The 563527-nt window shown below is 35.5% G+C and overlaps 8 protein-coding genes, 3 non-coding genes and 1 pseudogene across 26 annotated transcripts in view; 5 read left to right on the top strand and 7 right to left on the bottom strand.

The window, feature by feature from the left end:
• Positions 1-4122: 4122 nt before the first annotated feature.
• Positions 4123-150318, bottom strand: TTC27 (tetratricopeptide repeat domain 27). 2 transcript variants are annotated; one of them, XM_006197260.3, is made up of 20 exons: positions 149991-150318; positions 148638-148815; positions 146500-146629; positions 143409-143549; positions 139266-139368; positions 127425-127589; positions 125446-125579; positions 118594-118706; positions 114352-114418; positions 92837-92950; positions 79256-79351; positions 76225-76347; positions 56971-57198; positions 38839-38937; positions 35295-35347; positions 29896-30061; positions 13487-13684; positions 12079-12190; positions 8625-8725; positions 4123-4363 (listed from the first exon to the last, which is right to left on the bottom strand). In XM_006197260.3, exons 1-20 carry the CDS (start codon positions 150088-150090, stop codon positions 4241-4243), a joined length of 2544 nt encoding a protein of 847 aa, XP_006197322.1. In that variant the 5' UTR covers positions 150091-150318; the 3' UTR covers positions 4123-4240. The 2 variants fall into 2 exon arrangements, with proteins under 2 accessions (XP_006197322.1, XP_072794037.1); XM_072937936.1 differs by lacking the exon at positions 38839-38937 and having other exon boundaries at positions 149991-150288.
• Positions 104955-105027, bottom strand: TRNAA-AGC (transfer RNA alanine (anticodon AGC)). Its single transcript has one exon. It is a non-coding gene; the product is annotated as a tRNA-Ala (tRNA).
• Positions 150319-156300: 5982 nt separating the features above from the next.
• On the bottom strand, positions 156301-349919 carry BIRC6 (baculoviral IAP repeat containing 6). Of its 4 annotated transcripts, none has more exons than XM_015242776.3 (74): positions 349572-349919; positions 329800-329981; positions 328379-328516; positions 322083-322276; positions 319773-319884; positions 318067-318149; positions 317183-317405; positions 316940-317100; positions 313418-313476; positions 308243-309637; positions 302728-302877; positions 300246-300471; positions 298471-298631; positions 297298-297387; positions 296686-296817; positions 294436-294614; positions 293282-293415; positions 292773-292934; positions 292551-292682; positions 291882-291979; positions 290298-290445; positions 289406-289539; positions 284780-284914; positions 276634-276821; positions 275524-275847; positions 275181-275280; positions 272984-273198; positions 272589-272797; positions 271910-272256; positions 271103-271322; positions 270369-270502; positions 269503-269640; positions 268027-268154; positions 265909-266040; positions 264887-265102; positions 264110-264293; positions 263324-263479; positions 261801-261934; positions 261016-261169; positions 258714-258830; positions 256890-257044; positions 256273-256399; positions 253856-253966; positions 252248-252381; positions 249011-249138; positions 242852-243414; positions 241720-241895; positions 240661-240757; positions 240318-240512; positions 239219-239419; positions 236733-237012; positions 235608-235864; positions 235238-235346; positions 232554-232775; positions 230756-231536; positions 229223-229366; positions 228493-228622; positions 223475-223606; positions 222027-222194; positions 220836-221009; positions 219391-219584; positions 214024-214324; positions 211973-212190; positions 208473-208637; positions 207425-207593; positions 190436-190646; positions 175791-175936; positions 175025-175135; positions 172467-172684; positions 170699-170860; positions 167218-167295; positions 164503-164691; positions 160950-161084; positions 156301-157446 (listed from the first exon to the last, which is right to left on the bottom strand). In XM_015242776.3, exons 1-74 carry the CDS (start codon positions 349894-349896, stop codon positions 157267-157269), a joined length of 14610 nt encoding a protein of 4869 aa, XP_015098262.2. In that variant the 5' UTR covers positions 349897-349919; the 3' UTR covers positions 156301-157266. The 4 variants fall into 4 exon arrangements, with proteins under 4 accessions (XP_015098262.2, XP_031540799.1, XP_031540796.1 ...); XM_031684939.2 differs by having other exon boundaries at positions 284768-284914; XM_031684936.2 differs by having other exon boundaries at positions 297298-297429.
• On the top strand, positions 160198-160272 carry TRNAN-GUU (transfer RNA asparagine (anticodon GUU)). Its single transcript has one exon. It is a non-coding gene; the product is annotated as a tRNA-Asn (tRNA).
• On the top strand, positions 251876-252167 carry LOC116283500 (small ribosomal subunit protein uS14-like; annotated as a pseudogene).
• A 5718-nt stretch (positions 349920-355637) lies between the features above and the next one.
• Positions 355638-355740, bottom strand: LOC116283535 (U6 spliceosomal RNA). Its single transcript, XR_004193169.1, has one exon. It is a non-coding gene; the product is annotated as a U6 spliceosomal RNA (small nuclear RNA).
• A 24776-nt stretch (positions 355741-380516) lies between these two features.
• YIPF4 (Yip1 domain family member 4) lies at positions 380517-405422 on the bottom strand. Its single transcript, XM_006197258.3, has 6 exons — positions 405099-405422; positions 392980-393133; positions 391162-391333; positions 388636-388713; positions 385122-385235; positions 380517-381620 (listed from the first exon to the last, which is right to left on the bottom strand). The coding sequence occupies exons 1-6, from the start codon at positions 405175-405177 to the stop codon at positions 381483-381485; spliced, it is 735 nt and encodes a 244-aa protein (XP_006197320.1). The 5' UTR covers positions 405178-405422; the 3' UTR covers positions 380517-381482.
• Positions 405423-409037: 3615 nt separating this feature from the next.
• NLRC4 (NLR family CARD domain containing 4) lies at positions 409038-441128 on the top strand. Its single transcript, XM_072937944.1, is given in 12 exon segments — positions 409038-409169; positions 409554-409694; positions 416631-416746; positions 419733-419993; positions 421538-423532; positions 426991-427011; positions 427014-427082; positions 428961-429131; positions 430966-431058; positions 431704-431730; positions 431733-431867; positions 440793-441128. Coding segments are annotated over 10 exon segments (3066 nt in total). The 5' UTR covers positions 409038-409169; positions 409554-409694; positions 416631-416745; the 3' UTR covers positions 441086-441128.
• A 3206-nt stretch (positions 441129-444334) lies between these two features.
• On the bottom strand, positions 444335-477853 carry SLC30A6 (solute carrier family 30 member 6). 2 transcript variants are annotated; one of them, XM_006197255.3, is made up of 14 exons: positions 477781-477853; positions 473536-473622; positions 467793-467877; positions 466422-466464; positions 465307-465372; positions 460705-460785; positions 460188-460223; positions 459369-459463; positions 457091-457139; positions 456658-456777; positions 454218-454320; positions 453251-453298; positions 452117-452185; positions 444335-445279 (listed from the first exon to the last, which is right to left on the bottom strand). In XM_006197255.3, the coding sequence occupies exons 1-14, from the start codon at positions 477781-477783 to the stop codon at positions 444776-444778; spliced, it is 1389 nt and encodes a 462-aa protein (XP_006197317.1). In that variant the 5' UTR covers positions 477784-477853; the 3' UTR covers positions 444335-444775. The 2 variants fall into 2 exon arrangements, with proteins under 2 accessions (XP_006197317.1, XP_072794046.1); XM_072937945.1 differs by lacking the exon at positions 460705-460785.
• Positions 477854-484195: 6342 nt separating this feature from the next.
• On the bottom strand, positions 484196-532231 carry SPAST (spastin). 4 transcript variants are annotated; one of them, XM_006197253.3, is made up of 17 exons: positions 531513-532231; positions 518798-518884; positions 516985-517068; positions 511470-511565; positions 506907-507094; positions 506084-506217; positions 505695-505788; positions 500062-500136; positions 499181-499252; positions 497757-497832; positions 497444-497535; positions 497213-497292; positions 494718-494760; positions 493692-493771; positions 492244-492314; positions 490869-490909; positions 484196-485593 (listed from the first exon to the last, which is right to left on the bottom strand). In XM_006197253.3, the coding sequence occupies exons 1-17, from the start codon at positions 531925-531927 to the stop codon at positions 485471-485473; spliced, it is 1851 nt and encodes a 616-aa protein (XP_006197315.1). In that variant the 5' UTR covers positions 531928-532231; the 3' UTR covers positions 484196-485470. The 4 variants fall into 4 exon arrangements, with proteins under 4 accessions (XP_006197315.1, XP_015098202.1, XP_031540789.1 ...); XM_015242716.3 differs by having other exon boundaries at positions 518798-518881; positions 531513-532181; XM_031684929.2 differs by lacking the exon at positions 511470-511565 and having other exon boundaries at positions 518798-518881; positions 531513-532183.
• A 7467-nt stretch (positions 532232-539698) lies between these two features.
• Positions 539699-550777, top strand: DPY30 (dpy-30 histone methyltransferase complex regulatory subunit). Of its 3 annotated transcripts, none has more exons than XM_006197252.4 (5): positions 541917-542012; positions 542251-542323; positions 542407-542454; positions 547895-548037; positions 550428-550777. In XM_006197252.4, the coding sequence occupies exons 2-5, from the start codon at positions 542288-542290 to the stop codon at positions 550498-550500; spliced, it is 300 nt and encodes a 99-aa protein (XP_006197314.1). In that variant the 5' UTR covers positions 541917-542012; positions 542251-542287; the 3' UTR covers positions 550501-550777. The 3 variants fall into 3 exon arrangements, 2 of the variants coding, with proteins under 2 accessions (XP_006197314.1, XP_015098239.1); XM_015242753.3 differs by lacking the exon at positions 541917-542012 and adding an exon at positions 542013-542151; XR_012059127.1 differs by lacking the exons at positions 541917-542012; positions 542407-542454; positions 547895-548037; positions 550428-550777 and adding exons at positions 539699-539839; positions 541630-541848; positions 542052-542151.
• Positions 550778-557561: 6784 nt separating this feature from the next.
• Positions 557562-563527, top strand: part of MEMO1 (mediator of cell motility 1) — a 105385-nt gene continuing 99419 nt past the window's right edge. Inside the window, exons 1-2 of one of the 6 annotated variants that reach the window (XM_072937953.1) lie at positions 557562-558144; positions 558589-558666. In XM_072937953.1, the coding sequence (XP_072794054.1) occupies positions 557868-558144; positions 558589-558666 (355 nt within the window). In that variant the 5' untranslated portion in view covers positions 557562-557867. Of the gene's footprint in view, positions 558145-558330; positions 558667-563527 lie in introns of those variants that run through there. The other 5 variants (XM_072937948.1, XM_072937947.1, XM_072937950.1 and 2 more) reach the window with 5 other exon arrangements.

Raw genomic sequence — 563527 nt, forward strand, 5'->3', positions numbered from 1 at the left:
ATGTTTATTTGAGCCCTCAGTCTGGAAAAAGTTAGCAATGCAAAGGGTTAGCTCCTTAACAACATTAATATGATTTACCTCCCCGCCCCCCTTCCTGGCAATAATACCACAAAAAAGATTCCAAAATGGCTGACACTTACTGTTCAGAAGACCACTTTCCTACTATCCACCTCTGCCTCACAGTCCTTGGCAGGAGTCCCTTTTCGTAGATCACAATGTTGGCACAGGGCCAAGAGATGGTGTGGTTGACTCATAGGTCACTGTGGTTTATAAGAAGTCAGCATAATAAAAAGGGAGGTAGATCTGACATCACTGGCAAGGGAAGAATTTGAGTGTTGTACCAAGTGAGCTAATTACAGCCAGCTCTGACAGCACGGGAGGAGAGAAGGCCTTGCTGAACAAGGCCAAGCCCAGGGAAGGAGAGGTCCACAGAGAAGCCCAACTACTCTACTAAGAGTTTGCAAATCTCCTCAGAATTGACATTAACTTGTTATTTATCCCCAAGTCAAAGGGAAAAAACAAAATCTGCTCAAGTGAACTCCTTATTAACCACATTCTTAACCAGGGTGAAGAAGTAGGTGCTTTATAATAAAGTCATGAGAACACATACACAAACGCACACACAACTGGTTTCTAAATTGGCTTCGTTGAGAGCTGTATATCCTTAGGAAAAAGTACCTCTTTGTCCACCAAGCAACTGCAATTTAAAAAAATAAGAAAAGAAAAAAGTGTCAAGATAAGCTCAGCTTTTATAGTCCATGTGGTGAAAACCTAATGCAGCTACAATTATTATTAGACCTTGGTCTGTGAAAGACTCTGTAAGAGTTAAAAGCAAGCCAGCGCTACCTTCAGCCCATAAGGGATTACTCTTTTATTAGCATAGTCTTGGGATTAGTGGAAATGTCTATCTAATGAATGCAGCTACTATATTTGAGCACATGCCTGAATAAGCTTGTTGATTGAAACCTATCTATTTATAAGCACTTCTGCATGTTGTGAAAAATTCATCTGTATCACCACAGCATGGCGCCCACCATTTGAATAAAGGCTCTTTGCCATTTCACTATAGAGCCTGTTGAATGAACAGGGAGAAAGGAAGTGTGCTGCATCCACCTAACAGGTTTTATTCCTCACTCTTGGCCAGTAAAGTAGTTACCTTATCTAAACAGTGATTTAGGTTAATGTGGATGTTATACAAACAGAAATGGGGGAAAAAGAATACTTTTCATCAGACTCACCCAGGGTTTTAACCTAGCAGACTTACCATAATTTGGAGAAATGGTCACAAATAGCCCAAACTGGCCAGACCTCTGCTTACGTCACAGTCTGGAAAGTAGGTGGATTTACAACACATACTCGGTATCACTTCTTTACGTTTCTGCTTATGAAAGCACACTAGGAGATGTCCAGCAGAAATAAGCACAGCATGAAGAGAAAAAATAGCCTTGATACATAATTAAATACATCAATGCTTTCAATGTTAGGGGTCCTCATTACTGTACGGAGGCTCCATTGGAGGTAAGGCCAAGCTCTCCACCCCTACGTGGGAACCTCAAAGTCCATTCCGGGATTCTGCAGTTCTGAACCTCACCACTCTACTCACCACTCCTCAACACACACCCCATGGCTCTGTTTCCCAGACTCAGTGCCAACTCTCTAAGCTTCCTGAACTTTGGGTTTGGGTGTAAAGAAGAGATTTCTTATTCCACTGGGGTTTATTTTAACTCCTCTGCAGTTAAGGTCCCTGTTTACTATACTGCTTCTTTGGAAAAAGGCAAAGACTTCATAAAAATTTTAAGACAAAATTATCCTAAATCATCTTAACAGATCATAGACAATTGTTAACTGAGACCTCACAGAACTTCTCTCCTTGAAAAACTTTATAAACAATGACAGGCAAACTTCCCAGGTGTCCGACTGTTAGGAAGAGAAGATTGAAATCAGCTCACCATTGGAAGCTTTTTCTAGTCCCCACATAGCAAGGAGAAGCAATGCAGGCTTTAGCAGTCTTTGAATTCTCACTGTTTCTCTTTCTGGAGCTTGGGAACGTTAGCTTCCTGGTGACACCACAACCCTACCTGGTGCTTGGTGAGAGCCCAGCAGCTTGCAGCAATTAGTAGTAGTATTCACGCTCTGGGAATTCAATAAAGATTAGAGGATACCATCTTTTATATTTTTCTAGTTGACAAAGCAAAAAAGTAATTCTGAAAACAAATGTATTAATACTAAAAAACCATAGTTGAAATTTATAAAAGATAAGGCATTTGGAAATAGCAAATATTTAAATCATAATATAGCAATACGAAGCACCAAAGACTCTACGGGAAATGAAACGTAGCTGTTTAACAGATACTGTGTTACTGCCTCTGCAGCTGGGTAAAAGTGCTTTGAGAGATACTAAGAATTTGATGGGAGGTACTATTATCACAACACTCCTTCTACAGATGAAAGAATCAAGCACTAGAGTGTTAAGTACTAAGTGTTAGGAGGTGGTAGAGACGAGGTTTTGACAAAACCCAAGCTTTTCCTACTTTACTGTAGTACCTCCCCACACACTTCCTTCAGTTATGTTAAACATTCACCAAAGTAAGATTACACAATGTAACTAATAGGTCTAGACATTTAAAAGACTGCCTCTAATAGCTCTTTTGTGAGATCATTTCAAGAAAACAGAGGTGTAGGGCAGCTTCCTGGAGACTTTGGTCCAGTATAGCATTTGAGAACAGGACTGGAAGGGAATAATCCTTTTGTGACTTGGTTTGTGACAACTCATAGTCACCAGTGCCCTTCTACCTTGAGCCCAAAGGAAAACAAACTGAGAATTTGAAATTTCTAAAACTTGGAAATTTTTCTTCAATCTTCTACTCGATTCCTGAAATCTTTTCTCTTTTCAGTATTTGTTTGTTATCTACTGGGGTTCACAACTAGGTACTGATAAAAGAGTTAATCTTAAAACTTCGTTCCCTCCCTCCCTCCATCCATCCATCCATCCATCCATCCATCCCATCCATCCATCTACCTACCCACCTATTCCCCAATGGCTTCCATAAAAGATATCAGTGGACATTTAATGTTAACTCATGCTATGATATCATTTTATTGGTCTTTCTCATAGTTACTGTCTCTGTAAGAGAAACTGCTAAGACATACATCAACTGTTTTTTAAAGGCTAGTATGACACTAGAAAAGAGAAGCAGGTGGTTGAGGAAAAGAGGCACTGGCAGGCATTCATAACCAAAATTCACTGATGAAAAATTTTTAAAAAATTTTTAAATGTTCAGAATACTTACATTTGTGGATTATGTATTTTTAAATTCCCAAAGGCAGTAGAAACTCACAAAGCAGCAAGGAATAGGATTATTCACATTTTATAAATAAGAACATGGAAAACAGCAAGGGTCAAATGACTTATACATGGGATCCAACATTCAGCAACCCAAGCCAAGACCAAATTCCTTACTATGACTTTTGTAGTAAGATTATTAAGCTCAGCTGCTGCCTTCAATATTTGTTTCCAGACATTACTAAGAAAACATTTTACTTTGGCATTTTTGTAATATGGCACCATTTATAGCTGTCTTCACTCAGAGCAACCTTATTAAACAACCATCTTTAAGGGCTGGCAGTATATACAATGTGGAGGGTCAGCCTGGTTCCTAGTGGCTAATGGCTCAGTCAAAATTTGAGTTGTATCAGTTTTTTCATGCATTTTCTTATTTAGAAGTTAGACCATACCCACGGTTCTAATTCAGCTAAGCCTGTATCTTTCTAATGCAAATACAAAATCTCAAGAAGTGTAAAGGTTTCCATCACTGAATGTGCTCTTTTATCACTTTTTGGATAATACATCAGCCAACCAAAGGATTCCACAAACTTGTAGTGTACGATTTTTTTTTCCTGTTTAGACTTTTTCCAAAGAATGATCTAATTCATTTTAGGCTGAGAGAGAATAAACCCCATGCTGAAAAGTATAACTTGTTTTGCGCTTTGTGCTAAAATATTTCAAAAATAATAAAAATAGTGAATTCAACTGTAATTAGCCTAAAGAAAGAGGGAAGGAACGTTTTATCTAACATATTTCAGAAAGTTCAAACATTTGGAAAAATCACAATAGCAAGAACGTTAGCCATAAAAGAGGAATTTATTTAAAAAAAAATCAATATGTTGTGTTTCAGATACACAGGTATAAGAGAAATTTCAGAAGGTGAAGCACCTTTTCCAGAAACTGTCCCCAGGATGGTCAATACTGATTGCGAAACTGGTTGCTTAGGTCTTGAAGCTCTGTTACTAAGGCATCCATAGCTGCTGTTTCATCAGCTAACTCCTGGGAAACTTTTCCACTTACCATATCTGTAAAAAGTTGCTGCGACATAAAGAATAAAGCAGAACTATCAAAACAAAGAAAATCCCTTTAAAATAATATACAGAATATAGAATTAAAATTCCCTTTGCATAATAATACCACAACATTATAGTAGCAACTGGTGTTTGTTCTGTTCACCATCCTGGAAATGTATAAGCTGCAACAATCAAACATGCCTGAACTTGTAAATTCAAATGAGCTCTGTTCTTCAGAATGGTTGCCCTGAATACTGATTATTCGTTTCAATGTCATAAGATGGTTTTTAGATAAACAGACGTTGTTCATCCAAACAAACCAAATCTATCTGTTGTATATATAAGCAAAACAAATATCCCGATTCATATAAATCATATCCTTTATGCTAATTATTTGAAAATTAATTATGGCTTAGGACTCAGGTCACAAAGATTATCAATTTTCAGTAAAAGCAAAAAAGCTCAGCAAAATAAAATAAAAGCACCCTCCAAAAAGGGAACCCTCCTACACTGTTGGTGGGAATGTAATTTAGTGCAGCCATTATTGAAAACAGTACGGAGATTCCTCAAAAAAAACTAAAAATAGACTTACCATACGATCCAGCAATCCCACTCCTGGTCATATATCCAGAGGGAACTTTAATTTGAAAAGATACATGCACCCCAAGTTCATAGCAGCATTATTTACAATAGCCAAGACATGGAAGCAACCTAAATGTCCACTGACAGATGACTGGATAAAGAAGTTGTGGAATATTTATACAATGGAATACTATTCAGCCACAAAAAAGACTAAAATAATGCCATCTGCAGCAACATGGATGGACCTGCAGATCATCATTCTAAGCGAAATAAGCCAGAGAGAGAAAGAAAAATACCATATGCTATCACTTATATGAGGAATCTAAAAAAAAGACAAATGAACTTATTTACAAAATAGAAATAGACTCACAGACATAGAAAACAAACTTCTGGTTACCGGTGGGTGGGAAGGGGAGGGAAGGAATAAATTTGAGATTTGCAGACACTAACTATATACTATATATAAAACTAGAAACTGTATGACTAGATACTATGTACAAAACAGATAAACAACTAGTTTAAGCTATATAGGACAGGGAACTATATGCAATATCTTGTAGTAACCTATAATGAAAAAGAACATGAAAATGAATATATATATGTATATGTATAACTGAACTACTATGCTGTACACCAGAAACTGACACAATATTGTAAACTGACTATACTTCAATAACATTTTTTTTAATTTAAAAAAAAAGCTCCCTCCTTCTGTAAAAGGAATTGCTGGGGGGGGCATATTGCAAAACACTTCTATAATGCCACCATGGCTGAAACATTCTGGAATGCCACTCTAAGAACTGCCTGCCAAGCCAGAATAGGCGCCCAAGAAAATCAGCTTCAGGATGGCGTGTGTGTGTGTGTGTGTGTGTGTGTATTAATCAAAACTGTAATTTACTCAGCTTACCATATCTTTTTCATCAGACCTGACTAGATGATTTGTTCACAAAAATCAAATTCACCATTGAAATATGACTATATACTACCACAGATGATACTGACAGATCTTCTAAAGAGGGAACCTGGAAGATGTTTTGGAGATGGCATCATGACTGGGCTAAGGTTAGAGTTTCTCATAGTGATTCATGGAGCAAAAAATAGTCACCTGAGTGCTGAACTTCAAAAACATCTTGTAAAGCATTGTCACGTGGCTGTGTAGCCACACGGCTGTGTAGCCACACCTTGCACAGCGTTTCACACAGATTGACATACCAACTGCTGCGATGTGATCAGTAGAGAAAACACCTTTGAGGAAAGTAACCTGGACTCACACAGCATGTTTTATTTTTAGTAAGAATTACGGGGCTGGGGGGGAGGGAGAGTACAGCTTGGTGGTAGAGTGCATATATAGCATGCATGAGGTCCTGGGTTCAACTCTCAGTACCTCCGTTAAAATAAATAATAAATAAGTAAATAAAAACCTAATTACCACCCCGACACACACACACAGAAGAGAATTACAGTGATTGCAAATCATCATAAATCTGTATCACTTGCTATAAGGTAAGGAGGAAGCAGAGAGAAACTGAGGCTTAGAAAGATGGAATAACTTGCTGAGGCTCACATAGGGTGTGAGTGGTAAATCTGTTCCATCTGCAATCCCCCATGCATTGCCCTCATGCCTCCCCTGCAGCAAATCTGTACAATGACAGGGTGCTGAGGGCCGAGCAGTCACTCTGTCCTGGCCAAGCATGGACGGCATGACTTTAGGTGAGTCTCTAGGTTCTACGTAGGAGTTTGTTTCCACGAGGTCCTGGGCCAGCCAAGAAAAAATGAGCAATTCATGCAAACCAAGCCTGCTATTTAACAGTTATCTTCATTCATTTTCACTTTTAAAGTGTTGTAAAAAAGTGTTCTTTTGGAATGCAGTTCTGTTCAGCAAACCCAATTTGTTCAGAAAGTAGAACAGGTATATGATTTACTACAAAATCAGAGATTCCGAAATATTACATGCAAAAAGGTGCTTTCAAAAGAGGTGTTGAGAAGCAATTTTTCCCATTTTTGGATAATCCAGTTGAGATATAATGAGAACAAAATGTACACACAGATGATGTTCTGAGGCCTCATTTTCAACGTTGGGGACTCTCCCACAATATGAAAGGATGGACAGTATAGGTAAGACTATTTAAGTCATATAAGTATAGGTTCACGTAAAATTAATACATTACAAGAAAAAGCTTTGTCCAGAGATAGGGAAACTTGCAGAGTACATCCTGAAGAAATAAACCATTATGGGTAGGTTAGTGATCTCACCAAAACTAGGAAACTAAGCTCCCAACTTGGGAAGGAGAATCACTGAAAAAGTTTACTACACTGACTTTCTTTGAGAGAGCTCTTGCAGCTTTCTGAGAGACACGTAATTCTGAAGTTGTACTGCCCAGATGGGAGGAAATATAGTTCCCCTAGGTAAATTAAAGAAATCTGGTTCCAGCATGCAGATTAATAAGGACAGAAAAATGAGTTAATAATCTAAAGAGGCAAAAATGATTCTCTGATCTGAAAACATCAGGCATTAACAAAAAATGCACACTCTGGGAAGGCTTTCACACATGTCCGGAAGCCACCTTCGCATGCCACACACTTGCTCTCAGAAGTGACTTAAAATTAGTTTGCAACCCAAGTGAAGGCAAGTAAAGATTAGAAAATAAAGTATAAACTGTGCTAGAAGTTATAGTCTTCTAAATTCTGCTTGCAGAGGTATACTCGAAACCCGGCTGCATGGTAGAGTGAGCTGGGAAATTTACCACAGATTTCTCAGGCTCCGTCCCAGACCTGATCTGTCACAGGTAGAGACCTGGAGTCCAGTCTTCAAAAAAGCTTACTTGGTGATTGTCGGTTGTCCCAATCCTAGCACTGGTTCACAGGCTGGTATTTGTAAACTCACAGAATATATTTTAGATGTTAAGCCAGAGTCACCCATTTTTGTCAAATCTATATACCACCTCCTTAATATTTGTCTCTAAATCAATTTTTTTATTTAAATAAAAGTCTTTTTTAAAGGAAATACTAGAACACTACTCTAAATGGAAAATAAGCAATAACGTTCATGAAATTGTAGGTTTGATGTACTAGTTCTACTTTTTCTGATATGCACTGAAATAAATATATATTAAAATCATATGGTTATGGGGGAAAGGGGTTGAGGAGGGATAAATTGGGAATTTGGGATTTGTGGATACTAATTACTATATATAAAATAGATAAACAACAAGGTCCTACTGTATAGCACAAGGAACTGTATTTAATACCTTGTAATAGTCTATAGTGAAAAAGGACGTGAAGAGGAAGACATACGTATGTGTATGTAACTGAATCTGCTGTACACCAGAAATCAACACAACATTGTAAATTGACTATATTTCAATTAAAAAAAAAAATCAAACGTTTACCCAAGAGCTGCCAGTGGTATCTAAGGCACACTTTGGGAAAAGTGATAATACTGTTTTAATTTAACTTAAAGAGAGCATTAAGAGTTGGATTATAAATATTAATTTCAAAGACTCCTAAGTCACTCATGTGTAGGGTGGTTTAGCCACTGGGTCAATGATACCCTCACCAGGACAACAAATCACCTGGGGGCGGATATCTAAAATACAACATGAGCCTAAAATCACCCCTCAAGTAAAAGAATTAAGAGTAGCTGACTGATACCAAAGACATTTTACTCCTATGACAATTTTAATTAATTCCCATTTCACTCTCACCTTTGCTTTAGATAACAAGCCCCGTAAACTGAGTCGAACTGAAGAAAGCACTTGTACAGCCTCTTGGGGATTGGATTTGTTTTTACTGCATTTTATAGCCACTGAAAGACAAATATGGGGAAAACATCTGTTAAAAATGGATAATGATAATTTACAGGGACAAAAATGAACTAATTAGGCTTTCATGGTAACAAACTTCAGAAATATTTCTACAGGGAAAATTTTCATTTGGTATATGGGACATAATTTATGTGCAAGAAGGATCATTTATTGCTAAAAGGAGAATTTTGAGGAAAATGGTGATTTTTGGTGAGTGACAGCTTGTTGGGAAGAGACTCTGAAGACACACATGCACGTGCACGCACACACACACAAAGCTAATGAAATTAGGCGAAGAGACACTAGGCCTAATTGAACACAAGAGAGCAAAAACAGATGCGGCATGTCTTAACATGGCTTCCCTCAGACTGAGTCTCCAATGAGGACTCTCGATTGCCAATGACACCAGCCAAGGAAGTGACATGCCAGATATTTACAGCTCAATTCTTACTGCATTTTCACACTCAGGGTTTACATCACCATTTCTGGAAGAAGGGAAATCTACAACCTAGGTGCCTGCCTTTAGGGAACATGACCACCACCAGACTCTAGGGTCATGAGCCACATTTGGCATCCATTAGGAAGGAGTGGGGGAGACGTCAGTCACTCGTTCCCAACAACTCTGCCTCCAGCATTCTGGGGAGCTCATTTTCCTAAAACTTGGAATTATGAAGAGGTATAACCCTCCCTAGCAGAAGGCCCAGCCTGCTAATGCTTTTTAAGAACAAGTGAAGAACTTTGTAAAAACATAATGCCTCATATTTCTCCCCTGATTTGTTCTTGTTTTTGTTGTTCTAAATTACGCTCACTACAAGCAGACCAATAACCAGATCCTATTTTTAAACTACACCAAACAGCGCAAAAACTGAAGTCTACTTAGTACCCTGTATCTTAGAACAGGGATCGAAAACACACTTCTTTTTGAATGTAAACTCTAATCTGTTGGTGGAGGTTGCTTGTGCCTGGCAAAATAGTTTTGTCAGTCCTTAACATCATCCACGGCTGGTGAGAACTCTGTTTGACATTCCTATTCCAAAGTAATAATTAGACCTTGAAAGGACACATGGTGATCAACAATGTTACACTCATTTTCAGAGGGCACGGGTAACCTGGAGATAGAGAGGATTACGATGTCTGTGTCCCTTAACAGAGGAAGGTAGTGACTAGCACAGCTGTGGTGCTGGGGCTACTTAGTCCCTAGTAACACGTCAGAAACAGCCGTGAGTCTGCTTTCACTCCTTCATCGTCAGAGAAAAACAAAAAAACAAACAAAAAAAATAGAGCAAACAGACAAACACACGCTCTATGAGTCCTATTCCTCAATCCCATTTCCAAAAGGCATTAGAGAGAGACAGAGAGAACCTGCTGTTTCAAATCATCAGGAAATCCAAGACAGACATGCTTCCTCCAGGCAGACTGTAGTTAAAATGCACAACTGTTATTTTAAAAGTTTCCGGATGGCAAAGAAAGAAAGAACTTTTGCCCACTCTTTCCCAGAAAATAGAAGAGCAGAGACTGTAAATGCATACCCTCCAGACAGAACGATGGGTACACAATGACAACACTGATAGAGAAGGCTCTCCAACACTATGTGGAGACTGCAGTGTCTTACCAAGCTTTCTGAAGCACATGGTTACTCTTAAAAATAGCAACCCAATAGGGAATCAATCATGCAAGATTTTTTTTTAATGTTATATTTCCTTTTCCAGAATTGGGCGAGGCAGAGAAAAGTGATGGGGAGAAAGACAAAAAAGAGAACAGAAATAACAGAGAAACTCAGCTCTTTCTTCGACACAGCACTGGAATACAAAAGCAACACAGAAAAGGTTAAGATTCATCTTCCTCAATCTAAAATATCACTAGAAAGGAAAGGAAAGCATCCACTCAAATATGCTTAAAATGTTGTAGCAGCACGAACACATAATTCATTAAAGTCGAAGGGAAACTTAAAAGAACGGACACTTGTTTTTCTCCAAGTATTGCCCAGATGAGGGGAAAAACAGTACCCAAAATAGTTTAAAACCAACTTTAAGATGCAAAATGAAGATTTGTCCTAGAGTACTTCTTTAGCCTGCATATTTATATTTGACAGGCTTAACTGTCACTTAGTGATTACAGAAAATACCTTGTCTTTGACTGTTACAGAGCCTGCTGTTCACAGAAATGTTTAGGGTTGGCAAGTTGAAGTAGATCAGATAAATTCTTCAAAGTTAAATTGCACCCTGCTATGACTGTGTACATAATATACCTTAGCACGGGTTTCCCCGCACAGAGCACTATATCCACAAAGACCAAAGGCATCCAGACTGAACTCCACCTGAGCCCACCTACCACGGGGTCAGCACAATCCCAGCCATCCTAGACCATCCCTCCCGGTCTATCAGCCATTATCTCAACCTTTTCTACACGAAATTTCAGCTCTACAGAGTTTAACCTCAGCCTTGGCTGTTGAGGGGGAGGTAGCCCAGGAAACTGGATATCTATATCCTTTTGTCAATGATATCAAAGCCCATTTCTAAATTGTCTGAATATTCTGTGACTTCTTTTGAGGGACTTCTTGTCCCTCGCTGGCTCGCTATTTGCTGTAACTATTAGTTGCAGGACTTAGAGGTGGACTTTAGGATAGGTTCACAGTCCTTGTGATTCCGTTCTTGACAGTGTGGCTTCATTACTTTCTTTGCATTGCCTTCTCAGGGCATCACACACCCACATTCAAACATAAATATAAAAATGCATTACTACCTTTCACTAGTGTACTTTTCATTAATGCTGATAATTAAAAGCTGCCTTTATCTGGAATATATTTACCCAGCAGCATACAACTTTATATGTAAGGTCATCCCTCCCCTCAAATATTGCCCACTAAATTTCCCAAAGATATGGATTAGATTGTATTTTTAAAAATTTCCCTTGTACATGCCATAGCTCTTATGTATATTGCTATGTACCCCAGAAATCTATGTATTTTTATGGATAAATATTTTCATTTAAAAAGGAAGAACATGAGTCAAGAGAAGTTAAGATTGTCTTACTACTACATCATTAGTGCAAACAGACTCTGTGTGAAGTGAAGGTCAGATACAGCTGTAAAGGTATTTCATCTCTCTAAAGCTTCTAACATCTGTCACTTGTTCAAACAGCATTTAAGCCTCTATCCTATTTCTTCTTATTGCTCCAAAGTGCCTATTACATATCAGTTGGTCTATAAATGTTTGCTGAATTAAATACAACAATTTCAATAGGATGAAATAATCAGAAGTTACTTGGAATAGAACTTTGCTTCTGACTAATACTTTTTCTTATCAGTAAAAATCCATTAAAATATGCTAGGGATATCAAACATCACATCAAATACCATGTGCAAGTCCTAAGGCTCTCTGAACCACTTCCTTAAATGACGTGATATCTTTCTCCCAGCCACTGCACTGTGTGTCACACTTGTACGCCTTAGAGAGATACTGGAACGCCTGAGGAAAGAAAAAGAACAACATTCAGAATCATGAGAAGAATCCACGTTTCAGACTCTGTTTCCTGGGAGTCATATGGAACCAACTCCAACTTGAAAAGCCAGCCTCTGTGATACGCAGCCCAGTCCCTGATACTCCCCTCCAAGGGGCAAAGCCAACAGCAGTGAGAAAGTAAAAGAAATCAAGTGGATGGATCTGGACAGAGACACTTCCCCCCAATAGAAAAACAGAAACGCTTGGTTTGGAAATCTGTAAGAATTGTACATATTTCCTGAGTACTTGTAGCCATCAGTCTAAAGACCAGTTTAGAGAACCAGGTGTGAACTTGGTGAAAACTCTGAAATTACTGGGAGGTATGTAAACTCACAGACGTTTAAGACACTCTCTTTCACAACCCTGTCCTTGTGGATTCCTGGGGGACAAGTCACGGGTCAGAGAACTCAGAGTACCCTTAATTCCTCATATGCAAGAGACTACGTAATTCAATAAGCAATGGAAGGACAGAAAGTAGGAGCGTGCGCACGCATGCACGTGAGTATGTGTCCTGTTGCGCTGACAGGGCATTGGTGGAAGCCAGCTGGGTGGACTGAGGGCGGAGAGAACAGCTAAGAATCCCACAGATTAGCTGTACTGTGGCTAATTCCAAACTCACACAAGAAGTACATTTGATTTGTTGTGGGTGTTTCAGAAAGAACACAAACAGTGAGCATTCCAACCTTGGAAAGTCTGGAGGCGCCTTTAAGCTCTAAGATAAGAGGCATAACTTGAAGGTAACGGGTCTTCCACCACGCTTGTGAGAAAGGGGCAGGGCAACCTTTGTAAAATATTTTATGTTTAGATTTTAAAAGCTCTTCTCCTATATTCTTATCTAGCTCCCTTTTCTTTTTCCCCTTCAGAGTCCCCATGTCGGATTTAAACGCTCCTTTGTCCTTGTACCCTGCCTACCTTAGTCTTCAGCAAGGAGCCTGCAGAAAGGGGTGCAGGGAATAACAAGAACCAGCTGTTCGCTGCAGCTCTGGATGGAGAGTGGGTTAAAGAGACCCTTTTGTGAAAAACAGAGAACAGCTATATAGGAAAAATTCATAGAAAGAAAAAAAGATGAATGCTTACAAATCTTAGCCTGTCCACAATTCAGAGAGCTTATGTTAAACACTCTGAATCACAACTGAAAACTTGAGCGTATTAATCTTATCTTTCAGATTATTACAGTCTTCCACCAACCATCAAGAGAGCAAATCCACTACACATAGGTTCAAACACAAGGCAGGAGCCCCGGAGGGCTGAGGAGGGACTTACCTTTTCATTTTCATCAGGCTTGTCACTCTGCCCATTTCCATACACTTGGGCGTACAGCCTCCAGATCTCTCCATCATTCGTCACTCTTGAAGTTACTCTGCCAAGTAACTCCTGCAGCTTTCCTTTGAGGCTGGTTGCGACATCTCCACTACGGTCAGTCATCCCATCCATCACTGCCCTGACCAGAATTTTAAGGACCTTAAAAAATGCACAGAAGAAACTAGTAAGCTAGAAACAACCAAACAATATCAAAAAAACAAAGGGCTGCCCTCACCATCATCAAGGATGATGACTGAAAACCTTGTCAGGCCTGTAAGAATATCGCCCTTCCACTTTCTAAAAACAACACACCAGCCGGGCCATCCTGAACCAGTCTGGAATCGCATGCTGACCACCTCTCCTGGTGTCCCTTTTCCGACTCCTTGGAACGCTCTTCTTCCGCAGGGCCCTACGCCCCATGCTCCTCTCCTCTCACTCTAAGTGCTCTCTCTGACTGATCTGATCCACACCTGCAGCTGCAAAAACACCATCACCAAGTCTACCCAGTACTGTCGGCGCAGCTCCAGCCCTACTCCTCTCCAGAGCCCCAGGGTCGTGCACCTTAATACCTTCCCGGCATGTCCCATCAATACCTCACACTCCATCTATCCAAGAGAGAAACATGGATCCCAGATCCCTCTTCCTCCTGTAGTCTCAGGGCCAGTGACTTGAGTGTCAACCCAGATTCTCCACTCCCTGGGTTCAGCTACGTGTAACTGACTTGATTCAACATTCCCAGTGAGTCTTGAACCCAGCTCTCTCTTTTAGGTCGGGCTGTTATTTTCCACCAGGACAGCAGGGATAACACTCTAATTCTGCTTAAAGAGATCTTGGCCCTTCCTGTTGAGTGACAAACTGCTAATGTATGTGTTGTAGGCATGCAGGATTCCCAGAAAGTACCTTCTGTCCTTCCAACTACCCCAGCCGCTCACCATTTGGCAACCTCTTGGCCATCGTGCTTTCATTAGTCTTTACACATTCTACCCCAGATGCTTTGAATGCTGATAGATGAATTACGTTGAGCCTCACTTCGAGTTACAGTGTTATGACAAGGTACATCTGTCATATCTATATTAGGCTGTGTATCTCAAGGCTTCCTGGAAGCACAGAAAGTGCATCATCAATCATCCACTCTTGGGATGGGAGGACAGCAAAGACACCAGGATCCACCTAAGAACTAGCTCGAAGACAGTGTGCTAAGACCTTGCTACTCGGTAGGGCCCATGGACCGACAATACTGGTATCACCCACGAGCTTGCTGTAAATGCAGAATCCTGGATGGAGGTGTTGATCCAACTTAGACTGAGATTCTGCATTCCCAACAAGCTCCCAGGTGATGCTGATGTTGATGGTCCACAGACCTCATTTTGAGTGGCAAGGTTCCAAGAGACAGGGCGCCACACCTTTATTCTTATTCTGAACTTCAGGGAGGGGACCGCATTTCATCACCTTCTGCACCAGTATCTAACATCGTGCCTGGAACACAGACTGACGCAATAAATACCCATGCCTGAAACAAAGACTGAATGAACACACCTCTTTCAGAAAGTGTTGCTGAGAGAAATGCAACCAGTGTGACACCTTGCTCTGTCTCCCCATAGAGTATCCTGATCCAGGCCTGAGATGCAGCCAAGGAACTGAGGCTCCTCTGGCCCGTGAACACTTTTGAGAATGTGAACTCAGACCCATGGTCCTAATTACACACAGGGATAAAAATGAGTAGGAGAACATTCAATTGTGCTTTTTTCTTTTTTGATGGACAAGGTAAATTATCCCTGCCTGTAAATTCATATTACAATCCAACATGTATAGTTTTAAATCTGAAAGTCACAATGCAGGAGAAACGGTATGAATGTGCACTACCTGTTTTGAGTAATCATTCTATAAACATTTCAAGGATTAACATGCTTTGAAAGAGTGGTCTATTGAAAGAGTTACTAACATGTACAGATGAAGCATACTAAATTGGTAAAATTCTTTGCTTTTTCTGGGATCTCACGGTTGGCCCAACATCCTAACCCCTCACTTTACCCTAGATGCATAGTCACAGGGGATGAGAAATCTTTTGGCCTTCTTGCCAATAAAAATGGAGAGCTGCAGTGCTGATGTTTGATAGGGGAAAAGCTAGTGAAGTGTGTGCGTGTGTGTGTGTGTGTGTGTGTACTGGGGGGTGTATACAGGGAACAGCAGAAGGGTAGGAGGTAGAGTGCTTGTGTGTTGGGGTGGGGGGCAGGGTAGAGTGAAGGGAACTGTATGTGTGGCAGACACCAAAGTCCTCTACCATAAGATCTTGAACAGGAGGGAAGGCAGGAACAAACTGGTGTTTATACTCCCTATTTGACATTCAGTGGTGATGGGTCTGGGCCTAAGAAGAGTTTTACATGGAGAAATAGATAACAGAAGTTATTCATGGCCATGGCAGGTACTGCCTAAAGGGAAGGGAACATGCTGGGTAAGGGTCAGGCTGAGGACTGTCCTAAGGAACACAACATTTAAGAGGAAGGAAGCTGAACAGAGTTCTAAGCACTAGGAAAAGGTGGCAGGAAGTGATGTAACAGAAATCAGAGAAGGAGAAAAGCAAGGAGAGTCCATCTACAAAAGATCAGGACTGGAAGATTCTGCTGGATTTGGCAAGTACAAGGGTGAGTGACTGTAGCTAGGGCTAAAGCCAGAACAAGGAGGGCAGGAGAGATCATGATTTTCAACAAAGAGACCCACAAAGAGAATCACATGAAAACCATGAAAAGTATTAACATCATAAAAAATAAAAACCAAAAGATATCCCTCAATCACAGTATCCTGTAATACCCATTATAAACATAACTTGCATAGGCATAGAGTGTTAACAGAAAATATTCACTTAACCAGAAATTGTAATATAAATATATTGGGAAGATAAGAAAGTGGAAATGCTGGTATATGAGGATTAAGTACTTATCCACCTAACAGGAAGCCAACAGATAATATCTAAAATTTGTTTAATAAAAAATAGCCATATATAATTATTGTTATGAAATATGGAAGTGTGCAAATGACAAAAGAAATATTAAAGGCTCTCTCCCCATTGGGGAGAAGGGTCTTGAGGAGGGGGTTGTGGTGAAGCAGGAAATTGCTATATTTTGTCATAAGCTTTATATTACGACTAACTTGTAAAATCTATATGTTACATGTTATTTTAATCACACAAAAATTTAACTTAAAAATAGAGAAAAAGAATAAATACATTCAAAGACTAGCAAAGAGGAAACAAAAAAATGACAGCATGCATGAATATTCACTTACTAGATTTTAAAATTCTGTCTTTGGTGTGTGTGGGCAGAGGGGATGGGGGCAGGACTAAAAGTGGACTGTGAGGGCTTTGAAAGCCTGGTAAAGTTCTGCCTCACACTCTAACGGCGGGTCACACAGGTGTGTTCCCATCATGAAAATTGATGTTTACTTATGACCTGTGTACTTTTCTATATGTACGCTGTATTTTTTTAATTTTTAAATATTTTTAAACATTTTTTATTGCTTTATAATCATTTTACAATGTTGTGTCAAATTCCAGTGTAGAGCACAATTTTTCAGTCATACATGAACATATATATATTCATTGTCACATTTTTTTCTCTGTAAGCTACCATAAGATTCTGTGTATATTTCCCTGTGCTATACAGTATAATCTTGTTTATCTATTCTACAATTTTGAAATCCTGTCTATCCCTTCCCACTCCCTGCCCCCTTGGCAACCACAAGTTTGTAGTCTATGTCTGTGAGTCTGTTTCTGTTTTGTATTTATGCTTTGTTTGTTTGTTTTTGTTTTTTGGTTTTTTTTAGATTCCACATATGAGCAATCTCATATGGTATTTTTCTTTCTCTTTCTGGCTTACTTCACTTAGAATGACATTCTCCAGGAACATCCATGTTGCTGCAAATGGTGTCATGTTGACAGTTTTTATGGCTGAATAGTATTCCATTGTATTACTATACCACAGCTTCTTTATCCAGTCATCTGTTGATGGACATTTAGGCTGTCTCCATGTTTTGGCTATTGTAAATAGTGCTGCTATGAACATTGGGTGTCATTTTGAAGTAGGGTTCCTTCTGGATATATGCCCAGGAGTGGGATTCCTGGGTCATATGGTAAGTCTATTCCTAGGCTTTTGAGGAATCTCCATACTGTTTTCCACAGTGGCTGCACCAAACTGCATTCCCACCGGCAGTGTAGGAGGGTTCCCCTTTCTCCACAGCCTCTCCAGCATTTGTCATTTGTGGGCTTTTGAATGATGGTCATTCTGACTGGTGTGAGGTGATACCTCATTGTAGTTTTGATTTGCATTTCTCTGATAATTAGTGATATTGAGCATTTTTTCATGTGCCTATTGATCATTTGTATGTCTTCCTTGGAGAATTGCTGTATTTTAATAAAAGTTAATTAAAAAGGTATTTTCTGCAATTAATAAAGCCCCATAAACTGAAGGAAAAAAATAAGAGTTATTAACATTAACAAATGGAGCTAATATATAATCTTAAAAGTGGGTGTAAGAGTGGTAAAATTATTTTTAAAACTATTATAGTAATGTTATAATTTACTGGTTAATAGCACCATTTTCCTCCCTCTGACTAGTAAGTGAGAAAAATCACACTCTAGTTATTCAGACTGACTACCAAAACAATAACTTTTACCATACTTTTAATCCTTCTTTAGAAAATAGATATTCGTAACTTAAAAAGAGCAAAGGGTGTTGTGGTAGGATTTCTTTGATAAAATCAATCACCAAGAATTACGATTTTCTCCTGGATAGTCTATGAAGTTTACCTACATTATACTTCTTCGCATCATCAAAAGTGAAAAAAAATTTTTTTAAACAGGTAAATGTTTTTATCTACTGTAAATTGGGTAAAAATACGATTACTGAACCCATTAGTAAGTTAAAACTATAAATTACTAAGTATTTAATAAGTGGCTGAACGGTAGATATTGAAGTTTAAGAATTCAGAGGTGAACAATTCTTGGGGAAACAGGATCCAAGATACGGCCACTTGGATTGGTTGCTCATATGGAATAAGATTAAGGACAAAGAACTTTAAGCCCAGTGCAAAACCAAGTCCATCTACCTAAAACCTTTAAGTCTCTCTATCTAAAACCAAGTATTCAAGAACAGTTAGATCTAGAATGGAGAGGAAGATGCATATAGCCAGTTGCTGAAGTCCACCATGTATATGGGGGAGCGGCTAGGAAGCTGGTAAATAGCAGTAATGAGGTCAGATCAGATCTTCCATCTGCTACATCACAGAACTGTTCTATCAAGGAGTCAACATACATTTAAAGAGCTTCAAAACTATAAAGCAACATAAACCTATAAACTACTATGCTTATCACTGACCCTCAACTTCTTTACTCTGTCAGAAGGGGACATTGTTGGCTACTCATTATGTGCCCCAGTATTTCCTTATGCTTTAAAACATACCTAAAGAAAAACAAAATCTACCACGTGGTAGCAGCCTCTGATATGTCCCTACCACCTCTGCTGTGAGTACTCACTACATGCTAAGCTCCATGCTAAGCACGTGTCCAACATGATTTCATGGAGTTCTCACTGTAACCCTAGGAAGCAGGTACTTTATTATCCCTCACTTTACAGATAAATTGAAACACAAGTGGCAAAATGAATGTCTCAAGGGCATAGGGCAAGTGAGCTGTGGAGCTGGTGTTTGAACACCAGTGATTTTTGGACTCCTGAGCTTCGAAGAGGATGAAGGGAAGACAACAATGACGGCAGGTAACACTCATATACACAGCCCTTCCTACGGGCTCTATGAACACAGTCCTCCTACCAGTCCCAGGAGGAATGTGCTCTTGCCATTTGCAGTCTGCAGGTGGAGAAAAACTGGAGCACAGAGAAGTTAAGTAACTTGTCCAAGGTCACATACCTAGGGAAGGGGGAGTTGGATTTGAACCTGCAGCTCGGGTCCAGGATCGTGCTCTCCAGCATTTGCTACATTAAATTATAAAGCACAGCTCCTTACTCCTCTGTTGTTCCTTCCTTTCTAATAATTCTTTCACATTAGAAAGATCTGCTCTTTTGTGAAATATGTATGCCAGTAACTTTGATCATTTCATTACAGTTTCTTTGCCAAATCTTGAATCAACTGAGATAAGACAGGTTTCTGTAGGTTGTGTGTGTGTGTGTGTGTGTGTATTTTTAAAAAATCTTTGTTATTTTGTTCCACTAAATATACATGTGGCTATTATTCTGAATTTTACTTTTTTTATTAGTGAATTTAAATCTCTTTCCAAGTGTTTGTTGAGTAAATATAGTTCCTTTTTAAGACATTTAAATTTTTTCTTAATTCAGTGGAGCTCATTTTTGTCCAACGTGAAAACAGTTTTACTGTTCATCTTCATGATGGAGATTACACAGGCCACAGGCTGACGCACTAACACATTGCTTGCCTCTTCCCAACACCAACTTTGCACAATGCTTGAAAAAAGAGAAAGTTGATGAATCTGAGAAAGTAACAGCAAACACGTGGGAAATCCTGGGGAGACAGAGACTGGTTAGGTCCTGGTCTGGTGCAGAAGAGCAGCCCAGGGTAGAACAGTACAAGGAGCAGAGGTTCGCAGGTGGGCTGAGAAAAGCTTTTCGGTTGTGCTTGCTATCTTCTACACATTACTCCACGTGCCACTTGCCAACAGCGTGGAAAGACTGAAACACAGCAGTGCCAGCCAAGAGCTGTGCAGGCACAGCAGGGCAGGGGCCTAGCCGGGGTGGGAAGCAGAGAGCAACAGGCCCCAGAGCCCCCCAGCTGCTGAGGGTGGACGATGACTCAGGAAGACAGTGCCTGGAGAGCTAAGGGAGCTGTCCTGAGGAGCCAGGACACTAGGTGGTGGTGGGAGCAGGCAGTGGCCAAGTGTTTCCAAGAGGAGAGTTCCCCTCATGGTCCAAACTCACCAGGAGGGGCACAAGTTGGTCCTGGGCTTGCTTTATCCCCCCGACCAAGCACATTACCCATCAAAGAGCCAATATCCCCAGAGGAGTACGAGTCAACAGGGACAAATTAAGACATCTGAAAAGTGCAACCATAATGAAATAAACAAATCGAAGAATCTATGTGAAAAGAGTTAAAGGGATTCTTTCAACTTGTTTTCGTAATACATATTCTCAGGAAGATGAGAGGGGAAAACCAAAGGAATGCTGACATCCCCGGGGTAGCAGTATAAATGGGGAAGAAAAACAGTGTGAGGACTGAGCCAGCAGTCGCTCTCACAGGGAAGGAAAGGTGAGATTGATCCTGCAAAGGACACGAGGAAGCTGGAACTGGTAGCAGAAGAAGTGTGAAATTCTGGAAGCCAACAGAAGAACGAGCTTCAAGATGGAAGGAGAGACCAACTGTGTGAAGTGTGACAGAATGAGAAACCCAAGACTGACAGCTGTCCCCTGGATGTGGCAACTCAGACCTTGACAACAGCACGTTCAGCAGACTGGCAGAGAAAAGCTTAAGGACTTGGGTTCCAAACAGGACGGGAGGAGCAGAAGTGGAGACCCTGTGGGAAGAGGAGTGGGCCCTAGAGAACACGGAGAATCAGGGTGGGCACGGGGAGGGGGGGTGAGTGTGCACACGTTATTTATGCACAGTTTGGAAACACTGAGAACTTTCAAAAATTAGAGAAATGATACATGCACACTTATACAGGTAAATTTGAATCCATGGTGATTGTAAGGAAAGGCCCACTTGCCTCTTTTATCTGATAACTAGTTGTACCACTCCACTCCCAAGATCACTCTGTCTAGTCTGTGGTTTCTTCCTTGGGGTTCTGGATACCCTTGTGGATCTAATGAGAGTTATGAACCCTCTGCCATGAAGAGGTACATAACCACATACACAAATTTTTCTCATGATATTTCAGGTAATCTCACAATCTTCTGAAGCCCAATACTAGATTCTTCTTAAATCCTAATTCATCCATCATGGTCTTATCTCTAAGGATTCCGGTCTTATCTCTCAGTACCGCATATGACTAAGTGCCTCCTTTGAAAAGCTTTATTAGTTTTCTATCAACTCCCTCCCTATTCTTACTATCTCTTCTGTTACTTCCAGATGTTCAAATCTCTGGTATTCTTTGTTAAAGGCACGACCTTCACGTGATGAGCCGAGGTCTCTCCGGCCCTCTCTCAGGAGTACCTCTGCCCATGTCTTTACTTCCACCAAAGCTACCAGTGAGGTGTGTGTTGGATACACTTCCTCACCTTTACCGACCCCACTGTTCTCAAAGCCACCACCTTCTCCCTGAAAAGAAGCGTGATGGTTGTGGTAGATTGAATAATGTCCTCTCAAGTTCATTTCCAAACAGAGCCTCAGAATATGACCTTATTTAAAAACAGGGTCTTGGCAGAAAATATTAGTTAAGCCGGAGTCATACTAGATTAGGACGGGCCCTAAATCCCATGATTAATCTCTTGCAAGAAAAGGCGGTAAGACACAGAGACACAGGGAAGGAGGAGAAGCAGGTGAAGAGGGAGGCAGGGACGGCCAGGGCCCCTAGAGGCTGGACAGGGCAAGGAAGGAGTCTTCCTGGGCACTTTTATAGGGATGGCCCATGCAACACCTTGACTTTAAGACTTCTAGCTTCCAGAACTTGAAGAGAATAGATCTCTGTTGTTTGAAGACACCAAGTTTGTAGTAATTTGCTCTAGTGGCCCCAGGAAACAAATCTAGTCTGATGTGGAAAGACCAAGGCAACACTGAGAACATGGAGATAGACGTTCCCCAGGGGCACTTCCCTGGCTTTACTAACCCTCTTCCAGTTTTGGCTGTCACATCACAGCCTGTCCCTGCTCAGATGGTGACATCCAGCCCCCACTCACTGGTCAGACGTCACCCTTTCCTCATACATAGAGGTTTCCAATTCAAATCTCTCCAGCTTTTCCTTTATGGAGTTTGGTTTTTGTGTCATGATTAAAAATGTTTTCTCTACCCTCAAGCTTATAAAAATATTCACCATACTTTCTTTTAAGTGCTTCCATGGTTCTACTTTTTCAGTAATAGTGACGATGACGATGATGGTGGCAGCTACACTGAAACAGCACTTGTATGTGCCAGGTTCCACGCCCTGCCCTTCATGTGCATAACTTCCATGACAATCCTTAATGCCATTCCTGTTTTATGAAGCTGAAGAACGAAGTGGTTAGTAACTTGCCACAGATCATACAGCTAGTGATCGGCAAAGGGAACCTGAAAGCCCTGGCTGTCTAACCCAAGAATCTCTGCTCTTACCTATAGCGTAATCCTGCTTCCCAAGGCATTTCAATTTAAGTATCTTATCCTTTAGCATTTATTTTGGTCTAAGGAGTGAAGCAGAACTTTCATTTTGAGCCCCAAGTGCTTGGCCAACTATTTCAATACATATTGGATATTTTATTTTTATTCCACAGATTTAAAATGCCATCCTTATCATGAACTGAATTCTCATACTTACTTGAGTCTGTTTCTGAATCCTCTATCCTGTCCCATTTCATTCCTGTAGCAGATGTTAACTCTTTATATAATAAGGTTATTATTAGCTTTTTATCTTTACTATTTGTTACAAATATCCTGTCACATATTTTTTTCAAGAAATCATAAAAATTCTTTCAGGTTTTCTTTTCTTGCTTTAAAGTGCAGGAAATTTGGTAAGTACCCACTTGTATTCCTAATTGTTCTAGGAGACGAAAAAATATTTAGCATATATTTAGGCCACTTGGAATTCATTTGGTGTATCATAAAATAATCGAAGTATATATTCTGAGCCTGGATGTTTAGAGGGATCTCATTCTAATCAGTGTAAACAGCCCTGCAGTCCCTTACACGCTACCTAAACCAGTGCCACACCACCGACTCCCTGTAATGACTCTGGAATTCCTGACCCACATTAATTCATGTTGGTGATGTAGCACTTTTGTTTCATTCTCTTTCCTAAGCATTTTCTCACTTCCATCATGGACCATTCTTGAGAGATGCGGCAAGCAGAGCGTACTGAGAGGAACAACCATCAGCCCCTGAAGAGAGCAGACGAGTGCTCATGTGGAAGAGCAGTGATTTACTACAAACGCCAGAGAAGCTCCACAAAGAGAAAAGCGTGACCATCCTCCTCCCCAGCGCTACCCTTGAAGTCCTGGGCCAAATCCCGCCAAAATCTTGGCTGAAAGCACAAGGCGTTGGCCCTTTGAATCCTGGAGGTCTCGAAAGCAGGAAGGAATAGGATTGCCCCAGGTCCAGTTACACAAACTTCCAGGAGGGCTGGAGGCCAGGAATGAAGCCATTTCCCGCCTCCCTGGCTTGGCTAACTTCCTGCCCTCCTTGGAGCGCCCTAAAGAACTTGCTCTGTTTCCTGGTCTGATAACCCTAACCCTTGGCTTCCCAAACCTCAATTATTACAGAGGGGTAGGCGGTTTAACATTGTCTTTTTTCACTCCTTCAGCAGAAAAGAAAAAAAAAATCTTGTCGTGTGGAGAAGGCATGTATGAGCTTTAGGTGAAAAAGGCCAGACTTCAGACTTGGCTTCACCACTTGTTAGCTGTGAAACGTCAGCTTTCTTAGTTTCCCGGCTGAGCCCCAGCCACTTCAGCAGTCAAATGGAGACGGTATCTGTTTTACAGATATATAATTTGTATAAAATAGACCCTTCCCCTCCGTTCTCTTCTCTCAGGTGATCTCAGCCACTACTCGCTCCAGGACTTCAATCCGCTTGGCAACCTGCCCTGCCGCACATCAACACCACCTCCCTCCTTCCCGAGCAGAAATCCACACAAAGAACAACATCCATAGAAAAGAATACATCGTGTATGGTTCTATTTATACGACACTCTAGAGAAAGCAAAATTCAACTGTGGTGACAGAAATCCAAACGCAGTTGCCTGGTTGAGGGGAAAGGGTGGTGGTTCAATTGACTGGAAAGGGGTATAATGGAACCTTCTGTGGTGATGAAAATGTTCCATCTCTGTTCTGGGAAGTGGTTACACAAGAATACATAATGGTCAAAACACATCAAACTCACACTTAAGATCTGTGCATTTTATTATACGTAACTTATACCCCAAGTTGAGAAAAAACCTTTGTTAGATATAGTTCACAGGCACATTAATATGATGGGGAAATGTGCTTTTTAATAAATCTTGCCACAGACTTCAAGGCATCACACACACATACAAGACAGGCATGCCTAAATGTGACTCCTGTCTTCAGTTCCTACTAGCTCCATGGCTGGCCAAGTTCTATAACCTCTTTTGGTCTCATATTCATACACTGTAAAATGAGGAATATTTGGTGCTCACCTCAAATACTGTAAGCCCTATAAAAGATAACCCATGTTAAATGCCAAGAACATAGTGTGCACTCAATATATGTTAATCCCCTTCCCTTCTTCCATTTATAAATAGCAAATGGGGTGTAATAACACAATATATAGATTCTTTTCCCAAAATGATTACCAAGTTATCAAAGAAGAAGAAAGAAGAGGTGGAAGGGGAGTGGGAAGGGAGAGGGATAAGAACAAAAAAAGAAAAAGAAAAAAGTAAGAAAAGAGACAAGAAAAAAGAAAATAAAAAATAGAATTTATCTTGAAAAAGAAGCATAAATATATCCAAGGTGTTGTCAATAAAGATATTCATGGCATTATTAACAATAGTAGAAAACTAGAAAATTGAACAGGGACTAATTACACAGAAACATGAAAATCAGTTTTATGACAGATTAATAAAATATATATATAATCCAGACATGAATATAAAAATCTATTATAAAAAAGCATTCTTGAATTATACTAATCTATGCAATAGTCAAAATTAGGACAGAGAAAAGGCAGGAAAAGATAAACGTAGTATATTCATTCATTCTCTAATTACAAATAGTAAGAAAAACAAAAACAATAATTTATAGTTAATTTACCCCATGTCTGTATTAAAATGAGTATGAATTTTCATATTTACAAATACACACAATAGAAAAAAATTTAAATGGCAGTAATCACATCCATAATGAAGTAGAAAAAGAATAGATAAAAAGAGAATTTTAAAGCAAATTAAAATAGAATGAGGTCAGGTAGTGTCAAACATAAGAATATCAGAGTTTTTCTGACAGACACCTGTTGCCAAACTTGCAGAGTCAAATTAAGTAAAATTTTTTTAGCCAAGATAAAAATATTGCAGACAATCTATCAATTGTCTCAGTCCACGCTGACTAGTGGTAAGAAAACATGACGACAGTCACAAGTGTGCCACAAAGCTAAATATGACTGAGCCCGCACTGGCCATCAAGGCCTTCCTTCAGGGAGGACTTAACCGCTATGGGGCGATTCCACCCACACCTGCCAGACACTTCAGGACCCTTCCAGAGAGAGCTATTAACAGTGTCTTTTATAAACTCACGAATTATCTCACTGTGGCTAATTCTCCATCTGACTACGAGAAAGTTCTTTATTATAAGGTGCTAAAAATGATCACTTGACCTCAGCAAGTCACGGGTTATCCGTCCTTATGTTCTCAGTAATATTTCCTCAAATCCAAATATAAAAATTAAGCAAACAGTCATAATGTCTGACACCTTTATAGCACTTTATGCTTACTGAAGTGCGTGGTTAGTCTATAAGCAGTATTCTTCCTAACAGGAATGGTTCTTAGGGCTCCCGTGGTGACAGGGGTGCTGCGGGAGGGAAGTCCAAATGCCACACTTGATTGTTTCTAAAAGTACTGGACTTTTATAGATACTAATTTCAAACTTATTGAAATATTCATGCTCAGATGAAATCCTTTTGTACAAAAGGAGGTTTGTTTCACTATCTGAGTTTGAGGAACAAAAGAAAAGATACAGGAAAAAAATTAAAATATTAGCTGCCCATGAATTTAAACTAAATCCTAATAATTTTCTCTAGGTAGGAAATGATTAAATTTTCACTTAAGTTCAGAATGATATAAGTTAAATACTCTGCTTAAGCAGATACAAGACTAGAAAATTTTCAATGAGAATAAGAACATGATTTTGCTAAGTGAAAACTTATGCTTAGATTTGCTGGAAAGAGTGAGAAACTGAAAGTGATCACTAAAATATGTTTGGAAAATCTATTTAAGATAAAAATTAAATGAAAGCAACTCCATTTATGCTGGGAGAAATTTGTTTATTTGCTTGTTCTTTAACTTTTTTTTCCTTTTCTGAAAAATGCTCATTTCTACGCTTTCAGAACTGAGGCTGGATAAACTGGAAAAAAATATACTCTCATGCTACAAGATCATTCTTTACATTCATTAAGCTTCGCTTCGTTTTTACTTCTTCATTAAAACCTTAAGAAAAATACATTTTTACTTAAAAATTGTTAAATTATATTCACTGAGAATTGCCTACAATTCTCAGGAATAAATGTCATTAATTTGAGTTCCTTTACTGTTTCTTAGGGAAGGCTCCTAGAAGATTTTTAAGCATATGTTCTTATAATGCTCTTATAATTCCAATGAATTTGATTTGGTAGACAGCATGCCAAGTCAACAACTGAAAGTCTTATCTTTAGAATCAACTAACTATACTCAGGTTATTTTTGCCAGAGTATCTCCCTGATATTTACAACTGTGCCTACCAATATATTAACTCTACATGTCACCTCTCTCCCCATATGTTTACAGATACTTATACACAGTAGTATTATTCTAAACATTTGCAAGAAATTTTTTCATCCTGAGAGAGAATAAGACATCTGGGGTGGGTGGCAGGGGTGGTAAAATTATTATTTTTTTTTAACATTTTTTACTGATTTATAATCATTTTACAATGTTGTGTCAAATTAGGGGTAGTAAAATTCTCCAATACATTTCCAGCTATTGGAAGTGCAGGAGATTGGAAAGATCGAGGCTGAACTTATTTTATCCTGAATCATCATTTTCAGTAAAGCAACTGTTTCATTTGTGTCTTGTCTTTCTTTTGGAATAAGTGCCTCTCAGACATGAGTTAGCAAGACGATTCGGCATACCTGATATACCCGTCTAAGTCAACTAAAATCAGCAACATCTTGATGACTTCGTAACTCTTTATGATGTAGAGGTAACAGCTTTTCAAAACAGCCTGTGAACAGTTATCTTCTTTCATATTATTAATTTCATCAAAAATAAGGGGGGAAGATGGATACACACATTCTGGAGTGAGACATAACTTATGATAGCATAAGTCTATCCCACAGAGCTGTGGTGACAATTAACTTAGCTAATATGTGTCAACTGCTCAGCACAGTATCTGGCACATAGCAAGCTCTCACTAAATGTTAGTTATTATTTGACCTGTTCTATGTGTCTTGGGAAGCACAAGAGAATAAAAGAGATAAAACAGAAATGTCTTCTTCCTTCAATGCCTCTGTACTAGACCCAACCAAAGTCTACCTCTGATGGAAGGCCAGGGGCCCAGACCCCACCCTTAGGAGTCCTTATATAAACCCAACTCCTGCAGGTACCAAGCATAAAAGGATGATCAGGGTTTCCTCAGGATACCAAGAGCCAGCCTGGTTAGCCAACTGTTACTAATCTTTAGCAGCTATGAAGGATTGCTATGGGTCAAAATATAGATTTAGAAGGGAAACCCCACTCACATCAGAAAGAAAAGATCAGCTAGGAAGTGGAGACAGACGACAGAAGACTAATGGGATGGGACTGACCGAGTAAGCCAACCCTAATACAACGTAGGAAGAGCTGAGGCGGCGGCAGCAGCCCCAGCAGCACAGGAAGCAGATGGACGGCCTGGAGCATCACCTGTTCCGGTCTCATCAGGCAGGACCTTTCTGGTCCATGTGCAGCTTACTCAGCCTCATCTCCAGATCTCCTCTAAGGTCCCCTCTTGCTCTGACAGTTTGTATTTCTAAAGAAGGCTGGAGTGAGTGAGGGGTGCTGGATTTGAGTGTTTTATGCATATTTTCTTCAATGTGAAAGGGGAAAAAAAAGAATTTATTTCAAGTGTAAAATGGAATATACTACCAATGGAAATTATTTACATTCTCCTTGAGATTTTAGAACAGGCTTCATGAGGTTTTCTTTGTAAAGAAGGGTCTTCTAAAAAATAACAGTTGAGGTAAACAAGAGGCAGGCAGTTTGGAATCTCTGCCTTTCCTCAGTGGTTCAGCAACATACTGAGGTCTGTTCAGAGCCCCATCAGTGCCCTTTGCCAAGGGGCTAAGCGCAGAAGAGAAAGAACCGTCACAGTGGTGAGCAGGACAAGTACTGGACTGCCAGGGCACTGTGCAAACAGATTTGCCAGGGTTCCTATCCGCTCTAGGATACAAAATGCTGCTGCGCCTCCATTCACGTTTTAATATTCACATTTTAGCTGATCTTTAGTTTATAAAATTCAAGTCCCTTCTCTCTATAATGGATGGTCAATGTACAACAGTTAGAAAGGACACACACACACACACACAACCCAGAAAAATAAAAGGAATTGAACGGGTCAACAAACATAGCTCCTGTAAGTAGATATATGGTTCTACTGGAGGCCACCGATCTTTAAGTGAATTGCCCAGAACCTGAGCTTTAAAGCAATTTAAGACAATTATACAACTGGATATGCAAGAACATGCATAAAGGTCAAGGGCTGGGGCTGAAAACACACGCCTAGATGGGGTAAATTTTGAAACAGCTGGAATACACATATAATAAGTCATAACAGTAGTGAGGTATTATCATATGTTAGATGTTATTTCTGTTTTTTCATAATCCCAAATTCACCACTGCAAATAAAGTATTACATTTTTGAGCCCCCTGACATTGTATAAGCTCTTGTTTCATACATTCTCTTCAACCACAGTTAAACCCACAAGGTCTTTGCACTTAATCCTATTGAATGACAAAAATAGAGGGTTCAAGTCTCCCATGGTTTCTGAAAAGATATAGTATTTTTGTACTGTGTTAAGAGTCAATCAGGCCGAACTTCATCTCAAGATGAAGGCTATCTCATTAAACAGTGCAAAGAAAATGTTAGTCTTCACTCTGTATCATTCAAGCAATCTGAAAGTATGCAGTAAATGATTGTTCAATGACTGAATAAAGGAGTATGGGATTTAATCCAGCTATTACATTGAGAATCAAACTAATAAACAACATGAGCATCTTTCTATTTAGTTTCTGCAAGCTAACTACACATGTGTAAATCATATATCAGATTTTCATAACTGAGTCACAGTAATATTCAGTCTATGATTACATAAACATATTTGAGATTGGAATGCCAGAATTAATATGCAATTAAAAATATTTGACTCTTTTTATATATTACATATGTTTAACAAAATTTTCCTGTGTATAGTCAAGGAAACAATTTATATCATATAATCAAGTATTAGTATCAACTCAAACTGAAATAACAAAATATGAATATCCTACCTGAACATCTTTGTATTTGTCTCGTAAGTCCAAGAGCCGATGATAAGCTTTAATGGCTTCTGAAAATTCGCCAACGTCAGTGCTAGTGAGAAGGTAGTTTTCCCAGATCTGCCAATGTTCATAGTTGCACTTAAGGGCTTCTTGTAAAGTTCTAAATGCTTTTACTCTATTGAAGATCAAATTTGAAAGAAAACAATAATGAACAATCATGGCTAAACAAACAATAGCTAAATGTGTAAAATGTTAACGTGGACTTCCTGTCAGTCCTTAATCACTCACGTTAGTAAATAGAATCAGAAGTCTATACAACCCCAAACCACCTCAAAGTTCCCTAACAGGAAATGGTAAACAAAAACGGAGAAATGAAACAAGAACAGGGAGATATGAATGAAAACCAACTGGAAATTCATGAATTAAAAGAAACAAACAAACAAACCAAAAAATCTCAACAGGTGACAAAAACTAGATTACACACAGTCAAAGAAAGAGTATGATGAACTGGAAGACAAGAGTGAGCAATTCACACAAAATTCAGATTAAAAAAAAAAAAAGAGTAGTCAAGAGACAGAGGAAAGAATGAGAAGTAAAGTTCAAACACACATTTGATAGACATTCCAGAGTAAACAAACGCAGAAAATGGCAGAACGTTACGTTTGAAAGAGATAATAGTTGAGCATTTTCCAGAACTGAATGAACATCTAAATTCTATGATCAAAAGTATATTTTGTGTACCAAGCATTACATGAAACCTAGACACAGTATATGAAATTGCAGAACATAAAGATTATTCTAAAACCTACGAAAGAATGACAATTAGAGAACAGCAGATATTTCATTAGCAGCAAAAGATGGCAGGGGACAACATAATACTACCTTTGAAGTGTTAAGGGAGATAACTGGCAGCCCCAAATTTTATAATCAACAAAATTTACAGTATAATCTTGTTTATCTATTCTACATTTTAAAATCCCAGTCTGTCCCTTCCCACTCCCTGCCCCCTGGGCAACCTCAAGTTTATATTCTACGTCTATGAGTCTGTTTCTGTTTTGTATTTATGTTTTGTTTATTTTAGACTCCACATATGAGCGATCTCATATGGTATTTTTCTTTCTCTTTCTGGCTTACTTCACTTAGAATGACATTCTCCAGGAACATCCATGTTGCTGCAAATGGTGTTATGTTGTCGGTTTTTATGGCTGAATAGTATTCCATTGTATAAATATACCACATCTTCTTTATCCAGTGTTCTGTTTATCGACATTTAGGCTGTTTCCATGTCTTGGCTATTGTAAATAGTGCTGCTATGAACATGGGGTGCAGGTGTCATTCTGAAGTAGTGTTCCTTCTGGATATATGCCCAGGAATGGGATTCCTGGGTCAATGCTAAGTCTATTCCTAGCCTTTTGAGGAATCTCCATACTGTTTACCATAGCAAAAAAAATGTGACAAGGAATATATATATATATAACTGAAAAATTGTGCTCTACACTGGAATTTGACACAACATTGCAAAATGACTATAACTCAATAAAAAATATAAACAAAAATAAAAACAAAATTTACCACTCTAGAGTAAATGCAAAATCAAAATATTTAAGATGTACGAAGACTAGGAAAGTTTACCACCTACTGACCCTAACTTAAATGAACTATTAAAAGATCTCCTATTGCAAAAATAAAAGGGACTTCAAAGAGAAGAAAAGAGATACAAAAAATGATCAATGGTGAGAATAGAAATTGATGAAGTGTGTCAGTAAATTTAAATAATTATTGACAACAAAAAATATTATGAGTTGTGTTTTAAAAAGGTAAAACTAAAAGTATATAGACCATATTCCCTGCAATTAAATAAGAAATCAATAGTAAGTAGACAGTTTAAAAAATACGTTTGCAAATTTAAAAATGCACTCCTGAAAAAAAAAAAAAAGAAAAATGCACAGTCAGGGAGCAGGGGAGAAACTCATTAAAAAGTACAAAATATTTAGAATTTAATGAAAGCACCATATATCACCATCTGCAGGATACAGGTGAAACAGTATTTAGAGAGAAATTTATGATTTTATATGTATTGACTATAATATATGAAGGATGGAAAATAAATGAGTTAAAACATTCAACTTAATTTGGTAGAAGAAAACCAAATAAACCTAGAAAAGAAAAAAAGACTAGAGATATGAAATAAACATATAAAGAAAGAATAGAAAGGATCAAGAAAACCAAAAGACAGACAAATGTCTAACTAAATTCCATTTAGAATTTATAAAAATAGCACAAATAAGATTAGTAATTTTTTAAAAATCCTAAGAGAATACCATGAACATATTATGTAAAATGAGTTAAAACCAGAAAAGTCAAATAAATCAATAAAAATTAAAACCAGGCTAGGCAGATAAGGCTTACCAAACCATCACAGAATCCTTGCCTTATCCAAGCCACTTAAGAAAATAGAAAAGACTATTAAAAACTTGATAGTGACAAGGATATCAATATAACTTCAAGTAGCCTATTCTCAAAGTTAAACATCTCAGCCACCAAAAAGATTCTTAATGCTTTACTCTACTGGTTGGACAAACACTATAGCTCCCTTATAGATCATAAATGTTTGACTGGACAATTACAGTAACCTCTTTCAAAGGTATGCTATCAATCTCCCTTTCTAGTAGCCATTTTGAATTTGCTAACTTCAGACTACAAGGTCTACCTCCCTTTCCCTGCTGAGCCTCAGTGTTTCATCAAGACCCTTCTTCTCTACTGACTTCCAGGCAAATTTTAGAGGGGCTGGTGAGGGTTCTTCTGGCTGACATAGGCCATTGCTCTGAGAGTCACCCCTTAAGCACTTAAAATAAGTGTGCCTGTATCATCAGTAACTTTCCCCACAAGTCACTGAACACACAAGTCATTTACTCAATCTCTAATACTCCTACAGTACCAATCAAAACAACTTCACAATTAAGTCCTTTCAGTCTTTTCATAACAACCAACTGACTGCAGTTTAGGTTTTTACTCTCCATGTTAAACAATTTACCTAAAGTTGTCATGGAGTGTACTGATTCCTTTATCCTTTGGCCCACCCTCGTTTATAGTTATAAATGAAAGTACCCTTGCTTTAACACTTTTTCAAATTCAGCCATAAGTTGCTTCTATGGGATTTTTTTTCCCTTCTTTTTTCCTTTCTCTACCCCACTCCCTATGTCCACCTCACATGTGACAGCAACTGCCTTCGATGTGGTGGACTGAGGGTCCCGAGGTCTCCCATCCATACGGGAGTGAGGAGGAAGTTATCCCATCTGAAAGGAACTCAGCAGGCAGCGATCCACGCTGGGAGGAGTACCCTTTTTCTGTATGTCCTCCCATCCTCCAATCACAATTTCCTGGCCAAAAAATTTTTGCAATAAAATTCTTTTTCAGAAAGTATGACTTCTTTATAAGGAGCTTCAATTCTGGATTCACTTATCAAGCCCACAACAGTTGTGATACTGCACCATGACAGTTATATAGGAAGATGGAAAATCTTCCCTAGGGACTCGTAGGGACATGATGCCTAAAGAAATCAGACAAAACAGCAAAAAAAGCTGTTCAGTGAAGAACCTGGTGATAGCAGAGGGGGAGACAAGATAGTTTAAAGGGTCATTTTAAGCCACAGATAGATTCTTTTGAGAGGAGCAGTAATAACTGCCCCTGAAGTAAAATCTCATGAGTCAAAAATGAGCTATGTCCGGAGCAGCAAAGAAAGCAAAGAGTAAAAAGGCAAGAATAAAGAATGATTTACCTCTGACTTTATAACCTCACTTTTACACAAAAACCTATTCATGGAGCTTCAGGAAGATTAAAAAAAAGCGTCAAAAAGAAGCTGGGGAACAATGTGCAAGAACCACTGAGAGAAAGCAACTAGAATTCTTCAGATTAATGGGCTGGAGGACAATGCAGAGTATCAAGTGCCTTGCTACATACAAAATCATCAGGGTTACAAGAAAACCCAATGAGTTCATTCCACAAGTATGTCAGGGATTTCCCCTGCCTTTAGATTTAAACCAAAAAGGTCTCTACTGAGTTTTAACACAATCAGTCCTAATCACGAACACAACATTATTTTCCAAAGAGAGTGACAGAACAAACAGTGCTTTATTTATATAGACTGTCATCCAAGAGGAACAGAAGCATTTCATGATCTCGACGTAATGTGGATTTAGTATCTTCAGAAATACTTGTGAATCCACAAAGAATAATTAAATTAAGTTTGAAAATAAAGCCAAATAAAAATGGAAATATAACCACCCTTTAATTCATTTCTTCAAAATTGAGGCAACAGCCACCCTTCCCTTTCCTTAGCTTTCTGGCCGGTCAGTAAGCCCAGTTGGTTGTCCCCTTAATAAACTGGCATCCATCTGCCCCTTCTTCTTCCAGTCTCGTTATCTCCTGCCTGGATTGTTACAACAGCTGTCTCCTAACTGGTTTCCCAGCCTCCAGTTTCCTCTCTCGTCTGCCACCAAATAAATCTTCCTAAAAAGCTTCTTTCTTTATGAAATTACCCTACTGAAATCTCTGGCTTCCTATTACCAGCAGCATAGTCTCAACTAGTTAGTCAGATGATCAGAACACGCTGCCATTTGACCCCAACCGACCTTTCCAACCTCATCTCTCCCGGTGAATCTCACCAGAGTCTCAAGCTGGACTGTTCTACTTCCTGCCTCCTGAAGTGTGGCATTCGTGCCTGTCACTCTGCACTTGGTCCCACTCCTCTTGCTGAAAGACTTTTCTCTCTCCCCTCTACCCATTCTTCAAATTTTAGCTTGAATCCATCCTTCTCTCAGAAGCATTTCTGACCGAGCATCATACACCTTCTCTCTTCTGAGATCCTCACAGGACTACGTGAGTGGCTCAGAATAAGGGTTCTATGAATATCACCTGCTACTATCATAGCCCTCTCTGTATTTCTCACTTGACATTTACTACATACCACTTATATTATTAGTCAATTTTTCAGAATAATATGGTATAATATCTTATTTTCTAAACCCATACACCCTGAAGACATTGGTTCACTCTTATATTTCTCAGTAATGTCCAGTGCATGGTAAGCAATCAATAATAAGAATTTATCAGTTGAGCTGACTGGCTAAAGGCATGCTTGCTTTTATCATGCAATGAAATTTAGGATACAAAACCTCAGTCTCAAAGATTACAAATAATATTTCTTATTTTATTACATATTAAATGTTTTTAAGAAATAAACTACATTTAGAATTCAGATGGCTATATTAAGTCATTCTAACTCAAAGATATGGGCAGGCGAGGGAAAAAGATAAAGCATAAGGCACAATGTTTCAGTGTTCAGTTGAAGAAAATCTCATTCATTTATTTTGGAAGCAAAGTTCTTCATATTTTTCTGAGGTACTTACTTTTGTTTTAATCGGATATAGGAAGTTGATAAATTGTTCCAAGCTTCAGCATTCTGAAATGATAGAGAACCCATTTATAGATTGCTCTCATTTAGGGATAATAATTGTTACAACCAAAAACATAATATATTTTCCTAGTCTAAGATGTGCTCTTTACAATCACGATTTTCAAAAAAGTATATTTAAAAGTATACGAGAAAATTAAATAAACTTAACATTTATAATTTAGAACAAAAACAAAACAACAAAATGATATAACTATTATATCATAACTTGGAATTTAGTTAAGATTTTATTTCCAAATTTAGAGTTAACAAAACAGCTGGACAATTTACAATGTAATATATACAATGTACAGATTTATTACAAATTCAAAGCATGAGTTTCTATCCTAAAAGGCTTTCCTTTTTTACCGTCATCTTTCATCAGATAGGAGAATAAAGGAGTATGTGTTTTCCAGTGTTATGCCTAAGTATTTCATCAATCAAACATATTTTTCTACCTATTCTTCTATGTAATGACAGAAATAAATTAAAACCTCTGTATAAATGTTGAGTCTCAAAAGAAAGATATAAATTATGTATGTTCCTCTTTGTTCCACCTTTTATAAAATATAGAGTATATAGTTCTCAAATACCATACATATGATTTTAAAATTAAACAGCAATGGACCCCTGCTTACAGACATAGCACAGTTAGTACCAGGCCAGCTATATCACCACAGAAAGTTACAAACGGAACAAAAGTTAGGCAACAACTGTTTTTGAGACGCTGGACAACGGGAAGCACAGGATTGTGAGCCTTGAGAGAAGGGCTGTTGAGATGTCTCGTCAAGCAACCTACACGTTTATCAGGAGGCACAGAATGGCAGAAACCAAACACAGCATTGCAAGTCTTAATGAGACGAAGGGAAAAAGAGCAGCGTTTAGGGCTTCGATTTGCAGGACAAAAAATCAGGGATGAGAAATTTTGCAGAGAATAAGCTCAGGAATCTCAATAAGCATCTCCCTGAGTCCCTGGCTGATTAGTAAGCTGTACATGTACAGGGCAAGACTTCTTACGGACAGGCGGAGAACAACGACCAGAGAGCTGTGAGCTGAATGGAGAGTCTAGAGGTCACACAGCGCTGGCAGTTATTCAAGTTCCAACCAACCAGAGTGGAGAATTCTCATTGATCACCTATGGGATTAAGTTCAGACCTCAAAAGGTTATACCTTAAGGGAAGGGTGACTGCAACTCTAGAATAAGGACAACTCCAGACCCACCCTAAGCTTAAAATCAAGCTGATCCACAAATGAATTAACCAAATATCAAAATAAAACTCTACCTTCCTCAAGGGAAGACAACAAAACCGAAAAACTCAACAACATAGCATCCACAAGTGTAGGATATAATAATTAAAAAAAAAAGTTGGTAGACAGGCAAACAAGCAAGAAAATTCACCCACAATCAAAGTAAAAATTGGTTAATAGAAACAGATAGAAATTAAAGAGATGTTGGAATAACCACACAAAAACTTCAAAACAGTTGTTATAAATATAATCAAAGATTTGAAGAAAACATGAAGATACTAAGGGAACAATGAGCAATCTCTTAAAAGAAACATGGAAACTGTAACAAGAACCAAATAAAAATCCTTGAACTGAAAAAATACATTACCTGAAATGATGTTTAGGTTTTTTTAAATTGAGATGTAATTGAGATATAATACTGTGTTAGTTTTAGGTGTACTATGCAATGATTTGATGTATCTGTATGTGGTGAAGTGACTACCACAATAAGTTTACTGAATATCCACCACCACACAGAGTCTGATTAAGTCTGAATAGGCTTAACAGCAGATCTGACACAAGCGTAAGAGCTAAAACAATAGAACCTTCAGAGGAAAAGATAAGGCAATCTTCATAACCTTGGATTTGGAAATAGATTCTTCAGTATGAAACCGAAAGGACAAGCAACAGCAGAAAAAATAGATAAGCTGGACCTTATAAAAACTAAAAACTTTCGTACCTCAAAACACACTCTCAAGAAAGTGAAAAACGACTTACAGAATGAAAGAAAATATCTGCAAATCATATGTCTGCTATAGGACTCGTATCAAGGATATATAAAGAATTTTTACAACTCAAACATAAAAAGACAAATAACCCAAATGGGCAAAGGATGTCAATACACATTCCTCCAAAGATGACATAAAATGACCAACAAGCACATGGAAAGATGCTCCGCATCACTAGCCATGAAGGAAATTCAAATTGAAGCCACAATGAAATATCCCACCTACTAGGATGGCTATAATCAAGACGATAATAACAAGTGTTGACAAAGATGCTGAGAAACTGGAACTTTCACACACTGTTAGTGGGAATGTAAAACGATGCTTTAGAAAACAGTCTGGCAGTTTCTCAAAATTTTGAACACAGAACTAACACACGACCCAGTTAACTCTACTACTAGGTATATACCCAAGAGAAATAGAGACATATGTCCACACAAAAACTTGTTAATGATTGTTCAAAGAGCATAATTCATAATAGCCAAAAAGTGGAAACAATTCAAATGCCCATCAAATGATGAATGGATTGATAACACGTGATATGCCCATATAATGGAATATCATTGGAAGATAATATTGATACATGCAACAACATGGAGGAACCATGAAAAAATTAAGAAGCCAGTTACAAAAGACCACATATTGTATGATTCCATTTACAGAAAATGTCCCGAATAGGCAAATCTATAGAGACATAATGTACATCAGTGGTTTCCTGGGGCTGGGGGTCAGGGGTCAGGGTGGAAGGGGTTTGGGAGAAATGAGAAGTGACTGCTAATGGGTATAAGAATTTTTTTTACGATAATAAAAACATTCTAAAATTGATTATGGTGATGGTTGTACAATTCTGAATATACTAAAAAAATCAATGGATTGTACACTTTAAATGGTATGTAAATTATTTACCACCTCAGTAAAGCTGTTAAATATTTAAAGACTGTAAACTAAAAGAACTTTCTAAAAACGCAGTTAACAGAGGCAGTACATGTTAGTGAACAGCAAAGTATATGTGACACTTTGCTATATATACTTCAGCAAAGTATATTGTTAGCTAAAAAACTGTTTGATCAAAATTATTTTCTAAGCAAAACCATTAATAACTTAGCTACTATAAGAAGAAATTAATTTCTAGATTTATAAATCAAATACCTTAAGGTGTGACCATCTATCAATGTATACTTTCCTCCAAAACTAAAGGAACTGGTATTTATTTTCTTGGACATAGAATAATAGGAAGTTTGCCTCTTTTTTGCTTTCTTTTCTCTCTCTCTCTATTGTGATAAGAACGTTTAACATGAAATTGCCTTCTTTATAAATTTTTAGGTGCACGATACAGTACTGTTAACTGTAGACACCATGTTGTACATCCCTCTTGCATAACTGAAATTACATACTCGTAGAAATTGCTGCTCTGAACTACAGTGCAACTCAAATAACTCAGAGACTGCCAAGGAGCTGTGATGAGGAAAGAAGAGCAAACAAACTTACGTCGGGTTCTAGAGTCACACAACGCTGAAACGCCCTCGCTGAACCTCCGTAGTCTTCCAAGGCCAAACAGGCGCAGCCAAGAGAAAACCACACTCCGAGCTGCAGAGACCGAAAGGAAGAGGCGCTCAAACGCAAAGGACGTTTACAGGCTGGAATCTGAAAATAACTTAAGAGACTATCAACCAACACAGCTCTATAAGAAGAATGCGAGAAAACAAAATCAAAAAACAAAACCCGTTAGTACAATGAAGAAACATAAAATGTCCTTTATATAAAAATGCTGAATTATTGTTTTAAAAAATTTATGCAGGGTTATGTAACAAATACTCTACATTTTATATTAGTTCTCACATAGGAACCTTAGCAATGGAGGTGGCATTTTTCCATATAATTTGCAAAGCTAATGTAACCCTGAAAACATGTACAATATCACTGCACATCTTTTGCTGAGAAAGACCATTCTTGGTGTTGAACAACTCCGGGAAAGCAACGGAGAGCTCTGTTGATAAATCTCGATATTATAAATGGGGGATTCATCTAACATTTTTACTGAGCATCAACTATGTAAAAAGTATACAAAGTATCAGCAAGTTCATAGCTGATGAATGTATTACAGACTTGAGAAGAAAAATGTTTGCTTCCATCTTCAAGTTAGACCACAAGTCCTTATGCAGTTTAACCAAGAGCCAAACTGCCCTAGCACGTATCTGCTTAGGCGTGTCTGAAAAAATTTAGAAGTGGGCTCAGAATCTGGACTACCAAACAGTCATTCAAAGGGGAAAGCCTGACTTAAGTCAGTAAGATTTGTAAACACAGAAATTTAGAAAACAGGTAAATTAGGAAGTGGCTATTGAAATTCAGAAGAATTCTTTACACCACCAGGTTTCCTTAAAATTCAATAGACTCTATCAAAAGGAAGATAAAACCGATAAAAATTCAATGAAATTAGTCAGAAATGCAGCCATTACAGCTTTGCTTTCCTTTCAGATTTAGTCAGTAAGGCCAGCAGCAGAATGCAGTCCACTTTCTTACTTTCTTTGACTCCCAGGACAAAGGCAGTGAGCCAACAGATAGATTTGGTTGAGCCCTTTAGAGTGAGAAAGAAGCGAGGTGCTCTGTTATCTTGTCCAGAGCCTTCTACAGAGGCAGAGCAGGGGGCTGCCCTTACTGTCCCACCATTCCTATAAAGCTTGTTCCATATGGATAATTGAGGCCTGAAAGTTCTTTAAGTAGGTAAAGATTTTCAGACGATAATTAGAGATAAGGCTTAGAAGGTAAACATCTTAGGGCAATTTAACACTTTGCCTTGAATTCACAAGAGGCTATAGTAACTGCTCTCAGGAACCTCTATGGAGAAGAGGTTTGGTTAGGGGGATAGGCAATGGCTGAAAACAGGGTGGGTGCTTTGGTGGGAGCTGGGAGAAGAAGGGGTGCTAGGTAGAAATTAAGTTAGAAGTTCACTTCTCGGAATCAAGGGGCTCTAGCAACTTAAAAATCAGTTCATTACACTTAGCTTTTGTCTGGTTATTTATAGAATCAAATGAAAAGAGTTTCAATGCCCAAAAGCACACTCACCAAATGTGATTCATTCTGAGAGGGCCTAAAATCAGATGCTAACTTATATAACAATACATGAAACAAGCTGTCTGACTTCTTTTTTTTTAAGTGCTTTGTTTTATTTATTATTGTATTATTTAATTATTTTATTTTGGTAGGGGGAAGTAACTAGGTCTATTTATTTTAAGAGGAAGTAGTGGGGATTGAACCCAGAACCTCATGCATGCTAAGCAAGCACTCTACCACTTGAGCTATACCCTCCCCTCTAAGGTATCTTACTTCTAACCAAGTTGAGAGTTTCAAAATCTGTGTATTATATTTCACCATTTATAAGGAGCACTTTTTTTTCACCATTCAACATCTCTGAAATAGATGCATCTTAATAACCAATAGTTTGTCACAGTTTTATTGGCAACATTTTATTTTCTGTTACAAGGTGGCACATAAAATAAATGTGCCTCTTACAATTGATGGCATCTTATACCCAATGAATTATGGCAGCAAGTTTACTTGGAATGAGGGATACTTCATTCTGGGACTAACTTAAAAAAAATGAGAATTGTCTGCAAAGTTCTCAAAATGCATGTGCCCTGCATGCTTCCTGCATCAGCAAAGAACAAACTTCCCACAAAACTATTTCATGTGTGTTGTTATTAAAAAAGTGAGTGTAAATTCAAGATATAAAAAACTTTATTTTTCAATCCACCTGAAAAGACATAGGTTACCAATGTCTGAAATTAGCAGTTATCTTACAGCTCTAAAACAAGTTGGTGATGAGATTACTATTTAAGTTTTTTAAACAAGCCAGTGTTATATACCCAAGGTCTTAAAACTTAAATAAATTTAACAAGAATCAGGCAGATGTTAATTTACTATATAGTATTATGGTTCTCTTCTTTTTACTCTTGCTCATTTGTGTAGTTGTTTTAATAGTGTGTATCTGAAAAAAATTCTAAGATCATTAACTGCTGGTAGGTTTTCATCTACAGATAACATGTAATTATGACGGGAGATGACTTCTACACACATCCTAGTCTTTGAAATCATGAAATGGCTTAAAAAAAAACAGCTCTAGATCTTCTAATTGCTGGTGGATAACCCACTAAACCATCAATAATACATTCATACAATAATACTCAGTTGAGGTTCTTGTAATTTCAGGGACTAAGGAGAATACTTGGTATACGTGTTTTCTTGTTTTCATTTTAAACTATTACTTAACCTATATTACCAACACTGACTGGCACCTTGATTTAGAATGGTCATGGTTTTAAGAACAGAACATCATAAAAGAAAAAATTCAAAAGAAATAAAAAAAAAAAACCCAAACACTTCTCACTTCTCACATGATTTCCCCCAACTGAAGTTGTACATGGTTGGGTACCAAAGGTCTCTATCTTCTAGCCCAATGCTAGCAGACATAAACAGAATGCTAGCCTCATGACATTTTCTAGTAGCCACATTGAAAAAGTAAAAAGAAATGGGTGAAATTAATTTTAATAACATATTTGACTCTACATATCCAAAATATCATTTCAACATGTTATCAACATACAAAATTATTGAGATAGTTTACATTCTTTTTTTTTTTTCATACAAAGTCTTTGAAACTTGATGTATATCTGACACTACAGCACATCTCAGTTTGGACCAGCCGCATTTCAAGAGCTCAACTGTCCCACATGGCCCGTGGCCACCAGACGGGGCCGCATAGTTCTACACTATTTCTCCTAAACACTGACATAGACCCTGGCATACCTGCAACCCTCCTTTCCTTCTCCATTAAAAAAACTAGCTCCTCTGGCCGAGCCTCCCTCAGGCTCCCATGTCTCAAGCACTACAGTCACCCCCGTTCCTCCTCATGCAATAGCAGCCAGGATGCTCAGCACTCAGTGGGCACCTGCTCTGTGCGCCAAGCACTGGTAAGGTGAGCTTTCCACACACTACCTCCTCTGTTCCTCACAACAGCCTTACAAGGTAGTAAATATTACCCTCATTAAAGATGTGACCCTGCACCACTGAGTCAGCCAGTGACAGAGGTGAGGTTCAAGGCCCAGTCAGCATGATTCCAGAGCCCGGGTCCTCCCCATGTGGCCACACTGCCGCCCAGTCCGCCCTTCTGCCCACACACAGCCATGATTTATGGCAGTGCCATCCCTGTCACCAGTAAAGGTTGGGGGCGGGGGAGTCCAGGGAACATGTGCAGAGAAAACCCAGGAGAACAATTTTTGAATAACTAAGGCATTAGCTACTCCCCGCACCCAACTCTCCTGATTAGGCAAGGGCACAAGATGAAGCAGAAGAACGGACGGCCACATTTAGCTGGACGAGAAAGCTGAAGGCAAACTTCCCACCAAGGGACTGGGAGGAGTGGAGGAAGACAGTCCTCTGGCAGGGAGGCTCTGGCTGAGGTGTCTGTGGAGCGTATTTCCAGGGCAAACCGAAGGCAGGCCAGCTGCAGGCAGGGCAGAGGTCTTGAGAAGCTGACAGCCAGCTTCTTTCTCTGAGGAAACCAAGACAACACAGAAGCAGGCCAGCTACTTACTTTGAATGTGATAATACAGGTACTGAAAAAAAGGTTTAAAATTATTTAAAAAATAATTATCAAAAAGCCAGAATGGTTGAGAACATGACCTTTCTTTGAATTTCTCTCACAAAGTCCCTAGAGAAACAGTGGAATAGAGGGGAAATAGAGATGACTGGGATTCAAGAGGCTCAGAGGACCTGTGTGACTTGGCCATGTCACTTAACCTCGGAGTCTCCATTTCCCAGTTGTTAAACGGGGGTGGATTAAGCAAAAACTCCAAGGCTCCTTCAGACCCCAGACTGAGAACCTGGAGGTGACATGGTTGAAAGATACATCAGTGCCATCTAGTGGCAAAACAAGTACACTGATGATGCAAATAAAATATTTAGAATCAGTAGGTTTGAGGAACCAGGAGGAAATCAATTCAATTAGAGGCCTTAGAAATCAACTGAAAAGAGGCTGGGAAAAAAAATGAGACCTAGACAGGAAATGATATGCCTAAAGCCACAAAATGGTTCCTGGTTCCTGGCGTGCAATGAAGAGAGCGACTGTGACACTTATTAAAACTTAACAATCAAACATGAAAATGAATATACGTATAAATGGATGACTGGGACATTATATATACCAGAAACTGACTCATTGTAACTGATTATACTTCAATTAAAAATTTTTTCAATAACCCAATAATCAAAATAGAAATTGAATGGTTTGCTCTTCCGAGGTCCACCAGACAACGGGCATGGGTTACTTCACGACTGCACAGTTAAGTTTTACAAGGAGGGGTACTTGAAGCACATCTGTCGTAGTTGTTATTCGCTTATGTACTACAATTTCCTTCCTTAAACTGTGGGCCTCCTACTCAAATTCCCCTCCCCCTCACGGTTTCTGTAGAATGAATGAATAATCAGTAGCTTCATTCTTTTTCACTAATTTTCCTATAGGACTGACTGACTTTTTCTGATGTCCCATATAATAAAGTGTCAAGTGTTACACTCGAATCCTGAAGCCAAGCTATTGTCTCCATTTTCTCTTTTCCACATCCCTGACTCATTCCCACAACCCCAAATGCAGATAAGTAGTTGAATGTGGCTTCATTAAACAGCAAATGACCGAAGCCAAATCCAAGAAAGATATCAACGTTGTTTGGTAGTAGCTTTTCCTAAACTGACACTCAGTTTTCATATTTAAAAAAATATATACACCACCAACTCTTTCGTAATCAAATTTCTCATTTGCCAAATACTAAGTTCTCTTCCCCAAGGAAACACAAGTCTTAACATGTCAGCTTCTCTCACTCTCTCAAAGTTCCCTCTATTTCAGTGTCTTCCTTTAAACTAAATTTCAATAAATAGGAACAATTAAATTTCATACATACTTTTTTCTTTTACTAAATAGGCTATTAATTGTTTAGTTCCCTCCTCTAATTCCTGTCCTAGATTTGGATACCACTGATTCTTGTGCTTGCTCTCTTTCCAGAGAATTGACAATACGAGGTAACACAGGTGTTCACGGATCATCTGCAGGAGACTCTCCTGTTAGATGCATCTCCCTATTTTTTGGCCATGAATGGGGTAACAGTGATTTTCTACCACACTGCAACGGCAGGATAGAAAAATCTACGACAGCTGAGAACTTCCTACGGGCCAGGAAATACGCTAGACACTTTATACACATTGGCTCTGATTTTCCCAGCAGCAAATTGAGGCAGGGATGATATCTCCACTTTACCAAAGAGGAAGCTGAAGTGATTTACTTTGGGATTTTACCAGGATTCAGAGGCAGGTCTATGGCAGCCAAGCTTTGCCCCCCACTCCCTCCGCCCCAGCTACAGCCCAGATGTTATCGTGGGGCTCGTATTTCTTGGCAGTGATGCAAGTCAGACCTTCAGAGTTTCATTTTTTATTGCTTACCAATATGAGAGAGGAAGAACAAAAAGGAATCTCTTTTTTCTCTACATATTATTCGCATATGTTCATCCTATCTCTTCACTGGAATGTAAGCTCCAATCTCTTTGAATCTCTCCACCACAATAACACAAGGACACAAAAGAAACTCTGTCCGTTTCAAATAAAAACATTTTTTCTTTCAAAAGTTGAAAGGAAAGAGAAAGTTAACCCCTACAAATCAAGGAAGAGCACAAGCTCTCAGGATAATGAACAATTCTAGCAGAGCATTACACCACAGAAGTCTGGTCTTACATGCAGCATAGCTGGAAAGGGCTGCCTTGCTTCCTCCCAAACTCCCTGGTCTTGCAGAGACTCCCTCACCGTCACGTGCTGGAATGTCGCAAAACATCAAAGTTATAACTTCATTTTGCTCCTGATGAGAAAGCCCTGCTGGTTCTTTATTAAAGGCAGAAAAACCTTCAAACCTCCCAGTCTTGTATTCAAGGCTTTCCATAACTTCTACCTTGATCTCAGCCACGTGGCCAGTCCCTCCTAACATCAGACAACATCCTCCAGAGGCAAAACAGCAGAGGTTAAGAGTAGATGCTATAGAACTAGAAAGCCCAAGTTCACATAGCAGCTCCACCCATCACATAAGCTGTGGGGTCTGGTGTAAATTAATTATCCCTCTGTTTCCTCATCTGTGAAATGAGGGGACAAAATGGTAAATACGTCAGGGATTGTGTTGAGGATTCAAAAGATATGAAAAATGCTTAGAATAGTACTGGGCACCTAGTAAATCCTCAATGTTAGCTGCTAGTATTATTATTATAACTGAATGTAAAAATAAAAAATCAAAAGCTACAGTTACCAAGAAATCTTTGTTCGCTACATTTTTTGCATCTGCTAGTCTCCTTTCCTGAAACATGTTTTCTTAATTTTTGCCTCCTATTCAATTTCCAAGTGTTTCTCCTAGTTCATAACGTCTCCATCAAGCCTTCCCACATCCCAGTCCCAGTGCCATCACTAGGCCCCCAAAGCCTGGTGTCTGCTGACTCTACCCCCAGTCACAGGCAGTTATTCTGCCTCTTCTCTCCATTTGGCCCATATAAACCACAGCAGGGCAAGAGGCTTTTGTAGCACATCCCCCCGCCGATACCTCAAAATGGTTTATAAAGAGTTTATTTACACTTATATTCTAGCTCAGACCACAGAACATGCTTAACAGAAAATGCTATTATACTATTAATGCTCTCACCTTCTTTCCTGTCTCGTTAGAAACATGATTCCTGTGTCCAGACCTAACACTTTCATTCCTTGTCCTCATTCCACTCTTCCCTAGAAAGACAGGCCCCAGTTATCATCCCCCTTCTCTTTACATCACTCAATCTCTCTGTCATCCGTGGGGTTCAACCATGTAAAGGTTCCCAGTAACTTAAAAGTTTTACTGGACTCTTCTGCCCCTTGGGACAATACTCTACATTTTGACTCTCATTTCTTTGCTCAATGAAGAGTCTATAAATGTTACGTCCATTTCCTCATCGGCCACACACTCTTCAGCCTCCTGAAGCTTTGAAGGTCATTAGTGAGCTCCAAATCCAACGAACTTGTCTTCACCCTCCTTAGACGGCATCACTACCTGTCATATTCCTGATATTTGTTCTTCCTATAAGTTTCCATGAATCCTCTCTTTGGGGGTCCTTCTATCTCTCCTGTCAAGACTCTGGCATATTTTATTTGAAGCATATTTCACTGGTGCTATTTCTTCTGCCTTCCTCCAACTGCTAGAGATGTCCAAAGTTCAAGATTTTGCCTGTGTTCTCTTTCAATATAGTCTTCTGTAAAGAATTCGTTCACTTGCATGGCTCCACCTTACTTCCATGGAAAAGCCCCAATCTGCAAGCTCAGTTCTTGACCACACTACAGGGCTTCAGGCCGCTATGCCCAGTGGACCATGAGCCACCTCTACTTAGAGCAAAGTCTTCATATTCAACACTCAAAATCACATCATCTTCCCCTACCAAAGATATTTTCCCTTCCTCCCAAATTCTCTACACCTATCAATAGGGGCATTTCCTTTTAAATCAGACAACTGAGAAAACTGGCATGCTCTTGGATTCCCAACTCTGCCTCAGTCCTGCCAATCTAGTGAATAAGTCCCAGAAAATTTTCCTTAATAGTGAGCTTCACCCTGTTTTATCTTTTCATCCGCACTACTAAAGCCACTGATCGGTCACTCATCCATGACATTCATGCCTTATTTAAACTTCCTAGAATGCCACTTTTGTCATATCACTCTTTTATTTAAAACCACAACAGACTTCCACATCTCTGGGTTAGCTAATCCTGAGGAAGGGCACGTAAGGGCCTTCCCAAGCTAGTTCTATTCACATCACTGTCCAGGGGGAACGGTCTGCTCTCTGCTGATAGGCTGACATGGTCTAATTCACCCCCACATCCAGGGCTGGTTCACAGCAGGATCTTGATAATGCTCAGTTAGGCCACCACATAATGTACCGTTCAAACTGCAATACTTTTTAAAGTGAAACAAGGCATTAAAAAATAATTAAAATCACATGACTTTCAAAAGATCTTATTTGTTGGCCAACAAATTGTTACTCGACAAATTGGTTTTACTATATCAGGGGATCTATAAGATGGTTCTACTAGAAAACCATTTTCAAAAGTAAAATTATTTACTGAAAAATAAAAATTTATTAAAGAAAATTTAAATGCTGATTATCTGACCATTTAAAAATAACAAAAGGAACATTAAACAAGCTATATATTGTGACTTTGCATATTTCCATAATATATTACAGAATTAAAATTAATTTTTCTTAGTAGATATTCATATACTTTAGTCAGCTCCTTAGTCATAGCTAATACTATGTCATCGATACTTTTCTGATAAATTTTGTTTCAATATCTTAGTACTTTAAATTTTTCATAAAATTGTCTGCTGTCTATTTCAAAGTTGTTCTTTAGTGTTGTCAAATTTATTGTTAATACATTGAAAATTGTTAAAACTCTTCTCTGCAGATCATAATGATTTTAGTTGAGAAAACATTCTTTCTAAATGTACTTAGGAAAAATTTAAAACAGAACCACCATATGATCCAGCAATCCCACTGCTGAGTGTATAGCTGAAGGAAATTAAATCACTACCTCGAAGAGATACCTGCACCCTCATGTCCACTGCAGCATTCATTATTCACAACAGCCAAGACACGTAAACAAACTGCCAAGAGATGAATGAATAAAAGAGTTGCGTGTGTGTGTGTGCCCACACACAATGGAATATTACTCAGCCATAAAAAAGAAGAAAATCTTGCCTTTGCAACAACATGGATGAACTTTGAGGGCATTATGCTAAGTGAAATAAGCCAGACAGAGAAAGACAAATACCATATGTTCTCCCTTATATGTGGAATCTTAAAAAGCCAAACTCATAAAAACAGAAGAATGGTGGTTGCTAGGAGTTTTGAGGGTTGGGGGGAACAGGGGAGATGTTGGTCAAAGCATACAAACTTTCAGTTATAAGATGAGTCAGTTCTAAAGATCTGATGTACAGCATGGTGACTATAGGTAACAATAATGTGTTATATACTTCAAGGTTCCTAAGAGAGTAAATCTTAAATGTTATCATCACACACATATACACACAAAGGTAATTATGTGAGGTGACAGAGGTGTCAACTAATGCTGTGGTAATCATCCACAATATATACATGCATCAAATCTCATCATGTTGTATACCCTAAACTTACACACTGTTACATGTCAATTATTTCTCAGTAAAGCTGGGGGAAATTTTTTTTAATGTGCTGAGATGACTGGTAAGCTCAGAGCAACTTCTGCTAAAGAGGATAGTCTTAATTCTAGTTTTGTTAATTTGAAGTTTATAAATATTTTTCTTAAGTATTGACTTTGGCCTCCATTTAGAGTACCTTTCTTCAACAAATATTTTTAATAGGACAAAATTCATCAAATAAGTTTTCTCTATCAATGATTCTTTTCTACAGATACATACTAAAACATTTAAAAATGAAATAATATATTGTATTTGTTTCAAAATAATATGGGGCATGGGGAAGGGTATAGCTCAAGTGGTAGAGCACCTGGCATGCATGAGCTCCTGGGTTCAATCCCCAGTACCTCCATTTAAAAAATACAAAAACCTAATAGTAAATAAATAAACAGACCTCTCCCCCTCCAAAAAAAAATTAATAAAGAATAATAATATGGGATAGAATGGGATATACGGATGAAACAAGATCCGTCATGAATTAGTCATGAGTTAATAACTATTAAAGTTAGTTGGTTGATGGGCACATGGGAGGGGACTCATTATTCTGGCCTCTCTGCTATTTGTATTTTGTGTAACTGAAAATGTCATAATAAAAAACGTTACAAAGAAAAGATTCCTCCTAGGCAGATGTTACAGATTGAATTGTATCCCCCTTACAATTCATATGTTAAAGCCCAAAGCCTCCAGTGTGAGCATATTTGGAGACAGGGCATGAAGGAGATAATTATGGTTAAATGAAATCATAATGGTGGGGCTCTAGCCCAATAGGGCTGGTGTCCTTTTAAGAAGAAGGAAAAACACCAGAGGTCTCTCTGCATGTGCACAGAGAAAAGGCCATGTGAGGAAACAGTGAGAAGGCAGCCCTTTAAAAGCCAGAAAGAGACTTCACCAGAAACCAAGCCTGAAGGCACCTTGATCTTGAACTTCTGCCTTCCAGAACTGTGAAAAAAATAAATGTCTTCAGTGGTTTAAACCACCCAGTTTGTAGTATTTTGTTATGGCTGCCCTTAGCAGACTAATATAGTAGAGATGGTCAAAAGAGAGATTATATATTTTAGAAGCAAATCCTGTGTACATCATCTGAACTCTCATTATTTCCTCTTCAAGATACATTTCAATGTCTTCCTGTTTAAAAGTTTGCTTTCAATAATTATAATTTGCTAAAAGCTTTAAAAGCTGACGTTTTCTTGAACTCCATTAACTAAATACATGAAAGATTTCCAATTGATTTTGAACACAATGAAGTCAAAACACAGACTCCTTAAAAAAAAAAAAGGTTCCTATCATTGTAGGATACCTAAATTGATAGATAAATTCTTCAAAAACTTAAAACATTTTTAAAGTCCCCTATCTGATGGGTAGCTAAAAGAGAAAGTATATACTGCCATACTAGAGGAATTTAATTCACAAGAATTTTGTAGTTCAATTACTCAAACAGTGAATATGAAAATATTGTAAATGACAACAGCTAGTTTTTATTCCCAATGGTAGAAGCTTGTTTGGACCATTATGCCTACCACTGTAACCAGTTCCAAGTGCATTTCTGCTCGACAGGTTTTCTTAATTCAGGAAGAGCATTCATGTTTACCACGTTGCCACACTCCACCGTAACTTGTATCCTTATTGTCACCACTAAAGGAAATACTTAAATCTCCAATATTTAACTTTTTAACTGAAATAACTATAGCATTCAGAACAATGCCAGATATTTCACCTTTGATAGAAAGAATTTCCAAAAATTTTATTTTGAGTCCACCAATTGGGTGAAAAAAATTAAAACCATTATGAGAACCAAATTAATGAGTTTTCTATTTGAAGCACCTGATGTTACTGATATAAAACTGGCAAATTCAACTGTTAATGAACGGCTTCTGCTAAAAGGGCTAGCACATTAACAGCTATGACCTCACTTTTCATACATGCACAAGAAAATTTGGCATCAACTAATTTTCTAAATGAACTTCGCTCGTTTTCCTTTGCTCTAGATAAAAAGTCCAGCCTCACAGAATGACATGAAAATGCACCTCCTACAGCTGCGTACTAAATTGTCATCTTTGGACATGCTTTCTATTAAAAAAACAACAACCAACTTTTGACGTATACGCTAATATTTCTTCAGAAGACTTGGGTCTTCTGGTTTTCATGTGACCAGTGATATGACTGCAGTCCCTGGGGTGGAATGTAAATATCCACTACATTTTGTGCCAGTTATACAGTCATTAACTCTCTTGACAAGTGAAAACTGACTTAATTGTTCACTAAAACATTTTTTTTATTTGTTTGCTTTTTGGAGATGATTATGGCCAAAAGGGTTTATTATAAACTACATAAATGTTACCAAGCAGTATATAACATAGGAATAGTGGTATATTTAGACCATCCAGTAAGTGACCAAAACCTCGCAGAAAGAGAATTCAGACTATTCTCCATGTGCTTTTATTTCTGGCAGGATTGCTCTGCCTGTGCTCCCCAGACATCTAGCCTACAGTTCCCCACATTTCCCACTAATCCTGCCAACTGGTAGCCAAGCAACGTCACACACCTCACAGGCCACAACTTGGTACACACGTCTGAAATATACCAAAGGGCTTATTGAGACACTGGCTCAAACATTTCTCCTACCGCCACCCAAGATGTGAAGGTGGTGGCAGTCCTCGACCACTCAGAGCAAGCACAGTTGGTCTTCTCAGCAAGCATCCTGCACACTGTCCTTGACGGGGCAATGTGAGTTAAGGTGCAACTGGACAGGGCTGGGGGCAAAGAGGCTCCTACTGGTCATCTTTCAGATCTGAGCACGTTGTACAGTAGGAGCTCCATCCACTACACACGTGCTGAGCACAACACCAGATGAGGCTATGGCCAGAGATGGAAGAACAAAGTGGTTCTTTGGGAAAAGCCATTCCAAATTCTTCTAATGTAACTATTAATAACAGCACTTCATTTAAAAATTAAAAATCTGGGACAAACGCTAAAGTGGACAGGTTACCAGGATAAAAGGCATAAACTGGGATGGCCACTGATGCTTAGTGAATCCTCAAATCCTCACCCTTCTTCATGCTCTTCACCCACCTGTGAAGCCAGCTCCCCTCTCAATCATCGACCTACTTCCCACCAGTCAGTGAACAGCTGAGCTAAGCCCTGTCGCATCTCTGGCCCCGTCAGTCCACAGGACCACGCACCTCCTCTCAACTGCTACAGCCCTTCCGCCAATCCGTGTCTCTGCACAGATACACTGCCAGTAATATTGTATAACCTCACCAAGGTGAGCGGCCAGTTAACTGAGGAAGAACATTTAGGAAAATTTAAAAATTTTAAAGGGAGAAAATTGACAAAAGAAAAGGAATGCCGTATGTATGTTGAAGGAGGGGTGGAAAATGATAGGAAGTGGCATTTTCCTTTTTTAGGGCTGCACATACTAGCTTGATAGCTGAGTGATTTCTTTGTTCTTACTTTTTGCAAAAAAGTAGGGGGCAATGAGAATAACAACTACCTAAGGGCTTATGGTTTAATTGTGGCTTGAAGTCTGTGAAATCCTGCTTGGAAGGTTTGGTGGCCGCTTCCACTCACTTTCTTCAGCTTCCAACGGTCCACAAACCCTAGAAGTCTAAGGCTGAATTTTAGTAGTTTCAGAAGTTACTCGGGAAAATGGTATAGGTAGGTGTAAGCGAATGACAGCTGGCAAGCTCAAGAGCACGAATGCAAATGGTACACACGTCTTCCGGTTCTCTAAGGATGCACCATAGACAGCGCATTTCGTTTTGTAGACCATCCGTGATAGAAACCCAAACTCTCCTATTTACCAGTTTTATTTCAGGAAGCCATTACAATGCACAAAAGCCATTCAAGTATCACTCTCATTTTGCCTGTTGTTAATAAACCCAACTGCTTGGATACGTCTGAAAAGGGGAGACAGAATTTTTTTGGTGGGGGAAGGTTGGTTGGTTGGTTATTTAGTAAATTAGTTATCGGAGGTACTGGGGATTGAACCTAAGCATGCACTCTACCACTGAACTATATACCCTCCCCACCAAACCTTTAAAATTCTATGTTTCTGTTTTCCTTTCATTTGAGGACTTAGAGGAGACAATAGCATGTCAGAGCTCTCCTTCTTCGGGGACAGTTCAAACGTGGATCGCAAGTTGTAAGTCTACGGTGTGCACATTTGCATCTCCTAGTAATTCTGTACAACTGCGGCATCATGTGCCTGCATATTCTGGCCTGGCTTACAGCCTGCCTGAATTGGATCCACATGACAAACTGCAAAATATCCTCACATAACATCTGTTTCTACTGTGATGCTGCTTCAAGCAATTGTCATTTCTTTGTCTTGCTAAGTAATTAATTCAAAATTATACGAGACCCCCAAGCCCTGTCAAGCCCTCCCTTATAAATTCCCTCACATCCATCCCTTCTTTCCTACTGCTCCACCCACACTGACAACTGTCCCGCTAGACCACTGCTACAGTCTCCTAGGACTGTCTACGTCTAGCATCTCCCATGGCCACAGTGTTGCCAAAACAACGTTCCTAATTCACCTCCATGCATACCACATCCCTTCCCTGAAACAAAGCCAAACACATATCAACCCTTCAATGGCTCCCAGTCTGCCAAATAAAAAACCCAAAGAGTTCAGCCTCACACTTGAGACCTTCCATAATCTGGCTGCAGTCTAGCTTTCCCATTGGGACTGGTCTATTCTCTTCCACTCTGAAAAACCAGCCTGTTCACTAGCGCTGTTTCCCCAGTGCACACGTGCACACATGCCCCTTCCCTTTCTATTTCCAGGGCTGGGCTCATACTGTTCACCTGCCTGAATGCCCTCACCACTCCCCTTGCCTTGGCTGATTTAGGTACTATGTATGCTTCAAAGCCAAATTCACCATCTTCTCTTCATTGTCTACCAAAGGCAAAAATGGTCTCCTTGGCCTCTGTAAAACTAGTGAGTTACAAATCACTCGCTGGGTATTTCTTTGATGCCTCACACTGTTGGCAGTGTGGTCTCTGCCCGTTTCACTAGACTGTAGCAGTGGGTACAAGCCAGGCCACCCAGCGACCTGCTGCTATTGCTTCCTCCTCTGGTTCAGCGCGATGTGCACAGCAGACAATTCATATATACTTGACTGAATAACTGGTTGAAGATATGCATTCACTCATTCAACAATTATTTATTAAAGACCCAATATGTGCTAGGGACTGTTACAGGCACTAGAAAAATGTAGATGAACCACACAGATAAAAACTTCTGCCTTCTCCTCCTAGTGGAGGAGAAACAGATTTTTTTTTAAAGTTAGCTATATAAAATAATAGAAGGTGTAAGTGCTATGGAGAAAAATAAAGGAGGGAAGGAAAACAAGGAGTGTAAGGTAGGGGTGGAAAGTGATCATTAAACAGAATGAACACGAAGGCCTCTCTGAGAAAGCGACATTTGGGCACAGACACGAATGAGGTAATGGAGCGAGTCAGGCAGGTATCTGGAAGAAGAACATTCCAGGCAGAGGAACAGCAAGTACTAAAACCCTGAGGCAGAAACATGCCAGGATGGTCAGGGAAGAACAAGGAGGCTCATGTGGGGTGAGTGAGGAGGAAGGTGGGAGGAGGATGGGAAAGAAGCACAGGAGCTAGGCTTGAGGGAGCCCTGGGAGCCAGGAAGGGGCACTGACGATGAGCCGGAGTGACACATCTGACTGGCGTTCGAAAGGATCAATCTAGATGTTCACTGAGACCAGGCAGAAGGATAGAGGCAGGAAGACCAGTAAGGAGGTAATATACGAACTAGGTGAGAGATGATGGGGGTGTGACCAGAATGGTGGCAGGTGGTAAGCAGCTATCTGGTTCTGGATATATTTTGAAGGCAGATGTAGGGTTTGCTGACGGAGTCAATGTGGGGTATGAGGCAAAGAGGAATCAAGGATGACTCCAAGGCCAGATGGGCCGCCACTTACAGGGATGAGGATGACCTTGGGGGCAAAAGCTCTTAGGAGGGGGAGAACAGTGTGTCAGATACTAGAACGTTAAGTTTGAATAACAAATGGGGAAAGTGAGGAAGCAGTGAGCTGCAGTAGTCTAGAGTTCAGGGGAGCAGACAGGACTGAAAATAAACTCTTGGGAGTTGTCAGCATGTAGCTAGTACTTGAAGCTAGGGGACTAGATGAAGTCAAGGGAGTAAGTGTAGACAGAGTTCAAGGCCAAGGAATAACCCCTGGGAACCAGTAAAAAGACTGAGAAGAAGCAGCCAGTGAGGCACAAGGAAAACGTTAAGGCTGGACATTAAGAAGAGACTGTGTTCTGGAGAAAACTACTCACATCTGTGAGACAGCCGGCGCTGGTTTAACTTAGACCACGGAGACTGACCAAGGGAATTCATTTTCCCCACTCCTAGGGCTGCGGTGGTTGGGTGAACTTTAAGCAGAGGCTACTAAGATAAGCAAGGATATGATACAGCTTTCCATAAAAGTATAATTTTAATAATAGAAAACTGAGTTCTATTTTCTACCAAAAAAGTCTAGTGATAATCAAGTTAGTACAGGGCTTCTCAGCCTTGACACTATCAACATTTTAGCCCAGATAATTCTTTACGGTGCAGGGCTGTGCTGTGCATCATGAGATGTTTAGCAGCATCCCTGGTCTCCACCCATTAGATGTCGGCAGTACACCCCTTCACTTCCCCACCATTGCCAAACGACACAGGGACAAAATTGTCCCCAGTTGAGGACCCATGAGTTAGAGCAAGCTGTCAACAAAAACCAATTCTAAGTCTATGTTAAGCATCCTTGCTGCCAAATGTAACTGTTAGCGTCTGCTGATTTTCCGTACTCCCACCTGCCCTCCTCTCTTCTCCAGGCGTCTCACCAGCCAGCTGATTTGGAAGGTTCTCATTGTATTTACTACATAGAGTGAGGAAATTAAGCAACTAGCTCCATCTGTCATAAAAAAAGTACTTCTGATTTTCTTTCAATGTAAAAATATGCCCCAAGACTACCAGTTCAAAAACGACCATTTCTGTACACCCTTGTTCACCACGGCACTTCTCACTTCTCACCCAGTGTCCAGCCACAAATGGATAAACACACTGGTATATGCACACACTGGAATATTACTCAGACTTAAAAGAAAGAAAATTCTGACATATACAACATGGATGAACCTGTGGACATTACACGAAGTGAAATATGTCAGTCACAAAAGGACAAGTAGTGGATGATTCCACCCACAGGAGGTACTTAGAGTAGCCAAATTCAGAGGCAGAAAGCAGAGTGGTTGTCGGGGACTAGACTTGGGGGTGGAGAACAGGGAGCTGTTGTTTAATGGGCACAGGGTTTCAGTTTTGCAGGATGCAAAAAGCTGTTGAGATGCGGGTGGCAATGGCTACACAACAAAGTGAAGGTAATTAACACTACTGAACTACACAGTGAGAAATGGCTAGGATGAAAAATTTTATGTTAAGTGATTTTCACCACATTAAAAAAACAGAGTGCAGATTCTGGAGTCAGACTGTCTGGGTTCAAATACCCGTAAAGTGCTCAATGAGGTACCTGGCTCATAGTAAGTGCTCAGTAAACATTAGTGGCTGATTATAAATCAGTATTATACATAGAGTTACACCAAGTCAGGGTGTATGTTTGTCAGGAGCATGGTTGACAGTTATGTGTGACTTTGGTGATTAGGAAAGCAGTTATAGAGAAAGTTTGGTTTAAAAAAATGACCATTTCTGGGAATAAAATCACTTTACTAACTGCATATCATTAAATACAAAGTAAGCTGATCTCTTTCCCCTCAAAATTAGGTCCACTCCTGTGGATTTAGCTTGTTACTTACTTATTTTAAAGATGCAGTTTCCTTTTGTATTATCTTTTCAAACCTTTAAAAATTTTTTAAATATTTAAAAATATTTGTGCATATGTAAATACAGACTTTTTTCCCTTAAAATGATCAACTACCATTCTATATATTACCCTGTTTATACAGAAGTTCTTCTTTCCGTATTGACTTCAGCAATTGCTTGCAGAGCCCCATACTGTCTGTAATTTTGACTTTCATTCACTTCCTTCCTAGCACATCTACTCAAACTGGGACCTAGTTTTAATAGCTGTATTTGCGTTAAGGACATTTAATCGAAATAACAAAATGAAATAGAAAAATGACTAACAGAAGCACAAAAGAAAGCGACTAAGAGAAAACCAGCCTGTCTACTCTCAGTGACAAGCAAGAAATTATCAGAGACGAGGGTCTCAGCTCGGAGATGAGCTCACCAGTCATGAGGACAGAAAATGGGTATGCATTCAGTAAGAATCGAAATCCCAGAAAAACAGCAATGCTGAGAGCAGATGGGGCTTTGTGAATTGTCCAACCTGCATAGGATTGATCTTCACTGAGCGTTCGAAGCACTCCACGCACTCTTTAAACTCCTTGCTTCGCAGATGGAGGAGGCCTTTGGAGCGCTGGGCGCGGGCACTGCGGTGCTGAGACAACTCCCAGGCCCGGTCATAGTAAGAGTGGTCTCGAAGGACGTCTCCCAGCAGGCAGTACAGACTTGGCGTTTCTTTTTTCTCCAGCTCTTTCCAAAGGATTTCTTCTGCCTAGAAACAACAACAGAAATAACTAAACTGCTGAATAGTGACGAACGGCTACTCTGTAGCACACAGACGTCTTCTATCCCACATGATCCAAAATTTTATTTTCAAAGTTTGAGATGCCCTCCTCCTTTCATGCATCGAGGACACAGGCTGAAAAAGAGAGGAACAACAGAAGATAAATACGGTACAGGTAACAGAGGAACAAGAAGTAAGAGGCTTTGCTGGCCTCTGGAATCTTCAAGGAGAGGCACTGAGGAGAAGCTGACTGCATGATACCTGCGGGACTCCGCTCCCCGTTTCCCTGCGTCCCACTCCAGTTGTCACGACTGGGACCATTTGTTAGAGCAAACATCTAATTCATCTCCACCCAGTGGTAATGAAAAGTATGTCTTCCCTTTCTAAAAATGGGATGCTTGGGGAGTCTATGACTGCTGAAAAATTTATAAAAGGAAGAGGATACAATTTACTAGATATTGCTAAACCCCTACCTCTTATCTGAACTAATTTCACCTCACAGATAAAACCTGCCAGCATGAGACCTATCTGCCTCCAGACAGTCCGTTCACTTTGGAAGTTAAAGCCCATCCTCAACACACGGCTTGGGTATTCTTCTCATGTATCTACAATTTGGATTCACCTTGTCACCCAAGCTAATTCTGTACTTGTCACAAGTACTACCCCACTTCTCCCGACCCATGTCCACTCCCCCAACCCCAACTTCAGATCAACTTCAACAGAGAACAAGCAGCATGGTGTTCCTTACACACATACATCTTCACATAACAGCAGTGGGGTCACCAAAGATGCCGAGAAAGTCACGGCCACAGTTGATGTCGACATCCAGGAAGCGATCCTTCGATAGCTAAGATGTTCAGACCTAGACTCCGTAACTTATGTAGCTCACAATCTTAAAGTCTGTATATTTGATTTTCTTTAGACTTGACATATAATTATAATTTTTGAGAAATCTTTTAAAGGCTGTGCTTCTAAAAAGTGTCTTCAGATGCTGGCTCATTTGCATTTCTGATATGGTATGTGTTATGTAGGTCTTTTAGGCCTAGTCTGAAAATGAAACCAGGATTTATAAAAAGGATTCTAAGGGAAAACAGTTCCAAGTCCTAAATAGCCAAAATAAACATGAATTTTTCAAATATAACCTATGTAATTCCTTTATTCACAGAAAATACAATAGCCATTAATGTATCTCATATAATTCTATATTCAATATATTATTTTTCAATAAAGATATTTCAATATATTTTATACTAAATGTATTTATTTTTACATATATATGTATATATATTCAATCAAATTGTGTGTAACAAACTGTAGCCACAGGAGGATTTTTGCTGAAATGACCTTACAGTTTAGTTGAAGACATTCTCTTGTCAGCACAGCACTGAAACTTGGTATCCACCTTCTCCCATTTCTGCTTTAAACTGCTAGAGTGGATTCTGTGGTCTGCAATCAAATAATGACCATTACAGTAACTGGGCACAGAAGTGACTGCAGGCAGTACACTCCTGCAAAAAAATGAAAATTTGTGATTGGTTATCTCATCTGGTTGGATCTGAAGACAATGAGGATACAATGATCACAAGAGGGTTTAACACCAGTAGTCCATGGTATCCAGTGATAAAAGAAGCTCTTCAATGACGACCTGCAGTACCTTGGAATGAAGCACCTATCTAACGTAAGGCTTTTGTGCTCTGAGTGACAGGACACTGCGAGAGAACACAAGACTGTGAGGTAGGTCAGCTGCTTTTAGTTCACTAGGCAGCACACGTACGTACACACACCTACACCCACACACACCCACAAGACACTTAGTGCTTTAAATCCTCGAGGTGAGAGAACTAGGGAATTTCTGTAAGTGTCTAAAACATTTCCTTTTTCCTTGTAGCTGCAAAGCTGGTGCAGCCAAAAATCAGATACAGAGACCGCCCTTGCAGGACTGCTGAATTACGATATAGGATAAATTCAGTTTTACTAGTTCTGTGTGAAAGTTAGGGCATTTGATTGTGTTAATCAAACATGCTTTAGTCATTCATTTTATTTCCTCTATTGCCTTTCAGCTATATACTGTTTTAGTAAATTTTCATGATTGCTCTAGGGCTGTGCATCTTCAATTTCTCTAAGTTCATTCAGAGTTAACATTGCTATCACCTCACGCTTCTCACGTCGTAAGTGGCCTTCCCAAATATCTGTTCCACAGAAACAAAGAGCGATAAACAAATTATTGCTGTTGTTTTAAGCCATCAAGTTTTGATGCGGTTTGTTACATACCAGTAACAACCACAATGGTTGTTTAAAGCAAGAGGATTGCTGTAGTACCAGTTACTTCATGATGGCCCAGAGAAGAGGGCATTGATTATAAAAGAGCAAAACTCAAGAATTTAACACTTGGATGATTCAGACAACAGAAAGTCCCAAAACTTTACTGAGTTTCCTATGTCAGTAGAGACTAGTGCCACCTTGCTTAAGGACACAGTGAAGACTGCATCTCAGTGCAAAAAAATTCCACTTCTCATACTTGACCCTTCCACCCTTCACTGCCTCTAGTGATATAAATAGATTTTACACACATAAAGAACTGCAAGATATTGCTGCTTTCTAGAGACCTTGGGACCATGTGTTAAAAGAGATTCTAAGGCCATAGACAAAGAGGATCATAATTTTAAATCAGCTGAATTCAGATACTTACCAGAAAATTTTGATTCACAGTACTAACTCAAGCAGCTGGGGATGGTTTTAAACTATCTGCTTAACTGTTTGACTAAAACCTGGACTCAAACATGGCCAAAACTGAAGTTGAGATGCTAGAAATTTCTTGGTGTTAACGTGGAAGAAAGAATGCAACAACTTTGAAGAAAAGTCTCTTGTTAATTTATCATTTGCAACCTATCTGTGAATACAGAGGTGGATGACACATATCCAGCAAAAGCAGAGCCCTCAGGGAGTGCTACTTCGGAAGAAAGAGCCATAGTGAAAGCCTCTGAAGCTGCTTATCCTCATTAAAAGAGAAAACCCTAAGCAACACTGCTTATCTGTGTAAACCACAGACATGTGTGCCACTGTCAAAAAGTTGCGAGATACTGCAAAGTGTGTGTTTGTGTTTGTGTGAGTGTTTGTGTGTGCATGGGCAGTTTAACCTACCCATTTAAACTGAGCAGAACACAGATGGGTCCCGGAAAACGTCATAGATTATGTAAACTCAGTGTAATGGTGCTCTAATTGCAGCTACTGTTCCAGACACGATCTCTTTACTGGACTAAATCATCACAGCCCCTGACCTCTGCTACGCAGGTACTGATGCAGCAAGTATGTTCTTCTGCACCCAGTCACCAGACAACATCAGTTGCAGTGGCCTTTCAGAAGCACAGAGAGAAGTTCACTTTCCTTATCTTGCCTCAGAAGTACATGGACTTTATGGTATAATTTAGTCTGCAAGGACCTTGATTATCTCACCATCCCATTAACTGCACCAGTCTTGATGGCATCATGCTAATAAAACTCAAGAAACTAAAATAAAAAATCGTGTGCCAACGTCAATCAGAAACCAACTGGAGATAATACACTCTTGACACTGTAACTTGTTATTAGAAAAATGTTCAATTTACAAAAATTCATTTGCCATATTATCTCTAAGGAACTCATCTATTAAATAAAACAAGATATGCAAAATACATGCTTATATATTTCTCATTATTTTTGTCCTTCTATGTCCTAAGAATGCTTCAATATCAAACCATTTTTTGAAGAAACTTTAAGTTTCCCCCAAATCAGAAACTCTTCTTACCTATGTAACACGACCTATGAAATACTCTGGACTTAACAGTAGTTTGACACTTCCCAAATAAGTAAACCCTCAAGTAAAAGGGCTAAACCACTGCACAGTCATATTATGGATTATGCCACACTAACTTGCTTAAGCTGGGAACCATGTTTCCTAAAATCCCTTTCCCTTCTGATTTCATGTTAGAGTTGGCCAGAAGGGAAACTCGCTAAGGATTTGAAAGGCAGAAGTAAAGTAACAAACATTCTTTACTCTTGGAAGGCTATCACGGTTGAACATGGCATCAAACAGATGCAGAGATGTCCTTGCTCTATGCACCCGGCTCGCCTTTCCACTTGCTGGCCCTGCCAACCAATAGCAACCCCAGGCTCTCCATCAGACACTTGACTGTGGACCCACAGAGCTGGCAGCTCCATAGATACAAGAGCTTTCCACAGACCTCTCCTCAAGTTCCTTCTTTATCCTCCCATTTCAAAGGCTCGAAGTACTTGGCTCCTCAGATTCCTTTAAGTAAGTTCTGACTTTTCCACTTGAGCCAAAGCTTCAAGTGGATCGGTAAATGATTCTTTCCCTGATCTCCTTACTCCCTCTTCCACATCTTCATTCCCTAACTCTACCCACATCTGTATAAGATCGAATGCCTTTGGCAAACTTCTTATTCCCCAAAATATTCAAAGTGGCTCTGCTTTCATAAACAAAACCTGTATGATGCAATCTTTTTTCATTTTTGCCTTTTAAACTCCTTGTGTGTCCTGTCATCTGATAGTGATTTACAGATTAATTTTTATCCAGCACATTGTTAAGTGCATTATCTCATTTAATCTCTCTAATAATTCTGAGAGGTAGATACTAATACGCTCATTTTAAGACAAATAAATACAAATTTAGATTCCTTGATCAACTGGTCAGCGCAAAACCAAAAGACACTAAGTTGAAAAACAGGACCCTGATTTCAGGTTCAATACTCTTCCTATTTCTATAGATGGACATTAGCCAACAGGGTGGTATAAGGACCTTTGAAATTCCCTGCACCATAAAAGCAACAAGAAAACTTGCACTAAGCGTTAGAATAAACTTTTTCAGAACTCTGGAAATTAATCAAAGGTCTGAAGTAATACAGGGAGTGTTTGTTCAAGAAAATGATTAAATCTTGGTTAAAAAAACAGCAAGCTTTGTGTCATTTTAACATATACCATTCCTATTCCCTCTTCAACACTGCAGCAGCCTTGAAAACCAACAGCATGTTATCATGGTGAAAATTAGCAGCCAAGCAGGCACCAGAGGGAAAATATGTTTGGAGCTCCTCCTCTGTTCCCAGAAAATGGTCTGGTGGGTCCCTGGAAGAGCCCACTTGCAAAGCTGTCTTTATTTAACCCAACTCTGAACTTGTCCAGTGAAAAGCCTTTGTCAAAAACAATTAGAGATAATTGATTGATTTTGCAGCTGCCTGAGGTGGTAAATAACAGCTGGGGCAAACAATAGGCTAAACAAAATGCTTAAAAACAAAATAAGGGAATGAGATATATAACTAAGGGCTTTGAAAAACTCCAACATATTGGTGGGAATCTAGAAGTCCATGCGTGTGTAGGGCTGTGCACATGTTCAGGAAAGACTTGAGAAGGCCCTATGCTCTCACCTCAGGCTGACCTTGAGGCTTTGCCCAAGCAGTTAGTGAATGTTAAGAGTTGTCAACTGCCTGGCTGAGTGTTGAAGCGTGTCCCAACATACACACACCCAGAGCCTACCAACAAAGACTAGGAGCTTGCTGATTTTGGCATTAAGGAATTTTCTGTCCAATCATTAGCTGATCATTAAGCTAACCAACCTGAGACTGCACAAAGAAACAAGAAAGTATGGCTCTTACATGATTTAAAAAAAAGGCAATGAATAGAAACCGTCCCTGAGGATGCCCCGGTGATGGATTTTACAGACACTTAAAATCTGCTATTTTAAATAATCCCTAGCACAAGGACTAAGAAAGTAACTCAAAAAAAAAAAAGTAAAAGAAATGCCAAGGGAATTAACATGGTACATTAGAAAATACCCATTTAGCCAAAAAGAAGGCAGTAATGGGGAAATAAAAAAAAATAAGACATACAGAAAACAAATAACAAAATGGCCAATATACATCCTACATTAAATACTTTGATCAAAGGCAGAGATTGGCAGAAAAGTTTTTTTTTAATGATTCAACTAAATGCTGTCTATAAGAGACATACTTAAGATTCAGATACAAAAATAGGATGAACATTTTTTTTAAAAAACGAAGAAGACACATCATGTAACAGTAACCAAAAGAGAGCTAGAGTGGCTATACAAATGTCTGAGAAAATACACCTTAAGACAAAATTGTTAATAGAACAAAGAAAGGCATATTTTAATGATAAACATTCACTCCATCAAGAAGATACAATAGTTATTAGTGTTTATTCACCTAACAACAGAGCCCCAAATTACATGAAGCAAAAACTGACAGATCTGAAGGAAGAAATACACAATTCAACAGTAATACTTGGAGACGTCAATATCCAACTTTCAATACTGAAAAGAACAACTATACGGAAGACAGACATAGAAGACTTGTGCAATACTATAAACCAGCTAGACCCAACAGACATTTAAAGAACGTTCTGTCCAGCAACAGTGGAATGAATACACATTCTTCACAAGTGCACACAGAACATTCTCCAGGATATACTATGTGTTAGGCCATAAAACCTCAATAAATTTCAAAGTGTTAAAATCACACAAAATATATTCTCCAACCACAATGGGACAAAATTAGAAATCACTAACAAAAAGAAATTTGGGGAATTCACAAATATATGGAAATTAAACAACACACTGCTAAATAATCAATACATCAAAAAAGAAATCACAGGAATATTAAAAATACTTTGAGATAAATGAAAACAAATATATAATAGGCCAAAACTTATGGGATGCAGTGAAAGCAGTGCTTAAGGGGAAATTTATCATTATAAATGCGTATATGGAAAAAGAAAAAAAGATCTCAAATTGATCATCTGATCTTCCACTATAAGAAACTAGAAAAAGAAGAGTAAACTAAATTCAAAGCAGCAGAAAGAACAAAATAATAAAAGTTAGGGTGTAAACAAATAAAATAGGGAATAGAAAAACAAAAGAGAAAATAAACAACCCAAAAGTTGGTTAGATTTAAATTAGTAGAATCAGAAATGAAAGAAGAGAAATTACTACCAAACATACAGAAATAAAAAGGTTTATAAGGGGAACACTCTACTCCACAAGTACTCTACACTAAAAATAGCACCCAAGACTCAAAAAATCAAATCACATCCTTAAAGCACCTACATGATCAAAAAACACCAGTCTACAAATATTTATTCTACTTCTAACTGTACTATATTATAGGCCATGAAGGTTCACCAGAGTCCAAAGACATATGACACAAACATTGTGTTTACAACCTTTGCAAATAAGACAAAATATACAAAGAAAAGATTAAACCTTTAATGAAAAAGAATATGAAAATGAATATATGTATGTATATGCATGACTGGGACATTGTGCTGTACATCAGAAATTGACACATTATAACTGACTGTATTTTAATAAAAAAAAAAGAAAGATTAAATAAATAGTAAGCAGGAAGACCTCCATCACATTTGGAAATGCTAAGGTACTGATGATTTCAAATACTTTCTCTATCAACTCATACCTACCTGAACTCTTGTGAGAATGAGGAACATAGAGAGTGGATGGGATGCAACTTACTACTAGACAGTATCAATTCTGGGTATTTTATCCACTGGAAGATGAGTTTGGAGGGGCAGAGCGGGGCAGCCTCATAAAGAAGGTGAGAAACACTAGCGCAGTGACCCTGCTTAGTATAAACTGGCCTCTTCTTTCGCAAATTCCTATCCCACATTTTTCTTAGATAAGTCAACTCTTTCTCCTTGACAGCTTACACCTCTTTGTCCTGCCAGCAGATTTATCTTTCCCAAGGGCAGTGTTTGCAGGCAATATATTTCCTTTCTTCAGTTAGTCACACTGCATTCCTCAGTCTTCTTCATTCTCTCCAAAATGTTCTGTTTTCTCTTCCCTCCTCCAGTTACCCATTCAATTGATATAATTTATTACCAAATAAAGAACTACAAAAAATGTGCCCAGTGAACAAAAATAAAGCACAAAGGCTTCTAATATAATTTTGCAATATCAAAATGTGGGTGGCCAGAAATCTTCACAGAAAGCAAAAAGCTTTGGTATTTCTGGCTACGGGTTGCTACTTCCCTACTGGAAAACACAGATGTACATTCTTATGTGATACAAGAAATTTGTCATCTTAACATCTATTAAGTAGGATAAAAATACATTCCCAACCATGCAAAAGCATACTTAAATGGATAAATGGCTGCAACGGACCTGAGGTGCACTGTGAACCCCTGCAATCCCTGAAGACCATTTCCCTACCCAAGCACAGAGACATATCTCATGTACCTATTTTATTTTTCAGTTCCGCACAACTAATTATTGTTCTTAATACAACTCTACAACAATGACAATGCATAGCAAATCTCAGTATAAAATTAAGTCTGCCAAGACTTATAAAAAACCTTATGAATTATGGCTGGACTCCTTACTTTATCAGGAAGGCCTGCACTGCTTGAAGCAAAGGTCACACACTCAAATACCCAGAGATTTGTGCCAATTACTGAGAATGAATGAAGCAGGCTGGTGAGGGAGCATACAAAGGAAGGAGCCACTCCTCAATTCCAGCCAGTCAGTACAATAATGTGGGAATTTGGCCCAGTGTTTATACAACGTTTGATTCTTTAAGAGAAGCCAAGAAATCCAGATTTTTAGATGAATTTGCCTGACAATGCTTACTCTAATTTTTTTCAAAACACTATGTAAGCCAAATAAAATACCTCTTGCAACTTCAGACTGAAAACATTAAACTCCCCCCCTATAGTGGACATCAACTGCTCTTTTTCCTGCTCAGCATCCATTCTCTGATCTTCTGATAACAGAACTCTTCTTCCCTGAGAGGAAGCTGTTCCCTGTGGTACAGGTAGGACTTGTCAGAGGTGAGGGCACATGCCTCAGGCTGTTCAGTCTTTGTGGAACCTTTCTGTTAGAGCCATGGAACTCACGATACTTTTCCACCGGGATTACTAAACTTGAGCTTCCTGTGGCCATCCTGTCTGGCTCTTGGAGAGAGTGACAAAGTCAGATGACCTCATCTCAGCCCTGGATATGGCTGTAATGACAGGTCTACTAGAATTTTCAGTTGTATGAACCAATAAATTCCATTTTTTGACTAATTATACATGTTGGTTCTCTTACAACTGAAAGAGTCCTAATACACCCCTAGAAAATTGTGTTGTGTGATTCGTTCTCTAGACTACGACTGTAAGAAGATCTGTGCAGATGTAGGTGCCTTTAGTCAGAAAGTCAAATGGTAGTTCCACCACTTACTAAATGCATGACCATGAGTAAGTTAACTAGAATTTCGAGAGTCTGCTCTTCACTTGTACATTAGCTGGGAGAATTAGATGTGAAACGTACCTAGCATTTTGTCAGGCACACAGTAAGCCCTAAACTAATGTTTGTGTTCTTTCTCAACTCCCTCCACTTGAAAACCAGATTAGAAAGTAAGATGCTTGAGGTTTCACTACTGGGAAGAAGGAAGGGAACTTGAAACAGCTTCTAGAAACACTAAATTTTTCTATAAATAATCACGTTAGTCAACTGTGTACAGTTTCTTCAAAGACAGAAGAACTGCTGTTGCCAACTGTTAAGCAGGCAATTATGTAACTGACGCCAACAGGACTGGAGGAAGTGAGGTCAAAGGGAAAAACTACTGATACCACAAGGTTAAAAGTTAAATTTTTCCACATAAGGCTAATTTCAACCAAATCTCAGTTTTTTAGGAAAATGTGTAGAGTCATTAGGAGGAGGCCCTAGAGATCTCAGAGAAAGAATCTGTACAAAATACAAACTGAGTGGACCATTGCTTTATAGAAGGACAGCAGAGACAGAAATATTTAGCTGTAAACATAATGGCCAAACAGAATATGGAATCTGTACACACTTGCATGTTAGCATCTGTCATACTATACTAAAACGTCCTGCTCAGGCATATGCACTGTCAGACTATAAGCTCCTTGGAGGTAACTTTTTTCTTATACTCCTCCTTGGAATACAATTATCCAGTACAAGGTAGATACTCTATAAATGTTGGATGAATTCAAATGAAACTAACACTAAAGTCACAAAGGGCTACTGGTGTTTTCTAAGGGTCTTCAGAGTCAAAATTGAGACATAAAAGATTCTTCTGTTCGAGAACAAAGGGAGAATGCCCTGGGGACATGTTCTGGGCTGACATCAATATTGAGTATGACTGAATCTCCCAACAAATTTGTCCTAGCAAACAGAGAGGTCACACAGCAGAATGTGAACTTCACAGGGCCTCTTATCCAAGCAATCACACCTAAGAAGTAACTCTAAACCCTAAAGGACTGAAAATACCAAGCAGCAAAACTGATGGCCTGAAAGGAGATTCTGCGCAACTGAGTGATGAACCTTTGGACCAAATGCTCCACTGTTGAGAAGTGACTGAGAACTGGAGAGATACGCAAGCAAAAAAGTTAACATACTGAAAAATATGCCATATTGGGACTCAGCAACATTTATGATGCTATGTTTTTCTGCAAGTTGCTATTTTAGAAATTTAACATTTGAGGGAGGGACAACTCTACCCTAAGCACACTAGGATTCCAGGATGTATCGTGTTAGAGACAAGGCCCTGGGTTTTGGATAAAGAATCTGGGTGAAAGTTCAAACGTTTAAGGAAAATTATTCATACTTGAGTCAGAAGGAATTATCAGAACAAACTGCCCTTCTTGGCTATGATTTGTGCCTCAATTTTGTGAATGAGCGGAAGGAATTAAAAATTCTACCATGCGATAAGAGAGGCCCTCACTCAGTTGGTCAGTACACAGCATTGAGGAATTGGCAGGCCAACAACTACAGGAAGCTCTCCTGGCAAAGGATGGAGGTGGAGAAATGAGCTCTAGACCCAGACTTGGTCTCACTACAACAAGTGCCTTTGAGGACTACAGGAATGATAGAGCTAGGCTTGGCAACCAGAGGTTTCCTCCAAGGGGAAAAAAAAAAGGGCAGGCTAAGAATTTAAGGTCATACTTCTAGTCAGACACCTGTCCCAACAATACCTGTCAGACAATAGCTTTAGGTTTTAAAAAAAGCACTTGTGTACATGCGTGTGTTGCAAGTGCAACTCAAACAACCTTGGACATAGTCTAATTCAGTCTTCTTACCTGAAGCACAGAGGAAAACGGATTCTAATTTCACTGTTGGAGAGACTGGTTCTCAAAGACAAGGAGTTCGACCACTGGAAAGGTGTCCTTGATGCAGTGAACAAAGACGACGGAGCAGAACCAAGAGAGCCCCAAAGAACCTTCTACCCTTAGGGCTGCCACAAATAATCCTTCCAGCAGAAAAGCAGCTCACTCCAAGCCCAAGTTCTTGTTCCATGAGCCGCAACTGAGAGGTGAATAGTACAAAACACTTCATGTTCCCCCAGTTACTTACCCTCTTCTTCACTGGGGTGAGGCCTCATCCTGCTCACTCTCTCTCTGAGTCAAGTGTTTACTACCATGCTTTTTACATGTGTGACAACACCACACTGTGGGCTTGATTTTTCAAAGGGTACCTGCCAACAACATACATACTCCAGGTCCAAGATAAAACAGAGTAATTAAAAACAGGCTTTGTTATCCAATTAGCTGATCACCTCCTATTTGTATTACCCAGTTATAGAGTATTTTCAGTTGTTTTGCTGATTTTTCTCATTCAAGTGAGCACAACAGGTTTTAACTTACAAACTGACTATCAAATTTTGAGGGATTAACGACATCCTGGATGGGAGGCAGGTGTTGGGGAGGGAGGTGTGGGCTCTAGAAGAAAGGTCTGAGCTCAGATCCCCAAATCTGCCACTTGCTAAGGCTTATCAGTAAGGCGGCAAAAACAACTCATACTTTGTAGGTTGTTACAAATATTAATGACAATGACAAAATAATTCTACAAAGAATGTAGTATATAAGAAGCTCTCAAAAATTGCATTACATAATAACAGCACGTTCACAGTGTCTTAGCATCTACTGAGCAAAACCAAAAATTCCCAAAGGCTCTTATTTCTATTCCTAAAGTTAGAAAGTTGAAATGGGAGGAGGGAGATCTTGTACTTTGTTTTTGGGGAGAAAACATATGGCAGTAACTATTTTGTGAACTCCTACTAGTCATTCACTCAGCAAATATATTTGAGTTCTCCCTATAGGCAGGCCTGTGCTAGGTGCTGGGGAGACAGCTGTAAATAATATAGACACAAGTCTGATTCTTTAGCAGCTTACAGTTTAGCCAGTGAGCTAAGCCAGCACATGGAGGATGAGAGTAGTGTTGGGTGTTATAGGAGCACATGGGAAAACATCACCAAATCTGGGAGGCAGGTTTCAGGGAAAGCTCACTGTAGGAAGCAACTGCCAAGGAGAATTCTGAAGAATAAGTAGGAATTACCTGAAGGGGTTCAAGTTCTAGACAGGCAATAGTATGTGCAAAGGTCCTGAGGTCAAACAACACTGCAAAGTCGAGACTTACAAGTAGTAGTTCAGTCCCGCTAGAACCTTGGGCACAACCTGGATGAGTGAGTACAAATGGGGACGAAGCAGAGATAAAAGAGTAGGGAGACAAAACAGTCAGCAACACAAGTAGGAGTCAGAACACCAAGTGGTCTGTAAATCATTCAGGCTAAAGAGCTCCAACTTAATCCTGGAGACACAGCAAAGTTACTGAAGAGTGAGAATGAAATGATCAGACTTATCTTTCAGGAAGCCTCTGCTGACTGTAGTGTGAGAAAAAGAACACGTGGGGAATCTCTTAAATCATATAAAGAAACTGTCTTGGAAGAAAAAACCCCAAAACCTCCATAACCCAAACCAAATGCTAAAAGAATCTCAAAAAATCTCATTTGTTTTAGAAATAAAAGATATACTTGCAATTTAAAGGAACACTTTTCAAAAGCCCAATGGCTACAATGATCTGCAAATGTAGCCTATGAAAAGATAAGGCTATGGATCTCAGGTTAGCTCTTTGTTTCCTAGAAGCAAAAGAAAGTAAGAGATATCCCAACCCTAATCTCTCCAGTCCCTTCACCCCTCAGCCCTCCAGGCAGCATATGCACGCTCAGTCTTTGTCTTTCATTTAAGGACCCACTTTGCTCAACAAAATAAGAATTTTGTTATAGAACAGGCTTGGAGAAGCTGCAGTAAGTGTGCCAGATAGCTTTAAAAAATTAAACGCTAATAGATGAGAACCAGTTCTGACCGCAAGGTGGAGCAAAATTAATCTTAGCTATTTTGCCAATGGTCATTAAATAACGACGATTTCTGTAGGTAATTTCCAAATGAGAAAGTCTGAGATCCTACGATCGGGGTGCAAACAAAAGCACCAGAGTGCAACAATTAGAATTAGATACTTTACCAAATTTGCCTTTTAAAAATAAATTACGCCATTAAGCACTAAATGCAAGGATTAAAATTTCACAAATTTCCAGTTAAATCCAAAAGTGGTGACAACTACTGGCACATGACCAAATACTACAAGAATCTCAGCTGTTTTAGAAATAAAACATTTGCTGCCAACTTGAAGCAAAACCTTTTTAGGGTTATGAGTAAACTGATCTGCAAATATAGCATTAGAAGAACAGGTAAGAAAAGTCTTTTCTGAGGCAAATAAAACGCTAAAATCAATCTTTAAAATCAAGATTTTGAGGGACGTTTGGCCGTAACTCACAAAAGGCTTGAGACAAAGTAAATGACCAAAAATTCCTAAAAATTAAAATATATACATTTTGTAGAATAATTTAAAACATAGGAATTTATCACTATTACAAGACATTTATTACAAGGTCATATGCAAATTAAAAAAATAATAGCACCACAACCACTTTGGGAGATACAGTCAAATCTATTCTCTGAAAAGAACGGACTTGTTTCATTTTTTTCTTCTATAATTAGAGAAAATCTCTACTTTCCATACTTTCTGAAAGTAAGTAAGTTTAATATTTCAAAACATGCTTTGGGGATCTGCGATACACCAACTTCTTAATTATTAAAAACATCACTATTTCAAAAACTGCCATATTTTTATATACAGTTATTATTTATTTGTTCACTGACCAATGTGAGGAATGATGCAATGGGAACTGCATCAGACTGGGAGTCAAGATACCATTCATTCACCCATTCATTTCTTGACTACCACTTGTGTGACAGGCAATGGGCATTAAAAATATATTTAAGTCCCTGAAGAAACATTATACTGTATTTCATCAAATCTGAGATGCCATCAAGTTTAAGACTAACTCTTAACTAATAAAGAAAAAATGCTTTCGATTAAATTATGACATAATGCCTTGAATGAATCACATCAGCCTCTCACTGCTTTGACATTTTTAAAATATACTCAGAAAAATTTGGTAATTTTTCCTGCCTTCAATACATTGCTTGACATTTTAAAGGGCAACCTTTTTTTTTCTCACACATCTCAGTACAAAGCACAGCTTCATTTACTTTGGGGTGTCTTTTCTTTCTTGGCTCCTGTCTAGCACTTAGTTTTTAAAGAAAAGTAAGTGGAATTGAGATGATTTCTCTAATGGCATATGCTTATTTCACGAATACTAAATTCATATCCCTCGAGTTGGTTTTTGTCCTTTATTGTGTGTTCAATACCTTTTTGTTTCAATGTCAAATCATAATGGAATCTTTTTGAAGATATTTTAAATGGCAATTAAGCCCAACATATGTAGAGCTGACACTGTGTACATTGTGCAATTGAAATGACAACACTAAATATAGCTGCAACTAAGCTTGTACAAGCACAAGCAGCTACAACCTGGCCAAATGGCCACCTGACTGACAGCAACTGACAGATGCCATCCAACGACAAGATACATTCCAATTCAAAGATGTTAAAATGTGAAAAAGATGCATGTCTCAGAATCAGACTGGTAACAGCAGCAAACACTCACGCAGCACTATGAGGAAAGCATCATGCTAGGTCCTTCACATACATCATGCCATGAAAACCTGTCAGGTAGGTAGGCTAGGCTAGGTGCCTCCAGATGAGGAAACTGAGGCTTTGCGGGGGGTTGTTTGAGTAACTGGCCCCAATATCACAAAGCTGGCATGTGCCAAGGCTGGCACTGGAATCCAGGCAGACTTGGCTACACTTTTACCCACTATGCCACACAGCCTCCGTGTCAATAAACGATAACCAGCTTTGTGACCTGGCACAAACCATTTGAGACTCCTTTCCTTATCTGGGAAAGAAAGGGAGCTGGAATGGATGATTATGGAGCCCTCTCCCAGGATGGAAATATTATAATTCTATAATTTTCTATAGTAAAATTTTATTCCTATGCTGGTTTCTCTTTAAGCCAATACAATTCAAAGACCTTCACTGCCATTAGTGATTAGTGAAAGAAATATAATTTCTACTATCAGTCTAAAATACACATACTTAGGAAGGTATTAAGAAATAGATACCCATGTACCACTATTTCTCTTTTTCAGGGTGATGGCAAAAGGTGGACTGTAGATACAAATACTCCTATTTGTGGGGGTCTTTTTTTTAACATTTTTTATTGATTTATAATCATTTTACAATGTTGTGTCAAATTCCAGTGTTCAGCACAATTTTTCAGTCATTCATGGACATATACACACTCATTGTCACATTTTTTTCCCTGTGAGTTATCATAACATTTTGTGTATATTTCCCTGTGCTATACAGTGTAATCTTGTTTATCTATTCTACAATTTTGAAATCCCAGTCTATCCCTTCCCACCCTCCACCCCCCTGGTAACCACAAGTCTGTATTCTCTGTCTGTGAGTCTATTTCTTTCCTGTATTTACACTTTGTTTTTGTTTGTTTGTTTGTTTTTGTTTTTTAGATTCCACATATGAGCAATCTCATATGGTATTTTTCTTTCTCTTTCTGGCTTACTTCACTTAGAATGACATTCTCCAGGAGCATCCATGTTGCTGCAAATGGCATTATGGTGTCGGTTTTTATGACTGAGTAGTATTCCATTGTATAAATATACCACATCTTCTTTATCCAGTCACCTGTTGATGGACATTTAGGCTGTTTCCATGTTTTGGCTATTGTAAATAGTGCTGCTATGAACATTGGGGTGCAGGTGTCATCCTGAAGTAGGGTTCCTTCTGGATACAAGCCCAGGAGTGGGATTCCTGGGTCATATGGTAAGTCTATTCCTAGTCTTTTGAGGAATCTCCACACTGTTTTCCACAGTGGCTGCACCAAACTGCATTCCCACCAGCAGTATAGGAGGGTTCCCCTTTCTCCACAGCCTCTCCAGCATTTGTCATTTGTGGATTTTTGAATGATGGCCATTCTGACTGGTGTGAGGTGATACCTCATTGTAGTTTTCATTTGCATTTCTCTGATAATTAGTGATATTGAGCATTTTTTCATGTGCTTTTTGATCATTTGTATGTCTTCCTTGGAGAATTGCTTGTTTAGGTCTTCTCCCCATTTTTGGATTGGGTTGTTTATTTTTTTCTTATTGAGTTGTATGAGCTGCTTATATATTTTGGAGATCAAGCCTTTGTCGGTTTCACTTGCAAAAATTTTCTCCCATTCCGTAGGTTTTCTTCTTGTTTTACTTCTGGTTTCCTTTGCTGTGCAGAAGCTTGTAAGTTTCATTAGGTCCCATTTGTTTATTCTTGCTTTTATTTCTTCTAGGAGAAAATTTTTGAAATGTATGTCAGATAATGTTTTGCCTATGTTTTCCTCTAGGAGGTTTATTGTATCTTGTCTTATGTTTAAGTCTTTAATCCATTTTGAGTTGATTTTTGTATATGGTGTAAGGGAGTGTTCTAGCTTCATTGTTTTACATGCTGCTGTCCAGTTTTCCCAACACCATTTGCTGAAGAGACTGTCTTTATTCCATTGTATATTCTTGCCTCCTTTGTCGAAGATGAGTTGACCAAAAGTTTGTGGGTTCATTTCTGGGCTCTCTCTTCTGTTCCATTGGTCCATATGTCTGTTTTGGTACCAATACCATGCTGTCTTGATGACTGTAGCTCTGTAGTATTGTCTGAAGTCTGGGAGAGTTATTCCTCCAGCCTCTTTCTTTCTCTTCAGTAATGCTTTGGCAATTCTAGGTCTTTGATGGTTCCATATAAATTTTATTATGATTTGTTCTAGTTCTGTGAAATATGTCCTGGGTAATTGGATAGGGATTGCATTAAATCTGTAGATTGCCTTGGGCAGTGTGACCATTTTAACAATATTGATTCTTCCAGTCCAAGAGCATGGAATATCTTTCCATTTTTTAAAGTCTTCTTTAATTTCCTTCATCAATGGTTTATAGTTTTCTGTGTATAATTCTTTCACCTCCTTGGTTAGATTTATTCCCAGGTACTTTGGGTGCTATTTTAAAAGGGATTGTTTCTTTACTTTCTTTTTCTGTTGATTTATCGTTAGTGTAAAGAAATGCAACTGATTTTTGAATGTTAATTTTGTAACCTGCTACCTTGCTGAATTCTTCAATCAGCTCTAGTAGCTTTTGTGTGGACCTTTTAGGGTTTTCAATGTATAGTAACATGTCATCAGCATATAATGACACTTTTACCTCTTCTTTTCCAATTTGGATCCCTTTTATTTCTTTCTCTTGCCTAATTGCTGTGGCTAGGACTTCCAGGACTATGTTGATTAGGAGTGGTGATAGTGGGCATCCTTGTCTTGTCCCAGATTTTAGTGGGAAGCTTTTGAGTTTTTCACTGTTGAGTACTATGCTGGCTGTAGGTTTGTCATATATAGCTTTTATTATGTTGAGATATGTTCCCTCTATACCCACTTTGGCAAGAGTTTTTATCATAAATGGGTGTTGAATTTTATCAAATGCTTTTTCTGCATCGATTGAGATGATCATGTAGTTTTTGTCCTTTCTCTTGTTGATGTGATGTATTACATTGATTGACCTGCGTATGTTGAACCAGCCTTGTGTCCCTGGGATGAACCCCACTTGGTCATGATGTATAATCTTTTTTATGTGTTGTTGGATTCTATTTGCTAAAATTTTGGTGAGGATTTTGGCATCTATGTTCATCAGTGACATTGGCCTTTAATTCTCTTTTTTTGTAGTGTCTTTGCTTGGTTTTGGTATCAGGGAGATGGTGGCTTCATAGAATGAGTTTGGGAGTATTCCCTCCTTTTGAATCATCTGGAAGATTTTGAGAAGGACTGGTATGAGTTCTTCTTTGTATGTTTGGTAGAATTCCCCGGTGAAGCCATTCGGTCCTGGACTTTTATTTGTAGGGAGGTTTCTGATTGCTATTTCTATTTCCTTTCTAGTGATCGGATTGTTCAAGTGTTCAGTTTCTTCTTGATTCAGTTTTGGTGGACCTATTTGTGGGTTTTATTCTGCTTGTGTACTATACTTGTGATAGAAATTTAGCCATTTAAAATTTTACTCCAAAATTAACATCTAATTTCAATGTGTCCATTTAACAGATACACACAATGCATAATCCCTCATTATTTAAAAAATTCTGTTCATTTATGAGTGGAAAAACATCCGATTAATAGATGCAAATATTGCAACACTTTTCCTCTTGACCTAATTTAAGGGTAGAATTAAATATATATTACACACTTGACAACTCTTCTGCCCTGAGGGGAGAGGCATTGTCATTATACACACTTTGAATTTTCTACAGGCAGATCCAGCTGCTCTTCCTCATAGGTAACCTTCCTTCAGACCCACAGCCTCTGATCATGAGGTAACCCAGTAATGCTGAAAATAATTCCTAACAGTTCACTCAGAAGCTCTCCTACAAGAGGAGAGTTAATAAAGGAAAGAGATCACAGTGTCTTTAAGGATTTTATTATTCATTCTAAACATCAAATAATGTATCAATTTTGGGCTTGCTTTTGTCTTTAATATACACATACCCATGCAGACACATAAAATAGTCTGCTGCAATTGAAATCAGAGAAAACATTGAAAAGATTTCTGGAGAAAAGGTGAAAAAAGGAATATAAGTGAACTGTTGGTAAAAATAGGTTTTAAAAACAAAACATATGAGAAGATGCTCAAAGATGGAAGGTTCTTCCCAGTATAAAGAATTTTACTATTACTTACCTTCCCATGCTGCCCGGCTCTTTCATAACAAATGACAACATCTTCCCACATTTCTAGTTTCTCAAATATTTGAAGGGCTGAACTGGTGCATCCCAACTCAAAGAGCAGACTTGCAAGTTGGCGCTAGAAAATAAAGTTAAAATAATGAACACTTCTGTATGCAAAGACAGATAGCCCTGTTTCACTTGCAGATATATCCAATCTGCCGTCTCAAGGGTCTGCTAATTGTAATAAATACATAATTTATATAATTCAACCTCAATTTCTATAATTCAATTAGGAAATTGCAATGATTCAATACTTTAGCAAGCTTCTTTAAAGGAGGTGAGTAATTAAAAAAATAAAATAGCAATTGTTTCAAAACATTCAATATATCCATTTTTTCCCCAAGAACTGAGAACTTAAAAAGCAAAATCTATACTTCTTATTCCCTAGAGATTCTATATATGATCTCTGTTGTAAAGCTGAGATCCAATAAATCAATTTTTTAAACTCTAGTTAAAATGGCTATTAACAAAAAGATAAGAGGTGCTGCTGAGGATGTGGGGGAAAGGGGACTCTTGCGCACTGTTGGTGGGAATGTAAAGTGTTGTAGCCACTACAGAAAACAGAGGTTCCTCAAGAAACTGAAAACAGAACCACCCCATGATCCAGCAATCCCACTTCTGGGTATATAGCTGAGGAAAACAAAACACTAATTTACTTTAAGCACATTCTAAAAAACCTAGCTATCTAATTTTCCAGTCCTTGGCAGATAAAAGGGCACAAATTTTGTGGCAAGGTGAGTGAAGGTTAAACATACTCAAAATTAAATCTATTGTAGTTTATAAGTGGTCCATCCTGCAGGCATAGAAAACAGTATTAGAAAGGTTAAAAAATTAGGTGAGACTCGTAAATAAGGTATGGTTTCAAAATTCAATACATATTTAAGAGTTAAGAAGCTAATGGACATGGAAAATGCAGGACTAACAAAATTAGAAAGTAAAATGAAATACATCTGAAAATTATAAGCTAATATATTATCAAAATAAACAAAAGGGATGGTCCAGTTCTTCTGCATTCCATGAAATACAGGCGAATTTGGCTATTTTAGAATATGTGATTGGACATTTTCAAAAACTGAACACAGCATGTGGGAGCTGGAATAAGTCTTGGTGCTCAAGTAGTAAGTAGTTTAATCTTTTCTTTCAACAAATGAAGAAAGTTACGGCACCTAAGCTGATATGGCTAGCTAAAGGCAAATTCTCCTTTTACAATAAACCATGCTGTTATTTCTTGATCTTTAAAAATAGTACAAAAAGATATGGTTACTCCCTAAAAAGAAAGAAAAAATGATTTAATTTCTTAATGAAAGAGAATGTTTTTCTAACTGCCCAAAGATCCTAAAATCCACAGCCTCCTAAGCAGATAAAATAAACACTTAGCCTAAATTATGTTTCAACAGTGTTTAATTTTCCTAATGATTCTGTTCAGAAACTGAGTAACAGCTACACCCTCAATAGACATTTTTTGTCTTAATAAGAGCTCAAAGCCTGAAATCTTTGTATACCACAAACCACAAAGTACAAAGCACTTAACAAATTTCACAGGTCAGGGTCAAAAACATGCCGAAAAGCTCCAGTTGTTAACACCTTCTTGATGAAGAAGCTACTCCTTTTGAGATGATATAACAATGCTTTTTATGTGTCTATGTGTTACTGAGCCCCCCTTCAATAGATAAAGTGAACCCCAATGTGTAATAAACCCCCTTGTTTATCTTGTGCTTAAAAATACAGCCTACTCTACCAAAGGGGAAAGGAGGGGGGATAAATTAGAAGTTTGGGATTAACAGATACACACTACTGTATATAAAACAGGTAAACAACAAGAGTCCACTGTATAGCACAGGGAATTACATTCAATATCTTGTAATAACCTACAATGGAAAAGAATCTGAAAAAAACATATATATGTATACGATACTATACACCTGAAACTAACAAAACATTGTAAATCAACTACACTTCAATAAAAACAAACAGAATATAACCTATTCTAAGAAATCTTATGATGGAGATTCGTTATATAGTGGGTTGGCATTTGTAGTTCTAAGTCACTACGTATGTGTATAATCCACCAGAGAGGATTGGAAGCTGGTTAAAATGACAACAGTTACCAAATCATCTAGAAATTTCTGGCTGGTACCTTTTGATTCCACTTAGCTTTTCTCTGCTATAACTTCCACATCTGTACAATGGGGATATTTCACAAAGTTGTTGCAATAAAATAAGACAATGCATGTGAAGGCAGAACAAAATGTGTGCCTCATAATAAATGTGCAGTAAAAGTTGGTTGTTATTACCTGGTACAATTACAACGCAATGAAGGGATAGGAAAGGAGGTAAACTACACAAAAAGTTGAAAAACTAGAGATGTAGTTTATGAACAGCTGTGTGATCAACATTGGAAAAGTGTGGTTAATTGCAATAGGCCTCAATTTTCTTGTCTGTAGAATTAAGGAGCTGGACCAGGTGTCCCAGTCGCCACAGAGGCTAACAGTTTTATAGAACAGGGGAACCACGCCTATAACACAGGAGAACCACAGGGCAGGAGCTAAACTAGCTATTCCTACATCCTTAGAAAGAGAAGCGTACTTAAGGATACCTCACAATATTGCGTATCAAATAAATGCTTTCTTTTACTTTTTGTAAACAAGTTGCTTAAAAGATTCATTCTTTAGCATAAAGTCCCTTTTAAAGGGATTTTAAATATAAAAAGTTATTTGAAAAATGGAAACTTTTGTGGTTCTCCAATCATTTAGTTTCAAGGATTCTATTTAATCTAGTTTAAAATTTAAAAAAAGTTTTAGAAGTCTAATATAACTTCACTCAAAATAGCAATTTGAAGTAACTGGCAATCCCCAGCTAGATACTTTTATTCTTTTCACTGAAATATTTGAAAACTCAAACACAAATTGAAAGTCATTCTTTTCTAATGCTTTTTCTTTCACATGTGAAGTATTCTCCATACCCAATGACGACAACAAAAATACCTGAATGGCCCAGTGAGGTGGTACTCGGCAGCAATAGAAAACCTTCAGGCGTTCCAGCACAGACGTGGTCTTATCTTCAAATTGGTCTGCAAGAGCCTTAAAAGTACATACATAATCAGAATCTACCTGTGTAATAACTTTTTAATATAAATAAGATTCTTAGTGTGAAAGTTATCCAAATAGACACATAAAGAAAGAACACAAGTCACTTTGATAAGGTGATGGGATGTGTGAATGCTTTCTGAATTTCTTTAAATGTTAAAAGAAAAAAAAACTTTAAAATTAATCAACATTTATGTAAACCTGTACATTTCTCTCAGGAAAACAGTTTCTTATATTGAGATTTCCTATAATAGTTCTTTCAAAGAACCAACCTTATTAATCAACCTTTTCACTTTTTCTAAGAAAAACTATTCTTCAGCATACCTATGTCACAACCATGTCACTTTGACAATGGCACTTTCTAATATCGAAGAAAATTATATGAAGAACTTCATTTAGGACTATTTTCTCAGGAATAAAGTGAAATCAAAGGGTGTGTATAGCTCATCACAGGGCGAGTTTTCTTACTGTTCAGCAAGAGAGCTAGCTCCAGGGCAGGACACTCATTCATGCGAGACCACCCTTAAGGAGCAGTGAACAGCTTCAGCCCTGCACTCCCCCTGCTGTGCTGACATACCTGCACTTTGTGGAATAACTGTGCTCTCAAAAGCTACGTCAGGAAGGAGGCCAATGAGACTAAGATGGCTGACTCTTGAGAAAAAGTACTGGGGCCAAATGCAAAGCCAAAGGCTGGCACTATCCAGTGGTCACATGATGAGTCAACACAAGACCTCACAGACTCAGCATCGAAGTGAATGCAGACACTCTGGAGTCCCAGGCAAACATACGGGCGGCAGTCTCACCACCATGATCATCTTCACCTGCCTCTTCACTTGTCATTCAGTTTTCGGTAAGTATATATATTTTTTCTGTTATATACTGAGACCTCTCAACTGTGAATTGTCATGACTCTGTAAAATGCAGCACTCAGATGTTCTTTTTTTGCCGACTGGCCTTCACGGGGTTGTCTTATGAGGATTAGCTGGTAACAATATGTCTGTTACGTAGGAGGTTATGTAGGAGAGCGTCCATGTATTTGAGAAGGACGAAGCACTGCATTAGCAGCTTACTTTCCAAAACTTCAGGATACCTGCCACTGCCACTAAGTTTGAGATTTTTTTCCAGTTTTTACAATATTAACTTTTAAAATTGAAAATTAAAAAAAAAGTTATAGGGAGTGAGTCCAAACTTCCTCTTAAGAAAGAAAAGGACAAGAATCTAACAGATCCTAATCAAAGTAAAAAGAGACCGGTTTCTGAGCAAGGAAACTGTACCTCAATTGGAGGGAGCAGGTTGGGAAGTTCTCTGTATTATACTAGGTGGGAGATATATTTGTTAGCCTAAGCATATCCTGCAAGAATGAGAAAACACTCATTACATCACTTCTTTGACAATCCAAGATGTTATTCAATCAAATCAGTCAGAACGAATCGAGTCATAACCAGACTCCTGAACCATCTTAGGTCAAAATATTTTTAAAGCTCTCTGGCCTTACTTCAGAGAAACTTAATAGCAAAAAGGTTGCATGCTTCTGCCCAAAGCTATTTAGTTGTAGGAGAGACAGAAGAGAAGAAAAACTTCTGGCTGGGTACATATGGTTATAATACATAAATAAAAGGTTCACTGAATTACTTCATCAAAAGCGGGGAAATTTTCTCTTTTTATCAAATTTTTTCCTTTCTTTGGAAAGAAAAAAATAAATAATGCCTATTTAATAATTAAAAGCCAAAAGCAACAATGCTTACTTTTATGAAGTCCTAGTTACATGCAATACATTTGCGTTTCAAACAAAACTCATGTTGTTTGCTGTAGTTACTGCATCTAGCTAAAACATTAAGCAGTGCTCAGGAAATAGTTCCTGATTTAGTAATAAACAGATTTAGTATGTATTTCAGAGCCTCTCAGGTACTTTGAGATGATCTCAGAGTGTCTCTGATACTTTCAGATACTCAACAAAATGGCAAAGGTCACTGGAGAGAGAGCAGAGAACCAACATTTACTTGAACTTGATACCACAAATGAGCCCCTGTAATAGTCACACTTCAGAAGAACTTGATTAGGCTATGTGTATGATAAAGATTGAAAACAGAATTCTAACTTATTTTCACTCCTGCACAGAATATACTTCTTCCTACTTTAAGTATGACAACCATCTAAAGAAGATTTACCTACCAATAAAACAAAGAACATTAAATTAATTTGCCTATTTCCTCTACTGGATTCAAAGCACTCTCTTATTTGTTAACTCAAATACAGAGACATATTTACAGTTCATCTCTTAGGTTTTTCAGAACAGGATTATTTCTAGCGACTCATTCTGAAATAATTCCATTATATTAAAACAAAACAAAACTGGAGTCCTTTACAGGAAAGAGAATGCTGGCAAGCGAAGTGGCTGGCATTCTGCTTTAGGTCTGCCTCCAACAAGCAAGTCATTTAATAAGAACAAGGGCACTCATCTATGAAATGATTTTCTAAATGATCTTTTGTACTTCCAACACTCTCTGAGTATATGGCTTTATCAAAAGAGTATTTATTTCAAGCATTTGAGGAGGTGGTTAGTTTCAGGCACTATTAGCTGAACACAAGTATCAGGTTTGTTCCTTAGGGGCGAACTGTACCCAAGTGGCCTGAAAGACAATATTTAAAGTACTAGGAGCATGGGACTGAATGAATGTGAAGCCTGAGTTACCACTGTGTCCATTTCTGTGAATGAACATGGACAGAAACAGTGAGCTCGCAGAGAATCTGGTACTTTGCAACCTTTCACACACTCCCAGAAATTTAAGTAAATGATCTCTAAAGCAGTGCCATTTTCTTTCCAGTTTCTAAATTTCATGAATTTCACACCTGAAAGCACTTGATCATAAGTTAAAACTGGTACTAGAAGGTGGTCTTTAAGGAAAGACGGTAACATCAAAACAGAGAGAGAGGTTAAGCGATCCTAAACCAATCTTTAAGAATTGAAAGCAAACAGCGTGATCTGGGAGGGTGTGATGGAAGAGCTGAGGATAAATAGGAAGGATGCTGAGTAGAGAGTGAGGAAGAGTTTAGGCTCAGTCAAGAGAGTGGGGAGAGCAGAGTCACAGCAAATCTGGGCGTAACTGCTGGGACACATCAAAGGCGACTTCATGATGTACAGACCACTGTGGTACGAAACTGTTTCTAAGTTTTAAGGTTCCCTTTTAACATCTTTTTTCTTCCCACCACCTCAAAGCATTTATACTTTGAGTGTCCTTTGAGAAAATATGCTGTGCGTATGGGTTCCCTAACCCTGCACAATAACAACTCTCTAGCCTTCCAGGAGCCACAGTACCAGAGGTCAGGGGACATCTCCATGGAATGGGGGATAAAAGAATAAAACCCCAGAAAACAGCGATGGGCCCTCTCTTTTCAATGCTCTGTTTTCAGTAGAGAAAGAACTTCCCTAAAAGACTAGAGAAAAATCAAGACTACATTTTAAACTTAGCACATAGAGAATGATTTAGTACAGAAGGACCATTCTGTACAAGGTCTGGGATGATTTAGACCATTTATGTGCTCATATCTAAAAATACGGAATACGTATCTTCAAAAGAACAGAGCTAGTCCCTCAGGACTGACACTTTCACTGAAGGCTATTTATTCTTGCTTGTGTGATTATCAAAGTATTTATCAGAAGAGCCAAGTAGACATTAGCTGATAATCTAAAAGGTCTGACTGATCATATGCCAAATCACCTTGCCTTTTTTGTGCAATCTGTGTGCATGTGTGTAGGGGGGTAGGATTTATTATAAAAAATATGTACTTAATCAAATATATCCAACAGTGGGGCTGAACAGCTCTCTCTGACAGGAGTCTGTAGTCATTCAGCTGTGACACAAACAGCGCTCAAGCTAACTGCCACCTCAAACTCCCAAGTCCAAGAAAACTGCCAATAGAAACAAGGGGAATGAGAATTAAAACCTATTAACACACCTGCTAAGGATCAACACCACCATTAAACCTATCATTAACCCAGTTTTTACCTCATGTATAGGGAACTGCAGCTCAGAGAGATTAAAAAAAAAAAAAAACTTGCCCAAACTTTAAAGCTATGAAATAGGTGAGCCTGTCTGATTCCAAACACCAAGCTGACAGCTTTATTAAAACCTTACCTCCTAAGTGGAAATTATCAGATCTGTGATAATAAAAAGCAGCTTCTCATGGGAAAAATACTGAGAACTTGAATCAACTGGGTTTCCCCCACCTAAATTTCATAATACGAGGCAGGATGTGGCCTGTCTGAGAAGAGCTTCAGTGATTGCTTCCTGTGCCAGATACAGAAGACTTTCAGTGTTGGCTGGTAGGAACTGGGTGTACTCATGGGGGCTGGGAGAGCCTAGATGTCTTTTTCATGATTTCAGACTGAAGAGATGAACATAAAGACGAAGTCCTCAAGGAAGCCCAGACAAGGATCTTGGAGCGTTCCTTTTAGTCAGACCTGAGCAGTTCTTAAACTTTTTGGTTTCACGACCTCTTTAAACCCTTATGAATTACTGAGGGACTCCACAGAGCTTCTCTTTATGGGTGCTCTAATCTATCAATACTCATCAGACTAGAAATTAAAACTGAGTACATTTTAAATATTTATTCACCCACTCTAAAATAAAATAACAAATCTTATTATATTCATACACATAATGGTTTTTATGAAAAATAACTAGATCCCCCCCCCCCAAAAGGTCTTGAAAGATGGGCAACATCTTACATGTTTGCAACTCTCTTTACTGTCTGGCTTAATAGAGGACAGCTGGATTCTCAGGCTTGCTTCTGTAGTCAGTCTGCTGCCATATGATGTTTTGGTTTAAGTTTTTGATAAAAATTTGGCCTCATACAGATAGGTAGTTGGAAAAGGGAGAAGTATGTTAATAGCTTTTTCAGCTAATTGTGCGTACCATTCTTTGATACCACACCAAAATTCAACATGTGGTGGCTCCTTAGAGTTCCTGCAAAGTGGAATTTGAAATCCTATCAATGAATGTTTCCCTGTTACATTAAATAACTGTTACAGTAAAATTCATTAGCCTAAAAAAACAAATAAACCCACACTCACTGATCTGTCTTGAACTCTGAATGGATCTTTTACCCATGCTTGATTTTTTTTTAACATCATGCATCAGTCATTTGGAAAATGTGCAGATTTCCAAATGTTAATATATTTCATATAATATTAAAAATTATATGCATTAATATCACAACCTCCTAAGAAAACTCTCATCCCGTACTGGAAGTATTGGGAAGCAGTCACGTTCCTAGTGTTCCTAGATACAAGTTTTCCAGAAGTCTCATTTTTTTCTTGGAAGCTCAAAATTTTATCATTGGTAACAAATAGTAATAATTAGTTTCCTAGAAGTGATGAGTTCATTCATGTCTGAAAGAATGTCTGCCAAATACCCAAGTCTGAATACCCATAGTTTGTCAGTATTTCTTTCAAGTAAAAAGAGTGTTCCCTGGGAGAAGCAGCCGGCTCAGCTTTTTCTTGCGAACCCACTGTGCTTTAGCGCGCAGCCCGAGTGTTCTGCAAGTACTTCCCAGTTGATTACACAGAATATTAAAAATGCACTTAATAATATTTACTGCTTTATCAAACACATTCATAAACAAAATTGTCTTTCTCTCTTTTTCAGCTACAAACTCGTGGCAGCAAAGCACAGGATGGCTCCTAGCACGGCGTGCTGTCCCGATCTTGATTTGGGTGAAGGGACCGACAGTTTGGCCGCCCCCTGCTTCTGCCAATTCAGTGTCAACACAGTGACAGGTAAACAGTATCTCAGTATTGCTGTGAAGATGGTCGTGACCTGAGGACACTCTGAAAGGCCTGGGGAGCCTCAGGGCTCCACAACCACCCTTGGAGAACGGCTGCCTGGGAATCAGCAGATGCAGAAGCCCTCGGGCCTTCTCCCGACCCCACCCACGTCCCCTACCCACGTCCAGCTTTCTCCCAAAACTTCTCCAGGGGACATTGCTTACTATTTAAGGAGAAGTTCTTTTTTATTATCTTGCCTTAAAAGATTAGAAATGAGAACACAAGTCAGTCTGTTTGCAATCTGCAAGCAGCCTAAGAGTGCAAAGAATAACAAATACTTATTATTAAAACCTTAGGGAATGTTTCGAATTCCTAGTATTAGCATTCCTAAAAAAGTTAAAGTAGTTAAGTCTACTGATAATTACACCTACTTTCCTGAGCAGTCTGTCAGATGCAAAGCACCTGTTCCTCAGAGAGCTCAATTCCAACCGCCCCAGCCCAGGCCCTCAGTAACACCTCCGAGGTTCCTTCTGGCCCCCAGCCCCTGTTACATCCCAGCGCTGGCCTCCAGGCCTTGGTAAATGCCCTTTTTGCCTCTGTTCTGTGCTTACTTGGGTGTGAGACAGGAAAACATCTGGAGCTACTGAAGATTAACAGCCTACCTCTCTTCCAAAAGGGCCCATAATCACCACCCTCACTGGACCCCGAATTTCTGAGGGCTGGGCTGAAAAGTGGCATTTTAACAAGCACCTTGGAAGTGGTTCATATGTTCAGGCAAGTTTGGGAAGTGCTGCATAAGACTACTAAGATGTACTCAGGGTGCTGTCCCAGGGAAAACCGATGTGTAGTTCCATCAACATAATCTGACTCTAAAAGACCTTCAGAGTGCCCTGACGGGGATCTGACTGAAGCCAGCATTTAGGGCCTTAAGAAGTGTGCTCTAAGTGGGAGTACTTTCTTCCGTCCCACTGGGAAGTTCCTCAGGTAGTACCTAGGTTTCTCTGTTCTGTAACTTTCTAGGTTTTTTCCTAAATTTTTCACTATCAGTGATAAAGTTTATTTTATGCTGTTTATCACTTCTCCCTCTCTTTTACCTCGCCTGTCTATGAACTAATTATTGCCCATTTTTCTCCTACAAATCTATTATCTTGGAATTCACATCCTGGTTCACCCATCAGCCTCCCTGGGTAGCCCCCCTCCTGGCTTTAGCAGAAGCCAGCTTCACGCACCCTCGAGCACGTTCTTTCCCACACAGGACTGCATCCTGATATTGTGTGCACTCCGTTTCCCCTCCTTTCACCTAAATTGTAGGCCCTGAGATGCTGAGTTCTGCAACCAAGCCTTTCTCACAAAAGCCTCTGTTCACTTCTTCCTGCCTACGCGGGTTCAACCCCTTTCCTCCAGATGATGCCAAGTCTTACACTGGTATCTGCCTTCTCATAGCTTCCTTAGAAGACTACAGCATGGTGATTCAAAGCATGGCCTTCGAAATCCAAGGCAGACCTGGTTTGAATTCTGGCCCAGCTCTAAGGCCTTGCGTAAGTCACTTAGATTTTCTGTGCTTCAGTTTCTTCATCAGTAAAAACATAAATAGTGCCTGCTTCCTAGGATTATTCAGCACCTGGCATACAGTGTTCAGTAAACGGTAGTGACTACACAATTCTGAATAAACAATAGTAGCTATAATTATTCCAAAAAATAAAAGCACAGCTACAGTCACAGGAGCGAGTTCTAGTATATTTTTTCAGTAACTTTCAAATGCTGCGTGTGGTCATTAAGGCAGGTGGAGTGCAGAGCTAGAATGGAAGGCATTGTTTCCACCTCTCAGATACCTGAAAAGCTCAAGGGCAGGACTCGGCATACTGAGCAGGAAACACTGTAACTATTGCAATGTTTTCAGATTTTCTAGGTAGTAAAGATTGCTTTTGCCGAGTTATGAAGGACTGGGCAGTTTTATTTGCTCGTACCTAGTCTTCCCCTCCTTTAAAGTGGGGATAATAATAACAGTCGACATTAACTGAGGATTTACTACACACCAGGCACTATTTCAAGCATTTCACAAATATTAACCCATTTAATCCCTCAATATCCAAATGAGGTGGGCATTACTGCTCTCTCCATTCTCCAGGTAAGGGAAGTGAAGCACAAGAGGGTAAGGGCTTTAACCTCGGCCATGGTACGTGATCTCTCTTCCTCTTGGATTGTGAGGTCTATGGACAATGAAATCTGGTGCTTTTCTGACAACAGACATTCTGATACTGAGGCAGGCAGAGAAAAACAGAGACACGAGAACAAGGATGAGAAAAGAGGGAAAGAGAAAGACCTGGCGGTCTGTTTGAGCCCCGAGCCCAGCTATCTCTGATCAGAAACCCCTAGTCTTTCTGGTTACAAGAACCAACAAAGTTCCCTTTTAACAGCCAATTTGAATTGGGTTTCTGTCCCTTAGAACTAAAAGATTCCTTATTGAGACCCGTGCTTAAATAGTACTGAAGTACAAGTATAAAGAGTCTCAAAAAGCTCTAATCTTCAATCTGTCCATTACAAGCATCTTGTATTTAGGAAAAGGATATTTAGAATAAGTATAAAAATGAAACACATTTTCTCAAAGTTTAAAGCCATACCCCCCTCACTGTGCAAGCCAAATGTGACCCAGGTCAGCCTGAATTAGCAGACCACGTGCTCCAGGCCACCGCCTGTTCTCCATCAGTGGCTCCATAATGGCAGCCAGATACTCTCCACTCACACAAATGGCCACCCATCAAGGTCAGTACCAAGCCTGCCAAGTACAACAACACATGTGGATGAACTTTTATGAAGAAGATACGTGAAAACACAGTACAGCACAAGCATATTCCAAGACACTAAAACATGGGGGAGAAATCTGCAACGCAGAACAAATGACCACCTTGTAATACAGAGGCAAAGCTTTGTTTGCTATGTTGAGAAATAGAGTGAACATATTTCCAGTTACTTAAGCAGTTAATTCATGGACTCCAGCCTCTTATCACTTCTTCTAAGGATTTCAAAGCAGACTAATTTATGCATGTAATTCATCATTTTTTAAGGAAACCCTGTAAGAAAACACTGACATTCCTTTATCTCATTTCCGTTAAACAAATACACCCAATCAAACTGTGAATTACTACCCCCTGGGACCTCTACATTACCCTCAGTGTGGTCATAGCAACTGCTCTGTTCCTGTTAGCTTTGGCACTGGGCTGAAGATTTGGACTGGAATGATTTTAGAAAGGCTGGTCTCTATAGCTCGCAGGTTACTGAAGGGCCAGATGAAAATGTAATCTTTAATTTACCTACTCTCAATTATTCCTGCTAATTAGCAGGAAATTCAAAATTGAGGTTATTTTTTCAAATTCAACATTCAGCAAACATATACGGAGTATTCTAGCTGTAAAGATTGATGGGTTTCCCAGTAAAGTATAATTTAGTAAATACTAAAATACAGTATCAAGAACAGATGCTCTAAAAATACTTATTTAAAAGCTGTGAAATCTCAATTAGCTTCCACAGTTAAGAAACTCAAGTTGCAGTATGAACAGTCTCCAGTGACAGGAAACTGCTACAATCTCAAATTTCCAATTCAATGCAACGTCCCCCCAGAAATTCAAGGGTGAAGGGGATTCCTGCTGCACAATCATCTTCAGCGGCACGACGACCTGATGGGCAGGCCTTCACAATTTAAAAGAATAGGTGTACGAGATAACTGGGTAATTAAAATTCATTAGCAAAATCCTTTTAATAATGAACATAAAATAATCTAACATTAATCTTCAATGACTGAACTGCATTTATCTAACACTAATATGAACGTTACAGACAATGATGACATTGGTTTGCACAATTTATTTTTCGTTTGAACATAAGATAGTTCCTTTGAATTTACGTGGTTTTAATTAATTTGCTTCATATTTGGATTATATGTATAATACACTGCTTTTACCATACTAAAGAAGAAAAAGATGTGATCTTATGATAAAGAAAATGTTAATTATTTGGATTTGGATCAGATGTGGCGTGGTGGGGTGGGGGAGAAGCTGAATGATGAAAGATGGGTACTTTATACTCCACTGGTAAAAAGCAGGGTATAAATACTGGAGAATATAATTTCATGTTAATTCAAGCTGCTTCTGAATTCTAAACTAACCAATATTTCCATAAATGTTATTTTCTTCATCATAGCCCTGAACCATCAACATAGCCCTGAACATGCAATAATTAAAGAAATTTTAGCCTAGAATAATTCCCATGAGGGAGTGTGTTTTTAATGAACTGTCCTCCACTTGGAGTTCCTTCCTCTTCTGTGGATCTTACAACTTCGATTTTCTGGGTTTTTTTTTACCTTTATGGATGACACAACGTTCTCTTTTTAAGTTTGCACATCTCACCCAGAAATCCCTGCCCAATCTGCCATCTTTTGAACCTGTCATTGCATCCTTCGATGTAACTGCCCATCACTGGGTAAGTTAAAATTCAGACTCTGTCATTAAGCAGCCAGGCAAACTGGGGCAGTTCATATGACTTCATCATACCTGCATGTCTTCAACTTGCAATGTGACAAGATTAAGCTTCTCACTAAGAACTCCTTCTAGCTTATTTTTCCTTCGGCTTTAACATTTTACCATTTTATCACGTTGTACAGCTGAGGAAGGGAACAGATATCCACAGAAACTAAAACAATTTTTTGAAAACACTGTTTTACGTATACATGTATTTTTAAGATCATTTTTCTCTTATTCTTCAGGGATACAAGAACTTCAACAAACTCAGTAATATCAAACTCTGAATCAGAGGAATTGGCAAAAACTCTGAATCAGAGGAACTGGCAAAACTTCAGATTATGAGGTAAATGGCTCAACAAGTGACAGAAAATTAGACAAATCTTGCATTTATCTTGTCTCATGACCTGACTAATTTCCAAATTCTGTGGGTTGGGGAGTGAAAGATTTTCTGATTTTCCCTGTAGAGGCAGAAATAACAACTCCCTCACTGTGTCCTATAGGTAGGGAGCTAACTCACTCTCTTCCTAATGCAACACTTGGACAACAAGATGAAGAGACCCTGGATATGGGAAGGCCAGGACAGGGAGTATGGTGACTAGGCACTTTCTTATATTCATTTTCCCCAGGCAAAGCACATCCTTGTTATTTGACATCTAAAAGCGTCCTCTGCACAATTCGGAGAATCATGCAGGTTTCAAATTGAAAATATATTTTACACACCTATGAACAAGTTTACTTTGACACTTTTTAAGTTAAATTTGCCACTACAAAAGAAAAATGAAAGATGACTTGGCTATTTTATATGCCAAAATTAACAGAAGACATGAGTGCAAAGCGTGAAGTGAAAGACCATGTATTAACTAAGTATATCCAAGGCCCATAGAGACTAAGAATTCAATAAATGTTTGCTAACAGGAAGTTAGTAGCACTGATATTCATAGTAACTTGGTAACCCTCTTACTGGTTTGCTGAACTAAACTTACACAGAGAAATTCTAGAATTACCATGTTGCTTTTTTTTTTTTAACATTTTTTTATTGAGTTATAGTCAGTTTACAATGTATCAATTTCCAGTGTAGAGCACTATTTTTCAGTTATACATGAACACACATATATTCATTGTCACATTCTTTTTCACTGTGAGCTACCACAAGATCTTGTATATATTTCCCTGTGCTATACAGTATAATCTTGTTTATCTATTGTATATATACCTTTCAGTATCTACAAATTTCGAACTCCCTGTCTGTCCCTTCCCACCCCCTCCCCCTTGGCAACCACAAGTTTGTATTCTATGTCTATGAGTCTATTTCTTGGATTTTTTTAAACAAAAATTTCACTTAATTCAGATAAACATCTGCTTTAACCTGCCAACTAATAGATTTTTAAAGCAGGTAGGCTATTTCCAAAAAAAAAAAAAAAAAAAAACATGTTAAATGCTCTTAAAGACTGATTTTTAAAGTGCTCATATTGTTTGGTTTCCTAACTTTTCTCAGTCTTTGAAAAATAATCACTGTAAACATTTTTTTCTTAAGACATTTAAATTTAAGCAGCCACACGGAAAAGTTTTATGACTTTTACTATGTTACTAGTTCACACTGTTCTATCTCTTTAGCTCCTGTGTCCTTCTGACTTGTCCCCTAACCTTTTGAAGCACTACCTTACTTTCTCGCGCTACACAAGATATTCCAGGCTCATCTTGTATTTTCCCTGCTTCCACTGCCCCAGTCCTAAAATGAGCCATCTATCCAAGGAGCCCTGGTTCCCATTATTGAAGAATGGTATTTAGAAATCAAGATCTGGACACTAGGTGTGTTCGCTGCTACTGAGGTGCCACTGCTCTAGACTCCATCAGTGGTCAGAGTTAGGAAAGATACGGAACCTATGGAATAATCTTTGTGTTTCCAGAAGCATCAATCAAGTGCACTAAGCTTAGTGAGGTGTCCATTAGAAGCATTTTTAGAAATAGAAATTAACAAAATATTCTTCATTAGTTAAAAAAAACACTTTGGAATAGAGATTATTAATTTCAGTTCATTAGTGAATATTTCTGCATTAGGCTGAATTTTATTTCCTTATACAATCTCTCTGTGAAACTGCATATCTTTTTTTTTTTACTAACTCTTATATTCGCTCTCTGAATACTCACTATAAACCTATACTGTAAGTACTATTATTATCACCCTCTTTTACAGATGATAAAAATTAAAATTAGAGATGTGATGCTGTAATATAATAAAAAATAAATAAGCTCTAGGTCCCAGCACAGAGCTTCTAAAACTCTCGTAACGTCCTGAGTGGTAGGGGTTAGAAAAGATGCTGGCTGTTCATTTGTATGCTTTATAATATCCTTTATAATAAAGCAGTAATAGTCATTGTTTCCTTGAGTTCTGTGAGCCATTCTAGCAAATTATCAAATCTGAACTCAAAAGGAGGTTGTGAGAACCCCTGATTTATAGCCAGTAGGTCAGAAGTAGCAGATCTGAGATAGGAATCTGAAATGGAGGACAGTCCTATGGGACTGAGCCTTAACCTGTGGGGTCTGCACTAATTCCATGTAGTGTCAGAATGGAATTAAATTATAGGACACCCAGTTGATGTCCACAAGGAAGTGAAGAAATGCTTGGTGTGAGAGACCAACAAGTCTGCTGTTGAAAACTGTTGAATAGAGGAACAGTTTCCTTTAGAGAAGTTAAATACTATGAATCTTATGGTTACCTGGGAAAGGGGATGGTAAGGGATAAATCTGGGAGTTTGAGATTTGCAAATGTTAGCTACTATATATAAAAATAGATTAAAAAAACAAGCTTCTTCTGTATGGCACAAGGAACTATATTCAACATTTTATAAAAATATTTAATGAAAAAGAATATGAAAATGAATATATGTATGTATATGCATGACTGGACACCATGCTGTATACCAGAAATAGACACATTGTAACTGACTGTACTTCAATTTAATAAATAAATAAAACATCTCAAATAAAAAACAAACCACAAACAAAATGCTATGGTCACAGAGCTAAGTGAAACTGCTGGGTTTTAGAGCCAAGCAAACTCTAGAACTACTCTAAAATAATAAAATGATTGCATGAAAGGAAAGCTGTTTCATTATTTCATATCCATAACAAACACGTATGATATTAACAGCAATAAAGAGTTAGAATAACAACAATTGCCACATTAACTCTCACCTGTGTCTGCCTCATTGCCCGTTCCACTCGGCGTGTGCTTCCTCTCTCAAGTTTTGTCCGGAGGATCAAGGCTGATGTCTGAATGGCCCAGAACTTTGGTTGCGAAAGCAAACACTGATGGAAGAAAAAAAAAAAAAAGACCACAGAAAGAATGGATGAGCTGGGTAACCCCACCCTGAATACAACAAGATTAATTTTGCCAAAAATATCAAGAATATGGCTAGATGCAGATTTGAAAATCTTCTCAATGAAAAATAATAGAACATGACATGTGCTTTCAAATATTTTTATGAAGAATGTGTTCATTTGAGCAAAATCATTATTTAACCTAGTTGCCCTGTTCTATTGAAAAAATTCCTTAAAAAATGAATCAATCTTTCCAGATAATCAAAACAATAAGCAGAATATATATCATACCATAAATTAATAAATCTTTTATCTGAGTTATTAAAAAATTGAGAAAATAAATTACATAAAAACAAATGCCACCTTTCTCAAAGTTGAAATAAATTTTTAAAAATCATCCAAACTCACAAATGAAAACAAATAATTAGAAATCTGGTACCTCTTCACTTAAAAAATTTCCTAATGTGTTGATGCAGATGCAAATCAAACTTTAAGGATTCTAAAATTTTAAGAATGTTTTCTAGTCTTGGTTAGGTTAGGGCGTCTCCAATTTTAGTTAAAATGCTTCCCTAGATGGGGTATCTAAAGAGAGACTGGCCTATGAGAAAACTCTGAATATGCACATACTGAATCCTAACCTGAGAGAAAGCTGTAACTGCCATCAGTTCAGAGAATGTAGCAGAAACCACTGCATATGACCCAGATGTAGTGAGGGGAAAGTGACACTTGCAGGTGAGCAAAAACTGGGGCAAAATGTATTATGATACAATGGGGACTGCTTAACGCACACAAGTTAAGCTCTTTGCTGATGACAGGGAACCCAATATTGTCCCTAGGTGATCATTCACAATAACTTCCAGTAAAGAGTGCTTCAAAGAAAGACAAAAGGCTTATTTGTCTGAAAACTGGTCACATCCTTGATTATTTGCTTATTTTTAAAAGTCAAGTGTAAAAAATATCCTAGTTAACTGGAGTCCAATTAATCATTCAAAACCTAGCTGTGCATTAGAAGCACTTTAGAAGATTTTAGTATTTTAAAAGTAAATCATGAAAAGGAATACATATATGACTGAAACATTATGCTGTACACCAGAAATTGACACATTGTAAATTGACTCTACTCCTATTAAAAAAATAAAAAATAAAGAAAAATTTTAAGTAAATAACATCTCAGAGCAGGATCTGAGCATCGGTGGTTTTTAAAACACTCCCCAGGTAATTCCTAAGTACAGCCAAATTTAAGAACTACTAGGCTAAGCTAATAGAAGCATTTGTCTTTGGTAAATTCATTTTAACTCCACATGCTCACTGACAGTCAGCAAGTCCTTCAGTGGAGTGCACACTGCATCACAGTCCCTACAGATCCTTACTGTATCATGCCCAGCTCACTTCCACTGTCTGTATTACCTAGCTGGCCCCTGTGGGTATTTGAATTTTCAACTGCAAATCTAAGCCAACTCTTTTACAATAAAGCACTAGCAGGTTAGATCACTTGCTCAACGTCACACCTTCATTAGTAGCCAAAGCTGACCGTAATAGTTGGTCTCTTGATCCCCAAAATGACATCTTTTTCTTTCTTTCTATCTTTTTGGAAATTGCACTGGGACACATGAGCTTCAACTACTTTCTTTTTTTTCCCTTTTTTATTGAAATGGAGTTGATGTACATTAAGTTAGTTTCAGGTGTACTATATAATGATTTGATACTTGCATACACTATGAAGTGACCACCACAAGCCTAGTAACCATCTTTTCCCAAAGTCACTACAATATTATTGACCATATTGACCATATTCCTTACACATGACTTATTTATTCTATACCTGCAGGTTTACAATTGTTAATCTCTTCATCTGTTTTGCCCACCCCACCTCACTTCTGGCAACCAGTGTATTAAAACCATGGTATGAGAACTGTACAGAGAGGCTCCCGCAAGTCTTCCTGCAGCATCACCAAGTAATCCAGCAGTACGTGGTGACCCTGGAGAGCCTGCTCTTCACTGCTGAATTAGACCCTCACATCCTGGCTGTGATCCAGCAGTTCCGGGCCCTGTAGGCCTAAGGATCATTTTTTGTCCCCACTTCATGTCAAGATTTTCTTTAAATTCTCAAAATAAAATTTTCTGTAAAAGGCTTTTTTTTTCTTCTCTGTATCTATGAGTCTGTTTTCATTTTGTTTTGTTTGCTTGTTCTGTTTTTTGGACTCACCATATAAGTAAGATCATGTGGTCCTTCTCTTTCTGACTTATTCCACTTGGCAAAATACCCCCTAGATCCATCCATGTTGCAAATGGCAAGATTTCATTTTTTATGGCTACATAACAACATCTTCATATTTTTTTTTAACACTTTCTCCAAGGAATAGATGACAGTACCCAGGAAACACTGGCAGAGTAATGTAAGAAGAGGACTCCGTAAAGAGCTTCAGGAAACTGCTAGATTAAAGGAAGTGGAAGAAGAGGGGTAAACAAAGAATACACAAATAAGGGAGAAGGAAAATCAGAGGAATAAATTCTTGCTGCACTGTGTTAATTAATTCATTCATTCATTCTCTTGAGCACCTACTCTGTACAAGGAGTGTGCACAAGGCCCCAGGGACAAAGTAGCAGCAAGACAAACAAGGTCCTGCCCTCAGAGAACTTACACACTAAAGCAATGACTATTAAGTAATCTTAACTCTTCTATAACTAAGTTTGCAAATTAAAATATTTTTATCTCCTTGAAGTACAGTTTACAAGATTAATGCATATCCTTATCTTGTTAGTTTCCATTAACTTAAATCTACAAAAAGGATGAATTTATCAACATAAGTAAGTATATATAGCACTATAAAGATATACATGATGAAACTGAAGACATTAAAAAGCTAATTCTTAAATTGTGTGACATTGTGGGTGGAAGATTTTATTATAAAATGCGATCTCAAGAATTTTCAAAAGGAAGGAAGAATTTTCTTCATTAAGTGAAGTTGCACACTGATTCTGCTACTTATGGTGGGTTGCATCACTGCCTTTTTTCTCTTCAGTGTGTTAAAGGGACTGTCTCTGTAACCTCGTGACGGCATGGAAGCACACTGAAGAAATGGCTCTGGGGAAAATCTCCAAGTCAGCCCAAGCCTGATCAGAATCTCAGCTCCACCAAGTGAGGTGATTAGCTATGTCACCTTGGGAAGGTACCTGACCTCAGAGGATCTCTCTTCCCTCCTCTCTATAGTAGGAACAGTAATTCCCATCACCCATAGAGTTGTGAGGATTAAATATGCATGGAGAGTCAACACTGAAAAAGCCTCTGAGAGCACCTGCTGAACAGCACACGCGGTCCCCTGCAGGACTTCTCCTCCTACAACACTTCCTCACACCCTTATTGGAAACGCTCCCTGGCCCGCAAGTGGGCACAGGGGGCAGCACTAGCCATCACCTACCCTCAGCTACCTGGGCATAGAGCGTTCTAAACTAAAGGAGTTTGAGAAAACAGCACAAGCAGGAAGATCACTCTGACCTTCCCCCACTTCTCTTCCCTGAAAGTCATAAAACCGTCACGTGAGAGGTGCCCTCCCTACATCCGGAGGAAAGGAGCATCCCTTCCTCTGAAGACAAAGGGACACTGACCAGAATCCCAACAAGCAAATCTTACTAAGTTTCTCCCAGTTTACTGCACTTTCCTTTGACCTGCCATATTCCTCCATGACTGCCCACACTTCATCACACCTAGCACAAAAATACTCAGCTTTAACTGTTTCTTCAGTCTTCATTTCCTTATGAGATCCCATGTCACACAAAACCTATATTAAATAAATTTGGGTGCTTTTCTCTTGTTAATCTGTCTTTGTCAGTTGAACTTTCAGACCCAGCCAGGGACCCTAATAGGGTCGAGGAAAACTTTTCCCTCCCCCACAGCTCCCAACCACATGGTCACTCTACCAGTAACGGTCACGGTACACAGATCAGCACAGACCAGGCCTGTCAGCTAAAGCTTGGCTTTAAAGGGTTTGAATGCCAAAGCAGGGATTTTCCTAGGAAAAACTACCAGTAAGACTGTTTTCTACGCTGGCATGAGAACAAGAGTTTGCCTGAGACTTTTATGTGAGGGTCAAGCAAAACAGTCTCATGAAACACTGAAAGTAAAATGCAATCTGAAAAACAGACATTTGAAAAGCTTTACAGAAGGAACTGACTGGATAATGATATCACTGAAGAATGCATTTATCTTATATTTATTTGGTTGGGAGATATGCAGACTTGGGAAAGTCTTTCTAAAAGGAGGGAACTGCAGATAGACTGGGTTTAATATATGTTACAAAACACTGCTGCCCACGAGGTCAGAATCCGTCATACTGGGACATCAGGTAAGGAAAAAGAAAGTTAAACAGGACATATGTGCTGTAACGCTCTACTGACTTATGAAGAAAATTCTGTTTTTATAAAATTTCCAGTCTCGTGGTTGAGCAAGCACACCCAGTGGAGAGAGCCCCACGGGAACTACGAAGCCCAGCTGGTGAGGACTCAGGCTCCACTCTGTGCAGACGGTGAGCGGAGCTGATCCAGTCTCCAGCGTGTCCCCAAACGAGGGTCACTGCTCTCGCCTCCAGTCAATTTAGGACGTGAGAATGACCACCCACCGCCTTCTGCTGGCTCTGTCACAGTCTTCTGACTCCACCTCTACCCAGCGACTGTCACTGCATCAAGTTCGGATCCCTCAGGGCAGAGGCCCTAGCTGTTTGGTCTGCCAGTGCCTTCTGTGTGGCCTGGCACACTGCAGGGGCTCAGAGAGATAAAGAAAGAGACAGAGAAAGGGCCTTTTCTTTGTCCTCTTTTACAGAGGGGCAGAGGTGTACAAAAACATTTCTTCTGAAATAGAAACGCAAATTCATAGTGACTAACATGTATGAAAATCACATGATAGGTTTTTTTCCCTGGCGTTCCCTGGATAGAATTGGGAACATGCTCTCCCAAGGGCACAACACTGTAAATAACAACTAGGTATCATGAAATGATACTTTCATTACTGTCATCCAGGCACACTTTGGTGAGGCAGCTCAGAAGCTTCATCACTGCTTGACAGCATTTTTTCTTTACAACAAAATGCTCCAAATGACAAAGAACATAAGCTCATAAGCTTTTTGAAAATAAGTCATTCGTAAATTGTGACACACAAAACATTTTTAAATAAGAGGCCTGGCAAAGAGGGAAAAACGTACTGAAAACAAAAAGAACTGGGTTCTAGACCAGGATCTCTGCCCATGAGCTGCATAACCCTTGGGAAAGGTCTTGACCATCTTTAGGCCTCTTTTTCCTTGTCTACATACTGTTGAGATTTGATCTGATGGTCTCTAAGGTTTCTTTCAGCTATAAAAAATTTTTTTAATAAGATCCATTTTTTAACATCAAATAATAGTAAGGTTTTAAATAATTCATTAACTTTGTAAAAATCTCAAATTAATGTGAATCTTTCCAAAACCAACTTGGGTTCCTCTATCTTCCCAGCTATTATCTATATGCCCTTAAATAAGTGGATAAATAACTTCTCTAGGAGTAAGACATCTTATCTATAAAAAGAAAAAAGTTGGACTAAAAGATGACCAAAACTTATCCCACCTCCAAAATTCTGCAATAATGAAGGGAAAATAATGACATGAATTCCTGAGTTCATCTTTGGTTATATTTTTAATTAACATTATTTGATTATAATTCTTATAGACTTCATAGTCACCAAAACACCCTGCAAACAGGTAATTTAAAGTCAACTAAAGTTCTTTACTGGTCAATAAAAGTATAAGAGAGAAAAGTACTTAAGGACATATAAATTTCTCAGGTGCTAAAAACTAGTAAAATAAGGGAAGGTATTGACAATTACCAAATTTTGCCTCAGATCAGAATAGTGAGATGTCTCACATAGAAGAGGTTTTAAATAGGCACTGAGTTTCTGCTTTGATAAGAGGCAATAAGTGAATATATAGTACCTAAACATAAACTGATATAATCTTTTACTAGCCTAGAATTCTAGCTACCAGTTATAAATGTGAGCAAAACCCAAAATATATCAGAGACTGGTAAATTGTGAAATTTTGTTGACTGTTCTATGTCCATGGCAGATACTTTTTGGTATCTCCGTACGGAACAAGTAAAAAAAGCAAGGACTCATATATGTGCATTTCAATGTTCATAGTAGCATTACGTATAATAACTAAAAGGCAGAAACAACCCAAAGAAAAAAAATTCATTGAAGGATAAATGGATAAACAAAATGTGGTATATAAATACAATGGAATACTACTCAGCCCTAAAAAGGAAGGAGGTTCTGATATACGCTACAACACGGATGAACCTTGAAGACATTATCCTAAGGGAAATAAGGCAATTATAAAAGGACAAGTATTTTATTCCACATACATAAGGTACTTAAAATAGTGAAATGCATAGACACAGAAAGTAGAATGGTGGTTGCCAGAGGCTAAGGGAGAGGCGAGAAAGGAGAGTTAGAGTTTAAGGGATACAGAGGTTCAGTTTGGGATGATTAAAAAAAAGTCCTGGAGATGGACAGTGGTGATGACTGTATGACAACATGAATGTCCTTAGTGCCACTGAACTATATACTTAAAAAATGTTACAATGGTAAGTTTATGTTATGAATATTCTATGACAATAAAAAAGCAAATATTTTACAAAATCATTACTTACAAAGTCCTTAAAAAGACAGCAATCTTACACTCATGTTCAGTGTCACTAAAGACTTAGAAAACATAAGATAAAAATACAACTATGCTCAAACTAGTATTTCATTGCCTTTTTTTAAGCCACTCACAAAATAATATTTTGAATGCATATTCAACATCTTCCAAAGTTCAGAATTTGTCTCCCAAAAGGTGGGTTATTTTAGTACAGAAAAGGTTCTGCTATGTCTCTACATATAATTAAATTACAGTGAACACTATTTTTAATCATCTCATCTTCTATTTACCCCTAAAGAACACACTTTTATGAAGATATAAAATATTGGATGTTGCTAATTCTTAAAACCTATAATTTGCTTCCAACAATTCACTCATTTCTCTGAAATGCTCTATAAATTTCTGAATATTTTTATCTAAAACTGGCCTGAAATAACAGAAATTACTAAAAAGCTGGTAACAGGAGAGTTAGCTTCTTGTTCTAAGGGAAATACAATGACTAGTCCAGAACTAACCAGGATTTATTCACCCCCTAGAGGAGCAAGCTGCCACCTTTCTCAAGGCACACAGTCTGCCAACTCCCTTAAAAGGTAAATCACCCAAAACACAAATTAAGCTGTGACCACTCTACCTAAGCCTTATGGCACCCCTCTACCTGCCAGGGCTTAGCAGTCACACATAAAAAGGTACTGATGTTAATTATCTTAAAATCTAAAATGCCTGATACAAGCTAGCTATGTGTCCTGGCAAACAGCAGCTGTACACAGCAATAAGCTTTTCTCTTGCATAAATATTCAGCTTATTAGAATTCTTCCAAAATAACATAAACCAATTGGTGTCCCACTATATTTAAACCATGTCCTCACAACCCCATCCTGATATTTGGTGAAATGTTCAGACAGCATTAACTTGAAAATAGCTGGTTGCCCATTATTACAGTGTACTGTTCTATCTCACTTGTACAAGAGAACTCTTTACACCATAATTGTAACATTTATTTGTCTTCATTAAGATAAACAAAAACATACAGAATTACCTAGATACGTAGCAAGTCTGCTGTGAGAATAAGCTGTGATTGACGCTTTTATGCTTTTTGCAAGAAACTCACTTTTTTCCTATAAAAATGAGTAGGTCACCCTGCATCTTATTGCTCTCTATCATTGACAGGCTCAAAGAAATAAATCAGTCTTCCTAAGCAAAGCACTAATGTAGATAATAAATTTAGAATTTCATAGTTTATCTTCACCTGGACTATATGGAAGATACATGCAAACACTTAAATGAACTTAATACATCCATACAAGAAACTGGACTAAAGATGGAGGGTACAGCTCAGTGGGAGAGTACATGCCTAACATGCACAAGGTCCTGGGTTCAAGCCCCAGCACCTCCATTAAATAGATGAATAACTCTAACTACCTCCCCCTCAAAAAAATTAATTAAAAAAATTTTTTTAAAGAAACTGGACTAAATTTATTAATAGTCAGAAAGAAATTATTTTTGTATAGGAAATTCTAATTTGGCTTAAATGTGCTGAGAAAAGGTACTCTATTAATATTCATTTTCTTAAAGATACTGGTCTTTCAGAACATTGAAAGAATGACCATTGCAACTCATCTGACCATGAACATCAATGTCTTATGTGACTCTTTCCATGAATTTTCAGTTCTACATGGCAAAGAAATAGCTACTAGGTACAATTTTTCTTTTTATTAAACCATTATCTACATATAGAAACGTATACAATAAATTTTTACAAACTGAACAGACCCTTGTAATCAGCACCCAGGTCGAGAAACATTACTAGCATCCCTGTGTCCCTCTTGTTCTCTGTTTTGGTCATTTCCCTGACCCTCTACCAAGGGTAACCACTATCCTGACTTCTAACACCATTGGTCAGTCGGCATGTAATCACAGAATACTCTTGTATCTGGCTTCTTTTGCTCAACATTATGTTTGAAAGATTCATCCCCACAGTTGCATATAGTTGTAGAATGTTCATTTTACTGAATAATATTTCATTGTAATATACAACTTATTTAACCATTACACTGTTAAGGCATTGAGGTAGCTTCTAATCTAGGGCTATTATAAATGTGCTGTGAACATTCTAGACGTGCTATCAGAATCATGCACATTCTAGGACAGGTTCTTTAGGTGAACACGTACAAGTATTTCTGCTGGACATATACTGAGGAGTGAAAGTGTTAAGTCACAGAGTATTTAGCGTCCCTGGATCCTACCAATCTTCTAAAAGGTTACTCCACTTTACACTCATTAGAAACACTGGAGAGTTCTCGTTGCCTCGTATCCTTGCAACACCCAATATTGTCTATTTTTTTCATTTTAGCCATTCTGGTGGGTATTTAGTAGTATTCCATTATGGTTTTAATTTGCAATTCACTAACAACTTTGCATTTCTCTAATAACTAATAAAGTTGAGGACCTTTTAATATGTTAATGACCATTTTAATGCCACTATTAAGTACGTACTGGAGTCCTTTGGCTGTTGTTTTCTACTGGGTTGTCAAAATTTTTCTTGATACTTTGTTAAGTATTCTTTATATTTCCTGGACACACGTCTTTTGTCTTTTTGTTGGAGGAGGGTAATATATTATTATTCTTACCTGACAAGTACAACACACACTTGCGTTTGCAAGGTCTGGTCTAAGTGCTTAACAAGTATTAATAGTATCTTTTGATTTTCAAAAGCTTATATTAATAATAATCCAGTTTACCATTTTCTGTTTTATGGTTAGAGCTTGTCCTTTTTGACTGTCCTATTAAGCTCTCAAAGATGATCATGTATATTTTTCCTCTGAAAGTCTTAACTTTGCATTTCACTTCCATATATTCAATCTGGAATTGATTTTTGTATCTAGTATGATATAGGGGTTAAGACAGCTTTTTCCCCATATGGATATAAATCACCTAGTGCTATTTATTGAAAACCCCCCCCTTTCCCCATTGCACTGCAATGCCAACTTTGACCTAAGTCAGATGAACTGTGTATGCATGGCTGTGTTTCTGGACTATCTGTTCCACTGGTTAGTTTCTGTTTCCTCATGTCAAAATGTCTTAATTCAGTGTTTCTCAAACTTTAAAGCATATAAGAATAACCTAGAGAGACTGTTAAAACACACACTCCTTGGCCCCAACCCTGGAGATTCTGATTCAACAGGGTTTGAAGTAGAGCCAGAGAAATTCCATTTCTAACGAGCTCCCAGGTGATGCTGATGCTGCCAGTCCAAGGACCACAATATGGTAAGCTCTTTCGCAACTGATAGTTTTATAATAAGTCTTGGTATCTGCCAATGTAAGTACTGCAATCCTGTTCTTCATGACTGCCTTAGCTATTTCTAGCCTTCTGCATTTCCATATGAATTTTAAAGACACCTTGAGTTCTACAAAACCAAAAAAACAACAGCAGCAACAATAAAAACAAAAATAACAAAAATCAAGGTGCTGGGATTTTGTTAGGGATTGCACTGATAATGTAGGTTAATTTGAGGAGACTTGAAATTTTAAAATACTGGGTCCTCCATGAACATAGTGTGCCCCTCTATTTTGGTCTTCCCTAATTTCTCTTAATAATGTTTTGCAGACTTTAGTATGGAGGGGCTGTTAAGTCCTTTGATAGATTTACTCCTAGGAATCTGATGTTTTTTAACATGATTACAGGTGCTATTTTTCCCCCTCTTTTTAATTTTTAAAATTATGGTATGATACATATAACATTAAATGTACCATCTTGACCATTTTTAAGTGTACAGTTCAGTTATGTTAAGCACATTTACACTGTTGTGCAACCAAACTCTAGAACTCTTCTCATTTTGCAACTGAAACTCTATCCCATTAAACAACGATTCCCCATCATCCCTACCCCACCCCCCTGCAACCATCAAGCTACTTTCTGTTTCTATGACTTGGGCTACTATACCTCATATAAGTGGAATCATGCAGTTGCAAATGCTATCTTTTTAAAGTCCATTTATTTTTACCTGGAGTCTATTAACTAAAGCAATTTGATGAAACATCAGCTCACTAAATTGAGTACTGGCTAAAACTCCAGTTAAAGAACAGACACTTGAGAAATTTAGTGCTGTTGGTGGGAATGTAGTTTGGTACAGCCATTATGGAAAACAGTATGGAAATTCCTCAAAAAACTAAAATTAGACTTACCATATGATCCAGCAATACCACTCCTGGGCATACATCTGAAAGAAACTAACTTGAAATGTACCCCAGTGTTTATAGCAGCAGTATTTACAATAGCCAAGACATGGAAACAACCTAAATGTCCATCGATGGATGAATGGATAAAGAAGCTGTGGTATATGTTGTATGTATATATATATGTACACATACACATGCACGCACACGCACACTAGAATACTACTCAGCCATAACACAGATTAAATAATGCCATTTGCAGCAACATGGATGGACCCGGAGATCATCATTCTATGTGAAGTAAGCCAGAAAGAGAAAGGATAATACCATGATATTCATCTGTGGAATCTTAAAAAAAAAAAAAAAAAGAAAGGCACAAATGAACTTATCTATAAAACAGAAAGAGACTCACAGATAAAGTAAACAAACTTACAGTTACCGGGGGAAAGGGGGTGGGAAGGGATAAATTGGGAGTTCAAGATTTGCAAATACTAACTACTATATATAAAATAGATAAATAACCTATAATGAAAAGTATGAAAACAAATATACATATGTGTATGTATGACTGAAACATTATGCTGTACACCAGAAACTGATATGTTGTAGACTGACTATATTTCAATTAAAAAGAGAAAAAAGAAAAAATTAGTGTGTTCAACTAGCAGTACTTTGAGAATCAGGACCATGCCAAGGAAAACTGTGCCACTTGCAATCATATATTTGTACGTGAGATGGAATTTCCACCACTTTCACACACCAGGGCAAAGGCCAGAAACCACCTAAAAGTGAGTGGTAACATTTGTGTGTCTCTTTTAAGAAGAGTTCTCTCATTTCTCAAATCTCATTGAGCAAAACTCTAAAAGGTGACTCAATGAGTCAGCAGGCTTTGACAAGTGTATAATTTTTCATACACACATCAATATTTTTACTGTGGTTGTGGAAGTTGAAATCAACTCTTATTTACAGTTAGAATGTTTTTTAAGGTAAAGAATCAATCCACTGCAGCAGTTTTTGATAAGGAATGTTAAGATACCTTGAGAGCAAAAGGGAGACAGCTCTGTATGCCTTGGTGGGAGTTTCCCCCGTGGTTTTTTTTTCAGGTTTTTTTTTTTGGGGGGTGGGTAATTACGCTTATTTACTTTTTTTTTTAGTGGAGGTACTGGGGATTGAACCCAGGACCTTGTGCATGCTAGGCACACACTCTACCACTGAGTTATACCCTCCCCAAGTTTCCCTCTTTAAGATATACCACCTGAGCAGCTGCGTGGGGTCAGACTGAAAAGGGGCTGTAATAAAACAAAACCTGAGGAAACGCCATTAATTGCTTGCTATGAAAAAGTCAGTGAATACCACTTTAACTCACACTAAAAAGTAAATTTGAATATTATGACACACTATATAGAGAGGCATGTCTTTATTTAGTTAACAGTTTCCCAGCATATGCAACACTGCCCTCATTCCCAGGAAAGTGGCAAAGAAAATTCTGTAACAACATCAAAGAGGATCCAGGGTGTTATTTCTATTAAAAACAAATTTCCCTTCATACTTATCACTGTACATTTCAAATCCTCTTCTTCCAGAGGTCACTGGGACCCTTTATATGACAGACATGCAGTCTGTGCCTTTGAGAATGAAGGAGCTTTCAGATAGTGGCTTTTTCCACACATTAATCAAAGCAACTCAGAGCTCTCCTGCCGGAGCATAATTGTTTGGCTACACTGAAGCCAAATCAAATGATGCCCACCCAGGTCAGGCTGACCTTATGAAAGCAAGGAACAAAGAAATACTATAAAAAGCAAAACCATTCCCTCTTCTTAACAAGCTATTTAAAAGAGCGTTCATTGTTAACATCAGTACCAAATGACAGTAAGTTTAAATTCCAAATGTGGTCTATAAACTACTCGCAGTAGAAGTGGCAGTCTAAATTCCCTGTCCTTGCTCCGTAGACCATTTAAAATCTGTCTCAAAACTAGTTTTCCCCCAAGTCTTACTATTGCCCTAAACAAACATTGCAACACAGCCAGATGAACCCAGTGCAGCTCACACTCGGCCATCTCCCTGCCTCTGCTCACGATATCGCTCCATCTAGATCCCATCTATCTTTCAAGGCCCGACTAGTCCTCCCTTAGTGAACAAAGCCTTCTTTGACTGCTCTGTTCTAAATGTTTTCTTCTTTTCTAAGCAGTTAGGAGATTTATTTATCTGTGCTATTAATTTGTAGTTTAAATTGCCTGGTATTGTTAATTACATTTCCATAAGCTTATCTGATCTTCGGTAAGTTAAAAATTCCATGAAGGCAAGTCATGTTTTATACCTCGATTTCTTCTACAATATCTAGTCACGTGCTTGGCAAATCCTGAGATTCTGGATCTCCTGCTATTACAACACTCTCAAAGCTCTTTCCCCTACGCTGCAAATTTTCATATAGAAAGCAGACATCAGAGAGCTCAAGCTGATGGTCATTTAATTGTGTCAAAAAAGAAAGATCTTCTGCTTTCTGGAGATGCCAGTTCATCAGTACGACCAGATGTAACTTTAACACGGAAAAGCAGACCTATTTCAAACATATACCTTGTTTTCGAACTAAAATTTTCATCCTTTAACACCCTGTTAATTCGTAACGTCAAAAAGCCTAAGACTTTTAGCTTTAATGATGGCCAAAAGCAGAAGCACAAGGCTATGAGTTTGAACAAAACTCCTTAATACCAAGTGTATTACCATCTTAGCTCTAAGCCCCATATATCTCTCCTATCTGGGGACGGTAAGCCCCACTAAGGAGCTTTTCTTTCTGAAAGTTTTTTTTCCTTTATCTCATATTAATGCCGTCCATCATCATCGATTCTGCTTCTCACCAGCCTAATGAACATCAACAAGATTCACTTTATTTACTTTATTTTTGGGGGTGGGGCGGTAATTAGGTTTATTTATTTATTTTTAATGCAGGTGCTGGGGACTGAACTCAGGGCCTTCTGCATGCTGAGCATGCACTCTACCACTTGAGCATACCCTCCCCCCAAGTAAGATTCACTTTAAAAGTAAAATGTACGTAATGATGTACTGCTTATTCCTTAAAATGGTTTAATAAATAACATTTAAATGATCTTGCTATTGCCCAAAATAGTCTTCAAGTTTTATTTTTTGATATACATGGAAGATTAAAAGTAACTAAAATGTAACTTATAAAGTATAATATAAACACCTGTGAATCTGGGACTGCTTTTTAAACTTAGCTCTACATTTATAAAACTCATCCACGTTATTTATAGCTGTAGTTCTTTTATTTTCACTTCACTATTTCACACTTGTGATAGGATACCACAATTTATCCTTCCTTCTGTCAACAAACATTTAGGTTGTTTATAGTTTTTTTGCCATTACAAACACTGCAGTTATTAAATGCATGTCCACTGATGAAGATGACGAGTTTTTTTAGGTATACTTTCAGGACTGGAATTTCTAGAACACCTCCTATACACACCGTTGGGTGTTTCCTGACATCTCTCTGATGTGGATAAGCATAGATTACATCTTTTTAAATTCTGCTTTTTAATTTCAAGTTATTTCTAGAAGTTACTTTTTTCCCTCTCAAACCATAAACGTCTACTAACTAACAGAAGTTGTCTGGCTATCTTTGTGATTACATCCTTTACTTCTTTAAACATTTCACACATAGCTGTTCTACATTATGAATGAGAAAACTATAATTTGTCCTTTCAACTGCTGTTTGTGGACTTTCAGCCACGGTGGCTTGCCTTCTCTTCCATTTGTTGATCTTTAATTGTGAGCTCACTGCTCAATTTTAATTTGGGATCGATGTTTTCCTCTAGAGACTGGTTTCTGTCACCACAGCCAAGCAACACTATAAATTCAAGATCACTTCAGACTTGCTTGAGGGGCTTAGCTCAGTGAAATGATCTGAATGTACTATTACTTCAGGCAACTCCATCCCGCACAGCTGCCGGCCAAGGCCTCAGCTCAGGCCTCTCACTGCAGGTCCCGACTCAAGCTGCTGACTTCTCTGTGCGCATCTATGCATATACGTATGCACTTAAGTCAGGTCTGTGGACTCTTGAGATACCTCCTCTACCTCTTGTGAGAACAGCAGTGTCTTAACACTGTGAAAACCTCTGCTCTCTGGTCCACGAGTCCCCCTTTTTCCTCTTATTTCAAGCCATGTTTTTAAGTTTATTTCATAACTCTTCCCTGTTTCCTTTGCTACAAAAGACAATATGGGGTAAGATGAGATTGAAACCCAGTAAAAGACACAAGGAGATTGAAGTTGAGAGGTAGCCTGAGTGGGGTCCAGGGAGCCTGCTTCTATCTTCAACCCAAAGTAACAGTGGTTATCTCGCCACAAGACGATGGGCTTTGCTCATTTTCTGTGTAGTTTTATGTTAAGATGGATATGCTGCAATTCATCCTTTACTTGTGGATGAACATTTGAATCCAGTTTTAAGCTATGATGGATTAAACAGCTATGAACATTTCTATACAAGTCTTTGTGGAGCCATATACTTTCATTTCTCATAAATACCTGCAGGTGGAATTGATGATTAACTGTATGATAAAATGCCAAACTGTGTTCCAAAGCGGTCGTGCCATTTTATGTCACATTACATTCACAATGTATGAGAATTCCAACTACCCTGTACAGTAATGTATCTTTTAAGTGTATACTGCTATATTATTGTGGTTTTAACTGGCATTTGCCCCATAACTAGTGATATTAACCATCCTTCATGCTCTTAATGGTCATTCACACATCCCAGGGTCATCAGGTAGTCAGGTTTTTGTGTGTACTTTGTCCACAGCCTGTAATTTCCATCTGCAGAAGGATGGTTCCAAAGAGCTTACTTAGCAATCACAGAAGCAGAAATACTCCAAAAAAACTTTAAAATTGGCTTGTCAATTTCTGCAAAAAAAAAAAAAAAAGGGGGGGGGGGAGGGTGTGCTTCTCCTGAACTCTGACTGCTACTGGATTTAATTTATAGCTCAGTTTTGGAAGAACTTTGTCAATTCAACAATATTAAGCCTTCTAATCCATGAACATGGTGAGTCTGTCCATTTATTTAGATCTTCTTCAACTTCTCCCAGAAATATGTCATTTTTAGTGTACAGGTCTTACACGTCAGTTAAATTTATCACTAAACATTTGATGTTTTATGCTATTGTAAGTGGTTTTAAAATTACTTTCCCAATTATTCATTGCTAGTATATATAAACACAACTGACTTTTTAAATATTGACCTTAGATTCTCAGACCTTGCTTTTAGAGTTTCCTAAGTATAGAATTGTGTTGTCTATGCATAATGATAATTTTACATATTTCTTTCCAATCTGCATACCTTTTGAATCTTCTTCATATCTTATTGCACTAGCTGGGATTTCTAGTTCAATGAAAAACAGAAGTTCCATTTTCCTGACCTTAGGGGAAAAAACTGTTTTTCATCAATACTGATTTTAACCCTGAATTCTTCATAAATACTCTTTATCAGGATGACATTCCCTTCTATTCCTGGTTTACTAAGTCTTTATAATGAAAGGGTATTGAATTTTTTCAAATGCTGAAATAAATATAATGTGATAATCATTCAGCTTTTCTCCTTTACTATATTAATAAGATGAATAACACTGATTGTTTAATGTTAAACCAATTTTGTATTCCTGAGATGAACACTATTTGATCATGACTTATTATCCTTTTAATACACTTCTATTTCATGTATTTTGTCCAGTTTTGTAGTTGTTTACAATGAGAGTTCAAATCCAGAACCAGTTACTCCCATATGGCTGGAAATACACCCACAAGTAAGCATTAACTTTAAGCCATGGTAAACTGCGAGGAAAGTCTAGCAGTTACCAAAGTAGGTGATGGTAAGAAAAAAGCCGTGTAAGATCCCACAAATCCTATTTCTCATTTTTTTCTCTGTCTGTTCTTGAAATAAGATATATACACGTGACCTAGTCCAACTCCAGTCAGAAAATATTTATTAAGCCTCTACTTAATAACAATTAACCCACAAACTGAAATAAAACATACTCAACTCCTGCTTCTTTAAAAGTTTCCAAGTTATAACCAAAGAGACAGCTACAAGGTTCGTTACCAATGAATGCCTGTTAAATTAAAATGCATGAGTAACATTTGGAGAGACACGTATTCAAACCTAAAAGAAAATCAAAATCCTGCATTATACTGCTTAATATAGACATGTCATCATGCAATGCTAAGACAAATATCAGAAGTATCATTGCTTTCTTGAAAGTTACATTGCCTATCTTAAGAAAATCAAAACTAGTAAGTCAGGGGAGGGTATAGCTCAGTGGTAGAGTCCGTGCTTAGTATGCACAAGGGTCCTGGGTTCAATCCCCAGTACCTCCATATAAATAAATAAACAAACAAACAAATTACCTCCTCCCCCCCCAAAAAATAAATAATTATGCCTTAGAAGAAAAAATATAGTATTATTTTAATCTGTAAAAATGGTTAGCAAACTATTTCAAGTGCACAGATACGTATGCATTAAATAGCTTTAAAATTAATAGCAGAAAGAGAAAATACATATAATATAATGAATAACTTCCAAAGGTCTTTTTCCTTTTTTCATTTACAGAGACCTTGGGGCTTCAGGCAGACAGAAGGCAGGCTGCCAGTGTCAATTCACACTTAAGCAGAACTTTTGCCAATGAAAACTGAAACACCTGTATGAATTAACTAAATTGTTCCCATTTTCAACAATGAAAGGAAATTAAAAGCATTACTGAATGTCACTGACTTGGCTCATCTGAAAGGAAATAACGTAGATAACACAGCTAATTTTAAATTATCAGCCGATACAACATAAATGGCTCTCTAAAACAGTATTAGTCATTTTTGCTATGACTCATTCAGGTTTCCTGAAATGTGAGGATAGACTATCGCAGGAACAGCATGACATAATGACAATGTTAAAAAAAAAAAGTATTCCTTTTAGGACAATCTTCTGACATTGCTGAATCAAAACATTTTCCCAACATACCTCACATATATTTCAACAAGCTACACCAACCTGAAAACACTGGCAAGAATCCTTCCAAAAAAGAGAGTTCACCATTGTTTTAGTAAACTTTAGGACAGCTGAACAAACGTGAAGGAAATTCAGGACCGATAAGCCATTCATTTGTTAATTCAGTAAGTATTTATCAAATGTCCAATAACTGTGGTTCCTATCCCTCCAAGTGCTCACAATACTCTGGTAGGTGTGGTAAGATTTCGACTGTACTTGCTCTTCTATTAACAGAGGAAGAACCTCACAGCTTCAACAGTACAGAAATCGAGACCCTGGCCACCACGCTGCAGCCAGAGCAGGGAAATGGATGCCCAGCGAGGAAGGAGATGCTGCTGCTTTCCTGGCTACTCCCTTCTCTCCCACATCGACAGCCAAAAACAGGTCTTATCCAATTAGGAATTCCTATTCCTTGTAAATAGTAATGCTCCCCTACACCCTAGTGACCAGATAACCTGACTCACCACTGAATGCCACGGGTGCACCAGTCTCTACCTACTCCGAAATATTTTCATCTACATTCTGTAATTTGATCCTGAAAACAAATCTTCAGTGCCAAGGGAGGGATACACCATTCCTTCCCTCATTTTACAGAAGATGTATTTTAAACAGGAGGTTATCCTTACCACCTGGTAAGATACACCGGTAGTACACTGGGGAATAGTACTCCCCAAATTTCAGAACTAAGTCCTGCTCCGGGTTCTAGTGTACTTCAGTCATTCCCATATTCTGCACAGGTTTCTTGAGCAACAACTGTGAGCACAGTACTGGTGCACTGTAGTAGGCCTTAGAGAAAACCCAGAGAAGAACAGAGACCAGACTTTAAAACTGGGAGTTTATAGTCTTATGGGAAAGATAAGACATATACATAAATAATCACAATAAGCCCAAATTTGATACTTGTTAAAAGAAAGTTCAGAAGCAGGTAGTACCTAAAAGTGGTCCCCCTTGCCTCAACTGCTCCTTTGGAGTCAGACACGTTATAAATAAAAGATATTTATGTACAAGATATATCATTATATAGGATAGAAACTTCAGTGAAATTCTTCATTGAAACCAGGGGTCACTTCTAATGCACCTTATTACCCATTTCAGAATCACGCACAAAGAAGGGTTAAGAGGAAGGACTGATAAGGGCTGATTTGGGTTTTTCTGCTGTATTCTGTATGCTTCCTTTAGGATTAAAAAAAGGAATGGATGGTGCACAGCCCAAAGGATGCATGTGGCTCCGAAAAGCCCTCCTCTCACTTGTAAGTTCCTTGCCTTACTTCTTACCAATTAAAGATTTACTTGGGATTAGAAGTAGAAGAGTGAGGCCTGGCACTAGGAAGCACTGTCACCGAACAGCTTTCCTGCAAAAAGAGATCAGTCCGCAGGCCAGTTCTGCTTTGGAAGAGCTGGAGGAGGAGAGCAGGAGAATTATGTATGAGAAAGGCCCGGGGCGGTGGAGGGGGGGTACAAAACCCGAGTTCACGAGCTTCACTGCAGCTAGGCGGGATGAGTGACCTACCAGCAGAGGTTACCTGAGTTAATTATTTCACAAGTACCTCACTGTACAGAGGAGTAAGAACAGGAAAAGAAATTTTTTAAAAAATCAGAAAAGAAGTAAGGTTAAGGAAAGGAATAAACATATCCCACCCAGAAGAAACAATTTTTTAAAAAATAACTGCTTAAAGAGTATTTTAATGTGTTTTCAGGATGACTGCAGAGAACGCAAACACAATAAACTCCTCACGAGGCCCATCCCAAGAAGATGTAACAGCTGACCATCCTCCCCATGAGAGGCCTGCAGGAACACCTCCTGTCATACACTGCATCCTGTTGCCGCAGTCATCAGAAGAAACCCAAGCATCCTGGTCATCATTTATCATACAGATTCTAGGTGACTGTCCCCAACCAGCTCTGCACTTCCCTGCACTGACTCCAGCTCCCCACCGTTCCAGACCCTCTGTGCCCTTTCCTGTGTCTCATGTCGGGAAGACCCATGTTCAACACCACCTCCACTGAGATCTTCCCCCTACCATCTTGCCAAAAACAGCCATGCCCAACCCATTCTCACCCCCTTACACTATTCTCCTGAGCACGTCTATTAAATATCCATTTCTTTGTCTATTGTGAATTTCCCCCACAAGAATGCAAGTTGATGTAAAATCCAAGAGGGAAAAGACTGTTTACTGCTGTATCTCCAACAACCAGCACAGTGCCTGGTGCATGCTAAGCACTCAACCAACATCAGCTGAATGAATAAGTAGGATGTACATAATAATTTTTTAAGTATATCTTTTAAAAAATGCTTAACACTTTACTTGTCAAATTCCTTATAGCACAGGTAACAAATAATTAGGGACATTCTACACAGTTACCGAAACACACGTATGCTATAACGCAAAACAGCAGATTTCTAAGGGTACTGAAGTGGGAAAATGAAACAGGCAACCAAGGACTTAAGAGATTAGCATCCAACCAGTTCCAAAACTGTATGTAGAAAACAGTAATTTGCAAAGTTGATTATTACACTACAAAGTAAGCAAGCTTTTCTTTCTACCAGATAAGAGTACTTTGTTCTTGCCTTATCTGAAAAATACCAAAAGAAGAAAACACCAGAATTCTAACTTGATTCCTAACTACGGTAATAAAAATGCCTTTGAGAAGATGATATATCTTAAGCAACTTGTGTTCATTAAAGACATGTCTTATCTTCTTGTTATCCCTTAAGCTAAAAAGATACTGACTGACCCCTTGCTTTGTGAGTTTTCTCTTCTCCAAAAGCCTTCTTTGATTGGGAATCCTCAAACATCTGTTACTCTGTCTTTCCTTTACACTCCAACTGTGGTTTTCATCTATCAACTTTATTTTCCTTTATTTTCCCATTCCTTCTGTATTTCTCTGTAGTGAGGTGACTACCCAGCTATTCCACTGAAACCATCCCAGAGATCAGCAGAGCATTCCCTGAACCATCACCACTGCCCTCCTCCTGACCGCTCACCATTGTGGAAATCTGACAAGCAGCCCACGCTCTCAACACTGCCTCTGATTCTATCACCCATGCTCTCCCAGGTCTGCTCCTCCCTCTCTGACGTCCTCTTCCTTATCTCATCGGTGTAGCATTATCCTCAATTTCAGAAGAAAGAGGTACACACTCTACTGGGTTTGGAGTGAAGATTCAAACTCTTGATCTGTCACTTCATTTATTCTTTCAACAAGTATTTATTTAGTGCCTGTTATGCGCAACACATTGGACCGGTACCTGGGATCAATGAACAAGAAATATTTGCTCACTGCCCTCAAATTCAAGCAAGTACAAAGCAAAATGCTTGTATCTAAATAAGCAGCAAGATATATGCAGCCTGGAAACTAAAATGATGAGTTTTATTTTTTTTTCTCTTTAATTTCCTTAGGTGGCAGTGTTTCAACATGAGCAATCTGAGGCAAGAACACAGCAGAAGCAAAATAACTTACAAGGAAAAAAAAGAAATGAAACGGAAAGGAAAAAGACATTACTCACTGATGTAAATGCCAGCAGCTCCTCTTCAGTTAACTTATGCACTGGGTTATTCTTTTGGAAATTTGTGCTTTAAATTAAAAGAAAAAAAAGCAAATTAATCCCAGAATGCATGTTGTAATGAATGAAGTATGATTTTTAAAAAGTATAATTTTTAAAATTTAAAAAATTTTATATATTTTGAAAGCACATATTTCAATATTAATGTACCATATACAAATGTAGAGATGAGAGTGCCAAAGATAAACACAAAAAAGTAATAAAATGCTAACAAATAAGCTGTGGCTGGTGCACTAATGTCAATGTAACTTCTTTTATAAGGAAAAATGAAATCCAATCTGTGCTACTCCACAAAGAAAATAAAAAGAATTACTATGGCACTGACTCCTATTTATTAAATTTAAACAAAGAAAATTTACTATAACCATGTAACAGGCAAAGATTAAGAGGTTGTCACAGAGGCAGAACAATGGAAATTCGTAGATCCTGCTGATTCAAGTATGACTTGGCCAAATCATTTTGTATAAGAACCACACGCTAACCGATTGCACAACTGGAGCTTCTTGGTCGAATCATTTTGGAAAACAACTGAGCACTGTTTTGTAAAGTGAGCGTGCACATATCCTAACTTCAGTAATCCCAGCCTAGTACGGAGGCCAGAGAAATTCTTAAACAGGTGTACCAGAAGTATACACAAATACCCATAGTAATATGGTGTATAATAGGAAAAACCTGTTAATAATTCAAATGTCCAAAAAAGAAAGTAATAAACTGTAAAGTATTCACCCAATGAAAAGCTATACTGCAAAGTAAACTGCTCCTACGTATAACAACGTGGATGAAACACAACAGTGAAAGAAGAAAGCAAATCACAGAAGACTACATATTGTAAGACAGCATTTTTTATAAAGCTCAAAAAGAAACAAGATGAAGCAACTGACTTAAAGGCATAAAAGACATGTGAGTAAACATATTTTCTCAAAAGCCAAGAAAATGGCAAAACGCAAAACTCGGGACAGTGATTACATTTTAAAGAGAGGCAAGAGGACAGATGGGAAAGAAGCACAGACTGAGCTCATGGTATCTGCAATCTTCTAGGTCTTAAGTTGGGTGGGGGGTTCATTTTATTATTACGCTATGTAACTTACATTTATATGTTACACTAATTATTTTGTATGTAAATATTCCTCATATTAAGAATGAAAAGAAAGTACCACCTCACAAAATAGTACCATGTCCTTGAAATTTTCAATGTTGTTGGAGGATTTTATAATAAGCATAAAATGTTCACATAATAATGGTTAAATGAACATATTTTTACTGTTGGTAAAAAAAAAGAGTGGAAGGGAAGAATTATGAAATCATTTTATGTTGTACACCTGAAATTAATACAATGCTATATCTCAATTTTATCTCAATTAAAAACACATACATACACACAATGCATGCACATACATACTTAGACATTACTGGTTTGACTACACAAAGGAATTATGTATCAATTGGCAAGATGAGCCAATTAACCCCTAAGGTCCTTTCAGTTCTAAGACATGATTCCGATAAGTGAACAAAGTAAATAGATAAGTAGAATAAAAGTCACTCTACAATAAGAACCTCATCCAAAATAGATCAACATTCAACTCTCACATACAAAATTCCAATCCTAACTTCACTGCATAAAGTATATAAAGTGAAATGCTACAGGCTCATTACAAATAATTATGATACAGTAACTCTAACAGGCCACCACAATTCACCATGATTTACTGACTTAGGCTTAGCAGGTATTCCTCTGCAATCTGAAAGTCAGACTGTTCATTCAAAAGGAATTACCATCCCCACTCCAGTTGTCTGAATTACTGAAGGATCACTGTACTTTAAGAAATTCCTCCCCACAATTACTTTACATAAAAGCAATCAGGTATACTGATATATGAGACATGGGACAAGTTCTAGCATGGGGTCTTCAGGTAAAATCAAACTCAAGCAGGAGGCCAGTGAAGAGCAAGAATGAAAGAAAAGGAGCATGAAGCTAGCCCCATGGTCTGGCCAATCCATGATCTGTAAGAATTCACCCTATGTCTCCTTTCCAAACAACCCAGCTTCCCACAATGTCCAAGTCTCCTCTTCATAGGGGCTAATAACCATGGAGATCAGACAGAGATCAGGCAGTATCACAAAACCACTGTTTACAACCCACATAGTAACTCAGTGCACGCGGATCATCAATTCATTGATGTTTTAATCCAGAGGTTTACAAATTGCAGCAGATGCTCCAAGATTCAGAATATAATCAAGTAGTTTCTACCAAACAATGAAGATTTAAATTGCCCATGAAATACATTCAACACTTTTTAACTGTTCTATGTATTGAGATACTACCAAGATCATATTTGGGGACAAAAATAGTATTTGAAGACAAGCATTTTCTAGGTTTTTAGTCCTCTCTCAACTATGAAGTCTAACTGAATATAGCTAAACTTCAACTGAGAGAATGACTAGGAAAACATATATTTGGTTTGATTTAGTTTTCTGATGAGTTGACAATGATGAATTTGCCAAATTATTTTAAGAAATAGCATAAAGGAAAACAGAATTTGAGTCAGTAAAATCTGGATTCAAGCCCTAATTGCTGCACTATAATTCTGAGTGAGTCATTTAGTCATTTGAACCCTGATTTCCCACCTGAAAAGTGACAAAAACAAGAACTTCTAAGATTGTTAGAACATTAATGAGGGCTAATGTGAAAGCACGTGGTATAATTCTGAGCACATAATATTGCTTGCAACTGGTTGCTGTTTATATCATTTACATACTAAGTATCATGAACGAAACAAGTAATTTTTCAGAAGTAAGCATAAATTCTGTCACTGGAATCAAATAATGTGATAGGACAAATGAGCTGGATTTAGAAACAGAATTCTATATGTGTGATCCTTTTTAATCTAACAAAAGAGGACTGTAGAAGCGAATTTAACTTTTGTATAAATAAAAGACTACTGTTAGTGTAAGGAAGATAAAAGCCTATGAGGTGAACACAAAAAGATAAATTCTACTGAGTTAGAAGACAATTTTTTAATAAATGTTCCCTTTCTTAAATTGCTTATTCCTAATTTAACCAGTCTCAATACTGTAACTTTGTGAAACATCCTATTTTGAAAATTGCTAAATCTCCAGATGGGAAATGGGATTTTACGTATTCTAAAAGAACCATGTTAATTAATTACAAAGGTAAAAAGAATAACTTTACATTGGAGAAGCCTGTGTAATCATGTGATCAAAGTTAACATCAACAGTAGTGGAACAAATCTTAATTGTGTTCTACCTGCTGGGAGGCAATAAGAACCACAAAACCTTACTTGTCTGATACCCCTGCTAATGATGTCGAATGTGAATCTAATTATATATATATATTTACATATTCTTTTTATCAGACAAACTCAAACTGAGAGAAACTATACCGAATAACTGGCTTATAAATTTCAAAAGTGTCAAGATCATGAAAGTCAAGCAAAAATGAAGAACTATTCTAGATTGACAGAAACTGAAGCTATATGACAACTAAACGTGACACATATGTTCTAGACTGGATCCTGTGCTATAAAGGAAATTATTGGGACAACTGGCAAAACTTGAAGGAGGTCTGAATATTAAATGATCGCAAAGTGTGGAAGTTAATTTCCTAATTTTGATAGCTGTATTATGGCTATGTACAAAAATTTCTTGTTTGTTGAAAATACACACTATTCAAGGGTGATAGAGTATCATATTGGCAGATTATTCTCGAAAGTTCTTCGCAATGCCTTGCTCTTGCAACTGTTTTCCAAATTTGAAACTATTTCAAAATTGAAAAATAAAACAAAATAAAATGAAAAACTATTTCTACCACACACAAGGTTCTACTGTATTAAAAAATAATTCTATCATTTGAATGTAAATATCCTTAAAGGCCAAAACAGTCACCAATCCTAAATATTTCATTGAGTCTATTCCTAGCTAAGGCTAACCAAAAAAATTTTGTTTATGAGGGAAAAGAGAAGAATAATATACCAACTTACAAGGGATTTCTGAGATTCTTAATTTCGAATCCTTTAATTGGTTGCACAACTATTCTTGATCTTCATAAGCCATTATGAGATTCCCTATTCATCCAGAACTCTCAGGACCTGCTTGAGCAAGGATTTTCACAACACAAGACAACCAGTATGCAAGGAGTTCAAAGCAGCCAAGTAAGTCATTACTTACCAGACTCCAAGGATAACAGCAAGCTCTTCAGCACACAGGTCGGGCATCTGAAACTGTTCGCTATCTGCTAACTTTATCTCATTTAGAACAGTATCATCACTGAGCTCAAGATTCTGGTGGAATATCAAAGAAAATATTCAAAACAAAAATTAAATTTGATTCATTTAACAGACTATATGCAACAGATTGCTAGGAAGGATAACTTATCTTTCTGTTTAAGATTTTACAATGTCTATATATGGTTCATAGGCTGCTTCTTGTGAAACACGTATCTGTGGACAATTTGCTGTGCAGAAATGGAGAACATGCCATCTATACCTCAGGAATGCACTGACAACATCAATATCAGGGAATATCAGCTATCACTGGGGAGGGTATAGCTCAGTGGTAGAGTGCATGCCTATCATGCACGAGGTCTTGGGTTCAGTCACCAGTACTTCCATCAAAAAAATAAATAAGTAAACCTAATTACCTCCCCCTGCAATAAATTAAAATAAGTAAATAATAAATACATAAATAAATAAAATAATAGGGAATATCAGCTATCATTGATTGAGCCTAGTATGCAAAAGTCCCTTTTACTGATGCATCAGGATTCAAAACAAATCGTTCTACTCTGCTTTTAAATCTTAATCCAAAACCTCAATTCCCAACTCCATTTCTCATCAAGATCTAGAATAGGCAAAACAATGAAAAAAGAATAAAACCTGAAGACTTAGAGAACTTGATAAAGTACTTAATTTCAAGAATTACTACAAAGCCAAGACAGTGTGCTACTGGCAACAAAGACAGACATCTAGATGAAAGAAACAGAAAGTAGTCCAAATTTTAAACCCATATTATATGGTCAGTTGATTTCAACAAGGCGCCTAGCTGCTTCAACAGAGGAAAGTCTTTTCAATAAATGGTGTTAGAACAACTGGATATCCATTTGGGGGAAAAGTGGCCCTCCACCCTTATCTCATACTGTACACAAAAATTAAATCAAAATTGATCACAGACCTTAATGTGGAAGCGAATACTAAAAAACTTCCAGGAAAAAAATCATAGGAGAAAAAGCTTTGCAACTTTGGGATAGGCAGACTATCCTTAATCAGGACACCAAAAACCTGAACCATCAAAGAAAAACTTAATACAGTGGACTTCATCAAATTAAAAACTTCTGCTCTTTGAAGACATCATTAAGGAAATGAAAAGCCAACCTCTAAACTCAGAGAACATGTTCACAAAACAAAGATCTGAAAAAAGGTTTGTATTCAGAATATGGAATTACAACTTAATAATGAGAAGATAAACAACACAATATAAAAATGGACAAAAGATATGTACAGACACTTCATAAAAGAATGGCCAATAAGCACAGAAAAAGATTCTCAAAACAGTAGTTAACAGGGAAATACCAATTAAAATTAGAATTAACTAGTACACACACTTTAGATAAAATTTAAAAGACTGATAATAGTAAATATTGACAAGGATCTGGAACAATTAGAACTTTAATATATTTCTGGGTAAAATGCAAAATGGTACAACCACAGAAAACAGATTGCTAGTTTCTTACAATAGCTATCAGTTCCACTCCTAAATAGTTACCCATGAGAAACAAAGACATGTATGTAAGTGTTCACAGCAGTTTTATCTGTAACAGCCCCAAACTGGAAACAATCTAAATGTCTGTCAACAGGTAAACAGATTAAAAAGAAAAATTATGCTATCTCCATTTAATGGAATTCTAATCAGCAAGAAAAAGGAAGGACTGACACATGCAACCACATAGATATATCTCAAAAACAACATGCTGAGCAAAAGAGGCCAGATACAGAAGAGTACATACTGTATGGTTCCATTCACATGAAATTCTAGAAAAGGCAAACTATCTATAGTCACAGAAAGCAGATCACTGACTGTTTAGGACCAGAAGGGGTGGGGGATTAATTGCAAAGGGTAGGATGGAACTTTCTAGGGTAAGGAAATGTATCCTGATTGTAATGGTTGGGTGTATGTATTTGCCAAACTCATCAAATTGTATGATTAAAATGGGTCAATTTTTCTGTGTATAAGTTACATCTCAATAAAATAGACTTAAAAAAATGACTCATCAAAAACAGTAAAATCACAATGAGATACACGACACATACACTCACAAGAATAGCGAAAAATTTTTAAACTGATCACACCAAGCACTGGCAATGATGTAGAGCAATTGTGCTCTCATATATTGAGGGTGGAAATGTAAAATGGTACAACCACTTTGGGAAACAGTTGGCAGTTTCTCAACAAGCTAAAATCACACTTACCACACAGCCTAACCATTCCATTCCTTGGCATTTACCCATGATAATTAAAAACATAAGCCGCGTGAAGACTTACACATAAGTGTTCCAAGCAACTTTATTTATAATAGCCAAAAACTCTAAATGGCTCAATGGTCTACCAACAGACAAATTGTGTCTACCAAACAACACACTGTGGCTTATCCATACAACGAAATAATACTCAGCAATAAACAGGAGCTAACTGTTAGAATCAAAATATAGATGAATCTCAAAACACTATGCTAAGTGAAAGAACACAGACACAGAAGAGTGATACTATATGATTCCATTTACTTAAAATTCTAGAAAAAACAGCTGTAATCTGTGACAGAAAGCAGACCAGTGGGAGGGAAAGTGACCGACTGCAAAGTAGTATGAGTGGACTTTTTGACATAATGGAAATGCTTCTATATTTTTATAACAGTGGTGGTTACATGAACCTATTTGTGAAAACACTTAAAATAGGTAATTTTATTTTATGTAAATTATTCCTCAATAACCTTGATCTAAGTTTTTTTTCTCTTATTCAATAAAAGTAGCTAAAACTAGGAAGACTTTGGATGGAGGTGGGCAGAGCCTCCCAGCCTTCCCCTTCAGAAGGCTAGAAACTGTCTATGGCTAAGAGGACAACCTCTTAACTGATAATCTCCTAACTGCTAAGCAGTTAACCTGCCCAAATCATAGTCTAAAGGAACAACTCCCCTTGTCCATCCTCAGATTCATCCTAACTGGAGACCTAGCTCTATCTATAAGGTTTTGAGAAGAGTACAGCAACCTCCAAAAACTTCGGATGGCAGGAACACAGAACTTTAGGCTCAGGATCCACTGAAAAAGTGCCTCTTCCTCCCTGACCAGCACAACTTCAAACAGCAGGGCTAGCAGGTACACAGCGCACCCTGGTGGCCAACTTTTTTCTAAACAGGCCTTTCATAATTTTAAATTAGAGCTACATGGTATATAATTTTAAATCATCTAATAGCCACACTTTAAAAAGCAAAATAATAATAATAATAATAATAATAATAATAATAATAATAATAATAATAATAATAATAATAATAAAATAATTTAACCTAATACATCAAGAATATTATCGTTGTAACACGTATCAATATAAAATTATTAATTAAGATACTATACATTCGTTTTTTCGTACAGAGTTCATGAAATCCTGTCCATACTGGACAGTTCAGCTGTAAAGGATCCAAAACTCTCACCTTTTCACATCCTGATGGGGGAGTGTATCGACCTGCCTACTAATATCCAATGTTTAATAACACATTTGCAAAGCACTTTTACAGATCTAATCTGATCCTCTAAGAATGTGTGATGTGGGAAAGGCAAATGAGGAAACAGAATATAGTAACTTTCCCAGGTTGTCACCCAGGCTAGACAATAAAGATGTGACAGGGACCCAAGTGTCATAGCCTGGGAATCCCTCCTCTCCCCCACAGAAGACCTGAGACAGGTCAGCATTATCAACAAGGTACTATTTACTTGTCAGATACAAACTGGTGATCAAAACAGGTTTGATCTCCATTCAAGAGTCTCTACATTCCATAAGTTTAAAAGGGAATAATCACCAGTGGTATTAAATGTTTACTAAACACTAATGCTGAAATATTTATGAAATTTTCTCTGAGTTTCAGATTTTTCTTAATTTGGAATGTTCTAATAAGTTACTTAGCATTTTTATCAACACATAGGAAAAACTGTACCAATCTTTCCCTCTTGACTTTTATTAAAATAAAAAACTATTGTGATAAAAAAAGGTGCTCTATGTTCCTATTCAGCTCTTTTTGAAATTAAAATGTCTGCTGCAGTATCTACTTACCTATCTGTTCTACAAGCCCCAAACTGCTGTTCTACTTTCGTTCCATTCCAACCTCCTAACATTCTACTGAATCAAGAAATTAGCTACAGTCCTTCTCACCTCGTCTAGCAATGCCTGTGATATTGTTATCATGTATCCATCATAGATCTGTTTCTCCTTTTAGTGTTGCCCTTGCTGTGTAATAAATACTGTACCTAGACCATCAAATGAAAGCCTGAAACTACACAAGCGTGGACTTTTGGACAGACTTAGATTTTGCACTTAACTTTTTACAATCTTACAGTAGAGACCAGTCACATAAGACACACATCTGGATTGTCTTATGTTACTGAATTTTTCTTGTCTAAATATCCTTGACATTTCAGTTGTCAAAAATGAAAACTGGTATTTCAGATCTGTTTTCTGAAATTTTTTAAGCTAAAATCACATGCAAGAATTGACTTTGAAGCTACTTATTTTGACACTCTTTAGGTCTTAGGTCTATATAAAAGCAGCAAACCAACGAGCACTGCATTTGGGATATTTAGTTTTATCTTTAGTTAAACACCACCCAGTTGTATTCTTTACACCATCTAATGTATGATACACTAAGGTAGAATGTATAATTTTGCAATCTTTATTTCCCTTTGCATTCACTTTAAGCATCTTAATAAATTGCTGTATTGTGCTTAAGGTAGAAAGAAGAAAAAGAAAAAAGAAAATGAGCACATAATTTATTTCCAATTGGTGGGACACACCACATTCAGCTTTTAATGTATGTTTCTTATCAGTGATGCTGATCAGGTGTTTGTGTTTTCTGTGACTATACAATTTTAATTTACTCTCCCTCCTCACACCACGTCCCCATGATCAAACAATAAAGAACAGAGACTGTGCCTTTGGCACGTTGGGGTTGCTCATAATTGTTGGCTTATTAAATCCTGAAGTCTAATAGCCTTAGGCTGTGTAATTCCTCATTAATAACAGATTAAAAATCTAGGAAGGCCCAAAGGGAAACATGTTCCTCACTGGCAATAAAATTACTGTATTTCCTCAACTCTAAGATATACATTTCCACATTGTATCACTTCTAATCAGGATATATTTCATAATCACTGTAATTGGTATAATAGTGTTCCTTTTCTCCTAAAGAGTAGTTATTAAACAGATGGTGTGTTTTATAATCTAATAGAATCTTTGACATAAGGAAATATGGTATGTAACTAACCAAGCAAATCAATCTTCCATCCCTGAGTACCTACCCATACTTACATCACACAATTTATACTTTCCACCTTGAATTAATGAAGATCATAAGATTATTTGAATGTATTTTATTTCAAATATGAGAGATGACATAATTTCTGTATTAAACTGTACATCATTTTTATACAGTCCCTGTAATATCATCGTATCCTGTTTATGAGCACAGGAGATAGTTTTCAGTAGGAGAAAAAAAAAACAATTAACAACAATGAATTACTGAATTAAATGCTTGGACTCCAGGAATAAATCTCTTTTCATTGATGCTGTTCTATGGCCTAAAAACCAGGCTTCTGACAGTTAATCTAAGACGTAGGGAGGGACTTGGATTACATCAAAAGCTGAAGGAGGAGGTCTGGTGCCTATAAGGAAGAAATGGAGGAGGGAAGCAGGTATCAACAGTTCCCTGACCTGCATCAACACGGCAGCACGAATGCTCGTTCAGCTATGGCTCTCCAACTTCAGGAGGTACAGGCTGTGCCTTAAGCAGTCTTATCCCTGAGTTTCTCCACCTTTCCTTCCATCCTTCCTTCCTTCTCCTCCTAGAATCAATAGCTGCCCCCTTCCCCTGTCCCCCTGAAGTGATCACAAAAGCAAACAACAGAGAACCTGGAAAGAGCCCAGGAAGTACATAATACCTCATCACAGGCCTCCTCCGGACTCCCTACTGCCGCTGCTCTTTTTCCCCATCTCCCCAGCCCCGGCCCTTGGCGCTATGCTCAGTACAGAACAGAATGCTGCTGTTCTATGCACCACATAAATTTGTTTGCAGGCTTTGGAATGAAGAGCAGCAAAACATGGGCTTTAAGGGGAGTAACCTCAACCAAAGAACCAGCAAAAATGCTGGTTTGGGGTCTCTGGGATAAGAAACTATAAATGCTAATTGCCTCCATGAAAGTGGATGGAAAGGCCTATGGGTAGGTAAATTGACCAAGAGCCATAAATTTAAGCTACAAGAAAATGTATTAGTCAAGCCAAGAAAACATACTAAGGCAGCAACTAGCCTAGTAATGACAGTAACTAAAGGCAGACCAGAAAACTGGTAAGAAAAAAAAAAAAGGAATTCTGATCATCTGTTTACATATTTTGAAGAAGCCCAAGAAATTTCAAGTCTCTTAATGTTCAAAAATATCAACAGAAGGCAAAAAAAATGGTAGCTGCTAGAAAAATTAATCTCTACTCAGTCTGCCTTTTGGATTTTTTTCCAAGGCCATAATACGCAACATTATTAATTCATACTTACTGAAGTCTAGAAAAACAACATTTTATTTCTATTTAAGGGTAAAAACAGTTTAAACATGGGTTCTGTTTGGGGGTTTTTCTTTGCCCCCAGCCACCTTGTAAAAGCTCAGGAAGGGTCCAAAGAAGCCTCTTCCCACCCCATCCAACGTTTCTATGAAACTCACCCATGGAAACCGTTAGATCTGCATACTAATTTAAATAACCTATGATCCTACTCACCTTGGTTAAATGTTCCTGAGGAGTGGGTGCTGGACTGAATTCACAATTTGAAAAGACATCTCCTTCCCTTCTTACATCTAGAATAAGTTGTGCCACATAATTTTCCTGGAAACGTGTCCTTTTTCCCAAAGCACCTGAAAACATATATATTAAATTATATCTATTAACTTGTCAATCAGATCTACTGTACAATCATAAAGAGTAGCATTTTCAGAGTGCTTTAGAATTTATAAGGTGTTTTTCCCATTTCAAGTAAAAGAATGAAGCCCAGTGATGACTTTAAAGTGCCTTTTTATAAAATTACAGAGCCAGTAAACTATAGGGCCAGCACTCAAACCCGGGACTTCTGCCACTAGATCCCACTAGAAATATTATCATCTCCGTGTAACAGACAAACAAATGTAAGTTCTGAAGGGTAGTCACTTGCTCAAGATCACAAGTTTTCAGTGTCAGAGCCAGAGTTTACAGTCAGGGACTTTAGGTTCTAAATCCCACAGTCTTTCTATTACACTATCTAGCTCCACATAAGACCAACTTTTTTTTTTCATTTTGTATCTGAAAGAACTTGCAGAACGGCATTAAGTGAAGCAAGAGCTCTGACATCTATTCTCTGGTGAGAGATTACAAAGACCCTTGATTACAAAGACCAGTCTAAGGAGTCTGGATTTTATCCTGCAGTGAGTCTGGCTCTACGTAATACAGCAACCTTTTAAACATGCTGTACCAAAAATAGCTATTGAGATGGTCTAACACAGCTTACTTTTTTCTAGTAAGGCTACAGCTGAATGGAAAAAAATACTAATCTGATTTTCATTTTATATTTGTGAGCACACCTATATTTTTAACTTGGACAAAAAACAGGAAGAACTAGCTAGTAAATACACCAACAGCTAAAGCTGACTATACAGGGTACTATGCTATTAGTTTTTTAACTTATCAAAAAAAAAAAAAGTCTCTTAAGACCAAAACATTTAAAAACATCATCTCTGAAACTAACCTCACAATTTATAGTACATATCACTATATGCTCAAATATAAGACTCCAATTCACACATGGCCATTGTTCCAAAAGTTGTACGTTGGATATTTAATAATTTTCCCCACACAAATAATGTAATAAAAGGTGGCCAAGATCCCAGATGAGGTCACAAAGCATAATTATCTCATAATATAGCTGAAGGACTTTACTGACAGGACTAGCTCAATAAGCAGAGTTTGGGGACTAAGAACGAGCCTTAGAGATCACTGAGGCCTAGCCTCCGGAGGGTCAGTGACAAACAGCATCAATCACTTCAACAGTCACAGAGCCCAGGTTCAACAGGTACAAGTGGTGTGACCAGTTGACGATGTCTGACTTTCATTAACGTCTTCAATGTTGAATGCCAATTATATTGTGAGACTAGGGACAGAGCAATACATTAAAAGAAAACCAATGCTTCTTATTTGATATTCAGAAGAAACACAGATTTTAGGAAAAATTCTGTAATTTATTTATTCTTCCAAAAAATATTTATTGAGTGCCTACTGTCTGCCAGATAGTGTTCTAAGACAATAAAGAAACATCGAAACAAAATGGTTCAAAATTTCTGTTCTTAAGGAATACAAAAAAGACAGGATGGAAGCCATAGTGGGTATTTACAAGAAAGGGCAATGTAGAGAGGCCAGACTAAACTTGAGAATCAGGAGGGGCCTTGGGAGGCCCACATCCACAACCAAATGGGCAAAGTTCATTTGTGTACTGCCATATATTACTAACATGTGTCTTACGGAATTAGAAAATAAATGGGCATCTTCAGGAAGAAAGAAAATACAAAATTTCATTTTTGTTCTAAAACTATGAACTCTAAAAATAAAAATTTCAAATCCATTTTTGTAAAGCAGAGAACATAGAAAATCAAATACAGCCAAACTGCCAATATACATATTAGTTTTACCATAAAAATAAGTCAATTATTTACAAAAGGTAAAAAAAATCTTACCTGCCAAATCAATTTGTAATCGGCTGATGTCTTTAGCAATATCGAACTGATCTTTAGCTTTTTTATATTCATAATAATATAAAAATACATATGCACATTCCAGATGGAACTGAATAGCCAAATATCGACCTGAATCATCTACAAACAGATTCTCTAGTTTCATCACTGCAAGACAAAAGATGAAACATTAAAATCTCTGATAATAATAATAAGTATATATATATATGTATGTATGTTCATGTATAACTGAAAAATTGTGCTCTACACTGGAATTTGACACAACATTGTAAAATGACTATAACTCAATAAAAAATGTTTAAAAAAAAGAATAAAAATGTATTAATAAGTAAAATGTTGGGTCCATAATACGTGAAGTGTATATACTACACAGTTCCTGCTCTTACAGAATTTCAAATCTGGAAGATAAGGAACACATATAACAATAGTATACAGCAAGCATTCTCTGAGCACTTATATGTTCCACGCTTGAAGCTAAGGGTATTACATACATTATCTCCTTTATTCCACACAATCCTAGGAGATATGATTCATGACCCTGCTGTTTCTTATTTTAGAGTTCTTCTCTTAATCATGATATAAAAAAATATGGTAACACAAGGTGATAAGACAATGTACCAAATGAATCCGCAAAGATTTAAACAATATGAAAATCTAATGGAGAGGAGATCTATTTACAGTTTTCCACATAAAGAATGTCGAAATTCTCCCTTAAAAGAAGAAACAGATATATATCCATATATATCTAAGACAATATGAGTATCAAATAGAGAATGAGTAAGTATTGGTTTAGCAGTCAGATTCTAATTTATTTCTCTAAATACCTGAGATGAAAAGATGGGAGGGTAACAGCCTAGTAACATGGTAACTGAAATGAGATGACTGTCAATACTAATTACATATACAAAAGGGGTTACTTGGCATTCACCAAGGAGGTATCCAGCAGGTCACTTCATCCATCCCTCCATAACATCCCTGCCAAACTATTCCTCACAAATGATGCCAGTGACAAGGTCAGTATTTCCTAAAGCAGTTCACAAGAATGAAAGCATAATGAATGAAGGGATGATACACTTACACTGTTCAAAGATTGAGAATCAGTTTTCTATCATTTAAGCTGAAAGGGAAGTGATATTGACTGCACGCCTCCTCTGCTTAGCACTGGGGGTTTTACATGTTGTGTTAATTCTCACAGGGCTGATATTAACCCCATTTAATTCACTAGAAAACTGAGCTTGGACAGCTTATTGACTAGTCACCTCAGTTTGACTAGTTATATGGCAAAGCCAGAATTTGAATTCAAACTTGTTGGGAAAAGGGGAGGAGGGAGTTGGCAGAGGAAGGACAAAGGTGTTGAGACGATGTTACAAAACCTAATCTACTTTATCACCTCATAATCTGAGAGAAACCTATAGCTACGAAACAGACATTCTTTGTCTCACTGTGAACTGAAATTAAAATGAAAGAAAGAGAACGTTTTTCTATATACTACCAGGCTTTAATGAAGAGACTAAATCAATATGTACATATCTTACTTCAAAAGGCAGATGGGCATCCAAATGTGAACTTCTCACTGTGAAAATCCTTCCACAGATTTCCTCCATGCAAACCAAACTCAAGAAAAGCTGGATCTGATGATACTCAATACTATCAGTGAGCACTTCTTCTTTTTAGAGTTTCTTTTCTTCTGTCTGCCCATTTTTCCTGAGTATCTAGCCATCACTTGCAGAAATATAACCTCCTATGATCTTAGCACAATTCGCAAGTGACAATGACAGTAATCTTCTCTAAAGGTTCTGGATGCAAACATATATTAAGGGATGTGATGCTGGGCCAAGGTTTTTTAACATCCTCTCTCAAATATCACAAAATGGTCATTTCTGTATTTAAGGAGATCTGCTATGTTGTGATTGCTCATAAAGGTCTAAAGAAGACTGTCAAATTTAAACTGTTCTGATAACATGTAAGTCACATAAATGCCCAAGGCCAGATGTCTGTATCTCTCTTCCCTTCTACCTACCACTTACCTACCTACCGCACATATATGTAAGTATACGTGTGTGTGTGTGAATCTGTGTGTGAATATATACTTATACACACACACACATATTAGTACAATTAGTTTTGATCTTGTACTTCAGTGCTTTTTCTGCATTTCTTATGTGTTCAAGGTCAAAGATTGTCAGAAAAGTCAGGAGATAGATACTAATTTTTTTTTTTAAGAATTAGTTTAATCTTTAGATTCTAACAGCATGACTGATTACTCTCTCAACAACACTTTTAAGAAGTTGGATTTAAAATTTTTAATATATTTTTGGGTTAATGATTGTGCAGGAAACAAAATAAGGAATACTCAAAGAGCAAAAACTAAAGGAAAACTACAACCTTAGGAATTAAGCACATATTCTGCCGTATTCTGCCCTGAAGCTACCTACCAAACCCTTGGGGACCTTAAAATCCTATTCTGATGGCTGCAAGGAGCACTGAAGACAAAAGATGAGGCCTGGACCCTAAAATCTGAAGTACAGGATTGCTCAATTTCTTAAATATATAGGATATTCATGAACAAAACTGATCAAATATGCCCTAGCTAAAGCCATTTAGCTGATTTCCATGGCTCTTCAGATAACAACAAAATTCCTAAGCACGCCCTCTCATGTCCTACCCAGTCCTGGACCTCCATCTCCCACACTGTCCTCTCTGCTCCAATCACAATGACCTTACTTCAGATTCTCAGACCATCTCGCTCATGCCACACAGCCTTTAATGGTTCACATAGGCACTTTCTTCTGGCATCAAAGTCTCCAAAGTCAGCTGTGTATCAAGACTAACTTGTTGCTCACTTACAAGATACTGCTTATCTTCACTTATTATAGGCCCCAAATCCCTTATCTGCAACACTGAGATCAAATAAATCCCTGCAAACCTAAAGTGTATTTGCAGTTTTTTTTAGGGGTAAAAGATCTGAACTGACCTCATTTGGCAGCAAAATTTGACATGAACGGTTGGGTAGAACTAGCCCTCCAGAAGGTAGCAAAGGATAGAGGAAATAAGAGTGCAAGTAAGATAAGGAATATAAGCTTTTGCTGCTTAGGGGAACCTGGGGCTCCTGTTCGCTTCAGCTAATTTTTAAAGCCTACCTTCTAGGATTAAAATATGGCAGAAGATTGAAAATAGTCCAAAGGTCTCACATCTATCAACAGAAGACCAGGTGAATAAACTATAAAACACTCATATACTGGAATACTAGACAGTTGTTAAAGCAAAATGATCTTCAGGATATATTAAGTAAAGCAAAGTGTCAGTGTGTGCATATATCTCTGTGTATATTATATTTTGTAAATGTTAAAAAAAAAAAGGAAAGGAGAAAACCAAAAGGCAAAAACACTAGAAAAATAAACCAAGAATTAATAAAACCATTAGCTAATAAAGGGAAAGAGAGAGAAGAGAGTAAAAGGGAAACAGAGATGGATGGAAAACTTCTTGAACAGCCCTTGTTACAGAGTTTTGGCTCTGGAATCATGTAATTGCTTTATATATTCCAAAAATAAATCAAGAAGAAAAAAGCAATACCTAAAAATTGAAAACTAATGGAAAAATAAAATTCTAACTATATAACAAGTTACTGACAAGGGAAAGAATTATTTCAATTGTCTTTAAAACATTTTGACTTAGAGCACAGTACACATCCTTAATGTAATATATTCTAAGGGCAAATAGAGCAGGAAAGAAAGAACAGAGCTTTATTCAATTGTCTTATTATAAGTAGGAATGCTGGCATTGTTTTGAAACTTTTATATACACAATAAAGCAAGTAAGTAATTATGTTTATACTGTTAGGAATAAGATTTTCAGTTTAAGAAAATAAGGAGATATATATATGAAATTAAAGATACTGACACACTGAAAGGTTAAATTTTAATTGGAGCTCCTTGATCAAGGTCAGGGACTTGGCAAGCAGTTTGCTGGATCCTGGTCTAAATGGGGATTCAACCAGCATGTTTGCCAGGAGCAAAGCCTCCAAAAGGGCCTCAGTGGAGTGCACGCCTAAGTTGGAGACATGAGTTATGCTTTCCCCAAACCAGAACTAGTGACTTGACCAAAGACTCAGCCAGCATGTTTGCAAGATCCAGGGCTCACTCAGGGGGTTTGCTGAGGCTGGGGATCAGTCAGAGACTAGAGCATGTTTGCTGGGGCTGGGGTCTGACTCAACAGGTGTGCTCAACAGGGCCAGGGATTTAACCAATAGATTCAGGTCAATGATGAAGTCCTGTGCTCTGTCAGGTCAGGGCCAAGGGAGCAGACTGCACGGTAGAGGCTAGAGTTGAAGAGACAGTCTGCATGGCTGGGAGATTGATTACACACAGGAAGACTGTACAAGTTCTTATAATGAGGTTAATGGGGAGCTTGATTTTTCACTGTCAAAGAAGGGAGTTACAAATTTGGAAGAGAGAAGACTAAAATAAACCCTGTGATACTGAACTGGAATTGGAAATGATGTAAATCCATGGTTTTTAATACATACAGAAATAGACACAGACGTACACAAGTACTTATATATACACATATTCATACTTTCTAGCTATGTCTGTTGAAAGACTTTAAAAGGAACCAGAGCTCCTTGGAGTAATTACTGATTCCAGGGCTGGAGCAAGTAAACACAAAATGAGGCTAAAACATCTTCTTATGTCAGAAAATAAAGTGCTCAAAGATATGTGGAAAGAGCACAGAAGCCAATTTGAACAAACTCCCACTGGCCAAATCTGGGATAATCTGATCATCAATATAATTAGAGTAACAAATAATAATCTACTGAATGAATTAGGAATCTGTGAGCTCATACTAATATCAATTTATAAATGCATAATTTTAAAGTTTAGTGTGGAATAGGAGATTTACACAGTCTCTATGTACATCACCATAAAACACTAATTAATTATAAAAAATAAAAATCAAAAACTGGAAGCAACCCAAATTTCCATCAACAGATGAATGGACAAACTGGTATTTCCATATGATGGAACACTACTCAGCAATCAAAAGGAATGAACTATTGTTATATGTCACAATATGGATGAGTCAAAATAATTATGCTGAGTGAAAGAAGCCAGGTCCCCTGCCAAAAAAAACCCCAAAAAAGACAGAGAGAGAGAGTAGACTGTATGAATCCATTTTTATAAAATTCTAGGAAATGGAAATTTATATATAGTGACAGAAGGCAAACCAGTGCTGGCCTGAAGAGGCCACAAGGAAGCTTTTGAGGGCAAAGTATATGTTCATTATTTCAACTGTGATGGTTTCATGGGTGTAAACATACACCCAAGCTTTACAAATTGGACTTTGTAAGTATGGTTAGTTTAGTGTATGTTAATTATATCTCAATAAAAAAAGTTGTTTTTGAAATAAAAATACAAATAAAGAGAAAATGGATAACTCTGTAGTAAAGAAGACTCACAAAAACCACCTTAATCAAGTGACCAAAGTATCACCAGTAATGGGATAAATTGAAATCATATGCCATCTGCTAGGATGCAATGAGAAAGATACAGCATGACTTCTGTGACAGTCCTGGATTGAAAGAGACTAAACCTAACACTTGATTCTGGACTGGATCATTTTGCTATAAAGGACATTTTGGGGATGACTGGCAAATCTTGAATGGCAGTAATTAAATGTGAGTAATGTTATCAATGTTAATTTCCTAACATTGATGGTTATATAGGAAAATGTCTTCGTAGGAAAAACACCCTAAAATATGCAAGAGTGATGGGGCATCAAGTCAGCAACTTATTCTTAAATGATTTCAGAAAGAGAAAAAGTCCTTTGTACCATATTTGCAATTTTTCTAAAGGTTTATGTTTTTTAAAAAAACAGTCCAAAATATTAGCAATTAAAGAAAAACAACTAAGAACATACCATGCCTTTCCTACGAAATTAAAATTTAATGCTATCACATAGCCCTGGTTGATGAGAATGAGTTCTTGTTTACAAAAGAATTCTCGGGGAAAAAACAAAAAGAAGAAATGACTGAATTATAAAATCACTAGATAAGTACTTAAGGTTAATAGACAGATTGCACTCTCAGAGCCAAATGCAGCCCAGTCGCCTAGGTAAAATGCCAACCAAATGGCAACTTCATAAGACCCTGAACAGTTGGATGGAGGGTGTCCATCATAAGCCATGAAGACCAGGGAGACACACACACAGACAGGAAAGGGCCGGCCAACTCTAACTCACTTCCTCTAAAAAAAAATCCTCTTCTCCCTGAACTCCATCTTCCCAAGCTCGTTTCCTAATGTTGCCCCCTCTGATTTTTCCATCCTTTTCCTGCCTCTTTCCCCATTTCAACTATTTCTTCCATCTTATAATTTTAATCAGAATCTACTGAGTTATTATGTATCTCTGGAATTGTGCTAGGTCCTACAGAAAAGTTCAAGCCCTACTCTTCCCTAAAAAGGAGATGGGGGAGAAGCAGCAGGGAGAGAAGACACATGTGGCCAGGGGCTGCTACACTGGACAGCACAACTCTAGCTAGCAGTTGCAAGTGACAGAATAGAAGGTTTTTTTAATTACCAAAAGGAAGTAATTTGTAACCGACCTAAACAATGGAATGGGCTCCCTCTCAAAGTAATCTCAAGAAAGCCCAAGGAAAGAGGAGATAACTTTTCTGGACACAATTTTCCAACAGACTCCAGCATTAGGATGAGTGGGAAGCTGGCCTACAAAGAATCACATTATTTTACACCTGGAAAGGATTCAAAGATCATCTTTACACAGAAGGAAACCTTGATTGGAAGTCAGACAAGTTCCCTAAAGTCATGCAGGGTGTCAGAGGCAGAGCAGAGACTGAAAGTCAGATCTTAAAACACTATGTTCTGTTACCTATCTTGATTGGGACAATTTCACAAGTGTATACATATGTAAAATGTCACCAATTGTACACTTTAAATATGAGTCTTACTGCAGGTTAACTACACTTCAAAAAAGCACACAGACCCACTACTATACTTCCCTATGCCAAGTTTTCAGTTCTATCTCATAGAGTTGTTGTAAGGAATAAACTAGTTAACATATTTAAAGACTTAGAACAGTGCTTGGTATAGAGTAAGCACTCCTGAAATGTAAACCGCATTATCACTATTAAGATGTTAGGATTCTGCCCTAATGATCAGTTTGGAGAAATGTAATGAAAAGAAGACTGAGCAGGATTTGGGGTCAGAAACTCCAGATCATAGTTCTTGTTCTTGGACAATCTCTTTGAGTCTCAATTCTCTGTAAAATAAGTGAGTTAGCTGCACAAGATAATCTCTAAAGGGGCTTTCCAAACTAAAGATTTCAGACATGGACTAGGATCAGAGTTGTAGGAATGGAAAAGAAGGATGCATATAGAACCCTTAGGGAAGAATTGATAAGATTTAAGAACTGGCTAGATATGCAGAATGATGGAAAACTATGAACACAAAGGTTTGAGCTTTGGATAACTCAAGTTTAAATAAAAAAAGCATGTTGACCCAACAGACATTTACTTATTATTTTAATAAATTAGTAGGTTCTACATGGAAATGAATATTCATGACCTTCTGGACCAAAATGTCAAAGAGTACATTTAAAATGTATGATAAAACCAAAATCTCTTCTCATGAGGTTTTTTTAATGCTATATTAAAGTGAAATCCCTATAGATTCATATGGATAACTATAATAAGTATATTTAGTATATTTAATGACATTGATTCCAAAGTATTGAATTGATTTAAAAAAATCAATGCATACATCAGTCACCAAGAAACTATCTCTTGAAGAACTATTTCAATGTGGAAACCATCTAAGCCTAGAGTCACAGAGCTGCCTGTAGATGTTACAGTGGAATCTCGGACAAAGCATTTTAACCTGTTTTCTCTTAAACAGTGACTTCTTCATAAGCCCATCTTCAAATATCAAAACCTCAGTATTACATCTCATGCACTAAATGGAACATGTTTTCAGTACCAGATGCCACAATAAATGACTGTATGTCCTTAACCAGTCTTCAGAGAATCATGGTTTCATTAGTATGATATTCAAGAGTGCTTTAAAGTGCACTGAGGAGCAGACTTTTCAAGATTCTAATTCACTCTTTTCATAGATGTGATCAGTCCACCAAAGTTATGCTGACATTCTGATGGGCTCTATTCCACTACACTGCACTGATGTAACATTCCTGGACGAAAACATAAAGATCACAGTTGCTTATGTTTCGTAGACTGAAAAAAAAATCTTGCCAACTTTTTGATGATCCTTCAAGGGCAACATTTCAAATATAATATTCTTCTCTGGATAGTGAGCAATATTTCAGTTGTAACTGACTGCCTGGTCAACATTTGGGTCAAATCCCAGAACATTTTTAAAAATAAAATTGTTTATGAAATGTTGCAGTTTAAGGCTATCTGCAGACTTATTTAGACATAGCCAGAATGGACCAATTTATGACTAGATAAAATGAAAAATGTCGTTAATTAGCCTAGAACAGCAACATAAAAAATTCTTAGTTGCAAGGCATAGCAAATGATATGCTGAAATACACTGCAGAAAAGAACTGAGACCACTTGGGGAATGAGTCACATTTTCCAGATATCCTAGTTAACCATTTCTGTTTAGGAACTAAATTCTACCTCTTGGAATTCTCTCTAAAACACGTCATATGGTTCCTATCTCTTAAAATTGTACATAAAGAAGGGGTTTTTTTCTTTTCTTAATACTTAAGGGTCATCATTATGAATACTAGTCACTGAGATGTGGTAAAGGTGTAGCCATAAATGTAGATTTATGTAATATAGGATAAAGAGAAGAAATATGGCTTTGCCTAAAGCAATTGCATCAACCTTGATTTCCTTTACAAAAAAAGAAAGAAAAACTCCCAATGACACCTTGTTTTTGGTTCATTTACCAATTTTCTCTAAGAGTATAATGAAACATAGAAAACAATATAATATGCTACATAGCATAACGTAATGACCTTTTTACAAAGTTAAATAGTGGGCTGAATCCTGATGCCATCTCCTTGCAAATGCTTTCACTATATTCTGGAAAAATCAACTTATTTTCCCATTAATATCAGTAACATTCAACTCATTCCTGGCTTTTAAAATTTCACCCAGTTTTGATTTGCAGACACACACTACTATATATAAAACAGATAAACAACAAGGTCCTACTGTACAGCACAGGGAACTATACTCAATAGCATGTAGTAACCGATAATGAAAAAGTATATAGATATATGTGTGTATAACTGAATCACCACGCTGTACACCAGAGACTAACACAACATTGTAAATGGGCTGTATTTCAATTAAAAAATCAAATGAAATAAGTAATGGTAAAACACACACACACACACACACACACACACACACACACACACACACAAACTTGACCCAGTTTCATGAACTAGTAGCTTATCCCAACTCCTCCTTCTCCCTTGCACTGTTTGTTTATGGAATGTATCTCACTTCATTTTAAAAATATGAGATGGCATGAATGGGGGAAGATTTAGTCTACACATTTTTCATGTTACTAAAAATAGAAAGTAGACAATGATGTCTGCTAAATTGGGCATCAGGTCTTAATTTTCTCCAAGTCTCACCTCATATTTCACTTTGAAGAGAACTCCACACCTAGGCGATGCCATTATGAGAAGATTCAAGGTCTCATATGGTATCTGGGTAGGATTAATTTTTTCATAACTTCTGCAATATTTCGCTTTTTGAAAAACTCTTGTATAGAAGTTAACTCTGATAAAAACTGCTATCGAGATCAAGGCTAAATAAAGGGAGTTCTGCAACTTCTCCCTTAAAAAGTGAATGTAGAAAAGGCTCAATAAATGTTGGCTATCACTATTCAACAAATATGTAATATTTATTATTTTCTAGGCACTTTGCTAAGCAGAAACAAGTGAAAAGTCAGCCCTCAAGGAGCTCAAAACCTAGAGAGTTGCTACAGTCCTAATGAAAATATAGGAAAATACAGATGGTTCAATAGCCTAAATATGCTCATAAAAGTCTTTTGTAATCCAAAAAGCATTAAGCTAAAGACTTTTGCAGGAAAAAGAAATATTGCTTTTTGGGGGAGGGTCTAGCTCAGTGGTGGAGCACATGCTTAGCATGCACTAGGTCCTGGGTTCAATCCCCAGTACCTCCATTAAAAAACACATATATACATATATGTAGTTTTTCAGTTCTGTTACTTCATTGTATCATTGTAGATGTACTGAAATATCACTGCATAGAAAAGCAAACTAACATTTAATAAAGCAATCTGCTACCATATGTCAGATTTAAATCTCATAGCAGAACAAATATTCTTTTACATATACAAGGTTTAAGCTCACAACATATATATATATATTTATGTACAAATCTGATCTAATAAACCCTTGCTTGTTCCACAGCCATACATTATCTAAAATCCTGAACAAATATAAACTAAGTCCAGGTATAAACAACAGAAATGAATCAATTATACTGACTGAATAATATTTTCCTTACTTATTCATTTTAAATCATGCATAGATGTTCATTTTATCTAAGATTAACATGTGTATATGTATTTCTGTCTTAGATCAAAATAAAACTTGAGAAACTAGTTTCTAGCTTAGTAATATATTACTGCACAAATTAATGTCCTGTCTAGTGTATTGTGACCTAGCTTGTTACTATACAGATGTATCTTCAAAGGAAACAGACTCTAGAAACGTACAGGAGCTTCAAGTACACACCCCTCCCCACACACACACACACCCCCACACACGAGCTACCTTACACCTTCATGCGTGTGCTTCCTCAATCAAGCGCAGATCACTGCTTCTCCACCCACAGTGATGCTAACCACCCCCCAACCCTATACACACATGTGCACACATATACACAATGACTCCATACTCCCACCATGTGAAAGCAACACAGCCTTTGGAAACAGGTACACCTAACATCAGATCCCTTCTCTGAAACTCAGAAGTTCATTTCCAAATCTAAGTTCATTTGTGTTCTGTATTCCTTCACTGCAAAAGAACTTGTTTTTGTTTTGTTTGGCAACTTTTCCCAGAAATAGTCATTCTGAAATCCCAGGGAAATCGAAGTATCCAAGCTTTCTTCCCTTTCTCAAAATGCTTCCCTAAAAAACATAAGGGGTATCTGCAGCAAAGGCATTTTACATGGGTGTGTGGTTTATGATTATTTGGCAAATTTTACTTTTATATTCTAGGCACAATTCTATATGTACATTATATATTACAGTAAAAAATAAAACAAAATGCAAACATGCCTCTCTACCCAATGTCCTCCTCAGTAAAATGTATTTTCTACCAAAAGTTAAAAAAAATCTGAATCCTTTCTTCATGTACTCAATAGGGTATAAGATAATTTCCTATTCTGCATGTAACAATTTACTCCAGTTCAAATTAGTTACGAATTTGTTTTAATAAAGGGAGTTTACATTTGTTTCTAATGAGGCTTCTTGTATTCAAGAACAGAGAAAATACTTAAATACCTTCAAGTAATCTGTGATAAAATCATGGTGACCTGCATAGAACAAATCACTCTTTTTAAGTAGGTAATATAAATAACAGTGATTGCCTTTTTAAAAATTTAAAGACAAAAAAGAAATCCTATAATCTGACATCCTAATCATTTGTGATATTCCAAATCCAGAAAGAATGGAGAAAAAAAGAAACCACCTCAAACAAAAAGTTACAATCAGCTGTCAAGGAATAAATTTAAAAGGAATGTCTCAGCTAAGAAAATAGAAAGGCGCTACATGATCGCAGCAAACAAAACCTGCTACATACCCTGACCAACACAGTCTTCCGCAAGGGCAAAAAGCTTAGGAGAACGTTCCTCAAGCAACTGCTGGTGAATATTCACACATCTCAAAGTCCACCACGGCAAGCTCTAGAAAAGAAAAATACCCAGCTGAAATAAAAGGACCTTTGGGAAAAAAAATTTTACATTAATTCAAATCAATTTTTAGAATTCTTTTTTACACTTGTGAGATCAAATTTTTTCTTCAATAAACTTACCTATCAATGCTATGACATCAGAAATAAAATCCAAGGTCACTGCTTGTGTCTTCCCCAGGAATAACACCTCTCCTCTGTCCTTTCAAAGCCTTTATTTGTAGCCAGCTGGGATTCCTGATACCATTTTGAACTTAACATTTCCTCCTCTCAGATGTTGATGCAATCATCCCACTCTGCTGTGGCACTCTACCAGCACCATAATCCAACACCAACAATTCCAGGAGGCCTCTCACAAGAAACTCCTGTGGGATGTTTTTTTCCCTCTTCTCACCTTCCAGCACTTTCTCTGTACCTCCCCTTTGCAAACACATTTCATCGTATTCGTGTATGTCATCCCTAGCCTGCAATGTTGTCTGCCATCCATCCGACAAGATGAGAAACCCAGTCTTACTCATCTCTGTATCCTCGAAGCAATGCATGTTGTGCAAACTACAAGGTAAGAAATATCTCACATTCAGATATTGCCTACACTGGGAAGATCTTGTCCACACCCCCTTCCATGAAGCCTTCTCCCACCAGGAGGGCACACACTGGTCTCTCACTTTTCTGAACTTGTACACTGTGCCTAGAAGTTAGCACCACACCAGAGAGCTCTTGGTTTTCAGGTGTGTCACTACCTGGTCCGTATATTTCTGAGGGTAGAGACTGCATTTTATACATTGTTTTAACTACTGCACAGACTGAGAACACAATAGCTTTTTCTCTGATGTTTATTCTTACTTATCAACACATCCTTATTTAAAAAAATAATAAACCCAACAACAACGACAACAGGCCAATACAGAAGGATACACCTTGAAGATACAAGTCTCTTCTGCCTCAGCACCATCCTCCTTCCCCAGAAAAATCCAAGACAGAGGTTGGTATTCTTCTGGATCTTCGTCCATGCACATGCATGTGTGTGTGCAAGTAATAGTACTGAATATTTTTGATAGGCTCATTAAAGTACAAAGTATGATCATGCATTAAATCACCTAAATTAATTACAACTAAGTTACTTTGAATTCTATTACACGAAGGTATGAGAAATTAATTGTCCTGTTTTTTACAAAAGCAATACCCACTAATAGGAGATCATGCTTAATCATCAAAAGCATTTTCTTTTCTTTTTCACTTGAACTTAATTTCTCCATCTGATTAAGGGGTAAAATTGCCTGCCTCCCTTCTAAACTGCTACACAACGATGCAATCACAAGTGAATTTTGACTCTATGACAAAAGCCTTTCTAATTATTAACGCTGTTTCCTCAGTCTATGTAAGGAAAGGTAGAATTATCTAATAGAAAGATGTTTTGCATCATTTTAATTTAATTCTCTGAGGCGTTGCCTCATTTTCATTCTTTTCCTATCACTCGGCTAATGAAGTCAGTCTACATTTCAATTAGCTGTCCCCTATCTGCTGTCAGCAGTGAGTGAGTCAGAGTTGGCAGCATACTCTTCCCTTTTCTAGACATGGGAATTTAGACAGAGCCGGTCAGAGAGACTACCCTTTTAAGAGAACATACACAGAAGATGCTCAACTCTTAAAAACCAGACCTATAAACTAACTCCTAACCCCAAATCTTCTACGGGAGAAGGGCAAGTGTGACACAGATAAAGAAAGCTCAGTCTATTTTCTACTAGAAAATAAAAGTGCCTTGTTCTATTCGCCAAGAATTGCTTAATAGAAAATTTGAGGCATTAATAAAAAAGGAACTTGAAGCCTTGCTTTAGACAGTTCCTAGATTCTGTCTCCTGATTACAGCACTTAATACAGAACGCTCCGATTGAGAAGTCACACAAGTCAGTAACCTCCCAGAAGGCAGGGAGCTTAATGTACTCAAAAGAAACTCAATAAATGTTTGCCGAGTTATTCCACTATATAAGTAGGGAAACTGATATTCAGAGAAATTCACTAGCCTAAGGTGACACAGTTGGTAAGTGGCTAAGCCAGACAAATTCTGGCCTGATTCCAAAGCCAAGACTATTTTCATTCAACATTTACATTATTACCAATACTAGTCTATACACTTCACAGGTTAGGGGGTAGGGGACAATCATCTTCCTGATACATTCCTTAGGAGTCAGTCTATTCAAAATTAATTTAAAAGGTTAAGATTAACTTGGATAAGTGTGTGACACTTCTTTATCATTTTATTCTCATTTATCAAAGAAGTCTTTTTTTTCTTACTTAATTTTATTTTTTTCAAAGAAGTCACTTTTAATCATCATCATATTGAGAATGATATATTAAAGACCCAAAGGGAAAAAAAAAAGTAACGTTTCAACTGAAAGACAAGGTTTCAGCACAGAACGATCTCTGCATGCTGATGTAGAACAAGAAAATAGGATTTTAAGCAGATGTCGAAAGTTCTTAAGCATCTGCCAAGAAATTCAGGTAACTAATTTCTCCAACCCTACCAGGTATCACATCCACATCCAGTATTTAACATGTTTATTTGTTCTCCTGAGCTGTTGCTAGTACATGTACCTTTTCCCAAATGATGCTTAACGTACTTGCTGATGAAAGTTTTCCACGAACAAAACTTCAGACTGTATCGCTAACTCATTAATGACCATCAGTCTCACTAGAAAGAAAATAATCCATTTGGCAGCCTCATGCCTTGGTGATACTTTCTTAGAGACAAGTACTACTCAGTCTATAAGATTATTTAACTCAGATCAATTTGGAAAACATTTTTTCACTGAAGCTAACATCACTAAAAAAAAAATCAAGGATAAGGCCTTCTACCTGCTAGGATATATTGAAACCGATCCATTAAAAACACTTCTGGTACAACTGATTCCAAGCCCTCTGGCTCTCAGGAGAGTTGCCAAAAGAGGTATGATTCCCTTCTTACCTCTTCTGTGTCTAAACATACTGCTTAGGAAAGTAAGCCTTTATACGGTACAGATCAAGGCCAGTTTGCCCACAGAAATACTGTGTTCCTTAAACTTTTTCAGCTAACACTTGTAAATTAGGAGAGTTCACAAAACATTTAGATTCACTATTTCTGGAAATTTGAGGTCTTCAGGCCCAAGCTGCAGCCGTCAGAACAGGAGTCAGACAGCTACAGCCTGTGGGCCAAATCCAGCATGCCACCTGTCTACCTACAGCCTGAGAACCAAGAGTGGTGCTTACATTTTAAATCACTGCAAAACAAACAAATAAACAAACAAACAAACGGAAAATATTTTGTGGCATGTGAAAAGTATATGAAATGTAAATTTCGGTGTCCCTAAATAAAGCTTCATTGGTACACAGGCACACCCATTCATTTACATTCCACCCTCAGCTGCTCTCACAGTACAAGGCAGAGTTGAACAGTTAATTGCACAGAGCCTGCACACTGCACAGCCGACAATCTTCACTAATCCTCAAAGACTTTCCTTGCATCTCTCTTGTGGTTTCTGTCCCCTCCCACTGCGTACTAGCTTCTGTGAGTATGGGTGCTTTTCTCACTAATTTATATGGGCCCTAAAGACACCATATGACAGATATGCTCTTCTAAATCCAAACCACATCATGAAACAAAGTAGGATGTGAGCCAAGAAACAGTAACTAAGATGCACAGCAAGTGCTTTATTTCTGGCTATTACTCAGCATCCCTACAGGAATTTCATAAAAGACTCTGAAGGATGTTTTTAAACCTATGTGTATTATTCAGAGAATGAACATTTACACATGTGCACACATACATACAACACATATACAATCCTATTAAAGAGGCTTGGTGTCTCATTTTATATTAGATGAATCTCTGGAGGAGTGACAGTTTTTGCTTATTTTCATCAGATTTTAAAATTAAATATCTAAAGAAGACTTAGAAAACAAATATACCAAGACACTGTCAGCATCACATCTAAAGTTTGAGGCTAATCAGCACAAGAGACACACCTGAGTATGAATCTCCTGCTCCTTTTCTTCCCTTACCTGAATAGCTGTCAGTTTATGTCTTACAGTTACTAGGATAATTCGTGCTAACAACAGCAGTATGGGCTTCGAGGTCAGGCTGTAGATCGATTCACCATCTAGAACGAGCAGACTCAGAACAACTGCATCCAGTCCTCTGACCTGGAAAAAAAATTTGAAGCTAAAATGATATAACTTAACAAAATATTAATTTTTATGTATCTTACAAGATACATACTTTCCAGTTAATCAGCTTTGAAACAGGCACTGGCCTGTTACAGAGCAACTGGCACTGGACCAACACAGCATCATGAATGCTCTTAGCAATCTACAATTCCAGCCTGCCCTGACACATGGCCACCCATCCGCTCGCACTTTAGAGGAGCAGGGTAATCAAGAAAGCACTACTACTGAAGAGGCATGATGACTTCATAGATTTACATACAACAGAAAGTAATCAAAGTGATCACTTTGAGATGAGAAATATGACTACCTGTTTTAGCACAAATTTAGATTATTATCTTCTGAATGAAATCCCTGAAGATAAACAAATGATTTAACAGGACAACAAGTAACAAATTATACAAAGAGATTGTCCATGATATACTACTTGAGTAGCATTATCTCTGAAGATCAAAGCCAGGGGTTGGTTACTAAACCTCCTACTCTTCAACTCTAAGTTCTCTGGAAACAGCATCAGTAAGGCAAATAATAAATAAATGAGTGAATGCATGAATCAACAAATAAATAAATTTTTCTTCCTAGAGTTAACTTGCATCATCATCATTAAAAAATTAAATAGTTTTCTATCTCCTGCTTAGACAAAGCAGCCTCTGCCTAACGCTGTGCTGACTTCTAAATGTGCTTCCAGAGGTTTTGGGAAATGGCTCATTTCTAAAGAGGACTGATTAATTAAATTAAAACAGACAAAACAAAGGTTATATCTCCCTGAGGGAACAATTCCCCAGTCAAGAGAGCACAGACATATAAAAATATCTATCAGAACAGTGAAAAAAAAAGTCACTGGAAGCTTGAGATAAATTTAATGCAAAAAACCAGATTACTAGGAGATCAACTTTTGTGTGTAAGAGGTGACCTACTCAGACATGGACCCTCAGTGCTATTGTGCTGAGGCTGGTTAGCACCAGAGGCCGGAAAACTGCTAAAAGTGCCAATGCCGCAAGTCAGAGGCAGGGAAAATTAATTCGGCTTCGGTGCCTATACTCCATGACCATAAAGTATATTCACAAATATCTGTGCTTCACAAGAACTAAGAAACATAAATCAGCACAGGAGAATGACAGCTAGAAAATTCTGATGTGCCACTCCCTAGTTTAAAAACTTCAACTCCCTGTATCTTCCATATTCTCAGATTACTGGCAAAGCATATAAATTGAATAATCATCTCAAAAACAACCTGATATTACTCAGGAGAGCTGAACATGCATACACCCTAGAGCACAGCAACTCCACTCTCAGATACACGCACCACAGCAAAGCTTCCCCGTGCTGGGAAGGGTTTACAAGGGTGTCAAAATAATGATCCCCTCAGTCCTTGGGGTGCCCAACTACAGCCTGGGCACCAGAAGAAACAGCCTTCTCCACTTAGCGTACTACACCAAACAAACAGTACCCTTCTTAAGTAGGATGTGCTTGGAACTCTTGCAAGTGACTCCCATAGGATGCGTTCCCAACAGCATTGTACATAGTATATTGCAAAAAATGGAAATAACTCATCTGGCCATCAAGAGTAAAATGGATACATAAATTGTGGTATATTCATACAGTTGGAATACTATACAAGAGTAAAAAATGAGTAATTGTATAACTGCAAAAATATACCACTGAGCAAAAGCAAGTCACAGAAGAGACCAGCTCAAAGGCTCTCCCCAGTCCAGGCCCCCGATGGCCACTGTGATTGCAGAGGGACTAAACATCAGGGGAACGGCAGTCAGGAAGCCCTGCTCTACAACACTGATGTCGGAAGCCAGGGAACTGATTTAGCTGACCAGGGAAAGCCTAATCCTAAAAATGTAATGGGAAAGTACATCTCCAGGTAAGTGATGCATATGTTTTTAAGTGCCAAAATCTTAGGGATTTTATTTTAACCACTGTGGATGAAAATTTCTGTAAAATACAGATTAAATTCCCTTCTTAGACATAAGATACGGAAGAGCTTTTAACCTTTCAATAATGATTTAGGGCCAGCATTATGAATCTCAGTTTTTCTCTTACAATATAACATCATGACTCAGTAAACTGACATGCACAGAAGTAACTGTTACGGCTTCAGATTATGGCTGCCTCTGTGCTTCTATTTCTACCCACCAGTAATTGACTCTTATCTCTAACAACTCATTCTCTGTTCATTTGCTACTTCTAATTCTGAGAAACCTGGGAAGAGTAAACATGTGCCTTTAGCTGCATAAGCTCTGAGTGCTAAGGGGCCCTTTTTTCCAGGCTGAGTGACTGGTAGTTATGCTCCAGTTCTCTGGGGTGTCCGGGTAAACCAGTTACCATACCTCATTTTAGTAGCACGTCATACTCACCAGGCCCTGTGGATATGTTCTCAAACACTCTGGAGGAATTCAAACTGCACACTCTACTGATGACCTACCAATGCAGGTCAATAGTGTATCTTCACATACAGATAATAAGTCATTATTACCATGGAGCAACTCTGCACCAGACACTTTAAGGATATACAAATAAGTGTATTTGTTATATAAAGGAAACTGTCCCTGGGAATTGTTAAACACAGCAGCAAAACTTTCCCGAAACAAAATCAAACAGGTCTCCAGATTGGCTGCTTTGCCACAGCAGATCTTTATGTAACTGTGGTAACACATGCGGCTGCCTGCACTTTCACAAAAAGAGCAGCGATCAGAGCTCCACAGAGTGCAGACTGTCTGAAGAGGGGTCTGAGACCGACAATGGAACTTTTGGAGTTATGTGAAAATCTGATCCATGAATAAGCATTCTTAGTAGGTGTGATACAAGCTATAATGTCATGTTTCTTCCCTACCTACTATTAACTCCCATTTATAGAGAATTGTTCTTAAAGAATAAACAACACAATAATACCTATATTTGACATTTCCAAGAAGCATACCTCACTGAAGTGCTGGAACAAAACAGGTGGCAAAAAATCCTGAGGGTGTAAATCAAGAGGAGGTCCCGTCCAGTTACTCTGAACGAAAAGTTGCAAACTGCTCACACCAAGTAGGAATATCAGCTGTTGTCTGCATATAACAATAGTTAAAGAAAATTTAAGAAAGAACAGTTGAAGAAATAACCATGAAACACTAGCACCGTGTAACCACAAACATACTACTATTTCATTTCCATTTTATTAAAAAAAATGTAAGATATCCACCAACATTTATTGAGATTATCTCAGAGGATTACAAAAAAAATTCTGAAACCTACACAATTTAGGTCTGCAATGTCCAGTATTATCACCATGAACTACATACAGCTCTTATAAATTTAAATTAATTACAGTTAAATAAAATTCCAAATTCAGTCCCTCAGTCACACTGTCCACATTTCAAGTGCTCAACAGCCGAATGTGGTTATATAAAGTTGTTTTCAAATATTTTACTGATCGTGTACTACCAACTGGTAGAACAAAAAATATCCTAGAAGTTTCACTTGAACCTATTTTTTTTTTTCCAGTCCTACTTTGGCTTAAGATAGGAATGGGTAAGCTCATTCTGTAATGGTAGAGATCATAAATATTTTAGGCTTTGCAGGTCACATGTGTTTCGGTTTTTACAATCCTTTAAAAATGGAAGCATCACTCTTAGGCATTTTGGTCTTGACCCACCAGCCATAATTTGCTGACTCCTGGATTAAGACAAAAACAGGGAGGGATTCAACTCTAACAAATAATAGCCAGAGAACATAGACCTTCATGCTGAAGAAAAATGAAAAGCCGTCATCCCCTTCTCCCCATACCCACTAGGCCCTGCCTCAAAGGAAAGATTCTTTAAGGAAAAAAAATCGAACCTACAAGCCTATGGCAGCCAGAACATAACACTCTGGGTACAGCACAACTGAGGGCGGAACAAAGGATGAGCAGCAAACAGGTGAAAAAAGAGCCTGTTTGTAGTCAGAAGTTAGGCAACTTGGGGAAACGGGTGTGCGGAAGACCTTAAAGCCTTCATATAAGCGTCATAACTAAAACTCAAAATCCTTAAGGTGAACAGAGAATCCAGTTTAATTTCAAATACCTCAAAAGGAGGCAACTGAAATGTCTTTTCTCAGCTCTATGTGACAAGCTGGAATTCTGGTCTACTAGTAAGTAATGCATTTGTGTGTACGTGTGTGTTTTCACATGTACCACACAAAGCTAATGGCTATGATACTGCACACCCATCTGACAACAAAATAATAATCAAGAACGACATTGGAGGAATGTAAACTACTAGTAAACCAGAAAAACGAAAATGAACGATACTAATTTTTAAAGTAAAATAAAATGTCTATAGTAACATTCTTTTGTGGACTCCTTAGGGATACAGATTTTGTCTTATTTATCTTCACAACCTCAACACCTAGCCCAATACTTGACTGGTTGAAGAACTAAATGAAGCCATTCCCTAGAAATAATGGTAAAACAAAACTGCATGTGTTTTAAAGATAACAAAACTTGACGTGGTTGCCACAGATGGTAGAGGGAAAAAAAGATATATTAACAAACTTACAACAGTAAAATATAAGCCACTAAAAACTTAGATTACACTGCTGGTAACAATCTGTTATACTTAATCCTATAAAATTACATAAACGTCAATGGAAGAAGGTAACCCAAAGGTTCCATAATAAAAACATTAAAGATAACAATTCAAAACATAGTAAGAGTAGTTACGATTGTCACTCAGCAATCTAGAAATAGCAAAATGGCTAGTGCACACTCTCAAGTTAAAAGGAAATAAGGTCTGAAGTTTTGCCGATGACTAAAATCCATCAGACCTAACCATTTGGGAGTTTAGGTGGTTAACGGCTACCACCCAGTCATATGCCAGTGTTATATATGAAACTCATATCCTACAACACTTTACCTTTTTATTCTGGATGGTCCCCTGGAGAGAAGCTCTTACACAGATTATTCCGTCCATCATGAATACTGACTAAACCTAAAGCCAGGTTTTGAACAACTGCAAAAATCAGTGCCTTACACTCTCAAGGCACTATTAAATGAATTCAGGATCTGTTTCTCTATGAAAATTTCATATAAAATTCTACCTTTTGGTTTTGTCCAAATCTGTTGAGTAATCCAGAAATGTTACTATCTGCTTCTCTAGGTAGTTGTCAATCTTTTCTTCAGTTACCGTTGTTGAATTGAAAATATTTTGAGTCAATGAATTTAAGAATATGGCCTCACAGTTCCCTTCTAGAAGCAATTGCAGGAAAGATCCACTCTCTGTAATATAAAAACATTAAGCCAATAATCCAAAGAACAATTATTTTCATACTGTTAAGGGTGACACTATTATTATTTTAGTATGCCAAAAAATGTATATAATTAGAACCCTTTCTATACATTAATCACAAAACACTGAGCAAATTCCCAACATTATACACACACCATTTCTCCTGAAATCTGGAGCTCATCCATACCATGAGCAGCAAGGCAGATATTAGACCCAAAAATAATACTCATTAGCAAGTATCATCATCCTTCTGCAGGGAATTCAAAGGATTCCTACTGACAACAGAAAAGTTTCCTTAGTCAGAACGTTTCCTTTCACAATCTGGCTCCTCCTACTGCCACTGTACACCCTGATGAAAAGCTGGTTCACTTACTCTTCCACTGATATCCCAAAACACATGCCTGCCTCCACACTTTTACACTTGTGATTTCTCATGGGGAACTCTTCCACTTGTCAGTCTTACTCTTTAATCAAAAATCAGATCAAGATGGACTTTTTCCATAAGACTTTTCCAGACCCAGACTTTAGAAATTACCTCTCTCCCAAAGCACCTACTGTGTATACATACAAACATGGGTACGCGTGTGTGTACCCATATACACATATACAGGGCACTTATATACTGTCCTCAATTGTTATTTCTCTTATATGTTCAACCCAAATCCCACAACCAGATGTGCCTATACCCCACTAGTAAATAAATGTGCCTTTTAATTCTTTATTTCTCCGGTACATGTGCTTTGTTACAAGATTACATCTTTGCTGCCCCGTTTCAGCTTCTGTGCTTACCAGCTTTGTGGCCTTGAATAAATTACTTAACCAATCTGTACTTAAATGTCTTCATCTGCAAAATGAGAATAAAAGTAGTGTCTACCTTACATGTCTATTATAAAAATTAAATGACTGAATAAATGTTAAAGGAGTAGAAAAATGTTATTATTACTGAACTCGGGAGATGAGAAGTTTGGGGTAAAGACATGCAGAGAGCCTTAGGACCACGGCCCCCATGTCAAGGATGCAATAACTCAAAGCCTTAAGGAATCAGCTAGATTTTGGTAAGAAAAAAATAAAACCAGGAGGGATGAAAACTCAGCCGCCGACACCCCTTCTCCACACAGTCCCCACGCTGGCTTAAGTTCCTCCCTGGCAGGTGAACCCCTCTCACCCGAACCGGCGACTCCCTCCTGCTTCCACTGCTGCCGGTCAGTCTCAGTAGAGAAGCCCCTCAGAACTGCCAGCTCCGGGGTCCACAACACCCCAGACATCGCTGCAGCCAAAACAGGTTCCTACAAGGGTCACGCAGGCGTCAATAAAAAACAGTGAAAGGAGGAGTCTCCAATGACGCCGTAGACTAGTGGCGACAGTTCCTGTGAGTACAGCAACAGCCCTAGAACCCCATGTGAGGACACCGGCAGAAGAAGGCGGCCATGACGGCAACGCGGGGAACCCTGGGAAACACACGCACACTCTCTGGCGCCGCTTCCGCCTAGGAGCCCAACCCGAGTCTTTGGCACTGAGCATGCCCAATGGGGATGCCCCGCCCCGAGCGGGGAATGGGCAGTGTTTGGAGGGCGGGGCTAACTCGCCCCAGGCGCGCTGCGGGGAGAGGCAGCAACAGTGGAGGGCGTGGAGTCCTCCTTTACCGCCCCGGCGGGGAGACTGGTTAAAATGCTGCTCAAAGCCACAGTCTTGCCTCAACCGTGGTTTAAGTTGAAAGTCCGTGGCTTTGAGTCCTAAAACTTTTTTGGGTCAGAACTCTCTCGACTACTGATGAATGCCTTAGTCCTCCCCGCAAAAGCACGTGGGCCTTTACTGCCAACATTGGGGTACCATTTCAGGGAATTGGAGACCCCGTGGAGTCCGCGAACCCCAGGTTAAGAATCTGGTCAGCAGAGAAGACTTTTTTATTCTTGAATGAATTGAAGAGTAAGAAAGTATCTGGTTTTGACGCTGCCACTACATAAATCAGGAGTGGGTGGGACATCTGGCCCGGCTGCTGGTGCAGAGCAGCTTTTGGAGGCTAGACTGAGCGCTGCAAAAACCTGCCGGCCCTGCGAGGCTGCTGCCCAGCACAAAACTGCGCCTTATTCGCATGTCCTTTAATCTTCGTGGCCCCATACCTAGGCCGAAACCGAGCTCTGAGAGCCGGCCTTGGTGGGGCCTGCACTGGTGAGTATGCCTGCCATACATGATCCAGTAGAAAGCTGCAGGGTGACGCTGACCACACGGGACTCAAAAGGAATCAAGTGCTGTTCTGGCAGAGCCTCCTCCAGGACCAGCTCCAAGGCAGGAAGCTGAATAATTCTTAATTCACTTTTTTCCGTAGCATCCAGAGCCCCTCCAGACTTTGGAAAAGGTGCTCAGCTCACCTCAGCCGCTGCCAGCGGATGCCAAAGGGAGCCAGACTCGAGCTGGAAGGGAAAAACAGATGCTCTGGAATGTTTTCTCACTGAGAAGTAATTGAAAAGTATTTGTGCAGAGAACAGTATTTGATCCGTGGGTCTATATGGTTTTTCAAGCAGAAAATCCAGCGCTGTGGAAACTATTTAGACAGTTGTTAAAGATCAACAGTTGCAGAAACACACTGACCACTACACCAAGTTCCTCATTTGTGTGTAGAGCCCCAATGACCCACAGGGTGAACTTGGATCTTTCACTTTAATTCAAGGTTCATATGTTTTAAATGTGATTTTCGATACCATGATACTAATTAAATCTTCTAATTTCCCTTGAAGCAACATGGACTTAAGTAATAAAAGGGAAAGAAAAAATATAATCTCAATTTTTAAAAATATTGAGTGGAAACTGAGTTGGTGGGTGAGATATGTCCACTTTAGGATCAGTGTAGAGCCTGGCCTGGAAGGTGTGGGGAACCTGGATTGTACTATTTATGAGTCTTTTTATCTTGTGCTGGTCAGATTTCTCAGGGACTCTTTAAAAATCTCCTACCTGGATGGTGTCTGGTTGCCAGAATTCCAGAGCCAAGTGGAGCAAGAAGCCAGGAGTCTCAGAATTCAGGACTCAGTCTGTGTATTGGACCCTCTCCAGACCACCACAGAGGCGGTGGTGGGGAAGCAGTGGTTCTGGATGCCAACTGCCTGACTCAGCTCTGCAGCAGTCTTCTTCATTCTAGCCCCTCCTCCTTCCACCCCATAATCTTCAGTCCCAGAGGCATCTCCTGCTCCCAGTTCTTGAGTCTCTCAGGGATTCTTCAGCAGAGATAAAAGTTGGTCTTAGCTTTCCCATTACATTTTTAGGATTGGGCTTTCCCTGGTCAGCTAAATCAGTTCCCTGGCTTCCAACATAAATGTTGTGGAAGCCATGTGGCTTAACTTCTAGTGGAAATAAAATTTTAAATGGCCCCTGTGTTCAGGAATTATTGAATGTAATACTTTTACCTGATACTTCAGCTATGATTAAGATCCTGGGGCATTGTAAACTTGACTGTCTGGAAGCCAGGGAGAATCATCCTGCCCATAATTCTGAAAGGAATGTTGCCCTTAAAGAGGCCAACAGCACCAAATCTCTGTCATGGTTCAAAGAGATATTTCTCCAAATGGTAACTTAGAAAAACTGGCTAGAGAAACCCAACAGTTAGCCTCAAAAAAGGAAAAACAAGATTGGAAATTCAACAACTGTTGGTTTGATAAAAAGAGAAGCTCTGGTTTGGACCAAATAACTCAAATCCTACAGGAGACTAAAATCCCCACTCCCCACCATTGTGCATGCATTAAACAATTAGTCTACTAACAAAATGATAGCCTTCATGAATCAGTATTGGTGATAATTAAGAAGGCCACAAAAACCGCCTACCTCACTTGTCCCAAGTATAACCCAGGGAAGACTGCTGGTTCTGCTCCCAGACATTTTAAACTGCTTACTGGACCATTTGAGGTCTGGCAAATAGGTTTCATACAACTTCCTCTGCCTAATGAAAATAAATATGGTTTGGTCCTGGTCTGTATGTTTTCATACTGGACCAAATCTTTCCCTTGCAGGCAGGCTACTGCCTCTTCTTTGGCTAAAGTCTTTTGAAAAAGATTATCTGGGAAATTCTTCAAGCTTCATAGTGATCAAGAGACTCATTTTACTGGCCAAGTGCTTCAGCAAGTCTATGCTTCTCGGCCGGTTTTACAACACTTTCACCATGCTTACCACTCTCAATCCTCTGGTTTAGTGAAACACATTAACAGCATTGTTAAGACTCAACTGGCAAAATTTGTAGAGGTCCTCCAAATACCTTGAGCTAAGGCATTGCCATAGGTCCTTCTATCACAAAGGAAAAGATCAATAGATGATTTTGTAATAATTTGAAACTTCTATGAGAAAAATTAAAAATTAAAAGGCCATCTGGAAAAAATACAAATATGATAAAAAATCAACATTCTACCATACAAATAGTTCATTTATATTAAGACATCCTAAGATAATACACAAAAAATGGGGAAAAGGCATGAACCGATCATTGGCAAATACAAATGGCTAATAAATACAATGTTGAAAAAATCCACACTAAAGCATATTTGATGATGATAGGTAAAAATTCCAGATTAAAAGAGTGTAATAGTCAATGCTGGCCAGGGAATGGGAACTTTAATTGAAACTGGAAGTATGAATCAGTAAAACCTCTTTGGAAAGCAACTGGTCATTAAAAATATCAAACCCTTTGACCTAATAATTCTAGGCTTCACCATAAGGAAATAAAAGGTATAGACCATGTTCATTATAGCATTATTTATAATTAGCAAAACAGAAATAACCTAAATGTCCAATAGTAAGGGATTAGTTAAGTACATCCACATTATGCAGCCATTTTCTTTTTTTCTCCCCTCCCCTGGCCACCCCACCACTCTCCCCCCACCATTAATTTTCTTTAATGATAAAAAAGTACATAATGTATTGTTTAAAAGTTGGTAAAATTGTACATACAATATACTAATTGTATAGAAAAGAGAATTATAGAAAATAGACTAGAAGGAAAGATATCAGAAAATTGTTTAATTTCACACTTCATATTTTTTCAGTATTTCCCCAATTTTCCATAATGAAAACATTAAATTAGAAATATTGTAAGGCAAAAACCGCCCCCTACAAACTCAGTATTACTGAAACCAAGGGAACCTGAGGCCCTGCCATGTTCTGACCATTTTGCCCAAGACTGAAGCACCAGTGCAGCAGTTTGGGCCAGTCTTGCACCCTTGCTGCCTGTTCCAGCTCTGAGTATCCAGAGTCACTAAGGTCTGCACTGGGTCTACTCCCACTTCTAGGCAGATCCAGCAGGCATGTTTGATTCCATATTGGAATCTTTTGGTCTAACCTGTCTCATCACCTTCTAAGATTTGAAGCTTGTTTTAGCAAATGATACTGTTCCAGCATCTATGCATGAACATAGCAGAGTATTAACGCTTAATTGTGGAAAACTATCTAACACGGCAACAAATGCAAGTAGAAATTTGTCTACTAATCAGCTTTGCTTTAAGGAATAAATAACCAGTTAGTAATGCCTCACTAGGAACCAACCCTCAGTTGAGTTGTTCAGCACAGGGCTGCTCAAGCCACAGTCCACAGGCTGCGACAAGTCGGCAGTGGGCTAAGTAGAAAGAGTAAGTGATGGCATGGTGTTGCAACATCTTCATTGTATTATATGAAGTACTGGTCTCTAACGGAAAAACCTTGGCCCTTCACCACAGTTTAACACAATAAGTAGAATGTCTCACCTCACCCATCCTACCCTAAATAAACCAAATTATAGGACACCAAAGGAAAAAAAACATTTACAGTAACTTCTACATTCGTCTGACTTTAGAGATACTGGTCTTAATGCTAGAATGGTATCTAAGCTGTTTATTTCCATACTTCTCTTTAAGGTAACAACTTCATAGTTAGTTTTATGAACTGACCGATTGGCTTTCCCAGTTTCTGCACACTCTCAGATCTAGGCCATCCTATGACTGCTGGCCTTTGCTCCAGTCTTCTCCAAGGCCTTCACACTCACCCTCTCTCCTGGCTCTTCAGCCTGAAAACATGTTGAAGTTATACCAAAAAAAAATATACATTTCCCCAAGTTCTGTTGATTTTCCCTTCCTCTCCACCCCTTTCATTGCCCTAGTTTATGACCACCACCTGGACTCTAGCATGGGCTCTCAGATGAGCTCCTTGCCACTGAAAAGTTGGCAGAACGATTTTCCTGAAACAGGACTGGACCAGGTTGCTCCTCTAATTAAAGCTACTGGAGAGCTCTCCATCACTATGGGATGTCAGAGCTCCTCAACAGGACAGACAAGCTCTTCCATGACCCAATCTCTCCAACCTCTCCAGCATCACAGCCTACATCCCACCCACCAGCTGTTCCCATTTTGCCTCTTAAAACTCAATAGTATCAAACATGGTGCCATTAATTCAAGTTCTTCTTTTGCTCTCTTGAGTCTGGAATAACTTCTTTCCGCCTGGCTAACTTATTTATCCTCATCCTTCAAGACTCAGGATCCTTCCTTTAGGAAGCTCTTCCTGACCATGGCACCTCAGTGCCCATCAACATTTTGCCTGAGATGTCCCTCCTCAATGCTCTCAGTAGTACCCTGTCAATAACAGAATCAGAGAACTTACCATATTGCACTGACATTATGTTTTCATGCCTGTCACTCAACCCCCAAGTGCAGGAACTTGGGTGGACATAGCACAAAGTGAGCGCTCAAATGTTTGCTGGCACAAAGTCAAGATTTCAGATGGAAACAAATTAGACTAAAGTCTCAAATTTTAGATCTTAGACTTTGGTTTTTAAAAAAACATGAATTAGACCTTACAGTACTGCTTTTATAAAGCTTTCTGAGGACTAATGATGTGGAATGGGGAAAATGATCCTACCTTACTGTAATGACTAAAAATAAAATCCAAAAATGGAGGCAAACAATACATTTAAACAGAAGCTTGTATCATCTATCCCTGACAGGACACTGACAGACCAAAAAATAAAAAACCAAAAAGCCTAGAGGATTGATGACTGTGCCTTTTGCTTCTTATTGCTGATAATTTTACACTGAAATATAAGCTAGCATATATGTGAGTGATATTTGACTCTTCTTTCTCACAAACTGAACTTCATTTTGTCATGCTTGGGGTAATTCACCAGCCACTAGACCTAACGTTATGTGTTTAAGAATCTCTGATTTCCTGGTCACACACTTATCTCCTTTAAGGAGCTCTGTACCTTGTTGAGAAGGTATCATGGTCCCTATTTCCCCTTTTCCTTCAGAGGACAACTCACTGTCAGAATACAGCTTCTCTTTCTGGTCAGCTCCAGATTAAGGTTCCCACATGCCAGTTTATTTTATACAAATTCTGCCAAGAATCAAGCTTTTCCTTTGTGATAATTGGTCTTGAAAAAACATCCTTTCCTTTCCCACACGTAGGTCATGGAAGTGTTCAATTCTTTGTAGAAATAGCATTTCACACCTTTTAGAAACAAGACATACTAATACACCTAAGTCTTTATTTATTTGGCTCTAGGAAGAATTTGCATGAAAATGAGCCTATATGGCAGGTACAGAATGTACTGTAACAGCACCAGAGAGGTACATCCTCTCTGCTCTACAGAGCCTCAATGTTTAATACATACATGTGATGTTAGTAATAAAACCAGAGAGTCCAGGAAAAAAGGAGCCCTTTAGGAAAAATTCAGTTTAGCGTGACTTTTCGAATTGACCATTCCTTTTCATATGCTTAAATTCAAATAATGGATACATTCACAGGCCCAAATATTGGCATAGAATAAAATCATGTTCATTTATTTTTCTGCATCTTAGAATTAGAAGGCATAAAATTAAATATGTTGAATGTAATAAATTCATTCATACAAGTGCAAGTCTCCAGCTATAATGCATTTTATGGCAGATTTATCATTTAAAAAATGTACCAGTAAATCAAAAAAGAGGGATTATGTCCATTTAACTTTTATTGAAGTGTATGTAGGAGTTCTTCAGAAATCAAATGTGAGCATGAAGATATGGCCAAACATAAAATCTATCAAATTCAGTGAAAAGTTGCTGACTTTAAATAGTAGTTGTAAGAATGACCAATATATATTCTTTGTTAACAACCCCTCACTCTACAGTAAAAAAAAAATAATAATAAACATTCAGTAAACATTCTTTCCTAAGGTAGTTTCCCTTATATATCAGTGATTTATCCATTTCTTTGTATACACAAATTTGTTGAACATACCAATCAGTGGTTCTCACAATTGAAAAATAAAAGCACAAAAAAGTTTACACTCTTGTACAGGTAAATAAAAGATCACCTTGAATTAAACTGGATCTCCTTAAGGGCGTAGTATAGTTTCAGTTTCATTACCTATTACATAATTAGTTTCTTACATACAAATATTGACATATTTGGCTTGTGCTTCAAAGCCTTTGTGTCTATGCAGTCCATGTCAACGCAGCTCATAATTTGAAGTCACTGGGGAGTTCTTTACTGCTGCTGGGCTTGACCTGATCATGCATTAGAGTCTCCTCAGCACCGGCTGTGGCACTGCACATCTCTGAGGCATCGTCGGCATCAGGGTCCAATCCTTCGGGACAGGGAAGTTTCAGCAGCTCTTCCCGGAGCTGAGCAGTGTGACGCTATGCAGGGGAAAACGAGTGACGTTAAAACTGCAAACTCCGGGATTCCAGCACAACATCACTGGAGGGAGGAGTTGAATTTAAAACAAAGCCCAAAGTATTAGGCCTACAGATATTAATTGAGGACCTCCCTTATGCTAGCTACTGTAACATGCAGTGAACAAAACTAGCAAAAATCTCTAACCTCAAAATAACTGATGTTGTTGATAAGCCCAGAGTACTGAGTAGCATGCACATTGCCTACCCATGGCCCAACCCCTGTAACAGAAACAGCATTACTAATGGCTTACAGGACACCAGTCATATGCTATATATACTCTCTTAAATTAAAGAGAATAACCTCTTGACTTATAATACATGGAGCTCTGACTAAGTATTTCTGAGAGAAAGACAAGTCCCTAAATATTTAAAATAAAACCACTGCTATTTTAGAGAATGAAAACAGTATTTATCAGGCCCTATGTAGAATGTCTGCAAAGTGTTTCATACTCATTATCTCACAAAATGCTTGGAATACACTTTACAAATACTTTCTCATCAGAATTTTTAAAAATGTAAGCAGATGAAAAAGAAGATCTAGAGTGATTACATAACTGTGTATTACCCCATACTGACACTTCGGGAAGGATGTAGAGGCGTTAATAGAGAGTGGTTGGTTACAAACATCGTTTTAGTTTACAATTTTCTAGTGGGAGAGAAATGATCTCAAATCTTACACCAAGGGCTCTGAAAATTAGTTGTGTCGATAGCTAACTTTGAAAATTAACCAGCAATTACAGAACAAGGCACTGCATTCAACAATGTAAAAGCAATGAGTAAAATATGGAAGATACAGCTGGATACAGAGTCGACTGAACTATGCCATTTTACCTAAGAGACTTGATCATCTGTGGATTTTGGTATCTGTCGGGGGTCCTGGAACTAATCGCTTATGTATATGGAAGACCAACTACATGATCTTTGACCTTGCAGAGGCTAAATTTTGGTTGGATGTGTAAGACATATAAACAAGATAAGACAGCTACACATTTGCAGCCATTTGTAAGCTTTCAATGTATATTTACATGTTGGCAACTCAAAAATTCTCTAGCCCAAATTTCTATTCCACTGTGGATAACAGGAGAAAACACTAACTAGGGAAGAAGGAAAAATCTGACGACTATAAGGGCCCCTAGCTGAGGTGGGAATACTATGCCTTTATTGTGGCATGAAATTGAACAACTGCATACTTTTCTCAAGTAGTACTCAGCAGCAAAAGTATATTTGAAATGATAAAACACTGGATTGATGCAGAGATAGAGATTTCCAAATCAGGGTAACGTAGAAACAACATAGTATAAGAATTTGACATATAAGCAAGACACTGACTGAAATAACAAAGACAAAGAAGCTGGACTTTAGCCACTGAGGTTTTGTGTAAGGAAAAGACATATCTTAACACACATTTGGGAAGGTTCAATCTGGTTATGTGCTATAAAAATAACTGGAAGGGGAAGAACCAGACGCAAGGAAGACTGAGCTATGGGAACTAAATAGGATAATGGGGAGGGGGAAATCCCTTATGAAGGCAGCTCTGATAGGGCCAACTACTGACCAAATAGGTAAATTAGATAAAGGGGGAGTTAAATAATATCTGAAGATTTTAAGACAGAGAAAAATTGTTTAAAATTAAGTAAATACAGAAAGTTAAGAAAACTTGACTAGAAGAAAGATAAGTTCTAATTTTAGATCTTCAATGAAGTAATGACATGTAAAATGCCAGTAATATGATTTGAAGAAAGCTAAAAGCAGACAACAGCTTAAAAAGCACTTTTAAAGAGTAAATGGACAATGTCAGGGGTATAGATACAATGACAGAGAAGGAGAATAAAATAGTCCTGAGAGCCAAACAGTAAGCCTTCAGGTACACAATCATTCAGAAAAAGGGGAAAGAAAAACATGCTGAAAGAATTAAGTGTGAGATAAAGAAGAGCCAACACAGCCTAGAGATGCACAGTCAGCAGAAAAGACATCAGACCAGTGTTATGAAGGTTTTTAAAAGGTTGGCATTACAAGAGATTATACTGAAATCACCTAGTTGAAAAGTCAAGGCAGGCTCCCACGAAGTGAAATTTAAGCTGAAAAGTGAACAGAAGTGAGCCAGTAGAGCAGGAAAAAAGCAGAGTGAGAAGTAAGCATTTATAAAAGCCTGGAAGGGAGAGAGGTGCGTGGAGAGGTGAGCCAGGGTCACTGGCTCTGAGAACTGGAGAGTGGGTAACTTCAGTAGAATGGAAGTTAAACTGCAAGATGTTAATTACTGAGAGGGTGGTTTAAAAAGGGAAGCAAAAGTGTTAACAGCTCTAGTTTGATAGTAAAAGAGAAATATTTTTATAACAACAGGGACAAAATAAAACTAGCTTAGGAGGATACAAATGTTATGGAGAAAAATAATTTTTTTAAAAGGTTTTTATAAGGGAAATTTTCAAATAAATACAGAAGAGGGAGGAATATAAAATAAGCTCCCATGAATCTATCACCTAGCTTCAAAATTTATCAATTCATAGCCAGTCTTATTTCATCTATATCCCCACCACTTCTCTCATTTTATTTTGAAGCAAACTCCAGGCATCATATGGGTTTTCATTCATTAACATTTCTGTATGTAACCGGAAAAATAACAGACATTAAAAAAATTTAATGAAAAAGAACTAGTAAATCCTTATCATCATCATCTAATCATTTTAAGTGAAGATACTTTTAAAGTTAGAAGGAGGAGGGTATATAGCTCAGTGGTAGAACGCATGCCTGTTGTGTACGAGGTCCTGGGTTCAATCCCCAGTGCCTCCATTAAGGTGAAAGAAAGGAAGAAAGAATGAATGAGTGAATGAATGAATGAATGAATAAAAGAGCTTAAAACAAAGTTAGAAGGAAGAGAGCCAGCAGAAAGAGAAAACTGAACATCACTGGTGGAGGATAAAAGGAACAGAGCTGAGTAAAGGCAGATAAGCCAAGGCAGGCAAAAAAGGGTGGCTGTTGAAGGTATGATTCCTGCATACAAAAAAATCTCCAAAACCATCATGTTCTACATTTCCATTCTGTGAATGCCCAAGACAACTGCTTGCCTCTCCCAGACAGGTCTGTCTCACAGACACTCCCACCAATCAGCGGTTGGAGGCTCTGCAACTACCATCCCCCTCATCACTCCAACAATAAAATTCTGGAAGGGAAGAGGCCCAGGGAAAAGCCGAAGGAATAAAAAGTCATTCATGGAGCATATTTTGTTGCCATCATCTTCAAACAACTCTATGAAACTCTGTTGGCTCTGTCCCTATACTCATTTCTAATTTTAGAAACTGTCAATTCATTGTCAAAAGCAATGTAACTTTTCTATAGGCTTTTGGGTAACATCTGAACTTAAAATAATAAATTTAATGTTTCTTTCTGGTGGCCATGGTTCTGTCAGTGAATACACAAATCTTGTTTTAAAGCCACCGACAAGGCCCCTGTTAGGGAGGGTCACTCACCTTGAGAGCTGCTGCGTGGTGAGACATGGTTCTGCCTACCCGCTTATCACTGCTGTACTGCTGGATGTCCGCAATCCACTCCTCACACTGGGCCATGATTTCAACTCTTTTCAAGTAAAAATGTTTATGTATAACCTTAAGAATAAAACAAGCAAGAGAACAAAATGTGTTCAGGTCAGAATTTAAAAGACAAAGTATGTGACATTCCAAAGAAATGAAATTTAAAAGACACTAATTTTTTTCTCTCCATAAAACTCAATGTGGTGAACTCTACACTAGTAACAAGGAAGAATAAGGATTATGACATCATGTCATGTGTTGAAATACCCAGTTCCATAGGAGAAAATGATGCCCAATCCCACTTAGACATTTCAAAAGTTAATCCTATCCAGAGTGTGCAAGACACACAGAATATAACAGAGTCAGAAGGTGAACGTAAATAAATGAATAACCAGGAGAAAAGTATTGTTTGATGATAGAAAAACTGTCAATTTCTATCTTTAAAATAGAACTCAAAGAATACCTAGATGAGTAAAGAGATTCTAAACGTCACAGGCATTTGCACAGAAATCAGAATAGAGCCCTAAAATAGGCACTATTATTATTTTCTTTATTTGTCTTCTGGTTAATTTATGAACAAGATTTTATCCTATGAAGTTATTTTCCTTGTGATAAATGTGTTTCACATTTCAGATTTTTAAAATTATCTCTGAAACACTGATAAACTTTCTGAGTAAGTAGTAAGAGTCTATTTTTGACAATTTAAGCTAGAAAACAGATCAATTTGGAAATATTCTTCTGTATTTGGGTAAGCTACTTAGTATATTGCCCAATGAACTTATCTCCCCTAAAGAAAAGGCAAAAATACCCACAAAGGAAAAATCATGAGGAAAACCTGAGAATGGAGGTAAAATGTCAACAAGTTATTGAGTTACCAGAAGGATACTCTTTAAAAAAAGACAAAACAACAACTATAAAAAACCAAAAACAAATCCCAAAGAATACAGAGTAGCAAGTCACAACCAATTGGGAAAATGAGAAAAGCACTGATAGACAAGGGGTACTCCCTTTAATGTGAACTAGGTCTACAAGATGAGAAAGGATTATTGTTTCAAATTATACTTATTTACTTTTTATAAAAGTTATGCACCCCACTCTGAGTCCTGTGTTAAATTTATTCTTCTTCCAGAAGGAAGAAAAAAATTAAAGCATGAACCAACAAGTTATATTGACTGGTGTATACATTTACACAATTTTTTCAATACATTTAAAAAATGAAGTTTAACATACACAGAAAAGTGCCTAAATTGTATCTGTACAATTGACTGTGTTTTCCCACAGTGAACACACCAAAATAACCTCTACTCAGATAAGAAACATAACGTCACCAAGCACACCAGAGGCCTCGCTGCCACTTGTATATTTCTCACCATTAACCCTCCATTAATCCAAAAGTATAACTATACTGACTTCCTTAAGTATAAGTTAGTTTCACTCATTTTTGAACTTTCTATAAATGGAATCATATGGAATGTATTCCTTGTGCCTGGCTTCTTATGCTCTGTATTATGTTTATGATGTTTGTCAATGTTAATGTGTGAAGGCATTTACTCATCTACGTTGCTGTATTCCATTTTATGAATATCCCTTAATTTGTCCATTTATTTTCTTGATGGGCAATTGGACTGTTTCCGTTTTTTGGAAATTATGAATAATGCTATAAACGTTTTCTGCACCCAGTATGTATGTAATTACTACTGAGCATATACCAAGGAGTGGAACTGCTGGTCATAAAGCATGTACTTAGTTTATTACTTGCCAAAGGGTTTTCCAAAGAGGCTGTGCCTATTCATATTCCCACCAGGAAGTAAATCAGAGCTCCAGTTGCGCCACATCCTAACTTCTGGTATCAAAAGCCTTTAAACTCTCAAATATGATGAATAGGTAGACAAGAGGCAGACAATGTAGAGTTTTGCATGTTAGGGTAAGGACTCTGAATTTTCTTCTTCATTTAATGGGAAGTCATTGGAGTGAGATGATCTGATTATGTGGGGAGAATCATTGAAGAAGGGCAAAAGTGGAAGCAGGGAAACCAGTTAGGAAACTACTTCAACAATTTAGGCAATAGGTCATGGTGGCTTGAAACAGGCTGGCCAGGGTAAAGATGTTTCTTTATTACCAAATTTTGATTATGTTTTGAAGGGTGAAGCTGAATTTGTCAACAGATTGAATGTGGTATGTGAGAAAAAAAACAGGTGGTCAGGGTTTTGGACTTAGACGATGGTGCTTTTACTGAGAGAAGAAAGGAAGGAAGAATCAAGAGTGCAGTTTGACAGTGCTATGCTTGAGGTGGCTATGATACATTCTAGCAGACTTGTCAAGTATTCATACATCTATCTGGATTCATTATTTGAGTCTTCAGGTCATTGAATAAATTAATTTATGATACAAACAGGAGGAATATAAGTTTTTCAAGGGCAGGAACTGAGTTTCATTTATCCTTGAGTTCTGAGTACCTTACTGCAGTCTCTGGTAACAGCTGGTATTCAATACAGTTGCAAAATGAATTACTTAATATAAATAACCCAGGTTTGAAAAGGTACAAAATATTGTGATAAAGAGTGCACAAAAAAATACACATTTGTATTTCCAATAATATTAGGAAAAGTAATTTCCCATAGCCTTGAATGCAAGCCTCTGGAAAATATCCAACTTTGTTACTCAAAGTGCAAGTTCATTTAGTTAGTTTATAACAGAAGGAAAAAACGCTGTGTCTACATTCCTTCAGAGTATATTCACCGATGCTACCTCTTGAGGAAGACTTCAGGAATGATGTTACATGGCAGTCATACATACCATATTAAAGATCAATTTTTTGTCAGATAAATACGCCAATTTTTCCTCTAAAATGTTGAGTTTCTAGCACAACCTAAGGAACTGATGATCAAGAGAAACAATTAGGAAAGAAAATTGTTTCACAAGAAAGTTAAAATAAGATGTGATGAAGGAATTTGTTATGACAGGTGAAAAATACAACCATATTTTAGGCAGACTAAGGAGAGAGAGCTAAGCACAGGGAAGAGTCACACTGCAGGATGTGGTAAAATAAAAGCACTTAACAGTATCAAGGGAGGTTTCAGAAACTAAACCCAACTTTTTCAAAAAGAAAATGAAATGTCTTTTCTTTAATGTTCACACCCAGATATTAATATAAGGGCAAAGTTTCTATTTGCAAGACGACCAGAAAGTATCTTAACCTCTAATAAAAAGAATTACTTTTATAATAACATAACAAGCACATACAGTATGATAGCAGAATGGTAGCTGTAAAAAATAAGGAATAAAATTGTTGCAAAAGAAAGTCAGATGCCTTCTAGGAAGTAAATGATTTAAAAATTCATCTGTATTCTATTATTACTGATTTTTTATGATTAAAAACGATAATAAAGTTTAATACACCACAGATACGCTAAAATAAAGGCAAGCACAATACGAACAAACTATATTCTGTAACATCTTTAATAAACTATTTCAGTAAGTTCATTAAATATACCTCTTTAAAACACGGTGAAGGGTTTCTGATTTGTTCTAGCATTGCCCACTTAACCGTTGCTTGTCGAATGTTCCCATCATATTCTCGAGAACTCTGTGTGCCACTGGGAGTGCCTCTGGACCGTTCATATCCTGGTTCATTAAAATAAGGCTCAGCTACTAATATAAGGGACTGAACAGACACCAACACCTGAGGAACAAATAAAAAAATAGTTATAATGGGACATTTTTACTTCTAGAGAGTGAATACCTTGCTTTATCAACCAGGAGTCCCTTTTAAATGTGCTTCCACATATTTTTATCACCAAAAAAATCTGTTAATAATTATGACATTGAAATACTTTATTATTATTTAATAATGAATAATAAATGTTATTTATTATTAAAGCGAAAAAGTAAAATAGGCATAGTAGAATCTTATTGCTAGCTAATATACCAATATAACTAGCTAATAGGGCATCTTTGGAGGCAGGAAAACGTTAGATACATCTGCCCATTTCAGAAACGAAAAAGAATTAGCAGTAGTTGTATTCTCATTAGAAAGATGATCAAATAATATCAAGTGTATGCATCTTAGAAGTCAAGATATACATTTTCCTAGGAAATTTTTTAAATGAGAACTTGAACCTGAAACATAAGACCTAAGAACAGATAAGGTTAAATATAATCAGAAGTAACACGTTACTGAGGCAATGGTCAAGTGTATAAAAGAAAGTGTTTAAACCTGTATAATTCTGAGGCAAAGATCTCATAATTTTTAAACTTCCTGAAACTAAATATATCACTGAAGGAAAGGAATTTTCCTTAGCTACATACTTTCCCCTAACTCAAACCTGACTCTTCTGAAATAACACTCCAGGATCTATTTATTAGTTCCTTTCCTCTTCCCTTTTAAATAATCTTCCTCTTAATTCTTCCCTATGGAAATACGGCCCTGAGGGGGAGCTAAGCAGTTTTTAAGATGGATACCTAGTAACCTACAGAGCTGGAATTTGTCATTTACCATTATGTTTGTTTGCTCTTCATTTTTGTCCCCTCTTTGGTTTCCCCCAACTCATAAGGCAGCTCCTTTACTGAACACAGTTCTGAGTAGTTTGCTGGGGGTTGTACCAGCTCTGCCAATGACCCTGGCATGAAATCTGGGACTTGTGAAGACCACTAATGAAGTCCCCGCATTCCTTCCATAGCCTCCTGACTCATACACACTGGCTGGCTGCAAGCTGAGCCCACATGGGCAGTATAGCATCTTGGCTTCAGAAGCCTGGTTCTGCCACTGACTAGCATGTGGCCTTGGGCAAATGTCCTAACTGCTCTAGACTCAGCTTCCTCATCTGTACAATGGAGTCAATATATCCATAATGTCTTATGATTGTCATGAGGATTAAATGAAAATGCATGTGAATAAAGAGTATATAACGTAGGGATTCAGGAAAAAAAAACAATCTTCCTCTTAAGCGAGTAGGGTATATCCTGATTTTCTACAAAAGCAGAAAAAGAAATTAAATTAAAAACTTAACCACAAATTAGTAACACAGGATTCAGTTACTTATTTAGCCTCACATCCTTTGACACAAAATACTGTTTTATAAATCTCAGGCAGTGGTAGGTTCAAACTTATGAATTACTTCAGACTCACATGGTGCATTTGGTTTAAAACAGTTGAACCAAATAAAATGAAGAATAGATGCTTTGTATACAGAACAAAGAAAACTACATTTGAGAAATGACTTGGAGCCCTAGCTACTTTGCATGAATCATGTAACCTCTTTTTTTCTTGATCTCCATACTAACAAAAAGGAAAAACTTATAGCACTATTTCTTTAATTCATGAGGGTGCTGCAAGGTCTTTTCATATACTCTAAGAAAGTCACATCCTAAAGAATGATTTTTCATATTTTCTTTTACCTAATTCTAAATAATAATGTAGGAAAAGAATCCTTTCAGGGTAGGTCAACTTTAACAGGCTTACCCAGGGGTAATTTATGGTGATCTTTTTAAAGTAAACACTGTAAATGTGAGTTTACACTATTATGCAGCAACAGTGTCTTGTTTCTGTTTCTTCAGTGAACAAATAAGTTAACTCATTATTAATATACTTACTAGTCCACCTCTTCACTGGGATTCTGAAGTATTAATATAAAGCATCAGCAAAAAAATTTGATGGGATAGTATACATATTTTATGTGGAAATTAACTTATAAAATTCAAGACTACGTAATGTGAGTGTCAAATGCTCTGCGAAATAAGAACTACAAATCCCAAGTTTTATGAATGCCAGGAAAATATTTCTAAGCCTCAGATGAATCCCATTACTAACTAGATTATAGAAGAACCGTATCATGTGTGGAGAGATATGTAATACTAATAGTGTGTTAAATTCTACTCAGCTGAGTTTGAGCCCTATAGTGACTGGGAGATGGGAGAGGGTAATCTGCCTTGTCTAATATTATTGTACCAGAGAGTACTTTAAGGGCGAGTTAGGGATTTATTAAAAGCCAATTCTGACAAAAAGAAATTTTTGTTTTGTGCCCTAACTTAACATTCTAAATTCCAAATCTGATGCTCACCTATAATTTATTTAATATGTACTTCCTATCAATCTAGCTTTTATTTTTTATGGTTTATTATGTTTATTCTTGGTCACTAAAAACTTTTTTTTCTTAAACATAGATGGTTCTTTATTTTCTAAGTAAAACTGTCAGAGAAATTTGTTTACTTGCAAAAAGCTTGAGGTCTGAGGATTCCACTTCTCTTCTGGTCTTCCATGCCATGTATTTAAGATGCTTAAACAAACCTGAGGAAGAAGGGGAAGAAGTATACACAGAATTGAAAGAAGTGGTTTTTAAAAGTAAACTACCACAACTAGAAATAAAATTTAAATACTATTATGTCAAAGTCGCTCAGTTTTACATCCCCAAACAAAACCCTAAGGGTTGGTCTGTTAAAACAAATTGGCATCTTCAAATATGATCTAAATCTGTGTGGCATTACAATTTCTTCATAATGAAAAATGAATTTGCAGCTACTACACATTAATAATAGTAACACTTTTAATGAAAAATAACTTTTTCAAACCAAAAAAAATAATTTGGTGAGGAAAAGTGGTACTATTTTACATTTAAGAAAATCTCTTTTGAAATTTTATAAATTTTGAAAATACGATATAGCTTAACAAAAGAGATCTTGATTTCATATCTGCCTCTACATTCAATTTGTTGTAATATATTGTTCCGGTTGAAATATATGAATAAAATCTGGCCTCACACAAACATTAAGCTGAAAAGGGTCACAGATGCCCTGAAAGGGTCCTGAGGATCACCAGAGTCTCTCAGAACAAATTTTAAGACACATTAGATAGTTATTCACTCAGACAGCAAGAATGAACTTAAAGCATCTTCCAAACACAGGTTAACAGTCACTATAGGAATAAGAGAACCAGGGACATTTTATCTGTCCTTGTAAACTAACAATGTCATGTAATGGGTAACATATGAAAAACAAGCAGTCCTTAAAAAGCAGGGAAGTCCATTTCCTTGATATTCTTTTAATGCTCTGTGAAAAACATAATGCAAAATATGTCAATTTGTTAAATAGATAAATTTATTATTAATTTTAGAAGACTTGCATCTGAACAGCTTTGCGAACTATCTATTTAAAGTACTGACAGACATACCAGCCCACCTGATTTTTCTAGTATCTCTGTGACTACCAATGGCAGGGGTCTTATTCCTTCTCTCTTTTGAATAAAGCCTATCAACATGGCTATTTTGTCCTCTCTGCTCAGATATAAAAGACCTGTCCTTTGTTCCCTCAAAGGAAGTAAGGTCTACCTCTGGTGAAATCTGCAATAAACCCAGAAAATGAATTCCAATTTTGTGATCTGAGCTTATGATAAAGACAAAATGATAATCTGTAAGCACAAATCTGACGCAGGCTGTACCTTTTAAAAATAAAAAATCTTAGGCCATCTTTTTTCTTTTATTTATTCTATTTATTTATTTATTATTCACTTTCTTATTTTTTCAATAAAGGTTATTACAAAATATTGACTATAGTTCCCTGTGCTCTACAGAAGAAAACTGTTTTCTATCTCTTTTTATATACAGTGGTTAAAATATGCAAATCTCAAACTCTCAAATTTATCCTTTCCCATCCCCTTTACCCCGTACTACAGTGCTGTTTACTATGTCTTCTAGTCTGTTTCTGTTTTGTAGATGAGTTCATTAGTGTCCTCTTCTCTTTTTTAAGATTCCACATATATGTGGTATCATACGGTTTTTTTTTTTATTTCTTTTTTTTTTCCAATTGAAGTATATAGTCAGTTGCAGTATGTCAATTTCTGGTGTACAGCATAATGTCCCAATCATGCATCTTTCTGGCTTACTTCATTTAGAATGATGATCTTCGGGTCCATCCATGTGGCTGCAAATGGTATTATTTTATTCTTTTTTTTTATCACTTAGTAGTATTCCATTGTCCAAATATACCACAACTTCTTTATCTAGTCATCTGTCGATGGACATTTAGGTTGCTTCCATGTCTTGGCTACTGTATACAGTGCTGCTATCAACACTGGGGTGCATGCATCTTTTCAAAGGAAGAGTTTTCTCCAGATATATGCCCAGGAGTGAGACTGCTGGATCATAGGGTAAGTTTATTTTTAGTTTTTTGAGGAATCTCCATACTGTTTTCCATAATGGCTGCACCAAACTATATTCCCACCAGCAGTGTGGAAGGGTTCCCTTTTCTCCACAGCCTCTCCAGCATTTATTGCTTGTGGACTTTTTAATGGTAGACATTCTGACTGGTGTGCAGTCATACCTCACTGTACTTTTGATTTGTGTTTCTCTGTTAATTAGTGATATTGAGCATTTTTTCATGTGCCTGTTGGTCATTTGTATGTTTTCTTTGGAGAATTGCTTGTTTAGGTGTTCTGCCCATTTGTGGACTGGGTTTTTTCTTGTTGTTGTTGTTATTAAGTTGTATGAACTGTTTACATATTCTGGAAATTAAGCTTCCATCATTCACATCATTTTCAAGTATTTTGCTTATGGTTTCCTTAGCTGTGCAAAAGCTTGTAAGTTTACTTAGGTCCTGTTTGTTTATTATTACTTTTATTTTTACTGCCTGGGTAGACTGCCTAAGGAGAACATTGCTAAGATTTATGTCAGAAAATGTCTTGCCTATGTTTTTCTATAGGAGGTTTATAGTGTCTTATCTTATATTTAAGTCTTTAAGCCATTTTGAGTTTATTTTTGTGTATGGAATGTATCGCACTGATTTAAATGCGGCTGTGCAGTTTTCCCCACACTACTTGCTGAAGAGACTGTCTTTTCTCCATTGTATATTCTTGCCTCCTTTGTTGAAGATTACTTGACCATAGGCCTACGAGTTTATTTCTGGGCTCTCTATTCTGTTCCACTGATCCATATGACTGTTTTTGTGAACTTGGGCCATCTTTAATGAACCAGATCAACTTAAAGTATCTGTTATTCTCACATGATCAAAGAAGTGTCTGTTTATGAAGTCTGGAAATTTCTTTTGAGTGTCAAGTGATTTTTAACACTGAATACACTCAGCAGGGAATTTACTGTTGAAAGTTCATCAAACTGTCCAAAATTACTCTGAAAAGTGATGATTATTCTTTTAAGTCTAATTTTGAAAGGTTTATTGTCATATGAAATGATTTTTATTCTACCTCTCTGTCAACTTTTTTTGAGGGGCTAGGAATGCATCTATTTATAAAAAATATTAAAACACTTTAACACAAATTAAACTTTTAAAATAAGTTCACAATGGTATGTATCATGGAAAACATGGATAGTATCTTCAGGCACTTGTGAAAAGATAACTGGAATTGGAGATGTTTGAAGTAAAGAAAAGTGAGAGGCACAGACAGACAATTTGGCTCTGTTTTCTGGGTGGAGATGGCTCTCAATTGGCCAAGGAATATGTGAGTAAGTTATTCCCTCAAAATAACATCTTAAGAGTACTTCTTAACACTGTTCTGTTTCTGCCCTTTTTGATTCCTTCGCTCTCATTCCTCAAGCTGATCTTTGCATATAGGGAAAAGAAACATGAAAAAACTCATGTACTCTTGAAAAGAAGATAACTAAAACAAAATTTCTATTCAAATTACAAAGAACCTTTGGTTACAATACTTCAGCATTAGAAATAAAAGACTGCAATTACATTACCTTGCCATCATTATAAAGGTTTGGATTGAATCGCACACTATGACCACCAGTTGTCTCTAGATTCACAAGAGGGGGCGAACTGGGATAATCTTGAGGAAAATATACATCAAACTCAAAGCAGCCATTTGCGTAAGGAGTATCCGCTGGACCAGTTATCAGAACCTAGTATGCATATACAAACAGAAAAGCCTATGTTACTATTCCTAAACACCGCTACTCAGAAAAACAATTCAACGTGAAATGAGAACAATCTTCTTACATCCTGTATACATCTCTACCAGAAGCTGTTAAATATGAAGTTAAAAATTAAACACACACAGGACTAGGAAATGGTTTTAGGTTAAGATTTAAAGTGACTTGCTTTTGGTAAAAATGGTCTTTTGAAAGAGAGATGCCTGACTGGCGGCAGGAAAGCTTACTTTAACAGCATTTACCTTTTAACATATTAAGTTACTTCCTCCTAAGAGCTTTCCTGCACAATCTCAACCATATTTTCAACAATTTTAAATTCCTGGTACATTCATTATCATATCTCAAAGGTATGAGAGTAATTTTCTGCTTTAAATCTTCAGATAAGTTAATGTTTTAAGAAATAGATTACTTTTAACGATTTTTTTCTGGGAAAATGAAACAAGCAAACAGGAAAAAAAGTTCTCATCTAACAACTTACTATAGAAAAGGTTATGAGAACAGTAGGTGTTTCCCTTAGGGTTATTGGTAGTCTAAAAAAATAGCACAGAACCCAACAGTCTGAGTAACTGTCAGAATTACTTAAGGAATTTTGTTTTAGTCAATCAACAGACAATAAGCACACAAGGCACAAGGCAGCAAAGCCTCTGGTCCTGAAGAGTTACGTGTGGAGGCACGTGGTACTAGATAGAGCCTCAGTCGATGACAACTTTGCTTTGTATTTTGGGGCTCCAACGTGGAATCCTTCATATTAGGTACAGCATAGTGCTTAGCAGACACAAAATCACAAGTCTGAACTTATGTGGTCCATTTAGTGATAAAAGACTTTCCTAGGCAATCATCTAATAATTGGCTCTTTAGTAAGAGTCTGGTCAAATAGGCAAGGCCTATGAAATTTCCTCTGAAAAATTATCCAAAAAAGCAAAGAAACAAAAAACTGCCGTCAAATCAATGGGTCAATAATTTTGGCTGTGTAGCTAAGGAAGACAGACTATTGAATCTATGAAGTGAATCATGTAAAGTTCCTCCCTCCCCAGGTGTCAAATCTTTAAAATATTTCTTGATGCAGCAATCTCTTGGAATTTAAAGCCAGATTACCACAGTGTTAAAACATAAAGGTACAGATTGTTTATTTATTGTACTACTATTACTTAATTCATAGAGCATATGGATTTTGAAATACATAAATTTCCTAGGGGAAAAAAAAGAAAAATTTTGAAAACTGATAGTATAAAACATGAGAGAAGAATCCTGGATTATAAGGAAGAAATCTTATAAATTTTTTTATATTGACCAGCATTAAATCCTTTGATACTATGTTTTAAAATTATGATAGGCTGCATACAACCTTTGTTTAGGAAAGGTCTTTTGGTATTTTCTTCTAAATCTTTATTCTGAATGGTATTCTTATCCACATACTCTCAACTAACATTAGAAAAGGATTCCTTAAACTGATATGCAAAATGGTCAACGGAATTTTTATTAAATTTATTAAAATTCATGCTATTTCTAGTGCTTTGTATGAATATTTGAATAATAGGATTAGCCAGCAAAACAGGAAAAAGGTTGTTTTCTCTACCTTCATGATGTCAAGTCGCTCCTCATCACAGCGTACAAACACGCTAGAGGACGATGAAAGAGGCAGTGAGGTTGACAGTGTCACAGCTTCCTGGGCAAGGCGGCGGGCTCTGGCAGCACTGTTAGCATCATTTGCATTTTTCACCTGAGACATGTAGTGGTAGTTTACTTTAAAACCCAACTTCCCATCTTCATCTTCAGAAACCATCTCAAATGTATCTAACAGAAGAAAAAGAAAAGAAAAAAACATACTGAAGAAAAAAAAAGAACCAGAATGGAGCACAGCTGTTATAATAACAAAAATCACACATAAATCACAGCCCTTCCTCCACCCACAATGGAGAGGACTGCAACGTGGAAGAAGAGCTGTGTTTATGTAGTACCAACCTATAGATACTGACACTGCTAGATGGATGGAATATGTCACAGATGCAGAAGAAGAAATGATTTTTAATTTACAGTTTGGACAAGCAGATAGGTTATATTATATCAAGTATTTAAATAACAATGCAAAGTAGTAGATAACTTATTCTTAAAATGAGTAGAATACAATATTTTTGCCAAAATAATTACAGAATATGAAATACCAAAAAGTATTTCATTATATTTCATTTTTAAGAAGAGAGGAAGTCTTCATAAATTTGCACTAATTTGGAATCAGAAATCAGAAATGACAGGCTGAAATTTACTTTTCCATTACTTTAAAAATTTAAATTACTAGGATAAAAGATTATCAGGGCAATCTAAGTACTTTGACAGAATATAAGTAATGGGCTAATTCTTAACCATTTACCTAGGCATGTTTGGAAGGACTTAAGAGTTACTTTTATAAAAGCTACGTCCAAATATAATAGAAAGAAAAAGTGGATTTGAATTATACCAATGGATTAAAACAAAGATATTTAAACAACTTGTACCACTAAATTAAAATCACCTATTAGAGCAAATAGAAAAGAAACAATGGTACTTTTGATCTTGTGCTCGTGTAATTCTTAATATATGGAAAAACATTAACACTACATTATAATTATCATTAATGCAGTAAATTTTACCAATAGCTAAGTGCACTTACTTAGGCTAGGCTGTTTGGGTTAAATAATAAATAGGAATATATATCTACCTTCAGGAAGCTTATAATCTAGAAAAAAGGGGAAGACCTATAACAGTGTCATGGATCTATGCACTACAAATATACTGGGTCTCAGAAGACTACTGACTAGTTTCTATCAGTAAACTTATAAACTGGAGTAATTTCACTCACCCAACTCTGCTGTCTTTCAAAAGCTTAATACAGGGGTAAATTTCCTTTGAGTTTTATAAACAGCAATCCACCAGACACAAACATGAGCTTATTTCCATGCCTGGAGGAAGTTTTTAAATCTTTTATTTATAAGAGAACAGGGTCCTCTAATGCCAAAATTTTACTGAAATATTCAAAGATAATGGCTAGTCTGTGAAACATAAATCGTGTTTGACTCAGCAATTCCTCTTCTATTAACTTGTCCTAAGGAAATAATCCTGGATATGTACAAATATTTATATGCAATGATGGTCACTGAGATGCTGAAGATGTTACTTAAAAATGAAAACAACCTAAATGTCTAATTATTGTTTAAACAAATGACAGTACATTATATGAGAATATTAGGCAGTCAATAAAGTTGCAGAAGAATTGTCATATTAGAAACTACTAGATATATAAGGTAGAAAATGGAGTTTACTAAAGAACTCAACAGAAAGCTTGTATTTTTCCTAGATTATTTAAAAAGCCAAGGGATAGCAAAACTCAATTACTTTTAAAGTCACATCCAACTTGTTGAGTTTAAGATTTTAAGTGCTGTAAGAGAAGCCTCCTGGCTGGCTAACGTTCATCTGGTTTATGACTTTGACTGTATGAAAAAATCTATGCTTTTTTGACTCCTACTTTAACATAGTCAACGTCCTTTGGGATAGTTCTCAAGCATAGAAAAGAGGCACATGCAATAATAGTTAATAATGGTCATCAAAATTCGGAATTCTAGTGTTTACTTGCTGACTAACACCTTATGAGTGGTGCTGGTATGATCTTTTAATCAGTCCTTACTTGTCAAGAGTTTTAGAATAGAAAAGGCTACAAGTGAACTACATGTAACTACATTTTCCAAAGGTAAATCTCAGAATTCTAAAATGGTAAGAGTAACAGACTTGAGTGTAAAGTCCCAGGTCTTGGCTTCCTTCAGACCAGGATATACAGAAATGGAGAGTTAAAGAAAGAAAAGATTTTCTTCTTTCTGCCTGTCAGATATTTGGCTTTGTTTTTCCCCCCCCTAGATTTATACTGAATCATGATTTCTAAACATTAACTATAAATAGAGATAGAAATTCAGAGATAGATGATAAAACTTTTCATGTGGGTGTGTATATATATACACACATACATTTATATGTATATAGAGAATATGAATAATTCATGGTAAAAGCAAGTTTTAAATTCTTTAATTTTACTAGCCACATTTCAATAATACTATTAAACAATGTGAAATGAAATCGGAAGAAATGAAGATTACAATTTCAACTTACCAAACTGCAATTTCTTCATAACAGCCACATATTTTTCTTCAAGTGATTTCAATACTGATAAAGGTTTGGGTTTCATAGCCACCTTCTTTGAATATTCACCTAGTTTTTTTTCTGTTATTTAATATTTCAAGATAAATAACATAAGTATACATTTTAGAAGAGTAAAACAAACAAAACTATTAACTTCTAGAGTTCAAATTTTTAATTCCAAAAAATTACCAAACTCTTCAATTATCTTCCTATTGTACTATCTTAAAATTAAAAGATTTCTATTTCATAAAAATAACTAACAGAGCTAAAAATCTTATTAAATTTAAAGCTTAAATTCTTAAAATGCTAATTAACATCCATTCAGGCGAAAACAGCAGAAATGAACAACAGATGATGTAGAAGGCTTTATGTCTTCCATTGCTAATACATGAAAATGCCAATTTTAACTAAATTCTTACACAGTCTTACTGTGCTATTTTCTATCTAATAAAATTTCATTTTTCAATTTCATGACTTTAATGGAAAGAAAAGAAATTTTTGGTGCATGCTGTCGGCTGACTAAATTTAGTCTTAGTAATCATACAAAGTAGAGATTAATATTTTAAAATTAGAGACTATTCATAATTAGCTTGAAAACTTGACACAGAGCAGAATCTTTACGTAAATAACTTGCTTGAAAAAAATTAACATAGAGGGATGAGAAGGCAGTTTTCAGTAAGTAAATGAAACATCTTTGTATCAAAAGAAAAGGAGCATAAAGGAAATAGTGTTATACCTTGATTTGCTTGCCGCAAACTGGTAGTGGCAGCATAAACGATCTCAGCAGTCTTCTGAATGTCTGGCACCAAAAGAGTAAGTCCTTCTGGTTCTTGATCAGATGCATCTGGTTTTACTCCTGTTTTAATATTTTCCCTTTTAGATCTGAAAAAGTTTTTTCAATATGAAAAGAAATGCAAGGAAAATTAAGATTTTAAGTTTCGAAAAATAAATACTTTCGTAAGTCAGTAACAGTGGTTAAAAATTAGTATGATAGTGTGCATTTTTTTTTGACATACACACGATATATACCAAAAGTAGTTTAAGTTAGATGCATTGTTGCTTGTGAAGCCAGGGATAATGCCTACAACAATAAACTGAGTTTTGGGTAGGTTTTTTCTTCATATGCAAAAGTAGACAAGAGATAAACACTATAGAAATGTCATACTGTAAAAAAAGCCAGATACCTGGTATGTCCTTGGATCCACACCTTTAAAAACACACTTATAGTTTAAGTACCTAACAGTAGAGAAATCACTTCTATATGTAAAAGTGACAGCTGTCTATCCCCTGCCTTCTAAGACCTAGGGATCAAAGATCCACAGGTAGTTTTTAATTTTAATATTGTATGTATTTCACTCAAAATATTTTAATTTACAAGGGAAAAAAAAAGAAATATTCCAGAGTAAAGTGCAGATTCACTACTTAATACAATGTACTTCTATACACCGAACCTTAACTTAAACACTAAGTTTTAGGGCATAATCATTTTAAAGATATTCTTCTGTCATTCCCTATTCAGGGTCTAAAATATACTCAGACATATCAAACTGTGTTTCAGTGTATAAGGCATGAGAATGTTTAACTTTTCTAGATGAATGTGGTACTTCTACTGTATTTGTAATTTTATTACAAGATAATAAAAGTAACTAAGTATCAGAATCCTTTTTTCTATTTCAACTCTCAGCACATTTTCTTCATATAATAATTATACTACTGCTTAGATACTAAAAATCTACATCTTTGTTAATTCATTAAATAGACAATTTAAAACAAACTGAAACCACACATAAATAAAGGTGTTTAAAATGTTTACGCTAAGGTATAATCTAAACTATTTATCTTTTTTTTTCTAGTTTGTACATCTACTAACAAAAAGTCTGGGCTATTATATTAAAATAGTATTTCACAAAGTGGGCATGGAGCCTTAGAGAACTATAAAAAGACTAAAAAAAGGTAGAATGTCCTTAACAAAATAATACTATTATGTCCAAATAAACTGTTCTGTCTCACAAAGACAAATATCTGCTCAGAAGCAATTCAATGCTTAACTTTGGGTAGACCCAAGAGGTAAATTAAGAAGAGCCACTCAGGGGGATAACAAGGGTAAATGGTTTTAGTGTTATGCATGGCTTCTGAATGTGTTTCAATGTGTGAAAAACTAGTACCTACAGATATTTTTATAAAGTATATACTACCTCACCAGGCAAGATGATTTAACTTAGGAGCCAGCATGTGTCCCTGGGTTACTGCCTTTTCTCCTATGCTCCCTTATCTTCCCTGAGGTACACAGAAGTCCCAGAGAACACATGGCTAACTTTCCTTTGCTACTCAGGAACCACTTGGTAGATATTATACTGTATATATCATTTTAGTTATCAACTTCTATGTGTGAACGTGTAAATGAACATACTTTATATATGTAAGTAAGGAGAATATAGGGAATGAATGTTTTAAGACTTAAATAAACATTTCGCTGCTAGAATCAAATAAGATATTGCATCTTTTATAACTATAAAAAAAGTTGAGACTATAGTTTAATGGTGAGTCTGACAATTTTTTAAATAAAGATATGATTCTGCTAGATAAGCTCAAACAGGTTTTCAACTTCTGCATTAACCAGTAGCTATTCACAAATCAGTGTCAAACACTTACAATCAAGAAAAGTGCATAAGCTGATTGACGGTACACCATATGAATTTATAAGGACTCTCCCCAACTGTAAATGATTCTCTTTCGGGGGCTTAAAAAAATTCTTAAGTAATAGGGCCACTGAACCATAAAAGGAAAACAATGGTTAAGTACTTTGAGAAAACAAAAGAGTTATGGTTACAGCTACAATAAAATAAAGATTGTTTCCTAAATCTATTATCAGTCAGTTGATCCCTTATACTCTCAATAAAGATTTCACTTAAAGAAATACATCTTGCCAAGCAGAGAAGGAAGATAACAGGAGTGAAGCTCATTTTTCCAGAATCACGGTATTTTCTCCTTGAAGAAACAAGAACCTCTGGCATGGAGAGTAAATTGCATCAATGCAATTTAGAGCAAGTTACCCTCAGAAAACTACTGATTCTACATTTCAAGCCCTATTCATGAATACCAATATCCTAATTTCAGTTTTTAAAAGATGATTAGTAGGAGAAATCTCTATTATTAAAATAGTGGAATTAGTTAAGATGAAAAAAATTTTATTTTGACTTCAAAATCTTAAAAATATTTAAAAATAGTGCAAAAATCCACAGGAGGTTTAAAAATATTATTTTTTACACCAAATGCATAAAAGATATGGTCATATATATCTCACACTGAAGACAATGTTTGAATCATAAAGCAGACTTAATTAGACCTTTACACCAGGTTCTAATGAGACATCTTCAGGTGGATAGTATTTGTGACAAAAACAAACAGGAGAAAAAGGAATAATCTCCAAAAGAGATTAATTCAAATATATGAAGAACACACACTACCTGCCTAATGATGACTATAACTAGTCATTGTCTGACATTAAACTACAGCCAATAGTCTCTTTTCTATAAAAATTGCAGGTTACTGTAAACCCATATGTAGGCCCAGCTCATGAAAAAAGGCCATACCTTAGCTCACATCCTGAAGTCTGTGTGAAAAGCTATTTGAGTTCAAGGCACCTAGCTGGAAGTAGGTCTCTGAGACTGACAATGGATCCAACATGGTAAAAGCAATCAGCGACGGCCGCTACCATGGTATCCGCTGCTTTGTGCATACGTTGAATCTGGTTGTGATCACTGCCCTGAAGAAATACGAGGAATCAACTGAAGTTTCTACTATTGCACAGAATTATCTGCAAACATTTTCCACTATGCTGTGAATTCCAACTAAACAGCTAATAAATTAAGCAAATTTTGGCTCTGTGACATATAATCTGAACTAGGATGTGAGCAGAATGGGCAAATCTTTCTTGTGTAAACAAAAAGAGAAAAACCCGTAATTCAAAATTCAGTTATACTGAATTGCCTCTGCTAATACTATCACCCAAATTAGGTTGATATTTGTAAGGCTAACTACAAAATATCAGAACTATGTTCTTTTATAACCTATAAACTGAAAATAGCTCAATGTAGCTATTTCTTGGTTGAACATTACAAAAGACCACATCAATCCCCTGAACTTCTAATTCTAAAGTGAAAACTATCACACCGTTGAAATAAATATTTAAAACACAGTGAGATGTTGAAGAAGTAATCAGGAGACCACAATGTTGAAACGTCCCGATTCAGAAATAATAAGAATTAGCATTTTAGAGAAAGATTCTAAAACTCTAAGAGAATGAAACGTCTACATTAACCTATAAAACAATGTGTCATACCATACTCCACAGTTCTAGAGCTCTTTGCCAGGAATTACAGTTCAAAAAAATTAAAAGTAAGTAGAAAGATTTTTTTAAAATATTACTGTGGAGAATTATTTGCTTCTAATGTCTACAGAAAACATGAAAATTCTTGAAATGCATCACTACACAGGGCGAAGACCTTTATAAGATGAGTGATTTCCATGATTACTTTAAAGCTTAGTTTTTAACTCTAGATTCTTTTTTTTTAATTTAAACTCTTTCCAAAAGGAAGTATGAATTTTAGTTTTTAGTATAATTTACGTGAAAGTTGAAAATAAAATCTTCTTTGTCTTGGGAAGCAAAGATAAGCAATATGAGAGAATGGAATATTCAAAACAGCGGTCTGAGAAGCCTTTGAAAATAAGAAAAATCTCGATTTCTAGATTAGATAAAAATATAACAATTTTTAGGTCAGATTAAATATTACAGGATAAATAAAGGTGCTGTGTGCTGTTGTGGAATGGGTTGCCAAAAGTAATATGCTTCACCAAGAGCCACTTCAGCTGAGGCAAAGAAGAGATACTAAAATAAAGGTTGGTATTGCTGTCTCCATCACCAAGTAAAAAGTTGATCGACCACTGAACTTGGTCAAGGTCATCAAAAAAAGAAACTTAAAAAAGTATATATGGCTACAATAAATGCTTCTTGGCTAAGAAATTAGGTCTTTTTCATTTCATACATTTGAGAGGCAGAGGTAAAAAGAAGACATAGGAAATGTTTTTCCAATGAAAACAAAATGAGGAGAACTGAAACTGAAACCTACAGGAACGTTAAAGGAGTTAAAATAAGAAAGTTTGACACAAAATATGTCTTTTAAGAAGTAGATCAACTAAACTTATTGCTTAGTTAGATAAAAAGGAATTGGGTAATTTCTACAAGAGAATTCAGTTATTTTATAATATGAACTTCGCACTAGAAGACACTTTGAGATAGTTAAGGGAAACGGCAATCAAGGATGCTTACTTTAACACTGTTAGAGAGAAGTTCAAAGTCAAAGAACACCTTACACTTAACGTAGCCATTTGTGTCATGTCCTCATTGGCAATTAAGATTATTCGATTGACGGTAAGTCCCTCTTTCAAAATTTTGGTGGAATTATCAAATACTAAATATACAAAACACGATTATTTGCCTACTGGAGTCCAGAAGGCGAAGTCTGCACAGAAGATTAAGGACAAAATATCTGCCTTTGCTCCTATTCCAAGGAAGCTATGAAGTGTCACACTTAATCAAAAGTGAAACCAAACTACCATGGCTATACTTTGACTTCATGTTGAGATAAAACAGGTTGGAATGGCCAGCAGACGAATTTCACCAAGAATGGTATTTAAAAGCTAAAGGGGGTAGGGGAGGGTGTAGCTCAATGGTAGAGCACATGCTTAGCATGCAACGAGGTCCTGGGTTCAAGCCCCAGTATCTCCATTAAAAAATAGTAACAATAATAACAAATAAATAAATAGACCTAATGACTCCCCAAAATAAGTAAGTAAGTAAGTAAGTAAATAAATAAATAAATAAAAGCTGAAGGGGTCACATCTTCTCACTGTGATTATTTTGTGGGAAGAAAATGAACTTTCACATTAGATAATTATATTCCAATTCAAGCAGAAAATATATATATATAAAAGTTTAAAGTATTATGTTACCTATGCCACAAATCCCTTTACTAATAGAGATAACAGAGATGCTTTTGAGTTCTTTCTTTAAGAATCTAAAATAAATTGTTCATCAATAACTGGTCATAAGTAGGGGGGAGTGTTTTTGCTTATTATTTAAATATCTAATATTGCTATACACACTCTTGAAAAGAAAAAATAATTTTATTTCCAACACACTGCCTCAATCTCTGCAAGCAGATACCAGATCAGCTTGAAAACACAGTAGAAGAAAAATACACATCAAAAAGTAAGATATTTTCAGAGGAATGCTTTTTATTAATTCTTTTGAGCAAGGAAAACATCAAATGGGTAAAGCTGACGTATTCTTCAATTGAGTGATAATTATATAAGTGCTACCAGCTCACATTCTACAGTTTAACTTACTTAGTGTAATAATCCAGTAATTATTTCTTAGGCACAACTTGAATGTTGTGCATATCTAATGAAACATGCTGCCTTTTAACATCTTATCATAGTGCTAACTTAAAAATTCTTCAGGGGAATTAAAAAAGATGAGCAAAAGAAAACATCAGAAAAATTCTGCAGAATCTTCATTATTGTATATACTTTATCAGAAGCAAATCTTTCAATTAAAAAATTTTACTTGTCAACATTTAAAATATTTTGAATGTATCCTAGATTTCCAAAGGCAGATAAGAGAAAAGTACACCTCCCCAACTTCTAATTATTCACTGATGCATAAATTGAATTGTTCTTTGGATGGTTAACTTGATAAATACACTTGATTGGGACATTAGATTTTAGATCTTATAGCTCTGCCACTAACCATCAGAGAACCTGGAAAAGATCACAGTATTTCTGGACTTTGTTTTCCTCGTTTATAAAAAGGTGGTTCTGAACTATCTGAACTCTAAAGAGAATCTCTTACAGTTTTAAAAACCAACTGATAACATGGGACAGGTTACTTACTGTGATATGCCCAGAAAGGTAAGATTATAAACTAAATCTTACTATGCAAGAGACTTCAAATTCAGCAATTAAGATTGCTTGAGGTTTTGTCAGAGATAAAAATAGTGGGAACTGTTCTGAAACTTTAAGCTCATCTAATGTAATCTGATAAGAAACAAATAATCATTTTATATTGGTATGTTATGCTACTGAGGTAGAAGTATTAAGTCAATTTTTAATTTGTATGAGTTTTTGTTTGTTCATCACTTAAATAATAGAATAAGCAGCATTTTGGCACTTTAAGTGTTTTTCAGGAACCAGCTAAGGCTCAAGTCTAGCCTTTACACAAGCATGAAACCTAAGTGATCACTGAACAATTCTGAGCAATGGTGTATAAAAATAGAAGTATCTGGGCTTTGGGTCAATTAACTTGTTTTTCTTCATAAATATTGTTTGTGATAATGAACATCACAGGCGTCAGGGGACTGGGGAGCTAAATCTAAGATTTATTAACTATTAGTAAGTTTTTAAATGTTAAACTCTAAGCAATAGTTTCATTCTTTGGCAAACAAGAATATTTTCTTGTCTACCACACAGAGCAGGAAAAACTAGTAAGACACCTGAGAACTTTTGAAATTGTGTATCTGACATAAAAGTTAGGTTATATCATTACTTCCATGTATTTTTAATATAAATCTATACGCTATTATATATTTATTGTAAGTTACTCACAATTTAAAGCAGTCTGGCTTACTCTCCAGACACAAAAAGAGAAATCAATAAAAGCATAGAGGCTGGAACATAAACACTATACAAATCAAAATTATTCAAATTGGCAAAACAAAAGGAATTCAGGAAATACTTCAGTCTTCTATCTGCCTAAGTCATTATTCTGACAGTTACAAAAATTCATTTTCACCAGATTTTTATTTCTCATAATCAGTATAAAATTAAGTGGTAGTGACCTTGGACTAATGCATCAGTAAAAATCTCATCACAGGCTGTCTCTGGTATGTATCTAACACTGACTGCTTATACCTTTAAACACCCTTTACCTCCTACTTTTCATATCATGCTCTCATTCTGGCATGCGTTCCCTCTCTACCCCTCTTTTGGCCTCTCGGCAACTATTTCTTCCACAGCTTGTAGATCTAAAAATTAAAACTACTAAACACAAATTATAAAACTAAAGAAAAAAATCAGATATTAAGACTTTTTGGGTTAAATTATTTTTAATTTGGATAAAATTTTTTCTGTTAGGAAAGAAAGAAAAGTGTTAATACTGCTACACTGAGGGCACCTGAAAAATAAAACATTTATGGTAACAGAAGTTTTCAAACACTAGGCATTGAGTGAATTCTACTTATCCTTTGTGGATAAATGTTAAACTATTTGTTCTTCCTAAGTGCCTATTACAGCAGGAGACAGGCAAAAGAAATAAGAACATTCAATTATCTTGGAATTCCTTTGATTCTTCTATTGAAGTGATTACTAAAGTGGCTTTTTAAATAATTTCTCTGAAATAAAGTAAATGAACTACTTAATATTATTGAGGCAAACAAAGTTAAACAGAACCAATACTTCAGTCAACCATTTCTCCATTTTTGTTCAAATTACAAAAATTTTCAATTGAACAATAAAAAAATACAAAATTTCCTTATGATGGCATCCTGAAATGTTCCAATTCTGTTTAGATTTTAAGCAATAGATGATGACAGAAAATGGCCTTAAGTGATAAATACATTTAACCTTATAGATACAGTTAAGGTATGTTTTTAAAATGGCGTAAAACCAGTATAGGTTTTTGCTACAAAACATATCATATATATTTAGAAAAAATTAATTTCTGAAAAAAATCCTCATAATTAATTACCTTTAATCTTGGCTGTTTCAGAAAAAAGTTGGAAAGTGTTGAATGTAAAAATTATCTATTTTTAAGTAATACTCTTTGGCCTAGTCCTCTGTGCTACCTAAAGGAATGTTATTCCTGATTTATCTTAACATAAATGCTTACTAATACTCAGCCAACAGCAGTATCAATCAGTTCACTTATGTTAACCATTAGATTTAAATTCACTCTCAGCAGTTACTACAAATTGTGAATCTTGAAAGGACTTATCAGAAGAAGTGGTAGATAATAAAAATACAGAATCAGGAGTAAAAGAATATTAAAATAGTATTATCTTTAGGAAATTCTTAATGCAATTTGTACAGTAAATATTTAACGGCTTTTTAAAGGCAGCCTAAATCATAATAAATCACTCCTAGTTGTCACCCTGCCATATCAACAGTTAATCTGGCCAAGAAAGCAGATGATAAATGAGAAGTATATTCATTCCTTGAATACTGCTCTGGTTTACACTAATACCAATCCCAGCAGAGTACTGTAATTATCAGTCACCAAACTAATCCTCGCCCATAAGAGATAATCATTCTGTTAAGGTATAATTATAATTGAAGAAATCTGAAACATGCCTTAGAGTCTATTATTTCAAAAGTTAAAATTCAGGGTCACTGTCTCTCTTGCCTTCTGAGAAGGCCTGCACTCTGTCTATGGAGTGTGTATCTACTTTTACTTTAAACACCCTGCACCTCTTAGCTTCTCTCCCTCTCACCTTTCTGAGATGGCCCATATTCTGCCTACACAGTATGTATCTCCTAAGCCTTTTCCCATTTTTCCCTTCTGAGTGAGATGGACCCCACTCTCTGTGAAGTGTGTCTCTCTCTTAATAAACTTGCTTTCACTTTAAGAAAAAAAGATAAAATTCAGAGGCTACTTTTCAGATATCTATATGTCTACTGATATATACATGCATATATAATTATATTTCATGTATTATTATATATACCAGCAAAAACTCTTAATTATAGAACTGACAGGCATAAAAGGAATTCCCATTGTGTTGTGCCACTGTGCCAACTCAAGTTCCTCCTCTAAGCAGTCATTCTTACTGAAGCCTTTGGATGTGTAAAAAGTTTGGTATTATGGCTGCAATATTGATTCTACCAAGTCATCTCCTCAGCATATTGCCTAAAAGGGGGTATGGTGTAGAAGGCAACCCAACTAATACATCGTCAATCCATCCTTCACCCAAGAGTTACCTGAGTTATCCTTTATTAAAATACAATGCCCCCTTGAAAGGCAAAAGGGTCATTTCCTTCTTTATATAAGTCTGTCTTGAAAAGGGCAAAATTCTGGAACAGTAGGACACACCTAGTTATAAGGTGCTTTGCTGGACAGGGATCAAAAGAGGACACTAGGTATCTTGCAGAGCAGGGAAGTGAAAAGTAAAAAGGAAGAGAAGAATGTTAAGGTAAAAACCAGCTACTTTTTGTAAAACTCTTAAGGTGAGGATGAGAACCAAAACACCACTCTAAACTGTGGCCACATTTAAAAACAAAAGCTAGGTTATTTATGGCAAATGACACTGGTTCTTCTGATATGGTAATAATTTGAAATTTCCTCTTTACATAAAATGTTTGGTTAAAAAAAAATCTAAACAGAGATTCTAACAATAGCATAGGTGGTATAAGATTTGAAAGTCCTTCCTCTTAAGAATCTCATGCCAAGACTCTGCACTCTGACAAAGAATTTCTACCAAGAAAAATTTCCTTCAGTTTTCAACCATGAAAATGGTTTGACTTATCTGATCAGATTAATAAAAATCCTCTTATTACCTGAGGACTCTTTTTAGAGTTAGATGAATTCTAAAATAACAGACAAAAAGCTCCAGAAAAATTATATCTAAAGCCTACTTACCATCATATAAAATTTTCCACATCTATAATTCTACCTGGATGACAGCTTTAAGGAAATAGCAGAAGAATGTATGACTGTGCATGTAGTCTCACCCTGCCATTCCTGAACCTTAACATTAAGAGACTTTAGATTCTCTACTAATGATTCTGAGCCTCTGTCAAGCCAATAAATGGTTGTTTCCTGTCTAACTGGGTCACTTAAATAACCTGGTAAGATCAGTACTGGAAAACTTCCACGTGGGATTACAGACTTCAGATTCTTATATGTTAACAAAAGAAACCATGCTCCCAGAACCATTCACCCAATAGTACTTGCAGTTTATTGAAGGAGATTCCTAGGAATAAATCTGCAGTCGCCAATATTAATACATAGGCAGAATAATGTAGTTAATAAATAATTTAAAGCCTCAGTTATATTATTGATTTTTTAAAGTCAAACATCTAGAACATAGAAAGTATTTCTACTCATGAACTAACTTTCCAGTAAATCCATAATATTAGTGCAAGAATGTTAATGGACACAAATCCTCAGTCCCCACAAATGGCAGAATGGGGAGAGGATACAAATAGCTCGAATGTCAAGATGGAAAGGATGAAAATCTCTTCCATGGCAGTTTAGTCTGCTAACTTCCATCCCAACTCTTCAGCTATACTGCAAGATAATCTTTTTTACAATGCAAATCTAATTAGAGCCCTGCTGAACTCCTTCTAATAGCTCTTCACTATATTTAAGAGCAAGGAACTATGAAGTTCTTCGAGCACTTGCTTTCTTCTCTAGCCTCATTTCCCACCTCTATCTCCTACCCACAGGATACCCAGGCATACCAGACTTCTTTAGATTTCCCTGAATATGTGATGCTTTCTTCCACTACTAACATTATTTTCGCAGCCTGGTATACCAGCCCCCATCCCTCTTCATTTAGTCAATTTCTACTTATTCTCTGGGCTTCCAAATCTGGGTTGATCCTCCAGTAATGTCTTACACTTCCAATACACCAGGTACTGTGTTATTAAAACTGTCTAGTTACTGTTTCCCCATTTATGTCAGTCCCTTCGAAAAAAGACCTTTCTTTGTTATGCTCTCATGAACATTCTATAAATATCTGTTAAATGAACAAATCAGTGATGTTCTTGTGACCAGGCCAGATCTTATCTATCGAAATATAATCACAATTTTCTAAAGCACAAATTAGATAAAAGCAAAGTAAACAATCTGCCTTTTCAGCTTAATGATATTTTTCTATTTCCTGTTATAGAAGATTTCAGACTTGGGGGGAAGAGTCAGCTAACCTATACAGTCTCCATCATTTTTTGAATTCTGAGATCAAAACTAGTTGGGTTTAGGCGTTGTCTTCAAGAGAGGATAATCTCAATTAGGTTATTCCTACTAGTAAAAAGTAAACTACCTTTTTGTACTTGGGCAAAACATTTTATCCTTCCTTTCATCCACAAAAGATAGAATTTTTAAGTATAGCATATACAGAAGAAATAACTTAAATGAAAAATCATTATATGTAATAATAATTATCATCTAAAGACTGCAAATTACAGAGAACCTATTTTTCTTTATCTAAGATGACCAAAGAGTACTATGTTAAAATTTCATTTGAACGGAAAAAAAATTACATGCCTTTTGTATGTGCTTGGTTTAAAAAAAGTACAAGTGAGAAATAAAGAAAAAAAACAAAGTAATACAATAAGATATATAAACATAATTAGTAAACTAATATTCGCTCTGTCTCACCAGAAAGAAGGAAAGAAAGAAAGCAGAAAGCAAGAAAGCAAGCCAGCCAGCCAGCCAGCCAGCCAGCCAGCAAGCCCCCAGGGCCTTCTATTTCTTACTGAGAAAAAAAAAGACAGAAATAATGTAAAAATGTTTTGAGCTGTGGTACACCTACACAGTAATTTTAAAGCCGTAACTCCAAAGCTTGATGAAGCACTAAAACATAACCTAAAAGTGATATATAAACAGAATGTATTTGCCTTGACCATTCTCTTCGTAGAGTATCCTGGGTTTTTGATTTTTTGGGGGGATGAGGCAGACAGGTAGTGGGGTGGGGAGGAGGCGGAAGCTCTGCACTTTGACACTGTTAAAACTGAATTTAGGCCAACTTCTGTGGGTAAAGACTTTATAAGAAATTGGACTATACTCTTCACTTTATTCTAATGAAAATATGAAAAGAAATACATCTTAAGTTTTAAAAGGCTGGAAAAGAAAAGATTTTACCTTCTCTCTGTGAAGTGGAAAGTGAATTCTCAAGATGCCAAACTTTCAAATGAAAGCAGAGGTGTTATAACATATATGTTTCTCTGGCTTCTTTTTTTAATAGAGGCTATAGATATCATGAGGGATCTCAACCATGATGCATATTTAGACCCTAATACAAAATTCTCTACAAGTGTTTCGTTTTTTTAAATTGAAGTTAAGTATAGTCAGTTTACAATGTTGTGTCATTTCTGGTTCTATGAGCATTTCCTGATCAGTAAAATAGTTTTTTAAAATAGTTACTGCACAGGGTCACTGTAAAGATAAAATAACAAATGAAATGAGCTCTGTGCATTGTCAATATGATCTTTACATGCATGTTTTACTGGTACAGAACTTAGAAGTCTGAAGTGTCATTTTTTCTTTACTGAAAGAAGGAAAGAATTTGAAGAATATTTTTTTCCAGGTAACCAACTAGAAACATAAAGAGCTCCAGTTAAACAAAATTTGGTTATCCTCTAACTGCAATGAAGTTTCTGTAGTGAATCACTCATTAACTAATCCATTTCATGCAGAAGTTTACTTAAAAAAAATTTTACTACATGCTATGTGAAAAGAAAATACATTAAATTAATAAAAGCAATGAAAAAGGTACTCTAGGTGTACAAATTCCAATTACTGCAATAAGCATCTTCTATAATTACCTTAGCACTCAGTATATAATTTCATTTTTGCAGGATCCAATAGAAATTATGGGATAAGGAAATACATAGTTTAAAGAAAGTTATTCTTACTTTAATGGTTTTATTCTCACATTTATAACAACACAAATTTATAATATTTTTAACCAAAGCAATAATAATTACATTCCAAATCTTTGCACAATTTTTCAACTAAGAAATAAAATACTACTGGAAAAACCACTCAAGGTTTCATAAATTCTTAATTTTTAGTTGTAAATGAGTATAATACATCTTAAAACAGAGAAATATAAGATACAGAAACACAAGAGTAAATTGCCCCTAAAAATACACAAGGGCAATTTCAAAGCTCTGTTTAATCTGCATTATTAATCGCTTTGTCAAAAAATATATGTTTATTGTGCAGGAGTAAGGAACACAGAAGGTCAGGGCAGAGAATAGGAAGTTCAATTAGACACGTCTTAATCAGACATTAACTCAATTAGAAAATCAGGTCTTCAGTTCAATTATGATACCACACTCTTTTTATACAATTATGTTAAAGCTGCTTAGGTTACTAGTTAGAAAGACTTTTGCCACAAAGGATGGGACCAAATATAATATTATTTTCTTCTCTACAACAGAAGTCTCACACTATCAAAGAAAATATACCTTTACATTTTCCTTCCCTAGCAAGAGTATGACCCTATAGCTTTTTATATTGCTACCAAGTGGCTCTTCTTTGATCTCTTAATTTGTGATTCTTACTGCCTGTCAGCGAGCCACTAGTTTTTAAAGTGATAATGATAGTACAATAAGCTAACAGAGTCATGATAATCTGACAAGTTGGTTTCTCTCAGAAAAATAAGGACTGCCAAACACCGTTTCTCTAATGACCAATTCTCTGCCATCATTTGATGTATATTGCATTTCCCAAATTTTAGGTTCTTAAAAAATAAGTGAGAACAGGTAGAACAAATATACTGCAAAGATGGTAAAGAAGATTAATTCAATCAAAAAGACCACTGACAAAGGAATATACTTCCTCCAGCCTAATACTGATGTTTATAGAAGCATCATCTTTAAGTAAAACTGACACCACTGAATGGACTGTGCTAAGAGATTGGAAAAAGTTACCAGGAAAATGTTATTTAAAAAAGAGTTCTTGATTACAAAACTCACCATCTGACTTCTAGTGAGGTATAAACTTAAACTTAAATCAGATTCATTTAAAAACTCAATTTCCCAAGAAGATAAATACACTTTATTATAACTCTAACAAATACTGAATCCTCTGACTTCTAAAATCCATTAATCCCACAGTTCTACTTCTATGAATCTACTCTGCAGAGACTTCTACAAGTTCTGAAAGATGTATGTCTGAGGTTATTATAAATCAGAAATAACTCAAATGTCCACTAATAGATGGTTAAGTAAAATACAACATCTATACACAATGCATACTCAGAAGTATTAAGAATATCAGCAATATGAACTTACTGACAGTGAAGATATTGTTGATCTCAATATTGAATAAAACTAGGTTCTATCTGTGTAATTGGTACAGCGTGAAAGCATTTAAGAAAAACTATATCTATAGCTGTAAGATCACATAGGGAGCTGTCTGATAAGCCACTGTGAATAAACATTTCTGACTGTAGGATTTGGTAGGTACTTTTTCTCTGTAGTTTTATTTATTATCTGTGCATATGTGTGTTTAATTAGCATGTATCATTTTAAAAAACCACAAAGCTATTAAAAAAAGATCGTTACAGGTCAAGAGAAATGAACAAAGTCTAGTACCTTAAACGGTTGGTGTAGGTATCAACACAGGTCTTCATTTTGGCTAATAATGTACCAACAGAAGTTTGACACTCTGACTGTTCTTCTTCCTCTTCACCATTCTCTGTCGAAAGAGGCAACAATAGGGGCACCATGCACGTACAGGAAGCAATGGCCCGGAGCAATTCCAGCAGAGCTCGATACAGTGGCACATGCCTTGCCATGTCGAGAACTATACAAAGGAAGGGGGAAAAGCATAAAATGAGCACATGCGCAATATGAAAGTAAATCCACAGCAGTGAATCTTCTACTTGGATATTAATATTATTAATTGGTTAGTTGGTAAATGGGCTAATGTTAATGTTAGTGAAGGACCAACATGAAAAGTGTATAGGCACTTTCAGGGAACAAAAAAATGAGTAAGGCATAGAATTGGGGTGATAACAAGAAATGTAATTAAGTACCATTTAGGTATATCACACATAAAAATGGTTAAGTAGTCCAGATAATCCACTATGGCAGTAAATATATGTATCAGTATGATGTAAAAATATATTTTAAAAATTAAATTGAAATGAAGCCATTGTGTCTCAGGTAAAACAAAATATGACCACAGTTTATCAGAAGTATAATTCAACAAATCAACTTGTTAGGAAAAAAAAGTTGACAATGCTATCTTTCAATTATCAGCTATAAGTCAAATGAATTTTCTTTCTTAATACATGTTACATGCATCTAAAAATGGATATCCTACTCTAAGAACATGTATTGCTTCTAAAGCTTTTATAAGTTGCTTTGTTAGGTTTCGTGGCTTTCACCCAACTGGAATTTACTTTTGTGAATTATGTGAAATAAGGACCTAATACCTGGACAGCACAGACACAGAACATTTCCACCACAGCAAAAAATTCTCATGGACAGTGCCATCAAGAGATAACTCCTTATACACACAAACCACAGGAAGTATGTGGGTACTGGCTCTAACCAAACATATGAGTCTTTCTCTAGGGATTGGAGGTGTCACAGAGCCACCGTAGCTATACTTAAAAGAAACAATCTCTAGACTATATTCAGAACAGTATAAATATTTTATTTCAAGTTTATTTCAAAACAAGGGATACACACATGTACTAGGTATACTTGCATAGACATAGAATATTAAGAATATTTACCATAAACTAGTAAAGGTAGTTTCAAGTAGAAAAAGGACCAGGGTTGGTGGGACAATGTTAGAGTGAATTAATTCTCATCATGTACCTGTTTGAACTGTTCTGCAATGGTTTATCAGAGTACAGGCATGCCATAAATATTTTATTGACAATATAAGATAATTCAGTAATTACTAGATCACAGTAAGTTGATAACACATAGATGATTTAAAGAACTTAAGATAAAGGCACATACACAAAAGGAATTAAGCTATGATCTTATGCGAGTTGGAAAAAGCAACAAATGATATGTTATCATATATTCTTTCTAGTTAAAATCTTGTTTTCGGAAAGGGGGGTTACTTATTTATTTATTTTTAGAGAAGGTACTGGTGATTGAACCCAAGATCTCGTGTATGCCAAGCATGTGCTCTACCATTTGAGCTTTACCATCCCTCCTCTAGTTAAAATCTTAAAAACTATTCTGACCTCTGTAAAAAAGGAAATTACTTAATTTTTTTTAACATTTTTATTGAGTTACACTCATTTTACAATGTTGTGTCAATTTCCAATGTAGAGCACAATTTTTCAGTTATACATGAACATACATATATTCATTGTCACAGTTTTTTTTGCTGTGAGCTACCACAAGATCTTGTATGTATTTCCCTGTGCTGTACAGTATAAACTTGTTTATCTATTCTACATATGCCTGTCAGGATCTACAAATTTCGAACTCCCAGTCTGTCCCTTCCCACTCCCCTCCCCCTTGATACAATAAACCTTCTAGAAGAAAACATAGGCAAAACATTATCTCACATACATCTCAAAAATATTCTCCTAGGGCAGTCTACCCAATAGAAATAAAAGCAGAATACACAAATGGGACCTAATTAAAATTACAAGCTTCTGCCCAGCAAAGGAAACCATACGTAAAACAAAACGACAACCTACGGAATGGGAGAAAATTTTTGCAAATGAAACTGACAAAGGCTTGATCTCCAGAATATATAAGCAGCTCATACGACTCAATACAAAACAAACAACTCCATCCAAAAATAGGCCGAAGACCTAAACAAGCAATTCTCCAAGGAAGAAATGCAAATGATCAATAGGCACATGAAAAAATGCTCAATATCACTAATTATCAGAGAAATGCAAATCAAAACTACAAGGAGGTAGGTATCACCTCACACCAGTCAGAATGGCCATCATTCAAAAGTCCACAAATGACAAATGCTGGAGAGATTGTGGAGAAAAGGGAACCCTCCTACACTGCTGATGGGAATGCAGTTTGGTGCAGCCACTGTGGAAAACAGTATGCAGATTCCTCAAAAGACTAGGAATAGACTTACCATATGACCCAGGAATCCCACTCCTGGGCATATATCCAGAAGGAACCCTACTTCAAAATGACACCTGCACCCCAATGTTCATAGCAGCACTATTTACAATGGCGAAGATATGGAAACAGCCTAAATGTCCATCAACAGATGATTGGATAAAGAAGATGTGGTCTATTTATACAATGGAATACTATTTAGCCGTAAAAACCGACAACATAACACCATTTGCAGCAACATGGATGTCCCTAGAGAATGTCATTCTAAGTGAAGTAAGCCAGAAAGAGAAAGAAAAATACCATATGAGATTGCTCATATGTGGAATCTTAAAAAAAAAAAAAAAAAGAACATTAAATACAAAACAAAAACAGACTCATAGACATAGAATACAAACTTGTGGTTGCCAAGGGGTTAGGGGTAGGAAGGGACAGACTCGGATTTCAAAATTTGTAGATACTGACAGGTATATGCAGAATAGATAAACAAGATTATACTGTATAGCACAGGGAAATATATACAAGATCTTGTGCTAGCTCACAGTGAAAAAAAAAGTGACAATAAATATATGTATGTTCACGTGTAACTGAAAAATTGTGCTCTACACTGGAAATTGACACAACATTGTAAAATGATTATAACTCAATAAAAAAATGTAAAAAAAAAAAAAAACCAGCCAAACCAAAAACCCTACATCAATCATGATATTTAATGGTGAAAAGACTGAACACTTTTCTCCTAAACTGACAACTTCTGTAAGAACTAGATAGTGGAATTTAAAAATTGTTTTAAAGAAACAAAGTCATATAAATTGGAAAGAATAAATAAAATTGTCTTTAATGTTCATGACATGATTATCTATCTGTACAGAAATATCAAGGAATCCAGTACAACTGCTAAATGAGTTTCACAATGTAGGACATCAAGTGAATAAATAAAAATCAAGTGTACTTTTTATGTTATTAACAGTAAGAAAATGAAATTTTAAAAACAGTATCATTTACAATAGCATAAAAAATACAACTGGGATAAATATGATAAGTTCAAAACACTTAAAATAGAAACACTGCTGACAGACATTAAAGGAAATCTAAACAAACAGATACATAATGCCCATATATTAGAAGATCCAATATTGTTAATAAGCTAACTCTCTCTAAATTAATGAATACATTGAATGTAATTTCAATCAAGTTCCAAATGGGCTTTTTGTTGGGAGTAGAAACTGACAAGATGACTCTAATATGTAATGGAAATACAAAGGACCTAGAGAGTCAAAACAATTACAGCTGAATTTTATTTGCCATAAAATTACAAATTTTACAATTAATGCATCTTAAGAGTAAGTCAACTTTATACATATTAACTAGTCAAATGTTTGCCTTTTTGAAACTATCTAATAGGACAAAGGAACAAGAAAAAGAAACAAACAAAAAAAATCTACAATGATACTTTGACTAATAAAATCCCTGGGAGCAGAAATCAATGGGTAAAAACAGAACAAAAATACTTCATCAATCATGAAAAGTCTGTTTAGCTTAACAGCTATGACTGACAAAAATATGTGCAGAATTTCTCTTCATTCTAGCCCACACATAAATTACAAGGGCTTAAATGTACAAATGTTGATGCCCCAACAGTCGTTCACTCTTCTCTCCATTTCTGCTAGAAATAGCTATTCTGTTTAAGTCCCATATATTTTCATAATTTCATCTTCTTCCATTACCAATCTGTCTGTTCACATTTCTATATACACTCATAGTTACTAATGTTACTGATCACTACTCCTGGATGGTGGTACATGAGGTAATTTTATGTTAAAATTTATTTTTACTTTCTCCTTTGTGCTTTTAGGCATTGCTTAAGTTACTTATGGGGTGCATAAAATGATGTCCTAGGTTAGATTTGCTTTAAAATAACCTACTATGTGTATATATGTTTTGTGTTTGGAAAAAACTGGGTGACCAAGGATAGAAATGAAAAGCATGGCCATAAGTTTATCAGATGAAGCTGGTGATGGAGCTCAAAGGGGGTTCATTATTTTCATTATACTACCAACACTAGTTTTACATATTTCATACTTGTCCATAATAAAAGATTTTATTAAATGTCATGGTCACAAAAGATAAAGTCTGAGGAATGTCACAGAATGAAGGACACAGAAAAGGTTACTAATGATACTAAGTGATACTAGATTAAATTCTGAACAAAAAGCAATTTTTTCTTTGCTATAGAGGACAGAATTAGGACAACAGATGAAATATGAATGGTGTCTGTGAATTAATTAGATGGTTATATTCTATCAATAGTTAATTTTTCTGATTTTGATTACTGTATGTGGTTGTATAGTAGACTGCCTTTGTGTTTTAGGAAATAAACCCTAATACATTAAAAACAATGTGATCACTACTAGTTTATCAATTGAAACATGTACCATACTAATGCAAGATGTGAGTAATGGGATACTATGAATGAAAGAGAGGCAGGGTATATCTAAAAATATTTTTAAAATTAGTCTATTAACTAATTTTAAAATATTAGTGTATTAGTTTAAAAATAGACTATAAAAATATGTTATTTTAGATAAGAATATACGTAAATCCAAAACATGTTGGTTTTTAAAAAATAATTAAATGATTATGAAGTTACCAAGGACAAGAAAAACTACAAAATGAGAAGCTACCTCTCCATTATAAGAATAAAGCTGAGGATAACTTATCATGCTAAAATTCAGTACAGAAGGTGGGGGCGGGGGGAGAACAAGACAAACATGTAGGGTTGATAATTTTAAAATTTAAAATCTGGGGGAAAAAGTTAAAATCTGGAAATAAATGGGCACAGAGAGAATAAGACATCTCTTCTAAAATAAATGAAACATGGTACTTCTTTTCATTCTACTGATATTTATTTTATTCAACTAAGTTAGCAGTGAGAAGATTACTTCAGATTCCAACTGGGAATCTTTTTTTTTTCCTTCAATTTCTGGTATACAGCATAATGTTTCAGTCACACGTATACATACATATGCTCATTTTCATAGTAAGTTACTATAAGATATTGAATATAGTGCCCTGTGCCAACTGAGAATCTTAAATTATGGAAAGAGAAGATATTCTCCTCATATCAGGGAGGGATGGAAGCAAAAGCTGTGGAGACAGGGTAAGAAGCAATGGACAAAAGGTTGAGAATAGTAAAATCAGTGTGAGACATAAAATTGTGGGTTTGATTTACAAAGAATTTTAAATAAATTTCATTACTATTATCATTTCTTACAACATGCATTTTAAACTTAAAATATGAAGTTTTTGTATATTTGTATTTTTCTTGACAACGATCAGTTACATAAACAAGTTCACTCATTTTAATGTCAAAATCTACCCAGATGTTAACGCATTTGGCAATCTATGCTTATGTCTGGAAACTGGAACATGGTTATTTATACCCAATTTTATTTATTCGTTTTTTTTTTAAAAAGACTTATTTCTGAATATTCCCAGAGAGGGAATCTGGGAAACTACGGGAAGAGCTAATTTATGCTCTCTTTTTAAGATACGCACTTTTAAACTAACATGTATGTGTGGTCAGTAAACAAAAGGAGTCAATAAGTGCTAAAAAACTCTTAATGAAATACAAATGAGTACAAAACACAACAAGTGTTTCATTCCTGAGTTCCCTGATTCTATTTTTTGCTATGCAGAGCTTCACCATAAAACTGTTAAGTGTCTTTTCCTAAAGCACACTTCATTGTTACTACAGGATTAAATGTGACCAGCCTGACAAAGAAGAACGGAGGCACAACACTGTTACGCAACGCCACGTCTGCAAGGGTGGCTTGCAGCAACTTCTTCACTCAGTGAGTGCCAAGTGCGTGTTCAATGTTACTGCTTGCCACCAAGCAAGCAAAGTCACTATCCTTCGGATCCTCAGATGTGCCTATCTGCTGAAATACGCTTGAAAATACCTTGGAGTTATCATCACCAACTACAGATACAGGTGTGTGACACTACTATACTTATTCCAGTAAGAGAAATTATCAAATTTGAAAATAGTAACTAGTACTAGGTAAAAGAATAAAGTTCTCATTTTTCTGTATTTGAAACATTTTAGTGGGGAAAAGGATATTCAAATGGCTGAAAAGAAACAGAATAATTAACAGGTTGATCTGACAGGAAATTTATAAGAAATAATCATAAACGTTAGCCATTTTGTTCCTGAAACACACAATTCAGCATGTATAAAAACTAAAAATAATTCTATAACAAAAATAGAACACGATTATTATTTGGCTTATTACTGACAGAAGCTGAAGAATCAATTTTTAGCAAACAGTTACAGAGAAATTTACCATGGATTACTATGGAAAAGACCCACCCTTCTGGAGAATTGAAAATATTTGCCATCTTTGATAAGAAGTTTGTCCAGGTTTTTAAACTTCTTTTTCTCTGACTGTAAACAGAAGTTCTCCATGAAGAGAAAAGATTCATTCATAACTACTGTGGACTAAAGCAGGATATCTGATAATATTTTATTCCTGATGCAATGTAGGGTAAGGAACACTTCTCTTTTACTTATTTTAAAACTCAGACATTTATAGTAAATATTTTATACTAACTATAAATGGAGTATACCCTTTAAAATTGTGAATCACTATATTATACACCTGCAGTTTATATAATATTATACATCAACTATACTAAAAAAAAAACCTCACATATTTAGTAACAATTATTTTAGGCTAAAATATGTGGTGATTATACATACATATCAGGCATAAACTGCAGTTCACATTAAATATGTCGGCTTAGTTAAATATATATAAAACATTTAAAAATATATTTATAACTACTATAGAACCAAAATGGATAAATGGCAGAATATAATGTGTCTTTTTATTATATTTTCTATTATTCTATCCAATTGTTAAAATTAGAATATCTGAAGTTCTACTAAAATGCATTCATTTTCTATCATTTTCTACCACCTGAACAGACTAAAATAGAACTGCACACTGAAAAATTATGCAACAAAACAAGTATAGTAGTTTATTCACTATTTCTCTATACAATTCAAAGATAACCTTTCCTAGGATTTGCTTCACAATTAATTTTCTTTCTCTCTAGACCAAGAGATTTTCTGGGAAAATGGGTACTCCTGTCATCATCATAGCAGGAGATGTAAAGAAGCAAGAAGAGAAAGAAGAAAAAAAAGAATCTGTCTTGACCATGTTAGGCATCATTGGCATAATACTTAACCTCTTGGTAATTGTTTTTGTGTATATCTATATCACACTCTGATGGTCTCTTTCATGGGGCTGCATTCAGGACAAATAACAGCTCTAACAAAAATGATTTCTAAGACACCCCTTTAAAAGAGTATTTCCAAAAGATTATGACTAACATTCCAGGGTAAGCGCCTGGCTCTAAGGGTGGCATGCAGGGTAAGTGCCTTACTCTAGGCACAGAAATGAATATATGGACAATAAAGATATCTTGCCAAAAAACATAGAAGATCTGGTAATAGAAAGAAGACACAAAAGCAACAATGCCACAGACATTTTTCTTAAAGTACATACTGAATACGTATTATTTATATTCAAATTGCTTGCAGATTTATTTTTACTTTAAGTCTCTACTAATCTACCTAATATAGGAAAGGGAAATTTTTTCAGTATGGGAAAGATGACTAACAAAATGTATAGGAAAATAAAGTTTAGTCAGTATTAATAAATGCTGAATATTTTCAAAAGCATAATCTTCTTTCGGATCTATATTGGATATCAGAAGAAATGCATGCCTTATAATGATTTTTTTTGGCAGTTAAACAATTGTGACTACAAGATTACATAGAAAATAAAAACTACATAGAAAAAGTATCTTTTTTTTTCTGATATTCTTCAGCATGTTTTGACTTTATTTCTCTGATGAACTCCAGTAATACAAAATGAGAAATACTCATCTAAAGTATAAAAACTCAGCTCAATCTAGTAAAGTACTATTTGTTTATGGAATGGCTATATGAGTGGACTAAAAAACTAATGTGAAAATTTTATAAATAAATTATTCAAAGATTTAATTTTCAATTACAGAATTTATCCATCCTTATTTTGTATAACTTGAAATATAAAATCATCCTATATTTCATGGAAATATCACATGGAAACAAAGCAATCAGAGATCCTTAAATTATTTATCTGTAAACTATAAATCCTTTCAAGTAATCAAACACTAAAACAATCCATAATTATTTGCAATCAATATCCCTAAAAGTTGCATGTTAAGTGTACATATCTTAAAAGATAATCATGTAATAAATATATTTTGCCTGGTAGACTAATTTATTCAAAAAACAGCTCAATTTTTTAGTACTGATCTAATAATTTGACTTTTATACTTATCCTTCCTAACTTTAAAATATATTTTCTTCTCTAGCAGATCAACAGTTGTAGATATTGTACTTAAAACAATATACAGCTTTTTTAAGCTGAAATAAACATTGGTTATAGTAAAGTGAGAGAAATTTTTTCACCTAGAATCTTAAATTCTCTCTAAAATGTAACTCAATAAATAAACCAAGAACTATTCTTTGATACTATATATTTAAAAATAAAACACAGCTCTGCAATTAAGATTCTTGCAAATGAGATTATTAAAAGGGTATCTTAAGTGAGCACATATCATCAAGAACATTTGTACATTATAATATGCAATCAGTAATAATTCCATCACATGCAAGTGCTGTAAGGAAAACGTCAGTGAGTTTTACACAAATACTTTGATAAAAATAACTTCTATATGTAATGATTCATATATAATATTTCATTTCCTTTCATTTTTCCATTATTTTACTTATTGAATTCATACTTCTCAACCAAGCCTTAGCCAATAAATTGTTTTGGAGATTCATGTCAACCTTAGAATATGTTAAACTTTGGCTACAGTTGACAATTAAGCCAGCCAGTAGGACCAAATAATGAAATACATGAAAACCCCATCAAAAGATCAAAGATTTTTGGAAGAATATCAAAGTATGAATGTTTTTTTACACAAGCCAAGATGAATTTGCTCTATTCAGCAGGAAGGGGATTCTATTGGGGGTGGGAAATATATACATACACACACACACGTATCTTTTATAGTTTCTCATGTAGACTTAATTCAATGATTGTTTTAGCCAATTCCTTTTTTATGCCATTAATTTACCATATAAGCATCTAGTTTGCATAATATTTAACAATGTCATGGCAATATAACTGGCATAAATAAATTTGGAAATAAATGTAACTAACTCTTAGGCTTACAATTTAATTAATGGGAAAAGAAATATTTATATGGCACAAGTCAAGTTGTTTATAGATAGAGAGTTATAGTTCATTTGGCAGGTTGGCTAGGTAGAATTTTAATAAGAAGTTTTATACTGTAATCAGACTACAACGTGAGAAGTGGAAATATAAGCATCAGGTATACTGGTAACTAATGGAAAGGGAAGGACCACTCTACTTTGGGTAATCAAAGAAGGTGCGTTAAGTGTTGCATATATTCTACCCTTACAAATCTGTATAAATCAAATCAATTGGAAACCCATCTAAATTTTAATCTAAGCAACCTCTCTTTTCCTTGTAAAGTTTACCCGTATAACTATTTAAGAGACAGAGTAATGTATTCTAAACCAAAAATATTTCTACCTAGGATATTTTGACAGCTATGAGAATTCTAGTTAAAAGGATCTAGTATTTGTTGATGAGCACTTATGTGTGCCAGATACTCTGAGTGGCCACTAACATGCTCAAAATTTTGGTACTCTGTACTCTTTTACCAAGAATGAAATGGCAGGCAGTATCTCATTTTTGAATCATAAATAGAAGTAAAATATATTAAATATAGGCAAGTGTTTCAGATTTTATCTGTACTCCTCATATAATTTTTAAGAAAACTGGGACCATGTCATAACACAATTGGGGATTAAAAAATCAAGTGACATGCAACTCTATTTAGCAGAAGAACCTTGTAAAACTTTCACCCATTTCTGGCAGACTATTTATTACAACAGTGCAAAGAAATGACAATATAACTCAAAAGTTTCAAATGAACTATTACCAAGAAAACTATAAATAAGGATATAAAGTTAAGAACTACGTGTTATGACAGCTCAATAATTTCAATTTATTTGTTTCTGAGGCAATGTGTATCAACAGAACAAGCAAAAGAACTGCTTTCATAAATGATGACAAAATTACATATTTTCCATTGATATAGCACTGTATTTTTGTGTTACAACACTAATACAATTTCTAAGCCCTTAGAGGACAACAGGCACTCTTGAATTTCTTGTGCTGAGGTCTGGAAAGATAGCTATAGTTCCAACTGTACGTTTACTCTGAAGTAACTTTAGAAATAATTTCTGGATTTAAAGAGTATGGTCATACTTAAGACACTGGCCATAATGATAAAATTAACTTTATTCTCTCATAAAATTTTACTTAAATGCTGACTTTCTGAGGAATATAACCTAAGATCAAAGAACTTTAAACCCACAAAATCCAGTGTGAGGAAAATCAGATGGTATAACAATCTTGCAATAGTGGGTTCTGTCACATTACAGATAGTTATGGAACTACCAAACAAATACTATGAAAATGAAGAAATTTAATACTAATATAAGCCATCATTTAGCTAAGGTAAAGCCAAATTAGTTGATACTTTATAATGTTCCCAATAGAAAAGTTCTATGCCTGTTTCTGTCTCATTTCTACCTTCCTCTAACATATCACGTTTATTCATTTCTCTTTTCCACACTCAAAAAACCTATTTATATCTTTCTTTAAAATTTGAAAATATGTGTTTAGCAATGGTCATACTACTGCTAAACTTGGGCACTGAATAAATTTCTCTGGATTTCATTTGTTTCTTCCTAATCTGACACTATGAAACCAGTATGAAAAAGGTAAAGACTTTATTACATTTTGATAAAGGATTTTTAGCATGCTCCACTAAATTAATGGCAAGTAATTTAATGTGCTCAGTGGTACTATTTTCTGAAAACAGGAACACAGCACTTCCCAAAATTGGAGTGAGATGAGAGGGAGGGACTTTAAATTAATATTTTACTGGTTAATTCTCACATTTATGTAATTTTACAAAGCATTTACAGCAATGAAATGAGATCTCCATCGAGTGGCCAGCAAGGAAACTGAAGGCTTATGCAATAGCATACATGTAACTGACAGCTGCTTCAGGAAAAATACTTGTTCACAAAGCAGAACAAAAACATGGCTATGACAAATGGAAGTCAGAATGTTACAAGAGAGAAATTAAAACGAACACATCCTTTATACAAGGATTTTCCTATCTATCTAAGAAATCTCTCATGAAAATAACCACTTTCTCTCTTCAAGGGTTTTTATCATTCCTTTTGAGAATGATACTAGAGATAAAACGGCCTAATACAAACATACAGTTCACTTATTTGTTTCAGTCACTTACTTTGAAGCTGTGGCTTCAAACTTACTGATTTACAATTTTTCTAACAAATCTCTTATAGACTTAGTTTACTGAATTAAATTTCTTTGAAGAAAAATCCAAGTTATTTTAAAATTACAGTTTGTTACATATAGTTGGCCAACACAGAGTTATGCTGCTGAGCACTGTCTGCCTCACATCTCACTCAGTGGCTACATGTGTTGTATACACCTTTGTTTTGGTGGCGGGGGGTGTTCCTAAAGAGCAATTAAGAGGTCAAAGCAACCCCTCAAAGGCTAAGAGGGAATGTAAAGTGCTATCTCTTGAGAAAATAAAAATCTTAGATCATGTGAAAAGTGGCAAGTTGCCTGCCAAAGTGGGCTTACTGGTAAGGCTGATAAGAATAAATCGAACATTTGCACAATAAAGCAGAAAGAAGCTGAAATTTGTGGAAGTGTTAATGCTGCCCCTACAATGGCAAAAATGATCTCTCTGGTTCCTGATACACTGCCTGCAAAGATGGAGAAAGCATCAAGCATGTGACTAGAGGACACATCACAAAAGCATAACCTTGTTGATGGCAAGACCATGTGTGAAAAAGCACTTAGCCTCTTTGAGCACTGCCGTGAGGGGTTTGAGGAAAGTGAGAGGGACTCTAAGGCTGTAAAGGATGGCTAGTTAGCTATGAAAAGAGCAGAGCTTCAAGAACTTAAAGATCACAGGAGAATCAGCATCAGCTGATGCTGACACAGCATCAGCATCCCCAGAGGGCTTAAGAAACTCAATAGAAAGGCCACATATCAGAGCAAGTCTTCAATTGTGATTTAAAAAAAAAAAAAAAGCTTCTTCTGGAAGAAGATGCTGAACCGTACATACAGCCAAGAGTACCAAGCAGGCCGTGGGGCTCAAGGCCTAGAAAGAGATTCCCTTACTACGGTGCTGTGCGGCAACACAGCAGGTCACATGATCAAGCTGGGCCTCATCTGTGAAGCAAACAATCCCGAGGATCTTAAAGACAAAACCAATAATTGCCTGGCTGTGTGTTGGCAACACAAGAAGGTTTGAGTGACAGCCATCTTGTTGTTGAGATGGTTTCGTTAGGGCTTCATTCCTAAGTAAAGAAACACCTCAAAAAGAAGGGGCTGCCAATAAAGGTCCTCATAACTGACAATGCTCCCAGCCATCCCCAATGTCTCTGCTTCACCAAGGAGAATGGAAGTGAGGTTCCTGCCTCCTAACACTACGTCACTGCTACAGCCACTTAATCAAGGCATCATTAAGTGCACTGAAGTGACCTACACCCACCTCACCTTCAGGAGGATTCCTGCTGTCCTTGATGTTAACCCTGATTGGAACATCATGGACTTACGGAAAAGCTTCACAAATGTAGATGCTGCAGATGCCCTAAAAGCCCAAGACAGTCAGTGCATGTTGGAAGCCATATGGAGTGAGCTTGTGACTGATTCCCCACTATTGATGCAGAAGTCAGGAATATCTTGAATGTTGCAAATGAGGTTGATGGAGAAGGCTTCTCTAACATGATTTGAGAACGACAACAGGAAACACATAGAAGAGCATAAAGAAAGCTTAACCAACAAGGAACTCAAAGATCTGCTGACATCCTTGACAGATGATGATGCAGAAGATCCAGAGGAGGCACAGCTATCAGTTTGGACACTTGAAACTTTGCAGCAGTTTTTGAAAAGGTGGAAGTGTTAAAGGATACGATCCTTGAGTACATCCTTCAGTGGAAGGATGCCTCTGTGTCACCTGAGGGATAACAACATGCCTACAACCACTGTAAGATTTGTTTGATGATGCAAAGGAAATAAGAAACAGCTTCCTATAGCAATGTTTCAACTAAAGCATCTGCAAACGTGAATCCTTGATCTTCAACACTTGAAGATCCCCAGCTCTCAGACTCTACAGATTAAGACTTTACTATTATTGGGCCTCCTCCAAAGTGTGAGCGTCTGCAATTGGAACTGGTTTTCCTACATAGATGACCCCTCTGATGTCCTGTCAGAAGTTTCAAGTTAGCCTGTTGTCTCACCACTTACCTACAATGCCACACATCTTGTCATCTCACCACATCGGCAATGTAGGCACCATATAGCCATCACCACCATAATCCCCATACGAGGGTTATCAAGAGAGAAGAACCAGGGTTTTGGTGATTGTTAACACAGTATGTGTGTGAGAGAGAAAGAGAATAAAGTTATATTTTCTCTGTTTACAATTATATTTTCCATATGTATTTGTATTTTAAATATTCTGTGTTTTATTCTTTGTATTTCTCTTTCATTAAATGAAAGCAATCTGTAAGTGCTAAAGCAAAGAAAATGGTACACCGTGCTGGCATGTGCTATGTAGTTAGTCCTATGATGATGGCTGCTCATGTACTGAAGACGTACAGACATTTTTTTCTTGTCATTATTCCCTAAACAATACAGCATAACAACTATTTACATAACATTTACATTGTACTAGGTATTATAAGTAATCTAGAGTTGATTTAGAGTACGCAAGAGGGTGTGCACAGGTTATATGCAAATACTACATACACCATTTTTTGTACTCAACTTGAGCAACTGAAGGTTTTGGTACTGGCAGAGGGTCCTGGAACCAATCTCCCAAGGAGATTACTATATAGCTCTCAAAAGAGCTTATTACATTAGGTTTGTGTTTTTGTATATAATCTGCTAGCAATGTAAGCAAAACATCTCTTAAATATAATGTCTCACATGAAAATATTAGCACTGCTCTCACAGTTAAAAACCAACTTGCTGGATAGTCTATAAAACAGTCTATTCTGTAAAAATGTCAATATCATGTAAGGCAAAGAAAAGCTGAGAACTGTTCTAGATTAAAGGAGAACAAAGATGATAATTAAGTGAAGTAAAAGATTCTAGACTGGAGGCTTTACCTTATCCCAACACCCTTCCCCTACATGGCCAAAACTAATATTCTACAGACCAATGACAAAATTGGAAAGTGAACTTTAGACTAATTTTCTAAAATAAGAATTTTACTAAGTTCAAGGAAGACTCTGACTAGGTAATTTGTTCAGATTTAAAATGTTTTAAAAATTAACATATTCGCTAATATAGTATTAAGCTACATTTTCTGTATATATAATTTGTATCTAGAATATTCTAAATGGGCTTAACTACTGTACCTCGCTTCTCACAAACTATGCATCAGAATATATCTGAAACCACAGAAAAATTTTCTCTGATCATTGAAGACATCATTTAAGAGGTATGCTGCCAGTTATCTGACTAAGTCAATTACTTTATATTAATTTATCTTAATTTAAAATCTTATTTCAAAATAATTTTTGTAACCACATTTGAATATAAATGTATCGGTTATAATTATACCACTGGACAATGTATCAGATTCAAGCATATAAACCTAAACCTTGGGCAAAGAAATTTCTTTATTCTAGGAAAACAGTCACAAAGGAAAGGTAAACTCTGGTCTGTCACATTAAATTGTAAAATAGTTTCAAGATGCAATATCTAAGCCTGTGCAATACATATAGTTACCAGAATCACAGCTTATTTATTAACATACACACTCACCAGAAAGTGTACCTACTTCAATAGATTATTTTAAATGATAAAAGTAAGTAATATCAGATTTCCTTTTTGACCCTGAGCCATAAAGATAAAAGCTCAGTGCTGCACAAAGATTGAATTTCAAAACAAGACAGAAATTTAAAAATATTTGAGAGGTCATATAGTTTGAAAGTAAAAGGATTAAGAATATTTTAATAATGTGGAAGGAGAAAAAGAGAAATCTTATCTTATTCTGTGCAATTTTTCTATACAATTTAATATTAAATCTCGGTACTGATCAGAAATATTTAAGTGTTTACAGCTCCAAATATTTTACTTAATCAAGAAATATATTGCATATTTAACATCCAATTTTTAAAAAGACAAATCTGATGTATTAAACAGGTCAGTCTAAAAGAAATCAATTTAAATAATGTAACATCTCAACATTTTTGTGAAGAAATTTGAGGTAGGCTGGGAAATGGTGTGTCTTAAAGCACAATAATCTCCATATAAAGGAGAAATACAGGGGTAGTAATCCCTTTTCAAATACAAGTATGTACTCCATCCATCCAACGTGAATTTAAATTGCTACCAAGCATCAAAACAGAATACTTCAAGATTCACTGCTATTGCTTTCCTGAGTCTTCCTTAATAATCTACTTAAATGTGTATCTATTTTCATGAATAAGAATATGAATCAAAGCAGAGTTAAGAAGAACAGATAGTTTAAATTTACAAAGTGGATAAATAAAAAAGCTAAAGGTCCCAGCTAAAAGGAGTAGATGTTAACTGCTCGTTTTTCTTGGCAATACCTGTATGTCACTGGGTGTCTAAATAAGACATAAACTTTCTATTCTTTTTTAGGAAAAGAATATACATTTCTTGGAAGATAATTCCACAACTAAAGAAATAATAAACAAGCTTCAATCAATAATCACTTGAATATTGGCAAAATAAGTACCTCTGGTACATTTATTATTGAATTTATAAAATCTAATACCCTTATTGTCAAGTACCTATGGACTTGAAAAATTTATCTTTCCACCTTTTTTTGAATTACTACTGCCTGAAATTCCAGTGTTTGAGAAAAATATTAAAAATACAAAGAAATTCAATTAACCATATTCAGATAAGAATACTGTCATGAAGCTGCTAGCCTCTGCCCTATCATTTTCAGTTTCAAATAAAAGAAAAAAATGTACTTTCATGGTGAAAACAAAGCAATAATAACAACTTTAATTCTATGTAATAGAACACATGACTACACAGTAACAAATGAGAGGCCCTCCCAAAACAACTAAATATTTCCAGAATAATTTTTAAGAAATAAATACATTAAACTCATACCTACAAATATATATAGGTGTACGTATATATATATGAAGAATAATACCAAATATTTCAATTGAACCACATCATTTAAACTGATGATGATAAAATAAGTAAACAAAAGTATTCATCCATTAAGATATTTTAGAGGAATAGTTGCAATGTGATTTACCTGAATCATTTCGTAGATACGATGACATGGCTGGGATGAGACAGGACTGACTGAGAAGCTCTAGAAGGACAGAAGGGAGGGCATTACTGTTCTGTCCTCTACTCTCGTGAGACGACTGAGTTTCTCCATTTATAGCACCACTCGCAGGATTTATATAACTTGCAAGAACCTAAAAATAAAATTTGCTGGATTTAAATTGGATTTTAGCTTCACATATTTTAAAAGCCCATAGTTCATGTTACATATTCAATTTGAATACCAAGAGTATGTATTTTCAACTCAATCAATGCCTCATACTACGTGTTTTAAAAATAAGATATTTTTTCTTCAGATTTTCAAGAAGATGTGTTCTGCATAATCATGCACAGTACATGACTAGATATATAGAAGTAATCCACCTAAGAACGGGAACTTAAAAGCTTAGTAACTCTGAGATTGTTTCTTTTATTGAATAGACTCAGTTTATAGTTTCAGGGTGATGAAATCTTAGAATTTTATACTAGAACTAGGCTATCATTCTAGAATTGTAAAATATAATGCTCAAAGACCTGACCAAAACTCAAAAAAAAAAAAAAGGCAACTAATTTCAATTAGTTGATGCAAGAACTAAAGCTAATCTTTAAGAACTTCCTCTTCTCATTTATGTGGTATTAAGGACTTTCTATATTAGTTCACCTTGCCTGATTCTAGAAACTTAATTGAACAATGTGAGAAACAAAGATACAAACAGATAATTTTCTTCAAAGAAAGAGTCCATATAGAGCCCTTGTGAAGTTGACCAGAAGAAGACAGAGATGGTATATTTTTCAGTTACTGAATAATTTCATCCTTGTCACTTCCCTCTCAGTGAAGAAACTAATTGAGAGGGAAGAATTTGGAGTTACAAGCAGGCAAGAGTAGTCTTAAATGCACTGAGAGCAGGGAGCACAATGGGCTTTATAAAAGTAGCTAAGGATGAGTCAGGCAGTCAACAATACTTAAAAATTAATACAAATACAAAAAAATTATTTAACTATTATCACTGACAATATCAACTGTATAAACATACCTGCAAAAGACAAGTAACATGCTCCTCTTCCAGCCTCTGTTTAGTTAAGGCTTGCTCTACATCCCATCCAGAAGCTGTAGAGCCTGTTCCAAAGCCAGTCCCTTTAGCCCAATAGAGCTGCTGTTCTTCTGTTGATGTAGCGTTATGAGAGCTTGATACCTGTGGCTTACAATAAAAAATGAAAATTTATTACTATTTGGTTTTATCCTCAAAAATACCAGTAGGATTTCAACTATTTAGCTGCTACAGAAAACAGATGGAGATTCCTTTAAAAATTAAACAAAAAACTACAATGTGACCCAGCAATTCCATTCCTAGGTATATATCCAAAGAAATAAAAACTGATACTCAAATACAGGTATACTCATATTCATAGGAAGACCACTCACAACAGCCAAAAGGTCAGCCCAAAAGCCCATTAAATGGCTAAATGGATAAATAAATTGTAGTAAATACATACAATGGAATATTATTCAGCCATAAGAAGTAATGAAGTACTGACTGGATGAACCTCAAAAACATTATGCTAAGTCAAATAAGACAGACAAAAGGTAACACAGTATGTGATTCTATTTATACGAAATATCCAGAATAGGTAAATTATATATAGAGACAGAATGCTGACTGGTAGTTGTCAACAGTTAGGGGAAGGGGAAAATGGGGAACAAATGCTTATATTTAAGTATAAATAAATGAAATTTTAAAGTATTTATCAGGAATAGATGGGGTAAACCATCTTAGGCTGTAAAGAGTCAATGACTCAAAATGGAAAGGAACAGAAACAGTGAAAAGAATAGAAATATGAGCCAGATCTTTTAGGATGAATCTATAATGATGTCATATGTTTTCAATCACAGCAAGATTCCTTCTATGTCTAGAAATAATTCTCAACTTCTTTCTTGTTCAGAATGTGATGTGCAGGTAAATTTCTTTTGGGAATAGAGAACATACTAAAAACATGAATGCTGTACAGACAGAAAAAAATGAGAACCACTGGTTTATTAATGTAACCTCAAACTCTGCAAAGGTCAATTCTTACCATGATTTCTATGGACTATAAAATTAATTCTGTAACAAGAATCCTCCTTTAATGAACTGTCATTAAATTAACGTACTATGTACCCTCAAAACATTGATATTTAAGTATTAATTTAATGGGTAATTTGCAAACATTTTAATGGAAATATTTTCTAAGGAATAGTATTATATACAAATAATACTTTCATAAATTGATTTGAAATAGAGTTTTATCAATCTATGACTGAGGAATTCCATCTTTCAGTTTATAAGATAAACTGCTACAGAAATCATGAAAATTTCATTACCACATATCTGACAGTAGAATAATTAAGGTTATTGACAAAAACAGCTATTTATTTAAAAAAATTTTTAAATATGAAGTATAACATATTTACAGAAAGGACACAAAACAAATACATAAAGCTTAATGAACTGCAAATAATTTATTTAACCATGCGGGTCAAGAATTAAATTATTGTATGCAAGAAACTGCCCTCCTCACACCCTCATTCCTCTACAAAGCTAACTATAATCCTGATTTTCATACTCATTATTTCCTTCCTTCCTTCCTTTTCTTTGTAATTTCACCACCTAAACATGAAACTGTAGTCACTATATTTATTTTAATTTTTGTACATCATATAAATGGAATCATGATGTATATATTCTTTTATGTCTAGCATTTTAGTTGTGCTTGTAAAATCCATTAGTCCTATTATCTGTAGTTGGCTGTAGCTGTTTACTTTCATTACCTTATAGTATTCCATTACTAGTAGACTGCAACTTATTTACCCACTCTGTTGCTCTTACATTATTTATTTACTCATCCTATTGTCTTTATATTACTACAAATGATGAGAAAACATTTGGTATTATTATTTTTGAAGTATTACACATTCTGATGGATGTGTCCTTAGTGTATTAAAAGTTTTCAGTTGTACTTTTCTGGTAACTAAATCAACAGATCACCTTTGTACATTTATTGGATATTTAGGCAGCCTCTTCTGGTGAAGTGCCCACTCTAGCTTTTCATCTAGTATTTTTCTATTTCATTGTTTGCTTTTTCCTTTTGGAATTTCTGAAGCTCTGTAAATATTCTGGATAACTGATAAGTTCAGATATACACAAATATAGTCTCCCATTCTGTGGCTTCCCCTTTCACTCTCTTAAATAGTGTTGTTAATGAAAATAAGTTCTTGATTTTAATGTAGTTGCTGTTTTCCACTTTTTCCCCATATGGGCTAGTGCTTTCTTTATATCTTGTTCAAGAAATCTTTGTCTATTCTGAGATCATAAAGGTATCTATCTTTTTTGGTAAAACGGTATTGGTATATTTTGTACACATTATATACATTTAGATTTATTATCCAGTTAGAATTTTGCATATAGAATACAGTAGGGTCTAAAGATTCATTTTTGTTCCATATGGCTATTTAACTGACCCTACCACCATTAACTGACAAGACTATACTTACTCCATTATGCTGTAGTCACTGTTGTCATATTACCAGATAACCATGTATATGTGGACTTGAGTCTCTTTTGTTTGCTGGGCTTCTCTCTATCCTTGTACAAATACCATAGCTTAATAGTAAGTTTCAATATGTTGAGAATGCTATATATATTGTTCTTTTTGAAAGTGCCTTGGCTATCCTTGACTCTTTTGAGTTTCTGAATAGATTTTGCAATAGACTTGTCAATTTCCTTCAAAATAAACCCAGGATTCCATCAAATTAAAGGAACAGTTTGGGAAGAAATATTAATGAACTGTTGTGTTTTCTACTCCATGAGAGGTAAACATGGACAGAGACTTCAGTTTATTGAATTTATTTTAGTAAGTGTCTTTTAAGAAATTTTTATGTATTTTACGAAGAGGTCTTGAACATATTTTTCAGATTTATCATAGATATTTTCCATTTTTTGATGCTATTCTAAAAGACATCTTTAAAAAGCTCATTTTGTTTGTTGCTGGTATACAGAAATAACTTAATTTTTATATATTAAACCTGCATATCATATTCTCATTAAACTCACTTAAGCCATTAGTTATTTTTGGAATTTCTATAAACACAATCAAATTATCTCAAAATGATCAGAGTTAATTTTTCTCTCTTTCTTTTTTCCTTGTCTTACTGTACTGGCTAGAACCTACCATTCAATAGTATGATTCTCTAAAGTTCAAGAAAGGAAGGGAAAAGGGATTAGAGTATAAATTCAGCATACCCTGGTAAATGGAAAAGCTTATCAAGCTATAAAATCTATTTTGTTTTTCAAGTAGCTGGGTTAACTTATAGCTTTCTGAAAGAGCCTAACAAAGAAGAGAATAATTAGTTCATTATTTCTCATTTAAATATCCTTTGTTTTAGTGGCATAAAAAGAACATAGCCTCTGAAGTATTAATTACTTTAGAAATAAGCATATCTGTATTTCATGAATTTGATTTAGTTTTTCATAATTTAAAGAATTAAAACTTAACCTACCTCTGTTTGATTGAGGCTAGAGTTTGGAACTCGTGGGGCATGGTGGCTTAGAGCAGACAGACAGACAAGAATGAGGTGTAGTGCTCCAATTTCCAATGCCATCCTCCGTAGAAGCACACCATCATCAGTTGTCAAAGGTGTACTGCTAAACAAGCTACGAAGGACATGGAAAGGAAGGGTTGGGAGCACATTGGCTGATGGAGATTGCAGGATATGACCTAGATTAAAAGAAGAGATCTCAAAATTAAAAATATTTAAAACACAATAAGTAACAACAAGCCACAAATTTATAATGATAACATAATATAAAATTGTATCATTATATTTATTAGAAAACAACCACAAAATAATACCATAAATAGAAAATAGAATAGTAATAGCCTGAGAAGTCATTTCAACCATGCACATAATGAAAGAGTGAAACTATTTTATTTTGTTTACACTAAGTTTTCTACTATGTTCTAGCTAGAGAGGAGCATTAAATGTAAGAAACAAAACAAATCAAAAAATACTGCTACATGAATAGGGATGAGACAATTACTGCAGAAAGGGATATGAGAAGTATGCTTTTTAGTAAACATTCACTGCATATTCATTAGAAATGATATGAAATGGCCTAAAGTCAATTCTTTTTCCTTTTCTGTTTTAGTATTTATACCTATTATCTTCTAGTAAGAGTCCTAAAATACCATGGTTCTTATTCCTCTAGCTACTTTAAAATACTAGATCAAGCATTCAGAAATTTCTCATCCATTAAAATAAGTATATACAATCAACATATGACACCAACCAGGATTTATTTAGCATATAGGCACTGTAATTTAATATCAATTATTATAAAAACTTTTAAAATTATGTCAACATTTTTGAAGAATTCCATCAATACAAAAATACAAGAGAAAAATATATACATTGAATACTCAACAGCCTAAGAATTACAGGGTCCACAAATAAATTAATATAATTTTATTGGATTAAATATACTTTGTTGTACAGGGTTTAACAGTGTATTAATTCTAAATGGCACGTGACAGGCATCACCTCTAATCAAAACCATATGATTGTAACATAAAAATATTAATTCTCAAATGTCATGGTCACTGATTAAAGAATTAGAGGCAAACCAAGTGAAAATATACTTGGTAGGCTACCCTAACTATGATTTTTCTTTGTTTCCCTCTATTAACAAAAAAACTGCCAGTCCAATGGAAATAATCACTATAGCTTTCATTATTATTCTCTATTTTTACTACTATATTATAAAATACATTATTCAGTAATAAGTTTTTATACTATTTTCCTCATTCTGTTCTCTTTAAATACTGCTACCAGATTTTTGAAGAATTGTTAAAAAACATTGTCATCACATTATTACTTCACTTAAAATATTTTAACAAATCTTCATTGCTATTCAGAATAAAATCTGAAGTTATTAAGAAGCCTTTCCCTCCAGCTGCTTTCAGTAATAGCTTTTAAAATGAGCTCTCAGTGCTGCTTTATGCAAATTTCATCAACAAATCTATCCCCTCTTATATAACATGAGCATGTAAACTACCCAAATAATTCCTCCATTCTGAAGTAACTCATTCGCAATCTACATTGACTATATCCTTCAAGGCCCCACTAAAAACAATACTACTTTATTCACATTGCTGGGTAGTAAGAAAATAATCTCACACCTGTGATCCTCCATAATACTGTAATTTTTATAACTTGTTAAGTTTATATATGTACAGGGATTCCTCATTGTTATTACTGGAGGACATTAGCTACTTGAGGTCAGGATTTAAATACCTGCTTCATCTTTAAATGCCTCCAATGATGCCTGGCAGTTTTGTAAACACTCAATAAATACTTTCTGAATGAATAAAGCAGTGAAAATGAAGATTCTTTAGAATTTATTATGTCTAGTATTGGAACTCAGGAGCCAATAACAAATCATCTAGGAGCTAAATTACTAAAGAAATAAATGATGCCTAATAGGCAATGATCTAAGTAACTTTCACACAACATACCTATGTTAAATTTCACCAATAACACTAAACACTTACTTCCTTCTCCATCATCTGTCACCCCCAATACCAAGCGAAGAAGGCACTGGGCATGTTTTCTCTCTTTCAGTAGCACTTCAGCATAGCCCGGAAGACGAAGAAATAATCCAAAAGCAGCCAAAGAATGGGCAGGTATGGGAGACATCGTCTGTACTGCTGACTTGATAGGTGGAGGTTCAGCCGCAATGGTTTCTGGTGCTTCATAAACTAATTCCCCCGACTGTTCAATAGTCACCCATTCAAACTGATCACTATCTTTTGGCTTTTCCTGAGTGGTAGATGTTACAACTGGAGCACTCACCTAAAGAAAAAACATTTTGTTTGACTCTTTGTTTGTTTCAACATCTGTTTCAAATTAAAGACTCAAGTTCAAATGATCTCTTTAAAATACAAGAATATAAAAAATCAATAAAGGGACAGATTTTTAAAACTGAGTTACATGCCAAGTATCTCTACTTTAAAGGTTAATACTTTTTCCTTTGTAATTAAGTATCAGTAGACAGATTCTTTGAGACATAAATATCTGTTTTACACTTTATCCATTAGAATTAGCATTTTTATAATGCTTGCCTTAAATAATAATTATTATAATGGTGGCCAGACGGTGATTTTCCTAATTTTACCATTTCTTCTACATTTGTTAGTTGGCAATGAACTGTAAGCAAAAACATTCCCTTCTTCTCTATTTATTCATCCATTTAGTAACTTATATCAGTATGGATCCTAATTTTACTCTATAGGTTATAATCTGTTACAATAATTTTATTTAATGCTCAAGTAGACTCAGATTTGGTCAGTGGGATCTACTTAAAGCAGGCTTCTGTATCTGGGCTCATCCTGTACATTCTCTGCCCTAGTGCTAGAATTTATTCAAGGGGCACTGATTTCTTTTAGTGGAAACAGTTATTTAAAAAAGAAAATACGGGACACAGGTATGTATATATTGCTGGGGGGAATCTGATTTCATGCTCTATAAGCAAACAAATCTAGGAAAAACATGAATAGACACATGTATCTATGTGACTACACATACAGACAAAATTTGTAGCCTATATATACTTTTCCAAATGTTAGGGTCATAAATTACAAATAAAGATAACAGAGTTGTTACAGATTAAAGGAGACTAAAGAGACAACTAAATGCAATATATGATTCTGAACTGAATTTCTGACCACCATCTCCCTCATCGCATGCAAAAGAAAACTGAGTTTTTTTCCTTTTGTCTCTAAGAACATTAGCGGGACAACTGGCAAAATGTGAATAAGATCTGTTCACTGATTTACTTTACTGTTAACTACAGGTGACATTTTCTTGTTTCTTTGCATTTCTAGTAATTGTTTTATTATATCTTGTTGATAAGATGTAGTAAGTTAATTATTTTTAACTTTTTTTAAAAATTATTTTTAAGGGGAGTAACTAGGTTTATTTATTTATTTTTTAACGGAGGTACTTGGGACTGAACCCATGACCTCATGCATGCTGAGCAGGCACTCTACCACTGAGCTATATCCTCGCCCCTTAACTGTTAATTCTATAATCACACTCTGGAGTGTGTTCAGTTTTATTTTAGAAGATAGTTAAATTATCGCTGGGTCCCCTTGAACTTATAGAGGCTTTTGTAATTTATCAGGAGGGCCTATTTTGGTTTTTGCCCTTATTCCTCAAGTGAATCCTTTATTACTAGAATGTCACCCTTACTCTTAATGTGTGACTCACTTGCAGTTCCAATGGAAAAGCCAAGATTTTTAGCTTAATTTGGAAGGAATAGAACTGCAAAGTCTGTCTCCTTCGTGATGGACAGAAGCTGAAATCTCTGGAAAGCTCTTTCAGCCTTCTAGCTCTTGCTCACCTCCAATAATTCAGGATCCAGCTACAGCTATGTAGAAATTCATGTGCAGAATTTAGACCTCCCCTATCTGTGGCTCTCTCCTTTCTGAATTCCTTCCCATTTAATTTCCAGCCAGCATGAATGAACCAAACTCCTCTGTAGCTTTTGCTTGAGATCTACGTGGCCCATCCCACACAGACTGAGGAGTATTCTCAGGAGAAAAGTCATATACACACTCATCTCACCCAATGTAGTTTCATTCTTTCTGTGTTTAAATCCTCCCCAAACAATATCTGCCTGCTTTTGGTCACTCTCCAGAGCCTCTGAACAGTTTTGTTTTTTTTTAAATAGGCTGTCCAGAGTTTATAATTATATACACAAGAGAGTTAATCCTATACCTGTTAGTCTACCGTTACCAATTTACCTTTCATGGAACGAGAAGTGGTGGTTGAGGGAATTGTACAAAGTTTTCTTCACTGGGTATATATAAAATGCTAGAATGGCACGTTTTTGTTTCCTTTTACACTTCAAAGATGTAAATCCCTGGCTCCCAAGGTTTCTGTTGAAAGGTTAGTTGTCAGTGTGATTGTTAAGAAAGTTATGGGTTACTTCTTGGGGGCTGGTTTTAAGCTTTTGTCTTTGTTTCTGTTTTTTTTTTTTTTTAGCAGTTTATCACAATGTTCCTAGGAATGGATATCCTGCTTGGGGTTTAGAAAGTTTCTTGAATTTTGAATTGAGGTTTTATATCAGTTTTGGAAATTTTCAGTATTGCTTCTGTTCTTGTTTCAATCCACTCTTTTTCTGCAACCATCAATTCATGTTAGAATTTTTCACTGCTAGATATGTGTCCATATATGTGTACTCTTTTCATTCCTTATACATTCTATGCTTTGGTTGATTTCTTTGGGTGCATCTTCCATATCACTAATTTTGTAATCTGTCATTTCTAATCTATCAAAAAAAATCCATCTAACAATTTTCTTAATATGACATATTAAGAATATCCAGCCCATTCTATAAGACAGTATTACTCGGATACCAAACCCAGACAAAAACATCATAAGGAAGTAAAGACCGAAATTTGTTACTGATTTCCCTGTATACTTTGCTATATAATACATCACCACAAAACAGTGACTTAACACAACACAAGTTTATTATCCTAAAAAAGCCAGAGGTCAGAAATCCAAAAAGGGTCTCAGGGAGCTAGAATCAAAGCTTTTGACCCTAAATATCAAGCGGTCCTTATAGAAGCTCTCAGGGAGTATCAGTTCCTTGTGCTTTCCAGCTTCTAGAGTCTGTTCACATTTCTTGGCGTTTGGCTGCTTCATTTGAACCTCTGTTTGCACAGTCACATCCTCTCCTTTGACTTTGCTACCACTATCACGTAACTTTCTCTACTGCTGGCTTCTGTTCAGATGGCCAAGATCTATGGATATTATGCCTTATATCTTCAAACAGCCTTCTGTATGACTGAATGCTCTAACATCTTGATTTTTCTGAGGTACCAACAAAAGTTGAATAGCCACATCCTTGGCTTTTTCTCTACAGCATGCTTTTCCGACAGTGATTCTCTAATTTTAGCATCTTTTGCAATCTGGATAGGTTGAAAATTTCCTAAATTGTCAAGCTCTGGTTGCTTGTTGCTTAATACTTCCTCCCTCAATTTATCTCTTTCTTCTCACATTTCATTATAAGCACCAGAAAGAAAACAGGTATCTTCATACTCAGCTTGGAATTACAGCTAACTAACCACGTTCATCACTTCCAAGTGCTGCCTTCCACATCCAGGACACAAATAAGCTAAGATTTCTGCCACTAAAAGACACGGATTTTTTTTTTCAGTTTCTAATAACATATTCCTCATTTCCTTCTAAGCTGCACCATTAGCACTTTTAACATCCATATTTCTACCAACACTCTGCTTAAGACAATTTAGGTATTCTCTTAAGATATATAGGTTCTCTCTACCATGATCCTTACTTTCTCCTGGGCCCTTACAGGCAGAGGTTTTAAGATGCATATTTCTACTGTCTGTTCAAGACAATCTCGACTTCTTTTTATCATGCTCAAACTTCTTTCATACTCTGACAACTACCCAATTCTAAAGTCACTTACACACTTTTAGGTGTTTTTACAGCAGCACCCTATTTCCAGGTACCAATCAATATAAGGAATCATACTGAATACTGAATTAGGAAAGTCATTTTCATTGAGCATAATCTTGAGAACGTTGGTGTCTTTTCCATTTCAAACTTTTAGCTATGTCATTACATTTTCTATAAAGAAATAAAATTTTACTCATATTTTCTATGACAGTCACGTCCTATCATGATTATATCACCTTAAAATTAAAATATCATAAGCTCTTTGACTAGCAGGTAAGCAATAACCATTTACAGAATAGATATTATTGTGGACTGAACTGTATACCCCTTTAAAGATGTGCTCGAGTCCTAATCCCCAGTACCTGTGAATGTGACCTTATCTGGAAATAGGGTGGATCCTAGATCCAATAAATGGTGTACTTATAAAAGGAGGGAGATGCAGAGACACACATATACACGGAAAGAAGATGGCCATGTGAAAATGCAGGCAGAAACTGGAGTGATGCTGCTATAGGCCAATGAATACCATTAACTGCCAGCAAATTAGTAGCTAAGAAGAAGCAAGGAAGGATTCTTCCCTAGAGCCTTCACAGTGAGCATGGCTCTAGCTTAACACCTTTATTTCAGACTTACAGCTTCCTGAACTGTAAGAAAATAAGTTTCTGTTGTTTGAAGTCACCCAGTTTCTGGCACTCTGTTATAGAAGCATATACAGGCATGTATATGCAGGCATATACAGATATATACATGTACACACACACACATACACATACACATACACAAACACACACACACACACACACACACACACACACACACAGAGTACATAAAATTAGATACAATAATTCCCCTACCTCATTCAACAAAAATAAAAAGCTTGGTATTTACAACTCTCCATGCATGACATTCCCCCCTCATAAATAAAAGAACACTGAAAAGTACACACCTCAATAACAGTAACATTAATGAACAGATGAAGAGGTTAAATTAATGTTTTTAAAACTACTTAAAATGGAAATGGCACCTAAAAAGAAATAAAAATTAAGCAAAAGACATAATGTTATTCGGGTAGAAGTATACACAACTATTTTACTCTTCCATTTCCAGTATTATCCATAATTAATCACACCTTAAAGAGAAGCACAGAAACAAAAATGTTACAGTGTGACAACAATAAATTAAAGTTAAGTGCTACAGTGTGATGACTTTAGCAAATGTGCTTGGTCTTCAACATTTCTTCAGTACCAACTAATTTTCACAAAGCTCCATATAGGCTGAGCTTTGAAAGATTTAAACAGTACTCAGAAAACTATAAAGGAAAGGGTACTCCCAAAAAGATTAAGGTAAACACAAGCCAAAAAAAAAAAAAAAAAAAAGAAGGAAAATTCTTCACCATGTAATGATATATTCAATCAGGAATCTTATCTTACCTGTTGAATTACTTCTGGATATAGCATGGGTAGTCTTTCTGCAATAAGAGCCAGTCCACCCATTCCTGCAAAGACTTGTAATGGTGACTGAATGGGACAGGTTTCAAGTAAAGATTCATCCAATATCCCATCCATACATTCATCACTTGGAGTGAGGGCCTCATCATCAGGACAACTACCAAGTAAATCATGATCTAGAAGAATAAATTGAAAATAACAGCTTAGAGAGGACGTATTTTTACAACACATTTTCATTTATAAAGCAGATACTGTTGTCATCTCTCTACTCAGCAGAAGAGCGTAAAAATCTTAAGTTATTCAGATATAACTATTTTAAGGCTAGGAGCTACAAAAATGTTTTTAAATGACTTCTAATATTGCTCCTTAGAGTCTGGCTATTCAAAGTACAGTCCTAGACCAGTAAGTGTCAGCATCAGCCTGAGAGCTTTTGAAATGTGAAATCTCTCAGGTCCCACTCAAGACCTACTGAATAGGTATCGGCATTTTTATGATTTATAAGAATACTGAAGTTTGAGAAGTACTGTCCTTTATTTAGGGCAAATAAGTAAGACATCAGAGACTTGCAGAAAATACTAATATATGTACACTCTAAAGTATCCAATTAGGAAAAACTGAACAATGACAAAGACTTTTTTTACTGAAAACTGAAAATTACACCACACAGGTTTAACTTTGAATCATTCACAGAGGAAAACCAAGTTATGCTCACACATAGCCAGACCCTATGAACATAAAATAGACAAATAATCCTACTGAAAATTTGTGTAAAGGAAACATATTAAAATTTAGTAAAGAATACAAAAGGCTAATAAATAAACATTGAACTTTAATCATGAGAAAAACTGAACATAAATGAGATAACATCGTATCCCACACTATGAAAACCCTGCTTAAATACCACTTATAGTAGTGAAAAACTGGAAAAATCAGAATGTTTCAACAGTTGATAAAAAGATAAATTTTATTATATCCATATAAAAAATAGGCAATAAAAATGCACATTTAGAAATATTGAATTGAACATGTAAAAGTAAAAAGGCAAGACATATATAATCCTACTTTTCTTCGAGAAAAAATAATTTATGAGCATGAAATAACACTCAATATAAATTTCAGTAAACTGGAAATTCTAAATTAGGGTTTTCACTTTGATTATAAAATTATGAACAATTCACATGGCTCATAGAGAAATGTTAGAAATTAAAGCATATGGGCCCATAAAATAAGTGATGATACATAAGGAATTAAGAATAATTTCTAATGGAAATAACGGCAATTTTCTATATTTACTAATAACTCAGTCATAGAGGAAAAAGTATCTCATTAAGTTGACGTAATAAAAATATAAATTAAGTCATCAGCTATAGAAACCCCTGCCTGCTCAGACTACAAACTGTAATTTTAAACAAGTATCATACACATACCTTTTTCAGGGTGTAGTCTTTTAAAAGAGTCTGTTTTTGACAGACTTGGGTCTGTAATAACTCTTGATCCCAATTTAACAGTCAGATCTATTGAACGATAACCTTGAGGAAGTTTTCGGTCATATAGGAGAGTTAAAAGTTGGGCAAGTGTCATTTCAGCTGGTAATGGTTGGCCTAAAAATGATGTAACAAAGTTAAATTTAGAATTCAAGTGGGAGACATTTACTTGATTTGATTCAATTACTTAATGCTTTTACTAAATTACAGATAAGAGTCTGATTTTGACACTGATTTCAAAACAACTTAAAAACAGCCCATGGAAAGTTCAAAACTTAAATCTATTTCTGACATGTGTGAACAATAATGTCTATACAAAATGTTAAATAGTTGCTAACCAAATCCCACCAAGATCTTCTGAGCCATGATGAATTAAAAAAATAAAGAACCACTTCCATAAATGTGCAGTTGGCAAATCTTTTCCATAAAAGGCCAGATAATAAATACTTTAAGCTATGGAAGCCATAAGGTCTCTGCTGCAAACACTGACTCTACTGTAGCACGTGACAGCTCTGAACAGTATGGAAAGTAATGAGCACAGCGGTATTCTTACAAAACTTCTTTACAAAACGACGCATCCAGTCCACCAGCCATAGTTTACTGATCTCTGCTATAATTCAACAACGTAAAGTTAAGAAGGAAAATCAAAGTTAAGTAGCAATTTGATTATAATGATAACAGCACAAAAATTGACATTGCCTTAACCAATGGAAAGTATGCTGGTCAAAGAATTTGTTTTAGGTGGAGAGGAACCTTAACGATCAGTGGTACATCTAAGAATTTCACTTTGAGAACTAGTTCTTTAAATTTTGCCTCACACTGCATCCTATATTATTTGTCATGAATTCACTAAAACATTAATTACTGATCATTCTATGGCACATTCATAACAAAATTTAGGAAGCTACTAAAGTTTAAAAAGACAACATTATAGTGTCAAAAAGGATATAAAACAGGTTATTCCCTATTTTGTTCTCACTTTCTCTTGCAGGGAGTTGTATGGACAAAGTCTCACTAAATTATTTATCTCATCAATGGCACCTGATTAAACATGACTCTGGTGATTACACATCTGATTTATACAATTGTAAGATTATTAAAATATCTTAAATGTTTTATCATTGTCAACATTACCGGCCAAGAGTTTGTGAAACAGGTGAAACACAGGGACGGTAATTATTTTGTTGGCGGCCTCTGCTCCTGAGGAAGCATTTCCTATTTTATCGGGCATCGTCCTCCCTCTCCTGGATGGTGGGCGAGGTGGTGTAGCTGACACAGCACGTTTAGACTGGGATTTCAATCCTAAAAGAAAAAAAATTCCCTAAGAGTCTATAAAGCCAACACATTAATGAAGTAAAGGTGTATTTCTACAATATATTACTGAAGTGCCGTATTCCTAACTAATGCCAAAAAATAGAAAAGTTTCTTCTCATTTAAATAGATGAATAGATGGAATACAAGGGGTTTTTACGGCAATGAAATTATTCTGTATGATACTACAGTGGTGGCTACAGGTCATCATGCACTTGTCAAAACCCATAGAATGTACAACATCAAGAGTGAACCCTAACTATGGACTTTGGTTGATAATAATGTGTACATGTTGGGTCATCGATTATACCAAATGTGCCACACTGATGAGGAATGTTGAGGGTAGGGGAGCATATATGTGTGGGTGGGGAGGGCTTTGTGGGAACTCTCTGTATTATCTGCTCAATTCTGCTGAGAACCTGAACTGCCTTAAAAAAAAAAAAGTCTATTAACAAACAAACAAACAAAAATCTGATCTCTTGATTCTATTTGTCATTCATTATACTACATGAATAACTTTGACTGCATTTGTAATTACTTTTCAAGAAAGTATAAATATTATTAACTCCTATATCTCTGAGATATGTAGAGATAACTGTCCATTTACTAGAAAGTAGTTTTGTGCAAATATGTCTAGGAAATCCTGTGTTCTTAATTTTTCTCTGAGTAGGATAGATTAAACCAATACAAAGGTCTCCTGTTTGAGGAGTAAGGTAATCTAGGCTGAGCCTTCTCTTCTGAACTAAGAATTTTGTTAAGGAAAATATCCTCCAAAATCATAACTTATCTAGGCCATTTTTTCCTTCTTCCTGCACCTAATAGTAAAAACTCATCTTTCAACCAATTTTCTTCTATTTTTATTTTCTAATTTATGTAATGAACACAATGTCATAGCGAAAACTAGTGAATACTTTTTCATTTAGCTTTTTTTTTTTTAAAACAAGGTTATAGAAAAATTCCTTAACACTTAGGGGACTTGTAAGAGTATAACTGTCTGTAAACTGTCAAGCTGAAATGGAACGTCTAAATGATTTACACATATTCCATATCTGATGAAATATGGTGAGCATAAAATGAGTTTAATAATTCCAGTGCCAAAGAGTAATGGATTTCTGGTACAACAGTTGAGTAATAAGTAATATTAAGACATCATCACACCAGCTTTTTTACATTAATACTTATTATTACATGAAGTTCCTGTAAATATAAATTGTTACATTTTATAGAAACCCAAACAAAATCAAGATTATAGAGAAAAAAAGAAAGTATACCTGAAGCAACAACAACACTGTAATTGTCCTGAAATCCATTTTCTGCCTTGACTTTTTCCTTCTCTTCATGGTTCTTCTTTTCTTTGTCATCTTTTTGTTCACTAATTAGTTTAGCAGTGATACTTGGTGTATCTATAAGAAAATTTTACATAAAATACATTGCTTTTCAAAATCATTAAGAAGGGAAGCAATGAATATCTTAGGGGATAATTACACAAGATTTTATTACCACTAGTAAAAAGGCAACATAAGTGAATTTTGAAGAAATGTTGTAAGGGGAAGTCTGACATTCCATTCTTGCTGATTTTATCAATGAGACAAGAGAGCTTATCAATTTAAGCCAGGATACTTAAATTCCAATCTCTAGAAAATATTACATATTACAATAGTACCCCCTCTAGAGGCAGCAAAAACCATTACCAAAAACATTTGCTTTATTTTACACATAGCTCAATTTGCCTGCTACCTACATCTATTTCGGTTCTCACAACATGTGTACCAAGAAAGCATACTGTTTTCAAATAAGGAAATAGCCTTCGCAAGGTTACTGATACAATCTGTAAAGGGCAATATGGAATTCAAGCTCAGCATTCACCCTAAAGCATTACATTAGAACTTAGTCTACAAATGGTGGTATAAAGGAACAAATTTAAGTAACAGAGATTTCTGGTTTTGTTGTTTTTAGTTAGGAATCTTAGATAACAAAGTAATATGTTTTAACAGTACTTCCAGAATGAATACTAAGGACTTTCACAGATTGTTATTACTCTCATAATTAATATTTTCTTTAATTCCTTGAATATCACATGCTATTATAAACCATGAAACAAATGATCTGATTTAACCATTAAGAAACCCAAAAAGCTGGATAAACTGTTTTGATATTAAGAACGTTTTTCACTAAGTGGGTATAACTGACACAGATTCTCTTTTATTTTTCTAACTTAACACAATTATGATCCAGTGCTTTATTGTAATGTTAAAAAGGTGAAATGATCAAATTTTAAAACAGTATCTTTTGTATTATCTTCTATTTTGTAGCTTTCTTTGAATATCTGAAAATATCCCAGTAATCTCAATTTCTTGAACTTCTTTCTAACTATGACTGCCTTTTGACAGCTTCTATACTTATAAAAAAAAAAATTTGACCACTGTAAATACAGTAGTTCCTTCTTATCTACGGTTTCATTTCTGCGGTTTCAGTTACTTGTGATCTGAAAATACTAAATGAAAAATTCCAGAAATAAATTGCTTGCTGTTCTGACTATCACGATGAAATCTCACGCCTACTGGCTCCATCACACCTGGGATTCCCAACTATCTCACCGTCTGCTCCTGACATCTAATCATCGATGTCAGTCGTCATGGCTGGAAAACCCAGCCAGGATCACCCAAGGCAGATGATCCTCCTTCTGTTCTTCCTTTGGATGTATTGTCAGAGTATCAAAAGTAGCCTAACGCTACGTCACAACACCTGTGCCATTCACCTCACTTCATTTTATCACATAGGCATTTTACCATCTCTTATCACAAGAAGGGTAAGCACAGTATAATAAAATTATTTTGAGAGACAGAGAGAAAGAGGGAGAGAGGACACACTCACTGAACTTTTACTACAGTATATTATTATAACTGTTCTATTTTATTAATAGTTATTGTTGTTACTCTCTTACTGTGTTCTCACCTAAAATTAAAACTTTATCATAAATATGGATGGATGGAAAAAAGCATAGCATATACAGGGTTCATTACTGTCTGTGGCTTCAGGCATCCACTGGGGGTCTTAGAACATATGACCTGCATATAAAGGGGGACCACTGTAGATACATAATGCAACAATACATTTTACTTTCTCACAGAAACAACCAAGCAACCCAAAATGGCAAAAAATACTTATACAAGTCAGCGGGGAAATATTTAAGAAAAAAAAATTCACACAATTAGTCATAGCTCATTAGGTGATAAGAATTTACATTCTTTATTTTCATATTACTGTGTTACCTAAGTTTTCTAACTAAATAAAAATTTTAAAAAACAAGAAATAGTGTTAATATAATGCTACCTCAATAAATGTCATTCAAATACTAAAAGAAAAAGTTTTTCTCAAGTTTGTTTGAAATTGTTCGGATTTGAATTTCCACTTCTGGCCAAGATGAAATAACAAAGACCAGATGTATTCTCCTACCTTAAATAACTAAAAGTTAGGAGAACATGATATAGTGGTTTTCAGTATACTGGGCATCAGGAGGCAGGACAGGACACCTGAGTGAGTGGAAACAAATGTGGTGAGCCCTACGATTGCATCAGCTTACTTCCTGCAATTCCCCAGACCACAGCTCAGGACAACCCAGGTACCACACAAGGTGAGGATACAGAGCTAGGAGTCCAGGAAGACAAAGGCAGTTTTGGCTGCACTTCACATGGCACACTCCAAGGAGGAGAGATCAGCATAGACAGAGAGCCACAGAGATCTATAGAGGATCTCCTCTAAGTCTGCAGTGCAAACTGACAAGCATTACATACAAGGAAATCACCTAAAGGCAAGGAAAATACTTCTCAAAAGTAGCAAGGGGACAACCCCAGGCTCTAAAATAAGGATAGGAAAAAATCTAGTATTCCCAATGCCCTAGTGAATTCCTAACAGTTTTCAGAAGGACATTACCTCAGCAGTAGGGCCAAATTAGCCTTAGACCTCCGTTTTCAAATGTGGTACCCTATTACTAATCCAATACAGTATCTATTTAAAATTAAGTTCATTAAAATTAAAACTATAGTTTCTTGGTCTCACCAGACACATTCCATGTGCTCAAAAGCTACTGCACCAGATAGTGTAGATTTATAAAAAATTTCCATCATCACAGTGAGTTCTTCCCTGCATTAAAAGCTGCTCTGGTCCCACCTAAAAAGCTTAAAATCTGGCCCTAAAAGTAACACTGTTTTCAAGTAATATAACTACATCTCAAAACAAAATTAAAAGTATTTATTAGAATACAAAAATAACCATGACCCAGAAAAGTAAAGCACATTGTCAGGCATCCAATAAAATTTTCAAGCAAATACAGAAGAAATAACACACACCCTACAATAAGGAGAAAAAAGAAAAACAACATAAACAGGTCAATATATTTAAGATGACAGATGAAAGCTTGTACACTTTAAATGAAGACAAGGACATATAAAAAGAGAGGAGAGTGATGGGGAGACAGAATGTATCTGGGAAAATAATAGCCAAAAACCTTCTAAATTTGATGATATTTATACATCCACAGATTCAAGGAAGTCCAAAAACGCAAATCATAAGAAACATTGAGAAAACTACAAGGCATATTACTTAATAATTACCAAATTGCTTAAAAACAATGATAAAACTTGTAAAAGGAAAAACACTGACAAATAACCTCTATTATTTGAAAGCAATATAGTCAAATGCTATAAGAGGTGGGTAAAATAACTGACTAAAATTTTTTGGATTATCTGTTTTCAAATATGTTAATAAAATACATATGCACAAGTTAATACATTATAAAATATGGCTAAAGATCACAAATACACTTTAAAGGAACAAAGCATTGCTAAACAGAAAATAAACTCAGTATTTGTAAAGAAAAATAAAAATGTGTTAAATTTCAAGTTATTTTGTAATATGTGTACACTTTCCCATTACCAAGTGAACTGTATGAAATCTCAAAAACTGAATTTCAGTACTCTTCCCCACTTCCTTCCTTCCTTCTTTTAATTATTTAATTAGTTATAAATTTGTTCTTCATCTTGTAGAAGGAAGAGTCTGGGAAAGTTGAAATTTAGAAAAAAGTTTGTAAAACCAAATTTTCATAAAAGGTTAGCTGGAACAGGTAAGGTAGATATTTTCAAGTAAGAAAAAAAGCTTACACATTTATAATATACTCTAACATTTTACTGTGTAACTTGTAAAAGTGTAGGGAAGAATTCAATTTTACTCACTTGTGTTAGATGTAGTGGCTAAAACTGGTAAAGAATCTTTTCTACTTTATTTTCTCCAAGTGATCATATCCATTTATATGGTTTAACTTACCATCTATGTATGGTAACAACTCCCAAATCTCCTCAACTCAGTCTTTCATTATAAGTTTAGATTTCTATTTCCAACTAATAAACAAATAACGCCAGTTTTTTTTCTGAGATACTCCTTCAGTGATCAGTATTGCTTAAAGACTTCAGGTACCCTCTCTAATGTGTACAGATAGAAACATATTTATATTTAAATCAGAATGCAAACATTTAAATTGTCAGTTTATTTTTTAATTTGACAACATACATAATATCATAAATACTTTGAGCACCAAAATATGTGTCTTGCTCCCTTTTACATCCCTAGAACCAATTACTGTGCTTATACATAGCAGAAGCTCAATGAATTCATCACTGATTAGAATTTCTGAGAGGCAATAAACTCAAACTAAGCACAGTCAACTTGCATTCTACTTCAAAAACATACTCTTACTTTAATAATTTCTATCCTGTTTAAAGGCACTGTAAGAGCTTTCGAAATAAAGGCAAGAAACTTAGGGGGACATTCTCTCTGTTTTCTTCACTGTTATAAACAATAAGGTCACCAGTCAATTCTACCTACTGACCACTCACCTCTCCTCTAGATTTAGAACATGCTTAGTACTTAGAATTCTGTTATGCAACCTGCTGTAATGTAATTCATCTACCATAGAACAGCCAGATGGTTTACCGAGAGAAAACTCCATCAATGGCTTCCCACAGCTTGTCTACTTTCCAACTGCCCATTCTGTCATTACTACACATAACATACATCACATCAGAAGAAATATTGGTGCTGGAATATACTGTACATTTTGTGCACTTCATCAGCTTCTTACTCATGCTTCAAACAGTGAAGCTATCTTAACCTTTTCCAGTTATTAAATGGTGGCTGAGGTGAGTGAATGCAGTAAAATAGCTACAAAATAATAAAATTTCACATGTATCTAAGATAAAGTTAAAGAATAAAGAGTATTTAAGTCTGGACTTGCCTGATACTCTGTCAAGAACTTCTGATAATGTCGTTGAGACTGGCAAATGAAGTGTACGGAACTTGTGGCCTGCTCCATACATTGGATGCTGGATGACATGGCTAGTAGCATTAATTCTACCTTTGTACAGCTGAAAATTAATTTAAAAGAAATCAAGAATTGATTTTTTAAAAATGTATACTATTATATAACAATTTCAAAAGCATAAAAGAATAAAACTTCAATAATGCATACAGAATATAAAGAGATTATTTTATATTTCTTCAAATGTGGAACATCTGCTATGTGATGTGTTGGTCAACTTTTGCATTAGCACGATTGTACCTAATAATCTGTCATTTCCCTGCCCAAGTCAAATTTTACTATTCATGGGGCGGGGGGAGGAAATATAGCTCAAGTGGTAGAGCACATGCTTAGCATACACAAAGTCCTGGGTTCAGTTCCTAGTCCCCAGTAACTCCTCTAAAAATAAATAAATAAGTAAACCTAATTACCTCTGCCCCCAATCAATCAAACAAAAATTATGCCATTCATGGCAAGGTATAAATAGGTTATTCTAGACCGAGAAGGTTAGCTGAGATTTTCAAGTCCTATCATTAAGTATAAAGGTTGTGCTAGTTTCACTGTGCTATATTAGAAATTATTACAGATAACTGCTCTTATATGAACATGTAAAATATCTTTACAGACAGCTTATCATTAAGATTTAATTTAATTGTTAAATACTTACTGGGCAGGGTGACTGAAGAAACATTGTCACTTTCTCATCCTCCAGCATCAACTGCAAAAATAATCTACGTACAAACCCTGAAATGTTCCCCGATGTTGGAAGGCTTCCCCTTTGAGGAGATGTCTGAAATAGTTCACAGAGAACCTAGCAAGGTAAGAGATTTTAAAAGTTAATGTGGTATTTATTTGCAGCTTTATACTTTAAATAAAGAGAAAATTCTAAATGTGGATTAAGAAGTGTCTTTGAATTCATCAAACCAGTAATTAAAGAACATATTATTTCATTTTAAAATATATATACAGAAGTAAATAAAAAGCTAAAAGTGCAACAAAAATTTCTGTGGATAAGAGAAGTTGTTACTACAGTGCTTTCACGTAATAACTGCCCAGAATAACGAAGTTAATTTTAATTTTAGTCAATATCAATGTGGTTACAATAAAAATCTTGAAAAAAAGTACATTAAAAGTATGAAACAAAGCCTTAAAAGAAATTAAGAGATGATAATTAGGCCAGAAAACAATGAGGCATTAAGCTTCATCCTAATCAAAGATACAAGCCAAATTTTCAAACATCTATACTCAAGAACTTGGTTAAGATTGCTAATTGAAACATCTCTTTCAAATTAGGCACATTAAGCAGTTTCACAATAATTACTTAAGACAATAAAGTATCTTCTCAAATCATTCAGTATTTTTTAAAAATTATGATAACTATCCTTCCAGATATTAATAGAGTTTCACCTGAATAAGCACTATCAAGTAAGGGGGTAAAAAGAGAAGCTGGTTCCTAGGTACTGGGATCTACCATGTCTCTGACAGGCTCTATGTTAGGTACTTCATATACATTATAGTATTTAATTCTCTCCAAAAATATAATCTTTTGAAAGGCAGGTACTACTATCACCATTTAATAGTTTAAACAATTTGTTGAAGATCACAACAACCAGAAAGGATTAGAATCTGGCAAAAAGCAACTAGAATTATTCTTGAGGTAATTCCAGCTTTCAGATTTTTGGCCCCATGGGCTTAATACAATAAAATGATCTTTCATGCTTTTAATGTGATTTGTCAGGAGTCTCCTATCTGAAACCTAGTCTAATATCTGCTTCATTAGAAGCAAATCAACAGTTATAGCATCTTGGTTACCACAAAATGCAAAGCCTCATTGAAGATGAGGCACTCAGTGATCACCTTCGAGTGGTCAATCCTGTACCAGCAGCTGACATGTCATTCTTTCTACTTGGGAGAGTTTTTAAAAAGGAGGAATATATGATTTGTAGCTAGAAGCTCCATGAATTTGCCCTCTATCCCACCAAAAAGAATAACTGATTTATGTGACAGTTGAGAAGGAAGGAGATATTGGTACTTAAGTTTAATTCTGGTTTAAATTTGGATCCTTAAATGCACCCAACCTCAAACTTCATCATCACCTGGACTTAATACATGCCCCTTGCTTAACCAATTTCAAGAATGCTGTGTGATAGCATATAAAGACAGTAAGACACCTACAATATGCCAGCTTTCCTACTCTTACCTGGGCCATCAGCTTTTGATTATTAGGGTGGCAGGAAATGCACTGCAGAAAGAATGCAACAGTTGCATTCTCAATCGCTGTCCTCTGTTGAGTAGTCAATCCTGTCGTAGCAGCCGGGGAAAGAGAAGCTGACCTTGCGCTGGTCTGTTGTGCACCTAAATTATGTCCTCCAGAAGAGGACCCAGAGTGACACAATAAAAACAGTAGTGCTGTCCATAGTGGATTGACTTCAGACCCACCGAGCCAATCTTTCATAACATGGCTATTGCCAACTTCTGTCAAGAACCTAAGAACAGGAGCAACCAGGTCTGCTGTGATAGGCATTTTATTACATTGTTGTGGAATGTGATGACGCCTGAGTTTGTCCTGGGAATTATCTATTGACTGAGCAATGCTTTCTGAGTAAGAGATGTGGCTGAAACAGAAACTAGCCAGACTTCTCACAAGAAGAGAAGGCAAACCTGAGTCCAATAATTGTTTGATAGCTTCTGGAGATTGAGAAGAGGAAGCAAGAGTCGCCAAATGTGATTCAGTTAGTGCAAGAGGTGCTTGTGCATTTTTAGAGTCATCTGTTAAGGATGAAGTAAGATCTTGCTTTTTGCTATCATCTGTCATGGATAGTCTGTGGTGACACTGCACTGGAGGAGGGGTGATTCCCATCCAGCCCATGAGCAAAGAGAAATAACTTGGGTGTATGTGACACATCGAGCAAAGTAGACTGTCAACAGCTTTCTTCAAAACCATATTGCAGGGAAGAGACATGGACCAATTAAAAAGCAGCCTAGGGGAATAAAAGACATCATGTTAACAACATGTATTTACACGTTAACAATACATATTTTTAGAAAGACCTCACTATCAAATAATTCTACTAGAAATCACCCTGATGAAAGTTATACAGTTTAACATTAAATATTATGACATAGTATTTCAAGAAAATTGCTTGTGATATATACTTCGTTAAATAGATTGGAAGTTAGATTAGACTTGTAAAATTAATACAGAAAACCAAGAGATCTATATCAAAATGATTCTATCATTCTCTGTGTGATCTCAAAAAATGACATCAACAATGAAAAATTATATGAAAGAAATATTTAGACTGAATTTGACAAGATTGATGGCTTCAATTCATGTCTGCAAATTGAGAACTATTAGTGAGTTTCACTAGTAAGTAATCGGTTATGCCAACCAGTAGGACCAAATAATGAAAATGACAAAACGAGAGGCCAAAAGACCAACTTTTCATGAGTCATGGAACCTTTTAGAAATAAATATTATATTATATTTTGCTATAAATTTAGCAGTTATCAGGCAGTCAGCTCAGCAAAGCCTTAGCTGAGTATGGTGAAAAAATATGGCTTAAGTGGAAACTATTTACAAAAGAACAATCATAACGGCTATCTAGAAAGAGGTAAAAACCAATTATAAAAACTGTCTAAAGGAGTCTTTCAATTTCTTTAGCTAATACTTTTCCTCCAAAGATGCATATTAAAGACAAAGGAATCCAATGGGTAAATTTGCAGAAGAGAATAAACAGTACCAACTGCAGGAGCAGACATTAAACATTCCAATTTTAGGTGGGAAAAGCAGCAGTGACACTAATACAGCTTCTTAAAACACGAAGATAAATAAATCTGTGTAGCATCTCATTCCAAAATTTTACTGATTATATACTTAACTGCTACTTTCAAAGTACTGTTTTTATCCAAATAATTATGTAAAATGTGTTTTATCAAGTAAAAACCTAAAGTGATCTAGTACTGGGGGGAAAAAAGATTTCACAAACCATACTTACTCAAAGAGCTCTCGGTCTAGCAGAGCTGGTAAATCATACTCTACAAGCAGTTCATAACTGTGCCACAGAATCGCTGCTACACAGTGCAAATGAGAAGGAGATGGCATCAAAAGTCCATACTCTATTGTTGAAGAGTTAGGGCCCATGTAGCTCATCCTGCCACTTCTTTTCATAGCAGCCACTCTGGCAGAATCACTGACCCATTTTAACAAGGCCTGAATTCTTAAAAGAAGGAAATAAATTCAAATAATTAATTATACCACAGCTGATATTTAACATGGATAACTACCATTACTGCATGTAAGCAATGTATTTACGAGAATCATATCCAACTTGCTCTTGATAAAAAGGAAGGAAAAAGAATTATACAATCAGCAGATACAGTAAATCTACTTTTCCAATAAACTTAAAATCTTAAGAGATGAAAATGTTTGAGATAATACAACACTAATTCAGCAAACATTGTTTCATTATTTATGACACAATATATAAATGTCTAGAAATACAGGATACACAGCTTAACAAAATTACTCTCTCCTCTAAATTTTCTCTCATCTTCTAACAAATCCACAAAAGACAGAACAGTGCTCTGGGGCCAACTCTTCATTGTGCAGAAGCTCATGAATATGGCCCCCAACCATTAAATACTAGTAGCAGCCACCCACCCTCCTTCACTTTGACAACAGAATAGCCCTAACATATGTACTTTTCAAGGCCATCCTATTCTCTATCCCCTAGAGCTGGGGACCACTAAATGAGAGCCAAAGACTTTTTAAAGCAATAACGCTCGGAGTCTGTATTTTAAAAGAGTGTGGGGACTGAGATTTATTGTCAAGTTCTTAAAACACTGTATCTTTGTTTTGATTGCTTTGAAATGTTTCCTCTAGTTTAGAGCACAAGGTTCTTTGCTTGAGGGTAAAAGAAATGGGAGCCAGAAGATATATACTACTACTTAATCCCTCTCTCTACCCTCTCTCATTTATATTTTATACGACAAGAAATACTGACAAGTCATAGAAAGGGAAAAGGGTGAAACAATCAGGGAAAAGTAACATTTTCTACATAGCAACCAACAATCTTGTCATTAATGTCAGTTCTGAAGCATTGTGAAGTATTTACATTTGCATTATACAAAGAAAATAATTTTAAGTGCAATTTTCTTCTGATGATAAAAAATTAAAAATTAAATAATCATAAGGGATTTTAAGAAACCTATTCTAGAAAAATATTTAGCAAAACTTTAAGTATATTTTTAATCCTATTAACCATTATGATTCAAATTTGACACAAATTCCTATTTACTTTGTCAAAAAAATTCCAATCTATTTTTAAATACAACATAGTTACCATACATTTTTTATAAAGCAAAAAAGCTTAACGAAAACAAAGTTAGCCTTTTTAATATTTTGAAACTATCCTGCTGAAGCAAATTTCACTTTGTTAATTATGTCCTTAAATATTTTAACACAGAGAACCTGAATGCAGTGAGCCTAAAATAATTGAAAGCTATTACATTATCAGTGATTAAGTAACAATCTTCCCAGATGCCTTCACTGCCTGGTACTTTTAACTCATACCCTTATGTCTGTCCTACATAAATCTTCCCTGTGAGTGACACTGCCCTGTCTCCCCAATTCTGAGGGCACAAGTTGGACTTAATTAACTTGATCTCTCCAATATCTAGCACAATGCAAGGCATACAGCAGCTACTCAGTAAATAGATACAAAATGAGTAAGCACTCACCAAAAAATTAATAATCTATTAATAATTTACAAAGTAAGAAATTAAATAACATACCAAATGATTTCACTTTAAATATAAATTAATGAAAATATTAAAGGATATTAACTGGATATAAAATATTCAATATATTTAAAAGCATATTAACTCAGGAAATAATCTCTAACATAAAGATTATTTATATTATTTATAGAGTCACACCTCTAAATTTTTTTTGTGATATAGATGATATACATAAAACCAGAGAATGCCAAATTTATCAATAAAAACACACTTAAAAAAATACTTGGAGTCTTTATTAATTTGGAGGTAGAAGATACCAAGGAAGAACTACATTAGTAAAACTCATCTAAAATTACCTATACTGAAAGATCACTAAACATTTAGGTGAAACATTCAGACATTTACTTGGTATGATACTGTTTCACGTTGTGGTACGAAGCAGGAGAAAGAATACAGAGGCTAATGAAAAACAATCAATAAATAATGTAATTATTTTAAAAAATCAATAAAAACAAACATTATTATCAAAATAGTCCAAGTACCTAATATGGACACATTATTCCTATATTTCTATATGTATAGTAATACCTAAGAAAGGTAGTATCATTATGACCCAATCAACTTACAAAGATTTCATCACAACATAGCTGACATAAAAATATATTCAGTATTTTATCTCAATCCATTCCTCAAAAGCAATACTAAGTAAGGATCTATTTGAGTTCAAATTCGAATATGTCCAAATTTAAGAGAATTTGTGTTTTAACATTCATGAAAATCTCTAAAAGTTACATTATGTGAAGTATACAGTTAAATGTATGATATAATCAACAGTCTTAGCTTAACTTTTATGAAATGATCTAAAAAGAAAGCACCACAAACAACATTCACTACATGTGATTGTGTCTGTCCTTATAAGAAAAATGAGATCATCACATACCTGTCTTTTGTTCCAGGATCCTGAGTTGTTCCAAGCTGGTAAAGAATATCTATCGTGGAGTCAGAAGAGAGTCCATTCAGTCTTCCAAAAAGTAAAGGGCTATTCAAATCTTGTAATAAAGAATCAAAAGGAAAAGTTTGCTAAATAAGCAAATGGGATGAGAAGATATGCTCAATTTAATCTTAAATTATTCATTAATAAGAATTCTTCTGTAAATTTCAGCAACAGCAACAATAAAAAACAAACTCTAAAAATAATCAAGCCATAATGGAAGTTAATTTCAGAAATAGAATTAATCACAAATATCACATAGTTCAACTGTCCTTACTTTGCAGATATGTAAAAATTAAAATATCAAATTAATTGTCACCTGTGGGATCACTGCCTGATGCTGCACAATTTCTCAGAAGAATGTCTATAAGCTTCAAGCCAATTCTAGTGGACTGCAGTCCTATCTTTACAAGCACAACCTCAATATTAGGTGAATGCATTCCACAGTATGGAGACATCAATAAGGCAGCACAAGTCTGTAGCAGGTTGGCAGTGGGTGCAGCTGCACTTGCCATCATTCCTTCCAGATCACTTATGTGAGTAAGGCAATGATGTAATAACCGTAGCCATCCAATACTGAAATACACAACACAAAATGGCTTATATGGTAAATTTAAGTAGCTGAAATCACTTCAGGTTACAAAATTCTCATGTTTATTTCTTAAGTAGCACCAATTTACGTTAAAAAAAGTTTTTAAAATACTGTAACATCAGTAAAGAATTAAACACATAATAAGTTTCCCCTATAACACAGTAAATAAAAATACTTAAGTGTTAATATCATTTAGGAACTAAGAACTTGCTTTTCATTTAATCAGTCAGGAAATGTTTTTGTATATATGCATATTTATATGCATAAATACACACTGCACAAGCTCATAGACTTGCAAAACTATAAAGTCCTGGCAGCTTGAGAGTCAAAAGAAATCCTAAATTTGTTCCTCAGGTAAAACTTAAAATAAAATTAGTCTATAAAATTTTCAACCATCAACATTTACCAGAAGAATGTAAATTAAAGGATATATCCAGGTCCTTCTTTGGTCAGTTTGGTTCAACTCTAACCCTCTGTTGACTGGCACTTACGAATTACCCTATAAGAGTAGGTGCCTGTCTATATGATCAGTTTGTATGGTTCAGGTGTACTGCTGGGGATAGGCATTTGGAAATGCTTATACTGGACTACGATCCAAAGAACTGGAAGTTACATCCACATATATCATATTGTGAATCACCTCAATGATTAAACACACATAAATCTCAATTTTAACCAGCCTCAGGGTTCTGTTTCTATAGAACTACTCTTTGTTACACTTCAAACCACAATATTATATAGATGCCTCAGAAAAAAGAATTTACTAAACTCTAAAAAAGAAAGAAACCACAGAATAAATAATTTCACAAGAAAACACAAAAAGGTTTTTCTTAAGAATGAAAAATCACATACCTTGTTTTGGATACCTGATCTTCAGATGGAAGAAAGGGATTATTAACTGTTGCTGAAGAAGTGGTACCAAAAGCGGTGAGGCCCAGTAATTTAATTTGTGAAAGGCCTAAGGTGCTGGCATCACGTGGACGATGGAGTCGAAGGCAGACAGCAGAAGCTACTTCAGCTTTAACAAGCTGAATTTTTATGTAGGTGAGACCACTTGTGACAACAGGAGTGGATAATGGTAGCATATTTACCCCATCTGCACTTACTTCAACAGACACTGAGGATGGACAGGCTACAGGAGACAAATTCAACAATTACTAAAGAAAAAGTAACCAAGACTTTACATTTTAGAGGAAATCCCAGTAAAACAGTAGCTTTCAGTTATATTCTTTATGAACTCATAAAAGGAAATTTTTATACCAAATCATACTCTGTCACTGATTTTCACCATAATTGATTTTGAAGCTATTATATGAAATCCACAGTAAAATAAAAATTATATTTAAAAAATTCTAACATTCACCTAAAAAAGAGAGTAAATGAAGATACACAATTCACATGTACTTAATTCTCTCCAAGGGAAAAATAAAAAACAAATAGGCAAATTATCATTTCTACTTTACTTAGAATTATACCAATATAGGACATTTGACTATTATGGTTTACTGTTGTAAATAATATGCAAAGGATCTAACAAAAAAAGTATTTTTTATGAATATTATTTTACTATAACCATATTGCTACAATTTTAAATACAGCTGAGTTTAGAAATTGCTTTTGCCTCTGATCTTTTTTTTCTTTCAAAATTTTTATAAACATTCAAAAGATTTTTTTTAAATCATTTCCTGCTAAAATTTAAGGAGGCTCAATGAAGTACCAACTGGCAGCTACTATGGGAAAATTATTTCTTTATCACAAACATGGAAGCCCACATAATAAATATATCTATCAACTAAAACAACCTTTAAACTTTGATTTTAATTTTAACTATAAAATTAGGAAGTAACTTTTATTGTATGCCAACTACATACCTGGTTTGCATTGAGAACTAGACAAGTTACATCAATTTTTAAATTTAATCTTACCTTTTGGGGTATTATCCACATTATTTAATCTCTTTGACTGTCAATACAAACTGACACAGTTAAAGAGATTAAATAATCCAAACTCCCACATGACAAAGGGGACATTTTATATTTAAGCTCATGTTTGATTCTAAAGGCTATGTTATTTCCATTGGAACACACTCAGTTTCTGCTCTGATCCAATAATAAAAATCGAAATGTTTTATTAAGCATAATTATAATACAGAATACCTAAACTATTTATTTTTTATAATGTACAAAGTTCTCCTTTGTAACATTCTTCCTGTCTCAATTCCTATACGTAAATTCTAGGCACACTCCAAAGCCACTATTTACATGAACCACCTTCTCCTTCCAAATAAAAGCAGTTTCTTCTGCATCTTAGATTATCTCCTAAGTCTTATATACTGATTACATTTTTGCCATGTAATACAGTTATTTTTGACCTGCTAAAACACTGTAGGTTAGTCTATTTTCCTTCTGCCATTTTATTTATTATATCTATTTTAACTTAATACATGTGGATTCTACAATTATATTAGGGCATAATAATAATCTAATCTTGCAAATAAGTAGGAAAATTTATTCTTCCAAATACGCCAGGTCTACAAAATTTCCCATAGTTCTGCATTGAACTACTGTGTGACATATGACAGCAATCAGAATCAATCAATGAAGATAAACAAATGTGACAACTTCAACAATTCTGTACAAATTCTTACATTTACATTTATATTGAAAGAATTTGGTGACCAACATAAATGCAAAATAGTACTTCACATTCCTTTATGAATACTTGAAAGAGTTCCTGCTCCTCTTAATGTATAACTTGTTTTCTAAAAATTCTTTTGAATTATTTAACTTGCAAAGTTACAACAAAATGTATTCAATAGAAATTTATCAAGTGATGCTCAAAATGTTAAAAATTTAAAAATCACAAATATTAAAAATATTACTCAAAATATTGTAATAAACAATTCTTTTGAGATGTAATTATCTTACAGTTGGGAGGGGATCTATGCTAATTTCACATTACAGAGCTAGGACTGAGGACCAGGCTAGAAAAACAAAAGACTATTATCTATAGTTATGTAAACTAACTCATTTTGACATAATGTTATAGCTTAATAAATTTGGGGAAAGAGGAAAGGTAAAATAGTATTTAACTGGAATATATCTGTTTGAATTTCACCACACATTTCTATTTGTTTCAGAGGAATAGCCATGCTAATTCATTTCATGGGAAATGATTTGGTGGTAATGTTAAAAGTTATATTAAAAACTGTTCAATATTAACCAACCTGGAAATTGTATCTAAGTGTACCATTGTTTGCTAAATACTTTGCTCATTTTTAGATACTTCTATATTATAGTTTATTTTCATGATGGGTCTTAACAAAAAATATTACTCACTTGCAAGAGATGCAAGGTGAGGTTGGATATGTATCTCTTTAAGAAGCACTGCTGCAGGAAGGTGAATGGTAAGGTCACACCAAGCCTCCTCGGGCAGAAAGATGTAGGACCAAGCAGCAGAACGAGCTCTTCTGTGAGGTGGTGTGGCCTGCAAAAGCACCTCGGCCGGTTGGGCAGTAGGACTGCTAGATGTGATTGTACCTGCAAGAAGATATTTTAAATAAAATTAAAACTTGTAAAAGAAACACAATAAAGCACTCGGCCGGTTGGGCAGTAGGACTGCTAGATGTGATTGTACCTGCAAGAAGATACTTTAAATAAAATTAAAACTTGCAAAAGAAACAAAATAAAGCACCAAGAACTATTCAAATCATAAAATTACACTAGAAAAATTAGCTAAAAATATGAACATCTGATAGTCTGAGTGTACTCAGTACACTTTGCATAATTTGTCACAGTACTCACAAGACATTCGGACATCCACTCAGCTGGCAAGGTGGCATTCACTGTTAACCACTGCTTAATTTCTTTATATTCACATGTCATATGAAAACTAAACTACCAACAACAAATTCAGCACAATAATTCTCAAATGATATTAAGTAAAAAAAACAATGTCCAAGACAGCCTTCAACTTGAAAATAATCACTTTTATTTTAAATTGTCAATGTTCATCAGTTAGAAATATGAAAAGAAATATAATATAAAAAGAAACTAGGTAGCCTGGGAAAAACAGTATTTAAATCTGAAGCTTCTTAAAAAGGAAAATACCACTCAAAATAAGAAAGAACAAATTTCTCTAAACTGGTTAACATTTACAGTGAAAACTGACATAAGAATCTACTTTTTCATTTCATAAATTGTGCTTCTAAGTAAACTCAAAAATAAAAACAAATCTTATTACTAAAGAACTATTAAAAACTTCCTTCTAATCAGTAGAATGTTTGAAAAACTACTACCTTTAAAAATCAATGGTTTGTAATTAAAATGGTAATATTACAACACAATCAGCTTACTCTGACAACGATTTTCACTTCATACCAGCTAATGAACTACTATATAAATTCACACCAATAACATGTAATAACTCTTTTCTTACCCAGTGGTGCAAAGTTATGGATCCCTTCTGCATTGTCAGGCTCAGAAGCGAGTATTCTTGTTTTCAAAGTGCTGTCAACAGCTTTATTTGGACCAGAGTCAAGAAATTTCATAATAGTTGAAACCATACTTCTTGCAGTGTTTACAATAGCCCTTGTACTAGTAACCATATTGTTGCAAATGAGCTGAACACCACCTAAATTTACAAAGAATACTAAATGAAAATTATCTTTACATAGATAATTTAACACTGAGTCAACTTTCATAGAAAACTACAAAAATAAGAACATAATGTACTATCAAATGATTACACTTAAATGACAGTTTTGGAAATTTCATCTTACCCATATCATGGAACGCTTTCAAGGCATCACTAGTATCCAGCACTCTCAAAATGAACCACAAAAGTGGTTCAGATAACTGGCAAGTAGCAAGAGAACCCTAAAACACAAACAAAAAACCCCACACATGTATACTGTGATTTTTAAAAGGTGATTATTAATTACATGTGAATTAGGACAATTAAATTTCTTATAGAACGTAATATTCTTTTACAGTTAATTTTCATAAAACGGCAACCTTAATCTAAATCACTAAATACAAGTGTCTGCCAAAATACCTAAGAAATCTTACCCAAATCAAACAGGACATAAACAGTATCTTCTCTGAACACAGCATATTTTAAGCATCTGTCTCTATGTACTGTTATCATTTTCCACCTTAATGTGCATTAATTTTGCTTTCCACTAGACAGTACCTTCATTTAATCACATATTTACATGCAATATAATATATATGCATAGTCAAACTGTAATAATTCTATCTAATAGAACTGAAAAAAGAAAACAAACCTATCCTTCTCAAGTATCTTTGTATATTCCAATGGAGAAATATATACATATATGTCATATACTATGAAAACTGTAATTACACACTGACTCATTTTCTAAAAAGGAAACTTAAGAAGTAGTAATATTCAAATCTATTTTTCTTTTAAAATTATCCTAACCCCTTTTAACTGAAAGTAAGCTAAATACGAAGCTTAAGCTTTGGGGAAAAAAACCTCATTAAATTTTCATGTGTAACGTCTATGAAGAACATTTTGTTACTCAATTATGTCATTTTTGGAGAAAAAAAAGAACTACTTCTTAAGACAATGGAAAGAAATCCTAAAATTTTAAAATATGTTAAATATTTTATTTTTACATCACTGTAGTCATCTTTAACAGAATCACTTCAAGGAACCTTTACTCTTCAACTTCTATTACTAATCTATAGTTCTGACCCGATGATTCTGTTCATTTTCTAATATATAATATGAGTACTCTGCCTTACAAACAATTCCCTGCAACCATTGCTAGAAACTACTTAAGTTACTGCGAATGTTGCTAGGCTGAACTCACCTGTCTGCCCATATATCCACAGGCCATGTAGGTTAAAATTGGCTGCAGCATCATATGAACTGTAGAAGCTTTTTTACTAAGGGTTGTTAATATTGTAAATAATCCATCCCCGACCGATATTGCATCTAAACCACCATGAAAGTTTTCGTGTTTGGTGAGATGTAATCCACTTGCTCCTAGTTTAAATAAAAAGATTACACATTTTTTTAAAAGCATATTCTTAAATACCAGTAATAATTAAAATAGAGAGGCTTAAAAGCCGTTTTTTCCCCAAAACCACTGAAAGATGAGTACATAATAGCTGTGTGTGTGTCTGTGTATACATATACATGTATCTAGAAATTAAAATATCTCTAACATGCAGTAGAACACATTTTTGTTATTTTTTATATGAGACACCTCTATTGTTGGTAACAACAAAAAGTTGCTCTATTATATGCTAAGGAACATCATTATACATATCAAGAAGAAAAGGAGAGAAAAATAAGGGATACTGTTACATAATTACACTTCAAAACTTTTAATCAAAAAGAAGATATGGCTGCTTCCCTTACACGAAGGAAGAAATAACAATAAGCAAAAATATATCAATAATGGGTTTTATCACAATTCACAGAAATTCAATTAGTTTAAAAAACTAACACATTAGCTTTCAAATAGGTAGAAAAGTAAAGCAACAATATATAAATTTTACATTGATATATGTCATAGAAACTGTTACATTGTGAACAAAATTTTATACTTCACTTTTTAAGAAACTGAATAAATAAATCTTACTGGTTGCCTAATACAAAATTTGATGTGAAATTCTTCATCTTGAAAATGTTAGATACAAGGTTACAAATTATGTTACCTAATTACAAGACTGATTTTCCCCCTTAATTTACCTCAATACAAGTTATTTTGTTAGTATTTTCCAATTTTCAAAAAATTCACACTTAAATATTTTCAATATTTCAATTTACTGATTGAAGCCACTCTACAGAAGTTTTCACTAAGAAAAATCAGTCACGTTAAGTTTACAATAAAGTATTGTGCACTATAAAGCAAAAAGAAAATTAATTTATACATTGCTAAAGAAAAAAGATACAGTACCAGAAACAAGTATAAGATTAATATTTTCAATACGTACCAATTATCATCGCCATGGCACTGCTATTACACAGGCCCAGAGCAGACAAAATCTGGCTCATTATCTGTTGGTTGGCTAACACTAAGTCAGCAACATATGCAGGTGATCCTTGAATACTACTACTGCTTCCATTACCATCTTTTCCTCCTGAAACTTTTTCTTCATCTGAAACACTGTCTGTCGTATTGGTGGTCACAGACACTCTTGCACTGTATTCCCTATTGCCCGAAAGAGGCAGCTGTACTAAAATGTTAACCAGTTTTAACAAATCAAACATGAGTTGATCTCTTGTCATTTCACCACAAACTGCTTTTGCATCACCTGGACGAATGAGGTTGGCAAAGAGTCCCCCAAAGCATGCTCGAGCACCCACTGAGCTATCTGATCCACTTCGAGACATTACTTTGTCTGAGCAAGTGATATAGTGGTGCACTAAAAAGGTGACAGATTCTATCACAGCAGAAATAGTACTAACTGAAACGACTTCAAAATTCTGCTCCAGAGTGAATTCTAAGAGCTTTACTTGGGCATCAAGAGGTCCTTGGCCTGTCTGGAAGGCACCCCTGGAGAAAAAAGGAGACAATTAAAAATTAGTCCATTTTGAGTTGTTTTGAAAGAAGTAACTGCCACAACACAAGGAAGCTAAACAATAATTAAACTCTTGGTATTTACTATTTCATTTTGTAGCAGTTTCTACCTCTTCCTGAGTCCTTCTTGTTCCTGCCTCCACTTACACAAAGTCAAAAATAACTTCCTTTCCAAATAGAAAACTAAAGGATAAGTAAATCAAAGAGGTGATTTCTAAACTAGAGACTAGTCCTCATAATGAAAGAGCCCTGGTTTGTTAAAACCTCAAATGCTGTTAGTTTAAACATTTCCTACTGATTTCGATTTTTTAAAGTGAAGATTCAATCAGATAATTCTTATGCATCAAAACTGAATGCTCTCAAGTTCTGTTTATGCCTAAGATACAGAAAGTTGCAAAGATCAATCCCAACTTAACAATTTAAAAAAAGCCAAATTAACTATAAAGTCATAACTTTTCTTGAATCCATCAGAGAGCTGAGGTCACAGAGTTCCAAAAAAGCCTTAAATCCATAAAAAGATAGGCACCTCCAAGGAGACAGAATACGAGCATTAGCTATCCTGTGGCAGAATTTGGGAAGACAAGATGTTGGCAATATCCAAATGGGTAAGAGGAATTCAGCTAAAACATTTAACAAACTGTTAAGAGGGTAATAACACTGAACCCTTGAAGTTCACACAGACACCGTCCCTCATCATCCCCCACACACATCTTGCCCTTTGCATCTATTCGATTTGGCTGTTCCGGAGCTTTATACTTTATAATAAACTGGTAAATGTAAGTAACGCAATTTTCCTGAGTTCTATGAGTCGTTCAAGAAAATTACTGAATCTGAAGAGGGGATTGTGAGAACATGTGAATTTGTAGTCAAATCATACAGAAGTGTGGGTAACCTGGGGACCTTGGAGTTGCAAGTGCCCTCTAAGGTAAAGACAATCTTGAGGGACTGAGCAGTTAAAACTATAAATGTGAAGCTAACTTTGGATAGTGGTGGAATAGGGCTGAATTGTTACACAGGGTTGATGTCAGAAAATCAGAGAAATGGTGTTAAAAAAGACACCAGGTATTTGGTGTTAGTGAAAAAAAATCTCAAATAGCAATAGTATATATATATATATATATATATATAAAATAGTATCTCTCTCCCACTGGAGAGAAGGAAACACTCTCTTGCTGAGAAATGACCAAAGACACAAGCCAGAGTCTGGCTGACAAAAGGAATGAGAAAAATTATTGAGAAAGCTCCTCCCATAAGGACCAGTCACAGAGGGCCTGCCCAAGACTGAGCCAGGACCAGAATATCAGAGAACATCTGCCATCACTAGGAGTCTATGGGACATTAAGAAACAAGCAAAAGCAACTGACTGCTAGAGATGGAGCCATGGAGAGAAAGTCTCGCTGTGGTACAAACGTATAAGGAAGAACAAAAGCTAAGAATGTTGCAAGGACACTGGGAACAATCCCATGTACCCCAACTCACACTGAAGGAGAAGTTAACTAGATCATTTTGAAGCTGATGTAACACTAAAGGTAACCATAGCAACAAAAAAACCAAACCAAGGTCAAATCCTGAAAAGAGTGACTCAAATCCTCACGCTAATAATCCATTACAAGAGGCTTGTCCACTTCCAGGCCTAAATACTACTTACTTCAGTGTCAAAAAGATATGTGGTTATCTAAAGAAAAAACTGTAGGAATGTATTAGTTTACAGCATATGTAAAAGTAAACTAGATAATTAAATCACAAAGATGGGAGAAACAAACTGTAAACATACTGTTGTAAACTTCTGACATATGTGATTTAAGGTATAAAAATATTTGAAGGCAGAATGTTATGAAATAAAGATGTGTACTGCAAAGCTAATTCAAATTTTTTTTGTTATAGATAATAAGACAACACTAGAAACAAAATGAAATCACAATAGCATAGGGAGCTATATTCAATAACTTGAAATAGCCTATAATAAAAAAGAATATGAAAAGGAATATGTATGTATATATATAAAACTGAATTACTACAACGTACGCCAGAAATTAACACAAAATTGTAAACCAACTATATTTCAATAAAAAAAATTATAAAAAATTACTTAATCCAAAAGTAGGCAAGAAAAAAATTTTTTTGAAGGGAAGAACAGATTAAATAAACAGAAAACTGGCAAACTGATAATTTTAGTCTACTATATCAATAATTACAATTAAATGTAAAATAGTCTAAATAGATTAGTTAAGAGAAAGATATCGTCAAATACTTATATAAGAAAAGCTGAGAGGTCTCAAATCAATCTAAACTAGAAAAGAGCAAATAAAACTCAAAAAAACTGGAAAGGAGGAAGTAATAATTATTAGAGAAAAAAATCAATGAAACTAGAAATGAAAAAATAGAGAATATCAACAAAACTTTAAATTGGTTCTTTTAAAATATCAATAATATTATAAACTTCCAGCAAGATGAACAAAAATAAAGATTAAAATTACCAATATCAAAAATGATAGAATGAATGAACTGCATCCTATAAAAATTAAAAGGAAAATAATACAAATAAATTCAACAATGTAGATGAAATGAATAAATTCCTTCAAGACACAAAACGCCAAAGCTCACGCAAGAAGAAAGAAAATCTTAATAATCCTTTACCTATAAAATAAATAGAAAAAATTTTAAAACTCCAGACACAGGATGCCTCAATGGCAATTACTATCGAATATTTAAGTAAGAAATAACCCAGTTTTACACATCCTCTTCCAAACGGAACACTCATTTTAGGAGTCCTGTATTACCTTGACACAAAAACCAAAGACATTATTTTTAAAGATGCAAATATTTCTATTTAACATAGATTCAAAAATGTTCAACAAAATATTAATTAATTAAATCCAGCAAGATATAAATAGGATCATACCATGAACAGGTGAACATACCCTGGGAACACAAAATGATCAACACTTTTTTTTTCTAAATCAATGTAATTTATCATATCTGTAGACACATGATCATTTCAACAGGTTCAGAAAAAGCAAAAAAGATGTACACATTATTCAATGACCACATGACTGTGTACAAAGAAAAGTCACATATATATATATCACTCTATATAACTATTTTTATGTCTCCATGTATAACTATATCTATAAATACATTTATGACTCTTCTCCAATTCATCTACATATTGACACATATTCAATTAAAATCCAACGAAATTGTTTTTTTGTTTTGTTTTGTTTTTGTAAGGGTGGAGGTGGGGGTATCAATAACCTGATCCTAAAACTTACACAGAAAAGCAAAGAAAGTAGAATAGCCAAAACAATTCTGAAAAAAGAACAAAGATGGAAAATCTATACTATCAGACTTCAAGAAACAATAAAAAATACCAAAGCAGTGTAATATTGGTAAAGAACAGACAAAAAAATCAATTCTATAGAGTTCAGAAATCAAGCAAAATAAATAAGGTCAACTGATTTTTGAAAGAGGCACAAAGAGAATTCAATTTAAAAAGGATGTTTTTTCAACAAACAGTACAGGAACAATTGAACATCATCCATAAGCCAAGAAAAAAAAAGAACTCTGACACAAATGCAAACTTTAACTTAACATAAAGTTAAACGTAAAATCTGAAACTATAAAATTTATAAGAAAACATAGGAGATCATCTCTAAGACCTGGGTTAAGCAACGCTATTTTTACGATACAAAAATAATAATAATATAAAGCTGACAATATTTCTTCAAAATTAAAAGCTGCTTTTTGAAAGATATTGTTAAGAAAATGAAAATATAATCTACAGGCAAAGAGAAACTATCTACTAAACACTTATCTGATAAAAATCAGTGCCCTCTTCATATGAAGAATGGGTATTTTCTTTTCAATTCATATTATCAATTTAACTGAAGAGCTAATTTATTGGGATACCAGAGACTTTCTTAAAAACACACAAAACAAAGGAAACAAAAACTAAGAAATATTTTTGGGCCAGCATTATGGAGGCAATTAAAGAAAATGTATGAGGTGTGTGTAGGGTGGAAGAGGATGAAAAAGTAGTTGGTAAAAAAAAAAACGCTTCTAATCAGTTTTTGAGAAACGTAAATCTACAAATACTTTCACTTAAAAAAAGATTTAAAAAAGATATAAAAGATTTTTTAAAACAGATAGCATGTAATAAGCTAAAAATAAGACTAACATTTCTGTAGGAAATTAATATTAGAGTAAATACATTGAATTTTCGTATGAAAATCTTTTACTGCTAGACTCCACAGAAACAGATCTAAAGTCTTCAGTAAGTATATTTAGAGGTCTCTCGAACAGTTTTTTTAAAAAGCCTAGTTAAAAGAAAAATGAAATACATGGTGACTGATTTTTTTCTTGTCAGTTGGTTTTATTTATATCATACAAAATCCTCAGGGTCACTTTTCCAAATACACACATGCATACCATACAGCAAGCCTTTGATTTTGTGACTAACTTCTTCCGGCGCCTATGCTTCACTCACTGCATACACACTACAAACAGGCTGAACTACAACCACATGAATGTTTCAAAATAGTTACAAAGGAGGAAGAAAACAAAAAGCAGATAGTACCATGAGATAAAAATTTTTGCAACTATGAAAACATATTTCCATATAAGTTCTGTACATTAGTTTTTATATTAGGTTTAAGGTATTCTGCTACAGATCTATAAAAAATAACTATTATTAAAAGTTATTAATTTTTATGCTTTTATAAACTATACCTTTTTCTGAATTCTAATATTTAAAAACTAATTTTTAAAGTCATGTAATCTACAAATGATTTTAACCATTTTCTAATATCATTAAAAATGTTTTTAAATTCATTGGCACTTCCAGAATGAAATTAAATAATAAAGATAGCAAATAATACCTTTAACTTGTTTTTGATATTAATATAAATTTTTAAAATAATCAAACATGCTGTAGTTTGCTTTGTTCATCATAGTTTTTTATATAACTTTAAATTATATGACACTATTTATATTTCATTAAAAAATTTTCTCAGAAAGTAATGCTGGATTTTATAAAATGTCTTATAGTATGATGAAATGATTCATTAATATGATATATATCATATCATACTGAACTATGCATTTCAAGCATCAATGCATCATGGTCACATTTTAATCTTTTTAACCTAGTGCCTGATTTTGGTAGTAATTTATTTAAGATTTCTATATGAGATTAGTATTTAATTTTTTTTAAGCTAACTTTTCGGGTTAGAGTTAGATCAAATGTAAGTTTCAAATAAAATCATTGGTAACTTTAATTCTCTACCTGTATTCTAGAACAATTTAAACAGCTTCAAGTAAATTTCATCTAGAAGGTTTATAATTACTAATCTATGAACCCATTATTCCTTTCACAATAGAGTTTAGGATCTGGGACAGCAAAATGAAATGAAAACAACCAAGAAACACATCAATAAACCTTATCTTCTTAATCCCTACTATCCTCCTGCTTATCTGTCCCCAGATAAACCTCCAGCAAGTGATAAGGGCATATTTATTAAGAAGATTACCAATTGCTTCTACATCAGGAATATATGTACAGGCTGAAATTTACCTTTCTGTTGAAAGTATATGAATTAGCTTGAGCAAAAATTCACTGAATATCTGAGGACATGTTGAAGAAAGATGCACTTGTAATCGGGTAAGAAATTCTTGCATAGCTTGTGTAGCTGTTGGCCCAACCTGAAAAAAAATGAAGTTCTGTTGAAAACTGCTTACTGATCCCACTCAGAATTATTCATTTAAAAAGTATCAAGTGTTAAGTCAAGAGCTATACCGTTGTAACTTCTCATTTGAAGAACAAAAATATTAATAGTGATAGCTGGAAACCAATTTATTTTTAAGTCTCGATATATTATTTTAAATAGAAAATTATAGATTTATTATCAGTATTTTTTTCATTATGGTCTAGAACAACTTATATTAGGTTCATTTAACTTAATACAGAAAAAGATTCACCTGAATTACACGAGAAATATCTTCATAATGCTTTCAAAAGTACAAAGAACTTATGTATTGATTTTCAAAAACAATTTTATTAATTATCCCATTTCAAAACACAAGAACTCAGACTCAGAGGGGTTAAATGATCCACAAAAAGTCATGCTTCTAATGACCAGCAGAGCAAAAAATAAAGTAAATGAAAAACAAAAAACAAAACACCGTATAAACAAAAAACCCTAAAGCTTAAAACCTGTACCAATTCATAAAAAACTGCTTTCCCAAATTTCTGTCTCATCAGTGAAAAAAATGATAGTGAGAACCACACTAAGTATCCTAAAGTATGTTTTGAAATGTTCTCCTACATATTATTTTATTTGATCCTAATTTAGTATAATCATAAAACCTTAAAGGAGCTTTGAAAAAATAAAATGCAGTATAATTCTAAAAATCATTTTAGAGTTAGATAAACTTAATTTCTAATAATCAGCATACAAATCATATTAATAACCAAACTTCCTATATAAAACCAAAATATCTGAGGAAAGCTTGATCCTCAATAACTTTTACTCAGCCTTTAAAGAAAAAAAGAGAGGAAAAAATATTTTATACAGTGGCATGCCCCCTGACACCCAGGCTCTGCTAACTAGCTGTATAATTGCAGGCAATGCAAATAATGCATATTTTCTCATATGTAAAATAATGAAGTTGGAATCAGTGATTTCAGGAATCCTCACATTCAAAATTCACACAATCTTTATGTATAATAATCACTTGATAACATGCCTCTGTCCCCATCAAAACTCTGGCCCAATCTAACTACAAGTAGTTTCTTCTTTCTCATTCTTTACCTTGTCTCTTTTATTTTACTATGCTCTACAAAAATTAGTCTATTCAGTATAAGAGTACTGACTAAATGTATCCAACAGAATTTAAGCTCCAAGAAAGGCAGAGACTCAGACAGGCTAACTACTTATATCCCCTAACTACTATAACAGTACCTAGACTTAGCATAAATAAAAGCATATAGCTAAGAAAAAAAAAGATGATAACTTTGAAAGATAATCTTGAATAAAATCCATTAAAAAGCTGCTATGAACACTAAATATTTTATGTGAAAAGAAATATACTGAAGGAAAAATACTTTTAAAACAGTATGATATAGTCTACAGCCATACCACCCTGAATGTGCCCGATCTCGTCTAAAACAGTATGATATAACAAAAATTTGAATTGATAGAAAAGAAATCTGTAGTTAGACTAAAAATGCTTATAAGCTCTGATACATCTTTTATTTTCTTAACTAACAAAAGCAGTATTTCTTTTTTTTTCTTTCAGTTTCGAGATATAATTGACATCAGGGTTGAGTAAGTTTAAAGGGTACACCATAATGATCTGACTCTTATACATCATGAAATGATTACCACAGTAATTTTAGTGAAAATCTGTCATCTCATACAGATACAAAATAAGAGAAAAAAATTTTTTTTCTTCTAATGAGACCACTCAAGATTTATTCTCTTAACAACTTTCATCCATAACATAAAGGAATGTTCATATATTTACCATGGTGTACACTACATCCCTAGTACTTACTTGTCTTATTACTGCAAGTTATTCCTTCTATCTACCTTTGTTCAATTCACTGACCCCCTGCCTGCCTCTGGTAACCACAAATGTGATCTCTTTTTTTGTGAATCTGTTTGTTTCTGAACTATAATTCACCTACAACACTATGCTAGTTCCTGATGTACAACACAGTGATTTGATAGTTCTATACATTTCAAAATGCTTACCACAGTAAGTTTAGTTATCATCTGTCAACAAAGAAATTGCATTATTATTGACTATACGCTCCACAGTGTACATTTCACACTGGTGATTCATTTATTTTGTACTCAGAAATTTGTACGTCTTACTCTACCTCACCCATTTCTCTCATCCCCTCTACAACCCCTACCCCCATTACTGTATCTGTGATTCTGTTTCAGTTTTATGTTTGTTCATTTGTCATGTTTTTTAGATTCCACATAAAAGTGAACTCATATGGTATTTGTCTTTCTCCATCTTGTTTCACTTAGTATAATATCCTTTAGATCCATCCATGTCAAGTTTCTGTTTTTGTTAAATAGAACATTTAATATAATAAACGATTAAGTTAGGTGACTTGTCAATCTTGATAACAGAGATCATTAACCATAATATATTATTTTAAAAATTATTTTTAATTCCCCAATTTTTGAAATGCTTCCCTGACATTCAGGTAAGTATTTATTTAGAATGTTTATTAAGTTATACAAAATTAATGCCAAAAATATATCCCTACACAATAATCCAATAAAAACGCAAGCAAAAACTTACTACCTGCTATAATTCAATTTCAGTATTGTTATTATTATTACAAATAATTCAAAACATTTTATTACACTGATACATAAAACTTTATGTATTTAGGTACACTTAAAAGTTTTTCTTCCTTTTGCCTCGTTGCATCCGAGGAAGCAAGATGGGTCACCAGCAGCTGTACTGGAGCCACCCTAGAAAATTCGGCCAGGGTTCTCGCTCTTGCCGCGTCTGCTCAAACCGGCACGGTCTAATTCGGAAATACAGCCTCAATATGTGCCGCCAGTGTTCAGCCAGTACGCGAAGGATATCGGCTTCATCAAGTTGGACTAAGTGAACGTCCTTGAATGGATCGTCCAGCACATCTACCCTATGCAGAAACAATGCTAACTCCTTGTATATAAAATAAAAATTTCAATTATGAGTGATTTAAAAAGAAAAGTTTTTCTTTCAAGTATGCTGATTCTATAATCTGGGCCTATTATGGATTTTCAGAAAGTCTTATTACCTGTGGACTGTGTTGATTTGTTCCATGTGGACTGGTGCCAGAAAGAAACTTCACTAAAACATGAATCAAGTTTGGATCTGAAACCAGCAGATGAGCAGTACTCTCCTGATTTCCAATGGCACTGCTGGAGCCAGCTATAAAATATTAAAAAAAAAAAAAAAAGTTCTCAACAAATAGGCCCTGAAACAATGGAAATGCAGTATTTAAAACATCTTTTAATTTCAAGTAAAACTCACATATTCCTGGAAGTTACAGCTGATTAAAAGGATCTGAATCTCTACTATACTGAGTGGGATTCATTCTCTATTTTCATCTACCACAGATCTCATGCCCCTCTCCTAATCAGACTGTAAAAAATACCCAATTTAATGTGCATCTTATTCAGCAAACGGTCAATAGAAAAGAAATAACTAAATGCTCATGGTCCTTTTGGTAAGCCTATTCTTAGTAATTATTTCTCCATTCCAGAAATAGAGATTGACTTCTCAGGTAAATTTTAACAAGCTTCAGAAGATAAACTGAGGCAAAACATATTCATTTTTGCATGTCAGCTATATAAATGCTGTATACTGTTAATTGATATACAGATAACACACCCGTTTTCTGAACTGAACAAAATATCTTTGAGTCAAATCTATCTTCAGTATCACATGGTGATGTTTTAGGTCCCATATTTGGAAAATATATTTCAAATGAAAAAAATGCAATTCCATTTTGATGCTAAGCAGTGATTCAATTTAATATCTTCGTCATCATGATGATGCTTTCTAGTCAATGAAATTCAACCCAAAAAGATGGGAATGAAATCCACCCATTGCTGACATAACCTACAGATGCAATAAAGACTTCAATTCACAACCGGCTAGTCCTTGCTCTCTAATATGAACTTTGATCCCTACCTTCCAACAACCTCAAGAATGTCAAATAAAATCTAGACCTGAAAAGCAAAACCAGTAAGCATTACAGAACATAATGTAGGAGACTATCTTTGTCACTGTGAGATACTGAAAGCCACAGAAGGCACTAAAACTTCCTTTCTAAGAAGGTTCAGAAATTATTTTACCATCTTAACTTAAATGGGAAATAAGGGTGTGGGATAAGGAAAGTAGGAAACATAATAGGACTTTACAATCTGAGAAGTAGCAATTATATTTAGTGAATATATGTCTTAGAGGTGAAAAATACAAACTGAGGAATCTAGTCTTACATGTTCATGAATATTATAATCAACAAACCATTTTTAAGTGCAATGGTACTTTTAAAAGAATAAACAGCCAACACGAGACACAGACTAACATTAAACACTTGACTTTGTACTCTAAAACTAATCAATTTTACTTTAACAACTAGTACATTTTTGGAAGGTAATTTGAACTTGTATTTGTAGAGATATGAAAGTATTTATATTATAAAAGTAAAGAAGCACAAACGGTAAGATACATTAAGAACAAATTCAGAAAAGACATTAAAATAAGGAATTTAATCATCTTCACAACTATATCACTTCTTGGAAAAATCTTCTTTAAGAATCTGCTATCAAGGGTAATAAAGTATATGTCAGAGAATTAAAGGAATAAATAGATTTAAAGGATAAATGTTTGAACTTACGATTAAGCTGCATGTTTGTCATGAGTGTTAGACTATGAAGCACAAGGCACCACGTCCGGAGCAAAGTATTGGGATACCACGCTAACACCGTGAGAAAGCTAGTTATTGACGCTATGTGGAAAAGAAAAAGGGGAAACATTTTTACCCAGAAAAAGCAAATGTTTACTAAGAATTAAAAAGAAAAATAATGAACTTTAAAACATGATATTACTTTTTAAAAATCAATTCACTACCTAGTGTCCTCAAAATATACAAATAAAAAGTTCCCCATTAAATATAACCAATGCATTAACCATCAACAACATTTTACTGTCTAAGGCTCACCCTGTGACAAATAAAATAACATGTCATCACTATAAATTTGTTGTCCTTTCCAAAGTACAGGCATTTCCACCTAAACACAATTTGTGTTTTACTAAAAATCCTCACATTCTGCAAAATCAAGAATTAAAAATAGCAGGGCATATTGGAAAGACAGGGATGGCTAGACCATTCAAAACCAATACAACTTCCCCACACAAGCATGAACTAAAACAATAACTAACTCACTTGCGATGTCTAGATAAGAAGCACACATGGCAGGTAAAGAAGCCAAAAAAGTTATTAAAAATACACAAACACAAAACAGCCCCCAGATTGTACCCTTAAAACACTGTGTATATACGGTTGATTTCAGATCTCAGGCAGGAAATACAAAGCCTGAAACATCTATCACACTAAAATCTAACAAAGACATAGTTGTGTATTTCACAAAAAACAAAACCAATAAAACCTAAAGAAGCACCTTATTGGCCACATATAGCACAATAAGCATGACTGTAACAGAAACATGAGAAATATTTTAAAGTCATGAACTTATACAGGTATTTATTAAAGAAACTAAGTGGTTATAATTGCAGACTACTTATGAACCAATTCATTTTAAATTTTCACTTTAAAAACCAAAGTATTTCTAGCATTTTTCCTGCCTGTTACATAAATGGTCTCCAGAGGATAACATGATAGCATATGAAAGGAAGTTTCTCTTTATGGAAGTTTTTTAGATAATAAAGAAGTAATAGACGAATTAGATTATCTTCATTTTGAAACTTTCTATGAATTGTTAATAAGTCTAGGCATTAATCATTAGTGCCTATTAACAACATAAAAAGAGACACAACCCATGAAACTGCCTTAAAAAAAAAAAAGCCTCAAATCAGATTAAGCTCTAGGGCCAACTTCCAATTTACAGGAAATAGATATGAAATCAAATATATGTATTTATATGCATGACTGGGACATTGTGCTGTTCAACGGAGGTCAACACATTGTAATTGACTGTACTTCAATAAAAAATTTAAAAATTTTTGAAAATAAAAATTTTAAAAATACAGGAAATAGAGAGGATACCATAGGAACACAATCACTAAAAATTGGGACCCTGGGCATCCTGAAGACAAGTAAACTTCTTTGACAAATAACTTTGCAAGGAGATTTAAAAAAAAGACATGGAGGGAATCTATATATAGAGGGATTAAGAATCATAATTAACTAAAATGTGTAGACCCTACATGGATTCTATTTCATATAAACAAATGTTGTAACAGTTAAGCCAATTAGAAATTTAAATACCGGCCAAATATCTTATACTAAGGAATAATTTCTTACCCTTCTAGTCACTCTTGTTTATGCTTAATGATTTTCATGATAACAAAGTTAAAAAACATGATCAGAGCAAAATCTATAATAATAATTATTACTATTATTATTAATACAGTGAAACAGATAAAAACCTAATAATTAAAGTAGGGCCGGCTCTTGCTGAGTCAATGCAGATGTAAGTGGGACCATAAGCCAGGTATGGCTGTCACTAAGGATGAGACAGGCCATGTGAAAGCCAGGCATCATGTATATCTCTAGAGAAAATACCAGGAAAAAAATGACTTTTATTCTTCTTTAAATAGATTCCTGTAGCTAGAACTGAAGGCTAGTTCTACTCCTATTGAAGGGTATTATCCTAGTCCCACTATTTCCACATTCCTGTATTTGCCAAGAAAAAAAAAAAAAAAGAATGAACACAACTTATACAAAAATTGACATCTTCCTCCAATCTACCAATCCCCTAGAAGCTCTTTCACAATTGTAAGAAATACCAGTTTCAACAAAGCAGTCTATGAATAAGAAAATACTTGAGGAAAATAAAATGTAAAGATTAACAGAACATTGTAGATTTTGTCTGTGTTGCACACAGACATAAGATAATACAGATCAAAGACTAAGAGTTTTCTGTCCTCCTTCCTGATAATTATTATGTCAGTATATTAAAACAGGTTTTTTTCACTAAAACATTATAACCCTAATGACAAAGATTAGGTATTATTAACATAATCATTACCTTTCCAGCTTATTACTTATGCTATGTCAATAATAAATCTTACCCTGATTTAATGAAATGACAGGTATTCGGTTAGCATTGTATAAAAAAATGTCTGCTCCATTTTCTTTGTTTCCAGATGAACTAGAATTCAGACTCAATGTGAGCCACAACTGGAGAAGGGATTCCAACTGAAAAAGAATAAAAATTGACAGGAAAAAAAGTACCTATTATATTATGAAATATCATTTAAACAAAAATATTATGTATGCATCCTCATGAGTAAATTATTTTTCTATTAAATACTTTTCCTGGTTATGTCAATTCAGTAGACAAGCAAAAACTTCTTAAAATTCTAGATCAAACAAATTTTAACTTTATTAAAATTTATAATTTACCTAATACAAATGTTTTACTAACTAAAAGAGGTGATTCAAGTCTTTAAATACAGCTATGTGTAATACATAGTTGGAACCAAAGCAGTAAAAGCTTAAAATAATAAAAATTACAAAATGACCTTTCCCTGAGGCGCTGTGGTTAATCAGAGTATCTCCGGTATTTTTTCATCTGAGTATGACAAAGAAATCATCCCTGTCTGGTTGAGAATGATCCCCGTTATTTTCATCTTTTACTAGGCTGGTATTAATGTCTAAAAATACACCATTTCTCCTGAAGTCATACCTGAACATGATGGACTTGAAGCATGGAAAAAAGTTTGTTGAAACAAACATTTAACATTGGTACAGATGATAACTGTATAATAAGCTGGTTGGATTGGTTCGCTGCTTGTAAACCCCCTAGAAGTGAATCATCTGTTCCAGTGGGAGACTGTGATACTGAAAATTAAACACAATTATGATTTTATACACAAAGAATCAGGAGAAATGTTAACTAGCTATCAATATGTATAGGTAAGTGAAGATCTTTTTTAAAAAAAATTAAAATTGCATTCTTTAAAATTGTTTATCTGAAAACTTGTTTTTACAACATTACGTATGAAAGTTAAAAAGATAATCACCAAAAAGAGACGCTCCCAAATTCACAGGATTTGTCCATCAAGGGAAAAGAACTTATTCTCTAGTAATTTTTATTTTCAATTTCTTCCTAATTAATAAGGGGTTAGGGGGTAGAGAGAAAGAAAGAAGACTCTTGCCTAATACTTGAGAAGGCAGCTTTAGAATAATCTAGACTCTAATCCACTCATTCTCAACCCTGATGGCGCACTAAAATTACAGGGAAGCGTTAAAAAATTCTGATGCCAAGTCACACACCAAAACTAACGAAATGCGTATATATTCAAGGGGAACAGAGAAATAAAGGGACTCTAGTTTTTCATATATTTATAAAGTTTTTATATTAAAACAGCACACAGTTCTGCACAGGAAAATAATCAAAAGAGAGAAAATACTGAGAAGCAAAACACTAGACCAATCCTTCTGTTTTTCTCCTTTTTTCCCATATTTCCTAAGGCAAGAAATAAATGAGGACTGCAAATCAAAACAATTTAGTTTAACACAGAAAGACCTAAAACCCCGAATTTCTCTATTGAAATGGGTTGTGAATTCTTCTTCACAGAAGAAGGACATGATGTGCTTCCTAGGTGCCAACCAGTATCTCTACATCTTTACTCACTACCATGACCCAGAGAAAGCAAAGCAATTCACTAGCCTAAGAAAAATAAAAACATCACCATCTCCTCAGCAACATGCCTATCTTAAGACAGACAGGCTGTAATCTTAACTGCACTCACCTGATAGAAGGGGGTCTGCCCAAGTCTAGCATTACATCACGGGTCAGCAAACCATGTCCTAGTGGCCAAATGTGGCAGGCCACCAGATTCTGTGACACAGTTTCTTTAATAGCCATGCCTATTCATTTAGGCATATATCGTCTACAGTTGCTTTACTGCTACAAAGTCAGAATGTATAGTTGCAATACACACTGCACAGCCCCAGAAAAACTATAAAAAGTTTTCCTTCTTTTGCTGTAGTAAATCCTCTCAATTCTGCAGTTCAAGTAGGCCCATTTAGCTGTCGTCCTTATCTAGGTCCTAGACTTCAAGGATGATAAAGATGTTACTATTAAAAACCCACTTTATCAAAATTTGGATATAATGCAACAAACTCCCAGGCAGCTACCTATGCAGGCTTTGCCAGGAATTTCATTAACTTCACAACACCACAATAACAAAAACATGACTCAGGTTTTTCAACTGAATTAAAAACCACTACATGTAGGTATTTTGCTCCCCCTCTACTCTCCCAATTCATTAATCCTTTGTCTTATTTCTCAACTTGCTACTAACTTAGCAAGGGAGAGGTGAGACACAGACACACACACACACACACACACACACACACACACATGCATGCACACACATGCACAGTCCCCTCAGATTCCCATCAGACATGGAATTTAAAAATCTATCCTTTCTGAGTGCACCTGCAAATACTGAAGAGATAAATTATTCACTGTAACATTCTAAAAATAGTGACTTTTGCTTACATGTAGGAGATGTATTTGTCAATGCCTGTAAAATGGAATCCGCTTCCAGGGTAGACATCATTTTCAACATAAGTTCTGCTTGTTGCTCGAGTCCAACTTCTAGGCGAGCATCTAAGGCTACCAAAAGCAATTAAAAGGAAAAAAAAACCCAAGCTATTTAATAATTATTATTCAAGGCCTACTTCCTAAAATAACATGTTGCCATTGGAACTCAAAACAGGGTAAGGAGTGTGTCCTCACATTGGAACGATCTGGCATGGGGTATCAGAGCCACAGCAGGTAACAGCATCTGTGCAAGGGAGGCTGAGATGGGAGAGTGGATATACAGAGAGAGGTGGAGCAAATAAGTGAAGCAATGAAGACAGAAGCAAACAAATTAAGAATAATGAGAACCTCACTGTTAGAGAAAAGAGAAATACAGAAAATGAGAAAACTAAACTGAAGTCTTTGGAGTTAGATTACAGTTAAAAGAACTGATTATCAATGTGAACTCATGGCATTTTAGAGAAATAAATAGATAGAGAAATAAATATAAACACAAATGTGTATACACACTCCCTAGATTTGTCCATTAAGAGGGCAAAGAAACAACCAAAAATTAGCACTAACTATATCTAGTACTCAAATCTTGAATCCTTAATCACATCTCTCCAATGAAAGTTTTTGAAATATTTTTTTCCTTCATCAAGTGGCTAATATCCAGTCTGGGAAAGGGCATGTAAATGATGAGCCTGGGGCATCCTATTGTGCCAGAAAATGAAGAACTGCTCAAAGATGAGGTATGCCAAAGAGAAAGAGACCAGCTTAAAAGAGATACCATTGGTCAAGTCAGGGACAATTTGAACATCAAAATAAATAATGACAACACTGTGAATACACTTAATGCCATGGAACTATACACTTAAAAATGGCTAAAATAGTAAATTTTATGTTTTCTATATTCTACTTCAATAAAAACAAATAAAGAATAATAACAACAAACTATAACCCACTGAATAAAACATTTTCACTGGTCTATTCAAAACTAGATAAATAGTAATTTTTTAAAAAAGGAATAGTTTCCAAGTTGTTGCTCTGCCACCCCAATTCCCCAATTTTTTTACAAAGGGGAAAAGAGTAATTTTACAATGGAGAAGACTGGCAGACATCTCCTTTATGAATTAAATAAACTTAAAAGCATCAGCAGTGGTCCAAATTTAAAATCATGAGCCACCTAATAGGATGCAATAAGAAAGCCTGAACATTATACTTTCGTGATAGTTCTGTGAAAGATGCATGACCAAAATCTAATCATGAGGAAACAGCATACAAACCGAAACAGAGGGACATTCTACAAAATAACTGTCTTACAATCTTTAAAAGCATCAAGGTCATGAAAGTTACCTCTGACAAACTGTGGCAGGCTGAGTGAGACTGAAGAGATATGACACCTACAGCTGATCCTTAAACAACACAGTTTTAACTGCATGTATCTACTTATATGTGGACTTTTTAAAATAAATACGCAGTATACAATCCTTAGTTGGCTAAATGCATGGATGCAAGAATCTCAGATAGGGAGGGCCAACTGTAAAGTTAAGCACAGGTTTTCAACTGTGTGGAGGTGGGCACCCTCACCCCAACCTTGTTCAAGGTTCAACTGTAAATGCAATGCATATTTCTGTACTGGATGCTTCTGCATAAAGGACATTTTTATTTAGATACAACTGCTGAAACCTGAATGGGTTAATTTCCCGATTTAGATGGAATGTGCTTCCTGATGTGTTTATATACAAGAAATGTCTTGGTTTGTAAAACAAACAAAACAAAAAAACATCAGATTGGCAACTTATTCCCAAATGGGTCACGATAACAAATGTTCTCTGCATTATACTTGCAACTTTTTGGTAAATGTACTATTGTTTCAAAATTTACAGAAAGATTTATAAAAAAAAAGTAATATACTTGGTGTGACTAGAAGAGTACAAAAATAATACTCAACATGATTTCATTCTGTTTGCAAGTAAAATATAAATTTTTTATTAACAATAAAAACAAAAGAAAGTACAATTAGCAAACCCACACAACTCGCAAATGTATTTTGCAAGGTGTTATTTTGAGAAACAAAAGATGGACCATTAATAGAAGTTCTTCCACACTGAGCAACATAAAGCTCTGAATGTCAGTCACTCTCATGGCACCTCCGTAACATTCAACCCTCTCCACATACACAGAGGCTCAAATTCTCAAGAGACAAAACATGCATAAATTTAGGACTTGTTTTAAGAGTAGCGTATGCCTTAAAATATGAACACACACTTACCTTGAGACACCGAAACACTAACTGTCTGTGATCCATTCTTCTCTGTATTTGCTGGTGGTTTTGCTACAGGAATTCCAAGGCCTCCAATGTAAGGGTTGTAATTGTAGGTGCCATAATCAGCACCCCAATAGTCATACCATGTACTGCTTATTGGCTTAAAAGAATAGGAAAAAACTGTGGTTTATTTTTGCCTCTTCAGGAAGAGTGACATATTGTTTACTTTACCTAAGCTCATATAGGGCTACAAAATAAATATTCCCTTCACCCTTTCAATTTCTAAAACATACTTATAATCTTAATGATCTATAGAGATGGTTCAGTAATAGTCTCTCCATTACATCCCAAAATCTAAAAACATCTTATTTATTAGAATCTGAGAGATAACTAACATCTTGAATAAAATCTCCTACACACAAAATGAATCAAAATAAAGGAGATGTATCTCCTTTAGAAAAAGCTACAGCTAACAAAGTAGACTCTGCAATGAACTTAACTTGGATGAACTAAAATGCTGCTTGAAATGTTGAGTCCATAACTATACTTCCATGCTTGTTAGTGGTTCTTATTAACATATGAGATGTTAGTGGCTATATTAATAAAATGGTATAAGTTGTCCTTATACTGTTCACTAGTATTAGTCTACTAGCGTACCTATAGCAATTTAACTTTGAGTAAACTGAATAATGGGCTACATTAGATGTATATTTTCCTCTTTTACGTAACTAATAAATCAAAAGTATAACATGAAACATTTTAATTGCAAAGAATTCTTTAGAGTATCATACCTTAAAAACTTTGGCTGCAAGAGGATCCTTTTCCAAATCAATATCTAAAGGATCAATGTCAACTTCCATTAGATCCTGAAGTAGCTCAAGATCAATTTCTTTATCTTTTTCCAATGAAGAAAGAGGAGGTGCACCTTCAAATAATTAAAAGTGATTTCTTTTTGGTGGAGTATATAACATAAAATTTAACCAATATATTGCTTTTAATTACAGAAAAAGTTACTTTACTTATGTATAACATATGTTCCTACTGATATAAAAATCTCTAAATTTTTATACTTGACAATTAAACATTAATAAGTATGTAAATATACCATTCTATAACACACAATTAAAAACACCAGTGCAATAACACCTGATCTCCTAGGGAAAAAAGACCACAGTACTATATTGAATCAAGTGGCATAAACTTTGCTATTACAAATAATTATTAATCATTTCTAGGATGGACAATATTATTCATTTTATTCCCTCCAATACATAATTTATTATATTACATCCAGTAGTTAAAGAAATGATACCCAGTAATAAAGTGAAAAGCAAAGATTTAAGTTTTAAAACTGCTATTCATCTTGTTTTTCTATTATGAATTAGAAATTAATTTGCTCTCAGATGACTCCAAATTCTTAACTAGCCTTCTATTCCTTACAATCCTTATTTTTCTTCCCTTCCTACCCTCTTTTATTCAACATATATTTATAGAATGCAGAGAAAAATGCCAGCCTGTATTAGGTTTTCAGTATATGAAGATTAATAAATTTCTACCCTCCAATAAATTAACAGAGCTTCAGAGGTGAGGATAGACTACAGAAATCAAACCAACTACAGCATGGTAAGTGCTATCAGAGACAATCAAGAATGTAGGCAGCACCGATGGGAGCCTCCAACATTGTTGGTGGTAAAGGAAAAAGTTCCTTGCACGAGGGCATGCTCTATGTGAATCTTAGATAAGGAGCTCATCATGCAAATAAGAGAAGAAAGTCTATTCCAGATAAAGGGACTATCAGGTAGAAGGGCTAAAATCATGAGGGACTCTAAGATTAAGAAACACAGATGGTTGAAATGACCACAGCATCTGCAATATATAAATAACTGATAATATAATGACTAAAACAGAGTCTTGAAAACCTGAGAGTATACCAAAAAGGACTGTGCATGCTAAGATACAAATTATAGTTTTTGAAAAGGTAGAAAACAAGGAAAGAAAATAGAACAAGAGCCTTGAATCTTTCTGTCTTCATCACTGTGTATCTTTAACTATTTTCTAGGTTGTACAGAGCTAAAACAGATCATATCAAAATAACCTGGACACTATGAAAGGATACCATTTTATTATAAGCATTCAGAAAATCAAAGCAAAACATATTTATCAGGAAAATAACTGATATGGTTAGTAAGGCTAAAGATCTAATATAAAACTTAATTTTATACTTCATTAATACTTTTAATTTTGAAATATAATTTTCATTTTTCTTAGAAAGATCTAAGGATATTTTAAGTAAAACATGATTCAAAGAATGTACCTGTTATATCATGTGTCAAAGGTTCATCTATAGTTTCCAGCAACTGAACTGAAGACTGCTGAAGGGAGTCATCAGAGTCGCCAGCTGTTGCACCTACATCATCGCTCACTGTTGCTTCCTCCATGGCTTCTGCAGCCACTGGAGCCAGCAATTCTCCTGTAGGTAAGAAACATCATAACTGCTTCAGTAATTTATAAACACACATCCAAAACATATTACAACATACTTTTTCCTCCAGTTTAGTGAATGAAAGCATGTGTACTCTATCACCTATAAAAATTCTGAGGCAAGTGAGTCCCCACCTATCCATGCTAGGACACACTGTATCATCATCAAATGCTAAGGACAAGTGACTAGCAGAAAACACAAAATGTAAAATATAAACAAGGAGTTATTATATTCACTTTACATATATTAACTCACTTATTCAACAAAATAACTTCATAAGGAAGGTACTATTTTACAGACTGAAGAAACTGAGGAACAGGGAGCACCTTCCTCAAGTCCACATAAAAAACCAGGAAGCAGCCCACTGCTGGTATTAATGAGGAAGCCTACTACCTCCAATATTCCTGCACTTTAACAACTCAGCTCCTCCATAAAACACTTGGATTTAACTCAGCTGTCAACATAATTAAATACAAAATAACCCTAACTGGTTGCTACTGCTATAACATGAAAGAAACATTTCATGCTTTTGAGGTCACGGTTTCCATTTAAGATTATTTTGTCAAGCAGAGGCAAGCTAATTTTGACATATCCTATTAAAAATAAATCCTAACCAACCTGCTAAAATATCCTGTATCATACAAGTTAAGGAATATTGAGCCCAAGCACCGCCCCAAGATATATCTCCTCTATTGAAGTCAGTTCCAACCAGAAGTAATAGCAGTCTTTCCAGCTGGGGTTCATTCACAATCTCACACAGATGTATAGTTGGCCTGGTGGCATTCGCAATACGTGCAAGAACCTGCAATACATTTCACAAAATCATATGCTATAAATAGCAATTACATAAGTTTTCTCCTAAAATTAAGAGTTAGAGTAATAGTTTTCAATGAGATACACTTTTGATGTCAAAATGACTGTCTGACATGGAATGCAAAAGAAATATAATTTCATGGATCAAATATTAAAATCTGGTTAAAAATGTGGGTTGAATAGTTTAAAATAATTTCTGTAAACAATGAATATGCTACAGGAAAGCCTTCCAGTAGCATAATACACCCTTCACTGCTATAATTTGATCATTATTTGTATATTTCCAATTTTAATTAATAGAAAAAGGGTAGATAGATATACCTATATTACTGACATTTCAAATCTACATTAATCTAGTTTTAACAGGATTAAAATCATGCATCAGGTCTTCTGAGAAATAACTGACAAAATATTTTAAAATATTTCAAAGCACATTAAAAAAAAAACTAAATGGCATAAAAGGAAAACCAATGAAAGCACTTTTATTTCTCTTAAAATTCAATTAAAAACTGAATTTTTTTCTTAATTATTTTTCTTACCCTTAAGTTTATAATTATAAACTATGCTTACTAATTTACTTACCTTACAAACAAATAGTAAGAGATCTGCATGGCATGTAAAATCCATGGAGAGGAGAAACAAGACAAGTTTCTGGACAACTGAAATACAACGTTCATGGGCCAGGGTAAATGGAAGTGGTTCTATCTCTGGACTTTCTTTTGTTGTTGTAACTTCTGTGTCTAAATTAGAACGGGACCATTCTGCTGTCCGACGTAACCGAATTAAATCCTTAAAGTGCTATCACAAAAATTCACAGTATTTAAATCAATGTTTATTGAATGAAAATTCTTTCAGTACAAATTTACTTATGGAATCAAAATACTCACTCAGAAAACTTACAAATTCTAAAGAACGAAATTTTTAAGGCAAACCATAAGCTTCAAACAATAAAATTACTAAAAACTATACTAACCAATATACCATGTGTCCTATTTTAGAGTAAGGTACCAGATACATAACAGAGTTTCAGAAAGGTGAAATTCTATAGAAAGGTCAAATATAACATCTTAAATGAACATTACCAAAACATCCTAAACATAATTCATAAAAGATGGATGGTAAAGAAACCTAAGGTATAAAGTATTATTTTAAAATCTGATGGAATAACTATACTGTCATACTTACAGAAACACAATACATAAACTTGGTTGCTACATATGTTTTATCTCTCCCAAATTAAAAAAAAAGTCTTTTTAAAAATTTTGTCTACAAATCGTTGAACTTAATTTTCACTTAGAAAAGACACACTAGGAAAACTATGTATTTCCTGAGTCCTTTTATCTTCAATTTACTGGAACACAATACACTTTAAAGGGAATACACTAGAAAATACTTTAAGTCCACATTTATTTCTTTGAGTTAAAAGCTACCTATCCAAAAAAAAAAAAAAGAAAGTATTTAGAACAGATTTTTCTCTTGATAAGGAGAATAACATAATATTTAACTAGCTTTAATAATGACCAGGAAACTTCTCAAATAATTTAAAATACTAAAAGGGAGAGTGACTTTTATAATATAATTACATTAAAAAGTACAGATCTTACCTTTGATGTAGCTTGCTTTAATTTTGCCTGCTCTACCAGAAGTTTATATGATGATCCTTTGTTACTTTGTATTTTTTCTTTTTCCATCTGTTCTACCAAAGCCTTCTGTTTTGCTTTTAGTAAGTTCAGTTGCTTTAAAAAGAAAAAAAAAGATCTTAGAGTTAACAATGTAAAAAATAAGAAAGTAAATTACTGTACTCCTCACCGAATCCATATATAAAACTAATGGAATAAGTATTTCCTTGAAAAATTAGTTTTAACTACATTGCTGGTTTTTAAAAAATCATTTCCAAATCCCAACTAAAAGACCTCCCCATGTTATAACTGAGAATTAGTTTCTTAGCCCTGGGAGAAGACACAAAACTGGAAGACTTTTATGTAAGCCACTAATGAGACTGGTGATGGACATATTTTTTAAATGGAGGAAAATAATTATTTTTAAATACTTGGTGAAAATACTTCTATTGCACAATATTCTTAGCTTTGCTTTTATGGGAATCTCCTTCAAGAGTAGTATTTTTTGGTATGTTTATGGTTTTTATGAAAAATTTTATTGAGATAACTGTAAATTCATTTGCAGTTGTAAGAAATAATGCAGAGATCTCTTGTACACTTCACTCAACTTCCTCCAAAGATAACATTTTGCAAAACAATAGCATAATATAACACAGTAATGACATTGTTAGAATTGACCAAAATTTTTCAGATTTCTCCAGTTTCACTTGTACTCATTTGTGTCTGTGTTTATGTATATGAGTTCTATAGAATTCTACACTTTTGTTGGTTCAGGTATCCACCACTATAGTTTATAAACAGTTCCATCACCACACAGTTCCCTCATGCTGTCCTTTTACGCTGTCCATCCTCCTCCCGCTTCTGCCCCATCCCTACCCCTGGTAACCACTAGTAGGCTGAGATGACCAAATACACCAAAAGGGAGATAAAAAAAAAATTCTGCTAAAAAGATTTAAAAATATGTTAAATGACCACTTTCCCATATATTCATTACAAGGAACATTACTCAATACAGAAAGTCACTAGAACATTATAGTCATAATTATAACTGAATTATTTAGTTAAGAAGTTAATAAATCTACTTTTTAAAAGAGTATTTCCTATATTTCTGCTGCTGCTATATTTTTGTTATCAGGAAAGAAAGAACTAATATTATAAAGAAATATCCACATGGCTATTATCTCTATATATGAAGAAAAATGTATCCTAATTTAAAACCAGCACGCACATGTATTAAATAATCAACATATGTCAGTCATGTCAATGTGACAACTAATGCAAATCAGTATTTTCAGAAAACTGTTCCAAAAGTTCTACATTAACATATACAACAATTATAACCAAGAGAAAATGTAATTTTTAACTTATTTTGAAACAGCAATCTTAGTTCCTGCTGTACAAAGACATTTTCTCCCTAAACTATTCGAGAATATAGGATGAATGGGGAACATATTTTATGGGATACTAATTTAGAAACCAGGGAATACCTTTTTGAGGAAGTGAATATGAACTAACGTCTGAAAAATAAGTTAGATTATCCAAGCTAAAGAGTAAATTGAAAGGTATGGGGTAGAGAGGAGATCAGAACATGCTAAATGAAAAAACTGAAATGGATGGTCCAGGAACTCAAATTCAATAGACAGATCAAAATTGAAAACTGAAAGTTAGATGGGCAGATAATAGACATGCTAAAGCCATGTTAAGGAGTTTGACCATTATCCAAATGTCAATTGGAAGCCACTAATAATTTAGAGAAGGAGACATATGATCAGGTTTGTATCTAAAAAGAACTCTCTAGGGGTAGCATGAAAAATGGATCAGACTGACAAAGAACTAATGCAGATAGGCCTTTCGACAGGCAAATGATGGCCTCACTTAGAATGGTAGTAACAAAGATGTGAAGAGGTAGAGACAGTTAAAAGGACATCACCTAAAATTTGTAAACTACATATTTTTGCCATCTTACAAATAAGGAAACTCAGTGTCAAAAGTTTTAAATAATTTCCCTAAGTATTTCATTAATGTCATATGTAAGGTCTGATGGCAAGTCCATCTCAAACAATGTCTCAAATACTAAAACAAACAAAAAATATCAAAAATTACCTGTTTATGATGAACTAGCTGCTTTCTTATTTTTCTGGAATATAATCTATCAAGGCTACTGCTGCCTTTGGAAGACCTATTTATGTTCTGGGTGTGCAGATTATTGTTAATAAAACTCCACTGGTTACCTATAGGGCAAAAAAGGTTGTATTAAAAATTATGTAAAATGTGATTTTAATGTACTATTCATAGCCAGAAAACGCAAAATGATAAATGTGCCAATCATGACAAAACAGTTTTATTAAAAATTAAGGAACTCATTGTAAACAAATTGCTAAGAAGATCTGACACTAGAAAGGCTAACCTAGACCCTACGCGACTTCTCTGCCTCCAATCTTTCCTTCTTTCTCCACAACTGTTTAATCTCTGTACAACACAGCTTTGATAATGTCACTCCACTGTAACAACAAGAAAATGCTCACTGTTACCTATGCCAAACTCACATACTTCTGTGCAGGGACCAGAAAAAGGGATACTCAATAATCTGACTTAATGACTGCATAAATAAGGCTGAATAGTTCAAAAACCATGCTGCGTAGCTCAACTTAGTCTCATTTTGGAATGTGTCCAGGGTATTCCTTACTCGCCATTCTCCCATTCAGTTCAGGCTTAATCCCTCCCACACTTTACCCATCCTCAATGATTTTTTCACATCTTAACCTAATGACATCTTTTTCTATTCTCTACTATCCTTTTGTCAAGCCAGTTCAAATTCTTCCAACCCTAAAAATATGTCTTCCACCAATGTGTTTGCAAAATGCATGAATGCTGTAAATAAAAACTAAGACCTCCCATACAATGTACTATTATAGTCCAACTTCACAGGTAGTTGTAATGTCTTATCTATATATCCTGTAACTGACTGAACTGACTCAGACACATACAGCATTTAAAAACTAAATATAAGACAAACTTTCTGTACATAAAAAGAATTCTCCACCCTATTTTCAAACATAATGTGCATCAATAAAACATCTCAAGGGATCTTTTTCAATACTAGAATCCTAACAATGTTTAAAACTCCAAATTTTATGGCACCTTTTGTCTGTATTTACATACTAAATGTAGGTATTTCTTAAAAGTCTCGTTAACTTGGAAGAAGGGAAGAAAATAATTTGTCTTGCGGTCTTATTTCCTTTAATATAAAAAATTTTCTCTGACTCAGACTTCTGGAGAAAGATTACAACTCACAAAAATCTGGGAATTTCTGTATCTAAGCATAAAAGTCATTTGTAATTCATTAGTAGAACTATATTCTATAATGGTAAATGGAATGATACACTATACTAAATAACATAAAACTACAATTACTCTTCACAGATTTCCTTTTCGTAAACTTCACTTATATGTCTGTTATTCCTGGTAAAGTTAACTAACATTTTACATACAGCTGAAATCTCCAGGACAAAGCAAGTTAGGGGAAAACTTCACAGTCACTCAAAATCCCCACCAAAGATTATTATAAACTTCTGATACCTGTCAGAAACCTCTCTCTGTCTTTACCATTCAAAGGTTTCTTTGCAGCTGCTGCTTCATCTTCTACAGTTGCTACATAATCCAGCAACCTGGACACCAGCATAACAACCCAACTGATCATGGGAATATCTAGTACTCCTATAAAGAAATAAAAGGGAAAAAGTAATCCCGTGACTTTAAGAGTACTAATGAAGTCTGATAAAATAATTATAAAATTAAGATATTTTATAAATCCAAAACACATGATATAATTATAAACATTAATATTTATTTATAATAAACCTCAAAACTGAAGCCTACAAATCGAGTAACACATTGAATCAAATGAAAGATCTGACAAACACTTCACGGAACAAAAACAGATTCTTAAGTATAGTTTGAATCCAACAGATAATAACTTATAAACTAGAAAACAAGGTATAAGACACCTACTCTTAGACTTACAGGTGCCTGACATAAAAATTTTAACTCTCAATTTATAATTTACATAGTTTTAAACCATGTTTTAAAGTTTTTATTTCAATAACTATTTTATTGTTCAAATGAAGCTCATTATCAATGATCAGAACAGCAACACTGCCTTAAATTTAAATATGAGTTTAATTTTAATTATGATAGTATAGAAACAACATATCACAATTTCCAAGTTCAAAATTCACATGATGAAACACATTTAAAAACAATAACCCCATACTGCAGTCAGTCACATGAAGGCTGGTCATTCTAAAAAGTCTACATCATAAAAATAACAACAAAATGTGCAGCAAGATGAACACTGAAATAAATATTTCAGATCAGCCATTTCGTAAAAGCAGTATTTATAGGAATCCTATGTTTTGACTAAAGATCGCTACTTTTAATAATACCTTCTGTCCTCCTATGCATGGGTAACTGTGGCTGGAGAGGTGACAGTAAATTATCCAACAGGTTAAGTAAGCTTTCTAATACTCCACTATTACTAAGTGACCTTTGACCAATGCAGGAAAGTAACATGAAGACCCTTTAAAAAAAAAAAAAAAGATAAATAAATAAAATAACCAGTAAGAATCAATTTAATTGTTCATCTTAAAAATTATAGAATGTTAGAATATTTGATACTTAAGATTTGAGAGGGGCTTTAAGGATCCAGAGCTCACCCTCTATTACAAATACATCAAAAATACATCTGTATGTGGAACAATTCTCACAGAATACATATTGAACTCTGATTCTCAGCAAGATTTATATTTGGAACTATGATGTTAAAATCAGCTCCTTCTCAGCTATTAGTTTTATTTTCTAACTTTATCCACAAGAAATCAGGTAGAGAAAATTTTAACCTCAAAAAAATACCTTTGACACATAAACTAACATGATCTGATAGGAAATACTCCTAAACACAGGTCTATAAACTCCACAGATTCAGTCAGGAAGCAAAAGAATGTAGTGTAGTTATGATACAGAAGCTTCTTCAATATTCCCCTCACTGGGCATTCCCCAAACTCTGAAAAGACATGCTTCATTTCCCACACTCAATATCCACATAAACAAGATTTCCAAAACTTTGACTATGAGAAGTATAACTCATAGTAACAAATTACTCCAGTATTTTCTGACTTACCTATCCTGTGGAAAGATGAGAAGCTGCTCTGAATTGTACAATTCCTGAAGAACGTTAGAAAGAAACTGGCCCCACCATCTTTCACCACCACAGAGTTGAACAAGTAAAAGACCAGTATGTAACCGTATCTTTGGGGTTCCACTGATACACAAATGTTTAAAAAGCTCTTCACAGGCCTGGGCATGAAATGTACTCTGCAAAACTGCAGGAACAGAGTGTCCTATTACAAGAAAGAAAACAGTAAAATTTCTATTTAAGAGTATGCTCTACTATCAAAATCAGTATGCCTAGTCATATTTCCTTCTTTAACAGAAAAATTATACTCTATTTATTTTCCTATTCATTTATTTACTCCTTATATGTACAGCTTTATTTGCTAAACACTTAGGTAAGGAAGAGTTAGCACTTAAAACAATTATATTTCTTGTATGTGGAGCTGGGTGTATCAGACGGCTGTGTGCGTGTGCACCCGTGTGCAAGCCCCACATGTAATGATCAAAAATAGCGACAGTACTATATTAGACTAAGAATTCATTAACAGTTTTCACTGTTGTGCTTTCAAACTTTATTACTTTGCCATTAAAAATAATGTGGCACATCAATAGCAGAAACTCCAAAACAAAAATCAAAACTCCATTTAAGAAAAACAAATAAAAACAAGGAAAAAATGAATTCACCTAAAACACATTTCATAAACACATCTGAAAAAAAATCAAAATTAACTAGGCCTAGGAAACAACAAAACATGAAACAAAATCACATCAGATACATTTCCAGCCTTTTAAAGTACTTAAACCAAATACAAACCATTGGAAGAGTGAAGAAGGCTGAGCAAAGTGTCCAATAAATATCTGATGATAGTACGTAACTGCTCTGTGGAAGACATCTGAATCAAATCTTTTGGATCTGATGTTTCACTCAGCATCTTCCTACTTGCACCAAGAGCTACTTTGAGCCTCTGCACTGCATTATGAGCCAAATTTAATTGAAGCTGTAGCTGAATACAGTCTTGATAGGCAGAAAAAACTCTGCTGTCTTCCTCAACTGCCTTGTCTGGCTTTCGCAAAAAGTACTGCGCATTGTTAGCACTGTTGAGGGGAGGAAGGTCAATACTTTGCAAAAGAGTTTCCAGTCGATGACAAGCTAAATTATACCTATAAGTAAAAAATAAGTGAATAAAATGATTTCTGCAACGTTCTCTTTGATGAACAAGTATGAACATTAACTAAAAATTAAATCCCTAAAACACATTAACACATAACCATTAAAAAGAATTAATCAATTGGTAAGTACTAAAAAAAGAGCCAATTATTTAATCACAATATGTTAATGCATTAAGTATTATTGTAACAAGCTAGTACCCTACTTCCTCTCACTCTTTTCTACACACTAATGAAAAGGCATTTCTTGACAAATATATATCCGAGATATTACACAAAATAGAGGGTTTCAGTAAGATTAAAATATATTGCAATTTTCTACTAACCTGCACTGTATATCCTCCTGTAGAGCAACCATCATCGCTAAATGCTGGTCAATTTCTGGTTGGTTTGCAGATTCTCCCTCTCCCCTCAAAGGATCATGCATTAATTTCAGTTCACTCTCCCAAGGCAAGATATAGGTATGCCCATAGTAAAATCCTAATGGAATTTTAGCTCTGGCATTTGTACTTCCATAACGTCCAATGACAGTGATCTGAAATGAAAACTTATAAGTACAGGTACCACCGATCTACAACAATAAAAATCTCTGTAATGTATTTTAAAAGAGATATAATTATAAATTATAAAAAGATACTTTTAAATTACATGTCTGAATAGTTTTCATAACTTAATCAGAAACACAGAAAGCGTATCAATTCATTTTCTTGAAGTTCTTTACCTTCATGAATCTGCACACAGGAGGTGGTATTAAGTCATGAAGAATTAGTGAATGGGTGCTTATATCAGTTGCGACTACCAGTCGCCTCCCATCTACCTCTTCTCCTAATGTCCAAATGTCAATTGACAAGGAGGCCAAGTCTCCACATGTGGGAATCAATACATCTGTCAACAGTATTGGTTTGCCAAAATCCAAGGTCACAAATCTCCTTGCTCCTATCAGAGACAGAGCAACAGTTGACACAAAATACCATATATCAATTAACCAAAAGATACACTCAGAAACAGTGTGGAACACTTGTCTTGAAATAAGAAATCAACTTACTAAACTACAAACATGAGAAAAAAAGTTACTTTTTACTACGCAGCTCATTCAAAAATTGTCTAAAATCTCAATCTATGTTAGTTTGAACCTTAAGACTTTGGTTTAAAAAAAAATACATACATGAAAAAGCTTGCTACTATCAAGGCAATCAACTGTACACATAGGCTTAATTTAAAGCATTAGAGCAAAAATAAATGTAAATTAGCAAAAACAGAATACAGATTAATTCCATCAAGTACCTATCTGTTCTTTCAGTCATTTGGACTTTTTAAAAATTTCACAATTAGATGTATTAATGATATCAAACTGTATCACATGATTTTGGTTTTCTTAAGCCTTGTTTAACATCTTTTGGAGTTGCATCTTACATTGGGGTTAAGATGTAAAGGAAAAGCATAAGGCTGAAATCACATGTAGTCATTATTATCACGCTAAAAAATGTCTTAGGAAGGTTGTCTAATGAGACAGATAAAGCTTATCTCAAACAAGCCTCCCACTCCCTACCCCACCTTACTGACACATCACTTTCTCTTCAGCTCAGTACCAGATGAAGTAGAAGGCTTACTCTTCAAGGCCACACTAAAGAGGTAGTGAGTCTTTTCTGTGTAAGCACTAAACCCACACTCAGCATGGCTGAGATGCTTATGCTAATGAAAGGCAAGAATGATCTAAGAGGAACAGAAAAAAGAGCAGTTCTGCAACTCTCATCTCACATTTCAGGAATATGCTCAATTAGTGAAACAGTAAGCAGAAGCATTAATAAAATCGTAATTATTTTTCTTCTTTACTGGGTTAGGGGTAGATAGTAACCTTACCAGTTACATTTTACAGTTAAAGGACCCAACTAAATTTAACTTCTAGGACTAGTATTATTCTCAATAGAGTCATTTTAAGGAAAACAAGGCAGTTACCAATACTTTCCTAAACAGAAAGACTACTGAACAACAAAAAGCATAATTCTTCTCCTTAGGGGGTTTATGTGCCACAATCAAGTCCATAGATTAAAAAACCAAATCATAGTATAAAACAACTGCTCACATTTAAGATTGGACAACAACAAATTTCACTCTAAATGTTATAAACACTGATGTTATTACAAATAAATTATTAACTGGGCAGAAAACACCATTAACACTTTATTTTTTTTTAAACTCTTCCGAAGAGGAAATAACCCACTGCAATGAATCATAGTTCAACTGTTCACTTAACTATATTCATGTTACTTCCTCCTATAAAACACACCTAAAAATTCTGTTAAATTCTGCTGCTGCTCAAGCCTGGAAATAACAGTTGGTAGGACAATAAGATGAATACTGCATATAGTATATATAAAGTATATATACAAGATACATAGTACAGATGTTCTAATTGAAAGCACCTATCCTGATGACAGGTCTCTAGCACATAAGCATGGTACAAGCCTAAGTAAAATCTGAAGTATGCAGAGACCATGAAGTGCTATTAATCTTACTTACTATAATTAGCAGTAATTCCACCTGCTTTTCTCAAGAAAGAGTTCCAAGACCAGAATGCTCATTTTAGGAATACTTCTTTAATTTTTAGTGTAATGGCAATTGAGCAGCTCCAATGGAGGCTGAAAATCTATGTCAACCATAGTTTAACATGCGAGACTCAGTTACAGATCAAAGCCACAGGTTGGATAGAATTAATGAACCTAGTCAGCAGCACTCTTCCATTCAACTTGGTGAGCACACAGCTTAAGCTTATGGAGTGCTTATTCTTAGTAAAATGTATTTTCCCAAGAGCTATTTATTTATTTTCAAAAGAAAAATCTAACTACAAAAAAAGTCTTCAAAATTCAAATGGTCAGCAGACAAAGCAAGAAAAATATCTTAAGAAAGTCAAAGATTACCTGAATGCATTCGCTCAATAATAATGGACTGGTGAGGTGGAGGCTGAAGAAAATGTGAAGCATGAGAAATTGCAAGGGCTAGACCAGAACCAAGTGGATTCTAGAAAAGAAAAAAGTGTAACTCTACACTGGTATCACTCTTGCTCTATAAAAACTAATAGCCATAATATGAAATTAACAAGTCTCATCTTCTGATGTATATTCTGTAACATCTCATAAAACAAAATAATCTAATTTGATATAACAAGTTGGTATAATAAAATTTTGCCTTCTAAAGTTAGCACATACATCAAAATATTTATCAATGTATAAGTGAACATCTATTTAAAATATAATAATTTACCATTCTGGACTTGTTGGAATTTTTGTTATGTGCAGCAAGATTGACTGTTGGGGGATCAATAACTGAGCCTGGGAAAAGCTGTGCAAGTTCAGCATTAATCACAACGGAAACTGCTTCATTGGGTGGGGTGAGTGGTGGAGTCATAAAAAGTGGTGTTGTTTTTGGAGTGGGTGGAATAACGTCAGATGGATGGATGAAGAATCCAGGGGCTGCCGCTGGGTTGGAAGGCACAGAGTTGTGTACAGGACCTACTGCTGATGCTGCCGATGCTGCTGCAGCTGCTGCAGCAGTGGTCTGGTGTAACTTGGCTTCCAGCTTTGCTTTCTGTAAGAGAAGTAAAAGCAACAAATATAGACTAATCCTGCCTGCCTAAGTTGTGGGGAATACTACATGGGTATATATTATGAAAATAAACATGACTAACTGGATCCTAGTTCAATAAAAATGAAACTAAGGAAAAAACAGACTCAACCCGGATGGAGTATTTCTATGGTATATATATGTATTTCACTAAACATTTGCTTAAAATTTCTTGAGTATTTGGGAAGTAGGACTTTCTCAAAGCAAAGATGGAAAGAAAGCAGAACAATTAAATGTAAATAAAGAAACAAACTCCTTCTAAAAACAAAATATTAACAGGAAGTGGATTCTCATGTTGCCTAACCTGATATAATTTGTCACCTGGAATTGTATAGGATGCATTTAGACCACGATGAAATCTCCAAAACATCTGTTGTTTTTACTAAATCTTAATCACATTAATTTAATTGGTCTTTAAAACTGTTTTAGGTTTTTCAATCCATAAAAATAGTAACTGGTAACTGTAATGTTTGACCAAGAGTATTTAAACAGAGTTAAGAATGGATTTTACTTAAAGATTACAAAGAAAGTATCAATTATATTACCCTAGGTATGTATCAAATAAATACATTTATATAATTTTTTAAAATTTAAGTATGTCACAAAGACGTTACCTCAATTTTTGCAGAAAATGATTAGCTCAGATGGTCAACCTAATTTCCTTTATGAAAATAATGGTCATTTTTACAGTATTTTCTCAGCTTTTGAAGTTTAGAGACAGCATGAACAAAGAGCCAAATAGTCTCCAACCTGTTGCTGAAGCTTCAAAAGCTGCTGCTGTTTCTCTTGCAGCACCTGCAGCTGTTGCTCGGCTGAAGCCATTGCATGAGAGAGAGACTGCAAAGCTACCTGGGCTGCTGAACTCAGGGCTGTCGAAGCTTCCCCAACTGTGCCAGATGATAGTCCACCTACTGCAGGAGTAACCCCGAAGGAACTCACTGGCATAAGACAAGGAGGAGGGGAGAAAACAGGATGAAGAAAAGGTTCACAGAGAAACATATGCAAACCATACTACTCTGACACTAAAACTACAGTTATTTTTTATTTTAAAAATAGAAATATTGAAAGGAAATCTTAATGGTAAAAGTGTATCGGTAACAACAGTATTCAAGCGTACAAGACCCAGGAATGACTTCTATATCAAACAAAAAATTAGTATACTTTTGAGTTTAAAAATATTTTCAGCACAGGAGAAATTTCATTTAATATGGCTAAAATGAAAATACAAAATGAGAGTATTTTTATACAATTTGAGTGTAAGAAATACATTGACTTTTGCTTTACTAAGTTCTCCTACGGCAACATTTCCTCTTTTCTCCCCTAAAAAGCTAAAAAGACTTTCAATTACAAGAACGTCATAGAAGACTGATGACATCTATTTTTCATTTTAAAGCAAAACCTAGACAGAGTCTGGCCCACACAGAATATGTAAAGCAATATTTCCTACCATACACTTCCTAGAACACTAATAAAAAGAGAAGCACATCCTATGCATAGTCAAATATGTCTGGCACATACTGTTTCCTCATGAACATTATCATCATTAAAGGTCTATGAAATCACACAAGTTAAAACACTTCCTTGACTTTGCTTTCCAATGTTATTTGAATATACAGTATAAAGGAACTTTTTTCCCTATCACATATTTATATTTATGGAAAACTACTGAAAACAGCTGAGACAAAGACTTAATTTCCTAACTACACAGGTCAGCATAAAACAAGAAGTAAAGGCCAAGTCTAATAACCTCATTAATATTTATATTATAAAAGGCCTTTATTAGAAAGCTTATATTAAGGAAAAATAACTGCTCCAAGAATAGCAAATGCTTAGTGTGTATTACCAACCACCTTACACTGTTTGAGTTAATTACTACATTCAACAAATGAACAACACTGAAGGGCAGGTACTATGATTCTGCTTTGGCTGACTAAGTAAAGAATGGCTCAGAGAAGTTACCCTGTAGAGCTGATAGTGGTAGAACTAGGGTTAGAACCAACGACTGTGTGAACTCAAAGCCAGTGAGAGGCACAGTGCTAAGCATGGAACTTACGTCAACTCATTTAAACTTTGCAGTGGCACATGGGTAAGTACTATTGTTATCCCATTTCACAGATAGTAAATCTAAAATTGAGGGAATTAATTTGCGCATAAAACTTGAAAAGGGAAAAAAACAGGTAATCTGACAGCCTATCTTAAAATCTAACAATGGCTTTATTATGGCAGAATTCTAATGAACTACTGAAAAAGAAAACTAGGCTACAATCACCAGATAGAAATAACAACAAAATTGTACATAGCCTCTTACAATAAAAAATTTCCTCAACTTAAAAAAAACATGTTTATTATAGTGCAGTCATCCTACACTTCATTTAACTTACACAAATTCAACTACATGAACTTGGTCAAAGAAACAGCAATCATAATTCTCATAAACTGTGTGTCCCCAAATGAAATCCATCTGCTCCAAGTGTTCCACCAAAGCAACAGCAATTCCAATTCTGGAGAAAAAATTATTGAACTTACTGAAGCACTTATGTTGTACTTGTACTTCTGGGGTAATTTAAGTGAATTTCAACATTAACCACGTGTACTTTAGCCCCTTTACTGATTTTAAAATCTAATGCCCAAATCAAGTAATACTTAAAGGAAAATGAATTAAGTCACTAAAACACATAACAGACAAACAATCCAAGAAAAGTCACCACGCTATTACAAAACTAACTTTCAAATCTTTTGCACAGTCTTTGAGTTTTCAATATCATTTTCTGTTTTTATACTAAGGACCTCTAAAACTAGATATGAAAAAAAAACAGGTGAGAACAAGACAAAGATGACTATTACCACCATTTCTATTCAATATCATGCAGGAAGTCCTAGGATGCACAACAGACCAAGAAAAGAAATAAAAGATAAAACAACTAGAAAAACAAGAAGTAAAACTCTGTTTATTAACAGATTACATAACTGTATATTAAAAATCCCCAAGAATTTACAAAATATTAGAATAAGTTACTATAGCAGTGTTACCAGATATGAGATTAATATATACAAATCAATTATATTCCTATACACTAGCAACAAGAGAACAGAAATACAATTAAGAAAAATATTACTTACAATAGCATAAAAAAAATCAAATACCTAGGTACAAATCTAAGAAAGATATGCAAAACTTCTAGTGTACTGAGAAGTATAAAACATCACCCAAGATATATTGAATACTTAAATACACTAAAGAACTTACATACCATGTTAATGGACTGAAAGATTCAATATTTAAGACATTAAATCTCTCAAATGACTTACATTCAAACCACAAATTAAAATAAAATACTAATAAGCTTTTTTGTGTGTAAATTGTCAAGCCAATTCAAAAATTAAATGAGTTTTAATATATAGGTGATTATAGCTAATAATACCATATTATACACTTGAAAGTTGCTAAGAGACTAAATGTTAAATTTAGACAAATCCACAAAAGGAAAAAAAAAAGATAACTATGTGATGGGATGAAGGGATCAGCTAATGCTATAGAGGTAATCATTTTACAATATATAAGTGTATCAAAACAACATGTTGTACACCTTAAACTTGCTCAAGGTTATATATGTAAATTAAATTTTGATAAAGCTAGAAAAAAATGAAATACAAAAGACATTGAAACTTTATGAAGGATGATCTTTAAGAAAAAGAATGTTGGTGAATTTCACCCCTAGGTACACACCCAACAAAACTGAAAACATGTATCACATGAAAACTTACACAAAAATGTTCACAACTATTTTTCTTAATAATCAACAAGAGGAAACAACCCAAATGTCCACTAATTGTTGAGTAGATAAATAAAATGTGGTATATCTAAAAAATTCTAAAAAGTGGTGTAACCATAAGATGGAGTATTATTCAGCCATTAAAAAGAGACACTTAACACACTAAATGGATGAACCTTGAGAACATTAAACCAAGTGAAAGAAGCCAGACAAAAAGGTCAAATACTGTATGATTCCACATTTATGTGAAATGACCAGGGTAGGCAAATCCATAGAGACTCAAAATATATTAGTGATTGCTAAGAGATGGGAGAGAGGGGTATTGGGAGTGACTGCTAATGGCTACGAGGTTTCTTTTTGGAGTGATGGAAATGCTCTGGAATTAGATACTGGTGATGATTATGTAACATTGTGAAACTTTATACATAAACTTTCTAAATCTACCAGAAAAAGAAAGAAAAAGTTGGTGGGTTTATTGTATCAGATGTTAAGACCTGTGAAGTTACAGTAATTAAGATAATGAGGTATTGGCATAAGGCTGCACAAACTGACCAGTGGAACAGAAATAACTGAAACAGATAGTAGACAAATGATTATGAACAGAGACAACGTTGCAGTAGAGTGGAGGAAGGATAGTATTTTTCTCATAAGTGATTAAACACTGGAAGAAAGAATTAGTAAACTAAGATAAATTAGAAGAAAATACTCATAGTAAAAGAAGAGATTTAAAAAGTTAAACTTGTATCAGTTATGGTGATGAGGTATAACATACATGAAATTGAAGATGCAAAAAGAGAGAAGATAGAACATAGGACAGAAGTAATGTTTGAACAGTTAATGTCTGAATCTTTCTCAAGCTGATGGAAGATATCAAGTAAGGATTCAAGAAGCGCTATGAATCCCAACCAGAATAAATACAAATGAAACCACATATAGGAACATAAGAGAAAAATGCTCAGTGAGAGGGAGAGAGATGGGGAAAGAGGGGAAGAGAGGCAGAGAAGGTAGAAAGGGAAGGAGGCAGAGAGAGACAATATGAATCTCAAAAACACCTTGAAAACTGACAGTGACTTTAAAAAAGGAATAAGACTGACAAGTTACGTCTAAAAAAATTGGTTTAAGGCAAAAAGAAAGATTATATTTAAATAACTAGAAGAAATAATAGCTTAGAATTCTGTAACATGTGATACTTCAAGAATGAAGATGACACCTCTTGATCCAAACAAGCCAAATGTAGAAAGTTATTATTGTGATATTCAGATAAATGTAATTAAGTATTGGAATTTAGATGATAGCGTGAAATTAATTATGCTAATTTAGTTCATTATAATACAACTCATCATAATAAACCACAGTTTGTTTAGATAATTATAATAAAAATGGAATCAGTTATTAAAGAGGATTTTCACATTGTTTAAGGTACTTATGTGTGTGCTACGTATGTAGAGGTGGAAGTGATATACAGTTGACCCTTGAACAATACAGGGCTTAGGGGTATCTACCTTCTGCACAGATGAAAAATCCATAGAAAACTTTACAGTCAGACCTCTGTGTCCACAGTTCTGCACATGTAGTTTTAACCAATCATGAACCAAGTAGTACTGTAGTACACATTTATTGAAAAAAAATATGAATATAAGTGGACCCACACAATTCAAATCCATATTGTACAAGGGTCAACTATAATATCTAGGATTTGTTTTGAGGTACTTCAGCAAAGAAAAACAATAAAAATGAAATGTGAAAAACATCAATACTGGCTATGCGGTTTACCAAATTATTCAAAAAATTTTGAAAATTTCCCCCTCAAAACTAAGTAAACTCATCATCAGTAGTAGACAAGAACAAAAAGTGATCCTACAGAGTAGTTTTCAGATATAAAGAAAATCATTCCACATAAAAGCTCAAAAGCACAAAAAGGAGTAAAGAGGAATGAGAATGAAATTATGAGAAAATCCAAATGAATACTGAATATAAAAAACTATAATAATCATGGGAATTAAAATACATATACAACTAAGGTATAAAACCACAATGACACGTAATTTGGAAAGGTAATAAGATAGTGTTCAATATATTTGCACTGCATGGTAAAAAAAAAAGTAACTGGATTTCTGTATATCAAGGATGTATGTATATTATGATCTCTGGGGTAATTGCTAAAAATAATAATAAGTAGAAAAATAGCTCAATAAAAATATACTCACCAAAAAGGGGGGGGGGGCGGGTAGGGGAGAAAAAGAAACATCTAACTGGCAAATGAGAAATCTAATAGGACATATGAAAAACATAGTAAATTTAAATAAAAATATATTAGTAATTACATTAAATGTAAATAAACTGAATATTCCAGTTGAAAGAGAAAGTATCAGATTGGTTGAGGGTAAAAAAACAAATACATCCTGCTTAAAAAAAGAGATGTTTAAAATATAAGGAGACAGTGAAAAGCTGAAAGTAAAAAGAAAGAAAATTATATACCATACAAATAGTTTAAGAAAAGAAAGTTGATGCCTGGTGTATAATATCAAACAATTTTAGGATAATCAATCTTAGAGACAAAGAGATAATATCTAATGATAAAAGATTCAATTCACAATGAAAATACAAACATTCTAAATTTGTATGGTACTTTCAAAACATATACACTAAAAATTGATTAAACTAAATACACAGGTATAATGACAAGAATTTAACATGCTGATCTTACTAACCAAAAAAGAAAAAGATAATAAAGACAGAGAATTTAAAGAACACAATTAGCAAACCTGCCCAAATGGATACAGAGTACACTTTACTAAGTACAGAGTAAACATTTTGTCAGGCATTATTGCTGATCCTCTACAATTTCCAACAAATTTTTGCAAGACTGATAAAGTATTTCTTTTGACCCTACAGTAATTTAAATAGAAATGAATAACAAGATGGTAACAAGAAAATGTTAATATATTTGGAAACTAAGGAAGCATTTCTTTAACATTACTTACTGAAGCTGAATATATGAAAACCTTATGAAGCAGCAAATCAATTAGTACCTTCACATCCAAGAGAAAAGCGTATCCATTAGTACTAACAACACCATAATGTAACAAACCAAATGTCCATCAACAGTTCAAAAATCAATAGTGGACACATCAATATTGTTTTATTCAGAGAGTAGAATCTTTTAAACAGCAATGAAAATGAATCAACTATCTATAAACAATGATGTAGGTGAATTTAATTATAACATTGAACAGAAGGCCAATCAAAAATACATAAATGCAATTCTATACCATATAGACCCTACTCAACCAGTGCTTAGGAATGCCTAAGTGGTTATGCAAAGAAACAAAAACCAAGAAATGTTTACTTGGAAAGTTAGGACAATGGTTACCTTTTGGAGAGAGTGAGGGAGAATAAATGGAAGGGGGCATGAAGATACCTTTTTTCGAGTACTTGAAATGTTATTTTTTGACTTGGTGGTCACACAGGCAGTTTGTGTTGTTATAAATTGCTTCACTTATACAACTGTTTTCTGTACCCATCTAAATGGGCATTAGATTTCACAATTAACATATTTCCAAAAAAAAAAAAATAGGAAGTTGAGAGACTACAGTCATCTTCTAGCACCTTATAATCACTAGTCAGGACTCTGCCCTAACAGTTAATAAAACCCCTCTGCTGGTGGTGGTTTCAATCTGTATAGAATATAGAGGTGACTGCTTGTTAAAAGCACAGACTGCCTATGAAAAGACAAGAAACTTGTCCTATTGCTTGCTTTTTGCAGGAGAAGAAATGGGGAGGAAGAGTGAGGGAAATCTATTCTTTTTCAAACCAGATCTTTTACGGTTTAAGTTTTATACCTTCTCAAAGTATTACTTATTCAAACACATGAGTTTTCTTACAGTAAAAATATTTTAGGTACTTAATTTCATGAAAGTTCCAAAAAAAAAAGTCTGATTTATAACTAAAGTGCTCTCTGGAAGTTTAAGTTCTTGTTACGGCATGGCACTTCTTTCTTGTTTCCATGGCACTGTAAATGTGTAAGTTTCTACAAAATGAATATAATACCCCAAGAAAACAAATGTGCTTTGACTCTTCTGGCATCTCCACATAAAGAAATATTAGATTTTTATTTTCAATTAAGACACTGAGCTACATAAGACATTAATCTCACTTGATGGTTACTTCTACAATTGGAAGATATTACGATGATTCTGCATAAAAAGGTGCTCAAAGAACTGTTACGTTTCTTTTAAAACACTCTGCCATTCTGGACCCAAGTGCAAGATCAAATTTTTCATGACTTCTCATGAAAACTGTTTTTATTTTCTGTTAAACAGTTGAAGAAACAAAAAGACACCCACTTACAAAAAACCACCAACAGCAAAATTCATTCAAGACAATATTCAATCCCTTCTGTGAGTATAAATATAAAACCATATACCAATATTTTTCATTATGAAAACTTCAATTATTTGTGCCCAGATAGAACTAATTGTAAATAAACACTGATCCTACAATGTGAAGAAAAAAAACAGAAAATAAGATATACACAATAAACAAGAGTTCTTACTGATTATTCATTTAAAACATCAACACCACCATATATTCAATACACACAAATACTGGTTCATAGATCCAAAGTTGCTTTAAACTAGCTAAAAAAATAGTATTCCTTCTTCAATCATCTCAACCTTCTCAAAGACATCAAATACACTTTTAACTTTAAACGTAAGAGGTAGCATCATGATGCCAAAACTACACACAAGATTGGCCATGAATGCTGAAGCTGGGTAATGAAAATACAAAGTCTAATGTACTCTTCCCTCTTCTTTCATTATGTTTGGTATTTTCCAAATTAAAATGTTTCTAAAAATGCACATACATAAAAACAACAGGATTTAACATTTTAATACAGTGTTCTAGAGGATAGGAAAAGAAACTCATGGGAAAGAACATGAAACTACCTATGATTTTCCCCAAAATGTTCCTCCTATCAGTAAGTTTCTACTAACAAGAAAGCAAATGAATTTAAACATTATGAACTGATATGTAAATACTGATATACCATGTTATTACAACATAAAATAGGTAATAAAAGAATGTATATAATAAAAGAAGGTATATACCAGTAAACGTACTTGCATCATCCCTTTCTATTCTGGTTCCATCACTAGTCGACACACAAGTAAAGTGCAGGGGTTCAACTTCTAGAAGTCCAGTGAGAGATGTGAAACTACCTTCAGCAGCTGTGCAACTACTGACCTTTCCATTTCCTAATACAAAAAAAAGACAAGTCTTATAAAATGTGAATTAATCTTTAAAAAGGCAATAGTCATATTGAGAACTATAGTTGCTACTTCAATTTTAATTAGAGAAGATGTATAAATGCACAAAACTTACACAGGGCTTCTACAATACACATGGTATTAAGAAAACTAACAAACAGGAGATACTAGTTTCTTTGCTACAAAAGCAGAGTTGCACAGAAGCAACTTAGTGGCCACTCACACCATCACGAAACTTTAACGAGTGATGTAGATTTTTTTTTCCTTTTTCCTCTGCTAGAATAAGACGTTTAGATTTTTAAATGAGGAAAAAATAATAAACCAGCTACTTAGATTAGCTACTACCCAATCTGTTTAAATTAAAATCAGCACGCATAAAATCAGAATATACTTTATGATGTCAACTGTATAAATGACACACTAAAGAAAAACTAAAGAAACATTCCAAAATATTAACAAGATTTTCCTACAAGTCTTTATATTTTATATACACTATCAATATTCTAGAATGAGGCATACTACTTTATAATCATAAAAATAGCTTAAGTATTTGTACTACTAAAAAAAAAATCATGTGATCACAACAATGTGAACTATAAAACCACAGCAAGAAGAACACAAAAGAATTAAGAGTATATACTGGGGGTTATTAATAGTACTCTTCAAATTTTCTGGAATCAGATTACTACTTTAAACAAAATTCTTTAATAGACAAAGTAAAACAGAACAGAAGATCGAAAGAATGGGGAGATATAAACTGCCATCAAACATCTGAAGGAATAAACACAAGACTAAACTGTCATAACGTTGTTCTCCAACATCCCTTTGGCACCAGCACAGGGCCTGGCATGTGGTGTTAAACATTTATTGAGCACTTACTCAACAGAAGACATGGGAGATACAAGAGTAAAAGGGAAGGCCCTAATTGTCATGAAACACACACTCTGTTCAAGGTTGCCAAGTATTAAACTACGCATTATTCAATTTAACTTTAAAAAAAAAGTACTATGTTTTATTTAACAGAAGTTCTAAGAACAATTAAGTCAAGGGGAAATGGGGAAATCAGTTTAAGTCAAGGGGTAATAAAATACTTCCATGATAAGGTCATGAGATTGATGGGAAGAAAAAAAAATTTTTTTTAATGTTTACTTCTGCCACTGGGGCAAGGGAATCCAAGCAGAAGAAATGACATGAGTGAAATCCTTTCAGTAGGAAGGAATGTGGCACATTAGAGAAACTGAAAGAACAATGTACCAAGAGGAGTATTTCTCAATCCTAAAACACCTCTACATATTTTTAAAACAATTTAAGGAACTCTTAAAAAGTTTTCATTTATGTTGGTTGTTTATATACACTGATATTTAACAATGCAGAAATTATAAGATGAGAATAGTTTTAAATATTAATTTAATAGAAATAAACTATTAGATATAAAAATGAATAGCATACTTTGATGAAAAATAACTGTCTTCTAAAAAAAAAAAACTTGGGGGGAGAGTATAGCTTAATGGTAGAGTACATGTTTAGTAGGCACGAGGCCCTGGATTCAGTCTCCAGTACCTCCACTAAAATAAATAAATAAACCTAATTACCTCTACAACTCCCCACCCAAAAAAACAAACAACAAAATAAAAGTGTTTTTAAAAAAAAGTAAAACAGAACTGTCAAAGTAGCTTCGAAAATAAAATAACTATTAAAAATTTTTTAAAAATACAAAACAAAATTAACTTAAGAAGAGTGGTGATGTTTCACTTTCTTGAAAATCTCTTTCAAATGTGGCTTATTAGAGAGTAGCTGGATTTGCCCATCTGCCTCTGCAACAGTATGTTGCTCTGATAGAAGTATGTGAAAAAAATCCGGCCCAACACAAATATGTAGTTGGAAAAGAAAGGAATATTTTAATAAAGTCTTATATATTCAAAAACTTGACACATGGTAGTTTAGGATTAGCTGCAATATGGCGTCTGAAATCTTATCAGTGAACTATTCAAACTCTATTACGTTAAGGTTAACAGCCTATCTTATACTTTTAAGTAATCTTTTGCCCATGCAATGATCATTTGGAAAATACTGTTTCACCAACATATACAGATATTCCAAATGCGAACACACTTCATTATATGATATCAGAAAATGACACTCACTAATGTATCACTGGAGCCCATCAGAAAAGTCTTTATGTATTGAGAAGCTGTCAAGTTCACTTCAGAGGATACAAGTTTTTCAAAATTCTAAATTTTGCTTAAAAGCTCTACTTTCAACATTGGCAGCAAATATTACCAATTGGATGGATACTGGTGGGCTTTTTCTATTCATTTTTGAGAAAATACCTGCCAAATAATCAAATCTGAATAAACATATTATATCAGTCATTCTTGCAAATAAATATGGTGTTTCATGAAATAAGCAACTAGTTCAGCTTGTAACTCTTAACAACAACTGCACAAGTGCTTGTCCTTGAAACAACCATGGCTCTTCAGTATACAACATTCATTCATACTTCCCATTTCATCACAAAACATTTAAAAGATGTGTACTTGTGGGTTCAAAATTTAATAAAACTAACAACTTTTAGTGTTTCATCAAAGATATGTCTAAGTGAATCTGGCATTTGTTACTGTAAGTGCTTAGGGAAGAACATCATGCTTTTGTACAATTAGTACAAATGTCAATGCAGTGAAAAAGGCAAATAACATTAACAGTTGACCCATGAACTTCCTGAAAGGATCTCTGGAACCCTGAGGGAGCCTCTGCCATACTTTGAGAAACACTGGGCCAAAGAAGACTAACAGTGGCAAGGGGAAAAGACTCAGATCATACAAGATTTTCTGTGCTATAGTAGAGACTTTGGACTGTAGAATAATGGGAAGACATGACAAACATTTTAAGGAGAGGTAAGGTGATGAGATCAGGTTTGCATTCAAATATGACTGCATTCAGATTTGGAAAATGTAGAAAAGTGAGCCAAGAACAGATGCAGAAAGGACAGGTATAAAGCTATTATCATAGTCCAGGTTCAAGATGACTATGGCTTAGACTGTAACCTTGAGAGGTAAGAAAATGGGCAGATTTGAAATATATATTGGTGGAAAACAGACTCTGATGATAGCCTCAATGGGGAGAATAAGACAACATTCAGATTTCTGTTTTGTGCCAGGGATGCCATTAAATGAGAAAAGGAATGCAGCAGAAGGCCTGAAGGTGAGGAATAAAATGAAGACATATTAATATGGAGATTTACATCTTGATTTCTAAGTTCCCTCTTCTGGGTCTTCAGTAATGAGTATGGCTGCTCTTGTGTATTTAACTCCCTGGTGTGGCCTGAGCTCTGTGGTGTTCTCCTTACACTCTATAATGAATTTCATTCTATCCTAAGGTGTATAGAAGGAATCTATAGGTGGAGTTCTAACCTCTCCACTGAGTTGTACTCATAAGTTGGCATATCACTTAGATAGAGAGAGACTGGCTTGAAGAGCCTAAGTCATCAGAGGAGAAAACATACCTAAGGAAGAATAAGTCATTAAAAAGCAAGTAACAGACCAGAAGTATAGTATGATCTCTTTTACTAAAAATGTTCATAAACAAGCAAGTAGCAAACCAGTCTAAACAGCTAAACATCTTATTAACAATGGTAATCTAGGAGGATATAGAGATTAGAGTTGAGCCATTTTACATTTTACTTATATTTCTGTATTTGATTTTACTTTTGCTTTTTCCATAATTCATAATTCACTTTTAAACAAAACTAAGACTAACTCCCAAAATGTCTTATATTTAAAGTGATCATTTTAATATGTTTACAAATAAATTTTCTAATATTTTGGTTTACTAGCAACACTTGCAGTAAGTTAAGTGGGATGGAAGAAAACAAAAAATATAACGGTCATTGCTTTATCTAACAAAACTAAATAAACAACAAATTCTAGCACCAGAAAAGATTACACAAATAGTGTTATACAATCCCAGAAGCATATTCTTCAGAAATGTATGCAAGAATGTATGTAATGCTGTGTACCAAGTTTACCTCCCAAAAGTGGGATAGAAGATGCAGAAAATCATTTTTACTTTCTGCATCTTTGCTTATTACAATAAGTATACATTAATTTTATTTTCTGAAATATGACATAGCATGTTCTTTGGTATTATGGACAGCAAAGGCACATCAAATAAAACTGAAAAAGCTATATAAGAAATAACCAAATTTCAGTCCTCTATTGACATTAAAGTCATACTGACATGCAATGAAACACAAACAAAAACCAAATTCACAATCCGTTCAAAAATAATTTCAGTATTTTTTGATGAGGGAGTTAAGAAACAAAGGGAAATAGTTTACTGATTCACAGATACCGAAATTCGCTTCTAAAAACCTGTAATTTTTAAAGACAGAATACAGTAACTGCAATCTATTAGAAGTCAATGGTAGCTTAAACCCAAGATATCAAATTCAGAAATTCCTTTAATAAAAGACATTACTACCTGAAAGGACATCTGATAAATCAATTTCATCTGACTGGACACCAATGCTGCTGTTGTACACATTTTTACAAGAAGAGCCACTCATCTCCAAATCAAAGAGGACTGGATCAAATGGTGAACTATATAATCCATATCTGGAAAATAAAATAAAGTTCTAACAATTTTCCTGTCAGCCATCTAATTAGCAAATCATCTATTTACTTAGGTTTAAAAGTAGTTTTTACACAGGGTAGGAGGAGACACTAACCAGATTTAACTCCTTAAATTCACTGAATCTCAACTATACTCCAAAAAACACTGATCAGAAACACAACAAATGTGATTTCTTTTTAAACTGGTAGCTAATGATTCATCTGCAGACTGAATCAAGGAAGAGATATGAGGCACCCATCCCTTGCCCCAGTCATTTACATTAACTCAGCAGAAAGTACAAGGGCTGAGTAAAATGTCGTCAAAAATCAAGATTTCTAATTTAAAAAGATTACAAAAATAATTGTTTTATATAAAACAATACTCTACTTCAAATGACTGGGCAAAAATTCAGATCTAATCTTTAGCTATTTCTTATTTCATTAGTTTAAGTTTTAGAAAATCAAACAGCAGATGACAAATACTAGCTAAGGACAGTAAGTGATTTACATAATTCCACCCACAAAGTTTTAAGAACAGAGAAACAAATTCCCTTAAATATGTCTTCTATTAGCAAGAACTACCACTTTTAAGTGTTTTAATATAATTAGCCCTCTGAATAACCATCTCCAGGACTTTCAAAATTGTTCAAGGGATATATTTCCAGAAAAAATAAAGAGAGAGAGAACCTTAAGCAAATACATATAATAACAGTTCTGTACAAAGGTGGCATCATATCCAGAAAGGCCCGAGATTAAAATACCTTGTCTGAAGCAAAGCCTCCATTGGTGTTAGTCTGTCCTGTAACTGTCTGGACACAGCAGTGAGCAGGGATGCACACGCAGTGCTGCACCCAGCTAAATCTTCATCTTTAACATAATTCAGTAAGACAAAATACCAATAGACAGAACCTAAAAACACCACAAATAAATCAATGTGTCATTTCCTTATTTTCTCTAACAAAAAGAACTTCAGATTTCATCTTTATCAGAATATCCCCTTTTCCTAGGAAGATTTTTGGGAAAAGAAAATCTGTAGGGCAACCTACAAAAAAGGATTAACTCCCCTCAGGGACTCTGACAAAGAGGACACTGGCAAAGAATTTCAATCATATTTTTTGAGAAATATATCAGGTCAATCTAGTCATTTAGGTTTTCAATAACATGAGATGACTCTGAGGGACATTTTATAACAGCTAGAAGAGTGGAGATGTCGGGTCCTTCATGCCATCTTTCCTAAAATACTGTTTCTCTGTACTAAAAATTTCAAAAACAATGGATGGCAGCTACAAATAACATACTGTAACAAGGAAATGAAGTACAGTTATTCTATACTGCCAGTTAGATATAGGTCAACATAGCTTAAAGGATTATCATGATGATATATTTTAAGACTCATAAACTTTCACATATCTAACTACTAAGTCCTAAGTATACCCCATAATTTAAGCATCCTACCTCTAAGACTATCCTCAAGAAACCGTTTTAAACACCAGAGACTATTAAAGTGAGCAACCAAGTCCAAAACATTCTATTCTATATAATTAGAAGTTAATAATTTTAGCCAGTATATGTTCAAGGTAAACATAAACAGACTTTTTGTCTAAATTAAGACATTGATTAAAAAAAAAAGCATTTACAAACTAACTTTGAGCGAGCTTTTTTTCTGATATATCACAAAGATCAAATTCTTGTGAAATATGTTTATCTCACTGAGATAACTTGTTGAATGGGTTGTTTATTTATGAAACAAAAGATTGAGAAATGCCTACAAAAACTAACATTAAGTAAAGGACAAATCAGTAGCCCTTAACAGTAAATTCCTATATTATTACTTCATTCATTCTTGAACAGTATTCCCACAGAGTTCAGATGCTGCAAAAAAACAAAACAAAACAAAACAAAACAAAGCAAGCAAACAAACAAATAAGCAAAAACTACTGGCCCCTTCCAGAGAATTCTAGTTTGCCACAATCCCTACCAATCACACACAATAAGTGCATGAACCATTTTATTTATTTAGGTCATCTCTCAGGCACTTACTGACATTTTAGTTTGTGTCATCTGATCTACAATCAATAAATAATTATTTTAATGACGTACAGAAAATGTATGAATTGAGATGACTTGGTATTTACTTAAAACTCCAAATAACTTTTTCCCTAAAAATATTATCAAACAGATAATATCTGCCTACCCAAACACAATTTAAAACCCCTTAAAAAACAGATAAGCTACAGAAAAAAAAGAAGACTAATTGAGAAAAACTAGTTAATATATAACCCAAAGCATACTGTGAGTTATTTCATAAGACTACAGGTATTTGTGACTGAACTAATTTCACATACCACCAGTTGCTGCTGCAGGTAAAAATGACATATTATCAAGTAAGGCCTTCAACAAAACAGATCCAAATCCTGGTTGACATGGGTCACATTTGCCATTACTGAAAAAAAGGTTTTAAAGAGAAAACGTAAATACATTACTCAACAAGGTATAAATCCAACTCTAAGCATAGTGTTGCACTTTCAAAAATCTTTTAAATGTACTTATACAGACTGCAAGAAAATATGCCTTAAAGCCCTAAAGATGTGAAAAAAAGACAGCTTAAATTAGCTTTTAAATAATTTCCATATAGTTTGAGTTTCAGGGTTTAGAGAAAACGATCTGTACAATATTACAAATAAGCCTGGTAAATTGTTATAAAGCAGGGAACAAGGCCTCAGGTGAAGAATCCAAATACAGACAGTAAGAGTGAAAGTGGGTGAAGGGCTCCCCTTACCAAACTCCCCTGTTACTAATAGGCAGAGATGGTTAGTAGAATTCGTTTATTAACAGATTTAACATGACACTCTGCCCAAAAAACCCAAAATTTTTTCTTAGAATCTTAGTAATGTTTATCAGCTTTTGAAAATCTTAGTTATACATATATTCAACACCAAATTACACTATAGTCAAGATATCACCTGCCAAACTGCAGGTGCACCTTCAAAGTATATTTTCAACTTGAAACCAACCTGATGCACAAGGCTAGAAATCGGGCACACTTATGGGCTATGCTTCGTCCTGCCTCAAAGAAACAAACACGTACAATGTCTGAAAGACATTTTCGTGTTTTTGAAAGCAAGCTCTCATTTCCTTCCTTTGAACTGCAAAACAATAGCAGACATTTAGGCTCATCTTGAACTTCCAATTATAACATCCAAAGGGCAGTCCGTGGTAAATAAAATCTTATTAACCTTCCAGGTCCATTTGAATGTACTCCAGCCAACCAACAGAGAGTATCTAACACGAGGCTCTGGGCATGTTCTGTAATTTGGCCATCATCTGCTTTTCTACACAGAGTGTTAAGAAGCTTCTCATGAAACTCCGAAAACTGTAACATGGCACATCGCTGCACTCTACAAAAAACGAAATATAGACACACTAACAGCCAAAATGGAACAGTGAGACTAAACCTATTTCAACCTGGTTGGTCATATGTTTCATTTGAAATCATAAGTACCACAATTTTTAAGAAGAGAAATTATTTAAATTATAGGGCACTACATAGACCCCAGGGAGAAACCAGTGAAGTAGAAATACAATACACAGCATCACTGAGATTATAAATTCTTAAAATGAAAACCAAACAAAAATTTTCAAGTAAAAGCCAGAATTTTAAAATTTTGTGTATGTTGGTATATTTACTGGAATTCTTCCTTTGTACTTTTATTATTTTAAGAATAGTAGAAGGAACTGAGATTACCTTTCCTTAGAAATTGAAGTTTTCTTAAATCTTCGAATTGTGACTGAGACCTCTTGAAGTAAGTCACAGCCCCGGAGGTTTTCGGATTTACGGGTACCACCTGCATTTTCATTCTTAACATTAGATGATTTTTCCTAAACATATAAAAATAAATAACTGAATGAACAATCCAATGAAACAAAAAAATTTACTATGAAATTTTACAAATAAAATAACTGAATTATGACTATCAAAACATAAATCTCAAATTAAAATGATAGCTTTACCCTCATATTCAGTAAATGATTAATTTGCCCCAGAATTATAACAAGGGAAAAAAAAGAAAGACATCATCACTGTTTAAAGGTAACAACCCACTGAATAAAGATTATAAAGCCCGAGTCTTGAGTCTAAGTCCCAGCAATAGCTATATGAGATATGCCAGCTCCCCAGTCTCTAAGGTTCACTCACTTTCAATAGGAAAAATGGAGGTAATAGCACCTGCTCTGCCTACCTCAGAGTTATTTTGAGGATTAAATCAGATAAAGTACACAGAAGTCCTTGAAAAATTGGAAGACCTATACAAATATAAGATGATTGGTGTTACTGATATTGCTATTGTTGCTTATGAATAATGATGATAGAGAAACAAAATCTCCAGAGTTCAGGAAAATCCAAGATCAGGTAAGTATGAAGAAACTATATGACACACAGCTAGCTGTAGAAAACGAACCATGAAAATTAAGATACATCTCTAAAATCACTTCTCAACTTCTCTTCCTTCAGCCTCCCAAATGTTTACAGGAAAAAAAAAACAAAACCCAAAAAACAAAAAAAAGCAAAAACACTCAGCAGTGAGTTACCAATAGAAGGCATAAAAACAAAGTCTCACACCCAAGGAAAGAAGCATCACTGTCCAAAATAATTATAAAGGGGAGTACCTGCTAACAATTACTCCCTACTGAATATACTTTATAAAAGCTAGGTAGTCTGCTTAAAGTTAATTCAAATATTTTTTCCCTGATTATGTTTTTTTAACTCGCAGCAAAGAAAGTATAAACAAAGTTTCTATAGAAAAATCAATTACAGACCATACTACTTCCAATAGTGTGCCAAATCTCATCCACAATGTTTAAAACAGCAATGTTACAGTTCAAAACGACATCGTTTCATACCTTGCCGGCTGCAACTTTTGCCAAGAGTGAAGCAAGTGAATAACCCTTGTTACTCTGGTGTTTTAGGGATGGAAGTCTTACTACAGGACGTATACCACCATTACAGATCTCATCTGTTCCTCTTTCATTCACTGCCTTGACGTGGATTAAAAATGAACGATATTTTCCTCCTGCCATACCTAGAGGAGTAGTGTAGAATGGGATAAATAATTCAATCATCAAAAAATCATATTGTTTTCATCTCCACAGAACAAGTGGAGTAATTAACTCCACAAAAAGAAAAATATACTTGGCCAGCATTTTTAAATTACACTGCTTGCATATAATAAGGTTAAATTACCTTCATACATTGGTAGCAAAAGAACAAAAAGCACAGGGATTATGTGAACAGCATAAGATAGAAATTTCAAAGGGTTATAAACACCTGGTATATTTTTCCTCAAAGAAGTTATTTATTTTAATAGAAATCTGGGGAACTACAGGAAAACACACACACAAAAGAATGGTCATTAAGGCAACCCCCAAAGACAATGATGTATCTTTACGTATATCGATCCAGGCTTTTTATGCATGCATGCACACACATGCATATGTGGATGCACAAGTACACATTACAGTATTACAGCTGAAAAAGCACAGGCTCTGGGGTCACTACCCGGGTTTGATAGTGACCCTGCCATTTTATTAGGCATGTGATAAATTAACCTCTCCATGGTTCAGTTTCTTCAAAAGTAAAATGAGAATACTAGTACCTACCTCAAAGGTAACTAAAACACAACTGCATGGCACAAAAGAAGCACTCAATAAATATGGATTGTTATTAACACTAGTTTGCATTTGCTACGGTTTTAACTAAATTGAGATAATATTATACAATCTATATGTAAAACTTGTCATAAAAATACCCTCAAACTAACATATTTATAAGCAAGCCATAAGCCTATTATTGCTTAAACAGGTATTAACTCTTTCTGTGACTACAAAAGCTCCTTCTGTTCTTTTCCACTGATCTGCAGGCCTACTGTGCTAGCACCGCACTCATACAGTCTTCTTATTGCTGTATTATTCTAGGTTCTAGTATCTAGTAAGACCCTCTTTCTCAATCTTCTTCTAAATTTCTTTGGCTCATAACATCCTGTTACTCATCCACAAAAACACAGCAATCATTTTCTGCAGTTTAAAGATTCTTTTTAAGGAATTTGATGAGAAAAAGAGTCATTCCTACTAAATTCAGGAAAAATTAACACTTTCACATTACTGAATCTTTTAAAATGCATGTCATTTAATTCCATCCCCAATTTTGTCAAAGCCAACAGTTTAATTTTCATATAAAATTTTAAGTGTCACACTCTCATTCAACAAAACTTAAACTCTCAGCAATATGAGAAGAGATTTTTTTGTTTTGCTTACCACTGTAGCCCAGTATGTACCCTAATACATCATAGGGTCTCATGAACTTGATGAATAAGATGCAAGTCAAGGGAGTACATTCAAATTTATATCAATACTATGCCTGCAACTAAATGTAAATGTGTGAATAGGGACAAACAAATTAAGATAGTTATTTAGGTGGTCAGGTACTTCCTTGGTTTGGGGAAGGATCTCCACATCCTACCCCACCTCCAAATATACTTTAATAATCGAAGTGTCTCATTTGTTGGCTTTTTATATCTACCCCTGGGATGCAAAGGTGAAATAAATGTCCTACTACTGCAATATCTAATATCTATAAAATGGCCAATTTTTAAATATACATTAATTATCAATTTGTGTTTGAGACATTCAAATCATTACCTCTGATATTTTCAAAACTCCTCTATAAAAACTTACCCTTTAAGAGAAGATAAATGTGTGTTCTATATGACAATATATAATATATATATATAGTCATATATAAAAACATCTGAAGATACACGGCTCTAAATTAATGGAAAAAGCAAACATGCCAGAACATGGTGTCTGGTTATTCGGAAGAATTGTTATGTCACGCTAAGTCATTCTGCATTCACTTTTTATACTTTTTTCAAAAGCACTGAGACTTCAAGACACAGAAAGTAGGATCTACAGTTTCACATAACAATAGTCACTTATGAGAGGAAATCACTTCAGCTACCAGGAAACCAATGGAATTGCTAACAAAAAGTCCCCTACGCCTCTGCCAAAAATCTTACTTTTCTGAAATCATTTTTTTAATCTACTTTTACAACTATGGCGTTATTAATCCTACTTTTGTAAAATATGTTACTTCACCTTTAACAAGTTTGGGGCTTGTTAATGTCAACATCCCAGCATGCCCTGATAGGTCAAGGCCACTAGCAAGCCATACTGGACCACACAGAATGTCTTCTTTATGATCTTCTAAAAATGGACATAATCTAAGACCTAAAAAGAAAAACACAGATTTTTCTTTTAAATTAGCATATAATTTAAAATGCAATATTAAACAAGCAAATATCCATCCCATTTACATATAACACCACCACACAAAATTCCACACTTAGAACATATTCAAGTAAGAATTCACTATCATATCAAGGAATTATAATCAATTATCTGATATATTATGTTGTTTTTCATGCCCACATTATTTACATTCACCTTGATTTTCAAAAAAAACAAAACAAAACTATGATTTCAAATCCCAAGATATTAAAAAACAAGAATGTAAGTATTAGCGCAGCTGTGTTCACAAAGATGAGCTGAAAGTTAGAGCGTACTGCCAAAGCAGAATTATAGGTTATTTTTAATTGTGTTCTTAAAACCAAGTTTTTGCAAGCCATAAGGAAATCTTTGCCCAAAATGATGCATTTGGATCACTACTCCTTTTACTGTCATGGACAACAGCTCTATAATTTAACTCACACTGTGATTCCTCTACATCCATGTGCTGCATTTCTTCATTCAAATCAATCAGGGACGGTTTCCCATTTTGTTCCACTTCAATGTTAAGAGCTGGAGACAAAGGAAAGGTGATCTGCCTATCTACTGCTGTTTCTAGAGGATAAAAATATTAGTAAACTTAATTTTGCTTAAAATCAATGATTTATGTGCCTAAAATTCTAAAATTTTCTGTAAAACTGGGAACTACAGTGATTTTCATCACAGATGCTGTAAAATGGTTGTTAGGAGAGGAAGAAAATCAGATTCAATGAATTGTTTCATAAGTTCTTCTCACTTTTAATGATAGTAAAATATTCACCTGAAGAAATAATTTGCTGGCGACTTAACTAAGAGTTCTTACCCTAGGCTGCACAGTACAGCAACTGCACAGTTTTAAAAATACCAATACCTAAGTCCTTATCCCCAGTTAAATAGAATCTGTCATGATTCAAAAGAACACATACACACACACAAAATACACACATATGTATACAAAAACATATATATACACAAATACACACATACACATTTGTGAAATAGGAAATGTTTCTTGTTTCAAAGTTTTTATCCCTAGTGTGAAACAGCCAATTTACTCTTTATTAATTATCCTCAGTCTTTTAAATTAACCTATTAAGGAGAAAACACTGAGAAATAACATCTAGTTTCCGATATGCTAAATATGTACAATCCATTTTAATATCTCAATATATGAAATTCTGAGCTTGCAAGAAAGGTAAATAAAAATGGGTATACTTCTGGCATTACATGAGAGGTTGGGTTTTATAATAACCTTCAAAGAGTATGTGACATCCATAACAAAGTTCTTTTCCCAACCAAGTCTCCTCTTACAAAGAGAACTAGTAATGCTGAAAGTGAAACTAACTCATAAAAGAACTAACTGCATTTCCCAGAAAGCAAAATTAAATTAAGATTGTACAACACTAAACAACAATGAGTAACTGAAAAGCTCTTAAATGTTCTCTGAATTAACTTTTCTAAATCAAACCACAAAAAGTAGAGCAGGAAAACAGCATGTGGGTGAGGGGGCAAGAAGGGACATCAAACCTAGACAGTCAAATTGAAAATCAGTTTTTTTTTTGTTTTTTTAAACCAACCAGATAAAATTTTCAAATGTAAATTTTGATTCATTCTTACCATTGACTTTCCCTAAGCCTGGAGCTTTATTTTTCAGCAGTGTCACTTGTATTTGTGGAATATTGGTGATGTTTGAGTTCAAAACAAATTTGAAGTCCACATGTCCAACCATACAAGCTTTAGGCAGAACCAATTCAAATACATGTTCATCCCAGCTGTTGCTGTAATGTAAGGGAAAAAAATTATAAATAAAGCGAAAATCTTTCTTCAGTCATAACCATCTTATTACTAATGTCACCTTTCATACACTCTGCAACCTCCACAAAATTTCATGCTTCTTAATAGGATTAGGAAAAAAGATGAGCAGTTCTACTGAGAAAGATTTCTCAATAGAGAAACTTAGGGCAGACTTAGGGCAATGAATAATCTTACCTCAGGAATCTACATTACTGTCTTGGGAATTGTACATTCCAATAAACCCTTGTTCCTCTAAGTGTTGACTATTGTGCATCAAAATTATGTGCAGATTCATGGGCCCCACCCAAAATCTAAGAGGGTGGGGAGGTGTCACAGGAATTTGTATTTTAAAATAAGAACTTCATGTATTTCTTATACATGCCCATTCTGATTCTAAATTCTATATACATGCTGAAAAATAAAAATCTTCAAACCATGCTCCTCTACTAAATTCCAAACTCATATCCAAATGCCTACCAGATATCTCAAAACTATCATAAATAAACCCAAACTTGATTATCAACTCCAATATCAGTAAACAGAAATTTCATTTTTCAATTAGCTCAATCCAAACATTAGCCATCTTTAACTATTCTCTCTCCCACCAGAGGCTCATTAGCATGTACCATTTCTTCTACCTCCAAACTCCATCTGACCAGTCTTCACTGCCTCCATAAACTATCACCATGGTCCAAGTTATCATTACCACCACAATTACCTGAATTATCACAACAGCATTCAAACTAAAATTGTTGCTTCTATCACTGTCCCCCCAATATAGACACCACAACCATTCATAACCCACTGTCAACACAGTAGTCTTACCGTATCCTTCTAAAAAATAAATTGTAGCACATCACTCCTATATTCAAAACCATCTAACATCTTCCCACCTCACTCAGCAGAGAAGTCTTACTATGAACAACAAAGACAATCTAGCTACCAACTACCTCATTTGATCTTACCTCCTACCACTCTCCCCTATGTTCACTTAACTCCAATAGTAGTTTTTTTGCTCCTACTAGAATTCGTAAAACATACCTCTCAGGGTCTTGTACATGCTACTGCCTTTGGATTAATGTCTTCATGGAGGCCTTTCTCAGGACCCTTGTATAAAAATATCACACATATTTTTCTCTCCTTCTCTCAATCTCTCACACATTTACACACCCAACAACTACTCTATCACCATACTATTTTGACATGTTTCAGAGCTTTTATGACTATATGACACAGCAGGTAATTTGCTTACTGTCTAGCTATCCGCACCAGAATATAAATTTCACAAAAGTCATATTACTAGTGCTCACAAAAGTGTCTGCACAAATCAAGCATTTAAATATTTGGTCACTCAATCTATAAATTTATTTAACAAACTAACTGCAATGATGGATTACTCTCAATATTTTATCCTACAACTAAGAATAAGAATATAGGAATTTCTAAAGTTAAGGTGACAAATAAAAGGAATCAAGTTATTAACATGCAAAAGTTAAGAGAAAGAGTAACATACACATATAAAATAATTCTGTGTTGCTTCTAACAAATATATTAGATGCACTTAAAATTAAAATAAAAACCTTGGAAGAATGTTTTACCTGTCAGTCTGTAGTTTCCAAGTCCTAGTATGCTGAGCAGCATCTCCATGATGTTGCTGATGCAAGTGTTGAGGATGTCTCCTTTGCTGCTGTTCTTGTTGAACTTCCACCCAACATGGAGGAACAGTAGCTGAAAACCGTGGGGTCAAAGTCTCAAAGCGGGTTAGCTCCACTAGAGATGTTAGGATGTCAAGGGTGAATGGCTGGTCCACCAATAAATCAACTCCTTAACAATAGTGAATGTAGAATTTGAAATAGGTTTTTTTAAAAAAGAAGTTTTTAATTCATGTTTTTTCTCTAGTCAATTACAACATGTACTGAATATCCTGAAAGTTGATCATGACATGCAACTAAAGTAACAAGCACTGACTACATGATAGGCATAAGAAAAATCCATCTTGAAAATTTTAAATTATAGAAAGGGTACTCTATTGGAGAAACCCAGACCCAACCTGTTAGAAGAGCCCTGACTGAGCTTTAACAAGCCCCACGTTAATAAGAACAACAAAAGTGGTGGTGATGAAATGCAAGCCAAACTTATAGCAGATTGATAACTCTTACACTTTGTTATTTACAAAACAAAATGCTAAATTAAACATCAGCAAGCATATAACATCTGCCCTATTTTTACTTTATTAAAGATTTTTTAAGTCAAAGCTATACTGATTGCAACCAAATACTTACTTACAAACAAAAAGCTTAAAAATACTTTAAAAATGGTATTTTTTTCAACTTCTGTAGTAGTTAAGAGTATCTTGTATACATACTAGTATTATAAGAGTAACAATCTGCTTCAAAGAGATTAGCTTGCTTTTACAAATACATGTATTCACATCTGTAAAATGCCTAACATAAGACAAAGCTGAAAGACTGCTGTTCTTGTTCCAAAGAACAAAAGTAAGTTTTTAAAAAGGCTAAAATACAAAATCTGGTAAGTTTAGAATAGCTTCACAAAGAAAATGTACACTGAGTTCTATAAAATTATTACAGGTGTACTTCAAATTACATTTTTCCTCAAAGCTTAGAGCTCTTTAAAATCTGACTGAAACTGTATTAAATGTTGTTTGTAAACATTAACAGCATATCCATGTTCCTCCTTTACATTACTCACTTCTTTATAATCCAATTCATCTTTACTAAATAGTATTTCTACAGACTTTACATGAAAATTATTATACCAATATCCTATAAAATGAAAATATTCAGAACTTTTGCTTTTTAACAAACTTGTGAAGTTAATCGAGACAATCAAATCTAATTACACATGGCAAGAGACATGAGTCAGTTTACCTCAACCAGGGGACAATGTTGCCTCTCATCAGCCATCTGGATGGGGGCAATTACATGTGCTACTAGAATCTAGTAGGTAAAAGCCAGAGATGCTGCTAATACAGCACAGGACAGTCCTCCCACAACAAAAAAAATTATCTAGTCTGAAATGTCAACAGCGCTGAGGTTGAGAAGCTCTGACATATAAAGTTGTGATGAATGTCATGTATTATACTAATACAACTAAAATTAAGTGTATTATACTAGTAATCATTAAAAGTTTGCCTTTGGTGCAAAGAAGAATAACAAAAGCCCAAATATAAGTACCCATGAAGACAAAAATCAGCTTTATGTATTATATTTGGAATATGCTTGAGTTTAAACATTCTTTTTCACTGAAGATTCATTAAATTTCTTTTAAATGCTAGTTTTGGGGAATAAAATGTCTAAGTGCTAAAAGTAAAATGTAACAGTGCAATGGAAGTACAAAAGGGCATGGCATAAAAGGTAAGGAAAGAGTTTAGTGTAATATGTGAAGAGCATGAAACTGAATTATACCCTTAAGAAACCATGAAAAGTTTGCCATAACTAGAGATTGAGAAGACTAGTGTTACTAGTCCACAAAGTAAATAAACATTTTTAAGTAGGGATAACATTTTGAAAAACTAGTTCTGGAGGGCAGCATAGAACATAGATGGGAGAAAAGGCAAAAACAACAAATAGAAATAAACCTATCTAAAAGGTTCACAGTGGGGCAATGAGCGTTCGAATATATCACCCTACGGGGATGATTTTTTTTTCCAGCTTTTTGATTCCAGTAGTATTAGCCATTCTACTCACTTTACACTTATTTAATGAACTCTCCTCTCTTTCACATGTTTTGTTCCTCCCTAACTAGACCAAAAGCTCCTTAATGATCAAAATAATGTTTTTACTTCTTAGGTAACTTCATTAATACTCGTCAACCTACCACAGGTTGAGAATCATTTCTTATTTTAATGTTTACAACATTTTCCAACTACTGAGAAAATGATAAATAATACCAAAAAAAAAAAAAGCCTGGTTAAAAAAAAAAGTCAATAAGGAAATGAACTCTCATAGAACCAAGAACTGAATCTAAAATGAAATAATGTTTTAAGAGTATATAAGATTCAGAAAACATCACAAGAATTTGCACTTTTAAAAAATCATTAAAAAAAACTTAGTATCATACCTGAAATGCCAGGACTTGAAGGATTTGATAAAGGTTTGGAACCTTCTGAAGATGGTTCTATTCCTTTAGAAAGAGATCCATCCACTAGTATATCAGCTTCATCAATATCATCACAGGTTCCTCCAATTTGGAGAAAATGAAGTTCACCACCTATGGTGTAGTAGAATTCCATCAACATAGATACATGTAAAACAGGTAAGCATGAAAATGTACACTACTTAGTTAAGAAACTTAATTTATTTCAGTATCACTCAAACGGCAAATAAAGTCTACCAAAATGATATCTCCAAGAATTTAGAAATCAAATTGTCAAAGAATTACAAACTGAAAATTAAATTTAATGAAGAAAATGGCAAATACATAAACATATGTAAAAGTGGTTATTTATCTAGTACTTACTATGTGTAAGACACTATTTCAAATGCTTAAATCAGTTCATTTAGTCTTCACAAAAACCCTGAAGGTAGGGGGGAATACTGTGGCCACTTTACAGATGAGGAAATTAATGCACTAACTATATTGGGATCCACAGCTCAATCCCTTAATCATAGCAGTAACAAAACTGAACAAAGATTCTCAATTTTTTGAAGTATTCACAATGAAATGAAACCAAATCAAGCTTCTATTTCTCATATTTCTAACACAGAAAAAAATGGAAATCAAGCTTATCAAATATTTAAGATCAAAGGGAAAAAAAACAATGGATAAAAGTATATATTCTAACAAGAATATCTGAAGAGTCACTTCCAACATAAAAGAATAAAGAACACATAAATCCTATTCCTGAAAAGCAACTATAAAGCTAGACAAAACTATCATTTAACAAGGGTGAGTTAAACCATGAAAACCAACAGATTTCCTCCTACTCCTACTGGGGGCTCACTGGATTTGGAAAGCTTGTCTGCTTAAAGTGGTTCAGTGGCGAAAAGGCCCATCAACTCTACTTTCCAAAGTCAAGATCCTGTCTGGGCCAGCAAATCACTAGAAGTAACCATTTATTTAACACAGAATTACAAAAAGTGAGAGAAATACAGGGGGCTTGGTAAACTTTCCCTATATCCCACAATGATCAGTGGTTACACATATGTGTAGCAAAGAACAAAAAGCTATGACATCAACACATTGCCAGTAGCTAAGCCCCGGTGCCTATGCAAAAAAGACCTGAAAAGGCACAACAAAAAATAAAAATAAAGAAAATAAAAGCCAGGGCATACTTGAACACAACCTTACCAGTAAAGGTATTTGGTCACAACCAATTGTAAAAATCTTTGGCTGAATACTAAACTATGTGGACAAAGAGGCAACAAATAAGAAACAAGTCTTAAAAAATAAAAAACAGAGGAGGAAAAAAAATGAAAGAAACATCAGTGGCTACTCACTGCAAAAGAAATAGATTTCACAGATTCAGTCCAGGTAGGCTTTCAAACAACTAATGCAACAAAGACCTCCAGAAAGGGGAAAATCAGAATCCAGAGTTTTTACAATGTTATTTAAAATGTCCAGCATTAAATTAAAAATTATAAGACTTGTGAAGAAAGAATGACCCCCACTCAAGAAAACAAAATCAATAAGAACTATTTCTGAGAGCCCAGATTTAGACTTAGCAGACAGACTTCAAAGACACTACTGTAAATATTTTTATAGAATAAAAGGAAACCAAGTATAGAGAATTAAAGAACAAATGGTAAACATGACTTGACACATAAAGAATCCCAACAAAGAAATAGAAATTATTTTAAAAGAACCAAAGGGAATTCTTAGAGTTGAAAAGTGACATAGCTAAAATAAAAAGTTTACTAGAGCAACTCAATGCAGATTTAAGACCGCAACAGAAGGAAACAGTGAAATAAAAATAGATCAACAGTTGTGTGTTATATATGAAAGTCGTTAAGGGTAAACCTTAAGAATTCTCATAAATAATGATAAATCAATAGAAATTAACCAATCAGAGTAACAGAAAAGATTTTAAAAGTCAAAAGCACATCAGATGGGAGGGTATAGCTTAGTGGTAGAGTGCATGTTTAGCATGCACAAGGTCCTGGGTTTGATTCCTAGTACCTCTGTTAAAAAAATAAATAAATAAACCTAATTGCCTTCCCCACCAAAATAAATAAATAAATAAGTTTTTAAACTATTAAAAATGAAAAAAAAAAAAAGCGCTCCAGAAACCTAAGGGACAGATCAAGTATAAGAGCACACACTTACTGGGAAATCCAGAAAGAGAAAAGTATAGAAAAAATTTTTTGAAGAAATAGTAGCCTAAAACTTCCCAAATCTGATTAAAAAAACATTTCACTACAAATCTAATCAGTTCAATGACTCTCAAGTAGGATAAAATACAAAATCTACAGATGCATACATTATATTCAAACTGCTAAAAGTCAAGATCAATGAGAAAATCCTGAAAGCAGCCAACAACTCATCATAGGCATGGGAACTACAATGCAAACTGGTTACAGCTTCCTTAGAAACAATGAAGGCCAGAAGGAACTAGAATAACGTGCAGGAACAGTCAATCAATAATATTACATACAGCACCACTCTTCAAAAATGAATGTGAAATAAAGACATTTTCAGATAAACAGAGACTGGGTTCTTTGCTAGCAGATCTGCCTTACTATAAGTACTGAAGGAAGTCTTTTTTTTTTAGTGATGAAAGAAGTGATGAACACCAAATTCACAAGAAAAAAAAAAAATAGGGTACTAGAAACGGTAAGTAGGTGAACATTATATATGTATTTCTCACTTCTTTGTTAACTTTTTTAAAAAATGAAGACTTTTTTAAAAATAAAGTAACACTTTTTGGTTGGATTTATAATTCATCTAAATGCAATATATAAGACAACAGTAGCACAAAGATGGGGAAGAGAAAGCTTAGAGCAAAGTTTCTCTATTTTACTAGAATTAAGTTGGTATTATTCTGAAGTAGACTGTGATAAATCACTAAAAAGATAACTCTAAAAAAAGTATTAAAAATAAAAGTCAACACAAGTACCAGTCACGTCATATCAAATGGCAGAGTAGGAAGCTCTGGGGTGAAGCACTAGAGGTCAGTACCTCCATCATAGCAACCGCTGAACTAGAAAGAGTGACTGGAATTAAGTATTTCAGAATTCTGGAACCTAACAAGAAACTTACAACAACCTAAAGAGTGCTCTGATTAAGTGAGAGCCTGCTGATCTTTCATATGGGTGGCCTGAACAAACCAGCTGCCATGCCCATTCCTCAGTGCTATTGCAGCTGTGGGAAAAGTGGTCCACATTTCTGGAGTGGCTGGTGGTGCCAGGATGGGCAGTAGGGACCCTGTTTCCTTGTTTCATATAAATATTAGTATATATGTACATATAATATGTATATATTTTTACGTGTATAGTCTATTTCCAAATTTTAATCACAGACAGCTGCACCAAATTTACTTTCAGTATATTATTAACATTACTTAAAGTTAACTTGCAACATTCATTAATTGTAGATTTTTTTCAAGACTCAGTGTTTCTCCATGAGAAAAAGAGCTTTATGCTATTTGAATATACACATAAAACAGTGTCAAATCCATTTGATTTACAGTCTGCAGTGCTTTTTAAAAGTCTACTTTATGGATTGTCATACATACATTTTAAAACATCAACCTTTCTGTCCTCTTTATTGCTATTAATCTCATCTTTTCAAATAACATCTTGATCAGTCAATCCTTAAAGAACTGGGGGATAATTTTCAAAGTGCATAATGTTTCAGGCTTTGTCTTGTCCTTCAATTCATCTGAATAAATTCCCTATCATATGAGATCACTTCCAAGAAATTTTCATTGTCCAAATTCTTTGAATACACTAATCTATTATAGCTTAAAATACTACTTCCCAGGGGGAGTGGTAGAGCACAGGCTTAGCATGCACAAGATCCTGGGTTCAATCCACAGTACTTTCATTAAAAAACAAACAAACAAAAAACTAATAATAAATAAACCTACTGATCTCCCCACCCAAAAAAATAAAATTAAAAATTAAAAAATACTACTTCCCCTCTGAATCACCAAAAGCATATCTCATCAAATAATTCAAATCATTAAACTCTGATAGCACTTCTGGAAACTACTAGTATTTTATGAGGATGTGCCCTGAGACCATGTCACTCAGGTTCTAAACCTCCACTTCAGATGGGTAATGGCAAATTAAATTGTTTTCCTTTTTTGTATCTTCCAGATCAAAAGATTCCAAAAAATTCAAAGGATGAGTCTCCAGTTTTATTAAATTCTGGCAGTTTAACGTGGTTTTAGCACTCTAATGACAGACTGCCCAGGTTTGAATGCTGACTCTGTCATTTATTAGCTCTGCAACTTAGGCAAATTACTTAGCCTCTCTTTCTCTCAGTTTCCTTATCTGTAAAATGGAGACAATAATAGTACATATCCCACAAAGTTGGTGTGATGACTAAAATAAACAGAGTTAAAGCTCTCACAGAAATGAACTGGCACATACAAGATAATAAGTTCAAATTATCCTTGATATCACACAGTATTTTAATGGTTTTTCTGAAAATTTTATTAGTCTAAAGTTACTCTGCACTGCCCACTTTTTAAAATAATCTAGTTGGGTTTTGACATTATTTGGAGAGTTTTTCGCTCTGTTATTTCACTAGATGTGTTTCAAAGCAGGCAATCCAAATCACTACGTTCATCATTACCCTTCTTAGCCAAACTCTTGAAATATTTTTAAATAGAAGAAAAATTCAGGTTAATTCACACCAGAACCACAAATGAGATGTACAACTCTTTCCAAACTCAGTTCCTCCTCCAAGCATTGGTTATAGTTTCTTAGGCTTCAAGTATCTCCTGGCCTTAATTCCCACTAATCAATACTGCCTGATATTGTCAGTAATTCTATATAAAAATTGCTTTATCTCTCTAACTTTATTAAAGTGTATATTAAGAAAAGCAGGAAAAAATTGAACATTATCTGTTACTCAATATGGCGGCCTTAAATGCTGTAAAACTGATTCACTCTCAGCAAAAGGTTAGGAGTAAGTAAGACAAGAAAAAATTATTTGGCAAAACTAATAATTATTTACTAAATACTTTTATTTTAGAAGGAAATATCTGTGCCAGAAACTTTACATATATTATTTCATTTAATTCTGTCAAGCCTGGGAATAGGCTGCTTTTTTGTAGTTTATAAATAAAGAAACAAAGGTTTACTGAGTTTAACTTGCCCAAGGTCACAAATTTGAGCAAATGCAGAGTCAGGACTCACAGAAACAACAGGTTACTGTCTTGAGGCTAAAGCAGAGAAGATAGTTTCTGAGAGATTTATTGACTTATTTACAACTAGACTCTTACCTAGGGCAGTAAAAAAAAGTCTTAAGAACAGTTAAAACAGTAGAAAGATTTCTCACTTCAGTATAAAAAAAAATCTCTCCATCTATACAGATCTAAAATTCATGCTAGGTATGCACATAAATGAATGCTATATACACTGATTTTATAAGATTTATAGAAGAATCAAACAAATCAACAGCTTACCTTTGGTGCATGCACACAGCCTGTCTGTGCCCGAGCAGTAAATGACAGAAACAAATGTGTCCTGTTCCTCAGTGCCCTCCTTTTTGGGAGGTTCCACTTTGGCCAAAATTTCAAAGTTTGAAAGATCTAATATTTTTACATATCCTCCCTGAGTGGTTATTACCAGGTGTCCAAGAGTAGAAATATCAGATTTTTTTTCTCTCTCAATGCCATTCTTTGAGGTTAACTGCATTTCCTCAGCAGGTTCCTCACAGTCATCCTCTCGATTATCCAGTATATCTGGTGGAAGCAAAATGAGCGAGGTAATTGTGTCCTGGGGATCTTTGATATGTTGGATTTTTATTGGCTCCTCTTCTAAAGTCACTATCCGAGTGGCGTAATTCATTTTATAAAGTATTAAATATCCACCACTAACATTCCTCTGCTCAGGTTGAATTATCAAAGGAGTCTGTACATCTGCTGGTGATTCGTGTTGGATTATACTAATATTTGCACCATTCACTACAGCAAGATTTGATTCCAGTTCACCTTTCCGTCTATTACATAGTGCAGAGTTTAATTTATTTAAATTATTCAAGGCCTCTACTTGATTTATTGCACTCAAGGATTCAACAGGGCATGTCCGCAGTCCTACCAACAAATGAATTCCATCAGCACAAGGAGTTATTGAGTCTATACAAAGATTCTCCTCCTCTGCAAACTTTGGCAGCCTCAAACACTGAACCAAAGTCCCCGGCTTGGGAAACACAGAGTTCCACTTCTCAGAATCTGGAGAGGTAAGGTTGGCTGCTGCATCTGCAAATTGTTGAATGTAAGTCACAGGAGGATCCTGCAACAACAATTGCTCCTGACTATCCAGCTCCATTTCAATAATCTGTGGAACTGTAAAACCATCATCATGCAAACTTTTACTCATTATATTGTTCATCTGTGAAAAGATTTTTCCTGCTTTCTCATCAGACTCCTTGATGCTATAAAGAAGCAAAATGGGTAAAGTCCTCCTCACCAGAGGAGAATTCAATTCTGAATTAGTGCAGGATTCATTGTCAGTTGACCCTTGTTCTGATATACTTTCACCCTGAGTTCTGCTTAAACCATCCAGTGACCTGTGAGAATTACTACTAACGGGTGAGGTAGCAGGAGATTTATATGTTAATAAACCTCCAGCTAATAAACATGGAAAGGGAATGTTGTGTTGTTCCTGGTGCTTTTCTTTTGTCTTTTCACTCTTAGAGTTGGTTAAACAAGGATTTGCCCCAAGTTCTTCAAGATCCTTAACAGTATCTTCAAGCACATTTGCAACAATCTCCCACTGAAGTTTTTCTGGCTGCTGGAGAATGCTGAGTGCTGTTATATCAAGGCTTACTTCCATGGCTTCCTTCTGTGATGTATGCCCTTTGAAAAGGAATAATATTCATTAGAAATGGCCTTGTGAATATAAATCAAAATCTGTACCACAAAATTTTCATTAATTTTTGTTTTTTTACTCTTCTAGTCAGTGCATTATAAGTACATCAGTGGAAGACTTTAAGGTCATTTAAATAAAATTTAATCAAAATTTAAAATTAAATTTAAAATTTAAATCTGAGATGAATCTACTCAGAAAAATCATGGAGGTACTGAAGAGACTCAAAAATCATTTTCAATTCAGAATACATTCTCCTGACAATTTGAGAGAAAAATCCTTTAAAAAAAATAGAAGGGTTAAAAAATGAAGGCATTATTATTAAAATAATAATTTCTGTGTTTCAATTCTAAACCAAAAAAATAGTCATCATGCATGTGTCATTTATGTCCTTTGCAGAATATCCATGAAACATTACTGCCATCACAATTTATCTCCTCTGTCCCACCCCACCATGCTAATTATCAGTTGACTATTATAATACAAATTTAATTCTAATCTCAGCTCAGAATAAAAATAATATTTAGGAAGGAAAAGTTCACAAGATTTGTCATTTTAAGTGAAATATAAATGTCTTCTGTATTATCTGCTAATTTTTAGTTCATTTAAAGTCAACGATACTGCATGACCCCTTACTGACCTTTTGTCTATCATGTGCTCTGGAAGCTGTCCCCTTACAAATAGTATAAAGGTCATTTCTCAGTCTCAATGCCCCACAAATGCCATCTCTCGCTACACAAAACCCCAACTCAGATGTCAGTCAACCCCTAAACCAGGCATAATCTCCTGATACTGAACTGAAAGTTTCAATCAATCTGCTTTTTTTTTCTCAATAGCACAAACTATTAGGCAACAACTAATTATATTAGCAACAATAATGTAAAGTTCACTCTATGTAACTTGCAGAAAGACCACGAAAACTGGAATTGGCTTTACAATTTTAGATTGAGAAGAACAAAGAAGAGTAAGGAAATAAGTATAAAATAACTCAAGGTGACTGCATGAAAGTTTGAAAGTTACCCAAGTAAAGGAATGAGCAACAAAGAATCACGGAATATCAAACACCTGATATATAATAAAAGCTCTGTTCACCACTCCCCCACTTTTGTCAACCGTTTCAATTAACAATATCTTCAAAATGCTCCTAGATAGCTTTATCTGGTTTCTTCCCATTTCCTGACAGTGATCCCACTTCATATAATGATCACTATTATCGTCTAAAACTAAATCCATTTCCAGCTAAGCAGAAGAAAACTTTAGTTATAAACTTAACTTAATTGTACCAATAAAGCTGTTTGTTTACACTTACCCACTCATTTAACTATACTGACATGCAACCTTTATACTGGCATTTAATATTTATATTTACTTTATTTTACTAATTTAGGTATGAAGTTGAAAGTTGATAGTCAGATTTTTATAACATGTAATACACTAATAAATCTTCAGGATGATAACTATCCATTGGTCTAAACTAAAACTTAACAGATTGTTCTTTTAAAGTTATGGTAGGAAATAGCCAAGAAAAAGTTATTTTAGTCTATGCACACATTAAAACAAAATAAATTAGCCATAAATTACATATATTAACACATATTTAAGACAATCAAAGTAAATGTCATGTGAGATGAGATTATTCATTAAAAAGGAAAATATAACAGTGGCATTACTATTCTGCTTCTTCCCAACTAATTAATGTCTCAGATACAGCATATACTGTACATTCTCCTTAGAGGACTGACAAGGCACAATGACAACTGTCCAATACTGCAGTAAGGAAACCTGTTACCTTTGCTTGTCTTAGAATTTCTCAAATCTACTGGACCACAAAATAAATTTTTACAGAACAAACCTAAAAACATCCTACAGTATAGTATTCTTCAGATAATCATTTTGGTAAGTCCTTCTCTATTCTGCTTCCTTAGGTAGTGTCAATCCACAGCTCTGCCAGCCAAACTCCAGAGGTTTAATCTAGGCATATTTCTAAAACCATCAAATTTCAATTTGAATCCGTCTTCAATCTCCTGCCAAAGATTCTTCCCACTCTTCACAAGAAGTTATATATCCTTAATTCTGATATATGGACCAAACACCAAATTTTTCTCTCTGACATCACTTAAATACTTTGAAAAGTCATAACCTTCAAATGAAAAACAGACAAAAGTCTCTAGGTCTCCATGCACATTTCTGAAACTAAAAATATACTCTACAATTCTTCAGATTGTATCATTCAATTTGATGGGAAGCACTCACTTAGTAAATATAAGTTTTGAATAGCATCTACGATTTATTTTAGATACTTCAGGAAGAGAATACATCTCCCTTTAATATCACAAGCCTCCATAAATTCACCAACAGTCTCTCAACATAAAAGAATTAGCTTAGAAGATACATATTTTACTATTAATTAGTGAACTACTACTACTTAACAAATTCTCAAATGAGTCAATTACAAATTCTGAACTGGAAGGATTTTTTTCTCTTACCCTAGCCACCTTTTAATACTACTAAAATTTAGTTCAAACACTTTACTTTACAAAAGAAAAAGTGACGCCCAGAGAGTTAGAGTGACCTGACAAGACCCAAGAGTTATATTGTAAAAGAGTTCAAACTCTAATCAGGTCTCCAAATGACCAGTGACCAATGCATTATTCTTTATCAGATTTTTAAAAATTACAGTAGTAGTCCTTTTGTTCACAAAGGGGTAACAAAGTGGAAAAAGACCACACTTCATCAGACTAAATTTTTTAAGTGCAATTAGTTATTTTTCCTAGAGCTAATTATACATTTGTACATTATTCAGGGCATTTTCCTATATTTGTGTTGATTTTTTTCATTGTTAAGAATAACCTTAAGAGAGGGTTAATCCAAAACCAGTCCAGTATTATGTTTGGTGGCTTTAAAAAAGATTTTACAACAAGTTAGAATTGAGAGCAGTCACTATACTAATTTCTGACATATAACTTCGGTCAACGATATTATGCAAAATCAAGTCTCCTCTAAAGAGATTTAGTAAGTCATATACGTCCTTAGATCATGACATCTGACATTAGAGGACAGCCTCTAATTTAATAACGGTCACTTTTTAAAATACTGGCTACTTCCCAGGTACTATGCTTTATATATTTTCATCTTAATCAATCCTCGAAATTCTATTAACAGATGTTAATATCACTATTTCATATATTAGGAAGTGTAATCAGACTGTAATAGTGAGTTAGGATTTGAATTCTGACATAATAAAACTATTTTGAGATGCCTTGTCTATAATATAACTACATTAAAATATGAGGCACACTCTTTAGACTTAACATTTCGTAAGTTAATTATCAAAGCAGCATTTACTTGATTCTTTAATGTCCATGACTCTATACCTTAAAATTTACTCTCTATTCACCTGTTTTCTTCTGGGAATAAGAAATAATTAGTAATTATTAATTTAAATGTTACTTTCATTTAACAACCCATTACACAAATAAGCTGAGCACATTTGGAAGAGTTTAATCTCAATTCCCTGTCCTTTGTGACAAAGATTTAATAAAATTCATCTTAATTTCTTTGGCTCAAATAGGCGCTATTTAAATTTTAAATATGGAACTCTATATACATACTACTAATTCAAGATTTCTGATATACAATATTTGAATTTTCTGTGTGTATCTGTGAAAATTTAGAGTTTGCACTAATACAGAATTAACTGATATTTAGCATTATCCAGAAACAGTACAAATGCAAAGATGTAAAAAACAGAATAACATTTTTTTACATACCTGTCACAGAATCTGATCTGGAATGCTCTTCACTGTCTGAATCCTCCAGTAAATCATCACTTAAAAGACAAAATAAAAATTAATTTCCATTTCAAAAAAGGTATATATAAGATGAGACAATAAAGAAAAGGTACAATGTTACAACTACTGTTTTGCATCTCAAACATAAGCATCATAGACAACTACTATAACTAGCTTATTTACTTGATCCTTCAGAGTTGTAAAAATTGTGATTAAATTTCCAAACAGATTTTTTTTAAAAACTAGCTTAAATGATATAAGTGGACTGAGACCCTAACTGATTAAAAATGCTAAAAATGAATCACTTTAAATCAACAAATAAATGTTTGCCTGAAATAGTTTGGAAATCTCTAAAAATTTATAATAGAATTTGTAAGAATTTGAAGACTGAATAGGTATGACTAGGGATAGTTTGGGTAAAAAAAGCGAAAAAAAAGCAGCAGCTAATAAAATCAAGCACAAGTTTCCAGTAGTAAAAATCACAACTATTCTGTTCCTGAATTAAGGAAAGTCACCCTAAAACCAAATAGAATAGCTATATAAATGTGTATGTATGTGTAAGTTCTCACACAAATATGCATTTAATTTTTGTTTTGGGTTTGGGTTTTTTTGTTTGTTTGTTTGTTTTGTTTTTGCTTGTTTGGGAAGTGCTGTTAAGAACTCCTTGACAAGCAGGAAAACTACAACTCCTAAATTAGGAGTCAAGATAACAAGACAATATATAGCCCTTCTGCTCTTCACTCATGTGCCCAAGAAACTGCCAGGTTCTCCCTCTGCATCCAGCTTTATCCCTCACTCTCCATTGTTAGCAGACAAGAAAAAAGATGTAATTATAGATCATTCTAGCACAATATTAGGCCGTGTCTGTACTAACAACCAGCATATCTACTACAGTTCTGAAATTATGATACTTAACTACGGAAATTAAAAGATGCATTTCGCAGGAAGGAAAAGTAATTTTCCCTTTCTGAGACAATGTATTTTACTTTCATCTGAAATACCTAGGCATTTATGCTATTTTATATGAAATGTAAGCTGGTAATTCCCCTAAATAATGCTTAAGGTAATGTTTGAAATTGAGGTGGAGAGATACTTGCTTACATATTTCGGACAAAATTTCTGTGTTTTAGTTTTTTTCAAGTGGCAATAATTGACCATAAATCAATTTTGAGCTATAATTCTAAAAATAACAAAAAGAATGTGAAAAAGATGAGCTGCTAATTAGCCTCAAGCTATTCAAATACTAACTGGCTAGTTTCAGAAAAATAATAAAGAAACCTGGAAAAATAAACCCTAAGAAGAAATATTAATGATTGGGAATTATCCAGAATGAAGTCCAAACCAAGAAGACACAATTGGTTTCAAGAGTTTTTGAGGGGGGAGGGTATATAGCTCAGTGGTAGAATGTGTGCTCAGCATGCACTAGGTCCTGGGTTCAATGCCCTGTCCCTTCATTAAAAAAAGTAAAAATAAATAAAACAAATTACCTTCCCCCCCAATGAAAAAAAAATTTTTAAGGAGTTTTTGCATTAAGAAAAATAGTCGAACATTACCCAGCTATACTGAGATAAAAGATAAAATCTTATAATAGTATATTTTAAAGTAGGAATTCAGGTATCTTGAAGGTACAAAGAATGTTACCAGATAATCATTTTAATTAGCAAAAAAAAGCTTTATTCTGAGTCTTCAAGTCTTTTAAAAAAGATTATTTTGTGACAGAAAAATGCTTCTATTACTACACGATAAAATCATATGAGTAAAAAAACTGAAATGTACACTTAAAGAATGAATCTTATGATGTGTATCTTGTACCACAGAGTAAGAGGCAGTTTTAGCTCATTATAGCCACAACTAACCAGCAGGAATCCTGCTATCTCCTGGGGAGAGGAACAGCCAAGAAAGGGCTTGAAGCTCCACCTCTTCAGCTTTCTCCTACCATCCCAACACAAAGTAATCATTCTGCATGACTCATTTCACACTTTGTTGGGAGAAAAGGGTCCTTCTACCATACAAAGAGTTTAAGTCTCTTAAAAAAGCAGGTAGAGGGAATTACAGCTCAACTCCAGCACACTAACTCAGATAATACCTGTCCACCAGAAATACTGGATATGCATTTACCAAAAATGAACATTTTACCAAGGTGTGTGTGTGTACAATCTTAAAACTACATCTCAATTCAATTTTTAATCCTCAAATTACAAACTTCCAAGCCAAAGCCATTGTTCAGGATATACCAATTTCAATATCTCCATTAATAATTTTCCACTAATTTCTAAAAAAAATCAGAACTCAAGCATGCTTACTTTCCAGCCCTACTGGCAAATGTAGTCAAACTCAAGACAATGATGGGCCAATTGCTTTCCCATCAAGCTCTCAGAGGGATTTATAATAACTGAGAACAACCATGAAGCTTTAAATCAGTCTGTCCCAGAGCTCAGACCACATGCATTACTGATGCATAATTTCGACATACTATTACCAAGAGGGACTAGACAGAGGTAAACTTCCCATTTGATATGTTGTAATTTTCCATTAATAAAGCTTTATATTACTTCTTAATGAAAGTGCATGCCACCAAAAAGACTGTGAAGTACAATGATAAATCACTGACTGTGGTGTAACACCAATCACACATAGTAACACAAGAAGCCCCTGCAAGTGAAATGATAGATCTCAGTATACCAGGACATCTGATCACATTTACACAGACTCCATTTCACTCTGCTACCTTCAGAATCTTAAAAGGTGGTAGCTTCTAATGCTTAAGACAAACTGTGTGGTTTATGGAACGCTTTATTATGTCTACGTGGGAATACTACAAATATTGCTCTATAATTCTACCCCAGTTCAGAGCTACAACTGCAGAGCTTCTTGGGAGACAAGTAGGTGAGACGGGATTATATTTTGACTCTCCTGCCCTGCATAGATCAAATACAGCCATAGAGATATGAATCTGTCAGAAAAGCTGAATGGAACAGAATCCAGAAGAGCAACTTTACCAAAATCTTTCTTTAGCAATAATTATTGTGCCTCAACTCAATGCTGACTATTGATATGTTTACTGTTTTAAATTATTAGGTCATCTTCAAGATGACCTAGCTATAGGTTGCTTTACTATTCATTACCACTTCTGTATTTTAAGGTGCTAATGAAAAAAGGAAAAATGAACCAAATGATTCAACTACTCTATGAAAAGATTTAGTAGAAGGTGAAATTGTAAGTCTAATCCAAGGATTTCACTTCATTATTTATATTTCATTTGTCAATGGGGTTTCCAATTGACACAGATTTAGAAAATAAAGTATGTTTTATAGACTATGGTGTTTCTGAATGAAATTTTTTTTCCATAATCATATACTTTCAGATTTCTAACTAAACATTTAGTCTCTAATCTCTTGACCTAGTAATTTTTTGTTTCTTTAATTAGAATTAAGAGAACATACAATTTAGGAAAAGAAAACACTTCCCTTCTATAAATACTATTACAACAAATTTACATACCTGTCTCCTTCCAATTTTGGTATATCTGAGCAACTAGAGGAGTCTTCCAGCCATGTAAAAGTTGGTCTCCTTGATTCAACTGCTGAGCTTGGTTCTCCCGATAGAATAAGCTGTTGTACAATTGCTGGATCATATGCATTAATTTCAAACTTTAAGTGCACCTAAACAAATAAATGAGAAACCTAAATTAACAACTGATTTTTTTCTGAACTACTAACCTGTCACTTCAAAATTAAAACATACCTTCATAAGTTTGGAAACATCCCATATACAGATCTTTCCTCGTTTGGTTGCAGCAGCAAGAAAGTGAGGGCAGCTCCCCGACCCAAAGCAAGATATTCTGTCAGTTCCGTCTGTGCAAGGAAACTGTGCAGGACTTGTTGCAAGAGTGACTGACAATGGCACATTCTGTGTGTGTTCACCTTTCACAAATGGGCAGTTTGGGGAATGTCTCTCATGTTCAGACCTTCACAAAAAATTAAGGTAGGGAAAGTTTACTGAACAACAAAGCTGTTAAGTTTATACACTAAAAGAGAAACTATATGATATCTTTTCCTTTTTAAAAAAAAACAATCAGTTGAACTTAAAGTATTCTTTAATTAAAAAGACTCATAAACCGAATCATTCAGTTTTACTGAGATCACTCTAACATGTTAAGCACTCACTTTAATAGCACTGTTCAGTTTAAGTGATTACAAATAAAGCCAGTCTCAGATTAAAGTGAGAAATAAGTGCTATTGTATAAAGATAAAATTGTTTAAACTCCTGATAGTTCTTCATATTGGCTTCCCACAGCTCTATATAAATAACTACTTTGTTTCCGTTTAAAATTTTTTATGTTAGGTACATTTCATTTCATTTTATCATAGCCTTCTAGTTTCCAGTCAGAGCCCAGTTCCATTCTTTGGCTCTTCTCCCACATACAGGTCTTGGGTAGTCAAAGACAGAGATCTTATATGCCAAGTGATGTGACAGATCATAGTCAGCACTACCTCACTCTCTTAGGACAAAGGCAAAAACATAGATGGTAAAAAGCAAGAATATTAATATACACAGATCAGAAAAATAAGATTCAAAAGCACATTTATAGAACTTGGCCTATTATACTCAGAAAAATCAAGACTCACCAAGGTTCATCAGTAGGTTCCCAACAAACAAGACATACACTACAAGTAAAACACATGGCTCTATCATCTCCAGATGAGGCAGGCTGCAAATTTATAGACAGAAAAGGTTCATCAATATTAAAATAGATTCTTAATAAAAACTCCTAAATAAGTCCACAATTTTAGGTAAAATTCCATACTGAGAAAAAGAAAATTAGCCTATCCCAACAGACTCCAACAATATACTGAATCCCCAAATACTTTAAATTTGATGTTTTATTTGAAAAGTTGTGTTTCATCAGCAAATAACCACTAAATCAAATATGGAGGCACACACATACTCAATCTCTGATCTAGCATCTTTTAATATTACTAAAATATTTTAAATAGAATGAAGTATATGAAAGGAAATAGTCTAACAGGTTTATTATTAAAAACTGAATTCCATACTATTAATAAGAAAGGACAAATAAAAAGGACAAGCAAACAACTGAACATAATTCATGTAACATTCTTTAAGTAAGACATATTGGACAAAAATTCCAAAACCTGAACTGAAATATACCTCTGAAAACTAGTATTTTTGAGTACTTACTCTACTTAGCACTTGCTATGTCTACAGGTGTAAATATATTATATATTTTAGAAGTTAAGAATAATCAGCCCCTGTATTAACAGGTGGCAGAATCTAGAAAACCTATGATTTGATCTCTTTGCAAAGATGAAATACAATGGGTAATAGCTCAATGGAAAAAATGTCAAGGCATCACTTCACAGAGACTGTTTTAGGAAATTACACCAAATAAGAAGAAAGAAGGTAAGTTATTAGGAAAAATGGTCCTTTTTCAATCCTTAACTTGGGAAAATAATAATACCTAGTCTCCAAACAAATCTATCTTTAACTGGAAATCAGACAAACTTGGAATAAAATCTTCAAATACATATGGTTTTCTGATTTAATCTTAAGATACTTCAAGAACTAATAATTCTTAAGATTCTTTATAATACTAACTTCAATGTATTCAAAATTTAATTGAATTCTAAAATTAAATAAGCATGCTTTATGTAAACTCACATGTAAGTATTAGACTTCTTAGCTTCTTTAGCAATGGCAAAACTGTGGTGAGCCAGTCTAGACTACTCTGTTGAGTTTCCTTTACCTGGTTTTTTTATGCCTATCTAAACTCATTTTTCTTAACTTCCCTCTACTTTAACTCAGTGAAGCTTTCTATAATATCCCATTCTCATGCCTTTTTGTCACATTCATCTTTACCCTGTACACACTCCTCTTTTCATACATAAAACTGTGACTATTTTCCCTGAGTAATTATTTCTCTTTCTACATAATTTCTTTATCAGTTCTTCAATACATGTGTATTCAGGTTACACTATACTATCTGCAATGCTGCTTCCATAGTCATCTAGCATATGGGTAATTTGCATCCCAATAAAATTAAACTTTCAAGAGTAACTGTAATGCATTGCTTTTATTGCATTACCCTAATACTTACTACTCTGTTATGAATGCATAAGTCAAGACTGAAAATAAACACACATCTAGAGAGCACAACTCTCAAAATAAAACAAAACACACATTACATGTATACACACAAGCACATAGCCAAGTTGCATAAAATAATATACATTTCCAAAAAAGTATTAAGATGTTGACAATTTCACTAAAGGCTACAAAGTCATACTGAAAAAAAATTGACAGTCTTTTTTACCTGATGATAAAATCCAGCTTGAGCCATGGGATCTGGCTGTGCCCATCTATAGCCTACATGAGGCCATGAGGTAAATGTCTCCCTTCTGTTAGCTTCACTATACATCAATGATCTAAAAGTAAATATACTATATGTAACTGAAGTTAAGCATCAAATTACAGTGACACTCCTAACTAGCACTGAAGAGAAAAATTTATTGGATTATCATCAAAAACTGGGACTGTCTAACGACAAGGTTAAATCTGTATTTTAAACTAAAAATTCTAAGTTTTAGGAATGTCCCCTGAACAAGAGTTGGGGAAAAGAAATGTCTGATAAGATGGCTACAACTGATAAACAATTCCAGGGGTAGATTAAATTAACCAATGTTGCAAAATTACCAGAGAGCAGAAAATCTGGAAATGTAGAGGCAGAGAAACTTACATTTTCATAATGTGACAAGTTTTACATAAATGGATAAAACCACAACCAAAGGAACAGTGGTTTTATCTCAGCCATACTGAGAAAATATATTCTAGTTTTTTTTCTGTTTTTTTTTTTTAAGTAGAAAGCAGTTTTCTGTTCCTTCTCTAGAGAAATCCTTTCCCAAGAAACTTATACACTCCAGGAAATTATCAGGAAAAAAAAGGAAATCTTCCCGTATATTTTCTTTAAAATACATTAGCTAGCTGAGAGTGAACCTGTAACAAACTAGAGTACTTTTTTAAAGAAGCCCACCAAAATTAGAAAGTCCAAACAGCTTCAAGTAAGAAAGGACTGATAAACAAAGCTTCCCCTTCCTTACACAAAGTGCAACTGATTTAAAAAAGGAGAGAGAAAGAGGTAAAAGTCATCACAAAAAGACTAGAAAAATATTTTTCTTTAAGTTCTTCCCTTAAATTAGAACATGATTTCCTATAATATTGCTAGTGAGCTTTTAGGTATAACTCATAGTTGTGTTCTGACTTCAAAACAAAACAAAAATGTTGGATTAGAAAAACCTTATCATCTACAGGCTACAGATGTCTTCAGGATCTGTGCCAGTTTCAGAACAGAAAACCTGACCACTTAGTTACATTACCAAACAAAAGAGCAATAGCATCCAGTAGACCCTAACTCAAACCTCCAACAAACCTGAGTTCATCAAGGTCCTCATAAGGTTCCTAGATTCAATTTTTAATGAAATAAACACCACAGGCTACATCAAAATTAACATTTTGAGGGTGGAAGGTATAGCTTAAGTGGTAGAATGCATGTTTAGCATGCATGAGGTCATGGGTTCAATCCCCAGTACCTCCTCCAAAAGTAAATAAACCTAATTACCTCTGCCCCTAAAAATAAATAAATAAAAAATTTTAATTAACATTTTAACACCTACAGAAACATTAAAAATCCTATCTAATGAATGAATTTCCATCACAGCTTGCACTGATTTCTTCAGAAACTCTCCTACTGATTGCAAAGAAAACAGCTCTGAAATTATAATCTCAAGATGGGCACGGCTCACGGACAAGAAACGTTTATTATAAGTTACAATTCGCATCCAATGAAAATGTGAAAATGTAAAATGCTACATGGGAAGGCAAATGTGAACTTATCAAAACAGAACTTCAGCACTTTTAATAAAAATTTGGTAAGTATTATTTCAAGTAAAATCATTTAAGTTTTTAAATGAATGTATTACTGACTTTTTAGTTAGTTTTATACAAAGCAGAACCTCGATAAATCGCTACTGAAGAAAATGATGGTTGAGGTATGATTTTCGTAACACACTGTTTAAATCCAGAGCAGGCAGCATAAAAATATTAATTCAAAATTGCTCTAATTGTTTAATGCTTTTCATTTTTTTAAGTAGGAAATATTATATGGCTCTTATGTTCAGATTCTGACACAGTCTTAATTTACCAAAATTTATGCTGAAGATCAAAAAATTTCATCAAGGCAAAATAATATTTTTTTTTAATTGAAGTATAGTCAGTTTACAATGTTGTGTCAGTTTCCAAGGCAAAATAATTCTTATACTGAATAATCATAGTACTTGTAAGTTGACTGTGATACTTACTAAGCAGGAACAAAGGCGGAATTTTTAAATCAAGTTTTATAATTCCTTTAAATACTTTCCAGGCACCAAAAGAAACTGTTTAACAATAGCAATTCAAGAAGTATTTACTTCACTTTGGTATTCTGATAGAAATAAGAATCTGAGTGGTTTTTCAAAACTATTCTGAATTTTTTTTAAATCACAACCAAATTTTACAGTTATTCTTTGTTAATCCAAAATACTAATCAGTTCAATCTCACTGTTGCATCAGTTTATAAGTAAGGTCATACCTGTCCACAGAACGGCCTGGCCCCACCCCAAGTTCTGGACGTGCACTAGGTAAAAGGTAAGACAATCTGTCCATCACTGAGGACGCCACAGGTAAGGCAGCAACATTTTGATTTATTTTCTTAAGTTCATTCACAATAGCACTGGCAATGGACTTCAAAACATGATGAGGAAGATGAAATGTAACTGTGGCCCACTGAAAGAAAATGGGAGTGTAAGCAAAGGAAAACATACTCAACATTTTTCACCAAAACCGTAACTTAAACATTGTAAGAAAAAGAATTATTTACAGTTTCAAGTTGGTTTACTTCATTAATTTATCATTTTTTCATTAATTTATCATTTAAAGCAGAAATCTGCAATAATGTAGAAAATGAAACCTCAACTAATCATCCTGAAAAGAAAGTTTAGAACCGGATGGTAGCACGTCTTTTTACATATCTTATCCACAATTAAGGATCACTAAAATTATCTGTCACTTTTCATATTCCTCCAGCTCATAACACAATGTTAAGCATAAACTAGGCACTCAAATATCCCAATTCATAAAAATATAGTTGTATAATTCATCACTACTGGGTTGCATGAGGATTTACTTTGGATTAGCAGTTTCCTATGTATTTGTTGTTGTCACCATGATATCTAGCAAAAATATCTAAAAGCATAGATCTTGTAGTCACACAGACTTGGATTCCAAGCCCAGCTTCACCATTAACCATGTGATCCTGGTCAGATTAACTTCAGTTTCCTGCTTCTATATTCACATAATGTTCTTATGAAAATTCAAGTAAGGCCTGGTATAGTGCCCGAGAGAGTAAGCATTCAATAAAAGTTAATCACAATTATTCAGTATTAAAATAATTACTTAAAAAGTCAGGCTGCAAAAAAAAATGCTAATTATTATTCTCCAAGAGAAATAAGTCTATAGAGTAATTTCATCTTTGTATCCTGTCCCTGCTAGCCTATGAATGGTTTCCATTCTTCCTAATACACTCCAGGAAGCCTACTAAATTACTACTTATCTATATTAATGGAAATACTTGTGGCCAGAAACATGACTTCAATTACATGAGACAGAGACAGAGACAGACTGACCTTACTTTGTTCCTAGATCTAACCTGTTCATAGATGCAGAGACTCTTGGTTGAAAGGAAGGCTAAATCCTCCTGAAAAAGGATCCTACAATTCCTCAACTATACACTATAAATCACACTCCAAACCTTCCTCAAAGGCACCTGTGGACATTCACTATAGTCACTGTGCAGGGAAATAGAAAATATTGTGATATCTCAGGCATTACAAGATAATAGCATTGAACTGAACTAAAACATCACTGTGGTCCACTAGTTAAAGTGGGGACTTGTGATGGTGAAACAATTAATGGAATTTTGGCCCAAAGTTGTCACAGTGAACTCTGTGGATCTCCAGATCTATCTTGTAGTTATTTCTCAAGTTTCCAAATGTACAACTAGAAGAGAAACAGAATAGGCAATGTAGGAAAAATTCCTATGCTGTTTCTCTAATCCTCTCTGAGGACTATTAAAGTAAGAAAGGCCAAGTGGAAGCCCCTAGAAGTTTTATTTTCTACAAAGCTACTAAATGAAAGCAATACCAGATCCTAAGGAAATTTCTGAAATCAATGTCACTATACTAGACCTGAAAGATACTGTGATAATCAAACTATCTCACCTCCATTTAACTGGCCTATTTGGCCCATGCAAAACATAAATGGGTCTAGGAGAATGACTGTGCACTGTAAAATCAGGTGATGATTTCAACTGCAGCTGCTTTTCCAGATGAAGTATTTTTACTGAAGCAAATCAACAAATCCCTTAATATTTGGGAGGCAGTTACAATTCTGTCAAATACTATTTTCTATACTAATTTTTAGGACCATCCAAAAGCAGACTGCTTTTATCTGGAAAAAACAATAAATCTGCTCAGTCCTACCCAAGGACTGTATCTGATGCTTTTTACCGTAACACGGTCTATAGAAATTCTGATCAACCTAATACTCTGCAGATCATCACCTTGGTATACTATGTAGGCAACATCATACTAACTAGTTCAGATAAGGGGGAAGTAGCAAGAAACTTAAACGCATTAGTAAGAAACATGCAAGCCAGAGAAAATAATCCCGAGAAAAACTCAGGGTCCTGCAACCTCTGCGAAATTTCTGGAGGCCCAGTAGTCTGGGCACATCAAGATATTTCCTCCAAGGTAAAAGACAAGTTGCTACAACTTGTAAAAGCAAACAATGAAAAAGAGGCACAATGCTTGGTGGGATTAAGTAGATTTTGGACCTGGTGTCCAGCATACTTGAGTATGCTGCTCTAACTCAATTATCAAATAATACATAAGGCACAGAACAACAAGCTCTGCAGCACAACCAGACTGAACGACAATACGCTCTCCCACTTGTACTTGATGAGCATACTCAGTGACACTGTAAGTATCTGCCATAAGTAAAGATGCTGTAACTATAACTGTTCTTCTTTTGAGTGACAACACCTGGCTTCTCAGTAGTCCCTGACAGAAATAACTTATCCATGAGATAAATGTCTACATAATCAGAACTGTCCACCACAAACTACGTGTTATCTAACACACCAAATCATAATATTGGGCATGAGGGTTATCCTTCATCAAGTGACTTTTAAGAGATCAGTCTTGAGAAAATCCAAAAGGCAATTCAATTTTGAACCATCTGAATAGCAAGTTAGCTCAGATTTCCACTCTTACAATATCTACTCTTACAATGTCTCTTTTCTCATTCTACATTGTTGGCTTCACAGGGAATTTATGATGAGATAACTGAGGAAGAAAACCTTTGGCTCTCACATACAGATGGTTCTGCACACTATGTTGATACCATGCCAAAGTTGATGGCTATAGCATCACAGTCCCGTCAGGACAGTGGTGAAGGTGAATCTTCTCAGTGGGCAGGACTTCAACCAGTACATCTGGCTGTTCTCTTTGGATTGAGAGCTGGCCAGAAGTAAAGGTCTTCACTGATTAATGGCCAGTAGCTAATGTTTTGGCTGAATGGTCAGGCATTTGGAAGATTGTTAACAAGGAAGTCAAGGGTAGAAGTCTATGGACAGACCTATCAAAATAAACACAGAGTGTAAAAATATTTGTGAAATACGTGAATGCTTATCAAAAGGCATCCATTCCAGGGGGCAATGGGTATAGCTCAGTGATAGAGTGCATGCTTAGCATGCACAAGGTCCTGGGTTCAATACCCAGTACTTCCATTTAAAAAAAAAAAAAAACTTCCATCCCAGAGGAAATGGACAACATGGACAACTTATACACATTATATGAATGTCACTCACCCTTGCTCCATAGCCACTGCAGTCCTTACTCAATGAACCTGTCCTCAAAATGCCACGGCCAGAGATAGAGAGTATGTATAGGCCCAACATGAACTTCCTTTCACTAAGACTAAGCAGGCTAACAACAGGTTAATCTGCCAATGGCAGGTACCAAAGGTGAGCCATCAATATGACACCATTTTCCAGAAGAAGAAGCCAGCTTTCTGATTGCAGGTTGATTATATTGGATTCCTTCAGTCATGGATTGGGTGGCAATTTGTTTTCACTGTAATAGATAACGTACTTCAGAGGTACATTTATCTGTTCCGCCCACAATGTTTCTGCCATAATATTACAATACCTGTGGACTAATAGAATGGCTTATGTACCAACAAGGTATTCCACACAACTATGCTTTTTGCTTCTGACCAAGAAAGCACTTCAGGGAAAAAAAAGGGTGGAAGCAACAATGGGCTCTTGTCCATGAAACTGACTGTTCTTACTGTGGTATCATACTGAAGGAGCTGAGCTGACAAAAAAGATTCATTTTCAGTACTAATTGGGAGAGATGCCTGAAAGGTGGGAGTTCTACCTTACAGGATTTTATATATATATGCTTTGAATCAACAAAAAGTACGTGATACAGTTTCTCCTAGCAAGGTCACTATTATACTTAGTAATCCATTCACAGGTATTTTTTCTCCTAAGCTTTAGGCTCTAGAGGTCTTACATCAAGGAAGGAATGTTCCACCAAGGGTACAACAACGATTCCATTGAATTAGGTGTTGATACTACTACTCAGCAATTTGGGTTTCCTCTTGTCACTGACTCACCAAGCAAAGGTGGTTATTCTATTGGCTGGTATGATTTAAAATGACAAACACATGGGGGAATCAGACTGATGCTAAATAACAGAAGCAAGGAGAACTTAATTACAATCCAGGAGAATCTCTAGGGTGCCTCTAAGTCCTTCCACGTCCAGTAGTAAGAGTGAAAGGACAATTACAACAACTTAACACAGCACCACAGAGGATGTGGATCCTACAGAGTAAAGACTTGGGTCACTCCATCACATAAAGACACTTGATTAGTTACAGTGCTGGCTGAGGACAAAGGAAATATAGAATAGGTAGAGAGAATAGGGAGGCACTAAATATCAAGTATATCCTCTTGACCAGAACTAAGGGATATACAGCTACACAGAGTTTCTTTCTTTATTATATAAATGATAGATGGATATAGATTTAGATACATACACAGAGACAGACTTATTATTTTACGTAAGAATTTTTGTTTCTAGTTAATTTAGTCTTTAGGTAGCACAGTTCTGTTACTAAACATCTGAGACTATAATTAAATGTTAGGAGTAGTTAATATCACCTAGGCTTAAATAAAGTATCTGTTGGAACTTAGAGTCTGTCTGTTCTTGGGATGGGGAGAGAGAATCTTCATTTTGTAAAAAGGAATGGTGCCTCTTGTTAAGCAAAAACATAATACTTTTGCTGTACGAAAGTTCAAACACATATAGACAGTATATATGGAGATGCTGAGTAGCCGAAGGAGTAGACTGTGACAGTTACTAAACCACTGTCTCTCAGGTCCAAACCTACCCTTTATTTCTGTTCCCTGTCATGCTGGGGTTGGGATTCTGTAAACCAGTTTGCCAACCAGTTTCCAGACTGTTAAGTTCTGACAAAAAGAACACAGGATGAAAACTGGAATGCACGATGAGAGGAGAAAGACTTACTCCTTTATTACTTGTCAATGCTGTTAACATTGTTTTAGCAAAGGACCTGGTGGTAGCAGTTGATTCTTCCTGTCTTCAGAGATTTTTTTGTTTTTGTTTTTGTTTTAGCATTCCTAGAACCAGTCTTAAAAGCTCCCTCAGAGGCATTAACATCAGCAAAGCAGCACCTCTCTTCAGAGATCTGAGTCTCAGTTCCACAAGTTTCAATCTCCAAGCTCCTCAGGTACCTATGGGCAACAGCTCCTCAGAAGTCTGAGTCCCAGACCGACAGGGCATATTCTGTAAGTTTCTAAGTATCTAAGTTCTGAAAATCCTAACCTCTTGTTCCTTCAGACCTAGGTAAGGGTGCTTCCCATAATTATCATCTGTGTATTACCTCAGGGTTTTCTTTTCACTTTTCCAGTTCTTACACACATGTTAAATCAATTCCTTACAATATTCTCTCTGTTGTAATGCATAGTATGGCTTCTGTTTTACTAAATAAAATGTCCCATCAATGGAATAAAATCATGGTAAATCTATAAAATAAACTTCAATATAAATATTAGGAAGAATACAGATAATCTATGAGGATTGATATGAAAAGATACTCAAGATACATTCTTGAATGAAAAAAAAAAAGTATATGGTATAGCCTGAATGTTTGTGTCCCCCACCCCAAAATTCATCTTTGAAATCCTAACCCCAAAAGGGGATAGTATTAGTAGGTAGGGCCTTTGGAAGATACTTAAGTCATTAAGGTGGAGCCTGCTTTACAAAAGGCTCCAGAGGGATCCCTGGCCTTTTCCACCACGTAAAAAGCACAGCAAGAAGGTGCCAGCTATGACCCAAGAAGAAGGACTTACCAAAAGAATACCACTCAGTCAGTGGTATTCTGTTATAGCAACCCAAGCAGACTAAGACATTAATATCACAGTACATAGCATAATTTCAACTGTAGAAGAACTGAGAAGAGGACATTTATAAACATAGAAGTTATTCTTAGAAAAACAGCTTTTACTTTCTACCTTATACCCTTTGGCATAAAAATTTTATATGTACTACATTTATAACTTAGAAAAGATCTTAAAAGAAAAAACGCAGAATTAATGAAATATACCTGAGGATTTAATTCAAAGTACCATCTCCCATAGACATCCTAGTCATCAGTGTGGGGAGGACAGAGAAGGGTGAAAGTATAGAGGTGTTCTCTCTTATTATAACCTCAAACAAGGTAATTTTTTTACCTTCTTACCTTAGCAACTTTGTGGTTTGCTGCAGTCTCATGAGATGTATTTTTCAAACCATCTTTGAGCTGTGTGATGAACAAATCATAACCCTCGGTGCTAGAAATATCTACCTTTTCTAAACATGCTGATAAGAGCTGTTGTGCCTAAATAAAAGATGATCACAAAAAATTAAACACAACAGAAAATGTTAAATTCAGATCCTTATACAAATATTTTCATTCTGACAGGTACTATACTAAAGCTTGCCTACTTTTTGTAAAACAAACTTAATTAATCTAGATGACTAGATGACTTTAGTGTTATGACACTAAACATGAAATCTAAGTATATATATGTTGGATTTTTGGGGTTTTTTTACAAAAAGCCTTCCAAAGAAGGAATGAAATCATTTATACTGTACTTAAAATTCACACATGAATACTTTTCATGTACTAAAAAATGGGAAATATAATATACAGATTTTATTAACTAATCATATCAATCCACCAAATGCAAAACAATTAATAATCAACAACTTGGTATGAAGACAGAAATAATTATCTCACTTTATTAGGAAGTATAGCATTATAATCTTTAATATTCTGAGATGATTTAAAATCTTGATAAATCTGAAAACTGTACTTTCAAATCACATGATATGACCATCAACACATACCAAAGGATTTAAGTTAGGATAGACTTAAAAATTAAGTAATGCATATGTAACACAAGAAAATACACATGGCTGAAGTTTTAAACTAAAATTGTTAAGAAACATGATACACAGCAAAGATTACTGGTTGTCCATAAATATTTATTCCTTTTTTTTTAATATTAAAGAAGAAAGAACCACCTCAGCTTAATGTGGCCTTGTGAGTAAACTCTGGCTAATGGGGTGAATATGAAAAGGATATATGTGAGATAGTTTATAAAAGAGAACAAGAAAAATGAGGGGGCTAGGGGAAAGGGAGGAAGGGGATGAGGGAGGGAGGTGAAGGGAAAGGACAGGAAGCAGAGCGGGAAATGCCAGTGTGCTTCCCTGGCCTTTTGCCCTCCCCTTCTTTCCCTAAGACTGGGAAATAATGAAACTTGAAGCAGCTGTCTTGGACTCATGAGATGGAAGCTAAGTGTTTAGGTAAGTAAGCTGTCCCTACACTTAGCCCTGCATTGTTACTGGAAAGAAACTATCTTGTTTAAGCCATTGTATTTTAGGGTCTCTGTTACAGTGGTTTATCCTGTACAGTTCACGCATACCATTTTAACAAGTATCAATTAATTATGCAGAGAAAAGACAAGTATTTCAAGAAAGTTGTGATCAATAAGTCAATTCTTTGTTTTTTATAGGGGTACATATATAATATCTTCAAAAGACATCCTAATTTCATTTAACAGCTAATAGGTCTGAGACATTAAGTAGAAAAGCATATTGATACCGATTTCAACTTACCTCGGTAACAGGTAATTCAAGCTGAACCACATCATCCTGCTTTGAAACTGGAGTTTGCAGAGCAGTGTCTAACAACAAGATTCCATTAAGGTCCTTCCTACACCCTACTGCATAATCATCCACAAATATAACTTTATCCACGGCAGAAATATACTGACATTTCACCTGTCCACCTGGTTTAGCTGTTAAAAGAACAAAAATTCAATACTTAAGATTTTAAAACCAATAGTCCATTTAAAATAATGTTTATATAGCAACTAAATATAATATATAATCTTCGACTGGAAAAATGCTCTAAAGGACATTATTAGAACTGGTTAAATCAGAGTATGTACTGTAGATTACCATAACAATATGAAATTAACAGAACTTGAAAACTAAATTGCTGTTATAAAAGAGATTATGATTGTTTTTAGAAATAAACACAGAAGTAGTGAAGGGTAAAGGGGCATGATATATTAAACCTACTCACGATAGAGCAAAAGTAATATGTATGTATACGTGGGGAAACGATTAGCAAATGTGGTAAAATATTTACAAATAAAGTAAGTGTAACTGGGTAAAGGTTATAGGGAAGTTCTTTGCACTACACTGTTTTAAAATAAAGTGGAAAAAATTTTTCAATATTCAATACTATACAACTTTGGAAATCAACTATATTTCAATTAAATAAATAAATAAATAAATAGGATATTCTATATTTTATTTATGTCTTTTTTTTTTTGCAAAAATCATTAAGCATAAAGTCAGTGTGGATAGTTTCAAGGTAATTACCTCAAAAATTTATTTAGGGCTTTTTGTATCTGAGATAAAACTATGGAAAATGTTTATAACCTAAGTTAAGAGAAAGAGAACTAGTAAAATCTCTAGTTAAACACCACTTAAAAAACACAGTCAACTATGAAGATCAATGTTCCCTGAAGTTTCTGTTGAATCGATATAAGAAGAGTATTTTTTAATGGAAAACCAGTGAATACACTAACTATAAAATTTCTCAGGATAAGTTAGTGTAGAATTTCAAGAAGTCTTATAAAACGTAGTAAAAGATAGAAGCCTTAAATATAATACCAAAAAATAGTTTGGAAAAGGTAACATCAATTTTTACATTTAAATTCATAAGGAGATTTATAAGGAGACTAATGTTAAGTGTTCTGCCACGAATATAGTGTCTCTGTAAAAAGACTTCAAAGAATGAGCAACTGTGAAATTCTATTGCACTAGAGAAGATACTTCTCTGTGGGCAAGCAATCCTGCTGCCAGTACAGCTTATTCTAAACTCCAATCTCAACTCTAAAGAACACTCCTGATATTAGTACTGTTATTACCTAATGATACAAAAGTAGAAAGGAAGAGAAACTCACCGATCTCTAGGACAACTATAAAACATGTTATAATCAATAAACACTGGGGGTGGCTTTCTTAACCCAGATAATTATAGTTCTCTCAAGCTCTTGGAGGCATTACAAAATTGATTAAGAATTAATTCATTATCTACATAAAACAAAGAATAATTCGTGGAATTTCTATAGTTCATTCTCAGATCTGAAGGTTTGAAATATATGTTAGCATATAGGAAAATACAATAAAATCAGAGTATTTACCTAGCACTTCTGATCTCTAGGTAAAACCACAACAAACCATACAAATTACAGGAACTCAGAGTAAAATTGTGTAAGAAATTGTAAAGATAGTTTCAAAATTCATTAACTATAATTTTTTTAAATAGACTATTCTTTTTTAACAGCAGTTTCAGGTTCACAGCAAAACTGAGCAGAAGGCACAGAGATTTCCCATATGTGCTCTGCCCCTACAAGTAACTACGAAAAATTTTAAAACTACGAATTCTGTTTTATTATTTTAGGGGCATGTAATTGGGTAATGAACTATAAAAATCATTATTTTGTTAAAACTTCCCCAGAGAGGTATAAAATGTGAGACTCTACACCAGGGTTTTCAACTGGGTTTCCATGCAACCTTAGAATTCCATATATGTAGTCACTAGAGATTCCTCAATAGATCATGATTGAAAAAAAGTCAACACTGTTTTTTAACTTCTTACACTATGCTCTACTAGCACTCAAAGTAATGCACAGTGACCAAGCAGCCCTACTGGCAATTTCTTCAGAGGTCTTTCAGGCCCATAGAGCAGCGTGTTAACAGGCCCACGTTTACTCAGATGAGTCCATTCACGGTTTTTACAGAAGACCGTTCTTAACTGGTGACTGCTGTACTGCACAGAGGGAAGACAGTAAACTGATTATCAGCCATATCACCCCAAAGGCTCTTTGAGTTTATATGACCTCATCTTAACTAATTACATCTGCAAAGACCCTATTTCTAAGTAAGGTCATATTCTGAGGTTCCATGTGGACATGAATTTTGAGAGAGGATTATGCAACCCACTACAGGCTCTTTCTCTGTATCTTCTGCTCAGCCTGAGAACTTCATTTTGAGAGAAAGTACTTTTATTAATGTAGTCTAATAGTATGCTCAAGATTCAATTTACACCTGCCCCTAAACAAGTCCTAGATTTCTGTGAAGAAGCAATATCCTGCATTGAATAAAGAATATTTTTGTGGAACTTTTCATCTTCTTACATGTCTGAGCAACTCTTTTCTTACTTAACAAGAAATTAGACCAATGACAGAAATTCTCTAATTTGGGTTAAAAATTGAATCCACGTGTGCTTTAAGTTTGACCCAGAATTGACTACCTGTACAGCAAAAAAAGAAAAAAAAAAAAAGGAAAGAAAGAAAAAAAGCACAGGTTTCACAATAAGAGGTAAATTCAACATTTATTTTTAGTCCTAAGAATAACAATTTTAAGCACATAATGGTTCATAAAAGAGATGAAGAAACCAAGAAACCTATGTTCGAGCCAGGTTGTCACTCAGTAAGAAAACATCTTTTCAAAGTCTTGTATGAAATTGTATCTTAAGTTATACTTTTATCCATACTGCTTTGTCTATGGTTTTAGTAGCATTACTATGCAACACTGTCAAAAAATTCTAATGTTGTAAATAATATTAATAAATAACTTATAACCTATATTTAAATTAAATCTCCCAAGACTACCTTTAAAAATTTTTCATACTATTTTGACATAAACCAGTTATTTAACAGAAATTTATTTTGTTTTCCTTATGAGTTTAAAATGTCTGAAAATAAACTTCTCAAAGACAGATAAGCTCTGCTTAACTGTTAAGTTTTCAAGAAAAGTTTCAAAAAAACCATTTTTGGTTTTTAAATAGAGGGGGAAAACTCTTATACATACCCTATAACCACCAATTTTTATCACCCTATTGCACCTTATTTAAGAATTTTGTACAGAAGATACTTGTAAAATGACTTTTAAACCTACATGGATATGGTTTAAAAATAAATTCAAGCAAAAAATTTAATAGAAGAAAAACTCAAACTTCCTCCATCTATACCAGTGATCAACAAACTTCTTATGTAAAGGTCAGATAGTAAATACCACCAGTGCCTCGCAAGACACGTACGTGGTCTTTCTCACAATTACTCAACCCTGCCACTGTAGTGCAAAAGCAGCATGTAAATAAATGGGTGTGGATGTGTTCCAGTAGCATTTTATTTATAAAATCAGGAGACAGCCTGAAGGCTACAGAGGTGGCAGGCCATAGTTTACAGACCCTGGATTGACACTAATGACTTACATTATTAGTACAGATTTTCTTTTGGGGCAGGGGAAACCATAAAAATAGTAGGTTAACAATTCACAGCCAGACACAATAAGCTGCTGAAAACTAACAAAGAAAAATCCTGAAAGCAACGAGAGGATACGTTACATACAGACAAGTAATAATTACAACGAAAGCACATTTATCATTAAAAACCATGGGGTTCTTTAGGAACTGGACCACTTTTAAAGTACTCAAAAAAGAAATTCTATATTCAACAAAAATATCCGTCAGGAATGAAGGTGAAATGAAGACATTCTCAGATGAACAGAAATTTTGCCAGCAAACCTGCTTGAAAAGAACCACAAAAAGTTCATCAAAGAGAAGGGAAATTATTTCAGAAGTAAACCTACGATTATCAAGAATGAGGGAAGAGTAACAGAAATGGTAAATATCTGGGTAAATATAAATGATCATTCTTCACCCCAGTTTTAACTATTAGACAACTGAAAGCAAAAATTACAATGTCTGATGGTCTTCAACATCACATAGATGTAATAAATAAGTCCAGTATAATTTAAGAGACAGAAGGGTATGATAGGGTGGTAATGTTTCTACATTTCACTTAAAGTGGTAAAATACTGATTCTAAATACACTGAGGAAAGTATATATACTGCAAGCCCTCAAATAATTACAAAAATATATACAATTAGTCAAAAGCAATATATAAGTGTAAAAAAAATCAAACCAAAAATAGGAGAAAAAAAGAGGAAACAAATAAAACATGGAAAACTAAATCAAAATATTAACAATTACATTAAATATAAATGGCCTAAGTATGCCAATGAAAAGACAAATTGAATTTAAACACACAATCCAACTCTATGATGTCTACAAGAAACTTACTATTCTGAAAGGGTAAAACTAGGGGAGGCAAGGTATAGCTCAAGTTGTAGAGCACCTGCTTAGCATGCACAAGGTCCTGGGTTCGATCCCCAGTACTTCCATTAAATAAACAAACAATCAAACCTAGTTACCTTCCCCACCTGAAGAAAAATAAAAGGGTAAAAATAAAAGTAAAAGGATAGAAAAAGGATGTATCATGCCAATGTTAATCAAAGAAAGATGGAATGGCTATATTTAGATCAAGTAGGCATGCATGGGGCTTTACATGATAAAAGGATCAATTCACGAAGAAGAAAAGGCAATTCTAAATACATATACACCTAACCAATTAAAGGGAGACTTTTGAAGGACTGTTTAAGATATATATGTATGTTTATATACCTAACAGAACTTCAAAATACATTCAGCAAAAATTAAAAGAACTGAAAGGAGAAACAGGCACCCAAAATTACAGTTAGAAACTTCAACTTTCAGTAATTGATAGAACTAGTAGATAGAAAACTAGCAAAAATATAGAGAAACTGAACAACACCATCAACCAATGACATTTTTAAAATATTCCATCTATCAACAGTAGAATGCACGTTCATTTCAGGTGCACATCAAGCATTCATTAATACAGATCATATCTTGGGTCAAAAAGAGAAATGAAATTAAAAGTATGTTCTCTGACCATAATGTATTTAAGGAGAAATCAATAACAGAAATATAACGGGAAACATTTAAATACTTAGAAATTAAAAAACATACTTCTCAATAACCCTTAGGCCAATGCATAAGTCTCAAGTAACTCAGAAAATATTTCTAAAAGAATGAAAATGAAAGTATGATATCAAAGTATGTCACATGAAGTTAAAACAGTGATTAGAGTAAAACTTATAGAAACTGAATGCTTATATTAGGGTGGGGAAGAAGATTTCAAATCAATAACCTAAGCTTCCTATTAAGAAAACTAGAAAAAGAGCAAAACAAGCAAAAGGAAAGAAATAATAAAGATAATAACAGAAGTTAATGCAAGAGAAAATAGAAAAACAATAGAGAAAATCAATACAAGTAAAAAAGAGTTCTTGGAAAAGATCAATGGAATTGATAAAGCTCTAGCAAAGACTGGCACAGAAGAAAAAAGACACAAATTACCACAATACCAGGAATGAAAGAGGAGCCAGAGCGATCCTGCAGACATCAAAAGATAAATAGAAGAATACTATGAACAACTCTGTGCATATAAATTTGACAACTCAGGTTGTCAAAATAAATAAATTTGACACTACAGATGTCAGAAAAGTAACTGGGTAGTTACAGATAAATACAGATAAATCTACACACATAAATTTGAAAATACAGATGAAATTCCTTACAAACCACAAACTACCAAATTATTAAAAATGAAATAGATAATCTGAAATAAGGAAAGTGAATTCATAGTTTAAAACTCTTCAAAGATATCTCCAGACTTAACTGATTTCAATGGAGCATTCTATCAAACATTTAAGTAAGAAGTAATACCAACTCTACACAATCTCATTCAGGAAACAGAAAAAGAGGGAACACTTCCAAACACATTTTATGACGCCAGAATTAACCTGATACCAAACCTAGAAAAAAATACAGAAAAAAAAAGAAACTACATACCATTATCCCTCACACAGATTGAGGCAAAAATTCTCAACAAAATAAAAGCAAATGGAATTCATTTGACACATATGAAAATAATAATACACTAGGACCAAATATGATTATTCCAGGAATGCAAACCAGGTTCAGTATTCATCAGTAGAAGCCAGCAGAATAATTGCTTAAACAAACAAACAAACAAAAAAACACACAATCAAGTCAGTAGATACATTTGGCAAAATACATCTTTTCATGATTTAAAAAAAAGTCCTCGGCAGATTAAAAGGGAATTTCCTCAACCTGATAAACGACGGCTACAAAAAGTCTACCACTATCAACATACTTAACAGTAAAAGACTGAACACTTCCTCACTAAGATCAGGAATAGGACAAAAATATTACACCCTCACCACTCCTATCCAATACCATACTGGAAGATTGAGCCACTGCAGTTAAGAAATGAGGAATCAGACAGATTAGAAAGCATGAAATGGGGGGGTGGGAAGGGATAGACTGGGAGTTCGAAATTTGTAGATACTGACAGGCATATGTAGAATAGATAAACAAGATTATACTGTATAGCACAGGGAAATATATACAAGACCTTGTGGTAGCTCACAGTGAAAAAAAATGTGACAATGAATATATGTATGTTTGTGTATAACTGAAAAATTGTGCTCTACACTGGAATTTGACACATTGTAAATGACTATAACAATAAAAAATGTTTTAAAAAAAAAGCAAGAAATGAAACTGTCCCTATTCACAGGCAACATGATTACCTATATAGAAAATCCCAAAGAATCTAAAAAACAAAAAACTCCTAGAGCTAACAAAAGAGTTTAACAAGTTAGCACTGAACAAATACACAAATATCAATCAACTGTATTTCTATATGCTAGCAATGATCAATATGAAACAAAAATTTAACCCAAAACTTAAGTTTACAAGAGCTCTAAAAACATAAAATATTAAGATACAGATATCTAACAAAAGGTATACACAATATGTATGTTGAAAAGTACAAATGACCAGTGAAAGAAATCAAAGACTACCTAAATAAAATCATGGTCATGGACTGGAAGAATCAACATAGCAAAGATGTCAAAAGTCCCCAAATTGCTATTTAGATTTAATTTAATTTCAATCAAAATTCCTCCAAGATTTTTGAGATATAGATAAAATGAGTCCAAAGTAATTTGAAAAGGCAAAGGAAATGGAATAGCCAAAACAATTTTGATACAGTTGGGCAAATCACATTACATGACTTTTAAGACCTGCTATAAAGCTTACAGTACCACAAGAAAGTATGCTACTAGAAAATGGACAGACATTAGATCTACGGAACAGAACAAAATCCAGAGTTAGATCTGCATAAACATGACAACTTGATTTTTTTAAGCTGTAATAAATTACCCATTACCTAAAACTTACTATTTTAACCATTTTTAAGTGTACAGTTCAGTGGCATTAAGTACATTCACACTGTTGGAAAACAATCCTCACCATCCATCCACAGAACTCTCGTCTTGCAAAACTGGAAGTCCATAATCATTGACACCAAGTCCCCACCTCCACCCCCATAGAACCTGGCAACCACTATTCTATTTTCTTCTGTCTGTATGAAATTGACTAAGTACCTCATGTAAGTGGCATCATACAGTATTCGTCCTTTTCTGTTTTATTTCACTGAGCATGTCTTCAAGGTTCATTCACATTGTAGCATGTGTTAGAATTTCCTCCCTTTTTAACATTAATATTTCATTGTATATATATATACATACACACCGTATTTTGTTTATCCATTCATCCATTGATGGAAACTTGAGTGGCTTCTACTTTTTGTCCAGCTGAGAATAATGCTGCTGTGAACACTGTGTATTTCTTCAAGATCCTGTTTTCAATTCCTTATACCCATTACTCAAATGTGGAATTGCAAGTTCATATGGTAATTTTTAATTATTTGAGGGACCACCATAATGTTTTACAATTCAAATTCTATAAAAAATACATTAAACAACAGAAACAGGCAAAAAGAACTTGTTATATACCAAAATGTTAAAACTGCCCATTTCTAGGTAATGAAATCATTAAGTGACTACTCTTTCCTTTAGTCTATCTGGTGTCCTATAATAAGCTAAGTCACTTTTAAAATGGAAATTTTCAAAGGAAGGAAATTGTGTTTTTTTAATTAGTTATCAATTCTAATACCCACATCAAGAAACAGCCACCTTTTAATAGTGCACTATCTACAACATGTATTCCTACAAAACTTGAAAAAACATCATTAGAAATACATTATTTTGGCAAACTGACACAACAAGCTGTAAAAGTCCATATTCACTGAGATGGCATCAGACTTCAATGATTGAAACAGTCTACCATAACATCCAAATATACAACCACCATTCAAAGTCAGTAAAGAGGGTGCAAAATTAATGTCAGGTTCTTACAAAGCCTTTAAAATATAATTAAAGTTAGCAAAAAATAATTTTACAAAAGTTGTTAGTATACTATATAATTCAAGGACTAACTGAGTATTTACATAAAAACAGAATTTGGTGCAAAGCAAATGAAGTTTGGGAAAGTTCTGTGGCTAGTCCATGAAGAAAAAAGTAACAAACGGATAAAATGTAATGCAGGGATAGTATTATTCCAGGCAGGAGAACCACCCCCTACCTAAGCATGGAAGAGACTCTCTGAAAGATACAGAATTATTGGAATTAAGATTTTCAAGTTCCAATTCTCTCTATTCACTTTATCTAAAACTGCCACCAGACCACTTATTTTACCATAATCTTAAGTATCTGACATCAACTGGAGAAGTTTTCAGGACATAATAACCACTGAAAATTTTCTATGGATGGGACTCAATCTTTAAGGACTTACATCCTGCAAGAAATTGTGGGATATTTTTCATATATATAATATTCAATTTTTCACAGTTGTATCTCTCAGTCACTCTGGGATACATAGATTATATTCTTCCTTCAGAATCTGACCTGGCTAACCCAGTGGGAGCGTATACCTCAGTGATAGAGCACGTGCTTAAGCATGCACAAGGTCCCAGGTTCAATCCCCAGAGTCTCCATTAAATAAATGAATAAATAAACCTTACCCCTCAAAAATTTTTTTAAACTTAAAAGAAAAATAAAAAAGAACTCGACCTGGCTATAATTAAAATGTGGGGACTAAAATCCCTATCTGATATTGCACAAGAGAACCCTTAAAACATCTATAAATAAATTCTTGTTGCTACACAAAGTTGCCCATCTGAGAAGCAACTCAGCTACAAATCAATACAATTCTACTATCTGAAACATGTGCCCTTGTGACTTTCTATTTGGAGGTCATATTTGAAACTGCTATTCCCTGTTTAATATAGAAGATGGCACATACCTCCAGACTAGCAGTCACAGATTTCTCAAGATTCCTCACATAGCCTACATTTTAAGTCAGTGCAAGTCAAATTCCATCCAAATATGATGAAAATCCATCCAGCTGTTTTTGCATACTACAGTAAGACAGGCCAACAGAAACTTGCCCTTGACATCTGCCTTGCTGCTGTCTCATATCACTAGGATCTTTACTCAAGTGCCATCTGAGCAAGACTCCCTCAGCACACCACACAGCACAAACCTGTCCACCACTGTCTGTCTCATACCGGTTTGATTTCTGATGGCATTTATCACCACCTGGTAAAGTACGTGCAGGTGTGCATGTGTGTAATATACCTCTTTCCACTAAACCACGAACTCTAGGAAAGTAAGGACTTATGTTAACTACTATATCACCAGTGCTTGACACACAGTAAATGTTTTGAATAAATGAGTCATTTTCTATAGCTTTGAAGAACTTTTTAATGTGTTAAAACTAAGCTTATAATGTGGTAAAGTGCAACATTCTCACACTTAGCTTTTTTCATAATACAACAGGAAAACAATTTTAGGCATGAAACAGTTGATTTGGTACAGATAACCTCAGCCATCTCTGACCTCTATAGCTACCTTTTTCCCCTTCTGTCCTCCTGTCCCCAAATTGAGGTCACTGTCTTTGCTGCAGTGGCATTTCGACAAAAAAGTATCAGAGTACTGAATTGGTTCAAAAAAATCAAACCTCAAAAAAAAAAAAAACTCAAAAAAAAAATCAAGCAAAACTGAGTTACATCAGAAAAGAACAAAACATAAAGCAACAGAAATATGGCCTGTGATACAGTCCTGCTGCTTACCAGTATATTTCATTATATATACACTAAATACAACTTAAAATACAATGAGGTAGGTTTTACTGACAAACTAACTTGGGAGGTTTTCTTACCAAAAAAAAAGTAAGGTTAAATAGAATACTATTCAATTCAAATAAAATCTGTCTCTCATTTATTCCAGGCATATCAAATAAACTTGCTCATTTAAGATCCTAGGTGAAGTTTGAACCGCTCATCCTGGCTGCACATTAGAATCACCTGCCATGCCTTAAAAACAAAAAATAAAAAATAATTTAAGTATGCCTGGGCTCCACTCCTGGCCACTTAAATCAGAATACTGGGACACAAGCAGAGTATTTTTTAAAAGCTCTCCTGATGATTCTAATGAGCAACCAAGACTGAGAAGCACTGCTTTGTGCCATCTGCCCAGTCTTACTTGTCTCTCCTATTTCATAAAGTAGAGTACAGAAATAAATCATAAAAGATTTAAATTCCTGGTGCTCACAATAAATCTCAAAGAACACATTCCTATCTGCCCCACTCTAACATCTCTATCATTTTCTCTAAAAAGTAAGCATAATATTCATCTCCTATAAAATACATCTCTGATTTAACATACAAACTAGACAAGTGTTTCTTTGGAGCACTGCCCTTGTCACAAACTATTTCATACTTATATAGCAATTAACTTATTCTTTTTGTCATTTGTACCTCCACTGTCTCCTCTCTATACCCAAGGAGTTTGGCTTAACTTTTCTGTATCCCTCACATTTGAAGTATAATTTACAAAGAATTTCTCCATTCATTATCATATCACATGATGAAGTAGTCTAGGCAAGAATTACTAGCCCACTTTAGAGATGATAACTCAGAGAAGTGCCTTGCTAAGGACATTTTGCATGAGACTATGAGCAGAACAATGCACATATCAGACAGGAACCTCCCACCCTCCTCCCCATTATTTTTACATACTACATTACAGAAATCTATTATTGTTTACATTCTATCTATAGTTATAGTTAACATTCCTAAGGACAGATTTCCAAATGTTCAACAACCTAACTACGTTTTAAATTTCCACTTAAACAACAAGGATACAATACACACACATTTACCTCTGCTCCCTCCCACACTCTCACTGGAAAAACAGGAAAGAAATACTAAAGAGGGCATTAAACAAACCCACAAAGACAAAAAGAGCAAGTGAGGAAATGACAACAACAAAATTTCCAAAGTTGGGGGGCAAATGGAAGAGTGTTAACTAACTTATTTCCCCCCATCAAAATCTCAAGGCTATGCCAGCAGAGAGGAAAGCCCAAAATAAGTGTGTAGTAGTATTTTTCAAATTACACAGATAATAAGTCTAAAATGAAAATTACTTAAAAGTGGTTTTTTGCAATATTCTCTCAATTAACTGACACTAAAAACAGATCTATCATAACAGGACCCAACATTTTTTGCCTTATACTGGGAGTTCTCATACTTGAAAACATGGGAGCCATGGCCCAAGAGGACCAAGTCCAAGATCCTCAGGCTGTCTCATGACTCTCTTCATCATCTTTGCACTTAATACAAATCACTTATAACAAATATTACCTGCTTCACGCTCTACTCTTGCTCATGCTGTTCCCTCAACCTGGCTAATTCCTTTTTTTTCAAGTCTCACCTGAAGCGTCACCTCTTCTAGAAAGCTTTACAAATTTAGGGGGAGTGTATTTAAAATTCATCTTATTATCCCCATATGGCAGACAAACACTTGTTGAACTGAACTGTGTAATTTAAAACACCAGTACAAAAAGTAACATTTATGTAGTGCTTATGGTGGGTCAAGTCATGTCTGTATGTATCAGTTTATTTAATCCTTCCAATAACCAAAGGAGTTAGGTGCTAATTACGAAATGCAGAGGTAGGTTAAGCATCTTGCCTAAGGACACAACTAATAAGCGGTGAATCATAGACTGGAACTCAGTCTGGCTCCAGAGCCAATATCTTTAACCACTAGACCAGACTTTCTCTATAGATACCAATGCTTTCCAATCTGTACTCCCCAATCTTCAAGCTTCAATCTTGAATTTCAAATGTCTTCTAAAAATCTCTACTTGGATGTCCTTCAAGAACGTCAAAATTTACACAACTGAAATCACTATGTCCCTCTTGCTCCTCAGCATTCTCCAACAAAAGCTACTCACCACGCCTTCTTGTGCCGTTTATTCCGGTTACTAAACACCAGTCACCCAGTTACCCAAGGTAGAAACCTAAGTATGAGTAATTTTCACCCTGTCAATCCCTCTCATCCCCACATTCACCGAATTATTTTATTCCTACCTCTCAAGCTAAGTTACATGCAGATCTCACAACTTCTCACACTTGGGCATCAGCTTGAACCAATTTTGTCACAACCTACAATGGCACCCTACCACTGACATCAAGTCCAAACTTCTTTAGCAAAACATATTACGACTTTGTCCTTGTCTATCTCTCAGCTTCAACCAACTCCTCTTCCCCGCAAAACTTCCTGAATTCACCATGTTTTTAAAGACCAATGTTTCTGCACAAGCTAGTACCTTGGCTTAAGATGATCATCCCATAACATTCCCTCCCACTATCTCATCTTCCCAAACCAATCATAAAGGCAACATCCTCTGAGAAGCCTTCTCTATTTTCCTCAGGTTGAAGAAACTCTCTCCTCTATACTCACACAGCATTCTGCATATCTGTATTATAGTACTTACACTAAAATGGTTTACCTAAAAACATCTCCAAGCATTCACTCAAATATCAAAATGTTGCCTTATTTTGTGCCCCCATGCCTAGCACATGCTCAATAAATGCATGAATGAATGTCAGTCAACCAGCTCTTCACATCATCTTGCTCTTTTAAAAATTTCAAGTCCAAAATCAAATAACTTACATAGTTTTTATCTCTCCTGTAATACAAAAGTATTGCTCTTACGTCTATTAGATTTCACCACATTCCCACCCATACATGTGGAGAACTGAAAGAAAAAAATACTGCAATTTCAACAGAGTATCTGTAGTAAAAATATCTACTGCACTCTACAAATTTTGCTACCACAAGAACACTTATAGAGCATATACTATATACCAGGCACTATTCTATATGCTTAACATATATTAATTCATTTTAATTCTCAGAATCACTTTAAGAGGTAGATAATATTATCATCCTCATTTTATAGATGAACTTCAAGATCAAGCAGAACCAAGACTTATGCTGTTGTGTTCTAGAGGCTGGTATCTTATACTGCCTCTCATTAGTAACAAAGACTAGAATAAACTCTCTGCTAGAGCAAAACCATCTTTGAGTATTGAATAGTTGGGAAAACGTGGGAGGTAAATGCAAAAATTTGGATAAATATAGAAGATCTTGAAAATATAGCAAAATATTTTTAAGAATCTTAATTCACTCTAATTAATTACAGAAAAATGTTTTGCCAATAAAACAGCAAATCTCTGACATAAGATACATCATCATGTAGCATTACTAAAGTCAGTCAACTGAAACAAGAGCCAAAGTACATAGTCACAGCCCATGGTCAAAGATATTTGCTGAATTAAGTTTTTATAAAGAACTCAAAAAAAAAAAAAAGAACATAAATACAAAACAGAAACAGACTCATAGACATAGAATACAAACCTGTGGTTGCCAAGGGGGAAGGGGGTGGGAAGGGATAGACTGGGAGTTCAAAATTTGTAGATACTGACAGGCATATGTAGAATAGATAAACAAGATTATACTATATAGCACAGGGAAATATATACAAGATCTTGTGGTAGCTCACAGCAAAAAAGAATGTGACAATGAATATACGTTCATGTATAACAGAAAAATTGTGCTCTACACTGGAAATTGACACAACATTGTAAACTAACTATTAACTCAATTTAAAAAAAGTTAAAAAGAAAAAAAAACACTAAGTCAGTAAACACTTTGTAGAGTAATAGTGAGGCACATGGCAACACTAAGCACCCATGAGGCTTAAGAGAATCAGCATTCGCTCTTTATCTACTTACACATAAGCCTAGCAGTGTTAGGCACTTTAAAAATGTTTACCTCTTAAATCTTCACAACCATCCCATTAAATATTAATCAAAACTTACAAATGAGGAAGCCGGAATTGAGTAAGTTTAGGTAGTAAGTGAGCTAAATTCAAAATTCAGGACTATCTAAAACATAAAGCCCATTCACTCTCCACATGTCCTCAAAAAAGCTTACTAAAAAAAAAAAAAGTATATATATATGTGTATATATATATATATATATGTAAAATGCACTATACATTTAGGGGAGAAGGGGCTCCATTTCAGAAAGCAAGAGAAAACACCACCACCAGTAATTAAATAAATATGAAAATACTGAACAAATTAACAATACCTTACTCTTACATCAAAGCAAAAACTAGATAGATTCTGCAGGATGGTGAAAAGTGGTAAATAGAAATTCCTAAGAAGTCCAAATTTGGGGTTAAGTTCAAAAGATTTAACAGAGAAAATCACAAAGATTTAAGGGGAAAAAAAGGAGATTTACAAGTAAATTAAAGAAACATTTTTAACAGTAAACACCATTCTAAGCACTTTACACATATTGATACTTAATCCTCACAATTAATACAATCATCACCCCCATTTTGCAAATGAGGAAACTGGAACAGAAATGCTAAATAATTTAGTCAAAGTTACACAGTTCGGGGGTGGGGGGGGCGGACAGAAACCAGGATCACAACTTAAAACCTTTCTCCTAACTGTTACACTAAATTAACAAATAAGTTAAAGAGAGGAATACATCTAATAATATAAATAATACAGTCAAGTGGTGTATGTAGAGCTATTTTGATTTTTCAAATCCAAGTCCACAAATAAGCATGTGGAAATTGTTCAATATCATGTCATTAGGGAATTGCAAATTAAAACAATAAGATACCACTACACACCTATGAGAATGGCAACAATTCAAAACACTAACAACATCGAATGCTGATGAGGCTGTGAAGCAACAGAAACTCTCATTCATTGCTGCTGGGAATGCAAAATGGCATAGCCACTTTAAAGGGAGTTTGGCAGTTTCTTACAAAACTAAACAGACTCCTGCCATATGAACCAGCAGTGACATTCCTTAGTATTTACCCATATAAACTAAAAACTTACGTCCACACAAACACCTAGACACAGCTATTTATAGCAGCTTTATTCATAACCTGTCACAACCCGGAAGTAACCAAAATATCCTCTAGTAAGTGAACGGATAAATAAACTGTGGTACATCCAGACAATGGAATATTATTCAGTGCTAGAAGAAATAAGCTATCAAGCCATGCAAAGATATGAAGGAAACTTAAATGCATACTATTAAGTGAAAGAAGTCAAACTGAAAAGCTTACACACTATATGATTCCGACTATATGACATTCTAGGAAAGGCAAAACTACAGAGATAGTATAAAGATCAATGGTTGCCAGGAAATAGAGGGGAAGGAGAAAATATACAGAACAAGAGGATTTCAATGAAATTATATTACACAATACATCATATACAGTCAGAACCCATAGAATAAGGGTGAATCATAACATAAACTACAGACTTAGGGTGATAATGATGTGTTTATTGACTGTAACAAACATATCACTGTAGTGTCAGGTGTTGATGGGGGGATCAGAAAAATGGTAATATGAGAACTCTATACTTTCTGCTCAATTTTATTTATCTTTTTTATTGAAGTATAGTCAGTTACAATGTGTCAATTTCTGGTGTACAGCATAATGTCCCAGTCATGCATATATATACATATATTCATTTTCATATACTTTTTCAAAGGTTATTACAAGATACTGAATATAGTTCCCTATGCTACACAGAGGAAATTTGTTTTTTATCTATTTTTATATATAGTGGTTAACATCTGCCTAATTTTACTATGAACCTAAAACTGCCCTAAAAAATAGTCTATTTAAGGAAAAAAAAGCCAAAAAATGAGCAGTTAATATGTAAGGAAGCATCCATATAACACACTCATTAGTATACATACACCAAATCAAAAATATTTATTAATATTTCATACTAGGCATCCTGCGGAGGGGATATAAACAAGTAGACAAGGCTCCTTCCCACAAGGAGTTTGAAATAGTTAAACAGATACCACATATTCACAAAAAACTAAATAAAACAATATAGAAATAGTTCAACACAGAAAACATACCACCAACAGCTAACTTGCCAAATAACTAAAATACACATTAATAGGACAATATGTACTTAGCGGTTCAGTGTATCACTTCAGACTAAAAGAATAAGGAAGTTAAGATATGCTCTAAGTCTTGAAAAAATGGATAAGATTTGTCTAATCTGGAGGGAACTGGTGAATTCTAAGAAAGAGTAAAACTACTGGAATTAGGAAAGGAAATTAAATGAACCAGTTTCACAAAACAAAACAGTGAGACAAAACTAGAAAGACTCGTACAGGCCAGATCATGGAGGTCACTGAAGGTCAAGCCAAAGAAATTAGCACAGAGACTTAGAAATCTTAACTCTTAAACACTAACAGAGAGCAAATACTTGCCTAACCTAAGTATATACTGATGACTCTTAAACTAATGAAAGAGTATTTATAAACATTTTATGTCAGATACAATCTGACAATATGTTCTAATTGACAGTTAAAAATTCACCGTCTTTGCCACCCAATTGAATACATATACATACAAGTCCTGCTCCCATTTTTCCAATTTCCAATCTACACTAATAGGCTACCCATAACCCTATAAACTGAACCCAACCATTAGACTACTTTTACACACAATAAAACTCCATGATTACACCACTCTTTATCCCTTAAACAAAGACGTCTTTCCTCTAAGGTAGAAAAGGTGGCTCACTGCCCATGAACTGTAAAGAGAGGTCATGTTAGGACCACGGTCACTACTGGCACCTTCTCCCTATTCTATTTATAGGACTGTCACCTTCTATTCATCATTAAAAGCAAACCTATTAAATACCTACATATTCCAGGCAAAACATAAAATGCAGCATTCTGTCCCAAATCATTTGAATAAACAACACACACAGGATCCTATGCAACTTCTGTTAATTATTGTGAATAAACTGTACTTCTCATATATGAAAACACTTCAGAATTTGTCCATTGTCACTTTCAAACTTTTTTTGTAATCCTTTTGTTTGTCATGAGCTTGTCTACATATTTTTAATCATATACTACTCAATCCCCAATGCATGGCCATCCACCATCATATCCAATCCCATACTTTCTAATTAAATGCCCCAACATTCTCAACTAAAGTATCCCAAATCAGTGCTCAGTTTATTCATTTATCTTTTCACTTACAGTGTACACCTAAAGCTCTCCCTTTTAGCAATCTACCATTAGAGTGGCTATTTTCTTCCCTTTCACGAACAGGCCCATTCATGTATGTCCCATCTCCCCAGTCATTTATAACTAACTCTGGCACATATAATCTTTCTGAAATATGTCCTCCAGACATAAAAAGACCCTGTTAGACTCCTCTTTCTATTGAAATATTTTTTAACTTTTGTTAATATGGCTTTTTATAGAAATCCAAATATATATACTATGATACCACTTATTAAAAGTTTAAAATCATCAAAGACAGTGTTTGATATTGTTTAAAGATAAAGGTACATACTAAAAACATAAAGCCATGTATAAAAATGATAAAACCAAATTAAGGATAATGCTCATGGAAGAGAGACAGTTGGAGGAATGCAGTCCAGGAGGGACACAGAAGGCTTCAACTCTATGTGTAATGTTGTATTTTTTAAACTGAGTCAGGAATATATGGTTGTCCAACATAATTGTTTACACCTTTTCCTATATGAAATACATTTAAGTGAGTTTAAGAAGAAAGATAACCAATTACTAATGAGAATCATCCTCTCATACAGAGTGACAAGCCGTTATGACCAAGTTGCAGTAAATGCTCATTGCTACTTCTGGGATACCACTTCTGTGCTTTACCTAAGCCAAGAAAAGAAAAATCACAAAGCTACAATACAAACTTTCCTCTTAGATATCTTTTAGTTATGTTCCAGGTTTATACTTCATAGCTATACGCAATCCATTTCTTTCACAACTCTCACATCAACCAAAATTAAATCCTTTATCTTTGTATCCCTAAATAGCCATTTACTCCTAAGTGCCTCATACAGTAACCTAGACTAACCTTCTTTTCTTATGTGTCTCTGTCAAAATACAAGTGAATTAGTAAGGCCACATAACTACTTCCACTTGGCTAAATGCAGACAGTCGTATACATTACATCTCTGTGCATGAGTCTACCCTACTCGTATACTAACTTTTCCATCTCAATTTGTAACATCTAAATTAAGCCTCATCATTCAACCGCAAATGAAATGTCATCTCGGCCAAATCTAACTTGGCCGGGGCGCTCCAAAACCCTCCACTCTAGCCCACTGAGCGTTGACCTCATACATACTGAAAGTCGCGCCCCTGGACCAACGTTTACACCAGCCAGAACTGCTCTTCTCCATTAGTGAGTCTCACACACGCCTCCGTATCCCAACGTTCGGCTCGCTGTGGTAAAACAGGCAGAGAGGACCTGAAGTTTCACCTCCTAATGAACCCAAAGGAATCTGTACCTCACACACCGCAGGTGCTGAGTTTCTCGTTCCGTGTTGGGGAGGGGGGAGGAGGTGGAAGCCCCGAGCTAGGGGACAAGGTCTAGTCTTCCATGGCGTCCGCCCGAGTCCTAAAGTCGTCGACCGAACAGTTCAGGCAGCTGGCCCGCCTACTTCCCTCCCCACCCCCACTCCAGGCCCACCCCACCCCACCCCCACCCCAGGCGCGAAGCCGGCGGTACATCCCCGCACCTGTGGGTCCCAGGAACAACCGCGGAACCACTTCTCTCCACAAGAGGGGAGGGCTTGGATGCCGGCTCGGACGCTCGGCTCCCGCCACCGGCCTCTCAAGTCGGTACCAACCCTGCGACCCTTTCGGTCTCTGATCCAGCATTAGGCAGTACGGACACCCTCCCCAGGACCTAGCTGGGGGCCTGGGCTTCTCCAATGCCGAGTTCCGGGGCCTCCTCACCTCTCCCAGAGGACCAACCTACACCGGACGCTCAAGGCCCGAAAGGCAACTCCCACCACTCCCCGCCTCACCCATCTTTCCTCCCTAGCTGCAGCCGCTGAAAAAGCCAAGTCCTAAGGTCCTCCTCCCTCAGCTTCCGGGCCTCCCTTCAGAGCCAGGCCCGAGCCCCCAGCCCTGCCCTCCGCCACCAGCTCCCGTCACGCCGCTTCCCTCCTCCAGAGGCCGAGCCCCGGGCTGGGCGGCTTCCCTCCCTGGCGTCCTCCTCCCGCGCCGGGTCCGGTCCCCGCCCGGCGTGCCGCACACTCACCGCTGAGCGCCGAGGCCTGCAGGGTAGCCCCTGAGGTGCCGTCGATGACTTTGATGGTCCCGCGACTGGTGACGGCCAGGATGGCGTTGAGCGCCGGGTGGTAGGAGAGGCTGTGCAGCCCGTCGGCGTCGCAACGCATGCAGCCGTCCCGCAGCACCAGCCACTCGGAGACCCCAGCCGCTCCCGCCCCCGCCGCTGAGGAGCAGCCCGGGCCCGAGGCCGCCGCAGCCGCAGCCGCCATCTTCCGGCCTGCGCTCAGCACAATCACACTGGGAAGCGGCTCAGTGACAGTCCTGGGAGGTGCAGCACCACCGCCAGTCACCATCCGGGGCCAGGGGGCAAGCGGAGCGCGTTAGCCGGAAGTGAAGTCAGGCGCCGGCACGCACGCGGGACGTCGGCCGCGCGCCCAGTGGGGCCAAGCTCGGAGGGAGGCTGGCAGGGGAGGGGGAGAGAGCGAGAGAGGCGGGACCCGGGGCGGGAGCGAGAGGCGGGCGGGCGGAGCATGCGCCGGAGGGCTCCTGCGTGCCACGCGCCGCTGGTCCGGCCAGCTCCGCGTCCGCAACGTCCCAGTTTCTTTTTCCAAGGCGAGGGAGTGGCCGCTGCCTGGGCTCCGCCCGGGTCCTCTACTCCGGGCCGCCGGGGGAGGGGGGGCGTAGGGGGTTGGGGCGTGTATTTCTGCTAAGCGGGGACTTGCGTCCATGCCACCTGGCTGAGACACCTTGAGGCCCCTTGCCCCTTGCTAATGTTCTAGCTGCGTCCGGATGGTTCCCCCCACCCCCGGTTCCGCTGTTTGGCCATGGCCCAAACGAGACACGGTCTGGGTCGCAGCTCTAGTCTGAGGATAGCAGTCTGAAAAACGTCTAGTTTGGATTTGAAGAAACCGAGCGACCTCCCCAAGCCCATGCGTATCGCAACGCCCCCCCGACCCCCAAATCTTTTTGTTGACTATAAGTGCCAAATACAAGGTGCTAAAAACATACAATTAAGCTTATTTTCTCTGTCCAGCTTCCAAACAAGAATTGTTAATAAGTGTGTTGTGGGACGAGAAAGGATTGTAGTCAAGTAAATTTACAAATTTTGGAGAATAACTTTTGTTTTTTACTTTGTATTTCAAAATAATTAGTAGATTGAGTCACAGTTAGTTGCAAATATAGTACAGACCTCTGTGGTCTGCCTCCCCAAAACCCATAACCCCTATCTAACTGTGAGAAGAACATTGGACAAACCCAAATTGAGTCGTCTATAAAATACCTGACCAATACTCTGATTCAGAGATAGAGCAGAGAGGTCCAATTTACCCAGTTTCCCCCAAAGGTTACGTAATTTTAGTACAATATCAAAAGCAGGGATTTGACATATGTATGATGTGTGTATAGTTGTATGTCATTTTATCAAGTGTGGATTTGTGCAGTGTGATCGAGATACACAATTCTTTGTTCTGTGTATTTGGGGCTCATTAGATTATCTCAGAAAGCTTAATATTATCTCAGAAAGCCTAATTTCCTCTTCCTTGAAACCTAATCAACGTGCTACTGGGAGGATAATCATTTGTAAAATATGTAGAAAAGGATCTGACGCATAGGTGCTCAATAAAAGCTATGGAAGTTGATTGCCCTCCCACATTCCTGCAGACTTTCTTCAAGAAATCTTCGTAGATTATCCAAACTACATCTTTAACCTGTTTATTCATATGCAAAGTTGTATTAATGTAATCTAAATATTCACTCCATTTTAAAATGGCAAATACACCAGTTTTATCTGATGTTGGGAGGCAACATATAATAAAGTGGAAAAAATGTATTAAAGTCTAAATGAATATCTGATTTTGAGTCACTGTGGCTTCATTTATCTGTGAACTTCGACAAGTAATTTATACATCCTGAGAATGTTCCACCAAGAGTTAAATGGAGATGATCAAATTATTTGCCTTACTTTGAGTTGTTACAGGTACTTGTGAAAGTACTTGTAAACTGTAAAAATGAGATCACAGGGAGATTAAATGACTTGTCCGAGATCTCACCACTTGTGAGGACAGGGATAACAACAAGCCAGAGTATGAACTTAGGCTGTTTGACTCCAGAAGCCATACTCCTAACTTAACCCTCCTGCTCAAACCTTCAGTGGCTTGCATTAAAAAAAAAAAAAAAAGACTACAAATAATCGCATTTAAATGTAACTGGGGGCATTCTTCCAAAACAGTTTTTAAATCTCAGGACACATGCTGAAACTATAGACTAGCATTTCAAAGATTTTCTCTCTCAAGACCCATTTGGGGCGAACTTTTCTGTTAATATGAAAGGTTCCCCTGAATAGGCTTCTGATGCAAATCAAGCCCCCCATCTTTTTGGTAGGAAAAACAAACTAGTAACCTAAACACTAAATTTAAACTTAGTGTACTTTAATCTTGTACTATATTGAAAAGAATAAAAGGCAAATTTTTTTCTGTTAGCCTATATTACTTTTTTGGGGTTGGGACAAAAAATATTTCTTCCCGTGAATTTATATTGCCTTCACCTGTAAACCAGCATTCTCCAAAGCTCATGACCCAGAGATGTTCTGAAATAAAACACTTCCATAATCAAAAAAATTGAGGAAAGAACTCCCCCTATATTTCTTCTCTTAGGAGATTTATAATACATATTATCATTTCAAAAGCTCTGAGACCTCTTCGGATAAAGAATACTGTTTAACCTCCTTTATCAACATCTCACAAATTCATATCACCACAGAATCCTGCAAAACCAGTGTTTCAAAGAGCGCTCTTTAGTGTAACTTGTTCCTTGTTTTGGGGAGTGTTTTTGTTTGAGTACTTGCTGAGACCCCCCCCACACCGCCAGACAGCAGTGAAGTGTTTCAGGACCCTGGGTAAGATTCCTGGAACTGTTCGTGAAAATGAAACTGGGCAAGACAGAGTGAAGTTTAGCATCAACTGTGTTGTCGATGTCTTTCTGCACGTGGAGTTGAGAGCAAATATTCCTGACATTGAAAACGTACTGATTTTCATGGCAAGTCTATTTTGAAGTGATAGCCTTTTGAGAGCCTCCAGCCCAACCATTTTGGGCATGGGTAGCGATCACCTAAAGGAAGTAGAAATTCCCACAATCATTCTGGAAAGAGGAATTTGCAGGAATCAGAAATGTGGACTCAAAAAGCTGGCATTATTGATACAGAAAAAGCATTTGATAAAAATCCAACATCCATTCAAGGAAAGAAAGCCTCTTAGCAGACTAAAAGTGGAGGGAAATTCCCCAGCTTGATAAAAAAAAAATCCACAAAAAACCCTACAGCTAACAGCATACTCAAAATGAATGAAGTAGAATGAAGTAGAACTGAAGTAGAATCTCAAACAGCAACAACAACAACAACAACAACAAAAGGACACAAATGAACTTATTTACAAAATAGAGACAGACTCACAGACATAGAAAACAAACTTACAGTTACCAGGAGGGAAAGAAGATGGGGAGCTCAGGATTTGTAGATACTAACTACTAAATATATAATAGGTAAACAAGGTCCTAATCCATGTAGCACAGGAAACTATATTCAATGCCTTGTAATGGCCTATAGTGAAAAAGAATATGAAAAGGAATACATGTACAAATGAGTCAGTATATGGTACACCAAAAATTAACACAACATTGTAAATCGACTATACTTCAATTAAGAAAAAAACGGTAAAAGACTGAATGCTTTCCCCTCTAAAATCAGGGACAAGTCAAGGACATCCACTCACCTCTCTTTTTTAACACAGTACTGGAAGTTCTAGAACTTAATGGAAGTCACTGCAACAAGGCAAGGAAAAGAAATTATAAAGAGAGAGGACAGAGTTTCTCACCCCCACCCGCCCCTCGATTTCCCTTGTGCAGCCACTGGTGGTGGGGGACCCTTCTCTAGTAGGAAGAGTAGAGGCTGAGGTCTAAAAGAGACGAGCTGTCCCAGAACTGCAAGATGAAGACTGGCAGAGGAGTAAGCAGGGGCTCTAGCTGAGTGGAGGCCTGGGTCTGGCACCATGTAGGAGCAGGGAGAGAGGCAAAACTGATTCTGAAGCACACACAGCAAACACTATCCCTAGGCAGTACTAGAGAGACTCTGAGTGAATGGCTGTCACACCACAGGAACTAGAATTTGGGCATTTTTATAACATACTCCAGTAAAACCCACAATACAGACACACACACACACACACACACACACACACACACACACACACGCCATATACAAAACTGCATAAAGCAAATGCTTGATATGATAAGAGAATCTAAATTCGGGGAGGGGAACTTTAGTGACAGTAAAGGAATCTCTAAACTAAAAAAATAAAAATTGAAAATCAATACACTGGTGCCCAATTAACTTCTCTGCTGAAATTTACAGGGATATTTGCTTTGTCCCAAAGCAGAGTACCATGAAGTTCTAACAATTTCTAATTGAAAGGCTGATCACCTACGAACTCCTTCTATCTGGCCTATATTGACAGCCAGTATACGTATCATTAAAATTCACCCTCAGGACAAAACAACAATGAGAAGCCAGTTCACACTCATTAGGGTGACTACTACTAAAAACAAAGCAAACAGAAAGCACAGGAAATAAATGCTGAAAAGAATGTGGAGAGATTGGAACCCTTGTGCACTGTTGGTGAGAATGTAAAATTGTGCAGTTGTTGTGGAAAATAGTATGGTGGTTCCTCAAAAAAAAAATTAAAAATAGAGTTACCAGCAATTCCATTTCTGGATACATTCAAATTCTACTTCTGAGTATATTCAATTTCACTTCTGGATATATCCTAATATATTCAAAAGACCTGATAGGAGGGTCTCGAAACACCCATGTTCGTAGCTAAATTATACATATGTATATATATGTATACACACACACACACGCGCGCGCGCGCGCACACACACACGAGAATATTATTCAGTCTTAAAAAGGAAGGAATTTCTGACTTATGCCGCAACAGGGATGAGCCTTGAGGACATGCTCAGTGAAATAAGTTAGTTGCAAAAAGACAAATGCCACATGATTCCACTTACATAAGGTACTTAGAACAGTCAAATTCTTAAAGACAAAGTGGAATGGTGGTTGCAGAGGCTGGAGGGAAGGGGGAATGGGGAGCTGTTAAATGGTTACAGAGTTTCAGTCATGCTAGATGAAAAGAGTGCTATGGATTAATGGTGGTGATGGTAGCACAATAATGTGAATGTACTTAATGCTGCTGAACTGTGAACTTAAAAATGGTTACAATGGGGAGCTCCTTTCTCTCTGCTAGCTGGGATAATGCCATAGTCATGAAGAGCTGAATAAAGCCAAATCTTAAAATTTAAAAAAAAATGGTTATGATCATACCATGACACACCTATTAGAATGTATTGGTTCATTTACTACAAAAAATACGACATTTAGATGCAAGATGTTAATAATAAGAGAAATGATTGCAGGCAGAGGGGCTATATGGGAATTCTCTGTACCATCTGCTCAATTTTTCTATAAATCTAAAACTGTTCAAAAAATTAAAGATTTAATTTTTTAATGTTAAAATGATTAAAATTTTATATGTGTTTTACACAATTTTTTTAAATAAAAAATTTTCACTGTCAGGAGAAAACAGAAGCATAGTCCACATTTGTTTCTTATTACTGGGAAGGAATTTGAATTTCCCCAGTCTTTCAAGATTCAGTTTTATTTCACATCACTGGTATCCTAGTGTCCTGGAAAGAGGCCAGATCTAGGGCTGTTACAGGATGTGTATATTTAGGATGTGAATACCATGATTTCTAGGAGGGAAATGCTGTCAGAAGGAACAATAGCATGCTAGCTCCAAATATTGGGTCTAGTGCCAAAGATCAGTCTTCATAAAGTTAATATGTATCTGGGAGATACTCTTTTCAAAAAATTACTCTCCGTAGTAATTTGCACAAACTTACTAGATTTGTATGAGGTTTTCTGTACTTCAAAAATTGTATAGGTAATCATCTTTAAATGTGCCAGGATTTCTTTTTAATTTTTTTGTATCATCGTATAGTTGATTTACAATGTTGTTTTAGTTTCTGGTGTACAGCAAAGTGAAAAAATATGGAACACTTGCTGAATTTGCACGTCATCCTTGCACAGGGGCCATGCTGATCTTCTCTGTATCCAATTTTAATGTATGTGCTGCCGAAGTGAGCACTATGCCAATGTTTCTTACTTTCCTTCTCTTACATGGTTTTACTGTTTTTCCTACTTCTGCTTTCTTTCTAGTTTTCTTGCCCTTCTTATGAAAAGTGTGTGATACCATGTAAAGATGAGAAGTCAAACAAATTACCTCCTAAGCATGATGCAGTGTTTGGGAGGATGTACTAACGTGTGCAATTTATTATGAAATGCATAAAAAAAGATAGATTGGGGATGGATGAATAGAGGAATGGATTAAAGTGGGTAGATATGTGATAAAGCAAGTATAGTAAAACATTAATGGCGGAGTCTAAATGGTCATTAAAAAGTGGTTTACTATGAAAAGTCTCTCAATATTTCTATGTGTTTGAAATTTTTCATAATAAAATGTTTAAAAATACTTACCAGAATGAAAATATAAAATTAAACACTTATAATCTCCCTCCATCTCCCTCCAAAAACATTATTTTCCAGGGCAGTTTTGTCACTATGTAGCAACAATGAGCAAGCTGCCAGAGCTTCCTAACTCTGTCGCCTCCTGTGTTAAATTATAAAGCCGGACAAAATCATCAGTTTCCAAATGTTATTTTATGTGTTTGCAGCATCACAGTCATTCTGGAGCCCCACCCTAACCCTATAAAATTAGACTCTCACAGAATCCGTATTTTTTATACAAGCATCTCACAGGATTTTGATACCAACCAGGTTTGAAAAACTTTGAACTACAGAGTCTCTTCCTATTCTGGAATGATTACCTGTTTATACTAAACCCTTACTAGAAACACACGTTCTTAAATTTTTCAAGGCCCAGGGATCTTATTAAAATATAGATTCTGGGGGTGGGGATCTTAGATTCTGCGTTTAACAAGTTCCCAGCTCTGAGGCCAGCGCTTGATGATACCTGGACCATATTTTGAGAATCAGAGCTAGAAGATCAGAAGCAAAAGTCAGGGGAATGTTCTATTGCTTCAGAGGTTCAATTCTTCCTTCTTGGCCAAACCACATTCACAGGAAGTGAAGCATGTTGAACAGCTTCCATTTTCTGAATTTGATGTAGAATAACCATAAGGAAAAGCCTAGTGCCTTTTTTGGTGCGAACAGTCATTATTGCTGGAGAAAAGTTTATGTAGCATTTAATTGAAAGGCTTGGATACCTGATCCACTTACCTTTGACACTTTCAGGCAATCATAAAAAATTCACCAGGCTGTTCTGGATTAAAGATAGATATCTTCAGGAGCTACAAGTATGATAAGGGTAAGTATAGGACTGCAGCCTGAAATTAAGGAAATAGTCATGGACTGAAAAAACAAACAAAACAACAGTGGAAACTCATTGGAAGTCATTAAAGTGCCTGGAAAGTTCATTCGATTTCCTTCTTGCATTCATACACTATCTGATTTACCTTTCTAAAAATAATTTCAAACATTTATTGACAATTTATTATGGCCTATGTTAGGTATTTATTAAGCATTTACTACATACACGGCACTAGTGATAAAGATGGAAGAAACAATAGTTTAACAAAGAAACAGACATCAACTTTGCTCCTTGTAGATTACAATCAATTAAGATGACAGACATCAAATCATTATCCAAAAAAAAAAAATGTGACTGCAAACGTGGTAAGTTTATGAAGGAAAAATTTATAGTGCTATGAAAAAGTGACCAGAGAGTCAAGTCAGGCTTTTGAACATATGTGGACATCAAGCTGACATCTAAAACCTGACAAGGAAATACCAGTTGAAGAGGAAAGTATTTAGGAGCATTTTGGAAAAGGGAATACTCTAGGCTGTATGAAGGCCCTGGGGCATTTTGCTTTTTCCAGCGAGTGCAGCTGGAGTTGAGTAGGCCGTGGGAAGAATGGCACAGATGAGGTTCAGGAGGGAGGCAGGGACCAGCTTATGTAGGAGCTGATAGGTATGGGCCTCAATGAGAAATCTGGACTTCATACTAAGCGCAAGGGAAAGTCATTTAACAATGCAGTGACAGGATCTGATTTACCTTTAAAGAGACCACTCTGCTATGCAAAGAGTAAATCTAAAGGCAACAAGCAGGGCTCAACTAGGGAGCAGCACTCACCTTGGGTGCAAAATTTAAAGAGCTGCCAAAACACTCAGTGATCCAGATAAACCATATTTTAAAGCAGTATTTTAAAAATCAAATCTACAAACTACGGCCTACAGTCCAGTTCCCTGTTTTTGAAAATCAAGTTCTCAGGGCGGAGATTAGATTAGGAAAAGTACAATGGGATTGTGCTAGTGTAGATCCTGTCTTTAAATTTTAATGCTTTCCCACCATTTTTTGGTATTTGTTTTGGTTTTAAAAAGTATTTCATTAAAATACAATTTATCTGGATCACTGAGGTTTTTGGCACCCCTTTAAGTGCCTCACTTGTCTCACCCTACAGAAGCAGAAATAGGAAAACCAATTAGAAGATCATTCCTCTGTTCATTCATTCAACTGATCATGATGCTGAATAGTCCTTCTGATGAGCAATCTCATACATAAAGTAGCAGCTGCAGTGAACTTTTCAATACAAGCATTGGGCTGTACACAGTTTGAAAATTACCTTGGATATACTTTACCACAATTGTAAGGTGCAAAATGTTGTTATTCCTGTTTTATGGATGAGGCCACTGAAGTCCTAACAAGTTAAGGAAGTTAGGGAGAGGTTAAAGGAATAAGGAAGATTATATAGTAGTAAATGGAGGAGCCAGTGTTTGAACTTTGAACTCCCGTCTGACTTCATAGCCTGTCCCTTTAGTCACTATTCTAAACTTCCCACAGAAAGGCATATATTTTTTTCATTTTCACTTATTTATTTATTTATTGAACTATAGTTGATTTACAACACTGTGTTAGCTTCAGGTGTATAGCACAGTGATTCAGAAGTGTATAAATGTGTATATTCTTTTTCATATTCTTTTCTATTGTAGGTTATTACAAGATATTGAATATAGTTCCCTGTGCTCTACAGTAAATCTTTGAAAGGTATGATTTTATTAATTTGATATTAATGCTCAAAAGGAACATGGTGTAATGAGAGGATGGCTTGGATCAGAGGATCTTGTTCTAACCCTGGCTTTTCCACGTGTCCCTCACTCTGTCTCTCTGAGCAGTAGATCTCAATCACTGGAGCCCTTCAGGCCTCTAGGGGAACTTCCTTGTCCCACAACAGACCTACTGTGTTGGAATTGTTTTCATATGGGAAGGCAGCCTCAGGGTAGATAGACCTGACTCTTTTAAGCAAAACTGTCAATTTGGACTTTTTATGTGAAATATCCCAATTTCTTAATATTAGCAAGGAATTCACAATTGTTAAAAAAAACACAAAAATGTCCATGTAGACAAACAAATTATATTTTTGGGCTTAACTTAGCTGGGCCTCTACTTTAAGAGAGTTGCCAACAGAATCTTTCTACTGAAGAGAATATACTTTCCTTAAAAACATGTCTTAATGTAAACTTTCTAAAAATTCAACCAGACTGAAGGAAACCCAAAAGAGAATATAAATTACAACAAATGAACTTCACTTTATTACAAATAAATAACATAAGCACATTAAAGGGAATGAAGCAGAGAAGGACTAATCTAAGTGGCTTTGAAAACATGTATGTTGACTATATACTGTAAGTTTAAGAAAAGAATTACTGCGTGAAGTACTGTACCTTAGTGAACTTGTTTCTCACAGGCATACAGGTTATTAGCAGTTCTGAAATTCCTTTACATAGCAACATCACATACCCCATGATGTCACATCCTCCTGGTAAGGACATCACTTTGAAGTTTCCTGCTAAAAATGCATAGCTTCAATCTGATCAAGAGAAAAATATCAGACAGATTCAAATGAAGAGACAACCTACAAAGAACTGTACTCTTCACAATTTCAATATTCTCCAAAAGTTTTATGGTCACGAGGACAAGGAAAGACTGAGGAACTGTCACAGACTGGAGGAGATTTAAGGGGACATGATGACAAAGTTCAATGTGGGACCTGGGATTGGATCCTGGAACAGGAGAAGGACACTAACGGAAAATCTGATGAAATCCAACTAACGTCGGTCATTTAGTTAATACTATTGTACTATTACTGTTAATTTCTAGGTTTTGATAAATGTACTATGGTTATGAAAGATGCTGACATTAGGGAAATCTGGGTGATAGGTATTCAGAATCAGTGTGTCTAAATTATTTCAAAATAAAAAGTTCATACACACACACACACACACACACACACACACACACACTCACACACACACACACTTCTTAACGGCTGCTTTTGGTTGATTGAGGCCCACTGAAATGGACTGGGAGCCAAACTTCTTTGCTTAAGAAGTTCACAGGACTTTGGAGAGTGACACTAGAGGACAGGGGAGAAGGTCAAAGAGGAGACAAGCACCCAGCTACAAGGCTCTCTGTGGAGAGGCAATCATGAAGGGAGAGTGGCTGAGGGGCTTTTAAGAACAGCCTCCAAGCTGAGGTTCTTTCTTTGGCTATAATGTGGTACCATGTGCTCCTTGAGTAAATGTGCTCCTTGTAGCCTTGTGGTGGTGCTTTGGGAACTGAATATATCAGGATGAAGCAGAGCTGTAACACAGGGCAGCAAAGGGACAACACCGGACAACACCGTGTGGGAGATAAAACAGCAGAGAGGAAAAAAATCCAGAGAAGTCAGTAGAAGCAAGAACTCAAAGACAGAGACAGCTAGGAAATATGTGGGTACCATGGGAACTTCAGAGGTTTTGGAGGAATATTGGGTTTCCCAGGATATTGTGCTTCTGGACTATTTTGCTTAAAGTTTATTTTATGCTATATTTAAAAAATCATTCCCTCTCCTTCCCCCTTTCCCTTACCCACCCTGCCTTCCCTCCCTCCTTTTGTCTTCCATTTGCCTAGCTTCTCCTCCTCTGCCACTAACAGTTAACCACTGTTGTTAGTTTCATATCATTCTAGAACTTTTAAACACTTACAATCAAATAAGAATGTATCTTGTCCTTTTTACTATTACACATTAGAAGCTAGATATTATGGTGATTCTAGCAGAACTGCAAGGTGAATTGTACATGTATTACTTATTTTGATAGATAGTGCTGAACTGTCCCATAAAAGGGAAGTTTGCTTAATCAATTTTACTTAATTTTAGAGGACAAGTTGATCATTGGAGTCCTAAGGGACAAGCTGGCAAGTGAAACTGTTTTTCACAAGGTCCTAATGAAAGTCATAGAGGATCTACGATAGGGTGACCCAAATCTAAGTACATTAGGGCTACCTTCCTCCGCAAAACTATCTTAAGGCTCTCAGGTCTTCCTTATCATTTCTAATCCATGTTTTTTCATAATGAAAATACGAGCAATTCCACATTTAGGAATTTCCTATGGATATGCCTGCAGACTTGTGAAATGGCATGTGTACAGGATTGTTTCTCAAAGCTTTATTTGTAGTAGCAAAAGAAGTAAGCAGGGGGAGGGTATAGCTCAAGTGGTAGAGCACATGTTCAGCATGCAGGAGGCCTTGGGTTCAATCCCCAGTACCTCCTCTAAAAAAATTAAGTTAGTAAATCTAGTTACTTCCCCACCAAAAAACAACAAAAATTAATTAATTTTTTTAAAAAAATGTAAGCAATCAAAGCATACATAAATAGGGAACTAAATAAATTGCAGTTAAAAATAATACAATGGAATACTAGGTATCTATAAATAAGAATGGAGAGGCTTTTTTTGTGGTGATGTAGCATAATCTCCTAGAGCTACTGGGAAGTGAAAAAATACAGATCAGAGCAAGGTGCATAACTACCATCATTGTGTAAAAAGGGAGAGAGAATATGATACACATATATGCTTATATTTGTGTATATAAAATACCTCTGAAGCATATGCATGAAAGATGTGATTGTTTCCTCATGGACCTTTCAAGTTTTGAACGATATGAATGCATTACCTACTCACAAAGTAATACTGTCAAATAAATTTTTTGAAAGGAGAGAAGATTGACCAATATGGTACTAGTGTTAAAAGCAAATCAAGCCCACAGTGATTGTAAACACCGTGGGAAAATGTTTGATCTTGAATTCAGCATCTCTACACAGCACCTGGCATCCAGCTGACACCTTGAGTGGTCCTTCCTGTTCCCACTCAGTGTACTTCTTTGCACCTTAAAGTTGGTGTGTCATTTTAGTGGATAATGTGGATTGGTTCACACAGCCTGCATTCTATCCTCCTCCAGGGTACATTCCTGTACTGGAGAGGCTAGAACACTAAATTCTACAGTCCTTCCTCCTTTGCAGGTACAGCTCTGGATGTGAATTAGCTTCCACAAATTAGACACATTCGTGTGAAATTTGGGAGGCACCATCAAGGTGGATGCTATTTTCCTGTTCCTCTGGCTAATTTTTCTGCTGCAGGGTGAGGTCGTTCGAATGCATGGGTTTATTTTTTACAGCGGCACTTTCAGTATTCCTTCTATACAGCTTCCTGGGGGTTGAGATGCAGTTACTGTGGCAACAGGAGCCATAGCGGATTCCTGAACCCTGGAATGTATCCATGGTATTGTGGTCTTGAAGTCAATCATTCCAAGTAGTGCCCTCAGAAGGCAGTTTCCCCTGGTGAGTCAGTTCTGTAGTGTTGTAAGAATCATTCCTGGAGTCCCAGCCTAGAATCTGCTCCTTCAGCCCTTTCAAAGATTTTCTGAGCACATAAATCTGCATTATAAATCCCTTCGTGCTTAAAATACTTTCAATGGTTTCTGTTTCCTGCACTGAACCCTGGTTGGTAGATCAGTAAGATTTCAGAGAATAATAATATAGTGAAACATTCTGCCTGGACCTTCACATTCCAATCCAGGTTTCCTAATTACCCCCCATCCCAGTGATCCTTCTTTGTGATTCCAACCTTGACCCTGCTCAAAGCAATAGCTGAAGACTTTGCTGCTTATCCTAATCTGACCTTTGTTCCAGGTTTCTCAGCATCTGGCATAAAATCCCCTCTGGAGCTGAGTTTCTACACTTGTGACTCAATTTCTGAAGAGCTGGATTTTTGCCTAACACCTTGGAAGCTGAGTTGCTGAATAGATGGTTAGAATACTACCTGGATCTCTGATTCCTGCGAGAACTTCAGGCTAGAGACCAACCCAGAGAGACAGGACTCACCAGCATGACTATACAGGTGGTTAAAATACTGAAATAGCTACCATCTTGGACATCCCAGTGCTCCTTCACACTTCCCCTCCCACCTGGGGGCCACCTGGACCCTCCCTACAATGTATGCACCAGAGTTAATGCTCTGTCCAGCAAGGGTCCTCCAGGAATGATTTCCAGAGCCACGGTCAGACTCAATTCTGATTAGCCCTTTGACTGTTCCCTCTTGGTTATCAAATATTTCGAAGAGCATCTCTGTATACAAGCCTGTAATGTCTTTGCTGATTGGGTGATTCTTTACCCCCACCCCAAATATAAACAAACAAACAAACAAACAAATAACTGACTGACTGACAGTCCAGACATGAGGCAAAGACAAAATGGGTTGATTCTGACAGTTGATGGGATTTAAGGAAAGAGACATTCTCTCTTAGATGGCAGAGGGGTCAAAAAGTGGACTCGTGAAGGAGGAAATGTTCTGGCATAGCACCTGCCTCTGCCCTGAGTAATATTTTCATAGTGATAACAAAGCAAATGTTGTTTACTGCTCTTCAAAGTTTAGAATCAGTTACAGACAAAACAGTACATATTTATTTATAGCTACAGAACAGAGTATAGTTGTCATTAACCTTGATGTCATAAAGTTAAAGGACAGAAAGCAAAAGTGAAGCTGAGAGGTTGGGTGGAAGAAGGGGAAAGAAGGAAAGGAGTATGATGATGGCTTCATCTTACATACAAGGAGGACGAGCTATTGTAAAATCAGTTGATGAACAAGAAACAGGAGTTGATCTTAAGACTTCCAGTAGAATAACTAAAGATAATACAACTGCTAAAAATGGAGAGAAGGGAGAGTAGCTTAAGTAATTAAGTCCTTACCTTTCAAAGGTAGGAGTAAATGCCTACAACTGACACATCAAGAAATATTAACATAGGAATATTATTCAGAGTTATAAAGACGACTACCTAGAAAACAAAAATGAGTGGTCCCAGAGAAGCAGTATTGGAATGAATGGAGAAGGAATGGCAGTAAGGGCTGTGGCATTTCATTATGTGTCCTCTGGACTGGTTAATTTTTTTTTTTTTACTAAACATTAATTTCTTAAAACAGCAAATAAAAATGAAAGAACCAACTTGAATAGAAAATAGATATATTAACTTTTGTCCTTAGTATATCAAATGTGGGGAGAACTGCTGTTATTGCTACAGTATTTAAGAATACAGTAAACAATTAAAAATCATCATAATCAAATAAATGCAAATACATAAGAAATTGTGTATGTTTCTAAAGAATATTAATGCTTTTTCTTCTGTAACCACTATATTTGCTAAGTAATCATCACTTGTTTCTCACATGAGAGATTTCTAGACACGAAGTAGTCACGGAGTATAACACATTACACATCATTTTCAAGCCAATCAGACAATCTGAGATTTTGCCACAGATTTTTGAAAGTTTTGTGGACAATTCCTGTCATAGAGAAAAATAAAACCAAGTGGTATAGACGAACTCTCAGCAGTTCATATCTTCTCCATTTTAACAGGGGCAAGGGGTGCATCTTCAAGCTTATGCTCCCTGGGGAGTGGAGCAGTGATAAGTGACCTGATAAATCATTTTGCTCAAGCACAAAATAAGCAAAGGAAGATAGGGAGAGATTTTTCCTCCCCACAGCTTATCAGGACAACTAGGACAAGTAGCTGTAGTCTGAACAGTATTAGAGATTTGCACAGCGTGTGAACCCTTGGAGAGCTGAATTCTTATCCATGTTTCTAATTGCATTTGAAATTTTTGTTTTAATGAGATTTCCTAATAAGTGTCTTTATTTAAAATTTGTTCATTATACTAGAAGCTACATAAATTGGTTTTCTTTCATATTCAATCTCTAATTAATATTGGCTTTTCTCCACTTTCCTATAATCTGTGTAAAAATCTCTCCTTTGCTATATTATGAGACAAGGGTGGGATACTTATGAGGCAGGTAGTAATGAAGTCTTGGTCCAGTTTTAGTGCAAATAAAAATGAAGGGAAAACCATAAGAATGGTCACAGAATAGATTGAGTAAACAAATATATATTGAGTAATATTATGTACCAGGTACAAGGCTAGCAGATAAATATTCTGTATCAAGACATGACTAGAAGCATGATTCCATTCCTAGAAGTACTTTATAACTATGTGAAATTTTAGAAAATGTCCTCATTTAGTGAAGGATTTTGCAACTTCAGCGCTACTGACATGTTGGACCACATAATTCTTAGTTGTTGAGGGGCCATTCTGTATCTTGTAGGATATTTAGCATCTCTAGTAATATCCCCTCCCCTCTCCCATGCTCCCAGTAGTGACAACCAAAACTGTCTCCAGACTTCGTACCTGGTTAAGAACCATTGGGTGTGATCCTATATTTAAAGAACTAAAATTAATTTTAGAGATACTACTGCTGTGCCAACCTTGCTTGTTTCTTGTGCGATGAATTTGTCTCGCATACTGGTGAACATTTGAACTCGAGAATATATAAACCACAATGGACTCTGAACTCTTAGATAAGATAAATAGAAATCTTTAGCACTGCAGTTGAGTGGCATTTTCAACTTATGAATAGCAGTACAAGTATGATTTGATATTTTTAGCTTAGGGAGATCTATCTTAAACCACACATGGCTGACACAAATGTGAATTCTAAGCTGTTAGGATTTCTCTTGAGTTAACCAGATGGTGTGCTTATGATCTGCCTACAAAATCTTTCCATTCTTTTCAAATAAGAAGCTATTTTTCACTTTCCACTTTAAGATCATATGCTTTTAGATTCTTTCCAAGTGAAAATAACATCCAGGCTACATTAAACTCTAAAGTAAACTATCACAAGTCCCCAGACTCCTGGGACTTGTGATATTCTAAGGAAAATGTTACCTACCTTCATGTTCTTTATCCTCACCTTCTTATATCTTCACATAACATAAGTTTCTAATCCGTCCTTACAGTAACAGCAAACACACATACTCCTTATTATGTGCCAGGCACCATTCTAAGCTCCTTCACATTTATTTAAATTAAATATTCTTCTACTTTATTAAGGTATAATTGATAAACAAAAAGTTGCACATATTTAAGGTATACAATTTGATAAGTTTGCACATATGCATACAACTATGAAATCATCACCACAATCAAGGCAATAAGCATATATATCATAAAAAAGTTTTAATTTGACTTAATTTCAGACAGCAAAGTTGCAGGAATAGTACAAAGAGCTCCTGGATATCTTTCACTTACTGTTTTTAAGTTTCACCAGTTGATAAGATTCACCAGTTGTTAGCATTTTATTACATTTGCTTTTCCCTCCTCCCTCTGTATGTGTGTGTGTGTGTGTACAGTGTGTAAATTTTTACTAAGCCATTTAAGTTATGTCAATTCCATTTTACCTCTAAACACCTCAGTGTAGTGTTTTCCCTAAAATCAAGGAAATTGACATTATTATGATACTATTATGTAACCTACGTATGCTGATATTTCACCATTTGTCCTAAAAATGTCCTTTAAATCAAAAAGAAAATCCAAGATGAATGTGTGCATTCAATTCTCATGCCTCTTTATCATCCTTTAGACTAGGACAGCTTCTCAGTCTTTCTTCACAGTGAATGACATTGATAGTTTTGACGAGTACAGGCCACTGATGTTGTAGACTGTCCTTCAGTTTGGATTTGTCTGGTAGTTCCTCATGATTAGATTCAGGCTACTCAATGTGGCAAGAATACCAAAGAAGTGATAGTGAAATCTTGTCAGTGTTTCAAAAGACATATGATATTGGTTTTTCTCATTATTAGTGCTATCTTTGACATTGGTTAAGGTGGTAGGATCGGCCAGATTTCTCCACTGTCAAATTATTAATTTACCCCTTGTAGTTAGTAGGTATTTTTCAGAGAGATACTTTGAGACTACATAAATACTGTTATTCCTCAAAGTCTCACCCACAAGTTTGAACATCCATTATTGTTACTATGATGGTTGCAAAATGACGATTTGCTAATTTTCTCATTTCTTCTACATGGCTTTCTATTTTGAGAAAATGAACTTTCTTTTCCTATCTCTCTCTCTGTCCATCTGGTTCTATCATTGTGGTCCTGTTCTTTACTCAATAGGTTATATTCCCTTGCTTCCAGTTTTTTTATTTCCATGTTCACATTATTACAGATTTGGTCAAGAAAGAGCTCCTTCAAACAGTATATGATTGACATAGCTCAAGAAAATGTGAGCCAGGCTCATCTTGTACTTCCCTTGTCCCAGTCCTGGAATGAAGCATTTCTTCAAGCGGTCTTGATTCTTTTTAATGGAGAATGGGATTTAGAAACCAACATCTGGATGCTGTCACATTTTGTTAATTTTCACAAATTTTAATTTTTTTCATTATTATTATAATTGTTATGGTGATCTGTGATCAGTGATCTTTGATGTTATTACAAAAAGATTATAACTCGCTGATGACTCAGGTGATAGCATTTTTTAGCAATAAAGTATTTTAAAATTAAAGTATGTGCATTGTTTTATAGACATTATGCTAGTGCACATTTAATTGACTACAGTATACTGTAAACATCAATTTTTTATGCACTGGAAACCAAAAAGTTCATGTGACTTGCTTTATTGCAATATTCACTTTATTTTGGTGGTCTGGAACCAAACCCGCAGTACCGCCAAGCTATGTCTGTATTAACATTTAGTTATCATTACAATCCTATACAGTATTTACCACTTTAACTATTTTCATTTTATAGTTGAAGAAACTGAGGCATAGAAGTTAAATAAATTGCTAAAGGTCTTCCAGTTAAGTGATAAGGCTGAGATTAGAACCTGGTTAGTCTGGTTCCAGGCCTACCCTCTCAGGATAAATATTTAAAGATTCAAGTATTTCCAGGGTTGATAAGAAAGTTTATATGACTTTAGGATAGGAAAGAGTTGTTTGTTGTTTTCTTTTTAAACAAAATTAAAGCACACATGAAAGAAAATTACATACAATTATGTTAAAGTTTCAAAATTATATACATCTAAAACTTCTGCAAACAAAGTAAAAAAACAAGCTGCAGAGTGGAAGATTGTATCTGCAAATGTAAATGAGTGACAAGGAATTAGTTTCTAGAGTACATAAAGAACTCCTACAAATCAATACAAAAAAGACAACCCAATACTATAAAATAATAATAATAATAATAATAATAATAGCAACAACAACAACAACAACAACAACAACAGAGGGTACGAACATGCACAAGAGCCCTTTGCAGAAAAGGGAATTTGAACAGCCAGCAAACATATGAAAAGATGCTCCACTCCACTGGTAATCAGGGATGTTAAAACCAAAATGAGGAACCATCAGATTGGCAAGTTAATAATTCTGAGTACACTAAACCCTGGTAAAGATGTGAAGCAAAAGGAAAGTTCTGGTAAGAGAGTATGCTCCTATATTTACTTTGGAGAGCAATGTAGCAGCTTATATTGAGGTAGAAGATGCACATGCCCTAGGACCTGGCAATATGAGAGCAATGTTCATAGTTACATTGTATGTAACAGCAAATATTTGGTAACAACCTAAATGCCCCATTCACTGGAGGATGGATAAATAAATAACATGTGGTATATTCATTCAAGAAAATTCTCTACAGCAGTGGAATTGAATAAATTTACAGCTATTTGTATCCCCACAGAGGAAGCAGGATGCAAAAGAATATATAAAGACATCACTGACATAAATTTTTTAAACACACAAACTATGCTACATATAATGCTTAAGAATAGATATATATACACATACATATAAATGTGTACAACTATGTAGCTAAATTTTAACAAAATGCACAGAAGTGAAAATCACTACATTTAGGAGTTGGTACTCTTGTGGTGTAGGTGGAGTAAGGAAAATGTGATAATGGAGTACAAACTATTAGTAATACTTTATTTCTTAACACAGGTGTTGATTACATTAATCTGCATACCTTTTTATCAGTCTGAAATGTTTCATAGTATAGTTAAAAGAAAAATCACCTTGGTCTTACTTTCCTGACTGTTGGCCCATCATGATAGAAATGTAGTTCCTCATCATGATAGAGAGGTATTACCCCTTTTCCAATCAAGCCCTTATGCTCTTGAATTGGGTTCTTCTCCACTGGTGTGCGTGTAGGAAGCAGGGAGGGCCTGTTGTGGCTCCTTTGTATTTCAGTGGCTGCCATGGAAAAGTCAGAAAGGACTTAACCTGGTATTGAGAATGGAATAGGGATGTGGGAGATAGTGGTGCTGGGAGGATAAAAGGAGTAGCCTAATCAGAGAAGAAAAAGAGGTCCTGGGGACTGGGAAGGGGATTGGGTTTGGGGGTTTCTCTTAAGATGTTAGGCAAGTTTCTCTTATGTGGCCGTTTCTAGGGTGGTCAAGGTTGGCATAAGTGCAGGGGCCTTGAGAGCAAAGCCTGTGATCAGTGGGGAGATGGCAGTAAGGCATCTTGGTGACCCTTAAAGAGCAATAGGCCCTACCAGACAGAGGAAGACCATTCCCCAGCAATAGCATTCTCTAGAAGGAGCAATGGAATGAAAACAATGAACCACACCCCGTATCTGGCATTAGGGAGAGCCAAGGGTTAACGTTTAGGATCCAGTGAAAAGTTAGGGAATCTGACTTTCCATCCGTAGTGGAAATTCTTTAGCCAATCCTGGGGAAGCTCAGATAAGATTTAATTTAGAAAAACAGATAAATGTGATGTTTCTTGCACCTGAATGATTACACATTAAATTAAAGCCAGAAAGCTACCACACAGAATAAGCAAAGGCTATAGACTATTAGGAATAGGTCCAAATCCAAAGAAGAGAGTTCACTGTTAGTAGATAATTAGAAGCAAAGAGAGCTAGAAATCTCTATTTCCTATCTTCTCCAAATTAATGGGCCAGGCCAATGGTAAAACAAGGAAACGCAGGCTCTAAAAAAAAGTGTACAACAGAAGCATTAGATGAACCTGTAAGCTGGGAAATCAGTATGATTCAGCTTCCAAGAAAATAAACCCCACAGCAGATGGCACTGGCAGACTTAAGAGGGTCAGATCACCAGAAGGAGAGAAATCCCACTGGGTGCCAATTAGACCACAGCCAGATTTGAGGAACAGCCAAAAGGTACTCAGAAGTGAGTGAAATTGAGCTTTCAGGTAACCATATTCTGTGACAAGCTGTTTACACGTATGCCAGCCCACTTACAGGAAGCCTGCATACCTCGTGCTTTAAAAAGGTAAATATTATATAACTATCTTCTATTATGTAGGTGCCTGAAAATCAATGAGCACTAAAGCATACTTAGAATAACATTATATAAAAGTTACTTACATAAAACGTCCATGTTTTAAGATTATGCATAGGGAACAAAAAAAAGATATAAAGTATATTACAAGGTTCTCCAGAGAAACAGAACCAATAGGAAGTATGTGTGTGTGTGTGTGTGTGTGTGTATATACACATACATATATATAAATTTGTATAAAATGTATATATTATTACAAATATATATTTATAAATATATATTTCATATATTTATATATAATATTTTGCTCATATAAAAAAGATCCCAGAGAGCTCCTTAGCCCCTTCTACCATGTAAGGGTACAATATGAAGTCTAAACATCAAGAAACAATAGCTGCCAGAGACAAACACTTATAAAAGCATACCTAAGAAATGATCCTAAGAAACCCAGAAGTCTAGGGATATTTGCTATAACAGCAAAAAGCTGAATATATCTCATGACCTCTGAAAAAGGGCTAAACTACACTGTAAATTTTACATAACTGTAGCAATAATAAAATTCCTCTACAAATATGTTTTTGTGTGTTTGCATACACACACAAACACACACACACACAGATTTATTGTAAGGAATTAGCTCACAAGATTATAAAGATTGACTAGTCCCAAGCTATGCAGGGTGAATGAACAAGTTGGAGACCCAGGAGAGTCAATAGTGAAGTTCCAGTCCAAAGGCCAACAAGTTCAGCCCAAGAAGAGTTCTGAGTCTGAAGTCAGGAAAAAACAGAGGTCCCAGCTAAGAGGCAGTCAGCCAGGAGGACTCCTCTCGTGTTAATTTCATCCAAAAACATTCTCACAGAAACATGCTAATATCTGGGCACCATGTGACCCAGTTAAGTTTACATATAAATTAACCACCACAGAAAGGAAAATACCAAACTGTTATCAGACAATTTATTAGATAATAATAGTTTCACTTGAATTGGCCTTATATTATATTTCAAATGGCATATTCCATTTCCATACTTATTTTAAAATCATATTGAGTTGTAATTAACATACAATATCATATGTATTTCCTTATTTTAAAGAATTTCTGCTTCTTTTTCATGTTTTCAGTTTCAAACACTTTTAGTTTCCGTCAAATTAATTTATAAACCTCAATCACTAAAACACTTTCTGGAAAATCTAAATAAGGAATTGGTATCTCTGCTAAATACTTTCAGTAAGGTCAAATTTCTAAAAATATTTTAATATTCTAAATGTTTGCTCTGATTTCAAAATATCTAATGAAGAAAATATACAAGGCTTGATACGATTTCCAGGTTACTTTTGTAGTTCTAGCACTATAGGCTGCCACTGAAGCCAAGATGTAATTTCAATTATCATTATCACAATTCTAAGCTCTTCAGATAATATTACCTTCTCAGAAAAATGTTACATTTGCTACTATAAATTTATGATAGTAAATATACAGTTTATTGGGAAAATACTTAAAAGTGATTCATTTATTTACACCTTTATTGTATCACTTGGAGATAATCAAATTTATTGTCTTTGGGCCAAATTAAAACATCTGGAAATCTTTCTAAAACTTTGGCAAAATTTCCAGAGTTCTTCCCTAGCATCCCATAGTACTGTCTGTTCAAAACCCAGTGAAGTTTCTATATAGTTTTCCTTGAACACCAGTAATAAAGTTTGTTATCTTGCTCCATATGTTATCTTTAGCTCCACAGCATCAATGAAAGCCAGCAAGCTGGTTTTTAAATTGTGATATTTTGTCTTTTAAGTAAATTAAGACAATTTTATGTGTTTTAATTGAAGCTTTGCAGTGATGACTAAAATTTTTCTTTACTGTTTTTGTCATTTTTTTTTTACAAGTGAGACTATAAACCTAAATTGTAGTAAGTCTGTATTAATGTTTTATTAAATGTTTCATGCCTAAAAATCCTTGATTGTACTTAACATTAACAACATAGTAGATGGTGTTAACAATTTGGATGATCCTTTAAAAATATTTTTTGTCTGATCAATTAAACTCCTAGGTGAAATTTTTAGAAGTCATTATTTCAACTTCTTTATTGTTGTAAATGATTTATGATAGCCTTTAATTTTCTTATTGATAACTGCAAATCTTTGAACCATGAGCTCTACATGAACATGATTGCTTTTGGGGTGAAATGTTAGTTTAGCACTTTCAACACTACAAGTGTTGAAATGCAAACAGTGTTTGCATTCAACATTCACATCACTTGCAATAAATCATGTTTTCATTTCAGAAATGAAAATCATTTGTTTTATTTCATATTAATTTTTGCACCATATCAAAAGACATTTCAGGATGTTTTAAGAAATGTTCCAAGCTACAGTTCATTATGTTCTTCCACAATTTTAGAATGTGAACATTTACAGCATTTGAAAAGAATGTTAAGAAGCTTATCAGCACTTTGCTAACATTCTAGGTGTTTTTTTTCTCTCTCCAATTTACAACTTTTAATTCAAATACATTTTTACAGGAAGGTATATGTTATAAGCGTATAGCTTGAAAATTTTTCACTAACTGAACAGACCCATATGATCAGCACCTAGATTAAGAAATAGACTATACCAGCATCCCAGAAGCCCCAACCCCTGTACCTTCTTTCTGTTTTTTTCTTCCCACTCAAAAGTAATCGACATAATGTTTTTGTCCCACACATAAATAGAATAAAGCATGTATTCGTGTCTGGTTTCTTTTGCTCAACATTAAGTTTCTGAGATGAGTAATATTACATGTAGTTACAGATCTTTCAATCTTCTTGTATTCTATTGTGTGACACCATAATTGACTGTCTATTTGGGTTGTTTCCAGGTTTGGGTATTATTAATGATGTTGCTATGAACACTCACTACTCTGACCAGTATGGTAGCTACTCACCACATGTAGCTCTTTAAATAAAATAAAATTGAAAATCAGTTCCTCAGTTGCACTAACCACATTCCAAGTGCTCAACAGCCACGTGGATAGTAGCTACTGTATGGACAGCACAGAACACTTTCACCATCACAGAAAGTTTCATTGTACAGTGCTGAATTCACGTGCTGGTGAACATGTGGGTTTGCTGGGTGATATGGTATGCATATGTTCCACATCAACTGATAGCAGATAGTGTCAGTTTTGGGGTGTTCATTATATTTTGTTACAAATTCTTCTATTTTAAAATATTAAAACACTGTATTAACTGTTCAACTAACAACTACAATGCACTAAAATAGTAAAATCAAATTAAAAACTAAACTATTTAGAAGCGGTAGCAACTGTTAGAACATAAAATGATTCATGAGTAATGCACAAGGCAGCAATAGTATTTACCATGATACAGGCCAATCTAATGTTGCAATTGTTTCTCAAATGTCATTACAACAGAAAGTCCATTATCAATGGCTGTCACAAAAGAACTAACAAATTTACATTAAAATTTAAATAATTTATTAATTTCAGTACTATTTCAGTTACAGTAATACTATTTACTACTGATACAGACGAATTTCAGTATTTTAACAACTGAGACATCTATGCTAGTGTCTATCCGCTAAATATCATATCTGCTCATAATCCCAACCAATTAACACTGGATATTCTCAATCTTTTAAGGTTTTGACAAACTGAGAGGTCAATGTTGTTGTTGTCTGAGCTGCATTCAAACACAAATTTGTGCATCTGGACATGTATTTATTGGTCTTTTTAAAATTTTGTTGGTTATTTTTAATCATTTCTCCTGAATTGCTTATATTCCTTGTCCATCTTAAATTATCAATTTATATTTTTATTATTACATAGTGTATACTATATGATTGCCCATGTATATGCTTTGCCCATTTCAAATCACTAATTTGTGAATGTTCTCTTATTAAGGAAATTAGCCCTTTATCTACACTAGCCTTGCAAATATTTCCCTCCAATTTGTAGATTTATCTTTTTCAGAACTGTCCTAAATGATATGTAGTCGAGTTACTTAATCTCTTCTTTTTTAGTTTTTCTATTTATGTCATGCTTCAAAAGCCCCATCCTCCCAAAAAGTATATGAAAACAATTCCTATTTTGTTCTGCTTTTAAAATATTTTATATATCCATAATTTACTCTGGTGTAGGAAGTTAAGGTATAGATCCAGCCTTGTATTTTCCTAAGTGGCTTATAATGTTATTGTCAGACAGACACTGCTAGTTACCTATCTGGCATCCATTACCTACCTGGTCCCTTACTAACAGAACTGTGACTTTGTTTAAGGCAGTAATGTGCCCAGCTTAAGATACTTTCCAGACTGTTGCAGCAAGGAGTGATTCAGTTCTACCCCGAGAAATAGGGGAAAGTCAACGAATGTGGCTTTCAGACAGATTTTTAAATAAAGGCAACTTTGAATGACATGCTCCATTGGCCTCTTAACTTTCCCTTTCTTCCTGCTTGGAATCTAGATGTAATACCTAGAGGTGAAGCAGCTATCTTGAGACCAGGAAAGAAAGCCACTCACCAGAAACGGCAGAGTAAAAATATAAAAGGAGTTTGAGTCCTTGATGACATTAAGCTGCCACATCAGCCCTGGATTATACACACTTGGATTACTTATGTGAGAAATGTAAACTCCTATTAAGTGAAGCCACTGGTCGTAGGGTTGTTTCTTGAAAACAAACACACTGCTATCTGATGCAGCATCTTCACTTATTTAATAATCCGTCTTTTTATACCAATTTGACATGCTACCTTTTCACATACTAACTTCCTCTCTATAATTGAATACATTTCTGGAAACCTTCCTGTTTCATTGATCTAAATGACCTCAGTTAAACAGCTAATATTCACTGAATACTAGGATGATTCTATGTGCTTTATATTAACTAGTTCACTCAATCTTCACAACAGTCTTTTGAACCTTAATTACTTAATATTAACATGAAGTACCTGTAAGCCTAAAACTAATAGTGGATTTCTAAAAAGTGGAATAAAAAAGATCAAAGAGGAAAAAGAAAGATGTTTCAATTACGGCAGAAGGCAACTACCTATATTCTGCTGTTCCACGCTGTAATGGAAAGAGCACCTGACTTGGGGTTTGAAAATGTAAGCCCTTATTCCAATTTTGCAGGTCAACAGTGTTACTTTAGACAATCTTTCCTTAGGCCTTAGTTTCCTCATCTGTATAAGGTATGATTACACTCGTTAGGTGAGCTCTGAGCTTTTCCCTAACTTTAACATTTTTTGAAAGACTAATGATTAAGCTACTGGCTTTGAAATTCACTGGATCTGGATTTGAATTTGAGATTCAGTGACCAGGTTCATGCATTCATTCAACAGAAGTACTAGGGGTACACTAATGAACATGTCAGAAAACTTCCCTGCCCCAATAGGGCTTACATTATAATGGAGGAATTTAAAGAAAAATCTAGACACTTACAGAGAGTAATAGTGCTATGAATAAAACAAGCAGTGATGTAATACAGTTTAACTCGGGCACATGGTTGGATAGTTACAAGATTCAAGGAAGAGTTCTCTGAAGAAATGGTAACATGAAGATGGTTATGGCACGAAAAGAGCAAAATGCAAAGTGGCAATTTAACTACATTAAGTGTAACCTGTCTAAAACAATTTAAAAATTTTAAGATGCACTTTAACACACACACAGAAAAGTACATAAAACATACAGCTTAATGAATTATTAAAAATCACCCATTAAAGAAGTCCTCAAGATTCTTTCCAAATACAAACCTTCTCCCTCACAATAAAAGGTAACCATTAACCTGACTTTTATGGCAGTCATCTTCTTGCTTTTTATAAAAATAACTCTGCCAACTGGATTGTGGTGATGGTTGTACAACTATACAAATTTACTAAAAATTATCAAATTGCACACTCACAATGGATGAATTTTGTGGTGTGTAAACCTTGTTAAAGCTGCTTTAAAAACGTTGCACCTCAATATGTATCCCTAAATATTATTGCTTAATTTTGCTTGTGTTTGAACTTCATACAAATGGAGATAACAGGTGCAAATTCTTTGGTGTCAGCTCCTTTCACTCAACATTAATGCTTGACAAATTCTCCATATTCTTGCACATGGTTCTAACCATTTTCATTGCAAAAAGATTCCACTGAATAACTGTACCTATTTATCCATCTTATGTTGATGGATATGCTTTGTCCAATTTTTGGCTATTATGAATGTTACCATGGTCATGTCTCCTGCGGCATATGTACATGTATTTCTGTTGGGGATATATCAAGAGTACAATTGCAGATCTTGACCTTAGTATTAAAAGGACACATCTCTTATATCATATTCATAATCAAAAGCTCTGACAAAGAAAACATTGCCTAGAATGTCAGGTATGGTGTGGTACCAACATACCTGTTTGATTTCATAAACTACTAAACCTCAATCAAATGAGTTTTCATTTCCTTCTACTCACCTGCTATTTCCTCTGTCTGGAATAGTCTCCCTCCCTTCTCTGCCTAGTTAACTTTTACTTATCCCTAAAATCTCAGCTTAAGCATTTCTTCAGGAAGGATTTTCTCATGGAATTTTTCTGTTACAAACTCCCTTGCCTCCACAGACCTCCCTCCATTTGTTGCAATTGTTTTACAATTTGTGAAACTAATTGTCTATGTCTCAAAAAATACTGGCTCATTAAGGTTAGGGGGTGCATATGTGTGTGGCCTTTGTTGCATATCACTGTATCCCTGCACCTACCATAGTACCTGGCACATAAAAAGGGGTCAATAAACACTTGATGAATATCAACTATCTCTTCATACTCAGCATACCCAGTTCAAAAGCTGTTTCTTCTGAATGTTTTGTTCTTGGGGCTACCACCACTACCATTCGTTGAAAATAAATTTGTGTTAGGCAACATATTTTCCTAAATCTCATTTGGCAAAGCAGATTAAGTATGAGGGACTCGAGCGCCTAGGCCCATCATCATCAGCAAGTATTATTTTTTACTGTTTCCTATGGAGTCACTATAATTATCAGAGAGAAATTTAGCATAAGGACTATAAAACATATGGGTTGTTTCATTATTAATACACATCATTTAAGTGATATTTACATAGCAACTGATTAATTCCACAAGTGAGTAGAATCATTATAAAATCGAGGAAAATGTAGAATTTCAGTACTTCATCTTCAACAAGGAGCACTTACTTGTGAATAGCAGCAATCACTTTTATGTTATCTTTTTATCACCAGATGACAAATTTCTCCCATAATCAGTCATTCTGTGTAATTCAATTTGATCCTATGTAAATACTTCGGTAAGCTTATTGCCTGTTTCATTTTTAATCAAAATTGCTGAGTGGCAACTACTATAGAAAAACTAAGGTTTCTATTCTTAATAAATCTAACTTAATATTCAAAGTGTTAATTTAAGAAAATTACTACAGGTAGGAGAGCTTACTTTTCCCCCACAAGTATTAACAATCCTTATATACTCTAATTGCAAGTTTTTTTTTAATTGAAGTATAGTCAGTTTACAATGTTGTGTCAAGTTTCTGGTGTACAGCATAAAGTTTCAGTCATACATATACCTACATTTGTTTTCATATTCTTTTTCATCTAATTGCAAGTACTGAAATATTTTACAAAAATATTTTTCATATTAATATCTAACTTAAATCTAAGTGATAGTATTAGCATATCCCTAAACTGTTCAGAAGGGATGTTTAAGGAATTTTTTTCAAGCACTTGCAAACTATAAAATAAATATCTTCAAAGTAAAACCTTGTGGATACTTGCTGAAAATTATTAGTTGAAACCAGGACTACTACCAATATAAAATGTAAAATAGGGAATTATTTTACTAATATCATCTTATTTATACTGACATTCTTTCTTTGAATTAACCTCCAAATTGGAACCTCAGCATATCAAAAGAACTTCAAATGAGAAATCTAACCCTAAGCCTCATGTTTAATAATATATACCTTGTATAGGGGATACTCTCTTAACCATTTCTCTTCAGACCACTATACCCCATAAGGCACAGTAGAGTATAAAATTCATACCAGTTTGTTACAAAGAAAATGTATTCACAAGTGGAATTTTCTTCAGAAAATAGTATGATGTCTGGTGCAAAGATATAAGAATGTCTACTCTTAACTGATGTCAAAATCATATTTGGGCATTTATTTATAAAGTGACAAAGACTCTCAAACACACAAACTACTGCCAGGAAACTATACAAATAAGGAATAGAGCACTTGCAATAAAGTTTCTAAAGGGAAATTAAAATGTAGTACTAGGTAAGATGTAATACAAGGGTCCAATTAAAGAAACCATTTATGAAAGAGAATAACAAAATACTACTATTTTGTTTATATAACTAACAAGAGCAGAGAATATCTGAAGGTGATTTTCAGCTCTATCAACACTTATTTCAGATTGCCATGTAATCGGAAAGAACTATATCAACATAAACAAGCCTACATCCTGTAATAGGGCCTTTTTAACATTCTGAGACAACCTATGGTCCCCATGATGAGAGCTGTTCTCTTTTCTTGTAACGAACAAATAAAAAATCCAACCTGTTCAATTACAAAAGAAAAATCGTACAGAAGATATTTTAACAAAACTTAACAAATGTGTCACAATTTCCTAAAGCCTAAATTAGCTAAAATATGCACTAATAAAAATGGAAAAGGTGAATAACAATCATCTTAAAATATTGTTTTGTTGAATATGGAAAATATTCTGTTTTTATTAGTTTATAGAAGCATTATTTATTCAATGTTTTATTATGTCAGAATTTTTAATGACCTAAATTTTAAACAATACTTAAATAAAAAATCTACCTCATATTTTAAGTCAAATTTTCACTAATTTAGAAATATTAATATATTAATATTTGGGGAATTTTTGGAAATAGACACATTATATATAAAACTGTCTTACTGACCTTAGAAATTGCCAAGTTTAATAAAGGTTCATAAAATTTTAGAAATCTTCCTAAACTGTATTTTAATACAATAAAAATTATATAGTCTTTGATCTGTAATAAAAATTTCAGTTATTTTACAATCAATTTAAAACAGAAGTAAAAATGTCTCTTTTTTAAGGAGTAACATTCATCAGGATCATAACTGATAACACTTAAAACATGCACACACACATAACTAGAAGAGACTATCTTGTTAGTTCTGTTTAAAACTACAAATGAACTACTAATTAGATTGGAAATCATGATTTAAAATTAGTATGACTTATAAAATATTATCATATACAAATTCAAGGAGAGGTCATTATGGTCAGCTTACCATTAGCTGTAGGAGTACTGTATCTTGTACACATTTACAAACTGTGCTTTCAAACTAACAATCTGTTTTAACTGCTTTGCTCATTTGCACATGAAGATATTGGATGTGCCTGAAGCATTATAAATTGCATTTATATATACCCTAAAACAGGGCAGTTCCCAAGATTAAATGCTATTATTTTTTAAAGCTTTTTTAGAACATAATTACCTCACTTTATCTTACATTATTAGGAATAAACATGGTCCATATAAGTAAACTTTTTATTCACATCTTAAAGAAATGATAGCTTAAAAAATTTTTAAACCATCTTTTGATGAAGTTGGTCCTAAAACACCTTAACTTTTTGTTTAGTAAAATTCTACCGCCTGGTATGGACCCCCAAGCTTTTTGAGGAAGATTCCAGGGTCAATACCATGAAATCAAATATAATAATCCATTATAACCAAGTCTTGATCTCAGGAACTCCTGGAGTGTGACAAATGTTTATTCTAGAGTTGCTGCTCCTGTAGCTACAGATTCTTCCGTACTATTTCATATTATTTTAGGTTCTAGACTTTCTGCCCCTCTGGTGCTTCTAATCTGTTTTCCTAAGCTGAGTTTAAAAATCAGCATTATATAATTTTCCCACATTATTCTGGCTGAAGGGTAGCTCCACGCTTTTCCTACAGCTTAAAATCTGATTTTTTTTTTTTTCTCTTGTAGGTTGAGGGAGAGGTGGAAAGGTAGAGAGACAGGCTTGATATCTTGCTAATTTTTGTAGGCTTGCTTCAGAATTGCTGGATATTTCCTGACAGATAAGGTTGCTAAAGGAATACATACCAAGAGACGGCCATGCTACCATATTGAGAACAGCAGTTAATTCTTCTAGCTGAGACCAGAAAGGATAATATAATAACTTGCTAATAGTTATTAGGCATTTGCTACTTTATGGATATAAAATATTTTATCTACTTTACAAGATAATATTAATTAAAGGTACATCTAGAAATCTCTGAAATTATTTGCAAAAAAAATTTCACTAGTAGAAATTTCTTAATATTTCCCTTAGCAAATATTGTATGCTTGTTAAGGGTACCTGATACTTGTCAAAATATCAAGTAATACAGGACAGGTGTTATAAAACAAAACACACAACTGGGAAGTATTTTATTTTTTTCTACTTCATGTAACATTATTCAGGACCACAAGATTTTAAAGGTCTCTTTCCAGCAACTTTTATGACTTAAGTATCACTTAAAAATATTTACTGATGCTATAAATATTACTGTTTTTCTACATATTGACAATTTTAATGACTGCCATATCCATTACACCTCTTGCTCCTTTGGTCAGAAAGAGAAACACAAAATGTAAATCAGATGTTTAGACATTCAAAAGGGGTTTGTAAAAGCACACCCAAACAAACCAAACCTCAGCAACTGTTATAATTGGTTTTAGTTGTTACTATTCAGAATTCTTAACAAGGACATACTGAAGCATGTATGAGATTTTCAAAATTATATACAATTTAAAAACAAATTTAAATTTATAAATAAAAAGTTTAATGGCCAAATTAAACAAGGTTTAAGCACTGGACTTAAAATATCTTAATTTTTAGGCTATTCAGAAATATATTTTGTGAATAATAAGAATTACTTCATAAATATATATGTATAAATATAAATATGTATCTACAGGATCTGTGATGCAGAAGAAAACTCTAAAGAAAAAAGTGCACTTTTAGATTATCAGGATGTTGTCATATTTATCCTTCAAGTAAAATATAATTACCATTCCAGGTGCTTTTGGCACAAGTTTTTAGGTGAACATTGACACAATCTTAAAAACACAGTGCTTTTATATTTTATTCACTGGAATATGAGAATCAAACAGAATTTAGAATTCTGACCAAAAAAATTCAGATAATTGCAACTGCTTAATTAAATACAAAAAAATTGTTTTAAAAAGACTTTAAACTGCCTTTACATCTGGAACATGTAAAATTTTACCAGCAACAGGTTTTCTTCATTCCCCTCAAACAAGAATTCCCAGCCTGCACAGAAATGTAACATTGTCTTTTTCTACTCGTATATGACTTAGATCACACCCCAGTATATAAGGACAAAAAATAAATGTATAATAAAAAGATTGGATAAATCAGGAGAGGCTTTTTGGTCTTGAATTCTTCACCCACTAACAATGAAGCAGCACTGTAGGCAGCCCAAAACACACCAAAGAGCTTTAAAACAAAAACAAAAACAAAAACAAAAAAACAAAAAAAGGCAGCATATTAGCAAGTCAATTAACACTTTGGGTATCACAGAGTAAAAATAACATTTACAATATTTTTTAAGAACAACTCTGACAACTGATTGTGGTAAATAGTAAAGCTTACTGAGAATGTTTAAAACTTATTAATAATATTAATCCTTGCTCTGCTCCTTAACTTCTGCAAATGAAGTCTTTTGTTACCAAACCTGTCTAATCATAAAACTCACCTCGGGTGCCTATTAAGAAGAGAATCATGGGATTCATTCTAGTTCTGTTGAATCAGAATTTATGAGAAGACTCTAATGATGAGTCCTTTTAACATGTGTCCCTGGTGACTTAAGATAAGGCAACTTCTGGAAAAACTATTACTGGAATAAATTGCTGAAAAATATTTGTTTGCTGAAAGAAAACTGATCCTTACAGAGTAGAAATTTTTCCCTGTTTCCCTTCCAAGAAGTAGGAAAACAGATTAAGTGAATATTTTACATAATACTTAGTAAGTATCACAGCATTTCCCCAGGACTAGGTAGAAGTATAGTGTTAAATGAAAAGAAGGAAAAACAACATTTTGGTGGAGAGTTTTCTGATTATACACATACCTAATTTTAAATTATTTCCACTAGAAATTTATGTAGTATTTATTAATGTAGTCATTGAAGGCATTTAACAGAATAAAATGAAAGGGAGAAATTTAAGGGCAGAAATCAGGGAAATTATGATAGAAATAGATTTGGCACAGAGCAGGGTTTCTCAGCTTTGCACTAATCACATTTTGGGGCAGGAAAATTGTGGTGGGAAGTTGTCTTGTGCATTGTAGGATGTTCAGCAGTATCCCTGGTCTCTACCCACTATATACGAGTAACATCGTAACTCTCCCCATTTGTGACACTCAAAAATGTCCACAGACATTGCCAAATATCCTTGGGGGACAAAATCACCATCAGTTCAGAACCACTGGTACAGAGATAAAAAAGAAATCCTGACAGACTTACTGAAAATGTATTTGAGATAGTCTAACTTTCCATTGTGCTTTTTAAACTAAAAACAAACAAACGAACAACTACAAAAATATTTTAAACTTGTAAAAAAAAAGTACAGGAAAATATATGGAACTAAATTATAATCAAATTGCATCTGGATGTCACAATTAAAGTTTTGTTGTAAATAAATGGTTAAATATTGGTAAGAATTACAGAGACTTAATGTTAAAAAAATTCATGCTTGTAGATTAAACTGTATTCTAATACTAGAGTTAAGTGATGAGCATTTAGCAACCTTATTTCTCAACAAACTTTGGACTGAAACAAGAAGCATGTACAACAGCTCACTATACACAGAAGATTAAGTGATTAGAGGAAAAAATTTACCAAAGAAAAATTTTAAAAAATTTTATCCTAGGAACCAAATTATTAGTTACACTTAAAAAAAAAATGACCAGTTTATGCAATTAATCAGGGTGCATTTTAAGGTCTTTGTTTATTGTATAATGCAGAATTTGAAAATTCCAAGGAAATATCCTCTTGTTCTTAATGATGCATGAGGGTAAGTAATGCTAGTTAGCAGTATTTGATTGTAAGAAATCAATAAAGTAATTGTATTTAAAAATAAAAATAATTTTATCCTGAATTTTTAATGATATAAAAAAGACTCATTTTATAATACATAAATATGTTGTATAAAAAATACTAAGATCAATTTTCAGTTGAACTTGATGACTAAAAATAACCAGAGAACACAGTTTTAGCAATTTTGGGAGTAGTCTCAGAAGTATTCAAACAGGCTTTAATCCAAAAACAACACACAGGCAGGAAGTGATCTTGAATGATTCAGTAAAGTGGTATGTTCACTAAGATTAGATAATTAAATGCCAGTATGGGGCTAGCTCCTGCACTGCACGACTTTTAAATTAAGAGCTAATAGTGACAATTAAAAAATAAAAAACTTTTACGATTAGAATGTACAGGAAAGAAAGCGCTTCTCCTTAGGCTCTGAAGTGTTCAAACAGTTTGAACATACAAACATGTTCTCAAAATAGTCTTTTAATGTTTATAATAATAACAGCTACCACATGAGTGCCTATTCTGTGCCAAGCACTGTACTAGGCATGACTTATACTTTAAAATCTTCATAACAAACCCTAAAAAGGAGTTGTTAAGATTCCCCTTTTCCAGAGGAGGATAAGAAAAAATATCTCCCCAAGGCAGAAGGAAGTAAGTGGCAGAACCACGATCTGAATTCAGAAGTGACTGGTTTCAAAATCCAACTCTTCTAAATACCCAATACTCATATAATGTCAATATTAGCCTGTAGTTACTCAATTCTAAAAGGAATAATTTGTTTTATATTGGAATTATATTGTAACAAACATTAAGTAAAACCAAATGTCATAAAAGTAACTACTTAAATACTTTAGCATGGAGGCGACATAATGTTAGTTCTAGAAGTGATGGTCTTAAAAAGTTCTATTTTCCACAAAGAAAAAGAAAATTACATTCGTTGTGCAATATACACATATGTGATAAAGCAGTTATTTATTTCTCAAAGCAGTTCAAAATTAATAAATGCCAAAAGTTACATCACTACTTATTATTAATATTTAATAATATCAGTAAATGTTTAAAGTGGATACATATGTTAACGGAAATTTAACACAGTATAAAGTCCTGATCTCAGCAACATAGAAAAGCTAATTGGAACCATGTCTATCATATTTAATAAGAAACTTACTATTCAAATTGGAATAAAAATTATTAAATAAATGTCCAGTGGAATTTTAAATAAACATCTCCCACAAAATCTAACTCAGATGAACTTGTACTATAAGGATAGAGAAGAAAAATTTTTAAATTCTTTGGTGTAATATTCTGAGGCCTGATTTGCATTTTGTTTTTTATTCCTACCTAGACATACATTATAATTTCTGGCAATTAAAAAGGGAAAATAAAAGAAATAGAACTGGTAAAATTAGTATGGTCACTGTCCCAAAATAGTAATTGTTTGATAAATAATTATAGATTACAAGATTCTTAGCCAGAGAACTAGTATAACCAGTTCTTGTTAACTGTGAGTTCTGTATCCACGGATCCATCAGTGAATCAAAAATATTCAGGGAAAAAATTTTTCAGAAAGTTCCAAAAAGCAAAACTTGAATTTGCTGCATCGCAGACAAGTATTCACATAGCATTTACATTGTACGAGGTATCAAAAGCAATCTAGACATGATTTAAAGTATATGTATTTCTGGAAGGAAGTGAGCTCTTTGTCCTTCTATTCCACCTTCTTGAAGCTTCTCCCCAAAGTATATGTAAAGATGTGCATAGCTTATATGTAAATACTACACCACTTTGTATAAGATACTTGAGCATCTGCAGATTTTAGTGTCTGCAGGGGTCCTGGAACCAACCCCCTATGGATACTGAGAGACAACTGTATACTTCTGTTACTACTTTTTATAATACACACTACTTACTTTTAAAAGTGTAGATACAACTTCAAATGATCCAACCACCAAAAGTACAGGGGCTATTACAATGAGAGGAAGTAATGAATATCCTATAACTCCAAGAACTTGGCCATATGCAACCTGTGAATTTTCAAAATTTTAAATAAATATCAAGTGAAATCAAGACATTCATTTTAATCACTATTAAACATCACACATACTTTGTTGTACTTACATAAACGTGAGAATTAAGAAAATCATAAAATCATAGCAGCACTATTTACAATAGCCAAAACATGGAAACAGCCTAAATGTCCATCAATAGGTGACTGGATAAAGAAGATGTGGTATATTTATACAATGGAATACTACTCAGCCATAAAAACCGACAACATAACGCCATTTGCAGCAACATGGATGCTCCTAGAGAATGTCATTATAAGTGATGTAAGCCAGAAAGAGAAAGAAAAATACCATATGAGATCGCTCATATGTGGAATCTAAAGACTCATGGACAGAGAATACAGACTTGTGGTTGCCAGGGGGGTGGAGGGTGGGAAGGGATAGACTGGGATTTCAAAATTGTAGAATAGATAAACAAGATTACACTGTATAGCACAGGGAAATATACACAAAATGTTATGATAAATCACAGAGAAAAAAATGTGACAATGAGTGTGCATATGTCCGTGAATGACTGAAAAATTGTGCTGAACACTGGAATTTGACACAACATTGTAAAATGATTATAAATCAATAAAAAATGTTAAAAAAAGTCATAAAAGTCTCATATCCATCTTATTTCAAATTATCATATATTCTTTTATGTCCTGCACAATCTCAGCAACGTATCATGTTCTCAATTGTCATTAATTTTCTGATGATATCCAAATCTACATTTCCGGCCCTTCTCTCACTTTTGAGCTTAATATTCATATATCCAATTACCTTGAGTATATTTCTACAGTACACTTGGTCACTACTTCCCTTGTTGTGGGATTACTTAAAGGGACCACAATCATCTTATTCAGATGAAAAACTCAAGACCTAGAGAAGCTAGATGTGACAAATGCAGACTAAAAGGGAAGGGAGAGCAGGCCGGAGAGACTAAAGAGAAAAATATTTTTTTGGAGTTACTGTGTGCCAAGCTCTGTGATAGAGCATCACATATTGTGAAGATCAAATATAGTAAGAACCCTATGAAATATTATTGTACCCATTATGAAGTAACTGATTCTTTGGCAAAGTGCTTTATTCAGGAAAGCAAAGCTAGTAGGTAGAGAGTTCAAATTAAGATCTAGGTTTCAACTTCTGTATCAACAGTCCTAAATTACCAAAACATTTAATAATATCTGTTTTCATATAAAAGTTATAAAGGTTATGTCTAGAATATAAGAAATAATATGTAAACAAATGTAATTTTAAGTGTCTATTAGAATTATTTTAAATTTCCATATGCAGAGTGAAGAAGTTTCATAGGTAAAAATTTTTTAAGTTTTTTTTTGTAGGGGGGAAGGTAATTAGGTTTATATTATTATTTATTTACTTTTAGAGGAAGTACTGGGGATTGAACCCAGGACTTCCTGCACGCTAAGCATGCGCTGTATCACTTGAGCTATACCCTCCCTTCTTAGATAAATGTTATTCTAAATTTATTCAAGAGTTTTAGATTAAGGTGACGGATTGAATATATGTATTTAATACTGTTCCCTCCTGAAACTCCAATAAAGGGAAGGGAAAAAAGAAACTCCTTTTTATAAGAGGCATAAACAGGAGATCAGAAGACAGGACAACTTAATTTTGGAAGCTGGAAAGCAGAAGAACAAGAGCTAAGAAAGAGACTTGGAGACCTTTCCACCAAGTGTTAAGAAAAGGCTCAAGATATCTGCATTTAGTATTTAATGTTCATAGAGTCAGCCTGATATAAGCCAGAAACCACATGACAACTCTGCCAGGCATCTCCTCTGCTTTACTCTCTCAACAGAGAGTGGAATTCCAGAATGCTGAAACTTCTAGGTTTATAGTAATTCATGAAGTCTAATTTAATGGAGCAGAGGTTCTCAAGGTGTGGCCCGTGTACTAATAGGGCAAAAGCAATGGTGTGTAAAACATGTCGTTTTACCCACAAATCAAGTGACATGAACTGTACTAGTAGTTACTGTGTTCCTTACTATCACACATTTACAGAAAAAGAAAAAAAGCCAGGTTTCACTTAACAATGTCCTTTATGAAGCAGTTAAGATGATTAATTTTATTAAATCGCAACCTTTGTGTATATGTCTTTTCAATATTCTGTATAACAAAATGGGAAATAGAAAGCATTTCTGCTGTATCCTGATTTAATGGTAATCCAAGGAAGAGCACCTGTATACCTGCTTGGGTGAGGAGTTGAACTAGATGCTTTTTCCATGAAACACCATTTTTACTTGAAAGACAAACTATGGTTATCCAGAGTTAGGTATTGGCAGGCATGTTAAGAACCTGAATGAAGTGAGCCTGCTCCAAGGAAAACAACTGACAGTATTTCTTGCAACTTATAAAATTCTTTCAAGCAAAAAGTAGAATTTTGGAAAACTTATATCCATTACTGTAAGCCTGACAGTTTCCTCATAAAGGATTTTCTGATGAGATAGGTGGTGACATTAATAAACATGATTTTCTGATATTGTATAACAAAACATATCAACATTTAGAAGATCTGTAAAACTAAGTGACCCCAATTGTTTTCTATATGATGATGCATGAATAAAAAGATCTATCCAATGTGAATTTTAGTGAAAAAGAGTGAAATGAAAAGTTCACTGATATGGTTTGAGATTCTCACTGCAACAAACCTTTAAAAAATTATTACTTGTTGAGTGTTGTTGCAGTATCAGAGTAGATGTCCACAATCAAGCAAAAAAGGTATTAAAATACTCTTCCTTTACAAATTGTGTATCTGTAGGAGGCCTTGTTTTTTATATATACTTTAAACAAAACAATATATAACAATTGAATGCAGAAAGTAGATATTAGAATCCAGCTTCCACTAACCCAGACATTAAAACTACTTGCAAAAATGTTAAACAATGTCTTTTTCTCACTTTGTTTTGAAAATAGTTTTAAAACATATTTTTTATGTTAAAATGTATTTGGTTTACTTTTAGTTTTAAATGAATAGATCTATATTTAAAATTTTTATTTTAAATTTTAACATAGTAAATATTGGTAAATAAAACCCACATAAAGAAATCTCTTTGGGGATGTGAAATCAAAATGTTTGAGAACTGCTGTAACAGAGAATAAACTGTATGCTTCCTTAAAAAGCTGTAAACTATTTATGAGTGAAATGGGATTTTTTTCTTTCCACTTGATTTCTTGTAACATTTATTGAGTATGCATAATACTAATATGTTGATCATCTTAAAAGAAGTAGCATAACTTAAAAGCAATTTTGGGACAAGAAACAGGTATGATGAATATAGCTACTGATAACATCCACAGTATCAAAAATAAAGCTTACCATAAAAAACAAAGGTTATTTTCAAAATTAACCACTTACTTCTCCACCAAGGACTCTGGCCAGTAAGAAAATTGTTAGTGAACCAAATATCCAAATAGTTATAATCCATGATACCACCTTAAGAGAAAAAAAAAATCATGCAATTAATATCTGTGTATCAAATAAGTTGATAATTTCCCATGAACTCAATTCTCTGCCATATAAGATAGCTTGGTATACTCAATTTCAGGTCATAGAGAGTTTGGATTCTCAGGTATCTTTCCAAAACTTAGTAAGAATATTTGTAATACAATTTTAAATCCAAATTAAAAATTTAGCAGTGATCAACTGCCTAAGGAAACCTCAGTATTTCAAGATCTATGAAAAAAGATTACTGTAAAAAGGGAACAAAATGTTGACTTCTGACCTTCTGGGTTTGTAGAGCTCTGCAAGGAAAATTCATCCCTGTAAACAGTTACCGATCTTCTCAGGAGGACTTTAAAATTTACATTAATTACACATTTATCCAAGTAATAGAATATGGGAGACATTTGGACAATTTTAACTCCTGAGACTTAGCATAATAATGATACATGCATATACTTCCAAGTTCTGCCAGAACTTAGGGGGGATCGAGAAATAATAACACCCAATAGTAACACAAGCACACTATTGCCCAGATCCTGGTTTCTAAATATTCCCCAATAAATGAAGAAACTGTTGATTCCAAGGGTGGGGCAGTGAGAATAAAAGATAAGCCCAGAACACTTTATGGAGTCAGAAAGAAACAAAGTGCGAAAAAGGATGGGAATATGTCAAAAGGATACAGAAGCTAACCTGAAGGAGCTCCCATGGGCTAAAACTGGAACAATCTGAGCAATAAACTAAGTTATAGCACTGGATATAATCCAGAAAATATACATATGCATGAGCCCATACTAGCAAAAATAAATAAACAGTTAAGTAATGGCAAAGACAGAATAGCTATTCCAAAGAGAACATCAATCAATATATGTGAAAGGAATGAGGAAAATGACCATTCAGTATGCAATACAGTAACAACCGGTGCATGTCACATTCATAAATAGATGCTAAAATTAGTGGGCTGAAGTTTGATGAGGATGTTTGCATAGTCTAAAGTATCTTCACAAGATATTTATTAAAAAGGGAAAAATAGCAACTTTACAGTGGAGGAATTGAGCAGATACCAGCCCATCACTTAACCAAGTGATCGATGCTAATAGTGCCAGGAATACAACATATTAAAATCATGTAATCCTTGATAGCATGCAGAAGGGCACAATGTCACTTCTGTGGTATTCCTGTCCAAAATGTATGACCCCAATCCAGCCCTGAGAAAATATCAAGCAAAGCCAAATTGAGAAACACCTTATGGAAGTAAGAATCTTCTGTTTTTAGCCTTAGAATCCTTTGTTCAAATTAAAGATTGTATGAAATAGATAAAAATCATGGAGAGATGTTCACGTAAAGATGTTCTACATGAAGGCTTGGAGGTGGGTAGGAGTCCAGAGCCCCCATTCAACTTCTTCAATGATCCTTATATCTTCAACAGAGTATTTGCTATAAACTACTGATCTAAGGTAAATATTAATACAACTAGTGTTATATAACATTAAGGATCTTGCTATGGGGAGATTACTCTGGATTATCTGGTGTGCACTAAATGTAATCACAACTGTCCTTAAAAAAAGGAGGCAGAGGAATATTTAGCTACAGTAGAGAAGATGGCAATGTGATAATGGAAACAGAGATTGCAGTGACGCAGTCAGAAATCAAGGAATGTTGGTAGCCTCTAAACATGGGAAGAGACAAGCAACAGACTCTGTCCTGGAAGCCTCCACAGGAAACAACCCTGACATGATTTTAGCCCTTTAACATTCAATTTCCAGGATTCTAACTTCCAGGACTGTCAAAGAATAAGTCTGCATTATTTTAAGCCACTAAACTTGTGGAAATCTGTTATAGCAACAATAGGAAACTAATTCATTTCCAAATCACTCTCTGGTAAAGACTTATTTTTTACTCCTCTAAAGCCTTAAACTAGGGATGAGGGAGTGATATTAGTTTCTGTTGTGTTTTGATGATAAAGCCCCTGAGGATAGGACAAAGAATTATATAAAACCAGACACTGATGGAATCCTTGTCATTTATTAAAAAGTTTATTTTAAATAACAGAATGAAAAATGAATAAAAGGTGATTATTAGTATTGTGTTTCAAACTCTTTATCCCTTGAGGAAATCAACCCTTTCGGTCACTTCTGCTCAGCTAGAGCAGTCACATCCATTTATGCATTTACTATACAAATATTAGTAATTTTTATGTCAATGATGATGTAGGAGAGTTTAGAAAGTATTAATACAAGGCACTCCTCAATTAAGAACAGTTCTGACTGTAACTCAATAAAAAAAATGTTAAAAGACAAAAAAACAGTTCTGGGGAAAAACAAGTGAGAAATAATGGGTAAAGCTAAAGCATTTCTCAAACAATGAAGTACTATAGTTAAAACATGTCTATTCTGAATTTTAAAACTCTTAAAATATTTAGAATTTGTAAGATATACTTACCCTAAATTGTCCATATAATGATATCATGGAAAAGAAAAGTACAACAGCCAGAGGACCCCAAAAGTCAGGATTGTCTCTCACCACTTGTCTATTAAAACCAAGAGATGGCATTGGCATCAAAACACATCGAATTTTGTAGTAAATATCCTTCAGATCGATATCCAATTCTTCCCTGTAATTTAAAAATAACAATTCCTAAAAGGCACACATTTTTGAATACTGAGACAACTGCAGTAAAATAAATACAAGTTTAAATATAATGGTATAGTCTCCATAGGTCAATAAAACATTTTCATTTGAAGTACCACATTTCACTGGTTCCAAGGTGTACATATGCAACATTTCAATATCTCTAAAGTTGGGATGTATCTCACAATTGCTAGTGTCTTACAACTGTAAGACAGCTAAGTCAGCCTAGAGTAAAGCCAAGTGCTTCCAAGATCTGCCTTTCCTTTTGCAGAGTCTCTTGGAGGCACTACTAATTTGGGACCTTAAATAAAATTCTCTACTTGAGACTTTTTTGGGCCCATACTGATCAGACTGCAATCTTATATGACAGCTGGTATGAGATCTACATTCTCATGGGAACTTTCTCTTCCAGCACCCCACCAATTGCCAGACTGAAGCAAGCAAACTTCCTTGCTGTCTCTTTTTATATGGTAAGTTACTTCTCATTTACCCTTACACTAAGGAGAGAAGATAGTCCCTTGATGTCTTAGCTTTATGTTGTCTTAGGTACTTTTTCTTTCTTACTGATAGGTACTTTTTCTTTCTTACTGATAAACATAAAATAACTGCATTTTATAATCCACACCATCTTAGATTTGATGAAATACAGTATATTAAGAAACAGGATGTGTTAGCACTTGACTGACCAATAATTACTACAGAGAATAACTTAGTAATGCCTCTATTTTTATAAAGCTATAGATACTTCTTTCCAAAATTGTTAAATACTTTTTCCCCCAAATGACACATAATCACATAATAAATTTCAAGTACTATGAAGAAAGTGAAGGTATCCCTATAGTATTCCTAGTGGTAGCTCTAGAATTTCCATATGGGAGATAGTTTGGAGTGGTAATCTTTTTTTAACTCTTAATCTGTCTTAAACTCGATTTCCACAGCAAGCACACAAGCACTCTGCTTTTTTTTTTTACTTTCACTGAATGTTTACTTGAGATACCTATAGACTAAGGTTAAGTCCTAGCAGTTTGGAATATATTTGTGTGTGATATAAGATTATGATTCTTTTAATGTTTGCCATTCAGTAGATTAAAAATATTCTCTCATAATGTCAGTTTCACTAATTACAGCTGACTCTTGAACAATGCACCGGTTATGGGCACCACTCTCCCTATACAGTCTAAAATCTACATACAGCTTTTGACTCCCCCAAAACTTAATTACTAATAGTCTACTGTTGATCAGAAGCCTTACCAATAACATAAACAGTCAATTAACACACATTCTGTATGTTATACGAACGTCTACATATATTTTATGCATTCATGACATACCTTTTAATTTTTTCAATAAATCTAGGCTATGTGGTTCATCTGTGAGTTTTCTCAAATTGCTGTGAATCTCCACATTTTTTCCCAATATATGTGTTGGAAAAAGTTCACATATAAGTAGACCCACACAGTTCGAATCTATGTTGTTCAAGGGTCAATTGTATAGTAAAACTGAAAACAGCTAAAACTTTTGACCAAAAAGGTTAAGATTTTTCCATACTTGTCTTTAAATAATACCAAAGAATATAATCATCCCACAGACTAACTCTAAAAACCAAAAATACATATTATTTTTACATACAGGAGTGGTTTGTTATCTTCAGGGTCATCATCTTCAACTTCCAAAAGCCAGCCATATCCTCTTTGTCTCAGAAACGTAGTAGCTGTAGATTCTTTGATAAAATCTCCACCAAGGTTTAACTTGACATCTGGGGATGCTATTGAACCACTGAGATCTTAGGAGAAAAGAGGACAAAACTATAAACCAAGATAAAATACAAGTCCTAGCCAACATGAGTATGTACTCAACTAAATAATTATCATTTGAAGATCTCTAAGTATTAACATCTGAAACTGCATACAATCCTCGTATTTGATAGTTGATAGTGCTGAAAACAAGGAAACAGGCCTCAAATGGAGTCACATATGCTAAGCACCATGTCAACGAACTAATTAATTATAGTTTTGGCCTCTTCCAGAAATGGAATCTTAAACCAGTGAATCAGCAATCACCTGGTCAACACTAGTAAGTTAATCTGCCTGAAAGACCCCTGCAACTTCCTAAAGGAAAGGGACTTTGCCACAACAAATCCACTTTTTGCTAGTTTAACTTCCTTGTCCTGCTCCTGTCTGCCTATGAAAATCTTTCATTTTGTACAGTTCCCTTCTATTTGCTAGATGGGATACAGCCTAGTTCATGAACCACTGACTAAATCAATAAAAATTGCTGAAATTTACTCAGTTGAAGTTTGGTTTTTTTAACAATAGATATCTAAAACCACCTTTTATTTTTACAACAAGAAAATGAAAAATGAGAGGTGAAGACATATGAAAGATTACACAGCTAATTAGGTAGACTGGTGCCAGAATCTAGGCTTACAACAATAACTTTAAAATTTAAATGGAAGATATATACAAAATATACTACAGGATATCATTCTGGATTCCCTTCATTACTATGTACACTATGTGCTTCAGAACAAACTAACTGTATAAAGGCATTATATATTTATATATATAAACCATTAGACATTATTTGCTAAAGGAAAACTAATTTCCCCCTATTTTTAAATGTATTTATTCATACATTCTTTCATTTAAATCACCAAATATCTATGCTAAGTGCTTCATATATTAATGCTTAGCTCTGGATAAATCTAACTAGAAAGAGTTCCTGATAGTTCAGCTAATTTTTTCTTTATATAAATTACATCATTTGTCTTTTGTTTTGGCAAAATAAAGGTGATATTATTTATTTATTTTTTTGTCAGTTCTAAAAAGCAGTGAAGAGATTCCATTATCTACACTACAAAATAAATTCCATTCAGTCTTACCAGTGAGTGCTCTAGAGGTGACAGATAATCACAAATGCCACATTTTCTAGTGAAAAAAAAAGGGGGGTGGATAGTAAAAGACTTGCCTAAAGTCATACAGGAATTAGGGAAAAAACACCTCTGTAGGAGCAGATAATATGCACTAGTAAACAACCATCAATGTTGTTAACTATAAGTCACAAGACTGCAGTGGTATTTTAGAAAACAATTTTGGCAACAGCAAAGCAGAACATTCTTAAGACAGACTCCCCTTCCCTGGTAATGAAAGACAGTATACAGAAGAGCTTAATTTGCTCATTACCCTAAATTCTAGGTTAGCTTTTGAGAACTGCCATTAAAATTTTGGCTTAAACTTCAATCAATGAGTGGCTTAATTAAGAGTCACATCATGATCTGATTCTGATAACTCCCATAATTAATTACAATAAAACTTTCATTCTGAAACTAAGTCCCAGCTTAGCTACTAATTAATACAGTAAATCATTAATGTCTTCTGATCTCCAGTTTCCTATTCAAAGTTCTTTCCAAGTTAACATTATATAATTCTAAAAAGCTTTTATAACGGAGTTTATTCAGCTAGAGATAAAATGCAAGTACTTTTGGATTCACTGTCCTTCCCTACTTAAAGTGTAAAAATAGTTGCCGTGGATGCTAATTGTGCTAAAATTTTGTGATTAAAATATTCTCTCAAAATTATTTTCTGCTTCTTGGTCTTAACCTCAGTTGAAAATTAAAGAGCTGAATGAAACTTAACTAAAATTCTACTCCCAATAGGTACAGTGTCTTTTCTTGATTAAACAAGAGGAAGACTTAGATCAGGAAGTCATTAGTACAGCAGTGACATTAAAGGTTTTGGAAATATGAGGCAGGAAAGGACCTTAACAACTGTTTCCTGGCCTCTAGAAAGGACTGCACTTAACATTCTTAATCTAAACCAAAAAAGGATATATAAATTATGCTAAGGAATGCTGTGATAAAGAATTCTATGTGTTTAGCAGTTTGTCACAGCATGGATGTAGAACTTCAAAAATGCACCTTTAGCTTACAATTTTGTAGTATTTTCTACTCTATGCAAGTAAGAAAATATCATGGACATGAGTAGGAGAATGTCAGAAAGACTAGTTTGACACATTCCTCAGTTCCTCCAAGACACAACTAGATGTAGATACAAAAGAGCCATAGAAAAGTAAAAAAAAAAAAAAAAAAAAAAAATCAGGAGTTAGCCTAATAGGTGAGCAACTTAACACACAAAAAATGTTGGAAAACAATGAGAAAGATTCCAAATCACTCCAGGAGCACAGCTCTCTTACATTAAACCAGACTAAGAACCAGCTAGCTTAATTGTCAATTCTAGGATAGGTATTCAGAATTATAAAACATTACTTTTAAATTACTTCTTTCTTACTACACTATGTATAATATTCTTCTCATTTTCTAAGTTAAAAACAACGTAAAAACAATAATAAATATAACTGAACTTAAGAGGAAATAATCTTTGAAAAAAATACTGCAAAAATACACTTAAAAATGTTTCCACTGCTGTTTGGGCTCAGAGTAGGGAAGAATATCAGCAAGTTCCAAGTTTCACTGAAAGCCACCTGAAAAAACTGCAGAAAAAAATTTAACAGTAATTTCCCCCCACCCTTTCAACTCAAGTGTATTACTGGGTGAGGGATTCTTTCTCTGAATCTTCTACTCAGCCTGAGAATTTCACTTTGAAGAACTTGGTCAGTGCAGTGTGATAGTATGCTCAGGATGAGACTTACTGATCTGCCTCGAGACAAGTTCTTGATTTTTATGAAAGAAGAGTAATGTGCAGTAAATATGAACATTTTGTTCGTACTTGCCAACTTCTTATATTTGTGAAGAAGCTTTTTCTTATTCAACAAGCAAAGAGCAAGGACAAAAGTCATTCCATTTCATTTCAATGAAAATGAAATGAAATCCATGTGTGCTTAAATCTAAACCAGAACTGACTATGTGCAGCAAAACAAAACAACCACGTTTCACACTGGAAGGACAAATTCCACTGTTCCATTTAGTCTATAAAAACATTTTAATGCATATAAAGGCCAATGAAAGAGATCGAGAAACCAATATGATGTACATAATGATTTTATAATGGCTAGATCTACATATTGGAGCTTGACCATGTTACTACATAAGAAAAAAATGTAAAGGCTTATATAAAATTGTGTCCTAGGTTATATTTTTACTCTTTTTTTTTGGTTTTTATTTTAGTACCTTTACTATTCAGTACTGCCAGTTAATTTTCATATTGCACACAATATTAATTAAATCAATTAAGTCTCCTGAGCCTATCCTTAGAAAAATTAAATCTCATTTTGGTATAAACCAGTTATTTAACAGAAATTTCTTTTATTTGCTTTGAGTCTTTTAGCTTTTTTATTTTGAAATAATTTTAGATTTATAGAAAGTTGCAGAGAAGATACATGTACCCTTTACCCAGTTCTCTCCAATGGTACCATCTTATATACTATCAAAACCAGGACACTGACATTGCTAGTCAATAGACCTTACTCAGATTTTACCAGTTTTAAGTCCACTTATTTGTGTGTGTGTATAAAGTTCTATGCAATTTTACCACATTTATAGATTTGTGTAATGCCTTACATGTTTAAAATTTATGAAAAGAAATTTTTTTGAAGATAAAGCTTGCTCAATGACCTTTTTCTCTCCCAAAGAAAGGCTGACTAAAAAGTCATTTTCAATTTTCCAATAGGCAAGAAAAGCTATTCTTCCACTCATTATATATCATACTTCATGAGCATGTTGTATAGACTATATTTGTGATAATACCTCCATAGATATAATTTTTTAAAAATCAAGTAGGAAATTTTTAAAAATGAAAAACTAAAGATTCCTCTATCAACACTACTAAATTGTATTAGAGATGATATCCTTCCTGGGGAGGAAGAACGTCACACAAAGCAGGCTAAATGGCCACTTTAATACCTTAAGAGAAAATTTGCCTACACAAAAAAGCACTGACAATAATTACTGCAGCATTATGTCTACAGATTACTGATCACAACAATGTACTATGAGTTGTAAATACTATCATTTTCACATAGGAGTATCAGTCTTTTCAGGCTGCTGTAACAAAACACCATAAACTGGGTGGGTGGCTAATAAACAACACACATTTGTTTCTCAGGGGGTGGGTCTAGCTCAGTGGCAGAGTGCATGCTTAGCATGCACAAGGTCCTGGGTTCAATCCCCAGTACCTCCATTCAAAAAACCCCAGGAGATGTTGTATATATACAGGAATATGACTTAGCTACTAAAAAAAATGAAATTTAAAAAAAAAACTGTTTTTCACAGTTTTGGAGGCTGGAAGTCTAAGGTTAGGGTGTCAGCGTGGTCAGGTAAGGGTCCTCTTCCAACTTGCAGACTTGTCCTTGTGTCCTCACATGACAGAAGGAGGTCGGGAGTTCTGTGAAGTCTTTTTCATAAGAGCACTAACCCCATTCATGACAGCCCCATCCTCCTGACCCAAGTATCTCCCAAAGGCCCCCATCTCCTAATACCATCAGTGGGCATTAGGATTTCAACCTATGAATTTTGGGGGACACAAACATTCAGACTATTAACAAGGGGTAAAAAGACTGAGGAAGCACTATATTGAGCCAGTCCTTTTCTGGAAATTCATACAATCAATTGTCAGCTTAACATTTCTTTACAGCTATTTCAAAAGCATCTCCAACTCAGTATTCCAAACTGAATTCTTGATATATAAGGTCTTCCTCCAGTTTCTTATTTCAGTGAGTGGGATCACTATCCATTCAGCATTGTAAACCAGATTCTCCTCGACAATTTCCTTCACTCACATGCTCCCACAACATTCAATTCACCACTAAATTTTGTTGCTTTTATATCTTAATTTTTTTAAATTGGAGTATAGTTAAAATGTGTCAATTCCTGGTGTACAGCATAATATCCCATACATACACACACATATATTCGATTTCATATTCTCTTTCATTAAAGGTTGTTATAAGATACTGAATATAGTTTCCTGTGCTGTATAGAAGAAATTTGGCTTTTTATCTATTTTTATACATGGTAGTTAATATATGCATATCTCAAACTCCCAAATTTATCCCTTCCCACCCCCTTTCCTCTCAAAAAACATGAGTGTTTACTATGTCTGCAAGTCTGTTTGTGTTTTGTAGATGAGTTCATTACTGTCTTTTTTTCTTTTTTTAGATTCCACATATGAGTGATATCATATGGTATTTTTCTTTCTCTTTCTGGCTTACTTCACTTAGAATGACAATCACCAGGTACATCTATGTGGCATTATCTTGCTCTTTCTTATGGCTTAGTAGCATTCCATTGTGTAAATATATTGCAACTTCTTTACCCAGTCATCTGTCCATGCACATTTAGGTTGCTTCCATGTCTTGGCTATTGTATACAGTGCTGCTGCATGAACACTGGGGTACATGAATCTTTTCAAATTAGAGTTCCCTCCAGATTTATGCCCAGGAGTAGGATTGCTGGATCATGGTAAGCCCATTTTTAGTCTTTTGAGGAATCTCCATACTGTTTTCCATGATGGCTACACCCACCAACAGTGTAGGGAGGTTCCCTTTTCTCTATACCCTCTCCAGCATTTATTGTTTGTGGTTATCTCTAAATACTTCTTGAACCTACCACTTTTCTCCATTTCTACCACCATCACCAAGTTAATTCAAACTATCATCTCCTGCCTGCAAGACTATAATGGTCTTCTAACTGCTCTCTCTAGTCATTCTTGTCTCCTTCTAGTCCATTCTCTTAACTATAGCCAGAAGAATCTTTTTTTAATGCAAATCTTTCTCTCTCCTGTTTAAAATCCTCCCACTAGTTTTTCAGCTCAATGTGACAATCTCTACATGCCCTATCTACTTCTCCAGAGCAATTTTCTGCCTTCCTCCTGACTCTGACCCAGTGCTCTAGCCACATTAAGCCTTTCAGTTCTTTGAATGAACCAGGATCCCTTTTATCTCAGGGACTTTGTACCAGGCTGTCTCTCCTAACTTCAGGTAAATGCCACCCATTCTTCAGTTCTTAGATATACTTACTTAAGGAAATCTTCCATGATTTCTCTGATTGGATTTGGTTATTTTCATAATCCCCTGGACTTTTCCTTCATAGCATTTATCACTTTATAATAATATATTTGTGTGATTATTTGGTTAATGCATATAAGTTCTATGATGGCAGGAACTAAGTATCTTTGTTGCAGTTTTGTTTTACACATATATCACCAGTACTTATAATAGTGCCTGGCCCATAACAGGCAACAAACAACAAATGTGTGCTAATTGAGTGAATTAATTGATGGAAAGGCAACTAGCACTACAGTGCTTATATCAAGAGACATTAGAGGCTTTTAACAAAGCAAATATACAAAATTAGATTTGTATTCTGTAAGCATAATCTTAGCTGCACTATGAAGGACTGATTTAAGTGGGGAGAGATTTGAGAGGGGAGTATGGTCAGGAGACTACAGTAAAAAGTATAGATAAGAAATGGAAAGGACTTGAACTAAGGCAGCATCAGTAGAGAGGGAAGAATAGATTAATTATATAGCTATTCTGAAACTATTCTGAAACAATGTGATGACCAACTGAATATGAGAAAGTGAGAGAGGGACTAGAGATAAGTTTCTGGCCTGTGGAAAGAGGAACTGTATCACAAACATTAAGTCATTTTTACTTTAGTACCTCCTCGTTTTCAACATTGGTTAATTAATCCACCAATAAGTATCTACAGATTACTTATTGCTATAATGCTCTGAGAGTAATATAAAGAAGTGAGATACTCCAAGGAGTTTAAAATGCAATTGATAGTATATCCAAACAATGGAATATTATTCAGCCAGAAAATGGAATGAGTTACTGATTCATGCTGAAACATGGATGAACTTTGAAAGCATTATGCTGAGTTAAAGAGGCGAGGCACATATTATGTTACCCCAATTACATGAAATGTCCAGAACAGGCAAACCTATAAAGACAGAAAGTAGATTAGTGGTTGTCAGGGGCTGCAAGGGAGGGAGGGAATGGAGAGTGACTGCAAATGGGTACAGGGTTTCCTTTGGGAGTGCTGAAAATGTTCTATGATTACATACTGGGAATGGTCATGCAACTTTGTGAATAAACTAAAAACCACTGAATTGTATGCTTTAAAGAGGTGAAGTTTATGATATGTGAATTATATCTTAATTAAAAAACTAACTGAGGTATGATACAAACCCTATTAGTACTGTAAAACACATTCTTCTGTAGGTAAACAACAGTGCCTATTGTCAACAGATCATAGATGCCATAGGAGTAAAAAGGTTTAAGCTATCAAAGAGGGAGTCAAGAAGGATATATGGAGGTACAACCTGAATTTGGCCATGAGAGATAACTGGATGAGCAGAGAAGGAATAAGAAATAATTCCAGGGAAAAGAAAGGGCAGGGACAAAGGCATGGAAGCCCATGGCATCTGAAAGGCACAGAGTTCCTCTCCGAAAGTTGTAGGAGATAGGCTGGGACAAATTGCTAAGAGCATAAATATCAGGCCAAAAAAATATATCTTTTTAAACTTGTCTTTATCTTGTATGCAAGTGTTTCTTTACGCATGTTCTGTGGTATCTGGATCCTATGAGATGCACTCCACAAAAAGCTTTTGATATCACTAAATCTGGAAAATCCTGCATACTACAAATTCCACTTGGAATTTCACAAGTAATACTGGCATACTGGGAATTCTGCTTTAAGGAAACTTGCTTAACACATTATTTACCAAACTTTTGTCGCCATGGAACTTCCCTTTGTGGAAACAATGATGAAGATACTTCTGTGGATCATAGAAAGCAAGTGAAGTTCCAGCAGATCAGTAAGGATTGCTGAATGCTGAAGAAATAGGAAATAGCAGAGATAGTTGAGCTGTGAAAATAAGGAAAAAGGGAAGTAGTAGATTTAATTAAAAATTCTGTCAATTAAGAAGGGACCTGAGTGATGGTAGAGATGGAAGAAACAGAGGAGACATAAAAAATGCCAGCGAGAAAAACAAAGAGGATGGTTCCAAAGGAAGAAAGAAGATAAGGGAATAAAAGCACTTGTAGAGGCTTATCCTTAGAAAGGAAGAAAGAAATCTTTCCTTTAAGATTTGGAGGAAAGATGAATGCTTCAATATAGATACAAAGATATTTAGAGGTAGAAAAATATGAGGATGGGAAAATGGCTATTGGGTGACTTAGACCATCTTTCTGTTCATGCCCTCTCCAACTACTTGCTGGATTTCTGTTGAATTAGTGTTGGCTTCAGCTCTAGCAGCACAACATCTTTATCTTAATCACAAAGTATCATGTAGTCATGAAACATTTATGAAGTTCCTGCTATGTACCAGCCTCCATACTAGGCAATGGGTATGACACTGATAGGCAGTAAAACACAGCTTCCAAACCCAAGAAGCTCATGGTCTAAATCCACATTGTTTTAGGTCTGTGAAGATTGAGAAGCATAAAACACAGGGACTGCCTCCACCAATTACTGCACTTGCATAGTTCTTAAGTGAATATTCTTCCCTCTCTTCAGTCTGAAGAACTCTTATTTTTCCTTACAAAATGTACCTAATCTGTCTCTGAAGACTTCCTTGATCCCTTACTACAGTTAACCACTTCCTCCTTTGAACTATATTTTTATAGCATTTATTATGTATAATGAATGTGTTAAATCCCTTTCTTATTACGCCACTTCTTGGTGTTAGGGGCACCAAGATGCAGTCCCTTGCACATGGAAGTACTCCCTCCATCCTACATATACAACACATCAGCTATCCTTCAAAGTTTGGCAAAATATTACCTCTATTAAACTGTCCCTAATCTTCCAGCTATTAAAAAGTTCCTCCTCTTCTGATCTCTCATAATATTCTAAATCAGTGCTTCTCAAGCTTTAATGTGCATATGAATCACTGAAAGATCTTGTTACAATGTAAATTATGATTAAGGCAGATTCTGCATTACTAGCTCCCAGGTAATGCCAATGATGCTCATCTGTGGACATAAACCAGACAAAGAATTACTTATTTGTGTGATACAAAATAAAATCAAACGATTAACTTAAAGACTTCTATACTACACTTTACTAATGTATAACAGTATCATTACATTCTTGTATTTATACACATGCATTTCATTACTGCTTTTGGATACAGTTTCGTACCACCAACTTAAATATTCAGTATGGATTTCAACTTCATTTATTTATTCATTTACTGGAGTATTCCCACATAGTCTATGTTCTTTTAACTTGTATTTATGGACCTTGCTTTTATACATATTATCTTAATAATTCTCGCAATATTCTTATAAGTGCGCTTTTCATTTTATGGGTGACAAAATGGAAGTTTATAGGAGCTATGTAATTTGGCCAATATCACATAGCTACTGTAAGAGTCAGAACTTTAACTGAAGTCTTCTGGCTCTAAATACAATAATTTTTTAGTTATACAATCCAAAATGTGTTAAGTTTTGTAGTCCCAAATATCAATGTCGTATGAGATAGAAGCAAGCAGAAATCACTTATTCCTTCAACAAACAATTATTTTGTGATGTTTATATTCTGGGTTATGTGGTAGTTGCTGGGATAGAAAAGATTGGGGAAGCTTCTGTTTCCGAGGAACAGTTAAGCAAGGTTTTACCATGGAAGGAGTCTTTGAGTTCAGTCTTAAGTTTCAACTTGGGGTAAGGAGGAGAAAAGTATTCTAAGCATGAGGACCAGGCTATGCATACATATAAAAACAAACACTAACGCAATTTTAGAACAAAAGTATGTATGGACAAACAGTAAGGAAAAGTATCATTAAAAAAGAGACAGACAGAATCTAGAAGAAAGGTATACGCTGAAAACATTTATAAGCTGAAAATATTCATGCTTTCAAATGTTTATGTCGGAAAACAATAAAAAATAATTGTGGGGCCAGTTAATACTGAAACCCAAGCAGCAGCAGCACTGCTAACAAGTACTGGGCACTTAACTCTGCCAGATGTACTAAGTGCTTTGCATGTGCAAAATATTTGAGCACTTGGGTATTATTCTTCTCATTTGGATATAAGAAAACTGAGGTTAAGAGAGATTAAGTTACTTGCCCAACATGACATAGATAGTAAATGGTAAAGCCAGGATGCAAATCCAGGACTCTATATTTCACATACACTATTCAATTTATAAAAATATAAGAAAAAGGCATCACAGAACAGTAGCTCTTAATTCTAGATCCTTTATGTGGAAGTTACTGAACTTCTCTAAACCTCAGTTCCATTATAAAACATAGGAATAAAGCTCAGCAGGATTCTTATATAGATCAAACAAGTCTTTGCTTAAAATGCTCTGCAAATTTAAACTGTATAATGTTATAATGAGGGTATCATTATACACATATCTATCCTTGTCTATATATACCTAGATATACAGAGAGTCTATATATCCCTGGAGGCAATATGGAGAAGTCTGAATCAACCTTATGGATTTTACTTATTCCACGTTTCTTGATTTGGTACGTGGAGTTAATGGATTAGCTTGTTATATTATTGTCAAATTTCTTAGGCTTATTTAAGAAAGGTAATTCCTGGAGTAAGGGAGGATATGAAAAATATAAATACATGAGTTTGAATAAACATCAGGTTCTGATACTCAATGACAGACAATTTTTTCTTAAAGTCTGGGAAATTAATGTTGATAGTCCTCCCCAAGCATTGTGCTACCAAATGTAGATGAAACAAATTAAAACATGCTGGGTTCCTGTATTTCACCAAATTTCCGTATTACATGTAACCGTATCAGCTATGTTCTCTATGAGAAAAATTTTATTTTACATTTTAAATTATAACCAAAACTACAGCACTTTTTTAACTAATGCCACTCAAAAAGCAAAACGAGGAAAACAACAAAAAGGGAAAGCAAGCTATATTAACTGATGCACTAGGAAACTAGATTTCTGCGGAAACACTAGTTCTTTCTTTAGAATAAAAATTTCTATAGAGATGTATAATGTATTTTTTCACATGGAGCAGTAAGTCTGGTCATTGGAAAATTAGTTGTGTACAAGATCTAACAAAAGTAAAATCTGAAGACGACTAACCGAGAAAGATTTCAGTTACAAAGAGTCTGGTAAGGAAGAGAGAAGAGGAAAACAAATTCTCCTATGCTGTAGAAAAATCTCTCCAGCACAAAAGCTTCCTCGAACCAGTATAAGAAAATCTGCAGAAGCCACTGGGAACACCCTGGACTACAAGAAACTTCAAATATACCTGCGTCCAATTCTCTGAATACTGAGGTCAAACACCATAAAATAGGAGGAAAACTAGGGCGCAGGCAAGATATCAGATTCAATAAAAACCACAAACTCCACGAGGGAAGTTAGTATTTCCAGCGCCGAATCTAATCTCAGCAAAAAGTTATCTAAATAACAGGTCAAAACAGCTCTCCTTCCTCGTTCTCATTCTTTGATACCTTTCCCAGCTACTAACCATCCCTCTTCTGAGTAATAACAAGTCACTTTAAAAATAAAATTTTGGGGTCCCGTGGGTCCACTCGAGGTGGGAAGCCCGCCAGAAAAACCTGCCCACCAGACGGTGTGAGGAAAGCCAGAAGCAGACCGAGTCACTGAGAAGGCGCCCCACACCCTTCCCTCGGCCACCGGGCCCTCTCGGAAGGCCTGGAGAGCGCGGACGGCTCGAGTCACCCACGGGTCAGATTCCTGCAGGTCCCCGCTCGGCCAGGGCCGCCTCGCACCAGAAAGACCCTGCCGCGTCCGGCCAGGCGTCCCCTATATCCCGGAGATGGGCCCTGCTGGGCTCAGTCTCACCTTCCGCGTCTGCCGAGGAGACAAAGGTGAAGTCCCCGTTGGTGGGGGAATACGCCGGGGGCGGGCCCGGCGGCTGCATCTCGCGGCCCCTCCGAGCCCGAGGCAGTGGAGGAGGCTGAGGCTGGGCCCAGGCCCAAAGGCGGCTGCGGCGCCGAAACGCACGCGCGCACTACGGTGCGGCCCGCGAGCCGGGAGATGACTGCTGGGAGCGAAGCGGGAGACGAGGGCAGCGGGCCTGTCCCCGAGGGTCCCCCACAGAAGTCCTCTCGGTGGCGACCGCCCAAGCACCACGACGCCGGCGCCCTGACAGGACCATAACAGTGACAGCGCCACTGGGATTGGCTCTTTGTAATATGCTCTCCCATTGGCTCTCGGAGAAATGTTCTGATTGGCTCTCCTTGTCGTTGATTCCGGAAGTTTACCCAGGACAGGAAGTTCACTTGTAATTCATGGAAAGCTCGGGCTTTCCCACTCAGTCTTGGCTGTTTTTGTTTCTTTTAAATCTCATCTCTTTTGGCTTCCCTTTATCTATTTCTTCCGTTTTTCTTAACTGGAGGGTTAAAGAATTTTAGAACTAGGGATGTTTTTGGAGGTCAGCCCTGGTGGAGGATCCCAAGATTTCATTACCCTTAGTCATTTCTTAATTGTATAGGATCTTGACTAAGTTACATATCACCTTTGAGCCTCAGTTTCCTCTCCTGTGAAATGAAGGGGACTGGACTGGATAATTTTTAAAAAGCAGATTACCTGTAAATTGCCACCCAAAGACTAGGGCTGTAATCAAGCCACATTCGTTCATGAGGGAGGCCACCGAGGCCAGAAAAGACAAGGAAGGCACCAGAATAGGACTATGCCTAAATCTCCTGAACTCTAGTCCAGTGCTCCTTTCACTACAAGGTGAAGATTGCTGGTAAACTTAGCAAAGTTCAAAAACCCACCCAGGTTTTTAAATGCTTAAATAAATATACTTAAATTTATTATCCAAGCTACATAAATGTGACTTTCAATCTGGAGACACAGGGTTGAGCGTATATTGTGAGACAGACTTGGAGATCCATAGGAGAGCAATGGAAAGGCATGGCCATTAATTTATAAAAATATATTGAAAACTTCCCCACAGGAGGTAACAATTAACTTGCTATTTAAAGGATGAGTAAAAATTTTTGGCCAAAGAGGGGTGGGAGGCTGGCAGCCTGAGCCATAACATTCCAAAGATCGTTTCATGGGCTTAGGAAACTGCAAGTCATTTAGTTTACTTGGAGTTTAGGTTAGTTACATGGAAGAGAACAGCTACATAGGAGATTGCATGACTAAGTAAGTAGAGGTAATTATCTCATTAATTACATACAAAAAATGCTTTTGCAGAATCAGCACTTTAAAAACTAGAAAATAGTATGTTCACTTTTAAAATATAAATAGGCTAATACAGGCTTATCCTCAGTAAAATGTGGTGTAAAATCAGATACTAACCCAAGCCCCTCTCATTTTTTTCTCTCAAGACCTTTCTCAATGCTCCTGAGTCCACTGACCCAGAAATCTGGAGCATCAGTTGTTGGGAGGGGGAAGACCCTCCTCCCTAGCTTCCAGAGGCTTTCTTGTAGCATTCAGGAAGTCTGAAATTCCCAGCCCTCCAGAAGGAGAGGGGAGAAGCAGAGAAAAAGCCAGTATGTCAGGTAGAGGTGGTTAACACTCATGCAAAGGTCCAGATATAAACTGCTGACATGGAGCAAGAGGAAGAAGGAGCCACATCTTAGCAGTCTAGCAACATCAGGCAAGCAGGTAGGATCCACATCAAGAAATGGAACTTACACACCACCCAAGCCAAACAGAACATTGAGGATGAATACATCAGCAAGAAGTCCCAGCAGAGGAACTGAGCTGAGAAGAGGATTCTGATCCTCTTTATTGCTGTTAGAGGCAGAACTTAGAATACATCCCAGAAAGGAAAGAGGGGGAAAACAAATAAAAAGATTGCCTGCAGACATCTAAACTCAGCTATGGAAACTTTCTTGAAGTTTTTCCTTCTCTCTGACAAATACTTCCAGTTATTTCAAATGTTAATATTAGGACAGGATTTCAGTCCCCTTGAAAATCAATATTCTGTCCTCCCATATTTAGTTTATCCTACTAGAGCCTCTTTTATATTACTGTGTCTGAATTATTAGGCCAATTGTAAGGGGTGAGGATGAGGAATTAAAAATTTATTTTTATATTACATATATACATATATATATATATATATATGAAGCTGAGAATAGTAGATGTAATGTATACCTATTTCCTAAAAGAATCAGTCGAGAAGGTTTGACCCTCCTTTATTAAGGCATATTAGAAAGTTGCCAAACATGGGTTGACCCAATAACTTCCCCTGAGAGTCAGGGGCAGAAGACTAGCAAAATTCTAGAACAATCATTAGAGTTATGAGTTACAAGCCCCCAGGGAGAAAATTATTGTGACTTTTCCTCTCCTTCCCCCTTAAATTGAGAGTCACAGAAGTCACAGAAGAGCACTCATGTAGGACATTTAGATATAGTAGCTCAGACAATGTTCAAACAACCCTGGAGCAAGCTGGATAGTCACCATTTTACTGCTAAGAAGCTTAAGTGACTTGTTTTAGTTGCAAGATGGAACCCACACTTGAACTCAGGTCTTTTGGCTCCAGAATCCTGGGCAATTCCATTCTGCCACACTCTCAGGAGAATAAAGGGTGGGGAGAGACTGGGAGGAAGAGCAAAAGGGCAAGAGAGTACATTATTCATTCTAAATACATTGATAACGCCTGACTGCAAATCCATTTGCAAAGGGGGGTCAAGACCTTTGATGATGTGATGAGACCACATGGAGGATGTACTTGAATGAATGTGGATATAATTTTGCTCATTTTACCATAATATACTATAGCATTAGTCTTCTGTGGCTGCTGTACCAAAATACCATACACTGGATGGCTTAAACCAACAGAAATTTATTCTCTCACATTCTGGAGGCCAGATGTCCAACATCAGCATCACTGGGCTGAAATCAAGTTAGCAGGACCACACTCTTTCTGGAGGTTCTAGAGAAGAATCCATTTTTTGCCTCTTCTTGCTTCAGGTGGCTACCAGCATTCCCTGGCGCACGGCCACTCAATCTCTGCATCCATGGTCACATTGTCTTCTCTTTTTCTATCTGTTTCATATCTCCTTCTGTCTCTCTTTTATAAGGACACTTTTGGTTGCATTTTGTGCTTCCCAGATAATCCAGGATTATCTCCACAACTCAAGACCCTTAATTTAAACACATCTACAGATACAACATTTATAGATTCCAGGGATTAAGACCTGATATATTTGGGTGGCCCACCACAACACATTTCTACATTTTCCCTGTCTATCCCTGTATCCTGTATCCTGTAACATCATTTGTTATTACAAAGTAATAGGTGTTATAGAAAATCAGAATATACAGATAAAAGAAGAAAACTTAAAATTGCCCCCCAAGAGATAAGTATTGTTAATATTTTGGTGCCTCTCTCTACAGTTTTTCTCAATGAATACACATTTACATAAAGGTTTCATTAAATTTTTAAAAAATCCAGCTGCTAGCACAGCCCCTGATCCCACTTCAGAGAAGCCCACCCCACAAGTTGGAAAATGTTGTTACTCCATAGAAAAATCAGAATGTAGAAATATACTTAGGGCAAAACTTAGCTACCCCTCTATGTCAGATGAGTTAATTTCAGAGTGCTCTGTCTGAAGTGAGAAGTTACATAACATAAGAAGTTCATGGTAGATTGTGTAAATATGGGGAAAGAGTACGCAAGCATGTTTTTCTCAAGAGACGGGCCAAGGAGATTTCTCCATTTCGGGAGCTGAGTGTAAACTGACTTCCTGGAGTTTGTGACCACAAGCTCAGAATGTGTGTGTGCGGGTGGGAGCCTGTGACTCTTCAGAGTAGGGAGGCTGCCCCATGCAGCTTCAGTGGGGTGGACTGATGGTGGCGGTCCATTTGCTCTGTGCTTATCTTGCCCGGGACTCTGGTGACTGAGAGTTTGCATTTGCAAGAATGCTCCTGGGATCCGAGGTACGGATGGTAAGCATGACTTTGACTACAGTAGCAATAAACTTTAACTAACCAAACCAGCTCATTTCATTTCTCTCTCTTTCTTGCTCGGTTAATTATTAAAATTAATACAATTAAATGTTCAAAAATCTTTGTTTTCATTTTAAGCTATAGAATAAATAAACTAACAGCAAGAGGATTCATATATTGTGAATAAACAGGAAACAAATGAGTAATTCCTTTCCTGATATGAAGTTCCAGCTCCTGCATCTTCAAGTTCAAGTTTTACTTCTTTCTCTGGCTACTTGTACTTACACTCATCTTGCTTGTGTCCAAACCATTCTTACTATGCTTTGAAGAAAAAAAAAAAAGAAAAGAAAAAAGAACTTGTCAGTGTTTGCCCTTCTCTTACAGTCTCATGCCACAGAACAGGAAGGCTTCAGATCTATAGGAACACCAGCCTTTGCTGTGAAACAGAAAGCCAATAAAAAGAAACTTTATTTTAAAAACGTCGTTTGATCCACCAAGAAGAGGGCAACTTGATTGCTCAGCCAGGTACTGTGGGGAGAAAGAATGGGATTTTTAGTGGGTTTTGGGACCAAATATTAAAATTTGGATTTACATTCATTTAAAGTTTGTGTCGGGGGTATGAAAGCCTTAACACTGAAGAATGCGGTTTTGCATGGCTGACTGGCTTTGCTTTCACGGAGAATTTTAGGTGTGGTTAGTCTGGTCTGCTGGGATTTCATCGGGTTCTTCAGAACTGATGTTTGAATGCACATTAAGTCATTAAGTCAAAGGGATGCACTTGTGCTTGCTGTGAGACAAAGAGAGGGAAAAGACTTTGAAAATACTTTTTGGCCTTATAGAAATGAATCCTACTCTCGTTTGTGAGGCTATTGTTAGAGCTGCAGAAGGTCAGACCTGAAAAGACCTAGGGGCACTGCTTAGTCCATCCACTCCCCTGAATTACTAGAAGGCTGATATCTGGACAGAGAAGTGAAGGGAACCGCCATTCACCCTATTGTTAGGGTCTTCACAGACTTTCGGTTAATCCTTATGACTCTGGAGTAGAGAGGTGGCAAATGTGGAAAGAAGTCAAGTGACTTGCTGCAGGTCACGCAGCTGTCTACACAAGTAGGACAGAACCCTGTCTCCTGTCACTGTTCTTTTAACAGCTCAGCGCACTTCTAGAATACTAATTGTGTTCATCTGCTCAGGCTACCATAACAAAATACCACAGCCCGGGTGGCTTAAAAAACAGAAAGTTATTTTCTCACAGTTCTGGAGGCCAGAAGTCCAAGGTCAAAGTTGCGGCAGGTGTAGCTTCTCCTCTGCAGCTGTCCTTGGCTTGCAGATGGCTGCCTTCTCCCTGTGTCCTCCCAGGACGATCTCTCTTTGGGGCATGCATCTCTGGGGTCTCTGTGCGTCTAATCTACTCCTCTTGAAAGGACACCAGGCAGATTGCTTTTGGGCCCACCCTAAAGGCCTCATTTTAATTTAATTGCATCTTTAAAGGCCCCCCCAAGTACAGTCACATTTTGAGGTACTGGGGGGTTAGGGCTTCAACATGTGGATTTGGGTGGAACACAATTCAGCCCATAATAGTAACAATAATAAGTGAGATTGCTGGAGTCTGTTGGAGATCTTAGACCTTCTAGTTTAGAGCCCTTTTACTAGAAAGGGAGACAGATAATGCCCACTGGCCATGTCTGTCTCAACTGCTTTCTCGGTGAATCTTCACAACAGTCTTAGGCAGTAGGTATTATTCATGTCAGTGTTTCAGATGAAGAAAGCAAGACTCAGGAAGGGTACCATCTAATTAGCAGCAGAATGAGGCTTTGAATTCAGGACTGCAATGACGAAGCTCACACACATTTTCCACTTTTGTGTGCTGCCTCTCTGCTCCCATTATATATATATAAATTTCTCTCATTTGTTGTAGGCATGACTCCATAGATGTGGGTTTTATGGTCCTGAAGAACTCTAGTTCTCTAAGGAACGCATGTAACTATTTTGAAGAAATATTCATTTTTTAGAATTAGTTCTAAAAATTATTTTCCAAAGCACAAATATAGGAAAAGGACTTCTTCCACGTGACTCAATTATTCACTGGACATCTTGCTTAAGAGTGGGGGTGGGGAAGGTGTTCAGAGCCATAGCCACCGTCTAGGGGAGAAAACTGGCCACAGCCTTGTCCTTTATGCCAGTGGGTAACTGACAGTAGACTACCTGAGTTTCAGATTACAGGATGATTTTATTCTTGAGAGCAACTAGGAACTAGTCACCGATCTCTGACTTTGTTCCCTGATCTAGTCACAGACGTCTTCTCTGTGGGTAGGAAGACTATTCAGTATCCAAACGGAATATGAATTTTGAGCATCTTCAGAATCAGCTGAGATTCCTGCTTGATGATCCATGTAGCAATTTTAATTTATTATTATAGCAGACAAAGTGACTGGAGGGCTAACTCTGGGATTGGTTTATTCAGTTTGCATGTGAATATAAACAACTTCTCAGCTCCTTCCTCTATCTTCTTCCTCTTTTTTCTGTTCTCACTTAAGCTCTGACCCAGTCAAGGAAGGTCTGATTCCTCCCATTTTTAGGGGAGTGGGTGGAAAGGGAGGAAAGAAACTCAAGTAGCTGCTATTCTTTCCATGTACCAGTCACCATCCCTTGATTGAGGACTCTCAGCCCGTCAGTGGTAGAGCTGGAATTTGAACTCAATCTTGGCACTCACTGAGTTGTCCCAGTCTTCATTTTCAGACTCTTTACCCCATGGCTCCTTCCCTCTGCTGCTTCATCTGCTTGCATAATAAGAAATTCATCTGACATCACTACCCAGTGCCAGGATGCAGAAATAACTGAAACATGAAAAAAGACAGTGCATTCCGAGAGTTTTAATTCTATTTTGCTTTTTTAGAATATACTAATTGTAACACACTTAAATTGATATCATGACCTGCTAATGAGTTCACCAGTTTAAAAAACTGCCCTAGAAAATGCTCTTTCTTCCTCTGACAGCTTTTCTTGCTTGTCTCATCTCTGAAAGCCTCAGAGCCTCTGGCTCATCACACAGACACGCTGGGGCCCAGTTCTTTGGTACCCCATCCATTAGCCATTTAAGAAGAAGTTTCATTTAAATCTCATTTATTTGTCCAGTGATACAAAGCTTGGCCCTAAAAGCATGACTGTTTGTATCTTGGCTCGGTATACCGAGCGTATTTGACATTTAAATAAATCATTTCGAACACCTCCTTCCTTTATATAATTGTATTTTCAATAATAATCATATAACAAAGTTAACAATAGTAATGGCTAGGAAAGAAACTCAGACAGTGACAATTTTCTTTTCTTCTTAAATTTTAATTGTGGTAAAATGCATGTAGCATGAAATTTACCATCTTAACCATTTTCAAGTGTATAGCTCAGTAGCAGTAGGTGTATTCACATTGTTGTACAATCTCCAGAACTTCTGCATCTTGCAAAATTGAAAGTCTGTATCCATTAAGCAGCAGTTCCTCATTTTCTCTTCCTCATAGCCCCTGGGTGACCACCATTCTATTTTCTGTTTCTATGAATTTGGCTATTCTAGATATTTAATATAAGTTAAAACATACAGTATTCATCTTTTTCTGACTAGCGTATTTCACTTAGCACAATGTCTTCAAGTTTCGTCCATATGGTAGCTTATGACAGGACTTCCTTCCTTAAAACTGAATAATATTCCGTCATATATATATATATGTATATATATATATCACATCTTGTTTATCCATTCATCCACTGATTATCACTTGGGTTGCTGCTACCTTTTGACTGTCATGAATAATGCTACTATGAATACAGATGTACAAATATCTCTTCAAGACCTTGCTTTAAATTTTTTGGGTATTTCCCGAAAGTGAAACTGTGGGATCATACAGTAATTCTATTTTAAATTTTCTGAAGAACTATATTCTATAACAGCTGCACCATTTTACATTCCTACCAAAGTGCAGAGTTCCAGTCTCTCCACATCCTTGCCAACATTTGTTATTCTCTGTTTTTGTTTTTAATAGCAGTCATTCTAATGGGTTCGAGGTGATATCTCATTGTGGTTTTGATCTGCATTTCCCTAGTGATTAGTGATATTAAGCATCTTTTCATGTGCTTGTTGGCCATTTGTGTATCTTCTTTGGAGACATGTCTATTTAAATTCTTTGTCCATTTTTGAATCTGGTGTTGTTTTATAGTAACAATTTTATTTTATTGAACTTCATGTCTGTATAATCATGCAGTAAAATAAATAAATAAATAGAGTAAATATCACAGTATAAAAAGGGAAAAACTTATTCTTACATATTAGTCCAGCATAGTAATAATTAATAATACACTTTCTCAATCCTTACCTTCTGCAACTTTGTCAATGACTTTAGCAAACTGATCATTTTGCATATTTGTGTTCAATAGACAGTCTTGCCAGAATTGTCAATATATCTTTGATCACAGTTGAAGAAGACTTTTTAAAAATTTTAATTTCAAAAAGTTTCTTTCACATGAGGTATCAAATAAAAAATAGTTATTAAGTCTTAAACATAAGGATAAGTTTAACAGAAATTCATAAATATTCTATTTCACATTATATCCAGAACTTGATTGATTTTACTACAATCTATGCCCTTGCCTTTTCACTTGGGAATTGATTCTAATGACTTTTAAATGTCTCTTTAGTAAATTAAATAAACACTCCCTCAGGTGTAAAGCTAGCAGAGGATACAGTGGGGCAATTCCCTCTCCTGGGTCAGTTGGGCTCTGTTAATATCCCAGTAGGTGAGACTCTGATAAAGTAATTGATGCTGAGGTCAGGCATTGTGAGGAAATATAGAATGTTCTGGGCATATTTCGAAATGATTACTTTCTCCCTCCCCTTGCTGGAAGCAAGAGTATTTTTCTCTGCTCTTCACTATGAGAATTTGCTAGGGCTCCTGGAGGTAAAACTCACACAAGCATGGGGGTCTTCCTAAGACTGGCCCCTCCTGGTGATTTCATCTGTCAGACTTGTCCACACTGACCCTCTAGGAATTCGTCAATTAATTTACGGTTTCCTACCTGGATACTGGTCCCTCACAGGAGTGTCTGCTCCTTGTGGGCTTTCTGCTCCAATAAGTAGTGATTTTGTAGCTGCCTGTCTCTTCCATTTGGGGGCAGCAGTTTGCCCTGTGACTTCAATTCTCTGATAGATATAAGAGTTGTTCATTTTCAGTTTATTCAGCTTTTTACTTGATGTTAGGATGGAGTTACAACTTCCCTGCCTGCCAGACCAGAAATCAGAAGCCAAAAAAATTTTTTTAAATAGAAATTAATAAACTTATTTTAAAATTTATATGGAAATGCAAACAATTCTGAAAAAGAGGAAAATTAAAGAATTTAAACTACCAGATTTCAAGACTTACTATAAGGATAGAATAAACAAGACAGTGTGATATTGGCATAAGGATAGACATAAATCAGTGGAAGAGAATAGAGTCCAGAAGTAGATTCATAAATTCAATGAGTAAAAGATATTCTTCCTAACCAATCATGATTGAAAAACTGGTATGCCTGTGAGGAAAAGATGAACCTCAACTCCTTATCTAACATCATAAACAAAAATTAGCTCAAAATGGATCAATGGCCTAAATGTAAAAGCTAAAACTATAAAACCTCTAGAAGAAAACTTAGTTGAAAATTTTTGTGACTCAGGATAACAATGATTTTGTAGACAGGACACAAATAGCATAAATCAGAGAGGAAAAAAATTAGTAAGTTGGACTTCATAAAAATGAAAATGTTTTGCTCTTTAAAAGATGCAAAAGAATAAAAAGCAAACCATTGTATTAATCATGTTTTCATTTTCTATATTTTATGATGTTTTGATATCTTGGGGCTTTGCTGGCCAGAAGAGACTGCCCCTACCAGGGCTAGCTAATTCCTAGGGAAAAAAAAAAAAAACTACCTATGAATGTGACTTTTATATATCTAAACCAACCGATTCAAAGACCCTATCCCCAATCACCAACTTTATTGAACTCTCGCACACCAAGCCAATATTTCCCCTGCCCTAAATCTCTCCTGGGCCACCCTTATAGCTTAGAGTCTGCTGAAATTACTCAAACTATCCAATCTTAAAGTAGTTCAAACACGCCTACTCTGCCTCATCCATTCCTTCCTATGATAACCATTTAGAGGCTCCGGGCTAAGCTTTCTCCTTTTCTGCCTCCTGATCAACTCTGGTTCTTTCCTATGAGGCCCCAGGTGGCCCTGTGTGACACAGCAGGCCCTCCTCGGGAACTGTAAGTAATAAAACTTTCACTGGTATTGACCTTTCCATTTTGTCACTCAGTTCTTTCGATAAATTAAATCCCAGGAACAATCAAAACCACCACAGATGATGAGAAACTAGTCACAATACATATATCTGACAAAAAAACTTGCATCTTGAATCTATGAAAAACTCTTAAAAGTCAATAATGAAAAGACAACCCAATTTGTAGAATAGACAAAAGATTTGTCCAGACACTTCACAAAAGATTTATAAATGAACAATAAAATACGTGAAAAGATGCTCAACATCATTAGAAATCAAGAAAATGAAAATTAAAACTATAAAATGAGATACCACTAACCACTCATTAGAATGACTAAAGTTAAAAAGACAGATAATGCCAAATGCTGGAACTTTCGATTTTATCTGCTGGTAGGCATGATATAACCACTTTGAAAAACAGTTTGGCACTATCTATAAAATTAACATACATTCACCATATGACCCAGAAATTCCATTTCTATGTATTTACCTAGTAGAAATGAAAACATATGTCCACAAAGATACTTACATGAATGTTCATAGAAGCTTTATTCATGATAGCCAAAAAACTGGAAACAAATCAAACGTCCATCAACAGGAGAACTGGTAAGCAGATCGATCTGTTCCTACAATGAAATAATGCTCAGCCATAAAAAGGACTGAATTACCAACACCTGCAAACAAAGCAAATCTCAAAAGCATGATAGTAAGTGAAAGGAACCAGACAAGAGTACATACTACATTTGTCCACTTACATGAACTTCTAGAACAGGCTAAACCAATTTATATTTAAAGAATTCAGATCAGTGGTTGCTTTGATGGGGAATAGGAGGAACGAACTATAAAGAGGCATAAGGGAAATTTCCACAGTGATGGGAATATCTAAATCCTAACAAGGGTATTACCAACTTGGGTGTATATATTTGTCAAAGCTCTTTGCATGTTATTCCATGTAAATTATACCTCAATGAAACTGATTTTTTAAATGAGGCAGTTTAATACTTAACTGATATAGAAAGGTCTCAAAAATATAGTATATGAAAAAAAACAGATGTCAAACGTTATGTATAGCTATTTTTTTTAGTGTGGAAGAAAAGAATAAATATGAAAGTGACAATGGTTGCTGCCTGATAGTTTCTGGTTCTGTTTTGTTGGTTTTACAGAATAAGGAAACATTTTAGAGAAAGAGGACAATATTGGAGTCATTTTTGACCTGTCTATTTGGAAATAATATTGTCTATTGAGATATAGAAAATTGGAAAGCTTTTATTCAGAACAAGTAAGTATACTGGAAATAAAATCTACCTGATTATGTAGTGTATTACCAAAACTGGATGATGTTGAACGGAAAATCAGTTCATGCCTTCCTCTGATCAGTTATATGTGGAATTCCCATCAAATATTCTTCCGTGGTTTTGAGAATTCAGTTATGAAAATGGCAGCCTGTGATAAATGGCAGAACTACAGATAGGCTACGACTTTCACAAAGAGTAACCAGGTGTGTGTTTTAAAATATTGGCCCCCTGCCATCACCTATTCAGTCTTATCTTCCCAGTCAGATAGCAGAGAGCTATACCTGTCAAGATCATTGTGAAGAAACATGATGTAGATCTAAGTGGCAGCCAAAATGTAACTCTTGTTGTAGACTTGGTGTAGACTGTGCTATCCAATGTAATTAGTATCAGTAGCCATATGTATCTATTTAAATGTGAATTTAAATAAACAAAAATAAAATAAAATTTAAAATTCAGTTGCACATTCACACTAGCGACGTTTCAAGTGTTCAGTAGCCACATGTGTCTAATGGCTACACTACTGGGCAGAGCACATATAGAACATGTTCATCATCTTAGAAAATTCTCCTGCACAGCACTAGTCTAAACAGAGAGATTCTGATAAGAATGAATACTGAATGAATGAATGAATGAATGAGCAGCATGGTTTTCATCTAATTACTTGATAAGAGAGGAGTATGGTAGCCCACACACAGGGAGATATACATGGTTAGTAATATGAACATCCTAGAGTTACACAGCAGTGCACTTTTCAAATTTTAAAATATTTTATGTCTGTGACTTATGTGACTTTATTCAGTCTTGTTCATGAGTCTTTTAAATAGTTAAAGTGTTGGTATCTTAATTTTACAGCTGAAGAACTGTTGCCTTTGAAGGGCTAGTCTTGTGATCTTGTGGTGGTGGTCTCTAGGTCTTTCTGAGGCGACATTTCTTCAGCTGTGAAATGAAGATAGTGACTAGAACCAGACTTAGAAGTTGTCTCCATAGAGAGGATGTAGAAGCCAAGAGAACAGATGAGATCGCAGAGAGAGAGAGATGAGAATGCCTGACGGGCCATGCAGATGGGGATATGGTAACATTGCAGCTGAGGTGAGTAGCAGGGATCTGCAACAGAGAGGAAGGGGACCTGGGCTGGGGCCCTGGGGGTCTGAATGCCTGATGTGCATGCATTTCAGATGAGGGAAGCCTCGGGGCATTTGTGAGTAGACATCCACTTAGCTGAATCAAGAAAGATTTGAAAACCAGGAGCAGCCTAGCCTTGGAAGAAACTGGTGCAGACAGTGTCTGAGTGTACAACACCAGGGAGCCATGTCTCCGCACTGTCAGGGACTGCCTGGGAGAGTTAAATCTTGGACAGTCAGACACAGAGGCAGCTTCTCTAGGGAACCTCACTGTGAGAGGTAAGAGAGCTTACACTGAATACAGACAACTGTTTCGCAGTGATACTCTTCAGAAAAGATTAAATTCTAAGGGGGATAAAATGTACTACTCCTTTGAGAGGTGACAGAAGGATAATGGCTATAAATAGTAGCTAACATGTATTGAGCCATTACTTTTGTATGAAATACTATTCATGAATTCTCATTACAACTTCATAAGTAAAATACTGTTCTCAACTCCATTGTACAGATAAGGAGACAAGAGGCATTCTCAGCACCTCGCTTTAAGTTTCAGCTACAATAACAGGCTATATATCAGATTCGGGATGACATTAAAATGACATAGGGGCCCGTTAAAAATAGTTGTTGAATTTTGTTTTAAAAATTTTGGCAGATCTAGGGAGATAGCTGTCTATATATTTTGAATATATCTAAGTAGCACATTGGTAGGATACGGCTGTGTTGCCACTTAGGTAATTAAGTTCCATGTATAGGGTTTGTCTGGGTTCTATTAGCTTATATGCTATGTCTTGTTTTTGGGGTTTGGCAGGACTATCTGGTGCGTAGAGGGTAGAACTTGTGGGAGTTAAGGGGGGTTTGTTTAAGCAAGCTAATTACTTGCTTAACGTGTACGTACGTGTATGTGGGTGTACGTGGGTGTACTTAGATGTACATACGTGTACGTGGATGTATGTGGGTGTAAATTCGAACTATGTCCTGTAACCATTGACTGAATAACACCTTATGGTTTACTGATGCGGGTAAATGATGTTCATTCAAGTCCAGCTTCAATTGATTTGACTGCATCGGGGCCTCAGACAGCTATAGTGGAGTCCTTGCAAGTTACCTCCCTTAAAATTATAAAAATACCAAATGCATGACACCACAGTTATGTGTGAGCATGGGCTGATTAGTCATTGGTCCATCGAGATGTCTTATTTAAGAGGAAAGTGTGGGCAATTTTAGGTGAGATGGTCCTGAAGTAAGAACCAGATGCCTGGTAAAGTTCCGGTATAGAAACCCCCACGATTCTTACTGTTTTGGTGAGAACTGATGGTTGAATTTTTGTGATTTTTGTTAGCCAGTTGACATATATTGTTAGCTTGAAATTGGCCACAGTGGAAATACTATAACATGAAGATTGGTACATGCTATGAATTTGGGCCTTTAACCTCAGAGAGCCAGTATGTTCAACGTTTAGCAGCATGGCACCGAAATAGGTTCAAAGAGGTTTAGCAATTTGCCAAGGTTACCCAGATGGTAGCAACTAGCAGACGGTATGCAAGGCTCACTACTCGTAAGCCCAGTCTTACCACTGTGACCTCCCTTGAGGTCAAGGGACAAGATTACTTGCCTTACTTCATTACCAACGAAAAAAACATTTTGCTGACCAAGGACACTGGGGTTAGGGATGAAGGGCTTTACAGAGCTTTTCTTGAGGCCCTGAAATTCCATTTGGCATCTCCATAACTCAGGATGAGCCCAAAGGAAAAAAATTGCATGACCCTAACTCTCTGGCAACATGATGCTGATGTGCACATTTTATGTAAATAAATAAATGAGTATGTGTATTTCCACCCATTCCCCTTAGTGAATTTCATGAAGGAGAACAGTCAAGTTCTCATTCAAAGGATGGGAATGACTGTTATAAAGCAAATTGTGGACGAGCTATTTGTATGGAATGTCCTGAATCACGAAGAAGTAAACGTCATTTGCTGCGAGAAGACTGAGCAGGATGCTGCAAGAGGAATCATTCACATGATTTTGAAGAAGGGTTCAGAAGCCTGTAACCTCTTTCTGAAATCCCTTGAAAAGTGGAACTACCCTCTGTTTCAGGACTTGCGTGGTCTTAGTGAGTATCAGTTTGCTTGTGTCTGTTGTACAGATAGAATAAACCATGAAGAAGATCCAAAACCCCCATGACAGAGCCTTTTCCCCGCTCCCTCCTCATCACACTGGGTAGTGGGCTTTGGTCCTGTTAAGGAAAAGCTCAGACACTCTCAGGAATAAAACAACAACAACAACAACAACAACAACTCCCACTAAATTACTCGATGGGGAGGCCAAATGAGTAACTCCAGGGGCAGGGAATAAATTATTTTTATAATCCGACTTCAAGTCAAACTGGGTGGACAATGAAGGCACTTAAGAAGTCAATGCAGGGGGGACGGTATAGCTCAGTGGTAGAGTGTGTGCTCAGCATGCACAAGGTCCTGGGTTCAATTCCCAGTACCACCATTAAAAGAATATATATATATAATTACGCTCCCTCAAATAAAATTAAAATGCAGCCAAACAAAAAATTCACAAATGAAACAAAATATAAAAAATAAAAAAACAAGTCAATGCAGTTTTATTATTTCAGGGCTCGACACTTTCTAGGCAGAATTAAATAATACTAGCTAGTGGTGACATATTTATCTTTTTCTGCTTTTTATGAAAATGCCTGAAAACTTCCAAAATGACACATGGTGTTCAGACTTAGTTCTTAAGTAGTCTCTCTTTCTAAGCAATAATTTAAATCCACTTTAGTTATATTTCTATTATCACCTAATGTGAGAATGTGGACAGTGTGTGTGAAAATAGTAATAAGATGAATTGTACTGTTTAATAAAATAATGATAAAAAAAAGTCAATGCAGTAGTAGTTTTCAACATTCCTTAGTCTGTTTTTTATTTTTGGGGGGGAGGTGGGGAGGTTATTATATTTCTTTATGTATTTTTTAATTAACTTTTTTACTTTATTTTATTTTTTAGTGGAAGTACTGGGGATTGAACCCAGGACCTTGCACATGCTAAGCATGTACTCTACCACTGAGCTATATCCTCCCCTAACAGTCCTTAGTCTGATGAGGCCCATCTGTGGACAAATGGCCCCCTGACTGTGATTCAAGTACCATGGTGAAGAGTCTGATTGACTAAAGGAGCATGATTCTGCCTTTCATGAAATGTTTATGTAGTTCTTATTTCTTCAAATTAGTCAATTATTTCGTGATTGGTTTTAATTAATGTTTAATTAATGTCATTTCATGACAAGATTTTATGGTTAAGGCTTGATCTGCTACAAGTTACTCCTGACCATCATTCTCAGCCATAGCCCCACTTTTCTCACATAGTTTCCTTAACCCAAACTCTGGCTCCTCTGATTTCCAATCAGCTGCTATAAGATTTGGTGGTGGAAAGGAGGAAACAAGGCAAAAGGGGAAGTACGGCAAAGGGTAACAGGGAAAAGCAGAAGTAAATATTTGGAACCCTTTCTGCGAGCTCAAAAATGAGGAGAGAAATTAAAGTCACCAAGGGAAGGTTCTCAGCATCACTCTCCCTTCATCCTCCTGAACTCTAGGTTCTGGGGAGACACAGAATTTGGTCTTCTTTAACCTAACCTCTTCTCTAACAGGTCTTTTTCATCAGATGTCAGAAGACGACTTAGATGTCTTGGCTCAGGATTTAAAGGACTTTTACCATACTCCATCTTTTCTGAACTTCTATCCCCTGGGTGAAGATATTGACATTATTTTTAATTTGAAAAGAACCTTCACAGAACCTGTTCTGTGGAGGAAGGACCAACACCATCACCGTCTGGAGCAGCTGACCCTGAGTGGCCTGCTGGACACTCTTCAGAGCCCCTGTATCATCGAAGGGGAATCAGGCAAAGGGAAGTCCACTCTGCTGCAGCGAATTGCCATGCTCTGGGCCTCTGGAGAGTGTCAGGCTCTGACCAAGTTCAAATTGGTCTTCTTTCTCCGTCTGAGCAGGGCCCAGGGAGGACTCTTTGAAACCCTATGTGACCAACTCCTGGATATACCTGACACTATCAGGAAGCAGACTTTCATGGCCACGCTGCTGAAGCTGCGGCAGAGGGTTCTTTTCCTCCTTGATGGCTACAATGAATTTAAGGCCCAGAACTGCCCAGAAATCGATGCCCTGATAAAGGAAAACCACCGCTTTAAGAACACGGTCATTGTCACCACCACCACGGACTGCCTGAGGCACATCCGGCAGTTTGGTGCACTGATTGCCGAGGTGGGGGACATGACGGAGGACAGTGCCCAGGCTCTCATCCGGGAAGTGCTGATAAAAGAGCTTGCTGAGGGCTTGTTGCTCCAAATTCAGAAATTCAGGTGCTTGAGGAATCTGATGAAGACCCCTCTCTTTGTGGTCATCACATGTGCAATCCAGATGGGAGAAAGTGAGTTCCACTCTCACACACAGACCACACTGTTCCGTGCCTTCTATGATCTGCAAATAAATAAAAACAAGCACAAACGTAAAGGGGTGGCTCCCAGTGAAGTTACTCGGAGCCTGGACCACTGTGGAGACCTAGCTCTGGAGGGCGTGTTCTCCCAGAGGTTTGATTTCGAACCAGATGACTTGTCCAGCGTGAACGAGGATGTCCTACTGACAACGGGACTCCTCTGTAAATACACAGCTCAACGGTTCAAGCCAAAGTATAAATTCTTTCATAAATCTTTCCAGGAGTACACAGCAGGGTGCAGACTCAGCAGTTTACTGACCTCTGGAGAGCCAGCAGAGGTGACCAAGGGGAACAGTCACTTACAGAAAATGGTTTCCATTTCAGACATTACATCCAAGTATAGCAGCCTGCTCCTGTACACGTGTGGGTCATCTGACGAGGCCACCAGGACTGTTCTGAAACACCTTGCGTCAGTGTGTCAACACGGCAGCCTCCTCGGGCTTTCTGTCACCAAGAGGCCTCTCTGGAGGCAGGAGTCTATGCAAAATGTGAAAAGCACCACTGTGCAAGAAACACTGAAAGACAGAAACATCAACTGCTTTACAGAGTGTGGCATCAATTTATTCCATGAGAGCATGTCCACATCAACCCTGAGGGAAGAATTTGAAGCTTTCTTTCATGGTAAAAGCTTATATATCAACTCACAGAACATCCCTGATTACTTATTTGACTTCTTTGAAGACCTGCCTAATTGTGCAAGTGCTCTGGACTTCGTAAAACTGGACCTTTGCGGGGGAGCTGCAGCTTCGCTGGACAAGGCGGCAGGAGACATAAGCAGGACCCACACTCAAGAGTCCTCAGAAACCTATATTCCCAGCAGGGCTGTGTCTTTGCTCTTCAACTGGAAGCAGGAATTCAAGACCCTGGAGGTCACACTCCGGGATTTCTGCAAGTTGAATGAGCAAGATATAAAACATCTGGGGAAAATATTCAGCTCTGCTGCAAGCCTCAGATTGTGCATTAAGAGATGTACCGGCGTGGCTGGAAGCCTCAGTTCAGTCCTCAGAACCTCTGAGAACATTCATTTCCTCATAGTGGAAGCCAGTCCCCTCACCTTAGAAGACGAGCAGCATATCACATCCGTGACGAACCTGAAAACCTTGAGGATTCATGACCTACAGACTCAACGGCTGCCGGGTATTGTAAATACCAGCAGTTTAAGCTATAATCAAACCTGGCTACTTACTGTGGGAATATGAGTTATCATTTGTTTTGCTTTAAATTTTCTGATGGTTTCTACCAGGTGTCAGGACTTGGAAGGGAGGTGGGAGGGTTGGGGAGAGGGTTCGATTGTCGGGGCAAGGCTGTCAGATTGGGAAGCCCTAGGGAGGATTCCCAAGGGCTGAAGCTCTGTGGTCTGTTTGAATAGCTATATGGCGTGTATGGTAAAGAGTGTGTTTGTCTGTGTGTGGATGTGTGTACAGTTGGTTAAGCTTGTCTTCTGTGAACCCTTCCTCTTGTCAGTAACTCCATCTCTACTTAACACTCATTGCTTCCCTGCCAAGTAGCACCCCTCCTTCCTTCAAGCCTGGGAGGAAATCCAGCCTGTAAACTAATCACCTACAGAAGCTGGTGGCTAATTGCATCACTGGATTCTCATCTAGGAAGTTGCAGCACATACCCAGCCTCACCCCAACCCTGGGTATCATTCATTTTGAAAGAAGATTTTGGGAAAAGGTTTTGTCTGACATGAAGAAATTTCAGACACATACATGCTGGGTCAATCTTTCTGGGTAAAGGGGAGTTTCCCCAAATTCAAAATGACACTGAAGGTGAGTGGCTGTCTTACCTGTGTAGACCTGCCTTACCTGTGTAGATCAGCCCTGCAGCCCAGAGCAGGGGCTGCTGAGTGCTGTGAAGCTACGGGCTGGCTGGAGCCTTCCTCTACTTGACTGTAATCTGGGATTCATTTTCACCCACAAATAATTTCCCATTCGGCTCTGCCTCCCTTGTCACCCTGTAGAGGACATTTTCTATCATTTTAGGAGCCTAGAATCTTTTGCACAGATAATCTTTGCAACCTCCTACTCAGCGCAGGAGTCCCTGCTATAAGATTCTGGATAGTCACCCAGACGACATTAGACTACTTTCTGTCAGGAAGGTAACCATCTCCTCTTGATGGCTATTCCTTTGTTCTGATCTTGCAAACCAGTCACTTATGTGCTGAATTTGGCCTCCGTACAATTAAATTTTTTCTTTTTAATATTTGCCAATATTTTAATTTACTTTTTGAGTAATAGAGTCACATAGTTCAAATTATAAAACAACTACGTGAAAAGTCTCCTTCCTTTCCTTCCCCCCTAACCAAAACTCTTCTCCCTGAAGGCGTTGCCACCATTTTGAAATTGGGAGATGTCATGTGAAAATACAGGTTTCTCTTGAAAATTATGGGTTGGCAACTGCAGGCCCACATCCTCCCTTGGTAACAACTGACTAGAGCTTCATGATCTGCTCCTATGCTCTTTGGGCAAGACACATAATCTCCAGTTGGGCATAGAGCCCACCCATTCTACTTCTTGTAATAACATCATTTCCCTGGCCCTCTTTGACATTTCAGTTTGTAATCAGCACTTACTTTTTTTATAGCTAGAATCCAGTTCCCTGTCATTTATACCTAAGGTTGGTTTCTATTTTTGCCCTCCAAGTCTCTTCAGCATCCTCCTAGGTCATCTCATTCTATTGCTGAATAGCCATTGTATGGATATACCACAGTGTGTTTATATAGTCACCATTGAAACACATGTAGGTTATTTCTAGTTTGGGCAATTATAAATAGAGCTACTATAAGCATTCTTGTGCAAGTTTTTGTGTGAAAATAAGTTTTCAATTCATTTGGATAAATACCTAGGAGATGGATTGCTGGGCCATATTACAAGCGCTTGTTTAACTTTTTAAGAAACTTCTGAACTATATTTCACTTTGACAATTTACATTTTCAGTAGCAATATATGAGAATTTTAGTTGCTCTGCATTCTCACTAGCACTTAGTATTCTTTGTTTTTCTACTTTTGTCATTTTACACTAAGAAAAAATAAAAATCAGACAACACTGAATGCTGATGAGGATGTGGAGCAACTGGAACTCTGTGTCTAGTGTTATCTCATCAGAGTTGGCTGATAAAAGTTGAAAATTTTTCATGTGCATTTGCCATTGTGGTGAAATGTCTGTTCAAATTTTTATCCATTTTTAATTGGGTCAATTTGTTTTCTTAATGTTCAGTTTTAAGTGTTCTTCATATATTCTGGATATAAGTCCTTTACCAGATAACTAATTTGAAAATATTTTCTCCCAATCTGTAGCTAATCTTTTCATTCTTTTAACAGTTTCTTTCACAGAACAAAAGTTTTAAATTTTGTTGAAGTCCTTTTTTTTCCCTTTTATTTCTTTTTTCCTTTTTTTTTTCTTTATGAATCATGGTTTCAGTGTCATATCTAAGAACTCTTTTCATAACCCCAGGTCATGAAGATTTTTTCCTGTATTTCCTTTTAAAGTTTTATGTTTTACATTTAGTTCTAGGATCCATTTTGAGTTAACATTTGTGTGAGGTGTGAAGTTTAGAAAAGGTTCATTTTTCTTCCTTATGAATATCCAGTTGTTTTATTTATTGAAATGACTATTCTTTCATGTTTGAATAGCCTTTGTATCAGAAGTACTGGGGATTGAAACCAGAACCTCACATATGCTAAGTGTGTGATCTACTTCCATTGATCTAACATTTGTCAATACCCTTGTCTATCCCTCGCCAATTCAATTTCTTTAATAGTTATATAGGACTATTCAGGTTACTTATATAATATTGGATGAGTTTTAATAGCTTCTGGCTCTCAAGAAATTGTGCAATTTTATCTATGTTGTCAAATTTATGTGTGTAGATTTGTTCATATTATTCTCTATCCTTTTAACATCTGCAATTTCTGTGATAATATCCTCTTTCATTTTTGATATTGGTAATTTGTTATTCCTCACTTTTTTCTTTGTCAGTCCTACTAGAAATTTATCAATTGCATTGATCTTTTCAAATATAAAGCTTTTAATTTTCATTGATTTTTCCCTATTGTTTATGTTAGCAATTTTTAATTGATTTCTGCCTTTATCTTTATTATTGTATTGCTTCTTCTTGCATTAGGTTTATTTTGCTCTTCTCTCTAGTTTCTTAAGTAGTAAGCTTAGGTTATCAATTTGAAACCTTTCCTTATTTCTAACATAAGCATTTAATGCTCTACACCTCCCTTTAAGCACTGTTTTAACTGGAGATTTTGATGTGGTTTATTTTTATTTCTGTATTTTTCAAAATATTGTCTAATTTTTCTTAAGACTTCCCATTTGATCCATGCTTGTTTAGAAGTATGTTGTTTACTTTCCAAGCATTTGGAGATTTCCCAATTATCTTTCTGTTATTGTTTTCCAGTGTAATTCCATTATATTTGGAACACATGCTTTTAGCTAAGGAAGATGCCCATCTCTGACAAAAAATACAGTTTTGTGTGAATTTCATGAGCATTTCTTGCCCATAATGACAACTAAAATTTTTTGATTGGTAATAGAAATCTAGTGAATGATAGCTGAACACAGTCCAATCTCTTTTCTTCTGGCAGGTGGTCTGACTGACAGCTTGGGTATTTGAAGAACCTTACGAAGCTCATGCTGGATAATGTTAAGATGAATGAGGAAGATGCTATAAAACTAGGTCAGAGTTTTGTTTCTCTAATATTTCTATTAATATAAGTTTGATATTAAGAACAGTTAAGACTCTTTGACGCTGGCTGTTTCTATACAAGGCAAGTATACCCTTATGTCCTTGTGACTACGTTGGTGTTCCTTGACATTTTCTCCACTCCCATTCCAATCTCTCAGCACCCTTTTATGTAAATTGTACACCACCAGATTGTAACCCTTTTGGGGACAGAAGCCATGATATGTTTTTATCTCCCCAGCTGATTGACTATGTTTATATTTAAAACATAGAAGCAGGATAAAAAAGTTTATGCTGTATTTCATAATTCAATAAAACTTCATAAGTTGAATGAGACACAGGAATGAACGTGGACCACGAAAGTTTCAGGAATACAAGCAAAATGTGATTTATCAAAGGGAGCCAGGCCCTCGAGGACAGGGGGGATTCCCACTGAAGCTGTTTTCCCCCAATGTCCCTACTTTTTAAAAATTTTTTTGCTCTTTTCTCCTTCCTGTTTGCCCTCAGTTAAATGCTTTCTTATACATTCTTTTTCATTTTGGTTCCTGCCTAAAGACAACCCTATCCTACAATTTAAACATGACTGGCATTTTTTCATTATATAGCCTGCATGTGAATATCCAAATTGATTCAATCTTCAATAAACATTTATTGGATGCCTACAAGTTACCCAGAATAGCAGAGCTGGAAGGGGCCTGAGAGCATCTAGTTCAACTCTTATTTTACTGCCAGTGGAACTTAGAACAGTTTATTGACTTGCCCAGGGTCTCACCAATTATTACAAAGGGTTCAAAAATACCTATCTGAGACAATCTGGTGCTACCATTAAGGAATCAAAGCCTGGGACTGAATAAACCAGTCTAAATTACTATTTATTAAAGAGTTATTGCACAATAGACACTGAACTAGGTACTTTTACATACTTCCTCTTCTTGAATCCTCACAATAGTCCTAACATGTAGGTATAATCATCCCTAAAGCCACAGCTAAAAGACTGAATAACTTGCCCACATTTGCACAATTATTAAGTATGGGATCCAGGAATCAAACTGACTGCAAAATTCATGTTCACAATCTCTAAGCTATGTGTACTCTCATGACAACAATTAACATGTACCTACTCTGTGCCAGGCACCACACTAAGTACATCACATACATTATCTGCAACCTTCCCACAGTTCTTCAAGGTAGATATTATTAAAACAATATATTTTTTTCTATAGGTAAGAGTACCATCAAGATAAGGAAATATTTTAATTACACAAAGATATGCCCAGTCAATCTTAAACTCCACATCAGCTTTAGACCTAAGAACAAGGAACATTTCAGAATGTTTTCAACTGTATTTTTGACATAAATTCCACCTCATTAAACATGCTGCATTGGATGTTGTTTTCATTGTAAAGCATCAGGCAGGCCACGTATCCCACAGTCACAAGCAGGGTTCTACACTAGAAGCACACTAAGGAATGGAAGTTTCCGAGCTGCCCCTCTGAATTCAGCTTCCATTCCTCCTAAGATTATTGAGGGGATTAAAGGGAGTGTGCTCATTCAGAAAACTTCGTTCTATGAAAAAAGTATGGTAAAGATATATGTTGATACCCATTAAAATTCTACACATATACTATAGTTTTTTTTTCATGTTATTAAGAGAATGACCTGCTAAGTGAAATTTGTATGGTCCAGGAGACTGGAAAGTGATCATTGAAAGAAAAACAACTCTCCTTGGATTTTCATAGCTCAAGTTCTCTACAAAAAGAGCATGGCAAGGTCTCTGTGCAATTGTTTTTTATCTTCTTTTCAGTCCATTAATCTGCAGTTATATCAAATTAACTTGGTGTCCTAATGCATTTCCTTTCCATCTATTTGCAGCTGAAGGCCTGACAAACATGAAGAAGATGTGTTTACTTCGTTTGACCCATTTGTCTGATATTGGGGAAGGAATGGATTACATAGTCAAGTCTCTGTCAGCTGAACCCCGTGACCTTAAAGAAATCCAATTAGTCTCCTGCTGCCTGTTGGGAAATGCCGTGAAAATTCTAGGTAACTGCTGCATGCATTTACTGAATGAAAACAGTGTGAGAGAATATATGATACTTTTATACTAAGGCCCTGCTAAGTCTCTCAAATGGAGATTTAATTTTTAGAGAAACTGGAAAAGATAATAAAGACTTCTATGTAATATCTAGCCTGTTTTTAATAATCTTCTGTATGATTGGAATGAAAATTTCTTATAGATGACTGACAGGAAACAATCTCAGGATAAGTGAAGATGTTATAATTTTAAGAGAAGGTAAAGAGGAAGAAAATAAGAAATTGGTGTGTGAAACTTGACACGTGTCCTGTTACATAATAACTGCTTTATGAAAATTTGAACAAATGGATAAATAAATGATTGAGAAGCAGAGAGAGAAAGTTCCCTTAAATGTTCTCAGGCCTTCCAGTTCTCACCTATTGCCCTGTTAAGGTGGAGTTGGTACATTAATATAAGAGTTGAGTCTTTTGAGTTCCTAAAGGGTACATATACCAAATATGGAGAAACCTTTGCATATTTCTGGATAAACTGGACATGTTCAATTCACATATTTTTTAAATTTAGATTTTGGGAAAAAAAGATAATCTAGCCCTTTTAAAACAGAATACAACATAGCTAGGAGTCTGTAAGGTTTACTAAGGAAATCATTTGTATGTTAACATAAACCAAAAGCTAGAGAAACCCATGATTGGAAAAGGCCAGACAAACACTGGGGGCATGAGAATGATGAGCATACTACTTTACTTCTCTAATTGTCCTGAAGAGAGATAGGTTTAGAACTGAAAATATCAATTGTACCCTTTTTAAGACGAGTTCTGTGGGGTTTTTTAAAGCACCAAACCCCGGGAGTTTTATTCTAAGAAAACCCCAGAACCCTTTACTCTAAGAAAAGGATTCATATGATTGATTAAAAATAACAATAGCTAATACTATAACAAGAGTATGTACTCATTAAAAAATTATTTTTAAGGAAGCTTTTTTTCTAGTCAGTCTTGATAGGAAAAACTTCAAATAGATTAAACAACCATGATGAATATCTGTAATGAAGAAAAGAATTAAGCAGTTCTTAGCCACAGTGGTAGCATTTTATAATTAATATTTGCATGTAAAATAGTTTTCCAAATTTTTTACCTCAAAATATTTGTGTCTTTGTCATTAAAATACATCTCTTGAAGATAGCATGGAGTTGGATCTTGCTTTTAAAAATCTAATACTATTAATCTGTCTTTTAATTCGAGTGTTTGATCTATTTACATTAATGTAATTATTGATATGATTAGGTTTCCATCTGCAATTTTGCTATTTGTTTTCTATTTTTCTCATCTTTTTTTTTTTTTTTTACTTTCTAAGTTTTTATTATTAGCATCACAACCATGGCATTAACAGAATCATCTAAACCGAAGTACACAGAGAAGAGCTTATCTTACCTGTGTTTTGGTTCCTTTGTTTCTCCCACATGATAAGGGCATTTTAGAATTGGAAGAAACCTTACAGTTTATTTAGTTCCACTTCCACATTCTAAAGATGAGGCTTAAAGAAACAGAGTGACTTTCCTAAAGTGACATAACAACTGTATTCCAGGCTACTTTAGGTTTTTTGTGAATTGAAGGTTATTAGTCAGAACTAAAGAACAGGAAATAGCTGTTCATCTTTCATCCTCATGGCAACTGGGGGTTAAACCTACCCAGACACCTTTTGGCATAATTAAATCAATCAAGTCAAATAATGGTTTGTATACTATCAAGAAAGAAGGCAAGGACTCAGAATTCTTCTAATGATATTTTAAATGCATATACAGTTTCCTGAAAAGTCTTTTTGTTTTGGATTAATTTTTTCCCCCAGCTCAGAATCTTCACAACTTGGCCAAACTGAGCATTCTTGATTTATCTGAAAATCACCTGGAAAAGGATGGAAATGAAGCTCTTCATGAACTGAGTAAGATTGACAATTTAGCCAAAATCAAATACTCAAATAGTCAGAAAAGTGTACCCTGATCCCTGAGGTTTCTTTTACTAGGTGAACCTCATGTAAGTCATTTAGCTCCTTCTTAAACTGCCCTTAAGGCACACTGGCCCATGGCTTCTGAGTTACCAGTTTTCACGTACTTACTGTACCTGAGGCTCCCATCTCCTTGCCATCTCCTTGCCATCTCCGAGGGAGCTAATGTCTGAGAGTAAGTGATATTGAAGACAAATTTGCTTATGGAGTTAATGATAAGATTTTTAAGGTGTGATAATGATACTGTGATTAAGTGAGAATTTAAAAACCTGATATTTACTTCCTGTGATTTGCTTGAAAATAGTATAGAAGGAAATGAATTCAATGAGGATGAAGCAAGATTTTCCATGATTTGATGTTTGTGGAAAGTTGGCTTATTTGTATATACAGTTTCACTATACTGTTCTGTATATTTGTATATTCTTGAAACTTTCCATAAAAATATCAACAAAAAACCAAGTAAATTCTTACTGAACATTGAGTAGGCTGCAGAGATAAAGATCATTCCTTCTCCTACATCTCTTCATCCTTCATCAGTTTTGAGGTGGATCCAATTGTTGAACTGCCCTCTGGTTCTTCAAGTTGACAGGCTGCCCATCTTGGAAGAGCTGTTCTGATGCTGCCGTGGTGGTGTGATGTACGAATCAGCCTGACCAGGCTATTGGAGCAACTGGAGGGAGCCTCTCAGCTCGTCAAGCTTGGGCTGAAAAACTGGAGACTCACAGATGCAGAGATCAGAATTCTAGGTGGGTACACACACAGAGACAAGAGGAAAGAAGTTAGCCCTCACTAAGTTCTTCAGTTAGCTTGCTGTATTTAATTACTTACTTATTTAGTTATTTAGCACCTTGATTTATTTATTTGTCTCCTCTTTTTTAATACAAGTATATTGAAAGAGTTTTCACACATCTTAAGGAGGAAAATGATTTAAAACACTGGCCTGCCTTCAGGTTTTCAAGCATTTCACCTACAGTGTTTAAAGGAAAAATGTTCACGTTATCTGACAGGTGTATTATGTTAGGAATTGCTCTTCCTAGTCTTTACTATCTGAAATTCAGCAATGCCTCTCCAATCTTGGGAAATATTTTTAAGTCACCTGTTGGATATTCATAAAATGTAGAGGTAAGTGCAACTTTACCTAAATGGGGTCTCAGAATATCTTCAAGTAGCTGTGATATAATCCAGGAGCAGAGACACATAAATGACTGAAGATACCACTAGTCTCAGGCAGTTGATAAAGGATTCTCCTGCTCTCTGTATTAGTTATCAATGTCTGTGTAACAGATTACCCCAAAACTTAGTGGCTTAAAACATCTACAAACATTATCTCAAGTTTCTGTGGGTCAGGAATTTGGGAGTGGCTTAGCTTAGGCTCTGCCATGAGGTTGCAGTTTTGATGTTGACTGGGGCTACTTGGGACCTGCTTCCAAGGTGGTTTCTCACTTGGTTGACAGGTTAATGACGGCTGTTGACTGGAGGTCTCAGTTTCTCCTCCCTGGACCTCTCCATAGACTGCTTGCATGTTCTTACAACATGGCAGCTCACTTCCTGCAGAGCAAGAGATTCAAGACAAAATCAGTTAGAAGTTGCAGTATCTCTTATGACTTAGCCTTGGAAGATCACTTCCGGTCATCTATGCTGTGTCCAGTTGGTTACCCAGGTCAGCTCTATCCAGTGCGGAAGGGGTCAACACAGGGGAGTGAGTAATAGGAGGTGAGGATCATTGGAGCCACCGTGAAGGCTGACTACCATACCACCTAAGGCAAGGGATTCGTGAAAATAGCCTTGACTGCCTTCATTTCCCTCACAAATTGTCTAGAATGTATTTGTAGTATACATATCATAAAGCTTACCATTTTAGTCATTTTTAGTCTACAGTTTTGTGGCATTAAGTACATTCACATTCTTATGCAACTACCATTGCCATCCATCTCCAGTTTTTTAATTTACTCAATTGAAACTCTGTACCCATTAAACACTAATTCCCCTCTTTTAAAAATCTTCTCTCTTAGAGGTGCATATCCCTTTAAGTCTTTAGGCTGTCTAAAGGTTTTGACTTCATTAGTAATGCTCCAAGTTCTGGATCTTTCCTTCCCTTAATTTCTAACTCCACTTTCAACTCTTCTACCTGCTCCCTTAACCCATCAAATCATATCATCCTGAGTGTCATTCTTTCAGGCCCCTCTTCTCTTCCAGGTGATACTGGAAGCAGGTGGCTTCTATGACAGATGAATTAATTAGCTAACAAATAATCTCTCTCAGGTAACCTCATACTTAGTTGGAAAGCATATAGCTTTTCAAGGAGGCTCTTGGTGTGTGTAGAATTAGAATTACAGGTGGGGAGGCATTTTTAGGTAGAGATCTTTTATCATCTTTCAAACCTTTAAGTAGGTAGCTGCCTAATTTGCCCACTTCTGAGGCTGGCTATTGAGACTAGAAGAGATGGTGTGTTTATTAAGAACTAAGCTAGGCAGTAATTTGCCACTTCACTTTAATAGTCTAGGGCTGACTTTCTGAAATTTAGCTGTACTGATATACCCCTAAATGCAAGTGAAAAAATGACAAAATGAACAACTCAATAGTAGTAACTAATTTATTCTCAAAGTGTTTTTAAAAAGAATTTGTGGAATTACCATTATATCCATAATAAAAGATAACATTATTATCCCTGTTTTATAAGGAAAGCAGAGATATAAGAAGGTTGTTATACTAAAGCAGGGGAAAAGGTTGGAGACAGAGAGGAAGAGCTGATGAAAGGAGGGAGAGAGTGTAGGTGCTGACATGGCTCTCCTGCACCCATTTCCTCCACCTCCCAGAGGTATAAAAAGTAGTGTGCTTGGGTTTGAGGCATAAGCTGAAGAGTGAGAACCAAGCATGCTCTGCCTTTGGTCTCTAGCCAGGAGATGAGACTGCTATCTGTCAGGCCCCTCTAGAGACTCCATCTTTATGAAGTGGTTAGGTGCCTTGGTTTTGGAGTCAGACAGACCTGCCCCTCCCTCCCACTTGACAGATGTATGGCCAGCAGCAACTTAGTTAAGGTGTCTGAGCCTCAGAGACACCCATGTATATATATTTTGGTGAACATATGGCCACATTTCTGCTGGGTATCTACGTGGGAGTGGGTTTGGATTACAGGTAAAGATTATAGGTAAGCATATGTTCAGCTTATATGTCAGTCTTCCAATGTTCTTGTATCCAATTCAGGTTTTAAAAAACAGTGGTTTTCATTATTACACACAGATAGTACTTTATTTTTATTAGAGCAGTTACCATTTTAATTCAGAGAATGTGTTCATATATTTACCTGCCTCACTAAACTGTGAAGTCTTTGAGAAAAGGGCCCAGGCCATTAAACTTGGCATTTAGTGTATATCCCACAGTGGATGTGCAATAAATATTTTTTATGAATGAACAAATGAACTTACAGAACTTACACAATTTGCCATGAAATATAGGGTTCTTAGAACCTCAGGCTTTGTTATAGTAAATGCTATTTTCTTATACACAAAATCATCTAAAAATCCTAAAATATACTTTGCTACAATTTGACAACCTCTTTATACTATCCAAACCAACCAACTGTTCAAGCCTGTAGCATAAGTTTCCTGGCTTCGGCCCACAATACCTCTCTTGGATCAGGCTTGGCTTTGGGATTCCCATCCCCATTTAGTGAATGAGATGCAATATGCCTTGGGTAGGATAATAAAATGCAGACTGATAACAAGAGATGGGGAGTCTAATGAAATAAAGGCTACATAGGAAGAAGTAGGGAGGAAATGTCACAGGATGGGCAGTATTTAATGAGGTATAGGGTAGGTGAGATGCACTGAAGACATATGGAATATTTTGAGAAAAGTATCTTTTTACCAAAGGTTTTAGACACCCCCTGGCCCTAACTGAAACCTGGCTCTCCCCTACAGCTCTTGTAAGTAGTCACTTTTTATTCTCTTGATTATCATGCCTCTCAGAGTCCAAAGGCAAGGTGAGGTTCTCTTTGAGTCTTACTGCCCTTCCAGTCCACTCCTTCTCCAACCCCATTAAGGAATCCTGCTTCTGTTAGGCTTAGGCCATTTAACTGGACTACAGTTTGTCCTCTCTCATTGCTATGAACTATGAATTTCTTGTCACCTTTTCTTATTCACTAAATCTATGGCAACTGTCTTACAGAATTCTCACCCCCTAACTCTGATCATCAGCCTAGGAAACTTCACTTCTTATGGGACACTACTCAGCCAACACTCAGGAGCTTCCTCTTTGGTCCTTCCCTTCCATTCTCCTTCACACATCTACTCTGTGAGCATAAAATCAACAGATCATGAAAATTCAGTTAAAAGTGTTCTAAGATATTAAATTCAGGTAATCCATTCTCAAACAACAACCTTCTACATTTCCATCTTAGTTACTCAATGATGCCTTATCATCAGTTCATTTTACATCATTGGGACTTCCAATTCATTGAGCCCACTGCTATTTACCTATTTAATAGTCCCTGTCTCTCTTGACTTTCCTTCCCACCTGGTTTAAATTCCATCCTTTATCCTTGCAAAGATTCTTATCACAATAGCTGAGAGTCTTATGGCTCACAGTATTATGAGTCAGTTTAGGCAATGACATTTAGTGATGCATGCGTGTGATAGATGCAGTAATGAAATGAAGTGTAATGAAAGACGAAGTTTTGAATTAAAGAAAGACTACTTAATGAGCTCCAGGGAGAAAATGAGATGTGGAGGTGAGGTATGACACTAGATACAGTAGTTGAGGTGTATTTTGCTGGCAAAACTCCAAACCAAATCCAAGTTAAGGATTGTCCTTAACTTTCAACTTTTTCTGTACCCACACTCAAGCTACTGGGGAAAATCATACAAGTAGGCAGATAGGTACACTACAAGTTTATCATGACAAATTTCAACAAGAATATTAGAACCAAATAGTAAGAAAACCATTTATATATTGAAACTTGTGGCATGCAGGAAAAGCAAGGCTTAAATAATATTCTTACAGTCTTAGATATTTACATTAGAAAAGAAGAAAGGCTTAATGTTTCTAATTTAAGAAGGCAGAAAAATAAGAGTAAACCCCACAATAATAAACATAGCATAGATCATAGATCAATGAAATAGAAAATAAAAATACAAGAAGAATGATTAGTAAAGCTTAAAGTTAGTTCTTTAAAAAGAGTAACAAAATAGATAAAAGTTAAGCAGGACTGATCAAGAAAAAACAGAATGACATAAATAATCTCATTAATCAAATGGAGACATAAGCACATGAATGTTGGTAGTGTCTTTGTTCATTACTGCCAAATCATATATCTGATAAGGGACTACTATCTAGAATAAAGAACTCTTACAACACATTGTTAAAAAGAGAACTCAATGTTTTAAAAAGGCAAAGGATCTGAATATGCATTTCTCCAAAGAAGATATGTAAGTGGCCAATAAATACCAGAAGAGATGCTTAACATCATCAGCCAGCAGGGAAATGCAATTCAAAGCCACAGTGAAATGCTTCTTGCCACAAACTAGCATGGTTATAATAAGAAAGACAGATAATAACAAGTGTTGACAAGGACATAGAGAAATCGGAACCCTCATATGCTGGTGGTTGGAACATAAAATGATGGAGCTGCTTAGGAAAACATTCTGGCACCTCTTCAAATGGTTAAACATATAGTTACCAATTCTACCCTGAGGTGCCCAAGAGAAATGAGAATGTATGTCTATACCAAAACTTGTACAGCAATGTTCGCATGTTTAATAGTCCCAAAATGGAAACAACCCAAATGTACATCACTACTGAGTGGATAAACAACATGTAGTATATCCATACAATGGAGTATTATTCAGCCATAAAAAGGAATGAAGTATTAGGACATGCTACAACATGGATGAATCCTGAAAGAAACCAGTGAAAGAAACCAGTCACAAAAGACCAGTTACTGTATGATTCCACTTACATCAAATGTTCAAAATAGGCAAATCTATATAGTGACAGAAAGTGGGTTAATGGCTGCCAGTGTCAGGGATAGGATGTGAATGACCGCTAATGACTGCAGAGGTTTTTCTTTTCGGAGGCAGGTGGTGATTAAAATGTTCTGGAATTAGTAGTGCACAACTTTGTGAATATACTAAAAACCACTATAGTGTATGCTTTAAAAGGGTGAATTTTATGGTGTGTGTATTATATCCCAAAAAAAGAATAAAAGTATATACCAAGTAATTTTTTTAGACATACAGTACTTGTCAAAATCATATTTTTTTAAATATATAAGAATGATTAAAAAAAAGAATGATAAACTCTATATCAGAAGGGTAGTTTCTTATGGTCAGGAGCGGGCAGATGTGTAAAACAGGATGATACCACATTTTGGTAGATCTAAGTTTTTGCTCATGTTCTTGTTTTCAGGCTAAGTGATATTCATGAATCAGTGGGTGAAATTAGTGATCTATCCAATTCTGAATACTGGAGGTCCATTCAAACAATAAGCACAATTTCTCTTAACTTTTCCTGGCAATCATACTGTGCCTCTGTGTGCAGCACTCTACACAAAAGATTTCAAACTTTATTCTCCTCAATCCACCATTCTTCCACTATTTCGCAGTGGATGTGCTATTTTCCCGTTTCTCCTGTTACATGATAGTAGGTCTCTCCCCTCCTACCTAAGGACAGTCTCTGTGCTGTAGCTGTGCTTGAGATCCCAGTGCTGCCCTCATTCCTGTTCAAGGACATCATTTCATCAGTTATGTTCTGTTACTGGTTCTTTCCTATCAGTTTTTAAAGATGCTAAATTTCTCACATTTTAAATAAAACTCTCCCTCAATCTTATCTTTCTCCTATGGCTATCTTTCTCTCTCTCCCCTGCTTCAAAACAAAATTTTATGTACCGTCAGTACATCTCAACTTCCTGATGATCCTCTGCTTTTCACTCATTCCAGCTGACACTCTACAGCTGCATGTGGCTTAATTCAATGGACATTTTCCAGAGCGTTAGACTTACCTCTGTAAAAGTTGACACTGAGCACTCCCTCCTTTTCGAAATGTTCTCTTGACTTTCATGCTACCTTAATTACTTCTCAGGCTCCTTTGCAGTGGCAATTCCTCTACACAGATGTTAAATGATTCCAATTTTTCTTAGAGCTCGGTCCTAGGCTCTCTGCTCTTCTTCCTTAGAGATTACATTCAACCTTAAAGCTTTAATTGCCATTTAAAAATTCTGACTCCGCAGATTTTGTTTCCAGTCCATCAGCAATCTGAGAGTGCCAAATGGAAATTGTTGCTAGCTCAGGGATCTATTTCACCTGTTCTAACTTAACCCTTTTTAAAATGTCTTTCAATTTAAATGTTTGAGGTTGAACTCTATTTTCCAGCATGTTCTCAAAAAGACAGCCATCACATCTGAACTCCATTAACCAGTTTGTTCTCAAAAAAAGAACCACCACAGGTCATACTCCTGTTCTAGAAGCTCAGTGGTAAATCCTGGGCCCAGTCATTCTACCACATGTATCTTGATATTATATTTTTCTTTTCCAAGTGCTCTTTCTTATTTTCTAATGGTATTTTTTTAAAATTGGCATCTTACTTTTGTTGGGTTTAATGCAGAAACTTTTTAGGGTCTCTAAAAAAAAAAAAAACCAAGTGTTTGAAGTTCGTTTTTTCTGTTCCCTATGTTGCCTCATTTCTTGGAAGCTTTTTGTTTGGCTTTTGGTCTCTGTCTTCCTTGTTGGAGGCTGTTCTCAAACGTCTGGTATTCCTGTACTGTTCTCTTCACATTGTAGAGTGAGGCACAAGTTGACAGGAAGCTCTATGCTCCAGAGGAAGGGGGTTAGGTTCACTGTGGGTGGTCAGGAAAGCAAAATGGCTCTTCCTTTGTAGGGCCTTTCCGTGGAGGCAGCTCAGTTTCTGAGAAGAATCCTGTCTTGCTCCAGGACTTGCTAAGTCCAACTGCCAATGTTTTGAGAACAAAGTGGGGTTGGAAGGCCTCCTGCCCTTTGCGTGCTCCCAGGGCACCCTGACCTACCACAGCACTTATCACCCACCTAATTACTTTATAATGTATATTTTCACACTATATTGTAAGCCCAATGAGACAGTACCATGTCTGTCCTTTTCACATATTCCCAGCACCCAGCACAATCCGTGGTACACAGCAGGCACTCAAAAATGCTTGCTGGATGAATAAATGGTAAGAGTTCAGGCTCAGGGGATCCACAAGGTGGTCTCTGGCAATATTAGAGTTTTGTTTAAGATGTAGGAACCCTTCGATGATCAGAATCCTTCTACCTAGAGGATTTGAGGTTCTGCCTGGAATTTGGATCAAGCCACTTGCAATCTCTACAGCCCACTTACAGCCAACAGCTCTAAATGCCACAGATTCATCTTCTCTCATTAGTCTGCTCCTCGTGATGACAAAAACACTGCAGGTTAAATGAACAAAACCCATGACCTTAATTATGGGTTATGTTGCTTGTTCTTGGTTCCTGTGCTCACACATACTCTAATAATTATCTAAGAAGCTTTCTTACCAATACCGTTCTTCCAGCATTGCAGATAGCCTGTATAAATAGCTCACCCTCTGACAGTAGAATGGGCTTTAAATTCTTCTCTGTTAAGTTCCTATCAGGTGGTGAAATCTGTTCTGCTAGTCGGGGAGGAGAAATGAAGTTGCTCTTTGGGGAACAGGCCTTATATACAGACACACTAACTGGCTACCAGCATTTTGGCTGCGTGCCTGCCATGCTGGGAAGTACACGGGAAAGAGGCAGAGGCAGAAAAGACTTGAACATTAAGTGTAAGAGAGAGCAGGGAGAAAGCCACCTATAAGGACTACCTCATGGGAGGGAAGAACAGAGGAGAAGGTGAGGCCCTATTTGAGTTAGGCTGGGCACAAGCTAAGCTGGTGTAACAAGAGACCCAACCACACCTTGGCTTACAGAAGACAGAACTTTATTTCCCTGGGCAGTCCAGAAGCAGGCAGTGCAGGCAGGTGGGGTGGCTCCGTACAGTCTTTCAGACCAAGAAACCTACTTTTTCTTAACTTCACCATTCCTTTGCGTGTTTTCTTTGACTTCATGGTCATGGCTGGGATAAACCTTCCCTTTTGTAGGAGGTACTTTAGAGTGCCCCATTCCATTAGAGATGGAGGAAGTTCATGAAGGGTCTAGGGAGGGTTAAAAATAACAATCCCCAAACTCCAAATCTTGAGATACTGAAGGAGGCTTACTTACTCAAGTTTATAGTAAGGAACATTCCATACCCAAACAAAACAATAGGTAGTGTTTGTTTCTCCAGAAGAGGAAATGACCTAATATTGCTGAAGTTTGACTCCAGTTTTGAAAACAGGTGCTGAATATTCTAACAGCATCTCTCACACCTCAATTTTTACACAATCTTCCATTTCCTGGAAGAGTCAGGAAAAGAGAAAAATATGTATAATTCATTTATATTGGTTTGCTATGCTACTACTAATTACCATTTATCAGATACCCTTATACTTTAGGAAAAATATAATTTGTAAATATAATGGACTAGATTCACAATCATTGCTCTAACTACAGAGAATTCTGATTTCTTTCTGAAGCAAAGCACTGGTCCAAACATGGCCATTTCTCTTAAAACTGTTTTGCTCCCAGCTAACACAGTTATTTCTTTCTTTCTTTCTTTTTTTAACTCAGGTGCATTTTTTGAAAAGAACTCTCTGAAAAACTTCCAGCAGTTGGATTTGGCGGGTAATTGTGTGAGCAGTGATGGATGGTTTGCTTTCATGAGTGCATTTGAGAATATTAAGCAATTGGTGTTTTTTGACTTCAGTACTGAAAGACTTTTACCTGATGCATCATTGGTCAGAAAACTTAGTCAGGTGTTATCCAAATTAACTTTTTTGCAAGAAGCTAGGCTTGTTGGGTGGCAGTTTGATGATGAAGATGTCAGTGTCATTAAAGGTGCTTTTGAACTAGTAACTGCTTAAATAAAAGACACCCTAAGCCTATGAATGCTCTGGGGACCCCATTATTTCAGCCTGGTGATTTAAAAATCTTTGCTCAAAAAAATAAAAATAAAAATCTTTGCTCATATAGTCCAAGAGTCTGCAAGTATATGACAATCCATTATACACCTGAAAATTATCCTTCTCAACAGTGTCTGCCTAACTGGCCCCTTGTATTTTTCTTCTTTCCTGGTATCAGATTGATGTGTGGCACCACCATTTCCTTAGCTGGCCTCTTTCATGGAAATCTACTTTCTTAGTTTCATCATTCAGGAAAAAAAGAGAAGGAAGAGAGGAGGATGCCAGGAAAATGAGGCCAAAGAAGAGGCGGAAGTGGGCGGGAGTTTAATTTGATGACATGTGTAACAGTTCTGGTGTCCCACTTCTACTAGGATTATCAGCTGCTTGAAGAGGACTCCTGTTCATCCCTGTGTTCCCCTTGGTCTCAAGAACAGCAGGTCTCCAAAATGGATTTATTGTAAGCACATTACTTAGCACTGTGCCTGGAATGTACTAGACTCCAGAGAAGCATTTGCTGGAAAATGGGATAATTAAGTTACCAATAAATAGCTACTGAATAAAGAAAATAGGCCAAAACCATTTAAAAGCAGAGAGAAAACTCCATGTATGTTCTTTATTCAAAGTTTAATTCAAACAATTTGGAATGTAAAAGGTATTTTCTTACATAAGAAGCAGATTAGACTCCCCTAAAAGATTAGCATTCTTTAGTCAAGCAAAAAAAAAATTGGCAGTTTATGGGCAGTTAATCAGAGGTTTGAAATTCAGCTCCTCTCCAGTTGCTGATATGTGTATGTAATTCTGTCACTTTAGACATTAAGGAAGAAAGAAAAAAATGGATCACATTCGTTTGTACCCTATGGAAATTAGGGGTATGCTCTCCTAATCTTTTCTCCAACACCTCCAAAAATAATCCTTCCCCACAAAGAAGTCTAAGAAAAATCTGTTTAATCTAAACAGATTTAAGCTGAGGCAACTCTGAAATAAACAAAAACCAAAATGGTGTGAGCCTGTAGTTTACCTTCTGTTATCATGGCACCTCAAATTAATGGCTTGAGTAACACTTGTCCTATGTGTTGAGGTAGTCACTGAAAAATTCTGGGCACAATATTCTGTTTTCGCAAGTGGACATATATTCTCCAGGTTTAGTTACACAATTTTAGAGCTAACAGTTTACAGATTAAACTTCATTCCCTACCTAAACCTTATAGATGAGAAAGCTCCAAGAAGTCAAATGACTTTCCTATGGTTATAAAACTACTTACACAGGGGCAGTATCAGGATTGTAACTGAAATCTCTTGTCTTCCAGTCCAGTGTTTCTTCCATTACAATACAGTGATTTCTCAAACAGGACTGACCACACTCCACAGAGCCTGCTCAATCACAAGCCACTCAATCACAAACCATGGCAGAAGCTACTGCCTCTTGCCCTATGCTGACCAAGTTTGTCGTGTTCCATACACAGAATTTGGCCATAGCTTGGGAAATATGGCTTCTCTACATACTAATGCCTGATAAAATGTCACCTGTGGCAGCTGGCATTACTGTTCAGCAAGCAGAGCCAACACTTTCAGAACCCACAGACAACTGCCCGAATAGTGTAGGTGGGTACCCAAGCACCTTAGGTGGGACAACTGCACAGGTGTTGCCTCTGAATAGATGCTGAGTAAGTAGGCATTTATTCTCACACAGAACTGTGTTCAGTACCTAGGCACTTCAAAAATCCCCTGGGGACGGAGAAGAATGCATAGGGTGGCAGCACATACCTTATAATCACCACTCGGTACATGGCAGTTCTTCAGATTTCATGCATGACCGACTTCACATTTAGATGAGGTCAATGGAGGAAAAACCACCCTGTAATAGTAGACCAATAATAGGTACAGTAACAGTTGGTGAACCTAAGACAAAGGACAAGGAGAAGGTTGCTTTATCACATTTTAGGTTTCACTTTCCACAGCAGTCAAGGTAAGGTGGGCTCTATTTCTTCAGTAGGTCAAATGCCTGAATAGGGTCGCAGATGTCAAAGACAATAATCAACTCCCCATCAAGCAAAAGTTATTCGGGACATGGTCACTTACTATCACAGGATGACTACAATTCTGCTTGACAGAGGTGGCTTCCTAGATGTTTACTATTCCACTGTGAAGAAACAGGATGTGGGAGTGTTGCTCATATTTAAAGGAGGATAGTTGAAGAAACTTGAGAATTCTTAAAAAAAAAAAAATCTTCTCTAGATAGCTGCTAATGGCTGGCAATGTTACCAATCTCCAGGAGTACTGGATTCTATAAAAGCTGAATCCACTTTCAAAATCCATTTTTAAAATCCTAATTATAAAATTCATGATAAAATGAAAAAACTCATACGTAATTTGTAACTGCTGCTTATTATAATTTTTATAAGTAATACTGGCCATATCAGAAAGTCCTTAACATTTGCATTTGGAAAATAATAAAATAGTAATCTACATGATTCTCACACTTCATTATAGTTAACAATTCACTATTTTCAACAAGACAAAACAAAGTAAGTTAGAAAGTGTCTATGGCAGATCTAACAATGCTGTATTCTATAAGCTAAGGTCTACTATGTTTTGGTAAAATTATATAATGTAAACAAACTGTTTATGCAACTTTGAAAAAAGATTAAATCACATATTATGTATGGAATTCCACATATTTTGGTAATATATGTGATATATTTTGTTAATAAAATTAGAAATTGATAAGTCAACCAATGAAAAGGTGACCAGTGGGGAGGTTATAGCTCAAAGTGGTGGAACAAGTGCTTAGTATGCACAAGGTCCTGGGTTCAATCCTTATTACCTCCTTTAAAAAAAGTAAATAAATACATAAACCTAATTATCTACCCCCCAAAAAAACTTAAAAAAAAAAAAGGTGATCAAAAAATAAATCCATCATTATGTCAGTGTTTGACTACATGTAAAGCAGAAAATTGGGATTCCTTCACTGCATATCACCTAAGGATTCAGCATTTATTCAACCAAAATAAAATACTTGGAGAATGATGGGCCATTTACAAATGTATCAGTTTTTTTTAGTAAAATCTATAAAAAAAACTGATAACTAAAATTTTTAAATTATGCCTGATATTAGAATATGTTCTTGAATTTCTCATAAAATATTTTGCTTTTACTTTGCAAGACAATTCCGGAGGACGACAAAAAAATGTAGCAATTAAGTTTGGAAAATCTGTAAAAAAGACTTTTACTTTTAGAATGTATTTTTTTTTCTAAAATGTGTATTCAAGAAGCATGTTTATAAATTTCACTGGAGAAAGTATTATATTTTTGATAATGTGACAGATCCAATCCATCAAGTGGCTCTCTTATAAAGGTAATGTTATATCACACTGCAGTCAACTACAAAACCAAAGATAGCAAAATTCAAATTTAGATAAACACTCCTTCTAAAGGAAGCCTATTTAAAGCCTATAACATTTAGAAGGTTCTCACTGCCCCAAATACATTTACAAAAATATAGTTTCATTGGTTTCATGAAATGTGAACAAGCCTACTATTCTCTAACACTTAGAGTAACTGATTGAACAGTCGATGTAAAATTGGATTATGAAACAAACTGGAAGGCAAAGAGTCAATATTCTTCATAAAAATAAATTAAATTACAGTACATCATGGTCTTGGTTGTCCAATTCTATTGTTAGTTCCATATCTGCTTGGTATATTTGTAAAACCAGTCCTGAATCCTTGGGTTGCTCCAATTCCTGGAACTCCATGTCCTTGATTAAGCATGCTGCTATAAGGTGTGTGTCCATGATTAAGACCCAAACCATAAGGTCTTGTTTGTGTATTTAGAAGAATAACTGGGCTCACGTTTTTCCCAGGGGTGTTAAATGAAAATTCTGGAGGTGGACTACTATGTTTAGCTGGAGTCGATGTGACAGGGTTTGACTCATCAGTCCCCTTTAATGGAGGCATTGGGATTACGTGATGATGATCTGAAAAGTTTAGGACGCCGGCTGCAACAGGCCCAGACAGTAAGGCAGGCCTGATCCAATCATCCTTGAAAATCTGAACAGTCAGAGTAGACACTAGTGTGTACAGCCTGTTGGTCACATGAGCAAGGACCATTTGTTCATTTGCATCTCGTCGAATTCTCACATGAACTGATCCAGCCTGAAAGGGGCAAAATCATAAGAAAGAGACTGCTTAGAATTATACTACTGAAAATTCCATTAGAAATAAACATTTTATTTATGATTTGGTTGTAACAGTACTTGGCATTTTCTTTAAAACAAGAGAAAACTTAATGTCTTGATAATCCTGAAAGAATACTTAATAGTGATTATCAATGTAATGAATTAATAAAATTTCAATTTATGACTCTTTAAATGAGACTTTTTAAAATATAAAAAAAGAGAAATCCACGTAGGAGGATGGCAGGCATGTTATAGCACAAGGTAGAATACAAATGCCATATAGGGAAATTCACTGGAAGGGTAGAAAAGGTAGGTAATTAATTCCAATTGAGGAAGACTTCAAAAGAAGGTGGCATTTGATCTAGGGTTGGTGGTTAAATGAAATTTCAAAAGATAGAGACAGGCATTCCAAGTTGAGGGAATAGCAATTAAAATCTGTGGCATGTTTGGGAAAAAATAAGCAATATTATTATATAAAAAGAAGTACAAATATTTCAGGGGGCATAAAAATAATGATAGAAAAGAAAAGGAGGAAGAAAGGAATAAACAGAAAAGGAAAGGAAGAATGGAAAAAAGAAAGAAAAATAGGTTGGGTTAATAAGGTTAAAAGAAAAGGCTAGTAGAGGGCTCTAAAAATCATGAACAAGGAGTTTTAGCTGCAGTAATTGAAGAGAAGTAAAATTAATTTGAGTTCAGAAAAATTGTAGGTATGGATAATTTCTAATTAGGTAGGAAATGACTAACAGTGTAGGTTAGAAATGAAGAGGGCTAAAAGACAGGACAGATATAGTGGGATCAGAGAGGGACAGATGCATTCATGATATTCCATGGATTTGAAACAGGAGAACTTGACAGTCAATTAGATACAATGAAAGAGGGAGATGAACACATCAAAGACAATCTCAAGGTTCCTAGCCTAGATTACTAGGAGGACAGAGAGCACCAGGCATTACAATGTTGGTTAGAAGTATGTTTATTAGCTTGAAAAAATACTCATCATACATTTTGTTTTTAAAGTAGATAATAAAGTAAGAGATAAAACAACCCCATTTTGATTAAAACATACACACAGAAAAATACTAAGGATGATACCACATGATCACCTCAAACAGATACAGAACAAGCATCTGACAAAATTCAACATCCATTCATGATAAAAACTCTCAACAAAGTTGCAATAGATGGAACATACCTTAACATAATAAAAGTCATTTATGTCAAACACACAGCTAAAATAATACTCAATGATGAAAAGCTAAAAGCTTTTCTTCTAAAATCAGGAAGAAGATAACGATGCCCACTGTTGCCATTTCTATTTAACATAGAATTGGAAGCCCTAGACATAGCAGTCAGATAAGAATAAGAAAAAAGAGGCATCCAAATTGAAAGGGAAGAAGTAAAATTATCACCATTCACAGATTACATAATACTATACATATAAAACCCTAAAGACTCCACAAAAAAACTATTAGAACTAACAAATGAATTCAGTAGAGCTGCAGGATGCAAAACTAATATAAAGAAATCTGCTGCATTTCTAAATACTAATAATGGACTATCCCCCAAAACCCAAGAAAATCCCATTTACTATCAAAAAGAATAAAAATACCTAGGAATAAACTTAACCAAGGAGGTGAAAGACTTATACTCTAAAACTGTAAGACACCAGTGAAAGAAAGATGATACCAATATATGCAAAGATTGTTTGTGTTCATGGACTAGATGAATTAATATTGTTAAAATGTCCATACTACTCAAAGCAATCTACAGATTCAATGCAACCCTTTAAAAATACCCATGGCATTTTTCATAGAACTAGAACAAATAATCCTAAAATCTGTATGGAATCACAAAAGACCCCAAACAGCCAAAACAATCTTGAGAAGGAAGAACATAGGTACCACGCTCCCTGACTTTAAACTATACTACACACACACACACACACACACACACACACACACACACACACACACCCCTTATATACATATATAGACACACTATATATAATATAGTAATCCAAATACTGTAGTTCTGGCACAAAAAGACACATAGATCAATGGAAAGAATAGAGAGCCCAGAAATAAATCCACACACATATGGTCAATTAAACTACAACAAAGGAAGCAAGAAAATAAATGGGGAAAAGATGGTCCCTTCAATAAGTGGTGTTGGGAAAACTGGACAGCTACATGCAAAACAAAGAAAAACAACATTTTCTCGTATCATATACACAAATAAACTTCGGTCTTTAATCTATTTTGAGTTTAACACCTGAAACCATAAAACTCCTAGAAGAAAACACAGGCTGTAAGCTCTTTGACACTGCTCTCAGCAATATTTTTTTGATCTGTCTCCTCAGGCAAGGGCAACAAAAGCAAAAATAAACAAATGGGCCCTAAAACGCTTTTGCAATGAACACAGAAACCATCAACAAAAAAAGGCAACCTACTAAATGAGGGAAGATATTTGCAAACATGTCTAATAAGGACATAAAGAACTCATATAACTCAAGAGAAAACAAAAACAATTAAAAAATTGGCAGAGGATCTGAATAGCCATTTTTCCAAAGAAAACATACAAGAGGACAACTGGCACATGAAAAGATGCTCAACATCAGTAATAAACAGGGAAATGCAAATCAAAATCACAAGAAGATATCATTTCATACCTGTCAAAATGACTATTGTCAAAAAGACAAAAATTAACAAGTGTTGGCAAGGATGTGGAGAAAAGGGAACCATAGCATATTGTTGTTGAGATTGTAAATTGGTATACCCAGTAGGGAAAACTGTATGGAAGTTCCTCAAGAAATAAAAAACAGAATTACCATGCGACCCAGCAATTCCACACTTAGGTATTTATCTGAAGAAAATGAAAACACTAACTCAAAAAGATACACACACCCCAATGTTCACAGCAGCATTATTTACAATAGCTAAGATATCTAAGCAACTTAAGTGTCCAACAACAGATGAATAGATAAAAAAGATGTGGTATATATATAGAATGGAATATTACTCAGCCATAATAAAGAATGAAACCTTGCCATTTGTGACAACTTGGATGGACCTGGATGGTATTATGCTTAGTGAAATAAGTCAGGTAGAGAAAGACAAATACTGTATGTTTTTACTTACATGTAGAATCTGGAAAAAAAAAAAAGCAAATGAACAAATATAACAAAACAGGAATAGACTCATAAATACAAAGAACTAGTGGTTACTAGAAGGGAGGGGGTGGGGGAAGGGGAGAAACAGGTGAAGGGCAATGAGAGGTACAAACTGTCAGTTATAAAAAATGTTAAGTCACAGGAGTATAATGTACAGCACAGGGCATAAGTCAATATTTTATAACTTTGTATGATGTGTACTCTATAATATCAAATCACTATGTTGAGAGAAAAAAAATAATGACAGCACTTATCTCCAGATGGTAGAATTATTAAGGATTTTTGTTCACTTTTTTTGACAACTATAAGTCTTAATTTTTCTAACAATGGGGTACTATTTGTATAATAAAAACTTAAAAAAATACATAGTAAATTTAAAAAACACAAAAAGTAAAACAAAAATATATAGTAAATAAAATATCTAGCAGACATTCCATGTTGATTTCTATATAAACTCATATTAAAAAAAAGAAAATTTGTAACAAAGCATAAACTGCACATAAATTGGCAAAATAGCTGGTTTAGTTACAACTGGTCTGAATCTATGACTTGAGCAGTAAGTAATAAGAGGGTTTTGTCAATCATGAGATTAAAGAATCTTACTGCTTGAATCTGACTTATAGTTTATTACTTTTAGGTAAGACAAGCCATTTTACCCTTTTGTTTGCCACAACCACCTCACAGTTGTCACTATATAAAACTATAAAAGATGCTGTATCTCCTCTATCATTCTGACATGGAAATCAAAGTAAACAAGCGAAAACCATTTCCAAGTATGAGCTTGAACAGAGTCTCCTATGATAATGGTGTTTGCATTAATCTATGGCTTTTGTGACAATTAATCTTGGTAGCTCAAAAGCTTGTTTTATTAATTTCCTCTGTCTTAATTAGGCACTACATAGGTGAGGCTGTTGGATGGCCAAGTTCTGAACTGTAGAGATGAGGGTATTTTTTGTGTTTATAAGCCTAACCTAGCTAAATAAACATTTGTCTACTAATTGTTACTATCAGTACAATTGAAAGAATAATTTAAAATGAACTACATTACAGCAGGACTGTAAAATGGTAAAATCATTTCTGGAAAGTAATTTGGCTATTTCTATCAACAGCTATAAAAAAATTTAAGTATCCTGTGACTAATAGAACCCATTTCTAAAAAATAATCTTAATCCACAAAAATGTTCACTCCAGCCCTGTTTATATGGGGAAAATGATAAATAAGTTATCCCTTAGGGGACTGATTAAATAAATTACAGTATATTCATATACTGTAAGACTGCAGTCATTATGAATTATGTTGGAATTCTTAAAGGACCTCAAATATCCCCATAAAAACAGAGAAACTAAGACAGCAAATCCTAACTGACAGACAATGTCTACAAAAAACTAGATTAACATGATACCCTTGAGAAAACCCAAATACAAACTGTAAGACCTGAAAGGTATGAGCATCTGTGAAGAAGAATGTAACAGGCCATTTGACTAACCTAAAAACTCCACAGCAGTTGACCAGTTCTTAATGGAAATCTAGGACAGTGAATCTGAGAAAAGTAGCTGGTGTTTTGTACATTTCAATAGTGTTACACTGGGTCTGCAATAAGATATGAAGAGCTGGAGTAGTCTGAGCCCTATGAGCTCTCAAAAGTAACCAAACAAAGCTCCCTTCCAGTACAAAGCTCCACATTAAGGAGAAACAAATGGGAACAGAATCCAAATTGAGCAACACAGTAGAGACAAAGAATAAGGAAGGTTCAGACACAAATGAGGAAGAAACAGGAAAAAGAAAAAACTTTTCACTTCACAGACTCATCAGAAGAGGGAGTTCTAGAACGATGAATTTAGACACACTACCCTAAACCATTCTTTATTTTAAAGTACAGGAAAATGAATTTAACATAAAAAGGAACGAAAGAAAAGGATTAAATCCAATTCCACACAAAATTATCGTAAGAAAAAGAGAATACAGAACAGATTATAAAAGATCACCAGAAAGATTTACCTACAAAACTGATGAGAACTATTACCTATTTTTACAAATCAAGCTGAAAGACATAAAATAAAAATAATACAAGTCAGAATTAGAAAACTTCAGAAATGAGATAGCCATTAGAAATACAAGAAGAAAATTATTTCAGAAACAAAGATTAAACTAGAAGGAATACAAAAGCAAATAAACATACAGGTATACTGTAAGAGAAATAAAAGGTAAAAGAAGGAAATTTTAAAAATCAAAAAGAAATTGAGATAATAAGGAAATTAAAAGAAAATAACACATATGAAAGAAAGGCAAAGATCCAACATGCTTATAATGGGAGTTTCCTTCTAAAAAAGAAAAAAAATAAAAACCCACAAAATATTATGAACTTTTAATTAAAGAACACTTTCCTGAAAGTTTTAAAAAACTGTTTTTGAAATAACATTATTGAAAGGGTATACTGCATACCGGAAATAACTGATCCAAAACGATCAACACCAAAATATATTCTAATAAAATTACTGGACTTAAAAAAAAATCTTTTGGGCATCCAGGCAAAGTGATCAAGTCACATATTTAAGAGGGAAAAAAAAATTAGACTATGATCATCAGGCTTTACCATAGTAATGCTTTATGCCAGAGGTAAATGGAGTAATATATTCAGGAAACTCAAGGAAATAAAATATGTGCTCAGGATTTTATATCCAGCCAAATGATTTTCAAGTATAATGTTCACAATTGTTTTCAACATTCAAAAATTTAGGGAATATTGTTCCCAAGGGCCCTTCCTGAAGAATTTACGACAGAATGAGCTTTAGATATCCAAAATAACTAGAGAGGGAAAGAAAAGAAGGGAGAGATGAAGTAGCCATTTTTCCACTAAAAGAGCATAAGCCTGAAGCTAAAGACTGCAAAATGGTTCTATCATTGAGCTGTTGGACCAACCCTAATTTGCCTACCCTTGAAATCTGGGTTACTTTATAAAAGTCAAATTCTATTTGTTTTTTAAAAAATAATTTTGTAGAAGAGCAGTAAGTGATAACATGGAAAATTGTTCATGATATATTGAGTGAAAAGAACAAATTGTATAACAGCATGATCTCATTTTCTAAAGAGAGTATATGTGTAAATATTAATACCAAAACATCAATGGCAGTTTTCAATGGTGGTTTAAAATATTTTTTTTCAGAGTACTTTCCTTTGCTTTCCTCACCATTCCTGACAGAGGAATGAAACCATGCTATAACAGTCTCTTTGGTAATGAGGTCTAAATTGGATTAGAAAACATGGAATTTTATGCTGAAGTAAGCTGTTATTATAACTCTTCAGCATACTCAGCAAAAATCTCCAAAATTAGAACTGTAGTAAGAAAGAAAATAATTGCACTTTTTACTTTTGCAACATTTTCATATATAGGAGTGTATGATTATGGATTTGTTTTTTTTTGGACAGCCCAGTATTAAGATCATTTAGTGTGAAAGGAAAAAAATAAAGAAAAATAACCCTTAATTAATCTCACTTTGGTTACTGAATCCAGCTATATTTTTGACTTTATTGAATAGAAATGGGAATCATAGACTCTATAAAAATTTTACAGAAATTTTTTTTCACTTAAAAAAATTATAAACCATGTTTTAAATTATAACTGAAATAATACGTAGAAAACATACCAATGAGCCAAAACCTAGGGTCCAGAAATGCTCATTTCGGACTTCCAAAACTCCATCCAAGGTAGACACCTAATCAAAAACACAGAAATAGGGTTGTTTGCATTTGACATATTCAACACAGTTCAGTCACATTATGGACTTGCTCTATGCCTAGAAATGACACGACCAAACCCTACATGAAGATACCCATTAGCCAAGAGAAGTCCCAGACCATTCACTCAAGATACCATTTCTGCTTGTTCGGTACTGAGTCAGGGCTTTATTTTCCAGTTTCTTACCTGCAGCAGTCTTTGCAGAATCAGGTCTTTACACCCCCATCCCCACTTTGTTCAACAGTCTATTGTTCTTTTCATTTTATTAGTATGGTATCCAGCACTTGTGGTATTATTATTTTTTTTTTGTCTTCTCGATCATTTCTTTCTCTGAATTCCCTTTAACAAATTTCTGTACAACACAGGATGTTATCTGGATGTGGGCCAAAAGGAAATTCCAAAGCCAGATATACTGTGTGTGGCCCACTGGTACAGTGGCGCAGGTTACATTAGCTGGGACAAGCAGCCAGCTATACTGATCAGAGTGGCCTTTGTGATACTGACAACCAATAGTTTAAAATACTCTCAACATCCAAATTATTTGATTATCTTATTTCTTCATTAGTTAACAAGTTGAATTTTATAACAATACAAAATCTAAACCCACAGATAAAATGTTAGGTGGTGAAGCAATCAACCCATAAAAGTGGCCTCTGACTTAATCAAAATCTTGTTTAAATACAGAATCATAAAAATCACAGCACTTACGCAGCAACAAGTGTGGCCTTAGACCATTACTTTTCACATTATTTCAAGTGAATTTGGCTTCCAGACTGAGCAATTCATCAAATTTCTCTATTTTTGTCACTATGTTATATCTGACTGTGTCATTATAAAGAACACAAACTCCTCTAAAATAAAATTCTAAAAAAAGGGTTGAACTTATTTGTACTCATTCTTTGCATTCTCTAGTTATAAACTAAAATGAGTTTTGGCCAATGATTTGTGAGAGGAATTGATGAGTATCCCTTTCAGAGCCATATTAAACTGCCAGTGCAACACTGCTAAAAAAAGTTTTTTTTTATTTACTATTTCATCTTACCTCTCTGATAAGTTTGTCCAACTGACCAATAACATGAGGTGGTGTTGTCTGAGGAAAAAGCAAAATAAATTATCAATCTAGGGAGATAAAAAGACTTTTGAAACAGTGGTCCGGACACTTAAAAAAAATGGGTTCTATACCAGTCTTTGCTCTGTTTGACATGTGCCCTAACACAATTTAGAGAAGAGAGGTTTTAACTGGCTCACTATTGGAGCAACATCAGGAGTCAGCCCATGCTTATTTTTTATCTCACAAAGAAGCTGCTATCTCTAGAACTAAATAAGCCTTAAAGAACCAACCAATCAACAAAAAATCTTTAAGAAAGCAGTATTTTGTGTAAGTCATAGCACTATACAACTAGTATCTTATTGTTGTTACTGCTTCTGGACAGGCAGATACAACCCATAAGTATTAGAAAAGGCATGCAGGAAAGACAGAAGGAAAAGCAGTGCTGACGTATACATCCAGTTCTGGGGAACGACCTTTCTATTCAGGGCCTTGTTGACAGGTGTTCCTTTCGTTTCAATACATAGTGATTTATCATTTTTTAACTTTTACTCTGAAATTTAAAAGTCTCACTAACTCAAGGATAGGAAATAAGAAAACAATTATAACCAGATTATACAATAGCCAAAGTATATTTATTATAGGAAAATAAATATCTCAAAAATAATTTTAAGCAATATTGTTTTTACTTGAAACATTATTAGAGGAAAACTTCTTTTTTCGTTTATGATTTTGTCTTATATTATAAATGCATGATGATCTGTGTCTATTTTGTGCATCACTATAATTTCACCTGGTCCTTATTATACAAATTTCAGAGATTACTGTCTGGCTTCATTTCTAACAGGGCCCTCCAGTGGCTAAAAATTTCACAATCTGGTAGAAGAAACACATATAGTTTCATAATCTGGTAAAAGAACACGGATAATTTTAAGCATGCACACTGAAAGAAGACCGTTACCTGGAGTAATACTTTCCCACTGTACACGCTCATAGGATACATAGTGCCAAATGTCATCAGTGCAATGGCTATGGCTGAGGCAGTGTCTACAGCAAAATAATTACTAAAAGGAAAAAACAATTCTAAATCTTAAATGTATGCTTCATTGGGTTTCTTACAATTTAATCTACTAAACATTAATTATCTAAAGCAACAAGACTGTTTTATCACAGTTGGTCACTACTAGCAATGGGAGCATCAAAAAGGAAAAGAATGTTTTCAGAATTCTTTCTCACCAAAGTTTAGTGGAAAATAACTAATAATTATGTTAATTGGTACAAAGAGAGATAATGAAGAAAAAAAATACGAGCATTTCCCCCCTATGTATTTTCAATCTACTTGTCAACTATAAAGATTTCATATATATCTATTTGCTGCAACAAATAAAAATATTCATATGGTAATTTCCGAGAAGGAGAGACTTATGGACTTTATCAGTGATTCTATTTTGCTGTAAACAATAAGTTTCCAATAATTACTATTAAATGTTTTTAAAACTCCTCAGGAATTTCCCAAGGTGAGATTCTCCAGGAATCTGTTAGAACAACACCGTGACTGAATGCAACATCTCACCAGTAGTTCACTGTTCTTTTAATAAGACTGACCAAAATGCTGATGGTTACAAGCTGATCATGTACTCTTTGTCACTTTTTCAAACATATTAGGAATAGAAACATGAATTAAAACATAGTCTCTGCCTTTGAAATAGCAGGAGATTCACGTGTAAAAAACATAATAAAGGACTTTGGGTACAAAGGAGTCCTACAGGGTATTACGGATGCACAAAGGAGTGAGTGGCAAGCCTACTGGGGCAGGAATAATCCAGGAAGGCTAAACATAAAAAGAGGTGACATTTGAGCTGAGCCTTCAAAGATGAGCAAGATGATGGGAGTAAGATACTGCAGACAGTGAAAGCACCATGTGCAAGGGCATGAAAACCCTGATGCAGCAATGAAACTATAAAGAGTGAAGTATAGACAGATGGATGGATAGCTAGTAGGTTGGCAGAGGCTTCATCATGCTAACAACTTTTAATTTAATATGCAAAGAAGAGGATTTTGAAACAGGAAAATATTATGTCCAGATTTGCAACTTTTAATGATTACATTAGTAGCAAAACAGCAGATAACTACAGATGTACGAGAATAAAAATTGTAAGATCAGAAGACAATTCTAAAATTAGGCAAAGGAAATGATGATAAAGGCTTCAATTCAGGAAAAAGAATGGGAAGAAGAAAAAGATAAATATTAAAAAGAAACATTAAATAAGAGTACTGTTTACAGTAGTCAAGACATGGAAACAATTTACATGTCTGTTGATGGATGGATAAAGAAAATGTAGTGTACACGTACATGTACATGTACACACACATACACACACACACACAATGGAATATTATTCAGCCATGAGAAAGAAGGAAATCCTGCCATTTGTGACACGGATGGATCTTGAGGGCATTACACTGAGATAAGCCAGACACAAAAGAACAAATATGTATGACTTCATTTATATGAAGAACTTAGAGTAGTCAAACTCATAGAGACAGAAAGTAGAATAATGGTTGCCAGGGGCTGGGGGAGGTGGAATGGGTAACAACTGTCTAATGGATATAGTTTCAGTTAGGGAAGATGAAAAAGTTCTGGAGACAAATCATGATAATGGTTACACAACAAACTAATGTACTAATGCCTGTGAAAGTACCAAACTGTATATTTAAAAATGGTTAAAATGGTAAATTTTATGTATGTTTTAACACACTTTAAAAACAGAACGCGATGGAATAGATAGTAGTACTCACTTAGATGGGAAATACAAGAAAAAGTAGTTTTGGGGATAGGGAAAATAGGTTCAGTTGAGGTAGACATGAACAGAAGTAAGATTTACTTTTTGGAATTCAACAGAGATCTGGGCTAGAAATACAGGTGTAGAAATCACACTGAGGTAGCAAATAAAAACAAGTAATTGTATGTGATATCCTGGGAGAGTATACAAAAGGGTAGGGAGTCAAAGAATCATGTCATAAAATGTTAAGCTTAAGGCAGCTGTAAAGTCTATTTCCTAAAAGGCCTGCTTTTTAAAAACTGATTCATATCTACTTCTCTTCCCTCGCTCAGCAACAGCAGCTGTGGTGTTCTCTTTCACTGGCCTGTTCTCATCAGGCCAGCAGTAGGGAATATAAATCGTTTTCCAGTCTGCATTATAGATTGTGGTGAAAATTTTTCATTGAATCCAACCCCCTTTATTTTTCAGATGAAGACACTTGAGGACAAGACTTGACCCAAAGTTACACAGGGCATAAGCAAATATACTATAAACTTAATCCCTATCCGTCCTACCGGTCTCCTTAAAAGTCAGGCCCTAGAAATTGAAACACACTTGATAGCAACTAAAAACACTTACTTAATTTCAATTAGCATATATGTAATACAAAGAGCAAATGCTCCAGCAAGATCAATCAAAACAAATGGATTCATCCGGGGAAGGAAGATACTGCTAAGTCCTGGAATAATTCCACACAAGCTATGAAAAAACAGACAGAAAGAGTACTCATTAGCAGAATTGTGTATTACTGATGAAAATTTTATAAAAGATGACTTGTATTTTAGTATCACATATCTTTTAAAGAAAGCAAAGAGGATTGGAAACAAAACACTCTCACTTGTAAAGGTCTCTTTCGCATCATCAATTAAAAAGAGAAGGTAAAGGGAGAATAAGAATTTGATCTGAGATTCATGGAGTGACCTCAGCAATGACTATGTGGTCTTCATGACAGAGGCATTTCTTGTGCATTCCTTCAAAGCTATGTTTATCATAAAACCTCGTAACATCTCACCTTCGACTAAGATCCGCAACGTGTTCTTGAAGCCAACTCGTACTAGCAGCTTTAAAAAGAAAGTACTTAAATTACGTACATAGAAGAATAAACCACTACCAGAAATACTTAATTTCTTACATTAAAAAAAAAGTTTGGCCTTGACTGTATAACATTACAAGAGGACATGTTATTCCTCAAGCCTAGAACCTTTTCTCTTTTATGCCCTTCAGATACTAAATGAAAAGCACTTTCCAACTACAATATATAGCTTACCTGAAGGAATCAGTGAACTTACACAGGTCACTGTTACTATTACTTTGAAGTTTTAAAGGCTCATTATACTGTAAAGCAGAGGTTCCTAACCAGTATGCTGAGAATGGGTTGCAGCTCCACCAATTACTAACTCCCTCAGCAATCAGAAACAGGTGGGGATCTGGCTACATGCAGACGCCTGCCCAGTCAATGTTCCCGGACAAGTAGCCTCCAGGCTCAGGCATCCTCTTACACTTATCTCAGGGTGCTACAGAAATATTCATTTTTTATGTATACCATGATGTAAAAAAGGTTGGCAAGCCCTAAAAACGTAGTCTAGTACAGCAGTTAAGAGCAGACTCTAATGCCAGAATACCTGGCTTCACACCAGCTCTGCCCTTAACTGGATGTGTGGCCTGGGGCAAGAGACAATCTCGCAGTGCCTCAGGATAAAATGGGGATAATAAAACGATTTATTTTGTATAGGAAGAATTAAATGGGTTCTATGTAAAGCATTTAGCATCTGGCAGTTAGAAAGTGCTCAGTATTATTCTGCACTCAAATTTCAACTAACGTAATAAATCTTGATGTTTCTGGGAACTTCCATTTCCAGTTAATAAAAATACAAACTATAATCTTTCTGGAAATAAACTTGGCAATATATATCAAAGACCTAAGAAATACTGTATTTTTAACCGATTTATAATTTCTTTTTTGGGAATTTATTCTAAAGAAGAATTAGAAATGCATACAAGAAGTTCTATACAAAAAGGTGGTTAAAGCATTATTTATAAAAGGAAAAGTTGGAAATGTGTAACAATAGACTAATGTTTTAAAATATTCAATACAAATTATTATGCAAGCATTCAAAAATCATTTTTTCAAAGAGTATTTAATAACAGGCAATAAAAAACAATGGCAACTGAAAAAAGCCAAACATAAAATTGAAAATTGACATAATTCAGGTATGTAAAAAATATGTATATGTACACAGAAAAAAGTTAAAGGAACAAAATAGAAATGTTAAGATGTTATCTCTAGGTTATGAGTTTATCATAAACCCTGATTATCAGTATTGTTTCTTTCTGATCTTCAAAGAGATATAGTTTCCAAATCTTTATACCTTCTTAAAATTTCTAAAATGAGCATACTATTTTAATAATTTATAGCTTTTTCAAAATAACTCTGATCATCACAAATATCATTATTTAACTTTCTAGCTCATGCAGTAATTCTTAAACTCTAATTCATACAAATACAACTCATACTTCATAACACTCATCAAGTTGTTTAAACTTGAATGGGTATTTCAAAAAGCTTTCTTCCCTCGATTGCATTGGTGTTTAAGTCAGTGAGATCTTAAAAGAACCTCATCTATCTTTGTTTCAAAGTGTGGGTGTGTGGGTCCACGTATAAAGCCCACTTTTTTCTCTTACTTCTCCATCCATCAATGATTAATCCTTTGTTGGTTAGTAGGATTCCAAGACACTGAAATTACTGAAAAATGCCAATAGTTTAGATGACTGAAGTAAAAAGTCAGTCCGAATTTGTAAAGATTTGAAAATAAAAAAATATTTCAAAAGGCATAAAGCTTTGCTACTTTCAAATATATGCCTACCCACCATTTCCCAAGAGAAGTTCCTGGGAACTTATTCAATTAACAGAATATAATTATTTGCAATGAGCAATTCAACTATTCTAAGTACAATGATGCTTCTAAAATGCTTGCAGTAAACTTTTCTTTGGTAGGTTATAACATCTAAAATCTCATTCATGTCATTTGGTGAATGAAATTTTTCATTACATATAATCCAACATACACGTCAGTTCTGCCTGTTCCTAAGCAATGTTACTTTAAAGCTTGAAATAATTTGATTTTGTTTTATAATTCTCTGCCTAGAATAAGACTTTAGAACCTTTGGGGTGGTCCGCTCTTCTCTTTAGGATATACTTTCTTGTTGATTTATGAATAAAACAAACAAAAGATTTGTATTTATGAGAGATAAACTGTATTTTTTTATTAACGGTAAATAAAAAAACATACCTTCAGAGACATAAGCAAAAGGTTTATTCCGAATAGAAAGCATCGTGAAGAGATTGAAAGAAAGAGCCACAAAAGTACCAACTAATAATCTTCCCCTAAAAAGAACAAAATTCATCACTATTTTTTTCTTGGTAATAGTAATACATAATTTCAGCACGCAGAGAGATAAAGAGATGGGAAGGCAGAGTAGTCTGCTCCAATGGTTTGATATTTGTAGACCAAGAAATCTCAACTTGGTTTCTAACCCCATGACCCATGTCCTGTCTACTGCTGCTCCATCTGACACAGGGCAAAAAAAAGACTCTTAGCATTACTAACTTCTTATAGGTGACTGCTGTTAGAAATAAATTTGTATAAATGCTAATGGTATTTGGTTTACAGTCTACCAGCCAGGTTAGACTGTCTGAATTAAAATGATCAGAATAGGTAAAGTCTACATAATTGGCAACTATGTGGTAGATAATAATTCTATCTTTTTACAGGTGCTACTAAAAGATTATTGGGATCAAATCCTAACTTACAGAAGAGTAGATGGGGCTGACTTAGTGTGTTGACCTGGGCCTGGAAATATTGAGGGATCCCAGGTCAGGGTAGAAAGGCCTTCCTGTCTGGTGAAAAAACATAAGGGCTTGGGAACAGTTAAGGATGAAAAGGAGTCTTGGGATTTGGGGATTTTGCTTGTGAAGTATCAGTAAAATGTACATTGCCACACTCTTAACTCTGATATTGGCCAAAGCAACAACTATTTAACAATATACTAATTAATAACTGAGAATCAAACTTAATAGTAAATTATATATGGCAAAAGCAAAATCTCACGTGTGTATCTCGGGCTGCTCCAAAAAGCGTTCTGCACTAAAAGAAAGAAATAATGTATTAAATAAATCCTATAAATCATAAAGTTAAAAGGCTTTATTAAATATATAATTAATCCAGTAAGTTCACAAAATCTTTTACTATGATAACCAAGTATTGATTGTTGGTAGTGACAAGGCAAGGAGATTCACAAATTATCAACATGTAATGTCAACCTTTCTCTACCAAATCTGTTTCAATGGGTTTGCATTGGGCATTAAAACATGTCTTACTGTATCACTAACTTTCATTCACATCTACTTTTGACTGGATTTAGTAGTGTCAAAGAAGGTAATAAAAGAAGGATGAAAAGAAGGGAGAGAAGTCTGAAATATGAAGAAATTATACTAGTAAAACTCCAGTACTGCTCACTTTAATTTGTATATCCTTCAAACCAGATGTGTCTCACTAGATTCTTTCAAGTTCCCGAAGGTGGCATAGGTAGAATTTATAATGACAGTAACATCACATACAAATGTACCTTTCTTTTAATATAAAGAGAGCTCCCAACTGTGCCAAGACTGTGGAGGCAAATACAGCCAGGACTTCTAACCTTTCAAATCTGAAATCGGAAAATTAATTCAATCAGTTTAATTCTTTCAATTTACAAACTAATATGTCTAAAACACATTCACTCCTTCAATATACATGTGCCTACTATAAGCCAAACACTGTTGGAACAGACTACAGAATTTCTAGAATGATAATAAATAATGAACATCCCAGATTTAGAAAAGAGTGCCTATTTGTACAACATATTTTCCCAGGACAGACTTATGGCTCTTATTTTTTAGAAATAACCATTATATTAGTAACAGCTACATTTAATTGACCCATCTTGTGTTAGACACACTGGTCACAGTGCTTAAAATATTACCTCATCTAAACCACCCAAATTCGTATGAGGGTTACTTTATCCATTTTTTTTTTTTTAAAGAGTTAAGTAAGTTGAAACACAAAGAGAAAACCTAACTGTTTAGAACCACATAGCTAGCAAGTGAAGTTGTCAGGTTTTCAAACTAAGCACTCTGGCTCCAGAGTTCATGATTATGACCACTACACTGCCTCTTCTACACATAACTGCAGTTAATTGAGTATGTTTCATAATTCCTAAACTATCAGCTGGAGGCCAGGGCTCTTATTTATTTTAGTTTTTCCCAAAACACATAGTTTAATGGCATTCAATACTTCTGGTAAGTATAAATGCTTAAAATTTCTCAAGTAAATACTTATCTTCAGAAAAGACAATAAAATAATTAAGGATGTTCATCACATTTCTGTTTGTAATAGTGAAGTGTTGGAATTAACAACAGACTACTATGCATTATTAAAAAATAACAATATTTATTGATACGGAAAAATGTAAATGATAAAAGTGGTTTATAGGAGAGTACAAAAAAAAGTATGTGAATGCAGCAGTAGTATTTGTGGCAATCGATAAGCTGATATTAAAGTACATACAGAAATGCGAAAGGTTTAAAAAAGCAAAGACAATCTGAAGGAGAACAAAGCTGAAAGATTTACACTACCAGACCTCAGGATTTCAAATCTACAGTAATTAACAGAGTATAATACTTATTAGCAAGGATACACAAATACACCAATTGAAGAGAAAATATAGTCCAGAAACAAAGTTACACATAGTCACTTGATTTATAAAAAAGGTAGCACATAATAGTAGAAGAAGGATGAATTTTTTTCAGTAAATGTTTTATCAAACAAAGCTATACAGAAACAAATGTTGACCTCTACCTTGACCTCTACCTCAGCCCATACACAACCCATATACAAAAATCAATTCTAGTTTGACTGTAAGCCTAAATGTGAAAGGTCAAACAGTAAGATTTCTAATAACAAAGTAGAGTATCTCTATGACCTTGAAGCTGGCAAAGATTTCTTGACAAGCACACAAAAAGTACTAACCATAAAGAACAAGACTGATAAACTGAATTTATCATTGAAATTAAAAACATTTCATTCATCAGAAGATACCTTTAAGAGAATGAAAGAGAAATGGGAGTGAGAGAAGATACTTCTATATTAAGAAGTTCTATATATCAACAAGAAAAAAAAAAGGGAACCCAATCTAAAAATGGATAAAACATTTTAACAAGCATTTTACAAAAGAAGTAATCTGAATGGTCAATAAACATAGGGAAAGTGTTCAAATATTCATCAAGAAAATAACTTAAACCCACAATGAGATATCACTGTTTACCCTAAAATGGCTTAAAAAAAAAGACAGACAATACCAACTATTAGTAAGGACATGAAGCAATTAGAACTCTGATTCTAGTGGGAATGTAAACTGGTAAACCCACCCTGGAAAACTGTTTGGTATTATCTTCTAATGATGAACATATGCAAATCCTATGACTGAGTAATTACTCTCAAAGACATGTGCCCAATATAAATAAGTACACATGTATACCAAAAGACATGTACAAGAATGTTCATTAAATAATTTTATTTATAATAGTTGAAAGCTGAAAATTACCTAAATTCCTTTCAATAGCTGAACATATAAACAGATTTTGGTATATTCACATAATGGACACATTAGAGCAATGAACAAAAATGAACTACTGTTAAATGAGGGTAATATACTGTAATCCCATTTATATGACTTCAAAAACAGGCAACAATCATCTGCAATGACAGCAATCAGAAATACTAGTTACTTTTGTCAGGGTTTCACTCTGATTCAACATTAAGTCATTAAGGGAGGCTTTGGGGGGGACTTGTGATGTTGTATATTGTGATCTAGATAAGCAGTTATACAGGTATATTCATTTGTTAAAATTTATCAAACTGCACATGGATATAACACAGAACAAAATATACTCCCTGCTACCATGAAATCTATATTTTAAAGGGGGAGACGACAGAAAAACAAATAATTTATAAGTTCTACATAGTAGAACTTATTACAGTAGTCTCATGTGACAAGGGGCTAATTAGCTGATCTGTTTTAGAATCTACTTTGAATGGGACCCAATCACTTACTGACTTAGCATTTAGTGATATTAAGATCAGAATAACAAAATGGGCTCACTTCACAAAAATCAGATGATGAGTATTTCAAGTAGAGAGAGTAATTTGTACGAAGATCTACAGCAAGCATGAGTTACATTCAAATTACAAAAAGACAGTGTGGTATAGAGGCTGTGAGAGTGGTAATTTAAAAAGAAGTAGGCTAGGTCTAAATCATATAAGGCCCTTGTAAATGAGAGAAAGGAATCAGGATTTTATTCTAAGTATGATACGAAACAAATGGATGGTTTTAAGGAGTAGAATGATAGCACAATTTAGGTTTAAAAAAAAAAAAACCACTGGCTGCTATATGAAGAATGGACTATAGGGGGTAAAAACAGAGGCAAGGAGACCAGTTGGGATGCTAGACACTGGTTAACGCAGGAAACAGAGGTAGCTTGTTTACGACAGTAGTAGTGGAGATAGAAATGGGAGCTGGGGCAGGTTCTGGAGATGTTTGTAGGTTATCTTGCCATAACATGCTGATGGATACATGTGGATGATGAGAAAACAATTGAAGATTTCACTTGAGCAACTGAGTGGTGGTATATTTACTAAGATGGAAAAAACTGCAGAGGAACAATCTTGGGAAAAGAAAACAAGAATTTTAGCCTAGTTTAAAATATTAATTAGACATCCATGTAAAGCTGGCAAGAAGGTAATTAAATTATGAAATGACACAAATTTCAGGGCTGGAGAACTGGAATTTTGGAATTATTAAATATAGATGATACTTTACACTATGTGATTGACTGTAATTATATTTAATTGTTCCTTTTTTCCCTATTTACTCTAAGCAAGTAGACCAAAATGGGAGCTATCATGTCCTTACTTGACTCTGTCTCCTGGTTGCAGTAAATGATCTAAAGACTAATGTCCATACCAGGCTGGACCAACCAATAATATTCTCATAATTTTAGAACTAGAGTTTGGGGAAGAGTCCTTTCCTCTCTAGGATAAAGATGAGAGGGATCAAGGTCTTGCTAGAAGTTATCACTGCAGGATAGTGGAAAAAAGTGGTCTGAGAAACTGAACCTAACGTGCAGAGAAAAGCAGGCCTGAGAGGTAAGAGAAAGACAATGTCTTGAGTGTTCAAGTTCCTATGCCAGTTTACCTCAGCCTTCACACATGTCCGTTATGTAAACTACCAAAGGCTTCACTTTTTCCCCCAAACTAGTTTGAACTGAATTTCTGTCACTTACAACCAAAAATTTTGATGAGAGTCACAGATTTCCATATATAAACATCTATACTTTAAGAGTGAGTACCACAGTAATAATCTAACTCTTATCAAATTTCAGTGACACTTATGAATATCTTCATTTTGCATTAAAATTTCATGTTTACTTTGTACCAATGTTTAGGCAAATAAAACCTGATTTTGTGCAAAAGAATATAATCCCAATAATGGTATGTTGGAGAAGAAGTGTAAGTCTGGTCCAAGAGTTTCTTTATCAAATTAAATTCTTCTTTTAAGTTGTTTCCTTGAATCTGAAAGGAACTCACTTCTTTTCTACTGTATTTTTAAAAAATCCTCTGATATAAAGATTACCTACCAACCTTCAACTTTCAGTAATTTCTAAAACTATAGAAACAGGAATCTCAAAATCTTTTTCAGTCCATTGCTATCATAAATTCAGTCTTAAGATAAAAATACATCTCTACCACTGCATTAATGTTTAAATATATCCCATTTACTTTACTATCTAGAAGATAACTTACATGAAAATCCTTTGTACTTTAACTGAAATAAGAGATTACCAAAATATTATACAGCTTAATATGAATGCTTTAATATTTCATTTATAAACTAGAAGAGAACCTGATGTGAACATTTTACTTTAATATGACTTAAATTTAAACATTCATGCTTCTTAACTATACTCCTCTGGGAAGGTGCTTTTTTTATCCACTTTCTCTATTTGATCACCATTCCACTAAACAGGCAGCATTTATTTTCTAGAAATACTCCAGCTGGCTCTTTACTGTGCAGTATAACTACTATTTTAATAGCAAAAAATTAGCAGAAAATAAAATAGTTTGAACTTACCCAAATGAATACGCAGGGCTAGGTTTCCTCATCATTACCCAGTAACTGATTAAACATGTTACTAAACTAAGTAAAAAGGAAAATAATTTTAGCATTAGAAATAGAGCTAGAGGAGAACACAAAGAAATTAAATTTTCAGAATACTTAAGCTGTTGGTTATCAGTGTGTGCAGAGACTAAACCAATAAGTTACTCTGATAATTTATAATCTAATCAAAATAAGCATCCAGATACATGGTAGTTTTAACATGTGGAGAAGCTGAAGTTTCAATATATCATTAAGACAGTTAAATAAAAACTAAACACATGCTTTCTTTACTCAATAAGTTACCCACCCTAAGTGGTTTCCATAACTGAGCCTGCAAAAAGTGACACAGTAACAATAAGGGTAATTTGTTTTATCTACACATATGCAATATATTTAACTTCGATAAACTTTATTTAATTTTTTTAAAAAGTTAAAATAAATATAATAACACCTTGATAACATTCTAGATGGGATAAAGTTATGGTCATTTTCTTTTTCTTTTTTGGTCATTTTCTAAGTGTAGTGGAGATTCACTCTAAAACAACTTATTACAGTGTGGAATTCAGGTAACAACTATCTGTTTTAGGCCAATCAAGCAAATTTAGTTACATGACTGATGAAAAGACATTCTTATACTTCTATGGCACAGATCTTGGAGATATCATCATCTAAGCATTTTGCAACCTTTATATGGAAATATGAAAAGTCCCACAAAGCAGAGCTAAGAGGTTGTCTCTCTAGCTCACAATTACACACATACTTTGCAGTTATTAATGCCCCTCATTTCTTTTCCCATTTACATGGTTACAGTGGGAACTGGTATATTCTTACATGTTCCTGCTCCCTGGTCACAGCTGACTCAACTACAGGTAGGCACCTGAAGCACCTGACCTAATGTCTGGGTATCATCTTTTCTGTTGCTATATAAATGGGACATTTTCTTCTGGAATATCTCCTAATTATTATTTGTATATAAGATCCATGTTGATCATTTTACTCATTTCCTTTAAGTAAAGAAAATTTCATAAATTCAGTGTAACAAATTCCTTATTAGCCTCAAAATATTAAGGAGAGTTTTTAATACTTACCTAAAAAGATCAAAAATGGTCAGGTAAGTATATGCAGTTAAAGCTGCAAAACAACAAAATGTTTGGTTAAAATGTTACTGAATCCATTGTTAGGGAATAAATTACCATAATTGTTCATACCAGAGGTATCCAACATCAAAAAAAAAATCATGAGTCACTGACTAATCTCATATTTTGGCAATTATCTAGTAAATTTGATTAATATATATGTAGCTAAGTTGGTTAGCTACATATATATTATATGTATTGTCTATATATATACAAAAGCTTAATTTAGAACCTAATTTTTTCATTAGGAAAAATGAAACAGCATATGCTCAAAAGCCCTGTGATCAATTTTTTGCCTTCTTCTGTCATGAATACTATTTTAAATGAATTCCTTAAACAACAGGATGAAAATAATTGTACATAAAAACAAAAGAGGTCAAGACACAAGAAAATATTCCAGATTTCTCTTTTCAAGGAAAATCCAATAAATCTCAAAATCTTATTTATACACTACATAAAGTACTTATCTATCACACTAAAAAGAAATCTCATGAAAAGAAACATGCACTCCAATGTTCTTAACAGTATAATTTACAATAGCCAAGATACGGAAGCAACCCAAGTGTCTATCAACAGACAAATGGATAAAGACATGGTGTACACACACACACACACACACACACACACTGGAATATTACTCAGCCATAAATGAAATTCTGCCATTTGCAGAAACATGGATGGACCTAGAGAACATTATTCCTAGTGAAATAAGTTAGAGGAAGACAAATTCTATATGATATCACTTGTATGTGGAATCTAAAAAATAAAACAAAAGAATGTATATAGCTAAACAGAAACAGACTCACAGGTATAGAAAACAAACTAGTGGTTACCAGTAGGGAGAGGGAAGGGGAGAAAAGCAAGATAGGGGTATGAGATAATACATATGAACTACTCTGTATAAAATAGGTAAGCAACAAGGATGTATTGTACAGCACAGGGAATCATCACCATTATTTTGCAATAATTTTTAATGGAGTATAATCTATAAAAATTCTAAATCATTATGCTGTACATCTAAAACTAATATTGTAAATCAACTATGCCTTAATTTAAAAAATGTTTTTAAATCTCACTTTTTCAAATCTACTTAAAGTTTTTTTTAAAAAAATAATTGCTCACTTTAAACGACAGCACCTAACAACTGAATCAAACTTTACAGTTTATAAGGTACTTTCCAAATAGATTCTCTCATTTAAATCTTTTAAGTTATACTTCAGAATAATATATTCTTTGTAAAGGAAGACATAATATTTATTTAAAATCAGAACAATAAAAGTGAAACTAATATTTAACTCCATAAAAATAAGAATAATGACATACCTATACTATTGGTAGAATTACACCACATAAGCAGGAAGCCAGTACATGTTAAATTTATTGCACCAAAGAGCAGTATCTTCCAGGACTGTGAAAAAGAAAATCATTCGTATTTGTACAGTGCTGATAAACTTCACTGGGATCATGCAAGTTGCTATGATTCATGCTCTGATATACAAAGGAATAAGCACAACTTCTTACAAAAAGTCGAAGTGCCACATTTTCTAAAAGTATGAAAATTATCATTAACAGAGTTATTATTATAAAATAAAAGCCTAAAACAGTAAATCTAGAAAGGGAATTATTCAAGAGAAAATAAATTCTGACACATAAACTCTGTTGAGAAAATACGCTGACATTTGAATATAATTTTGTCTCTATAAACATGTGTATGGAGACAATGACAAACAAATGGCGCAAAATGTAAAGCAACTGATGACTCTGAGTAAAGGGTATATGGGAGTTCCTTATACTAATTATGTAACTTTTTTGTAAGTTTGAAATTATATTAAAATAAAGTTACCCTGCCCACCTTATTCCCCGAAAAAGGGGCAGTACCTGGTTATCTACCAAATAAGCTGCATGAAAACAGGACTGCAAAAGAGGGAAAGATTATCATGGCTTAGAGTTTCACAGAAAAGGGAGGATCTGAGATACACCACAAAATAGTCAGAATTCAGAAGAAGGAGGAAGGGCATTCTATAAATAAAGGAAGAAGAGACCAAGTGAAGTGTGTTTTATTTTTGTTCCACTCCACTCCCCACAAAGGGAGATCTATGCTTATATGAAAGCAGAAGTGAAATAAATTAGTGAAAAGGCTGTTATCTGGAGGTGTTAAAATTAAACATGTAATTGCAAAGGTCAAGTGTGGTATGGAATAAGATAGTTTTAGAATGTAGATGAAAGGTGTAGGTTTAGAAAGGAAGACAACCTTTGAGAAAGGTGAGAAGGCTAAGGTGACTGAGGAGACAGAAATTGTAAGGCAGAAAGAAGTGACAGTGATGTAGCACGGAGCTAAGAGCCTATAAGTCTCTAAAGAGAAAGAAGCAAAGCCATTTTTTAAAATTGATGGATACTGTAGAGTAGGACTGGAAACTTAAATCCAGAGGAGAATCTGTAAAATAGCTGTCATGGGGAATGTACTATTCAATCATCAAAGAAGAGAACAAGAATTACCAGCATGAATTTGTGGTAGACCCGGTTCTGGAACTTCCTCTGCATCCAAGAGCAAAGCCAGAGAAGCACGTGAGATAGGAATGCTGGAGACTTGAGAATTGATAAGATAGGTTAATGGGACAAAGGACTCTAATATTAGTGAGGACATTAATAACATGACTGGACATGGGTCTGGTTAGGACAGGGACTCCTCAAGTCAGAAAAGGAAGATAAAGCATGAAATACATGCTGTCCTACTTCTGAATCAAGCTATTCATCAACAAGTATTTAAGTACTTTATAAAAGACACTATTCTATGCACTGAAGATACAGTAGTGAACAAAACAGGGATCTTATAATCAAGGTGGGGTGACAGACAATAAGCAAAAATACAAGGTCAGGTGGTGATTAAGTGCGAGGAAGAAAAAGTATATTAAGAACACAGTAATGGAAGATTTGGAAGAGTTACTCTTTTAGACAACGTGGTCATAAAAGACTCCTTTGGTGAGGTGACGTGACCAGAAACATGAAAGAGGCAAAGGTACTAGGTGTGCAGATACCTGGGAAAGAAGACAGGAACCACAGTGCAAATGCCCTGAGACAGAAGAGCACCTAGCTGAGAGCTAGACAAGAGAGGTGAGAGAGAGTCTGGGGCCATATCAAGTAGTATCTTGTATACCAGGAAAAGAATTGGGATTTATTCCAAGTGAGATGGAAAGTATCTAAGCTTTCATTTTTAAAAGATGATTCTGCTTCCCCATGTAGAATATGATGCATAGGGGCAAGGATGGAAAGTAGAAAGACCATTTTAATGTGACTGCAATAATCCATGTGGGAAATGATGGTGGCTTCAAAGGTGCTAAGAAGGTATTAGAACAGTCAGATTCTGGGTATTATACTGAAGACAAAGCTAGCAAGATTTACTTATGAAACAGTTCTGAGGGATGAAGGAAAGAGAGGGGAAAGAATCACTCCAAGATTTCTGGCCTGAGCCATTTGATGAGGAAGTGACAGAAAGTCAAAGTTCAGGCTTGATCATATTAAATCTGAGATGCCCATTAGATACCCAGGCGAAAATGTTGGGAAGGCCATTATACACAGGAGTTGGGAGGTAGGGAAGAAGTTAGGAACTGAGATATTAATACGGGGTCATCAGCATATGGTAGTGAAAGTGTCACCTGGATGCAATAAATATAAACAAGAAAGGCAGGAGTTCTAAGCCATGGGACACTGCAAAACTTAGACGTCAGAAAGATGAGACGGAAGTAGCAAAGGAGACTAAAAATAATAGCCAAGTAAGTAGGAGGAAAACCAAAAGTGGTACTTCAGAATACAAATGAATAAAGTGCTTTAAGGAAGAAGCGACTGATTTTTGACAAATGCCACTGAAGGTCAAATAAGAAGGGACATGAGGATAACTGTTGACTTTGGCAACACAGAAGTTATTAGTTACCTTGTAAAAGCTGTTTCTGTAGATAAGTGGAGACTGGAGCCAGATTGGTTTTAACAGAGACAGGGAGAAGAGAAAGCGAACAAAGTGAGTAGAGACAATTATTTTAAGTAGTTTTGCCATAAAAGGAAGCATAGAAAGAAGCAGCAACTGAGAGCAATATATGGCATGTAATTATGACACAAGGAGAGGAGAATGAATTAACAAGAAACAACAACACAAGAGACAGAAAGATCAGTTACAGGAATGTCATCTGTGAGAAGGCAACAGTGGAGGGATTGGCCTCAAGACAGCAGATTGGACAGTTCTTTCACAGAAACAGGAAGGAAACAGGGTGTTGGTAGGTGTGCTAACGACAGGATGTAGAAGTTTTCTTCTGATTATTCCTTTTACCCTATTGAAACAGGAAGCAAGATCAACAGGTTAGAGTGAGGATGAATAAGGTTTTAGAAGTTTGAGGACAGAAGTGACAGAAAATGGCTGAAACTATTATTTAAGAAAGTGGGAAACTGAATGAACTAGGAAGATACAGTATGGGCAGTGCTAGTTGCATACTTGACCATGAATTTAAAGTGAGACCCGCTGGCATGTCTGTGTGTTTCTTTCAGGCTACACTCAGTAGCTTGCATGCAGGTACAGAGTAGAAAGAAAGAGGACTTAATAAGGTTAAGGATTTGCCAAGGAAGTATATTAGACAGAAGGGGAGGATAAAGAAGTTGAAGGCATATGCAAGAAAATAAAAATGATGGACCACAGAGTCTAAACTGATAAATAAGCAAATGAGGATAAGTGAAGCAAAAAACAATGAAAATATGGCAGAGTCAGTGGACTGGAGGTCCTAGTAAGACTGACGAATTACTGGAGTTGGGGAAAAGGGAGGGGTGAACTGGAAAAACTAGAGATGGTGACTGAAGAGTAAAATGCTTGAAATTGAGACAATGGGAAGATATAGTTACTATAAATGATAAAGTCCACGGTATGATCATAGGAGTGGATGGTTAGGAGGGGGAGAAGGCGAGATTATCTGTGGTGAGGAAGTAAGGAACTGAGAGGTAAGGAGCTTCCACATGAAATATGAAATTACCAAGAACTAAGATAGGTGTAGGAAGAGAGATGAGCCAGATATGTCTTTTAAGATTTAAATTATGACAGAGATTATCTATACAATTCAAGTCTTCCTGTGTCAGTTTTGTTCCTACTACCTATTCTGTGCTTCAATAAGTGTACTGTTAAAGAATTTTCTGATTATTTCTGCAATATAGTTGCTTTCCATCAACATAATAAAGCTGTATCTATCAGCTCTCAAGAGATCATCCTAAATGGTCTAGATACATAAGAAGCAGATAAGTTTCCAATCCTGGCTCTTGAACTTTAACATTCAGGGATGATAGGTGTTTGCAGCCTCCGCCGTTGCTCTCCAACCCGAGCGCCGCCTCTAGCTTGCCGAGCTCCAGCCAAAGGAGAAGATGGTAAGTAAGGAGGTCTCTATACCATGGCTCCTAAAAAGCAGACCGCCCACAAATCAACTGGTGGTAAAGCACAGAGGAAGCAACTGGCTACAAAAGCCTCTCGCAAGAGTGCGTCTACTGGTGGGGGTGCAGAAACCTAATCGTTAGAAGCCTGGTACCCCGTGAAATTAGACGTTGTCAGAAGTCCACTGAACTTTTGATTCGCAAACTTCCCTTTCAGCATCTTGTGCGGGAAATCAGGACTTCAAAACAGATCTGCGCTTCCAGAGTGCAGCTATTGGTGCTTTGCAGGAGGCAAGTGAGGCCTATCTTGTTAGCCTTTTGAAGACACCAACCTGTGTGCTATTCATGCCAAACGTGTAACAATTACGACAAACAACATCCAGCTAGCACACCGCATATGTGGAGAACGTGCTTAAGAATCCACTATGATGGGAAACATTTCATTCTTTCAAAAAAAAAAAAAGCTCTTCTTCCTGTTATTGGTAGTCCTGAACGTTAGGTATTTTTTTTCCATGGAGTCAAAAGGTACCTAAGTATATGATTGCAAGTGGAAAAATAGGGGACAGAAACCAGGTATTCGCAGTTTTTCCATTTTCGTTTGTGTGTGAATTTTTAATATAAATGCGGGGATATAAAGCATTAATGCAAGTCAAAATTTATCAGTGAACAAGTTTCAGCAGTTCAACTTTATAACAATTATAAATCAACCTGTTAAATTTTTCTGGGCAATGCCAGCATTTGGATTTTTTTAAAACAAGTAAATTTCTTATTGATGGCAACTAAATGGTGTTTGTAGCATTTTTATTATGCAGTAGATTCCATCCATTCACTATACTTTTCTAACTGAGTTGTCCTACATGCAAGTACGTGTTTTTAATGTTGTCTGTCTTCTGTGCTGTTCCTGTAAGTTTGCTATTAAAATACATTAAACTATTAAAAAAAAATTCAGGGATGATAGTATTTCCAAATACTTCAATTACTGAGTTCTGACTACATTCCAAGATTTTAGAAACAGGGGATATAGTGGTTAAAAAAAGAAAAGAAAAGAAACGAAAAGAAGCCTTTAGTTTAGTATCACAGCACATGGTCAATCATTGGTACTGCTTATTATGTTCCACTGAAGCTAGGATTACTTAAAATCCATCAAATATTTACTGAGTGCTTATTTTATACTTCTATTAAAAAGTGAGCAAAAGAGATATAGTCACTGCCCTCAGGGAGCTTACTGTTTAAGACAATAATGAGAACAAAGAAAATAGAATAATAACTATGAGGTCTACACTGGTGACCAAAAAGGGTACAGACGATTTTTTTATTTACAGTCTTGAAGTATAACTTATTTTTCCTAACATGAAAAATGAGAAAACATGATTTCAGACCACATGCACTTTATTTGTTTAATAATGTAAGGCAATGCCTAAACAATTTCTCTTCAAAATTCTAGAATTAGAATAAAATCTAAAGTCTAGTTTCCTCCCAGGCAAAACAACTGTATAGCAAAGTATTGTTAATTTTACATTAGAAAATTACTTACCCAATGTAAAAAAATGACAACAGTGTGGTGGGATCAAGAGTGATTTCTATTTGTCTTAAAAATCACCTTTTTTCAATGTTATAATATTGTTTGTGCAATAATTAAAACTAGAGTTAATGAATAAAAATAACTTACCCTTCGGTCAGCTGCTACCAGTCTAAATTCCTGTAATAACTTGCCAAAAAAAGATCTTTGTGGTTTTCTGAAGAGATGAATTGTCCCCTTTAAAACAGACAAAAAATACACAGGTCAGCATGAAAGTGTCTAATCCTCTTCATAGTTCTGTGATATGATACAGTACTAAGAACTAGCATTTACTGAATGCTTTAAATATGCCAAGCTTTACATGTATTTATCTATTTAAGACTCACAATAGTCTATGAGGTAAGAACAATTTTTAGTAAATTGTCCAAGCACACAAATGCAAGTAATAAGCAGGAATTCAAACCCAGGCATTTTAGCTTCAGACCAAACTCTTTTTCTAAAATGGATTGGACAATTTAGAACCAGAAAAGCAAAACAGCTCTACCAGAAAGAAAATATTACAATTTACCTAATTAAAGCTTTATATATGAAAGGCTTGGCAACTATCACCACCGTAAAACCTCTGAGTTTCTCTCTTGGGCAAAGTATAAGGCATCTTAGCTAGCTTTTGTGGTCCCTGCTAGTACATAGCATGGTGCTAGCAGAAGGGCAGGCAGTGGGGTTACCAGTGAAAGAGACTACAGTGGGATTTACCACCCAAGTTTAGGAAACCATGTAGTAAAGCCCTAACATAAAGCAGAACTCAAGCAAACATAGGAAATCAGCCTGTGAAGAGGTAGTACCCAACATCGGTGGGAAAAATATGAGTTATTCTATAAATGCTATTTGGAAAAACGTGAAGTTGGATCCTTACTATACCTTTTACTCTTTTTTTATTATTTTAAAATTAAAATATAAAACTATAGAGTACTTGAAGAAATGTATGGATGTATAATTTTATAAGCTTGGAGGTGGAGAAGTTGTTTCCTAATAGGACATAAAACCAAGAAGCTGTAAAGGAAAACACTGATCAACTTTACTATATACTTTAACGATAGGAACACAATATTCTAACAAAAAGAAAAAAAACCTGGGAAGACAAAATGAAAACTTAAAAAAATTTTTTTAATTATTTTTTTAACTTTTAATTTATTTATTATTATTTTAAAAAATAGAAAACTTCTATTATTCCAAAATCAAAGAAACCTTGTCTAGGGGAAAAAACTCTTCACAATTTTCAATTGGTCATACTTAATAATTTGATTGCTAAGTCCCATATATTTAAACACTTGGATTTTAATTTTAACAAAATACTTTCCTAGATGGAAAAGGTCATAATTACCATAATAACCATATTATATTTCCATCCCACTAACGTTGGCCAATTTGACTAAACACTGAAGCTCCACAGACAGCAGTGGAACTGGGTTTCAACAAATTAAAAATGTGAAAAACCTCTCAGATCCAATTCAAGCAGAGGATGATCTTCTTTTAGTTAGCATCTAGAAACATCTCTGTAGTTATAAAATGGTATATTCCACTTCTTCAAGTTTGACATGTCATTAGTTGTATTATGTTGAGACTCAGGAAAGGCAGAAAATAAGGTGAGCACCAGAAATCTGGCATAAGAAAAACAGCAAAATGTTGATAATTGTTGAGGCCAACTGTTGGCTACATGGGGGCTCATTATAATATATTCCCTCTACTTTTGCATATGTTTGAAACTTTCCACGATAAAAAATCAAAGTAAAAAATACTTTAAATTATAAAAATAAAGCATCAGAAAAAGGTATTACTAATTTTGATATCCAAATAAAGACCAGTGTATGTGTGTAACCCTAAGGCTGTGCTCAGCCAATTCAGTTTAAAAGGAACAATACGCTATTTTCCTTTGAGATGTGAACAAATGGCTAATGTTAACAAATATACTTTAGGTTTAAAGTATTATGTGTGGGACATTTTGGCCCCAAAGATAAATTATGCTTAATACTGGTATCCTTGGATATCTTCTAACTTCAGCCCAGTTTAAATTTTAAGTTACTTCAAGTTTTAGGTTAAGACAATTGGTAAGGTTTCTAAAAGGCCAAGGGCCATATCTGATGTCACTGTGATACTGAGGGGGGAAAAAACACAAAAATCCTAACGTTCATGTCCCTCTTTCCAAAATTACATTGGCTCTCCATGGCTGTCAGGATAAACTCCCAACTTTACAACCTGGAATTCAACTTAGCATCAGTTTCTTTCCCATTTTTTCTCTTGCTCCAGATAGGAATCCTCAAATTCAACTAAACTGTTGTAATCCATGTCTCATGATTATACCACTCCAGAGTGAAAGGCCAGGCCTGTCTAATCCAAGCTGTAATACCCTATAGCACATAGCAAGTTACTTGACCTCTCTCTGTTTCCTCATCCAAAAGAGAATAATGAGTAGCAGACTGAAAGCACTGGAGTAAGGGATAAAGTACTCAGTTTTTGGTTAAAACCTATATGAAGCCTTACTAGATTATTCCAAACTACAGTGTTTTTTATGCCACTTGCTTTATAATTAACAGTAGAATAGCCTTCATTTCATCACCCTGCATGGTAAGTTAACTTTTCAGTAACTTCACTTATGACAAGGGGTCTATTTTCTTTACATTTTCCAAGACAGCACTATGCATTGCACATTGAATGTTCTCAATAAATAACATATAGTGGGTGACTCATGAAACCTTTCTTCATCAAAGCTTTAAAAAGAAACCTTACTGGCCACTATTTCCCTTATTACTAATGTTTCAAGTGTAAAAATTTAGTGTCACAGTTACATATTCAGTGTTTTATAAAACAGGTATTTATTGAAAACTTCCTCTGGGCCAAGTACTATACCAAAGGTTCTGGGAATACTAGTGAATGAACAGGTCCTTCTCTCAAAGAGCTTACAGACTAGGACAAGCAAGTAAATACATATTTTAGCAGTCTGGTAAGACTCCAGTTATTGGTAAAAATCACCCTACAGGAACGTAAAGGCGGCACCTAATAGGCTCTTGAGACATGGCAGAAAGGCTCATGAAAGAGGCTACAGAGCATGTCAGAGTTATATTAATAAGGACAGAAGGTGGAAGGAGAACGATTTTGGCAGGTAGAAAAGCATATATTAGGTGCAAAGGTCTAATTCTTACAGCACGACCTACAAACTGTTCACTGTAGCTGGAATACGGATATATGTATGCACGTGGAAGGCTGTAAAGATAAGAAGTTTGACTACAAATATCTTTGTATGCCATACTAAATAGGACTTTACTTTGAGGACTACAGAAAAAAAACAGAAAGATTTTAGGTAAGGAAGTAGCATGTCAAAATTTTAGAAACTGAACCTTGGCTACACAGTGGTGAATGTTTTGAAGGAGAACATAGCGAGAGGCTATCTGGTCAGCCCAAAAAAGTAAACTTTCACTCACTTTGTATGTAAAGGAAAGATTACAGAAAATTTACAAAAGATTTAAAACGTATGTGAATAAGAAATTTTTTCGACCATATCCACTCAAGGAAAAACTTAATAGAGCGACAGTGCTTAGGCACAGAAACGTGGTCCTTTTCTCATACGCGAGCTATCAATAACAAATTCATGAATTTTTCTGATAAAACGGTTTGTACCTCTTTTGACACTGAAATCACACTCAACTGCTTATCTTTGAGTAAAAGTCAGAGAGCTATACAATTTATTCCTAAAGGCATAAAGTGACTAATTCTTCTGACAAAATTTAGATTAAACACTATATTCCCCCAAACCATAAAGTATACTGGGATCTGCAAACGCACAAAAAGCTGCAATAAGAGGCTCTATTAACACCTTGACTTTCACCAGTCTCTGGCCTTCTGAAAGCTGCTGCCGTGCCCGGCTATCTGCACTCAACAAAGCCAAGCTGGAAAGTGGGGCGTCAGCCTCAATACCGTAACTCATCACCCTCTTCATTTACGCCAGCGTTGTCAATGCTGTAAGCATCACTATTACGGTCGTTGTTGTGGAGTTTTTTTTTTCTTTCAGATATTATGTTGGTGTAGCAGTCGCTCAGACCAGCAAAGACTTTTATTTCTATACCGAAAATATCACGGCAGGGAAGAGGCATAAACTCGCCCAGGGTCGAACGCTCGGCCTGCAGCGGGGTCCCGAGCCGCAAAGGAACCGGGTGAGGGAGCGAGGGGGCACCAGAGCTCTGAGGAGTCTCTCTCAGACACCAGCCGCTCCTCCCGGGGAGCCCAAGCATAACTCCAGAGACCCCTCGTCTGCGAAGCTGAGGCACTACAAGGCCGCTTCAGGACGAGAGAGCATAAGAGAAATCACAACGAGAGAAACCCTCACGCCCCTGGCCAACTCACCATGGTAAGGAGCTGCACGGCTCCCGCCGGAAGATGCTCTGGGAGCTGGTTTTTTTTTAGAGCGGAAGGGGTGGGGCATCAGAGGCCGATTGGCTGCGAACGACGCGGGGGCGGAAGTCCGTGCACTAACCTCCGGGCCCCGCGCCCCCTTCCCGGCTGCCCCTGCGTTCTATAGAGGCGAAGGCGGCGGCTAGAGGGACTCTTTCGAGCTTTACGCGGTCTGGAAATGTAGCTGGGCCTTGAGGTCCTTGTCAAGGAGCAAGTAGGGGTTGTTTGTAATGTTAGGGAAATTTCTTTGAGTCCTGAAGCGCTTTTACCTATGTTTTGGTACTTAGTTTTTGCAATACCTTATGAAACAGCTTTCCCATTTTTCAAGTGAGGAAACGATAAAGAAAATTGCCCTATAGGGCGAGGATATAGCTCAAGGTTAGAGCATATGCTTAGCATGCACAAGTTCCTGGGTTCAATCCCCAGTACCACCTCTAAGAATAAATAAGTAAGCAAGCCTAATTACCTACCCCTCAAGAAAAGAAACTGGCCCAGAGATACACATCTGTTTTGCCGTAGTAACTGAATTTGAACTCAGACCAACTACAGAGTACCATGTTCTAATTCCTAAAATACGTCTTACATTCTATGAGATTAATTTTATTTTAGAAAACGGAAAATAAAACACATGGATATAGAATTCATTGGGCAAAAAATGAATATCGCGCATGTGCGTGTATGGTACTGATCTCATGAAAATTATATTCTAGTAAGAAGGGACAAGTAGGGAGAAGGAAATTTTATAAATATATTGATAAGTAGTGTAATTTAGAAAATAGGGTAATGGTATAGAGATTAACTGGGTCGCTAATTTAGAGTGGTAGTCAGAAAAAGCTATAAAGGTTTAAACTTGACTTCCAAATGACAAAAGTCTTTTTGTAAAGTTTTTTTCTAGGCAGAATAAATAATGCAAATACCTAAGTAAAACAAGCAGGGGTGTTTTCAGATCTGAAAGCAGGCAGTATGTCTGGAGCTTTGTGTTTGAGGGGAAGAAATGAAGAGATCTAGGTGTTAAGCAGGTGCCAGATCAAGCAGGAATTTCTAATTGGGGTAAAGAGCTTAGTTTTTGTTGTTGTTGTTTTCTAAGTAAGACAAGTGGACGGTTTTAATAAGGGAGCGACCTTTTACATTTTAAAAAGATCATGGTGGCTGTGTTATGAGGAATAGATTATTAATTTAACGTTTACTAAACACTCATGTGGTAGGCACTATTAGTAAAATCTTAAAATGTATTAACTCATTTAATCCTCATAACAGCCCTTTGACATAGGTACTGTTGTTAGACCCTGCCTAGAAAATTGTGTACCAAAGTCACACAATTAGTGCCCTTAGTGAAGGGCAGAACTGGAGTTCTGTATTACACAGCCTAGTTTTAAAGCCTTGCTGCTACTCTGTACTTACTACTCCTGGACAAGATTAGAATCAAGAAGGCAAGTTAGGACATTATTCCCTCATTAACCCCTAGCAAATCATTCTTGATTTTTGAAGATTTCTTTCCAGTCTTTTTGATTTTAACAAACCTGGAATCAAACAGTACATCTTATTTATAGTGTGTCTACTTCATTAAGGATACATTGTGCCTTTTTTCCCATGTCTTAATTTTTCCAGAATTATCATTTTAATGGCCTTAGTGAATTCAATCTTAGGCATGTGCCTTAATATATTTAACTAATTCATTATTGATGTGTAGCAAAAATAAGACTCTCAAGCTATATTAAGAAGAAAAAAAATCTTATACAGGGAGTTGGGTGATTGGTATAAAATCATAGGAAACAACTAAAAAGAATTCAACAATGAAATAGAAGACTTGAGCAACACTATATACATATTAGACTTAACCTATATCTAGAATACACCATCCAACAACAGCAGAGTACATGTTCTTCTCTGGTGCATGTGCAGCATTCCCAAGATAGAGTATCTGTTAGGCCATGAAATAATTTTCAATAAATTTGAAAGGATTGAAATCATAGAAAGTATTTTCTCCAGATATACTGGAATGAAGTTAGAATCCATAACAGAAGGAAATTTGGGATATTCCTGTCTTGTGGAAATTAAAAAACATACTCTTAGTCAATCGATCAAAGAAGAAATCACAAGAGAACTTAGAAAATACATTGGGATGAATGAAAATGAAAACAACATCCCCAAACTTATTGGATACAGCAAATGAAGTTCTTAGAGGGAAATTTATAGCTCTAAATGTCTATATTAAAAGAAGAAGGAAGATCTCAAATCAATAACCTATCCTTCCATCTTAAGAAACTAGAAAAAGAACAGCAAACTTAACATGAAGCAAGCAAAAGGAAGGAAATAAAGTTTGGAGAGGAAATAAATAAAATAGAGAAAAGCAACAAAACCAAAAACTGATTCTTTGACATTGCAACAAAACTGACAAAGCTTTACCTAGACCAAGAAAAAAAAAAGACTCAAATTACTAAAATCAGGAAAGAAAGAGAGGGACATTACTATTGATTTTACAGAAATAAGGATCATAGGGAATATTATAAATAATTGTATACCAACAAATTAGATAACCTAAATGAAGTGGGCTAATTTCTATAAAAACACAAACTACTGAAAATGACTCAGGAGGAAATAGAAAATCTGATTAGACATACAACAATCAATTAAATTAAACAAACAAACAAAACTTTCTACAAAGGCCCAGGCAGAGATGGCTTCACTGGTGAAGTCTGCCAAACATTTGAGGATAGAATTGGCACCAATCATCCACAAAATCTTCCCAAAAAATAGAAGAGTAGGGAACACTTCTGTACTCATCCTATGAAGCCAGAATTACCCTGATACCAAAACTAAACAAATGTATCATAGAACTACAGACCAATATCCCATATGAATATAGATGCAAAAAAACTCAACAAAATATTAGCAAAATGAATCCACCAACATATAAAAGAATCATACACCATGAATGAATTGGAATTCACAGAAAATGCAAAGTAGTTTCAACATATGAAAATTAACAATGCAATACACCATATTAATAAAGATCAAAAGCTGCACAATCATCTCAACAGATAAAGAAAATCACTTGACGTATCCAACACCCTTACCTGCAAAACCACTGAACAAACTAGGAAAAGAACTACAGACATAGGTTCTTGTGCTGAATAATTAGACCTAGCAGTTTGGAGGTGAACTATTTTGTAATTAGACCTAGATCTTTGTATGAAGTTACTAGACTTAGTTTTGTTTTGAAAATTTTTTTGCCATTAATCTGCTTATTCTCTTTATGGTTACTTTTGCTAGTTATCTCTATTACGAAACTTGTTTCATGTGTTTCGTTTATATTGTATTATCGATTCTTTTTATGAAGTCTTTTTTACTTAAATTGAAATAGTCAGTTTACAATGTGTCCATTTCTGGTGTACAGCATGTTTCAGTCATATACATACATACATTTGTTTTCATATTTTTTCATTATAGGTTACTACAAGATACTGAATCTAGTTCCCTATGCTATACCCAAGAAACTTGTTTTTCTATTTTATATATAGTAGTTATTATCTGCAACTTTCGAACTCCCAGTTTATCCCTTCTCACTCCCTTTCCCACTGGTAACCATAAGATTGTTTACTATGTCTGAGTGTTTCTGTTTTGTAGATAAGTTCATTAGAGTCTTTTTTCTTTTTTAAGATTCCACATATGAGTGATATCATGTGGCATTTTTCTTGCTCTGACTTACTTCACTTAGAATGATTTCCAGGTCTATACATGTTGCTGCAAATGGCATTATTTTATTTTTTATGGCTGAGTAGTATTCCATTGTATAAACTGAATTTGCCACTTTGAGCATTACATGCCAATTATTTTGTACAATGCTCCTGGAATATTCACATTATGCATCTTCGACAGGAATAGCACAGAATACTGCATTTTCTCATTGATCCTATTATGTGAAATATGGCCCATTAATGATAACTTTCCTCACTAGAGTATGGTGGTATCTGTCAAGTTTCTCCAGTGTAAAGTAACTGTTTCTCCCTAAGTAATACTTTGTGGGGATGTATTTTGAAACCGTGTAAATATCTCATTCTTCATCACATTTTGAATTTATTCTTGCGTTCATGTATATATTCATATTGGCTCATACTTTCTTATTTGATGGGTTACAGTCCATTACTATAATTACTTATTTAGATGCTCAAAATTGTCCAGTGAGACCTCCTCTAATCAGTCAATAATTCATCCTCTTCCTTGTTTAAGCACTTTCTTTTCTGGCACAAGATATTCTGGGTCATCAGGTATTTTCTTTGACCTAAATCTGGAATTGGCCATTTCACCAAGGAGCCCTGGTTCCTTAAGTGAGTATTATGGACTGAACGTGTCCCCTTAAAATTTGTATATTGGAACCCTACCCCACAATGTGATGGTATTCGGATATGTGCCTTTGGGAGGTAATAAGGGTTAGATGAGGTCAAAGTGGTGGGATCCTCATGATGGGATTACTGTCCTTATAAGAAGAGACATCAGAGAGCTTGCTGTTTCTGCCATGTGAGGACACAGCCATTTGCAAGACAGTGAGAGCTCTCAACATAAACCACATTGTCAGCACCTTGATCTTGGATTTCCCATGCTCCAGAACTGGGAAAATAAATTTCTGTTGTTTAAGCCACAGCTTAAATTATTTTTGTTATGGCAACCCACACAGGATAAGATTCTGGTACCAAAAGTGGGGTGTTGCTTTTTCTTAGGTCAGTTTCCCAAAGTAATAGAAATAAAAGCAAAAATAAACATATGAGACCTAATCTAACTTATAAGCTTTTACAAAGGGAACCACAAATAAAACAAAAAGACAAAGTTTCAGATAAAAAAAATCAAAGGCAAAATAAAGTTTATAATTTATTTCCAATCCATTAGGATAAAAACTCACTTAATGTAGCTGAACCTTTTAATTCATTTCTTCTGAAGAAAAGTACAAAAGACCAGAGTAGAACTGAGACAACCATTTAAAGGAAAATCCTTCGACTCAGAGTCCAAAAACAAACTGTAAATGGTTCATTCTACCAAAAGAATTAGTTTTTGTACAAAATATAATGAATTTTACACTATAAACAAAGACTGCTGTATATTTACTTAAATTAGAATTCTAGTACCTGCTTTTCCTCTAATTCTTCCCAAGCACAAAGCATATATGCAGTCGCAAATCTAATAACCTCAACTGGCAGACTTAGAATAAGCTTTTACCCTTAAGATATTTGAAAAGATGGTATTGATTCTTTCCCTTGACTCAAAGTCCAGTACATCAATACGTTTTAATTTAGTTTACAAAACTCTGCCATATTAACATGAAGAGCACACTAACGTTTAAACATTACGTTCTACGAAATAACGTGACACAGCTCAGTGCAAAATCTACAAGGTCAAAATCTAAGTCTAATATTAGTTTGGAAAACCTCAGCAACTTCTATCTTTATTGAAAAAGACCAAACCAACCCCTACACTTCCTACTATATAATATGCTATTTTTATGGCCTTTCTATGAAAGAAAAAAAAACTTAAAATAAAACAGGCACACTAGTCAAAGAAAACAGTTCTCCAGCGCTAAGCTCAACTTCAGACTTGATCGGGAAACACATGGATGGATATTCATACAGTAATATAATTTTCTGACTCAAAGTTTATGACAATATTAATTTGACTTTTCCATCGTTTAACATTTGGAGACTTTGTTATCTAAAAACTTCCCAAATAAAAAGTGAGCTACATTCAATTATTATAGATAAAATTATAATTTTAGAGTTTACATTTTAAAAGTTGAGCTTGAAGCACACGGATCTTTAAGATGATTGATTAACCAGTTCTCTAAGTATCAATATTAATCCTTTTCTAAATGAAATTTGAGCTTTATTGAAAATGTTTTAATTTAGGATGTTCCTAATTCTTGTCATCATGTATATTTTATCATCTTTCATTGTCAGTATTTTATAATTGATGCTTTTAATGTTTGAGGCCTTTAAAAGATACTACTCATGTAGTAAAATATGCATGGTTCTGGCTCAAAAACTTCTATTTATCTCAATCCTTATTTTTATTATCCAGGGAATTCTATTATTAGAAGAAACATGATTTAAGTTATGGCTATAAATAACACATGATCTTAAGAAACCATTCATCTTCTATATTTAGATAAATCTTTAAGGTGAGAAAGAGTAAAGTTAAAAAGAATATGTCTTCATTACAAAATTCTTATCTAGTGGGGGCAAGTTTTTAACTGTAATGTGTTCTCTCAAAACCAAAGATATTTTTCCTAAGTGAAAAATATTTGTTACTACTATTAAACTATACTTTCCACTTATGACATTTTACGTAAAAGCACCAAAGAAAATTTCTGTAAACAAACTTTTAACCAGAAAGCTAAGGGCAAATATCCATTTGCCTTTATTACAATATTTAAAAGGCCATGATATGAGTCTCTACTTCCTACAATGACATTTTTATAATAAAAATCCAGGCATACTTATACAAACAAGGAACGGAATTACTGTACATTTCTGGGGAACAAAAGGCAGATTAACAGACTAAAAGTTTTTAGTTAACAAAGTGAGCACAAGAAACCTATAAAATGTATGCAATGTATAAAAATTCAGTACTTTTTTAAAGTTTCATTGGAGGGATTAATAATTATTAATAAAAGATGGTAGATCCACTGGCTTATAATTATCTTGTAAACAGTAAGAAAGTAATAAGCAATAAATTAGAAATGCCTTAGCTCCCAGTACTTCCCTTCTCTTGCACAGGAACCACTTTTACAGCAGTTAAAATTGGCTTTCTTAAATATGAGAATAACTCTAGCAGAAAATAAATTCCACTAGGAATAAGTTAACAGTCTACAGTAGATTTCTGACAAATATATTTGAAAAAAAAATACTGCACGTCACATGAGGATTGATCTACATGTTGTATGACAGAGTGTCTCAAAACTTCAAAATTCCGTTTCACTAGATTTGTTGCTATCATATTGCTTTCTAAATTGTTTGGTAGAAAGGTAACAGAAAAACAAAAAGTGAAAAGAACACATTATTTAATGTTTATAGATTTATGAAGAAGAAAAAAACCTTCAAAAAACTTTTTCCTACTAGTGTTAGGTAGGAAAAAGTTTCATTTGGCACACGATTTGTAAAAAGAAGAAAAAAAAAAAAAAACACGACAGTGTTTGGCATCCTAATCACCCATCACCTGTAGTAAAGAGAACAGTAGGAAAGGAAAAAAGGAAAAATTACTACTTTAAGAAACACATCATAAGACAAACAACCAAAGGCTCTTGTGTCTTCTATCATTCACTGTCTCTGGAATACTTTCATCTGTAACATAACATACAAATTACTATTTACATTATGATTACAGTGGTAAAGAAGACTAGTGTCAGTTTTCGTTGTTCTCTAACTTACAGTGCTCATCGGGATAACCATGACCATCAAGGCAAGAAGGCCTTAAACAAAATATTCCAATTGCATTTTATACTTTATTTAAATTTATTTTATGGTTCATCTTCGGGGTGCACAAAAAATTTTAAGACTCTGAAAAGTCCTGTAAACTTAGGCTGAGTTTCTGTAGCTGATAACTATTCATTGAAGATGGTGTGTTTTTCTCTTGGAAAGGGAAATGTTCTGCAGGCTTAAACAGTGGTATCTCCAAAGTCCTTGTTCCAACGTATGTATGCTTCTAAGGTTTGAGGGCTCACACTGCGTTTTATCTTTTTTAAGGATTCAGTGAAGTCCGATAAGCGAATATTTCTCATCTAGAATGGAAAAAAAAAAAGACAATACAAATGATGAACATATATACAGTGATTAACCTAACGATGGATAAAAATAATGTTGCTATTGTCTAGTAATGTTATAAATATATACAGATGTATTCTTAGAAAATCATGTCCATCATCTTACTTTACATATTAAATTCTGGGCAAGTTTGCTATATATGAAATCCCACCAAAATGCAATACTAATATACTTTCATTTCATATGTTTAGCTTCCTAGATAGAAACATTTTAAATCACAATATTTTCCCATTATAAAAACAAAACATACACATAGAAAATATGGGAAACTATAGACAAATTAAAAAAAAGAATCACTCAATTCTACCATTCAGATATACAACCAATACTTGGCTTATCTCCTTCCAATTTTTCTCTGCGTAGTTTTATTTTAATTTTGCATTCTCCAGTCTCATTCGCCACAAACATACTCTAGTTAAATTCATACCAGGTTTATCAGAAAGGAAAGAGGAGTTTACAAGATGCAGCTGGGACCTTTAAGGAAATATTGTTCTTTAACCACAACATGGAGGAAGCTTATATCTGAAATATTCTAATATTAATATTGCTTATAATGCATTTTTATATTACTTTGGTCTTATTTTCTGACATTTTTAATTGGCTCTGAGAATGCAGAATAAAACAATACTGAGTTAATAAATATCTAAATTTTACCTAAGGATTTTTAAAAGGCAAAATGGAGTTTTGCACAAATGATCAGTATTAAAAACTGTTACTTGTATATACATGTGTATGTTGCCTCAAAGTAAGAAGTTAAAGGAGAATTGGAGACAAATCTTCAACAACTGATATTTATCTATATTCTTATTACTCTTGTAAAACCCAATCTAACTACTTTACATCCTCTCTAATATGAACATAAGATTAGAAAAAGTCAACTATACTTGTAACTTGTCGCCTAATCTGAAAAATCTTAGTCAAAAAGAAAAAGGATATATTGTTACCACAATTATTAATATGAGCCCTACATGTCTTATTTAACTGTAAAACACACATGGGCTCCTCCAAAAGCCCAAAATGTAGAATGATGAATGTAGTCTATTATATATGATGTTTCTGAATAATGTTTGTTATGAAGATTAATATTTTAAAAGCTTTTGATGAAATTCTAATTTAAGTACATAGTTTGGTGTATGTATAAACACACAAAATTTATATATGATATTTTAAACTTAATAAAAGACTAATGTATATAATAGGAAAAATCAACTGGTAGCTAGTTCAGTAAAGAGGGGAAAATAAATAGCAAAAGTCTCATCAAAACAAAATAATAAAAGAATTAACAAAGTTAAACTGGATACAAACTATGTGCTTTATAAACAAAGTACATTATACCCTGAATATATAACCAAATGATTTTCAGTACTACCTCTTAAAAATACAGAATTCCGACATAATTATTCAACTTTCTATACTTATAAACTAAAATCAGTTGGGTATATCTCACCTAAATTTGTGCACATAACTACTACCTGGCAACAGTTAATAAAATTGTACAAAGAATGCCTGAAAAAAATTCAAGTACTGTATTTTAGAAACCAAACCACTTGTGTTTTCCTGTCATCTCATAAATGAGACTGATAGAATGAATTTCCTTAATCTCTATAATAAATTGCCATTATTTAGTATTTATATATTTTAAAATATATAAAATATATATGTTTACAAAAAATATTCACTATTTGCCAGACTGTTAAGTGTGTTATAACTTTTAACTCATAAGGCAGGACTAACAGCTAAAAGCTACTACTTAATTAATACTAAAACCATTAGATTAAAAGTAAACTTACACTAGATAAAAGTATACAGTAGAACCAAAAATTGTAACTATGTAACCTGACTGCACATAATTAGTGGAATGGTCACAAAAGGTACCAGTAATGTTATTTCTTGTAATTCATTCAGTAGTTTTAAGTGTAGTACTGCTATCTGAAATTTAGTTTAAAATAATGTTATGGCTTCTATATTTTTAAGATATAAGATACAATTATATTTATATTTTTAGGTGTGGGGTTTAAAAGTTCAAGTAGATATGTTACACTGTAATACTGAAATAAATGTACTGTATCTGAATGAATTCAAAGTATCTAAAAAATATGTGTATTTTCAGCCTCTTGTCATTGGAATGGGCTAACTTAACACCAATGTTAATAAAAAATAAAGTAGCATGCATTTTCACAACCAGAGTCTTAAAATTATTCTCCATTAAAATGAACCAGGTTCCCATAGAGTTGCTGGTTACATGTCTTGGAATAGACAAATTCAAGGTGTGCTTTGCTCCCAAAAAGCAAGAGTGTGTTTCAAAGTTCTGAAGTAGTGTTGAGAGGGCTCTTCTTAATATAAAAATAGATTTCACTGGCCAAATGTGACCCACTAAACATAAAATAAAATTATAACTGATTTACTGATGGGGTGGGCATTTTCTGACACGTCTCCTAATGATTCTGCCTCTTGTTATACATGTATATACGTTCTTATGAAATCCCTTCCCCCTGAGTGTGGACTGGACCTAAGAACAGAATATAGCAAAAGTGATGAGATGTCACTTCTAGGATTTATGTTATCAAGACTATGACTTCCATCTTTTTTTTTTCAGGGGGAGGTAATTAGATTTACTAATTTTTATTTATTTTTAGAGGAGGTACTGGGGATTGAACCCAGGACCTGGTGTATGCTACAATGCGCTCTACCACTTGCGCTATACCCTCCCCTCTATGACTTTCATCTTGGTGGCACTCTCTTGTCTTTCTGGCTCACTTGCTTTGATGAAGCAAATTACTGTGTTGGGGAGGCCTATGTGGCAAGTAACTGAAGGTGACCTTTAGCCAATAACCAGAGAAAACTGAGGCTGTCAGCCCAATACAAGAGTAAATGAATCTGGCAAAGAACCATGTGAGCTTGGAAGATCTTTCCCCTGTTGAGTCTTACAGTAACTACACCCCCAGCCAACATCGTAATTGCAACACTGTCAGAAACCCTGGCCACCACTTTAATTGCAGTCCTCTGAGAGAGTTTGAAACAGAGGACTTAGCTAAGCTGTGCCCATATTCCTGACTCTGAAAAATGTGAGATAATAAATACATGTCATTTTAAACTGCCAAGTTTTTAGGCAAATTTTTATTATATGGCAATTAGATAGCTATTGCAACAGAATTACCTTGTTTTAAAATCATGAGTCTATAAGAGTTACTGAAAAAAGAAGATAGACTCAAAATACATTTACTCTTCAAATGAAACAGGAACTATATTCATGTTGACATTGTTCAGTGAAGAAGAAAAATGTTAAAGTTTGGTTGTATGTATATGCTCAGGATGGGTAGAACATATACAAAGGTTAAAGAGCCACTATCAATGGAAAACAGATTTCTTTTCCCATCAAATTATTATGGACATACTCCTAAGAATTTCTACTAGTTGCTAAGCAGCTATCTACTTGCTTTCATAAAATCATTTTAAGGTATTAATGAAGGTGTATCAAAGCATTTCACTTATAGGTATGAGTGTCCTCCCCAATGGATCGTCACAGGAAATGCCATGGCCTAGGAGCTTGAGACAGAGTAAAGAATACTTAGAGATGTGGAGCTGAGTGGATTTTGCCTAAGTCAACTGGGAATCTGTAGACAGCTTCTTACTAAAATTTACCTGCCAACTGATGGTTTTAGCTCATTACTTACTGTCTTGATTAGTCCATTAATTCTGTATGGTCTTTCCAAGGGACAAACACAGAGGCCTAAAATGTCCCACAATGGACCTTTCCTCAGCTTGAATCTAGGGGGCCAGAGTATGTATATGAGATATCAAGTTTGCCTGTCCTGTCTCCAAGGCAGGGAGGGTGGTGTGTGGAAAAGAAATAATTCATGCACAATGCTTACTTTTTGGATAGAAAAGTATAATAATTAGGTTTATGCTATGAGTACAAGACCATAAAAATAATATACTGATGGGACATTGTTAATAAATTATACCTGAACTATTAAAAAAACCCTTGATACTTTGAGAACACAAATTTTACATATATATATATGTAAAAAAAAAATATATAAATTAGAAAATTGTGGAGTTAAAATTATGAATCAGATCAAAGGGACCTGGAACCTATACTTTAAACATGAATTTTTAAAGTAGCAGTAGCTAAAACACCAACGTGGGTATGTGGAATTCTCTATTCCTAAGCTTCATTCATGTCAAACACACTCCAGATAAACTAGGCTGTTACAATGGAAAAGGGTGGCTGCAAGAAGTATGAGGGGTTTCTTAGCAATGTAGTCAGTTAACTATAAGATGCCCAAAGACAACTTCACATTTGGAAGCTTGAAAAAAAAGACTGCCAAAATGCACTCAAATATACTCACTCTCTCTGTTAAGAGTTCCCTGTCTCTTCAATAGCTGTTAAAACTTGAACAGGACCCTCTGCAATGTGCAGACCCCCAGCTAGCCTCCAGCTTATATCTCAGGCTTTTTTTTTTTTTTTGCAGTTCACATTTTAACTCCATTGGAGTTCTATTCTATTCCAAGAATGAATTCTCTTCAGGTAATGTCTCAGGTGCTATCTGAGCTCTGAAAGGTAAGTTACATGATTCAAGTCTGATTTAAAATGTCTGCTCACACAGCTATGATCATTCTGCATATCCAAATCTATATTTGGCAAGCAATTTTTTTTCAAAAGAAATGCTTCAGTATCTTATATGCAGGTTTACTATATTTTAAAAGTGTAACACATTATACTACAATGGAAACTGTATTGCTTTTATAAGAATACCTAAACATTTTTGAAAAAGTAACAAAATAGAACATCAAGGGGTTAACCTGTTACAAGCTGTCTTCATAATGTATAATATCCTCGTTTCCTATAATTTTCTTCTATTTAGTATTGATATGATTTGATAGACAATGACTTGAGAACTCTGTACAGTATTTTTTGTGCATTACCAAAGAACACCATAAAATACTGCAATCTGGGGGGTGGGGGAATAGCTCAGTCGTAGAGTGTGTGCTTAGCATGCATGAGGTCATGAGTTCGATCCCCAGTACCTTCCTCAAAGAAGAAAAACTGGTAATAGATTAAATAAATAAATATTACCTCCTCCCCACTAAACTACAACTCAAGAATAATAAAAAAAAATTTTACAAACACTGCAATTTGACATTCCTCCATATTTTGAAATAAAGCAAAATTAGTTTTTTCTAGTTTCTAATCACATAAACTAGAAAAATCCAGACAAAAGAGTATACCTCACTGGCAGACATATTCTTCACTTGTTCTGGTTTCAGTTCTGTAGAATAGAAAAGTCAGCCATTTTAAGTTTAAAGATTTTCAAGTTTAAATTACTGAAGAGCAAAACCAAGTACAATAATCTAAAAGTGTATGTTCAATACAAATAATTATATTTTAAAACATATATATTAATATTAAGAGCACAAACAATTTATATATGCTTAGAATAATATTCCTTCTTAGGAGTAATGGAAGGCATTCAATTTCTTTACAAATTGCTCAAGAACAACAGATTTTACAAATTTAAGAGAAAACTTAAAATAATGCAACTTGGTCTTTACAAAAGGCATTAGTTTTTTTTTTTAAGCCAACAACTTTATCTGCTTCAGAATAATAGTGAAAATACTCTAAAAAATACAAATGATTTATACATTAGCTACTGTTCCTGAGTCCACTATCTGATTAAGATTTCATGCCTTCAGCAGTAAGAAACTTTGACTAAAACGCTTTACCCAGAGTTTTAAAATATATTCCCAAGATTACATTTGTTATTCTCCAAAGCAGCAGTTCTTAAGCAGTACCCTGTTTCACTGTTGCAGGTATGTTTTGTATTTTACCATCATGGCCAGTAACCTGAGTGCAGACCTGAGAGCACCACCCATCCACCACCCATGCTGTCTGGAAAAACAGCTGTGAACATCTCTCAAGTGGTATCACAGTGAATTTAATCTAACATAACCTAAAAATGATCAGGTGTGGTACTTCAGAATCAACAAATTACTCTGAATCAAAACACAGCAATGAATGATACACTTTGCTGTAATTTTTCAAAAGATAACATATAATGATGAAAGTAAAAACTTCTATTTATGTAAATTCCCTTAGAAACATTAATTTCAAGTGATACTAAAATACTGAAATGAAAAGAACTAAATAACAGATAAGAACATTTTCCCTTTATTCTTTCATGCCTGCTTTGAAAAGTTTTCTTTTTATTTGAGCATTCTGCTGCTAATCTTCTATCAAGAATTGAAGCCTGCTGTCTAGAACAAGGCTCATGGTTCACTGACTGATCCATAGACTGTCTTCGTATGCTCTGTGAGCTAAACAATGGTTTCACATTTTTTCGATTGTTGTTAAAAAAGAGAAGAAGAAGAAAAGAATATGCAACAGAGAGTATATGTGGCCCACAAGCCTAAAATATTTGCTATTCAGGCTTTTTTTCAGAAAGGTTTGCTGACCCTAAGTCTAGAAACTTTGTATCAAGTTTTCCATTGATACAGCTTTACTGCTTTCCTACTAGTAAAAAAAAGATCTCTCAATAGGGACTTCTCAAACTTCTCAAGTGGTCTAATAAACAGTTCTAAATGTTTCAAGCTCTTGTATTCCTACCTCGGATAGGACCCAGTGCTGCATCTTTTGCCAAAGCTGTTAGATCACTTCCTGAGTATCCATCAGTCATTCTGAGAATGGGAAAAAAAAAGAGCAACTTATTTTCACCTTTGTAGATTTAAAACCTCCACATAATAAGAAGGCAAAACCTAGTTTGCTTTTGTCATCAAGCAGACAGCTTTATGATTTGATTTTAAGGGCACAGGAAGGGCCACTTGCTAAAAACATAACAGTCTACTGCTGGTTCCTTGTAACGCCTCAATTTTCATCATTAGAACCATTCCTTTAGATAAAGGTATACTATATCCCCAGGAGGCTCATTAAATTGTAAATATGTCCCCTGGAAAGGTAACATCTATAAGCCATTGCTGGCCACCTGACACATAACCACAACTACTCCTCTATAGGTTAATGAGTCTTTATCTTGACAAAAAGAACTGCCTTGATGGAATGAGAGCCAATCAAGAAAGATTTCTTTAAATGTAGGACAGACAGGGTGAAGACAGGGTCTAGGGTGGAAGACATTGGCAAAAAGAGGCACACCTGAATGGGATGCCACAGTGGAGAATCCTGGGCAGCCAAGAGATTATCAAAGGGAATTAAGAACTAGGGAGGCAAAGGAAAGAGGAAAATAAAACAGGAAAAAAAAAAAGCATTTACTTATCATGTACTATGTTAAATAACTACACAGATCAAACATTATTAGCAGAATTCTTTCACTGGAGTGACAAAGAAGGATTTCAATATTTCTAAGTATTGAATTTGTTCTTTTTTAATAGGTATCTGGGAACTCAGAGTTTTTACTAAAGTTATTAGCTATTCACATTTTGTTGAATATTTTAAATTACTTTATGAGATTTTTCAATGACTAAAATTCATGACTGCATCTCATATTCAGTTTCTACTTAAATACATCACTCATAAAGAAGGTTGAAGACGTCAAAGTTTTAAAAAGTTATGTGTAATGCAAAAGAACAAGTTTAAATGAAAATATCTGTGTTTGTGTGGAAAGATACAAGATGCTTTAAAGTTTTAAAATCACTTTAATACCACTTATAAGTTTTAACAAGTTTATAAAAAGAATATAGTACCATCATTAGATACTTAGGTCATGTTTCCTAGAGGGTCTAGAAATTGAAATTTAGACACCATATATATAAGAAAATGAGATAAGAAAGAAGCAGATACAGCTCAGTAGTAGAGCGCATGCTTAGCATGCACGAGGTAGTAGGTTCAATCCCCAGTACCTCCATTTAAAAAATTAACAAACAAATAAATAAACCCAATTACCACCCCTCCAAAAAAGGAAGAAGGGAAAGGAAGTATAGGATGAAGCAAGAAGTCTTCTGATAAATAAACTACTCATGAGTTTACTTTAAACAAAACAGAAAATGAAGTCTTAAAAAAAGAAAAAAAAGCTTCAATATAGACCAAATCAAATTACTCACCTAGCAAGTTGTGCCAGTTCTTTTTGGGTCAATGGGCTTCCTTGTTTACATAATAGGTTTTTTAATAAAAGTAGTCGTGTCTGAAGAGAAATATTAAAGAATTATCAGTCCTAAGAATTAGCTTAATAAAATACCCAAGAATCGGGTTCAAATCCCAACTCTCACTTAGGAGCTGAATGATCTTATACAAATCAATGTACATCTTAAAGCCTCATTCAAATCTGTTAAAATGACAATTTTTTAAGAGTTCCTGGAAGAGTTAAAGATAATCCAAATAAAGCAGTAAGGAAATAGCTGCTGTTACTCCCAAAGGTCTGAGCTAGACAAACACAATTTTTAAAAAAGTTTTATAGAGGTACAAATCCATGTACCATGAATCTCACCTATTTCATGTATATAATTCAATGACTTTTAATACAGAGTTTTGCAACCATCACCACAACAATTTTAGAACATTTCTACCACTCTAAAAAGTCCGCTTGTGCCTGTTTGCAGCTAAAAACCCACTTCCACCCCATAGCCCTAACTAACCACTATCTACATTATGTTTCTAGAAATTTGCGTTTTCTGCATATTTCATATAAATGGAATCGTATGATATGTAATATTTTGCATCTGGCATCTTTCACTTAGTATAATGCTTTTGAGGTTCATCCACATTATAGCACGTATAAGTAGGTCATTCCTTTTACTGCCAAATAGTAGTCCATTAAATGGATATACCACATTTGTTTCTTCATTCACCAACTGATGACTATTTTAGATTCTTTGCAGTTCTTGGCTATTTTTTACAATGCTGTTATAAAAATTCTTGTACATGTCTTTGTGTAGACATCTGTTTTCATTTCCCTTGGGCAGATTCTTAGGAATGGAATTGCTGGGTCTTAGAGTAAGTTTATGTTTATCTTTTTAAGAAACTGCCAAACTTCTCCTATGTAGCTGTACCAAGCATTGGAAGATTTAATACTGCCAAGATGGTAGTTCTTATTTCTGCCTAAAAAAAGAAAATCAAACATAGATACATACCTCCTCATTTGGCAAAGACACATATACCCGTTTGATGAAACGCCTAAAAAAGGATTCAAGCAATCTCAGAAACAGAGTTTTGAATATAAAGATAACTCAGTTCAAGCAGCAAATGGAAAGAACCAAAGCTTTAAATATAATGCTCAAGGTATTTGAATACATTTTAGCAGTCATTAATGTAAAAAGTTATTTTTAGTTACTCTTTTAAAACATTCCAGTTAATATTAAAATCCTCAATTTAATAGTCACAATTAAATTAACCATTTATGTATGTGTATTTTTTAACAGCAATAATACTTTAAAACAAAACGTCTGATATAAGAAGTTGAATAAACAGATCTCTGCTGTCTTCTTGAAACTGAAAACAACTAAAACCAACCAACCAACCAACAGAAACAGAAATGTAAACTCCATCATCAACAAACTAGGTAATGTTTATGGAACTAAAATGTATGAAGAAGGGCTGCTTAAAGCAGTGAAAATTACACTGAAAAAAAGAATACACATAGGACCTGCCACTGTAGATTCTAGATATGGCTGTGAGAGCACAGTTTCCCAGAGGAAACAGAGAGCACACTCCGAGGGGTAACAGAACCAACCTCCCCACATTTAAACAAGCATGTGAAGTCTGGTTCAGCAGATGATGTGATCCTAGTCAGTAGCAGGAGAATGGCAAGGAAGGTGAGGCTCAACAAAGAAACTCAAAAACACATCATTTTGTAAGAAGACATCAATCAGTCTGGCAAGATGACAAGCTGTCTTGCAATGACCAATCTTTTTCAGCTGAAGACTAAATCAAACCAATGTGATTTATACACACATATACTTCCTTATCAGGTATGGCTTTGCTGTGAGTCAGGGAGATTGCCTTTTATTCCACAGTGTTCATAGGACAACTAAGATACTTGCTTGGTATCTTACTTTTCTAGCTCTTCTCCTACAATATCCTTCCAAAACTAGGTTTTACAAGAAAACTCCCCTTATTCAAACGAAAATAATAAGCAAAATAGGCAAAAGCACAGGATTAAAAAAAAAACCCCAAAAACAATGCCAAAAAAAGAGGGAAAAGAATACAATAAATATAAAATAGATAAAATGAAGAACACGCACAGAGGATTTTGCCATAGAGCAAATTAAATTGTGACCAGTATCTTTTCACGAAATAAAATAACTTAGTGGAGAAAAAGGGCTTCTGTGAAATAAGAGCTCAATGAGATATAAGGACTCAAACAAATGACAGGCAAAGGCTCAAGGAAATAAGACAACAGAAGATGAAAAATGGGAGAGCAGAAATCAGGAAAGCAATAAAAAAGAAAACAAAAACCATCAGAGAAACAAAGATTACAAAAGTAGTAGTAGAAAGGAGATTAGACACCAGCCCAGGGATAGATGAGGATCACAAACAAGAAAACAGAAACAAAACAAAACAGAAACAGTTAAAAAGGAGTAGAAAGGAAATTACAGATATGGCAGACAAAAAGATGCAACATAATGCATAAATATAGTGTGTGTGGAAGAAAAAACTACAGAAAAATGAGTTGGAGAGGGGGGAGGTGGGTGGGAAGGGACAGACTGGGAGTTTGAGATTGGTAGATACTGACAGGTATATATAGAATAGATAAACAAAATTTATACTCTATAGCATAGGGAAATATATACAAGGTCTTGTGTAGCTCATGGGGAAAAAGAATATGAAAGTGAATATATGTATATTCATGTATGACTGAAAAATTGTGCTGTATGCCAGAAATTGACACAGCACTGTAAACTGACTATAACTCAAAAGCAAACAAAAAAAAAGAAAAATGAGCTGGAGAAAAAAATGGAAGGTAGTATTCAAAATAACTTTCCCAAAACAAAGAAGATCCCAAACTATCAGTTTAAACAAACACCAAATCCCAGGAAAAATAAACACAGATCAACCAAGATTATTTTTCAAATAAGTAGATTTCAATGGTTGAAAACGATCCAGTAAAGAGAAAAAAAAATCAAGTTAATCCATAAATGTGAATAAAATAGGCTTCAGACTTTCACAGTGCAACACCCAATCCTAGAAACAATGGGGCAATGTTATAAATTCCTCAGGTCCAAGAATTTTATGCTGAGTCAAACTGTTCTCCCAGAAGAAGGGAACAAACTCGTTCAAACACACAAGAGAAGAGAATGTAGCTCCCATGAACTTTGCTTTTATCAGCTTCTCGTGAAGCTCAGTACAGGAGGGTAAGAATCAGTTTTGGAGTTTTAAGGTAATTTAATACAATGCAGAAGAAATAAGCAATGTGCCTAAAACCATAAAGTTAAAACAGTTCTTCTGATACCATCCTGGCCCTGTCTGCAAAATCTTTAGCTGGGAACAAGCAGTCAAAGGATGGATATAGAGAAGAAAATAATGAATTTAGTCTTCAAATTGAGAATAAAGGAAACAAAAAATATGTGAGATGATCACATGAGTAAATATATCTTAAATAAATGTGTTTCTACATATATCTCCCTACCTGAGAACAGCCTCATCAAGCTCCTGTGGCCTGTTAGTTGCACCCATTACAAGCACTCTGTCATCTCCAGCAGATTGTACCTATAAGCCAAAGATATTTTTCAATACTTTTAGATAAAGCAGTAACAAAGAAAAACACAATAAAGATATCTATTTCTAATTTGGGTCATTTGATGGGAAAATATATACACTAAAATGTCACCACATTAAAAATACCATAACCAATACTTACACCATCAAATTCTATTAGAAATTCAGTTTTTAGACGTCTACTAGCATCATGTTCTCCTTCTCTTCTTTCACACAAAAGGCTATCAACTTCATCTGGAGGAAATACAAGGATAAGACTTTAATTAAAAGCCAAGCTATATGAGTCATCTGAGATTAACCTAGTTTACTACTTAAGCTTTAATATAATGGGTCCTACTCAATTCATTAGTCTTTAACTTTCTGCTTCTTTAAAACTTCCTTCCGAATAATCTTTTCCTTCACACCCCTCACATTTCACAATGTTTGACTAACTTAGTTAAAAAACATGTTCTTACCTATAAAAATTATAGAAGGTTGAAGTTCTCGAGCCACAGCAAAAAGAGCTCTCACCAATTTCTCTCCTTCTCCCACCTAAAACAAGGCATTATACATTGTTATACCCATAAAGTGCAACATTATTCCAGTGAATTTTTAACTTTCACTACTGAAAGTCCAGAATCCAGGAATTTAATTTCCTTTCTTTGCAACAACCAAAGATTTGGTTTAAGAAATGGAGGTGGGGGGGCTGAAGGGGTGTTACTGAATTGTTGCTTATAATTTTAGAAAACAGACTACTTATTTATTACTTAGTACAGTCTGGAAAGTACTTTTAAAAATGAAATGTATCTCTGTCTTGCTTGACTCTGCATTCGTAAGACTTGAGAATGGAATAGCCATATCAGGGTGTAACTAGTGAGAAGATGGGATACTAGAGGAGAGATGCAGCACATATTCCTTAAGCCCAAGGCTGCAGGGTATATTTATAGAAGCAGGTAAGTTGGAAAGTGCACTCCTAAACAAAATTTGCTTTACTAAGAACACCTTGAAAACCCATTCTCATAATGTAACTGTCAGTAAACACAAAAATATTTCTAGGTAGTCCAGGAGGTGTATGAAACCCCTTGAGACAGTCCCAGGGACTGAGACACTATTCTAAAACCATTCTAGGCATCAAAGTAACATTTAATGAAAGGGTCATGATGTTTGGGGGTAATCTACTATAAAAGCTATTTTGTTCTCTATGTGGTATCTGTTCTTTTTACTCCAAATTTCATAAAAAAAAAAAAGGAATGGTCTCAGATTTAGAATCATCAAAACAAATATTCTCAGACCTGGAAAAAACTGCAGGAGATCACCTCTTATGACACTGAAACTTTATAAATGAAGTAAAGCCTAAAGTGATACTTTCTTAGGCCATCTCAGCATGTAAAAGTTAGGTTGGAATCTCTATCTCCTAACTTCCAAGATAGTGTTTTCCATTATACTACGTGCATAATGTGGGTAAACCTACTTTAATAACAATTTTACTTATAAAATTTCACATAGGATGCAAAATGTAACCAGGAAAAGCATCATTTCATAGTTACTTTAAAGTACTTTACAAAATTGAGGACCCTGCCAATACCTGGTATCTTGGACTTCTAACCTCCAAAATATTAAGACAATAATTTTCTATTGTTTAAGCCAGCCAGTTTATTGTGCTCTGATATACACCCCTAACAAATGAATATAGTATGTGACAGAACAATTTTAATTTTTAAAAAGCCCAACAAATACATATAACTTTTTACTTTGAAAAGTGGTATTTATCATATCTAAATAATAGATATAACACTCATAGAAAAACATTTTTATGCAATATTATTACCATTTATACTTAACACAGTTAACATTTAGATAGTAACTTAAAACATAACAATACTAGAAAAAGAACACTCACATATTTTGAAGTTAAACTTGCAGCACTTATATTAAAGAAGGTTGCATTAGATTCTGCAGCTACTGCTTTAGCCTTTAAAAATCACAAGAGTAAATATTATATTAGTTCAATTGCTTTAAAAAGACAACCACATTTGATCAATTTAAGCACTAGAAAAGATTTCCTAAAAATAAAAGGTATGACACAATTCCCACTGTATGGCAGTCAATGTGTTTCTTCTCAGAAATAAAAGGTTTAGGAAGAGTTGTGCTTATTTCCACTCTCTTTTTCTTTAAGAGAGAACTGATAGGAAGCGGTTTAAAAAAAAAAAAAGAAGGTGTTATTCTCTTCCTAGTTATAGAAAGATAACTGGGAGGAGAAAGACAAACAGCTAAGGGAAAAAAATTACTTTCTCTATTTATGTTTTCCCTCTAGAAGAGTTATACAGGTGAAAGAGATACCCATATCTTAGCAAAAACTTCTGGCAAAAGGATACAGAAAAAAAAAATCTGTTGTATGTCAATTATGCCTCAATTTAAAAAAAAGAAAAATCTGTATCATGTTGATTATTTGACTTAAATAAGGATGTTAAGATGGTAAAAAATAAAAGATTAGGAAGATACTCAATACAGTAATAAGCTCTTCTATGGTAAAACATTATTATTATGGGAAAATAATGAAAATTACACTATTAAATTTAGCCAGCCCCAAACTCCAACTGAAGATAACAGATACAGTTTTCCACCTACTTCATCATTAAAAACCAGTTTAAAAACTCAAAACAAGTACATTATAGCAAAAGCAAGTCAAATAACAGACTCAAGGACAATGAAAAGTTTCTTTTTTTCATATTGTATCTCTAATATCTCAGTAAAACATGCAAATTTAAAAAGAATTCTTACCAGCATTGTTTTTCCATTTCCAGGTGGACCAAAGAGTAACAGTCCTCTAGCAGGAGCTCTAAGCCCTGTAAACAACTTAAAAATATATACTTTCATGGAGATTCCTCAAAAGACTAGGAATAGACTTACCATATGACCCAGTAATCCCATTCCTGGGCATATATCCAGAAGGAACCCTACTTCAAAAAGACACCTGCACCCCAATGTTCATAGTAGCACTATTTACAATAGCCAAGACATGGAAACAGCCTAAATGTCCATCAACAAATGGCTGGATAAAGAAGATGTGACATATTTATATAATGGAATACTATTCAGCCATAAAAATGACAACATGATGCCATTTGCAGCAACATGGATGTCCCTGGAGAATGTCATCCTAAATGAAGCAAGCCAGAAAGAGAAAGAAAAATACCATGTGAGATTGCTCATAAGTGGAATCGAAAAGAAAAGAAAAGAAAAGAAAAGAAAAGAGAAGAAAAGAAAACAACAAATGAACATAAATACAAAACAGAAACAGACTCATAGACATAAAATACAAACTTGGGGTTGCCAGGGTTGGGTGGGAAGGGACAGGCTGGGAGTTCAAAATTTGTAGAAACTGAAAGGTATATATAGAATAGATAAACAAGATTATACTGTATAGCACAGGGAAATATATACAAGATCTTGTGGTAGCTCACAGAAAAAGAATGCAACAATGAATATATATATATATATATGTTCATGTATAACTGAAAAATTATGCTGTACACTGGAATTTGACACAACACTGTAAACTGACTGTAACTCAATAAAATTAAATTATATATATATATATGTATATATATATATATAGTGTTACCAGACTGGTAATATCTTACTTTACAGTAAAGGTGTCTGTACTTTTAAGTTGAACCTTATGAAGTGGGTAATATTCAAACCAAAGAAAAAAATACTTTATTTTTTGAGTAGTTTTAGGTTTACAGAAAATTGAATGGGAAGTACAGAGAGTTTCCATCTAATTCTTCACCTCTCCCATTTCCCCTATGATTAACATCTTGCATTAGTGTGGTATATTTACTATGGCTGATGAACACTGATACGTTATTATTAACATGAGTAGTTCACAGTTCACATTAGGATTCACTACTTATGCTGCATATCCACCATTATGGTTTCATACAGAACAGTTTCACTCCCCTAAAAAAATGCTTTCTGAACCATCTATTCATCACCCTCTCCCTCCCCATGAACCCTCGGCAGCCACTGATCTTATTCAAGCAAGTCATACAGTTGAAATCACACAGTATTAGCCTTTTCGGATTGGCTGCCTCTTTCAGATTTTCCTCTTTGGCAATATACATTTAAGGTTCCTCTGTGAATTTTCATGGCTTAATAGCTCATTTCTTTTTAGTGCTGAATAATATTTCATTATATGGATATACTAGAGTTCTTTTATCATTTACCTACTGAAGAATATCTTGATTGAGTCTAAGTTTTGGCAATTACAAATAAAGCTGCTATAAATATTCCTGTGAGGGGTTTTGTGTCGACATAAATTTTGACTCATTTGGTCAAATGCTAAGGAGGGTGGAGGGAGAGGGTATTGCTCAGTGAGCGGTAGAGTGTGCGTTGCATGGATGAGGTCCTGGGTTCAATCCCCAGTACCTCCATTAAAAGTAAATAAACCCAATTTCGTCCTCTCCTCCACCCCCTGGCTAAAAAAAATATTAAGGAGGGTGATTGCTGGATAGTATGTAAAGAGTATGTTTAGTGTTGTAAGAAAGTGGCTGCACCATTTTGCCTTCCTACCAGCAATGAACAGGAGTTCCTATCGCTCTACATCCCCACTAGCATTTGATGTTGTCGGTGTTTTGGATTTTAGCCATTCTAATAAGCGTGTGGTGGAATCTTACTGTTGTTTAACTTGCAATGCCCTAGTGACAAATGATGTTGAGTATTTCTTCATATGCTTATCTGTCCTCTTTATATCTTCTGTGGTGAGGTGTCCATTTAGACCTTTTGCCCATATTTTAATTGGGTTGTTTTTTATTGTTCAGTTTTACAAGTTCTTTGTGTATTTTGGATACCAATTCTTTATAATAAGTTTTGCAAAGATTTTCTCCCAGTCTGTGGCTTGTCCTTTCATTCTCTTAACATCTTTCACAGATACTTTTTTAATTTTAATGAAGTTCAACGTCAGTTTTTTCTTTCAAGGACCATGCTTTTGGTGTTGTATATGATAAGCCATCCACCTAGATTTTCTCCTATGTTATCTTCTAGGAGTATTACAGTTTAGTTTGCCTTTTACATTTAGGCCTGTGACTAATTTTGAATTAATTTTTGTGAAAGGTGTAAAATGTGTCTAGATTCATTTTTTTGCATGTGATGTTGTTCAGTTGTTCCAGCATCATTTGTGGAACAGGCTATCCTCTTTCCAATGGATTGCCTATGCTCCTTTGTCAAAACTCAGTTGACTCTATTTGTGTGGGTCTATTTCTGGCATATCTATTCTGTTCCGCTGATCTATTTGTCTGTTCTTTCACCAGTGATACACTGTCTTGATTACTGTAGCTTTGTAAAAAAAAATCTGTTCAGCTTTGTTGAGATATAAATTGACGTAACGTTATGTAAGTTTAAAGTGTACAACACGATGATTTGAAACTGCAAAATGTTCACTAAAGAAGGTTAGCTAATACATCCTTCACTTCATATAATTACCATTTTGTTGTTCTTACAGTGAGAACATTAAAGCTCTACTCTCATAGTAACTTCTGAGTATACAATATAGCAGTGGTAGCTATAGTCATCATGCTGTACATTAGATTCCCAGAACTTAATCATCTTATAATTGAAAGTTTGTACCTCTGACTACCACTTCCTCATTTCCCTCACTTCTCAGCCCTTGGCAATCACCATTCTATTCTATCTATGAGTTCGATGCTTTTAGATTCCACATGTAAGTAAGCTACACAATATTTGTCTTGCTCTGTCTGACTTATTTCACTTAGCATAATGCTTTCAAGGTCCATCCATGTTGTCACAAATGACAGGATCTTCTTCTTTCTTATGGTTGCATAATACTGAATTATACACATATACCACATTTTCTTTATCCATTCATCCATCAGGGGACACTTAGGTTGTTTCTGTCTTCGCTGCTGTGAATAATGCTGCATGATTACTAAAGCTTTACAGTAAGTCTTGAAGTCAGGAAGTGTCAGTCCTACAACTTTCTTCTTCTCTAATACTGGGTTGGCTCTTCTGCCTCTCCATATGAACTTTAGAATCAACTTGTCAATATTCACAAAATAACTGGCTGGAGTTTTGACTGGGATTGTGTTGAATCTAAATATTGACTTGAGAAGAACTGTCATCTTGATAATATTGAGTTTTCCTATTCATTTATGTAAAATATCTCTCCATTTATTTAGATCTTTGATTTCTTTCATCAGAGATTTGTCATATACTTTGAAATATAGTGTTGCTTTTGTGTGGAAAGGTATGTTTTATTTTATTTTATATTCTTCTGTATAGTTTGAATTTTTTTCAAAGATTACTATTTGTGATTTTAATAAATTATTTTTAATGTTAAAATATAATTTAAAACATAGTCCTATTTGATATCAGGGAGGTGGACAAGAGTTTTTTCAATGTCCTTTCCAGTCCATGACTCCATGAATGAGCAAGAGTTAAAGCACTTGCTTTAAGTAATTCTAAGAACAAATTAACTCAAGAATATACCTTTAATAGTATTTATCTCCTTGAAGCCAGTTTTAGTGTTAGGTGACTTAATTATGATTCTGTGCTTCTATAATGGAATAAAAATTCTATTATACTAAAGAATGAATTAGTTCATCATGATGCCTGCCATACTCAACTTTTCAATTCAGCCCAGCAATGTTCCCATGTGGTCCATGAAAGCTCCCCACTGTGGGGAATTAAGAATAAAACTGATTTGTTGCACAATGGAGGTGCTTTATGAAATAAGTCTGACCCACTCACAGGCTTACCATGATCCATTTTATGGGTCTATTGTGAAAAGCTGAGCTAGAATAATCATATTTCCTTTCTTGGGAATCTGAACTGTAATTAAAAAGATTTTCCAACTGGCAGATATGGAGACAGACAAATAGTCCAAACCCTGAGGTCTGGCTCTCTCTCAGATGCTGTTCTTCCTCAAGCCCCAATTTAGTACATCTACTAAGGTTTCTGCCCCTCCAAAGGCAAGATTATTCAACTTTATATGAAATAATTTGCAACTAGCATTTTCATATTATTCCAGCTTATTCAAATATTATGTTACTACCATGGAAATATGCCTAAATGTAAATTCATATGCTGTTTGATCTCACTTTCCACTTTAGATGTCTTCACTATGGGTGAAGCAGAAGCTGAATAACTTGCAGCACAGTCCAAATATTTCCTTAGTACCCTTACAATTTTAGATATATTTTTGTACCCTAAAAAGCATAGCACTTGATAAATACTAAAACCCATACTCAAGAATTAGGTGGCAGCTCTAGCACTGAGGAGGCAGTCTAATCTTAGGAATCTTATTTCATTTCCTAGATCTACCACTTAACTATAATCTTGAGCAAGAAATTTAGGTCTGAGGACTAGTTTCTTTATCAATGAATGGACTAGATGACTGCTAAGATCATTTTCAGGTCTAGTTTAAGAATCCTTTCAACAAGTATTTTTTTGTCAATACTCAGTCTGCTGCATTTACTACTCTTACATAACCCAAGGCAAAGTTAGCCCAAAATATAAGCTACAATATGTTTCTCCAAAGTGTGGCCTGAGATGGCACAAAAGATAAATTTAGTTCATATAAGGACAAATGCTTTTTATTTCAATAGTTCTCTGATTATTTCATTGTGTATTAGCAAAATTTCAATTAGTTTATTAAACCAGTGATTTCATGTACACTGCTGCTTAGAATGAGCAAGAGGTAAAACAAAGAGCGCTGACCTGAAAAATACCAAGTTCCAGTATAGTTGGTACTCACAAGTAATAAACACCATGAAGGTAGTATGAGAATGACTGAGACTATGGACAGATAAAGCCACACAACCTTTACACGTTCATTTAAAAGCACATTCATCACAATGTGCCATGCAACATCTGTTTTCACTACATTTTGTAAATGAGTCCATTAAGACTTGAAGACTCAGGGAGAAAAGAAATAACTGATCCAGAGTGGATCCTAAGATATGTTTTTTACTATATTATTAGAACAGCACCAAATATGCAATCTGTTAACTGCGAAAATCCAAAACAATGCTAAGTATGGAAAATCAAATATTTATTATTAATTGCAAGGTTACATAACTTCCTTAGTGAGTTTAAAAAAAAGGGATGGATGGTTAGGTCTCTACCCATCATTCAACAAATTCCTACTTACATTGATGACTTAGTATTATTGAAAATAATTGTTTTAAAAATTATTATTTAAACTTAAAGAATAATTTTATCTTAATTTCTCTTTTCTAGTCAATATCAGCTGCTAATGTTTTTTTCCTTTTAAAAACAATAAATCTACTGTTATCTGAATTAATCATTCTAGTATAGTTCAAATATTTCTTTACTGCTACTATTGATTCAATAATGGATGACGCTATAAGAAAATGATAATATAAAATCCTCACCTCAGGCCTCAGAGAAGGAAGAATAACAATTTCTTGCAATGCTTGTTTTGCCAACTCTTGACCAGCTATATCATCAAATTTAACAGCTGTTCCACTAAGAAACAGAATTTCAATTAGCCCCACAGCAGAAATACACTTTAGTTATTATAATATTAAATCTAAGCTCTATGTAACATAGCCATTTGTATGTTAACTGTGAAACTATAGTTAAATCAGTAAAGCAACCATTTTCTACACTTACAATAATTGAACACCATCAATATGTAAATAAAAAATAAATATGTAAACTAGACAAGATATTTATTACCTATTTCACTCATGATATATTTCATAAATGGAAAAAAATTTTAAACCTCATGAAATAAAACACTTCAGATGACAAAACTTACTTGTCCACTATTTCATTCATTATAAGGTTAGCAAGGTTGCTATCCACATTCCTAAAATTCTTCAAGTCTTTCTTTTTACGAGCAGCAGTCGTAGGGGTAGAAGGTTTATTTGTTCTATTTGTTTTTGGTGTACTCTTAAAGAAAACAAAATTTTAATGTGAAAACACAACATAATGTTTACACTTTTCATATGTGAATTAACCTTAATGTTCACAGAATTAAAGGCTTAAAAGTATATATGTATACACACACACACACACACACACATATATATATATAAAAATCCAAAAATTAAATATTTATTCCAAGACAAAATGGTATTCACTATAGAACTACATTTGGCATGAAAGTGGATTTATAGGATTTTATCCAGAGAGATTTAGTTACTATAAAATAAAAAGACTCCATGACAATGCAGTCATATAATTTTGATCCTTCTTAGGATTGTAACAAAACTCTAGGTATGTTTAATTTTATAAAACATTTACGTAGATTTAAATAATTAAAAGAATAACAAATTTAAAATGAACTATATAGCATTATATAAAACAGATTGGATGAGCAAACTTACTATAAACAGCCTAATTAGGACCAAAAGGAATTAAAATAAGATTTGCTTTTTAGTAGCAAGTTGCCTTTGCCTAAAAACACTCAGATATTTTAAATCAAATTTTAAAGAAAGAAAAATGACATTTAATGTTGTGGTGACTTATCAATTCTCTAAGGTATTATAAAGTACTTGTAACAAAGTTAAGCAAGCATACCATGTTCAAAATTTTCTACTTATAACAGCATAGCAATTAAAGTTCCTGTCTCCAAATACCTTATGAGTGGCAGTTGCAGGACCAGGTCCCTGTCTCACTCCAGAAACCATGGATAAACCACTGCAACTAGGTGCTCTGTGGTGGCCTGAAAGACCTGTGGATCCAGTTTTCATAACTGTTTTTGAACGAGGCAGTGAATTACTAGTGTGTGTTAAGGGGTCTTTTCTTTTTGGAACAGCTCCACTTTCTATTAAGAAAAAAATGAAATCATCATGAAAATTGTGGTTAAACACTGTAAAAAGTAATATAAAGACCAGTACAAATTTGTAAAACTAGCATTTTTTTTTCACTTCAGCAATATTTCAAAATAAGATTTCAATTAGAATATATAGTAGGGTGTTCATAAGGGCTGTTACTAGGTGTGGACAAGATAACAGTTACTTATCTTTTTCCTTGTGTATATTCTAGTTTTCTTATGAGGAATATGTATTTGTAATAAAAATAACTTTGGAAAGGAGGGTATAGCTTAATGGTAGAGTGTATGCTTATCACGCACAAGGTCCTGGGCCCCAGGACCTCCACTTAAAAAAATAATGATAATAATAAGTAAATAAACCTAATTACTCCCCCAAAACAAACAAAAAAATACAAAAACAATTAAAAATTTAAAAAAAAACTTCATTTGTGGGGAATAGGAGGAAGATATAAAAAGGTTACCAAGCAAATAAAGTTGCCAAAAATTCAAGAAACAAAACACAGTAAAGGCATTAGGGATAGGTTGTACAGAGGAAAAAAAAATAGCACTTGTTCCAAACTTTTAAGACTACAAAATAGAATAAAAGTCCAGTCTGTGTCATTAAAAGAGTTTTAAAAATAATTTTAATTTAAAGTGCTTAAAGCAGGGAGGGTAAAGTGCACACTCTGCACGCAAGAGATCCTGGGTTCAATTCCCAGTATCTGCCCATTAAATAAATAAATAAACCTAATCACCTCCCCTCCCAAAAAAGGGTATAAAGATGTGGTTTTTAACATGCCAAATATGTTATGTTATCCGTATGTAAATAAACAGTAAGTATAAAAGGTCACCTGACCTACTTAGAGTGTGCTCTTCTACATAAATTACACACTTCTGAATGTCCAAATCTCACTGCTTCTAAATGATATTTTTATATACTATATAACAAACATTACAGTTTATTAATAAAATATTTACTGTGAAGACAGATGTTAATCAGTCAGCAAATCAGAGTAGCCTAGAGAAAAGAAAGACTTATTTTTGCCTTTGTCATCAAATTCCTTAATATAGTTTAAGGAAACGCAAAAGGAGGAAACATTAAAGCATAGGAAATTAATCAAGGGGTTTTTCCAGTGAATAAATGCAAAGTTCTGAACCATACGTTTAAGGAACTAATGGATAATGACCCTAAGAGAAGAAGCAGGAAAGCAATCCAGAAAAGGGAATGACAATAAGGAAAAGTAAAGATGTAAATAAAAGCAAGATCTGTCTAGGGTGATGGTAAGTATTATACATTTCAGACGGAAAAAAGGAGACTGGAGAATTTCTTCAGACAGAAAATACACACAGTCCTGAGTTATAAATGGATAGAAATTTTCACAAGGAACTGTGAGAATGATAGCAGACTTTTCATAAAAATAACAAAGTTCAGTAGGCAACAGAGTATGCTCAAAATGCTGACAGAAAAAAAAATGTTAACTTTTATCTATTCTATAGTAAGGTGATCTGTCATGTAAGAACACAGATATTATCAGACATCAGAAAGGCTAAGAGAATTTACTATCTACAAACCCTCATTAAAAGTATTGCTAACTATAACTCAATAAAAAAAAGTTTAAAAAAAAAGTACTGCTAAAGGAATTCTTTCAGTTAAAAAGCAGATTAAACACAGAAATGAGTAAAAAAAACTGTAATATGAAGTTAGAGAGCAAGAAGAAAATCAGACAACATGTAGGGAGGAAAAATCCAAAAAGAAAAATAGAGTATACTATTTGGCTATGGGTAAACAATATTTACTAAGTTATAATAATGTGAAATGTAATTTTTCAATGTAACTGGAAATAGTGATAATAATGGAGATGAAGAATAATCATGGCATAAGAGAACTAGGACTTCTTCTACCTGAAAAAGAAGCCAATACCTACCAAAACCCAACAAATCAGGAATAGCAATACAAGCATAATATTTGAAACTATAGTAAAAGCATAAGAAAAAACAGCAAAGAGTTAAATATTGTATGAGGAGCCAAACTAAGGATGAAGGTAAAAAAAGGGAGATGTAACAGGTAGGAAGGGGAACATTATTTTCTTTATAAACCTTTCAGTATTTATTTTTATTAAACATTTTGGGGTATAATCTATGAATAATAAATTGCATGCATATAAAATGTGTAGTATATATTGGCAAAATAGCCACTAAAATCAAGATACAAAATGTTTTCGTCATGGCCAAAGTTTCCTTGTATCCATTTGCACTCCATCCTTCTTACTGCCCCTGACCCTAAGCAGACACTAATCTGCTTTCTGAATACTGGAGTCATCTGATTTATTAATTTCTACTCATCTAGGTTCAAGGTGACTGAATCTTTCATTTGACATATCCAATCTGCTGTTAATGCTATCCAGTAACTTTTTTTTTTATTTCAGCAACTGTACTTTTCAACTTTAAAACTTCCATTACTTTTATTTTATAGCTTACATTCTCTGCTAAGACTGCAAGTTTGTTAACATATGCCATATTTTCTTTTAATTCTCTGAACATATTTATCATAGCTGCTTTGAAGTCTTTATCTGTTAAATTCAACATTTGGACCCAGTCAAGAGTCAGTTTCTACTGACTGATTTTTTTCTTAGGTAAGGGTCACCATTTCCTATTTCTTTGCATGTCTAGTAATTTTAACTTTAAAATTGGACATTGTAGGTAATACATTGAACTAATTAAGTAGACTTTGGCGTATCTATTTCCTATGAGAGATGAAGTAACTCATCCAAGTGAAACAGCATTTCCTATGAGAGATGAAGTAACTCATCCAAGTGAAACAGCACAGAATGTTCTTTCCATAAGTGGCTGGACACAAATGAACTAGGTATGAATGAGCCAGCTCATTCACTAAGATTCAACGCTTATCAAACACTAGTCCTGCGTAAATTAGCTGTGAAGTCAGTATGTCCTCCCAACCAGAAAACAGAATACAACTGATAACCAGGGATTTAAAATAAGACAGTTTGATTTTTTAAAATGGGTCACAGAAGAGAAAGCTGCTTCCTCCTCTCCAACCCCCAACATGGCAGGAAAATACCATGGGATTTTGCACGTGGAATAAAGTAGAAGAAAATCAAGATAACAAAGGAAAGGCCTACCAGCTCTACAGGGCTAGAAAATTTTGCTGTTTACCCTGGTAGGATTATTAGGATCTCGAATTTGTATTTTGAAAACTTCATTATTTATACATGGTGCATTCTTACATTTCTTTGTTTTTTCAAAATGTTCATTATGAAAATGTCAGCCTTTTACAGCCATGCTAATAGAAACAAACAAAATGCTTATCTCTATACTTGAAATGGTATTTTAAATCAGGTACAGGAAGGAATGGGAAAAGGAATATAGCTACTGAGGTGGGGCTCTGTATGGGAAGACCAAATCAGAGTGAGAACTCCTCAAGGGCGAGGTGAAGCCATGAGGGAAAGTTGATGACCAACTGTCTCTTCCAGCCACAGAAATCCACTCACACTACTTCTTCTTTATTGAAATCTTACTTAAAAAAATTACATATGACTAAAGAAAGCAGCTATCTTACAGTCTAAATTAAGGTTTTTCCACTGCAATTTGAACAAAGGAATACGTAGGTAAAAAAAATGTAAGCCCTGGACATAGAACTAATTCTGACAAAGTCACCAATAACATTAGCCAAGATGTCAGAGAACCTAGGAAATGAAGATTCCCCCTGACTCAAATAAAACAACAACAAAAAAAAGCATTTAATTTTCTATAGGAGTTTATGTGATACCCAAAGCTCATGGAAAACCAATTTAACCCACAGTAAGTAATAGTATTCTAATGTTTCTCCTCACTAGGTGAACTCAGTTTCAAATTTTTTTCTGACAGGTACCATGATAAAAACATTCACTTATCGTATATATGAAAATGTATGTATGCTGAAAATTGGTATTTAACAAAGAAAAATTAAAATTTCTGCCTCAATAAACAGTACTTCATAAAATCTTGGCACCTACAAAAAAGCATAAAATCTCAAAATAAAACAGAAACAAAAGAGTATCTTAATAATTTAGGAAAATTGACACAACATTGTAAAATGATTATAAATCAATAAAAAATGTTAAAAAAATAATTTAGGAAAATGAACCTTCATATTTTACAATCTCAAAAACTGGAGGTTGCAAAATATACAAATAAAACATGCTGAGAATGGCTATATCCTATTTGTTACATGTTTACACACCATGAATGATAGGGATACTGTATTTCCCACACAGCCATGTGAAAACAAAAGCCAATCAAATCCCTATTCTAAAATCAAATCAACATTATCAGGCGCTACTTTACATGCAAGCTCTATTATCTTACGTGTTAGTTAACCTAAACCCACCTGACTGAAGATGTCCGTTGCGGCATGTCAAGTTAGTACTGTCATTATAGACGTCCGTTTGTGACTTGGAAAATTGCAAAACTGGTTGCAGCTTCTCTATGCAACAGAGGGGTGTAAAAAAGAACAAAATAAACAAAAAGGAAAAAATACATAACGGAAAAAATAAAATGTATTCGTGAAAATGAAAAGTGATTCAAGGTGTTACAAAGTTGTCATATGACACGGGTTTTTGCATTCATATAAAATTATCTTAAAAATATAATTAGTAAAAATGAAGACATTAAGATAGCAACAGAAATGAACACATGAATGACCATGTTCAAAATAAGCCTTATTCAGGTTTGGTAATCTGAGGCAATTTTGTGTCACTGCCATCACCATTTTCTGAATATCTAATATGTCCAAATCATTGTGTAGGGAGAGCATCATGGAGACAGAAAGAGAACATTAAAAAGGCTTTATTTACCAAGGAAGTGGGCTGTGAGTTGGCTACGAACTGAAAAGATAAAAGGAAAGGAGAAATGACCTACAAGGAAACTATAAGGAGTGTCTAGGAAATGCCATATTCAGCTACATTAACATATGTTAGGCAAAAGGTGAAGGCAATAAAGCAGAATGGAATAAGCAGGCTGCAGAACTATGCGTATAGTATCCTACCACTTATTTAAATACACACGTGTGTATACTTGAATGTATGAAAATCATCTCTAAAAATGACCCAGAGAAAGTGGTAATACCAGCTGCCTCTTGGGAGGGGAAATGAGTGGCTGGGGCACAGTATGGGATGGATGCTTCTCATATTTAAACTTTTGAAATTCCGTGGCATGTGCCTATATTACCTATTTTAAATTAATCAAGATTTTAAAGTATAATATCAACTCTACCCCCACTTCAAATAACAGCAAACCCTCTCAAGATCTGGGTCATTATGTCTAGCACTCAAAACCCAAGAGGGTAGCCTCCTTGCCATTTTCCGTCACTGCTGTACTCTCTTTGCCCAGTCAAGTCAATCCATGTGGCTAGTTGACACCCTGTTCCACCATTTACACACTAATACAAACTTGCTTTAGTGTCAGCTTTCTGAGGGTCTCATACATGAAGTATCTATTCTGTGCCTCATTCATAATAGGGGCCCAATTTGACCACATGCACTTTGTTGAAATACTACAAGTTACCATTACTGATTCTTTTCTCCGTTACTAAGAAGTCAATGAACACATGCAAATATGTCACACATACATAGCAACTCTCCTAAGCTTTCATTTCTAAGGTCAGACAAGCAGGCGCCATGCTTGGTTTTTGGTACAACGACACATGCCTTTGGGACAGGTTAAATAGCAGCTACCCTTCCTGCACAAAGCACAAAGTACTGCACAGCTTTTGTATCCTAGAACCGGCTGATACAATATACCTTGGAGCCCTTTTTTTGGTTAGTTAACAAGCAGGTCATCTGATTTTCCTCAATGATAATACTCTTCAAATCACCATATTGAGAAAGAAACCATTTGTGTTGGTAAAAGACATAAATTAGAAAAAATTGATTTGTAAATGTCTTCTTTATCAATTAACACTTTCTTCATTGCAATTTAACAAAAAGTTCATGTAAACATTCATCATATAGTAAAAATAAACAGAAATTAAATCTTTAGTTTTGATAACTAATATAACTAATAACTAAGAATAAAAAGCCACAGGACTTGTTTTTTGAATGTGTAGCATTTAGACGTTTTATGTGCAGGGAAACACACACACGTACACTAGCAGGACACAGCTAATGTGACTCTGTTCCAATTCAATTTTTGTTGTTGTAGAAAGTAAACTTAGTTTAATGCTTTCTTTTAGAGTGACTGAAAGTTCTGTTGATTAACCAATGATTTAAAATAAATCACCTTGCTTCTTGATCCCTTCACATGCAATCCCCACACAATCATCTCAGTGATCTACTTGTGAGGGAAATCTTACCACATAACTTTTCTGCTTAAAGCCCTTTAGCAGCTTCCCACTGCCCACAGATTAGCACTCAAGCTCCTTTATATAATGAACAGGGCCCTTCATGATCTGCCTACATTTCCTATGCCTGAGCAATCACAAATTCATGTCTCTACCAGCACCCTGCTTTTCCTTGTCCCTGAATCTATGTCCATGCTCTTACTTCCTCCTGAAACATCTTTTCTCCCAAACATTCTTTAATAATTTTTATTCATCTTTTTTAATCCCCACTTTAGGCTTCACTCTTTCCAGGAAGACTTCTCAGACACCTATTTTCTCATCCCTACAAAATATTTGTCTATCTCCAATTGACAGTGATGATATCTATGTCTGCCTCACCCACTATATCATGAGAGCCTTAAAGAGAGGAGCGTTTTATCCAACCTATCCGTAACTCTGTTTGTTCAACCTTCAAATATAATCATAATCCAATCACTCGTTACTCTAAGTTTCCATCATTTTTTTCCTCGTTTACTGCAAAAGTGGTCCTTCTTGTCCTCCTTGGTTCTATTCTCGGAACATAACATACCCTTGTAACATAACAGCCAGGGTGTTCCTTTTTAAATTTAAGTCAGATGATGTCCTTTAGTAAAGGAATTTCCTAAAAATCCTTATAACTGCTCCCTACTTCACAGGTGGTAAAAGCTCATATCTTCATAGTGGCCTGTAAGATCCTGCATGTTGTGATGACCTCCCCCCCATAAATTCTCTGACCTCGTATCTACCATACTTTCCTTGCTGTGGCACACTGGTCTCTTTGATGCTTTTCAAACATACCAGGTGTGTTTTCCTAAGGTTTTGTACTGGCTCTTACTTCTCTTTGGACCATTCTTCTTCCAGATACCTGCAAGGCTAACGGATGTCAACTTCTCAAAGAGGCATACTCTGACCATTCTATTTAAAACTAAAAATCCAAACCACCTCCCATATACTCCTAATCTTCCTTACTGTGTTGTATGTTTTCTTTTTTCTGTGTATTTATCACCTACTAACATGTGGTGTAACTTTTTTATTCTTTATGTTTACTGACTACTGTCAGTCTTCTCCTTGCTGGAATATAAACTCAATGACAGAGGGATCCTTATCGATATCAAGAAGTGCCTAGAATACAGTAATCACCCAACAAATATTTGCTGAGTTAATAAATAAATTCAGTTTATATCCCTTGGCACTGTACCTGATACAGAGTAAGAACTTAATAATGAGATAGTGAATGAAGTTAAATTTTAAAAGAAGAAACAATGACTGCCAAGTATTCCAAGATGCCAATGCCAAAATTATCTTTTTATCTATAATAGGTTTTACAATTAAACTTTGCTCTAAGGTTCACTATCACTAAATTAAAGATATATTATATATATGAACTCTTCCCATCTTTAGCAAAGAGGCTGCATCCTCTCAAACCAGTTTGTATGGGGAACCCCCAGTACCATTCTCCAACCTAATTAGATACCTATCAGGCATCCACCTCTGAAAAGCTCCCATTTCTTAACCAACACACAATACACAAATATGCTCTACTATGTACTTGTGCACACCTCTCTTTTCCTGTCTTTGGTATATAACTCCCAGACATCCTGAGATATCAGAAGACAGGAAAATGTAGATGATGCCATCTAGCCCACCTCTTTTTTAAAGTACCATTTTTCATGAATGGACACACAGCACTTTTAAGGATAACAGACAGCAAAATCCAAAATATTAATTCTTTTAAAGCCTAGCTTTATGTTATATATCCTCTTTTTTGTCTTCTCCTCTAATAAACAAGAAATTACAAAGTTGCACTCAAAAAGAAGTCTATAAATTGATGAGATGCTTCCAAAGTTTCATCATATCACAACTTCAAATAAAAGCTAAAAACCAACCCTAAACTATTCAATTTGAAATGTAACAAAATGTTTCATAATCAAAGTTAATCTGCATCATATTGATACTCTGTATATATACTGAAAGGCACTGTACCAATTAGAACAATTAGATAATTATTTTTACTACAGTAATTTTTGATATATCTAATTTTATTTGACACAGTAATAACCTCCATTTAGTAAGTAAGAAGGCAAACTCTGTCAGCCACAGAAGCCAGGGGAACACTGTCTTGTTAGCCATCTGAAAACAGTGAGGGTTTCTTTCTCAACAATGTGGGGCAAAACATTTATAAACACAATGGACCATGTAAGAATGGATCAATGAATGAATGAATGAATAAAATATATATGTGTAAGTATGTACACAAAAGCACAGGTGACGATTACACACTGATAAGGAGATGAACAAAAATCAGCATTTGTGAGTACTTACTACGAGTTAGATTCCTTCTATAATTCTATAATATGATAGAACCACCCAAGAAGGATGGGTTTTAGTTCCACTTTGTTTTAGACGTAGATTTACTTTAAGAATACATTTTTAAAACCTATGCCTTCAAATAGAAGATGAGAAGTTTCTCTTTATAGACATTTTCCAGCTGATGAATGCAGAAAGAATGAGTTATAATGTCACTAGGCACAAGTCTGCCAACACAAGAACTATCGACGGACAATCACAAAACCACCTATCAAGTAGTCTTATCATTAAAAAATAAAAACCAACTTTCAATCCAGTCAAGGTTATATATCAATTTATAGGAAGAACAGAAGAACATATTAAAAGATACCATGGAGTTGCATTCAACAAAAGTCAAACTGCAGGAAACACTATGTGGCAAATAAATTGCAAGAAAAAGAAAACCAGATAGACTTGTACATTAAAAGAGACATATAATATGGATATTCTTAAGATCCTGATATAAACAATTAAATTATTTAAAAAAATTAAAAATTGTTAAGTTACGAGATACTGACTGGACATTATTTATATACTATATATAAATGGAAACTGACCATTTTGGGCCATTTTTTTGGTTAATATTAAAAGAATTATTGGTTATCTCTTAGAATGATAATGGTATTTTGATAATTTTATTTTTAAGGTATTGTTATCTTCTAAAGATACAATACGAAATACTTATAAATGAAGTAAAAAGATGTCAAGAAACTGCTTCAAAATAGTAATACGACAGTAGGAGAAAATAAACTGGGGCTGGCAAAATTTTTCTGTAAAAAGCCTGATAGTAAATATTAAAATATTTTTAAAAGCTCTATATTAAAAAGCTTAGAGGGCTGTATGATCTCAGTATCAACTAACTCTGTTACTGTAGCAGGAAAGAAGCCAGATAATTATCTATCTGAATGAGAGGAATGGGAGTATCTGTGTGCCAACTTATAAAAACAGGCAGTGAAATAGGTTTAGCTGTAGTTTGCCAGTCTTAAATCAAGATTGACAATGAGCTGATAATTATTAAAGTTGAGTGATAGATAATTAGTTCGTTACACTCTTCTGTTTGTAAAGTAAGATAAACTTTCTGTAAGCTAAAAAAAAGCCTAGAATACATTTTCAAGATCACTGATTTATTTCCATCTAAAGTGTCACTGAACACAGATATCAAATAAATCTTATTCCAATTATACAATTCTTTAATTGATACCTAATAGTTGTAAACGGTCCTTGGCCATAACCAAATTGGTCATCATTTTAGCTTGAAGGCGTCTAGCTCTTTCACACTGTTCACCTGAAAGAAAAAGCAGAAAAAAAGAATTAAGAATAAGAGTGTCTACCTTTCCCTACTAATACTGCTTCAAGATAAATTATCACACCAACTAATCTCATGGGGAGTCAAAGCCGCTACAAAGAAATTAAGAAAATATTATTTTCAAGTAATATCTTTAAAAAATCAGTTACAGTTCCTTATGATGATTTCAGACCTACTGTGGCATTTTATGGATTTCATGTTTTGAGACATAGATTTTCCCCTACATTTAAAAATCTTTGAAATTGGGATATGTTTTACAACTAGTGCCAACTTACTAATAATGCTATCAGCCTGACTCCAACCATATATAGTTTGTCACTGCCTGTGCATGCACAAATTTGGTGATAGATATTAATACTTTGGTTGTAGTTACATCTAAATAAGATTAAGACAGCGTATTCAATAAGGTTAACATTCAAATTCTATGTGATAAGAAGAGAATGTGTCATAGTTTAACTGATTGCTTTTTCTCTTAGTGGTACAATCAAAGGCATATTTGATGCAATAAAATACTATTGTTCTTACAACCAACTCGTTTTCTTCTAACTCTTCTTCTATGCAATTGACAAAGAACAGCAAATATATTTTGTACATAATTCATAAAGTCATGCTCATAAACTAATCAAAGTCTCCAAGACCCAACCTCCCATATTTACTTGTTCTATTCTACTCTCTTTTATGCAGGAGATCAATAGCTAGAGAAATACTCCAAATAAAAAGGAGAGAGAAAAAAACCATAGTAAATATTGGCCAAATTGCAATTACTGGAGATTAGCTGACACAAGCAATAAAATTAACCAGCCAGATAAAACATCCACTGGGTGGACTGACTCATAAGGCTAAGTTTCTTTGTCTATGTACTCAAATTTTTGCTTCTGAATTTATTTTAACTATGATAAGGTGAAGTACTTTGCTTATTTAATAGTGGTACCCACATATCACACAACATTCACAGCATTATATTTAAGAATTCAGGCTCTGAAGTCAGACTGCCTGGGTTCAAATCCTGACTCTACCACTTGCTGCCATTGTCTACGAGACTTCAGGGAAGTTACTTACTTCTTCACACTTAAGGTTTTTCATCTGAAAAGGACAACAGTAGTAGCCTCAGAGCATAGAGTTGTGGTGAAAATTAAAAAGATATGATACATATGAAGTAAATACAATGACGCTTGGGCACACAGTATGTGTGCAAGAGATGTCTATATATTTAAAGATAATTAGACTCTCAATTTTTAATTTGAGATGATAGGAAAGTAGAGATGAGAAATAACTGCTTTGGTTTTAAACAGTCATGTGTGAATCAAGATAAGATATTACAGCTCATATTTTATCATGCAGTCAAACATTAATCACAGTGCAAAAGAGAGTCTATGGATTAACCACTCCTTCCCTGCCTCGACAATGAGGAAAGGACCAGGTTTCAAAAGCAGGGCTAAAAACAGGGTTAAAATATTGCGAACAATGGTTCCAAGGAAGACATAAGTAATGTACTGGTTTTTAATCTGACTTCTATAGGTAACCAAGCTTGAGCACATCTGGTTATAACTGCATTTTCAGCATAGGTAATAAAGCATTAACAGTAAATCTATAAATAACATTTAAAAATCTGTTAAATATCTTCATTAAGATAAATGGATCTGAAATCAGGGCAATCATGTGACTATAATCTGGGATGGCTACTAAGCAAATATAAATATAACCTTACCTTGTCCTGTAACTACGACAGCTATTCCTTTTTCTAGTTCTTCAATACCTTTCTTATACCATTCCACAGCTTGCTCCTTTTGTCCTACTTTAAAATAGAAATAATTATTTGTATAAATCACAAGTATACACCAATACACTAAACATTTTCCCAAGTATGCTCTTATTAGGAGATACATGAAAAAGAGGGTTGTGATCAAATAAGCCTGAAAATTGTTACTAAGTGACTTCTTAGTACCTTTACCATCTTAATGTACATATGAGTCTTCCAAAGGGGCATAGAGACTTCAAAGTTTCTCAAAATTTTAGAGCTGTGAGTCCTTTACGTATCATCTTATGATATTGATGCTTATAACCACTGAAATGCTGTATTAGAGAGATAAATTTTATTTAAGAAAAATTTACTTTAAATAAATGTGTGTTAAAATATATGAGAAAAATAAACATGATTTCAGTAACAGTGAGAAAAAAACTTTAATTGTATTCAAATCTGATGTAATATGTTCATTGTTGGGTGCCTCATTTCTAGAGTTAGTTTTTATTTAACAAGTGACTGCATCAGGAGAACTGGTATATGAGATTACAGCTGTGGCCATTTAGTAACACATTTCTATTTTCTTTGAAACATAAGACAGGTTATTCTTGATCCAAAGTTAGGCTTTAAAAGGACCTAAAAATTCAGCATAATCAAAACATGTGTGGGATATTTCTTTAAAGTGGTAAGGCTTATATGCAAATGTCAATGGTTTTGAAAATTAATTTCTTAGTCCTTAGAATCTGTGAAGCCTCATAAGTGGCAAATACAGTAAAGCAAAAGTGGCAATCACCTATAACAACTGTGATTTTCATTTTTTCCAACTCATGAACCTATTTATTTATTTATCTTTTTTTTCTTATTCTTTTTTCCTACATTTTTTTCTTTTTTTAAAGCCCAGTATTTTATCCTTGTTTTTTTTTGTGGGGAGAGGAGGTAATTAGGTTTATTTATTTATTATTATTATTTTTTAAATGTATTATTATTATTTCAAGGTACTGGGCGTTGAACCCAGGATCTTGTGCATTCTACGTACACACTCTACCACTGAGATATACCCTCACTGCTCATGTCCCTATTTAAATCAAAGAAAAATTTCCATGTTACTCTTATATATAATTTGAAATTTCAAAATCAATAAAATATGACTCTCTTGATAACTAAGATGAAGTCTTATTATAATAAACACCACACACAACAACTAAGAAATGCTGTCCCCTTATGAGTACCACCTACCTCTTCCTCCATCCCCAAAATAGATCACTAACAAGATTCAGCCCCTTGGACAGGGTAATTTCTTACTTATTACAGTGCCATTAGTATTTCACACAGGGTCAGATCCACAGTAAGTGCTCAATACATACCTGATAATGACACATGAAGAAATTATTAAGAATTTGTTGTAAGTCAAACTATTTGAATGCTTATCTTCTAGTTTTTACAAGGAAAATAGCTGTTTCCATGTATTTCTGGTTTTTTAATTTAAAAAAAAAGGAGTAAATTGTAGAAAAGAGTAAAGTAGTATTTGCTTTCTGAATGGGAGGGATATTGATAACAATGTCACCTTTGCTTAAAAATTTAAAAGAATAAAGTACAATCTAACAGATCAAGCAGAATTTCCTTCTCCGTGCCTCTTCTCATTTCCATGCTCCTTTCTTTGACAGAAACCACTATCATGGATTGAGTGCATATCTTACAAGTACTTGTTTTTCTATTGTTCCTATTTTATTTGCATTGTTTTACTTTAAAAATTTACATTGCTTTTGAGATTTATATTGCTAGACAAAGTAGTTTATTCATTTTGACTTCTGTATAATATCCCAGATCATTCTATAATTATTCAACTATTTCCTATTAAAAGATACATAGGTTGTTTCCAGTTTTTCAATATTTCAAATAATGTTGCAATAAACATTGTTGTACCTGTCCTTCTATGTACATGTGCCAGTTTCTCTAGAGTATATACTTAAGAAGTAGAATTGATGAGTCATAATTCACCACATATTCTCCATTTATTAGACAACAACAAAATACTTTTTGAGAGTGCTTATGCCAATTTCACTCCTGATAGCAATGTATGGCAGTTCTCATTGGCAACATATGAACAAAATGTTTTAAGGAGTTTTACCATATCACATGGAGGAAAATGAAATGACTGATTACAAATAAATTCACATGCTCAACCATTATTCAATTACCTAACATTCTTTGGTAACAGTTAGTTGATATACTGAATTATCTGAATCTCATAAGTCAGTATGTTAGTAGAAAATGCATAGCTATGTCTTATGTAAAAGTACAAGATCACTGGAGAAAGGACAGACATGTAGGTCAATGCAACAGACGAGAAAGTCCAGAAATAGACTCACACATACATCACTGAGTTGACTTTGACAAAAATGATAAGGCAATTCAATGGAGAAAGAATAGCTTTTCCAGAAAGTGATGCTGGAATAACAAATGCCCATACACAAAATAACTTCACATGACATACAAAAATTAATCTGAAATACATCACAGACCTAAATATAAAACCTAACAATATAAAATTTATTTAAAAAGTTTAAAAAAAATTATAGAAGAAAATATAGACAAAATTCTCTGTGATTCTGGCTTAAGCAGATACTTCTTAGAAAATAAAATTCACAAACCTTAAGAGAAAAAAAACTGATAAATCAAACTTCATAAAAATTAAAAGCTCCTGCTTTTCAAAACACTGATTTGACAATGGAAAGACAAACCACAGCTGGGAGAAAATACACACCAAACAACATGTATAATAAAGGTCTTGTAACCAGAATATATAGACAACTCTTACAATGATTTTTTAAGTCATTAAAAAATACTCTGCAAAAGCTCAAAACATACATTTTACCAAAGAAGAGACATAAATAGTAAATAAAACACAAGAGAAGATGCTCAACATCACTACCTGTTAGGGAACTACAAATTAAAACTACAAGATTAATCTTGAAATGGAAAAAAACTACAAGACCAAGTATAAATGGACTTCTCATTTGTTTACAGGTATGAATACAAAATGACATAACCATTTTGGAAAAAAGTTTGGTAGTTCTTTATGACATTAACATATATTTACCACATGACCCAGCAAACCCTTCTTCTATGTATACCCTAAGAAATAAAAACATCAAAGATTTGTACATGAATGTTTACCAGCTTTATTCATAAGAGCTAAAAACTGGAAACAGCCTAGATGCCCATCATTAAATGAACAGATTAACATCCATCTACTTCCATCCATAAGTAGAATACTACTCAGCAATTAAAAACAAATTACGATACATGTAAGAACAGAGATGAATCTTAAAAACATGCTAAGTGAAAAAAGTCAGAAAAAAGAGGCCATACACTGTATGATTCCATTTATATGACATTCAGTGAAGACAAAACTATAGGGACAGATCAGATCAGTGATTTCCAGGAGCCAAAGGCCTTAGCGAGGGTACTGACTATAGAGGCACAAGGGAGTTTTTGGGGTGATAAAATATTCAATATATTGATTGTGGTGATGGTTACCGAGCTGTTTGTTAAAACTCACTGAACTATAGATCCTTAAAAGGGTACATTTTACTGCATGTAAATTATACATCAATAAATCTGATTTTTTAAAAGTGCAATACTCCAACATTTACATGTGAGAAACATTTGTTGTGACTTGGATTATAATACCAGAACTAAAAATTTTATTACAAGAATAAGATTAGAAGAGAATTAGGAAAATATTTTTTAAAAAACATTTGTTTGAAGGGATCAAAGAGTTTTCAAAACAGTGAAAATTACTAAAGTTTGGAAGGAGAGAGCACTTCACACCCATGAGGATGGCTGTTTTCAAAAATCACCAAAATATGGAAAAGAGAAAAGCCAACAGAGGTAAGCCTACCATTTGGGGCACTTTCCCCCAAACAATTGCCAATTCTGAAAGCAACAGTGACCAAGAAACTAAGCAAAGCTTTCAGCAGACTCAGAGCTAAGCTGACAAAAGATGAATTCCAGGGCATGCCCAGGGGAATCAGTGGCGAAGATTCCAGGATTTCGGTTGGGATCCTGCATCACTGAAGGGTTAAGAACTAGGTTAGCCTGAACAAGGGCTGAAACGCATACTCGAATAACTCTGATTTCTTAAGGAAGGGAAACTATAGCCCATAACCTCCAATGGTCACCCTTTTGACTAAATTATGGCAGAAAAATCAAACCTTTCAAAAGTCTTCAATACACAGAAAACCTTCAAGATACTTTAACAGTTCTCAGTTTCCCTTACACATTTCCTTCTTACCTATATGGGCCCAAATAACATTCAAACTCCACCAACCAGACTACATCAAGAAAAAGAATGGGATGGCAGAAACTTACAATCAGTGATTGTAGTTGTGGTTAAAATTATTAGCCAATAATGTGAACTACATAACCTAGGACGAACAATGGCCAAAGAGTCAAAGAGAGTAAACTGCCTATTTTTATACATAAAGCTTTACTGGATCACATCTCTTACATGGTAGTGTTGAATAACTGTGAAAGAACACTTAAAATATTCACTAAATGGCTCAACAAAAAAATCAAATCTAAGGAAAAATGGGCAGAGGACTTTAATAGGCATTTTTCCAAGGAAGATTTGCAAATGGCCAATAATAAGCACATGAAAAGATGTTCAACATCATCATAAGCCATTAGGGAAATGCAAATCAAAACTATGATGTGACACTACTTCACGTTAATTAGGATGGCCATTATTAAAAAAAAAAACTTGAAACTAACAAACAGTAGAGAAATTGGAAACCCTTGTGCACTGGCGCTGAGAATGTGAAAATGGCGCAGCTGCTGTGGAAAACAGTTTGGCAGTCCCTCAAAAAATTAAACATAAGAATTATCATATGATTCGGCAATTCTACTCCTAGGTGGATAGTCAAAAGTATTGAAAGCAGGGACTCAGAGACCTATATACAATGTTTATAGCAGCATTATTCACAATAGGTGGAAACAATCCAAATGTCCATCAACAGATGAATGGATAAACAACATGTGGTATATACATAAAATGGAATGTTACTCAGCCTTAAAAAGGAATGAAGTCTGTTATGTGCTACAGCATGGCTGATAAACCTTGACATGCTAAGTGAAATGTCAGACACAAAAGGACAGATATTGTATGATTTCACTTATATGAGGTACCCAGAATAGGCAAATTTATAGAGACAGAAAGTAGAACAGAGGTTGTCAGGGACTGGAGGTAGGAGAGAATAGAGAAGGGGAAAATGAGGATTTATTGTTTAATGGATTCAGATTTTCTGTTTGGGATGATGAAAAGCCCTAGAAATGGATGGTGATGATGGTTGCCCAATACCAGGAATGCATTTAATGCCACTGAATTGCACACTTTAAATGATTAAAGTGGTAAATTTTGTCATCTATGCTTTACCACAATAAGAAATATTACTGAATGACCCATTACAGGCAGTTTGCTGACCCCTGGTATACAGCAATGAAAATCAACAAATCACTGCCACATGCAACGTCATGGAATAATTTGACAAGTATAATGCTGAGGAAAACAAACTATACACAAAAACAACACATACTGTATGATTTCACTTACAAAGCTCAATGTCAGTCAGAGTTCATTTACGGTGTAAGAAGTTAGGATTTGCAGATACTTTGTGAAGTGTGGGGAAAGACAGTACGCAGAAAGCATGGGGAAGGCAGGCTTCTGCGGTAATACCTTATTTCTTGACCTAGTGGTGATTCATACTGCTGTGTTCACTTTGATAATTCATTAAGCAATACACTGTGCATTTTATGTGTATTTTAATAAAAGTGTACTTAAAAACTGGAAAATATAGAGGAAGATTAAATACACTGAAATGGAAGGAAAGCCCCAATACATTAAGTGAAAAAGGTTACAGATCAGTTTCTATCTAACATGGCTCTTCTTCCTCCAATGAAAATTTATGTTTATGTAACTAGACCAAGTCAGGAAACTTATCAGTAATTATCTCCTTAAGGATAAGATTACAGAAGAGTTTCACTTTCTATATTCGTGCATTATTTTAGTTTGAGTGTGTGTTACTGCACATGCAAAAGAAATACTGATGATATCCATCTTTAAATAGAGATAAGGATAGTGGACTAATTTCTGAATTAGCTCCTTCATCTTTTCATTAACATGTTAGTGGTACCCAGATTGCCACAAGAAAGGTCAAAGCAAGAGTAGTTTGGGTAGAGAGAGAGGATCCAGTTTGCAGCATATGAGTTAGAAGACAGAGATTTAAGTCCTTGCTCCATCATTTAATAGCTGTATGACTTTAAGAAAGTGAGTAATCTCTCTGAGCTTCAGGCTCCTCACCTAAAAACAAGGTGTCATTTCTTTTACCTAACTCTTGAGTTGTGGCAAAGATCAAATGAAATGGGTATGTGAAAATACTTCAAATAATAAAGAGGTATGTAAAAATTACTTTTATCATACTTAGTAAATTTGTTAATTAACATAAATCCTTCTACTCCAGAACTGTATGTACAGTTGTATTTTTGCTTGTAAAGCCCACTGCTTTTACTTACCTATTTAGTCCTTCTTAAGCATCAATTTACAAATAATTCCAGGTAATAAATATATCTATTTTCCTACACAATTTTCTGCAACTTGCAAGTGTCACCATTAGCAGAGTAACAGGTATCTTTAAAAATCTTTTAATGTGTGCTAATCCCCATAAACCGGAGACCCTGAAGCATCGACTAACAGGACCCTGATTACTCTGTTAGTTCTCTATTACAGAAAGGACGCTTCCTATTCTGTTTTAATTCAGCAAAAAGGCTACATTTGCTTTCATGTTCAAATGTCAAGATTTACTTGTGAAGTAAAAATTTATTTTTCCCATTTAATTGGGAAGGTTTTGAATCCCATGTAAAGAAATCATTACAGTTTTGGACATTTTCTTTAAACCTTAAGAATTTCAATCCATTTATGTTCTTTAAAAGTCTTTTGTACTTAGTATGAGTGGTGGGTATTTTAATTTTCTTCTGTGCATTTTGTGTATTCTCCAAACTCTTTACCAAGAGCCAGCATTATGTTCAAACATGAGTACAAAAAATTCATTTTATCTCTTGTAATGAAAAGCTAGGATACTAAGTGAGGCTAAGAGGAGACTTCCATCCGTTTTTTCTGAACTAAGGGTCACAATTAGCAAAACTATTTTTATATCACTCTTTAGGTAATTCTCCTTCTTCCCCAAATCTCATTTACACTGCTGCTTTTCCTAAAAGGGGCAATAGAATCTAGGTATCAAGATTTAACAATGTTTTAACATAACCTCTAGAGGCTATAATCTTAAAAGAATTGTAAAGTTAATAATAATAGTTCGCATTTTCTGATGACCTACTATGCGTAGGCACTAAGTATCTTACAAACATTATCTCAGTGTAGAAATAAGTAACTTGTCTAAGATCCTGTGTAGCCAGAATTCAAATGTCAATTTAGACAAGGGGCACTGCAATTTAAAAAGGATAAAATTAGACCCTTAAAAGCTGAGAAAAGTAGCCCCTGTCATCCAGGAGTTGGCCTAGTACCATCAACTAGGCCTTTAATAGAAGGAACTGACCTGGCATTACAAGTAGGCCTTTCTGTTCTATTGAACATAAACTATTTCACAGAACAGAACATCAACATCAAAAAGGCCACTTCGTGATTGTGACAGATCAAGACAAAAACAAGACCACTCCACAATCATGTCTAAACACAGACAAAACATGAACACTGTCCAAGCTATGAATACCAAACATCCCCCTCTTCCAGCTCATGAGTGCTTCTTAACCAATTACAGCTTTATTCTCACTTCATTCTTCCCTCTTTCTGGATCAGATTTAAGACACTCAGGCACAGAATTATCCCTAATTCCTAAGAGCATCCAATCCACAGCAAAATCCTGCTTTCTCAAATCCTCCTCAAAATCACCTAATACAAGCCCAAATCCTACAATAAGTTATGTCTAGCACCCTCTTCCTGAGATTCACCATGGTTCCTCATAGTACGTGTTCTCTTGGTTACAATAAGTAATAAATTCCACTTGTTCAGCCATAGGTGTGTGTTTCTAGTGATGGTTCACTGAAAGGTATTGACAAAATCCACCTAAGAACAAGAATTAATTCTTTCCATCTCTATTGTAGCATAAAATATCTGCAAAAGAGCAGAAAAGATATGTGATTAAGTGTAACTATGTTATACCTACATAGCTGTCGAACATTTAATAGTTCCCCCAAATCACTGATTTTGACATTTTTCTTTCCTCATTTACCAGAGTGAACCATTGATGTCAGTGTGCTCAAAGCTGTTTTATTTTATATGATGTCTAGTGTGAGCAGTTAATAATTCACAAAGCAAGAGAAAAAAAGTCTAGGTCAGCATATTAATACCTTCACCAATATTATATAGATCAAGAGAGAAAAAAACTAATAGAAAAGGAGAGAATCTATACTTTGCCAGAATTCAAAAATTCAACTACTGTTGGGTGGAGCATAGAGAATAAGATAGTAGAAAAGAGGCAGGAGAGTTAGGGATGATCCTTCTTCAGTAATTTAATATCCATTTACTGACTATCCTTTAATTGTCATCAGTAAGACTAATAATAATCTTAGGAATCTAGTTAGCAGGTGAGTTTTATAGGGTTTAACTATATTCTATATTAGGAAGAATATAAACTGCAATTTAAGAGAAAACAACTAAAAACAGAACAAGGGACAAAGTTCCTAACAGTGGTTGTCTTTTCTTCTCTTTAGTGCCAATGCCACTAACGTCACTAAATACTGTTGAAGAGAAATGTGAAATGCTTATTGTGTATTTACTAAAAGGTAATATTATTCTTTGTGAAAAGTATAATATTATCTGAATGTCCATCCATCAGAATAAATCTTTCCTTGTTCTAATCATGGAAACATTTACAGCAGAAATTAAACCCAAGAAAATTCTCTGAAATCAATCCTTTCAAAATGGTGTCTAGCAGTTTTTAGGAGTAAAAGAGAATGTATCAAACCTGATACTTCTGACCTCTACTCTCTAGCTTCACCTTCTTAAAATAGATATGGATAAGCAAGTACGTTGTATGTTTTAAATACAGTGCAAAGTTGAATTATATGAAATTATAAAATCATATGCTACTTAATTAAAAAAATGTTGTTTTAAATATAAACTGACTACGAATAAATAGAAAAGGATTTTATTTAAACAATTTCTGTTCTTGAAACCAGATGTTGGTACCCTTTCATATCCTGAGAAACTGGCTCTCTCTCTCATACAACACACTAGGGCCTTACTGTCTGTCAAGTCCTACATACTTGAGGTAAGTGAACCACACCTAGAGAACCTGTACCCCTGTATTACTCAGGAGCTCTCAGGCTTGTCTACCTGTAGGAGCCATGCAATGCAAGTTAGGTCATGTTCTAGTTAATCCAAAGAACCACTATTACATCTCCTCTTCTCCCCCAAGAATTCCAAGGGGTCCTTGGAATTACAAAACAGAGAACCTGCTCAATATAAAAAAATAAATAAAAAATTGTGAGTCTGTTCACCTAAACTCTGTTCTTGGTTCTGCAACTGTGAGCTCACGTTTTCAATTCTGGTTTCTCTGTATACACAATGGATATCATAGGTTGTCAGTTTTCCAAAGATGTTCAACAATTAAAGAAAATATCTACAAATCAATTAACCCCCTGGAAAAAAATGAAGGCTATATAATGCACATGACAGTATATACACATTTATTAATCACATAACAAATGTTATCTTAGCATATCTCACCAGAGAGGAAGTAATTTTTTCTCAAGTTAATGTCTAGAATGCAGAGCTGTATAAATTAACTGGTATCCAATAAATGTTTACTTTAATGAACAGACTTCACATATCCATCTTACATTAGGTGAATAGAATCTGACATTATTCCTATTCAAAATAGCTTGGTTTCAGAAAAATTTAGCCCTGTATGAAAATTCAGTGTCAAAACTGAGTATGTCATAAAAAGAATAAAATTATTTTTTTGTTTGGTAGGGGGAGGTAATCAGGTTTATTTATTTATTAATTTATTTATTTAATGGCAGTACTGGGGATTAAATCGAGGACCTTGTGCATGCTAGGCATGTGCTCTACCACTGAGCTACACCCTTCTCTCCAAAAATAATAAAATTCTAAATAAACACAGTCACCACATAAACGATATTTATACACTACTTTATTAAAATAGGATTTAATTTGGCCTTTATTATTTCAAGGCATCAACTATTTCAATTAACATCACTACAGTCTGAAATAGCCCACTTCACCTGATGAAATCAAGTGGCTTTCACTACACTTAGAAGCTAGATAATGCCTGATATTACTAGCCCCTTAATGGTTTAGGAGCTAACCACAGAGTTAGGAAACCTTTGAAGACTGCCTATCCAATTCATTTCGATTTGTTCATGTGTATTTTGATGCAGTGGGAAAGAGGGTAAACTATATTCTCTTGGAATTACATTCTGTAACTTCAAGGATGGCTGAAAGACAGACTTCATCTATAAACTCTTGCAACTACTGAATTAAGGCTAAAGTACAAAAATTTTCAATATGTTGAAGGAAAAATGTGAGACAAAAGAGAACCATGACAACATAAACTCATTTTACTTCATGTTTAAAGGAAAATGAATATAACTAATTTGTTTCAGTTTGAACTATTTTAGCATCACTTGTAGAACTCAAACTAAAGTGTTATCATTGCTGTTCTGATATCCACTTTAGAAGCTCATGTATAAATAAAGTAAAGCCTTTGAATAGAAAGATTATCAGTTGAAGGAGAATGAAATATGGGATACATATATTGCTGAATTTATATTTAAATATTTTAAGAGGAATTAAATATAATAGATACAGGCATACATATGGTACCCAAAGATAAGTCACCAGCATGAAACCCAATGTTTGAATTCCACTTCCATCACTTACCCCTCACATGGAATTGATTCCTCTTTAAATCTAAGAGCCTAGGGTCTTTTTTTATATCTAAGTCTTCCTTGACTTCTCCTCTTATCTCACCTCCCAACTCCCATCACCCAGTGTTAACAAAATTTCCTTGTATTTTCTGACATTCTCTTCCTAAATACAACAATTAATTCACCCTTAAACATATTCCTTCTATTCTAAGACAACTTTTGACCTAGATTAGTAAACTTCAGAGGACCCTACTGTAATAGAATAGTGCAATAAAACAGTGCTTCTCTAGGAAGGGATGATGGTAAACTTTTCATCCTCCCCAGGAGATCTTGGATTTTCCTTACAGATGGTAAGGAACAAAAAACTTCCCTCCAAAAACCCGAAGTATTTTTTATTAAATATGCCTTCTTTCTTGAACTTTCTTACCTCCACTCTGTCCTTATACTCCAAATTCATGAATACCTGCCTCTTTCCTTATATCCAATTTCTCAGTCCTAGACCTCACGAAGAAAATAGGTTTCAACAAAACTGAAATTCTAGAATAGTTCCTGGAGTTGGTAGTGGAGAGAGACACTACAAATGCACTGCAGATTGCTCCTACTTTTTTTTTTTAAAGTAATGGACAATGCAAATAAGCAGTTAAGAGGGAAAAGAAGATCTCAGCATAATGGAGTTACGGATGAAAGGAGGGATTTTCAAAATGTTGTAAGACCCCTAACTTCATTTATCATCTTGCATAAAATTTTTTTCATTAACAATTAGCACAGGTTTAGAATCACCTGCTTTAATCTTTTGAGCCTCAGTTTGTGCATCTATAAAATGCTGATACTAACAGTAACTTCACTTCATAGAGTAATTGTGAGGATTAAACAGATAACACATGCAAAGCTAAGCGCACACAGTGCCTGGCACACAGAAAGACTAAAAACGGTAGCTTAAAAGAAATCTGAAGGATGTAGTATCCTTGCTTTCATCCAGAAACATAAATCTTTAAATTTTATAGTAAAATAATATATATATATATATAAATTAATCCTATTCATTCAACATTTCGATTTAGAAACTCAGAGGCTACCTTGGAATTCTCATTTAGATGGCATCTAATCAACCAGGGACAAAGTTTGGCGCTAAAATAGAACTTTATCGAAAAATACTTAGAAGTCATTCTATTGATAAAATGACTGTCAAGATACTTTCTGAAATAGTGCAAATTCAGCTGTAATCATATGCAGCTGTTCCTTTCAAAATTAAGTCACCATTTGTTCTTTTTTTCTGACACTACAGTACTCTGTTTTCACTAAAAGCCTTTAACAAGGCACAGCTTCTTCGGTATCAAAACCTTTTGGAAACCTGGCTCAGAGGAAGTCACTCACTGTTTACAGAGCTAGAAAGGATCTGTGTGGTCACTCTAGGACAACTGTCACTGTCACCAGCACGTCCGGGTGTCTCACAGGGACTTGGGTCATGTAGAAGTGCAGGGGAAGGCTAGTGTCTGAAGCAAAGTCAACGACTAGGGTGCCTTAAAGGGGAGAGGTTTTTAAAGGAGAATCGTTGAGGATGAGGGTCTAATCGCGGAAAAGCATTCTCACGGGTTAGATCAATTCCGGGGGTGCACCGCCGGCTCCCGCAGGAAAGGGACGCAGGTGTTGCCCTCCCTCGGCGACCCCACCGCTTTCTTCCCGGCGCCGCCGCCCCCTCCCCCCAACCCCCCAGTACCTTTCTCGTCCTCATCGATGCGCAGAGCAACGGAGATATACTCGAAGGCCTGCTTGTGGAAGGCTCGGACGCGCTCGGCCTCCCCGCCCGGCAGTGGCGGCGGGGGCGAGGCCGAGGCCGGCGCCGGCGCAGCCCCGGAGCTCCTCTTGGCGGCCATGAGGGCGCGGGAGAAGCGCTGGCAGAGCCACACGAAGAGGAGCCCCAGGTGGAAGGCGACCAAACGCAGCAGCGCGAAGCCTACGAACAGCGGGTACGAGAAGTAGTACAGGTTCCGCTTATGCGGCGACTGGGGCTGAGGGGCCGGCCTGGGGGCGGGACGGGAGGGGGCCAAGCAAGGGGGCGGAGGCCTGGGAGGCACCGGGCTGCTGGGGCCGCCGGAGCCTTTCTTCTTCCCTCGTCCACCCGGAGAATTCATTCACAGCTCCCACTGCCGCCGCCGCCATAACCCGCCTCCCGCAGACCGACGGCGGCCAAGCGACGGCGGCGGCCACTGGGACGGCGAGGCCACAGATCCCCCGCGCGCCGGGCAGTCCCAGGAGCTCGGCACCTCCGTGCGCCGCTTGCCACCTCCGAGCGCCGCTCGCCGGCCCCGCCCCTTTCTCCTAGCTCGGCCAGGAGCACAACCCCTTCTCCTCCTCCTGCGGTCGTTAGCGCCTGCCCCTCCCTCTCTCCGTCCTCTCAGCCGCCTGATAGCTCCGAGCGGCGACCGCGCGCACGCGTACGCGCACGCCCTCCCGTGTCTTTTTCCGGCGCGTGCGCGCACGCCGCCGTCTTTGTTGCTCTGAGCTTCTAGTGCGCGTGTGTGGCGCCCGCCCGTAGGGCCCTTCCCCGCGGAACTACATTTCCCACTATGCACTGAGGCCTTCTTCGTCTTCGAGGACCCCTCGCTTCGTAGACTTCGTTGCCCCTGGGAGCTCCTTAGCGGGGAACTTAGGTCACCAACTCACCGAAGGGGCAACAGCGACTTTGGATCGCTCAATTCGCAGAGCCATCTCATCGTGTGTCGTCGTTTTCTTAATATTTCTTTCAGCATTTTCTGCCAGTCTTCCGTAAAGGGATGATTGGTCAGAATTTAATCACATAAGTAACGCGTCCCCATTTGGGAATTATTACTTGAGAGGAAAGCAATTGTAGGGACGTGCAAAAACTTAAGGTCACCCAAAGCAAAATGTTAGTTCAATGTGATGAAGTTATCCATTCCAGAGGTTTAATTAAACTAGTGCGTGTTTAGATGTCTAACACGAAGAATTAATTTGTTTGAATAAGGGAATTTGTAGGTTTTTGCACAGTAATCATCCCATAGTTTACTGAGGAATCCCGACTAGGCCTTTTTTTTCTCCTTCAATGTCCCTTCCTTTGGGAAACTACCTACTCACCTTTGTTGCCTGTATTCTAATGTTGTTCAAGCACGGAACCCTGCTTCCCACATCGCAGAGGTGGAAACACTAAGTTAATCATATTCTCCTACAAACTGTAATCTTGGATGGAGGCACTCCGGGATAGACGGTAATAATCCAACTAAAGTTAACTATTGGCAAGTTTCTGTGTTATAGTATATGTGTAGATGTGGGAGAACCATTCTTCATTCAGCAAATATCAAGCTGCAACTTCATTCCAGGCACTGCCTGCTACTCTGTCATTATGTAATAGATGTGGAAGCTGAGTCACTAGTCCAAGATCACAGAAAGTGGTGGAGCAGGGATTTGAATGTAACCAGTCTGACTTTGGAGCCACTCTACTATTAGGCCATGTCTTGGTTAAGTTAATAAGTTAGTACTTAAGGGAAAAAAAAAAAACTGGCAGCAAACCAAATACCCATTAACAGTTACAGTGAAAACAAAAGTGTTATAGCTATACAGATCAACAAGGAGTAAAGTCAAACACTTGACCACAGTGATGATGACGAGGGCTACTACTAGCTAACATTTATGGAACCCATATTCTAGGCTAAGCAAGTTAATTTTTACTATTTTATTCAGTCAACACTATTGAATTCAGCATTATTGTCTCTATTTTTTAAAATAAGGAATTTGAGGCTCTAACAGACTGTTACTTGCCCAACATCACATATTAGTTAATGACACATACTGCTTCAGGGTCTTATTGTAAAATTCTAGGCTTCCAAAGAAAAACATTTTTACATAGTCTGCCTATATTTTATTACTCAAGAAATAAATATATCTTTAGCCCCTCGACCGAGAGTGATCTTTCACTCTTGGGATTCCAGGTATTAATTAAGTTTCCGGTCTCTGGCCTCCTGCTTGCTAAGTCTCTGCTATCCAGTTGTGCTTAATATTGACTGTGCTTTTCTGTACCTTTGCCATTTTTTTGTTTGTTTGGCAAATTGTGGGCTTGAGAGTCAGAAAGACTGTGGTTGGTATTCTGACTCTACCTGTTAGTGATGTGATATGGAACAAGTTTTTTTTTTACTAGTTAACTCTTCTGTAAAATGAGTGGAATAAGAATTAGATTTCAAAATGAAAAAATACATTTAACACCTCCCATATACCACCTGCAATATAAGAGATTTCAACAAATTTTGTTTTTGTCTCTTATACCTAAAAGGCCGTTACAGGATTCAGACTCTATTGGGGTCTCAGTTTTTAGAAATCTCAGTCCATATCTTCTGCCTCTTGGAATTATATTCCAGTCAAATTCATTTTCTGAATTACTGTCTTTCTAAATTTGTCTCAAGAAAATTAGTGCCTGGATGTTACCCTGGCCTTATAATTTGCCTGGACTGAAGATACTAACAATCTCAGCCATTTAACCTGCAGTGTGACAGCCTCCCAGTTTTCAGATGGTAAGAACTTGCAGGACACTTAATCTGGAATGGAATCTGGGCCAGTTTCACCAGGACAAAAAGGAAGAGCTGAGTACTGTACTAACTAATCCAGGACATTTGGTCACTTTATCACTTTAACCTATTAATTTATTTACAAAGTGACTACCACTAAATAGTTTTTTAAAAATATATTTTAGCTCTCCTTCTCTTTTAGGGAACTCCACAAACCTTCAGTTTGAAAGATGTTGAATTATTTGAAGTAGAGACCAATGACAGCTATTAAATGACTTCTTTTCAATAAAAAGTAAAATAATACGTGTATATGTGCATGTATGTATATATACATGTACATATATACACACATATATATATATACACCTAGAACCAAGAGAAGAGATGAGTGATTTTGAAAAAGGCAGAAACTTAAAAGAGAGAAACAAATTAAAAGACATAATTGGAGGTGGGAATGGGATGAGTAGAGTAACAATTGGGAGTTTATTATCCTACAGCTGCATTAATAAGCAAAAACATAATTGTGGACAGTTAATCATTTCTCTGTGTTGAGTCCATATTGTGTGCATATTATTGATTCATTTGTTCAACAAATAGTTATCAAGCACAGACAACACGTCAGGTGTTGGTAAGATACCAGAATCCAGTAGGCAGTAAGAGCGACTTTACACTCTTAATACAATGGCTGAAAAGCTCAAATAGCGACTAGCAACAGTGGTCACACATAAAACACACATAAGTTCCATGTGTGAGTGTGGAATTCAAAAATGTATATGTGATGTGAATAATGAAGATTTTGAGAAATTTGAGAGTAGTATCCCCTTATTAAATGGGACTGCTGTTACTCAGCTCCAGCTGATTCTTGCCTTTCAGGAATGTGTGGTCTCTGTTGCCAAATTTTTAACACATTTCAAGAGAAACCAGAATTCTGAATTTTTATGTGAAATGTATTGCTTAGGAGATATTGTCTCAAAATTTGAAAACAAACAAATGAAAACAAAGCTGAGACACCAGTTTGAGTCTCTCTAGTTTACAGAGGATTTGTTACTGGTGAAAGTGCGAATGAGCTCATGGTTTTGAAATGGTAGTAGGTGTAAGAGTATAAATTGTTGCCTAACTTGCTCAACTGGACTTTTAAAGCTGTGATGCTATGGAAGCATATGCAGAGTCAGTTAACATAGAATTTTGTATGATTGCCCTAGAGTGGCAGTCTAGATGATCAGAGGGTATATTTAATCATCACTCTAAACAAAATATTTGGTTATATAAATATAACATTACATTTCTACATTTATGATATGCAGGGGGTGTTTACTCTACCACACATGAAAAGCAGAGTAATGGGAATTGTTAGCACTGGGTGAAGGTTGGGCCACATAAAAGGAGTTGTTTATTTCCCAGGGTGGTTTCTACCAACTGTGCCTTCAGAAAGCCTTGTTATCCTTGAGATCCTCCTTCACATCTCATCTGATAAGTTCAGTTTCTATATTCTGGTAGTTTCTCCATTTACTTTCTTCGTTAGTGTTTGGGTCATTTTAAGTCCACCTCCGCCCCCACTACTGCCAGCTTTGCTTAAATAATTATTCTTTGTTAACACCACTTCAAAGATACCTGCTTACATTTATCTCAACCTCATATGAACCCCTTCAGAATTTACACTCTGTTATCATTCATCTTAACCTTTAATCATTTACTAGAATACAAATTTATGAGGAGAGACACTCATTTATATTTATATTAAACTTTCCAAGAGTTTAAGATCTCCAAGATCACCCCCAGGTTTGGTGATTTACTAGGAGGACTCAAAGGACTCCGAAAATAGTCATACAGCTATGATTCATTACTGCAAAAGAATACAAAGCAAATTCAGCAAAGGCAAAAGGCACATGAGGCAAAGTCTGGAGGAAACCCAGTGTCAACTTGTAAGAGTCTTCTCTCAGTGGGGTCACACAGGACACAATTCCTCCAGTAGTGAGATCTGACAACATGTGTGAAATGTTGTCTCCCAGGGCCACTCATCAAATCAGTGCTTGGGTTTTTGTTGGGGCTGATCATAGAGGCCCCATCTGCCTAACATGTACCAAAATTCCAGACAAAATTACAGAAGGAAAGCAGGTGCTTAACAAACCATATTGTTTGCACAAACAGTTTAGGCACAGTGAGGCACTCTCATCCATTTGGGAAAGTTTTACATCAGTGTAGGGAACTACATTGTCCTAAGGGCAGCAGTCTCAGGTCTGCTATGTTAACTCTTTTCTTTCCTCATAAATATGTGAGTAAAGGAAAGAATGAACTGGAAGATTTTTCTTTTAATATTTTCGTAAAACTGATTAGACTCATTACTCACATAAATATTCTTCCCCATTATTGCCTGTGTTATAATAAAGCAACATATTTTCCAATTAGAAAAATTTATCTACATATTTTTACCCTTTCGATTTTTTAAAATTGAAGTATAGTAGGTTCACAGTGTGTTAATTTCTGATGTACAGCATATTGATTCAGTTATACATGTATATCTTCCTTTTCATATTTTACAAGGTATCGAATATTGTTCCCTATGTATACAGTATGAACTTGTTGTTTATCTATTTTATATATAGTAGTGTGTATCTGCAAATCCTGAAAAGGGAAGGGTGGGTGGAGAGAGAAATTGAAAGTTTTGGTTTAATGTTTTAATTTTAAAACAAATTCATGCTTTTGGTAAAAAAAAAAAAAGTTTAAACAATATAGAAGTTTATAAAAAGCAAAGACTCCCCCTCCCCATTTTCCCTCTCCACTGTTAGACTAACCACTATCAATAGTTTGTAACCATTATTAATAGCTTGTTGTATGTCTCTCCAGGCTTTTCCCTTTGCACATACAAATACACACATGCAAAAAAAAAAAATCTCACTATACAGATTTTCCTACAACATGCATTTTTCACATAAAATTATGTTGTAAATGTCTTTACATGCCCGTACCTATAGATCTAATTTATTCTTTTCAGTGGCTACACAGGTATCTTTATATCCTTGTACATTTTTGTATTTTTATGGGCTAAAATCTCAGGAAGTAAAATTGATATGTCAAAGTGAACATTCTATTTTATTTTATTTCTCTTATAGTAAGCTCATACTGAGTATGAACTCTTTACATAATCTTTGGTAGTGAATATTTTTTGGCTAACTGCTCAGAATCCATTCTCTTTCTTCCCTCTTCCTAGCCATTCTAAGGTTCTCCTTTGTGAAACCCATCCTCTCCCATGTATAGAAGCCATGCAGTTCAGGTGGGATTAACTACCACCAGGGCACGTCTTTGTTATTCTTCTCGGGTGGTAGTAATTCAGGTCTGTGGCAGTCAGCACATGGCATCCACCTTACCAAAATAACTGGCTCAAGTTGGACAGAGCAAAACAAACTTCAGACTTCTGGTCTGTGGGTAGATCTACTGGAAGTGATGCTTTCCCTCCTTGAATGTGAAAAACAAAGCATGTAGCCCTGAATAATTCTAGTAATTGTCTCTCAACTATCCATGAGAACAGCAGCCTGGGGATGAAGCTGATATATAAAAGAGAGATGAAGGTGAGAAAATTGCAGAGAAACAGTATTGGAGCCATGACTAAACCTTGCCTGATGCCCACCTCACTACTTTTTGTTAGCCAAAAAGTCTCCTTCATTGTTTGACAAATTTGAGTTGGGATTTCTATTACTGGAAATCAAAAGCACAATAATTGATAAATTTGTTTTCTATTTCTGCACAGCCAGGAGCACAACCTTTGGAATTAGATGGACCTGGATTGACATTTCAGCTAGCCACAGAATTACTTATCTAATTTTGTGTGACAATTTTCTGAATCTATCTTATTTTATGGGGATAATCATATTTACTTATAAGGGTATTGGAGTATTACATGGTAGAATAAGTAAATCACTTCTCAAGGTACCTGAACATAGTTGGACTTCTAATTCATTTTTTTCTGCCTTCTCCCATGTATAAATGTATTATCAATGCATTCAGATAATGACATTATAGAGGAAAACATTTTAAACAATAATCTTGTATTAAAATGAGGTGATATAACTATCAATTTCTATTTACCACCAAAGTTTGTCTCTAAGAAGAGAAATTGTTTCAACATAAATTAACATGGAATTGCTCTGGGTATCTTAAAATTAAAAGATATCAAAGCTATATATTTTACCTCTTACTTAATAACCCATGTCTTATTCATAAACATAAATTTAAGTGACAATAGTCATTTGGATTCTAAAAAGAAAATGCAAAGCATAAAATTAACTCTTTAAAAACTGAAAATAATTTAGGAAATTTTAGGAAAAAATATAACTGAATATAACTAAATATAACTTCTTATGAGAAATGGCTGCTGTAATTAACAATTTGGGGATGGGAAATAATAGTAAGTTTAGCATTTTCCTTTATTTTTATTATTCTCATTGCTGGGATCATGCCTTTATCATAAAAATCAGAAGAGCACTCTATATTTATGTCTTTAAAAACCCATTTGGTATGTTCCTTGGTACACTAACATTTGTGAGATGAGGATGGTGGTAAGAGTACCTAGGCATGGGGTTTAGTACTGAAGACAAGGGAACTCCAGGTGGAGTAATTGCCTTCCTATATTAGGCACCAAAAGATACTTCCTTGGAAACTGATTTACCAAATGTGGTATATTTCAAGATCTTCTTGGGACATGGTTGTTGTCCCATCACACAAACTGTGTTCAGTGGGTCCATTTACATTCAATAAATCCTATGTATTTCTCTGCAGACACATTTGTGTGTGTATGCACATGCATGTGTGTGTATGTATGTGCTAGAGCATGTTCTTTATTTCTCTGAGCACTTTACTTCCCACAAGCCATTTAATAGAAAAAAAAAACAATAGAAACAATGGGTAGAACATTATAAAAATGAAGTACTTAGGTGTAAATAGAATGTCTCACAATTATATAATTTCAGTTTATAAAGCAGTTTCACCTATCTCATCTCATTTGATTCTGTGAAGTAAGAATTTTTATCATAATTATACATGTGAAAAAACAGGAAGCTCAGAAGAGTTAAACTATTTGCTTAATTCCACATGGTAAATAAGTGAAGGAACCAGGTTTTAATATTTATCTAATCCCGAATCAAATCTTTCTCTACTTCACTTGTTGTATGATTCCTAAGTAGGTGTTGCTTGTCTAAATAGGTTAATATTTTATGCGTGGAATTTGCATCATGTCTGTAAAAAGTGGATCAAGAACAGTAGCTTTTCTTTATTACTCTAGATTCTAGAATTCTAGTTCTAGATTCTAGTTCTAGAATCTATAACTACTATCTCTCTAAAACCCCAAGAAAGGTAGGAAAGGCCAGAAACTAGTACTTTGATGTAACTGCTTGCTTTCCCTATAAATTCACTTCTTTTGAAAAAATATTGAATATAAGAAGCAAAAAATACAAAGATGAATATAATAAGATCTTTACCTTTGAAGAACTAAAAAATCTAATTGTGTGTAACTAAAGAAAATATAAGGCAGGATGAGGTAAGTACCATAATAAAAATAAATAATAGGAGCAGGTGAGAGGAGTCAGGTTAGTGCAAGTCCAAATAAGAGGTAATGTTCTTCTCATTCTTTTAATTTTAATTTTTCCCACTCTAGACAGTACTCAGGTATTGCAAATTTCTGTCATATGATGGCTCTCAGGGTCATCCTCTTATAGAATGTTTAATTTCATATCAAAACTCAGGATTCTGCAATATTTTGAATTAATTTTATACTTTTGTTGCTAATTTACATCATTTCTAGCTGTTATTTATTTAAATTTTTTTCTCATTTATTTTTAAATTTATTCTTAATTTTTTTTGTGGGGGAGGCAATTAGGTTTATTTATTTTAATGGAGGTACTGGGGTTTGAACCCAGGACCTTGTGCATACTAGGCATGCACTCTACCACTGAGCTGTACCCTCCCACTATTTACTTTTATTTTTGTTTTTTGTCCAGCTGTCTGCTGCTATGGCTTGTTCTCTGAATCTTTCAATTAATATGTTATAAATGTAAAGACTTTAGTGAAGCTTTTTTGTAAATCACACCAATAACTTTTCTCTAGATTGAGAGAAGCCTGACTGATAGTTAATTTTTCTGTGCTGTTTCCTTCAGTCATCATTTTTATATTGCCCATTTTTTCTTCAGTATTGTCAGTGTCTTTATTAAAATCCAATTTTTACTATGTATCAACTCAATATATATTGTGTGCCTGTGATGTACTAGGCACTCTGTGAAGTACAAAGATAAATAAAACAAGATCCCTGTCCTGAAGGAGCTCACAGTCTAGCTTCTTACTTTACTAAAACTTCAGTACTTAGAAAATGTAAATTAGCAGCTTTCAGTTACTTTTTGGAATTTGGAAGTTTTTACAGAGTGCCTGCCATGTATTGGGAAATGTATGGACATATAATAATATAACAATGCACATTAACTGTTCTCTTAAGTTGTCCTAATTATTCTCTGGTTTTACTTGCTGTTATTTCCCATTCCAGAAAAGCATTTAATCTTAATTTGAGTTAATACATGTACTAGTCAGTTTCTATATCCTATACATAAACATCTACATCTTTGCATCAGTTCTACATGAAAAATCCTCAAAGTGCCATATGGCAGTAGTCACCAATCACAATACTAATCAAGTATACATTATAAAATAAAGCTTTAAAAATGTACCGACACGTCTGGCTCCTTAACAAATTTAATTTACTGTAGATTTTTAGCCATGTAGTTTTTACAGAGTAGAAAAATTACGTTGTATTCTACCTTTTAAAAAACTTGATGTTATAATCAAAACTATTTCTGTATTTCGAGTCATGGCTTTTATACTATTATACTGGTATGCCATAATTTAGTTTCCAAATATTTTATATGAAGTTTTAAAATTTTCATATTATAAAATGCAACTACAAATGGGATTGTTGAATCAAAAAGGCAGGCACTTTAATGAGTGTATCATTTATATTTACATTAAAATAAATGAGATTTTTTGGGATTAGAACAATCCTATTTACTAAATCCTGTTTGCTATTTACAAATGTGTGTAGGAGGCAAATTATCTTTTGTATTTTCACAAACACAATAGTATCAATAGTATCACGGTTTGGAAAACGAGTTGCATATTGCTAATTTTGATACATATGTACAGTAGCACTAACACGGCATGTTCACATATTAAAGGACTTGAATAGAAACTCTTTAACACTGCTTCTTCCCCCAACGTTGGCTTTAGAGTAAAACGCTGACATTCTTTCGTAGACTGTTGAGTTTTGGGTTTGTGATTTTCTAGTGAGAACTATCCAGCAAGTAGTTTCGGTTCCGCGAGGAAGAGCTTCTGCAGCTTTCAGGCAGCACCAAGAGCTGACCGGGCCAAACCCCTGCCAGCTGGCCTCGTCACTGGGTCTACGGCTGGAGTAGCGCTTGCTCTGGGTAGGCAGCTCGAGGAAGATTCTCTCCCAGCACCTAGGACCAGATCTCGGGCAGGACTCTGCTCGCCGCATAGACCGAGGTAGATTCAGGACCGGCGTGGGTCCCTCCCCAGCCCGAGGCCCGCTGGGGAGTTCTGCGCAGGCGCAGCAGTAGTGCGACGTCCGTCACTTACGGCGGAAGCGGTTTGTGCTGGGAGTTGGTGGCGCGGTGCAGGGCTCTTAGGAACCAACGGCTTGGGCGCGGGTAATCAGCTCCCTTTCCCCGTTTCCCTACCTCTTCTAGGTTCTCGGTACTGCCGCGGAGCTTCCGGACCTGATGCGGGCGCCCGATCGTGGACTGTCCCATCCTGCTCCTGTTCTGCTCCGGGTGCTCCCGCGCCCAGGTGGGGGTGAGGGGCGGGGTCGGGGGCTGGGCTGGACTCCATCCTGGCGTCTTCGTGTTGAAATCTCCCGGGTAACTCACAGTTTTTCTTGTTTTCCAGGACTGGTATCCGGGAACTGTGACTTGCAGGGTCTGCCATGGAGCCAGAGCAGATGCTGGAAGGACAGACGCAGGTACCAGGAGGCCCTGGATTCATGGTGGCAGTTTGCAGCAAGAAATAGTGGCTGATAGCTCTGACCTGTGTTTTGTTTTTTAGGTTGCAGAAAATCCCCACTCTGAGTATGGTCTCACAGACAACGTCGAGGTAACTCGTGCCGTTCCTATGCCGTATCTTTGCATCTCTTATGAGCTGCAGAAAACTTGGGATCCTTTTTTTTCTTGTTTTTACTAGGTTGCTTTGCATCAGGGAAAACTTTATCGTCATGAACCAAATAGTATCAAATTACGGGCAGCTTGTTTTATTTGCTGTACTGATACTTCGTGGTACAAACTAGCTTCGACTCAAGAGGTTGAACTTCGAAAATGATAAAGAGAAACAAACATACATTACTAATGGAGACTGTCAGAATAGTTTTGCTTGGTGGTTATTAATGCGCTGTTGGAATATTGCATTGGAAAAACTGCACATCAAAGTTAAGAAACCCATTGTTTTTGTGGCAGAATAGTGCGTTGGTGGAGTCAACATTTAGTAAATGTTGATTTTCAAAGTTCAGTAGCAGATGCCTTTGGAAGCTATAACATACGTAGGAGACACTGTTTTTGCCGTACATGGTGAAGTCTGAATTCACAAGAGTACATGTGAAAAACGTACAAAAGAAGTTACACTTTTATAGAGCTTTTTCGTATAGGTGCAAAGAGGTTGTTGTCTAAAAGTAGAAGTTACTTTGTAAGAGAATGGATAAATGCTGGAACAGTTGTATTAGCTATAGCTAGGTGGGATTGGTTGGGAAAGTAGAGAGTTCCTGAAGATGTGTGTGTTTCATTTAGAAAAAAAAAAGACATTATTGGTAATTAAGTTTGGATAAATGAAGGCAGGATCATTTCCAAGCAGAGTAATGATAGTAACAGCTGCTAATATTTATTTAGCCCTTTTAACTCTGTGCCAGGCACACTCCTAAGTAACTTGCATGTATTTTCAGCCTTACAAGGCTCAAAGCTGTTGAATAACTTGTCTGAGGTCACCAGGAAGTAAGTGGAGAGCTGTGTGTTAAGCCTAGACATGCTGACATTTTTGAGGTGGGATTAAATTATATTGCTGATCTTGACCAACTCCTAGAGTTCGCTGGTGTGTAAAATGACTGCTCTATGCTTATAAAATTGCTTGGAATGTTTATTGGTTTGATATCAGTGGTAAGAGAATGTCTCTTTTCATAATGCAGTTTTTAATTGAGCTACTGTTCTGAATTGGGTGAAGATTCTCTACACCACTTTGTTCTAGTCATTTAAGAGACTTCTTTTGAGGTATCAGCAATCTTTTCTTGCTGCTGCTTGTATATCAAGTAGAGCAGTGATACCAAATGCTTTTTATCAAACCCTGATACCAACTTCCATGGTAAAGAGAGAAAAAAATGAGAAGAGACTGTTTGATGATACATAATTGGTGACTGGTTTTCTAACTTCTATAATTTTAAAGTACTTGTTCTTTTATGAATTAACGGTGATAATAAAATAATAATTATGCTTGTTCGTATGATTTTACTTGGTGAAATAGAGTTAACAACCCTATGTTAGTCCCTTCATTCATTGTATTATTTTTAGTTTTCTTGTTTGTGGTATCTGAAAGTCTGGAAACCACTACTCTAGCTGCTGCTGCTTTTTCTCCTATGATTCCATTTGATTTCGTTTATTGACTTGTAATTTTTTTAGGTGATTGCTTTAGGATTTACAGTACACAAGTTTAACTTCCCACAATTTACCTTCAAATGTTGTATATTTTCATGTATGGTATAAAGACCTTACACCAGTATCCTTCCATTTCTGCTCTCCTGGCTTGTATACTATTATTTTCATATATTGTGCTTCTACAGATGTTATAAACCCTGCAATTGATTATTTTTATTTTTTTCTTTAAAAAGTCCCTTATCTTTAAAGAGATTTAAACAGTAAGAGAAAGGATTGTTTCACATTTAGCCATGTAGTTATCATTTCTGGGCTCTTCATTCTTTTGTGTAGATCCAGGTTTCCATCTGGTATCATTTTCCTTGCCCCTGAAGGGCTTTCTTTAACATGTATTGTAGTGGAGGTCTGCTAGTAAGGCATTCTTTAAGGTTCTGAATGTCTGAAAAGTTAAATACTTTGCTTTTGTTTTTGAGTTACTTTTGCTGAGTGTAGATTTACTCCAGTGTCTCCTGGCTGATACTGTTTCTGATGTGAAGTTTGCTATCATACCAATCTTTGCTCCTCTTTAGTTAATGTCTTCTCTTGGGGCTTTCAAGATTTTATTACTGGTTTTGATTATAAGTAATTTGATTATGATGTATTTTGGTGCACTTTTTTTTTTTTAATATTTCTTGTGCTTAGGATTCATTGAGTTCCTTGGATCTTTGGTTTAGAGTTTTCATGAAATTTGAAAAAAATTTTAGCCATTTCTTCAAATATTTTCAAATGTTTTGTTAGCTTAATGTACTCATTCTTCTGTCTTTCTGAACATGTGGAATATATTATAATAACTGTCTTAATGACATTGTCTGTGTCATCATCTGTATCACTGCTGAGTCTCTTTCTGTGGATTGGGTTTTCTTTTCATTATGGGTAATATTTTCTTGCTTCTTTGCCTATTTGGTAATTTTTATTGGCAGCTGGGCATTGTGAACTTTACTTTGTTGGGTAGTGGCTATGTTTATATTTCTTCAAACATTCTTGAGCGTTGTCTTAGGATACAGTTAAGTTCCTTGGAAACAATTTGATCCTTTTGAGTTTTGCCTTTAAGCTTTTTTTAGATGGGACCAGACCACCTTAAAAAAGGTTTCTTCCTCTTGTGTATTCTACTCAATGCTTCGTGTTTATGAGGTTTTCCCAATTCTGGGTTACAGGACCATGAACTACTGGCCTATGTGGGTTCCAGGGATTTTTGCCTCTTGCTTCTTCAAAGTGGTTTTTTGCCCCTTAGCCTTGGGTAGTTCCCTCCAATAACACACTGATAAGTACTCATCTGATAAATGATAAGAATTCACTCTCTTTAGTCTTTTTCCATGCCACTCTCTCCTCTCCATTGCAACTCTCCTCTTCAGTACTCTGCCCTCAAACTCTGGTTGTCTTGGTCTCCCTGAATTTTCAACTCTGTTTTCTCATCATAGGGAGCCTGCAGGGCTCTGCTTGGGTTCCTTTTCTCTGGGTTGCGTTGTGTAAGTTCTCCAGGCAGGATGCAGTAAGCTGGGGAAATCATAAGACTCACCTCCTTTTTTTCAGTTTTTGTGATCACTGTTCTACACTGTTAACAGTTTTGTTTGTTTGTTTGGATATACAATTGACTCTCGAACGACATAAGTTTGAACTGTGTGGGTCCACTTATACATGGATTTTTTTCAGTAGTAAATACTATAGTACTTCACAATCCCTGGTTGGTTTAATCTGTGGGCCTACAGATAGAGAACCATGGATACAGAGGAACTGCCTACAGGCGGGCCAATTATAAATTAGTCACAGATTTTTGACTGCACAGAGAGGGCCGGTGCCCTAACCCCTGTATTGTTCAAGGTTCAATGTATATTTTTTTAGATTAATTGAGGATTTTCAGTTAACTAAAATTAAGCATAGTAATTGGTGCATAGTGGTTATTCAGTAAATGTTTGGATGAAATAAATGAGAGGATTTGGTTAAGGAGTTTATTACAGGATCCATAGGAGTTGCTTAGGCATTGCTGTTCTTATTGAAGGCACTGGGACGTCATGAAACTGACTAGTTTTTGTCATATTTGAGTACTATCTGTTGAAATTTACTGATGAACAATAAGTTTCTTAATCCATGGGCAAATACATAGCTATTTTATACATTAAGTGTAGATAATTATTTTCTTATTAAGTCGCAAATTAGATTGAAAAATCATAAGCAAAACTAGAAGAGTTGCCTGACATTGCTCTGGGAAGTGTCTTTGGAAACCATGGTACTTTTTACAAATTAAATCTTAAAACAAGTGTAGAAAAAAATTTTTTGGTATTACTGACTCATTCATATCCAGTTTGAGTATGATTGGAGGAAAAGTTCATTTAAATGAAAGTACTTTTAATAGTCTTTGTCTTTTACTGAAACAGACTCACAGATGTAGAAAACAAACTTATGGTTACCAGAGGGGGAGGGGGTGGGGAGGGATAAATTGGGAGTTAAAGATTTGCTGATACTGACTGGTATATATAAAATACACAAACAAGTTTATACTGTATAGCACAGGGAACTATATTTGATATCTTGTAGTAACTTACGGTGAAAAAGAATATGAAAATGAATGTATGTATGTTCATGTATGACTGAAGCATTATGCTGTATACCAGAAATTGACAGAACATTGTAAACTGACTACAATAAAAAAAAAAGTTAAAAAATAATAGTCTTTGTCTTTTAGATAGCCACTTATTTCTAAATTTTTTAAATGGTACATTTTTGAAGGAAGGCAAAATTTTTCAATAAAATAGTTTTTGATGCTCTAGATGTCAGATGAATCTATATGAAAGGTCCAGAATTTGGGGGTTCTTAGGAATATAAGTCATTGTTTCCTAAACATTTAAATATCACATTACTGATCTTTCATATATTAGTCATTTCTCCTTTTTTTAGCTATTATTTACTTATATTTTTTGTTAAATTTATTCACTTGAAAAATTACAGATGCATTTCTTTAAAAAAAGAAACAAATGGAAAAACATTCTCACTGTGGTAGAGGGTAACCATAAAAATGAAGATAGTGAATAGAAAACAGTAGTAATATTCTTATCAGTTGTAAGAGAGGTGCAGGGCTGATAAAGGGGATCTAAATAGGGCACCAGCAGCGTCCACTAAAGCCCGTTAATATCAAGATAAATTTCAACTTTTCCAAGTTGGTTAACTTCAGATACTTTATCCTTATTTTAAGATGTAAAATTTCAAATAAGTAATAACGTGGATTGTGAAACAGTTAATATATGAATAGATGTAATTAAAAATGACTATAAAGAAAAAAGAACAATCAATTAAAAAGCCTCAAAACAGTGGTAATGAATTTTGCTAGATTCTGTTGGCAGTTGACGGCTCTGAGCCTGAAGCTTGCTCTCTCTCTGTTAAGGGAGTTCAGCAAGTGTTGCAGAAGTGTTAAAGACATATTAGTACCAAACTGAGACTTTGTCCTTGATGTTATCTGCGATGAAAAAATTGAAACAACACTAGCTTTCTTACTCTAATTCAATGCTACTTAGTGTCATGTTCAGATTTTTTTTTTTGAAGCACGCCATAAGAAGGTGTTCTCATGAAAAACAAAACAAAACAAAAAAAACCTTGTATTTATTCCTAAAAGGCAGAAGGAAAGAGAAAATTGTAGGATCTGGAGATATACCATTACAAAAAGTGAGATATGGTGCCTTCAGAGAGAAAATGCTTGAATGAAATTTAGGGATGGGTCTGATTTTATTTTGGCAGAGAGATTTATAGCTCAATGCCAGCTTTTTAGTCATTGATTTACCTTTTCTATTAGTGTTATATATCCATTAATTTTGGTTTAGCACTCAAAATAATCTACTTATCTTTTAATATTCATGCATGTTTCTTGAATTCACCAGAGGATAGTAGAAAATGAGAAAATTAATGCAGAAAAGTCATCAAAACAGAAAGTGGATCTCCAGTCTTTGCCAACTCGTGCCTATCTGGATCAGACAGTTGTGCCTATCTTATTGCAAGGACTTGCTGTGCTTGCAAAGGAAAGGTAAGATAATAGTGTCTACAAATGGAGTTACCAGAAAAAGCAAAATAAAAACTTCCCTAGTTGAAATATCGTTAGTCATGTATAGTTATTTTTTACTGTATAAAGAATTTATAGATACTATTTTTTTTTTAAAGAAGTCAGCCATAATCTCAATTCAGACACTTATTTTTTCTACTGGTCTTAGATCATACGCATATCTGTAAGGATTTGTAATCGTGGTATACATATAATTTTATATTTCCTTTTTACTTAAAATTATAACAAAATTTTTTCCATATTTCTACAGAGCCTTCATGATTATAAATGAAATTATAATAATACCACAGTTAACTTAGCTACTTTCCTACTGTTAAACATTTAAGTCTAATTTCCTTTGTTATTGTTGGTCACCAGGCAGCTTATCTGTTTTCATACTCTTGCTTCTGTTTACTTACTTTCTTATGATAAATTTCTAAGAGTTGGTTTGCTAACTCAAATGACATGACTATTTTTATAGTGTTTGACACATAATATCGTATTTTTGTCCAAAAGTTTATCCTTAAAATTCTTCCAATGTCATCATAGCCTCAACAGCATGAGTGTTCTAAACTTTTTTGCCAACTTGTTTTAATTTACATTTCTTTATGAGCAAGATTACAGTTTTTCTTTTTCTGTACATGTTTTTCTCAGTAGTTCTACTTAAATTCTTTTTGTATAAGTAAATCCAAAATAAATTTTTTGTAAGTTACATTAGTCAACATTTATTGGGTGTAAATTATGTTTTTCTTGAACACTGTAGCATACTGACATAACTTGATAAGGAGCTTGATGGAAACATATCTTATAGTAAGAGTGAATTATTGATTTAGAATAGCTATATTAATTAGTTTTAAATTAAATTGACTGAATAAACATTAAATCTTTGTTTTAGATTGTTATATTTATAAAATAGGATTTATTTATGGCTACAAGCAAGATATGTCTTGGCTTTAGTATTGGCAATTAAAATATGGGCATCTTTTATACTTTTTTGTTCTTTCTCTAAAGAAGGCATATATATTTTAATTCTATATATTTTAAATGCTAGAAGAAAAAAAGTTTTTAAGTAACATGCTATTGGTAAATACAATTTTTAACTAAGGCATTTTCGCAAAATAATTAATCAAATTAACCATAAATATTATGTGACAAGTGTTATCTCTGTCTAGTTAGTTCAAAAGGCTGTTTAAAGTGCTAAGAGAATGTTTTGAGATCATTCTAAATCAATTCTAATTATGCCTTTTCATAGTGGGTTTAAAAAGAGACATTTCCCCCAACTTTTCATCTTTAGACTTGTTTTATCAGCAAGAATAACATATGTAAAAGTGATAAATATGAAGTAACACCTCTTAAAATTTTTTTCCAGTTTTATTGAGAAAAAGTTGACATACATCACTGTGTAAGTTTAAGGTGTACAGCACGATGGTTTGATTTACATATATTGTAAAATGATTACTATGTAGGTTTCCTTAGCATCCATTATCTCATGTATAGACACAATGAAAAGAAAAAAGAAAAATTTTTTTTTTGTGCTAAGAACTCTTAGGAGCTACTCTCTTAACAACTTTCCCATATATTGTACAGCAGTGTTAACTATAGTCATCGTGTTGTACATTACCTCCCTAGTACTTATAACTGGAATTTTGTACCTTTTGACCACCTTCCTCCAAGTCCTGCTCTAGCCCACCTCTTAATTTTAAAATATGTTTAACTTCCTAGGTTTTCTGTGTGGTGGCAGTATTAGAGTTATTATTGATTTAAATATTTGAAGAAAAATAGAAGTGACTTTTTGAAAAGAAACATAACAGAGCTTATTGTCCAAATGAGTATTGCTTCCTTTGATTAGTAACTTGGGGAATTCATCTACATGGCTCAGTGATGCTATAGCCATTTCCAAAACAAAAACATACTGATTGTCTACTCTTATTGAAGGATAATACTTATACAGAAAATTACAAATACCATAGGTGTACAGCTTGATGAGTTTTCAGAAAACAGATACACTCAGGTAACTTGCACTCAGATCAAGAAAGTGAATAATACTGCCAGCACCCCAGAAGCCTCTTTGTGACTCCTTCAAGTCGTTACTCCCCTGGGATAATCATCATCCCATTGTCAGTAAATTTTTGAAACTTGTGTTTTAGAATTGAGTTCATAACTAGATTTATGTTGTACAGAAACTTCAGTCTCTTTAATCTATGTTGTTGGCTACCTTGCTTGCCTATCTCATTTACCATATTTACTACAAATGGCCTTTGAGTGGAAAATGAGAATTAAACTTAGAAAGATGTCTTTCCATTATAGAACAATACATTTAACTGAACACATCTCAAATAAAAATTTCTAAATTTTGAATTTCTTTTCCTTTACAGACCACCAAATCCCATTGAATTTCTAGCATCATATCTTTTAAAAAACAAGGCACAGTTTGAAGATCGAAACTGACTTATTGGGAAGAACAGAAAAATTTGGTTTCTACTGTAGATTTAAATGATTAAGAGGCAGCTTTAATTGCCATGATCCCCCCCCCCCCCCCGCTTTTTGGAAGTATATGAACCTTCAGGACAACAGAACTCATTTCCAGAGTTGCAGAAGAAAACATATTCCCCGTACTGATTTAATCACCATACTTATTTAATGAGTGTATCCTGTGCAATTTTTTCTCAGATTGTCTTTAACTTTGTTTTTAAAATGACCTTCAAAATAAACTGTTAAAACATCATTACTTTTAAAGCAGTTTTTGTTCTATATGACAGTTTATATGGTTCAGTTGTTTTCATGTATTACTTATTTCTTGTGTCTTAGAATGCTGCAGAGTTTTACAGTAGTGTGAAAATACACCAGAGTCAAGTAGAATATAAAAAAAATCTCAGCCGGTTTTTCTAGTGTTGTTCCTGGACCTCTGGGAGGATGAGATTGGGGATCTTCAATTTTTAACAAAACATCACAGTTGATTCTAATGCACAATAAAGTTGGAATACTATTAGAAGCATTTCAGAGGGTGTCTGATATCCTTCAATACTATCAACCTTTGTGGTATTAATATAATAATAGCCATCATTTATTGAAATTCTACTAAATGCTAGGCACAGAATTATTTTACTTAAGTCATCTCTAATGTAGCAACTCTGCAAAGTAGATACTGTTATTCCCATTTTGCAGATGAGGAAACAGATTTGGAGAAGTGACTTGCTCAAGACTGCATTGCTGGTAAGTGCTTGAATGAGGATTCACACCCAATTTTACCAATGTGTTGCTGATAGCTAAGTGAGAAGTGCTTATACTAGTTAACATATTGCTTCTTTTTGAAATAAAAAACGCCAGCCAGCCATTTTTTGGGGTCTGCTCACTTTGTCCTGTATGAAGAAATTGAGATAATGCACTAGCTTAGAAAAGAGAAAACTGTCTGAAGAGAGCCAGGAAGGAAAAATACTCATTAGAGCAGTGGTTCTCAGCTAAGAGTGAGTGATTTTGCCCCCTCTCTCTCCAAAGGATAGTTGGCAATGACCAGAAGCATTTTGGGTGTCACAGCTGAAATAAGGTGGGGCTCTACTGGCGTCTAGTGGGTGATGGCCAGAGATGTTGCTAATTGTGTTAACAATAAACAGGACAGCCTGCGTGCCCCACCTATCCCTTAAATCATCCAGCTCAAGGTTTCAGTGCTAAGGTTGGGAAACCTTGCTTTGGAAGCATAGTAAAGACATGTCTCCAAGCTACACAGTTGAGGGCAAAGTTAGAAATTTAATGCTGATGAGGTGTGTCTTATAGTCTCTTTCAGCAAGGAATAACTTACTTAGGTAGGAGTGACATTTTCAGTAAGGTGATACTACGATTTTGATTTATATCTGCAGATCTATATGGTTGAATAGGAAAAACCTGGAAATATTGGGATCTCTGTATATAATAGTTTTTGCAAGTATGAATTTCATCAAATTTTTACTGGTTATTCAGCTAACTCATGTTAATCTGCCCATGTCTTCTTAGTGATATTTTAACATTTCAGTAAGTACTAATTGAGTAATCTTTTTTAAAGCATCAGTAATTTTATCTTAACAGTTTTTCACCAGCAATTCACATCAGAGCCACTTGTGGAACTTTTCATATATATACAAAGTATAAATATAAATTACATCTCTGCATTATATATCTCTGTATTATATATCTCTGCATGCCTGTACCCTGGAGAGCCTGATTTAACTAGGATAGAGCATGGGCTTCTGAATTTGACAAAAATTCTGAGGCACTCTGATACCACCTCTGGTTAATGACCACTCAGAAGTAATTCAGCACAGGGAACTATATTCAACATCTTGTAATACCTATAATGGAAAAGAGTATGAAAAAGAGTATACAAATATGTATGTAACTGAATAACTATGCTGTACACCAGAAACTAACAACATTTTAAACTGACTACACTTCAATGAAAAAAACATAAGTACTCAGCCTAGGGCTGCGTTACTTCTGGTGTTCTATTGAATTATCTTGAAAATAGGACTTAAATTACTTAATCTTAAAATTGATACTTTTTTCAGTAAGAGCTGAGAAGGGGTGTCTTTTGCTGGCATTGCACATCCTACTTCTGAGCACTTAGCATGTGCCAGGCACCAAGCTAAATACTTTACATTAATTGTCATTTAATCCTCAAAAACCCTGTGGAGTAGGTTTACTTTTAATATCTCACTTTTATGTGAGGAATGTGAGATTGGGTTAACTTGCTTAAGGTTACAGGGGAAGTAAGTTTGGGGCAGGCATTCAAACACAGCTTAATACTATATTAACTCCCTCCCCTTAATGCTATAGTACCCTCTGCTATAATGCTCTCAGGTGCGCTTAAAACCTTTCTTTTGATGTGTATGGGGGCGGGAATCAGTCTAGCCTTATGTGTGTTGGTAGAAGCCCTCTTATCTGGCTGGCAGATGAAAAAATGAGTTGTAGTAAGGAATCATAAATGACACTGAACAGTCTTTTTTTAAAAATAAAAATACTAATCTATATTAACTTGGTAATATTTTAGTTTCAGCCTTTGCTCTGGATTTGGGTTCTTTGTATCATCATTTGGGAATTTTGTATCATCATTTTTCCACAAACCACTTGAATAATGTATGGTCTACACATTTCAGTTTCACATTTTTTGGAAGCCGAGTAAGATCTTAGGTATTTAAGATCTTAATGTCTTAAGGAATTAAGTGCAGAATGCTACACTTTTTTCATGATTTTTTTTCTCCAGCCTTTAGTCTTATCTGCTTCTAATTTGAAGTTTGGTTTTTTTTTTTGAGTCCAAAGCATTCCACCTAATTTTGTACTAACACCTTTTGTATTATGTGTTAGTATTTCATTGATTAATGTAACATTTATTAAATTATATAATGGCAGTACCTTGTACAACTGGTATAAACAGATTGGAGAACATGATTGACACTTGTTACGCACATAAACCTGGTAGGAGAGTGCAATAGTGTAAGTTTCCTAAAAAGGGTAGCCTGCCTGCTTCAGAAGTTCAGCTTGTGGTGGGCATGGTTCAATGTACTTTACTATGGGAATGGAGAGCATCACTTACTGCAGTGACTTAAACAGAAATCAGTTAAGAAAGCTTCCACTATACTTTGATGAGGTATTTCATGTGTAGCTCACAATTATAGAAATAATTCCTACCCCTTGCTTAATCAGGAAGATAATGTTTAGTAAACAAATACAGAAATTGAGTAAAAAATGCTGTATCCTATAAGTGAATTCTTGAATTAGGTTGGTAGGTGAGTAAGTGGGAGGACCAGTAGAGTAAATCAGGAATAGATTCCTAGAGGATATAGAGTCCTTTAACTGAAAAAATGGAAACATAGTTTTGATAGAAGGAGATTGTCTACCTAATTCTGATGAACCTATAGGAAGAATATTGAATCTTTGTTTGAATCTCATTTAGGAGAAGGTATTAAGAGATTTTAAGATTTATAACTTCCCATTAGCAACATGATAGAATGGTTGTAGGGATAGCATAAAATACTGTAGCCAGATATGTTCCTGGATTGGATTCCAAAAAAAGGCATTAACAAATTGGAGCCCTGATACACATTGTCAAGCTGTAGCAATGAGGGACAAATGATGGAAGATATAAATGACTATCACTGAAAATCCACTTGTTTAAAATCTCTGGATTTGAGATGGGGAGGGTATAGCTCAGTGGTAGAGTGGGTGCTTAGTATTCACAAGGTCCTGGGTTCAATCCCCAGAACCTCCATTAAAAACAAAACAAAACAAAACAAAAAAACAACTAATTACCTCCCTCTGCAAAAAAAACAAAAGAAACTCTGAGTTTGAATTAGGGAAAGTAATATAATTGTGGAAAACAGGTCACCAGAGATAAAAGGGCAGTCAGTAATGAGTAAGAATTAAAAAAAAGAAAAAAGCAAAACTTTAAATCTTTAGGCTCATTTAATTTCTGGGAATCCTAAATAATATTAACAAATTTTAAAAAAGCTTTATGAACAAAATTTATTCCAAAAAAATTGGAAATGAACAAGTAAGTTTTCATCTTGTAAGAATCATTAAGTATGTGAAGTACCTAGCCCAGTGTCAGGTACATAGTAGGTGTTTAATAAATGTTACCTATTAAATTTGGTTTCTAAAGGAAAAAAGGTCAAAATCAACTGATAACTAGGCTAGAGTACCAGCGTTAATTGAAATCAAAAGAGCACCTTTATGCTGATTTTGTGAAGACTAACAGATACAACAGTGTAGGTATTTTCTGACACAGAATTAACTCAAGAAATTATAATTTCCTCATTTATCTTCCCTTAAAGGTCAGGTTTGATGCCAAAAATAATTTGAAAGAGAGAAAATAACAAAATATAGCAAGTATTGTAGAATCATTTTTGACAAAACATTTTGGTTATTTCCCCCAGTTTTAATTACAGAAACTCTTTTTTCTTTTTTGCATTTGGAAAAAACCTGATTAAGATGATTATCATTTTAAAGTTCTACATAATGAGGCCATTTTTAATATAACATTAACTAGTAGCCGTTGTTCTCATACATATAAAAATAATATAAACAGATTTTATGTAAACACACACACACACACACAAAGAGCACCTTTATCCTAAACTCTTCTCTCAACCTCAGTTTGTTCAAAAGCCTCTGGTATCTAGAATATTTTTCTGATATAGGGCTTTCTATAATTAGAGGGTTCCTCAAGCTGTCAATTGTGCAGAAGTAAAATCTAAAAATGGTCAATTTAATATTGCCATGAGGACTCCAAAAATCAAGTCCAGTTAGTTAATAAATAATAAATTTAGCATTTTTTGTTACAGGCAGTATATATATATGGCACAAGATTCAAAAGACAGACAAAAATGTACATTGAAAAGGTTAAATCTTTTGTCCATCCTTGTCCCTCAGCCACTCCATTATGGTTACCAGTTTGTTGCTTCCTTCTAGAAGTATTCCATGTGTATGCAAGTGTGTGAGAATGTAAGTGTCTGTTTTTACATAAATGGCAGCATACTTACATTGTTCTGCAATTTGCTTTTTTGTTTTTTTTTGGAGTACTTTCCATACCGATAGCACCACCTTATTCTTTTCAATGGGTGGATATGTATGGATATATACTGATTTAACAAGTCTCATTGATGGACATTGTGGATGTTTCTAGTTGTTTGCTAGTACATACAGATTGATGCAGTGACTACCTGACATGCTATTTCAGAAGATATTTTGAGTTATTAATGTTGGGTTCTGGGTGCCTTATTTATTGAAATCAAAAGAGCACCCTCTATTAGTGAAGATTTTCTCCTTGCCTTTTGCTATGGATGATGTTTATGAAGTGTCAAACGCACATCCCTGGTGGACAATAATGGAAATTCTTAATAATGACATGGGAATTCTACAGTATTACTAAAACAGGCTTCTTCTGGGATATAAAGTGAATATTTTGCATTATATGGATTTTCCTTAATTTAGGGGATATGGATAAGTGAATAGTTTCAATTTATTTCTTTCAAGAGTCTATCCTTGAATAAGGTAGCCAGAATAAGATGGACAGGAGGAGGAATGATGGGATATATTAAGAGCATTCTAGAGATAACAGAGGATACTCTAACCTTTCACTTGGCTTGGCATTGTGGTGTTTGTTGAGTTTGATCAGTAAGAAAAATCCTTTGGGGGAAAGAAGCCTCCAACTGAGTATTTTAATAGGCAGGAAGCTTAATTTTAGATTAGATTACTAGTTTGGAATAAGACCTAGGATTGTTGCTAGGAGCAGCTAGGAGCAGAGGATAATGATAAACATCTACAAAGAAGAGCTTATAAATTGTTCTCATGTGCCCTACTTAATGATTCTCTCAGCAAGCCTGTGAGTTAGGTATTTCTTCTGTTTGCGTTTGACAGATAAGAAAACTGAGGCTTGAAAATGTTAAATTACTACATATCCATGATCACACAGCTAATGAGTGACGAAGCTGTCAGTGCTGTCACACCATATGAACCATTACCTTTTCTTGAAATTTACAATGAAAAGTTTACCATTTCATCAGTTATCACTGAGTTTTGGTACTCCAGGAAGAGTACCATGGAATCAACTCCAGCCCTCTTTTTCTGTTGTCCCTAAATTGACTACCTGGAGTGTCCTTTATCTTCTTTTCCTGGCTGCATAATATCTTAATATTTTGGCAGGTTAGTGGTGAAGTGAGAGAGTTAAAAATTGAGTAAAGAAATACATAGAGTGGAGAGCCCTTTTCTTCTTTCCTTTTTTCTTTCAGTTTAAAAACCATGTAGAAAAAGGTGTGAAAAGTCAGAAGTGTTCCAGTTATTGCCCAGGTTTAGGACTGGGATCTCACACAAGATCCTTGGGCCTTAAAGTTGAAAAAGGTCAGGGGGAGGGGTAGAAACAGGATAGTACCTTAAAAATCTATTATGGCACTAGGAAAACTTGAAATTAAGCAGCCAGTTGTTTCCTTTGGATTCTACCAGAGATCTGTTTAGTGTGAAATTCGGGCATAACAATATTATGGTTTTAATAACCTGCCCCCCCCCCCCCCGGCTTTCATTGAAGCCGGGCAACTTTCTCTCTTCCCAGTTTTGATATGGTTTACTTCATAACAACATTTCCTTTCCTCGGAGGTCCAAGATACTCTACTTTGCTGTGATTCTTGTATAATATTAAAGTAATTCTTTCTTCCTGACCTTATGTGGAATACTGGGATTTAAAAGATAATGGAAGGTTGGAAATAATGTTTGTTGTATGCCTACTCTATCAGGTTCTTTACATTTATTGACTCATAATCTTACGAACACACCTTGAGTATTGTTATGCCCATTTTATAGATGAGAATAACTGAGGCTAGGTATATCACACTAGTTTAGTTACAGAGTTAAGACAGGCACTTACATAAATATAACTTGAGACAAGGTAACTGTTTACAGTGTCACAGCTACGATTAGGTGGTAAGAGTGGCCCTGTGAAGCAAACACTAGCATTTGCAGGACCACAGACACACTACCACGTGCCCGCTTCTACAAATGAACTTCCCAACGTGGCCACAGCCTTGGGTCCCTAGGAGTGAAAACCCTGGGGGTGAGCATCCACTAAGGACTCCTAGGTATGGTGTGGAAGATGACAGGACTTTCCTGGTGGAAAGCCGCATTTGCATGCCGTCAGTGCTCTTCATTTAAGGAAGTTTGCTGGGGGAGGGGGCTTACCCTGCGGCTGCGTCCTGCTCCGCTCGCCCTCCCCCTCCCAGCCTCTGCTGCCTCTAAACCCCGGAGAGCGGAGCACGCACGTTGAGATTCCTCGGCGGGCCTGGCAGCGGCTGCTGGGCATGCTCAGTGGGCAGGACCCGTTAGAGTGGCGAGTAAGGAAGCGTTGGCTCTTCTCCGGGTCTGCCTTCCCCGGTTCAGGCCCCGGCCCTGGGCTTTTGTGTGCGCGGGGCTGCAGCCGCCGCTGCCTCCTCGCGGGGCCGCCCGACCCCAGATGCCGTCTGGCCTGTCCGGTGTCCGCCGTTAACCTCGCCGCGCGGCCGGAGGAGGAGCGGGGCGGGGCGGGGCCGGCGGGCCGGCGGCCGGGCAAGCAGGAGGGCCCCGCCGGGGTGGGGGTGGGTGCGGGGAGTCCCGCGGGGGGTGGGGGGAGGGGGCGGGCGTGGAGTCACGGGGGTGGGGTCACCGGCGGTGGCTCGGGGAGGCCGACCGGGAGGGGAGGGGGCCGTGGGGGCGGCTCGGCGGAACCAGCCCCGGCTGGGGAGCAGCGGCGACTCCGGGGGCCGGGGCCAGGGCTTTCCGGGCTTCGGTGAAGCCGCTGCGGGCCCCATCTTCCGGCGGTCGCCCGAGTTTGTGGTGATTGTTGCCGCCGCCACCACCGCCCCGGCTGCCATCTCCTCCTCCTCCCGGGCCGCCGCCTCCTCCTCTTCCTCCTCCTCCTGGGCCGGGCTGATCCCCTCCCCGCTGCCGCCTCCTCCTGGGCTGGGCCCGCGGTGTCTCGTCCCCTCGCGGAGCCGCTCCTGCCGCCGCCGCCGCCGCCTCCTCATTCATCCTCGTGCACCATAGGCGGCACAGGCACCAAGATGTCCAACCGAGTGGTCTGCCGGGAAGCCAGTCACGCCGGGAGCTGGTACACAGCCTCAGGTAGGGCCCCAGGCCGGCCGGCCCGCCCGCCGCCGCCGCCGCCTGGCCCCGCGCCCGGCCGGCCGAGGTCGGCGGCCCGGCCCCGCGCGGCGGCGGGAGGGACGAGGGCGCGGACGGCCGCCGACCGCGGACCGCGTGGGCAGGGAGCGGGCCGAGGCCGGCCTCGCCGCCTCCCCCACCCGGGCGGCATCCCGCGGGGCAGCCCCTGGCCGGCCGCCCTCGCGCTCTGGCCGGAGTTGGGCGAGAGGGAGAGTTGCCGCCTCGGCCGCCTGCGCCCTCCCTCGGGACCAGGCTCGAGGAAAGAATGTGCTCCCGGACCCAGCCTACTTGTCGCCGCCTTTGGCTCCCGGGAGCAGGGCGGCCGGCCGCTGCCACCCCCGGGAGCCTGGCTTGCCAGGCACCCGAGCCCCGCTTCCCCCACGAGGACCCGAGCGACCCTCCGCCCGCGGGAGGGACGCGCCTTCCTCCCCTCTCCTCCTCTAACCCGCCGGCGCCCGCGACCGGGGAGTTCTCAGCCTCCCGGGGTGCACACGCGGCCCTGCCCGCCCTCTCTGTCTTCTCCCTCTTTCCCTGGCAGTTTAGAAAGAGAGGCTGCATTTCCCCCTCACCTTTCAGGTGCTCAGTCGTCTTAAGAGGAGTGAAGGGTAGTACTTTTCCGCGTTGCCAGGACGGAGACAAGGTCTCGGCATGCGAGATCTGTGAGAGGAGGCCCTTTTCTGGGATTTGCAGCTCTGTCTGTTGGGGGTAGGGTAGGAGTATTGCTAAGCAGAGGCTTGGGGTGGCCTCCCAGCTCTTTTGTCAGTGTTTTCATTGTTACTGTCATTCACGAAAGGGGCAGCAGGAGATGGCATCAGCACTTTTCCTGAGCAGCCTCGCCAGTCTCCAGTCGCTCAACGCTAAGCAGGTGCTGAAGTGTCTAATGCGTTGATTCAGGTTTTGAGCGAGTTTAGTCTTCTGTCGACACTGTCCAAAAACATTTTAGAGCTCTTTTTGTACGAGGGTGTAGGGACTTCCCCTTTAATAAAGCTCTTGTTAGAACGACTGTTTTCTGGGATTACTTTCAGGAGTCACATTTATGGTAAATTGACAAAGAAAGTTCCACTGTGATTCCTAAGAGTTTTCAGTCATTTGGTGCTGGCTTATCAATGACTGGAACCAACTCTTTAACGGGAATCGGATCATGTTTCCCTTTGCAAATAATTGGGTTGGATAGTTGACATAATTGTGAGAAAACAAAGATTTGGAAGACAATTCATTTCTCGGAGGTTGCTAAACTCTTAAATACATGCTCTTTACTGACTCACTGAAGGTTTGCTGTATTCAGACTCAAAAGAATGATGATGATTGGACTTGCAAGCCTAACAGGTAGCTGTAGTTTCATATTAAGCAAGTGACTTTTAATGTTTACAATGGCTTCCCTCATAGCCCTAAAGTACTTCATAAACATTTAATCGGTTCTCACAACCTTAAAGATCAGTTAAGCTGTCCTTGTTCAGCTTGTGGAGATGTGTGCAAGACTCTGTACAAGCCAGTGGCAGAACGGAGTCCCTGTTCCTGGGTTTGTCCTTCAGTCAGCCCATTTTTTTGTTTTTTGTTTTTCTTTTTCTTGGGGGTGGGTAATTAGGTTTATTTATTTTTTAAATGGAGGTACTGGGGTTTGAACCTAGGACTTTGTACATGCTACTAGACATGCAGCTCTACCACTAAGCTGTACCCTCTCCTAGTGCATTATTAATATTAAATTTATCAGTGAATAATAGTCTTTTCAGTCTGTAAATCACTCAGCTTTTTTCTTCGATGTGTTTTGGAGAGTTAAAAAGTCTCAGTTTTCACTCTCATGGCCATCTTTGGGTCAATTTGTTTTTGCTTTTTTTTTTTTTTCTTCTGCTTTTGTTTTCTATTCCTTTCGAAAGTATTTTAAACATTTTTTTTTGTGGTTTGCATTGAAATGTAGGCAAAAGATTCTGGAGGAATTTTTTTTATAGACTCTTGAACATTCTTTGTATAGTAAAATAAGGTATAGTTTACACTTTGAACTTTGAAAAAACTTCTTAAGTAATCTCATATATGAAGAATCCTTTAATTCAGCTCATTCTGTGATTAAAGTTATTTATCAAGTGAATTAAAATGGACAATTTTCTTAAAATTTTAAGATACATTCTTATTTCCCTAGATTCTTATGAAGTCAATAACTCCATTTTGGTAATGTGAGTTGTCATGGAGAATCTTATTGTTAAAAAAATTCAGACTGTGCATGGTGCGTGTGTGTGTGTGTGTGTGTGTGTGTGTATGTGTGACTTTAAGTTTGAGTAATAATTAAGGGTGAATGTAAAGCAACTTAGTTATAAAAGCTTATTTTGTATTTTAAAAATGAGTAAAAATTATATGTAAGTAAACTTTGACTTGTTATAGTAAATTCTAGACCACAATATACCTATATTGGTAACACTGACGAATGGAAAAATTATTGTTTCCTTAAACTTGTCCTAAAAACATATAATAGGAGAGAGACAAATGTGCTTATGGATTGTCGTTCTGTAGTTCCTGTAGCATTTAGATTGTGTCCATAGAATTAAAGTGTTCAATTACTGATATAAGGATAAAATCACATTTGCTTCAGTTATATAGTTAGTTCTAAAAAAAAGTTGTGTATACATATGTATGTTACATATATACAGACACATCATCATTTTTTATTTACCCCTTGTTATATGCTATATCTGTTGATAGGTGTATAAAGTATTCCCTGCCTGTAAAGTTTATTTGCTTTTTATTTATTTTTATTGAAGTATAGTCAGTTACAATGTGTCAAATTCTTGTGTACAGCATAATACATATAGTCATACATATATATACATGTATTCATTTTCATATTCTTTTTCACTAGAGGTTATTACAAGATATTGAATATAGTTCCCTGTACTATACAGAAGAAATTTGTTTATCTATTTTTGTATATAGTTGTTAATATTTGCAAATCAAACTCCCAAATTTATCCCTTTCCACTCTCTTTCCCCTGGTAACCATAAGATCGTTTACTATGTCTGTAAGTCTTTCTGTTTTGTAGATGAGTTCATTAGTGTCCTCAAAGAAGTTTATTTGAAGTAAGTAATAACTCAGGACTGCAAATAAATGTCAGATAAGTTGAGGCAATGCTTTTTGGAGTTCGGAGGAGGGTGGAATAATTTCAAAGGATTTGAAGAAAAGGTATGCTTTGAAGGAAAGGTATTTGGGTAGGTTTGGAAAGGGGGAAAGCACATTGGAGAATAGTACAGAGATACAGAGGCAGGTAAATGTAAGTAGGTTACTTTAATAGAAATGGAAGTTTCATAGAGGGGTGTAGTTCATGAGCCTGGTTGGAACGAGAGTATAGATAGATGCCCATCAATGCTATGCATCGTAGGCATTTGACTTAATCAGTAGGCAGTCAGGTCCAGTGGAGAAGTTTCTGAGTAGGGGACTAATATGCGAATAGCATTTTAGGAAAATTAATCTCATAGGAAGATTAATCCTTGCTTCTTTATGGGTGTATAGCAGGGATCAGCAAACTCATTGTGCCTGTGGCCCAAATCAAGCCTGTGGCCTTTTTTTTTTTTTTTGTAAAGTCCAGTAGCAAAGAATGGTTTTTAATTTTTAAAGGGTTTAAAAACAAATACCAAGAAGTGCAATAGAGACTGTGACCTGTAAACCCTAAAATACTTAATATTTAGCCCTTTACAGAAAAAAATTTGTCGACCCGTAGTGTAGATTAGTGGTTTGCAAAATGTAATCGCTGGGCCAGTGGCATAATGTGTCTATCTATACTCTGTTGTTTTTCTGTATGTGTTGTATCTTTCACTTCATTATTTCAGACCTTATCATATTCCGTCTGGACAGTTATAACTGCCTCCTAAACGCCCTTCTTTCTGTCAGCCTTATCCCCCTTAAGTTCATTCTCTACATTGCTCTCGGGATAATCTATCTGACTACATAACTTCTTTGCAGAAACCTCACTGATCCATCTTGACTGTTAGATAAGGTGTAAGTCCCTTCATGACTTGGCATCTTCCTGTCTCTTTGGCCACTTCCCCCAACCCCATCCCAGTTCTTGTTTTTACTACCCTTAAGCAACGTCTAGCAACTGTTCATTGTTTCTTTAAATACACTGCAGTTTCTTATCACTGTGTCTTTATGCAGTCTGTCTCCTCTGGTGGAATGTACTTTGCTAGAATAACCCCTTCTCATCTTTTAAGCACTCAGGTGTTGATACCTCCTAGAAGCCTTCCCTGGCGCTTTACCTCCCCCTGGCTGTTCTTGATGTTCCTTGGTGTTCCTGTAATACCCTGTGTGTATCTCTATACGTTTACCTTCTTATTTGTTTTATGTGGTCTTCTATAAGGTTATGAACTCCTGGAAGCCGGGGACTATGTCTTACTCATTTTTTTATACCCTAAGTTCTTAGCACAAGTTTTGTACATAATAGATATTCAATAAGTATCTGAATAAGCCAGTTTAAAAAAATTTTTTTTGTACAATTTATTTTTATTTATTTATTTTGGGGGAGGTAACAAGGTTAATTAACTTATTTATTTTTAGAGGAGGTACTGGGGTTTGAACCCAGGACCTTTTGCACACTAAGCATGCGCTTTACCACTTGAACTATGCCCTCGCCCCTGAACAAGTGAATGTTAAAATATTTGGCATGTAGGTATGTAGGTATGGACAGAGATATTGATGTTTAAATCCTGAAGAGCATTGCGGGTGATATGGGACCATTGTTAATCAAGTCTCTGAGTGTAGTATAGGTGAAGAATCTTGGTGGTAGGAAGGGATTAGAAATCCTGATTCACTAGCTGGCGACCTCATTTAATATAAGATTCTT

The sequence above is a fragment of the Vicugna pacos genome, chromosome 15 (genome assembly GCF_048564905.1).
Source record: "Vicugna pacos chromosome 15, VicPac4, whole genome shotgun sequence".
In the NCBI taxonomy this organism is placed as follows: Eukaryota; Metazoa; Chordata; class Mammalia; order Artiodactyla; family Camelidae; genus Vicugna; species Vicugna pacos.

Coding starts and splice junctions, on each gene's coding strand:
- DPY30 (XM_006197252.4), top strand. CDS start 542,288: ATGGAGCCAGAGCAGATGCTGGAAGGACAGACGCAG. Junction 542,455..547,894: donor GTCTCACAGACAACGTCGAG/GTAACTCGTGCC, acceptor TGAATTCACCAG/AGGATAGTAGAAAATGAGAA. Junction 548,038..550,427: donor GCTGTGCTTGCAAAGGAAAG/GTAAGATAATAG, acceptor TTTCCTTTACAG/ACCACCAAATCCCATTGAAT.
- TTC27 (XM_006197260.3), bottom strand. CDS start 150,090: ATGTCTGGGGTGTTGTGGACCCCGGAGCTGGCAGTTCTGAGGGGCTTC. Junction 125,580..127,424: donor ATTACAAATTGATTTGGCAG/GTAAGATTTTTT, acceptor ATATGTTTTCAG/GTGCTTTGGGAAAAAGGACA. Junction 4,364..8,624: donor GCTTGTTATCTAAAGCAAAG/GTGAGAGTGAAA, acceptor TTTATGTCGCAG/CAACTTTTTACAGATATGGT.
- BIRC6 (XM_031684935.2), bottom strand. CDS start 349,896: ATGGTGACTGGCGGTGGTGCTGCACCTCCCAGGACTGTCACTGAGCCG. Junction 231,537..232,553: donor CTAGACCGAGAGCTCTTTGA/GTAAGTATGGTT, acceptor TTATTCCCCTAG/GCTGCTTTTTAATTGGTCCA. Junction 207,594..208,472: donor ATGTTACTTGTCTTTTGCAG/GTATGTTTATAC, acceptor TTTTATTTTTAG/GTTCTTGCAAGTTATATAAA.
- SLC30A6 (XM_006197255.3), bottom strand. Junction 459,464..460,187: donor GAGCAGCCCGAGATACACAC/GTGAGATTTTGC, acceptor TGTTCTTTTTAG/GGGAAGATTATTAGTTGGTA. Junction 453,299..454,217: donor GTGGGAAAGTATTACTCCAG/GTAACGGTCTTC, acceptor CTTTTTCCTCAG/ACAACACCACCTCATGTTAT.
- YIPF4 (XM_006197258.3), bottom strand. CDS start 405,177: ATGCAGCCGCCGGGCCCGCCCCCGGCGTATTCCCCCACCAACGGGGAC. Junction 388,714..391,161: donor CATTATATGGACAATTTAGG/GTAAGTATATCT, acceptor TTTTCTCTTAAG/GTGGTATCATGGATTATAAC. Junction 385,236..388,635: donor CCAGAGTCCTTGGTGGAGAA/GTAAGTGGTTAA, acceptor GAAAATTCACAG/GTTGCATATGGCCAAGTTCT.
- SPAST (XM_006197253.3), bottom strand. CDS start 531,927: ATGAATTCTCCGGGTGGACGAGGGAAGAAGAAAGGCTCCGGCGGCCCC. Junction 497,293..497,443: donor TTCTAATAGAATTTGATGGT/GTAAGTATTGGT, acceptor TTTGGCTTATAG/GTACAATCTGCTGGAGATGA. Junction 492,315..493,691: donor GAACTGGCACAACTTGCTAG/GTGAGTAATTTG, acceptor TCCCATTCTCAG/AATGACTGATGGATACTCAG.